The sequence below is a fragment of the Falco punctatus genome (assembly GCF_963210335.1).
Source record: "Falco punctatus genome assembly, chromosome: 20".
Taxonomy (NCBI): Eukaryota; Metazoa; Chordata; class Aves; order Falconiformes; family Falconidae; genus Falco; species Falco punctatus.
The window spans coordinates 5488685-5981416 of record NC_137600.1 but is presented as its reverse complement, the minus strand read 5'-3'; the positions used below and the strand labels follow the sequence as shown (position 1 = coordinate 5981416).

Below are 492732 nucleotides of genomic sequence, written 5' to 3'. Positions count from 1 at the left end.
AGGGTGCCCAGTAATAACATATGAGCCTGTAGTTTGCTCTTGACAGAGAGAATCTGTTGTAACATACTGGGAGGAAAAAATAGAGCTCAGCAGAGGAAGAAACTTCGGAGTTTCCTTTATTGTCTTTGTGAGATTTCAGGGGAAAAAATAAACAAAGCAAGTAACATGCTTTTTGTCCTCTTTCTGGAGCTGTAGCCACTGCAGTTGGCTCCCCACCCTCAAGGTGTCTGCTGTTTCCTGCTGAGCTTTGCCAGCAGATTACTGGGATAATGTTAGGCTTGTTTAATGATGAAAAGTGCCTGGGAAATATGCATAATATCATTTTTATGTTTATATTAAAAGGGGTACATGACATGCCAGTGATGTGATTGGGAGCTGCCAGGAGACAACAGAGATTCAAGGAATCTCTCTGGGTGCCCAGCCATGAAAAGAGGGACCTCGTTTTGGCTATGTTTTCAAAGACCAACATGAACAAACACGCATACAAACATGTTGTTTGGAGGATGTTGAAGAGCCACTAAGGGTTGCAAAGAGGCAGGAGAGCAGACTGCAATGCTGGAGGCTTCCAGCAGGCCCACGTTCCAGAACACGGTCAGCAGTTAAGGCAGCAAAGCAGCTGTAATGAAACCGGTGTGCTCTCATGTCTCTGCCACAGCTGGCATCCTGGCCAAAACACGTTTCTCAGCCTCGGCCTGCTGGCAGGTGAATATGGTTCCTCTTTTCTTTTGAAAAGAACTTGAGCAAGCCAAAAGATGAAATAATTAATAGGTTTTTCTTTAATTCCATTCACAGGCCAGCACAGCCAGGGTATTCACTCAGCTATATACTCAGCAGGTACTTAAGACTCCCCCTATACTCCAAGTTAAAAGGAGGAAATCTGAAGGTTTTAGGTTGAATTACCTTTATGAGCCTGGTATTCGACATCCTCTAGAGTTGCTGTCAAAGGTCCTGTGATGCTTTTCCACAGAGAGAGAGAGAGAGAGAGAGAACACATGCATGCCCACACATGCGTGGATTGACTCCTCTGTTCAGCCAAAATCTTTCTCAGGTGATAGCGTTCTGCTTCCTTCAAGTCCCTTGTTTCTCCAGTTCCTGGAATTCTCTCTACCATTTCTGTGTCTGCTGAAGGCTGCCTCCTCTTACTCTGGGCATGGAAACACTAGTTTTAGTGAGAGGGTGAATGAATGCAAGGGAAACTTTGCAACTGTGGTATAGGCTGAGTCTTGAAAGTGGTGGAAATGGCAGAGTGCAGGATATGAACGTGCTCTCTGTAGGAGATGACTACAGGTTTCTGTGTTTCATATTGTAAAGTAAATTCTGCCAGGACTCTAGCATAAAACCCCCTCAAATGTTTTAAATCTTCTGTGACCTCGCATTTCAGACCACCTTGGATTGTACTGAACCACCCTAACCTGGTAGATCAGTAGGGCACATGGTACGCAGGGGTCAGTATCTAATATTTTCTGGCACTGACAGCATTGGTTTTTTGCAAAGCCTCAGGGAATCCTAGTGCTAAATGCTACAAGAGTATTCATTTTTTGAGGGTAAGTAATTGTGCAGTCCTTCTGAGCTTGGAGGTTTCCTTGCAATGCAGGGGACCTTTGTGAGCTGCTGGAGACGGGATCAAGCAGCCTGCTCTTCCCGTGGTTTGTGCAGCCTGTTTGTCATCCAGAACCAACTTCCTCCCTCCCTGCCCATGATGCAGTGGAAGATGGGGACAGCGTTATGCTGCACGTTACTTGGGTCTGTTGGCTTTTCTGTGCCCTGTAACAGCCCTCCCTGATTCCTCACTCACTGCTCTGTGGCACTCTTCTGGTGCTCAGCTGCCGGTACTGGCTGCTGGCACTGATAACTGGGAGTAACAGCATCTCATTTTTGAACCGTTATGGGGAAGATTTTTTATTAATAACCCGAATAACCCCGTGAAACAGCAGCTTGTCTGATGTTAAATATTAAAGTCCACTAAGCGGGTGAGCTGGAGCACAGAAACAGCAGCATGCTGGCAATGATTTGCTATGGCAGGAGATGGCAGCGGTGCCTGCCAGTGTGCATTAATCCTTGCTCCTTGGAGAGTCTTCCATCTTCAGGGCAGTCAGGTGCTCCTCCATGCAGCTCTCCAGCTTCTGAATGGCATTTTGCATGCTTTAAACAGATCAGCACATCAAAGGCTGGCGGATCCTCTCTCTGGCGTTGCCATGGCAGCAGCAGCTGAGAGGATTTGGATGTTTCTGAGATGGGATTTTGTTGCTGGGTGTGTTGGGGCTCTTCACATACCTGTGCCTACTGTCATCACTGACTTGAGCGTGCCTGGTGCTGCCAGTGGCATGTGCATCTCTTGCTGTGTAATGGGATTGTCTGCCCCAGTTTAGGGGTGCTGTGATGCAGACCTCTGCATCGGACTGCTCATCTCAGCTCCCTCTAGTCTGGGAGAAAAGGAGGGAGTCCTTCCCATGCTGCACCACACGTGGAAGTAGGTCAGCTGAATTATACCCTTAGAAATGCTTGTTTCTCTCCACTGGCTCTCAAGGGAGCCCAGACAGCAAGCTCTGCTTCAGCAGTTGACTCTGTAGGTGCCTGACACTGTTACGGTGAGTCTGTCCTCAGTACGCCTGCCCCAGGTGCCTCTTCTGTCCCCTGCAGCTCTGCACATGCAGGATACAGTGGATTTCCAGGAGTGAACATAAAGCTGAGCTTTAAACGTTATGAAAATATGACTTGGGTCTGGCTGGGCAGCCCAATACAGCAGCATGATCAAGGGGTCTTCTGCTGGGTCTTGTCAAGCTGTGTTTCCTTGGTAAAACGCCCCATCCTTATTGTGCGCTGTGAAATCGCCCTTGAGAATTTAGTGCTGTTTTGTGAGCATTTCTCTTTTGGGTGATCCTGGCATCTCCAGCCAGTGTCTGCTGAGGGGACAGGCACATGTGTGATTTATTCTGACAAGCACATAGCAAATGTCCTTTTGGGGGTGTGGTGGTGGACGCTCAGGAACAGCTGGGTGGTTTGATGAAGGAAAGCAGGTAATTCAGAGCACCCTGCCTTCTCCTTGTGCTGCCACAGCACAGACAACCAACCGTCAGTCTTGTGGTCTCAGTGCTGTTGGCCACTGCAGACTAAAGGAGGTGATGAGGTGGTAGTAATAATGCTGTACCATGGTTTGCCATGAGTGTGACAAACTGTCAAGTTCCTGTGCAATCACCTGAATTACTTACAAACTCATCTGCAACAAAAGGTGCCTTCTGTTTTCATTGCCTCTGTGTACACAGTATTAACTTTACTTCCTCAAGGCTAGGCTAGACTCCCTAATGGGGCTGGGGTCTCAGTGCTTCTGCAGGCAGGGGCAGTCCAACAGATGTATCTGTTTTCTACATAATATCTCTGAAATTATGCTCTTGAAGTAGAAGGTATCTTTACCTGTGGTAGCGGGGCTTGGAACTAGATGACCTTCAAGGTCCCTTCCGACCCAAGCCATTTTATGATTCTATGGTAAATGCAAAAAAAAGTGCATTTTGATTGCTCATCTCTGAGAATCAGGTAAAGTTCCTGTCTCCAGAGGGCTGCCATAGCACTAGCTGTAGCCTATAAAACAGGCTTGTCTTAGGGCATAACTGGACTTTTTCAGTAGCAGTTTCCTGCAGAAGGTCTAACTGAGGATCTGGGGTATGTCTGGTGTGTGTGTGCAGGGGTCTTCTCTCAGGAGCAACTTATTGCAGCATGTCACAGTATTTTCCCAGACTGTATTAACATTGTCACAGCTCTGACCTGTGCCTGCAGGTGCAAGACAGAGGAGCTGGGGTTCACATCAGAGAAGTAGGAAGGCAGGCAAAAGGATGTTGTTGACAGCAGTGGAGCAAAGACCATGAAAGTCATTATAAGAAATTTAATTTTCTCTTCGTGCATTTACTCTGAGCTAATTTTGCTGCCAGGCTGCAGGAGACCTGTGGGAGATTTTTTCTGTAGCATGGATTTACAGGAGCACTTTGGGGTTCTCCACTGCTGCCTGGCTGGTGACTTGCCAATGTCTTGCCTAAACTCTGCCTGGTCCTGCTCTGCAATGCAGAATTGGGTGCTGGACTGAGAGCAAGAGCTGTCATCCACTGCTGACATGCACAAGTTTTCCAGAGTTCATATCAGGGTAAGCTGATCCAGGAACCACTGTCCTCTGGTCCCATTTTTGCTCCCTTTCACTTCCACCTGTGCTTTAGTGCCCTGCCTCTAAGATCACAGAATCATGGACTCACAGAATGGTTTGGGTTGGAAGGAATCTTTAAAGATCATCTGGTCCAGCCACCCCTGACATGGGTAAGGACATCTTTCACTACGTTGGGTTGCTCAAAGCCCTGTCCAACCTGACCTTTAATACTTCCAGTGATGGGCCATCCAGGGATTCCCTAGGCAAAATGAGGGTAGTTGAGTGAATATTTTCAGTCTGTATCACTCCACTGGCTCAGAAGCAGATTAAAACATGAAAGGGTGTGTGATGTCCTTCCTTGCCACCCTCTATTCAGGCTGCCTGCATTTACAGGTAGTACTGGGGTGGCTCCTAGCGAGGGTTACAAGCTGATGCTGGGTTTCAGTGCATTCTGGAAGGATGGGCAAAGCACAGGGACTAGCTTCTGCCAGCCCTGAGAGCAGACTGCTCCTTATTGCTGTGCTGATGGCATCTCACAACCGGGAGAGCAGTGAAGGGGAATGGACAGATGTCTTCAGGCTACTTCCTGTGCTGCTGCTGTGTCCTTGCCGTTACCCTGTGTCCTCCTGGGCAGGCAAGCTTAACGTGTTTGCTGGAGCAGTTGGAAGGGCCTCAATACAGCATTGTTGATGCTCTGGGAAGCTGGATTAGCCTCTGTAGGTGCTGAATTAGACTCCTGAATGTCTCAGTAGGAGGAAATTTCAACCAAGTGTGTGACTCTGAGAGCCAAGCCTGCTGTCCTGAACTCCCCACAGCCAGGGGACTCCAGGACATGTCCTGGTCTGTCTGATGCATGCTCTCGCTGCAGTAAACTGCAAAAGGTCTGAATCCTGCCTGGGGGTAGCAAGGGGGGATATTGACAGAGGCAGCACGCCCAGAAATCTGAAAGCTTGTTCCCATCTCTGTATGTAGGTCTATAGGCACATTAGGCTGCAGGGGCAAGTGTGAACCCCAAGCAGGCTGCCTTGGGAACGGCCGCAGAAGGGCCAGCTTTGCAGAGGCCTGTTTGACTCCTTGGTTAAGAAGGGGGTTGTGAGTTTGTGTGCGATGTGTAACTACACGTGTCATCAGGATTCCTCCATCTTTTCTCATCATCATGCCTTTCTCTGAACTTGACCACTGGCCTCTTTTGGAGCTCAGTTTCACAATCCGTGTACCACGAGGTCTTTGCTGTATCAGACTCACAGTATCCATCTCTTGAGACTGTTTAGAGAGCCCTTTCCTGACAATGGTGATCCCTGATCTTTTCCTCTGAAGTAAAACATGGAATTTCTGCTCTGATTGATCTTGCTGCCTGGGCAGAACCTGCAAATGGTCCCACTACCCTGCTGGTAGTTCAAAAGCATTTGCCTGATGTTGCAAGAAAAAGGCTGCTGTTCCAGGAGCTCAGAGCTTCTTTTCCAGCATTTGGATGACATTTGAAGAAGAGAACAGTAAATCATTTGCTAAGCAAGTTGCAGGAAAAATCTCCCCTATTTCCTTTGGTCTACCCACACTGTGGAGCTGCATTTTTACATTACATGTTGAGGAAGGAATGGTGGGGACTGGGTTAGGGAAACAGTGGTAAGAGAAACTGTTTGTGTGTGAGCTCTGTGACTTCTAAACAAGAGTTGCTGAAGTGAGGCTGGTAGGGTAGGTTTGTGGGAGAGATTTTGGAAGAGCCCTCTGTGGCACTGGTGGGGGCTAGCACTGGTGTGGGTACCTAAGTGCTGCAGCACAGAGGTTTAGCCTTCCCAGTGCAGTGTCTTACGTTATCTTAAGAAGTAGGTAAATGAGCCATTGTGAAGCTGTCGCAAATATATCAGGGCCAGTTCCTGGCTGCTGTGTTGTAGAGGGCACAGTTAATGTGTCCAGTGATAGAACAGCTTTGTCTGTACCTGTGCTATAGCGATGGTGACTGCTGGAAGCTTTGTCCTCCTGGGAGAAAGTTCACTTTCAACAGTAAACACCCACACATCTCCTGTATGGTAGCTGACAGAGCTTTGAGGGGCAGGTTCCAGAAAGGCTTTGTTCCCAAATTTTTACTGCTGAGGCCAGGGAAAAGTGCTGATTCTGCAGACATTCAGTGAAAAAGCTCCACTGGGAGAAGTGAAATAGTTGATCTCCTTCAATTTTAGAACAACAGTGAGATTCCTGTTAGCTCTGCTAGGTCAGTGGAGCTCTGTCCTCACTCTTATTCCTCAGAATCGTTCACTTTCCAAAGCAGCGTATGAGTGAGTATTTCTGGGACTCTGCTTCTCTCCTCCAGAGGCATCTTATGTAATTGAATTAGACCTTAGGAAAAGGTGAAGTCATCCTAAATGCTGATCAGTGAGAGCAAGGCTGTGGGCATACAACAGAAATGTGCACATCTCTTCTGAATCATTCATTAATTACCCTCAAATGGAACTCCATGGGTATGAAGATTTCAAGATTTTCTGCAGATCTGCCAAGCTATTCTTCAGAGCATTGCAGTAACTGGTGAAAGGTGCAGGCTGTTGCACTGTGAGCAGGATGCAGTGGTGCGGGCTGTTGTTCTTGCTGTAATGTTTACATCAGATTGTCCAAGCATTGAAAGTATGGGGTGAGGTCTGAGTTCTTGCTCTCCTGCTCGATGCTCAGCAGCAGAGCAGAAGATTTCTTTCCAAGAGGAGCAGAGTGCAGCCTGCCAGGTGGGGACCATGCATTCGTCTGCTTTCGCAGGAGGTCAGTCTGCATTGCCTCCAGGCATGTACTGCAGCCAAGTGCTGAATAGCTCTTCATTTTGAGATCCCCAAATAGGCATAACATTTAAGCATCTCAGTGGGTCTGTGATCTTGCAGGACCAATGGATCCAACAGGATCAATAGCTGGGGTGGATTAACTGCAGCCTGATAAGGGGCTTGTTAAGTCTTTCAGATTGGTACCTGCCTGAGTGAAAGCAGGAATCTGCACCATAAGCAGTAATTAAGAAGTGATTTGCCCTTGGCCCATATTGTGGGCATAATGCCAAAATATGAGTTCCCAGAACCAGGATTTTTCAGATTCATGCTGAGTTAGGTGATGCTTTTTTGCTCTCAGAACTGCCTGGTCTCCAACACAGGGAAAAACAGTGGTGGTTAATCCTGTGGGTGAGATGTCTTCTGTCCCACTGGATAGGAGAGCTGGAGGCAGAGGTTGCTGAACACTTTCTGTCCATGCAGAAACCTTCTTTGAAGCCAGGATAGCACAGAACTAAGCCATAGCATAAACGATGGGCCATGAATATTCCTTTCCTTTGGGAGCTCTGAAACCCTTTCATGTCTTCCTCCTGTGAATCTGACTTCCTGATTTTTTTGTGCCTGAATGAGTACAGATAAGATAAATTGGTGTGATGAAATTTTCAGTTGCCTTGCCTAGCTCATCCAAATAATGAGCAAAAAGAATACCTTATGACTCATGTCATAAGATGTCGGAGAGGCACATACCGTGAGGCTGTCTTTTCTGCTCAGTATGCGTGCAGGGAGGGGTAAAGGACTGCTAGACATCCCGATTTGGGGCTCAGACTACTTCCTCTCCAGGAACTAAACTGTGGTTATGATGGCACAAGGCAGCTGTCTCTTAGAGTAAGAGAGCAGGCTACTTCATCTCCAAAATCATGCCTTTGAAGGCAATAGTGCACATTTCAAGAAACACAATGTGAAGAACATCTATTCATTTTGTATTTCTGGATTCCCTTTGAGAATCTCACAGCTCAAATAGTTTTGAACTGATGGATGATGACCATGAAATGGTTTCTTAGACCAGGGGTGTGATGGGCCGTACTGAGCTTTGCAAACCCAGTCCACCAGATTTCTTGCCAAGTTTTCATTTGTCCCATGCTTCTGGGTGCTGGTTTTTAGAACAAATTGGGGAGAAGTTCTTGTAAATTGCTCCCCCCCCCCCCCCGCCCCCCCCCCCCCCCCAATAAAGGAGATGGAGAGGGAACTAGGGAGAGAGCAAGGGCTGGAAAATCTGTGCGTAGCAAATCTTTCTCCCTCTCCCACCACATAACAACACAGAGCTCCTCCTCTGACAGAAGCTGAAGAGCAGGTGTCGGTGTGCACCTTTCACATGCTTCCTCTGTTGCTCACAGCTGATGATTCCAGCACTTTGGAAGCTGAGGGATTAGCCACTTGAGAGGTGACGCACCAGCAGCTCCTGTGGACTTCCTGTGAAATTATGCATCACTGTGCCAGAAACCAGAAATGCCACAGGAAAGCAAGCTTCAGCCTTGCTGTGCTCAGAGGACTGCCTGCTCTGAGCTGCAGAGCACCCAGTTCAGCACTGCAGAGCATTGTTATCTGCTTATTTATGCCTGCATCATTGCTGTTCTCTCTTAACAGGAGGAATCAGCCTGACAGTGACACTGTTTTTCATCCCAGCTCTCTCCTTGAGTGAGTCTGAGTACCTTCTGTTATCCATGGTTGGGCAGCAGTGGCAAAATTGCTGAGGAGTTAAATTATTCAGCTTCTGTTGCTGACCCAGCTTTAAAATGGCATTTACATTTCCTAAGATAACAGCTTGTTGACCAGAAACAGGGAGCCTGGCTGCTCCTTGGAGCCTCAGCAGGTGACAGGAACACAGGGAGTGCTGTCCCCTTTCTGCTTACAGAGGAAATGCTGGAGCAAGGTGAATGCCCAGTGTACCCTTGTCCTTGTTCCAGGAGGGCACAGTGCATGCTCCAGAGAGGAGCAGCTCTCCTTTGGTGACTTCAGCCCTGGAACCATCCCAGCATCATTTCTCAAACTGCTGAATGCAGGAAGGGATGTACTTCATTCCCTGAGCAAAAGCACTTATTATTTCCTCAAAATACTGAAGCCCACTGTTAAAGAAAGTTATTTACTCTTCTCCAAGGAAATGTGTTTAAGGTTATCTGCTGCACACACTACATTCCCCATTCCCTTAAATGAAAGGAGAAGAACAGCTGAGGACGGACTGGCAGCAGCCAGCAAAGTGTCTGGTGCTGGGAGATCACTTCTCTAGTTACAGGGAAGATAACGACACAGAGGAAGGAGCCTTGCATTCCTTCACAGCTACATCATAGTGCAGTTGAAGAGTTTCTCCAAAGGTCAGAGGCAGAACTTTGTATCTTGAAAAAAACCAGAACTCTTTGTAGCCGAAGGGGTAGTTTTCCTTAAAGACCTCTTTTGCCTTCTAAATTTCTGACAGAGCTTCTCTCAACCTCACTGACTCTGTCTGCAGTTGCTGTTGGAATTCCATGTTTTTATCTCAGGTGTAAACCTGGATTGCAGCGGCACTGAGGCGCCAGGGCTGCTGAGTCTCACCCTAGGAGCCATCTCAGGACAGCAGAGGGACAAATTATTTTTCCTGTGGGTATGATAGATATTATAGCATCCAGGGAACAGCACTTAAGACAATACTGGAACCCTGGCTCGCAAAAAAACCCTGAAGCCCACAAGGGTGCACAGTGGCCTAAGTGGGAGCTGACAGCTATTATTCACTGTTGGCCACTTCTTCTCAACATGAGTTTGCTCTTTCTTAGAGAACATTCCTGTTGTGTCCATTGTAAATCATTTCCCTTTGCAGAGATCCAATTTAACCTTGTGTTAGCTTTTGTGGGTGCAACATCACACTGACCTGTACAATCTCGGAGGCCTTTAAGGGGACATCCATATGCTCAGATGTCACCACGGAGAGGACACAGTAAAAAATCTTAGGGAATGAGCAACCCAGCCACTCTCACTTCAGGATCTGGAAGCAGGTAAGTAGTGTTAAGGCACTGCCTGAGACCTTAGTCTTTTGAGATGTTTTAATTGAAATGGAAAGAGCTCTTGGGATTAAGAGCTATTGATTTATTAGAGCTGTATGTGTTATTTTTCAAGTTTTCCCAGGCTCTGAATTCTCAGACAGGATTATGGCCATACTGTTGGTTTCTCCAGAACCGCAGGCTATGTCAAAGATGTCACTGTTAGGTATAACAGGCAAGGTGACGGTGACAAACCGCTACTAAAGCAGGTTGCTCTGGGGTATTAGTTTTCACCATTGATACGTGCAACTCACCAGTCTGCAGTTAGATAGGGGGAACTTCAGAGATGCCTCAAGTGAGGTGATAATGAGTGAATGAGACCTAGTAGAGGGATCAGTAGGAAGTGTTCTGAAAAAAGTGATTAACAAAGGACAGCAATTAATGTAGCAAAGAGACCGATTCCCTTAGAGATGGAGCCTGCACCAGCTCCACAAACAGCCAAGGAAAGAAAGGATTATTAGTGTATTACATACTCAAGGCAAAATGCTCTGTTCTGCTCCTCCTTCAGCAAAGGGAGGAAGCAGGCGCGTCCCTACCACCTCACAGAACCCTGTTCACTCATGCTCCTACAATCGCCTTCACTTCTAGGGCCACAGCAATGTGACTGACTGTAGAGTTTACCAAGTGAGCTCCATACAGTTGCCTCAAGACGTGTAACTAGTGCCCTGTAATATGCCCATCTGCTTCAGCCGCTGATCCATGGGTCTACTACAGTCCAGTACTTCCAGCCCAAGTGGGTGTCACTGACAGCCTGGGGTACGTCAGTGACCTGAGCTCTTGCTGCCTCCAAGCACCTCCTCTGAGGCATGGAGAAATCGCTGGAGGGCTGTTTTCAGGCAAAACTCCGGGTCTCAGTGGGGGAGCAAAGGCTTGGTGGCTTGGCCAGGCTTGCTGGGACCGTGCCTGGTGGCACTGTTTCTCTGTCCCTTAAAGGAGCTCTGACCTGCAAAATCCCTGTCAGGGGCTCCTGAATTTAGGCACTTTTCTCATTTCTCATGGCTGCAGCGAGGCTCTGCCTCAGTGCAGTGGTGGGGACCTGGGACAATTCTTTCCTACCACCCACCACATGGCCTGCAGGCATGTGCCAAAGCACCCTGTGGTTACCACTACAGCATCCCACAGTAACCACTGCTGTCCACACTGTCCCAGGGTTTCCCTCCCTCATCCATGCTGTGGCTGTGGGCATATGATGTGCACCAGGGCATCCTAGGCTGGAGCCACAAGGTGAGGGCCATGTCACAGTGCAGAGCTCAGCTCTCCACTCTCATGGGGAGGATGTGGCATCACTGGGTAGCTACAAGTCTGTAGGACCGAGCCAGTCTGAGACTGGTCATCCCTTACAGCCAAAGGGTTTGCCACCCCAGAGGTTATCCCATGCCTGAATTTACCTGTAATGGCTTTGTGAAAGTCACCACTGCTGGTGCTCACTGGTGCCAGAGGTGGCACAAATCTAAGCAAAATCGTAGTCCCTGCTTAAGAGAGTTCTCGCAGTAGAAGTGGGGGGACACCCATTCAGCAAATTGGTGGAGCAGTCTCATGGGCACTTTTGAGCTGCTTTTCCCTGAGGAGTGGTAGAAGGTAATCCCAAATGGCTTGGAGGGCACAGGTCTTGTTTCTAGGGCTTTGTCAAGTGTGTATGTTGTCCTGGTGGCTGCAGGACCTGGAGAAAGTTTGCATTATGCTGAGGCAGCAGCTTTCAGTAGGCTCTCAAACTCTGGCTGGTAAGGTCCTGTCCTCAGGGTGCAGAGGACTCATATTTGCACTCATGACATGCAGTTCTGCAGGGTGCGGGGTGGAGGAGCAGGATCCGAGACATTGATGATGTCGCTCTGTAAGTTTAGAGCAGCTGCGCTTTTTAGAGCAAAGGTAGCGTGCCAGCCAGCAGTTGCAGTGCTCATCCTTTCAACAAATAACATTTGAGCTCTACCTGAACGGGAGGTGGAATCTATTATAGCTCAAATACCAGAGGGATCTCAGACTTCCAGGGAAATGCTAAATTGCACAGGACAAGGGGAAGGTGTTTTCCTTATGTGGAGGTAAGGACTCTGCTTTGCTCTAATGCTTCAATGTGGCCTTTTCTCAGTATAAAAATCTCAGTTGCTCTGTAATGCAAAGCATTTTTCCATCCTAACAGGTTCTCTTGATCAGCTTTTCCTGCCTTTCAGCTGATATAAGCTTTCCCAGTAGTGAGCTGGGCTGTTTCATAGGAATTCCCTAAGGAGATGCAGCTGGCAAAGCTGTTGCTTCTTTCTCTCTGAAGCTGCAAGTGCCACAAGCCATGTTTATCTGTGTGCTGCCCAGGCCTTTCCAGGCGTGATCACCTCATGGCCTTGCACTCACTGATTCGGCCCCAGTGCCTGGGAGGAAGCGCCTTGGCCTTCTTGAACGTGTAACTGGCAAAAAGGGCCAGGTGAACGGTAGCTAGAAGTAGAAACCAAGCTGTGTGGCATCCCTGCAGTCCTGCAGTACTTTGTCAAGGTGCCTCCAGTTTAGCACTGGATCCAGGATGGGGACAGCAAAGCACTGGCAGGAGGCTGCCCCCCCCAGCCAGGGGTGCTGGGTGAGCCTGGCGCTGCAGCGTGCCACCCTGAGCCTGAGCACGAGGAGAGGGTGGGACGGGAGCGGTCTCCAGGAGGTCTGTTCCTCTGAACAATTGGTGTGACTCCCTTGCGTGTCTTTCAGAGAGGGCATGCACCAACCACTGTGGACCCCTTGCCTTCTTGCTGCAAGCAAGGATCTCCTGAAGGGATGCTGGAGCAGGAGTCTGCTGTGCAGGTAGAAGGGGGGAAGGGGCGCGTTCATTGTGTCGCAGTAGGCTCCAGGCCCTTTGTAGGGCCTGCTGTCACTAGACCTCATTTGCCACTCCAGTTCCATCTCAGTGTCCTTCATCTGGGACTGTGCCCAGCCAAGGTCTGAAGAGACCAGTGACCTATCTGGGGTCTTCTGCTGACTGCCTTTGGCTCGGCCTGCTTTGTGCAGCGCAGACCAAGAGACAGTGCGGTTCTGGCCACAGAGCTGTTTCATTTTGCTTCGCATTTCTGAAGTTTCATCTTCCCTTGTATAGTCTGAAGAGCAGAGTTCACATATGTGGGCTCCTCCCTGTTTACAGCTCACAGACATATTTGTGAAGCGTGCCTCAGGCATGACACTCTATGAACAACACTGTGTCCAGCCTGGCAGCTCTCCCCAGGCCCCTGACGTGGGACAACCTGTAATCTCCAGACTCCAGGCGGGAGCCTCCCCGCTGTGCCAGCTCGAAGGCAGGCAAGTGTGGTGAGTGGTGATAGGGTGCAGCCCTGCTGCTGATAAACCTCTTCCAGACTGGTCGCTCACACTTGGTTCGGCTGCAGTGTTCAGTGTAAGTGGGCTGATCAGAGCTGCAGACCTTGGCTGTCCAGGGTGAGCTGACCTTCTCCTGCAGTGATGCCATGCCTGCATTGCTTGAGGGTGAGTACTTGGGCATGGTAAGGGGCTCACTGGGCAGCACTAGAGGGAGAGAACCCAGGTCAGTTCTCAGGGCGTTGGTTTGCATGTGGGAGTTTAGGTGTATCCTGGCCGTCAACATGGACTTAAGTCTGGTCCAGGGGAAACAGCCCTTGTCCCCAAAAGATTGCAGCTAAATGGACCACAGAATGGCAGGAAGGGTTTGCTGCCTTCTTAGGTAGCTGGGAACTTGCCTAAGATCATGCTGGGACTCAGTGGCAGAGCCCGGTGTTGAATGGCTAGGTCCCCCTGGTGCTGTACTCACCTCATCCTTCTCACCATTGCTTCGTTGGCAGAAGGGAGGGGCCCCCCAAGTGTAAGGGTTTTTGTGCTAGTGTAATGGAAAATGTTGATTTCTGTGTTATCATCTTTCTTATTTTACCCACCCAAAGCTCTGGGACAGGTGCAGGATGATGTTTCTTTCTAGGCACAGTGCTGTACTAGCTCTACTGAGGAGCAGGTGGCTGTGCTGCTGTGGCTTTGCTTGCATGTCCTCACCAGGGATCAGCTGGCAGAGATGTATTGCCAGGCCTGTGCTTCAGGTGCTTTCCTGTCAATGCTTTCTTCCCTGCATGGCTTCCGGAGGCTGCACCGCAAGCGCTGGCCAGACCAGCCTGGCTGAACACTGCTGGCAGTAAATCTATTGCAGCCATGTCACAGGGACTGTACCGAGATTGCTCACAGCGTGCAGATCCGAGTAGAAAGCTCCCTTCTCAGTGCTTTTGCTCATGCAGGCAGGCAAAGCAGGTGTGGACTACCCCTGCTGATGCAGAGGTAGAGGATGAGTCAGAATACACTGCAGAAATTAGGAGCAGTTCATAAGCATTGCTAGAAGAAAGGACATTCCTCCACAAGGTGCCAGAGCAGACCCTGATGTCTAGACTCCAGCACATCTCCCAAGCACAAGGTCACTGCCCAGAGCCCAGGGCAGGATGGAGGCTGGTCTGCAAGAGGTGCCTTAGACCCTGGCTTGCATCAGATGGGCTCAGAACATGTGTCTTCTTTCACCCTTGCACTGGCAACCTGCTAAAGCCCTTCCAACTCCCCGGTGTTCATCGCACACACCTGTCTGAGCCATGTCACGGTCCAAGGAAGGAAGTGCATTAGAAAAGTAGGAGGTAAAAAGCAGTTACTGTGCTGCTGCATCTCTCAGCAGCTGTAAACCCTGTTACGTTGTTAGAAGAGGTGTAGTGCCTGAGTGAAAAGCTCTCGTGTATTGTCTTCAGTCACAGTCTATATGTTTTTCTGTTGAGGTAAAAATAGCTTTTCTTTTTCAGGATATGCAGAGAGCAGAGGCTCCTGCTAACATCAAAGGAGACTGACAGCTTTCCCCTGGGTGTGCATGGCCTCAGCTGTCAGGAGCAGTAGCTGTGTTAATTCTTGCCTTGCTTTGGCTCTGTGTGAAAGGAACAAGGTCTTGGTCTCCAGACCTCTGGATCAGCCCCTACTCCTCTCCTCCACTCATTGCTGCTGGACCCAGCGCTGTGCTTCATTGGGGAAGTACTGGTCTGCAAATGACCAAACAAGATCTTGATGCTACTGCTTACAAAATCCATTAGTAGCAGGTGGGACTGACATAGGCAAGCTTTCACAGAGCCATAGGCTGTAGCACCAAGGGAGCCTTATCAGAAGAGTCAGTCCTGTTTTGTAGGGGCAGCTCCCAAGTCCTTGCTCAATGCTGATTAAGCTGTTTCTGGTATCCACCCTCCTCAAAGTCCTGAAGCTGTTCCAGCTTCAGCAGCTACCAAAGGGGACCTGTGAGGTGGGAGGAGGAAGGAGCCAAATGGCAATGCAGATGCTCTCTGTATCTGAACATGCTCAGCAGGGACAAAGTTAACCTTGGCCCTGAACTGTACCACCAGTGACAGTCCAGAACTACATCTCCTGTTGAGAGTGCATAAAAATGGGCTTCCTGGAAGCTAGTTACTCATGATTACGTAATGATGGAGGACTGCGCATGATGGAAGGGCCAGTCTGGTGCCTGCACCTAAAAGCTTGCCCCCTTTTCAGTACTTTCAGAACACTACTTGACAAGTTGCCTCCCTTCCCACAAACCTGACAGGGTCCCTCCTTTTGCTTTGGGATTCCTCCTCTGCCAGTTGTGCTGAGTTCTCTTCCAGCTCTAACAGCCCCTTGCCGCAGGAACATGAACAGATCTTTCATTTCCCGCATGCTCCAATTTACCTGCTGCAAGATGGTTGGGCTCCCCTCTGCATTCTGGTCTGGGCACATAAGCCATTGGCCTCTGTGGTACCTGCCTTGGGGAGGCCTGGGGCTGTTGTGGAATCTCCAGTCAGCAGAAATGAGCGTGGACAAAGGGTTTTCTCAGACTGGTGTGTGAAACAAGAACACACTTGCTTGGCAGATGCTTTCCAGAGATGACCTCTTGTGCCTTGAGTCTCATCAGTCCTATTAAGATCTGTTGGCCTGTCCTAAATCGTGTGGGCAGAGGTGAGGATGATTAGAGAACAGAACCTGGGCATATGGATTTATCTGTCTTAAACCATGGGGGCAGGGATGAGGATGATGAAGGAACAGAATATGGGCATATAGATTTATATTTTTATCTGATGAATTTTCCTGCTGCTTTTGCTTTTCTCTTTCATCTGGGTTTGCAGTATGTGCCTGGGTAGCCTGTTTTCCATGCTCCACTGGCTGCCTGCCTGAGGCTTTGCTACTGTGGCCTCTCTGGAGATGCTGTGCTGTGCTGAATGCTGTCTTCTACTTGGAAGGCAGAAAGCTGCCAGGAGGTTTTGTTTCCACTGCAGGGACCTCTGAGAGCGTCAAGTTTCTGTGAATACAGATAGGAGAGGAAGTTCCTGTAAGGTGGACAGTGTGATCTTCTGTTTCTGGGCATCTTGAGTTGAATCTCCGATTCAATTTTCGTGATTGTCCCTGATCATCTTGGAGAGAACCCTAGATGCCATCTTTGACTTATGCTTTTAATCTTACCAGCTGTTCTAGTGTGTTTCCAGGACTGACATATTCTTCTCATCTGATGAGAAAAGATCCAAGTTATCACCTGCAGACCTGGGCACTCGATATCTGTAAGGCAAGGAGGTCCAAATGAGCCCTGGCTCCGGAGAAATCCCTAGGTTGGCCAACTGCTTAAAAGTAACCACTGCGCTGGTGTAAGATTTTGCTGTCTCTGCTGGAAATAATCCCTCAAAGGTGAGGATCATGCCCACCACTGGGCACAAGCCCACATGAGCAAAGAAATGCCAAAGCAAATGCCAAGGGATGTAGCAAGGTTTATTGCCGTACCTCCCCAGCTGGCAGCGCTGACCTTAGATCCCAGCACCCTGGCACTAGTGACTGGAAGTGACTGGATGATGAACTCCTGGATGTGAGTTGGACCTTTCCACACTGTTTAGGTAGGATACCCATAGCAATACATGGCTTTGGTGCTAGGGTTCAGGTTTGCATCTCACTGCCAGTACGGGGGCTCTTTGCTTGTTGGGGCGACTGTGCGCTGCCGAGGCTGCCCAGTGTTTCCTTGCTGGACCTCCTCTGTCCTCTGCTCCATGAGCCATGTCAGCCTGGCTCTGTTTACCCCGCTGTTCACTGGCAGACTAGCCATGTCCAGGGGGAAGTGTGCCTGCTTGGCCGGGCCAAAAGCTACTGCTGCCTCCCCCAGGTAGGGCCAATGGTAAAGCTGTGCCTTCCCCCTAGCAGCAGCACATGACTCTTGGAAGGGGCCCTCCTGTTGCTGTTCCTCTGCTGTTCACACGATTTGCACATCCCAGTTCGCAAAATACCTCAGCTGACTTTGCTCCTAATGTACTCCAGGGAAAGGATGGCACATGTTGCTCCTGATAAGGGGTTTCTAGAGAGTGTTAGAACAATGGAGCTGCAAACAGATGCCTGCAGTGTGCAGAATAGGAGCTGCTAAGCTCCTTGCTGGAAGGAGCACAGGGCTTCCAAAGAATACAAAAAAAGGCAAGAGAGTTTGAAGTGCAGAGATATCATTAATGCCAAAGCTCATGAGACAGCAAGAAACCTGTGTAGTGGTGCTTGCTTTCAAGATCTTTGCTATGAAGCAGCCATAGGAAGCTTTTCACACAGCAAAGCCTGCTGCTCCTCACTGGCAAGGTTTTCCAGTAGCTATGCCTGGAAGAAACAAAACTGAACAAGTGCCAGGGCTGGCAGGAGGGTGCTTGCCCCAAGGATAGTGCAGACAGGCCTGGTCTGCATCCTTCTGCCTCTGGCATGCAGGGACTAAGGCAAAACCGCCACACAGCCAGCTTCCCTCTCTTCCCACGCAGGCATCAGCTGGGTGAGCAGACCCAAACTTCCTGGCCGCTGGGTCTGGCTGCTGTTTGGCAGAAAGCATTTTGCTCCTCAGGGTGTGGGAGGTAATTTGTTATTTGAAATTCTGTGCTGCAATTCCTCTTCTCTAGTGTAAGAGCAGCACTGTTCTTCAGTGAGGCCAGAGACTCTGAAAGCTACGTGGCAGAGACCAGGGAAGGGGACAAGCAGGGGCTGAGCGATGAGACTGAGTTGAGACTGAGAATTCCCTGTAGCACCGCATGTCTCAGTTGCAGGCCAGCTCTGGCTATGTGATGCCTCTGAGTACAGAGTGAAGAAATTACAGCCCATTTTAAAAAAAAACCTCACAGTGACTGCAAGCTGCCACACTCTCCCCTCTTTGTAACTAATCCTTGTGGCTTTTCCAATGGAGCAGGGAATCAGCTGGTTTTAAGCATCAAAGCACTTTGTGCGGGCAGTGAGAAGGTCTGGTGGATGCTAGCAACCTCTGACTGGGTGTGCTGCCCCTCACCTGCCCACGCTGTGGCCTGGTGGTTGTGTGGCGCTGGCAGGGCTGCTCTCCAGGGACTGCTGGAGTGAGACACTTGTTGGAAAGGGCACGCAGTCCCTTTCTTTGGGCATCTTTGGCCTTGTCAGTAGCAGGACATGTTCCCAGGGAGTCCCACAGACCCATGTGCACATCCTTGCGGTGGAGGGATCCCAACTCCTCCAGAGCTCCTCAGCAAGAAGCCAATTCCTCCCTTCCTCATGGTGGGTACTATATAAGCAGCAAAAGGAGTTGCAGTCGCTGCTCAGGCTGCCTTGTCACTCTAGCAGAAGACCTGCAGATAGAAGACACAAGTGGACAGTTAAGGTATAGAGGACAGTGTAGTGTAGCAGGATGCACATATGCGTTTTGCCAGTCTGGAATAGCGTGGCAACTTGCTTCTTGCCTGTTTTTGCCTGTCCCAGAAAACACTGTTAGATCAGCAGAAGTCCCTGAACTCATTTGCACTTGGGATATCCACTTGCATCATTTAGCAGCTTGTACAGAGTGGGCTATTGACATCTTTCACAGAAGGAGGCAATGCTGAGACCCTCCCTTCCTTTTATCAGTGATGTGCAGGAGTTGGTAAGGGCTCCTCCCTGGGTGGGAGTGCAAGTGAGGTAGTGCCAGGAGAGATTAAAGCAGGACTCCAACCGCAGCCTGAAGACAGAGCAGGGTTCCTGAACCTCTGTAACTGACTGCAGCCCTTGAAACCCAGCCTGAACCTCTGGTTTGGAGAACTTCCCCTTTGCTTATTGCCTTAGCCACAGCTACCATGCAATGGGCTTGGCCAAGTCCAGGCTTCTCATGTTGGGTTGAAGTGGCTAGGACATTCACCCAGCAGCAGTAGTGCTATGTGGGGCAAGGCTGTGAGAGCAGGAGGATACCTGTGAATGGGAACGGAGGACATCACTGATCAGGGCCAGGAGAGGAAAAGGGAAAAATATAGATTGTCAGCAGGCAAGGGGAGCTTTTTCCTGGAAGAAAAGGAAGGAGAATAGAAGCACAGTCCAATGTGCTGTGCTATGGTTGTTTGGTTTGGTTGTTTTTTTTTTTACTTTAGAAGGTGTTGGAGTATTTTGTGAAGTCCAGATCTGAGGCTTCTCCCTCAGGGAACTGCTGGCAGCAGCAGCCCACTGACACTTCACAGCCTGAACATCTAGAAGTCTGTGGAGAACACCACCTGTGTGTAGGATTTAGCAGCTGCACGAGAGTGCAAGAGGTACACAATGGCAAGTGAGGCAGTTTGTTTTCTCCTCTGCAATAGCTCCTTCCTGGAAAATTGCTAGGAAGGCAAAGGAGAATGGAAAGAAACACTACAAACTCCAAAGAAAGGAAGACCAGCAGAGGCAGTCTCTGCTTCTGGAAGGAGTTGCTGTGTATCCCGGGGCATGTGGGTAGCGAGTGGCTGTGTGCATGTGTGTGTACAGAGTGGGGGGTGCCTGCAGCATGCCAATACTACGCTTGGTGCTTATTAGTGGATGGTAGCTGTGCCGTGTGTGTGTTGGTATTCAGGTACGCTGGTGTGCTGGCTGGACTCCGTGTGTATCTTTTTGATATGCACACCTGCTTGTGCCCACAGGTCTCTGCGTTTCTTGCTGTCACTGCTCCCTTTTGCTGCAATTCAGGAGATGGCAGTGACCCAATCTGTACCTCAGTTCCCTAGTGAACGAACACCCCGAGTGATAGGTAGGCACTCCCAACGCGCACACTGGCACTGGAAGGGCAACATACGCACACCTCTTTCCTCTGCTTTTTTTTGAGCTGAGCTATCCCTTCTTCTCTGACCGCATGTGTTGTCTGACGTCTTGCATCTCTCTATGCACCTCTGAAAGGTGCGTGGGGAGCGGAGGGGCAGTACTTCTGAAGCAGTCATGCCTCAGTACTTTCTCCAAGGCCCTTCCCCCCCCCCCTCCCCCCCTGCATCCAGAGGGCTGGGAGGGAGCTGCGACCCCTCTCCTCTGTGGTGGGTGTTACCTGTGAAATGCCAGGCTCCCGGGCATGGCTGTGGGGTTGTTCTTTCTCTGCTGTTCCTGAGGTGATACCTGCAGCTCTGACCCGCTCCCTGCACTTGTCAGCAGTCATCTGCTTTCCGGAGGCAGCTTGGTACTAAATATCCTGTCTGACACAATAATGGAGAGAAAATGAACAAATTCCATTAGCGGCTGGCGATCCCTGCAGGGTCTGCGTTAGAGCGAGGAGGGAGCCTGTATTTTTAGATAGAATGCAATGTAACTTACTGGCTCTCTCAAAGCTGGGGAGTAGATAACCAAGGAGGGAGAGAGGGGACGCCAGGCTCAGGTTTCAGCTGAAGTGCCGGACTATGGCAGCACGAAAGGGCAGGTCCGGTCCAGACGTGGCTGTGAGTATACAATGCACTTCTCCTTTGTGCCCACAGAGACCTCCGCTTTGCTTTTCTGCTTGCTTTCTGCCTGTAGACTCTGCTGCTGAGCATGCTAGGGCTTCAGGATCCCTTTTGCTGCTGGAGCCTGTAGAGTTCTACCATTTTAATCTTCGAAGTTCCGTGCATATCCCGTGGGTGGGAGACCCTGGCTGAGCTGTACTTGGACTTTCCAAGGGGTTTGCTGTTGAAGGTCTGTGCTGTGGCTGGCATGCTGGCAGCGTAGCTGAGGTGCCACCCTGTCCTTGATCCTGACCTGAGATGCAGAGGCTTCTAGCAGGGTCTGGAGTTGGAAAAGCTCTTTGCGTTCAACCTGTTGCTTGAAGCCGTCGGTGTTTCCTTGCTAGACCCAACAGCACGGAGAGCTCAGAGAGCAGATGTGCACTCCTAAGCAGAGAGCTGGTGCTGCCTTCTGCCCCTTACAGTAGATCATCCTGTACGAGCAGAGCACTGAGGCACCACGTCATGTCTCCTCTGTGCTCACAGCCCTCCGCAAAGCCAGCAGCTCTGCTGTGAATCTGGGGGCTCTTTCCAGATGGACAGGGCTCTCCCCTGAGACAGTAGCAAGTGGAGCCAGCTGGCACAGGAGGTCAGGCGATCAGCATGTGTTCCCTCTGCATGTGGAGGCTGCGCAGTGGGACAGGGCATGGTAGTGCTGCCCTCCACTACCTGTCCCTCTGACCCTGCGGGCTGCCCCAGAAGGGGCCATAGCACCCAGCCACAGCTGCGGGAGCCCAGGCAGGATCCTGCAGGGTGCGCCTAGCACAGTGGGGGTCAGGACACCCTCTCTGTGGGTCTTCCTTCTGCAGGGGGTAGCAGAGTGATGGGCCCAGGACATGGCTACCTTTCTGTGGGGTAAGAGGGTCAGGCAAAAAGCATGGGCTGGGGGAGGCAGATGGAGGAGAGCAGAAGGCAGCTGAGTTATGCTGCTTCGAAGTCCAAATTCAAATGACTGATCCTGCAAAGAGAGGGGAAGAGAGACGCCCTGAACCCATGTGGTGCATCATCCTGCCTAGCTCTGCCTCCAGGGCTGTCCTCAGTGGCCATGCTGCTTCCAGGTCCTATCCAGGAGCTTCCTATTCCTGGGTGTTCCTCCACAGCCAGGCTGTGGGCACTAGAGGACAGCTTGGGATGGCAGGATATGGGCTTTTGTAGGACAGGAGGTCCCTTGTTCAGTCCCAGCCTCAGTGGTACAAGAGGGGTTCTGATTTTCTGTTGAGCTGAGGGCAGAGGAGTGTGTCACGCGCCCTTGCTGTGGAAGTCTCGTGGCTCTTTGCTGCAGAGAGCCCTTTGGGCTGGACCTAGCAGGCAGGCAGCAGCTCGCAGTTACCAGTCCAAGGTCCAAGCCTCACAGAGCCATGCCACTTCATTTCCACCCTGTTGTTCTACAGCTTCTGGTGAGCCATCCCATGGCCTTCATTTGCTGCCTTACACTGCTAAAGTGTTGCTTGCAGTATTGCTGTGCCTTGCCTGGGGTGGCTGTGTTTTAGTGGTGCAGGGAGGCACTGCCTTCTTTCTGTCAGAACAGAGAGTTATGACTTTCCTGGATGCGGGGCGCTCAGCCAGGGTCATTGTCCCTGGTGCCGGCACTCAAACTCGTCACCACAGCCAGCCGTTTCTGGAGGACAGCAGAGATGGGCTCACCACAGCTGTGGCCGAGGCTCCATCCATCACTGCAGTCTCTCAGCCAGGACACAGAGGTGTTTCTGGTTGCAGAGTCCCCTTAGAGGTTCCTCCCTACCACGCCTGCAGTGCTGGGACAAGCTGCAGACCTCGTGTAGCTCTCCTGCCCTGTCATCTGGATGGCCTTCGCTCTAAGTCCAGGTCCCAGCCCGGCCTCTTCCTACCTGATTTGGGGCACCTCAGTCTGTCCCTGCAGTTCCCACCTTGACCTGCCTGTCTCTGGAGTCATGTTCTCTGCAACTGAGGAGCTGGCCCTGTGCTGGTGATGGGGGAGGACAGAGGGACTCTGTCTCATGCTTTTTCTTTTTTTTCCCCAAGGCCGATACTGCAACCGGTTTCTTGAGAGCTGCAAGATCCGGGAATCTGGAGAAAGCCTTGGATTACCTCAGGAATGGGGTAGATATTAACACCTGTAACCAGGTATGTGAAACTCACAGGGCTTCTGGTGCCACCTCTGGTTCATGAAGCATGCTGTGTGGTGGCTCCCCTGGGCCCAGTGGCAGCCACTGCACCCCCTCCTTACAGCCTGCTCCCATAGGATGGAGGCAGGAAGGTTCCCCACGGCTGCTTTGCTTACTCTGCTCTGCGTAGCTGACTGGGAGGACCTGCCCTGATCCCGCAGTTCCACTTGTCATGGAGCAGAGAATACGAGTTGGTTGGTAATAAGTTGCTTGGCGGAGGAAGTTTAAAAAAATTGTGGGAGAGGCTGCCTGTCCTGAGCTCCCTACCCTCCTGCACCTGGTGTGCCTGGCTCCAGATGAAGCATCGGGGGGTCAGACAAAAGAGGTGCTGTGTCAGGTGGAGCACAGCAGCGACTTCGCTGCGTGAAGGTAATTTCCTGGGGTTGATCTGCCCTGCAAAGGCACCGTGCAGTCTCCAGGCACTTGTCTCCAGAGCTGTGGTGTGCCCAGCTGGGGGATGGGTGCACACCATTCTAGCAAAGCATGGAGCTGTGACTGCCAAGCCAGTGGGGGGATCCCTGGGGTGCGGACTTGAGTGTCCTGGCAGACCCCAACTCCTCTCACGTGCACCACCCCTGCCAGGCTCCAGGCAACCTGCAGCCCCTCATCCCTGCCTGTACCAAGCAGCTGGCACTGGAGCTCCTAACCAGAATTGAGTCCAGGGGAGGGACCACGAAGGGCAGACAGCAGCATGAGAGCAGCCCCTTGCTGGGGAGCCTTCCACAGCTGAACCGAGTAGAAACAGGTCCTATGCTGGAGAGGAGAACAGCTGACCAGAAGGCAGATCTGGAGCATCGTCTTTGGGGCAGGGGGAGCAGCACTAGCTGTACAAATCTGGGGAGCCTGGCAGTACTAGCTGGAGCATAGCAAAGGGCATTAACAGGTAAGCAGAGAGGGAGATCTGAGGCTCCTTTAGGGTGACAAGCAACTGACAGTTGGAAGGGGCTCAGCTGCTTATCAGAGGGCAGAGCAGGTACCTGTGAAGGGTGTAGCAAGGTGGCTGGGGTGTAGCAGGAGTCACTGCTGGGGATATTCTCCTTGCCTGCAGTGCTCAGGCTTTCAGATTCTCAGAAGCTGCAGCTTAACAGAAGCAGGGGTTGTCTGCAAAATGCCAGTCTTGGTGGTGTAGGAGGTGCTGGGCAGGTGTAGTCCCTCCTGGCCCAGGGCACAGGCAGGTCTGCCCCAGGCAAAAATAGCTGCAGGCAGAATTGTTTGCAAGTAATCGACAGAACGTTTTGTATCTGTGTAGCTGCCAAATGGAAGTGGCTCAGCCTGAGCTGGGGTAGGTACTGTAGGGAGAGACTCAGGGGGCTTGCGCTGAGCAGCAGGGGACAGGCAGACTGCACCGTTGGCTGCTTTCCAGAGCAGTGGTGATGCTGGGGAGACTGACTCAGCAGGTAGCACAAATGTATATGCACCTGGTTTAGTATCGAGTGCCCAAATCAAGCATAGTTCAGACCTACTTATTTGTGCACTGCAGTGGCCAGTGTAGTTACTGCGGACAGGTTCCCCCAGGAAATGTCACCTCTTTTTTTCTTTTCTGACTGATGCTATTGTGCAGGGATGCTGGGTTTCTGCAGACCCCTGGGGCAGACTGCAGCTTCCCTCCTCCTCTTTGGAACACTAGATGAGGTTTGGGGAAAGCTCAGGAGATGCTCATTTTTTTCATCCCTGTATTATCTGGATTATTTGTTCATAATCAGCATCCAGGTACTCTCAGACTTCTATGCTGGGGCTGTCTGGGGACATATGGGATTTAGATCAGAGGGTCTTGTAGGGAGAAGAGGTAGAAAGTGTTCAGTTTCAGAGTCCTTTGAAGATGAGTTTTTCCACGGTGTCCCCTTCATGGGTTAGAGGCTCTGACCCCAAAGGTACAGGGTTTGTAAAGAGAGGCCATGTGAGATGCTCTTAGCACTGGGCTGCAGGACTTGGCTTGTACTTGGCACTGAGCAGATTGTGTGCTTGCACCTGGGGATCTTCCAAGTTGCTGTGCTTTATTTCAGAATTGGGCCCAGTCATTAAACCACCAACTGCTCCTCCCTTAGTCTCTCTTGAAGGGGAGAAGAAGCCACACAGAATTGAGCCACAGCAGCAGGCCAGTCGCTGGAAGCAGTCACACCGCTCTTGCTTCCACTTAGCCATAAACAAGCAGAGGTAAACAGGTGTTTCATGCACCCACTGCTCCCTTACGGACCTCTGGGAAAGCAAGTCACAAGGAGCAGGGAGATCCTGCCGCTGACATATGTGCTGCAATCCTCTCCAGGAAGGAGTGGGGATGCTGCCACGCGTGGCACATTCGTGCATGCTCTGTGTGTGTAGAAGCTAGAGCAGAGCCTGGCAGGGGAAATCATCTTACTTTGCCTGTTCAGAAGTGGCTCAGAGAATTCCCACCTGTCAGTTCCTGTGGTTGTCTGGAGGAGAGGGGCAAGAGTAGATGGGGGCTGTGTTTGGCCACGCTGGCCCATGCCTTCTGAGACGGGAGACTCCACACGCAGATCACGCCACGGATGTTCACTCATGTCGAATGACAAGCCTGAAAGTGGAGGAGGGATTTCTGCATTGCACACTACTCCTGTACCACTCTAGTGCAGAGGAATATGTGGTTCTGGAAAGGAGTCTGCAAAGAATTAAAACAGGGAGACCCAGCCCCAAGCTAAAGACGATAGCTTTGATCTTCTTCGTCACCCAGAAAGACAGTCATCAGCTGTCTCCACTGGCCAGCTACAAGTCCTGTTTGCAGCCCGATTTCTGGTGCTGGTGAAGGGATTTAACACCTTGATGGGGAGCGCATGGCTACAACAGTACGAGGCACTTCTTTTGGTGACGTCTTTGCACTGGTTCCTGCCATCTCCCTGAGGTTAGATGGCACTTTAGGGTTTCCTTCTGAGGAATATCAGACCTGTGAGAAAGGTCCAACCTCACATGTCCTGTATAGAATAAAGAGGGATATATGTGGTCAGACCTATCCCACAGGCCCTGTATTCTTACTCAAGTGCAGAGACCTTGACATGCCATCTGATCTTCATCCCTCCAATTTAATCCCCTTCATTGCTGCCATCTGCATCAGTGCCTTCATCATTCACCTCCATTGTGTTTCAAATTCCTGCATGCTCCCATATCATCCATGAGGAGCTGGAAGCCTGAGGATGGGCGCGTCTTGCTGCCAGGACCCTCACCAGCAAGAACAGCACTGTGCCAGCATGCGGTCCTAGGGGATAGTCTCTGTTGGGGTGGGCAGAGTGGGCAGTCTCTGGCATGACCCTTTTTGGTGCAGGCAAAGTGCTAAGTCCTGCCTTCTGTGTTTGTCTGCAGGGCTGTGTCTGTCGCACTGACAGCCAGCGACTGGGATTTCTGGGAAGCGTTTGCAGCACTTAGTGAGGGGAATACAGCACCTTTGAAATTAAGTACATCTTGTGGCGGTTTTGGGTCAGATGATCTGTCAAGACAAAGCAGATATGCAAAGCAGCCTGTATTCTTCCTGGAGCAGAAATATCGATGGGCCTCTGGGAAACTATCTCCTGCAAACGTTGTGCTTATTGTTGTAAGGCCAGAGAATAATGATTCCTCACAGGTTTTCAGCATTCAGAAGGTTATTTATGAATCCCTTGTGTAAAAGGATGTATGCTGAGGAGAGCAATCAAGCATCTGTCTTGCACTCCAGGCATTTGTCGCGCAAGTGTAATGGAGAAAAAGCATGTGTGTCTGTGGCCACATATCTGACTTGTGAGCTCATGAAGGTGAGGGTGTCAGTGACCATCTGTGTGGGGTTGCATAGATGTTTCTTAGTCAAAGGAGCTGGGCTTGTCCGAGGTGATACATGCCGTATAGCCAGGCCTGGTTGGGGACTGTTTCCTTTTGGTAGCTCTGTTCTGTGGGCTTTGCAACATTCCCACTTCATTTTCCCTTGGAAGCAGGCCTTTTGTGCTTGAGGCTCTTGGGAATTTTGGAGTTGGTGTGCTGAGGAAGCCTGTGAATTTTTAGGGGTTTTCTCTTTGTGCTTTAATCAGAGTTGAGAAAAAGAATCTGTGAGTCTTCAACTGTGATCCTGGATAGCTGGTGCTTTGAGTGAGAGAGGGTGGGAAACCTTTTTCTGGTATGATAACACTCTTGAAGCTGTTCTAAGTTTAATTGGAGTGTTGAGTGCTGGAACTGGAGCTTCCCCAGGCATTTTCTGCTCCCCTACCTATATTCAGGTGGGGATGAAGCAATTCTGTGAAGTGACCTTCCAGTACTCTAGAGGAGCTGAAACAGATGGTTGGGAGGTGGAGTACTTGGGCAGGACTGCGTGCTCCCAGGGAGCTGGTGTCTCTTTGCCACATGACAGCATTGCGTAGGGGTGAGTAAACATAATGCATCCACCTGGGAGAAGCGAGGGACAAGGGACATTTGCCTTATGGGGAAAAAGTGACATCTGACAGTGCCTGCATATTGAACCTCTTTGCTAGCAAATATCCCAGACCTTTTATTCGCATCTGGGAAGCGGAAGAGGGTGTCAGAAATAACGGAGCAGAAGCTCTGTTTGCAGCCTGTAGCATGCTGGCTGGCCTGACCCCTTCTGGTCAGGTCATGATGCTAAAAGGGTGCTGGCCAGCCCTCTGCACCTAGTGCACCTCATCTTTTCCATGTGTAGGAAAAAGATGACCTAAACTGGGGGTTTTGACTTCCTGAGAAGTCACTTCATTTGTTTGGGAGCTTCCTGGAACTGGCAGAGCTGAGTAGTGGCACAGCAAACACTTTCTCTGCCCTCTTTGCTGCAGTTAAACTCTGAGGGAGCAAAGCTAACCCTGTGCTGAGCACGGGCTGCAGGATGGGGCTGTTGGTAGGCAGTCTGCAAAGCCAGGAAGAAGCCAGCTGGTGGACTGGAAGCTCCTGAACTGTTGTGAATTAAATTTGGCAGCTGCTTAATAAAATCATTGTCCCAGGCAGAGCTTCTCACTGCGCTTTTGTCTGTGTAACTGTTAAGTTTAAGGTTTGCCTGTGCACTTACACATCAGCTCTGGTGCGTCCTCACTCTGGGCCATACACAAAGCTCAGCTTTGTGCTTCAAGTCGGAGAAGCCTGACAATCGTGTGCAGGAGCACTCCGAGGAAAGTCACTTGGGCAAAGACACAGGAGCTGACATCAGAGATGTGTCATGAGCAGGGAGGACTGAAACAGTGCCTGTGGCACCGAGCACACACATGCTGAGCTGTGGTGCCACCCGTCCATAGGAAATTGTCTATGGGGGCTGTGTGTTTTGCTCATAGAGAAACCTTCAGCGTTAGTCAGCAGCTCGGCATTCAGCTGTGTGCAGTTGCCCTGGCAGCATGGAGCTAACCATGGCTGTCATGCTGGGTGCCAACGCAGGGCTCAAGGGCAAGGCAATGACTTCTGCTCCCACCAGCCTGGACTTTCTCCAGCATCAGCCAAATGCCCACAGTCGTGTCTGCACAGGAGCTCAGAGTAGGGGCTTCGCCAGAGAGCCCCAGCCCCAGCATGTGAGTAATGCCCCTCTCCCACCTTTGCTTCCTCCAGAACGGGCTGAACGCCTTGCACCTGGCCTCCAAGGAGGGCCATGTGAAAATGGTGGTGGAGCTGCTGCACAAGGAGATCGTCTTGGAGACAACAACCAAGGTGAGGCTAAGGGAGTCTGGTCACATTACTCACAGTTCCGCACCCTGCCGCTGCTGCCAGACGTGCCAGCAGTAGCTGAGAACGAGAGCAGTGAATCATGCTGTTTGCTCTCAGCCCCTGGAAAGGCTGTGCTGGTGGCAGTGCTGCTGGGCTGGGGCCTGGGACCCGGGCTCTGATTTCAGCACAGTTGAAGCTGTACTGGGTACCGCCGGGCGGGTGTGAGGTTCTTCTCCGCCCATGCCTCTCCCCTGTGGTGGCCATGGGGGCCACTGAAGGCTCAAGAGGGGTGTAACAGAAGCCACAACATGTCCTACTACTGTTTTTACTCACATCTCCTCCTGGCACTGGCTGCACGCTCAGGTCAGCCCTTGCTGCCCCAGGGCAGCCCCTTCATGCTGCAACGCTGAGATGGCCTTGGAACCGTTGTAGCAAACTTGGAAATCTGTGGTGCTCCTTAAATAGCATATCATTCCCTCCCTGGCATCACCACGGCAGGGAGTGGTTCTTGCTCAGTGACAAGCAAAACAACGCGCAGGCGAGCAGGGCTGACAAATGAGCAGCCTCCAGCACTGTCTGAAAGACTGCGAGAGCAGGAGGGGGCTGGCTTGCCACCTCCCCAGGGCTCTGGCAGGGCTCAGGGCGTGGAGCAGGGTCTGGCATTCTGCCACACCACCCAAAGGCACAAGTCGGAAGAGCCTGTGTCTGCGTTTTTCCAGCCTGCTTATCATCCCCTAGCTCTGCTGGATGCCTTGGCTACCTGGGCACACGCTGCAGTTTTGCCTGAAGACTGCCAGTTCAGCTCCCCCACCCTCCTTCCCCTCCTCATCTCTTGGTGCTGGAGGTACACAGAGCCTGACAATGCATACAGCATTTGCTGCCAGTAACTTCATGGGAAAGATGAAATCACTCTCTTCCCTGGCCAGCGAATGTGAAGGATACCTGCAGGGATGGCGCATGGGGTGAGGGCCCTGCAGGCTTCCCCTGGCCAGCTGCTCTGTTTGCACGTGTGTCAGCACGTGTCAGCCTCGTCTTCCCCTGGTATCCAGGGCTGCTCCAGCCCCTGAGCGCTGCCCTGTGCTGTCTTTCAGAAAGGAAACACAGCCCTGCACATTGCTGCCCTGGCTGGACAACGGGACGTGGTGCGGGAACTGGTGAACTATGGGGCCAACGTCAATGCGCAGTCACAGGTAGAGTGCCCTGGGGTGGGAAGAGCACCCAGCATGCGTGATAATGGTGCCCTCACGGTGGGAGCTGTGCCTGGCATGGGCACCTCTCTCTAGTCCTGTTCAGGGGCAAGGATGACTCTGCCAGACTCCCGGAAGAAGATGAGTATGCAAGTGGTGGGGAGGGATTCTTGAGGGGTGTGGGGAGACCAGCATGGTCTCTCTGCAGAGGGAGTCCACGGCAGCACACACAAGCACGCTGAAGTCGTCCAGGGAGGACTCATGGCCAGTGCCTCCCTGGCACAGCCATAAGGTCTCCAGCAAACCCTGCAGCTTTACATGCTGTGCCTCCTTCGCTCTCTCGTTCTTGGGCCTGGTGGGGTTGCAAGCTCTTCAGCTTTTGCCTGATGGGAGAAAGGTCCCTGGAGCAAGGGAGAGTAGTGTCAGTGAGTGGAAGGCAGTGTCTCCTCAGCTGACTCTTGTGAAGCATCTCCTGGTTCTTTCTGGATGTGGGGAGCCTCGGGCTCCAGGTCTCTGTGATTGCTCCACTGTAGCTAGTTTTTTTCCTTTTAAACACCCACACTGTGTATGCTTTTGCCCCAGTTCAGTGAGCTGGGGGTGTGGGTGTTGATGGGGTGTAGATCTGCAAGGAACCTAAGACACTCAAGGAAAAGTTGTGTTGATGTGCATGGCCCTGTGTTTGCAGAAAGGATTCACGCCCCTCTACATGGCAGCGCAGGAAAACCACCTGGAAGTTGTCAAGTTCTTGCTGGAAAATGGAGCTAACCAGAACGTAGCCACAGAGGTGAGACCCTTGGGGAGGACCCTGGGGCCCTGCTTGCTGGGGCTGCTGTTGGATGTGCCAGATGCTGCCATGGCTCCTTGGCTCTCCCTCTCTCACCTGCCTCTCCTTGGCAGGATGGCTTCACACCACTAGCTGTGGCTCTGCAGCAAGGGCATGAGAATGTGGTTGCTCACCTTATCAACTATGGAACAAAGGGAAAGGTCCGCCTGCCTGCCCTGCACATTGCAGCCCGCAACGATGACACTCGCACAGCTGCCGTGCTGCTGCAGAATGACCCCAATGCTGATGTCCTCTCAAAGGTGTGTGGCTTTCCCGCCCTGTCTCTGGGAGTTTTCCCACATCCCCAGGGAGAACAGCAGCTTGGTATGCTGTATTTATCCATCCTTTCAGCAGGGAGCATGTGTCTGGCTGGGCTGATCCCTCCTTCTTTCCCCTAGACTGGATTTACACCCTTGCACATTGCAGCCCACTACGAGAACCTCAGTGTGGCCCAATTACTGCTGAACCGTGGAGCCAGTGTCAACTTCACACCCCAGGTGAGTGCAGAGTGGGAAGGCTGCTGGGACGGGTACTGCTTCAGCACCAGAAGAGGATGTTGTGCCACCTTTCCATGTAGGTGCAGCAGCAGCTGCCAGGGTACACTGGAGAGGTGGGACCGTGCAGAAGGTAGCACGCTGATGCGTGTCTGAGGAGTTGCCATTAATAACCAGCGTGGGCCCTTTCTACTATGTCTCCCCTTTGTCGGATGCAGCCACGCATCCCTGGAAGCTCTTTGGGACACCTTGTGTCCAGGCTGAGGGACAGCTGTTGCTGTTGCTGCAGGGCAGAGCTGGTAGCCCCTGCAGTTGGTGTGCCTCTTCAGTCCCATGGCTGCAGCCAAATCCATGAGCTGACGCTTTCCTGCAAGCTCTGTGCAGCTTCTGTCCACAGCCTTTAGCTGCAGGCAGGAGCAGGTCCTCACCCTCTCTCTCTCAGCCCTGTGAAACAAGCTGTTCCCCTGCATCGTCCCTGGGCAGGGATGTAGATCTCCTCTGTCCTTTGTTCATACCGTGACTCCTTGCAGCCCCGCAGGGAAAAGAGAAGGGGTTTCTCCCTCTAACAGACTGCTGTTCCTTCTGTCAGAATGGGATCACTCCGCTGCACATAGCCTCGCGCCGGGGCAACATCATCATGGTACGGCTGTTGCTGGACCGCGGGGCTCAGATAGAGACAAGGACCAAGGTAAGACCACTTCTGAATCACCAGCAAGTACGCGGGCCATCTCCCTCCCTGAGCTCCCTGCATCCCCTGTGGACATCTTGCCGGGTGTGTGAGGGAAGGCTGCTGGTGTGCTAAGGGGATGGGCCAGGTTTTTCCCTGGTGTACGCAGAGGTGAGAGGAGGCTGTATGGCTACAGTGGGTGCGCCCTGGGGGCTGATGGCAGACTCCCTTTTGCCTTATTTTGCAAACAAGTCCGAAGCCCCTGTTACTGTGCTGCCTGAGGGGAGAGCTGTGCCCTCCCTTGCCTATGCTGAGCCCTTGAGCTTTTCTCTCTCCCCAGGATGAGCTGACCCCTCTCCACTGTGCAGCTCGCAATGGACATGTGCGAATTGCAGAGATCCTGCTGGACCATGGGGCTCCTATTCAAGCCAAAACCAAGGTATCCATGGGACTCTGGGGCTGTGCTTGGTGCCAGGTCCTGGGGCAGCTCAGGGGGTAACAAGCTGTGCACAGCTGCTGAATGCCACCCGTGGCTGGGGCTGACTTTCTGGCCTGCCAAGGTATAAGGAGCTTCCTGACCTTCTCCTTGGCCCTAGCTGGAGCCCTCGGCCTGAGGGCTGCATGCTTCAAAGGAACGAGCCCTGAGAAGGGGATGGCCTGGGGACAGCCTGCCCCATGTCAGCAGCTCGTCAGGCCCTGCCTCTGCTCAGCATCGCCTTGCAAGCCTCTGTGAGGGATTTTGGGGCTTCTCTCTGGTAGCACCCTGGGGAGCAAGCCATCATTTCTGGCCCAGGGCTGTGGCCAGGGGAGTGAGGCAAGGGCTAGGTGGGATGCCTGGTCCCCCTTCCTGGCCCAGCCCTGAGGCCCCGCTCTGTGGTCGTAGAATGGCTTGTCGCCGATCCACATGGCAGCGCAGGGTGACCACCTGGACTGTGTGCGCCTGCTCCTGCAGTACAGTGCTGAGATCGATGACATCACGCTGGACCACCTAACACCGCTGCATGTGGCCGCGCACTGCGGGCACCACCGAGTGGCCAAACTGCTGGTGGAGAAGGGGGCCAAGCCCAACTCCCGAGCCCTGGTGAGTGAAGAGGGGCAGGCAGGGCTGTGGCAGGGGGGAGGGAGAGCGCTCTCACTAATGGCTGTCCATTTGTCCATCTGCAGAATGGCTTCACACCCCTCCATATTGCCTGCAAGAAGAACCACATCCGGGTGATGGAGCTGCTGCTGAAGACAGGTGCCTCCATCGATGCCGTCACGGAGGTAGGTGGGTTGCAGCCCAGCCCCAGCTTTCCAGCTGCTGCCTGTCCCCGGCAGGCAGCACTGCAGGGGATGATGGCCCTGTTGCCTCTGCTGGTCCCCAGACACCTCCTTTATTGCGGCTCGGAGCTCTTTGCAGCTCAGAACCTGTTGAGCCTGGCAGCATCTCCCCACAGCCTGCTTCTCGCAGGGCAGGGGGACTGCAGAGGAGGCAGCCATTCCCCGTGTTCCCCTTGGCTCACTTGCCAGGCTGCTGGGGCCGGCCAAGCTGGGAACCCAGAGTTTGCCTCTGTGCTGAGGTGTGCCCCAGGGAGGGGGAGAAGTGGGCAGGAAGAGATGCTGGGAAGGCCATCAGTCCCCATTTGGCTCCTGGCCCCTTTTTTTCCACAGTCTGGCCTGACCCCCCTGCACGTGGCCGCCTTCATGGGGCACCTGCCCATTGTCAAGACCCTGCTGCAGCGTGGAGCCTCTCCTAACGTGTCCAATGTGGTGAGTCCCATCTGGCTGGGGCTGTGGGAACTCAGCATGGCGAGGTCGAGCAGGAGATGGGGATTGCCCAGGTCAGGCACCCATTGCTCTCCTGAGCAATCTCTGGTGCCCCCTGCTTTGTGTTGGCAGCGGGAACTGGTAGGGACCAGAAAAGGTTGTGGGTACTGCTCTCCAGTGCTCAGGCCAGAGGAACCACCGCAGGAAGGCATATCCCCTCCTATGGCCTCACCACTTTATCCTGTCCTTGGTGCAGAAAGTGGAGACACCCCTACATATGGCAGCCAGAGCTGGGCACACGGATGTGGCAAAGTACCTGTTGCAGAACAAAGCCAAAGCCAATGCCAAGGCAAAGGTAGGCACAGAGATCCTGTGTGATAGTCCAGCTCTGGGAATAGCTAATGCAGGTTTCTTTGCTCTCGCTTACCCAGAGCCTGGCTTGCCAGGGGGCTGTGCAATGGCAAGAGCAGGGCTGGGGCCCCTTTGGCACGGCAAGCAAGGGACTGGTCCCAATCTGCCAAAATAGCTCTTCTGCCTCCCTTGCAGGATGACCAGACTCCTCTGCACTGTGCTGCACGCATTGGCCACACTGGCATGGTCAAACTCCTGCTGGAGAGCAATGCTGAGCCCAACCTGGCCACAACAGCAGGGCACACGCCCTTGCACATCACTGCCAAAGAGGGGCATGTGGACACAGCCCTGGCCCTGCTGGAGAAGGGGGCGTCACAGACCTGCATGACCAAGGTAGGCTGCTGTGGCCACTGCTGCTGAAGGTGTGACCTGGCTGGGCCAAGGCTGGGCAGGCTGGCGGCACAGTGTCCCTGTCACAGGAGGGGCAGCCTCCTCCTGTGCCGCAGCATGCACCAGTGCTCTCCTCCTCATCCCTGACATCCTGTGATGGGCTGCCTTTCTCCTCAGAAAGGATTTACCCCGCTCCATGTGGCAGCCAAGTACGGGAAGGTGGATGTGGCAGAGCTGCTGCTGGCACATGATGCTCATCCCAATGCAGCAGGGAAGGTGAGTGCTGCTCCTGTGGCAGTGGAAGGAGTGGTGTGGTATGGGGAGAAGCTCTGTCTCACCTGTCTGTGCCCTCTCCCCCTCCCCAGAACGGCCTGACCCCACTGCACGTGGCTGTGCACCACAACAACCTGGAGATCGTCAAGCTGCTGCTTCCCAAGGGGAGCTCCCCGCACAGCTCAGCCTGGGTAAGGCTGGACTGAGTGTCCCTGGGGCTGTGGGGCTGTGTCATGTGTCCATTGCCTGCTAGCCTGGGGCTATTGCCGCCCCTCATCCCTGGCACTCAGGGAGTGTACAAGGGTCCAGCCACCACTAGCCACTCTCCACACCTGCTGCTCATGCCCGCCTGGTCCCTTGCACCAGTACATGGGGCAGGCAGGGGTGCTGGGCAGTTGACCCCTTCTGGCAGACAGGCTATCTCAGAGATAGTCCATGCCGGCAGCCTGGTGGCTGTTGCTTGGGGGTCGCGTCTCCATGGCAAGCCCTGAGGGGCAGTGCTGCAGTTTGGGAAACCACACACAAATGTTTGCATGCAGCTGTGAAGCAGTGAGCCAGAAAACCTGTGGGCTCGTGAGTGTCGCCCCGCTCTGCCTGAGCATGGGAAACATCTCCCTAAAGAGCAGGCCAGCAGTCTAGCTTTCCACTTTGTGTGCAGGAGCTGCCTCCTCAGAACAGACAAGTGGCTGCTAGTGCCGGCCCTCCCCATCTGGCACTCCTGTCTCCCCCTGCACAGGCTGCCGGCAGGCTTGCTGGGCAGGCACTGGGAGCAGCCAGTACCGGCGCCAGATCCCCCGTTGGTCTGCGTCACTGACAGTCTGTGCATCACCCTGGGCAGAGGGTGTCTGCCAGCTGCAGCATGGCAGCAAAGGCGGTGCTCAATGCTCCACAGTCTCTGCCTGAATACTAATCCTGCACATTGTGAGTTTTGCTCCAGAGCTCAGCCAGACGCGTTCCAGGAGGTGTCTGTCTGCCCCAGCCTCTCATGTCCAGGTGGCTGAATACTGCTGTAGAAATTCATGTGTGGAAAAATCCAGGACAGCCAATGCCAGCGGAACCTGAAGCAGGTGGTCTTTGAAACCCCTGTGCTGACTTGGCTGGAGGAGTGGGATTTGGCTCCAGTGCCAGGGCTAGGGGCTGCCAGGGAGATGGTTTGGGTGTAAGCCTGCATCCCTGAGCTCTGGAGGCAACGAGGAAGGGCAGGCCTGACCTGGAGAGACAAGGTGACACCTTCTGTCCCTGCTGGTCTGCTTGGCAGGGGCTGAGCACTGCAATGAGCCTCTCTCCCTGCAGAATGGGTACACCCCCCTGCACATTGCTGCCAAGCAGAACCAGATGGAGGTGGCCAGCAGCTTGCTGCAGTACGGGGCTTCTGCAAATGCGGAGTCTGTACAGGGAGTCACCCCCCTACACCTGGCTTCCCAGGAGGGGCATGCGGACATGGTGGCACTGCTTTTCTCCAAACAAGCCAACGGTGACCTAGGCAACAAGGTAAGTTGTCCTGGCATGTCCTGCCAGGCGGTAGCTGACAAGGCGGTAGCCCAGGCCCCAGTGCCTCCCTGCGTTTAGGCAGCAGTGCCCTGGCTAGCAGCACAGTGTTGGTCAATTTGCCAGGTTGGAGACCTGGCCTCAGAGTCTCTGCTGCTAGAGCTGCAGTGATGGCATTGCCACCACGCTGAGATGTCCTCTCTTTGCAGAGTGGCCTGACTCCTCTCCATCTTGTGGCGCAAGAGGGCCATGTGCTGGTTGCTGATGTTCTAGTGAAACACGGAGTCACAGTGGATACAACAACCAGGGTAAAGTGGTGCATTGACCATGGCTATGGTGAAAAATGTGGGGGAGCCACCTCTAGGCTTCCTTCAGGAGGAGCATTGCTTTTCTTTTTCTTTGTGCAAGTCTGCCCTCTTGCAGGCATCCTTACCATTTTGTCTCTGCCTTGGGGACTCTTCCACCTCTTCCCTCCACCTTCCTGGAGGGATGATTCTTGCCTGCTCCCACAGCTCCCCCCTGTACCAACAGGCACAACCATGGTGTGGTCTGCAGTGTGCCTTCTGCCCTGGTCCTGGGCTCTCAGGCAGTACCTGCACACGTGCCCCATCCTTCATCTGCGGGGCCTTACCCATGGGATGAGCATACTGAAGCCAGAAGGGACGGAAGTGCCACTGAGGGCAGGCTGAAACCTGATGTCATTTTTCAGATGGGCTATACTCCGCTGCATGTGGCCAGCCACTATGGGAACATCAAGCTGGTGAAGTTTTTGCTGCAGCACCAGGCTGATGTCAACGCCAAGACTAAGGTACAGAAATGTCCTGTACTCCAAGGACCTTTCTGCCCTTGGCAACAGCATGCAGGTTGATGGGGAAGGCTTAGCCTCCCTCCCTGCTTCCACTTCCCCTACCCCCACATTGCTCCAAGCCCTCCTGTCTCCATGTCTGGAAGCTTCTGTAGTCTAGCTACAGGCCTGGGGAAAGTGCTGGGTTCTGCAGAGCCATTTTGCTTGCTCTGGAAAGAAGGGAGCCACGCTCATGCTCCAGGCTTGAAGCACAGAGTGAGGCCCCGGGGCATTTCTGGGGCAGCACACACCTGGAACTGATGGCAGCACCCTCTGTCCTCCCCTGCAGCTGGGCTACACCCCTCTGCACCAAGCAGCGCAGCAGGGCCACACGGACGTCGTGACACTGCTGCTGAAGCATGGTGCCTCTCCCAATGAGATCAGCATGGTGAGTACGGCATGTGCCCGCACCTACTCGCCCCATGGCAAGCTGGGGTGCCTGCCTGGGCTTCCCTGTGGCTGCTGCTCACCTGGTATTTCTTCCCTGCACAGAACGGCACCACTCCCCTGGCCATTGCAAAGAGGCTTGGCTACATTTCTGTCACAGACGTGCTCAAGATCGTCACAGAGGAAACCGATGTCCTGGTAAGCCCCTGGGGACTGGGACCAGGACCCTGCGGAGGAGGGATGGGGCTGGGAGCAGCCCTGCAAAGGTCCACTGAGCATGGCTGGGCAGCGCCAGTGTTGACAGCTGGATGCCTAGCCCAGGGGTGAGACGGGGGCTGCAGGCAGCTGTGCAGCAAAGAGCTGGCCTCCTCTGACTCTGCTCTGCTCCCGCAGTCAATTGGTGACAAGCACCGCATGAGCTTCCCAGAGACTGTAGACGAAATTCTGGACGTGTCAGAGGATGAAGGTGAGGGGCCAGAACTGGGCCCACCATCCCAGAGACCCGCTGGCTGGCCCAGCATGGCAGGCAGCAGTCTCAAGAATAGGCACTGGCATTCCTGCCGGGGGCCGTGGGGGAACCGTGTGGCCCCACAGTTGGTCTTGTGGAGAGGACAAGGGGAGCCCACCGGACTCCTAGGGTGGCACCTCCTGGTTCAGGTGCTTCCCTGCGCTATGCAGGAGGGAGATGACTGGACCTCTCCGAGAGCCCGTGGGCATGCAGAGCTCACCACTGTGACCTGCTCCGCGGGGTGGTACCAGCTCCCAGCTCAGCTGCAGCTGGTCTGCTCCTGCTCCCTCCCACCAACACCTCACCTTTGCCTCTTCTTACTTTGCAGGCACTGCTCATGTCACAGTAATGGGTATGAAATGTGTCCCCCTGCCCCAGCTCAGTGACCCATTTCACCCCATGGCCACTAACCATCCGCATGCCGTATCCATCTGCTGTGCCCTGGTGCTGGGCTGGTGCTGTCCTGCCCTGCCCACCTGTGTCCGTGCTGCTTGCCGTGGTGTGACTGCATGAACAGGCCTTGCCCCAGCCTGGGGGGAGCCCTGGCTCCCGGTGGGCCCCCAGCACTGTCCCCAGGAGGCAGAAGAGCCTGGTTCTGTGGCAAAATCTGCTGCCCCTCCACAACTGCCCTGTGCTGTCCTGGCCAGGGCAGGGATGAACCCCAGTGCTCAGGGTCTTGGTGCTGCTACAGTCCCCCCTCCATAACCGGGGCTCCCTCCCTGCTCTGGAAGGTGCTGGCCCCACTCCCATGGGGCATTGGCAAGACCCAAACACTGGTGAACAGCTTAGCAGGTGTTAACTAGCAGCAGGCAGCGTTGGCTGGGCTTCTGCCTCCAAGGGGGGCGTGGGGCTGCACTCGGCCATGTTAGGGCATCCTTCCCATGTCCCCAGGCCTGCCTACGTTCCTGTCCCCAGCATCCGACAGTAGGCTGTACTCTGTGCTTGTGCTGTGGGAAAGGGGTCAGCTAGCAGCTGTGGCTCCTGACCGATACCACAGCTCTTGTCTCACCGACCTGCAGCACAGGCTTTGGCCCTGCCAGCAGACCCCATCTGGCAGAGGGCAAAGCTGCCCCATGGCCGGCTGAGCCCCAGGAGGCAAGTGTGTGTGGCCAACAGTGGGAGCAGAGGTGGGCCCTGGCTCCAGACCTGCGGAGGGATGGGGACAAGGGCTGCACATGGGTGCTCCATTGTCCTTCTGCCTCTCTGCATGCTGAGCTAGCTCTCGGTTTCAGAGGAGGAGCTGATCACACCAAAGCCCAGGACAGCTGATGCCAGGGACCAGGAGAGCAAGAAGGAGATGCTGGAGTTTGTGACCATGACGACACTGGAGCAAACGTAAGAGGCGCTGGGTGGTGAGGAGGGAGCAGGTACGGGGCACAGGGCCAGCCTGGTGCAGGGCTGGGTTGCCAGTGGATCAGGGACAGCTCTGGGCAAGGAGTGGATCACTGAGCCCCTATCAGCTAGCGTGGCAGGCAAAGCTCGTTGGTATTGTTCCTGCACCAGGACACGGGTCTGCTGGTGACTTTGCCTTCATCCAATGGCTCCGGGACTCTCTGGGGAGGGCTAGGGGCTGAGGGGCTCAGGCTGACCACTTCAGTGGCTGTCATCCCTCTCCTGCCAGGGTGGAGTCTCCAGCTGTCCTGCAGGTCCCCTGCATCCCACCTGAGACCGTGGTGACCAGAGCAGAGGAGACTGAGCAGGTAGGACCTGTGGAGACAGAAGCTGAGCAAGTCAGTCTGCTGCATGCACCCTCAGTGTCCCCGCAGGAGGTGAGCATGAGACACAGCCTGCCACAGCCCCCGCAGGCATTATCTGCCAGGGGGGAGCCCCCTGTCAGCCAAACATGGGGTGGGTGGTGGGGATGGACTTGGTGGTACAGGACTGCTTGGGGAGGGTTATGAGACTGTGGAGGAGTGGGCAGGCCCAGCACCCCCAATTGGTCCCTGTGCCCATGGGTCTCTTCCTTGCCTTATACAGCCCTCCAAGGAGTTTGATGAGGACTCCCTGATCCCCAGCAGCCCTGCCACTGAGACCTCAGATAACATCAGCCCAGTGGCCAGCCCCGTGCACACAGGGTGAGTGCCCAGCCCATGCGCACTCTGCATGAGCCAGCTGCAAGGTGCTCACCTGCCCATGCCTCTGCCCACTCCAGGTTCCTGGTGAGCTTCATGGTGGATGCCCGTGGTGGCTCCATGCGGGGCAGCCGGCACCATGGACTGCGTGTGGTCATCCCACCCCGTGCCTGTGCAGCACCAACCCGCATCACCTGCCGCCTTGTGAAGCCCCAAAAGCTGCCTGCACCCCCATCGCTGGCTGAGGAGGAGGGTCTGGCCAGCCGGATCATTGCCCTGGGGCCCACCGGTGCCCAGTTCCTCAGGTGAGCACAGCTAGGAACAGAACAGATGGGGCTGCCCACATCAGGGCCATCCCTCAGGACTGGGGATGGATCTGGGCTCCTCTGGAGTCTCTGCCAACTGGAACAAGATCTCTGTCCATCTCTGCTGCTGGGGCTCTGGTGCAGGAGAGATCCCACCTCTGGCCCGGTGCAGCCTGCTTCTGAGGTGGGTCGTTCCAGCCTAATGGAGCAGGGGCTGTGCTGTGGTAGGAAAAGCCTGACCAGCACGGTCCTGCCAGGCACAGAGCCCCACTTCCTTGAGCGAGGGGTGTGAGCAGCCTTGCCTTCCTCCTGCGGCAGCTGTGCAGCACGATGGGTGGGTGTTCCGCCCAGGGCTGCCTTGCTGCCTGCGTGTCCGAGCAGCGGCAGCGGGTGCAAGCGCTCTTCCTCTGCTGTCTGCAGCCCTGTCATTGTGGAGATCCCACACTTTGCCTCGTATGGGCGTGGAGACCGTGAGCTGGTGGTGTTGCGCAGTGAGAACGGCTCTGTTTGGAAGGAGCACCGCAACCGCTATGAGGAGAGCTACATGGACCAGCTGCTCAACGGCATGGATGAGGGTGAGTGTGCCAGGCAATGGGGGCTTGACACCATGCAGCTCCCCACAGGCAGGGCTGTGGCCGGCCTGGGTGGCGGGATGAGCTTGTGTGGTCAGTGCACCTTGGAGGGGGTGATGGGTGGCAGCCACAGGTTTGGTGTGTGGGCATTGATGGCTATGCTGCCCTTGCAGAGCTGGAGACCCTGGAGGAGCTGGAGAAGAAGAGGGTCTGCCGCATCATCACCACCGACTTTCCTCTCTACTTCGTGGTCATGTCCCGGATTTGCCAGGACTGCGATACGATCAGCCCCGAGGGAGGGTGTTTAAAAAGCACACTGGTGCCCATGGTACAGGCCACCTTCCCGGACACTGCTGTCACCAAGGGAGTGAGGTTGGCCCTGCAGGTGAGCCCTGGGGAGCCTGGCCCAGGGCCCGGCTGGGCTCCTGCAGGCAGGGGTAGGCAGCAGGTCCAGGCTGTGCCCCAGCCTGGGGGAGACAGGCCCTGATGCCTGTGCTGGTGCTGCCGGCAGGCACAGCCCGTGCCCGATGAGCTGGTGACTAAGCTGCTGGGGAACCAGGCAACCTTCAGCCCCATCGTCACAGTGGAGCCACGCCGAAGGAAGTTCCACCGCCCCATCGGTCTCCGCATCCCACTGCCACCATCCTGGAAGGACAATCCCCGAGACAGCGGTGAGGGTGACACCACCAGCCTGCGCCTGCTCTGCAGTGTCATTGGTAAGGCTGCCAACCCCTACTGTGCAGGCGGTCGAGCTCTCTGGAGGGGGATGGGATGGGCTGCCTTGGTGGGGTGCAGCTCCTGCAAGCTGAGGACAGGTCACAGCGATGGAGAGGGCAGATGCCTGGGGGATGCAGACCCCAAGCTTACAGAAAGGCAGCATGCTTACCCTTTCTTTCTGCCGCAGGAGGGACAGCCCAAGCCCAGTGGGAAGACATAACAGGCACCACAAAGCTGGTCTATGAAAATGAGTGTGCTAACTTTACCACCAATGTGTCTGCCAGGTGAGTCCTGGGTGATCGTGTGCTCATCTGGGGACATCTGCTGCTCCTTGGGCCCTCCCGGGTTGCAGCCTGTGCCAAGAGGAGCCTCCCCTCCCTGTGCTCATTGTGGCGCTGCCCCATTCCCATGTGCAGGGCAGTTGCCTCCAGCCTTGAGACCCCCATGCTGCCTCAGCACGCTTCAGGGAACACTCATGACAACTGTGTGTTGCAGAGGGAAGGGGCCGTTCTTTTTGCTTGGGTGGGTCCCCATCGTGGATGGGGCTGCTCCTGTACCCAGAGCTCTTGGGCACCCTCCGCAGTGCGGTTTGCTGTTGGGGTGGGGGGCAGCTCTCCTGGTGCCACTGGGGAACCTGCCCGGCAGTGCCCCAACCCAGCCCTCCCACAGGTTCTGGCTGGCTGACTGCCCACGCACAGCCGAGGCCGTGCACTTTGCCACAGTGCTGTACAAGGAGCTGACGGCTGTGCCCTACATGGCCAAATTCGTGGTGTTTGCCAAGATGAATGATGCACGGGAAGGCCGGCTACGCTGCTACTGCATGACTGACGACAAGGTTGACAAGACTTTAGAGCAGCACGAAAACTTCACTGAGGTGGCTCGCAGCAGGGACATTGAGGTTTGTCCCCACCAGCATGTTGAGGGGGGCAGCAGGGACAAGGCTGCTCAAGCGAGGGGAGTCTGATGCTGGTGGAGGGGCCTGACCCCGGCCCAGGGAGGAAAGTCGGGGTTACCTGCCCTGTCCAGTGGCAGGATAAGCGACTCTGCACAGGGTCTGAGCCTGTTTTCTGCTCCGTGCCAGGTGGTAGAGGGGATGCCTTTGCACGTTGAGCTCTCAGGGAACCTGGTGCCAGTCAAGAAGGCCACTCAGCCCCGCACCTTCCTCTTCCAGTCCTTCCGCGAGAATCGTCTCGCCATCCCCATCAAGGTACTGGCAGGGTGCCGAGCTGGGCTGCAGCTGGGGCCTCTGTGCCTGTACGTGTCAAGCCACCTAACCCGGCTCTCGGTGCTCAGGTTCGGGACAGCAGCCGGGAAGCCAGTGGATCCCTGTCTTTCTTGCGCAAGGCCATGAAATATGAGGACCTCCAGCATGTGCTCTGCCACCTGAACATCAGCATACCACCCTGCACCAAGGTCAGTGCCTGGTCTCTGGCACCTCTGGGAGGGGGCTGCAGGGGCCCATCCTGCCCTCAGGTGCAGGAGACAGCCCTCACAGTCTTTTCTTCCTCAGCTGCTCTGCATGGCCACATCACGCCACTCTGGGGCTGCAGGGGAAGCAGCGGTGCCAGGGCAGAGCTGCTGCCCTCTTTTCAAGCTGGTGACCCCTTGGTTTGTCCCCACTCTCACAGGGAAGTGGCAGCGAGGAGCGGAGGAGGACACTGACGCCGTTGTCTCTGCGGGAGCGATACAGCATCCTAAGTGAGACCAGTTTCGGTATGCAGCCTGCTAGGACTGGTCAAGCCTGGTGGAAAGGCTGGGCTGACCCTGCCGTACTCACACTCGTGGCAGCTTCCTTTTCCCTGCGGGTTTCCTTTTGGTCCTGCGTGAGACCCCCACAGCCAGCACCCCTTTCCCCTCCCCACCCTGGTGTGGGGCCCGGCGCAGCTGAAGCTGTGACTCCCTCTTCTCCAGGCTCTCTGAGCAGCACGGACAAGGCAGACCAGAAGATGGTTGACATAGCAGAACAGCTGGGCCTGAGCTGGGCTGGTGAGTCCACACCTGAGGGCTCTGAGGATACACAGCACTCCTTGGAAAGCTGACACTTAGGAAGGCTGGAAATGTGCTGCCGGGTGGTGTGATTATGCTTTGCGCTGTCCAGGGAGCTGGGCCCTGGTGCGGGTGGCATGCACGCAGTCTGCACTAGCTCCTCCGGCAGGCTGTCTTTGCCTCCCAGCACTTCTGCTAAACCGTGAGCATAGCGTGGCACTGAAATGAACCTTCTTGCAGCTGTGCGTGCATTCAGACACATGTGCAGATACCAGGCTAGGGTTTTGCTCTGAGTTGCACATATTGCTGCTGTTTGTGGAGGCCCTGTGCTACAGATGCAGCCACGTGCCCAGTGGCAGCACCCACGTTTCTCCTTAGCATAAGACACTGCTACACCTGTCACAGCCAGCCTGGGCAGAGGGGCTTCAACCTCTGCCTTGTCCCAGCTCCTGCTCCTGCATGCTCTGTTGTGTTCAGTTGTAATATGTGATGGGGGCTGTGTGTTGGGTCTGGCTGAGCCCTTCACAGTGTCCCTAGCCTTTTGGGCTCAGGGGGTGGCAGTGGGTGCCAGAGGGCGTGATGCTGAGATGTGGTGTCTCCCCCAGAGCTGGCACGTGAGCTGCAGTTTGGGGTGGAAGACATCAACAGGATACGTGCAGAAAATCCCAACTCCCTGCTGGAGCAGAGCGTAGCTTTACTCAACCTCTGGGTCAGCCGCGAGGGCAAGGGTGTCAAGAGTGAGTATCTGCAGTGCCCTGTTACAGGCACAGAGGTGGCAGGGCTGGCTGCGCCAGAGTGTGCTCAGGGGTCGCTGGCTGGCTTTACACCACTGGGTCATGCACACCTACGCCTGCCTGGGGGGTGTCTGGGGCATTGCTCTGCTCCCCCAGTGACCAGTTTGCTGATAATGGCTTCCCCCTGCAGTTGAGAATCTGTACACGGCGCTGAGGAACATCGACCGCAGCGAGATTGTCAACACGCTGGAGGGCTCCGGCCGGCAGAGCCGCAGCCTGAAGGGCGGCTGGCGCTACACGGACAGAGACTACTCCCTCTCACCGTCCCAGATGAATGGTGAGTCCCGGCTTCGGGCAGGGACGGTGGGAGGGTCCTGGGGGCAGGGTCCACGCAGACAGAGCGGGGCTGGTATCTTACCTGACTAGGGTCCACCAGCAGCCCACTGGGAGTTCAGTGGGCCTAAGGCATTGCTGGCAGACACGGCCCCTGCACCGGGGCTTACGCTGCAGGGAGCTTGGTCTTGCCATACTGACTTCTCCAGGTGGGGCGGACACAGTTTCCTTGTCCTGACGTGCCAGCGAGAGGTGCCTGGAGCTGTGCGAGCTGAGCGGTGGCCAGGGAGCTCAGAGTCCTGGCTGTCCAGCTGTAGTGGTGCACCCGGGCTGGGTCCCAGGCAGAGCATGCCTGGGGGTGGGGATGCAGCCAGGGTCGGGTGTGGGGATGCAGCCAGGGTCGGGTGTGGGGATGCAGCCAGGGTCAGCTGCAGGGTGTGCCGTCAGGGAGCAGGCTCACCTGGCAAGGGCAGGGCTTTGTGCTGCTGCAGCCCTGCACTGTGTCGCTGCCTGTGTAGCGCTGGCTCATCGCTCTCTCCCTCTCTGTCTCTCCCGTCGTTCTGCTCTCTCAACATGCCACCTAGCACTGTGAGGTGCAGGCACTCCTGTGGGTCACTTCTTTTCAGCTCTCTCCTCTGAGCTCATCCTGGCCTGTCCTTCTCTCATCTTCCTCCACTGCCTGTCTCCACTGTCTCCACCTCAGCTAAGCCCTCAGGGAGCTGCGTCCTGCTCCAGCGACTGCACACCACCAGGGACTGCCCCTCTCATGGCTGTCATGCTTGCAGGCGGCCACCCCAGGCCTTCTCTTGCACTGCCCTGCACTCCTTCCCTCGCTGGCCCTGCACTGCTTGCCCCGAGCCAGGCACCCACACAGGGAAGAGGTGCCCCTTTTGTGCTGGGTGTCCCAGCTGTCCCTCCTGCCTCAGCTGTGGCTAGCCATCCCTGGATGCCTGGGGAGCAGAATGGGTTCTCTGATGATCTCCGGGGATGGAAAAGGGGCTAGTGGCTCAGAGCTGAAAAAGGCTGAGCAAAGCCACCTGCCTGGTGGGAGTGCCTGGCTTGGCTGCGGTCTGTATCAGTGTGCCTGGGCTGTGCACATAGCCCTGGGTGATGAGGATGTGGCAACTGTTTGTACCCCCAAAGACTCCAACAGGGCTGTAGGGCCCTGGCTGCACCCTGCAGGGCCTCAGGGTTGTGTGATACATGCCATCCAGGGCCATCCTTCTCTGCTCGTGGTACTGCTTCCAGCCTGCTCCTCTGTTGCGGAGAGTGCCTGCCAGACTTGGCCACCTGACTGTCAGCCAGCTGATGCTGGATGGGGGCCTGTGGGCAGGGACCTGGAGGCTGATGGAGCAGGATAGCAAAGAGGACACTGTCTCCTGCAGTGTGGATGGGGCATCTTGTGGGCCCCAGGCCAGCCCTCCCCACAGGAGTGGGCAGCCCCAGGGCCTGTCCAAACCAGCCCCAGGACATGAAGGGAGGCATGGTGGCACTTGCAGGAGCCATGCAAAGGCAGCAGCTGCTGTGAGCGCGGCCCTGCTCAGCCCAGCCACTGGGGTCTGTGGCATGACCGTTGCTGTCCTTGGGGCAGGCATCCTCCTGGAGGCTATTTCCCTTCTCGCCCCACTGTGCTTGTGTATGCGTGAGACGGCTGCTGGAGATGTCGCCTCTATCTGCCCATATAGGTTACGCTTCGCTGCAGGACGAGCTGCTGTCCCCCGCCTCCCTGCATTACATGCTGCCATCCCCGCTGCGTGCTGACCAGTACTGGAATGAGGTGGCCATCATGGATGCTATCCCCATGGCTGCCACAGAACAGGATGCCCTGATGGAGATGTCCGACATGCAGGTGTGGTCCTCGGGGCTCACCCCCTCACTGGTGACTGCTGAGGACTCCTCTCTGGAGTGCAGCAAGGCCGAGGACTCCGATGCCACAAGCGAAGGCCGGTTCCCGGGGCAGCTTCTAGCAGACACACATGGCCCAGACCACATGGGCTCTATGGACCTGGTTGAGGATGACACAGTGGACTCAGATGCCATGAATGGCCTGATTGACCTTCTAGAGCAGGAGGAGGGGCAGAGGCCAGAGGGGAAGATGCCAGCCGGTGATCACCAGCCAGGGACCAGGGAGCAGGACCCAGAGAGTGAAGTCTCTTTTGTTTCAGTTCAACAGAAGGTGCAAGCCAGGATCACAGCATCACCTACCATTAGCCACGTCGTGGAGAAGAGCACCGACAGGTACTGCGGCCTGGGGTGCTGGGATGACTGTGGGAGGGGAGCAGAACTGCTTTGCCAGCTATTGCCCCATACTGGGCCAGCTGCAATAATCTTCCAGCTTTGCCTGCTTCTCTGCTGGCTCTCCAGCTCTGGAGCCCGGGCATCCCTAGCAGACAGAGCAGTGGCTTGGGCAGAGTGCCTTGCACCTCCCGGGGCGGGAAGAGCTTCTTGCAGAGCACCTGGGAGGGACCCCAGGCCCTGCATGTAAATTGTGCTTACCAGAGCCATCTCAGCTTGGGCTGCATCCCTGCACGTTCCCAGTGCCACTGGTCCTGTGAGGTCCCTGGCAGAGCCTGGCGATGCTCCACAGCATTGCTTTAGACCCTTGCAGCCAGGCTGCAAGGCTGTAGGGTGGGTAGGAAGCATGGCAGGGAGGAGGCCTGTGCTCTCTGTACATCTGCGTTTTGTGCTGCTTGTGCCAGGTGCGTGGCAGTGCTGTGAGCAGGGGAGCCCAGTGCCTGGTGGGGTGCAGGATGTGCCGGCATGCCTGCCAGAGGTAGGCTGGTGCTCAGGGTGCAGCACTCCATGCCAAAGCTGACTGCCTCTCTCTCTCTGTCTCTCTCTCCCTGTCCCTCTCTGGTGCCCAGGCTGAGGGACTGGAATGCAGAAGGCTCCTTTATCTCCTGCCTACAGGACCTGACAGAGGGCTCCTGGCAGGAGGGGGTCACCCGAAGGCTGCTCCTGACGCACACCACAGCCTCCGGGGCACAGGGCCAGGAGCAAGAGCAGGTCCTGGTGCCGGCCATGGAGCTGATGCAGGTCAGCTCCGCAGAGGACAGCGACTGGCAGCCCCAGAACCCCACGGGCGGCTGGCAAGATGAGGCAGACAGCCACTTCTTTGGGCAGGTGAGGGTAAGAGCAGGGGGACCCAGACCTACAGGTGGTGGAGACCCCACGCACAGCCCTTTCCTGAGCCTGCCACAAGGCCAGCTGGACACACTGGGTGCTAGTGGAGGCACAAGTCTCCTGCCACACTTCCTGCCCCTGGGGGTGCCTCTCAGCCCAGAATAGCCTGCTATGCTTGATACCTGAGCTCTTGCTCTCCATTTATAACCCAGCCAGCCTCCCTGCCTTCTTCCTTATTGATATCTGCCCTGGCCGCTAGCCCAGCAGCCTGCTGCAGCCAGAAATAGAGCTGGTCTGGGGGCCAGGGGTGGGGGTGGGCACCTTGCCACAGCCACGTGGAGCCGGCAAGCACAAGGAGAGGGCAAGTGCCTTTCCCCAGCCAGGGCACACAGCAGTCCCAGCAGCACAGCCATGCTGGGAGGTGGTTGCTCAGCTCTGCAGTATGCGTCTCCTGAGTCACGTGCAATTCCATTGACACCCCGAACCCCTGGCTCCTGCCCGGGGCTTTATTTGTCCTGTGGTGGAGGACTGCATGATGCCCTTCCACTACAGCCAGGAAGACACGTTGTTGGCGAGCTGATGGAGAAGGGAGACAGGGGTGTCCTGGTTAGTGCCTGGCTGGGCATGGGTGGTGCTGTCACAGTCTCAGCCCCATGACTTTGACAGAAGCTGTGAGTGCAAAGGGTGCCCCACCTGCCTGCTCCCTTCTCGCCGCCCCCCCAGCCAGCTGAGCTGGGCAGCTAGGGTTACAGCAGTCCTCCTGCAGAGCTGGCGAGCCGGGCAGGCTGCAGACCCGCAAAACTGCTCCTGCCCTGGAGGTTTTGCCTGTCCCAGCCGGATAGCATGGCCGGGCTCTGAGCTGCGGGCTCAGACCCACTGGGCACACGTGCAGCTGCACGTGCTGAGGCAGGATGTGGGCTCTCCTGGCCCAGCTGCTTATTGCCTTGGTGCTGCTGGCCTTCTTCCTGGTCAGCTGCCAGAACGTCATGCACATTGTCAGGGGCTCTGTCCGCTTCCTGCTCAAACATGCCCACCGTGAGCTGGACAAGGAGCTCGGGGAGAGCCAGAGGCTGGCGGACGATGAGGAGGCTCTCTCCACCAGGGTCGTCCGCCGGCGCATCTTTGTGAAGGTAATGAGCAGGGAGCTGAGGGGCTTCCCCCAGGGCAGATGCAGAGGAGAGCGGTGAAGGGATGGGGCAGGATGGGACAGAGGCTGTGGAGTGCCTGTGACCTGTACTGTCCTTGCCTGCAAAAGGGCTCCCCTCACTCCCCCTGAAATGCCCTGATGTCCCTCCTGTCACTGCAGGGGAACGAAGTCCTTCATCTCCCTGGAGAGCAGGTGACTGAGGAGCAGTTCACAGATGATCAAGGCAATATTATCACCAAGAAGGTGAGTGATCAAGGGCATGGTGGGGACAGCGGCACGCGGCAGCTTTTCTCCTCTCCCCTCTGCCCAGCTGCCCTGCTCCTCCCTGCAGCCCAGGGGCCCACGCAGGGCACTCACGTCCTGCTGTCTTTGGTTACAGTCACAGCACTTCTCCAGCCAGACCCTGTGCATGGGACAGAGGCTGCACGCCATGTGCAGTTTGTGGCCAGGCGGGGTGAGGAGGGAGGCATGGTGCCCTGGTGCCAGCTGTAATGCCCAACTGTGTGCTTCTCCACAGGTCATTCGGAAGGTGGTGCGTCAGCTGGGGCCTGGTGACACGGATGACAGGCAGGAACAGGAAGAGCTGATTCTGGAGGGCTCCCTGCAGGAGCCCCAAGACCTGGAGGCTGAGGATGATCACTTCATGAAATACTCCGTTCTGCACCGGGACAGTCTGGGGGCCAAGGTACAGTGTGGCTCATAGCGCCTGCCGGCGTCCAGCACTGCCTCTGCAGGATTTGCAGGCTCTGAGGCTCTGCCACCCTTTGTCCTTCGGCCCTGCTCTCCTCTCCTCTCCTGTTTCCCCTCTAAGGCCTCCAGGGGCAGCTCTTGCCTAGTGCACCAGTCTTCTTGCTCAGTGTCTTCTGCCAACTGACTCTGCCTTTCCCTCTCGTGTCTTCTTCTGTATGTCTGTCTGTCCACCTGGGTGGTCTCCTGCTTCCTGCCCCTTTGGCTTCCTCAGGAGGAGATGCGAGTGCGTGTCCCGAAAGTGGAGGTCTCTGGGGGCAGGATGGGGGCTCAGATAGTGAAACGAGCCAGCCTGAAAAGAGGGAAGCAGTGACCCCTCAAATGGCCTCTTTTGAGGTAACCCCACCTTTGCTCTTCCTTCTGTCCCAGCTCCCCATGCTGCTGTCTGCACTGAGCTGCTGGTCATGCATATCCTCCTGGGGAAAGTGTAACAGAGCTGTGCGGAGTCGGGTTGCTGTGCCGCAGCAAAATGCTGAGGGTGGGCAGTGGCATGCCCCTGCTGCTAACCTGCGCCTGGGGCCCGGGGTGTGGGTGCAATGGTTATGGGGTGCCCTGTTCTGCAGTGATGCTCCAGCCAGCTGCTGGTGCTGGGTCAACCTCTGTGCTCAGCACTTTGCTGCGGCTGCAGTGCTAGGGGGTGCTACTGCAGTCACTGCATCCTGAACACTCGGGGTAATGGTCCCCAGTGACAAGGGCACAGGGTTGTTACTCCTGGTTATGCTGAGCTACAGCAGAGGGGTGATCTTTGTCCAAAACCGCTCCAGGGAGTGGATAGCATCTGTGTGGGGTCTGAGCAGAGCTGTCTGCATCACGCACGAGCACCAACTGTGCGGTCTTGTGCAGATGAGACCAGCCCTGGGAGCCTGGTGCCCCTGCCTCCCCTCCCCACGGGGTGCAGCCAGGCGCAGGCAGAGCCCTGAGCCAGATGAGGGGTGTCACAGTTCTGCTGGACCATTCCCTGCTGTCTGCTCGCAGCACTTCTGCTGGGACATGCGAGCGGCTGCCGCTGCCAGCCACACACGGTGGCACGAGAGGGCGGCAGCGAGGCCTGCTGCGGCTCCTGCACCGGGACAGTGGGTGCAGGCACCCTGGCAGGGCGCTGCCGGTGGGCACCGGGACGGTAGGGAATGCAGGAGTGGCAGGGTGCAGGAGCACGATGCTTGTAGGGGTTGAGGTCAGGGGACTTGCCTTTGGCCCAGGCCATTTCTTCTCTTGATCCCCAGTGTGAGCACTGGATCATCCCCCAAGTCTTGCACATTCCCTGCTCCCCCTGCCCTTCCCTGTTGGGTGGGACTGGACCAGGGTCAAAGCAGGGTGGCTGGCACAACACACTTGGACCCAGTTGCATCACTGCTGTCTGCATGCTTGCTGCTGGGCTGGCAGTGCAGCACTTGGGGGAAGGTGCGGCATGCACGCTCCCCAGCTGCCGGGCACTGCCTCAGCCAGGGAGGAGGCCGCCAAGCAGGGGCTGTCAGCCCTCTGGTCTCTGCTGTACACGCACGGCTGTGCCCGTCTGCCCTCCCTCGCCCTCCTCTTTCCACTGTGTTAGCGGGTGCATGACAGTCAAGAGGCTTGTGGTTGTGCACATGTGTTCATGCAGACCGTGTCCCCACACCTACTGCCTGCCCCACACCCCAGACAGTCCCTGGGCCTGCCTGTCTCTGGGACAGTGCTCCTGCTGCTTTGGACTTGCTGTTTTCCTTGGTGTGTTGTAGTGGCCTGGGGTGTGCATTAGGAACGCATGGGGTCTTCACCACTGTGAGGGTGAGGTGCAGTCACCCTGGTTGAGGCTGGGGGCTCAGAGCTGGCCTCCTCTATTCCCAGAGCCTACAGCAGCCCTCCCAGCACCACATTGCCTCTGGTACAGCTCAGCACCCGCTCGTTGCTGCTCTCTGCACATGGGACAGCACAGCCAACACCATCTGTGGCATTGCCAGTGTTTGTAGGCACTTAATGGTGCTCCATTGCTGTCTCTCTGACACGTTCCCTATCCCCCAAAACTTGTCTTGTAGCTGGGCAGGATGGGGGTGTGTGGGACAAGCACAGGGTGTAGAAGGGGCTGGGGCTGCCACATACCTGGCTGCCCATCCCCTTTCTCCTGGCTGTGCCACCATGATTGCCTGGTAACCCCATCTCTGTCTCTCTGTCTATCCAGGATCTCACCTCAGCACCAAACCACTGAACTCCACGCACGTTCTGACACATAACCGGAGAAGAGAGGAGAGCAGAGAGTGAAGGGGAGCAGGGTTGGCTGTACATGTTTCTATAGGCTAATGGCATGATTTCTGTATGAGACATACTTACCATCCTATCCGCATGACTGACTGACTGCAAGACGCATGAGCTACAGTACTTAAAACTGATGGAGGGGCCTCTGTCCCTGCCCCACTGCTGCCAGGAGCCCAGAGACAGCAGCTCGCACCAGGGACATCCTCTCAGTTCCTCTGGAAGGCAAGAGCTGGACTGGCAGAAAACAAGAGGGAAAGAGACGCCACCCTCATGCGTTCACGTGTGTAAATGCATCCCCATGCCGTGCTCCAGCTGCAAGAGGGAAGCTGAGGCAGCACGGCGCTACCCGCCACGGAAGGAGAGGGGGCTTGGACCCCCATCACCCGTGCTGCCTCTGCTGGACTCGCTTCTCGTCCCTCTCAGTGAGTGTTGGGTTATGGGGAGGGCAGCCGTTGCCAGGGGGTGTGTGAGAGGAGGGTTGCAGGGAGCACAGCTGCCCTGGGCAGAGGGGCTGGTGCAGGGCTGCCCTTCCTCTCCCCAGCACGTGCAACGTCTCCTGCCAGGGCAGGGCTCTGGGCTGAGCACTGAGCTCGTTGCTTGTGTTGAAAGTGTAAACTGTACAGCAATCAGCCTTGTGTATATGAACCAATAAATACTATGCAAACCCCTAGGGACACTCTAGCAGTATGTACAAAGCAGTAACAGCTCTGCTCCCAAATACCTCTTCAGGCTGCAGGACGGGCAAAACCTCTGGAGTATGTGAGGGGCTCTGGTGAATGGAGCTGGGAGGCTGTAGGACTAAAAAGGGCATCAGGCTGCCCTGTGCCCCTCTGGCTGAGCCTGGTCCCTTCCTGGCCTGAAGCGAGGGGCCCACAGGTGCAGTCCCATGGGCCTGTCCGTGGTGCAAGCCCCAGTTTGTGTTGCCTCCAGCTGGGGTTAAGCTGTAGATCTGCAATGAGGTGCTTGGGGCCCAGGGAGGATGGGTAGTGAGACAGAGTAGGGGATGCTTGTGCCACACACGGGGTCGTGCCTAGCTCTACTCAGCACAATATCTGCTCAGGACATGAGCCAGGAGCTGGCAGGAGCCAGCAGCCCTGCACTACGCACCCCATGCAAGGGCTTCGCAGGGTCCCCTGGCCTCCCTGCAAGGGCACAAGAGTGAGGATAGTCCAGTGACACCATGGATGCTGACCATCCCAGGACTAATCCCTGAGATGTGAGGAGCTGCTCCCCTGGTGGCTGCACTTTGGCCAGGTGAAATTTGCTGCTGCAGCAGCCTGGACCAAGCAGCCTCCCTGGGAGCTAGGGCAGCCCCAGGGCCAGCTGCTCTAGCAGGAAAGCAGTGATGGGCAGAACTGTCCAGGCAACTCTGAGGTGTGCAGTCGGTTGAATCTGCTACAGTACTTGACCCCAGGAGAGCAGGATGCAGGTAGTGGCAGCAGGTCCCATGTCCCTGACTCTGTCCTTTACTTAATCAGTGTGGGGGCCTGGCCTTTGTAGCACAGTGGTGTGGGCATCCCCTGCTCTTTCCCCTGGAGGTGGCCATGGACATGTTTCACGGGGTGCAAGTTTGCTCTCAGTGGCCAGATGCAGAATGAACCCACCTTCAGCTTCAGGCCATGCAATGGTGACCCTGGTAGGGCAGCCCTGTCTTGCCACGGGCGCGCATCTGCTGGGAAAGCCCCTGGCTCCTCTGCAGTCAGGAGGAAGCCTAGCTGCAGCAAAGCAAATGACCCAGCTTAGCCCTGGAGAGCAAAGCACCCCCTTCCCCACCCCAAAGTTGAGCCATATAGACAGACTCTCCATCCATCACCCTTGCTGTGTACAATAACGTCCCTAGACCCACTGCGACAGCTGACTCCGTAGCACCACCGTAGAGTTGTGTGTGGGTCCTGTGCTTTGGCCTTGTATCCGCCTTAGGGAATGTGCTGTGCTGCAACCGTGCCAGGCACCTGCAGTGACATTGCTTTGCGCCCGGATTGCTTGTAGGGCTGGTAGGGGGAGGCTGCACCCGACCTTGAGTCTAGAGAATGCTGCAGTCTGCACACTAGAAGCTTTTTAGAAGTTTTAAAAATTACTTTTATTTCCTTTTTTTAATTGTTATGGAAACAAGCCTTTTGGATTTCCCTGTCTTAGCCCTGATGTATAGATCATTTCCCTGTACACCAGCTATCAGACTATGAATTAATAAAGAAACCAACACAAACTCTGCTTTTCCTCTCTGCTTTTCCAAGGGTGTGAGGGAGACCGAGGCTCCGGGGTGCACCGTGGCGTGGGGCTCCCCTCCACCCGTACCCCACTGCCAGGTGGGCAGGGGCAGCGGTGGGTGCTGGCACCTGTTTGTGCGCTGCCAGACGGCTGGCGAGCCGCCTGGGAGGGAGCACAGTGCTGCCCTTGGCCTCCCCCGGGAGCTTCTGGGGGCGTCAGCGGGGCGGGGGGGGTGGCCCAGCTGCGCCGGGGGCAGCGGCACCGCTGTGTGGGGCCCCGCCGAGGGCACCGGCCCGCCGCGTCCCGGTGGCGCCACGTCCCGGCCCTTTCCGGCCGCGCTGTCCGGCATCCCGGCCCCGTATCAGCGGCGGTGCCGACGCCCGGTGCAGGTGCCGGTGCCCGGTGCCGGTGCCCGGTGCCGCTCCCGCCCGGCGCTGTCCAGCGCCCGCGTCCCCCCGCCGCCGGCTTTCAAAGAGCGATTTGTCTGGGCCGGGCCAATCCCGGGCTCGCCCTGCGGCGCAGCCAATGGCGGCCGAGGCCGCCGAGACCCGGCCAATGGGAGCGGCTCCTGCGGCCGCCCGGCCAATGGGGGCCCCATATTCTAATGGGGCTCATCTTTATCAGAGAAATGTTGGCGCTTCCCAAACCCAAGTTGAGTGTCCGGTGCCGCGGCCACCCGGGGTCAGGAGGGCGCCCGCGCCGCCCCCTGCCCGGGCCCCGGCCCCCGCCACCGCCCTGGGCCACCCCCGCGGCCACCCAGGTGCCCGCCGGGCAGGGCGGACGCCGGGGCCCGGTAGCCCCCAGGCCGGTGGGGATGGGCTGGCTGTCGCGCCCCTGGGGAGCCGGACTCTGAGGGCTGCCTCAGCGCCGGAGCCATGGACGCCAACCTGCCAGGCACCTTCCTGCTCAACGGCCCCTCGCTGGGGCCCTTCCCCGAGGCCAAGGCTCCCGTCTGCCAGTACTCGGTGCAGAGCTCCTTCTACAAGCTGGGCCCCCCGGGGCTGGGTGCCCAGCTGGCCGCCGGCACGCCCCACGGCATCTCTGACATCCTCAGCCGGCCTGCGGCGACACCAAACAGCACCCTCCTCCCCGGCTACCCCCACGCGGGCGGATTTAACGGACTGAGCTCCCCGGGCGTCTATTACGGGCCCCAGGTGGGGGCCCTCCCCAAGGCCGGTGGCGATTACCTGTCGCGGGGCAGGAGCTGCTGGGCAGAGGCAGCCCCAGACTGGCGGGGCGGCCGGCAGTGCGGCGGCCGTAAGTACAGTGGGGCCAGGGCGGGTGGGTGCGGGCCGGCGGGTGGGCACTGTGAGCGACAGGCACCCCGCAGAGCCCCGAACCCTCAGCACCGGCGACGGGACGTGGGGCAGCTGCCCAGGCCGCATCTTCTCTGTCACCCCGTGCGAGGCATGGCTGGTCACCCCGCGGGCTGCCCCGGGACCACAGGGCGGCCCCAGCGCCAGAGCTGCCGGACCTCAACCTGCCAGAACAGGGGCAGCTCCAATGGCAAACGTTAACTCTTTGCTTAGTCCCCAGGCGAGCCACATCTGGCAAGGACAGGCAGAGCCCGCCGCCCTGGAGCTCCCCGGCCGCTCCGGCAGCCTCCCGAGGGCCAGCGCCTGGCCTGGCTCGGGGCAGGGGCAGGGGCAGGGGCAGGCAGCGTGGCCGACCCTGTGCTGGCGGTGCTGCCTGCCTGCTGGCGAGGGCGGGGGGATTGCAGGGCACGTTGCTGCTGTGCCAGAGGGTGGGTGGAATGGGTGCACCCGCTGTCCCGTGGGGAACCCCAGGGGGCTCAGGGCCGGGGGCTGGGTGCGGCGGCTCAGCACCTGCAGCCGTAGTCCCCTTCCCCTCTCTCCTTGCTCTTGGAGCAGGCAGGTCAGGCGGCTCAGCCGTCGGCTCCTAGCACAGCTCTGCCTGCCTTCCCATCACGCGTCCCGTGGGGTGTGGGGCACGGGGGTACAGCGATCCCAGTGCTGTGTGGCTCTGAGGCCGTGCACTGCTGCTAACGACCCTTCCCCTCTCGGCACAGCAAGCTGGTGCTGTCCCCGCGCAGGGGGTACGCAGCCTGGCACTGTGGGGCCCGCACGGGGGGCAGCTCAGCACTCCTGGGATGGGGCTGAAGCCCCGAGGCCAGAATATGGTTTTAATTTAGGGTGGAGCCAGCATGGAGGGACTCGGTGGGTGCCGAGGGCTGGCAGGTGTGCTGGTGCTGTGTTCAGGAAGGGAGAGCTGCCCAGAGCCATGCGCCGCAAAGCACCCAGGCACTCACCCACCTCCCTCATCCTTTTCCACAGCCCCTGCTCACCTGGCTGACAGCATCCACAAGAAGAAGCACACACGCCCAACCTTCACAGGGCACCAGATCTTTGCTCTGGAGAAGACTTTTGAGCAGACCAAGTACCTGGCAGGTCCAGAGAGAGCACGACTGGCTTATTCCCTTGGCATGACTGAGTCCCAGGTGAAGGTGAGTGTTGGTACCTGGGTGGCACAGGGCGTGTGGTGTGGTGGCTGCTAACTGAGCTGGGCCCGTGGGGCGGCAGGTCTGGTTCCAGAACCGACGGACCAAATGGAGGAAGAAGAGCGCCCTGGAGCCCTCCTCGTCCTCACAGCGGGTGGGGGGCTCTGGTGGAGAGCAGGCAGCCTCTGAGACTGAGGACGACGAGTACAACAAGCCCCTGGACCCTGACTCAGATGATGAGAAGATCCGGCTGCTGCTGAGGAAGCACCGTGCGGCCTTCTCTGTGCTGGGCTTGGGCACGCACAGCGGCTGAGTGCCGGCACAGTCCCCTCCTCTGGGCTGTGGGGCACCTGGCCCAGCCGCCTGCTTCCTGCCAGGGGTGACCCCCCAGCAGATGCCCGGCTGTGGGCATGGGGTGGCTGTTGCCCGCTTCCTGGCAGCTCCTGCCCAGGGATCACAGCTTGCAGGGCTGGGAGCAGCATGCGTGGGCAGCATCAGGCATGGCCATGCTGTCAGCATTGATACAATAAAGGTCCCAGCCAAGTCCCAGCGCTTGCTTTGTGGCCGTGTGGTCCAGGGTCCCCTCGTGAGGCTGGGCCAGAGAAGGGGCTGGGATAGCATGAATGGGGCAGGGTCTGCGTGCCAGGCAGGGGAAGGGGCTGGGGCTGTGGTTCTGTGTGTGTGGCAGGAAAGCCCACAGGAAGAAGGCAGCCCTGGGACTCTTTCCAGGGTTTTCCCCGTTTTGTGTGTGCATGGGCAGCAAGAGGTGCTGGTTCAAAAGTCACTTGTTGGGGCCTCATGTTGGAACCTCTTAGCAGCAAATAAATATCATTTATCTTAATGGTGTGAGTGGGAGCCCATTCACCTGTCGAGGCTACAGGATTGATGTGGTGTCAATAGCTCCGGTGTGTTTGCCTGCCAACCTGGTGGGCCCCCCTCCCCATGCTGCACCCCTGTACAGCAGGGGATGCACATATGCACACGGGTGTGCATGTGGGGCTGCACACCCCCTGCTGTGGCTCCTCATGGTCAGCCCTTGCACACCAATGGTGGGTGCCACGTAGGGCCATCTGTCCCCAGCTGCTCAGGATGCCAAAGGGAGGCCTTTGGCACAGGCACAGTGCTGGGGGCCCAGCGAGCTCAGCAGTTGTTCAGCCAAGAGCCAGTTAAGTGCCAGCCAGGTGTGAGCAAACAGACCGGCTGTGTCTTGGGCAGAAATCAATGGGAGATAAGGTGCTGCTGGCCCATCGTATACTGATCAGCAGTGTGGCATGGGCATGGAGGAAGTGCTGGGGGCTGCATCCCAAGCTGCTCTTCCCTGTGGCTGCAGGCAACATCTAGAGATGGACTGGTGGCCAAGTCCACCCCCGGGGACAATCAATGCCCCTGGAGCACTGGGGCTTTGCAGCGGCCCTGAGCACCAGCCTCGTGCCGTGAAGCCGTGGTGTGGGGCTGCAGACCATCACTGTGCAACCCGTCTGCCCAGGCCCCGGGGCCCACATTTGGCTTCAAGTCCTCCAACGTGTCACTTTCTGCCACGCGCTGGGGTGGAGGGACTTTGCAAGGAGCACTGACTGCTTGGCAGCACTTTCCCAGGGCTGAGGAAAACCAATCTCATCCCGTAGGTCCCTGTCAAGCCCTGCCGCAGCGAGTGTGGCGCTTGGAATGCTTCCCTCTCAGTTGCCTCGATGGGACAAATGCCAGTGGGTAGCAGAGCTGACAGACCCTTTGCAAGGGCACGGGAGGGCAGGTCCCACGGGTAGTGCAGTGCACGGGGCTGGGGCAGAGGCTCTGTGCTCCGTGCGACCCATCTGTGTGGCAGGGCTGGGAGAGCCACGTCACCATCCATGGGCAGCACCAGCGCTCAGCAGGAGCAGGCTCCACACGGCAGAAGTGAGGAGCTGCTGTCAGGATATTTTTTTGACATTTTCTAAGCTGTCCAGCGTGGCTGACAATTTTTAATGTACTAACTGCCTGGTCCAGTGAGCTGATTAATTGGTGCTGTGGAGATCAATACAAAACAGAAAATTAAAACAATTTTAAAGTGATTAAGTAGTTTAACACCTGTCTGATGCCACGTCAGGGCTGGGAGACAAATAAAGCAGGTGGCAAAGGGCCTGCTGTAGCTGGGGAGGGTGACAAATCGCAGCCGCAGCCTGGCTGCCCTGTGCATTCCTGCAGCTTGGCTGCCCTGTATGTCCCTGCAGCCGGCCGGGTCCCCAAGCAGTGCTGCTCTCTGCAGGCCCCCGGGGCAGTGGCCAGGACCACCCTGCTCTCCTGCTCACTCTGCCCGCTGCTGCTCTCTTCCTGCACAGCCAGCACTGGCCGCTTGCTGCTGCGGCTTGCTGAGCAGAGCGGTTCCCCTGCCGACACCAGGTACTCAGCAGGGCACGCGAAGCCCGGTCAGTGGCAAGCACCAGCTCTGCCCTCCCCAAACCCACCCTGCGCCCCTCAGCTGGGCCCTACCTGGGGCTGGGCAGCCCGGGGGCGTGTGGGCAGGGCTCCTGCCAGTGTGTGGCAGAGCCTGGGGCTGGTAGCCCCAGGGGCGTGTGGGTGCGAGCGCAGGCAGGGCAGCCTGGCAGGCAGATGGATAGCTGCTCCGCTTCAATTCTGCATCCCTTTTCTCCCAGACAAACCCCGTCGGATTTTCATAAATCAAAGCGCCACACTCTTTAATAAAAATTTATTGACTTACAAGTGATTATTTATCAAAAGGCCATTAATAGCGGCTCCGGGAATGATGTGCTACTGGGTGGTGCGTGGAGACTAATAGCAAATCAATGCCAGCATCCGGGCAGAATCCATATGAGGGCCCCTGGCCCCAGCAGGCTGCATGGCTGCTGCAGCCAGAGCCAGCAGCCCCTACCCTGCGGGCCGCCCAGCGCTTCCCCCATGGTTATTTATCGCTTACAAATGAAATGATCGATACTTTTAATCTAGAGCTAAATTTATTAACTTTCTCATCGGAGAGAGACATATTGACTGGGGGCATGGGGAGGGGGAGCCAAGGAAAGATGGATGTGTGCCTCCTAACCTGTCCAGCCAGCTCCCTGCCTGCTGCTGAGCATCCCAGCAGGAGCAGGGCTGCTGGAAATGTTCCCCAAGCACGGCGGGGCAGTTGGAGGGCCTGCAGAGCTGGGAGGGCGGGCAGGCTCCTGCGCATCTCCACAGCCTCTGTGACAAGGGCTGGGGGACCCAGCCGTGGGCAGAAGACTTGTGGGCACCCACAGCTGGGTCCAAGCACCCAGGGGTGCAGGGCACACTGCTGCAGGCACTGGAGTGTGTGTGAGGCCAGTGCAGAGCCCCTGCCCGTGCCTGCAGCGGCTGTGGTGTGGTGTTTGCATGACCTGAAGCCAATGCCCATACCCCCCCCCGCCCCAGAGAGGAGGGCTCTGGGTGCACAGTCCTGGAGGACGGGAGGGATGCGGGTGAGTGCTTGGCATGCTGCTGGCTGGGGAAAGGTGAAGGAGAGCCTAGAGATCCTGCCCAGGCAGCCCCAGCCCAGGGCTGTGTCCCCATCTGCAGCCGAGCACACGGGGAAAGGGCACCCATAGGACCCAGTGAGGGCGGCACTGCCTGGGCACCCCACGGCTCTCTGGGGCAGGGGCACCCTCCGGAGCCAGCCCAAACCACGGCACAGTGCAGCGGCCTAGGCCCAAACAGCCCCCTGAGCAAGGGAAAAGCTCTGCACGCCTTGGAGCCTGAGCAGCAAAGCTGTTAGGCAAAACTGGGGCTCTTCTCCCTGGGCCAGAGGCTGCCAGGGCTGCCACAGAGGTCAGCAGCAGCTTTTTGGGTAAAAGCACATGACTCAAGCAGGAAATGGAGCAAATACAGCTGGTAAAATGCTATGATTACATGGTATAGAGCAAGGGTCCTCAAACTTTTTTAAACAGGGGGCCAGCGCGGATGAAGTGGCAGGAAGCCATCTGCGGCTGCTTGCTTTACCCCCCCAACCCCCTGGGGGAGGGGGGGGGGGGCGGGAGCGTATCTAGCCCGCGGGCCGTAGTTTGAGGACCCCTGGTATAGGGTCACTACAGGGTAACGCACACCTGCTTGGTAACTGAAACTTAGCGATGCTACAGGCCAAGTCCCATCATGCATGTGCCATACCCAGCATTGCTTCGACAACTAAAAGATGGTCAAAAACTCTGTATGAAGAGAACAACTGCCAAGGACCTAAGGGTTGCACTTTGCTTTTTCCTTTTCTTTTCTTTTGTTTTTTGAAGGAGCAAAGTACAGCCCCATCAGTTAACAGACACCGATGGAGGACTGGTGAACTGGTGTTAGGAGCCGTACCTAACGAACTGGGTAAAACAAGTAAACTGAAATGCTAGTTAATAGGCCCTTGATGCTGTAATACACCCCTAATGAAGGAGGGGTCCTAGCCTGGGCAACCGAGGTGTCTGTCAGCAAGGAGTAGTTGTTCTGTCTTCTATTGGTAGCACAGGAGCATAAGCAATACACTTCGGTCCTGTAGATGTTAACTATCTCCTGCTTGGCTTCAGCTGCTTTTGTTCTGTTACCTTAGGTGGAAAGAAAACGCTATCAGGCTTTGTTGTTTTTTCTTCCCCACCCCCCCACTCCAGATCAGTTGCCATAGCTGAAGTTGGGTGGGAGAAGAATGTGAAATTGGGGTAACAGTGAAAAGCATGGGGCCAATAAGGCCATCTCCATCACCAAACACGAACAGCCTGGTTTCTCTTGGCAGGGCTGGATGTTAATGGTGATCATGTGTAACAGATCACTGATAATTGAATGCAATGTTTGTGCAGGTAATGCGTCTCTGTGTGTGTATTTATAAAGGATCCTATTTTGAGCACTATGAGAAGCAAAGGCAAATCAATTAGGTATAGAAATGTTTCCCCTAACTGTATGTTAGCAGATCATATGCTGCTAAGTGTAGCTTTACGTCACTGTAAGGAAGACTGTCCCCTCGCAGGTATCATACTGGGAGCAGTTCAGTTTATTCTTACATTAAATGATGGACCTGGCATAGGTGGATGTCCTGGTTTCAGCTGGGATAAGGTTCATTTTCTTCTTAGTAGCTGGTGCAGTGCTGTGTTTTGGATTTGGTGCCAGAACAATGTTGATTAGCACACCGATGTTAGTTGTTGCTGGGTGATGTTTATACCAAGTCAAGGACTTTTTGGTTTCCTGGGCCCTGCCAGCCAGAGGGCTGGAGGGACATGGGGAATCGGGAGGGGACGTGGCCAAGACAGCTGACCTGAACTAGCCAAAGGGATATTCCATACCATATGACGCCATGCTGAGTATATAAACTGGGGGAAGAAGGCAGGGCGGGACATCCAGCATTACGGTGTTTGTCTTCTGAGTAACCGTTACTGTGATGGAGCCCTGCTGCCCTGTGGACGGCCCAGCACCCGCCTGCACACGGGAAGTTTGCTTGTGTAGCTTTTGCTTTACCTATTAAACTGTTCTTATCTCAACCCTTGAGTTTTACACTCCTTTCCGATTCTCCTCCCTATCCCTCTGGGTGGGGGGTGCAAGTGAGCGGCTGCGTGGGGCTGGGTTGCCAGCTGGGGTTCAACCATGACAGTGGAGAACAGCACATCATGGAAAACAGGGTTCCTCTACTATGGAGACAAGTTGTGCATCCCCTGCTTGCACGTTGTGCACAGGTAAAGATGACCTAACCGACCCAAGAGAAGTGTTTTGAAGCCACTAGCCATGCGAAGGAGGGAGGCTGCACAGAATGGGAATATGTGGGGGTATGTGCATCCTGTCTCATGAGAAAGGTTAGGGGAGTTTCTGAACCCTTCCTCTCTCTTGCTTTCTTTTCTCCGTTTCTCTGTCTTGATATAGCGAATAAAAGGAAGCAGGCACTGAACTACCTTGAATCCATGTTAGTATCTAGTGCAGGGAAATTAAAATTTCGGGACATTCATGCAGAATAGCTGTCCTGACCTAGAGGATAGCAGATGCCCGCCCCCAACAAACACCACTTGAGGTACAAAGGAAGCACTTCAGTGCTGCCTTCTCTAGCCTTCTAGAAAATGCAAGCAGGCTGCTGTGGGTAGCAGTGGAACAGTATTTGCTTGTAAGAGCAGGCAGAAGACCCAGTGAAAGTGCTAGTTTGTAGGAACATAAGGAAAATTGGGAAGTACAGGTGATGAATGCTCAAATACAAGTTGTTTTACTGAAAAATATACTTGCAGAACTGAAAGGGCAAGGGGTACCACCTCCAGCACAAGATTTCTGTTTCCTTGCAATAAGCTGAGATTATATATGTACATGTTGGTGCATAACAAGATCAGATCCCACCATTTCCCTCAGCAGACACACCTGACAGGGGATCTCCTGCCCCAGATTCTCAGCCTCTCCTACCCACCCTGGGCTCCACCACGGCACGTATTGATTCAAGAGCCCCACCTGCTACACCAGTGACAACTGCCTGGCAACCCGCCGTTCCAGGGGACAGAGGAAGGCTTCCAAGGAGGATGATCCTCACTGCTTGAGGAACCCCAGCAAAGAGGCTGTTATGCAGATGCTGGAGAAGCAATGGTCTGGGTCAGGCTATAACAGGAGGGCAGCAAAAGGAAAAGGAAAGGTTTCTCTTTCCGGAAGTAAAGCTGGAAATGGCCTCAGAGACCACATACTGCTCCTAAGGGGTTTATGCCACACAAATGAGAAGCACAGGCTCACGAAGACTCCCTTGGTTGTCAAGGCAGCTAATTTCAGTGCAGCTCACTAGTTTCTGTGCCATGGGAGACTTGTAACTGACACACATGTACATCAACACACCAGTCCTCCCCCTGGGCTTGTAAACACCGTATGGAAGCAAATGACACCATAAGTGTTTCATTTAATATTGCCCCTGCAAGGGGCTTCACTGTAACAGTAACAAGAAGGCATCTTTGCCAAGACCTGCCCAGGGCCTGAAGACTCGAGGCAGTAATAGTGCCTCTGGGAAAGAACAGCCAGAGGATGAAGGAGCAAGTCCAAGCAGCTCTGGAACAGCCAAAGTCCAAAGATTCAGAGCTGCTTCAGACAAGCCCTGGCTCGTGCTGGAGGCAGAGGGCTCTGGCCAGGCCCAACACCAGTGCTGGAGGCAGAGGGCTCATGAGCGGCTCCGGTCTTCATGGTTGCCTACAATCATTTTGCTGTAGAGTTTCTGTTGCTCCTCCTTGAACGTGTCTTTCACCTTCTCCCTCTTTAGTCCTCCATCCCTGGGGAAAGAGTCATACCATCAGAGATGCTGCAGGTGTGCACCATCTGAAATTTCAGTTGGGGCTGCTCAGAGCAGGGCAGAGCTCCCGCCACCACCAGACAGCTACCCTTGTACCTTACAGTGCCGGGGCACGCTGCAGACCAACCATCCCCAAGGGGAGTTACTTTCACACCTTGCTCTGCCAGGAGCTGCACCCATGGCCCCACACTGTGCTCAACATGGCAGTTCCGTCAGAAGTGTGAGCTGCTCTGATACCACTACAGGAGACCACCTGCAGAGTCCCTCTGCCCCTCAGATCTCACTGCTTGAAAAAGGAAGTTCCCAAGCTCAACCCACTTTGCTGAGCATCAAGGTAGAACCAGAGTATCCCAGTGCAAGCTGAAATCACAGAATGAAGCCCTGGTGCCCAACACACACAGCAGAAGCAAAGACTTGGGTCACTGCTACAGAAGAGCAGTTTTGGAGGTCACAGGCAACATCCATCTCCATTTCTCCATAGCCCTACTGTGCCCCGTGCAAGACACAAACTTATCTCCGCAGCCCACAAGCACAGACAAGGACGCAGGAACAAGGAACCCTGGCACCAGGAAGAGAAAAGCCTGCCTGGACTCACCAGAGCAGATCCACAAGGCCCCCCTGCCTGGCAATGGCTGACTTCACTCGATTGGCAAACTGGACAGCATCCTCTTTGGGCTGTGACAAAACAACACTGTTCAGCAGGAGCAAAGGGCCAAACAGACAGCAGATCAGATAGACCAGGTCCACCTTACTCACCTGCCTGGTCATTGGGGGCAAGTACCAGACGCTGCAGACAATGGCCCAGCTAGTCATCATCCTAAGGAGGTAGGTTACCATGCCATATTTGCTGCTGTTCCAAAAGGCATCTCCAAACTGTGGGTCATACTACAGAGGCAGAAGAGCTCATCAAGGTCAGGGAGTGGCTGCACCCTCCCTGAGGCTCCAAGTTCCACCCCAAGCCCAGCAACAGGCCAGCCCTCCCAGAGCACTGCACGGAGTGACCTTGGCTTCCCCCTGCCCTCAGCCTGGGCTGCTGACCTAGCAGCACCAAGACCGGGCTGCCAAGACCGAGCTCTCACACAGAGGGCTGCTTGTGCTGTAAGAATGTTTGCTTTGCCATACCTTGATAGCTACAGGGTAAACTGTGGCTCCAATTTCAAAGCTCCCCTTTTTGAACATCATCACAGATGTGTTGTTGATGCACGTTCCTGCAAGAGGCAAGCACAATCTTCTCAACTCCCCTTTGCAAGTCGGTTCAGAAGTCTAAGCTATACAGCCAAGGGCTAGGCCACAGGCACCCAGCAACCGCCCCCTAACACTCACTCCAAACCCCGTTCTCTGTGGGCACAGGACGTGCCGCTGGGACATCATATATCTGACTTCCACATTCTGGGTTCAGTCAGCTCTAAAGATGCAATGTCCCCCTTGTCTCGGGGAAGGGTCTCAAGGCCCTTGGCTGTGTAAGAAGGGAAGGAAGAGAGATGCTGTGCTGTCCCAATGGGTCACCTCCACCAGGTGCTTGTCTGGCCTTGCTCCACAACTCACCTTCTGGAAAGATGAGAATAGGCAGTTTGCTCTTGTCCTGGACGTGCTCTGTTAGCCTAAGTGGAAGAGTGTCACCAGTTAGCACAGGGCACAAGCAGCTGTCACTAGCAACCCGCAGAGCATACGGTCCTTATCCTGGGGGCTACCTGGGTGCCAGCAAGTGGCACAGTTCCCAACACCCATGAGGCAAGGCAGTGTCTTCACCCAAGGGACGTGGGCAGCTCCCCCCACTTCCCCAGCCTCCCGACCTCCTCCTGCAGCTAGCAACTGGCACACCTTTTGGCGACAAGGTGACGATCTTTGACCTCAGAGCGTTCAAACCAGACGTGGGGGCAAGCTTTCACCATGGCCCTCTGTATCACACCCATGAGCCCTCCGTGGATCTGACCCACCTGAACAGGGCAAGAAGACACAAGTTACAAGACCAGGGGACACACGAAGGCCCAGGCAGCTCCTAGCTTCACGGCAAAGTTGTGGTTCGTCTTTCTACCCCTGCCCTGGAAAGGCTGAGAGGAAAAGTCCCAGGCTTTGACTGGAAGGACAGATGTAGCAAGGCCCAAGTGCTTTCCACATCACCAGAGGCCCAGCTGGGGAAGCACTTTGCTCTTCTGCGGACAGCAAAGCCCAGAGCTTTATTTGAAAAGCCATGCCCAGATTCCCCTGGTGCTCCGAGTCCCAAGCCAAGCTTGCTGGAAAGCCACATGCAACGGGACATCTGTGCACAAGGTCTGAGAGTGCCCTGCGACGTCATGCAGGGAAAAGCAGTTCTGCAGGCTCAAAAGCCTTTTGCTGCCTGCTCCTTGTCCCATGAAATATACTTGCTGCTCCCACCACCTGTGCAGCCAGGCCCTGGCAGGCAGAGCTGGGGCTGAGGTGCAGACCTTACCATCGCGTAGTAGCCATCACTGGCCAGGATGATCACGTCAATGGGAGATGTGTGATTGGCCACACAGATGCCTCCATTTCGGGGTCTGTTTTCTCTAAATGCAAAACAAAGGTACAGGTGAGGACGGAGGAACAAAACATAAGGCCTGCAAGAGGCACAGCACGGAGCAGTTAGTGGGAAGGGACCCCCTGCAGCAGACAGTGCCTCCTTACCGGTCATGGTAGGTGATGATGGCTGTGAGGGCGCGCACACAGATCCGGTAACACATCAGGTGGACATGCTTGCTCAGGAACTCCTTACACCTGCAGCCCAGGACAGAAGCTGTCACCCCCTGGTTCTACAGTATCGCCTGTAAGGATGTCACTCAGCCCAGCTGCCCCAGGACATGAGATCCAGGCAAGACTTCACATCTCTCCCACAGGAACACATCTCATCCTGGGTTTTGCTGTCATCTTATGACCACCGATTCTTAACTCATGAGAAGCAAACCTCAGCCTTTGCTCTCTTCTGTTATCTTTCCTTTCAGAGCCCAGGGCTGAGCTCTGCCATAGGCTTAGTGCTCACATCTAGGCCTTTTGTTTAAAATTACAGGGTGTCTCTTCCTGGGAGGCCACAAATGCCAAGACCACCCACCTTGTCTGCAGCAGGCAGAACAAACAGGCCTTGCAGGAAAACTTCGGGATTCTGAGGTCTCAAACTGCACAGGGGGCTCCCCATTCCCTCTTCCCTCAAAGACAAACTCACCTTCCATTTGGCAAATATCCCACCACCGTAGTACCAGTCACCAACAAGCTGATGCCAGTAAACGCCAAGGCTATCCTGCAGGAAGAGGGAAGCTACACGCTAGCATAACCAGGCCACAGGCCCTACTCATCAAGTAGCCCACCTCTCCTGATCATGTTGAACAGGCTCTGTGGAGCTTGGAGACCAGCTGCACTTGCTGCAGTGGGAACATGCCATCAGCACCACCTCGGCAGGAGCACTCACCTGAGGGGCAGGAGGAAGCAGTAGCGGATGAGCACCCCCAGTCCCCAGAGTACAGTGAGGCGCAGACTGATATACTGGAAGTTGTAGTTGGTCCTGCTGAGCAGGTTCCAGGACTCCAGCTCTTCAGCTGAAAACCTCTTGGTCACTTCATCATCCATGATGGTCTCAATGCCTTTGCGGCAGAAATAGAAGATATCTGAGAGCTCAAACTCAGGGGTGTCCAGGGCTTTGCCACTGCCGCTCCGGCGGATCTCCTTGATCTCCTCTTCCAGTGATGTTGGCTCCTTTGCAATGATACCTGCAACATGCCACAGGCAGCTCTGAGCAAAGTACGACTTGCCCATTCAAATGCAGCTGAGAGCCAGGGCCCTTGCTCACTTGCCCACCCTCCACAGGGCCCCCTTCCCTCCTCCAGTTTAGACAGGCATAGACCAGCCCTCCCAGCTCCGTAGAAATGAAGGACTGCCTGGGCGCTTCCCTCCCCTTCCTCACAAAACGGACCTCTCCATAGCTCCCTCCAGTCCATCTACATGGAGAAGGCTTCCCAGAAAACCTCAGCTGCTCTGAGACACATTTACCTCATCTCCCTAAAAGAATTTTGAGCTTCGTATGTACCCACGCAGGGCACAATCTTACCATTGACGTAGGGCTTGTATAATGGATGGTTCTTCTCCTTGGCACCACGCTCTATTCTCAATGTTGCCCACTGCAAGAGACAAATGATGAGCAAGATTCACAAGGCTTGTAGCTCCATTTCACACTACCCCTTGTTCTACAGTAGACTTCCAGGAAAGACCATGGTTAAGGGGAGAAGATGGGGCTAAAGCAGGAGGCTTCCATACAGAACTGGAAGAGTGAGTGGTGGACACAACTGAACCAAGGTGGAAGCAGAGTCTGGCCTGGGAGGAATGTTTTTACAGCAGAGACCTGCCCGCCCTGCAAGACAAGAGAACTGATGGGGAGGTGACTAGTACAGGCACAGGACAGCCACGATGTTTGTGCGCCACTCTGCACAGCAGAGCGCCAGGGGGAAGCGTGAGTGCCACAGGGAAGCCGAGAGGTCAGTGCTGATATGGCACAGCAAGATTTTCTGCAGTCTCTGTGTCCTGTAGGCTCTGTTGCACCTGGCATGTGGTTGCCACTGCACAGCTTCTGGGTGGACCGTGCATCCAGCTGGTGTGGCCCACACCACAGCGCGGGAAGCCCATCATGGAGCTGGTGCTATTTTTCAACCCTTACTTCTTCCAAGCTCAAAGCAGAGACTGTGTTTTCAGGCTGCTGCTGAAAACATCAGGCCGATGACAGGATGGGATCCTTCCCTCTCAGATTCAGCTAACAGCTGCTGCTGCTTCTCAGCTGACCAGTCAGTCCAAAACTGCAGCAGCAAGCACCCTTAGACAGCTCTGTGGCAGCTGGCTGCCAGAAACCATGCCCAGACTACCTGTTAGCCATAGAAACCTCTCTCAGCTAATTCTCAAGGACACCAGCAAAAACTGCTGGCTGGATTTCTGATCGGTCTTTCTGCCTGCCCTCCAAGTAACCCTCTCAGCTTCGCTCTCTTCTTCATTACACAGGCCTGGTAGAAGAAGCTGCTGAAGGAGGACTTGTGTACAGCATGCCAATTGCTCCAGGCTAGCTGCTCCATCAGGGATCTGCGAAGAAGGGGAAGCTGCTGGAAACTCCTGGCAACCCAGTCTCAGCCCGTGCCAGCATCAGGTCAGAAGGCAGTGATGTGGGAATGCTAACTACATATGCAGTTTCCAGCTCATCCAGCAGCTGCCTTTGCCAGCAGAAGGAACTGCAGGATTGCAGACGATTGCCCAGACACTGCCATCCCAGAGAAGTCAGGAGAGGAGCTCTGACCCAGCAGGTGCTGAGCAGCCTATGGAGAAGGCGTTCGTTCCTTGCAAGCCCAGCTTGGGCTCCATCCTGACTGCATTAGCAGAAAACCCAGACTCCCATCTGGGGAACAGCAGGCACGTCTCCCTCAGCCACCAACAGTGATGTGTAGCCACCACCCCAGTCCCTGCAGTTTGGGCTGTCCCCCCACAGGTTGCCAGACTGGACTGCTGTCCATCTGGGCTATGTTTGCAACACTGGCCTCTAGAGATGTGAAAATCTTTCAGGTAAATAACGCTCCTCAAAAATCCAATTCTGAATGACCAAACCTACCGAGTGAATTTTCCACCAAAACTGTAAGCAGTTGGGCCAGAGCGCTCCTCTCACCCACCACAAAGATTCTTTAATAAAAGCTGAAATAGACTTCAAAGTCTTTTCAGAAAAATAGTTTCAAAATTAAACAACAGAATAGATGCTGAGATTAAACATTCCTGAATTGAAGAAAGGAAAAAACCCCAAAACCCAAAAAAACCAAGGTGAAAAGTTCTATTGCAGATAAACCAAAATTCTTACTGATTTTTTCTCCCAGTTCAGTCACTACATTTGAAGTCAGGTCTTCAGACACCTGTGTTAACAAAGCACCTCACAAAGCCCAGGGTCTTCCCATCCACACCTCAGGCTTTTTGGGAGGACTCAAGAGTTTAAAGAGCTGAACAGTGCAAATTGCAGGGCTGCCTTCCCAAGCCAGCCAGTACAGAGATACTGCTGGGGAAGACCACCCCTGTTCAAACAGCACCAGCCGTATCATAAATCCTTTAGCAGCCTGAACTTCATATTTAAGAGCCTAAAACCTCCCTGTCAATCACAGGTCACCCCTTTGGCTTTTGCCTGGGCCGCGAGGGTAAGGTGGTGTAGGAGTTTGGCAAAAATTCTCGTTTCACCAGGGACTTGCTTCAAGGAGACACGCTGGCTGTGAGACAGCCCATAAAACCAGCCTGCAAAGGCAGGCAAGAGAACAGCACGACCCCAAGCTGGAAAATTCCACTTGGCAAGAGGGTCAGCAAGGGCTGCTGGTCGTCCTGAGAGGGTGCAGGTGCAGACATGGCTGCTGGGCCCAGCAGATAAGCGGGCAGCGCTGCCGAGGGTGTTGAGAGCTGAGGGTTCTGGCCACAGACCGCTCAGGGCTTGCAGTACGGGAAGCCTTACCTCCGGCTTTGGCTTCATCCAAACATGTCCCGGAGAGAGGCAGCCTGCTGACTGCAGCCTTGCCCCTCCCCATCACACCCTACACCCCTTTTGGCTTCCTTCCATATCAAATTATAACAGGCACACTGCCTGGCCTAGGACGTTAACCCACCCAAGCACACACCTCCTTTCAGCACACTGACAGATTCTCCCGCGCCACCGCATGCTTACAGGCCACGCTATATCCTACTACTTCACTTACAACATTAATTACTGGGAAAAAAATGCTCATCAACAGAGCTCTAGTAAAATACATTTGGCTGAGATGACCCAAACAGGTCATGTGGCACCAGCACACGTCACCAACAAACCAACCTCTCACCCCAGTTACCTGCAATGCTCTGCTGAGGGGCAAAAGCCTCTCTCCCTGGCACAACCACGCTTGACAAGACCCCCGTAAACAGACAGAAAATTATGAAAACAACTTACCTGGAAAATCTTCAATAAAGTTTTCATGTAAACCTTGCGGATGCCAAAGGAGACCCCAAAAATTGCTGGCACAATGATGAAAACCAGAAGCAGAGTGAAGAGGACAGTTATAGAAATCCCCAGGAGATTAACAACCAGGCTGTCAAAGGGGAGCAGGAGGAACATGGTGAAGGGCCCAGGCAAGGCTGGAGCCCTGCAGCCAGACAGAAGGGCTGCCCACAGCAATAAACCAGTCCTCCTGTTATTCAACAACAGTCTCACACATGCACTGAGTTCGCAGCCTGCTCACAGACCCCATTCCAAAATTCACATCCTTTTCAGGCTCTGCAAGAGAGGGAACACAACAGGATCAGGGCAAGCAGTTGGGAAAACAAGCGAACAGTCTGCTGGAAGCCCAGGTGAGTTCTGACAGTGTGGGCTGAGGTGCTCAAAGACGATGGAACACACACAGAGGTTCCTCCATAGGTGTGCAGTGAGCACTGCGCTGACACAACTGCGCAAATGGATATCCTCCCAAGGCGCCGCTGAGCAAGTCCTGCTGTGGGGCAGCTTGTGAAGAACCTGGCAGCAGAATCCCCTTCTGGCTGCTGAAAGCATGCAGAGTCTCTTCACAGGGAAAAGGTGGAGTCCATCCCTGAGCCTGCATTGGAGGAGATCGAGGGAGTTAGTACTTGCAGGAGCCTACTGTGTGCAGAGCTATTGTTGTTCTTTCTGTGAGGACACAGGCAGTAACAGAGATCCTTGCATGACGCCTGCAACAAGTTTAAATCCGGAGGCCCCTGTCATCCACTCATGCTGAAGGGTCATTATAGACATGAATGAAGCCTGTGTCCCTGGAAAGCTCTTCAAACAGCAAGTTGGCTTCTTGGCAAGATGAGGCACTCACATGTCACCAGCACTAGTGGAGGAAAGAGAAACCGAAGTCAGGCAAGTCACGCACCTCAGAGAGATGTCAACTCAGCGAGGGTGGCAGGAGGCCAGGGACAGTGGGCTCTGGAAGTAGCACTTGGGCTGGTCACACCACTCAGAGCAGCTCCTGAGACACAGCAGGCGCAGACTGGCACTCCAGCTACTGCCTGGCACTGTCACAGACTTGGGAATTACCCCTGCTGCCACTCGTCCCGTATTTTCATACCATCCACACCTCAGATTGAGCAGACCTGTCCAGAACCACGCCTATCACACAGGACACTGCAATCTGGTCCCAAGCACAGGAAAGGAGTCAATGGAGTGACACAAAACCCGTCCTCACGATAAAGATCTTATCACTGCTCTCATTTCAGAGGCATCTGAGAGCACTGAGCTAACCAGGTACCCAGATTCCTGGGAAGGCATCACTTCCTCTACTGCTGTACACACATTTCCCCCACCACCACCCCCCCCAGCACACCAGGCAGCTTCACAAACAGCTCAGGACAGGGAGTTAGCCCAAGGGGACAATTAATGACGATGATTAGTCAAAGTGGAACTTGCCAGGACACGAGACCGCCAAAGTCAAACACTCAGCACTACAGCCCTTCCGGGGCAGGACTCCCTCCATGCCATGGCTATGTGCAAGGCCAACCCAGGTAGTAAAAACAGATGAGTCTGTTCCGGGGGGACTCCCCTCCGGACACTGCCTTCACCTGGCTTCGAGCAAAGGCTTCGGAGCGCCAGCCTGAGGATGGGCTTTAGCCGGTGGGCAACAAGCACGCAGGAGCAGAGGAGAATCTGGAAGATCCTCTCGCTCCCCCCGTACAGTGTCTTCCAGCTGCTGGCATAGCACTGCCACACCAGTGGAGCCAAGAATGTTGTCGGCGCTCCAAGGAACACACACCCCGTGTCCTGGGAGAGGCACCTCTGCAGCCACGTGTGTAACTGCCCACTACACCACAGCTGTCACCCATCGGGGCAGACCGGGACTGGTGCTGGCAAACTGGTCAGAGGAGCCGCCCGAGCCGGCACAGGGCTCGGCTATCACGTTCCTGCCCAGTGTCACCCCGCCGGGGCAGGCCACGCACCGGGCAGCCCTCGGGCCACAGCCGCTGGGCCGCTGGGCCGGACGGCGCCGCCGGCGCCCCCAGGCTGGCAGGTCGCCGCTCGGGCCGCACCGCCCCGGGGTGGCAGCGGCACCCGCCGGCCCGCGGCGAGGCCTAGGGGCACGGCGGCCGCATCCCGTACCGACTGCTCCGGGCTGCAGCGCCGGGCTCCGCACTGGCGGCCGCAGGCCGATCGCTTCCACTCGGCCCACGGACACGCGTAACGGCTCCCTCGGGGCCGCGCCCCGCGGGCGCAGCGAACCGCGGCGGGGCCGAGGCTCGGCCCGGCGACCTTCGGCCTCGGCGTGTGCGCGTCGGGCGACGAGCGCCGCGTGGGGCGAGCTCTCGCCGGCAGCCCACGGCCCCGGCCAGCCCCGCTCCCCCGCGGCAGGTCGGGCGGCACTGGGCGCCGGGGGGGGCGCTGCGGCGCGGCCCGCACCATGGCGGTGAGGCCGCGCTCGCCGAGGCGGACACCGGTTAACGGTCCGCGGCCGCGCCCCGCCCGGGCGCGCAGACCCGCCGGGCGCGGCGGCCCCAGGCCCGCGCGGGGAAGCCGGGGCTGAGCCGCCGAACCGCGCCGCGCCGGTCACGCACTCACCTGCCGCCGCCGCCGCCGGGCCCCGGCTCCGCCCCCGCCACGTGCCGTGCGCGCCCCTGCCCCGCGCTGCGTGAGTTGACGTCAGCGCGCCGCCCGCGGGGCCGCGCCCGCAGGAGCGCGCCGTCCCGCCCGCCGCCGACAGAGGGCGCCCACCCCACCCTCCGCCCCTCAGGCAGAGGCAGCACTCGCGAAGCGCCGTCACTTTATTAACTCCCCGTTACAGCACCAGCGACCGGACGCGACCCCGCCGCCCCCCGCCCCGCCCAGTGACCGCACGGCTACCCCCGCGGCGAGCCCTCCTGGGGACCGTGGCTCGGGGAGTGCCCACGGCGGCAGGCTGGCAGGGCGGCTGCAAGCTGGGAGGTCTGCCGAGACCCCAGGCCCTGGGGGGTGCACACCCCACCCCAGCCACTCCACACAAGGCACTTGGGCAGCACCAGGACCCCCGTGGCTCACAGGGCTGGCTCTCGCCCAAAGCAGAGATGGGGTCCGCAGGCCTCAGCCATCCCTTTGTCGCCCCCCTACTCTCACAGCAGCATCGCCTTGAGAACTGAGGGGCAGGAGTTACACCCAGCAGCAGCTTCTAGCCTCAACGGCAGGAGCCAGCAGTGAAGAAGCTTCCACAGAGGCCAGCAGCTGCTTGTATGGCAACAAGCCAGACACATGGAGGAGCTAATAAAAACACCTGTGAGCAGCATCTTCTGCAGCTGACCCCTCCCCAAAGACCCTTGTACCATAATGAGAACACAGAAGGGACCTACACCTCTCCCCACGCTGATTTCCTACCAATAAGGAGCCTGGATCTCTGAGCGCCGCCAGGTCTGCAAGTGAGAAAGGACCAGGGCGGCAGCCCGAGAAGTGCCAAGATGCTCCCAGGCCCTGCTGGAACTCTTCACGGCATGGGAGGGAGAGCAAATCATGCCTGTGTGGCAGATCCTGTAATTCCTCCCATGGTTGTTGTCCCAGTGGGTGTTCTGCCCGCACTGGAAAGAGATGCAGAACTCTGTGGCCCTGCAGGAAACGGATGGCTTGGGCAGGGCAAGCTCAAAAGAGAAGATGTCTGTGTCAGCTGAGCCATATGTGCTATGCATGTACTGGCAGGAGATGTCCCGGAAGCTCTTCCAGCCATCAAAGCTGATGCGGACCATCACCTTCTTCTCATACTCGATGTTTCTGACCTTCACTGTCCCTGACAGGGCACGGTCCTGGATCAGGCAGTTCTCCAGGCAGACAAGGTTGCTGTGTAGGCGGCTGCGGAAAGTCGTGTAGTCCACAGAGGGCTGAGGGAAGTCCAGCACATACCTGCACACTTCTGGGCACAAGTCCTGCAGCCTAGGTCGGAAGCAGGCAAGGTCAGACAGGGCATGCTGTAAGTCACAGAGGTCCTCCTCGATCTTTGAGAAGAAGCGGACAGCCGTCAGTGAGAGCCCCTTCATGTCAGCAAACACGACTCTCTTCTTCTTCTGGCCCTTTGAGCTCTTGGTGCTGTCTCGCCGCTCGGGCTCTGCACTCAGTTTCTGGTTGAGACAGGACCGGAGGGGTTTGTGCCCGCGGTTGCCCCGTAGCTCCTCGTAGGAGTTCAGCAGCTTGCGGATGGGGGGCGAGTGGCTCCCGCAGAGCCGCATGGCCAGGTCCACGGGCATGGCTGGGGGCGCGACGGCCCGCGCGCTATACACCTGGAAAAGCCTAGAGGCGAAGAGGGGGTCAGGCGGCGTGTTCCCGGCTGCGGCTCCCCCCACCCCCGCCCGCCCCGCGCTCACTCGCCGCAGCTCATCGCCTCCCGCCCGGTCCGGTCCCGCTGCCGGCGGCTCCGCGCAGTCAATGGAGCCGTGGGAGCGCCGGCGGCCGGGACACCCCGCGGCCGCGGCGGCAGCCAATCAGCGCCGGGGACGCGCCCCCGAGCGGCCAATAGGCGCCCGGCGCTGCCCCGCCCCGCCGGGCTGAGCCCGCGCCCCCTCGCCGTGCCGCAGGGCCCCCCGGGCGGCGCAGCCCCCGAGGGCGGGGGCACGGAGAGCCAGCCGGGCCGGGTACCGAAGACCACCGGCCCTGTGCCGGGTAGCGCTCCTGGCTGCGGCCTTCTCACCCTCCGGGACGGGGCAGAGCCCTGCCTGCGCTGCCGAACGCAGCCACAGAGCGGCCTAACAGGAGGGGCAGCACTGAGAAAGCTCCTCATGCCACAAAAACTTGCTTTTCAAAGGCAAACGTGTTCTGGACTGCCAACACCCAGAGGAAGCTACAGGAAGAAGAGGAGCGTGTTCCTCTCACGCCGTCTTCAGTGGTGGGAGGTTTGAACCGTTGTTTTACATCCCCTTGCAGGCGCTTGTCTGAAGACAGCTACTTCCAGGGTGTCTGAGCATAAATAATGCCCCAGGCTCCAGGCTCACTCTCTACCAAAAGCAAATCTAACTCAAGTTTCTTACCCCAGATCCTTTGCCCTGAAAAAGAAATTCACTCATGCCTGAGCAGGCAAGAGCCACTGTGGTGTCCCTGACATCTATAATCAAAATCACCTTCTCTGTTTAGCTTGCATGTGACTCCTTGACAGAAAAGTCCGCCACATAAATCAGATCACCCCTGCCCTGTACTACTGGCTAATCTCTCCAGAGCTGTCTAGCCATTTATGTTAAGCAGCCCTGATTGCTCCTGCTGACAGCACAGATTTCCATCAGCTCATGACACAACCCACCTATCTGTATTTATATATGGCTCTCCATCACTACCACATCTGAATGTCTCCAGCACAACACAAGACACCTCTCACACCCACCAGAAGCAAGCTTGAACCCAGTGCCCGGCTGGAAAAAATCTGCAGTTCAGCCCTGGCTTCAGTCAGCAAAAACATCAGAAAAAGAAGTGAGAGACTCAAGATGGCACCATCCCCCTAGAAGGACGCATGGCACTTGTGTCACTGCTGGCCAGACGCTCCTGCCTGAGGAGCAGCAGGGCAGCCATCACCATCTTTGGGGGTGACCAGGAGCCAGATGTGCTTGTCTGGCTGGGCCCACAGCAGCTAGAGACATCTGCTCATGGCCAGGACTACCAAGTACCAGCCCCCAGCACCAAAGCAGATCCATCTGCCAGGCCAAGGCCAGGCCTCCTGCCACCAGCACACAGCTGACTGACTGTGCCACAAGCCTTGGGCTGAAGCCGTGGCTGGTAACGGCGCCAGAAGCAATGCTCCCCGTTTCCAAGGCCAGCACCACATCCCTCTGCAGAGGTCAGCTGGAGGATCAGCTGTAGCATACTCACCCCTACAAGGTTTAACTGCAGCTGCTCGGATTACAAACCCAAGCAAGATCCCACGAGGTCATGACAACAAACTGCCCCCCTTATCTCTGAACCAAGGGCTCATGGTCTTGCAAGTTGTCTGCTTTTGAACCTTTTGACTACTTGAAACTTTACTCCACGATTTCCAGTTGTTTCCCCATCGTGTAAGAAAGTTTGTGTGGTAGTTATTGTGACTAGGGAATAAACTACCCTCCCTGAATCATGATATATATTTGAGATCAATTTCCTGTAGATATCCGGGAAAAAAGAAATAGAACCACCTTTGGATTACTTTTCCTAGTCAGGACTTTCAGAGGACATCACTTTCACAAAAGCCTCACCTTCTTGACAAAGTTGCAGCCACTTCCCTTTCCCCCAGCACAGACAGAATAGAGGCTCAGTGTTAGCAGCAAGGCAGTATCCAGTCCCAGAAGTGTCCCAATATTTAGTCATGGCAGGACACAAAAAGCAGACAGCAGCGTTTTCAGGTATGCCAAAACTGAATTTCATTATGAGCCTGACTGGTTTTAGCCTACTAGCCATTGTCAAAAATCCTGCACTGCCTGTGATGACATTGCCACACACCAGCTGCCAAGACTCCAGAGAGGAGCTGTACTGAAGGCACTCTGGAAACAATCAGATTCAGTTAAGATCCAGCTGCTTGAAGAGGACAGGCACCCCTTATGCTCACATTGCCGCAGCCACGTGAGATACAGTGGTGAGGCAAGTACTAGCTGTCTGGGCAATTGTTCAGTCAAACTTAATAGGGCCAAGGAGAAAGTCTTCCAGACGTGTCACCTAGACGTTCTCCAAGCAGCTCTTCCGTAGCACACTTCTGCACCAGCAGATTAACAATGACTTTGGCTGGGAGCTTCAGTCACCTCTGTGAAGCTGCCCGGGCTGTAGATATGGGCAGGGCAGAATCCACAGCCCTTTCTGGGAGGCTGGGCAGAGGTATGTGCTAATGATTCCTACGGATTAAACCCAGCCTCCTCTTAATGTCTATACTTAAAAGAATCTTCTTTACCTAAATGGATTTATTAGGAGCACTATAAACCAGGCATGCAAAGCCACTCACCCCACAAGATGCACTGTCACCCCCCACGTAGCAGAGGAAGGGGAGTGTCAAGAGGAGCACCAGGCTGCTCCTCACACAGACAACCATGCAGGCAAGACTGTCTCAAAGGAACAGGAGCCACTGTCTGTCAACGCACATGACAGACACGAAGCTGAAGTAGCGTGGGACGCTGGCTTCTCCTCCAACTAGAAGAGGCACACAGGGGCCAACAAGGCTGGAGGAACTTTTCCTCTGTGTGACCAGCATAAAGGAATTGCTGTCCCCCTTGCCCCAGCAGCTGTTTCAGCAGAAGGGAGCTTGACAGTCTGTACCTCACAACCGCAATCAGAAGCTGTACCAGAACCTCTCACTCTGTGGAGGGAGGGCATTCAGATCACGCATGGTGCAAAGCTGTGTTTTCCTAAGCCCATGATTACAGCTGTTCCATTTTAGTGAAACTGGTTGCTAGTGGTCTTAAATAAGGCATCCCAACAGCTATACACTGAAGCTTTCCAGGAAACGCCCTCCAATTCGTCACTTTGCATTTGTTCTATTGATCAAGTCTCCCTGCACAGGGAGCTGAATGCTCTGCTGCAGAAATCTAATACAGAGCACTGGCCTGATAGGAAGCAACATAAATGACACAAAGCATAAAAGGTGATGTAAAACCAAGACTCCTGTTCTCATGCTGCAGCTATGGACTGTTCTGGGAAAGCTCTGCCAGCCTCATGCTCCAGTATCATTCTGAACAACATGAAGGCACCACAAGCCTACAAAACTCCTCAGAGTTCTTCCACAGTGCTCAGCTGCTGACCATGCAGACCACCCTGTATAAGGGCTCCGGTTACTCTGGAGCTCACTGACCAAGGCAGTCTTGAGCTTTAGGATTAGCTGCAACAGTGGTGCAATCTCCCTGAAGTCAGCCAGTCCAAAGAAGCAGGTTAGAAAAGGCTGGAAAAGCAGCAAGGCCTCTCACTCTCCTTGCTGGACTTGATCCACACGCAGAATTTCAAAAGGTGAAACAGCAGCACTCAAACCCTCTGCGCAGGACCTGCTCTGGTGTTGGCTTTATGCAAAGCCTGTGCACGTAGCAGAAGCACAGGTTGAAACACAGATTTTACATGGGCAGTATAAAGACCCCATGGCTCTGGCACAAACGCTCTGGGCATGAACCAGTTGCTCTGGTTAAGAGGTTTGTGACAAACCTGTGCATGCTGTCTGACATTTCCAAAGCTTTGATTGTGGTTACACCACTCACAAATCTGATCAGAGAAAACACAGCTCCCCATGGCTCCCGGAGGCATTCACTTCTTGGCCCAAGCCAAGAAATGCCACTGTCAGCATAAGGTCCAGGTAGCAATTCCAAATCCAGGCCTACTGTGCATGCAAGTCTCAGATACCTGTAATGGCAAGGGTGGGTATTTCACAAGGATAGTGCTGTTATTGCCAAAATGCCAGGAAAAAGCAGCATAACTCCTCTCTGGCCCTATTAGAAGGGGCTGTACTGACACAACTGTATCCACACTGGAACACAGGCTACGCACACAGAACAAAGCTTGTGCAGCCTGCCTTCCCCAAAGGCAGGGTCTTTCCAACTAAGGACAGACTTGCTGTTTGACCTGCGTAATGTTTCAAGGGAGAAACTGAGGGAAGTAGAAACCCTGAATTAGAACCCTACCTTCATGGCCATACCCTAGCTGATACTTCGTCAGAAAGACAAAGGGAACAAATCTGGTAAACATTTCACCCTCCCCTCTCACTGCAGGTAACAAGCTCGGGCCAAGTTCTCCACACAGGACCCCATGACTCTCCCTTTGCTCTGAGCTGCAGTTCCCATCCTTAACGTGTTCCAAATCCCTCCTGCTCCTTCTGCAAGAACCAAGATTTGCTCTGCCACCATATATCATCATGTGTAACTTTTTTTCTCGATGGAACATGTGACAAAGATGGTGCAGAAGTATCCCCCCACCCTTGTTGCGGTTCACCTCAGAGGAACTGGCCACTTGCACAACAGCCAGGTTGTGTAGATCCTGTGATGAGATCAAAGCTGATGGGGGAAGGCAGAGTTTACATAGCTGGTTGCCACACCATTTAGTCAGTTTCCACCCAATAGCCTAATTTAAAGAACAGTGATAAACTGGAACAGGAATGAACACAAAGCTGCAGGTTTAAAAAGAGAGCACCCTGCTATTTACAAAAGGTGTATTCACCTTTGAGTATAGATGTGCTCTGTCCACATCTGCTGTCAAACCAGCCTGGGATCTAGAGAGGCAGTAGCTACACTTGTCCCTCCCTCAGGACTCCAAGGGGACTATGCAAGGTTGCTGCAAAGCCTTGCTGGAGGGAGTGCTGTGACACAGACTGCCCTCGCTCAGCAGCACCAGAGAGGAGTCTGGCTGTATTCCAGGCATGTCATAAGCAATTAAAATCAATGAGCTGTGGGGGCAATGAGCCCCTCTGCATCAGCAAAGACGTCCCGCTGCTTTATTTGCATGTTTTCAAGGGTACTCCTTTCAACACCACTGCTGCCCTCCCCAGCCATGCTGCTTACCCAGGTGGCCCCACAGCCCCACCCCACGTCCCCGATGACAGTGGTGGCTGCCCCCACCGTCACTGCGGTCCTGGCCCCACACTTACCACTCACCCTTCAGATGAGCTGCACCGCTCCCGAAGCCACCAGTGGGGCTATGGTCCTGTATCGGATGAGATGCTGTGAGCCCTCCTCCAGGTCAATGGTGTACTCTCTGCCAAGGACAGAAGTGATGCTGAGCTGCCTCTGCTGTTCTGCTGTAACCCATGTCTCTTCTGTGGGACTAGCTCAGGTACGTACACCATACAGGGAAGTGCCCACCTACCTCTGCTCATCTGTCTCTGGCTCAACCAGGATGTTCTCCTGCCGCTCCAACACCCTCAGGAACACAAAGGAGTCCAGGTTGGGCTTCGGAACTACAGACAAAGGATGCAGAGCACAAGCTCAGTATTCACTTATGCTCTTCTGCAAGACACCGAGCTGACAGAAGGGTACGAGGGACAGCAAACTCAGGGCCAGTAAAGGAACTGCCAGATGCTTCTGATCAGATGTAGCGTGCACAGCCTTGACTTAAGACAAGGCTCAATGGCAGGGGCAGCATGATCTTCTGACAGCAGTATCAAGCCATGTACCACACGGCAGAGCAGTGTTACGACACTGTCATCACATCATCTTTGCTGCTACTAAGCACTAGCTGGAGGACTACCCTTTTTAACATTTCATGCTCCCCGAAGTCTTCCCCACACCCCTGCCACTGTAATCTTCAGATCACCCCAGCGTCTGGATGCACTCACCTGATTTTAGGAGAGACACTTTCTGCAGGTTGGGTGGCATGTGTTTTAGGGCCACGTTTTTCAGGTAAGTCTCTGTGTTTGCCATATACCTGAAACAAACCATTGGAGCATTTACTGGTTTAATCAAATACAAATTCTCAGGAAGAGTATTGCCTCAAAATGCCAGCAAGTGACATCTCCCACTCCCACAGGCATGGCCAGAGACAAGCCTAATGGCTTGCCCCGGTAATGGGCTCAGAGTTACTAGAGTTATTTTATTTCAGTCCACATGGAAATCTACCAGTAAAACCCATGATTCTTACAGCAAACCTAAGGCTAACAGTCTTAAGAACTATTCAGCATGATACATGGGCAAGTTCTACAACCTATAAAGAGGGAGGGAGATGCATCCAAAACCTACTCACTCTTTAGCAAAAGCAAACTCCTCTGGTGACAGAATGGAAGGCTCCCCTTCGGCTCGAGACTTCTCCTTCTCCAGGACATGGGGGAAAAACTTCTCTATCTGATATTGGAACAAAATCCCAAAGACTGAAACTAGTCAGTAGTTTAGTGCCTACAGTCTCTGCTCTTCTCTTACAAGCACCAGTCCACTGCTGTAAAGGTTTATACAGCAGCTGCAGGCCTGCCCAAATACCTGTTCCTGCCTTAACGAGTGATATAGTCAACTAGGGTCTGCAAGCTACACAACTGTATGTGTACGTGGCAGAACCCAGGCAGAACACGCAAGCACTTCATTGTGTCATCCTGGGCTTAGACAGGGTAAGAAAACACTCATTGCAACGCTGTGATCTCCCTTCATTCAACAGAAAAATGCGTCTAAGGAATTAATTCCTTCCGGTTGCACTTAAGAGGATACAGATAGAGTGTGCTTTATTTAAGTGCCTTGCTGAAGCAGAAGGCCTTGTACGGGTAAAAATCACTCCTGAAGTCACCCTTTTTCATCCCCTGGGCAGCACAGCAAGCATTACCTTCACAAGCCTACATCGCAAGTAGCTGCTGAGCACATAACGGATCCTTTCAATCTCCATGCGGTGAACGCTGACCTTCAAGTCTCCTCTCTTTGCCCGTTTCAAGTTTGCCTCCTGCAAAGAAAGGTAAACAGAAATTAAACGGTTGAAACGCCAAACAAGAAACAGAGTGGAAGACAAGTTTTGTAAATAGAGCCCACAAAAATAGACTGCAGCTGGTTTTGGTGACACAAAGCATACTGTTTCCTTGCATCTCCCAGTCCCCTCTCAAGACAAGCTCGAAGAAGGTACTCAGATGAGCCTTGTACCCCAGGGACAGAGGAGCAGATAACCCTCGTAATCCCAGAGAGACCCAAGCACGCATCTGCCAAGCCAGGCAACCAGGGCCTGCCTACACCACCACCTCAGCCCAGCAGAACCTACCATATGGTCCAGCTGCTCCACAACACACTCGATGACCTCAGGTTTGCTCTCCAGCAGCTCTGGAGCAAACTTCTCATTCAGCCAGGCCTGAAAGAATGCACGATGTCAGCAGAAGCAAGGAACGCACCTGCCACATGCCGGAGTCCCCAGAGAGGCCAGGAACTCGGCCACCCCTCCTCCGGCAAGGCCAGAGGCCCAGCCCCGGCCGCCCCACAAGGGCCCCAGAGCGCCCCGGGCCCCGCGTTCCGTCATCCCCGCCCTGCCCCTGCCCAGGGGCCCGGCCCCGGCCGCTCCCCCCAGCCCGCACTACCTGCTCCAGGCTACGGATGAGCTGCGCCGGGGTGAGCACCAGCTCCTCGCTACAGCCGTCCGAGTCCGCCCCCGCGGCCCCGCCGTCCGCCGCCGCCGCCGCCATTCCGCCGGTCTCCCGCCAACCGCGGCGCCCCGCCCCGCCTGGGCGCCCCGCCCCGCCTGCGCGCCCCGCCCCGCCCGCGCGCCCCGCCCCGCCCCACTGGCGGCAACGGCGGGGGCCCCTGGAACGCCCCGGAGGAGCGCTCACAGCCCGAACCCCGCCGCGGCAGGAGCAAAACTCTCCCCCCCCGGTACTACCAAACAGGACACGGACATCGTTTAAGAAAAAATTTACTAATCCGTTAGTACTCCTGCCAATATTGCAACAGATGTGAAAGGCAAACACTGTTACAGTTTAGAAAAAACAAGTTTTATACAATTAAAGTGTTAAACAAATCTCAAAACCCCAAAATAATCAGTGGCTGAGTAGTAAGCCTGGAATTTCAGATCCAGTATTAGCACCTACAGCACCACCAGAAGCCCAAACCGCTCTGCACAGGCTGTCTCCTCTCCTGAATGCTTGAATTCCTTCTGCAACTGCACACTGACGCTCTGAACCAAAACCAGGACATCCTTGCTTTGATACGGGAAAAGGATACAAGAGAAAAATGCTAAACCAGTCTGGTTGGTAGGAACTTTTACTTTTGCAGGGATTGCTGAGGAATGTCAATGTGTGGGGGATACGGAGTAACGCACAGCTCCACTGTTCAATAGTTGCCAGCAGAGAAAATTAAGAAACCACCTTACACAATATCTAAAAGTCTGTCAAACCAATGTTTTCCTATAAATTATATATAATAAATCCATAAAGAAAGTCTTACACTTCACATATTAATCAGAGTAGGGTAGGAATTGTTATGTTTATTGGTTCAGCTCCATTTTATTGTACTTACTGTTTTATGAATGAGTAGACCCCCCTCTTCTGGTGAGCATTGACAGATGCAGTAACAGCACAGACATAGTAGAAAAAACACCACTATTAAACTCCAGCTATTCCTCCCCCTTCTAGGAACAATGAAAACATTGAAACAAGTAACCCCTTGCCTTCTGGTTTTCCATGAGGATCAACACAGGAAATATAAAACCCTCATTGCCTTGAGTCACTTCTCGCCAGGCAGAGGCACTGTGTATCCCCTCACTCCAAGACTGAACTGGAGGGAAGGCCTCGTTTCTGGAAAATTCCCAACTCTGACTTGCAGTTTTCCAAAGCCCAACTGATGTACAGAAGGGTTTAAGAACTAGGGAAGAACAGCACTGTGCTTACGCAACTAGAAATAGACTTCTGTTGGGCTAAGTGCCCTCTTTCTTTCAGAAGAGTATGGTAGCTTTACCACTTCTGGGTTTTTTTGAAAAACAAAACAAACCAGAAAAAAAAAACCCCACCACACCCAAAACCGAACAACCCCCCCAAAAAACTAAGAAGTGATCTAATTGCTTAAAAGTTTGCCACAAAACGGATGCTGACCAGCCAGGTCACCCCACGTGGAGCAGTTTTAGGAAGTTAGTCCTTGTAGTAGATGGCACTGTGGATCTGGCAGCAAAGAAAGGAATGATGCTCTGTAGTAGGAGGTAGGGGAACTTTGATACAGCAAGTCCACTGTTGAGCTATCTGCTAGAAAAGAAGTTTCATATTATTAGAAACTATTACTAAATTAAACCAGCAAACCCCTACACCAACCCTTACACAGCCACATTTTGTTATCTTAGGAGGTACACAGCGGGACAGGTAGGGTTACCACGTGCTGTGGTGAACGTAACAGCAACAGAAGCCAACACTCTGGATTTCGTTTGTCTAACAGAAAATAAAGACCTTTACTTCCTTGCTTCTTTCTGCATAACCATCGTAAATATTTCCAGTCTCTTTTCTGCACACATTGCCAACAACCTAGACTTAAACTGCCATCCCCATGATCTGCCGAGTACTTAAGACAAGGGATCCCATTACAATTTGAGCTTTCCAAGAGCAAAGCCTAATGAAAGTTCAACAGGTATTTTGGAAACCTGGTGATAGTAATTTTGCAGTTCTATACTGCATGCAAGTAGCATGATTCTTTATTTTAGCCTCTCTCTTTCAAGTACTCCCAGCACACTTTTCACTTCATAACTGCCACACAGTATCATGAAAACTAAGTGCCTTTCAGCACCTTTTCCCAGTTAAACCTACAGGTTGCTGGCCACTCTTAATTGAAGGCATCATGAGTAAAGATACCAAGGTGAGAACTGGAACTGCATCCAGCTGAAAAACTGCAATTAAAAGTTTGTGCATGCTAGCATACACTCAGGGACAGAGTCATACAGAGGTGTTTTCACTTAAATCTATTGGGTAGGATAAGGTCTCAAATACAGTAGTAGATCTCAGAGTTCCTCTAAATTTACATGCTGCAGAGACCATTAAGGTCTTACAACACGCCATCTAGCCTGTCGTGTCCACTACCACTATACTGGATAGAAAAACACATTTTGTAGAGCCCATGTAGGCTGCATTCACGAACAGATCATTCAGTACAGCGTGCAGGCTCCAAATGAGTAGGAGGAAGTAAAACTCCAGCAGGCTTACTTGAGTACTCACACTGCTTTCAAAACAGGTTTACTGACAACAAGTATTTGCAATTCATCAAACTATCCAGAACTTCATCATACAAGTCCTTCTGCATTTCAGAAATTTCAGTTGTTTGAACACTGGCAGAAATAGCTTTTAAGTAATTGCTCAAAACCCACATCACCTAGAACAACATTCTGCAATAACTGCTATGAAATGAGTCATGACCAATGCCTTGTGCCAAATATATGCAGATGCAGTTGATAAAACACTAACTTGTTTCAACAACAGAATACAAGTGCCATGCAACACAACATCTTCCCAAGTGCTAATAACCACATAAAGAAGGATACTTTGAGACACAATTGGCATCTACAAATGATGCCAAGTTACAAGTCAGAGTTGTTTAGAAACAGGTATGCATCAAAGAATCTTCACCGTATTGCTTTACCAGAACTTATGTCATGGTTTGCTCCAGTATGTGGTAGATTAACCTGGTTTATATGCACTGTAAACATGGGTCAGTCATGAGCAGACTACCAAAAGGGAAATCCTAGAGATACATAGCAGTGGCAGATTACAAAAAGCACTGAAAGAATTTTGTAACAGTACCAAGTATAGTAAACTTGCATTTTCCCTTTGGGCTGTGTTAAGGCTTGACTCTTGGAATATATCATATTCTTCTAAGATTCAGGACAGCAGGTAAGATAGTCTGTATTTATACAGTATCTTACAAAATGTTTCTGAGCAGCAAAGGAGTTCACTGTTCAGTCCCTCCTGGAACAGAAAAGCTACTATTCAACAGAAGCGAATCTTCTATATACTAGCAGCAAGACGGTAAAATGTAATTACTCCCGTTGATTTGTTCAGGATTCAGGGGCTATTAATATTGACTTCTGGGCAAAATAGAAGGGGATCTTTAACATGCTGTGGTTATGACCTTGATTTCACAAGTGCTCAAAACATGGGAGGCTTTTAATATAGACCCTGGCCTGAGGTACCACAGAAAATAACTTGAAAGGAAAAGCTGTATCTTTCACAGCAGTATAGGAAGAGCAGGTGCTAGTATAGTACCATCAACGATTTTTCTTGACTCTTTTTCTCATACTACTAGTACAAAAAACTATCTGGAAATCCAAAATAAGCATTTAATTAGTCACCTATTTTGAAGCCTAGATTTAAGGGTTAGTCTGAAGTTTGTCTGCTCTGAACCTTATGACAGAAAGGCTTCACGAGAATAAAAGAAGATCCTTTTCTCAACAGAACAGAGAACAATTTTGGTAACACTTGATCTGTATTAACATTCAGTGGCATAATGCCAAGTATTGGTATTTCTACTTATTCAGAAAAGCTAGTCCACACAGGATTTATGTGAACAGCCTTTGATTACATATAGTGGTGGGATAAATATTCTGTCTCAGTATGACAGAATCTACCCCTCTGAGCATAGGAAACTGGTTGAGAATGAGCTAGTGTAAGGTTAACATGTACCTGAGACTCCACAGTTTTATCTTCCACTGGTCATACCTCTGTCTTCATAAATGGTAATTTCAATCTGCACAGAAAAGCTATTAGGGAAACATACTATAAAAAGATTATGAAAACATAACAAAAAAAAAGGCAGAAAAACATTAAGATTTTAGAACCTTTGATCTTTCTGCTTCATACCTGCTGTTTCAAGGCTAGTTTCAGAGCTACACAGCAAACAAATAGTACACCTAAGAGATGCCCTGTCAGGTCAGATCAGTGATCGATCCAGCCCAGGACTGTTCTGCCAACAAGAACACAAGATGCTGTGTATAGAGAGTTTGTGAGCCTTGCCACCTTCTGTTAAATTTCAGGAAAGGCTATGCATTAGACAAACATTAAAACTTCTACAGTTCAGCTACTAAGTCACTAATCAAACTGAAAATGAGTATTTTTTTTCCAGGAGGTGTGTGCACAGAAAAATGCAGAAAACATACTAACTGCATTCTTATCATATTGGTGACAGCTAGAAGCTATTTAGACAAATACACAAATAACCCAACTGCAAGAAATTAGCCTTAGCACACATTTAATTGGCATTCTGTGTTTCGAGCTGCTCCAGTTTCAATATTCTCAAAAAACAATGCGTGTTAGTCATTCTGTCGCTAGACTTGCTATTCAAGGTCTTTACAACCGCTAAAGTAATGAGTAATGACTAGATAAATGCCTGCAGTGTGGTTCAAGAATTGAAGAATAAAGGTTGAAATAAGCCATGCTAGAAGCAAAAGCAAGTGCTAGGCCGGCATCAACTCACAGTGATGTCATATGGCAAAATCTTCGCCAGAACCTGAGCTGAGGGTTGCAAATTAAATGGCGATCTGTTGCTTTCATGTCATTGATTTCTATCCTAACAAGTTCTTCACTTTTTTCAATCTGACAAACTGCATTTTTATAGGTCACTGAAATAAAGGAAGCATCTAAAGTGTTGGAAGCACTCTGTTTACACACATTGGATTTTCAGGAAGTCTGAAAGGATGGATTCCACTTTGATTGTCTTTCGATATGACAAATCTTAATGTACTAAGGGTCTGACCAGAGAGCACTACATAATGGAAACAAAACTAATCACATATTCTGCCATATCACAAACCAAGCACGCCACTGAGATAAAGAGACAGCACACATCACAGATGGACAAAGCAGGAAACAATCTAAGAAACCACAGAAGGATACAACCCTTAGTCCTCTTTCAATGGGGTCTGTCAGAAGGAGGCCCTGAGGAGCATAGATCTTTTCGTTCTGTTCTTGAATGAACTTGGCAATTTTCTTTAGAACCTGGTAACAGAAGAGCACAGAGGTCAGAGTTCCTTCATCAGCCTTCCGCACATTAGAGTCAGAGCCCCAGCAATATTACAGATACAGCAACATTAGGAGAACCTAGCACACAACTAGAGACAAAACTTGCACAATTCCTCTGAAGTACAAGTAATCATTATGTTACTTAAACTGACTAATATAGACAAGTCTGTCTGATGTATATGTGAAACAACTCTGCAGTAACATCCAGAGTCTATATGGAATTTGTACAATGGTGCAAGTCACAGGAAACTGACCAAGAAATAAGTCTTTGGTTGAATTCTGAGATATACTCCCTTGCAATTAAGAAGGTAAACAAAAGCAGCACACCTTTTCATAATGCGTTTCCATACACAAGAAGATGGTATAGGCAGTCAGACAGGCGAGACACCCTTCAAGGTAAGATTGGCCCCCAAGTTTTTCAGCTTCTGCATAGAGGTTATTCAGTGTTCGGACAGTCTCTTCAAACTGCTGCCTATCAATCTGCAAGAGAAGTCAAGTTTAGCTGTCACGTTCTGCACGTTTCAGAGCTCACCAATATCTTCTGCCTTCATTTATTGCCTATTTGCACTTCCATGCTTTGCAGCCACTGTTTAGAGACAAAGTCTGAAGGACACCAAGTTACAGACCTATAGCTCTTCGTTGAGTATCTGCCAAGTGATTAGGCCAACCTGAATTCCAACACAATGTGAACACCAAACAATTAAAGAGTAAAGTAACTAAGCCAATGTGCGATTCAATTCGGGGTGGGGGTGTGGATCTTAGTTCAGGCACAAGGAGATCTGCTGGATTAAAAAGAGCAGTTAGGGAGTAGACTAATAACACCTTGCTGCTACAGGGCTGATCAAACAAGTGAGAAGTGCCGCGAGAAAAAGAAAAAGCACTAGTAAGGAGTGTTTGTTTTGCTGTTAGTGGAAGATACTACATCTAACAGCATTAAACAAAATGAAAGTACCTGAGACAGTACTTGTGAGGCTACTGAACAGGCCCAGCAGAACTGGCTGGGCTCCACAAGGGAGGACAGTGTTAGTGCACAGCAGCACAACAGTGTACGCTTTATTCTCACAGACATAATCAACACACTCTACATTACTGTTACAAAAGACAGCTGCTTTCTGCAAGGTTAAAGAAAGTACAACATGCCAGCATTTCATAAACAATAAAGAGAAGCATTTTCAAACTATTTTGCATGCGGCTTTTCACCACAAATTAAAAGTACCTGCTTACCGCAACTGATCAAAAATGCTATGTGGACAATAAACAACGCTATTATGCCAAAAAATAAGCAATGTGCAAAGCAGAATGTGCCTTACACTTTGAAATCATGCCTCTCTGGCACTATGCATAGGGCTGTAATAAGAAGAGAGGATTAGAAAGCACTAGCCGCCTTAAACTTAAAGGCAATAGACGAGATCTTCACACAGCATCCCTGGGGTGCGCCGGAGGGAGAGCCGTCCCAGGGCAGGGACACGGGGGAGAAGCCCTCCCGGCTCCTGCCCCCAGAGGGACGGGACAAGGGAGCTGAGGGCTGTGCGGGAGACCCACGGCGTGCTTCACAACAGCGCCGAAGGGGACGCGAGTCTGTCGGGTCACTCGTGATCGCCGCCGGGCGCCAGCCGGCCCGCGCCTGCACGCCGCGACACCCACGGCGCACGGGCGTCCGCGGGGCCGGGCCCCGCCCCACCGCCGAGCGGGCCCGCAAGCCCCGCTCCCGCCGCGGCCAGCCTGAGCTGCGGGCCCCAGCGGCCCCGGGCTGCCCGGAGGGCTCGGGGCGGGCCCGCCCCACCTTACCCTGTTCTCCAGCTCGGCCGGGAATTTGCTCTGGAACTGGCACCGCGTACCACCGCTGTAGTCGCGCTGGATGAACACCTTGCCCGACACGGGCGCCTGCTGCGGCCTCATCGCGGCGCCGCCACTCGCGGCCGCCGCCCGCTCCGCTCCACCGGGCACCGCCACTCACTTACGGCTGTCGCAAAAGCGTCAGGAGGACGCCGGGCCGGGGAGAGGGCAGGAGTGCGCTCTGGCGCACGCGTGGTCCGACGCCGCCGTAGTGCGCAAAAGCAGCTCGCGAGAGAGCTGGGGGGGGGATCTACGCATGTGCGCACGCCGCCCGGTCCCGTGGGCTGCGTGGCGACTGTTCTAGTTGAATTTGAAATAACTGGAGTCCGAAATAAATTAACTAAGTGTTTATTAAGGCAGGAAAGAAAAAACAGCGCTGGGCGGCCGGGGAGTCGCAGCTCCATCCAGGCTCGCAAATTCCGACAAGTAACACAGCGCTTTTATCCTCAGCTTCAGGGCCGGTTTAAGCAGTTACGCTCTCAGTCCCGTAGCAAGAAGCTGTATATTACAAAACTAAACTATTTTTACACTAAAGTCTAGACGAAGACAAAGGTTGTCATAGTAACATGAGATTATGGTTTAACATTGGCCTTGAGAAGGTACATCTCGCAACCTCATGGGTAACAGTTAACTCTTTTCTCGCCAGACAAAACATTCTCAAATGTGTTGCAGCAAGATCATTTCTTTTGTTAAAAACCCATCTGATCAGCAAATTACCCTTAGTTACTTATTACAGCGACTGTCCCTCCCATCACAGGCACAGCTACCCCACCTGCACGCCGCATGGTATAGCCCGCGTGACGCCCCCCTTCGAACACATGGTATAGCCCTGAGGACGCACGCGCGTGCAGCCCTGCGCGCCCCGCCCCCCGCCCGCGCGCAGACATGGTAGCGCTCCGCCGGGCCCGGGCGCGGCGCTGGGCGGTTTCCGCCGGGGGACTCGGCAGCTTGTGACTGGCGCCGCTCTCCCCCGGCTGCGTTCCACGCTGGTTTTGCTGGTGTACGGACCCGCGATCGTTTCCGGGCCTGTTAACTTTCGGCCTCGGGCGGTCGGCGGCTGCGGGGCGCGGGTGGGGCCGCAGGCCGCTCGGGTTCAGGAAGGCCTGAAGGCCCAGCGCGCCCGAGCCAGGCGGGCAGCCTCAGGCCGGGGCTCTGAGCTCTGGGCCTCCCTGGCACTGCCCTGGTGCTGCCGTGGGACTTGGGGGCCCGCAGCCCCGCCCCACGCCGTGCAGCCCCACCGGGGCAGGGACAGGGTCCTGCTGGCTGCCCGGGGCAGGGGCTGCGCAGCTGTGTGGGAGCAGCCAGGTCCCCCTGGGCCTCCGAGCCGAGCTCTGCTTGGGAGGGCTGTCCCGTCCTGTCCTTTGGGGCTCACTGTGGAGTCACTGCCTCCTCCTCCTGCCTTGGTGTTACACTCTACAAAGCTGCCTTGTCCCACTGCCAGGGGACTACGTGGGACAGGGTTGGACCGGTGGGTCTGAGGTCTTTGCCCTTGGTGTGCACAGTGCTGCATCACTGAGCAGCTTCAGAGCTGGGGTGACGGGCTTGAAAAGGCACCATGTACCTTCCAGAGCCTGCGGGAGCCCGGCAGTCTGCATGTGTGCAACAGACATGGGAGATTTGCAAAGAGATAGTTTAGTTTAAAATTTCTTTAGGTGGTGGGAAAATTCACATACTGCAGATAAATGGCCTCTGGATCTCATGACATTATTAAAAAAGAATTTAAACTGACAACATAAGGTGAAGGTGAACCTCCTCGGGAGGTGAAATGCTTCTGTTTGGTATAACAAGTGCTGCAGACTCCACAAACCCCCTGAAAAATGACAGCACCCTTTCAGCTAATTCACAAACCAGGGGAACTGGAGAATGATACAGCTAATTGAAGATTTCTGAGGTCTCTATGGCAGGCTATACCCATGGGATCAAAAAACCAAGCAGACGCTGGTTATGAGCACAGTTACTGAATCTGGGCTGCAGCACAGTCCTCAGCGAGTATTCATTGAGGTCACACAGAGGTATTAGGAGCAAGCCCTTCTGCAAAAGCCATCAGTGAGTTGTATGTCTGGGTTAATTAATGCAGTACTTCGCAGAAGTACTGTGAGATCTTGAGGTCCAATGGTAGCAAGGTCTTCAGCCAGAATTAGGAAATGTGCCTTGGTTGAACCACCTTGTGTGATCCTTGTTCCTAGTTCTGTGATTTGTGCAAATGAAGCTAATGTCTTGCCTTCAGCGTTCCTGAGAGTCTTTTTTTCTTGTCTGGAAGTTTTGAAATCATGGATGATCAGAGGATACTGTTCCAAGGTTCAGAAGTTAGCTAGTCAGTGACATGTTTAACTAAACAATTATTGGAAGCCATCACTTGGGTGAACAAAGAGTAAAGGAAAGCAAAGCTTTTGGGACATTCAGTTTCATTATTTGCTTACAGCAGCTGCTCCTTCTCAGTCTGCTGATGCTTCCACTTAGAAGATGATATACAGAACAGTTCCCATGCATCCAGGGAGGAGTGAACTCAAGGGCAGACACAGTGGCTTGGGCCATGCTCCATCTCTACCAGGTCAGTGTCAGAGCAGACGGAAGGGCTGACCTGCTTCCCATGAACCGGGGCACTGAGTCTGCTGTGCCGACAGGGAGGCATCCCCAGACCTCAGCAAGGCTTACGGAGGGAGGCCACTGCCAGGCCGTGTGCCATGGCTGTGCGGGACCTGCCGGGACACTGTGGCGAGGACGTGGGGTCAGTGGGCTTGCTGGCTGCAGGACCAGGGGTGTGGGGGCAAGCCAGGCTGTGGAGTGTCCCCAGTGAGATGCTAGGATGCTGCTCTGTTGGCATTTGTCCACCTCTCCATGGATGCAAACTCCCTTACTGCCTTGGCAGGCATTACCTGAAAACTGTCTTGCTTCAAATCATAACGGGACTTGGCAGAGTGCTAGTGGGCATGAGTCCTGCCTTTCTGGATCTGAAGCTGCACAGGAAGAAAGGAATGCATGCAAGTGTCTTCCTTTGTCCAAGTGCCAAAAAGAAACCAATGCCCATGTTCTCCCTTGCTGAGCAGCACAGGCTTTCACCCGTCGCTCTGCGGTGAAGTCTGTGGGTCACAGGCTCACCGTCTGTGCCCTTCCGTGCCCTTACTGTGGTTTGTACAGATTAATTCGTCTCCCTAAACCTCTTTTGTCTTGCAAGAGGATGACAAGAGTTATCAGCCCTGGAACACTAACCTGAGTGAAGTGAGAAAGCTGTGAACCCTGGGGATCTTTCAGCTCGCAGGCTGTCTCAGTCCTCGTGCAGCTTTGCCCTGGTGCTCCTGGTGTCCGGCTGCCTTGGGGCTAGCATGTAAGGAAGAGGAGAGCTAAGGTCCTCTGATGCCCAGGGCTGTCATAAACCACAGCACTGCTCTGCCTGCTCCTTCTCACAGCAGTGCTACGGGCTGTTGAGCAAGACAGAGATGTGCCTGTGCTCAGTAAGGGACCATGCACACCTCCAGAGAGCAAAGCTTTTGTGTAAAACAGGGGACTAAGGCCTGGGAGAAAAGACATCATTTTACTGCTTAAATTGGTCTCATATTTTACCTCCAAAACTCCTGCTGTCTTGGTCAATGGGAGCTCTGTTAATTAACTAGCAGTGTGGGTCTGAAATTATTACAAATTGGGAAATAAATAAAAAATGTCTGATGTTTCAAAACTTGCTTGGGACCCCCTCTTCAGCACGTGTGCTGAGATGTATTCGGAGGCAACCCAGGCTGTATGGGTCCTGCAGCAGAGCAGGTGTGGAGCGTGTTCTGCCATTCTGATGTGAGCCAAGATTTTATTAGCAATTGTTGGTGCACTTGTTGGCACATCTGCAAATGTACATGGTGCTGAGTGCCGCAAGTGCAAAATGAGTTGACCCATCTCTCTTGAGGAAATGTTCTGCCTTGGTTAGTTCTTGGCATCATCCTGTTTAAAGCACTTCCTTTTCTTTCTGAATCTTTTTCATTCTTGCTGTGAAAAGGATTATGAAATTTTACAATGCAGTAATAAACTATTATTATTTATTAAATGAGAGAGCCCTGTAAAAAATAGAAGGAGAATTCAATCCAGATGCTATCTATTGCAAGGACATTTGAAATTCCAGATGCTGATAGTAAGACACGGTCTCTAATTCATGCTTTTGGAGACAGAAAATGCTCCTGGCTGGGTAACCCATCCCTGCTTAATGCACCACAAGCCAGCCTTGTGTTTAGAAGCAGCCATGGTATTTGTCTGTAGGGTTCAACTTTTTTCCTTTGCTGAACATACTGCTCTGCATTTTTATGGCTAAGAGCAAGATTGTAAGCACATCAGATCAATGTTGTCCTTGTGTTATGAGGGTAATAAACCAACAGCATGCAGAACTGGGCAGCCCTGTATGCCGTGAAGGGCTCAGGAGCCCTTGGGTACAGGCATTTGCACAGACATCAGTGGCCGGTGTTGGAAGAAGAGTAATGGCAGCATATTCAGGTTTTTCTGTCCCCCTCTATTCACCGCTTGTTTATTTTGTTGCCTCAAGCAGGCTGTTGTCTCGAGGTGCCATTTCATCTTTAGCACTACCGCTGGCATTCAGGTAGCCCCAGACGAGCTGAAACATCTCTCCCCCCACGGTGTGAGGTGGCCTTTCCTGGCTTGGGGCCACAGACCTCAACACCGTTGCAAGAGGAAAATCATTTGATCATTATTTACCTTCAGCAACAATGGCCTCTCAGATCTGCAATTGTTTGGAAAAGCTTGACCTAGTCCAGGGTTTTGTCTGTGGCTTTATCTCTGGCTGTAGGTAAAGCTGATGTAAATCATCCCAGGAGTAAGGGCTGAGCATCCCCGGAAAGCACCAGACTTGCTGAAGAGAGGGGAAGGCAGGTGACGTGGGGCGGGTGCTTGCAGTGCAGGGCTGTTGTAGGCAGCTGGCTGATGAGACAAGGTTGGTGCAGAGCACCAGCACTGCCAGATCAACAAGTCAGAGGCATTTTGAGAATGTGGGGAAATACCACCTAATAGGTTTCTCTGGATTTGGAGGCTACGAACATCCCAGACATCAGAGTTGGACTAACCAAGACCAACTATTTCCTGTCAACACAGATGGTTTTTGTCCTTACTGTGTGTCCCCTAGTGGCACACTTAAATAAAGACTGCGGCCGTTCCCTGATGTGCAGGGATCTGACAGCTTCCCTGGACATCTGGTTTTTCATACCTACCAAAACCCACTTTGTCTTCCCACAGGATTTGTGTAAGCTGGTTACAAATTTGGACACACGTAGTAATGGTGAGTCTCAGGTTCAGTGAGTTCAGTTCTTGCCTGCAGGACCGTGGCACTTCAGCTTGTGTTTGTTTAAAAATACAACACAGCAGTGGCAGAAAGTGTTGCAACACAGAGGAAGTGTGTGCTGGGCTTTCTTAAATTCATCAGGAGGTAGTGCTGTAAATGGCCTTGAGCTATCGTCCTCATCCCTTCTAGGAGGATAAACCTCTGGTCACCCCTAGCCAGGGGAGGGGGGAGCAGGAGACGGCTGTGCTGTGGCCACGTGCTGGGAGGTGGGTTTGCAATGCCAGGGTTTGGAGAGACGAGAAGACAGTTTGGACTTTCTGTGGACATCCCCTTGGGAGCTTCATTTCCTTTAAACTCCCAAAATTGCAGATGTTGTTTCTAAACTTTGTGCTGGAAGTATCAGAGAGGCTGGATGCCTGAGCACTTGTATATTGGGTGCATAATAGCTGTACTATTAGCAAGGTCCGGACCAGCCCTCCCAAGGCCCATGGGAGTTTTTCTGGGAGGTCCTGGGACCTGGAGACCCCCCACTGGGGCACTCCAAGCGAGACATACTGAGCCCAGACCCGCTGGTTCACGGATCCGTTGCAGTGTATCTCCGTTCCTGCTGGCAGCTCTCTGGGTACGGGACAAGCAGCAGTTTGATTTCAGGGCAGAGTCCCTACCGAGACGGACTTCACGCAGTGATTGGAAAATGCTAATGCCTAATGCCCACCTTCCAGGGAATCCCTCTTCAAAGCCCTCATGGAGTTGCAGTGCTGCCTTGCTGCTGCCTCCTCGGGGGAAGATGCAGCTCCGCAGGGGAATCACCCTCCTAAAGATCACACAGAGTGTCTTTTAAGTGGAAATTACTGTTTTTTCACAATTAGCTGGAGCAGAAATAATTAAGCAGGGCCACAGCCATTGTTAACTTGTACCTGATCGCTGGAGTTCAGTCTGGCAGGGATCACTTCATTGTGCTCTTCTGCTAGTTTTGCATTTTCTTTTGCTAAAAAGCTGGTAATGTTTACTCCTCCCATCCCAAGAGATACGGAAATCTGTTTTCAGATGCTCTTGCACCCCAAGTCAGTCTGTGGCATTTGTGGGCAAATAAATCCCAGGAGTGGCTGCTAGGCTAAACAGAATATACAGAAGGGTGGCAGACTGGGCTGTGGGTGTCTGTGTGTGAATGAAAAGGAAGCAGCACCACACCATTTAAAGATGCCTTTTTCTGTTTGCATTTAACCTTTGTCTTTTTGCTCTTGATGTGGAAACTGTGCTAATTCATCTGGGAGACTGGGAAGGCTACTAGGAGGGGATGCATCCCTCTTTGGTCATATGCTGAGCACAGCTTGAGAGGGCTGGGGGGCCCAGCCTGGGAGTTTATAAGACTTCCATGAACCTACGTTTTTAGCATTTGCAATTTCCCTTTGCATGCTGGCCAAGCTGGGCTGCTTCATTCACATCACACCGGAGTCTGGTGCAGTATTGTCCTTCCTCTGCAAGAGGACTTTTGATGGCCAAGATTAATTCAGTGCCAGTGGAGCAGCAAGAAATGTTAACCCTTAATCTGCGGCTAGGAGGGCCACTAAGCAGTAAGAGGACCCTGGTTGCTGTGGCAGGGCTCCCTGGTGCCGGGGAGGGGTCTACAGCTTCCCCCTTGGCTGTCCATGCATGGGGACTGGGACAGCCCAGGCTGCATGCTCTCAGGCTCAGGGACGGGTTTTCCAGACCTGCTGCCCCACTGGCATCCAGCACCAACTGCCTCAGAGAGATGCAAGGCACAGCTGGTGATGGACTACCCCCTACTGTATGCAAGGAAGAAGAACCCAGGCTTATCTTTCTAGCAAAGCACTTCTGGGTTTGTTGTTTGTTTCTTTGCAAACTCCACTGTTGCAAGCCGATTTCGGCCATCCCTGGGAAGGAGGGATGGATTCTGTTGCACCTCGGTAAGAGCTGACAGAAGGGCCTGCAGGTGTCAGGATAGCATGGCTGATTTGGACTTCTGAGGCTGCAAGTTAGCAGTCTCCCATGGTCTGTAAGTATTTACAGAGGGAGCAGGTTTCTGATAAAAACAGGCAAAATTGCATATATACGGAGGTCAGCTGGAAGCAGAAGCTTGATGAACTCAGGCTTCCATGGAAGGGCAATCATCTGTCAGAACAGCTTGCTGGTGGCTGGCAAGTATTCTCCATCACCCTTTGTCTCCCTGTTGCCAGGCCAAGAGGCTGCAAGTGGTGGGTCAGTGCAGGAGCTCTGCGTGGGCTGTCTGACCTGCCTTACATCCCATCCAGTGTGGAGACTGATGGATCATTTGTTGTCCCCTGCCAACCGCACCACAATTCAACAAGGAAGAAATAAACACAAAAGTGATGTATTTAGTTTAGTTTTTACAGACTATAGTAAGTAGTGTCCATGTCACGCTCTGGACAAAAGCAGCAATTTTGCAACAAAATACTACGACAAACAGTGCTGTCACTGTGCCCAAACACGCACTCCAGGGACATGTCTGCACCAGCTGGCTCCCTGGAAGGTCTCCCAGGCCTGTGCTCAGGCTGGTGGAAGCTGGGCTTCACTGCACACTGGGGAAGGGACACCTTCAAAGGATGCCCTGGTTGCTCAGATGTCACCTCCAGGAGAGGTACTTGCCATTCCCAAAGGTTGCCAGAAATCAGCTGGCCACAGCCATGGCCAGCTGGTCCCTTCCAGGCTCAAGCCCTTAGCCTGGATATGGACCCTTGCTGCCCTCAGTGCCTGCCTGCCTGGGACCACCCCAGCAGGAGATGGAGCCAGGCTGCCTCCCCATCACCTACCACCACCCCACCACCCGGGCTTTCCAGAGGAGCTGGGCACCCAAGCCTCCTCCTGCCCAGGCAATCTTTCTTGTGCTAATCGGTTTGCATATGTGATAATGACACTCCTAATTTGCTTAGGGAAGAGAGAAAGAGGGGGGAAAAAAGAAAGAAACCGGGATAAGTGGTGGGCTGCCCTAGGAACCCGGATACTGGGCTGCTGCTGCTCTTGCCTCACCCTCCTGCCTCCCACCTTCTCCCACAGGAACAGCCTGAACTAATTAACCCTCTAGCACTCCATAATGAAGGCTAATAAACACCTAATGAGTTTGCTTGAACAAACAGCCTCTGCACAAGCCATAGGAAACCCCCAGTCCCCGTGGCACGGTGTGGGGGAAGACCAGGGAGCGTGGGGCTGCCCCTGGCTTCTCCCCTCCTGCCCACCTGATCCCCCTGCTAGCAGCCTGGCCTCTGCACCAACGGGGGTCCCTGCTGCACAGCGTCAGTCACACAGCGTGCTGCCAGCCCCGCAGACCTCTGCTTGCTCCCCCGGCCAGCCTTGCATGCTGAGGTTTCCCCTGCCCACCTCCCTGGTGCCTGTGCCTTTCTCCAGACTTTGTCCTTCCCAGCCCCACTTGCCGCCAGCCGCAGGGCTCAGTCCCCTCGTGTCGGGGGGACCTTGGCTCCGTGGGGCACTGCCTGCCATCTGTGCAGCAGCCAGCTCTTCTCCAAAAGCTGCGCAGCTTGCACTGTCCTTCCAGCAGGACTCTTGCTCCTAGCATGCAGACCTTCCCCACCCTGCCCTGACCAGCAGCTGCTGGGGACAAGCTCCACGCAGGCTGCAGAGCTGCATATTCCAGCCAGCACAGCACCATGCAAGCTGCAGAAACCCTGTGATGCTGCCAGGTGTTGCCCGTTCGTTGGGGGCCCGGGTCATAAGCATGGTGAAAACAAACTGGGCTCATTCTTCCTGCCAACATCGTGATCAGCATCTTGGCCTGTGCGTCACAATGCATCTGCAGTCGTAGCTGCGTCTGTACAGTGGTATGAAGCCAAGCTCTAAGGGAAATGCACTCAGAAATATTCTGCTTAAAATACTGTGCCAGATGGACTGCATTTTCCTAACCTTTAGCTGGTTCCAATGTGCAAACAGTTAAGATCATAATGTTAACATTTTCTCAGATGTTTTATGTGCATATAAAATATTCTCAAAGAATGTGCTTTTGAATGCAAGGTTTTTTCCAATTACAATTTTACTATAGTTTATAGAAACATAAAAATATGTGTTCGGGGTGTCTGAGATGCTGCTGGCCTTCGTTGTAAACTCTGGAGCCCTTGCAATGGAATATAATTGCTACTACATGGGAGATGTCTTTGGAATTTTTATGATTAGGTAAGTGTGCTAATTCTTCAGTCCTGTACCTGGTCACCTCTGAAAACAGTTAACATAGGGAGTTAATAATAAATATGTTCCGTCTCTGCACCAAGACCTTCTTTTGCTTTCTGTTAGGGGCTAAAGGCTTGCCTTTGCTGACATGAATGCATTTAAATCAAATACTAAAAATACAACTTAAAGAGCTCGGGGAAACTCTTCAATTGACTAAGTTGTTTAGGTTATCTCCCAGCAAGTGTAAGAATAGATCTGTCTTATCCTGCATGGTGACTTCAGTCTTTTGTAGGCAGGCTTCTGGAGATGTTAGGTGAGAATATATTTCTTCCCTGGCTTAAGTGAAAACCTGAATCAAGAAAGGAGATGTATGGAATTTAATGGATGTCCATGTAAAGACATCTACTGTTGTGCGTTTGGAATAGAAAAGATGGTAAATGCTGTGATCTCTGGGAATCTTCCAGGTTTGCCATGTGAACATGAAGGCTAAGCATGAAAATGCTGATCATGTAATCTGTCCATTTCTGAAAGACCCATATATTCAGTTCCAGCATTTTATGATTCCATGCCTAAGTAGTTCATAATTTTAACAGGCTTATTCCTATTCAAAGATGGTGAATTAGAATAAGCCTATTAAAATTATATAGCAAGAGTACATGAAAACATAAAGAAAGGGAGTAAATTACTCTGTTAAAGAGAGAAAACCAGGCTCTGTCTACAAGCTGTGTCCGCCAGCTGGCCGAAGTGGCTCAGCCCCTTCCAACAAAACTGCGGTGCTTTGGAGGGCTGCGCCTTCGGGATCCCATCCTTGCCGGCACTGCCGCTGCAAACAGAGGGAAGGGAAACCCTTTCTTGGGCTTGTGCTGAACCCAGGCTCCTCAGCCTGGATGCCCCATGAAGGCCACACAGCAGTGTACTTGCAAGTTGGGGAACTAAACCAGTTGTGTTAGCTCACACACCTTTGAGGAAAACAGCAATGCATAAAGCCAAGGGGTCTGGAAAACCTGCCTGCTCATACCCCTTTCTTGGGGTGGTGTTTTTCAGGGACTGCCCACCCACAGCCCCCCAGTGCTGCCGTCATTGCTCCAAGGCCACTGAAACAGGGCAGCAGCTTGTTCTCTGTGCTGGGGAGAGGTCAGGGAGCTGGTGGAGGCAAAGCGCCTCGAGGCAGCACACAGCGGTCAATGAAGCAAACCCACGCAGCCCCCAGCCCCACTTGGGTCCCCAGAGCCACAGGGGCATCCCGAGTCCCACTAGCAGGAGCCCCTGGCCCTGCTCTGGGAGGTTTCCCACGGGATGTGTGGTGTGGGCAGCAAGGCTCCTGCCCCGGTGCTGCCTGCGGAAGGTATTTTGAACCTGCACCAGTGGGTATCTCCCCTGATGTTTACAAAGAAAAAACAAGTGCAAAGAACAGGATTCTTTTTGTTGTTTGTAAGTCAAACCAGCTGTGATCTGAGGGCTGCAGATCCTGCCTCTGAGAAACACCAAACGTCACTGCTGCCTGCAGATGTTTGCTCCTTGCCTCACTGCAGGCTGGGCTTCCCTCGCCCTGACCCCCAGGTCTGCAGTTGCTGGGTGTCTCTGGACCCTGGCAGAAGCGCTGCCGTGGGGAGCCCCACGTGCCATGGGAAGCCCTGCATGCCACAGGGAGCTCTGCATGCTGCAGTGCTGCTACAGGGAGCCCCACATGATGCAGTGCTGCCATGGGGAGCCGGCAGTACCTGCTCCAGGAGCAGCTTGGGACAGAGGGGCTGCCAGGTCCTGTTTGCAGATGAACTGGGATCCTGAAAGCCCAAGGCTCGGAAAAGCCCAGCTGACTCAGGCGCTGGCCCTGACCCTGCTCTGGCAGGGATCTCTCCGGTAAAAGCTGGTGACATGTGCTGGCTCCACGGCCAAGAGTGTCTGGGTGCTCCAGGCACCCTCTGCAGCTGGTCTGATGCGTGGGGTGCTCGTGGCGAAGGTCCTGTGTGTGGGGGGGCTGCACAATCCTGCTCCCCTCCTGCCAGACCAGCAGGCGAAGCCGAGATGCTGGAGGAGCACCAAGTCCTTGCTGTTAATGAGCACGGTTTTCCACCCTGACATGACCAAACACAGAAACGGGATTCGTGGAGGAGACAGAAGGACTTTGAAACAAAGAGTCTTTCAGGCCACCTAATGCAGTATAGATCCAAGAGGACAAATCGAATTTACAGGCATAGTTTAGATTGGGAGATATGCTTGCAAAGCCAATTTGTTTCATTTCATAGGCTTAAAAGATTCTAAGTCAGGCCTCCCTGCATGGTTCACATTAGCTTTGGATAGCGGTATTCTGGAAAGCTAAATCTGGAGAGGTTTTGACTCAGGGCATTTGTAATCAAGTAGGGACCATCTAGCATTTCTGCAAGTAAAATATTCCAAGCTTCTGCATGGTTAAGAAAATGATGAATACCTGAAAACGGAGGTATCTATCTGTATTAAATATTTAGGCATAAGATTCCACATGTGTGTCAACAGAGAAAGTGGGAATTTCAAAGGGTGCTGCTTTAAAAAGAAAAGAAAAAAGAAGGAAGCTCTTAAGTAGCACCAAAAAATTAGATATTTTTTTTTTCTCTACCAGTTTGTGCTGTTAAGAAGGTTATCAGCTCTATTGTCTGTGACTCTGCAAAACATAAAAGCTGTATGGAGCTCCTGTGTGGAACCTCAGTAGTGGGAAAAAGCTTTTTGGGGCAGACTGTGGGTTCAGCAGGGCAGATGCTCCCCAGGCTGTGTGAAGGATCCAGCCACTTTATTCTGGGACTATGTTTCGGCTGCTCCTGTTTCTGTGCAATGCAGCCACTGCCCAAGGACCAGACCCTCTACTAGGTTTTACAGCAAAAATACAGCATGGCAGTGCAACGCACCACAAGCTTTTCAGTTTTGGCCCACCTCCCTTTCGTTCCTGGCACATCAGGGTGACTCTCCCAACTCCACCGCCATCGTGGTTCTGGCACTGCAGCCTGTGGATCCACAGTGCGCTCCGTCCTGTGGGACCCACTGCATCTGATGCATCGGCACAAGCCACACGCAGACCTGGCGGCAGCTCACAGGTCCGTGTCCCAGCAGCGTCAGTCCTGGCTCAGGTGAACACACTGAGATGCTCCTGGGACTCTTCCCTGAGCCAGGACGGTCTGCCTGCTCCATCTCATGCTGCTTGGCTGTGTGACTCGAGCAGCCAGAATATTTCTCCTGGGCTGATAGGAATCCATTTCACCCTTTCTCCAGTGCGAGGAGCTGCCATGGCTCCCAAGCTTATAGGTTCTGGGACGCATTTTGTGCCCTGCAAGCCAAAAGCAGCAAGAAGACCATTTCAGCACAGGAATAAGCCCCTGGCTCCTGCTGCTGAGCTCAGCTGCCAGCAAAGTTCCCCGGGAAGTAGCACAGTCTTTGTTTGGTCATTAAAGCAGAAAAAGAGAGAGAGAATCTTAGGAAATGCTTGAAACGATTAGGTGATCTTAACTCTTAAGAAGCTAAGCAAATGCAAAGCAATGCCCTGCCCCCCCCCCCCCATCCCTCAAGCCCCTCGTGCTGCTGTAGAATGTAATCTCATTTCTAAACACACAATTACAGAAAATAAAAAGAAAAGAAAAGAATAATTAATTTCTGCTTCCTCATGCAAATCCTCTGACCAATCATTTAGGGATCAGGGGCAATTCAGCTTCTTGTGCAAATTCCAAACTGAAGGCCTGAAAAAAGCAAGTGAATGGATTTACTTTTCTAAGAACCAGTATTAACAAAGGTTCCATTTTCCATGGTTATGTGCCTGGCCAGACAGCCCTTGCTGACAAGCTCTCAAAAAACATGTGTTGGCCTGTTGAAAAGGCCCCAGTGTTGACTGACAGACAATTGAAGTGACAAATTGTTTCATTGTACTTGGCAGGGAGAGCGCTGTATTAGATAATTATGGCGAGGAGGGAAGCGACAGGTCACAGGTCAGAAGACACGTCTGACCCTGTTTTCTGAAAGCCCTGAAAGGAGCCCATGCCCGGGAAAGCAGCGTGACGCTGCCGGCGGTTTCTCTTTCCGTTATGATGATTAAGAGCTAACGAAGATGGAGCAGGGACAGGCTTGCTCTCTGCTTGCCCTAGCCCTGGCTCCTGTGAAGAGGGTGCCGTCTCCAGTGGTGGCTCCATGCCATGCGCTGGCACGCGGTGCAGTGAGGGTGAGCTCTCCTGCTGCCCCTTGCCAGCTCCAGCAGAGCCGGGTGCATCACCTGGCTGCCTCGCCAGGGTGGACGCCACTGCCCGGGTATGTGCAGCTGCGGTGCTGCAGTCCTGGCCATGGCTCCGTCCCACCACGGTGAAGGCGGGCAGTGGTCCCCACCACAGTGCTGGACATGCTGTGGGATTGGCACAGGTGGAAAGGTGAGGGTCCCACAGGAAAATAGAAAGCAAAGTGTAAACAGCCAAACAGGCTAAGGAGCATGGTCCTCGGCTGTTGCGGACTCACCGCTGCACCTGAACCCCTTCACTTTGGACTGGTGGTTTTAGCATTTTGAGGTGCAGCATCTCCCCGGGCAGGCATCACCACAATCAGCAAAGGCTGCAGCTGAAACACCATCAACATCCCTTTAAATGGGGACTAACAGCTGCCTCGGTCTGTGCAGGGCACATCTGCCTCCCGTGCCCCCAAGCTCTGCCTGGTGCCAGCCTGGCCGGCAGCACTGGCCGCTGCCTGTGCAAACACAGTGGCTGCACGAGCACCTCTTTAGGGAGCACCAGACCTGTTCACACCGGACAACCCATGAGCATTTTGGCAGGTCTGTGTTTTGAATTGGCAGCAAAACGCACTATGTCCAGTCCTGAATCCCATCCCAGGCAGTTCTGGCTCGGGCATGGACGCCTTCCTGCTCCAGCCTATACAGCTCAGCCTGCAAGCACCAGCAGGACTCACCCGTGCTTGCTGGGGCCCGTTTCTTTGCTGGCTGCAACAGAGTACAACTAATAATTATTGAAGCCTCTCTCCCACCATAGAAATAAAATATGGCATGGAATAACAGCACAGCTACTCCATTGAGAGCACTGCTCAACTGAGTAATACCAATAATTCGAAACAGATGAGCCAAAGGCTCAAACACTATAGACTTAGTATCCCGATGTGCCCTGACCTCTGGAACTCGCTGAAAGTTACCTTGAGACTCACCAGAGCTCTTTGTAACTTCTATTGAGGGTTATTTATTGCAAAGCCATAAATATTTGTTATGGATTTTCTCCATCAATCTACAAAATGAATTAGGTTAGAAAAAATTTATGTACTTGGATTTTGGGCATGTGTTTCTCAGGCAGGGGAGAAAAAGTAGGATCTCCATTGTGCTGCAGAGGACAGGCTGCTGCAGAGCTTTGGGCTCTGCTGCCTGTATTAATTAACTCCCTTCTGCAAATGGTTTAAAATGCACTGTACTGTTGAGAAGGGGGGAGGGGGGGGGGCAGGGAAGAGGTTCTTCTTTACATCTCTCTTAAAATCTTCCATAAAATTATTTATGGGGGAAGGAAAAGTCTATTTCCCTCTCCTCCCTCCCAGATGCCCCGCTAGCCCATTAAAAACCTGAAATTCAGGGGCTGTTGTGCCCCAGGAAATCAACCTCAAGCCTGCGTCTCCCAGTACCCCACAGAAGCTGGCACCAGCACCAGCTGGGTGCAATGGGGATGGAGGGTGAGGAGCTGGCCTCTTCCCTTCCCAGCCCAAGACGCAGCTGCCTCGGGGCACAGGCACCACATTTTCCCACCCCTTCCAGAGAGGACACAGGAACAGGGCTGTTCCTGCCCTGCGGGCACTTTTCTGGTGAATTAAGTTTTTATTTAGGAAAGCGCTTAAGCAAAAACTTAACTTCAAGGATGCTCCGAAGATCCCTGGTGCGGTAGGATTTAGGCACTGGTGGATGTTGCAGCTGGGCACTGCACAGGGCCCCGGTGGGAAGCTGGGGAGTCAGCAGGGTGGGAGGAGAGCGTGGTGCTGGGCAGGGGATTCAGCTTGTCCTTCATCCTCCCGCTCCAGAGGCTGCAGAGAGCGGCTGGACGTGGCAAGCCCTCCCGGGTGTCTCCTCTGCCTCCGGGCCCTGGAGCAGCCACTGCAGCAGCCCCCTTACTGGCTTCCAGCAGCGCAAAAGCTCTGTCCTGTGCTGCCACGCCTGACGCTTCTGCACGGCCATCCCTGCAGTCCTTGAGGTTCTGGGTTTGCAGCAAAATGGTAACCTACCATGTATTAGAGCTGCTTTTTCACATGCTAATGTGAGATGAAGTACGTTTTTTTCTCTTCGGGACTCAGGGGCTGCGTTTCTTCTTTGCATTCGTTTTACAGGAACCCCAGAAAATCCCGGAAGACCCCACAGGATCCCACGAATCATGCCAACACTTTTAAGCTGTTTGCACTTGGGCTAATGATCTGCTATTTTAAGAGGTTATTGCTAACAATTAAATCTGCCTGCATTTTTTTGTTGTTGGTTTAAAATTGTTTGTAGCAGTTGTGCTTGCCCCGTATGTAATTTCAACAAGCCCAGGAGAGAATCTGCCTCAGTTTTCTGTGCTGGCTTTTCCCAGTCCCCACATCACCCAGTGTCCATGAGCACGAATGCGGATGGGGAATAGGTACTTTGGAAGAGTGACCCAGGCAGGGTGGAAGCTGGCTAAATGCTTCTCCAGGCTGCGTTCCCCTGAGTCACTGCTCACAGTGGGACGACAGCGGGGAACTCTCCCCTGCTCACCTTCTGGGTCGCCTTTTCCAAGCTGCAATCATGGATCCTCCTGCCCTCCTGCCTTTGCTCTGTCTGCCCTTCCCTCACAGTTTCCCCTGCCTGTAGCTGCCTGAGCCCTGGCAGATGCCACGGACCTGAGCAGCGTCGGGGGGTGGGGTGGGGGTGTGGGGGGGGGGGCTGTCCTTGCAGCAGTCTGTGAGCTGCTTGCAGGTGTGCAGGGGCAGGACTGGATGCAGTGCTTTTTTCTGCAGAGAGCCAGGATTTCACTGTTCCCCCTGCTTTTCTGAGCTCTGTCTCTAGCTGGGAGCAGTCCCTGCACTCTCGTTTTACTTAAAAGCCGGCTGTGGGCACAGGATCCTGCATCTCCTTTTCGACTGCTGCAAAGTGACAGCACAGGACTTGGCAGCCTGTGTGTCCCTGCGGTGATTCACACCCGGATGGTAAGTCCTGTTCTCCCATGTCTGTCTGTCCAGCCACCCAAAAGCTCTTGAAAAGGTTTGCATGAATGAGCTGGTCGAGCTTTGTTTCTGCTCCCGTGGTTTGCCCTTTACCCTTTGGCCTTTGCCCAGCTCCATGGCCAGGGGAGTGAGGGCTTGGCCACAGATCACTGCACAGCTGGCCAGATGCTCTCACAGAAGCACAAAGAGCTGTGGTGGGGGCTCACAGCTCCTCTGGCTCCCTGGCCCCGGGCACTGGCATGCTTAGTAAAACACAAACAGCTTTTTTCTCCTGCCTCAAGGAAGACTTAAGTGTAGGTCCTGTGCACGGGCTCTGCACGATGCCGCCCCAGTGCCAGGGGAGATGGATGCTGCCCCCCTGCACTCTTGGCGCTGCACCCCATCTCCGTCTTGCTGTTCTCCCTCTGTGCCTGTGCTAATGCAGCAAACCTAAGGCCCTGCCAGCCCCTGGCTCTCACCGCTCGGTGTGAGCCCTGGGTGCTGTGGTGGATCTGGCAGCTCTCAGCCGGTGCGGGGTGAGCTGTGCCTGTGCCGCCGGTGCAGCCTGGCTCTGACAGGGTGCTGGGGTGTGTCGCTTGGCCGATGTGCTGCCACAGGCAGAGAAGAGCTGTCCTCTTAGGTCTGGCTTCATCTAGGACCTTTATCTTGCCTGCTGGTGAAGCTCCGAGGTCTTGGTCTGCCTGCAGTGTCTCCGGTTGCAGGTTTACTCTCTTGATGCTCTTCACGTCCCCCCTGCCCCACTGAGCCATGCCCGCCAGCCCAGCCTTAAGCTGGCTGGGACAATGGCCAGTGCGGGCACCAGTACACACTTGCTGCCGGCTTGCTGGAAGGCAGCAGACAGGCTGGTGAAGGCACTCCTATTTGCCTTCTCTTCTCTTATGCATACCCCTAGGAAGAAACAGCCTCCTCTCTCATTTCTCACCCATTGTGCAACTAGCCAGGACTCTGCCCTGTGTGGGTGATGCTGCTTTCTCTGCTCATAGGTAAGGTGCAGATCAACTGGGGTGTGCCGCAGACCTGCGTGGGGTTTTTTTGTGTAGGTGTGTGTCCAGCGGCATCTAGGTCGCAGTGACAACCCAGGCTACACGTGCAGATGTGGGTATGTGCAAGGCTACTTGCCTGGGCACGTGCGCGTGCCTGCCTGTGGGCGGGCAGACGCCGCAGAACACAAGGTCTGAAGCAGATGATTTTGTGCTGGGTAACATAGTAGTGGAAAAAGTTGACAGAGGGAGCATGGCAGCAGGAGCTATTTGTTCAATCAATGATTTACCAGATGTGTACACTGTACTAAAGGCTTGTAAACATACTTTAATGGCCAGCTGTAAATCCAGGCAGTAGCAGTGCCAGCTTCATCTCCATCAGAGGTGTTTTAGGAACAGCAGTGTAAGGGCTCTGAATCACTTTGTTATAGACCCTGTCAGCTCTGCAATTGTGCATGTAAATCAAAGAACCAATGTCCTTAGGTCAAAATTATTTTAATGTCAGGAAAGGTTTTATGACCAGCAGCTTTTCCTTTTCTGGGTTCCCTGCAGTTTCTTGTCTTCCACAAATGGCATCTCCAGGACATTGGGTTTCCGTCCCAGTGCCCCAAGTGCGTGGCTGTGTTTTCACTGACTATGTTGGAAGTCTCTTTTGTTAATCACTGAAGCAAAGCGTCATTAGTGAGAAGTGCAGAGTGTACACAAAGAGGAACTTGCCAAATTACTAATAAGCAGAAACTCCATCCATCTTAATGAGACAGGGTTAAGAAAATAGCAACCTAGAATACACACAATGGAGCCTTTCCATGCTGTTTATTTATTCATGTTAGAAAGCAGTTCAGAACTCCATCACTGGTGCTGCTTGGAGATTGTTGCATGTTTTCCACACCACAGGCTGCTTATGCTCTTGCAAATCGTTAAGCATGAGAAAGATAAGTAACTGGATGGATGGCTCAAAAAATTATTAGAGAGAAGATAAATATCTGGTCTCCAAACAAATGGAACAACACAACAAAACACTGCTTCCAGGCTCTTTTCACTGCGGAGCAAGTCAGGTTTGCACTGGGCAGCAGATGAAGAGAACACACCACTCGCTGCAGGGCTAGCAGTCATGCCTGCAGGTTGGGGAAGGGATGCTGCACGGCGCTGGTCACGCGGTGCCAGTCTGCCGGCACCTCTGGGGTGCTGCCATGCCACCAGCTCCAGGCTTGCACTGCAGACACCTGCACCAGAGCCATCTGCACTTCATTACACCACACAGAGGAGGGCTGGGAAGAAGCAGAGAGGGACTTTCATTAGTGGAAAGTCAGGTAAAAATTACAAACCCATTTATTTTCTGGTTTTTGTTTTAGAGTCTGGTTTTGGAGAGTCCAAAGAAGAAATCCCAGAAACCCCAGCCAACAGCTGACCTTCCTTTTGAGGCTGAGAGACCCGGTGAGCTCTCAAGACACCCAAGAAAATTCATGTACTTTTGCCTGGTGGCTGATGTGAGTGCCTGCTAAGGAGCCTGTGGTCCCCTTGGGGTTTGGTCTGTCAGGTCTGCAGGACCAAAGGAAGAGCAGTGGTGGGCTGTGATTCCTGCTGGTGTTGTCGGCTTCAGCTGCTGGAGAGGAGTCCTCCATGTGCAGCACTGCGGGGGGCTGCTGCCAGCTGCCACCTGCAGAGCAGACCTTGGTGATCCCTGGTGATTTCGGGGTGCGGTGGGTTGGTTCCTTGGAGAGAGGATTGCCACAGAACAAGAAGCATGAGGAGAGGTATCCTTGTGGTGCACAGGTCTCTGGCTTCCTTCCTTTGATGTCCTCACCAAAGCAGCCAAGGGTTCCTGCGCACTCAGTCACCACGGGGCTGCTCCTGGTCTGAGGCCCTCGTCACGTCGGCCCAGCGGCATCATTTATAGCTCCCCACTGACTTGCAGCTCTTCCCCAGGTTACTCCAGCAACACAGAAGGGGTTTGCACCCACACTGAGGTGACTGCACACCTGTGCTCCCCAGCCACATTTTTCTTTTGTTGGGTAAGAAATGACTTGCAGGGCATTTCATGCAAGCAGCTCAGCTGCTGGCTATTTTATGAACACCAGTGCTCACTGTATGTTATTCAGACAAACTTTATATATGCTACAGACTCTCTCAGCAGCCTGCACCTGGTCCAAGGCAAAGCTGAGCCTCATAGAGAAGAATGTGCTGTAATGCAGCAAGTTATTACAGGATAAATATTTATAAGCCCCTGTAAATATTTGCCATCAGTTCCCACCTGGGACTAGGGGCAGACCGTCAGAGTTTCAGCAGTGCTGAAGGCATTAGCTGTTGTAGTTCTTTATATGTTATTTCAGCTAGTAAACCCTTTGTTGATTGTGTTTAGTTATAGCATTTAATGGTGCTAATTTCACACTAACGGGAGACATCAGCTGAAATTGTTGTGTGCCTTGATCCTGGCCCCGCTGCAGGCTGGCTGTTGGTGCAAGCATCCTCTGCAGCCCAGGCGGTGTTGGGCACCATGCCAGTGCAGCGGAGCGGGTCGCCACAGGCCACAGGTGCAAAACCTCCCTCTGCAGATTTTTGTGTTGTGGGGCGAGGGAGCGTTCCTGGCTGCATCACTGTTATTTGAACCTCGGAGCTATCTGCTGAGAAAACCAGAAAGCAAACACAGCAAAACTAACATCCTCCTCAGCAGGCTGACCCTGGCAGGGGCTATCATCTGTCAGCTGGCCGAGGGGGTGTCTAATCTAAAGCAAATATTCCCTGGGGGGTGTCCAGGAGCCGTCCTGCTGCAGGGCTGGCATGGGGGCATCCTGTGTGGGAACGTGGTGGGAGGGCTGACCCTGCCACACCGGCACTTTCCGTCCTCTCCTAGGCAGGGCATGGGCACCGAGCGGCAGTGCCAGCCCTGGCGCAGGGCGGCTGCTGGCGGTTTTCGTGTTGCCCTGCTCATGGCAGGGACAGCAGATGCCTGTGGACGGCTGGTCTCACCTCCCCATCACTGCTGCCTCTGTTGGAGCTGAGATGGGGCTAGCGCAGCACTGGGAAACTGGGGAAGAAATGCCAGGGCAGGCAAGGCCATGACTCCTCCATGCCCTCAAACACAGCCATAAAACAATGGGCCATGTGCGATAGTGCTTGCCGGATTGTTGCACGGGACTGTTTGGGGGCTCCACTTTGCTGCTCATGCAAGAAAGCCAGTCATTTGGCAAAAATCAGCTCAGTTAGCAGGCATTGTTTGTAAAGAGCCCGGGGCTGAATGGGCTCAGGGCTAATATATTCTATTATCCCATGCCTGTTTCCCTGGGGCAGCATGGAGGGAAACACGCATTCCAGTGCTAGCCGCCAGGGCAGAGCATGCCCTGCCAGCCCCGCGTGCTGACTGCTGGGCAATGCAGCCAGGCAGGCCGGGAAGGGGCCGGGGGTGGGGGTGGGCACTGCGGGGGGCAGCCGAGGCAGGTGGTCGTGGCACAGGGGCACGTCAGCCTCCAGCCATCCCTTCGTCCTTTCGGCACCAGATGCCTGCTGCAGGTGGGTGTGGAGGAGAGCAGCCATGGTGAGTGGAGGAGGCTGCGGTGAGGGGCAGAGCACCTGGTCCCGCAGGCTGTGGGGGCGAACAATGGAGCCAGAAATAAGCACAGTTAATTGGGCTGGGCCTTTCAAAGGGTAGGAGAGGACTGGAGATAGCCGAAATTGTGCGTGTTGCAAAGCATCTCATTATTCAATGAGAATATGTTAGCCCCTGTGGGAGAGGAAGCAATAAATGGCTATAAAGCAAAGCTAAATGATGACATTAGAGACTATGCAGAGATTTAAGAAGCAGTGGGCTACGTAATTATGAATGGAACCGCTGCACAGGCTTCACTCAGAAAAGTTAATGCTCAGTTTCGAAGGGGTTTGTTGGAAGAGCAGCCCTTCTTGGGCAGCTGCTATTATAAGAGGCCTTATAATACTGTGTATTAAGCAATTTAGTGGTCTAGACCAGAACTATTGGTTTTTTTCCTTTTTATTTTCCTCCTCTCTTTTTTTTTTTTTTTTTATTTTTTAATAAAAACAGTTTGCTGGGCAATTGTATGTGCTGGGCAATTGTATTTCAGTTTACAGGTCACTCTTGGATTCCCATTCAGGCACTTGTGCTGTGACTGTGGGTATCAGATACAGAAGAGAAGAGAACCAGCAAAGACCTTCCCTGGGCCAAGTTCAAGAACTGCCCAGGCTTTGGATGTGGATGGATTTGGCAGCAAAGGCATGCTGTCTTGAGGCTTGCCTGCTTGGATCAAGAGCACTGAGCTGTGGCGGGCAACCCTTCGAGCTATGCGATGACTGTACAGTGTGTCCAGGCTTGCAGCCAGTCCAGTAATCAGTGTGGGATGCTGCAGGTGTGCGGTGGCACACATCTCTAAAATGACCACGACGGGACATTTACCTTGCTCCACATGGTGTTTGCTGAGCTGGCATAACCAGAATCCTGACTGTAGTTTTATCGCAGTGTTAACTGCTGTTGCCTTCAGAGAGCTCCCCAGCTTTCTAACAGGAGTTTCTCTCCTAAATCCTCATCTTGCCTGCTCACCTATGATGTTTCTATCACACATCACACTAGTCAGCCTGGAACAGAAGGATTACAGCACTGCCAAGTAAATCATGCCCATTGCCATGCTGGAAGTGGAGAGGCTCTGAGACTTATGATCTTGCAATTGAAAATGGAGTTACTCGCCCAATTTGGTTCTGAGGGCTCAAGATGAGCAGGGGTCACGTTCTGGACCAGAGACTCATACCCGAGGATGTAGCACTTGGGTGCAAATACAGATTCTTGAGAGAAATGTGGCCAAACGGCCCTCGAGCAGATGGGTGCCCTGTTCCGTGTACCATACTAGAGCATGCTACTAGGACACTACAGTATTTTCTACATTCTCAAAATAAGGTATTTCTGTGTTTCTAAACTTGATTTTGGTAAAAGCAAATGCTAGACTGTCAGAATTTCCCAGGCTGAGAAGTCCATTTTGCAGCTGTTTCTTGGTGCAAACAGTGATCAGTGCTTTGCTACCATTTCCTGAGCCCAAGCAGCAGCAGAGGTCCTGCTCCATCCAATTGCCTCTCACTGAGCTACTGGCACCTCAGGGCAAAGATTTCTCTTGTTTACTGCTGAATTCTCCACTTCATTAGCGGTGCTAACTGGCTTCTCTCTTCTGTTGGCCCTCAGGTGAAAGTGGCTCTTTCAAGCTTCCAGGCTGCAGAGCCTCTTCCATTTACCTCTCAATGAGGTGTAGTTCCTGTATTAAATAGCTCAAGCTGTTTAAGCAAAAGGCTGCAGCAGTAACGGGAGCTTTGTGTGAGCCCAGAGGAGGGAGCGCAGGAGAGCTCCTGCGGACGAGGGCATGTGGGCACTGGGGCTCAGAGCTGCCCAACGGCCACATCTTGTGGCACGAGGACTGAGACAGCTCCTTCTGCCTGGCTTGCGCGAGGGGTGCCCTGCTCTGCCCGTCGAGCACCCGTAGGACTGCACGCCCACGCTGGCGCCTGGGTAGGTTCACAGCCACCATCTCCAACACGTCCAGCTCCTGGCTTTGGAGGGCACCGAGTCTTTGCAGGCCCTCGGGAGCGCAGCACTCTGTGCCTGCCCATGGGCACACTCGAGTCATCTCCCCAGCAGGGCTGTGCTGTGCCAAGCATCTCCTGCTTGTCTCCGAGTGGGATGCACAGCTGTGCTGCAAGCTGCCAGGCTTACTGTGGTGTGGCTCCCGCTGCGAGAAGGTGCCAGTTGCTGCACGAAGCTCTGGACCCATGGCAGGCAGCACTGCTGCCCTGCTTTACACGTGCCCTTTACTTGCAGAGGGTGGTGAGGGACTGGCACTGCTGCTGAGGGAACAGTGGATGCTGCTGTTGCACAGCTTCTGCTTCCCTTAGGACTGGAGCCAGGTTTCCCAGGCGCGATACCTCTTTAAGAAACAGACCAACTCTTTCTTTCTCCGGGGTTTGTATTTTTTTTGGTTGGGTTTTTTTTGGTGGTGGGTTTTTTTTTTTTTTGGTGGGTTTTGTTGTTTGTTTTTTTTTTTTTTTTTTTGCAAATACCACAGTTTTTGTTGGAATTTGTCCACAGGGAAATGAGGTCTGCACGGCCCAGTTCAGGTTCTCAGAAACATCTGCAGCCTTGCAAAAGTTTCCCAGGAGCGCCTGGCTCTCGCCGAGCTGCTCCGCCTCGGGCGCGCTCCCTGCCGCGGCCCCGCGGCGCTCGGGCCGCCCACGAGGGAACCAGCCGCGCAGGGCGACCCTCACCCGCCCACGCCCGGGGTCTCCCGTTGCCCCCGAGCCCCGGCTAGTCGCCCACGGCACCGTTCCGGCGCCCCGGGGGGCCAGGGCTGCGCGGCGCCCCCCTCCCGCCTGCAGCCCGCGCTGCAGGTGGCGAGGAGAAGCGCCCGCTCGGGCGCCGGGGCCGTCGGAGCTGCGCCGCAGCCTGCGGGGCAGCCGCTGCCCTGCCGGTGCCCGCCGCGGTGCTCCCCGCCGGACGCGGAGGCGCGGCGCCGTCGGGGCCGGCCCGGGCTGAGCGGGGCGGGCCGGGCCAGGGCCGGGCGGGATTGGCTCCCGGGGCCGCTGATTGACACCGGAGGGTCTGCGCGCGGCGGGCGGCGCCGCCCTGATTGGCTGCCGGGGGCTCACAAACCCGCGGCGCGGCGCGCCGCGGCCAGACCGGGGCCGGGGCCGGGACCGGAGTGGCGGCGGGAGCGGGCGGCTCGGCTCGGCGGGGCAGCGGCGGCTGCGGGCGCCCCACGGGGGTGGGTGGGCTGCCGGCGGCGGGCATCGAACGGAGGGGCAGCGACTCGGCGCCCCGGGCAGAGGTGGGGGCCCCGAGCAGGGCGCATCGGCGGGGGGCGCGGGGGAGGTCCCCGGCGCGGCCGCCGGCAGCGGACGTCGGGCGGGGAGCGGCGGTCGGCGCCGTCGGGGCCACCGTCGGTGGTTGCGGCGATGGGTGGCAGGCGGGGGGCTGTGCTGCGGGCGCTGGTGTCGCTGGCCGCCGGGCTGCTGGCGTGCGGCGGGGCCAGCGAGTACGACTATGTCAGCTACCAGTCCGACCTGGGCCCCTACCCCGGCGGGCGCTTCTACGCCAAGCCCCACCAGTGTGTGGCCATCCCTGCCGACCTGCGGCTCTGCCACAGTGTGGGCTACGACAAGATGGTGCTGCCCAACCTGCTGGACCACGAGACCATGGCTGAGGTGAAGCACCAGGCGAGCAGCTGGGTGCCGCTGCTCAACAAGAACTGCCACATGGGCACCCAGGTCTTCCTCTGCTCCCTCTTCGCCCCTGTCTGCCTGGACCGGCCGGTCTACCCGTGCCGTTGGCTCTGTGAGGCCGTGCGTGACTCCTGTGAGCCTGTCATGCAGTTCTTCGGCTTCTTCTGGCCTGAGATGCTCAAGTGTGACCAGTTTCCCCAGGACGATGTCTGCATTGCCATGACGGCCCCCAACGCCACCGAGGTCTCCAGGCCCAAAGGTAAGGCATGACCAGCACCGCACCCTTGCTCCCAGCACTTTTCTCTGAGCTGGTGGGGCAGGTGTTAGCACAGGCGGGGCCGTGGGGGTCTTGCAGCAGGAGGAGGCTCACCTGAACTCTGCTTCTTGGCAGCAACCCTCCTCCAGCCTGCATGCACTCTGCCGGCGCTCCTGTCCCGCGGAAGGCAGGACACGCTGCCAGCTCCTCACCTCTGTCTCAGAGCTGAGCCTGGGGGCAGACAGTGCCAGGGCAGGGAGGGTGCGCAGCACTGTGACCCCCCACACGGCACCAGGGCTGCGCTCCAGCCCCTGATGGACCAGGGCTTCCACCCTCCGTCCTCCAGGCACTGCACCGCCCCGGCAGCCGTTTCTCTCCCCAGCACAACTCCTTCACTGCCGTTCTCGGCAGCAGTAGGACGTGTGGTCCCCCATGGCAGAAAGCACTGCCTGAATGGAGTAAGTAGTGACAGTAATCCTGGGGGGGGGGTGTACCCGGCTTCCCACGCAGTCCTGGGGTTGGAGTCTGGACAGCCGGGGGCTGTGTGTGTGGTGGAAATCCAGCCCTGCCCTCTCAGGTGGGCTGCCCACTGGTGATGGGGCAAGAAGCTTCTCAAGAAACAACTGGGGAAAGTGGACGGGGTTCTTGGTTGTTTCCGTTACGCCTGACAGATCTGTTTGGTGCCAGACTGGATTGTTTGTGTGAGTTACAATGAGTCTGGCTTGTTGCTGAAGACTTAAAATAAATACTACTTTGGCGTTCCGCATCAGAACGCTTTGGAAGGCGGGTGGGAGGGGTGTTTGTAGAGGGAGAAGGCAGGGGGCTATAAAACAGTGCAATGCTTTCCTGTGTCTGGAGCTTCGTTGGAAGGGATGGGCACTCCTGATTTCACGGGGGGATAGTGCAGGCGCTCAGGAGGAGCTGAGGGATGGGGGAGCCACACGTAGGGCTGAGCCGTTGCTGTGGCTTCTGCACCGTGTCCGGAGCTCTCCTGGAGGGAAGGTCGCTCTTCGCAGTGGCAGCTCGTGTGCAGTTACCTTTACAGACAAAGGCTTTATGCTGTGCTCAGCTGGGAGCCCTCGTCCAGCCTGCCGGGGACCATGCAGTGTTACCCGCTCGTCCGTGCTCAGGGAGCCCCTCAGCTACGCGGCAGGAAGGGAGTGCATGCTGCGGCAGACGGGTGACACCCTGGGGGCGTCCACGGGGCATGTGGAGGGAGCCCAAGAGCGACAGCTGGAGTGGCACTGGAGCAGGACTGGAGCGGGATGGGGCGGCCGCTGCGGGCAGGCAGGGAGGGACACCGGCTCGACACCTGCCATGGCTGTACAGGAAACCTCTGCTGTGTCTTGGCAGTGGCATCCAGAGGCAGGTGAGGTGTGAAGCCTGTGCCGGGCCGGGGGTGAGGTTTGGCTGCTCTCGCTCCCAGGGACCCGGCCTCTCCCTGCACGGCACTGATGGCAGCGCAGCCATGCTGGCTTCTTCGCCGTGGCTTGAGGTTACTGAAGTGATTGCTGGAGGAAACTCTTTGTTTTCCAGGAAGGCTCTAAAATCATCTGTCCTGTGTGAACCTAGACCCTTGGTCAAGACCGCAGCCGCGTCCTGTGATGTGGGTACAAAGGTTGCTTTTATTCCCCAGGGACCTGCAGCCAAGCGTGCTCCTGGGGCAGGTGGGTCTGAGCTGCTGGCTGTACAGCTGCCCCTTCCAAGGTCCAACATGGAGTTTGAGCTGTTTGCTGGTCATTCATTTTAGAGATGTTAACGACCCAAGACGTGGGAACAGTCTTCTAGATGAGCAGCATCTGCTGAGTTTTCCCTTGTGCAGTTTAACAATGAACTTTCTGATCACCTTTCAGATCTGTTTTGACAGCAGCACTGGGGTGGGACATTACTGCCTTCTAACGTGCCCATCAGCCCAGTATTTGGGTACCATGCTGTCCTTCACAGGCATCACTGAAATGACTTTATTACAAGGAATTACATAAGGTTTGAGTCCTTTGTGGGTCTGTTGCTGGTCCTGTTTGGGGTACAGAGAGGCCTCGTTCTGCACAGGCTTTAGGGTGTATGAACTTGTTCTTTGAATGTAAACCAGAGCTGGGTGAGTATTGCAGTCACACAGATAAACCAGTGTCTGCTAAATGGCTTCACAAAACCTATGTCCCAAGCACTTTTAAATGAGCAATTTGTTTGCAAGAATGTTTACAGAAAATCTGTCTTTAAAATTGTTGTGCAAATGTGCCTTCTCTTCAGCGTTCAGTGGAAAGTACAAGCAGCCGTGTTCATGTCCCCTGGCTGCTTGAAGGTGTTTCAAGAGTAAACTCTTGCACATGCTGCAGCTGAGCCCCAGCAGCTCCAGAGGTGGTGGGGCAAGCTCTCTGTGCCCACTGCACTGGTTGGGGCACTTCCCTGTGAGGGGACAGGCCACCTTGCTAGAAAACACCTTCTTCAAGCTGAGAAGGCTGGCCCCCCTGGCAGCCTTCTGGGCTGGACCTGCTGCTCTTAGGTGTGCCAGTTACATGACATTAATGCTGGTTTGTGGCATATTCTCCTATGAATAGCCTTCGGCTGGTGAAGCTCCGTGTGCCACATACGCTGTGCCCTGGGATGCTCATGCCTCAGAACAGCTTAGAGTGAGCAGAGCAAACAAAGTTAATGATGACCGCTGGCGTAATGTAAACCAACGCAGCCGGGTCTCCTGCACTGGTGCTCCTGCTTCCGTGCTTCACAGAAGATTTGTGAGCAATGCCAGGGACTGGAGCTGGTGAGGTGCCCGGGGTGCTTTGGCTGCAGACGAGGGGTGCCTCTAGGTGAGTGCGCTTCTGCTGCTGTGGTTCAGCCCTTGTCCTGGTGCATGCGGGTCCTTCCCTCCGCTGGGGTCTCTGCCACTTGAGACCCTGCCTGCAGTTTGCGCGCGTTTTCCCTCAGCGCCAGCTCCTGGAGCCCCTTTGGTCTTGGGCACTGGGGTGTGTTTCCTGTTGATTCAAAGAGGGTCAGAACCCAGCAGTGTCCCCCATTTTCTCTGGGCCCTAATAAGAATGAACCCTTTCAGTGTTTTTTCCCCATTAACACCTCGAAATTGGGATTTGTTTCTGCCTCTCAAAGAGCTGACCTGCTGAATTCCTTTCTGCTTAAGCACAAGGCGGTAAAGCCTGCAGGCCCACAGGATGCATCAGGGGAGTTGCAGATTAATATAGCATTACACATTCCTTCTCCTACCCCTAGAGTAAGCTGGCTCTGAGGCCAGGCATTAGCAAATGGTCAGCAGGGGAAAAGCGAGCTGGAAGCAGGCTAAGGTTGTGCTTGGAGCAGAGCTGTCATCTGCAGAAAATGGGCCTTAGCCGAACCGCAGCAAGCTAGGGAGCAGGGGGCTGTGCCACGGGGTGCTGTGCGCCTGCTGCCGTGGCTGCCGCGGGGCTGCTGCAGCGGGGCTGCCTGAGCCCGGGGACCCGCATCATGGCCGGGCTCCTTGTTGGCTCCTTCAGCCTGGGCTTGTGCGAGAAGGGGAAGGTGAGGTGCTGGATGGTGCTGTGGGCTGGAGGACGTTGGCCGTGATGCCTCAGCAGGGGTGGGAGAGCAGGCAGTTTCGGGATAGCTGTGGCTCCACAGAACAGCAGTCTTCCTGGGGTGTGGAGCTGTGCAGGAGCTGACTGGGCCCCTGGCATTCGTGTTCCTGACCTTGGTGTGATAAGGCGTCCCATGGGAGAGAAGCGTTTCCCTTCCCCTTGGCATGGGACGGTGTCCCTGGGCAGCGGTGCAGGCCGGGCCGTGCTGCAGCAGGGCTGCGGGAGGCAGGGCTGGAGGGTGCTCCCTGCTCGTGGAGCTGCCCAACATGCAGCTGGGCTGGGCACTGGGTGCCTGCTGCTGCTCACCAAGCCACAGGGGTCCTCCTGACATGGGGTGGCATGCCGGGGGCTTTACCCTGGCACAGGGCTGTGGCAGCCCGGCAGTGCAATGTGTGCGTGGGTGAGGCTGCAGCTGGAGCTGTGCTGGACCGCTGGCAGCGCTTGCCCTGCCTGGGCATCAGCAGGGCTGTGGGGCAGCATCCCCTCCGCAGCGAGAGGCGCGCCAGCTGCGGCTGGCAGGGGTGCGCCATGTGCTGGAGGGGAGCAGGGTGGGCGCGCTGCCCCTGGAGGGGCTGCCCAGGTTGGCTGCAGCAGCTCCAGCCTGCGCAGGATGCCGCTGGCTCCAGGCCCTTGGCGAGGCAGGGATCCCTGCCATCCCGGGTGTGCCGGAGCGTTCCCAGGGGCTGCTGTAACACAGCTAAAACAAAGCTTGTGTTTTCACAAGGGAACAACGAGGTTTTTTTTTCCTTTAGCTGCCTGGAAAGCTCCTAGGGTGGACTGCTTAAAGCAGCAGTGGCTTTTAGGGTGTTTGGCCCGTGTAGGCTTGGCCAGTCTCTCAGCATACACTTTGGCTGCTGAGGCACATTTAAGTGCTTTGCACACTGGGATGTGCAGAGATGAGCTAATGCGTGGCAGGTAGCCCCTCTCGCTCCTGAGGGTGGTCCCCAGCACAGTAACTAACTCCTGGCGTTGCAGCAGAGACAGACCACTGGGGCTGTCACCCTCCTGCAAGCATCCCCTCTCCCTCATCATGAGCTCATTAAATGTGCAGCCTGGATGGAAATATTCTGACTGATGATTTTAAAAATAAAGTGCTGGGGACATCATGTCCCCAAAGGCCGTCTTCTGCCTGTGTCACTCTATGTGAAGACTGTAAAAGTGGCGATTGCATGCTAGTTTTTTGGAAGGGGAGGTTGCCCCCGTGATGGTGGCTCTTGCAGGTATGGAGTGCTGGGAGCAGGACTAAGTCAGGTGTCAGGTGCTGGGAAGGTTGCCTTGTGACTTGCACATCAGGGTGATTGGAAGGCCAGTTGCTCTGCATGTGTAATTAATAAAGATGTGGTGCATGACCCCAGGGATTAGCATTTGGCACAGAACAGATTTGGGGAGGGTGGGTGAGAGGGGAAGAGCAAGCCACAGAAAGCAAATGTCGTGCCTGAAACCCTGTGTGGTGTCTGTGACTGAGGAGACTCAGCTCTGTGGTTGGCGCGGGTCGTGGCTGTGCCTCCCTCAACGGCTGTTCTGGCTCTGCACCCCTCTTTTTTGGAGACCCCTCTGTTTTTTTCTGTCCAGCCATGCTGTGGGGTTTGCTGGCCTGGCTGATGGCTGTGAAGGGGTGGGCACTCTGTCTGCATGTAGGAACCAGCAGATGTTTTGCTGCAGCACTGTCCCTGAGAGGAACTCCCTTGTGTGGGAAAGAGCCCTCTGTTCTGCTGGACCAGGAACAGAAGCAGCATCTCCCAGCTCAATAAATTTGTCCGCCAGTAGCACAAATCTGCGTCTGTGCTGCTGGGTGGTCTCCACTCTGGCTGGAGATAGAAACCTGGAAACAGATTTTTTTGTTCTCTGGGTGAAGCGAGCTTTCCTCCCATGATGGTTCCCGATGAAATCTCCTGAGGAGGATGTCATGCTGCCTCTCCCCCCGCCCCCCGCAGGCCTGTGGTGTAGCTGGGTTGAAAACAAAAAAAGAGAAGATGTCCGTTCTTGGGGCTGTGCTGGAGTGGAGAGATGTGTGGGTCCATCAACAACCCCTGCCACTCTGGGGCAGGGTGGGATGGAGGGAGGCGAGGCGTGCATTGCCATGCGATGCCTGGGCAGCCTGCAGGGTGGTCCCTGGCACCAAGGGGAAACCTGTGCTGAGCTGGGCCGTGCCAGTCCTGAGCCACCCTGAGCTCTGGGGTAGCTCCTGGCTGGGGCAGCCCCTTGGTGCCTGAGCCATCCCTGGGGAACCGTGTCCCTGCCATGCCGAGGCTCGGGCACCGCATGCCTGCCTTGGCACGCCGTGGGAAGGGCACGTCAGTGGGCTGTGGGCCGTGGGCCATGCCCTGCAGCGAGTAGCTCCCCTCAGCTGAGTGCCTGGCCCTGAAAACCGCTCTCCGTGCCAGCGCTGTCCTCTCACTCTTGGCAGCTGCCTGCCCCTGCCTGTGCCCGGCCTTGGGGCCGCTGGCAGTGCTGTAGCGGGGTTGGCAGGAGGCCGCCCACGGTCAGTGCTGCCCCGTGAGCTGGTGGATGGCTCCTGACCCCTGGCAGGTTGTCATCCCGTGGGGCTGGGACCTGGGACGCCCGTGGCGGGGTGCCTGGGCACGTGCCCCCCTCAAGGGCAGTGGTCTGACGGCACAGGCAGCCTGGCTCTGTGGTGCTGCTTGAGCTGGCTCCTCACCACCTCTTCTCTCCTCTTTCCAGGAACGACTGTGTGTCCCCCCTGTGACAATGAGATGAAGTCGGAGGCCATCGTGGAGCACCTGTGTGCCAGCGAGTTTGGTAAGGAGGAGCACGGGGGGCGTGGGGGTGCTTTCCTGGGGACCACAGGGCAGCGTGGCTCCTGTGTGGGCCGGATCCTGGACCGCTGCGTTTCCCTGCCCGCTCCAAGGGCAGTGTGGCCACAGTACCCGTGGGCAGCTGTGTCCGTCCCCGAGGCAAGGCCGCTGTGCCTCTAGATGTCAGTGTCGGTGCGCGGAGGCAGGCGACAGGGTGGGTCTGGCCGTGTCCGGGACGGGACTGGATGCGTCCGGGACGGGACTGGCTCCTGCAGCCGAGCGCACCCGGGAGCTGGGACAGCGGGACCGGGAAGGCAGGGTCCTGGCGGCGGTGCCTGTGTTCCTGCATCGCCCTGGCCACAGAGCTGAGCATCCCTCCTGCCTTGCCTGGTGAAGCTCCACTGGGGATGCGGCCGGAGCGCGGGCTCACCTGTGGAAGCAGCAATGCTGCGGGCTGCGAGGCCCCGCTGCTGCGAGCGGAGTGCCAGGTGGTGTTGGTCTGGAGTCTGGCGATGGAGCAGAGGTGGCAGTGCCTGTTCTTCGGTGAGCTCGGTGGGGTTCGTAACTTAACCCTGGTGTTCCTTTTGCCCATGTGTGCTTGCAGGAATGATGTATAGCATGGACCCTTATTCTGCTTGCAATCATGAAGGAGCAAAGCAGCCTCCTCCTTCCTGACTGCTTGTACTGCTGGGTTTCTTTTTAGCAAAAGTTACGCTGCTCTTGTCAAGTCTAGGTGTAAAACCCCAAAGCCAGTCTTGTTCTAGCTAGGGCCAAGCAGTGAGCTTAAAAAATGCAGAGCTACTTGAAAGCTGTCTCCTAAATATATTAGGACTGAGTAAGTAAGTCAGGCAATCATAGGTAAACAGAACTTCATTTCAAAAAAAAAAAAAGGTATTGCAGAGAAAAATATTAGCTTTCTCAGATCAAACTCAGAATTAACTGGTTTTGACATCCTTGCTGGTGTATGTAACTTTCCTGGAAGGTTATTAAAGGCATATTGAACAAGGTGTGCATTCCTTGGGGATTAGCACTTGAATGCGCCCTGTGCCAAAGTGTACTATGCAAACCCAAACCAGCTCTGCATGCTGGTGTATTACCCTTTCTGCTGGAAATGAATTCTCAACTCTCCTGCAGACTTGGTATGCCAAAAGTCCTAAGTTCAGCACAGACTTTTTCTAACAGGGAAAAGCATCAACAGGAACACCCATGTAATGGTTTCCCAGGAATGTGTGTACTTCTGCCTGCATCGGGTAGTGGACACGTGGATTCGATGTGGTTGGGGAGCCGGGGGTGCTGCTTGCCCGGTTGTTGGGCTGAGCACTCGGAGGCGGGTGAGCTGGTGTGTTCTGAGCTCAGTCCCGGGCAGGCGTGAGATGAGAGATGAACAGGAGCTGCCTCTGCCCCACCATGTCCATGGGGTGAGACTGGAGAGAACTTCCCAGTTGGCGGGGGGAGAGCGAGCAGCCTCTGGGACCAGTGCACCTGGTTTGGGCAGGGGCCGGTGCCTGGGTTTGCAGTGGCACAGAGGCATCGCCCCAGCCCAGAGGCTCTGGGCTTAGGGACCCCTGTCCTGCAGGAGGAATGGGGGGCACCAGCTGGGTGGCAGCAGCGGCTCCCTTGCTGACAGGTCACTGCGATACCTGTCGCCTCCCTGGAGGAGCGCGACGAGCAACCCAAGGCAGTGTCCTGCTGGTGGGCAAGTGCTGGGGAGGGAAATACAAGCTTAACCGCATGCTTGTCATCAGCCTAAGCTGCTAAATATTCTCCTCGTGCTCTGGGACAGTTACACAATGGAAAGAGGAGGCCAAACCAGAAGTATTCACAGCCTTGGTGGAGCGGCTTGTGACATTGGCTTGCCCACAGAATAAGTTGGTCATTGGGAAATTTTGTGGTGACAGCATGTAGAGGATGGAAGTATTTCTTGGCAGGTGGCATCCTGGGTAGGGCTGTGGCTAGCGGCCGGAGACAGTGTTACTGTGCGCCACGAGCAGCAGAGGTCATCAGACTCAGTTGTGGTGGGAACTCACTGGCATGGATTTTCAGTGGTGTAGGCTTCATGCAGCTGCATTTGGTGTTTTCTTCCTTCTGTCACTGTGCTTTCCCTCCGCCACCCAGGAGGGTTCTGCGTGCACGTAGTGCTGCCTCCAGACATGCCCGGTCTGTAGCCAGCTGGGGAGCTGCAGCAAGGGGAGAGATGTGACTTGTGTCTTGCCTGTGCCCTGGAAGTGAAGGCAGTGCAGGGGTGCTCCTCGGGATGTCCCAGTGGTGGAGAGCAGCCAGCAGAGGAGGCATTGACTTCTGGAAGTTTTCTCAAAGCACAGTGCGTGGCCCTTGGATCTTTGTTTAGTCTTGGGGGGTTACTGTCATGGGGTGATTTCTCAAGGAGAGCTGTTTATCTGGCACTAAAATAAACTCCCAACCCTTCAGACAGGTTTCTCATGCACATCCACCAAGGTAAACACTGGCAGCTGAGAGGTTACAGATCTTCATCAAAGCCAGACACATACAATAAATGTTTAAACTAATGTGTGCTGCACAGGGCAGCTGTTGGTGGGTCCTGTGCTGGTTCCCGCAGTAACGTTACTGTGGGTTTCACTTGCATCCCGGTGGCTCATTACAGGCAAGATGCAAGGAGCACTTTGCCCACCGCTGATATGCAGACGTGCCAGGGCAGGAGGTGGCTGTGTAACAGCCCTGGGAGCGATGCCAGTCTCGAGGACAGCAAAGGAAGAGAGCTGCATCCAGCTGTGAACACAGGAAGGCTGTGAGGAAAAGGGACCTTTCTTCCCTGGCCCAGGAGATGGCTTGGACAAGAAGTTGGGGCTCAGAGGGGTTCCAGGAGCCTGCCAGCCTCGTGGGCCAGCAAGACTCTGGGTTGACATTTGTTTGAGCAGTGGTGAATGTGGGTTCCCAGTGCCGGTTTGGGGCATCGCCGCTCCCAGCTGGGCTGCTGGCAGCTTGGCAGCTCCTCAGAGCCATGCAGCTCTGGGGTGGCAGCATGTCTTACTGGCCGCATGGCTCTGGCTGGGGCTGGCTGTGTGATAGCCGCACTGTGGGAGTGCTGTGTGCTCCTGTACCTGCAGCGAAGTGTTCAGCACTGTCTGCCTGCTACTGTGGCTGTCCTGCTTGTAGGTGGAGGGGACCTGGGTCAGCACTGCCGGAGGCACTTGGAGGTTAGCTTCTCCTTTCTTTATTTCAGCAGCATGCAGGAGCTGCCTCCTCTCTTCTCTGCCCTAACTCTCTCCTTGGAAGCACGAGCCAAGTGCCCCTAGGAAGGGGGGAACATTTTTGACCCAGCATCTCTGCATGCAGCTCCCAGCATTCTACCTTGTTTGCTGCTCGTTTCCTTGCTGTAGCAGCAGCCTCCTGTCCCTGTGGTATGCGGCGAGGTCCTGTTGCACGTCTGGCTGTGCGAGTGCTGCTCCACGCCTGCCTCCCTGGGTGCCAGGGCTGGGAGTGAGCAGCAGCAGTGTCGCCTGTGGCTTAGAGCGGGGCTGTGGGGGTGCAGAGCAGGGGGTGTCAGCGAGTGGTGCAGGGATCCTCAGCGGGGGCACGGACCAGCCTGGGGGGCTGGGCTGGGTGTGCAGCATAGGTTTTGGGGCAGCTCTGGTGTGCTGGGGCAGCGATGGGTTGCAAGATGAAGTGCGAGGTGGCCCTCCTGTGCCCCCACAGCCGCCTCCCCCCGCTGCCCTGGGCTGCAGCCAGGGTTTGTTTCTTGCTCCTCGTGCAGGCTGGCCTGGCCCTGGAGTTCATTCCTCTGTCTGTTTCTCTTGGTGATTTTATTTATTGTTTCTGCCCTTTCTCTGGGGTCTGAGGGGATCCTGCTGAACAGGCTTCTCTCACTGCACTGGAGACTGCAGTACAATCAATACATGCTGTTTATTTTATCCCGTGACTGACAGTTCCTTGCCTGCAGCCTTCTCCTGTTACAGCCCTAATGTGTCTTCTGGCAGGTTTCCTCCTGAGTGATTTCTAAAGGAAGGAGCAGTGAGGCCAAAGGAACAGCAGAGCTTTCCCTTCTCTCATATTCCCTTCCCTGCCCCTGAAGTGCCGGTGTGAGGCCCCTGCCCATGCAGGCAGGAGAACAGCAGGGATGGCGTCCCACTCCCAGGCTGCTGCATGCTGAAAAAGAGGGACTGGGGGTGCCGGTGGGGCACAGTCTTGGTGGGTGCATGGTGGTGGGCAGGGTGCAGGGGCTTGGGCATCACAGCGTGTGGCCAACCCAGGTACAGCAGCCCTTGGAGAGGCAGAGAGGGTCCCGGAGCCCTGGTGCTGGTGTCAGGGAAGGAGGTACATCTCGTACCTCCTCGGGTGGCACTTAGTTGGTGCTCCCAGTTTGCCTGCGAGACTGCGTTTCCTCTTTCCTCACGCTGGGACTGGAAGTTGGAGCTGTAGGGACGTCAGTAAGAATTGTTTGGAGTGATGAAATGCGAGTTGTGCTTTGTCAGGCTGGACCCCGACCAGCTCTGTGGGGCCTTCGCTGCTCTTGGAGCTGCTGCTGCCAAAAGTAATTTCACTCTGAGTGAGCAAACACTTTCATATACCCTGTTTTGTATTAGTAGAAATAAAAAAAGACATTTTTATATCTCCAGCACTCCTGGTCCTGCCGGACGGTGCCTTGGGAGAAGGAAGGGCTGGTTGATGCTGCGGTGTTGCATCAGGAGCAAGGATGCTGGGGGAAAGCTGGCCGTAGCTGCCGGCTGGTGCCTGCAGGCACTTTGAAGGAGTCTCTGTGCTGTTTGAGGGCAGTTCAGCTACATCTGATTCTCCTGCTGGCAGCTCGCTGTGGCAGTGGGCAGTGTCTGCTGAAAGGGTCTGTGCCGGTGCTGGCTCTCCCAGCCACGGCAGTGCTAGTGAGTGGCTTGTGCAGGGGCAGACAGCAGCTTCTCAACGCTAGGGCTGAGCAAGGGCAAGTGTGGCTTTAGCACTCTGGGAGAATTTTCTGCTGTTGGAAACGGCATAGCTGAGAGCTGTTGTGTCCGGAATTAAATCCTGAAATTTGCCTTTGTTGTGTTTTGTCTTTTCCCTCCCAGCCTGACTAATGCTTTCACTTCTGTGTTTGTTGGGAAGAGCCTTTGAAGTGGGTGGCTGGATGCCGGCATGCGCTGGAGGTCTCCTGCCACGACTTGCCTGCAAGCAGATGTACCAGCAGTGCTCTCAGGGAGGATGTTTTGGGACCACGCATTGTGTGAAAGTAAAACCTCTCCTGGTGCCGTGCAGCAGCCCACTGTGCCCAGAGCACCGCACACCCCAGGGCACATTTGCTGCAGGAGGGGGAGACTCGTGCTTGGCCAGTCCCTCATGGCAGGGAGGGTTGTCCCTGTCCCCAACCCTATGGGCACGGCTGTCCCAGCAGGGTGTGCAGCGTCCCTGGGGATGCTGCTTACCTCCCGCCGTGGCACCAAGGGGCTGCAGTTCTGGTGCTGTGCTGGATCTGGCACTGCGTCTCGGCATCTTGGCAGTGCTGGTGATGTCATGAGCAGAGCTGAGACAACGTGTCCTGGTGTAAATGCCACACAGCTGCTTCTCCCCCCACAGTGGACAGCAGAGTTGTTGGTGGTGAGGAAGTGGAATTTGTGGGTTGAAATACAGTTTAATAGGAAAGAAACAGAAGCAAAAATAATAATGATAAAAGAATTAGAATATACAAAACAAGTGATGCACAATGAGTTGCTGATGCCCAGTCGGTTCCTGAGCAGCAGCCCCCAGCCACCTCTCCTCCTAGTTTGTACACTGAGCATGATGTCGTATGATGTGGAATATCCCTTTGGCCAGTTTGGGTCAGTCGTGCTGGCCGTGTCCCCTCCCGACTCCTTGTGCCCCCAGCCTGCTCACTGGTGGGGTGGGGTGAGAAGCTGAAAGGGCCTTGACTCAGTGTAAATGCTGCTCAGCAACAACTGAACCAGCAGTGACCAACGTTAGCCCCATCCTAAATCCAAAACACAGCACTGTACCAGCTACTAGGAGGAAAATTAACTCCATCCCAGTTGAAACCAGGGCACAATGCCTGTCTGGAAAGACCTTTCTTGGTTTTATGGCTGGTCCTGGCTGCAGCCAGCCAGCAGCAGGGGACGGGGCTGCTCTGCCATCCCCTCTCTCATGGTATGGCTGGGAGTTGGCTCCTGGTCCCACTGGTGCTCCCGTGCACAGGAAGGTTCATGGTCTCTCTGCAGCCCCAGAGGCTGCTGTCTGTCTGAGGGAGCAATGGCTTTTCCCTGGGAGCGTGTCAGCCAGCATCTTCAGGAACACAGTGGATGCTTCAGTTGACAGGAGCTTGGGTGAAAGTGGAAGATGTTGAGTGTGTTGGGTGAGGAGATGTGACTGCAATGTAGTGAGGGAGTGTGAGTGGGATAAGAGGTTGTGCCGGAACATGTGTCACATGAGAGCAAAGGGGAGGACAGGCTTGCGGCTGGCATCTTCCTCTGCAGCAATGCAGAGCTGCTGCAGCGTGTGGGGTGGCATGGGTCGGTGCTGCAGCGGGTGCTATGGCTGATGCTGGGGCAGTCCTGCAGCTGCTGGGCTGGGTGAGCTGCATGCGCTTGCAAGCTATGAATAACCCTCCAGGTCTCTTCCTGGGGTCAGCTCCCCCCTGGCAGTGACAGCTGAAGGTTTAGTCTGTGCGAGCAAGCGTGTCCTGGGGTCTCAGGGACAGTTTTGGCTCTTCTTCCACTCAGCACTGAGATGGATTTGGCGTGACACGGAGGGAGAGGAAAGGCCAGGGCTCCCGGGGGGGAAGCTGTTTGCTTTGGCGGCTCGGCCAGATCATGGAGCCAAGACTCAATCCATCCTGCTCCAGCCTTTTCCCCGCTGCCTGCCTGCTGCTGGGGCGGCAGCGTTCCCAGGGCCGGCGGAGATGCCAGGCGAGCTGCAGCAGCAGCAAGTTGCACAGTGGTTCCCCCCTGCCAAATCCTTTATGTTTTAAAAAAGCCACAAGCCAAGGGGATGCCTCCTGCTGTGTGGTGGTGTGCTCTCAGAGCTGGGTGTGCAGCTGGGAACGAATGTGCCCTCAGGCAATGCTTTCCTGATGTGCATGGAAAATGTTAGAGCTGCATGTCCAGCCCTGCCACTGCGAAATGTGCCTTTTGTGCCCCAAAAGCGGCTCTGAGCTTAAGGAACACAGCCCAAGTAGGGGAGCAAGCTGGGACTGGGAAGCCAGATGTTTTTTTGGGTTTTTTTTTGTTTTTTGTTTTTTGTTTTTTAAATTTTGGTTTGGTTTGTTTGTGTGACTCCTTAGTCCACAGCAAGGCAGCTGAAACTCAGTAGTCCTTGAGCCAGGCTGCATTTTGCCTGGGTAGCGCTGCAAACTCCCTGCGTTGCTGATGACCAGAAGGGCATAGCTACTGGGAAGAGCAGAGCCCTACACAGACTGTTTGCCCCCCTTGTCAGCCTCCTTGTTGGTCTTCCTTGGTGTTACCTGATCTTGATTCTGTGTACTGCTTTGCACAGGTGAGGTTTGGATGAGTTTTTAGTTCACATCTGGATTTATTGTTCACCTGGGTGGCTCCCATGCTCCCTGAACCTGCATCGTTGGCTTGCGAACAGATAACTGCTGCTGTGCGCTCCCACGGCGCGGGGTTACCAGACCCTCTTTGTCTTCCGTAGACTGTGATACTTGGAGTAGAACAGCAACTCTGCTAGCTGCCAGGTTGTTTTCTCCCTCTAGCAACAAGGATCTAAGGCAATCACAGCAAAGCAATTTGCAAACAAGCCATTTTGAAAAAGCCTCTTATTACTGGTGTTATGCTGTTCCTCCTGCACTGGAAACCAGTGTGCTTAGTGCAAGAGTTCAAGGTCAGAATGGATGAAGAAATTGAGGTTCACATTGAGGGATGCTGCTGCCCAATTAATGTCATGGAGCTTAGAGCTGCCTGAAAACTACTTGCTTCGTTTTCCAGATTTGCAAACTGATCTGATTCAGTGTCTTTAGCTCCTTAAAGTGTTGTCTCTTCAGGTCCTCAAACATCCTGAATTTGGAAAACAGATGGGATGAAAATTTCGCTGAAGTTTCCAGTCCTGGATTACTTTCTTGTGCAGTAACAGTATAACATGACAGGGCTCTTGGCATACACAGCAGGTGTTTCTGGCACATGGGCAGATAAACACCGTTGCCTCTGTTGCCAGTGCAGTGGCTGGGAGCGTGAGGGCAATACAGACACTGCTGCCTTCTTGGGATTGTCGTCGTGCTGTCCTGCTGCCGTTTGTGTCTGGAACAGTGAGCAGAGTTGCCATCCAGAAAGCGATGTGTGTTCATTGCTACAAGTTCCAGCAGAGCAAGACTTCAAGGAACGGTGCTGTGGGGATCTGTCTCCCTGCCAGAGCCAGAGGCTTCTGCATGCTGTCTACTGCACATGCTCCGAGAGTCAAATGAGAAGGGACAGCAGGCAATTAATCACCTATTGGAGCACTGTTTATCTGCAGCTCTGAAGTAAACTCCCAAATGATGGAAATATGTTAGTAATTTTTGGCCATATGTGCTTTTCCCCAAAAATGAGGCAGAGCCAAATGGCACAGAACCGATACTTTAATGTACAACACATTTTCATCATTTTTCCCATGTATACTAAATTCCTTTTCATGGTTGTGGCAAAGGAACATTAATTTAATTTTTTATTCTGGTTGCGATTAGCTCAGGGAAAATGCTGAACCCAAAGAGGAAAATAACTTTCTGTGGAAGTTGTATCAAATTAACTCCCCTTATCGTGGGGAAGGTGCAGGCGTGCGGCTGCCTCGGGCACTGGCTCCCGTAGACGTGGCTGTTTGGGGTGAGGCGGCTTCGCTGCTGGAACATGGGGGTGTTTGGTGCTTGGGAACTTGTGTCCAAAGCACCTAAGGGCTGGGAGTGACTGCAAACAAACGCTTGAGAAGCCAAGTTGACCTTTTAAATAGCCCTTTCAAGAGTCTCTCCGTGCGCCTAGAGCAGGGAAATCACCTTGTTTACTCAGCTAACATTTTGCTAGCAAAGAGCATATCGCTGGCTGCACCAGCCTCCCCCTCAAACTGAAAGTGCCCATTGTGCTTTGCTGGGGCAGGGGAAACGGAGAGATCAGTGTTTTACCTTGATGCACAGCGATGGCTCTGCTTCAGGTGCGAGGGTCGGTGGGCCAGGTCATTGCCTGGGGAAGCTGCCGGGGGGGGGGGGGGGGGGGGGCGGGGAGTGGGTCACTGGGCATCTGCGGCTGGGCAGGGCATTGCTGCCATGCGGGGACACGGGTGGCCCTCAGCCTCGCTTAGCAAAGGCTGCTCAGCAGTTGTTTTGGTTTTCCCCCTCTCTCCGGCTTGTTTTTCAGCTCTTAAGATGACCATAAAGGAAGTGAAGAAGGAGAATGGGGACAAGATGATTGTCCCACGGAAGAGGAAGGCACTGAAGCTGGGGCCCATCCGGAAGAAGAACCTGAAGAAGCTGGTGCTGTTCCTGAAGAATGGGGCTGACTGTCCCTGCCATCAGCTGGACAACCTGGGCCACTACTTCCTCATCATGGGCCGCCAGGTGAAGACCCAGTACCTGCTGACGGCCATCTACAAGTGGGACAAGAAGAACAAAGAGTTCAAGAAGTTCATGAAGAAGATGAAGTCTCCCGACTGCCCAACGTTTCCGTCCGTCTTCAAGTGATGCGGTGGGCGGCGGGAGGGCCACCACCTGGACCTCACGCAGCCCAGCGTGGCGGCTCGGTCTCGCTTCTCTGCAGTGGGGATGCTGGAGCTGAGCCCTCCTCCTCCCTCGTGTCCTCGGAGCTTTCCTTGCCGACCCCAGCCCTCCCACCTCCCTGCTGCCAGCATCTGCCTGATTGCCCAGGCGTGCGGGCACGGCGCGCGTGCACCAGACAGTCGCTGAGGTCACACACAATGTACATCCGCAATATCCAAAGACCTGTTGCTGTATGGATATGTACATTCATTTAAATAGCAGCTATCAGGTAAAGAGGGCAAGCAGAGGGGTGTCGAAAGATTACACGCTTACAAAAAGGACCCCTGTGACCATGTTGCTCCTGTCTTTGTAGCTGCAGGATCACCCTAAATTAATTCCTGTTTGAACCTGAGCCGGCCAGTTAGAAGGATATCCCATCCTCACTATAAAAGTTAATAAATGAGTAGTGGAGAGCCCGTTACAACCTCCTAATAGCTAATTGCCCTCACTGTAAAAACATCCCGTTGTAGTCTGAACCTGCTTAGTTTAAGCCTTAACCCTGGGGGCCTTGTCATACCTTGGTCGGCTGCACTGGGGAGCCTTCCCGTACCAGCATCTCTTGTAACGTGTCACTGGGACGCCTGCCCCGGCCCCCGCCATACCAAGCCGAGCTGGCTGAGCCCCGTTCGATGGCCTCGCGCGGACCCCCAGCGCAGCTGAGTGCCCCCCACCCGCACACCTCCTGCATCAGCCTTTCGTGGCAGAGTTGCTGTGCACGTGTGGCTGGTGCTGCTTGTGCCCAGACGTGTAATTCCATTTTAGCCACATGAAAATGCATACTGTTTGCTGGCCAGCCCAGCAGCCCGGGACTCCCCATCGGGGGAGAGCTCGTGGCCAGCTCCACCAGCTTGTGTCACTCCCTAATTTTACCAGTGATATTTTTATAGTTTCTTCAGGCTGCTGGCAAAGTACCCGATTGCAGAAGGCCAAGGACTTGTCCCTATGGAGCACCGTGGGAAATGCATCATCTCTGCCTTTCCCTCTTTGCGGCTGCTGTGGGACCTATCGGTTTCTAGGTTTTTTTGTCCGTTTGATGTGTGACAGCTCGGCTTTGTATCGTTCTGTGGGTTGTTGGTTTTTTTCCCTAATCAAAATGTCATGTTCATATGAGGTAAAATAGTTTATGAAAGACAAAGAACATTGCATCCAAATGATTACATCTATCGACTAAGCTGAAATTAATTATTCTGTTAATTGGACAAGTTCTCTTTTCCATAGACCCATATTGCTCCACGTTAATTATACTATCCTGCTTCTATTCAATGTTCTCATCAATCGCTATTACTCTAAGAGAATTAATATCTTGCAATATGAGATAATCCTGTTGTATTGCAGTTAAGTGAAATAACAAATCCTCGTTTTTGAGGTTTAAACCAACCCCACTCAAAGCTGGTAAATTAATTATTTTTTACCTTGGGAGTGCTGTTTATTCCCCACATGGGGGCAGAGCCACAGACTTGGTTGTAGAAGAATTCCATGAGGAAGCCAAGCGCACTGAGGAGTGATGTTTCACAGCTAACAGAGAGATGCATTTAGGACATGAACTCCGTAGAAAGTCCCACTAGGTCGTCTTAGACCACCATTTGTAGTAGTGTCGTTTTTTTGTTGCAAAATTAATCATTGTAGATAATGTGCTTTATCAGTGAATTAAAGAAATAAATAAACCATGGGCTTTAACATCACGGATTGATGAGGTGAAGTGATGGGGAAGGCTGGCAGATCCAGCCTGGTCAGAAACAGGTCGTGACCTGGAGTCAGGACCTGTTGAGGTTATCTTAGAGCCCTGCAGTGGCGGTGCCCGGCGAAGCCCCGTGGGGATGGGGCAGGGGCCCTCTGCCCCCTCCCCTCCCGCTCGCCTCCTGCAGCGAGCAGCAGCGCAGGAGAGTTGGTTGTGCATGAGAGGGATGCTTAAACCCTTAACTGGGCTGAGGTTTTCATGCTGTCACCCGGGCTGCTGGTGGGCATCCTGTTGGCCACCTCTAGAAACCAACCATGTACCAGGCTGTGGATTTGCTGTTACAAAAACACACATTTCAACAGGGAGCATCTGATCAAAGAGCAAGCAAGTTCACATGTGCTTAGAGCCGTTTTCAGCCCTTGGCAGCCTTTGCTGCTCAGAAAGCCTGATTTCCACCTGTGAATCTTGAGCCTGAGAGCTTGAATCCAGAGGCAGGTAAAGTGAATAGGGCAGTGGCTTTTCCTTAATACAGAGTGTGAAACGATGTCCACGAGTTTGTCAATACCACTGGTGCTTTTTTTCTGCGCAAGTAGTTCAGAAAAAACGGTAGTAGGAGAGAGCCCACGAGTGATGTGTTTTGCTCTTTGCAATTGTGTCGTGCCCCATCCCATGGACTTGGCCAGGCCTGCTGGGGAGCCTCTGCCTGCGGTGCTCGTGCATCCCAGGACGCGAGGGACGGCAGCCCTGGGGTGGCAGATGTCACACCAGGACTGTGCGATCCTTCAGGCTGCGTCCTGGGGCTGAAGAAACCCCACACCTTGGAGCTACCCAGGGGAAGAACAATTTACCACTGTAATTACGTACTTAAAGCATAATATGATTGAATGTTACTAGTTGCTCTGTCAGTTGCTTCAGACACCCCTCTGACCTCGTGTGTTTGTGCTTGGAAGGCCAATCAGAGCTGCTGAGCAGACTGGCACGTAGTATTTCAGACATGATATTTTGGACATTTCCATATGCCTGGAAAGCGATTTTACCATTCTCTTGCCAAAATGCTTTGTGATCTGCCAGCTGCTCCTACATGGACCTATTGGGTAGGTTGACTGGCCATCACTCCGCTTCCCCTGTGCTCTCTTGGTATTTGGAGGCTTTTGATAAAAATAGCAGCACTAAAAGAAAAGTGTTTGATATAACATCATGCTGTAGGCAGTTATGTTTCAATGTAACTTTAGATAATTTAGAAAAGTGTGGCAGATGAGAGGGGACTGTTGTTCTGTTTGGAAGTTCTGAGAAAGAGAAAATGTAAAAGAACAGTGAAAATTGGCACTGTGGAGAACAGCCCTCTCTGGCAGCAAAGAAAAGCATGAGGTTTTCCATTACTGTCAGGCATGATTTTTTTATTTCTAGGAGCGTTCTTGCACCTTTTAAAGGCTGACAGATACATCCATAGGAAGGCAAACGTAGAGTCAGTAGGAGGCAGGTACCAGAACAACAGCACCAGGAGGAGACCCTGCACGCGTGGATGAGTTTGGAGGAAAGCAGGGTCTGGTGGCTGCAGTGTGCGTGCCCAGCGCCAGTGAATGCTCCCGCGGCAGAGGCATGGATGTGCGCTGCCTCGTTCGGTGGCTCCTGCACTGGCAAAGCAGAAGCAGCTCCATTTCCAAGAAGCTGTAAGAGAAAATGTCCAGTGAGTTTCACACTCCCCAGAATACATCTCTGTCTCCTCTAGGGAACATTAATTAGTTAATAGCTATTGACACGTTGAGGGCTACAGCTGACATGTGGATGTCTGCCCAGTGATGCCCGTTGGCATGCCCTGATGGACGGGCAGGAGCCAGCCTCAGCTCGGGGCTAGGCTGCCGCATGGGACCCCTCACCACAGCCACAGTGCACCTTAATCTGCATGCCTGGGGGCACTGGGGACCCCCCAGTGCCAGTGGGTTTAATTCAGGACTGCAGTAACAAGCTTGACTCTGCAAAATCAGCATCAGCTTACACTTCTCTGACACATACAAAAGCTCAGACACTGTGATGCTGTCAGTGGTCCCACGGGGGGTGTGTGCTGCCTGCTCGCAGCAGCGATGCTCTGGGCATGACACCGGCATCATTTGGCACACAGGTGCTAAGATTGAGACTGTTGGTCCTGTTCAGGGAAATCCTCACGTGAGCTTTTTGGTGTGTTCTGCTCTTGCATTCAGCATTCTTACACACAGAGACCTTTAGCCATTCAACCTCTCTTGTTACTGTCCTGTTCTCTTTGACTTCATGTCAGTGAAAAGTACTGGGGCATCATGCTGCCGGTGCTAAAGTTTTGGTTTATTGAGGGAAGACTGACATAGCTTTTCAATAAGATGTTGGGGCAAAATCTGGCAGTTGCTGAGTTCACGAGAATCCATAAGACCAGTGGTGATGGACAGTGCCAGTGGGTACCCCTCCGGTCCACAGACACCAGACGATGCTGCCAGAGCCTCCCGTGATCCTGAGCCTGAAAGGGCATCCTGCTGTAGGCCGGTATGTCCATACAGCTGTAACTTTCTGGACATGGGGAAGGGAAGATGCTTTTCACAGGCCAAGCCACAAACTCCCCAATGATCCATCCTTGCTGCGGGAGCCAAGGCCAGGAGACTTTGTCTTGTGGCGCAGCCTGCCACTCATCAGGTCTCCAAAGAGGTCTGGGGGATGCGAGAGCCACATGGGGCAGATAGTGCACAGCTGGGATCAAGGGGAGCAAAGCCCAGCAGTTAACAACTGCATTGCCATGTGGAGAGTTGGCACATGTCAGCTTTCAGCATGTTGCTGTCACTGCTTCGCAGCTGTGCAAGTACAAGATCGAGGTGCAGTGGGGTTGTAGTGGTTTTGCTTCTCTGGCTGCACCTGGCATGCTGGGTGGTTTCACTGGAGCACCCAAAAAGGGAGGAAGGCACTTGGGTGAGCCGGCGGGGAGGGACTGGGGCTGCTGAGCAGCGCAGCGGGATGCAGGCTGCTGCCAGCAGGTCGAGGGGTGGTGGGTTCCCACTCTTGCTGAGGGTCTGTGCCACACACAGCTTGGGTAAAAGGGCGTATTCTTGCCCAAAGGCTGTCTTCCAAAACCAACATGGGCAGCCTGGGTAGCGAGCAGAGGACAGCTGTGTTCCTAAATGCTTCGGGGCTTGCAATTTGGCTTTACTTTTTGGGAAAGTACTTGGCTCCTGGGCTTCTGGGGAGGCGCTGCCAAGCAGGACCAATGCACGGTAGAGATCAACAGTGGCAGGCAGGGCCGGGAGGGCAGTGAGGGAACAGTGGGCACGGGGAGCCACCCAGCTTCCCCTGACATGTCCAGTCTGTGCGAATGCACCAGTGGGTATCGGGAATAAAAGGGGAGGAGAGGCTGTTACGCACTCAGCAGAGCTCTGCTCTGATTTAAGGGCATTTACCTCAGAGATGTGAGAACATCTCAAGCTACATGCAAAGTCTTTCTTGAAGGGCAAATACTCAAAACAGAATTGTGCTGGAGTGCGTGGAAGCGCACTGGCCCTGGTGAGGAGCACTGGTGTCGTGTAAGTGCCCCAAAGCAGGCAAAAGCGCATGAGCAGAGCAAGACTTTGCTGCCTGTGGGAACCTCTTGCATGAGCACGCTTGTTAAAACAGAGCACTGCTTGCTTTTCTCACAGTGTATTTTGATGAATAAATCTGTACTTGATTGTTTTACTTTGTTTTAAACTTGTGGTCAATATAAACACATTATGGCTTCTGTTTTCTCTCTTCTGTGATTGGAACAAGAAACCCCTCAATAAAATGCCTTTTTTCTTTGAAAGTTGTTTTTATTATTGCCTTTTCCATATCAATTGCATTACTTGTTCCATGTGTTGCTGATATCCTGGGGCCCCAGTGTGTTGTCTCCTTCTGAGATGCAACATCTCACCACTGCTGCCTAGCAAGGGACGACACAGAAGTTTAAATCTTAGATCCACAACGCTGGAGACAGAAAATTCTACTGTCAAATCGCTACTGCTGGATTACAGTATTTTATTTATATGGTTGTTCTCCGCTAAGTATCCCTGTTGTACACTAACTAGCTGAACCTCCTTTTAGCTTACACCAGTGCAAAGAAAGGAGAGCGGTGAAGCCCTTGGAGCAAACAGGAATCACCTTCCTCTTCCCTCCTAGGGAAAGCCTGCTGTTGTTGTAGCTGGTTGTAAGGAAAGCAGGTATTCTTTCTGGAAAACTCTGGCCTGCTTTGGCCAGCTGGTCCTGGCTTCAGCTCTCAGGTGATTTTAATCAAAGTAATTACCACCCCCCACCACCCCACCCCACCCCACCCCAACCCAACCCAGTCAGGTAAGGAATGGCCAAGTGGTGTGAACACTTTGCAGCCTGGGGTTAGGTCTCAGGTGCCTGGGGAGGTTTGATACCTCAGGGGAACCAGCAAGCTCTATTTCTATTGTGCTTCTGGCCAGAGGAACTGGTTGCAGCAGTATTGTCGCCATGAGAGCAGGTAAGGTCAGGGGTCTGGGGTCTGCTGCTTGGGGTCTCCTTTTCTCAGGTCGGAGTTGGTGTCTGGGTTAGTTCAGAAGCTGGGGGGAAGGCTGGCTCTTTGCTTTGTGCTTTCCTGCTGCTGGCATTTTACTGCTGGGTCTTCTGTAGGTATTAACCAAGGTACGAGCACCAGGCAGGTTTGAAGAGGTGCAGGAAGCTGGTCCATGTGTTTACTGAGCGTTTACAAACTAGGTTCATTTACTAACTTACAGTAACATCTGTCTGGAAATGGGAACTGGCAATTCTTGAAGTATCTTTAGGCCACGTGAAGAGCGAGATGAGCAGTCAACCATTCCACGTGGGTGTGTTTGCTGTCTTTCTATTTGTTGTTTTACTCTCTGACAAGAAGAGTCTACTGAAACCTGAAATGTGGTAAGCATGAACTATGGGGAAAGCACCTAAGAGTCTGGAGGTATGCTTGTGCAGAGCTGTACGGAGGAGCAAACAGGCATATACTGAAACATGAGAGCATGAGAGGCTGCTTAAATCGGAAATTGCGTGTCTGCTGACAGTGTTCCCCAGTGGCAGAAGGACTGGTGGCTGTGCGTGTCATGCATTTTACAGTTTATGTGCAAATACCAGACATTTTACACTATAAATTATTCAAATACTGATTGTTCTAATGAGTTCTAGTTTAACTTACAAGCATTTGCATAAATGCTTAGTCTAAACTAAGACGTGCCTTGTTTTGCTGGGACACAACTTCTAATTTTGCCTCGCTAGGGCAGAGGGTGTTTGGAGAGACGGGAGTGTGCTGCCCATAGGATGCAATGCTCTGCGTGTATTGTCTCGGATGTACCTGCTTCTTTTTGAAGCTCTGCTGTATAATGAATGGGGGCTGAATTTAATGTGTATGTTATGTACGCCCTGTCTGCGTGAATACTTTCAGGGAGATTATGGCTGCGCAAAGCACGGTGTGTGCTTGGATCCTGCCGAACTGGGGGTGGAAAGAAATGCCTGAAGTTCGAGAAGAGCTTCAGCTCTTTGCTGATCAGCAACTGAAGCCTGAATGCACTTGGTTTTAGGCTCCCATGCTCAGTGGGAGCAAGGCTTGACTCTGAAACAAGTTTTAGTATTCAAGGAGGCTGAGAATGGGACTCGGTGATGCTTGGGTCTTGCTGGGCCACTTTGCAGAGCACTGAGACTCCCAGCAGTGCATGTGTCGTGTCTTGGGGTTGTCCCCCACAGAAAACTGCTGCTGACTCACGTGAGAGTTGCAGCGGCTAATCTGGGAGGACAAGGACACTCAGGCTTGGTATCAGCCTGGGCTTGTCTGAAGTATGAATCTTGCACAAAACAAAACATCATCTTTTTGTGACTCAGTTTATCCTCCCAATAATGTTTATCTTGTTTGCTCCAGCATTCCTTCTGTTGAGTACAGCCTGTTAATTGAGTTTCTGGCCTCCAGTTTGTAGTTAAGTTATAAACAAATGCAGTTTCCTTTCATGCTATACAAAAAGTCATCTTCCATCCCTCAATTTTTTACATTGCTGGCAGTCTGCATTCTGCTTTGACCCCTGCTGGGAAATGCAAGGCTGGAAAGAACAGTTGAGGGATTAGGGAGGATTTCTTCCCTTGGAGAAGAGCAGATACCAGCTTAGTGTGTCTGATGTGGGGCTCTATTACTACTGTGCAGGGCAAGGGGCTGAGGCACCCCAGTTGCTCCAGGCAGCCTGATGCGGTGTCTGGAAGGGAAAACAACTCCTGTGTTTTCCTGCTCCTCTGTGAGCATTAGCTTGGTCCCAATGCAGAGCTGCTTCCCTCTCAGCAGGGCTTAACAGTAACTCACATCAAAGTTCTCCTCCCTTTTGGAGGCCCTCAGCCCGTGCTAGGGCACACGCTGGTGTTGCAGTCTGGTCCTGCAAAATGCCAACTCTGCCTTTTCACACTTTTGACTGAGGATCTAATAACCTCCAGGAGTGGCGGAGAGCTCTGCAGATCATTTTCACAAACAGGGAAGTTGTTTATGCTGTAATGTGGAGATAAACCCCTGCAAACCAAGAGGGGTCTTTCTGCATGTGGCCATGCGAAGCATAGACCAGGCAAGATGTACAGAGCGCGAACAGGGGGCTTGTGTTCTCCTGAGATGATGAACGGAGCAGGACGGGGAGAGAAATGGTTCCTTTTCTTTCAGACGCTTTTGTGGAGAAAAGATCCATCATGAACAGATGGATGTCAAGGTCCCACCTCTGACTAAGCAAGCCCCCAAGCCGCGGGAGGGCATGGACGTGGGAAGCGCTGCTCTGTGCTCCCGCAGCTCCCTCCCCTGCTACGCGGCTGGGGGCGAGTGGTGGGTGAGGGGCCTCTGTCCCAACTTGAGCAGCCACCAGTACTGGTGTGTTGGCCATCACTTATACCTCCAAGGAGTCGGGAGGAACATGGTTCCTCAGGGGCAGCAGCCATGGAATGGCTACATTGTGCTTGAATTGCGGAGGATTTGTGGGTTGTGAGTGAGTCTGAAGCTGTGGGCAGCATCAGCTGAGCCGCAAGGGGCTGGTGGAGTCCTCTCGGTAAGTCTGGGACTAGAGCTGGCTTGTCACTAGCTCATAGGCAGCTGATCTGGGGTCGCCAGCCAGCCAGCCACCATTCTGTGCAAGTTCCCTATTTAATCAGCTTTTCTACAAACAGGTAACCTGGATCCTGCAGGAATAATAGCAGAAATAACAGAAAATAACAGAAATAACAAGCTCCTTCCTTTTGCTGGCAGGCTGCAATTACAGTGATCGCTGCTCTGTGCGGGGTGCAGTGCCCGGGGGTGGGGACCACGACGAGGACAGGGATGGGCTCCTGAGCCCCCTGCAGCTAAAGAGACGGGCCAGGCAGTGAGCGCTGCTGGGTGAACAGAGGAGGTCTCTTCTGACATGTTCTCCAAAGCCACGGTGAAACACTCCCCGTCCCAACACCAGTAGCATTGCAGAGAAAACGCTCTGCTGTGTTCCAGTGGCTGCCTCTGCTTTCTCACTGAATCATGTTGGATGACCCTTTAAAAAGACACACACACACACACACACATATAATTAAAGCCAATCTCTACCCCAAGGCCAGAGCTGTGTTTGGAAGTGGTTGTTCCCTGACGCAGAGGCTCTTTTTTTCCATTCCAGCCAGGCAATACCCAGCCCAACCCTGTGCACACCGCAGCGGTGCTGCCACTGAGGAAGGCCTTTGTTAGATCGAGTGGGGAAAAAAGCCTCCCAGCATCTTTAGCAAGTGCCTTTAAAATCACTGTTTTTCAAAGGAATCGGCATTTTTCTTATTACTATTTCTTCCCCAGCTAATTCCATCTGAGCCTTTGTGTGCTACCCATTGGCCGAGCCGCTATCTTTTGATAGTCTGTAGGTGTCCAAGTCATGCTCAAATGCCCTTCTTGGGAGGGCGAGCAGCAAGCTGCTGGCTCCTTTGCTGTGAGGCTGCTTGCCCGTGCTGCAGACAGACCCACGCGCAGGGACCAGGGGCTCTGCAGCACATGGCTTCCCTAAGCAAAGCCACATCCCGGAGAACTGGAGGGAGGGAGTGCAGGTCAACCTGTCAGGGTGGCCAGCTGCTCCGTGGAAGCCTCCCAGCCTCTGGAAAATGAGGGCTTTGTTTCAAGACCTTCCCAGCGGAGACTGGAATCTCCTCTGGACCAGCAGCCTGCCACAAGAATTCTGTCTGCGTGGCAGGAGCAGAGTCTGCTGCACCCCTGCTGTCTGGTGTGGGATGTGCCAGAGACCACGAGTGCTGGGGGAGGGCTGGCCCTGTCTCTTCTGGGGGCATCAGGGTGGTGGATCTGTCTCCGCTCACCAGCGCGGGGGCATCGGCATGCTGCTGCACAGCGGGCTTCGCCCGTAGCCTGCCAAGATCCCGAGAGCCACGAGCGATTGGCAAACAATCCCCCTTTTCTGCAGAATTGTGCACACATAGCCTGGAAATTCGCTGCTGTCTGTAACATTTTTCCTTTGGAGACAACCAGGAGATGCTTGCCAAGCCATTGCTCTAGAACAGAGGGGGAGGAAAGCCAGGACATGGCTGGAAGGAGCCGTACCTGACAGCAGCCAACGTGGGCTGGGGCTGCGTGCAGTCTTTGGGATCCAGCTCTCTGCTCCCATCCTGGCGGTGCAGGGAACAGCTCTGTCTGAGACCCTGTGTCACTGCCTTGCATGCGTTGGACCCAATTCACAGAAGAAAAGTCTGTTGAGGGCAATAGAAAGCAGCATTTGATGATATGGTGGGTGGTGTTTGTGGGTATGCTCTGCCTCAATCCAGCGTGTGCCTGGAAAAGATGTTCCAACTTGCCTGTCCCGACTGCACTTGTGGGTCCTCGTGCTTGTTTGAGGATGTTATTCCCTACAACGTGGGAAAAATGTGGAGTGGTCGTATTGTGACCTATCTCTTAAATGGTAACCTGTGCCCTGATATGGTGCTGCGGCAGGGAATGCGCTCTGATTGCAGGCAGGCATCACCTACGGGGTAACATCCCTCCCGCGGCTACTCTCAGTGCCGGGCCTGACCTGAGCTTTGGAGGACTGAACCGCTGACCTTTTCTCTGGGCTCTGATCCGTACAAATCCAAGTTTATGGATTTTTACGGCCAGGATGGATTGTTCTGAAACCACAGCCCATGTTCTGTGCAGGGGCATGTGCCACAGAGCAAATACTGAAGGGGTGCTCTGTGCCACAGCATGGGGTGTTTCATAAGCAGTAATAGGAAAAGATGATGATAAAATGAGAGATGATTGTCTGCACGCTTGTGTATGTATCTGGGCCCAGAGCTGCTGGCAGGCAGGTGCTCCCCTGCTGCTCCGAAATCTTCATGAGGAACCCTAAATGAGAAGGTACCTCAGTACAGTTACTAAAACCATCCTGCTTTTTCTTTTGCTTAGCTCAGCTTGGGGTACGTTATGCTATTAGCAACCTCTGCTCTCGCAGTTCATTACCTCACTCTGACTTCCTCCAAACTCTTGAGTTATTAATGTGGCTGAGAGATTAATTTACTAGGAGGTGTAGGGTTGTGTATGAATAAGTTATAGCCCCAGAAGGATGGTGGAGAGTGAGTATCTCTGCTGTTACTTGACAAGAAATTAAGAGATCAGGGCATTTGTTTTGGGTAGGCACGTGTGCAGTCTCTCAAGTGCAGTGCTCAGAACTACATCAAACCCCACAAATAATGAACTGCAACCTTTTTAGCAAATGCAAATGTGATTACTTTTAAATTGGTCCTCTTCAAGGGTGAGTGGTCACACTCAGGCCAGTCAGTCTCCCTAGTCGTTTTACAGCAAGGGTAAGTCACCAGTTTGGAGAAGTCTGAGCTTGTTGGGCTGCTGGTGACCCTGCTCTGCCGAGCCGGTAGGCTGCGGCTGCAGGCAGGCTGCGCTGGCATGTTCAAAGTTGTATGTTAAATGGCCTTAATAAAATGTTAATATCAGGCTAAATGTTTATAAAAATCTCTCCCCTTGAATTAATGCTTGCTGGAGAACTGAGGCATAATTATGGGCGATATTACTTTAAACGTTGTGCTGCCCAGCTGAACTAGTGTAGCCCCTAACCGCCTGCTCCGGAGTGTTTACAATTTCTTCACTATTTCATGTTCTTTCCTCTCACTCACCCTAAATGTTTATTTAATAATCCTGAAAGACCTTTTAAGCTTCCTGGGCTTAATGTTTGCTAAACACCCTGTCACTTCCACTTCTATGGATAATTCCTGGGCTGCTGCATGGTGAGCAGGCTCTGCTCTGCCCGAAAGCTGTGCCAGGGGACCGGTCAGCTTCTGGCCACGCATCTGTGTCCCCTGGGGACCAGGAGCCTGGCCGCCCCCCGGGAGCAGAACTAACGGGGAGGCTCGGAGCAGCCAGACCCAGTCGGGATGGGCTGTGGGGAGTTGGCTACCGGGGTCCGGCAGGCTGGGCTTGGCGGGGAGCTGCTGCAAAGGGTTCCGAGGGTGCGTGTCAGGGTTGTGCACCCCTTGCCTGCGCCGGGTGGCTTGGGGACCTGGTGAGCACCCTGGGGCTGGGAGAGCCGCTGCTGTGTGGGGTGAGCAGCTGCTCTGTCCTCAGGGATGCGTTGCTCTCCCTCTCCCCTCTGGTTTTACACAGGCTAATACAGACATCCAAAAGCCAATATTGCACAGACAGCATATGTGGAGGGCTAACGTGAGGACTCATCAGCTGGATAATCTTGCCTTCACAGGGCGTTACCTCAGTCTCCGGGCTCTCCTTGGGCTCTGGCAGTATTAGTTTCAGCAAATTCACTTTCCTTCACAAAAGCTTTTGGTTACTTTGGGATTAGGGACTGTTTAGAGTTCATTGTTTTTCTGAGCTGCCTTGTTTTGCTGTAATGCTTAGACGCCTGATCTGCAGGAACTTAATCTCCCTTTTCCTCCAGCAGTCCTGTTCTGTGCAAATCTGTTCTCTGCTTTAGTGCAAATTGTTGATGGGAGATAGCAACGGGTCTTTCTGCTTCTATTTAACGTGTCAGCAGAGAAAGACATCTGCTTGCAATTATGGGCACAGCCTTGCTAAAGGATTAGCATGGTAGATTTTATAAGATAACAGGAAATATTTATCAATTCATAGTTCCTGGTGTCATACAAAGGAATATATTTCATTTAAAATATTCATAATTTTTATTTTACAAAATTATAGGATAACCCATGAGATTGATATCAATGGAAAATGCCTTGTGCTCTGCAAAGAGCGAGACCTGGGTTTCCCCACACAAAAGCCTGTGAGCAGGCAAGGGCTGTTCTGGGGAGGAAGAGGGCTGCGAAGCTGTTCCCTTGCTGCTTTCCATGCCGTGCCCAGAGGGGCAAATCCTTTTGGCCATGACATCCTGCTGTTTTTACAGCATGCTCCAAAACATGAAAATTGTCCCCAACGCAGTGCTCAAAGCATTGAAATCTCTTTAAGATGGGGTGGGCAGCTGCAGATGAGCTGCTGTGCACCAGCACCTCTCCCAAGCTGGCGGGGCAGCCCCTGTGGCACCCCAGCACGTCCCGGTGGCTGCTGGAACAGCCGTGGGAGCAGAATGCTCTGTTCTTGCTTTCCCCAACTCCAGAGTAACTGGTGCTGGTGGAAGTGATGGATGCCTGCCTGGGGCAGCGATGAGCAGCAGTGCGAGAGGGGCTGCTGCATGGTGTGTGCCTGGGAAGGGATGCTCGGGGAACACTGGGACAGGCTTGTGGTCACAGCATGGGCTACGCCGCAGGCTGGAGGGGGGTCCCCCCAAGGCTGGCTCCTTCTACCCTTCCCGTGGTGCAGAGGGAGCTGGGTGGGTGGGAGCCTCCTGCCTGGGGCGCAGGGAAGGGGCTGCTCTCCTCCCCGATCCCTCCATCTGCTCCTGGCAGGCGTGCTGTCAGCGCAGCTATTCTTGGCCTTCCTCAGCCCATTTGTCAGCCCTCCGGGAGTCTGCTGTAATCTCCTCTGTGATTAAGGGTCTTGAAGTATGTTCAACGTCATTAAAGAAACAAAAAAATAATAATAGTAATGATCTGCGTTCAGGAATGCTGCATTCAATGCCTTTCGGCTAAGAAAGCTCTTCGTGCTTCAGCCTTAGGAGATGAACAGGGGTTGCGTCCCCTGGCTCTGAGAGCTTTCTGTGCTCTCTTCTCCTAGCAGCACCAATTCCTGTTCCCCACTGTACGCTCCTCTGCTTGGACATGGATCTTCGCCTTTGGGGAGAGATGGAGGTGTGCACCTGATGCAGAGATAGGCTGGGTCTTTTCTGTGAATGTAAGAGACGGATGCCTGTTGTCAAGAGAAGCCATGAGGTGCAGGTCCTGGCAGCTGGTCTGCTTGCTGATATGGAGATGCTCTCCCTGTTCACAGCAAGATAACTAACACAGGGCTGAGACCCTCCCCGGGACAACTTTCATGCCCAAAGGATGAGACTCTTCAGTGGGAAACTTTGAGGCAAGTGCCAAAGGTGAAAGTGCATGGCAAGTCTAGAGCACAGGGGATGCAGCTGTGCTATAGCGTGGCTGTAAAGCATGCTGTGCAGGGCTGCTGTTGCTCTCCATCTCATTGCTGGAAACCTCTCCTCTCCTAGCTCCTGGCTGGTACCAAAGCCTAGCTCTGCAATGTGTGGCCTGGTGTAACACAAAGGTGTGCTGCAGCGTGCAAGGATTACGCGAAGGGCTCTTAGCTAGAAGCAGCGTGTACTGTGTGCTGCTGTCAGCTCGTGTTTTTCTATATCCGAAACAAAAGGTCCAGTGGGAACCTGACTGCAGAAACCTTTGAGCGCCCTGTGCAGACAAACGTGTTGCAGCTCCGCAGCGCTGGCCGAAAGCACAGTATAGCTGGGTTTAAAAAATTGGAAAGGCTGCCTGCTCTTCGGCAGGCAACTGTTTCTCTAAGTGTGCTGCTGAGATCTGTTGTGCCTGTCTCCTGTAGCGTGCAAGGGTGTCCCTCCTGCCACCCAGTGCTTCTGATCCCCTGCTTTCCTGGCTGCAGTGCTGGCAAGGGGCTGCAGCTTGGCCTGTTGGCTGCGTTTGCAACATGTTCCCATTGATAGGAAGGACACCATATGCTGTGTCTGCAGGTGTGGGCTGGAGGGAGCTGATCATCAGGCTTGTGAGAGAGAAAGGATGAGGAGGAACCTCCTGATGGCAGGAGAGTCTGCTCAGCACCGTGGGTCTGCCTGCTGCAGTGTGGAGAGATGCTCTCAGGGATGAGGGCAGGTTGGGGTTTCAGGAAGCCGGGCCTGGTTGAGCTAGCAAGGGTTTGGGATTGTTCTGCCAGAGCATCTGGTCTGCTCTGGGGATGTGAAATCTATTGTGGTCTCTTTGGCTAATGGCAGTACCAGTGCACATGTGTGTGAAAGCACACACACGCTGTTGCTAGCTCCTGACTATTGCCCAGCCCAGGAAAAACCAGTGAAGAGCAGTGTGTGATTCAGACAGACCTGAGAACTAAACAAAGGAACGAGAAGGATGGAAAATCCTGGGCTAGTTTCTAAAATGCCATGAATTTCTGGGTGCTGCTGAAATAGCCTAGTCTTTGTTAAGGCAAGGAGAAAATGTGTGGCAGGGGATGCAGGCAGAGTCCAAGGCCTCATTCCATGACAGAGGACAGCAGCTGCTTAGCCCGAGGCTCCCGTCACTGGTGCACCCACTGCGCCCAGTTGTGTGTGACAGGGCTGCCAGGCTCCCTGGGTTAAGGATGCCTTTTCTCCTTGCAGAGGAGGAAGAGTTTGGTTTCGTTTTAAACTCCCAGATGTTGGTCATGTTACCAACATTTTTTTTTACTGAAGCAATTCCTAAACATCTATTTTTTTTCTTTAAGTTCTCAGACACGAGACATGGGGAAGTTCGTTTCTGTACAGCTCCCAACACTAAGCGCAGACTGGCTCTGGCCCGGCAGCGACGTGCCATGGCAGACCACCTCCCCCCAGCTTGTGCACAGGGTCTACAGGTCTGGGTGCCTCTGGCATGGGGTGGGCAGCCCAGGATGCACACAAACATCTCTGCTGGGACAGCAGGCTCTGGCAGTCTGGCTGGCTCTTGCCTCTGTAGCCTATCTGTGGAGGGCAGACAGACGAGCCCCCCGCAGTCCCCTCCAACTGCAGCTCTCCAAATCCCACACGGCTGAGAACCAGGTCCCAAGGGTGGCCCTGCAGCTCAGAGCTTGGCACATGAGTGGGGGCCTGGCTGTATCTGGGGGTGTTCCCATGCTGCAGGGTTTCCCCATTGTCCTCATCCTCCAGCCACTCTCTGAGCGGCACCAGAAGTGGGGTGAGATGCTCTGTGCAGCGGTACTGGTGTGCCATCGATGCGGTCTGCTGTCACCTGCTCCTGTGGGAATTCACCTTGGTCTTGGGGTCTTGGTCATAGAAGGAAAATCTGCCAAGAGCTCTGGGCTTTGCATCTTTTTGTGGTGGATGTTGCTGGTCGTACAGGTGCAGAAGAAGCTTTTGGAGCATGCGTGCAGCGGGGTCGAGCCCCTTGGTGTGCCTGGGCAGGTGGTCTGTGCTGGGGCTGGCAGCCACAGAGGACAAATGTCCTTCTTACTTGCTTTAAGTCTGGGGGTGTGAGAGGCAGCTTCTACATAGTAGTGTGAGGTGTGATTTTTTTTTTTTTTTTTTTTTTTTTTTTGCTTAACTAAGACTTCCTGACCTGTTTGGTCTTGACACCACCAACACAAGTCTGCTTTAGTTTCTTGATGCTAAGCTGAAAAGTCCCTGAAAAGCAGAGCAAATTTAATGTTCAAAGGGACCCTGAGCTCTCTCCTGCACCACTTACTGCCCAAGTGTGCAGCCAGCAGGGCTTCCTATCGGGGCACAGGGCAGCCAGGTTTGAGTGGCCTTTCACTTTTTATCACTTAAAAGGCAGGAAGACTGGAAGCAGAAGCAGGCTGTTCCTTGCAAACTGCAGCCCTTGTGGCTCAGCCCCTCGCCTGCTCCCATGGTGGCTGGCCGGGGCAGTGGTCGGTCAGCAGCTCCCATGGCACGGGGGCTGGGCTGCCAGCTTGGTCTGCTCACCCTGGGAAGGTGTGACAGAATGGGGCTGTGGGATCTGGGGTGCGTGGCCCTCCGAACCCCCCCTGTCAGAGCGGGACCATCTGTCTGGCAGCAGCTAGCACGGGGTCTGGGGGCAATGCTGCCAGGGAAGGCACAGGCCAGTGGCCTTCCTAGTGGTCTCCTGCTGATTTGGAGCATTAGATTATACAGGATTTAGTTTGATTTCTTCCCCCCTCCTTGGATTTTTAGTAGCTGACAGTTGTTACCAGTGTGAGGTACTAACTTTTTATTTTGAATGCATGAGTTCAGACTCGTTAATCACTTCCAAATGCCCTCGTCTAAAGGCTATATTGTTTCAGCACTCAGCCACTAATTTTTTGAAATCTCTGAAATAAGACTCTGCTCTTGAACATGTGCTGGAGAGTCGTTCCTTTCCGCTGTATTCTAAAAAATATACATGTGGTTTAATTTAACAAGAGGGCTGGAGGGGACATTTTTCCACCATTCCCCCCCCCCCTTTTTCTTTAGAGCTGTATCTGCCAAACCACCCGGCTCTGTGCCAGCAGCAGTCCCCTGGATGATCCTGAATACATCTGGGGGTTAAAAAAATGTTTTTTCCGGGAATCCCAGCATCACTACCTTGCAATACAGAAGTCGAGGTGTCCTGGGGGCTGCTCACGCTCCCCTGCGGGCTCTGGGGTGCAGGTACCAACGAGAAACAAGAGGGCTTTCCAGAGGGGTTAGGGTATCCAGCAGCAGGAGCCACCTTGCAGGCTGCCTGGCTGAGACAGGAGCAGCTGGAGCAGACCTGGAGCCCCGCTCCCCTGGCACCCCTCGGTGAGGAGGGCTGTCTGCTCGCTGTGCAGAGACAAGGGCAATGCAAGAAACGAGCATACTGAAGGGCTTCACGGTGTGGGTGCAAGCTACTGGTTTTAGCAGCTGCTGAAAAACTAGAGAAGTGGCAGTGCCTTTCTGTGAACACCTGGGGCTCCAGCAGATGCTGGAAATCCACTGGTATTTCAAAGCGATGGGATATTATGATTCAGAAATGTGAAATGCAAGGAGGAGTCCTGCCAGGCCTAAAACCCTCAAGGAACTTGGTTGTGTCTGGGCTCAGGGATCCCAAGGAAACATTTATTTCTGCAACTATACTTGCTTTTATGTGCCCTAGCTTTGGTAGGACTCTTGAAAAAGGACCCCTTGCTCCACAGGGTCTGGCAGATACAGAAGTCACTTTAAACCCAGCGGCTGGTCAAAGACCTCTGGCTCCAAGCAGAAAGAAACATTTTTTCATTGTTACCATTTGATTTGTAAAGATGAAAAGCAGGGGGGAGGGAGACAGGGAAAAGCTGTTGGTGCAGGACCCAGTGGAAAACTCACTGGGGAGGGAGGTGTGAAGGTGATGCTTGGGCGAGGACTGGGCTGGGGCTGCGTTCTGTCCGGGCAGGCGGAGGCGGCAGCGGCTTTGGCTGGGCAATGCCCTGGCGATGCAGCCCGGCTCCCTCCAGCAAGTGCGGCCACGGCCCACAGACACCTGAGCTGTGTCCCTGTGATGGGGCTGTGTCTCGTGAGACCCGCAGCGCAGCTGGGGCCACCGTGGCAGCTGACTGAGCCAGGTCTGGTGCCTCCATCCACTACCTGGACTACAAAAACCTATCACCTCTGCCGGGGAATCGCTGCTGCTGGAAACCTTCTTCTGCCTCAAGCTCTTGGAAGCTCTTGAGCGTGTCTGAGGCTGTTATGTCCTGTGGTTTTGTTGATGTTATAAATAGATGTTGCAAGTGAACATGAAAGAATTTGCGCTGACCCAAGAGTTGTTCTTATTAGCGGCAATGAATAAGGAGGGGCTAATTCCTGCCAGACCCCATCCCTTATGTCATGTTGTCCTCTGATGGCACTTAGGCCCTGTGGCATCTGATGCTCCCTGCAGATGCTGGGATGCTCCCTGCAGATGCTGGGATGCTCCCTGCAGATTGCCCACAGCCATCACGGTGGGACTCTCTCCCTGCCCACCTCGAGGCCCCTGAGCTTCCCCGTGCACCGCTGGCACCCTGTGCAGATTTGGGTCCCGTGGAGGAACCTGCTCCCTGCAGAGCAAGGCGCTGCAGAAGAGGAGGGTGGGGAGAGGGATGTCACCCCACCAGGCAACATGGACAGGTCGACCCTGGAGAGCGAGGTTTTGGGGCGTGTGCAGGCTCTGAGGTTCTCCTGGCTTCCTGAGCCCCAACAAGTGCTGCCCCACTGCCTTTGCTGGATCTTACCGGGTGGGCATGGTGATGGGATCTGTCAGCAGAGAGCATTTAGCTCAGATGAGCAGGAGCAGCTGTGTGGCAGGTCTTCCTCTCAGGAGGAGGGGACAGCTCAGCAGTACATACACGGCACTTCTGTGTTAAGACAAAGATGGTTTTCTAAGGAGGAGACTTGTGGTGGAGCTTTTCTAGAAAAGCTCCTGACGTGAAACGTTGCTGTGTGGTCTTCCTGTCCTTTTCCCTACCCACAGAAACACAGTATGTGGCCAAAAAAATGCCTTCCAGCCAGCGGGGCAGTGTGAGCCGACCTGCTCCTGGGTCCCTGTCTGGCCAAGCACCAGCGTGGCTGTGTGGAGCAGCTCCACTGCCGATAACCGCGAGCAGGGATCGGTGCTGCCAGGCCACACTGGCAAGGTCTCATGAGCCTGGGGAGGGCTCTGCAGGCAGCGTCCCGCTGGCACGAGGCTGGTCTGTGTACGGGAAGAGAGCTGATGCTGGCTCTGCCCTCCACCGCCTGACTTTGACCTTTTCAAATTGCACAGGTCACAGATGATGTGGTAATAAGCCAGCAAGGAGGCTTTCCAGCAGCAGCACAGACAACTCTTGACTGAGCTCCCAGAGGAGAATGTTACTTGTGTTGCCAGAGCCATAAATCCCCCAGGACTCAGATGAGATCAGAAGCATTAGGATTCTGGGCTGCCTTGTGTATAACAACTGCACTACATTGATTTGTGATTCACTGGCCGTAATTACTTCTGTTCAGCGTCACTGACCTGTTCACCAAAAAAAATATTCTAATGTGTTTTTTTAAAACAAGATACAAAGGGAGAAGATGGAGAGCATGCATGAGCTTCAGCCAGCCTGCTTCCCACAGTGCCCCAAAGCAATAAATCTAGCTGGTTCATATTGATCTTTTTGTTGGTAATTTCACTCAAAATTCTTTGCAATAATTAGCTGGTGATTGGTAGTTCTCCTCCTGTTGCTTGCTCTAAGCAATGCTTTCTTTCTCCATAGGGTGATCTTGCCCAAGTTTGGGCCCTAACATAAAGGATCACACGCATAAATTGCTTTTACTCCTAGTGGGTTACAGTTAGAAACTACTCTAGTGATGACATTTCCTACTACGCACAGAGCAAGCAATCCTTTAGTAATTTCTAAAATGCAATAACCCCGTGCTTCACACTTGATTTTATTTTTCCTTACAAAATATCATCTGCACTGCTTTCTGCTCATGTGTTGAGTGTTTCTGATGACAGCCAGTTTTTGGGGAGGGAGGATGGTGCTGCCGGTGGTTTGCCCCAGGTCCTTGCAGTAATATTGTGGTGTTTTGGACACACCTGGGGAGCAGTAGAAGAGTAAAGGAGCCGTACAGCCCCTGGCAGCATCTGGGCATTGATGGAGCAGGAGCTGCAGTCTGGAGAAGGAAATGGTGCAGGACTAGGGAGTTGGAAATGCAGCTGACAAGGGACAGATGGGCAAGGTCAGGCTGAGGAGTGTTGATGAGACAGTGACAAGTCAAATGCAGAGGTGACAGGGGCTGGAAGTTCTGACAAACCCAACTGAGTTGGTGCAGAGCCCAGCTGGGAGGACGGACAGGATCGGGGATGTGCTGAGTGCAGCTGGATCAGAGGCAGTGTGCGCCTGCCTTCTCTCAATAAGGCTATTCATGCCTATTAGAAATATTTCTCAGTTTTTAATTCCCTCGTTCCTCATCTGCTTGGAAACTGCCTGGCCTGGGGCATCCTGCTGAATGATGGCTCCCAGGGGGGCTCAGTGTTGGTGATGGGGCTGCTGCAGAGATGTGGGGCTGTGAGGGATGTGGTGGGGAGCTTGACAAGGCATCTAGGGCAAAGAAAGCTGTCCTACCAGCTGCAGAAATAAGTATATTGGAGCTGAAAGCTGTCCTGACTTGTTAAACGGGGACAGTGCTGTGTTGTGATAGAAAGTGCCTACTGTCAACAAACGTGTGCAGTAAACTTGCAGGGCACATGCAAGGGCACTTGCATACAGCACCAGGTCTCAGGCTTGCAGGGCTGGTCCTGTGCAACAGGAGATCTGTGCCCTGCATCACGTGTGACTGTGGACCAGGGCTCAGAGGATGGCACTGACTGATGGATGAGATACCAGCTTGCTCAGCCAGCACTTCTTTCTGCATGGCCTCTGGCTGCCTGTCACCTCTTGAAGTCACGTATTTAAGTGTTGGGTGCCCAGGTACACAAGGAAACATCTTATCCCTCCTGAACTACAAGGGTTTTCAGCTGTCTAGGGCAAAATCTGCTGAAGAGGATGGAGTGCTTCCTCTGCCTTCCTGCAGAAGGATGGAGGACATCAGGAGGAATGGGGAGGCATTAAATGGGCAGTTGGGTTCCTACATGCCGATGTGAATCCCAAGATTAGCTGAAGCCCTGGCTCTGAGCTGGGCATACAGTTCAGCATGGCCTTGTATAGTGCACTGATCTGAAGACCCGTTACGTGCTGCTGCTGAGAGAGCCTGACATGCTGTTTGCATAGATCATTAAACAGTCTAAGGGCTGGCACCTAGATAGCACGTTATCATCCTGTTGGAAATGCATGGTGTCTTACCAAAATGCCCAGTTTACAATTCCCCATAAATTGCCTTCCAGGCTTAAGCACCTCAGTCCCTGTGTACAGGCAAGTTTCATGCAGATTCCCACAAGCTCTCTGCCACTAGCACAGTCAGAAAAGCTTCCTGTCAGGTACCATGCATCAAGGGTGTCCTCACAAGCAGTCCCTGAGGAACACACACAGGTTTGTACAGGCTGAAAGGAAAATCAGGAGGGATTCAGCCCCAACTACAGCCCAGCCCTCCAATTTTATTTTTTTTATTTTTTTTTTTTGCTTTCCCAGCAGACTCTCTGGCTTTGCTTGGCTTGTAGCAGATACAAATGTCATTGTTTTTCTCGACAGGAGGTTAAGCACAAAAGAACTGGTTTAATGCATTTCACTGTTGCTGCCTGGGCTGGTGTGTTGCACAGACAAGGTGTCATTCCCAAGTCAGCACCATGGCCTGCAAAGCACACCTGGCTCTCCCAGCTGCTGTCCTGGCTTGCTTCAGTTGGCCAAAGGAAGAGACTTTTCAAGACCTAGGTTCTCCTTGGTAAATGTCTGAGCTGTGCTTGCTTTTCTAGTCTATGGGAAATGTTAAGCTGATGTGGTTGCTGCTGGTGCCAGGGCTGAGATGTCTGCATGCTCTCTGTTGACATGCCCTCCTGACGTCAGCCCTTTTGGGAGGATGCTCCGTTGCTGGTGGCTGTGCTCGGGGCAGAGATGTGCTGCAGGGGAAGGTGCAGAGGGAGATGCCATATGGCCAGACATACCCTTGACTGGGCAGCTGGTGGCACTCAGTAGCTTTTTCCTGTGCACATATGTGGCTGTTCTGCTGTCACCCTGTCCAGTTTGGTCAGGAAACTCCCAGTGCCTCAGCTGCCGCAGGCATCTGGTGCAGAAAGTTTTCATTTTCTCTGTTTCCTAGAGGAGGAAACTGCTCCAGCAGGAAGGCTAGGAAAGCTGAACAAAGTCACGCAAAGGCTAAAAGGGAAAAGATTAATTTAAAATATAGAGGATTCAGGATTTTGAATCAGTTTTTTGAGTCTATAGGTCCTGGTTTGTGTCCTCCAAGCACCTGGATTCATCATATATGACTAAGCAGGAGCAGAGATGCTCTCACTTTCCAAACAGTGTTTCTCGGCTGCCAGAAACACAAGTGGAATGGCTTGGGTGCCTGCTGCCAGCGGACTATGCGGCGGTTGAAAGCGTGTGCCGTGGTTTGGATTTTTTTTTTCTTTTTCCCCTTCTTCGAGTTACCAGAGACTCACACGAGCCCACCACAAGGTGACTCGCGCAGAGCAGAGGGGAGCTCTTGAGCAGACTTTTGTGCCGTTGCTCTCGTTCCGACCAGGCTCACACAAAACCCCGCCAGCTTTCCCCCGGGGCACCGGAGCCGAGAGGGTCGAGCGGTGCCGTGCGGGGGCGGCCGCCGCGCTCTGCCCTCCCTGGGCGCTGCGCCACCGCCGGCGGCTGCGGCGGTTCCAGCACCAACGGCGAACTGCGGAAAAGCAGCTTGTGCCTTGCCGGGGGAGCGAGGGGGTGACCGTCTGCTTCCCCCGCCGCAGCAGTCGCGGGAAGCGGCTGCCATCTCACGGTGGCGGAGGGAACGGGTCGGGGAGCTCCGCGGCGCCGGGGGCTGCGGGGAGGGATCGCCCCGGGTGGAGCATCGCAGCGGCCCGGGGCAGCGGCTCCGGCCTTGGTGCAGGCGGGACGGGGCCGCCCCGTCCGTGCCCGCCTGGGCTGCGGGGGCGCGTCCTCCAGCAGCGCCCGAAGGCTGCTCCAGGCACAAGCACTAAGCGCTGCCCTGAGTCGCAGGCCCTGCGCCAGCGGTCGTGCTGTCTCTCGAGGATGGAGATGTATCCTACAGTGCATCGGGGGGTGGTGGCAGGTGTGCTCCCCAGTGGCTCTTCCAGCGAGGAGAGGGCTTGGCTGGGCAGCATTTACCAGCTGAACTTCCAAATGGCTCAGCAACAACAAACAGGATTTTAACCGTGTAATTTCAAGTCAATCCAAGGGTTAATAACAAAAATCTCCTCCATATCCATTCCTTCAAAATGACCTCTGCAGGGCCCTCCCAGAGATGCAGCTATCTTGTCTCCGTGCTTTAGGAGACAGTACTTATCCTGAGCCTGACAGTTTGTTGCTGTCTCCAGACACTTCCTCGGCAGCTGGTTTTCATTATCGTCACTATGTGGTACCTTAGCTGCTCTTGCAGACTTGGCACTGTAAGCTACCCAGGGACTCAAGGAGTATCACATGGTGTCTCCACCAGGCTGGACAGCAGTTATTGCACTGGGTGTCAGCATGGGAGGCTCTTTCTAATACAGCTCCTCTGTGCATTGCTCCAGCTTATGCCAGGTCTAGATTTGGCCCAGAGAATGGGAAACACGTGCAGGAACCGGTCTTTTTTTTCCCCTCCTGCAGCACTATAAGTGAACATGGGTTCTGCAGTTCATTTCTGTGGATTTTAGAGCTGGCTTGTGCAGTTCAGCTGGCAAGACTCCACTTGGTCCAAAGCAAAGAGACAGGCTGATGGATGTGCACAGCTCTGTCCCTCTGCCTTGCTTTGCAGCACAGCTTTCGGGAGCTGGGGCTCAAAATAAGCTCCAGCCTGGAGGAGAGGGCCCTTAATAAAGCAGTGCCAGGTCCCCTGCTCATGGGCATTCTCCAGGACCTGTGGATCAGCCTTTTCCAGGGTGCCAAAAGCCCCTTTCCAGTGATGGCATGGTGCTGCAGCCACTGCTGAGGCTGGGCCAGGGCAGGTCAGACGGCAACGTTGCCCATGGCCTGTTTTGCAGGCCTGGAGGCCGCTTGTTTCCCAGGTGAGCCCATGTGAGAGGTGCAGTCCAGAGCCCTGATCCTTCCTCCCTGCCTGGATGCTGGAGCCATGACCTGCTGACTGGGGCGCACAATGAATTGTTGCTGTGGTCTCTGCTGTGGAGATGCACAAGTGCTGTATGTGCAGTGCAGAGAGGCACTGCTGTCTGCTAGTGCCTTTCAAAAGGTGTGTTTACACCAGCCTGTTGGTTAATAACAGCCTTGAAATAAAGAAAAAGCATCCCAAGGGGAGGAAGGGAAGGACCCAGTCAGTGAAGTTCACATTGGTTCCACTCCCTGGAGAAGAAACAAAGCCCCAGGCCACAACCAGTGTGCTTGTAGCCTCTTGGTGACAGAACCCACAGCGTGTTTGTTTGGGAGCAGAAAACACTGACAGATTAAAAAAAGTATTACAAGAAGGAAAGTACTCATTGCAGGCTCTTAGACTGCTGAAGGTTTCTTCCAACTAATGAGAGCATCTTTCTTTTCTAGAGCTCTGTGCTGGACCAAGAACCTTTTTCCTAGAGACCTTTTCTGGGCACTGTAGGGCCTGTGTGAGTGGAGTCTTTCCAAGCTGCATGGGATCTGCTCTGCTGCAAGGATCCAGCCCAAGCAGCCCCAGCTGCATTCTCTGAGCTCTGTCCCTGGGCTATTTCTCTGGTCTTCCTCGCTAGCGAGTCCTGCCAGTCTCACCTCTACCTGCAAAAGAAGGGTCATTGGTGTGTGTTTCCAGTCAAACTTGTTTTTTTAGCTGCAGAGAGCAGCAAGTGAAGTGGCTTTCCTGCCCCCATGCCCAAGGGCTGTAGCTGGAAAAGGCTCTGCTGTCCAAGTGAAAGCTGGATGCAAGATGAGGGAAAACAGATGGTTTCAGGATCAAGCCCATCATATGAATGAGAAGCCAAACTGCTGATGGATAGGGCAGTGTTTAGCTCAGGCATGGAGCCAAATGTAATGCTGTCCTTCACAAACAGTAGTGTCGCTGATGGCTGAGAACACAAACCCATGTTCAGGTCCAGAAGAGCCTGGCTATGAACAGAACATGACCTAGCTGGAGTGTGTACTGCGTCTTTGCGTTTCACCTCTGCTGCAGCAGCATTTCACAGCATCGGCTTAATGTGTATGTACATTGCAGTCAAGTATTAGCGCTGATGCTGGCTCATTTGAGGGTGGGTATAGCTGCCCAGTTATGGCAGCATGACTCGTCACAGGCTGCTACACTCTAGCCCCCCTGCCTCAAAGGCTGGCTTACTGGCTCATGGCGGGCTCTCGGTAGCAGCACTGGGCAGCCTGGGAGCAGCAGGGACAGGACCTTGCTTTGTCTTCCTTTAGCTTGAGTACCACTGCAGCCCCAGCCACCAGCAAAGCATCCTCCTTGGCAGCAGAGCCGGGAGGTGGATGAGGGCAGTACTGCAGTCTCCCTGACACTCAGGATGTGCCTCCAGCACTAGAGTTACTGACTTGGCTCCTGTGGTCAGAAGGACAATGTGTCTCTAGAAGGATCTCCTGGGATTGGCAACATTTCTGCTGTTTAGTTTTGGAGGGCTAGCAAAACTAAAGCTAGGAGCTGAGCTATGGCTTTCTGGAGGCTGCCACGATCTTGCTGTCCAGATGCAGCCTGCTGTATTTACAGGTGCCAGAGCTTAAAGCCTCTTGTGGACTTTGCAAGCTGAAGGGAGCAGAAGGGGTGGTGCGGTTTCAGCAGCCTGCTAATGGGCATTGCAGGCTTTTGAGGGCCAAGGAAGAAGCTGACTGCACTGTGTCTATTTAAAAAGGCTGAGAAAGGTGCTCAAGGATGTGAATGCGAATAGACACTGTGATCGGTGGGACCCTTTCAGCCCCAGGCTGCTGATCAGCAGATGTGTTGCTGCACCAAGGCCCTGGCTTATGCTCTGGTCTTTGGGAAAAGGGAAGCTGGCTCTGTTTCGATAAACATCAGACATTTTGTTTGGGATATACCATGCAGCAATTAATCCCTCCTGCATTGCTGCAGAAAGGCTACTATGAAGGCACGGAGACAGGAGAGTGATTCCAAGGAGAGAGGAGTAATGGTTTAATTCAATGCAGAGCCTGGCTGTTTTCCCCCTGCCCACATGCCAAAGCAATTAGTGGGCACAAGGCTGTTTTCAGCACGCAGAGCGTGAGACACACGCTATGTTGATTGGGAGGGAGGTGCCTGAAGGGCCAGTATTATCTCCTTTGCAAGAGCAAAGAGAGTTGCAGCAGGTTGTAATGGGTCTGGCAGTTATGGTGGTGGGAGCCCTGAGCTGGAATGAAGCTGCAGGGCAGCAGAGGTGGACCAAACCAAGACAAGCAGAGGACAGTCGCTGGTGCATCGCCCCGTCTCTGCCATGCTGCTGAGTGTTTGCTTGCAAGGAGCAGAGTGGCTGTGGCTCTGCATCAGCTAGCAGCAGGGACTGCACCCTGCCCTGTGCCAACAGCCTGTGGATGGGGGTGGCCGTCCCTGCTCTTTGCTAAAGAGCCTGACACCAGAAAGAGCCCTAAGCCCGTATGCCTGGGAAAATGCAACCTTCACAAGGCCCTGGGTTGGTGGTGGGGTTGGGATTTGAAATGGGGGCAGAAATGCCACTCCAGTGCCATGTGTGGCTGTCCTTTGTGGTGACAGATGCTTGGATTAGGTCGCGAGGCTGCAGCACAGAGCCAGGACTCATGCTTGCTCAGCAGTGCGCTTCACCCCCAGTCTCAGAAAATCTGTAAGAGGAAATTTGATTTAAAATTGTTCTGCCTGACTCCCGGGAGAAGGCCCAGGAGCGACGGAGGGCTGAGGGAGGGGTCACTCATCACCAGCTCATTAAATGCAGAAACCCAAAACCCCGGGGAGGGCCATGCTCTGAGACAGCCCTCTGCAACGGGTCATCTGTGCAAACGCCTCCGCAGCTGGGATTTGGCAGTTGTGACTGCGCATTGTGCTGTGCCCCGAAGCCATGTCCAAATTGGGATGTTTTTATTATTTTTAGAGTTACTTACAAAGTATCCCCTATTTTCATCCTGTAGGACCAAACCAGAGGTGGTGTTTGCTTTTGGAGATGTAAATGCTTTGTTTCTGTAAGGTCTCTTGATAGAGTTGTGTTGTATTTTCACTTGCATTTTTCATGTATAACTTGGTATGTGAGTCATATAGAGAAAATGAGCTTTGTGTTTTGCAAGTGTGCATGGCCTGGGCGGGGTGGGGAGTGTCCCTTACCCTGTTACTGTGGCCTGGATGGGATCAGAGCAGGACTGGCAGTTCGGCGGAGAACCGGCCTGGCAGAGGGGACTGATTAGATGGCTGGGCACACCTGTGATGCACCAGGGATGAGGCAGAGCATGCACCCGGGCAGTTTTCATTAAGCATCCTTTCCTAGTGGTGTCAGCATCCTGCACCTGCAGGCACACTGCCCCGGGGAGCTGTTCAGCTGAGGAGGTCCCTCTGGTAAAGGATCTCCCCTTTTCACCATCCTCCCCTTGCTCTGCCCCTGTGGTGCAGCTGCTTATTTTCAAAAAGGAAGAGGGAGGGGGAGCCATGTACACCCTCGGAGCCACCCTGCATCCCTTCTCCCCACTGTCCCGATTTGCACATCAATGTGCTTTCCCTTGTGGGGTGAATTCAGAGAAGCCACATTTGCACTTGAATATCCAAATAACATATGGGCAAGCAGTTGATGTCTCAATCCATTTCCAAGGCTTACTGCTATAAGCACTTAACTTTACCCTTGCCCAGATGTGCCTGCATTTTATGTACTGCGCGTAAAAAGGCAGAAATTGCACAAGGTGGAATGTGTTGGAATTGGCACTTTGGAAAATGCACACTTTGCTGGAATGTGCTAACATCCAGCTCGCACAGAAGGGCAATTAACTCTATTTATGTTCATGAGACTGAATCTAAAACTGGCTGCAGAAAGCAGCTCACTCACATTAAAGGGCTTTATAATCATTACGCTGAAGTATTTCTTTTGAAAACATTTTCAGTTTCTTAAACAGTTAGGATATTTATAAAATATGGCATCAATTACTACATATTTCTTTATTCACACTGATTATGCAACCTATAATTATACTTAAGCCTCTTATTTGTATATCATGGCAGCATAAAGAAAAGCTCTGTGATTTGTCTGCATGTTATTCTTCCCAAATAGCAGAGGGCTGCAGTCTCTTCCCTCCTTTAGAGAATTAACACGGTTGTGTTGCCCAAACAACAGCATGCCAGGTGCCTGCTCCCCCAGCCAGCTCCTCCCAGAACAGGCAGGCTGAGGCTGACAGTTTATTGTGACAGGTAACATTCGGCTTCATGTTGTTTGGGCTCCAAGCACTGTGTTTACAGCCAGCTTCTTGCAATCATTTACTCACAGGAAAACATTTTCCTGGATCCCTTTTGCTTGCTGTAAAGCAGCGCTGGAATAACTAAACTCTCTTTCACGGTCCATGGCTATGGAAGGTGGGGTGGCTCCCGCTGCTGTCGGCTGGTGCAGCGCTGGGGTCCCTGTGTGCTCCCCTGGGCTCTGCTCCATGCGCACCCACTGCAGGGGTGTGGGTGCACCTGTGGGGCAGGGGTGGCAAAAGCATCCTGGCTGCTGAAGTATTGCCGGTGACTGCTTTGAACCTCCTTGTTAAAGGTGGCTGAAAGGTAAAGGTCCTGCTTGAAGCGGGAAAACTGACCATGCCCTTTGGAAAAGCAGCGCTGGCCTGGCTTGAAATAGCTTGGCTCCGGTCACGGCTTCGCTAACTTCTGTTAGGGTTCCGCTCCATGCTGAAGTCTTGCTGCTTGTATGTAACTCCCTCCCTGAAAACCGCTTATTATACATGAGACTTGGCTTCTCCCGAGCTGGAACAGCTGATTGCACAACTTTGTCTCTGGCATTGCGTGACTTGCAGGGCCCTGGGGACGCGGTGGTTAAAACCCACGCTGAGTCTGGAGCTGGCTTGAGGGAACTCTCTGCAGTGGGAAACTTGTGAAAAACCTGCTTTCCTGCACTCTGCTCTCTGAACAGCTGTTGCTGTTTCCTGGCAAGAAGTTTACTGGGTCTCCTTGCAGACTGGGGTCCTGGCAGACTTTTCTTTCTGAGCAACCAAAGGTCTGCACCTTTTTGGGCAGTGCAAGTAGAGCATGGAGCTAGATTCTGGAAGATTAAAATCTCTGAATGAAAAACATAAGCAAGAGAGCCATAGTGACTGAACTCATGGTTTCTTTTTGACAAGGTATATGGGAGAAGAAAATGAACACTGTGAAAAGCAGAAGCAGTTGGGTTTGGAGCATCATTTGTGACAAGGCAGATGCTCTGGACAAATTTCAGATTGATTCTGTGCAAAGGCGGAAACAAATTGCTCTCTGAAGGATGGTCACCTTCCACGCACTAACATCAGCCGGTATGTTTCTGCAGGAGAAAGTACTTGCTAAGCCAATTTTCAGTTACTGAAATACACCTTCTTCAGAATGGCCTGGAAATACATTTTTGGGTTGTGGATCCGCAATGTTTGTCATACCTTTCCCCACAGGCAAATAAATGCTTTGGGCTGGGCTCCAAGTGTAGCAGAACCTCTCTGCAGACAAGTAGTCAAAGCTGCATCTTTTGGGCAAGGGGTCCTTGTGATGAGATCCGGCTTTGGTGGGAGTCTTACTGGCTGCAAGCAAGGTCTGGGAACCCAGCGTGCATTGGAGGGGAGGCAGCTCCCAGTTCTCATGGTGCAAGCAGGGGAAAAGTCAGCAGCAGTGAAATTATGCTTGGTAGCTGTCAGAAAACTGCACAAGAATCTCCTGCTGTTGGGAAACGGTGCAGCTACCGGCTTCCATATAAAACCTTGTACAAATGAAGTGATAGAGATACAAAGCAGGTAAGGAGGAAGGGTGGCCTTGGGTTATTCTACCTTAATCTCTGATTTGCTACAGGACCAGGGGAAAGAACTGCATGCTAAAGGAGAGGAATGCCAAGCCTCTTTCTGTACTGCAGTTTCCCCATACCACAGTGGAAAGAACCCCATTTGCCTGCACAGACTGAGACTACAAGCCCCACCAGGGACCTGTTTCTGAAGCAAACCAGGGGCAGACGGTCCCAGGGAGGCTGGTCTGTGAGAGCCTTGCTGCTGCCAGTGGCCACTGAAGCCTAAGGCTTTACAGCTTGCACCATGAGGTCCTTCACAGGTAGGAAAAAGTGTGGGGCAGTGGGGAAAATGCCCAGTCGAGGACTGACAGCATGTATATTAAAGGGACCTGCCTAGAAATAGTGACAAGTTTTTTCTGAGTGGTACAAAGAAGTCATCGTGTGAGAGGGAAGTCTGCTAAAATAATTGTATGAACTATGCCCATAAATTATACTAATAATTCTGCTGAAGTCCGTAGCTTGTTTATAAAACCATGGGAGCAAGCTGGTGTTTAACCAAATGTTGAACAAAGCTCTGGCTGGGATCACTAAAAGGTGTGGCAAGATGCAGCAGACGCTGTGTTCAGTGATTTTGGAGCATGGGATCAGACTGGAGGGCTGCACTCCCATGGACAGTGGTGGGGAGCTCTGTCCCCATAGATGCACTGCACACTGTCACGTTGTTCTGGTTAAGCTTGTATTGTGACATACGAGCACATTTAATGCTTTTTAAGGGATTTTACTTTTAAGTAAGGACTATGGAAAGGAGGCAAAGGAACGTCTACTTGCTCTACTTCGTTCTCACCAGTTTTTCCTATGCACATATACGATGGCACTGTAGGGGTTAAGAGAGCAGAGCACTGACATTTCAGCACATAAAGAAACTCCCTTGTAGTGGATGAGGCATGTACACAGCTTTCCTTGTTACGCTTGACAGATGTGCAACAATAGACAATGAGTCAAAGTGGGGAGCCAGAAAAGAGCTCAGGAAAAAGCTGCTGAGAATTACTGTCGTGTCTGGGAGACCAAAGCCCTCCTATAACAGAGCATTGTTCTCCTGGATATAAATCTCAACTGAAATCTGAACACCAGGCTTCCAAGGACTTCCCAAAGCTGGAATGTGCATCATCAATAACCAAACCCAACGTGCCCTGCCCAGAATCCTATTTATCACCTTTATGCTGAAGCGTGAAATCCCCACCCTGCAAGGCCGGGATGACAGGCTGACTGTGGTAAAATCAGTGTCAAGCAACAGGAGGGGCTGGAGGAAGGGGGTAGTGTGCTTTTCTTGGTAGAAGCAGTGGCTGGGGTGTGTGCCTGCAGCTTTCCTGCAGCTCACCAAGGCCCTGGCAAGCACATCCGACACAAAGCCAGTGCAGCAACGCTGCGAGTCAGGGCTCGGTTAGGTTCACCAGATACTGAGCATTTTGGGATGGGATTGTCTCGTGTCCAAAAGCACGATGCAGCATCACCTCTAAACCTGCAAGTGGTGGCTCTGCCCTTTATTTCGGATGTACTAAGCTCTTCCTTCCTGTCCAGCGTGGAGCCAGCGCCTGATCTTGCTGTGAATGCATCTTTCTCACGCCCTTTGATGTGTCAGTGTAGCACACAGGGGTGTTTCTGTGCTTAGCCATAACAACGAAACCATGCCTTGTTTCCTTGGACAGCAGCATCTGCTGAGATAAGAACGATAGAGATAAGTGTTTGAGGGGTTACCCCAATGCACAGCACACCCTCCTTGCATTAGCCGAGGAGGATTTTTCATTTTGTCGCAGCACAGTTCCTGGAACGTATGACTGGAGATGACTGAATAGCAAACCAAATGAAAACGGACATTATCTTTGCTCCTTCCCTCACGTGGTAAGAAGCTACACGTCGTGCTTGTTCTCCCAGATGGCTGGTGAAAGTTTTCAGCGGAGGAGCCTCGCTCTGTAGCTATTTACAGTTGGCAGCACAGTGACCTTTCCCAGGTGGCAGTCTGGAATTTGTACTGTGCTGGCAAGTTATGAGCTATTGTTTCTCTCCTTGACAGGATGGCTGTGCAAGTCCCAGCACAGCATGGGCTATGGATTTTCTTGTTCTGTTCATGACTGTAAGGTTTTGCATGGTTTCTGCTGGCCTGTGTGACAAAATACTTTTCCACTCTTGTGAAACTGGTGCTTGCCTTAGAAAATTTGCAAGATCAAGAAGGCTGTACAATGGGAGAACTGAAACCCAGTTTCATTTTTCCACCTTGTTTTTCTTCAGTGGTCCTTCTGTTCCGCTCAGTGATGAGATAGTCTGATAACTGATACATGGCAGGAGCAGACAGACTGGTCCAACTGAGAACTTGAGTTGCTTCCAAAATCCCTATAGTGTACTTCCCAAACCATATCTGATCCTTGAAACTCCTTGTTCTCTGTAATTACACCTCCTCCATCATCTGTAGTCACCCTGTCTTACCTGGGGCTTCTTTCCAGTGCCCTTGTACGGCTCTTTTGGCTGCTGCTGCCTATGTTTAGTGCAGGCAGAAATACTTCTGGAAAGGAGAATGGCATCCCCTGCTTACCCAGGCAGGCACACAAGTGCCCTTCCCTGCCTGAACAAGGTCCTTGCTCCTGCAGACGGAATAGCTTAGCTCTGGCTGGGAACCCAGAGGTCCTGCTCTTTGATAAGCATCTCATAATACCTGAACTGTTTCCTCAACGTAAAAGGGACTTAATGGCAGGATACTTGTATCGCTTTTGTGCAAATATCAGATTACAGTCTAGAAACCAAATTGTCTGCAATTATGTGACTGAATTAAAGGGAAGACAGACAGCAGCACCTAAAATATGAACGAGGGTCTTTGTTTGCCTGCAGATAGTAAAATTTCTTCAGTTTGGTCTCAGAAAAGCACTGTTGTGTCTTGCAGAGTGGTACAAAATTTGATCTGCTCCTGCTTTCAGCTTTGGGATGGAGCCCAAAATTAATTCCCTGTAGATCACCTTACTTTATAAGAGGAGCTCCTCCTGAAGTATGTGTGCTTAGAAAAAACAGGCGTGAATGCTGCTGGAGCTGCACTCCAGGACTGAGAGTGATCCTGGCACTCCGAGATGCTTCTCCCAGCGTGGCAAGGTGCTGGCTGGCTGGAAGCAGATGCTGGGTTGTGGGTGAGCTGCTAGGGGAATGGGTGGCATGCAGCTGGTAAACTGCACTAAAGCAGAGTAAACTTTCTGGTTTATGCTTGACCATCCAAAATACAATTTTCTGTGTTTAAGGCATGTAGGAGGAGGAATTCTTTAACAGCAGGAAAGCATATGAGCAGTCAAATGTGGTTTGCTCTTAATTACACTGCAGCGTTTGACTCTGGTCCCTTGTGTAGCTGGGGCTTTGATGCTTACAACTCTGGCCAACACCCCTGATTCTCACAAATCCTGCCGGAGAGATCTGCTTAAAGACTTAAGCAAAGAGACTAGAAATTTGGTTTGTAACTTCTGTTAGTTTACCGTATTGTCTTGCAAGGCTGCACTTCGGGCGTCACGATGCCACCTGAAGCCGATGCCAGGCTTGCTGCAGAAGCCATATCCTAGTTTTTAAGCTGCTTATGTGGGAGTGGGTGAAGGTCTGGAGGGTGAAGGCACTCAGCCCCCCCCACCCCGGGAAGCTGCACCTCCTGGTGCAGTGGAGATTTTCATAAAATAGTTTGTGTTGCAAGGGACCTTCCAGACCACCCAGTTCCACCCCCTGCCATGGACCGGGACCCCTCCCATCGGCCCAGGGTGCCCCCAGCCCCGTCCAGCCTGGCCATGGGCACTGCCAGGGATGGGGCACCCACAGCTGCTCTGGGCAGCCCGTGCCAGCGCCTCGCCGCCCTCACAGGGAAGAATTTCTTCCTGGTATCTCATCTAGATCTGCCCTCTGCCAGGGTAAAGCCATGCCCATCTGTCCTACCACTACTTGCCCTTGTGGAAAACCCCTCTCCAGCTTCCCTGTCCGGTTACAACGTCTGTAAGGCTGCGGGGGGGCCTCAGCCACCCTCGGGGAGCCCTGGAAGGGTGCAGGCAGACCGATGTCCCCCACCCCGGGGGCTCTGCCCCGTCCACCCCGGGGGCTCTGCCCCGTCCACCCCGGGGGCTCTGCCCCGTCCACCCCGGGGGCTCTGCCCCGTCCACCCCGGGGGCTCAGCTCCGGCTCCCCCCGCCCCCCCCCCCCCCCCCCCCGGGCTCTGCGCCGCCGGCTGCTGCGGAACGCGCTCCCCTGCCCAGCGCGGCCGGCTGCCGCGGGGTGGCGCGGTCGGCTCGGGAGTGGGGCCGCCCCCCCCCTCGCCGTGTGCCGCCCCCCCCCCCCCCCCCCCCCCGCCGTGTGCCGCCGCGCTCCTGGAGCAGCCCCGGCCCGGCGCCAGCCGCGGCCCCGCCGGGGGCGAGCGATGGTCCCGCGGGAGCTGGGAGGCACCGCAGTCCCGCTCCGGCGGAGCCCTCCTCCTCCGTATGGGGCCTTTGTAATTTTTAAAATTTGTATTATTTTCAGTTGCAGCTCTTGAGAGAACCTTTGCAGGAGTCATTTGCCCTAAATGCTGGATTTTTTACAAGAATAAGTCAAAATGCTAGAAGTAGCTCTTTGCATGTCCTCTGCTCGTTTAATAACGTGTGAAATGATTTATGCTGAGAGCATTGTGATGCTGGGGAGAAATTGCTTCTGAATTTTTGCACATCTCCTGTTTTGTAGCATCAGGTGCAGCAGTCAAAAGCTTCCATTCTGGTCCAATTAGGATGGTGCCTCTTTATGGCATAACCGATCTGGACATACAAGCTGCTGCTTGATTCATTTAGCTAATTGCTCGCAGCCGTTAAGGCTTTTCATACTTTAAAAAAAAAGCTGAAAAAGGTAAAAGTCAATCCCCAGAAAATTCAGAAATTGATGATAGTCTCTATGCTGGAAGGAACGGAGATGAGAAGACTTTTGATTTATAATCTGTAGTGTAATAAACTAATTAGGAAGAAACAAAAAATAACAGAAGCTTTGCTGGTTTTATTTAACATTAACAGAAAACATAAGTTAGTTAATTTTTCCTACGTGGCTTTAAATGCTAATCGCACACTGACTGCAGACCTCCCCATCCCATCGTAACCCAGAGGGGAGACTGGGGGGCTGGTGTGTTGGCAGGTGAGAGGGGCAGGAGTCTAGGGGCCCACCCCGAAGAGCAGGATGCTCAGCAGGGAAACCGGGTCCCTTGGGAAAAGGGGGATACTGCAGCCAGGGCATGTCTTGCCCACAGCCTGGCCAGGCCAGGGGCGGCTCAGGGTAGTGACTTGGGTGTTTGCTGGAACTGCATGAAGGAGTTGCAATCTATATACTCTTTTATGTTTTGGTCTCCCCTAAAAGTCTGAGCAATGCCTGGCTGCCTGTTCGAGTCTGTGGGTTTCTGCTCTGTGCCATTACGAAGATGAGCTGCGATGGGAGCCCTGAGCTGGGAACGGGGCTGGTGTCCAAGTGGGTTCTGTCTGCAAACAGCCAGCCCGTTGGGGCTCTGGCAGCAGCCTCTGGAGCACTTTGCCTGCACCCGGGGTCGAGCCGGGGAGTGGGCAGGCAGTGAACAACCCTGCTGAGCTTCTCTGCTGTGGGCTCCCCCAGAGCCCTCGCCTTTTCCTGCAACACAAGGAGAAGACACAGTCTGCAGCTAAAGCCATTGCACTGCTGTGGCTGCTGTTCCCCTGCAGCCAGCTTCTTTAGAGTGGTCCCCCAGTACCTTCTCAAAGCCAGTCAGGATCAGGCCACTTATCCCTGTGAAGCCTGACTTGTAGGTGGGGTACTGTGCCAGAGCATCAGTGCTCCTCTGACACCCCTTGGGGCAGCCACGTGTGCATATGGGAAGAAAAGCTTGTCCTGTGGGTATAGTGCATTGAACCAAGACCCCGTGAAAAAGGGAGGACAGCCCCTGTGATGTGCTGTGATTTTGATCCTTATTAGCTCCGTGTGCTGTTTCTCCTCACCCCGTCTCTGATGCACATGTGCTCTTCATCTCCTCGGTGGAAGGCGGGCTATCATACCCAAAGCCATTAAGTTATGGGGCCTGCAGCAGGGCTTAATAACAATTTAAATTAGGACCCTGAGCTGTGGCATGGTAACACTAGAGTGAATGCTATACTTTGGAAGGTAGGGATTTCCCTGTGACCTTTCATTTTGAAAGTGTTTTACATGGCCCAGTCTGGGCTGCAAAGCTCCCTCTCTCCGTGAGAAGTTTCCCTCTGATGTGGGTCATGCCTCTGCTGTTTGCAGGTGGCACAGCACAGAATCTGCATTTTGTTTTTTCAAAGTTAAAGTGTCTTTGAAATATGATTTTGCATCTAATGCAGGATGTAATAAAAAGACTTTAAAGAGCTGCTGACGCCTTGTGGAAAACTGAAAAACATTCTGTTGGGAAACAATTCTGCTGGGCTGTCTTATCTGCTGTTCCCTTTGCTCATTCTTGATAGCAAGGGGCACTATAAATACACAGTTACACGCAAAAATGAGAAACCTTGGCAACCAAATAGAAGGTTAGTTGATTTCTCACTACAGGCAGGTGGGTGAGGGGTGGTGAAGATCATCCGTTCTCACTTCATCTTTTACAGCTACTGGACTGATGCTGTGGCTGTGTGTTGAGTGTTGGACTGAAGGGGAGTCATGTACAAGTGGATTGTTTTTTCCTAGAGGTATTTGTTTATCCTCTAAAAATAGCAGCAGTGGTTTCTGGGGCACTCTGATGAGGTTGGCGGTGGAACAGAAATGAAGCAACGCTTTGGAGCCGGAGGACAGGAGCTGCCATACGGTGGTGGGGGCCGAGCTTCTCGGCAGCAGTGAGGCCAGTGGCCATGCATCGCAGCTTGCCGGGAAAGGCACGTGAAATGTGGTGGTGCAAGTCTGTGGGGTGGCTGGCCCTTGTGCTTGCTTTCCTCGAGGCCCGAGCAGCGCAGCTCTCTCTGGCTGTGTTGGCCCTTCCTGGCATCGTGCCGGGTGGCTCTGAGTTGGAGGTGTCACCTGGAGGGTGGTGGCAGGGCGATGCCCCTCGGGAGCCAGGTGCATGGACTGCAGGGACCGTTTCCCTGTGCCGACATCCGAAACCCACAGCAATTGCTTTAACCTGAGCTGCAGGACCGAGGTATTGCCTTGTGGAACTGATAGAATTGTTAATGCCTTAAATTAGACCCGACAAAGGGCAGGATTTCTGCTGCAAGGAGTGACTTGTATTGTTTCCAAATGACTGGGCAGAATAACTTGCCTGATCCTTTCCCTTCTGATAGCTCTTGCAAAGAAATGCTGTTTCAGAAGCCCAGCAGAACTCGCTGAGAAGTGCTTAGCCTCCAGCACGGTGGATGGAAAAATCTGGAGCCCAGGCAGCAGAGGGGAGCCAGGCTCACCTGCCCCTGCCACATTGTCCAGGTTGAAACTGGCAGTGCTGCAGCTGCTGAACTAAGCGCTCCTTGGCTGTGAACTTTCCCAATAAATTTCCCAGGCAAATTATGCACCTGCCACAGCCTCAGGAGAAAACATTTTTTCCATAGCCATCGACTGCTCAGAAAATGGAGAGTTATTTTGGCACCAAAATGTCATACTCCCTGCTGAAACTGCATCATATTCATGCTGTTGTAAAATAGGAAAACTTAAAGCGCAAAATGAGGACTGAAAGTACCATCAAGTGTTGCAGGGCATGCTTTTTCCTTTTATTAGCATTTTTTGAAGTAAGAGCCCTTCTACAGAAATTGTGTGCGCTATTAGCAAGTCATGTGGAAAAGGAACGTTTGGGAAAAGGACAACCAGTTTTATAGCTTGGGCCTGCAAGGGCTGCCACAAGCTGGTGAAACGTGAGCAGCTGTGTAGCGCTGCAGGGATCAGTCTTGCTGCAGCCGAGTATTGCAGGCATGTGAAAAATGCTCCTTTTCAGTAGGACAAAGCAAGCAGTTGCCTAGTAAATAAGGCAAGACAAATTAAAATCAAGGGTTAATTAGCAAGTTGATATGAAACAGATCTTCTGCATACTCAGAAGGAGTGGTACTTTGAGGTGGTACAAATCGCAGATAATGTTTATGTGGAAATGCAGCTCTGTGAGATGCCACCCAAAACCAATATGATTCCTCTTAGTAGCTTGGAGTAGATATGGTTTCCAGATGTGTCTTATTTAATGTTAAGAAATACCTTTTTCCTTGCTTTGCTGCACTCGTGACTTGATATTCCTTGGAATTATGAAGTAGCATATGGGCATGTCCTGCAGAGAGCAATCCAGCCATGCCTTGGGTGAGTGGGCTCAGACATCTGCACAGTATCATTCCCCTGTCACCAGCTGAAGGAGGTATAATTAGAAAAGTCATTAATCCTTGCTCAGCAGTGCTGTAAACTATTTATAGCAAGGCAGACAAACAGTACCCTGCATATTGGGCTAGGGTGGGCATGGTCATTACTCCTGGTGCTGGTATGTATAGTGGGGTGCAAATCAGAGAAAGTGATTTGCTTCTGGGAGGGAAATTCCCTTTCTGGCCATATGCAGCCAGATGCAAACCGTCTGCTCTGACCAAGGTATCACCCTCTGAACTTACCACAGGGGATCACTTTGGACATTCCCTGTAGGCTGTCACCATCCTAGGCTTTGGGATCCTGGTGAGGGTCCTGTCCTGCCTGTGCCCACGGGGCCCCTGCACCACTGGGACCCACCAGCAGCCAATGCAGAGCCCAAGGCTGAGCAGATCTCAATCAACAAACAGTAAGGAACCAGCTCAACTCTCCTTTTCCTCAGTGTCCCTGGGGAAAGGCATTGAAACCAATCAAAGTGGCCCTTCTGATAAATGAGCAGTGACACACAGCATATGACAGCCTGTTGTTAATACTTACACCTTGAGACTGGGCTGGCTCTTTGCTGACGTGTGTTCATCTCGTGTCCATGGAGCTGGAGAGCCCTGGTCACTGGTTTAAATAGTGTCAAACAGTGCAGAGCACCCTTAGCAACTGATACATGGAAGACAAAAGTTGGCGAACACTTGAGCCTGCCTGGGGAGGATAATGGAGCGAGTGTTCATGTAGCTGCATCTAGAGCAAGCCAAATGCACAGAGGTGCAGGTGAGCCTCGTTCAGTGTTGGGAAAACACCGATACTGACAGCCCGGTGCCCAAAGGGACCTCTGCAGCAGCGCAGCATGTGTGGACCTGATGTCAGGTTTTGCACAGAGGGATCTGTGGGCAGAGCTCTGTGTTGTAATGTGCTCCCTTCCTAAGCAGGTTGCTCCATTTTCCTGCTGAGCCAGCTCTGCCGGTCCATTGCAGGGTGATCCTCTACAGCACTGCACCTATCTACAGTAACCAGTTACAGGGTAACTGGAATCCATTAAAGCAGTTAGCACTGCTTCCTTCTCCTGTGCAGTCTTGAGCACCCAGGTGCAACCAGGATGACCCGCCACAGGTGCGCTCTCTGTCAGGCTTTCTTGGGAGGAAGGCTCAGGTGGGTGCCTGCCCAGCTGCTCTGCATCTCCCATCACTGTGAGCAATCCTGGCAGACCACTGGTAGCCACTGCTACCAATTTTCCCCAGCCGCCGCTGCTCCTTGTGCTGGCAGCGCTGCAGCAGTGGAGGGCAGGGGGGAGCAGAGCAGAGCAGGCAGTGTGAGCTGGGGGCGCACCTCTGTATCTGTGCTTGTGCTTGGAGCTGGTAGTTTGTCCACTTTCCACCCACCATCTCCTCACACCTGGCTCAGCCATCAGGGAGTTTTCAGGATGCTTTGGCAGGTAAGGGTTAGTTACTCGCCTCTCTTCCCACTCAGGGGCTCCTGCGAGAGCTGTATCTGCTCCAGTCTGTGTGTTATCGCTCTCTAACTCTAGATTAACGCTAGTGGTGTGGGCAGAGAGATCGGTCCCCGTGCCTCTAAGCCAGAGGAAAAACTAGGGTGCTAGCAATGCTTAGAGAGCTACAGGCCGAGCAAGGCTGTTATTTACAAGCCTCTGAGGTGCAGCTCAGCCTGGGCTAAGGTCCACGTTTTCCCTGTGCAAGAGCCAATCTTTCTGGCAGCCTTTCCACTTGAGGGGGCTTCATCTCCACGCTGTCCCCCAGCGCCTGGGCTTTGACCTCTGTGCTGGAGCTCCGCTGCCCACTCGGTGGCACAGGGGCAGCTTGTGTGCTCGTCTGCAGTAAGAGGGGCTGGGAGAAACTCCTGATTTTCTGAAGCAGCAAAAAGCAGGTGCAATGAGAGACTGCTGGATGTTAAATAGTGCGTGAGGAGCCTGCAGAACTGGCATAGAGGTAATGGTCAGTGGGAAGCAGAGTGTTGCAGGCAGCAGCAGGAGTAAGTGTTGGCAAGGTGCTGGGGAGCCTGTGATGTTGAGGGGTCAGTTGAGGTGGCAGTGTTCAGAGAAATGCTCCTGTTGTCAAGTTTAAACACTTCACTGGGTTTTGCCTAGTGAGGCATAAATTGCATGTTGGTGTGCTGGCAGTCAAGCATCAGGGTAACCACAGGAGAAATACGTTTCTGTCTGGGCTCACTGCATCTTCCAGGCTTTGCTGTGAGGATTTCACAGAAGAAAGTGTAGAATTATTTTAGCCTCTGAGATTAGTGGAGCAAGCCTTTCCGTCCTCAGGGACAGGACTGAAATCCCTGGCATAGAGTCCTGCTGGGTAGCTGGCTCCCCTCTGCCTCGCCTGGGGTTCAGCTGCTGGGCCGTGCAGCAGGGAGGTGGGAGAGGACCTCTTGAAAACGTGGTGACCACTGTTCTGTAATTGCAGGAAGTCCCCAGTGCTGGCCTTGGCTGACAAAAGCAGCGTTCAGGCTCTGCATGGTGCCTATGGTTTGCCTGGATGATAAAAGGTGACCTCGGAAATTGCATTTCCAAACATCTTTCCCTGTCTGTGAGTGATGGCATTATTCCCAGTGTTTCAGGCTGGGGCTGCCTGGGGCTCTTTGTTTAAGCTCCCTGGGTGCTGCAATTCTTATGCACTGAACTTAAGATGCTCTGCCAGAGCCTGAGATCCTGGAAGGCAGCTACAGTTCAGCCTTTTGTTATCCCAAGGATTAAAAACTGCAGTTGAGGATGAGCTAACAAAATCAAAGTAACCTATCTAGGGACATCCCACAGGCATGTTTAACAGTGTGATGGAGCCAGGGTCAGCCACTCGTTCAGGTTGTTTCAATCGGCATGAGCTGGCAGAAGGGCCCACAAACCTCAGTGAAGAAGCACGTAGCACTTTAACCATGCTTGGCAAACTTTGTTTTGCAAAAACCCTGCTGCTGCCTGCTCTGATTTCACTGCTGAATGTCAGGAAAGGAGAATTCTAAAGGGTGTCATGCCTCAGAAGGGAATCTGGGCTGTTACCATCCCAAGGGAATAGGGACTGCCGTGTCCAGAAGAGAGAGCTGTGGAGTGGCAGGGCAGAGCGGGAACAGCCTGGGAGGGGCTGGGGGCAGAAGTGTAAAACGTGTGGTCAAGGCACAGCCCTGTCTGTTGGGAACTGCAGGGGCTTGTCTGGGAGCCCGACCCTCTTAGGATGCCAAACAGCATTTTCTCCCAGGGCAGGTCCTCAGCTGCTGGAGGAGGTGGGCAACAGGGGCAGCACAATCAGGGTAACGTTTTGCCTTGATTTAGCTTTGCACACTGGCCTCGCTGCAAGAATGGCCTCATCCTGCATGTGTGTGGCTGCAGGGTTTGTGAACTGTGATCTGAAGCTTTGCTCAAGACAGTGTCTCTTTTCCCCAGGTATGCTGTGTAGCTGCTGCTCTCTGAGCCAGCGCTGCTTTGTGCTCTGCATCAGACTGTGATCTCTGCTCTAATCTGAGACGGGAATTGGATTTGGGAGAGGAGCTGCAGCAAAGCTGGAGGCTGCTCTGGTGAGTGCAGCAGCTTTCACGTGCCTGCAGCCTCCTGTGCGAGTGGCACACCTGGAAGCAGGGGGAGCGCCGTGCCAGCAGCTTTGTTTGTCCTGTGTCTCATTGGAAATGAGGTCCCAGTTCAGGCAGAGTTTGCTGCAAGGGTGTCTTATAATGTGGAGGTGACCATGCCTTTGCCCACAGTTTCCTTTCCTATTCATTCCCTGATGCCTGCCAGCTCAAAAAATGGAACGTGGATAGCACCATATAGCCCAAGGGAGGGAAGGGAAATAGCAGATGCTGAGAGGGACGCCAGCTGCATTGCACAGTAGAGCATCATTTGTCTTCTCTCCTGAATTCAATCTGAATCCACAGGCTGATGATGTCCAGTTAGTGGCGTTTCAAGGGAAGGCCTGAAACGATGCCCTCCGCTGTCCCCTGGATAGCATGGCATTGGCCACATGTCAAATGTTTTACCAGAACGAGGTAGAAAGTAGATTTTAAAGTGCAAAATGCAGCTACTTCCGGCAATCTCCCCTCTGTCTAACAAGGTGACCTAGACCTAGCTAGTCCTGGTTATGATATGCTTGGGCAGATTGCAGTGTCCTTCAACATGTTCTGATGTGCAGGTGCTGAGCTGTGAACGCACAAAGGAGCTGGGGCTGCCTGTGCCTTGTCAAAAACCTAAATCCTATTTTTACTTATTTCCTTTCCATGCGGTGCCTTTGCCATGACCTGTGCAGTGACTGCTCGTTAGGAAAATGGCTTTGAAGACAGCAGGTTTCTGGTTTTCTTCTTTTGGGGAAAGGGGAGTAAGACCTGAGCTTTTACACCAAGTGTAGATCGATAGCCCTGCAGGGCCTGGTTCTCATTTATCCTCTGGCCACATCATGCCACAAGTTACGCTTCCACACTTGCTGTAGTGCTAACGTGTAGTCTCAGCATAAGAGAGAACCAAAGCAATGGTGTATTCTCCTGGGCAGCAGAGCAACATGGAGCTGTGCTTACAGCTGTGCCAAGAAGCCAAGAATCTTATTTCTGGAGATTTTTATAATTATTCACTGAGCTATGTAGTGCCTCAGGAGCTGGATGTCACAGCAAAGCAGATTACTAGCAGTCAGACCCAGGGTTTCACTGGGGAAAGTCTGGTTTCCAGTTTGGGTAGGTCACAAGTCTAGCAGCAGCACTGGGAGCAGAGCATCCCAGGTGCCCGGCAGCCAGCTATGTGTGCTCATGCCGGTGCAGAAGGTGTCCTGCCTCGCAGCACTGGGCTTCGTGATCACCCTCGTGCCCTCCTGCACCGGCGCTGCCCCTTGTCCCTGTGTAAGTGAGGTCTGCCTGGAGGTGTTGGAAAGCAAGGGGTTTGCCTTCTCTGGTGAGAAGGAAGGTGATGGGTGTGGGGTTATTCAGGCACCTTGAGGCTGTGACTCTCAGTTCCCTGGGGTGTTTGTGTTGTCTGTCTCTTTAGCCTGTGTCAGTGCTGCAAAGGTTGCTGCAGGTAATTACACCAGTCTGGAAGCATGAAATGCCATGTAAATGCCCAGTGTTCATCAAGTGTGCTTTGGGCTGGACCAGCACGACCACGTTTGGTGCACCTAAGCAAGTGAGAACATTTGAGAGATGAGTGACTGGTTCTTGTAGCTTGAGTGTGCCGGTGTGGAGGGGAAGCCACCTGGGAAGAGGCGTTCCTCTTGCCAGCACAGAGGCAAGAGCAAGGATATGAGCTCAGAGCCTCTGGGTACCAGGGCAGGTGTATTTAATTGTCCCTGCTGCCGCTCCTGGTTTGGTGGGTGCATGAAGCCGGCAGCTGCCTGGGGGCTGTGGGCTCCTGTGCAGCTGGACCCGCGCAGTGCTGCACGCTGTGCGAGGGCTGTTCCTTAGCATCACTGTGGGGGACTTGGCTCTCTGCACACCCTGACATTTATGCCAATTAATTGCTGACCAGATAATGGTTCTGTATTTAATTCATGGTTGAAAAATATTTTGCTGAACAGCCCCATGGGGTGATGGTTACTGTACCACGTGGTTGCTTTGGACAGCACGGAGCTTGGCCTTTGGGAGGAAGCAGAGCTCGTGGAACAGGCAAATTAATCAATGTGACTGCCCACCAGAGTCAAATTAGAGATTTTTTTTTTTTTTTTTTTGGAAGGGAGAAATGTAGTCTTCCCATAAAATACAAGGAATCTGAAATATTTCATAGCCGTCATGTGTGAGAGGAAGGGGAAGCTTATTCTGGGTGAGGAGGTTTTCCTCATTTCCATTCAGTTACTCTGCTGCAGGGCTGTCGGTGTCTCTGCAAGCCAAGGAAGGTTTTGTGCCTCCCTCTTGAGGCAGAGAGGAACTGATGCCCTTTGTGGGTTGGGATTTTTAGCAGAGGCTGTGCATGCTCTCGTCCCGGGCAGCCCTCTGGCAGTGAGGATGTGGGATGATGAGGTATGAGAGTGAAGAGGACTCCCAGACAGTGCCCAGTGACCGAAACAGGCTGGACCTGCCCTGGCTGGGCTGTTCTGAGGGGGGAAAACCACCCCTTGCTGGCTCTTGCAGTGCTGTGTCCATCAGGCTCAGGGCGCGTAAAATGCTGAGGGGCGCAGCCTGTGCAGGATGAGGCTGTGTGTGCTGGCGAGCCGTCTGCCCGTGCGGGTGGCGCGTGAACACCTCGGTCAGGCTGTTTCCTTCCCAGCCAGCAGCAGCGTGGCAGGTTCGCTCATCTGTCTGGATCGCCTGCTTCCCAGAGGCACCATGCGAGGCAGCAAAGCCTGTCTAGAGCCTTTCCTGGAACAAAACAGCTCCAGCTTGTGCTCTGCTTTATTCTGTGGCTGTGGTAACCTCTCCCTCCTTTACAGAATAAGATGTTAAAGAGCTTTTGAAAATGATCAAACCCTTCAGCTTCACTACTGTGATTAATCAATCACAGCTGCTGCTTTACAGCTCCTTGTTTTGATGTGTTTCAGGTTGTTCCAAAGTTAGCCCAGCTCAAGGCCAGTAAACGCATTCCTGAGCCCTGGCAGGATGCTGGGAATGGAGCAAAAGCTGAATTTTCCAGCCCTGCACTTTGTTCAAATCCAAGGCTGCTGAAGCCTATATGGGAGAGCCATGGGGCAGCTCTTTTCTTTGGCACAAAGGAGGGCAGTAATGAGTTACTCATTCTTGCCATCCTTTTCTGCAAAAGGGAGTTCTGATCGGAGGCTTTTTGTCCAGGGAGCCTTGTGTGGGCCCCCTGGGTGCTGCAGGGATGCTGCCAGGCTCTCCCGGAGCGTTAGGGGCATTGCAGCCCCAGGGAGAGAGAGGAAAGGCTCCTGGTGCCTGCGTGGCAACAGCAGGCTGTGTGCAGCTGGCATGCTTTCTCCCAGCTGTTGGGGACCCAGCGGTGGGGAGCCGTGCAGCCTGCTCCTCCAGCGTTTGGTTACCTCTGTCCATCTCTCTGCTGAGAGTACAGAGCTTGGTCTCTGGACTGGTTTGGAGCTTCCCCACCTGCCGTGTTTGGGGCGACAGGGTGGCCTGGCCCCGCAGCTGTATCACCAAGGCAGCTGAGTGTCCCCAAAGCTGCTGCTTCATGCTGGCACAGGGCTTTTCCCAGCAATGGTGTGGTGCATGAACCCTCGTGTCCCTTTCCGGTGGCTGGGGAACAGGCAGCATCCTGAAATGCTTGCTGGGTCAAGGAGCCACAGGCAACCACAAAGAAAGGCAGTTAGTGCTCCGCGACAGACAGCGGCAAGCGCATTAGAAGGTGAGAGGGTGCACCTTGAAAAAATGTAAAAGATTTATTAATTTGTAAGTTATTTCCAACATTTCTTGTGCTGATGCTGCCATTACAAGGGAGCATGGGATGCTCCTGGGAATTATGTAATCCTAAAAAAAAAAAAAAAGTGAGGAAGAAATCTAAGAAATATCTCTTCCCTGGATGGCAGCTGCATCATTGCAAATACTGGCTCACCTGCCCTTCTTAGGACCGAAGTATCTGAGGCTCCAGGTGGCAGCTCTAAGGGGTTTGTGTCAATTTTGGAGGCTTAGATGCATGGCTTAAATGCTCTTTAGCAGTTACTTTTTTTACAGCTAAAGAGCCAAGCAGGATCCTGAAGCATCACAGCTCAGGTAGTTTGCAAAACTGCTGTCAAGCAGGTTAAGCTGGAAATGGAAAAATTGCTGGTGAAGTCTTTTCTCTTCTTTCTAATGTTTGTTTGATAGAAGGTGATTTAAAGTCTATTTCACCATCTAGTTGAGGCTCCAGATACCTGGTAGCAAAAGTGCAGCCGTGTGGCTCAGCCAGCCACTCTGCACATACAAAATCCATGAGACTCTCCATAACAGAAACAAATCAAACTAAACGGACTCACTTCTTACAGGTGCTCCAGTGACCACCTGCCAGCTGACCTGTAAGTGCCTGGAGACCTCTCACCCAGGGCACCGGTCAGATTTTGCTGTTACTCTTGTTACCTATACAACATACACTTTCTAATGAGGCATTTTGCTTAAGATGCAGCATTTTTATCAGGCTCTGGGAAAGGTGATACCTGGACAGCAGAGCTCTTTCATGAGAAAAGGGGGAGGCCCGTAATCACTTTGATTAGCCAGTTATTCAGAAGGGGAATAAAGCATGCTTCATTTTACCTGGCTTTGGAAGTGAAGGCCTAAAGGAGCATTTCCATATCTCTGCATGCAAGATGAGCATCCCCCAGCTCCTCCAGGGTGCAACCCCCTATTGCCTTGCACTGCACAGACCTTTGAGACATCTCTCCTTCCCTGCAGAGACCCAGCACCCTCTTCTCTGCTGAGAAATGTTATAGGAAGAAGGAGGCGGAGCGGAGCCAGATTAACTGCAATTTCACCTCCCAAGGCTTGGAGCACAACCTCTCTCTGCTCCATCATGTCCCTGTAAGGCTCACGTGCTGGCAAGCGAAGTGCCTGCCGATTCAGCAAAGCTGGGACACAAACCCTGCGCAGTACCAAGCCAGTCCTCGCCCTCCTTATTTTGTTATGAGCAGAAAGAAGGGTGGTGAGAAGACATTGCCTCTGAAGTTCTGTGTTGGCGGAAGGAAGATGTATGGGATTCTGCTCGTCTACACCCCGGTGTTCAGGACTTTCAGCCCGAACTCTGAAGTGGCTTTGCCTGGAGGATATTGTGCACAAAAAATAAGGAGAGTCCACCCTCTTTCTGAATTCAGCTGTTACTGGATTTCAGAGTGGGGAGATCGATTTGGTTTAAGCCTGGCTGTGCAATGCAGACTCCTGGGCATGTGTGCGTGGTGCTGTATTAGGGTTTGTCTCCTTGCGTATGGTTTGCAGGGGTCTGCATCCCCCACTATTTCTCCTTCCCCTGTTCACTGCCATGCCCTCTTCTGTTCTGCCCCTGGCCTTGGGCACTTGGTTGCTGGCTCCTGCGGCTCATCTGGTCCTGCCTGAGGGAGGCCACCACTACCTATAGCTGATCATGAACCTGTCCCATTCCCTCTGGTATCCGCTCTCCTCTGGCCACTTCTTTGAGAGCTGATCCTGCCCTCCATCCCATTCCCTCTGGCATCTGCTCTCCTCTGGCCGCTGCCTTGAGAGCTGATCCTGCCCTCCATCCTTGTGCGGGGGGCTTACCCCCGCCGTGCCGCACGCGGCGGGCGCCTGCAGCGCGAGGCGTGCTCACTCCATAAATCCAGGGTATTAAAATAAGTGCGTCATCCGCAAAAGTACGAATCTGAGAGTAAATACGTTACCCCCCCCCCCCCCCCCCCGAGCCTGCGATATCCTTCGCAGCCCGTGCCCTGCACACCGGATTTGCGCATCCTTCCGTTTCCACCGCAAGGAGCAGCACCACCACCCCCCACCCCCCTCCCCCCGGCGGCTCTGCCCTCCCCCCACCTGCGAGCCCGCCCGGGGCCGCGGGGGTCGCTCCCGCTGGCGCCGGTGGCGGGGGCTGCTGCGGCGGGGGGGCTGCGGGCGGCGCGGCCTTGCGGAGCGCGGCGGAGCCAATCGCCGCCGCCGGGGGCGGAGCTGGAGCCGCAGCGAGCGGTGCCCGGCGCCTTCCCGGCACAGCCGGCCTGGGCGGCGGGAGCAGCCGGGCGGGGGGCGCCGCGCTCGCAGCCCCGGCCCTGCGCCTTCCCCGGCGGCATCGCTGGAGCGGCCCCGCTGGCCGCCGCGCCGCAGCCCGGCCGGTGGCACCAAGGTACCGGCGCGTCCCCGCCCGCCCGCGCGTTGCTTGTTGCTGGGATCTGTTGGTGAGAGTTGGAGGAAAGTTTGCCGGGAAATCGGAGCTGTTTAATTACGGCGTTTGCGGGAGAGCGGTGGGAGGTGATCCGTTGCGCTTGCTGGCATCAGTTGCCAGGTGCAGCCAGGCTGCCGGAGCGGTTTGGGTAACGCAGGCGCTGCCGCGGAGGGGGAGCTGGGGTCGGGGGTCCCACCCGGCGCCTGTGCCCGCCTGGACCCGCGGCGGTGCTCCGGGGTCACCCGCGGCGGCTGTGCGAGGGCTCCGGCCCCGCGCCGGGCGGGCGGTGCGCTCCTGGCGGAGTTTCGCTGAGCGCTGCATCCACCTGTGAGCCGGGCAGGCCTGGCGGTGCGGGCAGCCCCTCGCAGCTCAGGGTGCTTTTACTGAAAGGCCTGGGCACAGGCGGCTCCACAGCAGCGTGGGAACGGGAGCTGCTGTGGGATGGGGCACGGCTGTCTGCAGATGCAGGAGGACGAGCCCATTCTCTCTGTTTAGGAAGTTTGGAGAACTTCCCAAGTCAGCACCGCTTGGAGACCAAAAGCAGGTTTCCAGGGAGGCAGCGAGCACTTGGGGCTGCCATCCCTGGGGACACCCCTGGCCCGACTGGCCGCAGCAGCTGGCCTGCACGGCTGCTTCCTGGCTGGCCAAGGGGGATCAGTTTGTGGTCTCCGTGGGGCTGGCAGACCCCCTGTGTTGTGACGGAGTTGCCCATGGGTCTGAGAGCCTAAGCAAAAGGGGTCTTCATGCAGCATGACCGAGGTGACTGCTGTTTTGGGCTGCATGAAAGATCTCTGGTAACTGATCCCTGAGCAGGCGATCTGTATGCGTTGATTAGTGATACCACACCTGGGCAGTGCTCCTTCAGTTCCTGATGCCAAACGTGCTCCCACTGCAGCCCTTTGGGCAGCCACAAGCTCCTTTTGCCCTCCTCTGACGTTGAAGTGACCTTCGCGTTCAGCTGGGCGAAGAACAAGGTTTGCAACACGTTGAGGAGGCAGTTCAAAATCACCAGTTTGCATTTTCTGAGTGAGATTGTGCTGTTGGTTCTCGCATGAGCACGTGCAATCTCTCTGCAAAACACAAACAACTGGCCCTGGAATGGAAGGGGTGAGCCTGGGGGAGCAGGGGGCTGCTGCTGGAGAGGGGCAGGGGGACACTGGGCAGAGGGGTTTCAGCTCTGGGGCCCTCATCATTCCCCAGGAAAGGGACAGTGACTTGGAGCATCTCCTGCTACTTCTCCTTGCGCTGTGCTGTGAGGCGGGGAATGGCAGGGACTCGACAAACAATTTTGTAAGAGGTATTTTTGATAAAGGTTCTAGACAGTGACTCATCTGCTGTAGGAAAGGACAGGAGGGAGGGGCAGCACAGGAGCTTTCTAGAGTAAAAATGGGTCTTTCCCCCTGATTTTATCAAGGGCAGGAGTGCAGGAATCCTTTACTACTCCCAGAGCAGTGTGGACCTGTCGATTATAAGCCTCCTAAATCCCAGTGCCCCTGCACCTGCTCTGGCACCTCCTGCATCCCTTTCCCTAGGGAGGATCCTGCCTTCTGGCCACATCCTGGGATGGGACTGTTCCAAAATTCAGATTGATTTCCACCCCTCCCAACTGATTTTATCTGATTATTCTTAGTCCCTTCCAAGTCACTACAAATAATGAATCCTTGCCCATACATTGCAGTCCACATCGCATTTCTGTGTGTACCTGGCTGGTTCGTGTGTGCAGGTTTCAGAAGTCACTTCTCTTGGCTTTGAATTGTGCTGTCTTAACTTTCCTCCCGCATCCAGCCTTCCTCCCTCAGGCTTTTCTGCCCTCTCCTGTGCTGAAAAGCCCAGAGGAGGTGGACTGCTGCTGCGTTTCCACTTTACCAGGTGTGCTATAGAGCACGTACTGCACCCCTGACAGGCCTCCCTAGCTATTCACAGCATTGCTGATGAGCCCTTCTTGAAAAGGCGTTGTCTGTGTATGGACATGTTTTGCTGATATTTGCCTGAATCTGGTTTATTTGCTGCTTCCAGTTTGCAAAAGAATTAGGGCAGCCAGTTGATCCTTGCTGACTTAGCACCTTGCTCCCAGTGAGCAGCCCAGCTTTCTCTCTCCTGGGGGATTTATGGCTCGCTGTGTGGCACTGCACCACCAAGCTCCCCCCTGTCATGCCCAGAGACCTGCCTGGGAATGCTGATGGCCAGTCTGGTCCAGCTATGGATTTATCATCCCTCCGTGCAGGGGTTTTGCTGTTGGGGGGAGGAAAAATCTCCAGTCCCACCAACAAACAGCCCTGATCCCCCACGTCAGTGATCAGATGCAGACACCAACAGTGGGGATATTTTGAGGATTATTCCTTTGCAAGAAGTGACTTTTCACCAAAAGTCAATATCTTTTTCAGACCCGCGAGTCTCTAATCAGACCCTTTTTCATTGCAAGGTGCTCTTCAGGGTTGGGAGGGCTCCCAGAAGTCCCTCCAAAATCACTGTAGGGTCTGAGACGATCCCGGCAAGGCTGGGGCTCCTGGGGCTGCTCCTGGCACCGGGCACTGTCAGATCTGGGTGTCTCGCTTTATCTGGGCTAAGCTCCCAAGGAAGGAGGTGCGACTGGAGATCCAGAACTGGTTTGAGAGATCAGAACTGGGCCAATTTCTAGGCCAAAACGGGGCTGCTGATGTTCCTCAGAGTGGATTTGAGTATGGAAACCGATGAAGGTCAAGGCTTCCACCTCCCTCTGTTGCACAGGTGCCTTCTCTGGCTGAAGGTGGAGGGGGTCGCCTCCCTGACAGCTGCCAGGCTGGTAGCAGGACATACGGAAGTTCTGTTATTCCTTACAAAGTGTGAAAAACACCCCTTGCTGAAAAGTACTGGAGCTGCGCAGTGCAGATGGGGCTGCCCTCAGGAACAGCAGCAGCTTCAGGGAATGAGGAGGAAGGCTTTCCTCCATGCCATGCCACCCTCTCTTCTGCAGAGAGCGTGTACTGTGTTTGCATCCCCTGAAGGAAGGTTTTACAGAGCCAGGCTTTGCTGTGTCGGTTCTGCAGCTGTGACCTTCGGGCAGCTTGTAGATGAGGCTGGGTGGGCGCTGGCTTAATGGGATGGTGCGTCTTTGTCCCTTTGTTTCAGTTCTGCAGTTTCTTGGTCACCACACTCAGTGTGCCCTGCCCTGCAGGGAAGGATGTGCCAAACGCCCCTTTCCAGACTTACTGGCGTGGTGGAGAGGCCAGCCCAGGCAATGCACAGGTCATGGGGCACCCGTGCCACCGTGGGCTGCCGAAGGCTCCTTGTACTCCAGACATAGCAGAGACCGATGCCCAAGTGGCATCCTGCTCCTTTCTGCAACATACTCGAGCAATTCGGTTAAGCCGGTGTTTCTCTATATGCATGTACGTGGGTAAGTTTAAAAAGTCGAGAGGAATTAAATACTTATTTTCTGGGCAGTAGCTTTTGTGGGAGCTGTGTATAGGAAACCAGAGGGGTTTCCAGGGTCTCTCATGCTCTGCTGTCTGCTCAGCCTGGCTCTTGGACAAGAGCATTTGGGTCTTTGTGTTTTTGGTCACCTTGCAAGAGACACAGGCAGTGATTTCTGTTCTCCCTGCCTTTGCACCTTGTTCTGCTGACAGCTGCATTTCTCCTCAGCTCAGAAGTGTGAATGCTTCTACCTGCCACCACCTTCTGCTCCTGCAGAGCAAGACGTGGCATTTTGCAGGGGACAGGGAGGGGGTAGCCATGCCACCCGCTTCTTCATTTATTGATTAGAAAGGAATAAAGTTGCAGAGAGATCAGATTTTGAGAAAGACCCAGAGTTCCAAAATGCTCCCTGAGGATAGATCCCTAATTGCTCTCTGATTGCATTAGAGTTTAATTTGTTGTTGTTTTTACTGTAATGTTCCCGTTTTTCTTGACAGTTTGCTTTGTTCCATTAACTAGAAATGGCTGGAGATGAATATTCTCAATATTAAAACTTGCCTGTTGTGTAATGCTTGACAGCTGTTAGGCCTTTAACGTGCTGGTGGGGGATGCTGGTGGCCCACCCTGCCCGGCTCCCTGTGCAGGGGGAATTCATGTGTGTGCTTGGCATTCACCCCATGATGATGTTTTGCCCCTATGTACAAGGTTTGGTTCTGGGAGTTTTTGCTGGAATGTGCAGATCTGGTGGCACCAAGTCGAGGGTCTTTTGGCCTGTGGGTGCAGTATGGTTGGTCCCCCCCACTGGGCAGCATTGCTGCAGGTGCTCATTCAGGTGGTCACCAGGCGTGCAGCACTGCAGGGCACCTGGGCAGATGGGGCAGCTCGCAGGGCATTGCCCTTGTGCCGAGTGGAGGGTGGGATGCGGCAAGAGGGGAGGGGGCTTGCACCAGTTGCGAGGGGCTTGCTCTGGAGCTGGATGTCGCTTTTGGAGGGAGGTGGTGGGTGGTGAGGACTGCTGTGGGGGGAGCACTGTGTCCCCGCTGGGGACCTGTGCCAGCTCCAGCCCCGGTGCCCCTTGGCATCTGTGGGATGAGAGGGAAAGGGGAAGGTGAGTGGTGGTTGCTGCCTTCCTTCCAGGGCACGACGAAAGCTGAGCTGAGCTCACACCAGTGGCTCGTGCAGCAGCACTTCAAAGGGCTCATTTAATGCATTTCTCCAGAGCACGGAGGGGGAGCAGGTCTGGAAATACAACCACAAAGCTTCAAAAAGGGCTTTCAGGAGCTTCATTTGGAAAGTGATAGGGGGGAAGAATGTTGCTCCTCTTAATTCCAAAGCAGAAATACGTTTATTTTGTCTTGTTAAAGGGGAAATGGTGTAGAAGATGTAGTTAAGCTTGGACCTGCTTCTTGCCAATAGATATTTGTTGGTGAAACAAATTCTGAAGGCAGGAGAGTATAAATCAATCTTTCCAGTATGTCAGCCTCTGCAGTAGAGGCCTTAGAGGTGTCACCTGTGTCCCCCATTGATTGACTTGCTTATATATTACATACATGTTACCTGTGTGTCACATAGAGTACCTGAAAAAGGCCCTGACTGCCCATGAGCTGGATGTGACGGAGCTGCATGTGCGCTCTCAGAACACAGTAGCAACACTAGGAGATGCAAGGAACTGCGCTGTGAACTTAAAACCGCTCCTAAATTTGATCCAGCTGCTTAAAAACGGTGGGTGGACTTGGTGGCAAAGTGAGACATTGGTATTTAAAGCTTTCTTAGAGGATACAGCCACAGACATGACACCCAGCAGCTAGCTCTGGCTATGAGGCACGCACTGCTTTCAAAATTACGTAAAGAAAATGGGAAAAGCTCTGAGCACTGGATCTACAGCACCCAGAGCAGCTTGTCAGAAGCCCCAGGAACAGGATGCAAGTGAACACCCACTGCTTTTTAAACCACAAATTAATCGGTTAAAGCCCCTGTTGCATGGGATGCTGTGCAAGCTCCTTTGTTATTGGATGTGTAATAAGCACGTGTGAGCTGATGGTATTAGTAAGAAGCAGAAACTTGCACGGCCAAGGCGTTCAGGCTGGCATAGACCCTGGGCTTCCATCCGGATTGCAGCATGGAGGTGCTGCCCGCCGTGCCCATACCTCGAAGTGCTCTGGGGTCTGTGGCTGCACCCACGTGCTCTTGGTGAAGAAGCGTGGAGAACGGATGGGTTAGCGGGGTTTTTCCTTCCCACCATGCAAAAAACCAAGCTGAAATGTTCGTGGGTGGGGCACGTTAGCCGGCCCCGTGGGCTCTGTGGCTGTGTCCTGCGGTGGCTGTGGGTCTGGCATGGCTCGCAGCCTGGGCTGCTCCGGTGGCCACACCAAGTGGTGGCAGGGGGCTGGGGCCGCACTGGGGTCACAGACTGCGCCTGGTGCTGGCTGGTGGTGCCTGTGTTCCTGTGGTCAGAGCTGGGCTGAACCCGGGAGAATTTCAGCTGCTGGCAGCCGTAACCATGTGTCACGGGAGGCTGGTGCTCCCCACATCCATGCTTACTGCCTCTGTGAGCTCTGCAGAGCCGGGGCTTCGGTGGCAGCACGTGGCAGAGAGCTGGAGTTTAGCTTGACTTAAAATGAAAACTAATTAATCATTTCTGTGTTTTCTGTCCTACAGTGTCACTGGTGAAAGCATCAGGATGATAACTGTGGATCCAACTGTTCATTTGAAAATATTAAGTGTTGCACAAGTTTATGACAATGTTATTTCCTGTTGCCAGAGATGCTTCATGATACTACTAATTGTAGCAATATTAATCTGTCTAATGTTCAAGCACGTGGCTGTGGTTTGCAGGAGTCTGGCAGGGACAGGAGCCACACGGAGTGTGGGAACCTGTTATTTTTCTCTCTTTAATTGTCAGATGTTTTTACTGCAATTTCAGTGTGCTGGGCTGCAGCTCCTGTGCATTGCAGTGCTGCCCATGCCCGGGCCCTGGCTGCTCCCGGCGCAGGCAGGGGGCTCACGGGGGATGCCTGGCACGTGGTGATGGGATGTGCTTGGATGGGGTGTGAGGACAGAGGCGTGCGAGGAGCTGATTCATAGTGCACTGCTCTGATGCTGGGCAAGAAATGACATTGCAAAGCAGGATGGAACTGAGTTCTGGGTGCCATCTACAGTTATCTTCACTAATTCATATTTATGAAAGTCTTCAGGAGTTTCACAGTCTCTTTCTGCAATGCAGGCTGGTTTGTATTCCAGGCTTTTTCCAATTACCAAGCTCTGTTACTGTTTCAGAGTGAGCTCTGTTGCTGTTTGTGCTGGGAGGTCATGGGACTGTTTTGTGTCATGGTTGCCAGTGATGCAGATCATGGTGAACCCCATTACATTCAGTTTTCTCAGGAGTAAGGCGTGTTTTAACGAGCCTTCTGTTCTCATCTGGCTCTGATTGTACCAGGTGATGCTTTGCTTTGGGAATTTGGTGTTACCTGATGGATGCTTTCCTGTTTCGCAGAAATCCTTTACTGCCAGGTCTTGACCTCTTTGCTTCTGGTAGGTGGTATAGCTGAGATGTCTCTTCAGTTTGCTTTTCTGGAGAAGTCTGCACCATTTTAGAAGTTTTGGGTCTGTGTGTGCGTACTTATAAAGGTATTTTCATGGCTCTACCAAAGCACAGGGATTTTTTCTTGTTTTGCAGAACATACAGAAAGCATTTTTCAGCCTTATTTCCTCTTTAGCCAGAAAAGGAAGGCTGATGGCCATGACTGAAGGCTAACTTAGAAACCCCAGTTTGAAAACCGATGTTGTATGAAACACATTACCTTGTTTTAATGCCTTTCTGTTCCTTCTTGCTACCACAGGGGATGCCTGATAAATACTGTAGGAACAGGAGTCCCCAGACTATGCAGAGAGAGGGAGACCTTTCCAAACCCTGGCAACAGAGCCAGTCTCCAAAAGGAGCAGCTGGGGCCCAGCCTGGAGTGTGCCGACTCCGGCCCTTCTGCAACAGCAGTTTAATTTCTCACTGATGAAATAGAATAATTTGCATTTCTGGAGACCCTTTCACATGTGGAGCAGGAGCACTACAGCGGGCATTGATAAACCATTTCTCATTGCTTGTCTGTTGGTAAGGGACAGAATAGTGCTGTGGATTTTTTTCTAGAGGGGAAAATGAAGCATGAATTATCCAAGTGGCTTGCTGCTGAAATGCTCCCAAATATAAGGCAGGTCTGAGATAAAAGTCCAGCATGCTGCTGCTCTGTGTGGATGAGCCTGGGAGATGCCTCTTAGAAGAGAACAAATGCAAACCAAAAAAGGGTTGTGTTTTTTCTTTTTTAAATCAAAGATAGGCAAAGAAAAAGAAAAGACTGTAGGAGACATGTAAATGTTTTATGTTTTACTTAAGATAAAGCTCCTTGTTGGTTGCTGTTGCACACAAAGCTAATTGACAGATGACATGATAGTATGAAGAAGTTTAGTGAAATCTGCTGATACCCTTTAAAGGATGTGGAATTTGGATGTGCAATTAAATTAGGCCAGGGGTTTAGCTGCTCCCTGCTAACTTAGGGGACTTAGATAGAAAGCATTTGCATTCCTGGTGTCTTGTTTCTAAATCATTTCATTGATTACAAAAAGCCCTGCTATGGCAGGGGAGCTGTAGCTGAAGGGAACAGAGTCCATCAATCATGACAAGTAGGGAGGGTTCCTGGCCAGCGCTGCTTGGCTGCCGCGGGAAGACCTGGGCTCCTATAAATCCTCACTGGGTGGCTCTTGGCGAGGCAGCTCTGGCTGGCAAATACTCTATGTGTGGAGGGAAAGGAGCTCAGCCTCGGATGACAGTGAGGATAACCAGCAACATCTCTGCTTCTGCTGTCGCTAACTTTGTTAACCTTTGCTGGGCAGGGAGCTTTTAATGCTGTCGGCTAGCAAGCAGTGACACATTAAACTGATTTGGGGTTAGTGTTGTTAGGGCTGAAGCTGGTTTTGGTAAGAGATGCTTTAGCTTAGCTAGTTAGGCCAGCATGCAGGCTTTTATCAAGGAATGCAGTATTAAAATAATCCTCCATTAGCAATGGGTAAATTTGTTCTCTGAAGGCTTCTTCTAAGCTTGTTGCCACCTTACTTGGCTTTGCCTCTTGGGTTTCTGAGCTGAAGCTGATGGGGAATGACAAGCCCTGATTATGCAAAGTACCAGAGGCTACGAGCTGCAGGCACGGGATTCAGCTTGCCTCGCTTCCTACTGTTTTGTACATTATTAGGGAGCCACAGGAAAAAGTAGGTCCTGCTTATCCAAAAATAAACGTGGCATCCTGATTGTAATTGCAGAGAAAGGCTGCGCAGGAGCTGCTCGTCGGCTTCTCCCCCTGCAGCGGCTTGTGCTGCAGCGCAGCCCTGGCACCGGCCCGCGGACAGGGACTGGGGCATGGCAGCAGCACCCCCCTGACTTGCAGGGTGCCCGCGGCGTGAACTGCACTCCGCGGAGGCTCCGAGACTATTTATGCATCTTTTTGTGAGAAGCCACTGTTCCCATGGCAACCACAAGCATCACATGGTAGCCCTGGCGCTGCAGCATGTTAGCCGCAAGGTGCCTTGCTGCACCCCATGCTCCCGGCCCTGCGACGCCCTGACGCCTCGCGGGGTCCCTGGGGGGTGTGGGTCCTCAGAGGGGCTGGGGGAGCATGGTGCTTGTGGCTGGGCACCATGAGAGCTGCCAGAATTGCATCCCTGGGTGGCAGGGGTGGGAAGAAGTGCGGAGCAGGGAGCGGTGGGAGGATTTAAAAGGGGAGGCGAGCAGGAGGGAAAGGAGCGGGTGCCAGGGCTTCATGCCAGGCTGTGTTGGAGGGGTGGGGGGTTGGCCAGGGCTTAGTTGAGGGGAATCTGTTGCTGCAGGGAGGCACCAGTGGCAGAGATGTCCCAGGCCAGGGTTCCTCGTTTCTTAGCTATCCCAGTTCTCCGCATCCCCATACAAGTGAGTCCCTCCCCTCTGTCATCTGACTACATCAACTTCTATGTCTCAGTATAGCCTCCGTGGAAGCCTTCATGGGTTTTAACTCCTTCTTTCAGGAGGTTTCTGGGCTGTCCCTGCTGCTAAGCAGCCAAGCTGTGCCACCCAGCCTTGCTGGAGCGAGTGCCAGAGCCCTATCCTTGAAGTGTACAGGATGCAGAATCGATGCCCTGAGGCACAAAATGTGATTGCTTTTTGTTCAATTCCTACAAACTTTATTAAAGCTGTCACAATATATCAACTTCCTCTTAAAAATGTATTTTTATTCAAGTCAGCACATGTTTGCAATTAAATCCTGCCACACGATGTAGTGTGAATAGTTAGAACAATTCATGTGTGTAACCCAGTACACTCATTTGTAGGGAAGGAATGGTGCCACTCTCAGAACTGTGGTGTAGCTCCCTTTAAACCTGGCAGCATCCTTTTTTCATCATCCCCCAAGGCAATTTGCAGCATGAGGGTTTGCTCTCTGCTGCTCGCACAGGTCTTTCCTTTGCTCTCTAAATCTACCCACCTGTAACTTCCTCGGCTTGCCCTTTGTTCCCACCTCAGACAGTCAGTCAGTCAAAAAGGCACCAGCTGCGTTTTAGTGCCATGCGTGAGCTTGCACGTCTGTCACTCCCGTGCCAAGTGGGTGCCATGCCGTGTGGCGTGGTGCTGGCTGGGGGATGCAGAACACCGGGTGCACCCGCAGCCTTGGCCTTGCTGCTTTTCTGCCTGGGAGGCATCATCTGCATTTTGTGGCTTTGCTCTGGCCGGAGGGCACTTTTTCCTGAATGCTCATCAGTTTTTTTTATGCTATTTGGTTCTGCTATTTCTAAATGGCACCTGGGTAGCACCTGTGATAAGGTGAGGAGGTGGGAACATCTGGTAGCTTTCCCCACCCTGCTCATGAGTCTCAGGGGAATTTGGTGAGACATTGCTGGTGGGATCCTGCGCTTGCAGCTGAATCCTGTGCGGAGGAGCGTGCAGCCGGTCTCTCTCTGTGTGCCTGCACTCTTCGTCCTGTGTGGTGTTCCTCGCTCTCTGCGGCGGCGACAGCCACCAGCACGGGTATTCTCCTCTCCACAACGTGGGTGCTGCCAGGCTACCTTCAAAAACATCGTCTCCTCCACTGAGAGGACACTGTTGCTGTCCGAGTGTCCCTTAGTCCTGGCAAACATCAAGAAGGATCCCAAGGAAGGAGCAGTTTGGCTGCTTACGCTGGGGGAGGCAGTGCGCAGTTGTGTGTTCGGGATGCTTAGCTTAAGACTGGTCGGCACTGATGCTCCGTCTCCTCCGTGTTGCTCTCTTCAGCCTCTCCTCTGTGTTTTGACACATGCAGTGGCCACGTGCAGGGTTCTCTCCTGCTCCCCAGCTCGTGCCACACACAATCTTGTTCTGATTTTCAAGGCTCCAATAAAGTGTGTCAAAATGCATCAGAGGCTGAATGCAGAAGGGAAGCAAACTGACTCGAGAGAGGATTTCAGGAGCGGAGGGAGCAGGGAGATGACAGATAACCCCCAAACCAAACAAAAAACACAGGGAAGACAATGTGTGGCAGAGGTGGCAGATGTGCAGCACAGCTGGATGGACACGGAGAATTTTTGGTTTGGCAGGAGAACAGGAGAAACTGAAAATAGCATGCACGGCTTGTAGTGAGGCCTTTGTGGGTAGGGATGCTGCCACCATCACCATTGGGATGCAGGATTGCCAGGCTCTGTCACATCACTTGCTGGTGCGGGCCCCATCCTGCTTCCGCCGGGGCTGTGAAAGGAGAGCAAGCAAATCCAGGTGCTGGTACAGGCAGGGGCTGCAGACCCCGCAGCTGCATATTTGCCCTCTTGCACTAGGCTCGGGGTGGGCTGCACAGGGTCCCACCATTGCTGCGTGACATCCCGCCGTGTCTGCTGCCTGATGCTCTTCCCTGGGGAAAGCTGGCAGTGCCGCGCTGCTCTGATGTGCTGCCCCGGCCCCTGCCTCTTTCTCTCGGTAGCCAGTGGTGCTCTCTGTGGTGGGATGCTGCTGTGGTCTCCGGCGCCCAGAGTGCTCCTTTCTCAAGGCAATAAATGCAGGAGGAGAATTGCACTTGTGGAACAGGCTCAACCATCCATCATGCTGATAGTGGTGGGAAATGAGGCACTTCAAAAGGCAGTATTTTGCATGTCTTCAGATGCCTTGTTGTAAGTGCAGTGACAGAGTTGCTGAAAGCACATTAATTATTAGTAAAGACTTTTTTTCCTTTTTATTGCAAGACTAAACAACAGAAGAAACCAGGAAGTGTTACACAAGGTGTTGATCCATGAGAGAGTGACAGCAGCAAAAGGCACAAATAATAGATAACATGAAAATCGGGACATTTGGGTTTTGGATCGTTTGCATTTGGCATTTATGCACATGCTCAGTTGCCGTTTCTCTAGTGCTCCAATACGGAGGTTTCAGAAGCTGTTAATTCTGGGAAAGGTGATTAAGGCCCTTGAGAGTAAATTGGATAAGGGGCCACAATTATTTTTTTTTCCACTTGACTGGGAGAAACAGAGTTGCTGAATTCCGTGCTTTATCATATAGTGCTCTTTGTCCTTGGTTGTACAGTAAGGGAAATGAACCGGTGCAGAAATTCCTGGTGCAGTGCAACAAGCACGTGGTTGAATGATCACCCACGCGGGGCAGCTCTGGCATAGGGTGAAGCATGCTGGCATGTGCCCAGCACCACGGGTGGGCCAGACCGAGGGGCTGATGCGTCCCAAGCTCTCAGATACCTGCTGGTTAAATGACGGTGCAAAGCCAGTCTTCTTTCATCAGCTGATGGTCTCGGTGTGGCCTCTCCGGGTGGATTTTCCCCGGTGTGGTTGCAGGCAGGGGTGTGGGTCCGAGCTGTGTCGGGGAGAGCAGCCCTGAGCAGAGGGTAGCTGGGGGGATGCTCCCCTAAACCCGGTGGCAGTGTTTGGGCGTGGGCTAGGGGGAAAATCTGGCACTGAGAAACAGTGATTTAAAAAAAAATAAAAATTTAAAAAGTTCAATTGGAAAGGCAGAAGTACAGCTGGAAGCAACCAGAGGGAGGCAGAGCCAGCAGAGAGGGTGGGAAGCGGTTGCCTTCCCGCTGGCACTGGGTGCTCTCGGCGGAGCGTGGTGAGGCAGTGCCCGCAGCAGGGCGGGGGTCGCCTCTCCTGCTCGGTCCGGATGGTGTCCACAGGTCACTGCTGCCTCCTGCTCAGAGTCCTCTGGGTCTGCAGGGTCTCAGCCGGGTGAGGGCAGGGTTGGGGTGTGGGTCTGTGGTTGCAGCAGCTGAGTCTGCAGCTTCTGGGATGTCTGCCTGTAACTTTTGTCCCTGTACCTGAGACGTGTTGTAAAGTTTAGACAACGGTTACCCAGGGACTTGGCTGTAATCTCAGATTTAGATCCTTCATTTGCTGCCTCCACTTAACATGTCCCCTCCTGAGCAGTTGCTGTAGGTGCCACGGGATCCGCCAGCAGCAGCGCAGGAAGAGAATTTGGAGAAGCTGCGAGGTACCTGCTTCCGACAGCGGGCTGGCCAGGCGAGCGGTGGTGCTGTGTTTGCTGGCCAGGCGAGCGGTGGTGCTGTGTTTGCTGGCCAGGCGAGCGGTGGTGCTGTGTTTGCTGGCCAGGCGAGCGGTGGTGCTGTGTTTGCTGGCCAGGCGAGCGGTGGTGCTGCGTTTTCAAACTCCCTACCCCGAAGCGGTATGAAGTCATCTGCAGCTTCTTGGGGTTTTCATGGGTTTCTGCTTATTGTTGAAATACAGAAATGATTGGCAGTGAACAACAGCAAGGGTGGTCTGTGAAGTGATATAAAAGGCAAAACTCAGAATTAGAAAACCTCTGTCTTGTTCCTCTTTGTTGTGTACTCTGGAACTTTTGCTACCAGTCGTGAATTTCCCATTACTGAAAGAACTTATTTTCCTATTCACTGAGCTCATCGCTCAAAAAAAGGGGGCGATGAACGTGATAACAGGGAGTATACAACAATAAAAATAGAAGCAGTTTGCTGGGGGAAGATTGCCAGAAAGGAGACTGCAACAGTATTTGTCAGAAGCATGGTGGGGAAGCATTTGCTAGCAGTGACTGCAGATTGTGCTTCTGCTCCTGCCTTGCGAATGAGGACCCCCAGGGCTGTTACAGCAGCAAAAGGCTGCTGCGACTGGGAGCCACCCAGCTGGCACTTTAGACCGAACTGAGGTCCTGTAGCACTTCTGGTGTCCTGGCTGGGTCTGGATTGCAAAAGCACTTACTGCAGGTGTGCTTCCACTGCTCTCCTTTGTAACAGGTATGCATTCAGCGCGTGTCCATGTCTGGTGGGGTTCAGCTGGTGCAAAGCGTATCCTTAAAAAGGAATTTGGCTTTGAATATGTCTCTGATGTCAATATGTGAATTGCTGTCCTCTGAAATTTAATGCAACTTAGTTAGCATCGTTCTAACAGTTGCCAAAAACTGGAGTCAGCCTCATCAAATTGATTTTCATTAAGCTGTTATAGTCACTGAAACTGCTGAGAAGAATCATAGCCATATGGCACAAGGTATTTAAAATGAAGTCTCTTACGACACAGTTTGCCATTCCTGGAGATGCTGAGCTGACATGTGCAGAGGTTACAGGTCTGAGGCAGGGAGGGGGGGCCTCGACACTTGAGTGCCAGCATGACAGGCAATAATAAACCCCTCTGAAAGGAGATAGTGATCCGTGTGCGTGGTGGAGGCCCCCTGCTCATGACCCCACCTGAGGAGCAGGAGATAAAGAGTTTTAGATGTTTAGACCTTGGTGTGCAGACCAAGTGCTTCTGCTCAGCTGAGCGGTTTGAGCTTGGCTGGAAGGCTGCAGTCGCGTGTTCATTCTCAGCCGTCGGCAAGAAAAGCCTCTGAGACCGTTCAGGGCACATGTCCCTCGGTGCTCAGCACCTGCGGGTCTCCCCCAGGTGTCCCGGAGGCACGCGGTGCTTCGCAGCCCTGTACGCGGCAATGGCTGGCGGTGGAGAAAACCCTTCGTCAGAGTAGAATTAAGTGATTAAAAAAAATAGAAATATTAATTGCTTATGAACTCCTTTTATGACATTTGCAGGTGGAAGAAATGAGTAAATCGCTGCTAAGGCTGACCCACAAAACAGTAATGCAGAGTGTAGCTGAGACAAGGCTAACAGGGAGGGCGGGGGAAAGGGAGCTTTTCTGGTGCAGGAGAAAGTGCTGCTTTTAGGTCAGGTACCCACACAAGGCTGTTCTGTTTTTCCCAGGGCTTCGTGCCTGGAGCCTGCCTCTCGCTGCAGAGGGGAGCCCTTGCAGTTCTGCACAGATGCCATCAGCTGGCCACCTGCGGCTGCCTCGCTGCTGACCGCTGTACCAACCCCTTCGTAGGCAGCAGGCAGGCCCCTCGTTTGGTTCTGGCATCATAAACGGGTCTCTGCGCAGATCCCAGGGGAGATACCAGCCCTGGACCTTTCCCATGGTCTACATGCAAGACCAGCCAGTTGCACCCTGGGGACAGTTGCAGAGAGAGAGAGAGAGAGAGACTGCTGTGAAACACATGGCGGGGAGAGATGCGTGTTCGTGTATTCATTTCGCTGAGTATTACCTTGAGGTCCGTTTGATGTACTGCTCTAGCATGTTACCTTAGAAAGGAAAACAGAAAAGTCCAGAAAAAAATGTATTTTAAGAAAAGCAAAGGAACCAGCCCCCAAACGTAAAAGGTTGCAGCAGCCAAATTCAGTCCTCTGGAAGGGACTCGGGAGGAAAGCTATCTGGGGGCTCTCCAGCAGCAGAGAGATAATTAGGAGGCTACTGAGAAGGGGAAGAGGCTTTTGCTCTTCTATTGCATTTATGTGGGACAAGCGAAAGTATGTTTTCTCAAGGCAATAGCTGGTACCTGGGTTTTAACTTGTTCTTAGGCTGTGTAGGTTTTAGTTGCAGCTTTGCAAGGGTGTTTTGTATAAATGGGTGCTGGTAGTGGATTGCTTGTGTGGAAATCTTCCTTGCTAAGGTGAATCTATTATTTTTGTCAAACCTTTCATAATAAATTTTGCCCGAAGCAGTTATTGTTACCAGAGCTTTCTAATCATTTTAAGTAGCCAAGCTTACATATGCTTGAATCCTCTCTACAGTTTAGCCTAATATATTCATGCAGAAGCATGAAGGAGGCTTTGCTTTCATTTGTTCTCCTGTTCTCCCTAATCCGCATCCCTCACTCCTCTGCCTTGCTGTGCTTTTCATCACTATTAAAAAGCAATGCATTCAAAAACAAGCAGTGAAACCCTCTGCCAGGATCCCAGGTATGAGGAGGACACATTTCTGCTCCCTGACAAGAGGCTCTGCTGCCCTGCAAGCTCTAGTGATCCTGGGCTCGCTGTGCTTCCCAGGGGCACGGAGGGCTTTTGGGGACCCACCATCTCCTGTGGCATCGCTGCTCGCTTGTGCATCCAGTGCTTGAAGTCAAGCAAAAAGACCTGGTCCCCGAGCAGCACTTTTCGCCGGCAGTTCAATTGGACTATGGCAACGAGACAACAGTGGGACCCAGGCAACTGCTCAAGGAGGTCAAAGCAGCGTGGTGCCCGGCTGTCCCGCTGCAGAGAGCCGGGTGAAAGCAGCCAAGAAAGAGCTGCTCCTTGCTGAGGTGCTCAAGCGACGGCTGGGCAGAGCAACGTGGTCCTGCCAGTGGGGATGATGCACCCAGTTCTGGGAGTGGGGCAGGAGAATGGGAGCAAAGCAGCTGTTGCCCCGAGCCACAGCTGTGAGTTTGCTGCATGGGTAAACAAAGGGCACGTGGTGAGAGACAGCCCTTCCTTCAGGAGATACGTGTGTTCGAGGAAGAACAGAGTTGGGATCTATTATCAGAACAAGAAGGGCTAAGCTAATACTGAGCAGCTTTTGATTTACTCTGATTTTTGCAATGAGAGTTTATATGGTGAGCGTTGCAAACCGCATGCAAATGAAGGCGATGCTACCTGCCTCTGCCTTGGTTGCTGGATTGAGGTTTAATGAGATTCTTTGGTTTGCCTTGTGTCAGTCTGTTGTGTTTAAGCCAGATTTCTTCCCCCCACTTTATTTTGCCTTTGATGCAATTTTGCAACACATCTTGTACTCTTAAAAGGGTCTTTGGGTGTCTTTGAAAGCTTCTCAATGCAGCGTTTCTGTAGGCAGGATAAATGAAGATTAAACCTAGGCAGACAGCAAAAGAAAACAAGCAGATGTCTTTGCAGAATCAGAGAGCAAGGGCACCGTCAGAGGAGCTCTGAGATCTGTGTCTTTTGTCCATAGACCATGAACACCCAAATAAACCTTTTCCTGGAGCCAGGGTCAGGTCGGTCTCACCAGGACCTCTGTTGTCCACTCAGCTGCTTGTTTTCATAAAACGTGCAGGGTTCTTAATAATTGTGAGGCAGCAATGCATCTAGGGGCAGGGGTCCTCAAACTTTTTAACCAGGGGGCCGGCGCGCGGATGAAGTGGCGAGCAGTCATCTGCGGCTGCTTGGTTTCCCCCCCCAACCCCTGGCGGGGGTGAGGGGGGGGCGGGGGGGGGGTGTCTGTAAATACCAGGGGCCGGATGGAGGACCCTGGGGGTCCGTATCTGGCCTGCGGGCCGTCGTTTGAGGACCTCTGATCTCGGGGTTCGGTGCAACCACCTCCAGCTCAGCAGCTCTTGCTGTGTGGGCTGGCAGACAGGTGTGCACAGAAAGCTTCGTTTGCTGAGCCCAGGGAACGTGCTGTCAGGCCGGAGCGGCATCCAAGAGAGGTCTGGGATGTACCCAGCCTGAGCTCCGCTGCACAGCCCACCAATGCCAGGTCTTTCTCCACCTGATTGTTTTTCTGCTAATCATATCTCATAACTTGTTCATTTCCATGTTGTTTTTATTCCCAGCCAGTGGGATAAACTCTATAAAAACTGTGTCATCAGTCTTCAATATGCCCAGGTTTGTTATGATTGTGAATTAATAGACTTTATTTTGGCATTAGTTAGAAGGCATTGGCTTCTGTTTTCCCTCTTGAATTGCATTTGTTTCTTTGTTGGTTTTTGGTGTTTTTTAAAAAATATCCTATGAAGCTACTTCTGCTGTTTTCTGGCTCTGCCTGGGTTCGGTCTATTATAAGCAACAACTTTCCTGATATGTGTCTTTGTTATCGGTTCAGAGCTGGGTACCTACAGTTGCTTGCTTAACACGAACGGGTGAACAGAGAACTAAAGTATTCCTGTGAGCCAGGTCACGCAGCAAGCTGGTTTTGTAAGTAGTGTCCTTGCTGGAAGTTGGGGGGAATGCACAAATATTTAAACAGCTGCTTGAGAACAGCACAGCCCAGTAAATCACACAAGCAATTTCCTTCCGTGTCTAAATTGAGAAATATAGCAGAGCACCCTTCCAGCTTAAAAACACCTTCCTCCAGGTTGTGGCAATGTTTGTGTTTTCTATAAAACTCTTTAGCAACTCTTTGGTGTTGTATAACAAATGGTTAAGTGTGCTTTGAGCTGTGAGTGATACATGCTATAGCTGGTTAGGTATGTGGGATTTCTAGATATGAAAGGTAACGGAGAAGAACAGCCACTTACAACTGTAGCTCACACAGTAAATATGATTGCAGAGCTGCAGAGGAATCTCGCCGTATCTGCGGGCGTACAGTGGGTTGGGGTCCTCGGGCACAGGTGTGTGTTCGGCCGCCCTGGCACATCACTGGTCTCCAGCTGTGCCCAGAGCTCTTGCAGGGTGAGGAATGAACGCTCGGCACAGGCTGGTTGTGCATGAACCCGGGGACTCTGAACCGTAGATGTTGGGGATGGTGGCAACCGTCCGTGTTTACCACTTGCACCTGTATAATGCTGGTTTTGTTCCCTTGTGGTGGCAAGAACCGCTCACCTGGGACGTTGTTTTGCTCATCTCTTCAGGGACCCTCACCAAATGTGTCCTGTTCTGCCTGCCTTTTGTAACTGATTCTGCTTGTTGTCTCTTCTCTCTGTTGTGAACAGATGAAATCCTCTGACATCGACCAGGAGTTATTCACTGAAAGCTACTGCAAAGTGTGCAGCGCTCAGCTAATATCAGAGTCCCAGCGCGTGGCCCATTACGAGGTAGGATGCTCTTTGGTAACTCTGCCAGTTTGTAACTCCTCCATCACTGCTGCTTCCAGCTGCCTGTTTTATGGGGTGGCATCAGCTACTGCCTCCCCAGCAAGTAGCTACGCCAGCAGTTAAAGTTCCTTTCTGAAAACTCAAGATTCAAAATACTATTTTTACTGGTGGCCTCTTACTCTGCAGATGATGTCACTGCAATGTTGTCTGCTGCATGACTGTATTTTTCTTCTGCCTTGATTTACAAAGTCAGGCTGCAATTTGGATGTGACTGAAAGCTAGTTTTCAAAGGAGCACGGTTAGAAAGGGCATCAATTAAGAGTTCAGCAAAATGAACTCAAGGTTTTGTGTTAAATGTGCCGCAGTATGCTTTGAGTAGGAATCACTGATTGTGCAGAGAATACATTAGTATTTGTGAATGTATTTAAGGTAGGTAAGCAATAAACAATTAGAAAGGATATATTATTAGAGACGTGTTAGAACTGCAATTAACAGCACTGCGTATCTTCAAAACAAAATTAAGTAACTTCTTGTTAAACAAGGGAGGAAATTACTGAGGGATATGCTGCTGCAAAATCCTTCGAGAAGGGAGACCTGCTGCCTGCCTGTGCCGCGGCACGGGCTCCCTTGGCCGTGGGAAACGGTCCTTGTCACGGTGAGTGGCTGCTGGATGTTAGCCCCACAGGAGAACAGACGTTTTCTCGTTCACGTTGGGGTGGAGAGGAGGGTGCAGGCTCACGCTGTGTGCTGGTTGTGCAGGGAGCAGAGGGCTCTCCCCACAGTGCTGCCTGGCTGTGTCAGCCCTGCCAGGTGGCGGAAGCGCTCATGCTATGGTCCAGTCTCTCCTGGAGCAGTGATGCATGTGGAGAATCTGGGGAGCTTAGCTACATTTTGCCCCTGCTTTTGGATACACGGATACTATCAGTGTCTGTAGTGTTTCAGCAAAACCAGAATCTGTGGTAAGAGGCCTGGAAGATTTAAGTTTCCTTAAACTTTTGCTCCAATTCGAGCGTTTAGCAATGGATATGCGAGGGAGACATTTGGCTCAGGATGGCCAGTGGAGACATATGGGAAGCGTAATCAATGTACGGTATCCAAGGATGCTGTGCCACATTAATAAACAGTGCAAACAATAATGCACGTTTACTTGTAAGGCACTTTTATATATATATATATATATATATATATAAAAATAAAAATATCGGTAAATTTCTTAAGACCTCTCCTGTAAATGCTCCTCTGGCTGCTCTCAGTGTGCAGCAGAGGTCCCTGGCAGCCGCTGTGAAGTCTAAGGCTGCAGTTTTAGGGACATCTTCCAGATCTTGATAACGGGTGATGTGGATGCCAAATTTTGTCTACAGGAGGCAGAAGCATTGCCGCAGAAATGGGAGTAGGGACTGGTGAGCAATGGGATGCTCAGCCAATCTCTTCTTTTCCGCGCCTGTCCTGTAATTGTAGGTATGAGCTGAATCATTAATTCATAGATGTTTTTGAAATGTGGAAAACAACACGGGTTTCTGTTGTGTATTTCTAGCGTGAGGTGTTGTGCTCATTTGTCATCCCTTGTGAAATCCCAGCAGCTGCTGTAGACTTTTGGCACAAGAATGTTGTTTCCTGACCTTGCCTGCTGGCTTGCCTAATGCAAAGCAGGGGGGTGGACAGGGTGAGCGGGGCAGGGGGATGGGCCCTGCCCTGGCTGGGGGTCTCCTCTGGTGGCCCCAGAGGCTGGGGATGCCCCTGCCCCACAGCTGTGCCATGCTTTGCCGTGGCCCCACAGCTGCCTCTGCTCTCGGCAGGGAGGCTTAGCGCCTTGGAGTGTCTGTTCTGGTCACTGCTCTGGGGCGTGACACACATCCTCCTCATACCTGGTCCCAAGAGACCCACCGATGCAGCGAGGGCTGGAAACCTGCCCCAAGGTATTACAGGGAAGGTGGTGCGGGGTGCCAGGCGTGCCCACGAGGAGCCCCGTCCGGGCGCAGCCGTGCCCCAGTGTTTTCCTCCACGCAGGCGATTGACAGAACCTTTGGGCTGCTGGCAGCTCGGTGCAGCATGGAGCCTTGTGGGGGAGGCTTCTGAGTCCGTGTGCTTGGACTGCAAATGTGAATGGGAAACGGCTCTGCAGTGCTCCCAGCTCCTTCCCAAGGCGAGCTGGACGGGGTTTCCAGAGACCTGAGCAAGTCATTTGCGGTGAGTCACTTGTTAGGTGAACTTGGCCTCTTTTTGTAGTCAGACATCGAACGAGCAGTGTGCGTGTGATTTCCCTGTGTACATTAATCATGGAAAATTATTGGAAGATAATTTCTGCAAATAATTCTTGCTCTGACGCTGTTTTGTAAGGAGTTTGGTCCGAGCATCTGCCCCACAAAGGAGACAAAACTGTGGCGCTGAATGTCCCCAAGCTCCATCCTGTCTGAGAACGCTGGCCCCTGCTGCAAGCCTGTTAGTTAATAGCAGGAATGTAAAATTCACTGTTTCTTCCTAATCAAAAAGCAGCTGGTCACAATTTTCACACCTTTCTTTTTTCTTTTTCTTCTTTTAAAAAGCAGTCTGTGGTCAAAAGTGATTATTTTCATAGGGTAGATATCAACTTCAGAAGGCTACATTTTCTGCAAATTAATTTTCATTTCATCTTCTAAAGCTACTTTGTTTCAGCTTTTTGATTGGGAAAAACGCTAACAACTGTCAGTAACAAAGCACACAATAAAACCACAATGTAAACGATCTTTTTGCACAGAGCAGAACTTTTCATTTTGAATTGACTTGAACTGTATGGAGAAAAAGCGAAATACTGCAAAACAGAAATTACATACTGGTGTGGTGTATGCGGTTTAATCAGAACAGTTGAGCGTCTGCAGCCAGCTCAGTGTGCTCACTGACACCGGGAGAGCTGCCTGGGGCAACTTCTTGCCCAGCCCGGACCCCTGTGCTCCTGAGCATTTGTTTCCTTTGGTCGGCTGAAGGAGGGACCAGCGGACGGGGAGCACCCGGGGCTGGTGCCAGCCTGGCCACCCGCGGGCACCGGTGGACCTCCGTGCTGGTGCAGCTCTGGGGTCTGCTGGGGCACCAGGGGTCTGTCTGCCTTCGCCAAGAGGCGTGTGGAGCAAGCCAAGCAGCGTGCCAAACGCGCCGAGCCCGGCGCTCAGAGCTGGTGAAGGTAACTGCAGAAGACTGTACTGGAAACCAGCGATCACAAGCTGCTGGACTGTGCTGGTAATGCATCTTCTCCCTCTGTGGCATGGTTTGTTTTGATCAGCAGCGCCCTTACCCTTGCTGAGCCAGAGCTTGGAGAGAAAGGGAAATTATCTGCTGCCTCTCTAGCGCAGCAAATAAGATCTGCAGCCTTTGTGCCAGGCACTGAAATCTTGGCTCCTTTGTGCATGCAAAATAAGACATTTCTCTGTAAGAAAATAGAGGGAAACAGTGTATGAAAGGGGGATGTTTTTATCTTGCCAAACAGGAATAGTCAGTTCCAATCGCTGTCTCGTTTCCCTCTCCAAATCATCAACCAATAACTCTTTCCTACTTCTGCACTACTTTGCCAGGAATAAAAAATAATTTGATGTCAGTCGCCCAATATTAAGTGGTATTATTTCCAAGGGCAAGTGTAGTGGAAAAATGACAAAAGAATCAGGGTGTTCACAGCATATTTTTAGTTCCAGCTTGACATACAGCAAAATACTGCCCTTATTTTGTGTGCTTTGTGCAACTGTGTCTCTGGCTTTGATATGTCTGCACCTTTGCTCTCCTTTCCATCCCTGTGAAACTGCCAGGTACCGCTCTCCTGTCCAGGATTCACCTTAGGGCAGAGCTGATCTGAGGTGCTGGCCTTGGGATACTGACTCGTAATGAAGTTGCAGGCACCCAAATGAGAAAAAGCCTTCACAAGCTCCCTGTGTGCTGTGGTGCTGGATATCCTGGGAGGTTGCTTTAAAGGTATCGGTTAGCTTCCGTACAGTGGTAAGAAAGAGACGAGAACGAATCTTACTGGTTGTTGTTGATGCCCGAAAGATCATGCGTTTGGATATTTTAACTCTTAAAGTAAGTGAACTATCTTAATTTGTCCCCTGAAGTATCAGAAAACTCCCTTCCCATTTCTGCTGCTGGAATAAAGCGTGCAAGTATGGATGCCTGATAAAATCCCTGTGTGGTGATAGCTCACTTTGCTGCAGTGATGTGCCAGGCTTTCCTCACGTGCGCTGGCTCTCCTTTCCCCCTTGGAGGAGCACAGAGGAAACGGGATGACTGATTAGATAAAGAATCACAAAGAAGGGCAGAGTGATGCAGAACGTTCTAAACTATAGCTGGCTGCATCAGGCAAGTGGTGGCCAAACGTGGGGTGCCATCTGGTGCAGGGAGGGCATTCCAAGGCTCCTGGCTTGCTCGCTGCCAGGCGTGGGGGCACAGCAGGCAGACCCCTTCCAGACAGGATGCTTGGTCTGCACGAGGTTGGGACCAGCATCCTCCTGACGCTCTTTAATGGCCATCAGCATCAGCTGGCTCCTGTGGCATATGTGGAGCGGGGGGGTGCCTGGGCTGTGCCATGGCAGCTCCTTCCTTGGCCACCTCCTCGTAGTGCCCTGGGTGGCAGGGAAGGGGGGGAGGGCATGTCTGCCAGCACCATCCTCTGGGGCACCTTCTGTGCTGGCCGCGGAGATGGGGAGCGTCTCGCAGCTATCAACCTTTTTGCTCTGCTTCAATGGCACAGACAGTGTGTGTCTTTCAAGCACAACTTTGAAATGAAGGGATTGATTTTTTTAAATTTTTTTGTGTGTGTTTTTAAATGACATCTGTGGGTGGGAGAACCAGAAGGCAGCTACCCAGCGTCTGCACCTTCGCGCAGAGCCCCGTTTGAGGAGACAGAGAGCCTGTCAAAGGCTGGGATTCTGAGCACATGGTTTCTGCTACATCTACATCAGGCTCCGGAGACTTTTATCAACAAAGCATCGCTATTCAAATGCTATTCATGCCTCAAAGGTATTGCAAAGAAATAACTGGGGCTCCTGCCCTGTGATCAGAAGCTCTAGGTTTTGTGCGGCCGCTTTACCAGCTGCTTAATATGCTCAACAGTGGCTGCTGCCCTGCATGGGGAAGAGTGTGGGAGGCATCGGGGAGGGTCAGAGGGCACCAGTGATTTGGGAAGTGGCCGGTGCCAGGGAGTTTGCTGAACAGGAGAAAAAAATTAAAATGTACTGTACTTGCTGCAATGCGATTGAAAGTCTGTGCCCCAGAGATGAGTTTTTCCTTTTCTGAATGTCTGCATCTCACCTTCCTCTGGAGTGGGAAGCCTCTTTGCTGCTGGATACTCTCTAGATCACCCGTAATTTAAAACTTCCTTCCAGCTCTGTCTTTGAGAGAGGCTGTATCAATCACTTCGGTGAGCTGCTCCATAAATTTAAAAAGCTAAGCTTTCTTAGTTGGCTCCGCATCCTCATCTCTATGTAGAAGTGTTCACAGCCATTAGGAAGATGTTACCATTTATTTTCAAGTTTCTCCTTGAAAATCCTGCAGGAAAATTACCAAATATGCAAAGTTGCTCTCAGATTCCACCCTGAGCTGCATATTCATCACCACATTTGCTCCTTAAGCTGCTATAATGTTTTTCTCCATTGTAATCTTTATTGCTTCAGGTGTTCAGATGGTACTTTGCTTTTTCATTTAAAATGAAGAAATACACTGGCTCTGTAGGAAGAGAAGCCCGGGAAGGTGTCCCGCGGTGCTGGCTTACCTTGTGAGATGAAGGCACCATGCCTGAACGCATGTGGTGGAGCCTGAGCGGCAGGGGTAGGGCAGAGGCAAAGTGTATTAAAATTCAAATGCAGAGGAAACTGGGGAGAACAAATAAAGTGCCGTGCCCTTTGGCTTGTCTCCAGAGCTGAGTGCTCTTTGGAATGTCTCGCCCTGTCTCTGGAGCGAAGCGGGTGAGTGGTATCGACAGCCTCATCAATACTCCTTGTCTGTGTGGGGCTGGGGTGGTACTCGGGTTAATCTGCTTCCAGCTGGGCTGTCCTTCTCTGGGAAACTGCATAAAATGATGGCTTGTCTGAAGGAATAATAAACATTGTTTACTATTGGCACATTAGCGCCTTAAGGATCAAGATGTGTGTGCTCAGAAAGGCAATTCTGTGCCTGAAATATTAATGCAGTGGAAGAGCACATACTCTATTTAACAAAATAAATGCTGCACTAGAACACAAGGAGCTGGAATATTCCGTGTCTGGTGCCAGCTCCCCGCACGAGGTGCTGCAGGCATTTCCAGGATGGGGGGGTGGAAAGGAAGTGCTTCAGCTGGAAATAAAGACTGCCCAGGGCTCTCGTGTGTCAGGCAGTCTGCTGATGTTAATTGGGTGTTATCGAAGGGAATGCAATGTTTGCTAGCAATGCTTGCTCTCATGTGTTCTGCCACTGCTGCTACTTAACCTGCCAAGTTTTGGCTTGCTTTGGAGGCAGTAACCTGTAAATACTTCAGAGGGTGAAGGAGGAGGGGATGTCCCACCTGTTGTTCCCACATCCTTCACCATAACTGCTGAGAATCTGCTCTGCCGTGGTGTGTGCACTCTATATGGTTTTTAGCGGCTGCTCAGGCGTTACTGTTCTGCAGATTGTGCTGGTGTTTGGTAGGAGAACCTTGGCTTGAGGAGGGAAAAAAAATATCAGGCTAAAGAAAGCTTTGTTGTGGTTCGGTTACAAAGATGATGAAGATGCTGTTCTGTTTTTCATATATGCACATACTGACCTTCTGGAGGTTGCCGCGGTGCCCTTTTACCCGTGCTAACAGCAGCAATGAAGGTATGTTGAGTTAAATGTGGCCACACATTGTATACGAAAGAGATAAGCGGATGTTGGTGTTTTATGGCAAGGTGCTCGTGCTGCCTCTTCCCTTTCCTGCATACAGTAAGTATGGACTCACCAGGGCAGCGTTAGCTGCTGGATTGCAGCGTGCTTCAGGAAAGCAATGTAGATTAAATGATACTTTACCAAGCTCCGTGTTACTACTCTGTCAACATTAATGGCTAAACGTTATTTTTAATGCACTCCCAGTGGCAAAATCTATCATGACGTAGCAGCAACAGCAGAGCAGATAAAGCCCTGTCATACAGCTCCCTTCCGAGGTACCTCTGTGCAGAGTCCCTTTTCTGGCTAAAAATAGTTGCAGTTCAAAGGTACTTTCAGAGCAGTAACAGAATGAACCTAGGATGAGACCCTGGGGCTGGCAGCAATGGAGGGGCACAGGGGATGTCACATTAAGCCGACATGGACTAAAAGCGATGACACGTTGCTGTTAGCCAAGACAGGTGTGCCGTGGCCGAGCCGTCCCTGGGAGAAGCCCCGCAGCTACCGCTTTCCCGCAGCAGCCCCTTCCTGCTCCAGGTGCATGGGAGGGCACCTCTTTGTTCCAGGTATTCACTCTTGGTTTTCTTTAATATTTTAAACTTGCAACCGGTGTTTGGATTTGGATGCCAGGTGTTCGAAGGCAGAGTCTTTAGTTATCCTCATGTGCTGTGACAGGAGCCATCCGCGTGCCGTGACGGGGCTGAGCGGGGTCTCGGAAGCGGCTGGCACTGGCTTTAACAGCGTTTGGTTTCAGACACGTAAAGGTAAAATGGGAGCAACGGCGGTGCTGCCAGCGTGTGCCATGCTGCAGAGCTGGTGCTGGCCAGCCCGTGTGCGGAGGAGACATCGTGTTTGTGCTAACTCTTCTGTTCCCTGTTGACACCAGGGTGATGGTTCTGTACCAGCAGTGAAGGTCATCTGCCCCTTGAGCACCGTTACCCAACTGCAGAGTGGCCTGAGCTGAGAAACCCGAGCTGCAGCTGCATGACATCAGTTGGCTGCAGGCGAACAAGGGTTTATCCTGCTGTGCGAAGCACATTTTGGAGGTTCATGCCCTGCTTGCTCCATCCCCCATGTCCCCATGCCCTTGGTATGTTTGCAGGGAGGTCTGTGGCCTTGAAAAAATCCCGAAACACCAGTGGAAAAGTAAATTTGTGGTTGCATTAGTCTAGGTGTAGGATCCGCACGCAGAAGAAGTGTGAGGATGTGAAGTGGGAAGGAACTTTGTGCATTTGGGGAGGAACAGAAGCCTGCGGGTGCTGGGAGGCAGGGCGTCTGCAGGGTGCCAGCAGCCTGCGAGCTGGGTGCTGAGCCCTGCTGCTCGTGCCCTGCTGCTCCAGCAACAGGCTGTAAAGAGAGTTATTTTCCTCTTCACAGGGTACACAATGGTGCGTAGGACAAGAGATAATTTGACTACAGTCAAAATCAATATAGGAAGTGGTAAAGTTAAAGATCATGTAGCTGAAATAGCGGTTCCTGCAACAGAAAATTCATGCCTTGCTGTTCTGGAGGTCTGCAGGTGTCTGTCACAGCAGGAGCTGCAGAGCCAAGGCTGGATCTGTCTGCATGGCCAGTTGTGAGAGGCAGGGCTGAGTCCCCGGGGGCAGTGGTACCCTGTGGATACCCGTGGTACCCATCCTGGTGGGCTACCAGTGCCATCCTCCTGCTTTGTCTGTGTGATGGGGACTGCACCAAGGGGAAAAACCAAAGGTGGTATTTTCTTTTCCCTTGAACAGGAGTGGTTTAGAAACCCTTTTCTCAAGGCCCCCCCGGGCTGTCAGTCTGAGCCCTCTCCAGCTCTTTGCAGCTTCGAGATGTCAAGCGCAGCACGAGGGAGGTGGATGGGAAAAGGGTATTTCTGAGCTCTCCTGGAGGAAATGTTTTTCTTGTGGCTACGGGAGCTCTGAGTTCACACTGCAAAGGAGGATCTAGCAGGTGAGATTTTTCTCTTATGAAGGTGACTAAAGCAACAGTGTTGATTGTAATTAAATTGCCGTGCTTGGACTGGATGCTTTGACCCCCTGCGACTGCAGAACTGTAGATGCAGCAGCCCCTTATCCTCCCTTTGGGTGCAGCAGGTTGCTGCTATGTGTTTTACTTGGAGCTTCTGAAGTCTTGTTTTTGCATTTTAAAAATTGCAGTGATCAAGATTTGGGAAAAGCTGCTGGGGCCTGTGAAATGCTTCTGGCCACGTGGGACATCTTTAAGGTTGTTGGTGACCCGAGTGAGGGGATCCGTGCTTGGCTGGCAAGCAGGGAGAAATGATCACAGATTTAGAGAAAACAAAGTGAGCTTAGTGGTTGCTTGGCTGAATAGATCATCAGTAATTGCCTTTATGTGTAAGCAAACCAACATCCAAATCAGTAATGTGTCTACTTGTTGCTTTGAAGAAGCCAGTTTCATGGGGGTGAAGATTCAGCTGTGTGCAGTTGGGAATTACGGACACGTATCTGTGTGCCCGGAAAGTCACAAGCATGAGCAGACACTTTTTAAAAAATTAATTCACAGAGGAAAAAGGGGAAGTGGATAGAAATGACCATAAATTATAAATGAGGCTTTGCAAAAATTACAAAAGGAGAAAAAGGACATTGGCACCCAGCAGCGTCTGGAATAACAGACGGGAGTTTGTCTCTGTGGCGAACAACGGGGATCTCGACAATAGTGTTTGCTGGTCGTGTGGGTAGAAGAGGCAAAAAAGGGAAGGCGTTTGCTGAAAATACTTCTGTCCTCTATTAAAAAAAGCAGAGGATGTTGTTATATCACAGAATGATGGGTAAATTGGTTCTGTTCCAGTAGAAATCTGGAAGTTTGTTAGGCAGCGATTATGAAATCTAGAATGTTGGTTTTTGAGTCAGCAGGTCCAGTAATTTGCGGGCAAGTGCCTGAAAAGAGCAGGCCACGTGCTCTGCATCGTCACTGCTGATCCTTCATGGGACTTGGGAAGTGGAGGAAGTTTCTAGGAGGAAGGCGAGCGCGGAGCTGGGCATGGCAGCACCGGGGACCAGTGCGGGAGTCAGAGCCCTCCCAGCTTGGCATGGCTCCTGAACAAAGCAGGCTCTGGGAAGGGACTGGAGTACGTAGCTTCAGGACAGTGCAATTGGTATTCTGCATCAGGTTTAGAGAACTGGGTCTAGCCAAAATAACTTTTATCTCTTTCGATGAGATTACAAGTAGGGCCAATACAGATAATAACGTTGGTGTAATCATATGACTGCATGTTTCATGGCAATTTAATTAAGAAAATGCCAGCATACAAAAAATCAACACAGTACAGACTAAAGGGATTAAAATCCAACCAACAGGCTTCTGAAAAAGAATTTATTGCAAACTAGGAGAAGCCACGGCCATTCGGGGTGCCATTACAGTTCCATTCTTCATCTCCCACCTGGCTGCCTCTGCCTGTGCTTGGCACGGCCACGTGTCCCCCAGTGTGGTAGGTCCCTGGGTTTTGGCTGGAGGACAGGGCACAGAGGAGGGAGAGCAGGAGAGGAGAGGCAGACTGACCGAAAACGTGATGCTGCCAGCGGAGGAGTGAACAAGCAGATGATAAAGGGAACTACGGGGAATACAGAAATTGGATCAGATGCAAGCACGGCATGAGGAGAGCAGCAGAAATGGTTGATTTGAACCTGGCGAGGTGGTTGGGGATGTGGGAGGAAGTCCCTTACAAGATGGTGAAATGTTTTAGACTGTCAGGTCAGCTTAAATCAGTGGTGCAAAGTGGGAGCGGATCCCGGGGCTGCAGCAGGCTGTGGAGCTGGTGCTGGTGGGGGCTTCTCCGGAGGGATCCGTGTGCGTCTCTGCAGCCCGGCAGACCCTGGGCTAGAGCCTCCCCTGGGGACTTCTGGCCTTGTGAAGGGAGATGTGTCTCGGTCCTCCCCAGGGATGTCGCTGCTGTTGGTAAATTGGTAGAGAATCTGTGAAGTTATGGTGGCAGTGAGCAACCCCTCCGTCAGCCAGCGCCAGCAGGGCTGCAGTGTCTGAACCAGCCTTGTCTGTGGCTACCAGGGTCCTGCCAGCTGCCGCTGCCGCCACAGAGCCGTGATTGTCTCCTCTTGCCGTGCTGCTGCTCGCTCTGGGCAGAAGTGTGCTGCAAAACTTGATTTATGCAAAATCAAATTGCATTTCATAGCACAATTTAGGTCTGCTTTGCCCTTTTTATGTTTTAGGGTTGAATTACCAGAACTCTGCTGCCTCTGCCACAATCTTCTGTATTAAAATAGATTTGACATAGATAGAAATGATCCATTTATTTACTTTTATTGATGAGCGTTCTTAATAATAGCACAGGAGCTTGCAGTGCAGAGGTCTGCAGTTGCTATGTGAAAACAGGCTCTTTCTCAGCTTCCCCCTGCTCCCTGCATAGAGAGTGTTGTTTTTACAGCACATAGTGTTAAGCTAGACTTCTTGCCTTCTGAAGGAGTCGTTTCCAGACAGTAGGGACAGAGAATTTAAGTGAAAATGCCTTTAGCATAATGTTTTATAAAGCTACAGAAGAAATATGCACGGGCACAGAAATACTCTGAGTGCACCCTAAGGTAAAGTTGGGGTGGCTGTTGATGAGCGGGCAGGTATCTCCGAAGGCAGCGTTCTTGTTCCAGACCACGGGTTTACAGATGTGTCCTCCAGAGCTCCTTCAGACAGGCGGGACCTCTGACCATCCCGTGGATGCTGGAGTGAGTGAGTGAGGGGGGCTGTGCTACCCCCTCCCGGGCACTTGCCCTTCTCGCCCCTTGGAGCTGTGGATTTCAAGTTGCTTTTGCAGAGGGGGAAAAGATAACCCGCAGGGCTGTTTGTGAGCAGCGTGCTAAGAATAATCACTTTGCTCTTGCCGTGGTGTTAGGATGATAAATACACATGTAAATGTAGAAAATACCAGAGATAAAATGGGTGACAAATGGGCTGTGCTACCTCCGCTCCCTGCGAGGGGATGAGATGCTCACTACATACTTGCAAAGGCCAGGGATGATTTTAAGCTCTGCTTTTATAACCATAGGATAATAAGGCTGCATAAGGAGCCGTGTAGTTTTAAATTATGCCAAACGTAAGTTATTTCTTTGCTTTAGCTTTCATAAATTCAAACAAATGCATAAATAAAGGTGAGAGGTGTTTTATAGAAGTCTGAAGCTTCGCTGCCTTTTAATGCTGACATTTGGACATCATTTATGGCACAGCTGAGTGCCGTGGAAAAGAACACTAAAAATGGTTACTGTTAAAATCTTGCCTTTTCATCTTACGAAAAACCAACAGAAAGCCCACAAACTTTGTAACCTCTGAATTGAGCAGGCTGCGGCTGGGTGCGGGTCGGCATGGTGAGGTGCTGGGTTAGCTCACCTGAGGGAAGACCCCCAGGACTGCGAGAAGGATGACTTGAGGCTGGCTGGCTGCTCCGCGAGGGGTGTAAATACTCCGTGGAGGAATTAAGCTGAAAAGCTCTGTCCGTGTCGCCTTTACGGTGCGTTTGACTCTCCTCCATCCCCAGCATGTGGTGCGTGGTGGCCTGTCCGTGGCAGGGGCTCCCTGGTGTGCAAACCTTCCTGAGGTGAAACTGGACCAGCCGAGCGTCGCTTCAGGCGGAAAGTAGGAGTGCTGCCAGTCTCTGAGACTGACCTCGCACATCTGTCCTTTGCATTTCAAACATTTATTTTGTCATTTTTTAATTACGCCATTGCTGTCTGGACTGTTGATCACTGATAGCTGAAGGTCTGGGGTTTCCTGCATTTAGCTCTGACTACAGCAGGTCATGCTTTCTAAATGTGTGCAGGAAGACAAGTTAGGGAAAGGTATTTGACATTATTTATCTTGACTGATTTGCTCTATTAAAAAAAAAATTATTGCATAGTCACATTTACACATACAAATAACAGTGCTCTTCAAATTTAGCTCCAAGTTCACGCCACAGGAAAAAGAATGTTCCAGAACATGCTAATGATAATTTAATATTTTAAAATTGCAAATCCGTGATCTGAAATTATAATATTACAGTGCTGTTGTTCTGTGAGGCAATCAGAAATGGAGATTCAGAGAAAACATTTGCATAATAATAGCTGCTGTGCATGTCTGGGTGCTGGATGCAGGTATTTAGTAGCTGCAGCCTTTCCCCCTCCCCTTTACAGCTACTGGAAGACCAGAGCTGGCTGTAAGTCAGTCTTTTGAAGGTTTATGTCTGTGCCTCAGCTGTAGAAGCTTTTAAATCTCCCTTTACATTTTGCAAGTTATGAGGATTGCTTTGTCTGTTGGTGCTGGTGTGAGCAGGACATCTCCCTGTCTTTCCTTGTCCTCACCTGCTGGTAAGCTCCAGGCATGCCCCAAGGCAGTGGGAAACCTGCCCTTGCTGTGTCCCTCACATGAAGAGTCTCCTCTGGGCATCCCTCAGCTCTTCCTCACCCCTCTAGAAAAAGACAGGTCCCCTGAAAACTTTCCCGTGGTATAAACAATGCTTGAGAAGTACCTGCCTGCTCAGTGCTCTTCTTGAAGGAGAAAAACACGAGAAGTCCCTGGCCCACCTTGCGGGGGGGTCCAGCCCCCTGGCTGGATGGGGGCTGCTGCCAGGAGTTGGGTGCGAAGGGGCAGAGTGTGCTTGGGACCAGCAACCGCTGTCGGTGCTGGAACACGTGGGCTGCATCCATCCTCCACCCGTGGTGCTGGGCAGCACTCGGGGAAGCAGAAGGACCTTGCAGCGGTGCCCGAGCTCCCGGGGCAGGATTCTGCAGCAGGGAGCATCAGGTCGAGCCTGGGCTTTCCCCGGCTCCTGCTGCTTAACCTGGAGCACAAACCCCGTTCTTGTGCTCCGGGAGGTTTTGCTCTTCTGCTCCCATAAAACCTCGAGGGAGGAGATGGGGCTTAGGCTGGGGACGCGTGTAGTCCTTATCCCTCTCTCTGCATGAGGAAGGCATTAGATTTCATAATGCACAATTACCTGGTAATTTACCTGTGGGAGAAATTTCTTTCAAACCTTTGGCAGGTGTCAGTTGGCTTATTTCCTGGAGAGTGAGTTTTTATACCCTTTATGTATTTTATTCTTCTGGAAGCTTAGGAGCCGTGGGTTTCGGTTTGTGTGTGCGTCTGATCCCTCATGATGCCGTCCTGTCTCTGCCTGAAGCTAAATACCCCTGATCTTGGCAATCTCTCCCGCTATGGAAATGGCCTCGATGACAAATGTTGCTCTGCTCTCGCCACCTTCCTTCCCGCTCTGTCTTCAGGGGGCTGCAGGCAGCAGGACTTAGCAGAGAGCAGCAAGAGTGGACCATTTCTCCTGCTAATAGCAGGTGTCATAATCATTCCACAGTTCATTTCAGCTCGGGGGAGAGCTCTGTGAAACCTCTGTGAAATGCAAATGTTCCTCACCTGGGTCTTTCCCCCTTTTCTCCTCCCATGTCAGATACATGTATCAAGGGGATGTGAAATCTTACGGCAGATAGGTGTTGTATGCACAGCAATAGAGCCTCTCACTTTTTTTAATGTCATTTCTTCCTTTTTCTTTTTTTTTTTTTCTTTCTTTCTTTTTTTTTTTTTTTTCCAGAGCCGGAAACATGCCAGCAAAGTTCGCCTTTATTATATGCTTCATCCCATAGATGGAGGCTGTCCAGCTAAAAAGCTCCGGTCAGAAAACGTGGGTATACTTTAAGTCCCTGTTTGCTCAGCTGCTTTGTGAATCATTGACTCTCTGCTACAACATTTTTTCTGTTACAGCCACAGATGATCAGGTACCCAGAGGTAACATTTAGATTAGCTGAAATGCTAAGTAACTGGAAATAATTTTCAATAAACTATACAAGAAATATTATGTGCATCAGCAACAGTAATTGCATTTTTAGTTATTTGAACGTTCTTTCATGGGAAAAAGAAATATGCTGCTAGCAAATACCCAGCATTTATTCAGTTTAAGTGCAGTGGCTAGTTTTGTGCTGGTGAGCTCTGGCATGCAGGCGAGGCAGGATGATGGCAGTGGGAGGCTGGTGCCTTTGGGCGGCTGGGTAACGGCGAAGGCTGCTCTGCAGCAGCTCTGGCACTGGCTGTGGAGAGGCTCTGCTTGGAGCAGCACTCCAGTCGCTTCCAGACACGTTCTCCCAACTCTCTATGTGATGCCGTTCCCGAGGGTGAGGGTCGCTGGGCAGGGCTTTGCTGCCCGGGCAGTGGTGCTGGTGCACATGCCCCCGGCACGGTGTTGCTGACCCCCCCGCCCCCGGGGAGGTCGTTGGGGAGCATCATCACCTCTGGAGGTGTCTTCAGACCCAATTTTTTCCTGAGAGTTGATGAAAACAAGAGTGCTGGATCCAAAAGGCTCCCCACAAAGGTTTGTGGTCAGTCTGCAGTTTTAAAAATTGGCAGCTGGGTTCCTTGGTTGCATTCAGATAAACAAACGAATGTGTGGAAATTGGACCAGCTCGCAGCCATTTGTCAGGCAATAAAAGGAGACTAAATTTATAAGGGACTGATTCACAGTGAATTATTCATTCAGCTCTTTCCCATATTCTGAGGCTGGTGTGAGAGCTGTTGATGAGGTTCCCGGCAGATAGCATCCAAACCATTTCAGATCTATGGGAGTGTGACTGTGGCTTAATGCTATCAATATTTAGTGAGATGTCTTCTAATTAAAGGGAGAAGCATGCAAGTTTTGCCAAAGGAATCTGAAAGCTCCTTGACACGGTAATTAAAATTTTAGTGGAACTTTTATGTTGCCCACAGGGTAATTGCAGATGCGATCTACCCCTTAACAACAGAACCTCACAGTATTTTTATCAAGTTATTAGTTACAGAGCACGAAAGGTACAGTGGACATGCACGTGTAGACTTGGAACATGGTCCTCTATAGAGCTTAGTTACATCTAACAAGAAACGGCATAGCTGTGCGTACACCGTGGTACAGGGATGTGGTGGACCGAGAATCAAAGAGACCTCAAAGAAGCTGAAGCTGAACTACTTGCTGTCTCTTTTGTGGAAGGCAATAACGAGAAGCAATGTGGTTTGCTCAGCAATTCTTGACTGCACAGGGCAGCCCTTGGAGGGGGACGGATTAACAAGTCCTTGTGGACTAGGTGAATGATAAGCTATACGAGATCTACCTTCTGAATTTATCTATTATGAAAATATAGCAGGGAAAACCTGCCAACATTTCCAGCTCAACGTAGGCCTGTTGCTAGATAGGTGGATATTATCCAAGCCTTTGCATTTAAAGAGAACAGAAATATTTAGGCCATCTCTAACGCTGCATGAGACCATCATTGCTGCGTGCAGAGTGCAGCTGCGTTGCCTGATCCAGGTATCCAGCAGCGTTAGTCAAGCTATGGCACACCGACTTTAATGAGTATTGGAAACAATCTGTGAAAACCAGTTAAATTTCTGTGCAGAAGCGTCTGCAACTAAAAAGGGAGTGTGAGCCTTTTTTTATCCGTCAAAACCTGCACTGTTACATGACTCTATGCCATCTGACTTGTAGCCTTTGGACCGCCAAACTAAACACCGTGTCTTTCTTGCAAATGGCAGTAGGAAGGAGAAGCAGCTGCAGACACTCACTGCAACAGGCTTAAAACCAGCGTTTGCTACCTGACCTTTCAGTGAGGCGAAGGGTAGTGTTTGCTGTTGTTTGTGGACTATAAAACCACTCTGCATTCCCAAAACACCCGTTATCCTTTCCTAGGAAGAAGTAGGAGGCTTATACAGTTAGTCTTGCCCTGGATAACGACTCAGTTGTTGGGCTGTTCATTATCGTTTTATTTTTTTGTGGAGGAGGGGAAAAAAAACCTCATGTCTTTGGTGTGCTGAGGGATTGTTGACCTTTCATTTTAAATTTCCGCTTAACATTTCAGCTGAAAGTAATTGGAGAAGGTTGCAGGCTGTGCCAGGGCCCCACAGAAACTGAGAGTCAGATCCTCAAGTACCAGGGTTGGTGAATCAGGTTTAACGAGCCCTGTCTCACTACCTTCAGAAAATAGGACCCCTATTTACTATCAGGACATATGTGATGAAAACTTCTTATGTGCTATGAAATGTGTTTTTTGGGATGGGAGAAAAGCCTTCAAATTCTTTCTAGCCCTACTTGTACTGTAAGATGGTAAACTGCTTTGACCAGCATCATCTTCCTTAAAAAAAGAAAGGGATCTTAATAGCAAGGATAAATTCTCTGAGGGAAAATAGCAGGATATTAGGTTTTGTTGCTGAGGGTAATGCATGTCCTGCAAGGTGGCTCTGGAGACGGTAAAGCCAAGAGCTGTGCCTCTCGGAGGCAGAAGCGTGCCGACGGCTGCCCTGGGAGGCTCGTCTTCACTTCCCAGTCAGCAAGGAAATCACAGGTTTTATAGCTTGTGGGACAGCATTTACTGTGTGCTGTAACCTAAATCTTCAGTGATTACGCTGAAACCAAGATGAAATGGCTGGGTTTAGGGCCAGCATTCTTACTGTGTGTTTTGCACCTGATCAGCGATTTTCAACCAAAAGGTCAGGTATTAGTGTCAGTGAAAGGAATTAGTGATGGAAGAGTTGAATTTCTTCTTGGACCAAAGGCTGGGACTGGCTCTGTGAGGGCTGCTGTTGCTGTGACAGGCTCTGTGCCCCTTGTCCTCCCTCTTCTCCAGGGCTTTGTCCTGTGTGGTTTTTAAACACCCACGGAGCCACAGCTGCGTGGTGGGAGCCGGGGTCTCTGGCGGAGGAGTTGCCCTCGTCCTTGCCCAGCTGCCTGTGGCTCTGTCCCTGCCGGAGCGGGACCTGGGATGTGTGCGTGCCATGTCACACCCCCCCCCTTACTGACCTTAGGGCTGGCTTTTCCTCAGAGAGCGTATCGGTCCTAAGATGCTCTGAGACTTTGGGCAGGCGTTTCAGATGTAGATGGCCATAAACTGGTGCTTGCTCTTGTGCCACAAGGAAAGCATACTCTGAAATGGAAGTAGTCTAAATTTCACACAGAGCGTTACAGAAAATAGCTCTTTAACAGCAACACCCTCTTCACATGCAGAAAATTAACTCAAATTTAAAAGACACTTCGCAGTGCCTTGAGTGCTGCGTTTTATATTGCTATATTTCAAGTGTCTGTATGATATTTTCTTCTTAGTAAAACCTAAGAAAGGAAGACAGCAGATTTGTATTTGTGGAATAAAAATCCTTACTGTTCCTGAGGATTGCTTAAGGAGCATGCAGCAAGGGACTGTAACTGCATGGTCCTGTGCGAAGATTATGCCTTTTAGCAGCTTGTTAACAGGCATCTGAATAACTGAACTTAATTCTGTTGGATGTACAAGACTTGCTTTGAAGTTTATAATACTACAAAAAGAAGGCCTATAAACTAGGCTGGCCCGGCATGTCTGTGGAGCTGGGGGAGGATGAGCCATGCCAGCGTTGGGAAGCGGATGCTTTATCTCCGAGCTCGTGGTGTGTTCCATGGTGCTTCAGTTTATGCGAGGCCATTCGCCCCTGTCAGTGCTGCATCCCTGCAAAGGTTAGCAAGAAGGGATCATCTGGAGAAGATTGCAAAAACAAATGGTAGAAGTATTCCTTGTGCGTTGGCTGGCTTTATGCAGCGTGGGGTTAGAGAGTTGCTTGTGTGGGTTTTATGGAAACTAAATTGAGATGTTAGTGCCTATTTACTGCTGCTGCTTTAGACTGAGCTGGGTGTGGGAGCCAGGGAAGCAGCAAGGAGTGATGGATGAGTGCGCGCGTGGGTGCAGAGCATCCCTGGAGAGCGGGCGTCTGCCCCAAGCAGGCTGCGGGTCGGCTGAGCCTTGTGCCCTGACTTGGGCTGGGCTCGCCTGGGCATCCTGATCGACACGTGATGTTATTTTACCAGCTGGCTGTGTACGATCCTGTCAACGCGGTGTCTTTCAACGGGTGACAAAAGACACCCAGCTTGGGTTCCCCCCAGCCCATCTGGTTACAGGTAAAACAGCCACCGACAAATGAGAAGGCATAATTACCCTTCAGGGCTGGATCTGGCCTCGGGTGCTGGGTAGCTCTGTGCGGGGCATCTGGGGGGGTGGAGGGGAGGGCAGCGATTCTGCTGATGAATGGATGCACCAGGCTTAGGCCAGCGCTTAATAACGCTTGAGTCTGAACACCTCCTGCATCCCGCTAACAAAGAGCATGAAAAACGGCTGGCTGTTGGAGAGCGAAGGTCTGTGGGGTTTGCACAGAGGCTGGGACGCTCAGGCCAACCAAGCAACTGGGGACATCCCGTCCTGCCCACGGGTGAGGCTCTGGTGGCCAAATCCCCTCCGAGATGCGGCCAGAGACCTGGGTGCGCTCGGATGAGCTGCGCAGCGAACTGTGGATCGGTGTAAATGGAGCCTTGGGCTCTAAGTGGAGTGTCTGAGGGTTGTTTGAGGGAGTTTAACATCTCACAATTTATTTTTTTTAACTGCAGTCTGTCTGTGAAAGTAGGTTGCAAAAGAGAAATGTCACTGAAGAGCAGACCAGGCAGAGGAGGGGACCCTGGTACATAAGCACTGAAGTGTATCAGCGTTTCAAACGAACTCTGTTGGAGGCTCTTTATATGTTGCCACCGCTGATGATCAATAGAGTCTGGGAATTTTTTACGCTGCTCTTAACTTTCAAGTGATTTCCCTTTGAAGATGTAAAATATCTTGAGAGAAACCTATTTAAAAGAAGTGCAAATTACACTCAGAACAGTACTAATCACCTCTGGAGATGTTTCTCTAAGGTTTAAGTTGATTTGTAGTTAAGAGCAGCATCAAAGGGGTGAAAATTGGTCCTTTTTCCAAGGGTGCTTATTTTGGGGGAGAAAATGACCTTTACACAGTGGGTTGGGTGTCAGCTGTGTGGTCAGTTCCTGCTCCCAAGCGTTGCAGAGCCCGTCTCCTGCCCTGCCATGGTGGGGATGTGTGGGGGCACGGCTGGGGCTTGCTGTGCTGCCCCGGCACCGCTGGCGGCTGGGTCGGGTGCGGTGGCCTGGGCTCAGGCTGTGCTTTGGTGGGGGACAGCGGGGTGGCCGCTGGTGCTGGCGCTGATTCACCCGTTTGTTTATGTGGAGAAGCTGAAGAGCTGTGCTCTGCATTCTGTGTCTGAAGATGAGCGTGACATTTGCAGAAGGGAGCTGGCTTTTGGATGCTCTCTGGTTTTCCCTTGGCCTGCGCTGTCCTTTCGCAGCGGTGCCATCGGTCCCAGCTGGGCAGACGTGCTTTGGGCACTCAGGGGCACGGTCCCGCAGGGACAGTGGCGAGGGGCTGGTGGTGTTGCTCCCACCAGTGCCTGAATCTTTGTGCGGAGATGAACTGCAGAATGCCGTTACGGCTTGTTGTGAAGTTCTTGTGAAATGAAGACTGCAGCTCCTAAAGCGGTCTGTTTGCTGGTTTGACTGTACACCAGCATTTGGAATATTCGCTTAAAAAAAAAAAAAAATAAAAGTGCACAGCTGTCTCTAGATGGCTTGTCACTGGGGGTGGGTCTGGGGCCAGGTCTGTCCATCTCATCCAGGGAGGGAGCTGGGATGCTAACGACCTGCACAAAGCAAGTCATTTTCCAGCTTTCGAAAGGTCTTGCTCTGCACGGAGGAGTATTTTCAAAAGACATCATTTATAAATTGTACTCAATGGCAAACACAACATACTGAGATCTTTGGAAAAGCAAGGCCACGTATATGCACCCCTCAACGTGATTCCCATTTCCTTTGTGGAATGGGTTGAATAATTAGTTGTGACTAATAGTGCAAGCGTGCTTTTCCCCCTGCTTGCTCGTTGTTGGTACCCTTGTGTCTATGGAACCTGTTTATTCTAAGCCCTCGCTGGCAGCTGCAGTCAGGTTTTGCTCACAGATGTTCAGCCCAGGGGCTGTTGGTGAGCTCTCTCTTCTCCCAAGCCCTCCCCGTGGCTCAGCTTCTCCCCGCCGGGCACCGGTGCCTCTGCGCTCAGCCTCCGCCGGGGGGTGACGGGATGCTCTGTACCCCCCGGGGTGACGGGTGCCTGGGTGAGAGGGAACAGTGCCGGGAGCTGCTGCAGGGTCCAGGACGTGTGGTGGCACGGGCAGCGGCACCACTCCTGCCGCGGGGGAAACCGGCAGCCTGGAGCCACAGCAACCCCTCCTCGTGGGCTTTGCTTAGAGCAGAAGGTCTAAGCTCAGCACCCAGCTGGGCAGAGGTCGCTGGCTTTTATTCTTAGAAGAATAATGAAGAGTAAGGAAGGTTGGAGACAATATTGTCATTAAATCGGGGTTTACTTGTAAAAATAAAGACGCAGTGATTAGTAACTGTGAAGGATGGCCCCTTGCTGGCACTGAAATACTGAATGGTGATGTTCTTAACTTCTTCACTTTTCCAGTCACCTCTTAGCTGACACTAGGATCTCGCAAACCCCCGCTTTGCACCAGGGAGTTTCATTGTACAGATCCTCCAACAGGACTATGGGCTGCAGCTCTGAGTTTGCTTTAGGCAGCATCAGTTTCTGGGATGTGTTTTTTTTCCTGGTGTGTGCAAAGTGTCTTGGACTGTTACGGTTGCCTGGTTTTTCATCTGGTAGTGTTCAAGAGCCCAAAAACAGTCTCTAGGAAAGGAACAGAACATACATGTGTTTTTTTAGGTGTTTTGCTGGTTTTTTTTCCTGGTGTGTGCAAACCTTGCAGCGAGCGTTTTTTCCTGTCTTCAGTATGTGCCACAAGGCTGCTCTTGCCTTCAGGTTTATCTTGTCAGCAGTTCATAGTAAATTGTTGCGGCGAGGTACGAGCCTGGCTGCCCGGTGAGGGGCAGCGGACAGGCAGCCCAGGGTGGCCAGGTGGCTCATGGAGCTGATGGGGGATCCCCGCTCCGCCGGCCGGTCTCCCCTTGGTCTCTGCATGATGGGAGGGGTAAAGGGGTCTCCACCAGGGCCTCATGAACAGCAGAGCAAAGGCGGAGGGGCAGGAGGTGGCCAGGGCTGGCTTGGGGGACCTGCGCGAGTCCTGCTGGTTTGTTCGCTTCTCCCACCTGCAGAGAGGGCAGCCCTCCACCCTGTCCCCCCAGCGCTCTGGGGTCTCTGACAGAAGTGTGGCTGGAGGAAAAACTGGTGTCTGCTGGCAGGGAAAGCACCAGCTTTGTAGGATTCCCTCAGCTGGAGTGTAGGAATAAGGACTAAAGGCAGGCAGGCTGGCTGGTGGATGCGAGGGGTGAGCTGCACGGCCGTGGGGAGCGCAAGGGTGAGCTTCCCGTGCACGAATGAGAGTGGAGGGGCTGGGGGCTCGGGAGTGCCCCGGGGGTCGGAGTCACCCCCAGGCTGAGCAGGTCTGGGACCAGGCAGGAGCGAGTCTGTGGGAGACGAGGAAGGGAATCCCCTTGGAAACTGCGACCTTGGCATAACAGCCTGGGTCCCTCTCTCTTCTTTCTCCGTGACTGTGCTTGGTGGGCTTATACACCTCTTTTTTTTTTTTTTTTTTTCTGTGTTTTTGTCTCCACCCAGGGCAGTGATGGTGACTCAGTGGATAAGAACAAATGCTGCACACTATGTAACATGTCCTTTACCTCAGCAGTGGTGGCCGAATCGCATTACCAAGGGAAAATCCATGCCAAAAGGTTAAAACTGTTGCTAGGTGAACAACCGGCATTAAAGGCCACAGGTAGGTCCAGAGGCAGCGAGCCGGAGCAGGAGGGTCCGGCGCGGGGCGGCGCGGGCTGGCTGCGCCGAGGAGGCACGGCCAAGGCGCCGGCTTGGTGCCTGCGCGGCAGAGAATGGATAGCTGAGTGGTGACGGCCGGCAGAAGCAGCTATTCATTTGTGTTGCTGTCATAACAACCTTTAAAAATTGCTGATGCTCATTATTGCCTGCTTTGTTCACATAGATTAATGGTTTATCAGCCAGGCTGGCCTTTGTACGAGAGTCCTATCTCTGGCTCCATGCTTCTGAAATGTTTTGCTCAGTGGAAGATAATATCTCCTCTGGGCACAAATAGCCAAGCCTTGCTTTAATTATCAGAAGTTATTCGACAGCTCAGCTAATATGTTTAATAAACCTTTCGTGCTACTGTACAGAGCAGCATATCATTTGCTTTTACCTTAGAGGGAAATCTGGTCTTTAAAAACTGTTGGATCGATCGTCTTTTGATTTTTGCCCAGATGGGTATTCATGCTTTCCTCCACGGTGATTCCAATAATGCAAGCCTATTAACTTTCACATTTAAAAAGTCAAATGTTGGAATCGGATAATTTAACCATCTTATTGTTTGCTTAACCATAAAGCACCTGCAAAGTGCTAATTTACTGTGAAACAAAACTTCCTCTGTGGTTATCAGGCCAGAGGATACTTGAACAAACTGTTTTTCTTGCTGACCAGGCAGGATGACCGGGCTGTGGTTCTGCCCACAGTTGTATTTTAGTGTTGCTACCAGTGGCACTTCCTTCAGAGCAGAATATAAATTCAGCTGTGCGTTGTGCATCCTGCCTGACACGGAGTGCATGAATCCTAGATGTGATTAAATAAGGGGGGCTGGCTGTGCGTGCATGTGTGTGTGTGTGTCGCTTTTTTAACTTTACAGGCTGTCGGTGCTTATGTGTATAGAATATAGTCTGTCCTTTACCAGGACTGGCTTGGTAAACATTATCCCCTTGGCCCGAGGGAGCACAGGGTATGGCTTTAGGTGGTGGCTTGCTTGTTTTAACTAACAGGGAAGGTGCAGCAGAGTTTGCCAGTTGCTGAGGTGCATCCGAAAAGTGCCCGGTGCTCCAGGTGCTTGGCACAGACCCTGCAGGAGGCGAGGGTGCAGCTGCGGGTGGCAGGGGGTGCTGGCAGCTCCTGACCGTCCTCGTGGAGAGCTGGGAGGACGGATCTGACATGAACTGATGTGGTAATTTGCAGCTGACTGAGGGCTCCTTAGGCTGTTCTCTGCAGCTGGCAAATAATTGCAAAGGCACAGAGAGAAGTAGTGTACTCGTTTATGGTATGTAATTGTCCAGTGCTTGCACTGGTGCTCAGAACCCCATCCCTTGTGTGCAGCCTTCCAGTGGTTTCTCCTCTGGCACAAAGGACCTGACACAAAACCTAGTATTTCTGCTTAAATCCAGGTGAGTCTCTGAGGGTCACAGGAGTGACCAGGGAATAGCGCATGGACCAATTCCCACATAAGTCAACGATTCGGATTCCCCCGCCAGCAGGGAAGGAGTCGCCGTTTTTACCTGCGGGGCCATTGTTGCAGGCAGGACCCTGGGGGTCTGGTGCTGTTGGGGCAGGTGGGGGAAGCAGCCAGGAGCCAGGGGTCTGCCTGCAGTGCTGGAGATGGACAGGCTGCGGGCAGGAGGGAACGGATCTGGGTGCAGCAGGTGCCAGCGGAGAGCTCAGATACTGGTGAACCAGTGTTTCCATTAACAAAATCGGAGAGGTGTAGGCTGGCATAGGTAGATGAGAACCAGCTGTACGCCCTCCGTTGTTAGAGACCCCTGCAGGGGTGCTGAGGCTGACTCGCTGTGGGCTCTGTGCAGGATGGTGCTGGGGCCAGCCCTGACGTGCTGCCTGTGGTCGCAGGGGCTGTAGGGCTCTGTCAGGGCAGGGCTTTCCAAGAGCTGCAGCTTTGTGCTGTAGTGTTGTCTAATTTTTTAATCACCTGGATCAGCCTCGCAGAGGCTCTAAGTGAGCCACACCGTGTGCTCCGAGAGTGATGGGCTCTTCAGCTGTTGTAATCACTAGGAAAGAGTAACTAACTCAAGGACTCATCAGCTCTTCCAGACACTTGATCTGGAAGATGAGGCTGAGCTGCAGGAATACATTAATAAGCACCTCCTCGCTCTCCAGTAGTTCTCAGAAACGTGCCCTTTGGACACATTTTCCTGGGCTTCCTACAGAGTCACCCAGCATTTTTCCACTGGGTTTTTTGTCTCAGTCCTTCATGGCCGGCACTGGGGAGCTTTTAGTTTCATAGACAGAGCTTCGGAAGGTCCAGGGCTCATGAGTCCTGGGAGCTGACCACACACAGCCCTGAGCATACTGAATGCTCCCGGGGAGGAGGGTCCTGTCCTGGGGGCTTCACATGTCTGTGACAGCAGAGCAGCCAGGCTGCGGGTGGCTCTGCAGGGTAGCGGTGGCTGCACTCTTTTCAATAGGAAGATGTATTTTCCAGCCATTTTTCTTCCCCAGCTCCATGGAAGGGCATTCCAGAGGCTCTTGTACGCCCTGTGCTGGGACCAGTGGTGGCTCGCTTTCCCTTTCATTTTCATAAAGGAGATCGATAACATTTAAAATTAATCTGCTCAGAAGTAAGCTGCTAACTTGCAGCAGTTAAGAGGTATTGATAATCACCTGTGTGTTGCTGCGGAGGGATCCAGCACCTTCTGACCTTCCAGGGACCTGGAAGCTGAGCCCAGTGACCAAGGAGCGGGCACTGGCAATTCAGGAGGCAGGAGCTCATGCCTGCAGCCTGACTGGTTAGCATCTTTAAAAGGGGTCAAGCTGCTGTTCTGATCGTCACACGGTAATCCTTCAGATGGTTAAATGGCTTGAATGTTTTGTTGGTGTTTCCCTATGCTCCTAAAAGTAAAGTGTTTTTTAACTTTCACATGTGATCAAAAAAAAAAAATGAGAAAGACTCTATACAAATACTTGAACTCTCATAATCTTTAAATTAAAAAAAAAAAAAAAGCATAAAATGTTTTCAAAGTTCCCCAAGTGCTCTGATTGTAGCTGAGATTAAACACAGTTAATCTGAAAAGGTATTTTTAGTGCCAATAGGCAAGTAAAAGTCAGTAATAACCTCCAGATTTCAACGTCTGATTTTCAGCTTTGCACAAGAATTTATCCTGCTACCCTAAATTGTTGTGAATTTCCATGTTGACCATTTGTTTAATTAGCGGTCTTTGTGTAAAGGGAGGGAAGAAATGGCGAAATTCTTTGCCCAGCTGTCTTTGCAGGAGTCATTTTGTTCACACAGGCATACAATTGCCTCTGTGGAGCATAGCATCTCTTTAAATTGCACAGTAACAAAATGTATTTAGGGGACAAAATTAAGACTAATGAATGCAGTTGAAACTGCAAGGGAAATTCGGGAAGAATTCTTGAGCTGTTGGAAGAGCAGTGTTATCCAGTAAAAGGAAAAGAGAAAAAAAAAAAAAAAAAGCATTGAAAAATACGTAATACTCTCAGCGAAGGTGAAAAATTTGAAAAATATCTGCAACCGGAATTCTGATCCTGGTGATGGTTCCTGGAGGCAGCAGCTCTGAAACACGCTCTGCTGCCAGGCTGTGGTGGGACCTGGAGCCACTGCTGGGAGCCAGAAATTCCCCGAGGCTTCACCTCTGCAGAGCAGCTCCTCTCCAAACGCCGAACTTCGCCCTGGCCTGGCATCTGTTTCCAGCCGGGAAGCGGCAGAGGGACAGAATTCTGCAGATGCCTCCCCTGCTGCTGACATCCCGCGTGGGTCTGAGCGCTGAGCGTTCTTCCCTGCCAGCGGTGTTGTGCAGGAGCGCTGCTTCATATTGTACCTGAGAGCAGCTCAGGTACTTCCCAAGGGGTTTTGTGTCACGAGGTGAAACGTTGATTTTGTCTGCTCTGCTGAATTGGGAAAGAACAGACTTCCCTCCCCTCATCGTGGAGGTTGCATCAGTCCTAAACTGGAGCAACCTGTGCTCTGTGCAGCGTTGGAAGATGCGAGCCTATGTCCTGCTCTGTGCCCCAACAGTTCTGTTCCCGCCTACCCCCCGCCCCCAATTCCTGCCGGATAATCCAGATGTGCTTTCTGATCACCTGAAGCTGTAGCATCCGTCACCTGCCTTTGGGAGGGCTTGGGTCTGTTTGGTGGATGCATGTGGACACGTTCTGCCTCCGAACGGACTGCTGCTTGATATTCTGAGTTTTCTGTCTTAGTGCTACACCTTCCCTTTCAATTTTATCATTTTAATGAAGTACACATCTCTCATTTCTCAGCTGGTGTTTTCAGGAAATGGAGAAGTGCCTTAACAGTTGTTTTTTTTTCAGTAGGAAAGTGATGTCTCCTCACGACAGTGAAATATTCGTGATCTTTTCCATTGCTTCTGCTGCACAAGGTTGTAGCCCTCTCAGAGGCTTTATCTCACCACTATTGCTGATGAATCTCTCTAGTCATTTCCAACATCTTCCGTCAGCTTGCATCCAGTCATCACTATGAGTTATAAAACAAAGAATCGTGGGGGGAAATAGCTGCTGCTTTCATTGATCGAAGTGCGGGTACCTGCAGGCATTGTTTCAGGAAGGTGGAAATTGGCCCCTCGGCACCGGTAGTGCCGCGGCGTGAGTCATGGCTCTGTGGGGGCAGGTGCCTGCACGGGGGTCCCCTGCGTTTGGGGTGAGGTACAAGGGCAGGATTTTGCCAGCAGGAAAAGTTACCTTGGCTTCTTTTACCTTCCTGTTCTCTAGTTCCTAGAGCGGGGTTTGCATTCAAGGGGACAGAGTAAATGGCTTTCAGGTTTGGGTGCAAGGGTGCCCCCAGCAGCAGCTGGACTCTGCAAAAGTCCCAGATTTGTCTGTTGAAGAAAACTGAGTTTCTCCATTGCCCCACTGTCGTGGCTCAGTTACTTTGCCATTCTCATGCACAGTTCCTGGAGAGTGGCAATGATAAAAAGTTGGGTGCCATTTAAATACAGCTATGAATAAAAAGCTTTGCATGCAAGAAATGTCAAACATTAGTTCATTGCAAGAGTGCTAAAGTGTTTCTAACTTTGTATTTTGCTTCTTGCAGCAAAGTAAGACTTTCTCACTTCCCTCCCACAGCAAAAGGGAACGTAAGGCAGACTGTCAAGAGCTATTTAGCATTTTGAAATACTTGAAATAGTCAAACTAGCAGCTTTTATGTTTGTGTTTTAGATGGAGAAACATTTTTAACATTTGCTGTTTTGTGAGTGTTTATTATTAATTTTTGTGTCGCTGCTCAGGGAACGATCATGTTTTCTGTTCTGTAGTAGTTATGCAGCGCATATCAAAATGATAAATCGACATGTGCAGAGAAGTCAACTTTCATCTGTTTCTCTTCAGGAGGATTTGGAAGACATGGGATGTTTTCATTAATTGCCAGGCTGGGTTCAACGTGCCTTAGGACTGGTGGTAGTTGTAAATGGAACCTGGGGATTGTGGCTTTGCAAGAAAATACTTGGTATTCTGAGTGCCAAGAGGAAATCCCTGCCATGCAGGAGCACCCATGTGATGCGGGCAGAGGGTCCCTGCCATGGGGGCTGCAGCCTGCAGGGAGGGGAGGCAGGCGTGGTGGGCTCGATGCAGGGCTGGGGTGGAGGGGGGGGCTCTGGCGCAATCTCCCAAAGCAGGAGCGCTGCCAGCTCCTTCCTGCACCATGTTTGGGTGAGCACAAGCCACCAAGCTCATCAAGAGGGACTTGGATGCACAGCCATGGGGCCACCAGTCCAGCTGATGGCTGAGCAGCAGGGGATGCTTCTGTCGTATTTCTTTAGTGAGTGAGAGATATAACTCCTGCGGACACCACCAGCTCTGCGAACTTCAGCCTCCCTGGTTCCCCTCTGGCAGCGGCTAACATATAAACAAGGAGAAAGCTGACTGAAAGATCTGGTAGATTTAACTTTATAGCCTAGGGCCTGCAGAGCAGCAAGTCAGATATATCATGGAGCTCCTGGACTGCTGTAATAACTGGTTGTTTGCAATGGTCCAGATGCCCAGGCATCGCTACAGCCCCGTCCCGGTGCCTCGCAGTGCTCTGGAGCCACTCAGCCCTGTCGCAGGGCACAGCAGTGGGTCCCTGCAGCGTCCCCGGGCTGTGCGCGGTCCCCGCAGCATCCCTGGGCTGTGCGTGGTCCCTGCAGCATCCCGCGGTCCCCGCAGCATCCCTGGGCTGTGCGTGGTCCCTGCAGCATCCCTGGGCTGTGCGTGGTCCCTGCAGCATCCCTGGGCTGTGCGCGGTCCCTGCAGCATCCCTGGGCTGTGCGCGGTCCCTGCAGCATCCCTGGGCTGTGCGCGGTCCCTGCAGCGTCCCCGGGCTGTGCGCGGTCCCTGCAGCGTCCCCGGGCTGTGCGCGGTCCCTGCAGCGTCCCCGGGCTGTGCGCGGTCCCTGCAGCGTCCCCGGGCTGTGCGCGGTCCCTGCAGCATCCCTGGGCTGTGCGTGGTCCCCGCACCCCTGGGCACTGACCCCCCCCCCCCCCCCAGCAAGGCTGCTCGGGGAGCACCTGCGGGTGGTCACAGGAACATTGAACAATAGGCAACCTGTGCTCACTTCTCATGAGTCAGGTGTATGCTAAGCCTGCATAGTCTTAGTTTGGATGGGTGATATTGCTATCTCCTAATTTTCTTCTTAATCAGCCTGCAGGCCCGCGGCTCCGCTCTTCAGTGTACTTGTGCTGTTGTTCGTGTTGCCTGCACCTCGGCAGGGCTGGGGATATGTCTTCTGCTGGCACCGTAGGTGTTGGAAAAGATGATGTTTTTAGGAGCAAAATGGAGCCGTGTCTGTCCTGAGTGCTGCCTGCTGCCCGTCAGCTGTGCTGGGAGCGCGTCTGGGGCAGCAGCGCGGCCACCACCAACCTGGGCTGCACCGGCAGAGCCGGCGCGTGTGCGAGTGATGCTCGGGGCCCGGCATGCTGCAGTGAGGCCCCAGGCAAAGGGAAGAAAGAGGTTTCCCCTGTTGGTGTTGTGCTCGGTGTCTAACTGGGCTGGTTAAATGGAGGGCGGGCAGAGATTAGGCAGTGGAATCCTCTGGTGGGGTGAAATGAATCCAAACGAGCAGGCGGGCGGTTCGCGAGACAGCAGAATGAGGAGAAGAAATATCTTCTGCAGAAGCCAGTTGTGTAATCACTTTATTAACTAATCCCCCAAAGAGCTGGTTTGCTGGTGCTGTGCAGAGCGCTGGTGGCAGCAGCAGCAGAGAGGATGCTCCTCTCCAGGCGTGTCTGCAGAAGCAGTCGGGCGAGGAGGGTGACAAAGCCCCAACCCACCGTCCGGGCTGTGAAACTCTGATACCTTGGCAGTTGTCATCAAAAACAATAGATGCTTGTAAACCCCTGGAAATCGATGAGGTTGTAAGTAATGCTATACGGAAGATAGAGTTTCCTGAGGAAAGTTAATAGACATCCATTCCAGAGCAGGTCAGCAGAAGATTCGTAACAATATTAACTTTCTTGAGCAGTGGAGCCAATCACGGCGGGCTTCAGTCGCAATTACATGTCTAATTATATCCCTGTTTTGCTCAGTGCTGCTGCTCCTGGTATCAGACGCTGAGGTGGGTTCGGCACTTGCCAACCTGTGCTCTCATCAGGACTCAGCCGGAGTAGCATTGAGCCCCTTGATCAAAGGAGAGTGACCGAGCTCCTCTTCACCACCTGAAAATTTGCCTATTCTTGTGTCAGAGAGAGAGTGGTTTGTTAATTATTTAGATAACAGATGTTTCATCTGGAAAAGAAAAGGAAAACCACATGAAAGGGAATTTTTGAATGAGGTGTGATAATTAAGTGCTAGTCACTGTATATTTTTGTATCCCAGTGTTACCTGAACTTTATTTTACTGTTTTTCCGTGGCTTTGTGACTTATTTTTTACAAAGTAGGAAAACTGTGGCAAACAAGGTGCAGCTCCATTATGTAAAGACTAATTACCCGGTTTTCTTTGAAGTCATTTGGGGATCATGTTTGTGTTCCCGAGTGGCCTCATGGTGAATCTGAAGGGAAATGAGATTAAATTCAGATTGTGGGTTGCTGGTACCTGTCAATTCACAATGTGAAGATATTTAAATGAGGGTGCTGACTATTAAATTATTTTTCTTCATCTGTGCCAATTTACAAATTACTGCAGCTTTCCCTCTTTCTGAGACCAAATACATTGAAAAAGAAGAATCCTGATGTGATGATAAATCTGTCTGTCTTGAGAAGTAGATGGCTTTGCATGTTTTGTTTATTCTCTGCTGGCAGTTTTTCCTGGAAGTAGCAATTTAAGCAGAGTAAGTTTAGCAAGTTTAGTCACAACAGTGGTAGGATGCGTAATGAGACCGTCTTCCTTTCCCAGCTAGTGAAGTGCAGCTAGCTGAGGAACAGCCCTATGCTAGCCTTTCATGCTGCTTTTTTTATGAGAAATGGTAGATTTCCAAGCAGTGCCATCCAGAATATCCAGTGGGACCCTGTAACTGCTGCTAATTACTCCCCGTGTCTAATGTGGGATCTGCCTCAGGCTCTGCTGTTACTCAGACAGCAACACCAGCCGGGAAAGGCTCATGTCTTAATGTTTTCATTTTACAGAAACTGCTCTGAGCTCCCTAAAGCCGCCGCACACGGATAGTGCCCCGGTGGTACCATCACCACATCAGCGGCGAGACTCGGACAGGTACTGCCAGCTCTGCGCAGCCTGGTTCAACAACCCCATGATGGCACAGCAGCACTATGACGGCAAAAAGCACAAGAAGAACGCGGCCAGGGCTGACCTGCTGGAGCAGCTGGGGAAGACCCTGGACCTGGGAGAGCTGAGAGGTGAGAGCACCAGTTCCAGAGAGCAAGGACCTGCTCCCGCGGGACCCAGTGGCCACAGTGATGCAGCCCTTGCCTGCTGTGGTTCCTCTGGTCAGGTGGTGCAGGGGAGACCGTGTTGCTCTCGCTGCTTTACGAGGTTCCTACTACGGTAACAAAACTCCTCTCCTCTGCGATGGCGCTCTGTGATTTTGGCAGTATCCTTTAAGAGTTATTTCCTGGGTGTTTCTTTTGCCTCTTCCTAAAATAGTGCCTTCGATTAGCACACACTTCTGTCCTTGAGCAAATGTGGACTGTCCCTGTGAGCTGAGAGAGGAGGAGACGTTAAAGTGCTCAGCCCCACAGGGACGTGGGGATGGGATGTTTTTTGCTGGAGGCAGAGCACTCCCTACATCTCCCTGATGGAGAGCGAGGCATTAGCTGTCTTCTGTGATTTAATTAGTGCTTGTAAAAGGCTGCAATGGCCCTGGGTCAGCAGCAGCAGAGAGGACCCGAGCACTTGCTATGGCTATGTTAAACACAAGTTTTCTGTGTTCCCACTGCAGGGAGAGCAGCCATCCGTCCATCCATCTGTCTGTCCATCCATCCTGGCCGTGCCCTGCCAGGAGGGGCTCTGACACCCAGGGGGCCCCAGGCTCACCCAGATTTGGGCTTTGCACCCCTCTGGGAGCCCCCCACGTGCAGAGTGGAGCCACAGCCAGTGGCCATGGCTGCTGGAGCCCCCGCACATCCCTGGTCCCCCCCAGCTGCAGCCCCTGCCTGGTGCAGATGAAGGGCCAGTTCCGCCACACTGCGCCTGTTGATGGAGATGTGCTAATTTATACCGGCTGAGGATGTGGCTCAGGCTGAATTCTGAAGAAAGTGCCTTTTTAATATAGAGGTGTAATTACAGGAGAAGAGGTGCGAGCCTCCTGTTGGAAGTTTTCTCTGTGGTCTTGATTACAATTCTGTATGCACACAATGTATTTGACTGAAGTAGGCAGAGGAAAAAGTGCAGGTTTGATTTTCAAAACCATGCGGGAGAGGAAGTCTGGTTTGCCAGCAAGACGTTGCATTAACATTTTAAAATACCTTTTCTTTTTTTCTTGCTAAATGAAATAATTTCCCTTTAAATACTAATGACTGTGCAGTATATTGTGCGTTTCTTGATCTCAAACAAACCTTGTAATAGTTATCCAGGTCCTTCGTGTGCTACCTAGTGTGACTCACAATGCCATAAATGATTCATGGGACTGAGTCACTGCCCACTGTTGAAAATATGTGGGGAAATAAAACCTGGGACAATAACATGGAAGTGCTTAGTACTTTGAACTGTGCCAAGCTCAAGAGTGGCTGAGGATATCATTAACTGTAAATAAATCAGTTGTGAAGTGTTTTATTCATTTAGCTTGTGCCTAGGAGAGCTGAAATTGGAGGGCTTTACATACTCGTCAGCCCGTGTTGGTTTTTAACTTTACAACAGTTCTGTGCATGGTTGGGATTTGCAGCTGAACCTAACGTGGTGCTGCCGGTGCCCGTTGATCGCTGGGGAGGGGGGCTGCGGCGCTGTGCTGCGGCTGGGCGCATCCCCCGGTGCGGGGGGGAGCCAGCTTTGCTCCTCCAGTCGCGCCCTTCCAGGCTCTTGCTTTGGAGCCTGCGGCTCACAGGTGTCCAGGGCTCCCCGGCGAGCTGCGCAGCCAGACTCGGTGAGCTGAGGAAGATGTCCTTGAGCCTGCTGATGGTGTCCGGCAGAGCTTGAGAAATCCTCTTTCTCACAGTTGTTCTTAACTAGGGGTGTGAGATGCTCTCCTGTGTGCATTTAGCTGTGAGGCTGGAGCAGATGCCTGCAGAGGCAGGAGGCAGATCCCTGCAATGGCCAACATGGGAGGAGATCCACCTTCTGTCTGAGAAAACCGCTGTGCCTTAGCAGGTGAAGGCATATCTGGCTTCAAGAGAAATGGCAATGGTGGCAGTTCAGAGGTAGCCAGTGGCGATCTATCCCAGCTCAGCAGCAGCACCTTGTGTGACCGTCGCTGCCGATGTCCGGTGGGTTTGGCAGTAGCTGGTGGGAATTCCAGCTGTGAGCTCTCCCTGCTCTGCGCTTGTTTTGCTACCTTGGTATTCACTAGAATGGAAAGTCACTTCCTTTCCATGCTGCCCCCGGTAGCTTCTCCCATCACAACTTAATATAAATATTAATTCTATTTTGACTGCTGTGGGAGATGAGCATTTGATGCATTGTGTGAGCCTGGAACAAGCAGTGTCAGTTGAAGTACAACATTTCAGCAGCCTTTGATGTTTTGATAATGGCTATGATAAAATATTTATTGATAAATATGAATGTGTATTTGGAGAAATAAGAATAGAAATATATTTTTGGACAACTGATATTTATAGGAAACAAAAGCATTGGTTCTTCTCGCCAAGTGCTCATCCTGCAATTTTGAAGTCCTGTTTTCTACTCAGACATGAGAAAGAGGAGAAAAAAAAAGAAGGAAAAAGAAACGTCATTAACAGCACCATTTCTCTTGTCTGTACAGAGTTAAAGCTGCAGTACGCATGGTGGCACGGCCAGCTGCCTTGGCCGAGCAGAGGGCGCGTTGCGGGTTTGCCAGCAGTGCCCACAGCCACTCTGCGGGGTCCGACCCAGCCTCGCTGAGCAGCTTCGTGGGGCTTTCCAGCCTGGACAGCAGAGCCGGTCCTGGACCCCCTGCTCCCAGGGATGGGCTGGACACCAGGGGAGCTGGAGGACAGCCCCTGAAAGAGGAAGAAGAGAGTTTTCCTGCTGCAGAGCTGCATCCTCTGGCTGCCGCGGTGCCCAGCCAACCCTGGAGCAGATCGTGCGAAGAAGACGGAACGCGGTGGGGATGGTGACAAGCCCTGAGTTCTGGGCTCTGCCCCCACAGCTTGCACCTGTTCAGCAACACGGAGCTGAAGCTGCTCCATCGGAGGCACCGGTGCGGCTCCGTCTGGCGGCTCTCGCCTCCCCGCAGCCTGCACCCGGCGGCGAGGGAATTGCGTTTTTGCTCCATCAGCTCACATTTCACCAGTGTGACTTCACGTTGGCGTTATCCATCACGGAGTTCTCTCGTTCCTGCTCTGACGCAGGTGGGCTCGGCAGGGGCAGGGGCCTTGCAGCAGAGACTGGCATATCTCAGTCGCGGGGAATTTAATTAATAACGAACTCTGCTTATTGCTGGTGCTGAGCCAAAACCCCGCAGCAAAATGGTCTCTCTGTGAAGGCTGGCGCAGTGTTTGAAAGTCTGGGCTTCGTCACATGGATTCAGTGTTGCCCTTTCCTGTATGTAGGCCTTTGAAGGAATAAAATGAGCACAAGGCTTAACGTACAGGCGGACCTCCCTTCATCTCGTCGGTGTTTATAACCTGCGCTTCAGCACCTTTTCGCGTGACAGCAAACAACTTGCCCAGGCACCCTGGGCTCTCTTTGGTGCCTGCTAGTAGAACCTGAATTTTACATAGTGATGGAGACAGATTCTGGGCCAGCCTGGAGCTGATTAGATGGGATCCTGTAAGATCCTCCCCATGCAGGAACATTGGTCGTCTTCCCAGGACACTCAGTCCCTGGTGAACAGGAAAAGCACCATGCCCTGGGGCTGAGGCTGGTGCCTCTCAAGGGCATTACACTGTGGATCCCTAAAATAAAATACAGCTGCCTCTCCATAAAGCAGGATCGGGAGGGCTGCACAGGGATGTTGGCACCTGCGACTGTGACAATTCACCTGAAAACACAAAGGCTTCAGGTGACATCTTGTGAAATCAGGCAAGAGCTGAGTTTTCTTTTCCTTCTCAGCCCATAATTTCTTTGTGTGCCTTATAAATATTTTTCATTCTGTGCTGTCACGTTTGGTTAGTAAAAAGCGATTTAACAAGTCCTTCCCTGGAATGTATTTTAGTGCATTTTGTGCAGAATAACATTAATGACTTTACTTGCTAATATTTTATTTAATGGATAAAAGAGCACATTCCATTTTACATGAATGCATGTCATGATGTGAGGGAGGGAATGCTGATGTGTCGTGAGGGTACAAAAGTCGGTGTGAATACAGACAGAGCCCAGCATTTCCTAGCACAGACTGCTCTGGTTGGGACCACCTTCCCATTGCAGAGTGCTTGCTGTGCTAATACTCAACTCCAACATGCTTTGGTTGGTAGCGTTTTATGGAACCACAGTTTCAGCCACGTTGGCAGCTTTGGTGAGCTCCAGTGAGATCACATACTGTTAATTTTGATGTTATGGAGGCGATTATTGCCTCTGGTTTCATCCTGCAGCTCATCTCAGGCTAGTTTCCTTTCTCCGTGTCTCGTTTCGGTGGAGTTCATGTCACACCCAAGACTCTCCCTGTACAAGCCCATCCAGGATGGGGGACTCAGCCAAGGGGTCCTGCAGTCCTCGTCCTGCCGCAGGTGCAGGCTGGTGCCGGTCCAGCCCCAGCGACATTGCCATCCATCTCAAACCTGTCTGTGCGCACTAGCAGGTGTGTGATTCCGCCGAGCGCAAACGAGTTCATAGCATCAGCCGGTAGGAAGAGCTGCTGTGGTGGAGCAGTGCTGCGTGCTGCCGGTGCTGGGCGTGGGGGACAGGGTTCCCCCCTTGTTCATCATCATGTGCAGCTGTGACACGCTGGTGGAAAAAAAAAACAATGTCCTGAGTTAAAAACTGTAATTGCTGATGGCGTTTCCACCTACACAAGTAATTAAGATTCAATAAGGCTGCTGTTAATGTATGCTGTTAAATTAGCTGCTGAGCATTAGAACCTTATTACCTTAATTTAAAGTATTACCAGGTTTTTCGTTCCCCAGTCCCGATCTCAGCCGTGCAGCAGTCACGGCATGGTCCGAGGGCTTGGTCTGCAGCAAGGTGCTAACGCAGCGCCTGTGTCAGCCATGCACTGCCTTTTCCATCCTCTCCCCTGTGCTGTGGCATGTGTGTAGGGGGTTTCTGATGCCTGTTGGCTTAATAAAGGAAACAGGAGCTGCCAGCTACGGACAGAGGGTTTGACTATAAAACCATTGCTACCGCACCAAGAATAAATTCAGTAAGGAGAGCATCCATAAGCATATTTGCAATTTGAGTTTTGTTCTGTGCCACATCATAACACACAAAAATAGAGGTGACTATTTAAATACTTACGCATAATCGCTTGCTTGCTATTCTCAAGTACTCATCTGAATTTTTTGGAAGTATTTTTTAGAGAAGATGTTTAACTTCATGTTGGGCCAGATTCCTAGGTGAGAGATGTATGAAGTGTTTGAGAAAAGTGGGGCGGGTAGTATAGCTTGTGTCTGAAGTTCAAAAAAAGACAAGTTATTTTTTTTGGAGTCTGTAGGTGCAGCTGGGAGATGGTAAGTTTGTATATAGCCTGTGCAGCTGATTATGGTATGCATAAACTGATCAAATTCGAGAATGCCGTGCATTATTTGTTCTAAATGAATTGTTTTAACAATTTCTGCAAAGAAATAATACTGCAGAAAGTCAAAAGAGACTATGATATGGTACATTAAAACTGTTTCTAAAGAGCACAGCAGCCCATGCTGAGAATCCCACAACTCTGGTATTTTTAAGTGGATCCCTTCAATTAAGCTTGAAATGATCTGTTCAGATCTTCATGGAAGTGAATCAGTGCAAAGCAGAAACCTCACCACAGAGACTCTAAAATCGCAATTCTCTTTTTCCTAGGAGTACAGGGCAGAAATTACTTTAGCATCAACGGTTTGCTGTGATGCTGATGGACATGTAATGTCAGTGATGCTAATGCAGTCTGTGATGCCAAGGGAATTATTAGGATGTTAAAATACAAGAGAGAGGAGGGCAGAAGAAACCACTCTCTGACACTCAGCATAGTAAGGGAGACAACAGAATCAGGGTCTGAAACACTTATGTCTGCATTTAAATGCTTAATTCATGTCAGGTTTTGGCCTGCATACCAGGAACAAGAGCCCTCAGACTGCTCTACCTCTCAGGGATGTCCAGAAGAGAAACAGGCGTTCAATGTACGTTCAGCTGCACTCCGTTCCCTTCTGCAGGACCTGGTTTTGTTGCTGCTCTGGTTCTTAGAAGAGGCTTCTCATTTCTTCCACAAGAAATAGATGGGACCACCCAGCTAGCGGTCCATCTCTTGGCCCAGGTCACCTATGGAAGGATAATGAAGAAAAGAAAAAAAAAGAAAGAAAGAAACTAATTGGATCTGCTTTTGCAGGTTTTGCAGGTGTGGAGGAACTTCCCCAGTAGCATTGTGGTGGTCTGTGATTACAGAAAGTTGTGAGGAATGTTTTGGGTGAAAGCTTGTTGAGAAAGTCAAAATAGAACATTAATGTGTAAATAATTACATGATCTATCCCGTGCTAAGCAGGCTAGTGTCCTCTCCAGAGGGAGGGAGGAGTGTGCCAGGGCACTCAGAATAAATGCCTCAGAACTGGACCAAACGTTTTTCCAGGAGACAAACTGACACGAATTATCAGCCGTTCCCAGCAGCTGCTGGGCAGCATGCTGCCTTGGAGAAAGGTCTTTTCTCCTTCACCTCCAATTCTGACTGCTGCCTGTCTGCTGGGTCCCTGTTTCCAGATTTTCAGTTTTCCAGAGGTGGTAGTTGAACCCAGTTTGAAGATGTTTCTAGGTTGCATACAGAGAAACGTGGCTCTTCTCTTATTATCGTGCCATGGTCGGCGGTGCCTGCAGATATAATTCTGCAAAGTCTCCTGTTCATGTTCTGTGCGTGCATGCTCTTAGGTGGATAAATGTCTTGTCTGCTGTGGATGTCTCAGAGATGTGAAGTCTGATCTTAGCTGGATAGACAAAACACAGGCTGATCTTGTTGGGTTTAGTTCTTCAGCTCGGATTTTTCCAGTGAACGTGCTGAGGGACTTTCTCTGACTTTGCTTATAAATTGCTTTGCAGTTTCTGTTTGAGATGTGCATGAATCTGCTTAATTGCCTGGGTTTTTTCTTCCCTGCAATCTGTGCCCAGAGGCAGAGCAGTGAATCAGGGGAGAAATGCTGTTTAAACCAAGTGCTTTTCCCATGCAGGGAGCCACGGGTGCTGCTCCTTGGGGTGGGGAGTGTCTTTCCCGTGGGTCCAGCAGCCTCTTCCGAGGTGCAGCCTTTGCCCTGTCCTGACCCAGGGAGCGGGACAGGCCATAGTCCACACTTCTGTTGCTCTGGAGGTGTTTGTGTGGTTTGGTTCAGTGCTGCTGACACCATTTGTCTCCTTTTTGCTAGCAGATAGACAGACCTTGCGTGCATACGACCGGTGCACATCTCCAGTGTTGCACGGTCGCCTGCCTGGTCTGGTCCTGCCTTAACCTGCTCGGCTGACAGCACTGCTGCACTTAGGTAGCGTTCTCTGCAGTTTGCATCACAATCCAATGAAATGCAGCGTAGTTACCGAGAAAATCACTTGTAACTGTGGCAATCCAATAAACAATGAAGTGGAAAGTAGCAGAGGCAGCTAAGAGATTTGTTAGAAAGTAAAAAATAAACAAACAAAACCCCGCAAACCTCCCCAAAACCAAAGCCAACTGAATTTCATAACGTTTCTACTGTGAACCCACCGAGATGTTCTTTCCAGTTCGGTGGTACTCAGTTGGCCAGCAGCAAGAGCAACAGCTATATAAATAGTTGGTTGTTATTGTGTCTGTGAAGGGCTAAAATTAGCAAAGCAAGGGCTGCTTTGCGGTCAGGGGCTGTAGACAGGTATCGTAGCCAGGAATAAATCTGTCAGGCAAATGAGCTCCTGGCATCCAGCTTTTGTATGGCCACTTGGTACCCACGCCAGGCTTCCAGCTTTGACCTTCAGACAAAGGCTGCCGAGTCACCAGCTCTCGGTGATCAGCAGCTCGCAGCAAACATGGTGTTTGCTTTGGTGGATAAATCAGGGTGGGTCCCTCTGGGGGAAGAAAAATAAGTTCCTAGGTGACCTAGCTCCTAAATACACTAACGAGGAACTGCCCTGAATTTGATCACTATCAAAACCCAGGGGAATGAGTAGGGCCTCGTGTGCTGGTTAGTCTGAGCGCAGTGGTGCCTTGTGAGAGTCACAGGAGAGGGATGTGGGCGCTGAGGAACTGTGGGGACTGTGGTGTCCAGGAAGTATTTGCCTGTGAAACCTGCTTCATTCTGCTCAAACTGTGCCTCTTAACAATATTCCTTTAGGCTTCACTAATGCTTGGATACCCTGGCCTGGAAAAGTAAATAGATGGGTAACTGTAAAGAGAAATGTCTGGGCAACTGGAAATGAAAACTGAGATCTGAGTATCTTCTAATTAATTAAAAGTTGGCTGGGAGCAAGGGTTACTGCTTTTTTGTTGTTGTTGTTTTTTTTTCTCCCCCCCCTCCCCTTTCTTAAGCCATTATCACTCAGTTGTACTTTCCAGCTGCCATGTTGATTCTGAGTAGTCTGTAGCCCCGACGCGAAGATGTTTTTCCTCCCAGTGCAGCCCTGAGCTTGCCCTCAGCCTGCACCGACACACACGGCTGGTGCTGAGGGCAGTGCACAGTTAATGACTCCAGGTTTTCTTTGCAGGCCTGAAGCGCAGCTACACGTGCAACATCTGCAATGTCACCCTGAACTCGATAGAGCAGTACCATGCGCACCTGAAGGGCTCCAAGCATCAGACCAAGTGGGTACCTGCGTGCTTTTCCTGGTGGCCTCCCGCCTGCCTGTGCCTGCCTACGTGAACGCACACGTACTGTGATGCTTACGCACCTGAGGAGCTCTGGGTGTTTTGCTAACACAGATAAGGGTGGCCCCTCCAGCTTGGGGCGTGCAGGGCTGACCCCAGCTGGGTGTCTCAGCGTCCCACCGAGGCACGGAGGGCGGTTCTGCTGTTTGCTGGCAATCTCCCACCAGCCACAGCATGCCCCAGGAAACCCACCATCGGGCCGTGATGTGTCCCACGTGATGTGTCCCATGCAGCCTCCGTGCCGGCTGCTGGGTGCTGCTCCTGCCTTCCCACGTTTCTGCCCGAGGCTCTGGGGTTGTCCTGCAGAGCCCTGAGCCCGCAAATGTCCCGTGGATGGGGCTCCTGCCTGGAGAGGTGAAGGGTGCTGAGGGGTTGTCCTGCTTTCCTGAGCATCTTCCTTCTCTCCTGCAGACCCCTCCTCTAGCCGCTCCTTCTCAGGACACCCCCTATCCCCCCCATTCCCCTGGCTGTTGTCCTGCACATCCTCAGGGATGCCCCTCGTCCTCAGCTTGTCCTTCATAGGTTATCAGCTTTGGGGCAGGAGCACTCCTTTAATCCTGCTCACAACGGTGCCCGGTGCCGCAGGCATTTGCAGCACAGATTACCTTGGAGCCCTGCGTGGCTCTTCCCCATGTCCTCAGCCCAGTGATGGGTTTTTTGTCCCTCCCTGCTGAACCATGCCAGAAGATGCATGCTGGGAAACCCAAATAGCTGCCCATCCTCTCCTCAAACTGCGCGGTGCCTGCTGGTTTGGGAAGGGTGAAGAAGGAATGGGCAACAGTGACCCAAGACGTTAACAACTTCTGGTCCTGATGTCACAGGCATTTGTGCTTAATGACACCGAGTTTGCAGCATCTTTCATGTGTTAAACCTTGGAAGAGATACTGGGAGCGTAATGGGATTAGGTGTTTCCAAACGAAAATGTTTATGCTGTGATTTAAAGCAATTATGTATTACCCAACCTTGAGAATTGGAGGGAGTCTGCTCTGTCAATTAGTACAAATCATTAAAATGAAGTGATAAAGATACATGTTACCAGAGAGGAGATTAATCAACTAATCTCTCTTAATACACTTATGTGTGAGCTTTGGGAACCGTTTCAGGCTGAAGCACACAGGACTGCCCAGATTAGAGGAAGGATATAAAAGGTGTCATTAGTTACTGAAATATTTCAGGTAGCTTTAAGGGCAGTCTGAAAGATGAGGCAGGATGTTCAGAACCAGCAATATGTACTAATGTCAATGTCTAATTTTACTTAAGCTACCAAAGGATAAACGCAGACCTTCCCCAGATGATGTTAGACCTTCAAAGATCCCCAGTGTTATTCGTGTTGCCTCTATCCTATTTATTCACAGAGCGCTTGAATGTCTTCCAGATGCTACCCTTTCTGGACCTAAGCATGTAGTCATATTCAGGATCCCAATTAGCAGAAGGAACTGATTTTCTAATGAGGTGGTGTTCTTCCTCCCACTCCTTGCGAAGGGTGGGTGAAGTGGAAGGAGAGACGATTGTCGAGCGGCTGCAGTGATGCGGCACACCTACCAGCCTCCATGTTTTGTGGAGGAGAGGGCTGGGGTCAGGCAAGCGAGACGTGGGCTTAGGCTGTGCCGCAGGCAGTCTGGGACCTCCAGTAAGCCCCTTCTGCCTCCACCCCCTTCCTCTTTTAGCACATCTAACTGGCTGCCCATCCCGGCTCCAGCAGGTTACGTGCGCAGCGTGCGGGACGGTGCAGACAGGGTCGGTGTCCGTAGCCGGTGCCACAGGTTCCCACTGCTGGAAAGTAGAGCTGACGGCTTTCCCCATCGGAAACCTGGAATGAGAGCAGCTGTGATGCGCTGCCCAGGCACAGAGCTGTAATTTATCCTTCCCCTGCCAGTCCTTCTGAGTTTGTGTTATTACTGCTGTTGTTGCTGCTGGTATTATTGCAAGGGATAAAGGAGTTCATTTCAAATCAGAGCAGCCTCGTGGACAGGGATGGAGATGTGCAGGAACGGTGTGCTGCTACTTCTCAGCATTGGGAGGGTGCCTCACCCTGGTTTATACCTACACCTTCTGCTTTCGGTGCTCCGTCAGTCACCTGCAGCTAGCTGAGTGTCATCTCCACACATAGACGGTTCTGCAGAAGGATCATTCCTTCTGCATCTGCTGCTTTCCCAAATATTTTCTTCCAGCTCCCTGCGACAAAAGCTGCAAAGACTCGGGGTCTTTCTACTTGGTCTCATTCTGTAGCTGGAGTAGGAGCCGAACGGGGGGTGTGTTACCACAGAGCTCAAGATCGAAAGGGATGTCTGGGTAAAGGATCAGCACGAGTCGAGACAATAATTCACAGTGGTTTATCGCTGCCCATCGGGCGGAGACCCCCAGCTCCCTGCCTGGCAGGCGTGGCGGGAGGCCAGGCTGCGGGATGGGGAGCTGGAGGAGTCCCCGTTCCGTGGCGGGAGGCGTTGCTGCTGTTTGGCTGATGAACCTCCCGCAGCCGTTCAGACCTGGGAGAGCAGGGCGCTGGGGTGCCGGGGGTGCCGGTGAGCAGGAGGGTACAGCCGGATCCTGTCCCGAACACATGGGGCGGCCGGGAAGGGAGCAGCACCCGGCGTGGTGAGGGCTGCGCTGGGTTTGGGGAGGCTCCCAGCATCCCAGCCCGTCTCGCTGGGATGCCGTTCAGCCGAATGTCACCACGCTATTTTAGTGCCAAGGCTTGGTGGAAGTTGCAGTCATTCCCAGAGCTTTCCGGAGCTCTGAAAGCATGTGAATTATTGATAGGAAGGCACATTTCTCTTTCATCTTGGTGAGGATCAAGCCAGCCTGTGCAGGGAACACCAGAGGCCTGCAGGACTCCTGCTTTTTTTTTTTTTTTTTAAGGACCTTCCTCTTCTGCAAATTAATATTCTTATCAGTCTTTCTATATTTAGTTTCTTATCATTTATTCGTAATGACTTAAATCTGGACCCAAGAGATTTTCATGGGCATTCGGTACAAGAGGAAACAAAGTAATAAATTCAACAGAAAGTATGTTACAAATGTAATAATGGAATGCCAATTAGAGACATTCGTCTGACCAATTTCTATGGGAAATTGCTCAGATTATTCTATTTCCTCCATTCGTTGTTCATTCTTATACAATTTTCTTTGAGGCTAAGTATCCCAGTGCGGCAGAGATCTCTCCAGCGCCTATAGGAAAGTGCAGAAGCATGGGAGACAATAGGTTGGCAGCTTGGGTTTGTGCACAACAAAAGCTTTTTCCACCCTGTAATTAGGATGTAACCAGATTTTACTCTCCTTGTTTAAAGCTGCCTTTGCAGCTTCATTGTCCTCTCTGTGGGACTGAGGGGATGAGTTACCCGAATCTGTTGTCCTGAATCAGTTCTGGCCCCGTAGCCTGAGGGGTCTGTAACATCCATATAGGCTGCTCAGTGGGGCCGGACCCAGCGGGCAGCCCCAGAATGAGTCTGGGGGAGGTCTTACGATAGTTCCTCTGTTTGCCCCGCACAGTGATGACCTTGCCCGTGGTGTTTGTACAGAGCTGGCTGCACAGGTTGGGTGCTTGTGATAGTAGCAGGTAGCAGAAGAATTCAAGAAGGTAAATACAGTTTATACAGCTAACGTTCCTGGGTACAGAAATTGTCTGTAGTGCAGACAAAGAGGAAGAAATCTTCATGTCTAGTGCTGTAAATTAACACATTATGGCAAGTTACTCTAAAATGTGTTTTGACTGTTGTACGAGTGACTGAAGGTGTGCTGGCCGTCAGCTCAGCCCTGTTTCCAGAACAAAGGGATGCGCAGGGCAGCAGAGACCCAGCAGATTTTGACAGGGCTGCATCTATGTTTTTGTAGCTTTCTACAAATGATTGCCTCTTCTATACAAAGAAAGTTAATTTTGAAACCCAGAGCTGGTGCTGCTGTCGAGTTTGCGCTGAGCAAGGCTGGGTCATGGCAGCACCTTGGCTGGAGAGCGCAGGGTGAGGCAGGTGCGAGTGTGCTTGGCGTTGGGGTGCCAGGGGAGGAAGCCGTCCCCCCTGCAGCCCTCCTGTGGACCTTGGCGAGTGTTTTGTCCGCTGCTTTTTGTTGTTCTCATTATTGTTGGTTAGTGTCAAGACTGCCCTCTTCCCTATAACTCAGTCTGAAGCCAGTGGATTGCAGTTGCCAAGGCAACAAAACATTTTATGTAGCTGCCATACTTCATATAATTAAATATATATATATATGTGTGTGTGTGTAAAAGGCGGGGAGCAGTTTGTAAAGAAAAGGGATTTTGCTCTGGGACAGATGAGCAAGGAAGGTGATTGCAGGTGGGAAGCTGCCCAAAAATACCGGGCGGTTGAGCCTTCTGAAAAGCTGCATTAGGAGAAAAGAACTTTTGTGAGGAACGAGTCAAGTTGTGGGTAATATATTATGGTCCTTGAGAGCGCTCCAGAGCGCAACACACAACTGAGCCGCTGCTAGAGTTGCTTTAAATAATCCACCATATACAGCCCTTGAACTACTGCTTAGAGGGCCATGTTGCTTGAACCTTCGTCCCCGCTCTGTGCGGGCACCAACAGTGCCGGAGCTCCGTTAGCGGCGCAGGAGCCTTCGGGGTGTCTGGTGGGGAGGGCTCAGCTCTTCACTTACAGGAATTTCAGGGGCTCACCTGAATGCCTCCAACTCAGTCTGTTTGACCAAAAGATGGGCAAAACAAGGGTCAGAGGGGGAGAGCTGCAAGTGTCTTGGCTGGTATTTTGGTGTTGAGTAAAAGAGGCAGGAGGAGGTGGGGAATGCGAGCTAGTCCTTATCCCTCTGATCAATGACTATGCAAGGCAAGATAATGTCTGCTAGCTCCCATTTTTTCCCTGGGGTGCAGCTACTTTAACCTGTATATTTGAAAATAAAGGAAAAATGCATCCTTTTTTTATCCTGCCGTAAAGTCAGGAATTGGAGCGAGAGTCAGATACAGGAGAATATTTCTTTTAAAGCCTCGCAAATCTGGCATCCAGTCTGTTCACATCAGGGGTCAGGCAGTGTTCATCACCGCTCCGATGGGAATGCGCGTTCGCACAGAGCAGCTGAGCAGGGGCTGCTTCTAAATGTGCGGGGGGAGCAGTGCTCCGGCTGGGGGCTCCAAGGAGTGACGCGGTGGCGGCACACACACGCGCCAGCACAGAAGCAGGTTTTGAAATGAGGCTGGACTCTGGAACATCTGCAGCGGGGAGGAGCACTAAACCTTTAATTAGGGATTTATGAACTGTGTAGAGATGATTGAGTCATTGTTTGACTTGCTTTCCAGAAATAGATGTGGGTTTTTTTAATCTCCCCTTCTCCCTCCCTCCTCCCCGCAGTGATCAGAAGAGCAGCAGAATGATGAGCAGGGTGCCAGGCAAGCAGCGGTGCTGATGCCCGCTTTGGCTGGATGTGGTCAGCACCAGCACCTCCCTTTCTATGGGGACTGGTGGCAGCCAAAACACTGGCTGGTGCGGGGCTGCAAGGAGGAGGGCATGTTGTCTCTGAAATACCGGGAGAGAATCACATGCCAGCCTTGCTCCTTGCTGCTTGCCATAGGCTGAAGGAAACAAATCTTCCCTCTTTTCTGGCTTCTGTAAACTGCAAGATGAAAGATCGCTGCTAAAAGTGATTTGCAACAAACAACAGAGAATTAAGTCCTGGGTAGTTGTGAAAGAAGCCAGAAGACATTCAAATTCTGGGCTCAAAGAAAGGCTCATGTGCAATATTGACTTCGGGCTTTGCAAAAGGCACTTCCCTCCTTTAATTAGCGCGGGCAGGCGGCGGGGCTGGGGCCAGGGTGCTGTGGTCATGGCTACGTCCTGGAGAAGATAGCTGTGTTTGGGGTGAGTTGCACCGGAGGACCCAGCTCCAGCTCTGGAAGTAGCTCCTCAGGGGCTTGTGGATGAAAGGATGAAAGATGCTGTTGGCAGAGTACCAGAGCCCAGACCCACGTTTGATGTAAGTGCCATCTCTGGGCTGGTTGCAAATATATTAAACGCTGTAATAATGTGCCGGATAGTGAGAGCTGAGAGCTATCCTCCACCGTTCTGGCTGTCAGCAATTGGAGGCTGAGATCCAGCCCTAGTAATTAAGAGTCTGACTATATGGGGATAATGATTCCCACTTCCATAAAGAAGAATTTTATCTTCTCGCCTTTATTTTGTCTCTTTGATCAGCCAGACCTCTCTGCCACATCTAGAGCTCACAAATATATGCTGGCATTTTATAACCACTCATTTACACATTCATAGATGCTAATACCCGTCTAGGTTTCTCTTTCAAAGTCATGCTTTCTGATGAATTTTAGGATTTTCGCAGAGAGGGGACCCAATCCTGCAGCTATCATTGGGGTAAAATCCATTCAACCTACCAAAGGAGAGAAGTATTCAGTTGAGATGAAATTTTTGTGGTTGAGAACGGTCCTTTCTGATTTGGAAGGTGTGCTCTGAAGACCTTTCTGCACAGCCCTTCACCTAGTCACTGGGTTGCACGCTGTGAAAGCCCAGATGATTAATGGCCTGCTGAGGAGCAAGTGACAGCAGGCGTGGTGCCTCTGCAGTTTTTTTTCTTTTCTTTTCTTTTCTTTTTTTTTTTTTTATTTTCCCTGATTGAGAACACAGATGTCTAATTGGAATAGGGTATTTATTAACATAAGTTGCTTGGCTATTCAGAAGTCGGAGCTAATCAAAATACTGTAAATATCGTGCCTGGAGAAATGTCACCCTTCACCATGATTGCATTTCCATATTTTTTTCAATCTATTTAAGAAAGTGTAAACAAGCATTTAGAGCCCGTTGTGGCTGAAACGTGCTCCTGGTTGCGGTGTTTGGGGTGGCAAAGGCGCAGGCAGTGGGCATGGCGCAGGCGGGTCCTGGGTGCTCTGCCCACCCTCCTTGGGTGGCATCTGCGGCTGTCCCTGCTCGGGGCCTTGGAAGTTAATTAATCTGCCCAGAGGCAAGATGCGCCTAGAGGAAGGCTTTGGTGATTCCTGGCCTGGCTTCAATTGTGTCAGGTTTTATGCAAAATGTTATTTCTGTTTCCCCTGGATTTTTCCAGCTCCATCCCAAGTGATGGGAGGCTGAGCTCCCGCCTACACATCCTCACCCAGAATGAATGCACTCTTTGATATAAGTTTTCTAATAAATTTCAGGAAATTATAGTAAATACGTGAGTTGTACCATATCCTTCACAACCAAGCCAAATTATTTTTTTTTCTTACCTTAATGACCGCAACTTTTATTGGTAGCGCTAACGCTTTCTATGTGCTTTCTGTACCGTATAGTGGCTGATGCCTAAAATATGAAAAAGCCTTTAGAGTGATAATAACTCCAGAAGATGAATAGTTATAAAAGGTAGATGGAATTGAAAGGCATTTTAATTTGTCATTATTTCAGTTCCAGAGAGCAGCTGAATAATTGCACTACCTATGAAGAGAGAGTGTGTAATACTTTCTCTTGTTAAAGAATTAAATATTCTCTCTTCCCTTTAAATGTAAGTGAAAATAAAGGTATCTCTGGTATCTTCTGTTTTGATCACAAGTTGAAAGCCCCAGAATGGCTCGTGCAACTTTGCTTTGAGGTGTCAGGTGTACAGATTATTACTTTAATGTGAAGCATCAGCATTGGACCCATTTCCCAAAGTGTAAGCCTGAGATCGCCAAACGAATGAGAAATTCCTCACGTATACGTTGGGTCACAAATAAGGCAAGTTTTGCAGGGTTTGGTAGGCTCTCAAACAAAATTAAACTGAAGACCTAAAGAAAGTACGCTTTTTGCAAATTGTTACAGCAGTTTTCTTTCATAAAATACAAAACTGTCCTTAAAATTGCAAGGGTGCTTTAGGTAGAAAGAGTTTATTTATATGGGATTTTTTAGAACTGACATCTCTTCATTGCTCACATTAAAAAGTTTCTTAGTCATTATGAGAAGGGTTGCAGGTTCGTCCAGTCCTGCTTGGCCCAGGGTCTGCCTGGGGCACTGGGTCTCTCTGGAGCTTTGGCTGCTGAAGGGCGGTGGCGGGGGTGGGCACCGTCTGCTGGGGAAGGGGAGCCAGATGGTCCTGGGGCTGCCTGGGCAAGGGTGGAGGCAGAGGCATGGGCAGACCTCAGGAGATGCTCAGAAACCAGCTCTGAACTGGGAACGCAGGGCAGAGAGTGACTTCTGCTTGTTCCTGTCTTGCAGCTTGAAGAACCAGTAGTAGCCCCACAGGCGAGGAGCACCACCGAGGCAGATCCTGCAGAGAGGAACTGGCCAGCGAGGAGAGAATTGTTTCTTGGAAAGTGATCCTGTGTGGATTCGATAATTAACATGTAACTAACCTTCGCTTTGGACAAATACATGGATTTTTTTTTTTAATTTTGTGGTGAGTTAAAATATTTCAATGGATTTTTTTACCCTTTCAAGATAATATTTATTCAGCACAGAGTCTAGAGTATGATAACTATCCTGTAAATACAGCACTTAATCATCACTCATCTTCAGAGACAGTGGAAACAAAATATTTTACTTTTTCATATTTATTCTTAGATTTCTCCCAAGAGTATAAAATTATTCTATTACATTACCCATGATAGTGATGTAATCAGCCTTCAATCAGAAATAAACATACTTTCTTCACCTTCTCCAGCATGGTTTGTGTCAACACATAAAGAGGAGCAAAAAATGAATCACGGGGATTGTATAACAGATGAATTTTTTCCTTTCCTCTTTGTCTTCAGAGAAACAAATGGTTCACTGAGCAAAGAAAACTAAAATGAAAGTGTAAAATCCTTTTCCTGCTGGTAGGATTCCTACAGGCTAGACGGAAGCTGTTCGCTCTACCGACTTTGCTGAGGCAAACCCACAGCCAGACGCTGCTCTGCCCGCCGTCCCGGGGTGCTGCAGCCCTCCTGGAGAGATGCGGGACGGTGGGACTGGAGCAGCGGCCGTGGCTGAGCTCGCTGGGCCACCCCGTCCATCCCACCCCGCACCGGGGGCACTGGCTGCGAGCGTGTTACCCGCGCACCTGCAGGGAGATGGTGGAGAGGCAGCGGGGACCGGTGATGGGGACAGTGGAGAGGCGGCTTGTGGAGGCTGGTTTCAGGACACCGAGGCCAACTGTCCCCGGAGCTGCCCTCGCTATGCAGCAGGTGCCAGGCTGGGACCCGTGGCTGTGGTGGAGTGAGCCCTCGCCGGCATCTGGGCATTACCAGCACGGCCGCACCGGTGAGTTTTGCGCCGGGGCAGAAATCTTTGTGCCCCAGGATGGGGGGCCCGGCGCTCCCAGAGCCGCACCAACGGCAGAGCTCTGCCCGGGCACTGCCTGGCACGGCACAACATGGCACAGCACAGCCCCCCATGCACTCGCTGCTGGGGCCTGGGTCTGCTGAGCCGCGCATCTCCCGCTGAGCTCTGGCCCTTCCCTCCCCATGGGCAGGGGGTTCAGGTGAAGGCTGTTCCCCTATCAGAAGACCCAGTGTGTTGCAGCCGTGTTGGCACTGCGAGCGGCGAAGCGTCCGGCAGGGTGGGGTCTGCAGGGAGCCTCGGGAGCTGGACATGGTGGAGACCCTGCGGGTGCTGGGTGTCGCTGGCAGCACCTCCAGCCGGGGTCCCACCGCCCACGGAGCACCCCGTCCGACAGCACCGCCGCCAGCAGCTCCGTGGCAGACTGTGGCTCGTGGGGGTCCGCGCTCACAGGGAGGAGAAAACTCAAAGGATTTGAAGGAAGAAAAAATTAACAGAAAACCAGCCTTAACTGTCCCAAAGGATCAGTGTTTGTGCAGACCCCAGCCGGGTCCCAGTCTGCAGCCGTTCGGTGCTTGGCCACAAGGAAGGTGTTTATTCCTCACTGGCTTTGGGGGGAGTGGAAACAAAAGTAACTCTGTCCACTGGAAGGAGGGAGCTCATGAAGATTTTAGTTTTCCTACTACAGTCAGCACAAAGAGACCGGGCTTCTTACCCAACCCGCTGCAATGCAAAAAGAGCTGCAATAAACATGGTCCAGTTTCACGTAGGTCCTACAAGCAATGCAAAACAAACAGCGCTGTGCCCTGTTAGACAAACTCGGTGAGTGCACTTTGCATGCAGAGAACCTGTCTTGTGCATGCTGCTAGAGATTAAGCACCACTTCTTTAAAGCGCAATCTGGTTAGTTTATGTGTGTGTAGTAACACAATTCTTCCGAGGCTGTGGCCATTTCCCTGGTTCTGCAACTCCGAAATAACAGGCTCTGACATTTCCCTTGTTGTGCACACTTGGCTAGAGGCTCTCTTGTGTCTTTGGAAGGGAGCAGTGATGTGTGCGGATCCATCAGTTCATTTACCGGGAATCCCAGCAACGTGCACGTCCACTTCGCCAGCGTCTCAAGGAAGAGCAGTGACCTGCTGCTGCTGGCTCTGCATCGCGGAAACTTTTAATTTAATCCACAGCTCACCACTGTGGCCTGCAGGTTTGTGAATTTTCTGCCGAGTGAACAAATTGTACGTAGATGATTAGTCTGCGTCCTCCGTCTGCTTCTCTGCACCTTAATAAGCCAAAGCAAAGCGAGGTGTGTTGCTCTGCATTTTGCTGTTAAGTAGTGCTCTGTGTCTCAGATGGGACACATTTGGGCACGTCACTTGGAAAACTGCAGTTGTGATGCAAATGTCACTTTATATGTTCATAGAATTATTACTATTATTGTATATTTGTCATATGGTAGCCCATAGGATAACCGGGTTCAGTAGCAGCGGATGCTGTAGGCACTGCTCAGTAACCTTGATCTGTCTCACTTTGAGGGAAGCAATACCTGAAGGGTTTGTACAGCAGAGCAGGCTTGAGTGGCAGATGTGCATGTGAAATCAAGGCAGCTTCATTGTCAGCCTGGGCTGAACCATATTTGGAGGAAAGGCAATATTTAAAGTCATTAAGTCACAAGGTAGCACATGCTAAGAAGTAATTGTCCTGAAGCCAGTGCTGGTACCTGTAGGACGCTGTCAGTACAAGCAATTCTACTTGCAAATGAGTCCGTGGGATGAAGTGGGAGCAGGCTTTTTGTGGAGGGGACCTTGTGATGCCAGAGGAAGAAAAATAGTCTTAGTCTGCTGCTCACAGGGTTCTGTTTTTCATATCTTTCCCTGCTTGTGGGAAGAAGTTCATCTCCAGTGGCTGGCTGGTGCGGAGCATGGGCTGCAGGCAGCTGCAGGGTGTTCCTGCTGCAGCTCTGGGATGCGTGCTGCAGGGAGCAGTGCCACAGAAAGCTGCTTTTGGCTTTCTTTTGCAATGATAACGTTGTGTAACTGGCTTCTTGATTGCCACCTCATCTGGGACTCTGAAATCCCTCACTACCTCGCTGCTAGGGTCACCCTTTTAATGAAAACAAACCTATTTTTATCGGTGGAAGTGACTCTGTTACCTTGCAAAGGCAATTAAAAGCCCAAACCGAATGGATTTATTTTTAAAAGACTCTTTCCAAACCTTCAGGAGAGAAGAGAAATAATTCTCCTAAATAAGGAGGAAGATCGATAATAAATGTTGCTCCACTGAACCCTGTGTTATGTTGCCTGCCAGCGGTGAAGATTAAATAGACCCCTTCTAGTCTAAGAAGAAATGAGACTCCAGTGACTTGGGTTCGGGTTTTTTTTTGCCGTAACATATGAAATTTGTTGGCAAATATACTTAATAGGCAATGTTCAGTGCTTTATCTTCATTTGGCATTTAATCAAAGGGACGCGCCACATCTGTATAATAGCTGGGCTAATTGACTTGACAGAACAGAGTGATGCTATTGCTCATCTTCATATTTGGTGAAATGAACATGAATCTCATCATGTGCAGTGACAGAGGTTACAGACAGTGTGGGACAAAGACCCTGACTCGTATGTTTGAGCTGTGATAGGCAGGAGACATAGATGCAAAACTCACGTTGAATTTTAAAGTTTGCCTGTCTTTGTCTGCTTTGAGAGTCTTTCCTGTTGCGTTTTTGTTTGTGCTTAGTTTGATTTAGCTGAAGTGGCACGTGGAAAGAGAGAGAAGCACCAGTCCTATTTGAAGTCAGCATTTAATGCTTTTACAGCTCTCCCCGCTCACCTGTGGGGCGAGCAGTGGCACTTCGTGGCCCTGGGGACGCTTAACGCCCTGGGTGCCACCTGAGAGCAGCAGGCACCGACTCAGGTGCCGGGGTTTGTTTCAAGTAGCCATACAGGATGCTGTTACGTGCTTGGAGAATATCTTCCGCTTACAAAAGGGACAAGTGAAGTAATTTGTGAATGCTTCTAGTGTACAGTCTGTGTGGAGGTGATTTTTCCTTTCACCCTGCTCCCTTACGTTGCTGGGGGGGAAGAGCAGGAATCCGTGGAGCTCATCGCAATGCCTCGTCCCTTCAGTGCTCTCGCCTCTTCACCAGCTCTTGCTAATTTCCTTCTACATGCTTAAAAACTGTTGTGTATCCAAGTGGGGTAGCTTGTGTGCCTCTCTTTGCGTATGCTCACACACGCCATACTTGTGTTGGTTTTGTGTATACGACATGGCAGTTGTGCTCAGAGGCTCCTGCGCCAGCAGCTCTCTCCTGTTTGAAAGCTCGTGGCAGAGGGAAGGTGCCTGCGAAATGGAGTCAGCCCCTGTGCTGTGCTTTGCAGCGCATCTCATTTCTTCGGCCTCGCTGAGGGGGTGTAAACAGAGAGAAGGAACCGAGTTGGAAGAGAGACCTTTGCTCTCAGCATCCCAGTGCCTGTTGGAGCTCTGCTCACTGGGAGCCCCAGCTGGGCTGCAGGATGTGCTTGTGCCTCCAGCCTCGCGAAGGGAAGGGTCAGATGCACTGCAGGACCTAATTGTTTACTCTCTGGGGACAATAACAGATCCTGAAGATGCTCTGTATGATTAATTTGTGCTCTTGCATCGATGCCTTTCATGTGTGGAGGAGAATGGCTTGTTCACAGATGAGTAAGCATCCCCTTAGGTTTCATAGCTGCGGGGCTGTTTTGTTTATTGTGGTTTGGGTAGTAACATAAGATGGCAGGGTTTCTGAAGCTAAACTGCCTCTTTACAGAGAGAATGATTTACAGAAACAGGGCGCATCATTCATGCATGTGCAGCCTGACTTTTCTGAGCCTCCTTTCCCTCAGATTCTTCCCTCCCGCCCATGCACCTTCCTCCAAGCTGCACCCAGGGTGCTGCAGAGGTGATTCTGTCAGGAGAGAAAAAAAACCCTTCTAAGTTGTGTGCTCAAGTAATCGCTACAAGCTAATTGCAGCAAATTAATTACAGCACAAACACAATTTCTTTCCCTAGGCAGGTGTGTAGACAGCTCTGATGGTGCTGCAGTGAGCGGGGTTGAACTCAGCCTCCAATACTCAGCCCGTACGAGTCTGTCTGCCCTTTTCCCCTGGCTGTCTGGCTCGGCCTGCAGCTGGTGGCTTACTTGGTCTACAAGAATGACCACAGACAGAGGGCCTGTCTCTCGTTTAGAAAAATCTAGATTTTGATGCCACTCTGGCAGCATTCGTGTGGATGGTTTCTCCCATGACACTGCAGGGGTGATGCAAAGATGTACACGTGCAAGAGCAGGAGGGTCAGTGCTACAGGTGAGGTTGCCGTGTCCCATGCCACCCGGCCCTGGTGAGCAAGAGGTGTGCGAGGCGAGAACGAGATGCCCCATCACATCCCCCTGCCCTGTTCTGTTTCAAACCAGAGAAACTAAAGCAGTACAATATTTGCATTTGTTGCCAATATTGTCCTGGTCCAGTCAATCAGGCTTTGGTCCATAAATCCTTCTAATCTCTTGCTTTTCCTAAGTTCATTAGGTCTTCAAAGAAAGACATAAAAAGACAAATCTTCTAGCGGTAAGTCAGTGATCCCTGCAGAAATGCCTCCAGATTGCATGGCTCTTCTCTGATGTTGAGAGTAGTACACCACCCCAGGCTCAAATGCTGTGTGCAGATATATTAAAGATCTTTGAAAATGGATGCAGTGCAGTAATTGCATCCCCCAAGGTTACTTTAAATTGAAAGGGTGAAAACATTTGCATATATTTTCTTCATTTAAAAAAAAAAAAACAAAACATAGTCTGCATGTTCTCATGCAGAACATCTATACGTTACGAAATTTAATTTTGTCTGTTCTGGCCAAACATTTTCCCAACTTAAAATTCGGCGCAAGGTACTCTGTAAAGAACGTAAATCTCCATATTTGTCAGTTTGTTGTGTCTTGCCACACACACACACTTCTAAAGGGCAGTGCTAACTGGAATGCCACTGGCACTGGAATACCGCTGGCACTGGGAGACAGGTCAAAATGCAATTATTAACACCAAAACCATATTCTTTTAGACATGTTTCATTGGAGTGTTGCAGCACATACTAATATAGTTCTTTAGGCTCTGGTGCAAATGCATTAGGTTATGTTTCGGGAGGCGAGACACTAATTTTCTGTGGTGTTTTATGCTCAGACAGAATACAGCACGAATAATACATGTTTTTTAACTGGCTCCTTGTGCGAAGGCCATAGAGCTCTATGGTAACAGTGTGTAAAGTGACTCTACCCTGAGACATGCTACTTAATACAAAGAAATTAATCACAGGAGAAGAATGCTCCTAGTAACGTAAGTGGTGCTTTCTTTGTTAACTTCCTATTGCATCAACTTAATTAGCAAGTCCTGACCTTTAAAATCACCTTCCATAATCTTCAAATTATGTATGTGAAAGTCTGCATATCTCCTCCTGGCTGTGCCAGCAGCTTTCTGCTCTTGTCTGGATTCATTTGAACTCCTCACGCGTGGGACCAGCTGAAAGTCCTCTCCCACCCATGAAAGGCTGTTGGGAACCTCCAGATCTGTTGCAGATCTGCAAGATGGGGAGGACCCAATTTGGTGGTTAAACATTTAGGATCTCAAGACAAAGCAAATACCCGTTAACATTGCAAAGTGTTCTTTGCTTCAATTACTGCACGGAGCTCAACTGCAAGACTTTAGGATAAATTTTCTAGTCTAATTTCTGTTTCCAGTGTCAGAATAGGGATGATGGAGCTGGTCCTGTCAACTCGGTGATGTTTATCTTCGCTAAGCGTGTTCTGCCGGCTTTGGGGAGCGGGGTCAGGAGACGGCTGCAGAACTCTTCAAGCCAGAGCAATGCATTGCACTCTTATACTGCTCTCTTACATATTACTCATACCCTAAGTCACAGGAGAGCTAAAGCAAACTCTGTAAAATTATTTCTCTATATCATATCCTCATTTTCCCAGCACCTTTGTGCATCTCATAATCCTGCCAGTAACACTAAAAATCATCTCTGAGTGCAGAAGGCTTGTATTCTTGCCAGAACCTTGTTTCATACCCTTCAATAGAGGGGTTGCAGATTAGGGTTTTGCTAAAGGCACAGGGCCCAACACGAGCAGCTGATGCTGAACAGTTGTTCGGGATATCTCTCCATGATGGTCTTGTCCTCTTTCACCCCCACTTTGATGTGGTGACCACAAGTGCCAAGCCTTAGACGTAAAACACATTAATTCCATCTTGTCTTTGATGGGGCTATTATCACACACTGTGCTTGATGTCATCAATACAACATGCCCCAAATGCACCAGGGTCCTTAATTGCCCCAGCCAGCCTCACCTGGACCCCCAGCCCCCACGCATCCCCAGCCTGTTGGCCCTGGAGCTGCATTTAAGGTCCATCTGCCCTCCCGGCCCTTCCTCGAGCCAACGGCTGGGAGCTGCTGGAGCCAGGCTGCTCCCCAGGAAGGAGCCAGAGGGGGCTGCAGGCACCCGGCTGCGCAGGAGGGGTGGCATCATCTCCCGCAGAGACAGTCCCCAGGCAGGGCTGGTGGTTGCGGCAGGTCCTGCCAGCAGGACCGGAGCTCAGAGGCAGAGCTAGGTGAGTTTTTGTCAGTCTCTGTAAGAAGCCCGGACAGGAAGACTCTATTTGCAGATACTTTCCTGGAGGCTTTGCTTATGCTGGTACAGCAGTGACGGGAACCACTCGCTTGCCTCAGTGGTGTGGGCTGGGTTTGCCATGCTAGTGCTTGAAAGGGAGCAGCCGAAGCAACGTCCCCTCCGTGGGCCACTGCTCACTAACCAAGCTTTGTAGTGTGCTCACGGGTCTTTGACAATAGCCTTTGTCTAATATTTTTTTAATCAGTGTGTGCATTTCAATTTGCATATTAATAGCAAGGAGATGTTATTATACACTGCTGTTGTTGAGATGGTTGTCAAGCCTATCTTTGCAGTCTGGGGAAAGAAACTGCATCTATTGTATAAAAAATGAAATTGCAGAAAACACATGTTTTAGGATCTACCATTCTCTGCCTCTGTCTTTCTTTATCTCTGCCTTTATTTTTCTCTTAATAGCACATATGGATGCATTCATTAATCTCTTTTTCTTTCCTTAGAACAAGGATCATTTAACAGCGGAGTAAGAGAGGATTTTGTGCCTGTTGTGACAGCTCCAAGCTAGCCTAAATATCGCATTTTTGCTGGGCATTTTTGACTTGTAAAATGGCAAAAGGTTGACCCAGTCTAGGAATCCATTTATTGCAGCTGACCCTGGCAGAACAATTAAAATGCCAGTAATGAATAATGGCACCGCTCACTCTCCAGGCTTCAGCACTTCACCGCTCCGTAGGCGCCGAAGCCGAGTGCCAGCAGCTGTGATGTGGCGCCGGAGCCGCCTGTGACGGTCCCACGGCCGTGGGGGCATTGCGGCCAGCGAGGCCTCCTGGAATGGCTCACAACAAGCCCTGACTACAAGGTCCTGGTGTTGGCAGCGTTTCCTACACCTTCACCTTGTACAAGCCGCAATGTTCTTCTCCCAGGTCCTCAGGCTGGGGAAAGGGACAATGTTCCGGAGCGCCACAGGCTTCCGACTCTCGTCCCCCACTGTCCATGCTTAATCCCAAATCCCCCCAGAGCTGTTCTGCAGATCACAGCATGAGGAGGTTGCTTCTCTTGTTTTCTTTCTGCCTTTTCTAGCCCCTTCCTTGACTCTTCCCTGCTGTTCCAGATGCTCAGACCTTCAGCACAGCCACTTCCCGGGGCTCTCCCTGCTTTCAGCTTTGGGAAGTGATTTTCTGTCCTCTGCTTTTACGCTCCACCTTCCCTCCCCCGTGTCTCGGCAGGAAAATGGCCCGGAGGCAAAAAGCCAAGACTGAAAGGGGAGAGATGAGAAGAGAAACTAAAGAAACGGGAAACTAGGGGAAAAAAAAAAAATCCAGAGGGAAAAGCACGTGGCCACCAGCCTGGCTCCACTAATTGCCTACCTAGCTCCCTGCCAGAGAAGGGGGCTGGAGGAAAAGCAACGCTTGCTGGCCAGCGAGGGTGGGTGGTCGGGGAGCATGCTGAGTGCTGCTGGGGGCGCAAGTTCAAGTTTAGCATCACTAAATTTTAAGTGTGCTTTCCTAATCCGGGATCAAAGGACACAGACAGTAAAGGGCATTTGGAAAGGAGAGCAGGGGAGATGTGTGTGTATCTCTTTTCTCTCCATTCTCCTCTGCCAGCAAAGCTGCCCTTGCTGATCCTGGTAAGTAGCAAGGGGGGACACCAGGCTCCTGCAGCAGGAAACAAGGAAGGAAACCTTGTTTCCTGCTTCTGCCTCCTATTGCTCTGGGAAGAGCAGAGTAGAAGATGGGGAAAGCCGCTGTCAGTCCTCTCTGGAGCATCCCTGTTTGCTGTGCAAAATGACAGCAGCAGGCATGTGACTGGAGACCAGAATAGGCACTGCTCGTGTAAACGCTATATAAATATTGAGTGACAATATTTTGAAAGAGGAACCTTTCAGCGATCTGTGAGCAGGGAGGCAGTGAGGAATTAGGGGTTTTGAATCACACCAGCTCCAGAAGAAAAGAAGCGTGGCTGCTGATCTGAAATCAGTCTGCAGCTTCTGCAGCCACCCACTGCAGACTGCGCGGGACAAAAGGAACAGTATGAGGCAGAAAAAAAGCCTGTGAGCATTTGCTGTAAGGAAAGTGGCTGGAGGAATGAGACCAAGGAAAGGTGTGGGATGGATGTTTCACTCCAGGGCTTCAATCCATTTATATAATCATAGTTGTTATCATAGTAAATGTAAATAACTGAATGAGTTCAGATTTAGTATTTGACAACACTGGCTCTTTGTGAATACACACTGAATTCTTGCGGAAAGCCTTTGTTTTATCAGACAATCCAATAATGTTTTAAACAACCATTCAGGCATTTAGTTAAGCACATATTTTGTGATTTTTCTCGCTCTTGGAAATGAGGGTTCTAGTCTCCAAAGCATAAAGCCTCCTACAAGTTCATGTTTTAAGAAATTACTTGAATCAAAAAATGTGACAGTTTGGCAGGTTGCCTCTTAGTGCATCGCTTATAGCCTGTAACAATAGCAATAACGTTATGGTGAAAATACAAAAAAAGCTGTTTTGTACCTTGTCAGCCCAAAGCAACAAATATCCAGGCTAACCTTAATTTATTTTTTATAGCATGTGGCAGCCCTCAGCGGCATCCAAGACTGGTGTCACAGCCACAACCCGCCTCACCTGGCTGAGGAAGCATCCTTTCTAATTAGCACCGTCTGCAGGGGAGCAGACCCCACAGTTGCTAGCGGAGGTTTGCCTTGGGTCCGGTCTGACGGGGACTTCAGAGTCCATCCAGATTCCCACTCTGCGCCTCCGTGGGTGCTGGAAGTGGGACCCTGGCCGTGCGAGGCGGGGGGCAGGTAAAGCAGCCCCACACACCAGCCAGGGTGTCTGCAGAGCCACTGCAGCAGCATCTCCTGGTGCAGAGTACAGCAGACCCCATGCTGTCTGTCTGTGCTCTGCTGGGGTGGGGGCTGCTCCCTTTGCTGGAGCACGATGCCCCCCCTGCCGCGGTCTCCAGGCCCTGTGCAGGTGGGCTGTGGCAGAAAAACATGGCTCTGTGAGGTGAGATGAATGCATTGGGCTTGGAAGGGGGGGGGGTGGGTAGGTTTAAAAGGCCTGGAGATAGCTGGTGTTCAGAAATAGATCAGAGCAAGCCTTTCCATCCAGAAAGGAAGAAATAGTGAAAAGCTGGTTCAGAATAGCATCCTCTGTAAAGTCCTGCTCACACATACACTTTAATGAGACTGGTGCTGGTCTTAACAGACAAATGACCTCAATTCACTCACAGCTCTATGCTATTGATTCAATAGCTTCCTTCTCTTAATGAGCAAATTATTATCTTTGTTAGGGAATGTGGAATCTAGCAGGTGCACAGTATTAAATAATGAAAAAGTAACTTTGCTAGTGCCAGGAATATGATGGTGCGGTGCCAGGGATGAGAGGGGCCCTCAGATGGACTCTGTGAGGATGCTTCCTTTATGGCTGGCCTGGCAGAGTGCGAAGACAAAGATGCTGGTGCCACTGGGCATTCTGGTTTAGGGTGCCAGGAGGGAGGCTCTGGTTTTAATAGGTGCCGCTGCGTATTATTGCTTGACCCTGCCCTTGATAGCGGTGTGAGGCACAGACTGCTCACATCTATGCCTTCCACCCTTGCTGCAGGTTTAAGCAGTGTGTACCTTTAGAGAGGTCTGGCCTGAGTCCATCTTAGATCATGCATCTTTAAATCACCAGGAGTGCTGTCTTGATTGCTCCCCACCCCATATGAGTCACTTCCTAATGCAGATTTTTAGTTCATTAGTGCAGTGATGCATTAAAATGAATCTCGGTTAAAAGGCGATTCTAATTTAAGAAAAAAAAGCAAATAATTTCCACACACAGACACACATTCTCAGGCTTGGTTTTGCCTTGGCTTGGGCAGAGGGAAGGGCCGATGTTCTGCAAAATTGTGTCCAGATCCCGGCTGGAGCTTGGTGCAGCCAAATGGCTTCTGAACGCTGAGCCAGGGGCTCCTGCCCAGACTGGTGGCAGGAGGGACTCCCCTGGCTGGAGGTTCACTGCATTAGGCTGCAATTGCTTGAGCTGTCAGCTGGTGCTCGCTGTGCCACCCTGTCCAGCCCTGAGGACTGTATGTCTGTTGGCGCTGTGCTGACTTCAAGATCCATGGTCTGGAACGAGACCGAAAGGTGACTGAATGGCCACCGTGTTTTGCTTTAGCACTGACGGAATTAGATGATTTGTGGTCTGTTACTCCACTGAATCAAATGGGAAAAGGCAACGTGAAAGTGAGGACATGTATGCCTTCTTGGCTGGCAAGAGCTAAAGCAAAGCAACTTGTAGAGGAAACCAAAATCACCACTGTGCTAAGACCTTACGGACTGAGCTAAAAGGCGAGATGACATGCTCTTTTCTAGCGATTTTACTCAGTGGGCAGTGAAGCACCGTTGGTAAGCAGGGCAGCATAAATCAGTAGAGTCTCTGATACAACTCAGCATGCAGTGAAGTGACCTGGAAAGCTCCTTAAGCCAAGCTATTAAATCATTTGTTTGAGAAAAGCAGACAAGCCCTGCTTTACCAGCATGAACCAGCACTTCGGTAAAACATTTTTATTTTGTATGTTTTCCTGAACATTACATCTATGGCCACTTACCAGTAAGTGCCTACAGGCTCTGAAAACAAGAAGGCAAAATCACAGACTTTCTGCTCTTGTGACCAAAGGCCTGTTTCTTTCCTTCTCCAAATACCCTGGCTTCAGCTTTTCCCCAACACTTCTTGGGTGGGACACTGCTGATGTTTTCTAGGAGTGAGCTCTGCGGAGGGCCAGGCAGCCCGTGCTCCCCTCCGTGCTCCCCTCCGTGCTCCCCTCCGTGCTCCCCTCCGTGCTCCCCTCCGTGCTCCCCTCCGTGCACCCCTCCGTGCACCCCTCCGTGCTCTCCGATGCAATGCTGCCCCAGCCCCACTGACAAAGCCACTGCAGTCCCCGGGCAGGGACAGGGGACTGGCCCAGCACCCTTCCCCAGCACATCCACATGTGCTGCCAGTGCCCTGCAGGACAGGAACAGTAAGTAATGCTTTGCATTTGTATAGTGCTTTTCTGTTGAAAGATGCTGGTGAACGAAGGCATCCCAGCCTTGGAGAGCAGCTGTGACTCCCACCACAAAACCCACGCTCAGCGATAACACAGGTTGCCCGGGGAGCCGGCAGAGCCTCCATCCCTGGAGATGTTCAGAAGCCCTCGGGGCAGCCGGCTCTAGGTGGCCCTGTCTGAGCAGGGGCTGGACAAGGTGAAGGTCCCTTCCAGCCTCAACCCTTCCGTGGCCTGGCAGAGCTGGGACTGGTTGAGGAAGCCCCCCTGGCTGCTGCGCTGGGCGGGGTCTTTCATTTTGTTTAAGAGGACAATACACTAACACTGCTTGATCCAAAGATGTTGCCCGCGGGATCTCTGTTATTTCACACTTGACTTTGGCTGCGGCATCTGCCCCAGCCATTTTTGGTACTGCTTCTGGAGAAGGGCAGCGACATAATCAAATGCAATGTGGTGAGCGCAGCACAAGTGAAACAACAGCAGCATCAGATGCTGAGTGTTTCTTTCTGGGACTCCAGTGTGAAGCCCTCTGAGCCTGGACTGTGCAGTCACGCGAGGGGTGGTGCCGGCAGGACACAGTCGGGTCCCGGCAGGCGGCCCTGCCGTGGGGTGGGGGCAGCCCCCATGGCTGGCACGGGGTGGGGTGGGGGGCTGCCTGCCGCTGCATCCCGGGGCTCAGCTGCGTGCAGGTTGGCGACGGCCAGTGGCAGGGAAGGCACCAGCTGGTGATTATTCATGCTTGTGGCACTGTGCTCAGCTTGGGAACGGGCTGCTATGCAGAAAGCCTGCTCCTCCTGCTAACTAAAACCACTGCGTGCACTTGTGCGGCCGGGATGCTTCCAAAGACCCAGCTGCCTCATACTAGCTCCGGGTCAGATCTGCTCATGCTCTCACACTAGCTCCACTGGTAACCTGCTAGAAATGACCTGTGAGGGATGCAGAGCCAAGGGCCTCCACAGCAGAGCACAGAAATAAAGCCAGCACCAGCCTCCCACGGCCAGCTGTCCCCTGGTCCCTGCCACGCAGCGAGGGGCTCGGTGCTGGCTGGCAGACACGCAGCTGCCTTTGGGACACAGGTTTCTACTCACTGATTTCTTTCTGGCTGTAATCTTAGCAATAGTGATGCCTGTTAGAGTTCCTGTTGACTTTCACCTTCGTAATCGGTTCTATGTGATTTAGTGTTGTAGTAGTGGTGATCTAAGGATATAGGCTAATTAAAGTTTGTAGTGAAATGTACTGCTTTTTTATTAGACTATCCAATATAGTCAGAAAACAGACAAGCTTTAGGGCACACAGATTCTTCTGGGTCTGAAATAGGAACAAGAAGCTTCAAGCTAGATGCAGACTGGAAAGAATTTCAGCTTTAGTTTAACGTAATTATGGCAAGAAATTAGACATTTTGGAGGAGAAAGGGAGTAAGCACCTGTAAAATTAAGTAGTATAAACCCTATGTAATATTTCAAATTTGAGAGCTTTAAATAGTGTTACAGCCATCACCTAATTTCACAGGATTTGAAATAAATTTATTCTTTTGCATTGGACAGAAAATTGGAACTGTCACTTGACAGATGTGAATCGCACTTGTTGTGGTTTGTGTTTAGGGGGTTTTGTACAATCCTCTCTGTTGCCATTCAGCGTTGTGTGTTTTGTACATGAGTGCCTAACCCAGTAATTTCTGTTCTGAGAACAGGACATTTGTGTATGTACCATTTCTAAAGTGAGCACAATCATAGACGTGTATTTCAAAAGGAATGTTAAAAATAAATTACTTGAAATCTGTGCTATATAGTTGGATGTTTTTGTATTTATTTTTTTTTTTTTTTAGGATTTATTTCAGTTGCCATTTTTTTTCACCAGCCAAACATTGTTCACCTAGGAGATGCTCTGGGGCACTGGGATGTCTGGTTGGTTCACACAGACGCCTTGTAGCCTCCAGCCTTGCCCTCTCCCACCCGCACCTCTCCCATGTTTCCTCTGTGATTAAAGTGGGAACTCCACTTGTGTCTCCTGCACCTGTCCCAGCTCTGGAGGGAATATGTGACAGGAGAATGGAGAAAGCCCTGCCCGTGGGACTCGTGTTGGGCAGAGGAGCAGTCCATCCCCTGCGCAGCCGGGTGCCTCATGCCCAAGGAGCCCCTTTGTGCTCTGGGTGACGTCACACAGCATCCCCGGCACGGGGCTGGGGTCTGGGAGCAGGGAGCAGTGCCTGGGGTGGGAGGTGCAGGGGGGTGACCAGTGTGAACTGGGGCTGGCACCTCCCTGATGGGCCCAGGCAGTTTCACCCACCAGCTCCGTGCGCGCCCACCAGCTGAGATGCCTTCCCTGGGCACCCTCCACACGCCGTGCCCTTTGGCATTCGCACCCACTCTGTGAAGGCTCCTCGCCTCCTGCCAGAACAGCAAAACAAACCTGCGCCATTCCCTCTGAACTTCACAGTGCTGGCACAGGTCAAAAGAAAAGCAATTTGGAAAAGCACGTTAATCTGCCAGCCCCAGTTCACCCACAAATGAGAGACACCCCACCCAGGCTCCAGCATCACCCCCTCTGCCGACAGCACCTTCCTTTGGACCTGCTCACCCTGCTGGGGTTTAACACAGGGCTTAGCACGGGTCCCATTCGCCATTCTGATGGACCCAGCAGTTGCTTGGAGGGCTGGAAGACGAAAACCGTGACCAGACTACCCCGGTGCTTCCCTCATGGGCTGCCTCACTGTGGCACTGCCGGGGGCACCGTCAGCACCAAGACCAGGACCCCAGCACCGCACTGCTGCTTTGTGCTGTGCGATGCTCTGGCCACCTCGTGAGCTGCTGCAGCACCAAGCCTAGCCCGTACCTTTTGCTCCCAACACGTATTTTAGGTTGGGGTGGGTTTTATCTCCAGAGAGAGCAGCGGCTCCGCGGGTACATAGGACGTGGCAGCAGCTGAGGTCTGTGGTGTCAGGGAGCTCATTTCAGCCAGGGCCGCAGCCACAGCCTCAGCGTCTGTGTGGGGAGTGGGAGCGATGGGCTCCTACCAGCCGCCAGACCTGGCGCAGGGCTCAGCAGTGCCATGGCACCAGCCAGCGCCCACCGAGGCACAGCCCGGTGCCAGGGGCCGGCAGCGCGCAGGCAGCTCAGTGAGTCACTGTCTGGCAAGGGCAGAGCCCACGGCAGGAGGAGAGAGGGGAAGGCAGTGCTGGGAATAGCAAGCGGAGCTCAGAAATAATCCACTGCCCTCCCAGCGCTGAGGGCACCGTGGCAAACACCCTGAGACAGCAACCCCTCTGCCCAGCCCCGCCACCCCTCGCTTTGCCAGTAGCCTCCGTATATTCACAGTGAGCAATAAAGTAATATTTTAAATTCAAAACTGATGGCTCTGACCCATTTCTCTTTGCATAGCAACACCAGGCTGTCGGTCCCGGGAGGGTCATTTGGAAAGACCTCAGAGAAATTTAGCAGTGTTTTCTCTCAGAAGTTGAACAGCTCTGGAGCCATTCCCCTGTTGGCCGCCTTCAGTATATGTGTTTTAAATAGTCAGCTCTGTGCAATTTTAGTATAAAGCACAAGTATTCTATTTAATTAAACACACAGTTAAAGAATATATACAACTTGCAGAGGGATGCTCCGTGGCTCCTCTGCACCGTAACAGGTCGCCAGGTTGTTGCTCCCTCCTACTCGCTGAGCAAAAAAGCAGGAACTGACTTGGGTTCTGCCTGGTCTCTGTGAGCTCACAGGCAGCACCAGCATCACCCTTGGGGGTGGCACTGGTCCCGGGAGGTGAGTCACCCTCCCTAGCGCAGTGTCTGTCTGTGGGGAGCCCCAGCATGGGCACCTGCACACGGTCCTGCCCGGTGGCAGATGCTCCAATGTTTCCAGGTGACCTGGGCACTGGGGTATGGTGCAGCTTCTGGGGCTGGCACCAGCAGGAATCAGGGAGCTGGTGATTTATGATAGAAATAAAGGGGACCTGTCTCCAGAACTTTGTTACCTGCTGTGCACCTCTTAAGCAACTCTGCTTTATTACCTAGTCAGTATCCAAGTTCCTATTATAATATTAATGTAAATATTAATGGTCTACAGAGAAACAGACTGTCAAGGGCATTTCAGCAGCAGAGTACTGGAACCCAGTGAGAGGAAGGAGGAGAGGTGGTGTCTGTCGGTAGGGGTATAAAGAGTGAGATGAGAGCCTGTGTAAGGTCAGGCGTGCAAAGGGAGGAAAAGCAAAGAGGAAAGAGTCCCTGTTAGGACAGTAAAGCTGAAAAGAGACACGGAGCAAAAGGGCAAGGCTTTAGAACAAAAAAAAGCCTGGGGGGTGGGAAGGGCTCTGCATGATCCCAGTGCAGCAGGCACAAATGCAGGAGCTGCTGAGTGCAGCACCAGGACAGCAGCAGCCAGAGGGAAAAGCGAGGGGGGCAAGGGGGATGAGGGGCATGTGGGGGGGTGGGGTGTGTGTGCCATCTAGCACCTACCCCGGGCAGAGCAGGGACTGAGCCCTGGATTTTGTTGAGAGGTAGCAGCAACCCTGCATCTGAGGCACACCCAGGTCAGCTAGGCTTTTTCACGTCAAAACCACCTGGCTGAAATTTTTGCAAGGGTTGAAGAGGGTGGCTACGCTTCTCAGCACGAGCCAAGGCTCCTCTGCAGCTGTCGGAGCTCTTGCGCTCCGGGGCCGTGAGTTGTTGCTGGCTGCCCCGTGAGCTGACTGCCCTGCAGCACGGTGCTGCCTCCCCATGCTCCCTGTGCGCTCCGAGGGGCTGCACCGGGGCAGGAACACCAGCCAGGGCCGGGCCCCGACCACTCCAGCGGCTGGTATGCTGCCGGTGGCCTTTCCACCCAGCCCGGCTGTCCCGGCACCACTGGGACCATCGGCTGCAAGAAACGGGTGGCTAGATGGGAAAAAAACCCACGCGGTTTCAGCATCTGGTTTTTTACAACGTCACCTTGAAATGTGAGGGGCTGGTGGGGCTGTGGGAAGCCATCAGGCAGCGCTGCTTGCGGGTGGAGAAGATGCCGACCTCCCCGAGGCAGCAGGGGTGGTGCTGAGCCTGCACGCTGCATGCCTTGCCATGCACGCTGCCACGCAGCTCGCCGTGCACGCTGCCACACGCCTCGCCATGCACCTCGCTGTGTGCCATCTCAGATGCACCAGCTCCCGTTGCTTTTATTTTCGATGCTGTTTGATCATTGGCAATATCCACAGCTGGGACAGTGCAGTGGAAATAGTTTTCCAAGGTGTATTGCCACATCTTCACAGCGTTTGTGCTGTTGCAAGGCAAGGTATGATGGATCTCAGCTCTCATGTGCTTGTTTTCAGAAACAGCTTTGACAGCAGCCAAAGAGCTGGTACAGAGAATGACCCGAGACTTAAGTCATTTGGCCTCTTTGGAAAGATTTATTCCTGTGACAGAGTGCACATGATGGACCTCGGTCTGTGTCATGGACAAAACCCCAAACCCTGGCATGACATCTCTGTGGGCTGGACGTGCTATTATTTCTGACGCGCTATTATTTCTGACGCTGTATCAGACAGTCAGTCTGGGCCATTAAATATCTCCTGGCTCTTCTTCCCTAAAACTTCACCTCATTTTTCTTGGCCAGGTAATTCCTCCTGCAGTATCTGTCTTTCCTTTCTCGTTTCCTCACAGAGCAGCAAATGGCCACACATCAGAATCTGCTGCAAACCCCGGCAGGCGGGGGAGGTGGCTTTGTAATGAAAGGCTCTGTGGAAATTCAGTGTATTGTTGCTAGTGCTTTCACATAGGAAACATGGATGCTGGAGGTCACAGTCCCTGAAACTTCAGGGCAGAATAGCACCACACAAGGTACCAATGAATGTGCCTGGCTAATGGGATGGCTTTTTGCTAGATCTGCTGCAGAACTGTTTAACTCATTGCTAGCCTGCAGTGTTGCAGTCATTGCTCTTGCTTCTCCTCAGCAATATGTACCCAGTGTGTCCTTGGCTATTGCATAACCATTTGTTAATCAGTAAAGCAAAATTAGTTCTTTTATGCTTCCTACATATTAGCTTGAGTGACTTCTCAAAAAAAAACAAAAAAACATTGGCCATAAAAAGAATCCACAGCGCAAAAAGTGCTGGTTTTTACTGTTTGTCTGTGCTAGTGTTTATCCATGCCTCAACCAAAAATAGCAGACTTTGTAGATGTTTAGTATTTTCTTCTTCAACAGCTGGTAACGTTAATGTTCCTGGCTGTCTAGCAGAGATTGATCTGCAGAACAGTTTCTACTCCCCTTGGCAGCTGTGCTTAGTTTTCATTTTGCACGATGATGACTGCATGTTGTTGCTCACAAGCCAAACCTGGCTTCTGCTTGTTAGGTGGTCCCTGAGGAGGGATTGCCCACACCTTTGAGCTCAGCTGGCCCCTGATGAGCCAGGCTCATTACCACCAGCGCTGAGCATCCCATAAAGCTGCTGGGCAGGCACCTACTACTCAGGGCTGGCTGGTGGGGGCTCTGGCTGCCGGCAGGGCTGTTTGCAGGAGGGGAGCCTGGTGGCAGTGCAGTAGGTAATGCAGAGTGGCTTGGGAGCGTGCAGGGACAGCGGTGATATGCTGTGGGCACAGTCCTGGCACCAGCAGAGCCAGCTGCCCCGGAGCATCAGGAGCTTTGCCTTGGGCTCCTCTGCTGGGAGGATGCATCCAGCCCTGGGGCTGCCAAGAGCAACTGCTGCCTTCCTGGGAGGAGAGCTGTGTGTAGCTGGGGTGGGTGAGCAAGACCCTGCAGAAAGGATGGTCAGGGCCTGTGATGCAAGGAGGTGTGACAGACTGTGCTTGGAGCCACCAGGCATGGAGAGTCCTAAAGCTGTGGCCTTGGCAGCTCCTTCCTGCCTGCAGCTCTGGGAAGAGTGGGTGACCAACAAGCTCTGCCTCCAGAGCTTGTTAAGCCTGAGTGGAGCGTGCCCCTGGGAGGAGGCAGTGGCTAAAGACCCCCTCCTACAGAGGTGGGACCCCTGCCTGGGGAGCTGGCAGAGGGACCATGTGGTCGAGCCCTGCGGCAGCCCCTGGCTTCTCACCCTTGTGAGCACCAGCCATGCTGCTGGGGGACCTGGCTCACCCCCAGGGAGACCCCAGGGCTCTGGGTGAGGATGCCAGCCAAGAACGCCCAGGTAGTGTTTGATCTGCTGGGACTGGGGAGACTGCTGGGTAGAAGAGGACCCAGACAGACTATTTTCTTAAAAGTATGTTTGCCCTCGCCGCTGTCAGTGTGGGCAGATGGTACCACGGGACCCCATGGGGCACTGGCCCAGGTCCAGTTCACACTGCTGCATCTTATGGGATGGATGCACTGTTTCTGTCAGCATGGACTGTTGAGCTGCCAGCAGTGGCCTTGGCGCTGAGCTAAACAAGCTGGCATTGCCATTTCAGGGGTTTATTAATAAGCCAGAGGTACGTAACTTTGTTGTGAGACCTGCAATCATTGCACACTCGGTACAAGTTGAGCTCTAAATAGCTCCGAGTGGTGACTCCTGGGTCTGTGTATGAAATTCCAGGTGCTGCAAGCCAAATGCTTTTAGGGCTGGAAGCATTGCTTAACCTGGACCTGAGCAACTGGGGCTGTGTGTTGCTATGGCTCGGCATGTACCTGACCGGAATGTGCTGGTGGAGCTGGAGATGGGACCAGTGCATCAGTGAGGTGGGTGGTGAGAGGCACTGGAGACCTGCTGGGGAGACCAGGGGGACAGAACCCTGGAGGTCCTGGGCAGATACAGACATGAGGTCTGTGACTGTACTTGAGCAGATGAGGCCTGGTGACTTATTGAAAAGTGGGTTTTTTTCCCCTGTTGCTGTTTTTGTTGTTCTTCAACAACAAGTTGAAGTTAATGTCCACAAACAACTTGTGCTTGAGCTGGCTTACTCAAAATTCAGGATTTCTCGGCAATGTTCACTATTAAGTTTATTCAGGGGCTTGCTGTGCAAAAGTTGCCGTTGTTGGCTCTGTGCTGTTAGGATTGTTAGCAGTGAGACAGCAGAATATTTTGTACCCTTCAGAACAAGGTATTTGCTGGAGGGGCAAGTGCTGGGCAGGGCATAAGGTAGCTCTGCAGGGCATCAGGTGAGAGCGGCTGCAAGTGCTGGCCAGTCCAGGGCTGCGGGAAGCACTGGCCATGTCAAGTAGCATCCTCCTTGTCTGGTAACTTCAGTGTAGTGATGCTGAAATAAAAACCATGTGTGAGGAAAGCTGGTGCTTGTTGCAGACAGGACATGGTGAGGGTGGTGGCCTTGGCTCTGTAGTGTGGATGGGACACTAGGTCATGTGAAGAAAAAAAGCAAACAAAAATGCCTGAAGGCCTGGGGAGGTGCTATGGGTGCTTGCCCAGGTGCCTGGGCAGCCTTTGGTTTGTGTGTTGGTGCCTGGGATAGATGTACAGGCAGAACAGAGGTCCTCTGTGTTCCTCAAGAGGGGCTTTTCCTGGTCCTTGTGTGTCCTGCTTTCAGCTGGGAAAGAGTTAATTTTCTTCTCGGTAGCTGGTGCGGTGCTGGGCTTTGGGTTTGGTGTGAGCGCAACGCTGAGAGCACACTGATGGGTTTGGTCCTTGCTGGGCGATGTCAATACTAAGTCAAGGGCTTTCTAGTTTCTTGGACCCTGTCAGTGAGAGGGCTGGAGGGACATGGGGAATCGGGAGGGGACACGGCTGGGACAGCTGACCTGAACTAGCCAAAGGGATATTCCATACCACAGACCCTCACGCTCAGCATATAAAGCGGGAGGAGAAGAAGGAAGAGGGGATGTTGGGCGTTACACTGTTTGTCTTCCCAAGTCACCGTTACGTGGGATAGAGCCCTGCTTTACCTGGGGATGGCCGAACACCTGCCTGCCGATGGGAAGTAGTGAATGAATTCCTTGTTTTGCTTTGCTTGTGTGCGTGGCTTTTGCTTTACCTATTAAACTGTCTTTATTTCAGCCCATGAGTTTTCTAGCTTTTACTCTTCTGATTCTCTGTCCCATCCCACCACGAGGGAATGAGTGAGCGGCTGTGGGGCTTAGTCACCAGCCAGAGTTAAACCACAGCAGTGTGCTAGCTTGCTGTACCATTTCTGTGACCACTGTAGATTGCCCAAGATTCAGCCAGTGTCATTGCAAAGAATGAACCAGGCAGGCACATGCTTTCCAAGCTGCAAGCCACCTCAGAAGCTTTTGCTTTAAAACTGTAAAAAATTGTTTTGCATGTTTAACACTGCTATAATAGTTGCAATGGTGTTTACAATCCCAATCAGCCAAAATCTTTGCCAGAAATGTTGTAAGTAGCAGCTTTATAAAGTCAGTTTCTGATTTCATTACAGAAGAGAGAAATACAGGGTTCACAAGGGATTGCTGCAATGGTCATAGCTGTGAGAAGAAATGCTCATTAACTTGCTTATCTCCTGTGAGTGTGCAGAACAGATTGTCTGCCAGGCGCTTGTAGGCACTAGTTGGCACAGGCAATTCTGCTGGGCTTTGGCTGGAAAGACACAGAATAAGCCCTTTGGAAACTCCTGTATGGAGCATTTATTAATTTGTCTGTCTTCACCATCAGTAAATGTGCTGCAGAACCTCAGACAGGCACAACGACTCAGTCAGGAGAGTGCAGTTGATGGCACCATGAGTTAATTAAGGAAGAATTAACAGAATGGCTAGGGAAATCCTATTGCAAGAAGTGGCAGAATACCTTATTACTCCTCCCCTCTCCCAGCTTCAGTCTCTTCAGTGGGTGGCTCCTGCTCTTTACTGGGAGCAATGCTCACCTCATCGCTACACCGCAGTAATGCACTCGAGCCTCCTGATGCCTGCAATTGCCTCTCAAGAGGGAGCGTGTGAAGGTGGAGTGAGCTTGCACTGAAGGTTGGAAAAACTGGACTCTCTTCTCTGCATCTGACCAGCTTAGTGTGTAGGTGATGTGAGAAGTAGAAAGGAGTTTCACGTGTGCGGTTGGTGTGAGAGGAGATGGTGCAGATGGCTGAGCTGAAATTGCAAAGTCCTTGGAGTGGAAACAGGGTGTTTGGCCTCAGGCAGGCAGCAGGACAAGCAGAGATCCCATCTCAGCAAGCATAGGTAGAGAAATGCCTGGGAGCAACAGGAAAATTACACCAGAGCGGCTTAGCCTGATTATCCTGCCCTAGGGTGCAGCTTATCCCTCCCCGTAACAACTGGGAATAATGTCTATGTGGTAGAACTGATGTCTTGGAAATACTCCAGGTTTCTGTCCCACAGTCTGAAGCAGCAACCTTGCAACAGCTTTAGCCTTGGCCAAATAAAATCAAATACCTCTTTTGATTGAGAGATACAGGACTGCTTAGCTGGAGCTATCTGTGCTGCCTGGCAGCCAGGTTCCCCGGTGTTAATGACTTCCTGCAATAATTTAAACCGGTGGTATTTGTGTAACAAGTCAGGTGAGAGCAATGCAGCAAGTTGATAAAGGCTGCAGTGGCAGCCCTGGGAGGTTCAGGCAGGCACAGGGATGCAGCGGGGCTGTGCGGAGCTCTGGGCATGGCTGTCCTGCAGTGGGGACGTGGGGCAGAGCTGTGGGGCAGCACCATGCTGGGCAGGCATGATCTGAAAGGCTGGGGCTTGCAGGGCTGCAGGGTCATCAAGTAAGCATCCCTTAATGCATGTTATCTGAAATACCCTTAAATTTATAGTAACAGAAAGTACTCAACCTTTCCAAGGAGCCTGTTACATGGCTGCTTTGTTCTTTCCCTTAAAATACCGTTCTCCCTGTGTCTAACCTGTGCTGTCTTTGCTGCAAACGGAATCTGTACTCTCTCAAAGGTGCATGCGGAGGGTGGGTGGTTTTTTTGCTTCAGCCCTTTTACGTATTTGAGTATTTAGCATGTCTCTCTCCTGTGTCTTCCCTTCTCCAGACTGAAGTTGCCATGCAGTACAAGACAACCTGTGTAATCAGATGGGTGCAGGTCCACGGGGTGGGACTCTGTCAGTCTGAACGTATTACTCTGCTCCCTGGGGTGACAGGCAGGTGACATGATGAGCTGAAAAGGTCCAATGCTGCATCCCTCTGATGTGTCTGCACATGCAGTTTGCAGGGAAAATAAGTGTCTGAAATGGCAAGCGTGCAGGTTTCAGATACCCTCCCTGCAGTTAGTTTTCCATGCCTGTGTTGTCTTCTGGCCTCTCCTCTGTAATCACGTGTGCTTTGCTGACATCTTTAATGTTTGCTAAATTATCTTGTTTGTTTTCCTTCTGAAATGGATGTGTTTGCTAACACACGCTGCGCTCTTGGTTTTCATACATTTTTTCCAGTGATGCTTGGGGTTTTTATACAAATGGATTTCTCGCAGTATTTCCTGCATATGTATAGTGCCTCCGATGCTGTATGTACTCAGAATGTGTATTGAATTAGATGCATGAACTGAAAGTTGCTGGTTGCTTTTTCGTTTGGGCTGAGCTGGGGTGTGAGAAAACTATGTTAATACTTGCTGCTTTCTAGGCATCAAAGTTTGCAAATCTACTGTCTAAAACTTGTCCATGCAGCAAAATGAGTTTCCGCAGCCCAGTTTGGTCAGTGCCCCTGCAATCCATTAAAACTAATGCTCCCGGCCTGCCCCCACCCCTGAACTTCCAAATGTGTTTGTCCTGCTGTGCAGAAAGCTGCTGCCTTTTGTTTTACTCTTTCCAAGCCTGGTGCCTCCTTTACAGACAAGTGGTCTGAAACTAAGCCCATCTGGGTGCTGGCAGCGAAGCTGCCCCCCTGGGCAGGGAGGCTGGGGTGGAGGAAAAGTGTGTGTTTAACAAATGCTTCACATCACAACCAGTAATAGAATGAGTTTGTCTTAAGAAGCTCCTTGTGGCTTAAGCACGTATTAATGGTAGCAAAAACAAAAAAACCCTCAACCAACCCTGAGATCTCGGTTACAGGAGCGCAAGTCCCAGTGATGCTTCCCAGGGTGCCTGTGCTGCAGTGCCTGCTGTGCCCCCACCTTCCCAGCCCCCTAGGAGCTCCTGGGCTGCTGAGCCCCCCAGCCTGGTCCACCACCAGAGCCCCAGCCTGGGGGCCGTGCCAGCATCGCACACTGTCCCCAGCAGGGAAACAGCTGCCGAATGCAGACAGCTGCCTTTGGAGAAGGAGCAAAGGACAAACGCAGAGTTTGAGGAAAAGAGAGGGATGTTACTGTATTAGGGAATTGTAAGAATATGGGGAAGCAGCAAGAGAAGGGGAGAGGCAGCATGGAAAGCTAATGGCGATAAACTGAATAATGGGCCATATATGATTTATTTAAAGAAAGGTGTGCTCATGTTTATCTGAGGAGACCCTTATTGTTGACTTGAGGATGTACTAAATCCTTAAATGGGTGACATAGGGAGTGTGCTAATTGTCCAGGCACAAGACATATTAAAGTTGTTAACTTGAAGGTATACTAGGCCCTTGAATGGGAATGTGCTAGTTGTCCAGGTGTGAGATATGTTAATGAGAAAGTTAATGAATAGACATTATTAGACTGATTCTTTAAATCAAACCACTTCAAAGTGTTATTATTACATTTCACCAGCAGTTATCTGGTGTCTTTCACCTCAGGCTCTCAGAGCTCCTTAGAAATATTGGCTAATTAAACCTCCTTTGTTAATGATTTAAAGAATCAGTCACCAATATTTGAGTGAGCAGAGGTTATCTTTATTCGGCAGCTCTGGGTGCGTGGGGGATCGCTCCACCAAAGTCATGCACCCCGAGGGGATTTTTCAGTCCCCTCTTTATACAAGTCACTCATACCTATTCATTAACTTTCTAGGAAATCGTTTACATATTCATTACAATTCCAGGAACTCGCTTACATATCTCCCTAAGCTAGTGACCATGATTTAAGTCCTTGTCTTTGCCACGCTGTATAAACAACAGGAACTTGGGACCAGACAGCCTTTTTAAAGATGACAAATCCAAGGACTCAGCAATTAGTACATCCGTCATGTTAGCAATAAGGGCCCTTGGATGTTTCCCAACTTTTAGATAAACATAAGTACATCATCCTATAGATAAGTGGGTACATCATTCATCATTCATTAATTAACCACACTTTGCTAGCTGAGAACCCAGTTTGGAGAGCAGCTGTCTGTTCTCCAGTCATTGCTGACGTCCTCATTGTGCTTTCTTGCTGCGAGGAAGACCCGGATGGGAGGATGTGGCCATATCCTGGTGCAGTGATGCCTCCTGTTCCCACCTCGCAAGCACCAGGGCAGTGGTGCTGGGGCTTGGTTGCCTGGTCAGCCTCTTTCTGTCTGGATGGAGCAGATCCCGAACTGCCTATCTGCATTTCCTGGGTTCCTCCTGTCTGGCCCCTCTGCAGCTCTGTTAATGCAGGGAAAACATGGAAAATAGGCAAAGGACATGTTCAGCATGAGCTTGTTGACAGCAGCATAAATTGAAAGTGGAGCAGATCCCTGAAGGCTGGGGTGGAGCTGGGATAGTGTCTGGCTCCGGGCGGTGGAGATGAGCTGCAGAGCCGGTGGTGTGGCACTGCGGGGGAAAACCTCAAGGACAAATCAAGGGTGACAGAAGGAAGCAGCTGTTTAAGGAATGCCGGTGCTGCCTCCAGAGGGGTCCCTGCCCCTTATGTCCCCATCCCACAATCCTTATTCTGGGAGGTTTGGGACCTCTGAGCCTTTCCTTTGCTGTTGACACCTTATCCTGGAGAAGCCAGGGGTATCCCTTTTGGCTCAGCCCAGGGGGAGCCTGAGAAGAGCTGGTCAGATGGGAGCATCCCTCCAGGGGATTGCTTCATGGGGGTGGAGAAGTCCCAGGTTTGTGTTCTTGAAGATACTTAATGAGAACACAACTGGATACAGAGCAAGGGACTGGAGAGGGTGATCAGAAGGTCATTTGTATGAAAGTATTCTGAATCTGTGTGCTGTGACTTAATTCTCTCTGCAAGGTCTAGGTTTGAGATGATATATATTATTCATATAGTGAGAATGGGTGTCTTTCCTCCTGGTTTTCTTATGAAAATATCTTCTATTCATAGCTCTGCAGAAAGCCTGATATAATTTATCTGAAGGTACAATCAGAATGTTTTAAATATTCTAGAGCTGTAGCAAGTGTGGACTGTGGTGGTTAATATTCAGGGCCACAAGCCTCCCAGATTTTGGGTCACAATCATCTCTTCAAGTGTGAGGCAAGAGCTGTAGCCCTGACAAGGGTACCTGGACACGCAGGCAGAGCTCACTGCCATCACTCAGGGCAGCCAGCCCGGCTGGAAGGTGTCCTTCTGCCCTGGCTTCCTGATGGAGAGGTGATGGGATTTCACCAGATGCCTCTTCGTACTCTGCCAGGAACTGCTGCCTTGCAAAGTGTGTGGGAAAAGGGCTGTTTATTTATGCGGGGTGTGCCCAGGACAGCAGCAGGAAGACATGGGAAAAGCAAATGCTGCTCATCAGAAATCAATCTCTCGCCAAGCAAGGCAGTAGGAATTAACGGGAGACAACCTGGAGTAAGAAGTATTTGGTGTTTTACACTAGAGCTCTCTCTAGGTTTATTTTTCTACTGTAGAAATCTGAGGCAAGAATGAGAGGCAAAGATCCCTTGAGAAATATCAGGTTATTTATTCAAAGTTGGTATTTGTTAATTATCTGTCATGAAAGGTGTTCACTTCTGTAGCCTGGAAATCTACTCCTTTCTCTTGGCCACTAATGAACTCCAGTAGGTACCTGTGGCTTCCTACCCAACCGGGATGTGTGGTGCTGCTACGCATGTTCTTGCAACAGCCAGTGAAGGCTGCTTGCTGTGCTGCTAGAGCTGCAGAACCCCTTGGCAGGCACAAGCTTGCTCATCGCTGCTGCTCTCTGCAGAGCCTTCCTCACACCTCCTCTGCCTGGAGACTGGGGAGGCGCAGGGGTGAACATCTCCTTGCTGCCCCTCAGACCCCCATGCGTGGAGCCCCGCGATGCTCAGCTCGCTCCAAGGGCCCAGGGCTGAGCAGCAGCCAGGAGAAGCTGCTCCGGGGGGGCTTCCCTTCTCCAGTGTCACTGCAGTCGTGGAGCAGGATTCCAGGGCCAGTACCCTAAAATCATTAATGTGAATTCTTCCCAGCTCATGGTTTTCACCACTGCATCTCAATTTCAGGTAACAAAGCGATCCATGCGCTCTGCAATGATCTACAGTTTTCATTTTGCCTCCAGTGGTGGCACGACCTCATTTTGGAAGGTCTGAATAACGTTTGGCCCTTGGATATGACACAGAATGATACTCCTTTCCTCTTTATTACATCTTTGGCAATAATTATTCTTCCTCTCCAAACAGCATTTTCTTTATGAGAATTTCTTCTCATTCCATTCTGAAAGTGCTGTTTTCTATTTTATTTTTAATTGAAAGGCTGGAGGGCAAATGCAATTAAACTGTGGTGCATGAACTGTAACTTGTAATGTGTTTTTTAAAAAACAAAATCACCTTGCCATTCACAAATGACTTGCTTTCTAATCTGGACTTGATCGTAAATCCAAGTTTCAGTTCTCGTGATCGGGCCAAATGAGACTCAATCAGAGGATGGGAAGGTGGGGTGGAGGGGACGGGTGGACTGGATGTATTTGCATTATTGAAGGGAAATGAAGCTCTGTGGTGCAGAGATACAGCTCAGATCTGCAGGTTGTGGCAGTGGTATGATGCTCCTGGGATAGGTGCCTGCAGGAGCATCCAGGTGGGTCCCTGCCCAGCCTGGGCTCTGCAGGGCTGAAATGTGCTGCGACTGCAACTGGGGCCAGGTCCTGCATGTGGCAGAGCTGCTTGGGGCATGGGGAGGGAGCTCTAGGCTCCAGTTTAACCAGTAAGGCAGCATTCCTCTTCACAGTGTGTTTTGAGAGGGGAGCCCAGCTGTGCGTGAGCATGGGACTGCTCCTCTTGCACGTGGCACCAGGGGTTATAAAGATGAATGTGCTGTCGCCACCTCTGCTAAGGGCTTGTGCTCTGTGCTCTTGCCTAAGTGCATTGATTAAGTGTTCTAGAAGTTACTCGGAGTAACTTATATTGGTTTTGAAATGGTAAAAGGATTTCAATGAAAGTTGAGAGACCTTGGAGGTTCCCCCACTGGGCCAGCTCTGGCAGCTTTCACATTAATTATCAAATCATTATAATTATAGATTTGGAAGATATTTAACCCTTGAGCCCCAGCTGCAGGGACCAAGACCCTTTGGCTGATGCTGTCCCCTGTCCTGGTTGGTCTGGGGAGAAATCGCTCCTGACCAGCAGTGAGAAACCTGTTGGAGTAATGCTCTGCGTACAAAAAGTGATGGCAGTGGTCTGCTTGGAGTCAGCCTGTGCAGCCACTCTTTGTGCCTTCTTGCAACAGGGGAAGGCCCATTGCTTCTCAGAGGGAGTCACAAGCCACCTTAAATGTCCACACTGGCCACAGGTGAGGCCCTTGGAATGAACCTCTCCGAGGCCGCCTGTCCTCTGCTGCGCAGACCGTGCACGCTCGTGCAGTGGGAGAGGGAGGCAGCTGGGGAGGATGGAGTGACCTGCTGTTATTGCTAATAGATAGGATCAATAATATGAAACGCATCATCCTTCTTCATTTTCTCATCATGTTGAAATCAATACCCTGCCTTGTGCAGAGGCCGCTGCTGAAGGCTGAGCTCGTTTGTTATTGCACACCTCCTAGATTTACACCAAATGTTACATTTTTCTCATGTGAAAAATGGGCTGCATGTCAGTGTTGCTGATAGCATCTTGGGCTTGGTAACCTCGGAGCAACGGCACCAATATTATTCTATAAGAGCATCTGCATGCATTAGTGATTTATCCAAGAAATTGCATGCTCTCCTGTGATGACTCAGTCTGGTTGTCACTGCAGAAAGTGAGAAAAGTAGGGCTGCTTCACTGAAATCGTGCATTTCCATGAAAAAACTGTGAAAGGGGGAGACGCATTTAAATGATGGTTACTGAGGAATAAAAGTTCAGTAAGGGCTGGGATAAGTGTATCCATTTAAGTTATTGCACCAAAGTCTTGCTCAGCAGAATATGAGATCTAGCGGGGAAGCCTCTCATGGGAATTGGGGCTGTGTGTATCTGCGTCTGTCAGGGGCTAAAATGAGAGATCCCACTTGCTTAGCATCTTATCTGGCGTTACAGAGGCTCATCAGTAAGGTGCAAGACTTGAAAACTGGCAAAGTCTGGGCACATACAGAATGGAAAATATAAATCAGCTGTGCCCTTTCCATAGTACCTTCTAGCTTTGTGGGAATACTCTCCTGGTGTCCTTGCGGCTGCCTGAGCCCTCATCACCTTCTGTTTAACTGAATTTAGCCTCTTCATAGGTTACTAATGGGAAAAGTGTATTTGTTAAAGTCGATATACTTTAAAGCAGGAAAGCAAATTTGTCCTTTTAAATGAAGAGAATGAAAACTGCTTGTCACTTGGCTGGATCATTATGGGACATGTGTCACTGGAAGCTTTAGCTCTTTTATTAGCAGCAACTTTTCCCACTGCTTTAATTACTCTCCAGATGCAATGCTTCTGCAGGAGCAGACTCCTGCATTCCTGTCTGTCTTCCCATCGCTCTCTCATCTGCTTGCAAATGAGTTTATTCCCTGGGGCTATGGATGAGGCACAAAACAGGGAGACAAAGAAATGTCTTGTCCATCACTTGTCTGTCCTGCTCGTGCTTTGCGTGAGAGGAGGCAGAGACGTGCATTTCCAATGAGCACATCCCAGGGCTGATCTGAGGAGGGTTCATTCTGAATGGTTCCCAGAGTCTCCTGTGTGTAAAGGTGCAGTGCTGGCTGGTCAAGTTGTGACACATTTAGACAAAGTTAATTACCAGTTCTATAAAACTGTCCACATCAAAGGTTTAAGCATTGTACTTATTTGATAAGGAGTCACTTGTAATACCTTGTTACTTTCTAATTTCTAATTATGCTTATCGGTCCATGCTGATAATTAGCATTGTGTGCAAGGCGAGCACTGGTGTGGTGCCCAGTGAGCAGATGGAAATCTCTCACTATTAAGGCTGGAGAGACATGCCAGAGACAGCATGGTGACAGCCAGGTGATAGCACAGGCACATGCTGGAGATGCTTTCCAGCCTGTCCCCATCACGGTCTTGCAGGACAATTGCTGGGGTAGGTCACACTTCTACCCAGAGCCCCGAGGCAGTGCGGAGGTGCAGCCTCGCCAGCACGCTGCATCTGCTCCGTGTCCGAGGTCCTTGGCAGGCAGGCATGGAGCGAGCTGCCCGTTGGCCTGTTAATTGTGCAGAAGGAGCAGTCGTCCAAGGGCTCGTTACTGCTCAAAGCTAAATGTCAGTCTCTCGCATTAACACAGCCTTTTTCTAATTCCATTAAGTTACGAAAAGGTTTAAGGCAAGCTCTCAAGAGCTGTTATAGCAATAAGATCTTGAAGACCATCCAAGCCATCATCCAGTGTAACTGCTTCTAAGGGTGTCCCCCTTTCTCCTGGGGGGATGCTCAAGAGAACATCTGTACGCGCAGGTATAGGAGATCTTACACTACGGCAGATGTGCCGCTTTGCTGCAGTCTGCAGAAGGGCGGTGCAGGTGAAAGGCAAAATTGCAGGAAGCTCATAAACTGCACCATTTACCAACCTATTAAACATATTTTTAAAGCATGACTTGGCTACCCAAGCAGCAGAAAACAAGGTACAAGGAAATACAGCCTGGAATAACTGCCCTATGGCCATTCTAGGTATATCTATTAAAAAGCTGAGGTGCTATTAATTGCCAGTCTATGGTTTTTTCTTCCTGGGAATATGCTTTTTGCAAGTTTTTCTAATTTTTATTAGATGTCCTTTTTTTACTCAGTTCACAGCGCTTAAAAAGTTTTTAAGTAGATTAAAAATAACACCAAATGCCACCTGTCTCCAGGCTGTGGGAAAGACTTCAGTTAAGAGGAAAACTTCCCTGTTCATCTTGCTGATGCCAGACTTTCCTCCTGCTGTAGTTCATTGCCATTTTGGGTTTTTTTTATTAATGGCTTATTGAAATTGAAATACTGTGTTTGCATGCGCTATTGCTATCAGTTAAGTGGCTCACCTTTCAGAATTGTAGTTCTCCACGGGGCAAACAGAAGTAAATTTCAAATAATAGGTGTATGAAAAGGACAGTCTTGCAACTATATACCGAAGTCCTTCCAAGAAAACTGCTTTAGAGGTAAAAGCTTTTAAGAAGTCATCTAGGAAAACCAGGGTAGCTCCCCAGCGCGGTTTACATTTGTGTGGTAAATTATAATCTCAAAAGAGATGTTTTTAAAATTGGAAGCACACATTCTTCCCTGTGGTAGTTTCTTTAGTATTTGAAAGAAAACCTTGAAAGTCTACATGGAGACCTACAGTTAGCCTGCAAAGTAGTGATAGAAAAGATATATATTCATTTAACAGGCAGTGTAGTTCCTCCTGTCATTTCTAATAAATGACTTCTCATTTTGGGCTACCAGTCTGTTGTTTGGCATTAGGAAAATATGTATATATTCTATATTCATAGCGTTTATTGTGCTGTCCTCCTAAACACACAAAAGGGGTTGTTAAAAATAAATGCTTCCACTTTGTGCTCTACAGCATCCTTACATTACTGACAAAGCACGTGGTGTTACCAGCAGGGTTTATATCTGTTTTAAGTAGGAAAGTTATTACAAAAAACCTTAAACAGAAAAGCCAGTCAGAGGCAAAGAACTCTTTGGAGTATTATCCTATTATGTCTAATACCAGAAAAGATCAACATTTCCCAGCAAGGAGGAGTACAGTGATCTGCTGTAACTCATGTTTTCTCTTGCAAGTGCAGTCTCAGCTCTGGCTCTCCCCACTTGGCTGTGCTCCAGAGGGTCACTTTTTGGGTGGGAGTGGGATGCTGGGTGCCACGGGCTGCGGGAGGGGGCTTGCAGGGGCTGGGGGCATGCAAGGCTTGGGAAGCAAAGAGCCTTTTCTGCAGAAGCGAACCCCAGCTGCTAAAACGCTGCTGGGGCTAGAGATGTGCCTGGCAGCACTGGATCCGCATCCAGCTCCCCACAAAGGCAGCTCCTTCCGTGTCCATGCTCCCGTGCACCAGAAGCAGCACACTCGGAGCAGCTTCTGTGCCAAAACCCCAGCATCAGTCAAAGAACATCCTCCTTCCCAGCCCTGCCTGGCTTGGGCTGCTGCGGAGCCTCCCTCTGTGCCCAGGGTTGGTGCTGGATGCTGGCGCTGGGCTTGGCAGAGCCCAGGCCTTGTGGTGTCAGCACAAGTTTTAGCAGAAAATAAATAGGAAGCATTGTGTTGAGATGGTCTGCACGTGGCAGATGTGTCCTGGTGTAGGAACTGGGGATTAGTCATTCCTAATTGTGAATTGGTATCCCTACTACTTCATTATTTATATGCAATTGATGGGGTTTCATGCTGCAAAATTACTCCAAGTATACCAGCACCTGTGCTTTGTTAGCTGTGAAATACTGCTTTATATTTCTGGATGGCATCTACTTATTCAAGTTTGTATTCAATAAATGCCTGACACATACGTGAAGGGAAACAAAACATTAATAACGCTCTGGTTTGTCCTTACAGAAATGAATTATGTGAATACTTATTGTTAACAAACTACAGGAAAATGATAGGTGTGTGAGCCAGAGAGAGGCAAATTGTACAAGCAGAACTGTGTTCGCTTGCATTCGATAGATGTCTCCAGCATTGTTGTCACAGGGCCTGACCAGAATATAAATTGACGAATGAGCCGCTGCTCTAAATTCAGTTTTAAGCTGCATGGCGTACCGTACCTCTGAGGCTGTTTTTGGATGGGTGGGTTCTTGCCGCTGGGAGCCCCCGGCACAGCATGTCCGCGGCTGCCTCGGCGCTCCTGCCCTTGTATGCATACTCAGTTGTTCATAGCACAAACCTAAAAATAAGAATCAGCCAGTGGCTGAAAGGATGGAGAATTTCTCTTGGGTCTCCAGAGCATGGCTGGAGCAATCCCCTACCTGGCCCGGCTCATGCCGTGGCCACCGAGCCCAGCAGCTCCTGAGCGCCTGGGTTGTGCTCTCTGAACACCTCCGTACCGCAGGTTTTATATGATTCACAACAAACAACAGGGGTCCTTAGGATGGACCATCCACCCTGCTGCCCCTGGCTCCTGAGAATATGCTAATTTGTCACTATATATCTGTGAATGCTAATGCACCCTAACCAGCCAGGCTCCTGCTTCTGTCGTAGCAGTCAAGTTCAGCACAGAGGCAAAAATAAAGTGATCTACCAGCTGCGTCTCAAGAGAACTGCTGTAGTAAATTCAGTTACACTTTCTTGTCCAGATTAAATGCAAATAACCTTCCTAGTGCTGCAGATCTCGATTATAAACTTCTCTTGCAACGCCTTTTGGTTGAACTGTGTTTTACTGCCCCCAAATCTGGAATGTAGCACTTTTTTTCCAAACCTCTTGCTGCTGTGTTTACATCAGTAACATCACCCTTAACAGAGCTAAGTGCTAGATGCTGAAGGTAACAGATTTTGATTATCGCCACCAAAGATTTTAACAGCCTCAGCTTGTTATATATGCAGCTCTGCAGCTAGACATAAACTGGGAAGAACCTGTTGAGACCCAAATGATTTTTAAATGCGTTACTGGGTTAAGTGCCTGTTTGTTTCTGCCAGGACGTGACACCTTGTTGCAGAACTGAGTAGCACGAGAGTGCAAACGTCAGGTCTTTGGCTTCCTGGGTGACAGAGCACACGCTTGGGGTGCAGTTGCTGTGTCCTGCATTCTGGAGACCCCCGCTAGCAATGTGCCAAGGAAGGGGTTAATTAGCAAAGTGATGGGCACAGAATGACAAGTGGGATGGGGAAAGGAGATCCTTTTCCAGGCTCAGCATCTCTGCAGAGTCTTGTTGGGCAAAGCCAGCTGATCTCTGGTTGATCCTGCCCTGGGTTTGGTCTGGCTTTGCAGGCAGTGTGTGTGCGCTTTGCTGGTGTGTGGTGGTGTCACTGGTGTTGCTGCTACGGCTGTAGAGGCTGCTGTGCTTGGTGCGTTGCGGTGCCTCTGCTGTGCCCTGTGTGGTGCCCTGTGAGTGGCCCTGGTTGCTGTTGCCAAACTGGTGCGGCAAGTAGCACGTGGATGATCGGTTGTCTTTTTCACTGCTAAACTTTTGCCTCTGATATCCTGACCATTTTGGAAACTGCTTGTTGATGACTACACAGCAAAGGCTAGCTGCCACAGGAAAGCATTGCATCCCAGCTTATTGCACAGTTTTCAAGTGCGTGGCTTTCCAGAGGTATTGAAGCTTTTTACTGTGTTGCTGGCACTAGGACATTATACCCCTTCCAGTTAACCTGCAAGCATTGCGGTTTCAAAAAAGCAGCTTTCAAAAACCTCAGCTGAAAAAAAAAATTCCCACTGCAATGGTGGCAACTAAGCATAAAAGGAGAAGCAGAGACAATGGAATCCAGACTGTAAAGACTCCGTGATGCTTTATCGCAGGGCTGCTGAGTGGAGTAGGAAATGGGCTGAAATAAATATGTGGAAGATGGAAGAGTTATAAAATGCAAGTAAGAGAGGAGCTGTGCACCACCTGGGCTCCTGCCAGAGCACAGGAAGCAAGTACGAGCTGCATGAGCTCAGTACCCACAAACGCAGCCAAGCTCCTGAGTTCGCCAGGCTCCTACTCGCAGTCAGTGACTCGGCGGAGCAGAGATCAGCTGGGCCGAGGGCTCCGGCAAAGGCGGGCACTCGCTCTCCCTTGGGCACCTTGTGTGGTGCCTGTCAGCAGCCCTGCTCTGCTCCTCGTCGCCATCCTGCCCCTTGAGGCCGGGCAGCGCTGGTAGCGATGGGGATGCCAGCGCAGGTGCCTGGGTACCGCAGCATGGGCCAGCCCCAGGATCCCTCCCCACCCGTGCATGCACTGGAGCCATGTCGGTGCTGCTCGCTTGATGCTGCCCCTGGCTGGGGACCAGCAGAGTCCCTGGGGACAGGAGCTGTGTGCTGTCCCATGCCCTGAGCGAGCAGCTGGGAACTAAACTCATTTATTCCTGAATCAAAGCCATTTCTGGCAGAGCCAAACGTCTGTGGAGGGGAGTACTGCTGACCTAGTGCATGGTGCTAATTTTTGAGCCAATTCAGTCTCGTTAATATATTTCTTCCCTTGTTATTATTAGCCTTTCCTGTTGTGACTCAGGGCAGATGCACTATCAACAAACAGCGAATCCCCTGTAGTGCCTGTGGGCTGAATTCGGTGTTTTCCCGCTGGCAATGCAGCTCTGCTGCAGCAGGGTCTGCGGGGTGGGGGGGTCTCCTCGGGGTCGGGAGCTGCCTGAGCTCAGCTGCAGCTGTCGGGGAGCAGGGCTTGGAGGGAAGGATGTACTGGAAAGCAACTCACACTGTCAGGTTTGGAGTCAAACACAATAAAACTGATAGCTTTTAAAAATTCATGGTTGAGTTAACACACTCAGTCAAGTGTAATTAAACGTAGAGAGACTCAACAGTTTCATATAAATACTTTGTAGGAGCCTGTCAATCTTCCAGGGAAACGAACGCACACACAACCACGCCCCCCAACAAACGAACAGATCTTTAAAATCTTCAGCTTTGCCTCTTTCAAGAGCAGAGATGGAGGCTGTGGAGAAGCACCTGGGGGTCTCTTTGCACCTGCCACAGAGGTATTTCCAGACAAGATGTGCGTTAGCTATTGCTGCAGATGGCTGAGGGAAAACTTTACATCTTCTGTCATACGTACCTTTGTGCTACAGCACAGACTGGCAGATTAGGGGCTGTAAAAAGCAGAATTAATGATCTGAGCATGTCCTGGGCTTCAAACGCCGGCAGATGCTGTACCTGGAAGTCGGCTTCACCCACCAAGAGTTTCTCCTGCACCTGCTTTGTCCTTCAGGTGCTGCTGGAGGTACAGGACCAGGAGAGCTGCTGGCTTGTGCTTCACTGTGCCTGGACCTCTCTGCTCCAGGGTCCTTTGTCTATCTAAATAGAGGCTGCCTAAGTGAAAACAGTTGTCCCAGTTTTAAAATCTGGAGAAAAAAACCAAAACCAAAAAAGCTGCATGCACGACTAAATGACGGATGGCTGTGTCTTGAAAAATGAGTATCTTTGCCACTGACGTTTTCTCCTACAAATTGCACTGAATTACTAGTAAGTAGTGGAAACCAGGTGTGAGCAAAGGGTACTGAGATCCAGAGGAACCCCTCCTGAGGCCCTGGCCAGCTGCCCACGCTGTGGTGTGGGTCAGGCAGTGTTCGGTTTCTGGCAGCTCATGGGGGCAGGACGCTGCCCTGTCCGCCCTGTGCATGCCAAGGGTTCAGTCCATCCTCGTGTTCCTGCAGATTGGCTCGGATGTCTTGAGGTGTTCACTCAACAGATGTGTTTCTGTGGAAAATCAGTCCAGGACCAGAAGGATGCCACCCTGAGCGCCTTCATGTGGCTCTGTCCCCAGCAGCGTGCTTCTGAAGGGATTTCTCCTAAGTTTCTTCCTAGGAGCTCTTTGGTGGTCAGCAGCAGAATTGGGAAAACCATCTAAAGCAGAGCCAGAAAGGGAGAATCAGACAGTACTGGTATCTGATAGAGCTCATTTTTTTTCCCCATTTGTGGTCTTCTCTTTCATTTGCTCAATTGAATTCTAACCTTCTCAGAACAGGTGTTGAATATCACTGTAAACTTAATTCACTCCTTTTGTGAAGTTGAAGTAAATATGACTGAAAGGAAAATTCACGCTGTACTTGATGTAAAACTAATGACATGTCCCCCAATTAGCTTCAGTAGTGATATAGCTATAATCAAATTTAGAGAGCAGCTGTGTTGCTCAGTGCCGTTGACAAGGATGCAGTGAATTAGAATTTATGCCTGCCTTTTACATTAATTTAGCAACAGTCCGCTGGCCCCAGCAGTGCTGTGCTCACACTGCCTCAGCACAAGGCTCATTAACACTTCTGAAGCAGCATCAGGCATTGCCAGAACCTGCTCTGCCCCTCACCTTGGAAATGTCCAGTTGTTAATCCTTTGCCCCTGGTGCTGCTGCTCCCAGTTGGTCCTGTAAATTCCTAAAAGTGGTGGCAAGTGGGACCTTCCCTTGCTGAGCCGTCATGTTCCACCTGGGGGAGATGTCTGTGCCTGACAGCTCCTGGGAAGCAGAGAAGTTCTTATGTCAGTCTTCAAAGCCGGTAAAGCACCTGAGGTTGTTTTTATTATTTTGGTCTTTTTTAACTTCAGCACAGATGGGTGTTTGTGCAGGGGACTTACTTCAGGTGTCAGTTTTCCCAAAAAAATTCTCACCACCTTCCCGTCGTCCTGGCTTCAGCAGGACTCAGACCGATGTGCCACGCTGCAGCAGGGAGATGTTATTCAGGAACAGTGAGGGAACCTGGTATTTCGATATGGCTGGTACCTTATGTGATGCTATTGGGTTTTCACAGTCAATCTAATAGCAGCATTCAAAATAATTGCTATAGAGGAAAAATGTGCCTTATCACAAAGAGCAACACTTCGACAACGAAAGTGTTTTAGAGCATATTTTTAGGACTGAAAAAAAATTGATCTGAATCTTACACTTTTTTCATCATATGCCTTGAGCAGTGAAAGAGGGGAAAAGGGATCAGCGTTTTTGTGGTACTTCTCCATCACCAACCAGTCTTTAGCAGGGAAACAAACTCAGCGGACAGCCAGATTTGGTGGGCTCCCCCTAAAACAAAAGGCAGGTCCTGCACTGAAAAATAGCTGCAGGCGTCTGCAGCCCGTTCGGGCTGGCCATCGGGTGAGGTTTGCGCAGCAGTCACCATGCTGGGAAAAACAGGAGACATGGATGTGCAGCCTCGTGTTTCAGGCACAGTTCTACTCGTTACTAGCAAAAAGTTGGTCAGCCTGTACTTAACGACCTGCCTACCTCTTCTGCCTCCCCTTAGCTCAAAAGAGGGATTGTTAATGCTTTAAAAAGTTGATCAGATGGCAGTGAGGTCCATGTGCTCCCTGAGTGCTGCTGTGATGCGGCACAGCAGAGTTTTGCCTCTCCTTGGTGCCTGTTTGGGAAAGTCAGACATGTATCACCTAAAAGAAAAGACATTCTGCTAGTGTGAGCTATTTGGTAATAAAACGCAGAAAGGCACTGCAGCCAATAAAAGTAAATTAATAACTAGAGACAACAAAACTCTGCTTCACTGACTGGCATAAAGCAATCCTTTGCTGAAGGAGGGAAAATGTGACAGTTTGAGGAGACAGGTCAAGTCTGAGAGGAACAGGCCACAGCATTCTGTGGGATATTTGTGACCACGATCTCTTTTCCCTGTGTGGTTTATTCCCTCTGTGCCGCAGGCAGAGCTGTAGAGCAGCATCCCACTGCGACAGGGCACACCAGGACTAGGAAAAGGGACTTTGGAGGCTGTCGATCCAAGCTTTGGGAGACAGCCCTTAGGATTTGCAGCCCGGTGTGCCCCTGCTTCTCCCCTGAGCACTGATGTCTCTCAGAGCGTGAGAAACCACCCCAAGATGCTGATCTGGAGCTGCTCGGGCGATGCTGACGGTGCCCGCGGTCCTGCTGCCCATGGCGCGGTGCCTGTGCTGGGTGCAGGGGTCCATGCCAGGGGCTGCCCTTGTCTCTGGCCAAACCCTTGGTGCACGCCGAGCAGCAGCACCGCAGAGCGGAGGGAGAGCTGCCCTGAGCGGTGCCAAAGCCCGTGGCAGGAGGGAGCACGCTCGGTGTGGTCCGGTGCCTCCTGCCCGCGGAGCTGGCTCACACCTGCCCCTTCAGTTGTGTTGCTCGTGCAGCACAGATTAGGAGGCTTAATTATTTCAATAGAGGTTAATTACATCAGTAACTGCAGCAAATCTCCAGGTCACGCCATGCTTTCTACTTCATTTAATTCATTACTCCCTATGAAATTCAGTAGATTTCTGCATAGAATTGCTCATTTATGTCACATATGTCCCTTCCAACAGCAGTCCTCCACACCTGCACCTTCGCTTTCTTTTCTGTTTGTTTCTGTTCCTCTAAGTGTTCATGGCCGGCAGTGACAAAGCAGTTTGGTGGGAGCAGGTCAGAGCAGCCTGGGACACCCTCTGCTCCCCATTAAGGCGGGGGGTAACACAGGGCTGAACCCCACTTGCCCACAGACTCCTGACCGCCGGCACCATAGGGACCAGGGCTTGCAGGCAGGTGCCCTCTCCCTGCTTGCGAGGCGAGGGGGGCCGTGCCCGCAGGTCCTCCTCCACGAGCCTGCTCTCTCCTGACTCCGTCATCTACAAGAAGGCAGTCCATCATGGGAAAAATTAGTCAGTTGTGCACCCCTTGTAATGATTCCTAAAGAGCTGCTCCTCACAGTTTAATGTATTTCTGTAATATTAATAAATGGTAGTGCTAAAGCTCTTGGATGATATTTAATTAGTATTACTGTGCCTTGTGCCTTCCGTACTTGCCAGAGATATATCTTAATAGCTGAAGGATTAATACAAAAGCACGCTTTAAATGGAAATTCAAACTCAAAATAATACAGGACAACAAAGATCTGAAAATAAACATATTTAAAAAATAGCCCAGATGAAATTGCAGTGCAACAGGCATGCAGTGCTCCTGTTAAAAGTAAGCTGATGAATTGCTCCCGTTGGCCAGAAGCCTCATTTCTGACCTGGCTAGTGCTGGATTGCACCTCTAACCTTCTGGAGACACACTGACTTTGGGAAGGGTATTTGCCAAGCTGCACCAAAGGCTCAAAATGTCTGTGCAATGCTTATCCCTGAATTATTGTTAAATTGGTGCACACTATCATTTATTCAAGCATATTTATCATACCCTGTGCTGAGCACAGATTGTAATATTTTACCAGTGTCAGAGTGCTCATAACAAACCTATTTTGGATGTATGAAAAAAAGGAAAGTGAAAAGGGCACTGGAAAAGGCATGTTTGCCTTTGGAAGGGTTGCCAAAATCCAGGGAACAGAAGCTCTCTGTGTTACAGCCTGGCTCTTTTTCTCCTATTTCTTTTTTGTTTTTAACCTTAGTTCATTCCTTTATCATTGCACCTGGGCGAGGTTCATCATTCCTGTGTCTCCAGATCCTCCAGCATCCCTGCACGCAGCATGTCAATGGCAGTCCTGCCAAACACGGCCACGCACAGGTTTCCTTGCAAGAACGGCTGCGTCAGGCAGGGCTCCTGGTAATGCTGCAGGCACCAGACAACTGAACCCCTTCGTACAGCGATCAGTCCTGCCAAGGGGTGGGAATAATTGGGCAGGAGCAGCTACTTTCTGCTGGGTTGCCTTTGTGTGTCCACGCAGCCAGTGCTCCAGTGGGGGGCTATAAGAGCTCATGAATAAATGCTCTTTCTAACTCCCCATCTTGTATAGGAGAGGGAAATCAGCTCAGAGCTGGGATGAGACCCCCATTATCATCCTCGAATTTCAAGTCCAGAAAAAGGACATGGTGACTTCCACTCCCCTGGAGGGAGGTTGGGAATCTGGGAAACAGGTGCCTGCCCTGGGAATGCCCACTGCGGGAAGGGCAGCAGCAGCCCCCATAGTCTGTCAGCTGAAGCTGCATTTTACCTCCCTCCTCTAACAGGACTGTTAACAGACTGGAACACTGAAACCCAACGCGGTTCATTACTGCTGCGTTCTATCCTTCAGCATTGATCTACCTTATTTGTTTGTCTCTTCAGTTGTTAGCACGGATGGTTGTTTGCATAACTATGCAAAACGATGTCTGTTCTTTCAAGAAGCCACAAGAGTGAAATGCCATTGCCTGCACTAGCAGCAGCATCAGACCCACGTAGTCTAGGACTGCCTCTGCTTCCCGGCCGGTGGAAGCTGTCAGCCTGGATGCTAGAGCGGTGGCTGGGTGAGATTCTTCAGCAATTCCAGCTCTGAAGGACCGGAGGGAAGAGGTGCAGGGTCTGTCCTGCAGTGTTTTGCATCTTGCTTGCTTGTGCACAGCCCTGCTTCAGCAGCGCAGCTGCGAGCACCTCCTGGCCTGAGCGGCGGTGACGGTGACGTCCCCGGTGGGCAGGGAAGCTGCCTGCGTTGGGCTGTGCATCTGCTGCTCCTCAGGTACACGGGGGAGTTACGGTCCGGTGTGGGAATGAAACACCAGGCTCCTGAGGAGCTCCTGGGGACAGTAATTATTCCTTCTGAGCCCCAGTGGCCTCCCTCTGTTTCAATCTGATGCCACCCAATAGTTGGACATGATGGTAAATGAATGTTGTTGTTGCTAATTATTGACAGGGGGAGGTTTATGCAGTCATGTAACCCAAGTGTCCAAATCAAGTCTGCTGACATGCGCAAGGGGGAGGTGAGACATTTTCCACCTGTTCATCTATTTTGCAGCCTGGTGGGATATTCCCTATTTTTAACTGCAGCTGCAGTTAAAGGAACAAACTTGTAAAGTCAAACATAAGGTAACAACCAAAGGAAGTACTTTTTAGACGCCGATCTGTCTGACTTTGATTTAGTACGTGGTGAAGATTTTCTTTAGCATAATGATACTTCTTAGGGTGCATGATAAAAACCTGTACTAATGGACAGACGCTTCTCAGTTATCAGTCTCATCATTAGCATTTTGCTAACATTAACCTTCACAGGATAAATTGCCTGCTTATAAAAAAGAGATTTCTTTGCTGGGCATTAGCAGGTCTAGTTCTGGATAGGGATGTGGAAATCGATCCACAGAGTCTTGCAGACATGAACATGAACTATGTGTGGTTCTGAGACTGGCAGTCAGGCCAGTGTAAACTGGGGAAATTGTTCCAGATTTTGATCTGAATTGGGGTTAGGGATTTAAAGACACACATGGGTGTTCACTTTGGCTGGGAAACAATCAACCTCATCATCTACAGGTGGAGGGACTACTCCATGAGCCTGACCCACAGCCACTGCAATCGGAGGCTCCTATCAGCTGCTGTGAGGGTGGGAAGAAACTCCTGCTGTTTGCAGGTAAGGGTCTGATCTCTCTCCTCTCTTTTCTTGCATTTTAACACTTTTCCTCTGGCCAGGGCTTTAGAGATGCTGCTTGTGCACGTTTTGTCCGTGCCTGCATCCGCTGCTGCTACAGATGTCTTGCTTGACTGGTGCAGGAGCTCAGTGGGGGTGCTTGCCGGGATCCCAGCCTTGGCTGGGAGCACTGGAGGGGCACACAAAACACTTCAGCTGCCAGAAAATGAGATATGCATTTATTTGGGAATCTGTAGTACACAAAGCACTTTAATAAGCATGTTCATCTAAAGGCTGCATCAGTAGAAATAGTACTGCCTGTTCCCTGTTGAATGCCAGTTAGTGGGGAATGCTGTTATTAACATTTAGCAGGAGCTCCAGGTCACCTTGATATAATCGAGCTAACACACATTTTAATGGCTGTTTAATTAGATTTACCATAGGGAAGACGCCATGTAAGAGGGCTGCATTTCTGCTTTCAACACTTGAGATGGTGGCTGGATTAAATAAAAATGCAGATAAAAGACTGCAAGTAATAGACAAAGGTGAGCTTGTTTTTCCTCTGTTCAGTGTAATTTTTCAGTCTGGTTTGAGTGGATGTGTCTGCTGCTGCCCTGCACGAGTGCGGCCCCTCCTCGCTGGGCTGGAAAGCTGCTCACACTCCCACGGGACGATGCTGTTTTCTGACTGCAACAAAATCTAGGGTACTCCTCAAGGGGCGATTTGCTTTTAGGCGACCTGATCTTTTAGCACCTTGCTGTGAGGCTCTTATTAAATCACTCATCGGGAGCCTGCCCCTGTGCTATAAACGGGATTGAAGCAGAAGGGAAGGAATCCATCTCGTTTCCAGCGGCAATTTCCAAACGTTATGGCAAACTGGTCCCTGCATTAGAGAACAAATAGCTCATGTCCATCTCCCATCAATTTTGATACCTTTGTAAGGCCATGGGAGACTCCGAGGAGCATTTTGTAAAACTGCCAGTTGCTCCTTCATAGAAAATAAAACACTGAAACATATTGCTGTGAAAGATATGATACTTCTCTCAATGGATTTATTAAGAAAACCCCTAGAGTAGAGGGTTATAAAATGTGATCAAGTCAGCAGTTCCAGCTGTGTAATTGATATCCATTATTTCCTATTGACTGCTGTGCAGGACTTCATTTTCTGTAGCATCAACAAATTCCTCTTCTGCCTACTACAGAACTACCAGGGGGTTCAGCAGAAAACAAAGCTGATCAGCAAATGCAAAGCACAAATCCCAGGAGAGCACCAAGGCGGTTTTCCTCAATTGCTTCCCATAAATACACACCTTTATCCTAATCTGCACTGTTTCACAAATTATTCCATTTGCATGGGGCAGTTTTACAGGTATGTTGTGGCTTTGCTGAAGAGCAGAGACTGGGCGACGGTTCCGTTTCCCGGATGACGCAATTACTTCTCATCTGCTTCATTTTATGGCAATTTTATATGTTTTACCAAAGTAGGATTATTATAGCAGCAATTTTACTGAAAGAAAACGGGCAGAAAAAGGCTGTCCCCGCAAAATGCCACTCGTCGGTTTGGTTTTGTACCAATTCTCATGCCAGCAGCACTGGGTTTATCGTACGTCGGGTTTATCATACATCGGGGCAGCCCCGGGTCGTTACGGGGCTGCGGCACATCCCTGTGCCTGTCTGTCTGCAGCGCTTCTCTGTCACCTGGCAGGGCAAGGAGGGCAGATCACCTCGCAACGCTTTCACAGGTGATTTAGGTATTTGATTTATTTTTGGTGGATGTTAGAGCAATGGAAAATAACTGAGAGACTGATAGTAACTGTCCTAACATTGTCAAATATTTGTAATAAGTAGCTGCATATTCCAGGTCTAAAAGCATATTTGTCTTCCCTCCTCAGCCGAGCAGGATTTGTTGCTGGTAATTGCTCATCTCGTGGGAGAGAGCAAGATAAAATAGTATGGGAAGAAGAGAAACAGCATTCTCTGTGTGGTCTGGAGTCATTAAGACACAGAGACTGGGGTGTAGCTACCACTGCAGGGCGCGCTGCTGGCAGCCCAAGCTTTCTGGGGGGCTGGGGTCCTGGGGGTGTTGGCTGTCCTGAGGGGCTGATGCCCGCTGCTGGCTTCTTCCCTGCTGGCATGACTCCTGGGGGGGGGTGTGTGAATGCAGGGAGGGTCTTGCAGACTGTTCCGGCACGGGGGTCTTTGGGCCATTTGTTGCTCAATCAGTTCGCGTGAAGTGGCAGCATGACGGGGCTCTGAGTCGCAGGGTGCCAGCTTGTCCTGCCTTTCCAAGTCCTGTTCCTCGGTAGGAAGGAGATTTGTGGCACGGGACAGAAATGCCACCAGTGGGGAGCAGGGGTGTGCGCTGCCCCGCGTGGCTCGGGGACCCCGACGGTGGCTCTCCTCCGCATGCCCCCGCCGCCCCTCCTGCCTTCTCCCCTTTGCAGGGCAGTGTTAGACAAATCAGTCATTTGTCTCTCTCATTATTTAAAGCTTTTCTACGCCATTGACCTCCTGCCCCTTCCTCCCGCAAATCATTTGCTTTTCCAGATGCTTCAGTATTAACTTGTACTGTTTTGTTACTTTTTTTTTTTTTCTCCTCCTTATCTCACCTCAAGAAGGAGAGGGATTACCTCATTCCCACCGCCTCAGAAATAAATCCTCATTACGGATTTGTACCTGGAGAGGAAGAAACTGATTTCCACTCCCAGCCAGTTCTGAACAGATATTTGAAGGTAATTGTTCAGTCCAGGGACATTTCACTTGTCTAATAGCCATAAAGAGCGCTTTTATTAGCGCTGTGTTTGAGGTTGGGACTATTTAGAAGATATTTATGGGGAAGATATTATTGCAGAAAACTCGAACATGGACATCAGATTAATGTTTTTACATCGAGGTGGAGCAAAGGGGAAGAACCTAACATCCATTACCTGTTTGAGTGCTGGTATGGGGCTCATCCCCGGTTTGGGCAAGCGCGACGGTGGGCACTGCTGCTGGCTCGCAGGGCTCACTGATGCTCCTGTGCCCTCGGCGAGGTGTGCTGGGGCTCAGCAGCGTGGCTCCTGCCATGGAGCTGGAGGGGGCCCAGGGGGGGATTCTGCTATTTGGGAGCAGGAGACAGCACAGGACAGGGGGTCCCTGTTCATGTTCACATGGAGGATCTAATAACAGGCAGTAAAAAGCCTGGAAGTGGGAAATTCCAGTTTTGTTAGCTGTCTTCTGGGATGCAGGCTCAAATCAGGATCAGAAGCAGTTGCTTGTTCTGCAGTGGGCTTAGCGCAGTAGATGCTCATGTACTGTCAGGATGGCTTGATCCCTTGTACAAAACCCTTCTGCATATCCTCCCCCTCCCAGCGCATGCACGTTTTTGGGATTGCCTCGGATTTGTCAAAAGTCATCTCCTGAGATGACTAAAACCCAGCAGGGATGAGTAGCTGATATCTCATGCTGTAGTTGTGAAAACTGATGTGTGCTAGCAGACATTAATAGCGTTTTTATTTGGGATCCAGAAAGCACCTACCTCTAGGTTCTGTCTCCCTAAACGTGCTGGAATAGATAAGGCTGAAATGATGGTGTGATGAAGCCCTTTTTTTTTTTTTTTTCTTGGCTAATTGCTGCAGGATGAAATAAGGGCCAGAATAAATTGTGGTCATCTGCTAAATGGCTGCTGTGCCTGACTGTAGGGCTCTTTACTGCAGCTGACAATATTTTGACTGTCATGGCTTTTGAATCTCCAGCTTGGGTGAAAATCGTGCAGTGACTTCTCTGGGCTTTTACAGACCTGGATCAAAGCTTGTCTCGCATAGCTGGCAGTGGTTGACTAACACGGAAATAAATAAAGAACAACCAATGTGAACTTTCTAGAAGAGCAAGTGGTCCAGTTTTGCAAATGTACCCTGAGATACATCCAGGTGTTTTCACTTCTGCAGATGAGCAGAGATGCTCGACAGAAGTCAGCAAGTACTGAGGCTCTGGGACATGGGGACTCCTGAGCCTGTGCCTTTTTCTTTCTGTTTGTGCCATGTTCTGCTTTTCTGCCAGCTTTGGGAGGTAGCAAGGTGCCCTCGCCCACCTGTTTAGTATCCAGCTCCTGGTAAGCTTTTTAGGAAAAGTCCTTAATTTTTCATGAAAAATGGCATCTCTGTTATACAACTCATCTCATGGATGGACTACAATCGTTTAGTACTTGATACTCCAGGGTAATAATGTTTCTTCTCATGCTCTGAGCCTTCTTCCCAGCACTCTGATCTCACCCGTAGAAGAAGATGGGGGGATTTGTTTGTGCAGATTGCCATACAGACAAGTCCAGAGGCATCCAGCTGAGCGGATGCTCCTGGCTCAAACCTGACTAACCCAGAGGTACCCTAGACTCCCTCGGGAGATGGCATTCGGGGTGGATGTGGGGAGCTCTGGCACCCCAGCTCACTTTCCAAAGGGCTGGTGGTCAGCAGCCATCTCCTGCGCTGGTCTGTCCTACCCAGCCAGGATTTAATGCTCCTCCCTGCCCACCCTCTGTGCTCGCAGCCATCCCACTCACAGGAGGATGCAGCAGCTCTCTAACGCAGCCTGGCTGCATTTAGGATCCTCGCTGTTAATCCTGGGGGTGGAGATGTAGCAGCCAGTTTACGTTACATGGGTCTCCCGTGATCCTAGTGAAACTGGGAAAATGTGAATCAGACTAAAGTGCCAAAAACGAACACGGCAGAGGAGCGTGGGCAGTGCTGGAAGCCCACAGCAGCCTGTTGACTCAGGTGCTCGAGCCACTGAAAAACTCTTTCCGTGTCTGCAACCCCTGGGGACTTGGGAGCCGGGATTGAGAAGTGCACCGTATGCTTGTGTGGTAATTAGCTGCTCCGTCTCACATGGATTGATTTCAGGAGCTCGCATCTTGTGCAACCAGTCTTGTTGAACATTTTCTGTTGCTGCCTGATACGCTCCTCGAACGGGCCCTGGGCAGGGAGGGTGATTAAATGAATGTTGCAGCTGTCGGTGAGATATGCATTTCTGCTGCTCTCACAGGTGGATCTCCGGACACCACACGTGTCCTGGGGCTGACCATTAAGGGTGAACATCGGTCCACTGCTGAACTGGGGCAAAGGAGCTGGAGCCACGGGAAGAGCATTCCCCATTTAATGTCTTCACTCTAAAGCTCCTTGACTGCATCCACACCATGCATGTCTGCAACACTTGGCCAATGCTGGGCTCGGCTGTCCTTCATCAGTGTTCGCCCTGAGAAAGCTCAGGACCCTCGTTGGTGCACTTGAGCCGTTTCTGGAAGTGGCAGGCAGGGCTGCCCTGTCCCGTGCTGTGCCAGCCTCGGGATGGGGCTGCCAGGGTCTTCCAGCGGGACCAGCACAGGGATGTGACAGTCACATCCCTCAGTGCCCCAGTGCTGAATCTAAGGCAAGGAGGCACTCTGCTCACCCTATGATTTCGGCAGGCTTTACAAAACGCCAGTGCAGCAAACGCATTCTCCCATCAGCTCCTGCCACTGGCAGGCAGGATGATGAAAGCAGTCTCTGCTCACAGCTTCCAGTGCAGCACGTATGGTCCACAGAGACGCATCTGCAGGAGAGCAGCAGCTCAGACATCAGCTGCGCTTCAGCCCTGAGCCACAGCCTCCGGTAAGTCCACGGGCTGCCTGAGACAGAGCAGGAAAGGTAATAAAGAGAAGCAGTTACCGTCAGTATGTTTAATTCCCTGGACCTATTTTAGAAGGTCCAGAAATGGAAAAAAAGTGTAGAGAAGCACTGCCCCACAGGTCCAGTACAGTCCATGTGCTGCAGCGATGGCACTGTGGATTGGGCTCTTAAAAGCCTGTGCAGTCGTCTCTGGACCTAAACAGTTGTGACTTTGTGTTGTCCGAAGTCTGTATAACTTTGTCATTTTCTACTAGCCTGTGCATAAGAAAAGCAAGCACTAGAAATCTGTAAAGCTGGATGTTTTAAAGGTAAACTGAGTCCCTATCACGGTTTCCTTCCCATGGAGCAGTTTTGGATATAAGAAGATGATAGATTAAATTATGTTTGACTGACAGATTTAAATTGGGACTTCTTTCTGCAGCCTCTACATCCATGATCTAAATAGGAGGCTTGGGATTAGGCCATTAAATTAGTTTATTGGAAAAATAAAATATCAGGAACAGACGAAGATGAAAAGAGAGGGAAATGCAAACTGAAAGAGTGTTAAAAAATGATTAAGGTAAGGTAGCAAATGAAACAGAATAGTACTAAAACTAGATGACACATAAGAAATTCTCTCAAAGTGGCAGTGCCGAGGAGTCACTTAGCCTGTTAAAATACAGAGCTGTGAAGTTAAAGACAGATGAGCTTGATATTGCCAACAGCCTGAAATAGTTTTCCAGCCACCAGCGGTGCTGAAGGTCATGCCCTGGGGCAGGGTGCAATTTAAAAAAGGGAGAAACAAACTGCTTTGGAGCATTAGAAGTGTCACAAGTTACAAAGCTTTTACAAATGCAGAGCACAAAGAGACACCGTGCAAGGCAGCTGCAGAAGCAGCCCGCGTTGCTGGGTGGCTGTCCATCAGGAGAGCCTGCTGCAGCATCGTCCGCGTAGCCCGGCTGCCTCCGGTCACTACGGGCAGACTTGTTTCACTGCTGATGAACGTGCCTTCAAGAAGGAACTAAAAAGTGTTTTGAAAATTATCTTAATGCCAGGGTAATTATACCGGAAGGATGCTGCAGGACTAGGTCCACTCCACTTCACTTCCTGACGACCCCTTGGTGGTCTTGTCTGTGGGATGCTCTGGGCATCAGCGCTCTTCTGAGGAGGGTCTCTGTGCCAGGGCTGCAGCTTGCTGGAGCGTTGCACGCTGCTTCACGCACACGCGCTCCCCGCGCCAGACCAGCCCTCTGCCAGTGGGAGGGTTGCAGGAAATTAAATGCGGGCTGTGGATGGAGTTGAACCTCTGGCCGTCGTCATTGCAGTTTGAAGGCAGTAATTGCTCCTTCTTTCTAGATCCGTGCACCAATCCAGGGAATGTGCCCCCAGCAACTGGAGTTTGCAAGGTTGTTGTTACTGGCCCTGGTCCTGCCTCCTTGCTTAGCAGTTCCTTCATGCCTCCCCCAAATCCAAGCAGAGGTAGGTTTCTGTCTGCTGCCTTTGAATAACTTCTTTTAACCTGTCTGAGTCTTTGCATCTGTATTGCCTCCCACACTCTCCAGTAATTACATACAAGGCCATGGAAAGAGATCAAATTCTGCCGTCTCCTTTGAATCCTGGAAACTGCCTCTTATGGTACCCTCGAGTGTCTTTAAAGGAAACAAATTAAAGTGCTGCAGCCCAGATGATTGCAGGTAAAGCTGTACACCGGAGGACCTTGCGTTTTCCAGATAGCCCTCTGTATGGCTAGTGAAACATTTCCAAGAGATTGATGTCATATCGGGTCTGGGGAAATTCCACAGCTCCACAGATAATCTATCACTGCCTGCCCACAGAGGAGTGATAAATTCTTCATCTTCTTCTCCAGCATCCGTCGTGATTGCAGGAGCAGCAGCAGTGCAAACTGTTTTCCCTGCAATTGAAAAAAAACCTAGACTTGGGTCAAAGGAGCAGCTTTCAGGCTCTCCTTTCCTCCTGTCATTGTTCATTTGAGTCAGGCGGCTGCCCCATCAGCTACTTTCCCATTGCACGCTTACAGCTGCGATGTTGGCAGAAATTATTGCTTGCTTTCTTTTCAGCCTTTGCTTTAGATTCATTATTATGATGGGTTGTTAATTCTATAGAATAGCAGCATGTGTCCACTTGAATGATACTTTATGTCCTTGCTGACACATGCAGCTTGACTTGATGAACATCACTGTCCTCATAAGCAAAATGTCTTTGGGTAACCCAAAGGCTTGTGCATCCTCCCAGGGTGATGCTTCCCAGGGTAGATGCCCTCCTCCTCCTCCTCCTCTCAGCAGAGCAGGCATCCAGGAGGGGCAGGGACTCTGCAAGGTGCAAGGTGGCACTTTTAGGGAGCAGGTAAGTGCCACGAGATGACAGCATTGGTCTGCAGGTGTGTGGCAGAGAGACAGCTCCTCTGCCTGAGGAGGTCCAGCCTTTGGACTTGGTTTAAAGTCGTTTGATGAAATCTCAGCGCAAAGGGGAGAGTTTGGATAAATGGTGTAAGAGAACATATTCTCTTATGTTACATCACCACCCTGGGTCCTGTTGCCATTGGCAGCCTGAGGGTATTTTGCATAGATGCTAAAACACATTGTAAATTAGGAAAACAAAACAGAAACCAAACCAAAACACCATATTGCGCTAAAATCATTTCTCTTGATACCAGAAAAGCTTCCCAGAGTGAACCACCTCATTCGTGTTTACCCTTGTTGTTGGTGGGGTTTTTTTTACTCTGAAGAAATGACCTAATTTCTGCTTTTCTATAAATATAGTTATTGTCATTAATATAATCTTTGCAGTCTTTCCTTGCTGCCTGCAGAGGTCAGTCGTCCCAGGCAGAGCCCTGGCAGGATGTAGGCAGCCCTGCCTCCGCGAGAAGATGCTGGTCCCAGGCGAGGAAGAGCAGAAAGCACCGAGCTGGGGTGGGTGAGCCATGCTGAGGCTGTGGGGAGTGGGCAGCGCACTGGCCCACGCAGGTTTGACTTGCTCAGACCTCCCTGCCGGTGAAACCATGGGCGGGGAAGGTGCATCTTCTGTGTGCCCAGACATCACCAGAGATGCGCAAGGGCCTCCTGATGGGACACTGGGATGCATCCCGCACCCGGGCTCCTCACCCGGGCTCTCCTGCCAGGGCCGAGCAGGCTGCAGCAGTGGAGCATGGCTTGGAGGAGCCTCCTGAGCTGCCACACACAGCTCCCGCTTGTGTTACAGTTCAGCACCAGCACCAGCGTCACGGCTAAGCACCGTGTTCGGTGCCAGAGCAGAAGCAGGCAGGGAGGGCATGAGCAGGTCTGGTGGGTGGCGTAGAAGAACCCAGCAGTGAGCAGCCACGGCAGCATCCCACCAAGAAGAGCTGTCTAATACTGAAGGTTATTGATCCTTTTGCCAGGTTTCAGAGCAGCTTTTCAGTCTCAGTTAGTGCAGGTGTTCCAGTAATTGTGGCAAACTGGCAAAGAAAAGAAACACCATTTCTTGATCCTTACACCTGTTAAATTCCTAACTTGAAAAGGCTCGCACAGAAACCTCAGCAACCCCAGGTAAGTTTTTTCCTGCCAGCTTTATTATTTCTCTACAGAGAAAGCAAGCTTCAGGAGGGATGAATCCAGTCCATAACTACTTAATTCCAGTCCATAATTACTTAAGTAAACTGCAACAGTTACCTAGAGAGAGCATTCTGGCTTGCACTAGAAGGAGAAAATTGCAGTGTTTTGCCCTTTTTGATCTGTTATGTGAGTACAGAGGGGCCTGAAAAAGAGCAGGCGAGGGCTCGCTGCAGCGGCTGCCTGGGCTGGAGAGCGGCAGCAACCAGAGGTTTGGTGTCATGGTGCTGTCACCAAGGAGTGCAGGAGCTGGGTCCCACACAGGACAGATTTGTTCAGCAGCTAGTGCTAAAATGGCTCTAACTTCAGGGACTACTGCTGCTGGGAAAGGAAGCCCTCCCTGACTGTTCAGCACCTTCACAGTTCCAATATTTTTTTGCTGTTTTTAATGCAACTGGTCTAAAGTTTCCAAAAGACCTGTAGGAAAGCCAGGGGAGATCAGATGTGCCATTCTGGACTTCTTATATGAAAAGCAAGGGGTGGAGGGAATAGACTGAAATAAAGGATGACAGAGACTTCTGCTTATACTGCACACATTTAAAGGAGAATAAACAGGCACAAAATCACATGCAGGTCAGTTTTATACAAAACATCAGGGAGGAGCGCCTGCTCACAGAGATTGCTGGCACACGGGAGCAGCAGCCTGGGAGTGATTTCCAAGTGCAGCCACCCAGGGAGCCCAACAAAAATACTGGGGGTCTTTGGATGAGGAGTGTCCGCTTGCTCACGCACGAGTAAGAAACCCATGCAGTGTCAGGGGAGCAGCTCTGATCTCTGGGAGCCGTTGTTGTAGCAGTGGGAACCCACCAGGCAGCCCCCAGGCTCTGCCTGGCCGCAGCGTGGGCAGCACAAGCCATTGTGAGCCCCGTATGTGACAAATACTGAGCTCCTGTAGCTAGCAACTATAAGCCTTTGTAATGGCCTGGTCACAAGCCTGATGGACGTGTGCCACAAGAGGCAACTGTTTTGTAAAATAATACAAAAGTAAAATAACAAACCTTTCGTACTGCTAAATCTCTGAAATTTTCCTAATTTCAGGCTGGGTTTTAGGGTGAACCACAGAAAAATCCAACCATGAGGCAAACCAGGGACTTGAGTCTGGCTTCGCACATGGTAAGTGAATTGTTTTGTACTGTTATGCTGAAGTGTGGTTCATGACCACACTCATTTTTTTGAATGAAGAACAATAAAGGGTCTGATTTTCCCTGTCACAGAGAACAAAACCAACTCCTGAAGTGCTCAAACTTGCCTAATTTTCCTACTAGCCCTATTCCATAAGTATGTGAAGGTTTTACTTTTCTTTTTCTTATACAATTTTTATTCTTATGTGTATTTTTCCTGATTTTTTGGGGAGGAAGATGGTTAAAATTTAACTGGGAGGAGAGACGTTAATGCAATGAATGTTTCCTTCACGGTTTCTTTCTTTCAGAAGTTCTCACTAGGGTGTAATACCAGTCCAGCCTTGAAGTCCCTATGTAGTCAGCTCCATCTGGGGGCAGATTGGCAAAAGGCTCAGGTGTCCTCCAGCTGCACGCGTGGCCGGAGCTCGGAGAGGGATGCTGCGGGCAGCCCGGGGTTGGGGCTGGGGTGTGCAGGGGGCTGAGCAGGCTTGCTGTCCGTAACGATGCGCTCAGAGTTTTATTCTTTGTGAAAAAAACAGGCTGGCTGCAGAGGAGGCTTCTCGTACGCTGAGATTGCTGCCGAGGCTGAGCGGGAGGACCTGCCGGAGGCACCCCAGCGTGATCTCGCTTTGTTCTGCTGGGAGACATCTCCAGCTGCTTCGCTGACGGTAGTCTCCTGCCCTGGGGGTGGGTGGCAGCCCACCAGCACGGGACCCGGCTGCAGCGGTGGGTGCCGCAGGAAGGGAAGGACCAACCCAAACACACACAGGCATCACAGCCCACCTGTGGGTCCCCGGCCACCGCTCTCCGTGGCAGCGCCAGCAGCTCTGCAGTTAAAGGCCACCTCCTGCTGAGAGCTTCTTAATGGTGGATGGTTGAGGTAAATTATAAAATTAAAAGAACTAGGGTGAGCATACAGTTAAAAGCAGTGTCTCTGAACTGGAACCACTTTGCCATGAATTGAACATGCCTAAACCTAGTCATGGTTGAATGGAGCTATTCCACTCAGCATTGGATTAACTCATCAGCAGAGAGCCCAGAATCTGATTTAATTTGAAAGACTACAAAATTATATTTCTCTGCTGATTTTCCAGGTGGCAGGATTAGATGTGGAGCTTTTAGTTTTCTGCTATTTCCTTTTAACTTAATTTGACAGAAATGGCTTTCAGTACAAGACAATGTTTGATGGGTACTACATAGGGGATAATGAAAACGTCAGACAAATGGCAAAGTGTAATTGGGGGAGCTTGTTTTCCTCTATCTGGAAATGTGCTGGATTTGATAAACCACAAAGAATGAGTTTCTTGGAAGAGCATAAACCAGGGAAATTCGCAGCTTTCATGGGGCAGTTAGTGCTCCACTGGAGCAGCACCTCTTTCTGGGGAAAAAAGGGAGGCCAAGAGCTGCAGCAGCACCTGGTAGGTTTGGTGTGTGCCGGCCCTCGTCGGGGCATGGGGAAGGTTTTTTGCATGGTTGGCACAGGTATGGTCACAGGCACCGCGGCTGCAGGGGAAGGAAGGGTGGTGGCCCGGGAGAGGGGTGGCCGCAGGGACACCCTGCCGCGGCATGTGGGAACGGGAGCTGCCCTTCCTCCCCGCTTTGCTGATGAAGGAGCTCCTTTTTTTGGCAGTTTGAGGTGGAATTAAAATATTGCTGGGAGGGAGACCCGGGGGCAGGCAAACAGCTTGTTCCCAGCTGGCTCAGCACTTTCCTGTTTGCAATTCCACCTACCAGAGCTCAAAACAGGCTCTCCCGAAGGCGGGCGGCTGTGGGGCTGGCAGCCTCCGACGGCCCCGACACCCCCTCCGCCGGAGCGGTGAGGGTGGGCAGCGGGGTGGAGGCAGGAGAAGGCTGCGCCCGGGCTGATTTGGAAGCAGTTGTCTGAGCACTGAAGCAAATGGGCTTTTTTAGCAACTTGCTTTCCCTTCTCTGTTTTGTTCTCTGTGGTATTTTAAGCACCTGCGTGTGCAGAGGGGAATGCTAATGCAATACACGCTCTGTGCAGGTATTCACAGTAAACCTGGTCAGGGGATGGAAACGAGCCACCAGCCCTGTTTTCGTACCTCCAGACAGCTCTTACCTTGCCTCCAGAACGCAACGTGCAGGCAGAGTAAAAGGCAATGCTTGTGGCATCTACTCTCTTTTAGGAAGCCGTTCCTCCTGTCCCTTCCAAGCCTTTCCCAAAGGCATAGGTCTCACAGGGATGCACAGCCCCAGCAAAGGCATCTGCAAATGCTCACATGCTGCGGCATGAGCATTGCTGCGCGGACTCCAAGCTGTGCCCATCAGGGGACTGATGCTGACGCCAGCAGGTGGAGGCAGTGATGGAGGGCCAGGATCCACCTGGGGCTCCAGAACCCAGCAAGGCCAGTCATGCTTTGACTCTCTCTACGAGCCCATTGAGAGCTCCAGGATTCGGATGAAGCCCTACAGGGACTTTCAGGCAACCTGTTTGAATAGGACTCTGCCCTGGTCACTGTAGAGCTGATTTCCCAAAGCCCTTTGGAAGGGGGGTTGTCCCTGCATAGGGACAAGGTGCCTGCAGGAGCCAGGGGCTGCCCAGCACTTGCCGCGCAGATGGTTTGTGATACAGCTTGCAGACAGTGGGGACGCAAGGTACCAGAGCCCCCCCAGCACAGCCTGAACCAACCCAGCCTTTTCCAGAGCTGCCAGTCCCTCCGGGAGGGGACAGGGGTGTGGATTAAGGGTGTCACTGCAGGGCTCTCTACCTGCTGGGGTGGAAGAAAGGCTGGGAGGGGGTTGTTGGAGACCAACTCCTTGCAAGACACCAGCTTCCCGCAAGGAGCAGGAGGCCCTTGCCCTTTGTAAGGGGGAAGTTGGAGCAGTAAAAGGTTTGGCAGAGTCTTGGAAGAAGCGAGGAGGTGAGGGAGCTCCGGAGCTCTCTTCTGTCCCTAAAACATCTGGGGTTGCTTTGGTCCCTTTGGGCAGAGGCTGCCTGGCTCAGAGCCCATGTTGTTCTGGCTGGGTGCTTATGGGGTCCTGGAGGCTTCCAGGGCTTCTTCCCTTCTCTGGGGAAGAAAGGGGATTTTCAACCTGACCTCCAAGCTACAGGAGCCTGGGGGAAGTGTCTGCCGCGGAGGAGGACCAGGGCCATGCTAGATGGTTTAAAGGCCAAGTTATTTGACTGCTCTTGTGAGCCTTCTTCCCAAGTCATGCACCCCTCTGACTGCTGGAATGATGAAGCTCCTCTTTGCTCTGGAAGAAGAAGGGACAGACCCAGGTGAATTGACCCCTGTGCACAGCTCCCGTTGCTCTCCTCTTGGTCTTTGCTGCCAGGCCCAAGCGAAACGGTTTGGCTGGGAAATGGTCTGTAAATTTGCAAGCAATGTGCTTATGAGAGGCAGGTTTCTAATGACTCCGAACACCAAGATTTTCTCCCTGTAAATGCAACTAGGTCTCAGTGTCCCTGATTAGCTTCTTGTGATAAATTCCATCTGCCTGCCTGGGATCAACAAAAACCTAAAAAAACTGAGCACCAGACATGCAGCCTACTGTTTTCATGCTGAGCTTTGTTCATTATAGGAAATCAGTTACAAAACAGGAAGCTCTTCCTTGTTCCACTCAATTTCTTGGGCTTACTTGCCATGAAATGTCACCTTCTCAGATAAAAGGATGGGATTTATCACCATTAAAGGAGGCTTTGACGTGTCCCTTTAAGTGAATCAAGGGTGCTTTTAATTCTGAATCTGTGCAGGATTTTGTTGATGCGACATGAGTCCCTTGCAATTTATAATACTCATAAAACATGCACATTCTTGGGAAGTGGTTGCATAATTTTTGTTGCTTCCAGCAGTGCTCGCTGCAGAGAGTCAGCTAGCCTTTAGCCTGTGGAAGCTAATGAAGCATGTTTACGATGAGTGACATGCTGATGGAGCGCTGCACGGGGTTGGTTGCTGGGTATCAGTGTGGCATAATTGCTGGAAAGGCTCCGCAATAAACCGGGGCAATCACAGACAAACAAGTGCCTGACGGGGTAAGTGCTGAATGAGTTAACCTCTGCTGCAGAGAATAAAGTGTGTTGCAATGTGCAAGGTAGCTGGGTGGTCCCTGTTCCTCTGTGGTGCTCCCAGAGAAACCCCAGTGCAGGTTAGCTTGCTGCTCCCTGTGCAGCACCCACCCCTGACACCCCCGAGACACCCCCCAATGCATGAGCCCTGCCAGCGGCGTGCTACTGTGAAACCCGTCCCCAAAAATGTTCCAGGCTGGGGAGTGCGACCGAGCAAAGAGCCCACTGAGGACCTCAGGGAGACATTCTCTACTGAGGGGGGCTTTAGCTGAATGCTACCACCGGTTTTACTGCTGCTTGCTGTCATTTGATGGGGTCACTACTGTGTGCACCCGAGGGAGAAGATGGAGGTGGGAGAAACTGGTGTTGGTTGAGCAGGGAAAGCTGAGGAAGAGGTTAATAAAAGCGCTGGCGTCACTTTTAAAAAATAACTAGGGTTACAGCTGGCTGGGGGGCTATATGGCCAGCATTGCAGGCAGCAGTGGGGGTGCTGGTGGGCTCCACCTGCCCAGGGCAGGGCTGGGCTCCCGGGGTAGTGCTGGCACTGCTGGCCGTTGGGTCACCATCGCTCTCCTTGGCTCATGCCAAGTGCTGTGGTAGCTCACGTGCTTATGACTTGCTTCCCAGTCTTTGTGCTAGCTGTTCTGGTAGATGTTGTTTCTCAAAGTGTAACTCCCTTGAACCGCTGGGGAGAGCACCGTTGGGAGCCAGCACTGTGAAGCACCCAGGGCTTGGCTCCGCGTCCCCTCTCGCACTCCGCATCAGGGAACAAACTTCGGTTGTGCTGCACCTTGGCGAGGATGTGGTGGGTGAAGCTGTCGAAAGGGCATAGGGATGCAGTCCTGGGCTGTCGGCTGCCTTTAGATATGTGTTGTTGGTTTATAGTTGCATTGATATAGTATGCATTTTGGAAAAAAATCAAAAGGGTTATTAGGAAAGAAAAGGTGTGTGTCTCCTTCCTTAGGAATGCAATGAGAGAACTCCTGGGCTGGGTTGTTGATTGACTGAGCATTTTCCTGTATATTTTGGTGTTTTACATTCACAATGTACAAACCGCCGCATCTGTATCACCGACCTCATCAGTCACCTGCTTTGCCAGGGAGCTTTCGTGGGCTGTTAGTGAGAGGCAGAGGAGGTGAATCTGTGAAACACAGGTTCTGCTCCCAGGACACTGATGTCGGCAATTGCAGCGCTTAGGGCAGGCAGTGGAGCAGGGCTCCCATGTTCCATGTCCGCGCAGCCCTCTCCCTGCCCGTGACCGGTGTGGCTTGCTCACCAGCTCTGCCCCTCGCCTCTGGCAGGTCTCCTGTGGCCGAGAGCTGCCTCACCGGTGCCACAGCCCTGGATCAATGTCCAAGGTGTGGCAGCACCATTTGTACCGGCATCTTGCCAGCTTCTTTGGAAAATGTTTGCTATGGCTATACGTTATTCCACAGCCCTGTCTGGAGCTGTGTGGGTGGCTGCCTCTCGCTGGGGCGCTGGCTGTGGTGCTTTTTCTAAGGCGTGCCTGGACTCTGGCAACTTGAGTTGCTTCAGCAAAAGCTTAGTGTATGAAACACCCTACAAAAATGTGTTGCATTTGCTGTTGCCATAGCACAAGTAGGAAACCCAGAAGGTGTTGTGGAAGCTGGTGAGTCACTGGGGTGAAACATTTGTCCCAGATCCCCCTCTCCTGGAAACCTTTTGGCATGTATGAACTTTACAGAGCCAGTAGCTCTTGGTGGGAGTTTGTGGGACCAGTAAGCATGTGCAGGGTAGTCATGCCCACCTCACTGCGGTGTCATCTAGCCTGAAGTAATTTGGAAATCATCAGCGCTACTAGCAGATACGTTTTTTGACAAAGTCAGTGTAAGAGCCTGCGATTAATGGTGGACCAGATGCTGGCTTGCTGCTGAGCCTGGCCGGGTCCGCCACCTCGCCAGGTGAAGGGCTCCGCAGCAGCAGGTTTTAATGAACTGACAGTAACTGCTTCTACTCAGCTCTGGAGGCAAACTGTTACTCCAGCACTGAGTACAGATATCTCAGAGCTTTCCTCCTGAGGACATGGCTGTGTTCTTCAAATGTTGGCTGCAGCCAGTGCCTTTGAAGGCGGACGCGCTGCAGCAGGGAGCAGAGGAGTTTCGCTCACCCCTCTATCTGCCCACGCCTCTGGTGCAAGCTCCGATGGTCGGAGGAGGGTTTCCCTGTGGGGAGATGCTCCTCCAGGCTGTGAATATATGTGGAGAGCTGAGGGAGTGGGGAGGGTGCTCAGCCCTGCCTGGTACATAGTGCACAATAAGGAGACCAGCATCTGCTGCATCCAGCCCTGCAAACCCCTGCTGTGTCCCCAGAAGGGACCTGGAGGCAGTCATTGGGGTGCGGAGTGAGGAGCACAGGGCAGTGCTGGGAGCACAGCTGTGCAGCTTGTCTCCAGGTTTTCCTTTACATAAGTTATATGATTTATATTTTCTTCCATCCTGGCCAGCAAATGAGCTGCGTCTGTGCTTGGGTTGCTAGTGTTCCTTGCAAGTCTTCAGGCACCTCCCCGGTGGGTGAGCCGCCCCGCCTGGCAGCACAGCGCCGGGCTCGGCCACGAGGTTTTGCTGGGACCCCTCTGCTGGGACCCCCATTCGGTGGGACACGGCGGGCAGCGCCTGTGCGAGGCTGAGACCTTGCACTTGGCAGCGCAACGGCCGCAGTCTGAATCGAACGCCACCTGGCAAAACGCTGTTCGCAGGACTTTGTAAATTAAGGTTTGTTTCTACTCGAGCATAAATTCTACTGTGGTAGTAAATACAGAAGCACAGCAGCGAGCAGAACCCCCGGGATGGGGAGTGTCGGCAGCAGAGCAGCGCATCCCAGCAGCGTACCCTTTCCAGCCTCTGCAGCAGCATCACGATGCTGAGCTAAAAGATAACGATAACTGAGGATAAAACCCCATCGGCTTGTAAGCTGCTTTCTCACATTACTGCTGAGTTGCTCTGGCTTCAGATGCCAAGCTGAAGTATTTAGCATTGCCAGACCAAAGGGAAGGCCGTTAACTGTAGGGTTTAGTTGCTTGGTTATGTTACATCAGATTTTTAAGCTGTTTTTATTCCAACTCGAGCAATTTTCAAGCCACAGGAGGGCGGCACCGCCGCAAGCTGTAAAAATGCTATTTCCAGCTTGGTTTTGATAGAAAATCCAACTGCTTAACGGAAGGAAAGGAGGAGTCCTCAAACACCATCCACAGTCCTCAGGACATACATGTGGGGTGCTGTACACAGGTCCCACTCGTGCAAACCATTGCCCAGCCCAGCTTGTCCCTTTTGGCCCCACTCCCCAGCTTTTTGCTGCCGCATTTGGGGTGAGTCCGGAGAGTTTCACAGCACTGGCATGAGCCACTGAGCCCAGTGCCATTGCCAGGCAGGCAGCGGAGAGGACGGAATTAACTGGTTCTTAAATGAACCGAACATGCTCAGCTGCCTTTGGGCTAAGGAAAGTGGCCAGATGCAGCTCCTGCAGAGGGGCACGCCAGAGCCGGGGTGTTGGGGTGCCGGCAGCACGCAGGAGGTTGTGCAAGGGCTGCAGTGCAGGGCACACTGCTGTGCTGGGACCGGTCCCCCCGACCCCCCACGCTGCAGGGCACCCTGCTGCAGCCCTCCAGAGCTGCTGCAGGGGCTGTGGGTGTCACAGCAACCCAGAGGCTGGCCCCGCTGGGCCAGATGCCACACAGGTGTTTGGAGGCGAATGCCTTCACGCTCCCTCCTGTCCTGCCCATGGGAGTCTGCCGCACGCAGAGCATTAGCTACCTCCCTTGGCCTTGCTTCCAGGGACGCAGGGCTCCCTCCAGTCTTATGAAGGAATGTGGGACTAGTCATGCTCAAGGATTAAAATCTGAAATTGCTATTATTAGGAATTTTTTACGGAAGGACCAGCACAACCTCATGGTCCTGGATTTAGGTTTGGTCCCATGCCCAAAACTCAAGCTACAAACTCAAGCGGGAGGGTGCAAGGCAGGTAGAGCTGTAGATGTTCCCCCAAAGTGCAGCGGAGGGGACCTCTGAAAAATCCAAGCATCCACTTCGGGCAGCCCCAAAAGCACGTGCCCCGTGGGACAGTGATGGCATTCACGGACTGATAATAAGTGTGTGAACAGCAAGCTGCCTGTATTAGCCCCTATGGCTTGTAACGGCAGAGCATCCACAGCTCAGGAGGTTGCTCTCCTGTTACAATATTAAAATTTCCCTGCAGGGCCTCTGGGAAGCAGTGATAAGCCCGATGCAGAGGTTTACTGGAGCATCCCAAGGTGACTTAAGTTTACTGGGGGAGCAGTCCCCATCAGCAAGCCAGGAGATGCTTGCAGCCTTTCCCCTCTTCAGCAGGCTGCCCTGGGCTGTGTTAGAAGTATGAATGCAGGGGAAAATGTTAATTACTTTTCAAACCAAGATTTATCCCACTAAATCGGTTTTTGAGTACCAAAGGAAGGTCAAAACCCCATGAGGTGATCTAGCAGAAGAAAGAGCTGTTTCCTCTGAAGGCTGAAGGGGCTGGAAAGCCAATGGGATTTAGGGGCAGCTATTTCTGGGACCTTTCCATGATCAAAGTTTGCTGCAGGGAACGTGGGACACAGACTTAATGCACTATTCATATGCAAAAAGTATTTTCAGTTTTAAATATCTCTTGTGGAGGGGGAAAGATTTAAATTGCTGGCTGTTTTGGTTGTGTGTTTATAGCAGCTTGAAAAATAATTGGAAGAGAAAACTAGCGCAGTGTGGGTGTGGAGATCCTGGGGGTCTGAGAAGCTCAGACTTGCTCCCTGACAGTGGATTGCTGCGTGGTGCAGCTGTCGTGGTGGTGGCAGGGGCTCAAGGATGCCCCAGCAGCAGCAGAGGAGCCCGCAGGGATGGGCTTAAAGGCATTCATGCGCTTGCTTTATGTAAATAGTGTAAACGATATGAAAATGTGGAATTGCTGGGCAGGTGCTGTCGTGCTCTGTAGCTCAGTACTCGGCTGATGTTTAACCTGAATTCCTGCTCGGGTTAATGGGACTTTGCCTGTGCAAGGGGTGTGTAGGGGTAGGTCCAGGCCAGTACAGATTCAGTGATGTTTTTCTCAGCTAAAGATAATTTTGGTTTGCTTAGTCAAAGCTCAGTCAGCAACAGAGCAAAGGCATTATCTTCCAGGAAAGCTTGTTTGGTTAATTTAAATGAGATATTTTTTTTCTGAGAAAGATCCCTGCAACAGCTCAGTCACAAGGGCTGCAGCGGGGAGGTGGGTGCCCGTGCCCGTGGAAGCGTGGCTGGTGCGGGAGGAAAGCAGCAGAGCTCCAGCTGCCAGCCCTGCCTCTCCTGGGGTCTGGGGCTCACCTGGGGACAGCCAGGAGAGGGAGGGGCGTCTGCGGGGCACAGGGGCTCCAGCCCATCCCCCTTCACCCTCCAGAGCAACGGTTCAAGCTTTAACTAAGAATTGGCATAAAGCGACACGGGGCAGCATCTGGAACTCAATAAACCAAACTAGCTGAACCCTGAAAAAACAAGTACAAAATGGGAATTAACTCATTAGCTTTCCCCTGACATCGATACCCGGGGACTTTTATCTGGAGCTGCGTGGGAAGAGAGCACGCTGCAAATGTAATTCCCATAGGATGGGGCTTTGAGCAGCCAGTTTGGAGGGCTGTGTTTGAACTGTTTCTGAAGCAGGACCCAAACATGCCGATTACACAATGGATTGCAGAGAACAGCGTTGCGACAGAGATTAACATAGTTAGAGAACGGACAGGGGCACTTGAGCTAATATAGTACACAAAAGGATGAAATTTTTAATTTTGTAGGCACAAAACCAGCTATCCACAGCTGAAAGCAGAAGGGAGGTTAAACCTAGCCTGTCAGCCAGCCTTCACAGGTATGCAACGTGGTTCAGCACCGGCAAGCTACTAAAATACGTCGGGACGCTGTTTCGAGTTCAAGTGCTTGACCCAGCTTTAATATCTTACAAAAACCAGTTCGCATTATTCAAAACGAAAGGGTCTCAAAAGTAGTGGCAAAGCTAATTTCAGTCTGTAACAGCTGACCTCAGACTGTCCCTGGGTTTTGTGCCAAAACAGCCCAGGGTTTCTGCGAGGGGACTCCGGACTCTGCCCTGTGGCGGGGTGGGTGCATGTGGCTCTGTGCATTAATTACAGGCAAAGAGCAATAATTCCCTCCTTAAATTCCCCCCGGGAAGAGTGACTCTCTCGTCCCCCACACAAGGGGACTGGGATCTGGAGGTGGTGGATTTTCCAAGCGGGTTCTGCTGCATGCTGCCTGCCACAGCCAGCACCCGGAGCTGCTCCGCGGTGTCGGGAATTAATGGGGCTCTTCATTTAGCTCAATTACTGGGCATCCACCTGAGAAGCTGTAAAGAATAGAACAGTAAATCTTACAATCAAATATTAAATTATACCTAATTTATTTACTTATGGCAAACTGTAAGCCCTGCAATCAAGCATGTAAAGGTTTATAACACAAGCACTCCTGGGAGAGAGGGGACGTGCCTGGCAGCACGCTGGGAGGGGGGTTACTGTGGCTTGGTCCGGGGGGGGGCACAGGCAGAGATACAGACAGGGATTAACCGCTGTGAATCTGGGGTCTCCCAGCTGCAGAGACCGAAAGGGCGCAGCTACCCCTCCGTGCAGCCTGGCAGATGAGCAGCGGGCAGCTCCTGTGTGCTGCAGAGTCCTGCTACCTTAGGCTTGCCTGCTCCTGCCTGTGGTGGGGGGGAGGGGGGAGGGAGGGAGGGGGGGGAAGGTGCTGGTCAAGCCTGCCCTCAGCCCTCCGGAGCCGTCCCCATGCTCGTGCCTGGCTGCTAGTGGCCTGCTGAAAAGTCGGAGGCAGCGGCTGTCTCCGATGGGTGACTGGTGGCCAGTGACACCGGTGGTGAACACCAGGAGCCGAGCGCAGGGCTGCGTGGTGCGTGGTGCGTGCCCACGCAGCGCCCGGCTGCAGGCATGGCCTCTCTCAAGCCCAACAAACTGCATCCCACCGCGCGGGCTGTCACGGCCGCGCTGCAGTTGCCGAGCACCCGAAGGGCAGCGTGGTCTGGAGTTTTGCTTCGTTGGTGCTTGCTCTTCTTCATTGCCTACGTGGCTTTGCAGGGCATGTCATCTGGCTGAGTACATGGCTGGTAGGAATTGCTGTGAGAAAAATATAGTGGGGGGAAATGTAAAAGGCTTAGCTTTAATGGACAGGAAATACCCATTTATCAGTTCATGCAGGAGACAGAAACCAGCTGTTATAATGTCCCGATCTCAGTGTTCATTGCTTAGATAGACGTTGCTTCGCGAGGACGCTCTTTCCAGCAGGGATCAAGCTAGCAGTGACTCTTGCTGTGAGCAAACATGCTTGGGAAGGGCTCTGGATGGGTGGTACGCTGCAAAAAATAGGAACAGGGAGGGGGCCTGCAACGCTGCAACGAGCAGAAATGGACGTTGTGGTTTTGCCTGCAAGGATGATGCGGGAGTTAGTTCAAGGTAACACCAGTCCTTCCTTTCTACCTCACCTTCCCTGCAGATAATTAATTTCAGACGAATTTAAAAAACTTTCCTAAAAAAAAAAAAAAATAAATTATTTCTTGGCCAGTTGAGCAGGGAAAACCTGGTCCTTGACTTTGATAAATGTCTCTCCACCATCATAATGCATTTTTGCATACTTTTTATTGCAGCTAAACCAATCCATATGTAGGAAGAGGCTTATTGTTTGAATTGGGGCAAAACCAGCACGTTTGGCAGCACTTTCTGCAGAATATATTCAAGGTTTTTGCTTCTGCCCAAAATCCTTCAAGTTGCCTGGATTTTTTCCATGGACTTCACTCGGGTCAAGATTTCAATATGTCTTTGAATTGCAGTTTTGTCCTTGAACTCTCTGGCAGCCCTGTGCAGTCATTCTGCAAATGGGCTCAGAAAATGACACTCAGGCGAGGGTGGCTGGATGTACATCAGAGCCTCCCAAAAAGTTTGGCAGAGGCAAAGGGTCTGATGGCTCACGAGCATATTTGCAAAATGATTAATTGTGTCTTGTACTTTACAGTTCAGAGAGAGGGAGAGAAAAAACTGTGCCTGGATTAAAACTTTTTTTGCCATTCAGGATGGCAGGTGAATTTTAAATAGAAACCCAGTTGGAGAATACGTCCAATCTGGGAAGCATAATTTGACAATTTTCTCATTCCTTTTAATTATGCAATGTCAAAGCAGAAACAGTAGCAGGTGGAGAAAGTACCTTGAGTTGTGTCAAGGTTCTGTGAGATGTTTGTATGCTGGTTTTTGCCTGCTTCCTTGAGGCGTGAAAGCACCTTCACTTTGCAAAGACAGTGGAAACGCACTTTCTTTTGCATGGGCATTTAAAAAAGGGAATCATTCTCTGGTGTTGTTGGAGAGCAGGAGGAACGGAGCAGGATGGTGTAGCCACCTGGTTGGGTCATTTCCCAGGAGGGTGCCATGCACCATGGGAGGCTGGAGCCTTGCCCAGCCCGTGGTGCCGTGAATGCCGGCCCGTGAGCCGCAGTGCCGGGACCTGCTCCTGCTTAGGGCTGGTGCTGCAAAAGGGACATCGAGAGGCGGGTGCACCTCTGTTGCCCCAGGCATGTGGGACATCTGGCTGCTGGGATCAGGGCCAATGGGTCAGTGTGGGCTGGGGCAGCCGAGAGACCCCAAGCACTGCTGAACCCCCACCCTCGGGCAGCTCCTGAGGAGGGCTCTGCCTTGGGGTTGGCACCTAGGGCGCCTTTCAGGCCTCACATTCCCTCTGAAAAGCTTCACTGCTGCATCCTCTCAGCCCGTTCTGAGCGTTCACACAGCTTCTTGATATTGTGGGGAACATCTTCCCCCGTGGAGCGCCGGGGTCGTGGGAGGGCAGCAGGGCTCAGCTGGACCAGCACAGCTGCCTGTTGTGCAGGCAGCTCCAAGGAACCGCTCCCCGTTGTTTCCACACGGGGTGTTTTGGGAGCCAGTCGCTTTGGCATGAGTCAGCAAGCCCCCCTGCCCCCCCCCCCAGCCCTGGGCCTGTGCTCGGTCATTCAGAGGGAGCGGGTTTTCCACGGGGGAGGATGCGGTGCTGAGTCCCAACTGTTGCTCGGTTACTGGAGCCTCCACTTACAGGGATGATGTGCCCTGTGCGTGGGCGCCCGGAGGGGCTGGACTCCGGGAGGTGAAGGCTGGATGGCTCAGCTCTGATTCACTGCTCAGACCTCCCCGGGGAGGCAGGCATGACAGAAACCTCCTGGCATGTGAGGGAGCCCACGGGCTACCACTGTGCCAGCCCTCCTGGCTTTGAGCCCCTCTGTGCCCTCCTGGAGAGGCCTCATGAGCCCTCTGTGCAGAGCAGAGGTGCAGATAAACAGCGTGAAGTGGCTGATCCTGTAAGAGATGGCATTTAGGTGCTGATGTGTTAGAAACATCTCAGTACCTTGACATCCCTTGTAAGCGGTGGCTTCTGAGGTGCTGCCTGTTGGATGGGGATGACTTCACTGCTTAGCACAGCAGAGAGCATCCTCGTGCCATGCCACGTGCACCAACTTGGTGTACAGCTCCATGGAAATGTGGGGTTTTTTTTAAGGGCCATGTATTAAGATGCTGATCATAGCCTGAGTTTTATTTTTTAGCAAAGATATATGACAACTGTGCCATCTCCTGTTGGCTGTGGTATTTTGGAGGCTTTTCCTCTCATAAATAGCCTTGTCTATCACTTCAAAGCGACACTGTGGCATCATCTTGCTGCACGTGAGGCATTTGCACTTTGAAACTCCAGACCAGCTCTTTTCTGTGATAACCATACTAACCCAATTGTAAATCTCACCACTTTGTAGGTCTTCACTCACATTTAACACGCTTTATAGCAGATATTTTCCTTTTACAGTCACAGATGAAATATGCTTCATCTGTGCCTCTGTTTTACAGGCACGTGGCACTGCCCCACGCTGGTGCTGAGCTGGATGTGCCTGCCTGGGCACCGCTGAGCTCCCACTGCATGCCTGGGGGAGGCTGGAGGGGGCCACCTTCATCCCAGCTGCTGTCTATCCCTGTGCCTTTCCAGGCTCCCGTGGGAGCGAGGGGTTTCCCCGAGCCCTCCCTGGGCAGGCAGTGTGCTGTTGTACTGTGCCAAAGCTGGCTGGGTCTGGCCCCGGCTACGCGTTGCTCCTGATGAAGTTAATCCGTGCCAGGTGAAAAGTCTTTTTGTCCTCCTGGTCCCCGCCAGTTTCTCCAGAGCGGAGCTGCTGCCAGCCGATGGTTTCTCCCCTTGTGCTGCCCAGGGTGGGGAAGGGGTGGCTTTGCCTTGCCCTGGGGTGCCTGCCCGTGAGTGCCAGCTGTCCGCAGGGTGCTGAACCTCCCGTTCGCAAAGGAGAGCGTCTGCATGCGGGCAAAACAGATGTGCGGTTCAGCTGAACAGTCAATTTTTAACTTCCCCATTGCTCAATGGCATGGAAGGGAAACTTGTCTGGGAGGTGTTGCTGTTGTCAAACACTGCCATGTGAGGACTGGCCCAGCTCTGATTTGGACTCTGATCGTGTTGTGTGTATTTGATTTCACCAGAAATTAAAAGGTCACGGTACTGGATGTTCAGATGCTGGGGAACATCCCCATATCACTCTGAACACAGTGGACCGGCTGAGTTGGGCTGTTGACTTGTTCCAGCCCCATCTTCCCGTCATCAGGATGGTTGCAAGAGCAGTTTTTTGGAGAGATGGGGATGGGTGTTTCATGGGGGGACAGACTGTGGGGTCTCTGTGCTGCCTGCTGTAACTGACCCCCTCCCTTTGCTCTGGCCTGTTTCTTTCTGACACACTCCAGGCTGGCTCCCCGCCTTCCCCAGCCTGCAAAACAAGCCAGAGCTTGCTTCTTCCAGCTGCCTGTGGTGGGGAGCCCACCGGCACGCTCCTGGGCACAGCCACTGGAGCTGGGGAGGCACAGCCACCCCCTCCGCTGTGCGCCTCTCTATGACAGAGCATTAGAAAAGCTAGATAAAATTAGCTATTCAGACGCATGTTCCTCAGGATGCCGGGACAGAGGGACACCCAGTACAGCCAGTTTGACTCAGGGAGAAGAATAAATGGAAACGCCCGGCTCCTGGAGGCAGGAAATGCCTTGCACAGCCTTTTCCTCTGTTTGTTGCGTGGGGAGGCTGACAATGGGCTGCGCGTCTGGCCGGAGCACTGCAGGGCTGCCCCGTGAATGCAGCGTGTGCGCGCCGACAGACACCGCGTCTGCAGCACCGGGCGCGCAGGAAGGGCCTGGCACAGCCGGGTGACCTGCCCCCTGCACCTTGTATGCACGGATCATGTCTGGACGTGAAACAAAGCACAGTGTGGGCACCACTACCCCTGCGAGCGCACAGGCTGCCCGGTGCCGGATCACGGGGGTCGGGTCTGGGTGCTCTGAGCCGTCACCTGCAGCCCTGGGGAGTGGCAGCAGAGAGGGCAGTGCCGTGAGTGTGAGGGGACTGCAACAGCTGGATGTTTGCACCTCAAATTCTCATTGACAAATGTTTCATAACAACTAATTGCAATTTTTCCTGAGCTCACTGTGAGATGTGAACTGCTGTTCAGGAAGCACAAACCTGCCAAAATGGCATGCAGGCTGTGACCAAGGAGAATTGCCTTTTTCTACTGTAAAAATCCAATAAATGCATAACTTCTTTTATAAGCAGCCTTTGTTTATCAGGAATGCTACTTGGGCCAATAACTTGAATGTAATGAGACAAGAGGGACCATAAAGTCCCAAAGTCACAGGATCTTATCGATCATGTTATACAAAAGTTTGTGAGCAGGAATGTCTGGGCAACAGCAGGATGTGCCAGCAGCAGCTGCTGCAATCCGTGTTGCCTTCAGTTTGCTGCAATTGTGACTTCCTTCAGATTTGCTTTCTACAGGGAAAGAAAGTTGGCAGGTGATGCATTGGGCTCCCCTGAGTGTTGGTAGCATTGGGCTGGATGTAGCTGTTGGCAGTCGGGGGGTCTGCAGCACGAGTCCGGGTGCTGCTGGCCAGGCACAGGGGCATCTCCATCCAGGGGAAACAGGCAGCTGCAGCCCTGAGCAAGACCATCATCCCCGGTAGAGCTGTGCCTCAGGTGGGCAGGTTCTGGATGCGTGCTTTAATTGTGCTTGTGTGTGATGGGTCCATTCGGAGCTGTGGTTTGGTATTGGGGGCCAAGATGTGGCGAAGCTGTGACAAACCCACAGCTGGCCCTGGCACAGGAGGTGTGTTGTGAAAAGCCTGTCGATGGTCTGAGGCAAGGCAGGGGGTGAGCAGAGCCCCAGCAGCAGAGCCTGGGAAGTGGAAGGCAGTAGGACAGCACAAAGCTCATTTGGTACCCAGGGGCAGCAGGGAGGTCCCTGAGAGCATCCTCTTTCCACAGGGTTTTCGCTGGGGTCCCATTGTATAGCACACCACAGAGGCAGATGGATTGGATGGCTGCATCGCCCCGCTGGTTTCTGGTTTAAACGTTTGTCACACAAGAAATGGATCTGATGGGAAAACCTACTGGAGCGGGAGGAAAGACGCTGTGTCCCAACTGCCTGGAGTGGCTGGCGCAGGCAGCGGGAGGGGCGGCACGGTGTGTCCGGGGCTGTGGATGGCCTCTGCATGGCTCCGTTTGGCCTTTTTTGGGAACAGCCTGTTTGAGGCAGTTTGTGTCACTGGGGATGGCGTGTGGGGATGTGTCAGGAGTGGGTGAGACAGCTGTGTCTGAGTGTGGGACGCTGCACTGGAACAGGTTGAATGCTGGAAAACTGGCAACTGCTTCTGGAGCAAACCCCGCTCTGAGGCAGGTTTTTCTGGGCAAGGGCAGCTCTGGAAAGCCTTTGGAGGCTCTTTCAAAAAGGTCCATCCCAAACCAGGTGTGACCCCAGCTCTCTCTAGTCTTCCCAGGCAGAGGGACCACCATGTGTCACCCCTCCCCTGCCCCAGTGAGGATGCGGAGCGCAGGGCAGCAATGCTTGGCTGTGTGCTCCTGCTGCCTCACTGCCTTTCGCCCTCCAGGCTGCAGTGAAGGCTGCGGCGCTTCTTCTGCCTCCTGCTTTCGGGAGGCTGGTGCTGTGCCGCGTGGCCCTGGGGATGCTCAGGGGAGCCAGTGCTGCTCTGCACACTGCACGCTGCGCTCCCCAACCCGGTGCTCTCAGGGAATGCTTGGACATGCTTCACCATGCTATAAATAATTACAATTATCCATTCTACTAAGGCATTTAAAGGTTTATATCTAGTCTCCCTGACTTAAAGGCAATTTGGAGTTTTTACTGTAGGCAAAAAACCTAGTTGGTCTTTCATTCTTCTGAATTGTTTTATCTTCGTTGCTCTAAGCAGAGTCATGGGAATGTTTTTTTCCTAAACCAGCAGGTTATTAGAGGACATACTTATAAATAACTAGTCTTGTCTATTTTTAAGTATTTTCAGCAAAGTCTATCATGATAGCATGGCATAACCTGCAAAAAGCTGAGTCCGATTCCACTGCCAAAGTGTTTATAACTCACTTCTGTTTCTTCGGATGCTGGGGAGCCAAGTGTGGGTTCTCAGTCTGCTTTGAGGAATGCCAAGAGCCTGAAGAACCGCCCTGCTCACTGTGGCTCAGAACCGGTCATTTTCTAAACCAATTTTTTTGTTATGCTATTGCAAATGATGTAACTCTCCCTTATTACATAGGGGAAACTAGCAGCTGAGTTTGATTTACAGCTAAATTTGGTGAGGTCTTTCTGAAAATGCTGGAGTCACCACAGCAACCATGGGTCGAACTGGTGCTGCTGGAGTGTGTGGTAGGACTGCAGGGAAGCCAAGGGCTGCTGCAGGCTCTGAGAACAGGCTGCCAAATCAACATTTGGGGAATTAAGGAGAGTTGCAGGTAGTCTGCACTTAGAACAGAATCTATATGAAATGACCAAAAAAGTATAACCCCACTTCTCCAGGAGAACTGAGCATTTCAGACAAGAGAATTTATATTTACTTCATAATTTATTAATTTTCAGATTGTCATATGCAATAAATTATAGTTGATATTATAATATTGTCATAAAATATTGCCATGAAGTACTCATCTAATAGCTATTGTAATCTATACAAATAAGAAATATAGTTATGATATTTAGTTTTTTAGTGTTAATGGGAAGTGAACAAAATATTAGGGGTTTTCACAGTAAATTCAGGGAAATACATCATTATTATTGCTTCTGTGCAAACAATTTATACTGCACACATACAGCTCGAGAAAGAAAAGGCGCAGTGTGTCTCTAGAGCAAATGCATTCCCTGCAGGATGAACTTACTGCACCCATACGGTGCGCTTACATGCATTTTAACAAATGCAAAGTGATCCATGATCAGTAGCTGATCAGTCTCTAGAACCTCCCTCCTGGCCCTAGACAGCGAGGCTCAGCAGGGGCACAGACTTTAAGGAAAATGTCTGGAAAGGCAACACACACAGGTGAAGTCAGTAAACCCCTAGTCCATCAGAAGGTCTCAGGTCGCTCCCAGGCGTGCGGCTTCCCCCACGGCTCAGTCCCACGGCTGCCCAGAGGAGCCTGGCTGCCTCCTGCGGGGGTCTGCCCTCCCTCTGGGAGCCTCTGGCCGCTGCGCTGCTGGCCATGCCGATGCTGCCGTGTGCACCGATGCTGCCAGCTGCGCCGATGCTGCCATCCATGCCAATGCTGCTGTTTGCACCGACACTGCTGGCCACGCGGATGCTGCCATCGGCGCTGCAGTTTGCTGCGTGCGTGGTGGGGCTGAAGCCCTGCGGGAGGTCCAACAAGACCCTCGCCAGGCCCTGGAGCGCGCCGTGTGTGGCAGGAGGTCACAAACAGTCCCATCCTGAAATGTTCTCCTCCATTTCTGCTCCTTCCATCAGTTCAGTGAACTTTAATGGAGTATTTCCGAAATGTCAGGAACTGAAGCAGCTTGTCTTTTCTCCTCTGCTTTAGTGCCATTAGCGCTCTCGTTTTCTCCTCCAAGTCCTGATCGGTGGCGAGGATTATCTTGGCTCTTTCCTCTGCCTTCTTGTCTCCGGAGTTTTTGAAGAGTTTCTGTAGGGACTCTTCGTTGATGCTTTCGAAGATGTTGGCCACGGCTTTCTTGCGCAGGGCTGTGTCGAAGCGGTAGCCGTGGACCGAGGGGCTCACTCGCAGGGATGTGGACATGGCTGGAATTTTGTAGCTTCTCTTTGCTTTCATCTACTTGGGGTGCTGCCGGGTGCGCCCTGGGTGCAAGTAGAGGGCTGGGTGCTGCGCTGGCTCCCAGGGCTGGTATTTAAAGGCAGCCTGGAGAAAAAGCCGGAGGGCTCCGGTTACAGCGATGAGATCACGCTGATGTCAACACTGAATAGTCATAAGCGAGTTTAACAGTTAAGTTGCCAACTTTCCTCTGTTGTGCAGCAGAGGAGAAAAGATTTCTGTGTTTCTGCGGTGGGGCTGGGTTTTCTTTCACCCGCTGCAGGACAGGTTTCACACGACTTCAAACATCACTGCGGGACTTGGAGCTAGTACGGCTCAAACTTTGTTCAGGATATATAATGCATATAATAAGCAGTTAAAACTCCAGGTGAGAAGTATTGTATTACTAGTAGGAGGTGTTAGGTGCGAGCCTGTGCATGCGAGTGAGCCCTTGTCTGTGTCTTGGTGAGACAGAAGTACAGCAACCCAGCACAACCCGCTCAGGTCTGGGCATGGGAGGCTTCCTGCTGCTCCCCGGATGAGCAGCTCACGTTTAGCGCTCCTGAAGCTGTATGTTCTACTTGGCAAGTGTTTTACCAAAGGCAGATGATCCGTAGTGTCCTCTGGGGTAACTTCCCCAGGACGTCACACCCCATGGCTGCACGTGGCAGTGCTCCCACCGGGGCAGCAGGTAAAATCTCTCTGCCCCACCATGCACGCTGCACTGCAGCAAAGCACCGAGTGGTTTGCTGCCCTGCTTCTGCCTCAAGCATTCTTTTTCTTAAATTTTCAGCTCACCAGTGCAGTTCCTCTGCTCCAAAAGTCTGTGCTGTCCCCACCACCCTTGGCCAGTGCCAAGCCCTTGGGCTGGGAGGACTTGCTCTTAGTCATAGGAATTGGTTTTAGGTAGTCCTATGAGGAGCAGGGAGTTGGAATTGATGATCCTTATGGGTCCCTTCCAGCTCAAGATATTCTGTGGTTCTGAGACTCCCTCTCACTGAGGACGTGGACTGGGCACGGCTGCCTGCAAGGGGCTGGCTCTGACCACTGGAGCTCCTGCTGGGCTTAGAAATGTGGCATTACTGAGCACAACTAAATCTGGCCCAGAATGGCAGTGGGCTTAAAGTCACTTGAGGCCAGGAAGCCAGAGATAAGTGTATTTTGGTTAATGGCTTAAAAGCGGCCGGATGCTGCGGAGGCACTGTTTGGAAAATTAGCTGCTTGTTTACTGGTTTTGTTGATGACCCCTGTTACTCATACTTACTGAAAAACTCCAGAAACAGCCTCTGTCCCCATGATGGTTTGACCAACGGCCCCAGGGGTTTCCCTTATTTACTGGAGAGATGTGGAGGTGGATCTCTGACCACCGTGATGAGCAGATCCAAAGTCACATGGCCCACTCACTCGCTGGTCGTTCCACATTCCCTTTAAAATTTCTGTTCCTTTGGAACAGAGAGAGGGGATGTGCCTGAGCACAATCCTGGCAACCCCCCTGTCCCGTGGCCAGCGGCAGCCACGGGGGAGGTAAAGAGCCCCTGAAGCCCACGTGGCAGGCGCTTGCACTGGCACAGGGCAGAGAACGGGGTGAATGGCGAGCGGGGCAGGCTGCTACCTGGCCCCCAGAATGGCTGCAGTCCCACCTCCATCCAGGCTCCCAGGAGCATCCAGCCAGCCAGGGTTTGCCAGGTTTTGGTCTTTAGGAGAGGGAGTGGGCTGCGTTTCAGTGTTTGACCACTTTCCCACCTGGGACTTAGGGACTGATCCATAGGTGCTGGGTACGTCCTGGCAGACAGCCCTGTGCCCTGCATTCACCCGCGTTTTGCCAGAGGATGGGCTTTCCCTGCAGCTGCCAGGACTTTGCTCCATGCCGTCGTTACTGGCACAAGCTCCCCCTGCACATGCCTGCCATTTTTTCCGCCGGTTCTGCATCGCTGTCATTGTGCGGGTTACTTTTTACAAGTTTGTCTGAATTTCTTTGGTATGTGCTAGCTGTTATGTGCTTTAGCGTATAAACAACTACTTTGCAAAACCCTGTGATTCTCCTTCTGCCAGAAAGACTTAAAAGCCTCTCGCCTTGCTGTAGTCTTGCTGAATTTGTGAGAATTACACATCAGCCACTGTTTGCTCAACATTTGCAGGGCTGGTAAATCAAACCTGAAAATAGGACCTTTTTGATGTGGTTGGCCTCTGGGTCTCTGCCTGTGAAAAAGCCTCATGTTTTATAGGCTCCTGTTAACATGGCATGCGAGGGGGGAGCAGCAGAAAGCAGGGCGACGCTCATTGCAGGTCCCCTCCTGCTTGGATGCAAGGTGGTGCCCGGGGGTCCCCTCCTGCTTGGATGCAAGGTGCTGCCCGGGGGTCCACTCCTGCTTGGATGCAAGGTGCTGCCCGGGGCACTGTGTGAGGAGAAAACTCACCTGTAAAAAGTGTCTGGCTGAAATGCTAAATGAGCGTTGCTTCACTGGATGAATAGTACAGTTTCAGAGTACTCAGGGCAAAAAGTAGTGCCAGAAGATCGGCCATGATCTTGTAGGCTGTAGAAAATGAGCCTTTCTTTTGTTTCCTCTGGTCAAAAACAGGAGCTGAGGCATGTTAACATATGCCTGGTTTTCACCACTCTTACTGCACGTGGAATCATTCTGCAGGTATTTCCAGAGACATGGCTGAGAGAATAAATTAGCGATATTTGTGGAAGATACAAGCTCAGAAAAGTATCTGCCATGGAAACCGAGAATAAAGCTGATGCCTGAGGAGTAAGACATCACAAAGCTGCCATGATGAAGCATGCGTTTTTGTGTGAGCTCATCTTGCACTGAGCAGTAACAAATGTCTTTGCCCCTTCAAGCTTCTCTGCCCACTTTGTATAAATTTAGTTGTGTTCAACTCTGACTGAGAGATGAAGCATGCCTCATCTGTTTTTTCCAGTAATTTTTGTTTATATCAGTCTTTTAATACTGCTTTCCCAGTAATGCCTAGGAAGAATTACTCATGTGTTGGATTGGAGCTAAACTTCAGACAAGATGTGATTTCTACCGTGGCTCTCCTGCTATTATTGTATAATTGCTTTGTGAAACGCAAATGCTCCATTTCACACGTTAATGGGAGGATTCATTCCTGTCCCCACCATCTCTGCGGAGCAGCTCAGCCACATCCCTAATCGCACTCTGCTTCTCATGGCATGATGGGCTCAGAGCGCTCCAGCTCCGCGGGGGCTTCTCTGTTGGGGGGTCGGGCAGGTCTGTGCTGAGCCTGGGGGCGTGGGGACCCTTCAGGGGCATCTGGCAGCGCCACTTGCCGAGCACCCACAGGCATCTCATCCCAGGTCGTGTCCGGGAAGGTTTTGAAGCTGAATTGCTAATTATTTATTGTAGGCTAAAGCGAGCCTCTGGGTCTCGCAGTCAGAGCGAGCAGCTGCCGGAGGGAAAGGTTCAGGAAGGATGGTGAGTCAGCAGCCAGCTCTGTGCTCCGCTGGCCATGCAAAGCCTGTTCAAACAGACCCAGAGGCATCTCCAGCTCAGAGCCAGAGGATCCTGCCTGCCCCGGCTGCACTGTTGTAGGAGAGGCAGGTAAAGCAGGGTGCCCAGCGGGTCAAAAGCCACTGTAGGGGCTTCTGGAAAGCCCCCAGTCCCTGCAAGGAGCCGGCAGCCCTGCGAGCAGCAGGTGGAGGGAAGGCCGGGGCTGCCCTGGGCAGCAGGAGCAGCCAGTGCCTTTCCTGCAAACTCGTGCAGAAAACTTAGTCTGCATTTATGTAGCCATCCAAAATCACTCCAAAGAAGGTCATCTGGGAGGCCTTTGCATTTTGCTAGGGCATGTTTTGCATAGCTTTCCTTCACTAGCCTGCCTAAGCCTGCACGGCTCGTAATACCACATTGGCACTGAAAGATGCAGCAGTCCCCTCGGAGAGCATCCGCGCTGCAGAGACTCAGAAACTGAGCCTCAGGCAGGCATCTAGAAGGCTTTGGAACAGGAGAGGAAAGTCAAATGATTGTCTTAAAATACAGATATGTGCTTTGTCTTTAGCTCATTCAGTGGAAAACCTAAGAATCTGGAGTGCCCAGGAGCCTCAAGCCATCTCTTCTCTTCCCACCCTTCCCTCGCACAAGAGCTCGCTCGGGCTCGCTCACAGCCTTCGCTCCCGCCGCTGCCCGTGCAGGCTGGAGAACCCCTGCCCTTCTCAGAGGCCAGAAATGCTGCTCCTGGTGTTTGCTCGCTGCTGGGAAGCAAATCTGAGATGGAGTGCTCTGCAGCAGTCACAGCTGCGGGATGGCTGTCAGGTCACAGAGGAACTGGTTCATCGTGTTCCTCAAGGAATCCACATTCCTGGGAATTTGTCAGACATCCAGGTCATGCAAATGGCAGGGCCTTCCCTGGCTCTCCAGCCTGCCTACAGCTACTCACCGTGGCTCCTGTGCCTCTTTCTGTACAGCACAGAGTCCACTTTTGGGTTTGTTTGGGTTGGGTTTTCCTGTGGTTGCTGGTTTTTTTAATAGAGCATCTGGGAACGCTTGTCCCACGTCTCACACAGGACACCATGCCCTTTGCTTGCAAAGCCTGAGAACTTTAACTTCACCATGTGTGTTCCCTGTGACTTTTCCTGTGATCCCCAATCCAGATGTGCGGTGCAGTGAGGTGTATTTTAAGGGCATCTCTGCTGCAGCTCAGTTGCTGGAAAGTAAAAGCATTTCTTAGACAATCCTGCTCATGCAGCTACCTGCCTAAAAAACAGAAAAAAAGCTGTTGGTTTTCAGGCAACAGAAGAGACCATTAAACTGGTTAAATTGCATCGGAAAAACTTTCAATAGGGAAAAAAATTTGCACTGCATCTATTTAATACTTTTCTTTATCCTAGCTATGAAAAATAAATTAGATGCTGGCTTCTGGGCTGCTAAGACAGGTGGTGGCGTTGTGTCAGGTGTAGCCTGCACGGCATTAATTCTGTGCTCCAGCCTCCTGCAACCAAGGTGAGCAAGATTTAGTATTAGTAGAATTTATTTTTTATTAGTGGTGGCTCTTGGCATCTCCCCACAGGGCTCCCTCGGCCCCGTGGCTCGTCTCCTTCACCAGCAACCCCTGCGCCATCCTGCTGCCACATGGCAGAGCCAGCAGCGGCCAGTCGGACCCGAAGCTGGTGTGATGCGGGTGTCTGCTGCGCTGTCCCTGTTTTAAGGGCAGCACAGGCTGCTGAGAAGTTGGAGAAAATAACAGATTTTCATGGCATTGATGCAGTAAGAGGAGTTGTCGGGAGTGCAGAGTGAGAACATAGTCCTGCCCCTCACTGGTCCTTCTGCGGCTTTCTGGCAACGGTGTCCCTGCAGGCAGGTCCGTCCCGGGATGGTGGCACCGAGGCTGCAGGTCAGACTGGCTTGAGCGAGGGGGACCGTGGTCCTGGAGCTTTGCAGCACATCCCCGTCCTGCCCAGGCGCAAGGAACGCGCTGACGCTGCCAGGCTGTGCGAACGCGGCTGCAGGAGCCGAGCAGTGCGCTGTGCGGGGAGACCATATAAGAGTAAAGTTTGTGGTATTACTGGTAATGAATGTCTCCTCATTTCTCATAAATTCTCTGCTAAATGTGCGATCACCGAGTTAATAATGCAGTGCAGGACATAATGAATAGCCAGTTACAGTAAGTAAATCATGCCTGTTAAGAAACAGAACAGAAACAGAAACTTCTGGCACTTTTAAAAAGCAAAACCCTTTTGAAAAACAAGCCCTGCGTTCAGCAAAGCTGAGCTGAGGACACATCGACTTCTGGCATGAAATGCTGACTGGCACCGGGGGGCTGGAGAGGCTGGGGATGGGGGGGAGGTTGGCTGCTTAAAGAAGCCATGGGTGGCTTCTGTTGCTTGAGGCTTCCCAAAGTCATCTTGCAGAGGGAAACTCTAGCTGTGGGTGCTCCCCACTTGTAGTGACAGATAATTACTAGAGAGGCTGGTGGCAGATTGCCAGCCAGAGCATGTGGTACGGCTGAAAGCCTTGTTAAGAAAAGCCGTGTCTAGAGGGGATGCAGGCAGTAGCAGGCGAACGATGCACTCGGAGCACGCGGGCAGGGTAGAAGTTAGTGGGTTTGCCGAGGAGCCCCGCATCTGGGCAGCTTCTGTGGTGGGCAGCTGGGCTGCTCTGTCAGGTGGGTGCCATATGCTGCTGGACCAGCACCCTGCAGTGGCACCTACCCACCGTGTTTGCAGACCGGCTCAGCGTGTCCTGCTATTTCCACTGCAGCCAGGGAAAGTATTTTAATGTCCTGACTTCAGCACCTTCCTCTTGGGTCAGCAAGAAATGGTACGGCAATGAAAGTTTAGACTTTCAAGCACGAACAACCTTTTTCTTTCTCTGCTGAGTTTCCTGTTTGATCTTCCTGAAGGTCCCCGAGTACCCCTCGCTAGAGAAGGGTGAAGGCAGAGCTGTCTCCAGTTGTCAGACGGCTCATTGTCTGGTGCCGCGGGGATGGGCTCACGGGAAATCCTGCCTTGGGGCTGGGACGCGCGGCTGGCTCGGGTTATTGTCACAGCCCAGCCCACGGGCGACATGTACACGTACCGGCGCTCAAGTGTCCCCCTCATCAGGGCTCTAATCTCTGCCGAGCCGCTTCCTCTGCTGGAAAATGGGTGACAGACAGGATGCGTGCCTTTGTGCTGCTCTGGCTCGTGGGGGCCCCCGGTGCCCCACATCGCTCCCGGAGCCTTGGTGGCTGCAGCCCAGGGCTGTGTACAGGGGTCGGCGCTGGATCGGGAACCAGATGTGCAAAATGGCACGGCACAGCTTCCCGCGGGGCTGGTGGGGCGGGATGCTGAAGCGGTCGGGGTGAAGGCAGAACAGCGGCAATGCGCAGCAATGAGGCAATGTAGGGGACTAGGGGGGCAGTAAGCTGCTGGTCTGCGGTACCTGGTAAGGGCAGTGATGGTGCAGAGGAGATTCTGGCCTTGGCAGTGGATCACCAAAGGCTCAGGGCTGGTGGGTCTGCCTGGGACCACGACACAGGGGAAAAACTGGGTGACGCCTGTGCAATGCTGTGACTCTGCGAGTGGTACAGTGTGGTGGGGAAACAAACAGCAGCACCATGCCAGGGTGCAAGAGAGTTAGTTAAAATGGCAAGCTCAGCCTGGAATCTGGTTTTGATCTGCGTCTGCTGCTTATTTGCCTACTTTGAGTGAGTTGCTGGGCAGCAATAAGGCTATTGCCCAGCTCTGGGGCTTTTGAGGCAATTTTCAGTTCTGATTTGCAAAATGCCCTGCTGGTTTGTGATCCATCCAGAAGCAAACTAAAGAGCATGTCCCCTGGTGAGGAAAGATGCACCTGCTTTGTGCAGAGGGAGCTGAGCCTCTGGTCCAAAGGGACAGGCTTTGCTAGCAAAAAACCTGCAGATTTAGTTTTCAGTTCCTTAATCTTGTGGCAAAGCAAACAGGCACGTGGCAGGGGTAGCTCCTGTCCTGGCAGTGCTCTGGGGAAGAGCAGCGTGCCTTCGGCAGCAGCGTGCAGTTGAGGCTTGGGGACGTGTAGCTGGGTAACTCTGGGAGGAGAAAACTGATAATCAGAGCTGAGGGAAACACCTAGCCTGCGCCTACAGAGATCTATCAGGAAATCAACCGATATCTAAATTGTGTGGGATGAGCTTGAAATTGTGGTGTTATCAGCCTTGTACTTCATTTCTCCAGTAACAAAAGAGTTCCTTGGAGACAACAGATGGTGTTTGCCTCCCATCACCCTCTCTCATGGCCCAACAGCTTTTGCTTTGTAGCTGCTAGAAAAGCAATTTCTGTGATCCTCCTCCTGTCACCACTGCCGTCACCGGGGCGGCACTGCAGCCCGAACCCCCCGCAGGGCCCTGCCTTCAATCTGCCTACAGCAGCAGCAGTGGCAGCCGAGTCGCAGGGGCTGGTGGTTGCATATGTTTTTTGGGGGTGTTTTTTGCATGCTGAAGCCCTGCCGCAGATCCCCTCAGCGTGCAGCTGGCCGTGCCCTGGCCGCTTTTGGGGGGTGGGAGCTGTGCTGCACAGGTGTCGCATTGTATGTATGGCTGTTGTATGGGTTTGTATGGCTGTTGTATGGGTTTGTATGGCTGTTGCATGGGTTTGCATGGCTGAGCACTGGGCAGCTGCCAGGGCCAGGCTCGGGCTGTTCCCCAGCTGTTCGTGGGGTTACAGCAGGTTCCTGAACCTCTCCAGTGGTTGTTTTCCCCAGAAAACTGCAATAGGCAGCGCGCGTCAGCTCCGGCTCCGAAGAGCAATAGCAGGGCTGTAAAGCCTGTCTCCAGGACAGGGGTGAGGCAGTTGCGGGTGCCGTGCCAGCATCACCTGCCCCAGCTGGGGTCTGTGCCGGGCAGAGCCAGGGCCAGGGAGCCTCCCGCCATCCCTGAACCATCGAGTGCAACGGGGCACAGACCTGCTCCACGCAGCCAGGGTGGGAAACCCCCCGAGGCTTTACTGCCCGCCGCCAGCCCCTGCTCTCGGGCTTGTTTAGCTCTTGCAGTGATGCTTTCTAGATGTTTCCCAACAATCATGTTGCCTAATTGTTATAATCTAAGTGACTGATGCCTTGTTTACAAGTGAGCCTTGTCTTTGTTCTTGAGATCTGCCCTTGAATCCCTGTCAAGTGTCAGCGCTGGTTTATGGGTATTTCAGTCTGTCTGCGTTGGGTTATTTATGCAAGCATTTCAAACAAAAAGGAAGATTTCTAGAACTGCAAGTTTATTTCAGCTCTGTGTAGGAGGGGAGGAAAGGGGAGAGAGATGATGCTCTGTGGATGCGTACAGGTAAAAAGTGCTTTGCAGCTCCTCTGACAGCGACCCGGCTGATCAGCTAACTGCTAATTGAGAGTGTGAGCTGTGGCTGCTCCCGCTGCAGCTCTGATCTGTCAGAGGTTCGGTGGCAAACTAGAAACCAGCCCAGTTTGCAGTTTGTGCTCTGAAGTTGTCGGCATCTGCCTGGGAGAAATAAATCAGATTTGTCTTAATGCCTGCCTTCGGGAGAGAAATGTGTCCATCACGAGGGTCTGTCCGAGACTCGTGGAGCGAAGCGGGAGCTGGCGTGAGAAGACGTCTGGGGAGAGAAAGGTCTCCAGGCTGTGTATTGGATCTTACAAGCCTGACCGCTTAGCTACAAATCTTCGTGTAGGTTGTGCTCTATATTTAATAGATGACGTTGTACGTACACTGCAGAGTCCTTACTGCAGGTCATGGGGCTGCCCAAATCACGCAGACAAGCGCGGCGACAGGTTCCTTGCTGGGGCCGCTTGCGCGACGGTGGGGGGCTCAGCCGGGGGCTGTTAACTGCTCTTGTGTTCAGTCGCTGCTTTGTCCTCGGCGTGGGCCGGATCAGCACGCTGAGCAGGCTGCTCAGCGCACAAGGTGTTCTGGAGGCAGGTGGGAGAGCCCTGATGCTGCTTCCAGCCGTGTCTTTTCTTTTTTACATAAAAAACCCTGGAAGTCATCAGAACAGGGCCGGAGCAGTCATTGTCAATCTTGCTGATATCTTGCCTGGTGTGACGTCAGAGCTGTGTGTGACATGACCTTCCATGGCCCCTGCCACAGCAGCCGATGGCTGCAGCCGTGTAATTCATGTGCTGAAACGCCAGCCCGGAGCCGCGTGCTTTTTCCATAATACATGAAAGAGCCATTTAGATGGAGAACACTGGGTAGAACAGCTCTCATGTGGGTTTTCTGCTGCTGATCTGAATGCACTTGAGTTGCCTGGATTGCTCCGAGCAGCTCGCTTTTGCTCTGCGAAAGCATCAAGGAGCAAAAGCTGAGCAATGCCCTGTGTTCTCAGGAGCAGCCCAGGTGAAGGCTGGAAGGACAGTGCAGGTTCTGTCCCTGCAGTGGGCAGGGAAAAAGGGAAAGGGAAATGCAAAGTTTCGAGGTCTGGGTATAGTCATGTGTGGGGGTGGTCGCCGGTGCTCCCTAAATGACAAGTTGCTGTTGGAATGGTGCCTGCTGCCCCACAAGCAGCCGTGCTTTAGGCAGGATTGTGCAGTAGAGATGTGCTGGGGGAGCCGGGGATGCTGTGGGGCTGGCGGGGATGCATCGGGAGCACAAATGAAAATAAGATATGTTACCGACGAGTAAACAGTGTTGAGCATGATGTCAAGTTAACGAGGCCGGTGAGCTCGCCTTCAGAACCCTCTCCGAGCAGAAAGCTGAGTCAGTTCCGGCCACGATGAGGTTCATGGAAAGTGTTTCCCAACACTGTTTAGGGAAATCTTATGGAGAAAGTAAACAAAATCCAACAGATATCTGACCCCAAAACCCTGCCCCTCCACAGCCCTCTCTCATGTTGGCAGAGGATGCTGGCGTGGCAGAGGGGATGGCGCTTGCCCCCATCGCAGGCAGGGCTGCACCCACAAACCTCGGGGCAGCCACTCGCGGGGGACGGGGTGGGACAGGTGGGATCCAAGGAAGGATGCTCGGGGGGAGGCCTGTGCCCTTGCCTTCATGCACATCACTGCCCCTCACCCATGGGCCACTGTCCACCCTCCCGGAGCTCCTGGCTTGCGTCCCCTTGAGCAAATGCACCCAGCCCCGGCATTGCCGCTGCCTGCACACAGCAGCAATGGCCTCGAGATGCTCTCAGTGCAAACGCTGCAGGTTTGCACTGCCAGCACACAGGTAAACACCAAGTCTCTTGTTCAGCAAATTAATTGGGAAGAAAAAGGATTAATAGCCTTGCTAACCGCTCCTGGCCTTGCAGCGATCGTGTCCTGACTCGCCCAGTCTGTTTGCAGGGCATCCCACTGTGAGCGAGCTGTGCCCTGCGTCTCCTCAGTGAAATAGTTTCCTCTGGGAATTCTTCTCCCCCCAGGGCCATGGGGCCTCCTTTCTGTTGAGGAAATGTCTTTGATCAGTAGAAATTAAACCAGGAAAATATTTTCCATTTCTGTCAGGATAAAAATGGCTCAAGCCAGGCATGATTGATTGCTGAAAAAAATCAGAGCAACCCCGGTGCCATTTCAGAAGGCTTCCTACTGTTCTTGCATACAGTAAACACAGAATATATTTAGCAGCGGAGCCCAGCATGAGACAGCCTCTTACTGCAATAATAGCAGTGCCTTGTCTTTTTTTCCATTTTTTTATTTTCTCTAAGAAATCGGTTTGACAAGCTCTCGGGAAGCTGGGTAGGGATTGCCTCATGGGCTCACCGTGCCTGCCTGGAACGCCAGTGACTTTGTTTGCCCTTGTTTACCGGGTCTAGCAACCACGGGCTGCAGTGACTAACTCTGCAAATAGGCGTTGAGGCAGACACGGCGCTTCCTCCGCGTGGCACCGGCGACATGCCACCACGCAGGCACTGGTTAAAGCCTGGCTCCTGGTGTGAACCGCCACTCCAAGCATTAGAGAAATTGTTCCCAGCCGTTCACCCGCTTTCCTCTTGTTAGAGCGAGCACGCATCCTGCGGCTGGGGCTCAGGTCAGACCCTTGGGGGTGGCACCTCTGCACCCTGGGTCCGTGTGGCAAATGTGGCACAGCTTTGCAGGCAAGGAAGGGCTTGCAGAAATGGGGTCTGCCCCAACAGCATCAACCCCCCGAGTCCTAAAATGCAAACCCAGTGGAGCTGGAGTAAGAGGTGAGCTAAAGGGGGATGTTGAGTTATTGCAAATCTTGTCAGACACTCCAGCCAGCACCAGCTGTCCCAGATACACTCTCTTGGTATTATACATGCAAATAATGGCCATGACTTATTTATTGGAAAACCCCATATTTCATAATAATGCACTTTCTTCATGGTATTTATTATTCAAATTACTCCAATGCAGCATCATAAACCAGGAACCTGCTGTGCTCGTCTCTGAGTAAATACAGAAAAAGGCAGCCCCAGCCTCAGATAGCTTACACTCAAAACCTTGGGGTTTTATCACCTCCCCTCTTGGCTGTACCCAGCCTGGAGCTGCTCCAGCAGCGGGTGTGTGCCGCCAGGATGGGGGAGCCGGGGAGCCCCTTGCTGCCCCAGGGTGCGTGGGGAAACCCTCCCCTGCTTCGCTGCAGGTGAAAGGATGCCCCGAAGGGGAATTAAAGGAAATTCTGGTTTCTTGTCCCCAAACACACAAGACATTTCCAGGCCATAGTCATGATGTATTTTTAATGCTCCCCCAGTCTGTGGAGGAGGGGAAGGTGCGTGGCATACCCCTCTCATCCAGGGGCCTAAAGATGAGCCTGCTCACCCAGGCCCTCACCCTGCCGCGCACTCGATTTCTGCTATACGTTTTATGAACAGGGAGGTGATGTTTGCTGTGTCCCAGAAAACCATAAACCCCCGGCTGCTGGCTGAGGCACCCCAGCTGCTAGCAGAGAGCTCGGTGCGGGGCTGCGGGCGAGGGGGGTGCAGCAGCATGCATTTACTGTGATGCTCGTCATCCTGAAAGGAGGTCAAGGACCTTGGCCAGGGCCTGTCTTTGGCTTGTTTCCAAGCTGTGTTTGCCCCACGCGAAGTTATTTTTGTTCTAATCGTAACATTTTGGTCTCTGGTTCCTTTTCTTTCCAAATGGCATTAACAGTGCAATGGTTTATAAGTACTGGTCATACACTGAGGACTTTAGGGCTTGAAGCAAAACCCTTTCCCAAAGGGCCCTCTGGGTACCCTTCCACCTAGTGACTTGCTTTACACCAATGCCATTTTCCAGCACTGACCATCTATGGGAAAACATGGCCAGCGTTTGTCTGACACTGGCCGTGCCGTCCCTTTAGCTTCCCAGCGGGGACAAGCTTAAGGTGCTGGGAGCTGCAGCCGAGCAAGCGTGCGGCTGTGTACGCATCCCTTGTCACTTCATCCCAGCGCCACTGCCGTGCTGACACTGCGTCTGTACAGATCACAGCCTGCAGTGACGAGCGAGCAAAAAAGAGGAAAGCATTAGGCTTCAGCAAGTGGAGGCAGCTACGGGAGGTGATGGAGAGTGTGAATGCCGCCGCACGGGCAGAGAGTATCAGGAGAGGGATCCTCACGCCGTTAGCAGAAGGAGTAGAGACTCTTGCCCGCCTAGGGAGGCTGGGAAGCTAAATCCCAGCAGAAACCCAGAGATTTACTGGAGGTCACAGGGGGAGCAAAACCAAACCCGTTCCTTTCCCTCCCTGGCAGAGGGTTTCTCCCAGGCTTGTTCACTGGCTGCTGTTGGGCTTGGGGTGGCAGGTCGCAGGGACGCTTGGGCAAAGAGCGTGCCAGGTAGAACAGGATGATGCAAACTGCAGAACAAAAACAAGAGGTTGGCAAGAGGTCTGTGGCTGCCTTGGGGCACCGTGTCTGGCATGCCCCCAGCACGGCAGTGTCATTCATCACCTCTGTAATGATGGCTTTTCAATCTGTTCCTAACTCCCCTTCCATATTAGGTATAATTTAGCAGCTCTTCTCTCCTCCTCCTTCTGTGCCATAATTAGTACTTTTTGGCTTGAGTCATGTCCTTTAATCATATCTAGACTGCATTCACTCCTGCCAAGGTGAGTAATCCCCCAGGCAGAGATAAAGCCCTCTGCGTTTCTTGTGCTTTTGCCAGGTTGAGAGGCATCAGAGGGATACAGTGCTCGGGGCATGCACCCGATGCAACATCAGGTCTCAGGCAAGCAGCAGCGTCAGAAAGAAGGTGAAGGCAATTATTTTCTGCGCCGTCCCAGCCCTCCCAAGGGGGAATTGCAAAGCAAACTTGGTTGTTACTAATAAATTGCTTTGAGACCTGTGGCTGAGCTGTGCAGGAGAGGAGAGCCCGACTAGGAGACGAGTACTTGTCTATAGAGATGTTGTCACCCATGGGTATGCATCCATCCCAGGCGTGCTACCAGGGCACGTGCACTGCTTGCCCTACCCAGCGTGCCGTAATGTCCATGCCCAGAGCAACGTGCTGAGCTGGGACAGTCAGTGGCTGCTGCCACAGAGACCTGCTGGTGGGCTGTGGGTGGTTTGAGCTTGGGCATGAGGGGCAGCATCACTGGCCACCCCAGCCAGTCTTCCCAGAAGAGCCCCAGGACAGCCCCTGACTGTGGTGCAGGGACAGCCAGCACTGCAGGTGTGACAGCTTTGGGGGCTGGCTGTTTTTCCAGGGGACGGTGGGCGGTCGTGTGGCAGGGCAAAATTCAGGATGTGACTGACTGGAGCCTGACAGCCTGCAGGTTCTCCCAGGAATGCACCAGCCCTGTGACCTGAGCGGGAGCTGGGGAGGGCGGGTCGCTCTGAGATAAGCTTGCCAGCGGATAAAGACAGGGATAAAAATGAGCAATCTTGGCACAGAGTTGGAATGTGTAGAGAGGAACGCAGACACGCTTGGGGCTGGAGCAGGCTGTGCTTTCAATAGGACCTTCAGGGTTGTAACAGCAGCCAGGGGATCCTGAGACAGGGATGCAGACCTCCCGGGCACTTAAGGAAGGTTGATGATGAAATGTTTTATAGCTTATGAGGCCCTCATAAGGCAGCCAGGACCCAAATAATGGGGGATTTTAATTACTTGGATATTGATGGACATAATAAGTGTGCAGCAAACCACAAAGGGAAACCTGCGGCTAGAGGAGAGAGCAAGACTGATCTATGCACAGCATGTTAAATAACTTAAATTGTTCAGAGTCTCCTCTGGCCCCCGTTCCAGGAGCAGAGCCAAGTAATAAAGAAGGTCGGGGTTGGGAAGTGTCTAGAATCCAAATGTTTGTATTCTTATTCGATTTCAAATATTCACAGGGACAAAAGTGGTAGCAGGAGTCACGGCAAAGCACTTGGTTGTATGTGCTGGGAGGCTGTGAGATGCCCTGGGCAGAGGGGCAGGCAGCCTGGCCCTTGGGAAAGTGGCTGTCAATGCCCAGAGGAACTTTTGCACAGATCTGCCGCAGTGGAAGGTGACCTGGGTGAGACCTGGGCAAGGCGAGGAGGCCGAAGTCTGAGCAAGCAGGTGGGTGGGATGGCGGCTGCTAGGCTGGGCATAGCACAGTGGGTGGGGGGGGGGGCAGGGCTGCTGTGCTGTGGGCAGGTCCCGTGGTTTGGTGGCATCAAAGGTGCACCCAGGTGAGGTGTCCTCCTGACACCTTGGGTGTGCACCCGGCTTCCTTCTCCGTCACACGGGTCCGACCGTCAGACTTCGTGGGGGAAACTCTGCTTTATGGAAGGGGGTAGGAAGGCACCAGCAGCAGGAGGACCCCCCACCCCCCCCACCCCCCCCCCCCCCGGAGCAGGGCTGGGAGTGCTGTGCTGCGGATTCGCAATGGAAATGTGCGCCTCAAGCTGCAGGGGCAGGGCCCCTGTTTGCAGTGACAAGATGGTTTTCTGTGTGGGTGGTGCTAATTTGAGTCTGTAGCTGCTGTTCTGGTTGTGGCCAAGGGCGATTCTATGATTCTTCGATCCCTGTTGGTTTTGCATCAGCTCCCTGGCAGCGCCTGTCCTGGCTGACCCGGCAGATGCTGCTGGGTTCGGGGCAGTGGTGCAAAATCCCGTTATGGTTCGTGTGGAGCCTGGGCAGGTCGTGCTGTCCCAGCCTGAGTGCAGAGAAGTTCCTCTGGGAGCTGCGGTCAGGGGGACAGCACCTCTGAAAGGGAGGTCTGCCCTTCTGCTGCCTTCCCGTGGTGACAAAAACATGCACTTTACTTAAGAGCTGCAGAAATAGGCTTTCTGTGGCAGAAGGGCAGTGGTACCCATGAGGTACCCCATGAGGTGCTGGCTGGGGAAAGGCTGTGGGCTTGAAACAAGGTGCAGCAAGCCAGAGCAGCAGAGACTGAACATTGCTGCTACACCTGTGGCTCTGTAAAGGTGATGGAGACCCACGCTCTGACACAAACCCTTCAGGGCAGAGCAGGACCTCCAGGCCACAGCCGTGTCTTGCTGTATGGATGTGGACAGTGTGGTTCCTGGTGGCAAAATGAGTGCCAAGCACCATGTTATTCTCAAAAGTATTGTGGCATTTTTAGGTGCAGATGTAAATTATTGAAATGGAGCGTGCTTACAGTCATAATGCACCTGAGACCTTAGATGCCTGCATCTTGTGATCAATATTAGACAGCAGTGGTTTGGAAACAGAGAGAGATCAAAGCTCTCGTGAAGCAGCTGTCCCAGCCTGCTGGGAGAGAAGATGGGAAGGGTCTGTGCATCACTGTGCATCACTGTCTGGGTGCTGTGAGTGTGGCAGGATCCTCCCTGACTCTGACTTTAAAGGAGGTGAATCTGCTTAATGTGTGTGCTGTTGTTGGATGCATCTCTGACAAAGCATTTGGAAAAGTGAACTCAAATGTGGTGAGCTCTTGCTGTGTCGTTTGCTGACCTGGAAACACCGTGGTCTGACTCTCTTTCTGTGCAGCTTTTAGGTACCTTCCTCATCCCTCAAAAGCGATGTGTTGAAGGTGTCCACTGGTGCGGGGTACCCCCTTGGCTCTCCAGAGCCCTCTGGCATCTCCCCTCTGCTTTCCCAGCTCCCCTTTTCTCTTCCAAGGTGGCATGAAGCCACCTGCCTTCCCCCTGTGTTGCAGGATCGCCGTGATTCTGCTGGTCCAGGGCAGGGGTGGCGTGTGCGGGGAAGGGCCCTGGGGCTTCGTGAGGGTTTGCAACAGGAACAAAAAAAAACAAGGGCCCTTTGCCCCTTCCTGGCACTGGCACCGCTGCTGCCCAGCGTGGGTTTGGGCACTTCACTGCATGCATGGAGCCCACGTCTCCCCTGCAGTGCCAGCCTGCACCAGCTGCCTGTGGCTCCTTATTGTATTTTTCATTTAGCTGGAGTGATTGTTTTTTTCCTCTGTAAGTTTGCTGTTTTCCTGAAATGGTCTGAAATGTAATAGACCAAGACAATCATCAGAATGAAATATTTCCTACATAAAATATGCAGCGGCTATTCAGAAATGAAGATTGAGTGGAATGAGGGCTGCCAGGCAAAGATTTAAAGGTGCTGACGTGTTCCCATAGGTTGTTTACCGAAGTTATCGCCTCCTAAGCCCCAGTTTTAAGACTGCGTTTCAAAAGAGGGCACAAAATAAAATTTAGCAAGGAGCTTTAATAATTCAAGCTGCCATGTGCTGAGCTTTTTGTTGCCCTTATGGGAACGAAGCCTCATTTCAAAGGACCTTGACTCTCTTCTGATAGTGCAGGAGAAGTGGCACTGCCAGAGCTATTTTTGCACCAAGACACTGATTGGGTGTGAAACCTGTCTCTGGTGGCCATGCCAGCAAAACCTGGGCGGGCAAAACACAGAGGCATATGGCCTGATTTCCCTAAAGATGCCAATTCCGAGGAATTTAGGGGTGCTCTCTTGCTGCAAAAGGGCAACCTCGGCACCTGGCGTTATGAAAAAGCTTTAGCACTGCTCTGAGTGCAGAGATCTGCTCACCCGCCCCGGCACGGTGGGGTGCGGTGAGCCCAGTCCCACAGGCTCACGCCAGGGAGCGATGCACAGGGGAGCAGGTAGGAGCCTGGCGGCTGTGCTGAGCTGCAGGGTTGTTTGCTGGTCTTGCTTCTGCTGTGGTGTCTGTATCACAGGAACCGGCGTGGCGTGTCCTGGGATGAACCCAGCATCAGACCATCGGTCTACTGCAGATACCTGGTGAGGACCGTGGGTTTGTCTGAAGCGTTTTTCTCTTGCCGGCCCCTCGAGGAAACCGCATGTCCCTGCATCCCCTGCCGCAGCACAGTATTGATCATTGAGAGTTAAGAAAGTGAAGGCTGTGTGTGCCCAAATGTTGCGGCTTTGCTCCTGTGATGTCCTAAGCCCTTAATAAATCAGGAGCTGCAATGAAGTTGGCAATGGAGAGTAAAACCTTATGCCTTAACGCAGCATCTCTGTGAACACCAGCTTCCTTGACACCCCGCATGCTCTGCTCACTTCTCTTGTCCACTTTCCCCTCTTGCCTGGGTTTGAGTGACTTCAGCATCGTTCTCGTGCCTGGGGAGTTGGTTTCTCAGCAGACTTCCCCTGGAGTAACTGTGGCCCTGCTGCAGACGCACGGGCTATGTGAGATCTCTGCCTGTTACTCAGACTAGCAGCAGGCATTTCAGCAAACAAAACCGTCTTTTACAGAAACAAGTAATTGTGAAAGGCTGGGCAAACAAGAGTCCGAGTTTCCAACCAGACTGCTTGGCATTACCAGCCCAAGCATCTGAATTAGGTGGCGAGGTGTGATGAGAATTGCTGACTCGAGCCTGCCGTGGTGGTTTGGGACCCGCAGGGGCCTGGCAGCCCTGGGCACGGCAGGATGGCACCATGTCAGTGTTAGCACAGCTAGCGCGACAGGGCTGGCCAGTGTCGGGGACAGGAGCCGTGTCAGGGAGCCAAAGGCTGTGGGTCGCAGTGGGAAGCCCTGGCTTGGCACCTGCTGCACCCCGCAGCCCCCAGCCCCCACCCCAGCCCTCCCAAATCCTCACCCCCGTGCTTTGCTCTACCTGCCCGCTCCATTCCTCGGCTGCGGGGAGCCCGGCTGCGGCGGAGCCAAAAGCAGGTTTGTGCCGCCACCTCGCGATGGAGAAGCGCTGGATGTCGCGATGGGCTGGCCGGGGACGCAGCTTCGCGACGGACACAGGGCCCGGCAGCACGACTGGGTTTGGGAATCGCTGCTTTATTAGCCCGTGTCGCCCCCAGCGGAGTGGCAGCCCCCACCCGCGGGAAATGAGCGTGGCGGGGCACAGCAGGCAGGGCTGGGACGGATACCGCTCTTCCCAGTGCCGTGGAAGGTTGCTGTGCACATCCCAGTGCCGTGGAAGGATGCTGCACCCATCCTACTGCTGTGGAAGGTTGTTGTTGCCATTCCAGTGCCGTGGAAGGATGCTGCACCCATCCTACTGCTGTGGAAGGTTGTTGTTGCCATTCCAGTGCCGTGGAAGGATGCTGTGCCCATCCCAGTGCGATGGCAGGATGCTGCACTCACTGCATGCCTTTTGGGGGTTACCAGCAACAGTGCTCTCCTCCTTTGACAACCCAGAGCACGTTCCACATCCCAGACATGCACGAGCAGGAAGGGTGCTGCGGAGAGGAGAATTTTGGTGCAGGTCGCTGCAGTTGGACTTTTGCTCATGTGCTGCAGCATGCACCGGAGCCGTTTGGCCTCCTGCACCCGCCTTGAGCAGTGCCTTGCAAACCCTTGGGGCAAGTCAGGCACTTATCATCCCTTCCCTGGTGGTGTCCCTGACACTTTTCAGGAAGCTGAAGATGTGGGACCCTCCGGTCCCTTTGGCCTCCAGTGCAGATGGGAGCTTCCCCGCAGAGGGGCCAACGTTGTCACACAGCTCTGCCTGTCTGGCCTTGGCTTTGGCTGCTGCAACAGTGATGTACTTGGTGACAATGGTGATGTGGTAGGACCTGAAGTCTGCTAGCTCAGAGATGCACTGGTTGAAAGCTGCACGGAGCTGTGTGTCTCCGGAGGAGAGCACATGTTGCTTCAGGGATGGGGCACGGCAGATCTCCTCCACGAAGGCTCTGTGGGGTGGGGGCATGTAGTCCCTCATCCTGTGGAGGAAGGTGGCTGGAAGACACAAGCAAAGGAAGAAATAAATTGTGGGTGAGTGGGTTAAAGCACCCCGATGCTCTCAGAGGGCAGCCAGACTGGAGCACTGGTGCTGTGGTCTGCAGGGACCACTGTGCCGGGTGGTACCTGACAGCCTGCACAGCCTCCTGGCCCCCTCCTTTCTGCCTTGATTAACTGAGGAAGAAAACCCATCTTAGGTCAATGCTCCATTAGGGTTGTTCTTAACCCTAAAAGGCAGGTTTTAGCCCTTGCTCTCAGCCTTTTCTGCTACTAGAGTGGTTTTGCTAAGTTCTGATAAATATATTCTGTTGGGGGCTGGACTAACGTGGAGCTATGTGAATGGGTGAGCTAAATTACTGGCAGGATGCTGGCACACTCTGTTCCCTCATCTCTGTACCCATATATAATCTCAGTAAAAAGCTAAAATGCAAAAAGCAAAGTCTATCCATCTGGGAATTTATAGCAGCAAGGAAGTGCCTGCCAGAGCCTCGTTTATAGACTGCCTCCCTAATGAACTGGGCAGAACCTCGTCCCAGCCGGGCTCTGCGAGGGTTTTGCAAAGGTGAGATGGGTGGGTGTCCTGTCAGCTGGCAGAGCTGGGCACAGCCCTGGGAATCACTCTGGCTCGGTTCTTCCCTCACCCCCTCGTTTGCTTAGAAAGAAGGAAAAGTGTGTCTTACTGCTCTCCTGGCTGTGGCGAATCCCCAGGAGCTCATCAAAAGCGTGAAGGACGGCGCTCTGCGCTGCGCTCCCTCCCGAGTACGCCATGGGCTCGTCAGCTACACCTTCGTATATCAGCCCCTCCGGCATGGCAGGGTTATCCTTCCAGCTGAGCGGGAAGACAGGGCAGTCAGGCAGGGAGTGGAGCAGCTGATAGTGATGGGGGCTGTGAGAAGGGACCCCAGGCTGGCACAATTGACCAAAACCTTCCTGGCCTGGCCCGCGGATCTCCCCCTCCTCGCTCAGCCTTGTCAGCTGTCCTCAAATGGGAGATAAACTTGGACACCAAACACCGTGTCAAGGTGCGCAACAAGGTCATGGGTGTGGAGAGAAATCCTTCATTATCCCTCGCCGAGGAGCGAGGGATGGTTCTACAGGATCGTTGCACACTGGTGAGCACCCCATGGCATGGTCCCAGGACGAGCTGCCCTCCGCCTGGCTGCACCTCCAGCTCATGTCCTGGTCCAGAGCTGCTTTGGGTGTGCAAGAAGGGAGAGGGAACTTGTCTGGGCAAGTGACTTAATTAACATTAATCCCTTGAAATCCCAGCAGCCGTTTGAAGCTGGGTTGCCTCTGCAGCAGGTAGTTGCCCAAACGCTGTTCCAAGCCCTTGAAGTTTGTGCTTTGGATTTTTCTCTGTTCTTGTTACTCTTGAGATGATGTCTTTAAGGACAACGCAGGACAGCCTGCCTTTATTTATTTCAGCAGAGAACAAGCCTGTAATGTGATTTCCTCCCCCTCATAAAGCTGCTCGTCCTCAGCAAGCCCAGGAACCGGGCAGCATCGGTGCCTCCCCCCATACACCATTAACTCACAGTCCCTGTCATGCAGCTTTATGCGCCTGTTGTGCAAAAATGGATATATTCTCGCTCACAAATGGAAAGAGGAGTTGTTACAATTTCAGAGAGATAATGTGCCTGGCACAAAAATATCTCTTGACCTTCTGAAGAATGCACCATTTCAGGAAGCTTTTGGTGCTGTCTGCTAAGGCTGCTCGACTGCTGGAGCAGATTTTGCACAAACTGCAGAGAAAATAGATTCATTATCAAATACCATAATATTTTTAGCTCTCCCAAGAATGTATTTATAGTAACCTTTACTAGTGGGAAGTTCTTATAAGCAGAAGGGAATTTAAAAGGCATGTTTTTCCAGGCTGATGACCATCAAGACAAGGTCGGCTTGGATAAAAAATGAGAGAAACCTAATCAGGATGCATGGAGCCTTTTGACTTAGGAATGCTGAGATATGCTAAAGAGAAATAAAAATAGAACCCCCCTGAGAAGCCCAGGAGTGGAGCAGCTGGGGATGCTCACAGCCCCGCAGGGAAGATGAGGGATAGCAAACCCCCAGCACTGGGCTCTCATGGGCGTGTTTCTGCCTTGCCCAAGTGACTTTCTCTTCCCCAGTATTTGGCGGGGATTTTTTTTTTGTTAATTAACAGATTTGTAATGGAGCAACAGCAATAGGCTTGTTATTGATATTTCTTTAACACACAGGAGGAAGGGACCCCACTCAGTTTTGTAGCTTTGTGTGTACAGCGTGCAACGGAAAGAGAAATTAGTCTTTTCCTGTCAAAACTGTTTGGGCCAAGAGCAGGAATGATTTGTTTCTGCACAGTTATGGCTGTTGCAGTGCAGAGACAATGCCGGGGCTAAGCTGAAGTGCAGGATGGAGAGAAGTGGGGAGGGAGGCAGACCCCAGCCCTCTGCTGCGGTCCTTGCCCGGCTCTGGCTCCGCACAGGCAGCTCAAGTGCCTGGGAACTCCCTCCCTTGAGAGGGACGGGACTGCATTGCCCTTGGGGCCACCACTGCTGGACACAATGCTGGTTCCTACCCTGCCTTGGGGACCCCATGCCCTGTCTGGGCTGCCCCTTCCCAGGCTCATCCCCTGCTCCCCCCAGCCCTGACAGCTATCAACACGGTGGCTTTGGTGGGAAATGTGCTGCACTTACCCAGAGAGAAAGATCCGGATCACAGTGTAAAATACTGTTGGATCCACATAGTCTAGGAGGAAATCAGATCATAGCTGTCACCATGGGCAAAAGGCAATTAGTTTCCTCTGCATTGGCATTTCCCGTGTGGCAGTGCTCCCCCCCGCCCAATGCCACTGAGGTGACCCAAATCTGTACCCTGAGAAGGACCTGGCAGGAGGGGCCAGTGCATTGCCCCCTCCCCACCGTGGGCTTCCCCTGTCTGCTGTGTGCAGTGCAGCATCACTGGCTCAGAGCTGCTCAGCCCAAAAACACCCTACGCTTTTACCCCTCACGGTGCTCAAACACCTTGCGTCACCCTGGGAGCGCTGAGCTGCCCCTGCGTTGCTCCTGCCTCCTCCCACTCCATCCCTCCAGAGATGCTGCAGGGGCCAAGTGTGAGCGCATTTTACACTAATGCATCTGATGAGCTAAAGCGTGCACAGCGATGTGAGGGCGTGAGCCGCCCTCCAGCTGAAGGCTGCTGTTACCGTGCATCTGTTTCAAAGCCTTGCTCATGTCCCTGATGGCTTCTGCCAGTGCCTGCAGGGCTTTGCACAGAGTCTCCTCATCCAGCTGCAGGATGGCACGAATGGCCTGAACGACTGCCTGCGAGAGGAGAGGAGGGAGAGCACGAAATGATGAGGGGGCTGGGATGTCTGTGTACAGTGGCTCCAGCTACCCGCTGCCACCCACGCCAGCCTCGCCCCTTCCCCCAGGCCACAAGCAAGCATGCAGGGGACGGGTGCACCTCGTGGGTGCGTGCTTGCAGGTGCTTTCTGGGTGAGCAAAGAGCTATGGGGCACGGCGGTACCCTACCTTAATCCCAGGCACAGCAGCCTTCTCAACCAGGAGGGTGACAAGGATGAAGCCTCGCAGGCTCTCACCCCCAGGCAGCGAGATGATGGTGTCCAGGTTCCTGCAAAGGTGACCAGTGGAGCGCCGGGTGTGTGTGGGTTAGAAGGGTGCTTGCTCAGGCTTTCCCCGCACACCCCAGGACCCACTGAGCCCTTGGAGCAAAACCCTCCTGGCTGCAGAGCCTCTCATTTGCACCCTGGGCAGAGAGGAGCTGACACAGAGCAAACGGGGAGAGGGGCCTCTCTGGTTTTGAGGGATCCATGACCCACCCCGTGCACCCCAGAAGTCTGGCCCATGACAGCCAGGCTCTGTGTGGACTAGACAGCCTACGGTTCAGCTGTGGTCATGGCACTTTGCTCTTGTTGCAGTGGCATTTCTCTGCCAAAGGCTGAGCTGTTTTTGTTGTGCTCATATATCAGGAGATAGGTTCAACCTAAGCAGAGCCCTGCAGTGTTGGAGTGCTAAGCCAATTCAAACAAAACTAATACCGTTAGAAAATAAATCAGCATCTTAAATACTTACTCAATTTCCAGAGGCCTGTGGGCATTTCAGTTATTGCCAACAAATGCACAAGAAAAGGAGAGAGAGAGAGATGTTATAAATTGCTTCAGCAACAGACTGTGCTCTGTAGGAGACAAATGAGCTCGCTGGCCCAGTCCCGGGGGGATGCTCCCAGAGGCACCCAGTTCCCCACTGGGCACCCGTATCTGCCCCCATGAGACAGACCCCCAATGACAGTGGGTTTTCAATGTTTTTTGGCAGAACAGGAGCAGTTTGGGAACTGTTTGTCCCCGTTGTGCTAGACAGGACCTGCTCAGGCTCATCACTGTTGCCCCGATGGCGGGACAAGCCATGCTCGCTCCGCTAGTGTTTGCCTGGTTACCTGTTGGGGTTCTTTCTCCTCCAGTTGGCCAACACAAAGTCCGCATGGCTGAGGATGGGTGGGAGGCCGAGGGCCTGCGAGACCTCCCAGAAGGGGACAGCGAGATTTCGGGGCAGGACCTGAATGGCACAAAGCACAGGAAGGATCAGGGACACTGTCAGGCTGGTGAAAGGTGCCTGTCCATGGGCACCCAGCCAGGCAGGAGGGTGCTGCAGCCTCAGGAAAGGGGCTTTGCTCCCATGGGATAAGTCCCAGGGCAGCAGCATCAGCCCCCAGATCCCAAGGAGAGGTGGACTTGCTCCGTGTTGCTTTTACCTTCACGGTGCCCTCCTCGCCCTCCTGCCAGAGGTAGCCCATCGTGATGAAGCTGAGAACCAGGTGCGCCAAGTGCAGCTCCTCATGCCCTCGGAGGTGCTGGGCGCTCAGCTGCGGCATCTGCCAGGGAAACCCTTGGGAGCAAGGGGCACCACAGGTGATGCCAAGGGCCCCCGGCAGCGGGGGGCTGCCCCACCAGCAGGGGAGAGACCCTCCTAGTGCCTCTCCCCGCCTCTGCTGTCTCCCTGCAAGCTTCCATTCCCTCCCACGCTGCAGGATTTGCTACTGATGCGCTGTTGCTGGTTTGTAAGCACGGACAGTAAACCAGAGGGTTTTACTCCAAGAGGCGTTCCTCTCCCTTGTGCTGGGGTGTGCACGAGAGCGTCTGATCCCTCTGTGTGCCAGAGGGGTCCAGCCGGGCCAGGGGTTCACGGAGCACCTGGGGGCTCGGGGGCAGGGAGCACGGCCGGGATGAGCCGCAGCTGTCATGCCATCCACTCCAGCCTCGCCACCTCGGGGGGCCGGTGCGCCCTGGGGTCTGCCATAGGAGTTACTTCTGTGTTGACGTTGGCTTTGCCCTTGCACGGTATTAGTCCTGTCTGCGTGAGCCCTTGCTGAGGACACGGCTTTGCTGTTGGTTTGGTTTTCCATGTGTTTTGCAGACACTGCTGTGTCAGACCAAGGTTTGAGAGAGCACCAGAGACAGGAAAGATAACACAGGTACCTGGTGAACTCGTGAGCGGAGCTGATGGCTTGTGATCAGCTGAGGCAGGTCATGGGCAATCTCCATCCAGGGACCGTAGGGTGCCGGCAGCTCTGTCTTGAAAGAGACAAGAGGAGGGCGGTTAATGCAGAGTCCGACTGTTGCAAGGCTGCATCTCTTCTCTCCCCGTAGTTTCTGAGCAGTTCAGGACTGAGACAGGAGATGTGTCCAAGGGGTTAAATCTGGCATCAGCAGAGCTGGCTGTGGGGCTGTGCATGAAGCAGGGAGGGGCTCAGGGGAGAGTGCAGCCCCCTTCCCTAAAGAGGAGTCTTCAGGGCTGTGCCGGGCTTGGGGACACGCTGCCACCATCATCCTTCATGAAACACCAAGAGGATGGAGCATCCTGGAGCATCCCGCTGTGGGCAGGTGGCAGCTGAGGAGGGACAGGTCACGGCACTGCCAGCACCAAGCTTGGGAAGAAGTCACAGGGCTTAGTGGTGATGGGTCGGTTGAGGGAGACGGGCTGGCTGCCCTGGCCCCTGGGCTCTGGGGGGGCTTTTGGGGGAGCACATCCCCTGCACACCCATGAGTTGAGGGTCTCATGCCAACCATGGGACAGTCAAAACAGTCCTGCCCCAGTGCAGCTCTAGGCACTGGCATGCCCCTCGGGGAGTCACTGCAAAGCGGAAGGAGCCTGTCTGTCCCAGTGTGGGGAGAGCAGGGTGCTGGGACGGGAGCAGGAGGGGACAGAAGGCTTGGAGATAAGGCCAGCCCTAGGCAAACTCTTTGGAGCTGAGGCTAGCTGAGAGACAACACCCAAACGCTCCTGCTGCGGTCCCTGCTCTGGCTGCAATGCAGAAGAGCCATAGGGTTTGGGGAGAAAAGGGGATGGGGGCTGCGATGGTGGCCAGGGGATGCATGGGGCAGCCAGAGCAGGGCTGTGACACACCAGCCCTGGGGATGGCTGCTCCGGACACTGCCCAGCTGGGGGTGTGTGAGGACCCTTCACCATCCCGCTCCGTTCCATTTGCAGAGGTTTTCCTGGGACTGGCAGGGCTGTGTTCGCGCCTGCAGGGAAGGGAGGGCAGCCTGGGCACATCGCAGCTAATGGCTTGTGTCTGGTTCCCCCTCTTGTAATACCAGCCTGCGTGGCTGCGAATTAATGGATGATAAATAAGCATCTGCCTGTCCCTGAGCACTCCCACTGCGAAGTAAGCCCAGTGATAAATGGCACCACTTTCAGCATGGGAGATCTGCGGTCTGACTGCTCTCCTCATGCTCCCTGAAATCCTGTAAAGCCAAGGCTGATGCATGATTTGCAAAGCTCCTTCTCCTCTCCCCTGTGGCGCTTGCTGCAGCCACTTTAATCATTTTTAAAGTGAAGGGTTTGTCCTACGAAACTGCCTGAGCAAAAATATCATGTGCCTTCCTCACTGCTGTTTTAACCTCTTATGGAGTAGCATTCAATCGAAACCCAACCAGAAAGCTGCTCGCCAACCCCTCTATCGTTCTGTTCTCTGTCTCCTGTAGCACACAACTGCAGTGGCACAGCCATCTCCTACCAGGGGATCAGGAAGAAGGAAGCCGTACTCCTCGGAGAGCTGAAACCTTGCCAGCGCCAGAGGCAGCAGGGTCTCCTCTGCGCTGTCGTCGGCCTCCATCACCAGGTGCTGGCTGCAGGATCAAGATGTGCTCTGGCTCGACGGAGACGTGCAGGCTGCCCTGCTCCCGGTATGTGCTGAGCCAGCGCCGCGTGCCCCAGCCCCGGGAGGGGAACGTACCTTGTCCTGGGGGGGCTAGGGCCCGGCCACCCAATGGCTGGAGGGTCTGAGCAAACACGGTTAAAGGTTGCCGATAAGGCACTGTCACGGAGCAAACATTAATCTCCATCCCGTGGGCATCCACCTATGGGTAAGGCTGCAGGCAGCTCCCTTGCTGCGGGTAGGGGCTGTGGGCTGCCTCCCCCCAGCACCTCCCCTTGGAGCTGCAGGGATGCTCCAGGCTCCCATGGGAGGCTGCACAGAAGCAGCCTGGGGTGCTTTACGCTGGCCATGGACCATTTCCCCACGGTGCTGCCTTTGTCACCCTGGCAGATTGGTCCCCTCCCTGCAGCGGGTGCTGCTGCCATTGCAGCAGGGGAAAGCGCAGGGCTGCGGCAACACTGTTTGCTCGCTGTGCCTTGGGGACCAAGGGGCCCTGAGGTGGGGGCACACCTGTGGCAGCTCTTTCTCGTGGAAAGGCTGGAGGGATTTTGTGTGCCAGAGTGTGCTGGCGCTGGGCAGGGCACCCCCCCAGCCCACCCAGGCATGAAGGTGAGTGCCACGGTTTGCCTATCCAGGGGATGTGGGCTGCAGCCAGAGCAGGGAAGGGGCCACCCAGCACAGGGGGATTTCCTGGCACGACGCCTGCTCTGACGAGTCAGGCTTCCTCTGCCACCACCGCCACAGCCCACCCTCCGGCCAGCCCCACGCCAGCGGGAAGGAGCCTGCAGCCACGGCGGGGACCACACGTCCGCCCCGCGCCCTTCCTGTGCCTTGGCCGCAATGGCCTGAGCGCCCCGGTGCTGCCAAGAGCCGCCCCAGCCTGGCGCCTGGCGGGGCAGGGTCCCACGGCTGAGGGACACTGGGGCAGCCCGGTGGGTCCCTCGATCCAGGGGCACTTGGCAGGAGGCTCTGAGCAGGGCCTGCTGAAATAGTGGTTTCCTGGGGGAAAATCAACACTATGAGCCCTGCCTGCACAGAAAGCGTCCTGTGCCGGGGGCCGGGGGTGCCGTGGGTGCGTGGGAAGGGCTGAGGGGGGGCATGGACAGCGGGACAGGCGTCACTATGGGTCCTCTGAAGTGCAGGACTGCATTACCTGTCTGTACGACTAATATTCTCCCTGTAGCCTCAGCCTAGAAAGTGCTTCGCTCCTCAAGTGGAGGTATGTTCTGTCCCAGGCAATTTTGGCACGGCTGCATCACCCCACAGGGGCAAATCCGTTGCCAGTCCTTGTACCTCTGAATGCACCAACCAAAGCCGTGGTCCCAGAGCAGATGCGCTGGGTGGAAAATGTCGCCCAGCCAGTGCCGTTGCCCCCACACCTCAACTGTAGCTGCTGCTCCAGCAGGGACCCGAGGAAGCAGCCTGCGCCACTGTCGCCACCACAGCAAGGGGCATAAGGGTGTGGGTTTGCAGCGTGGGGGCTCCTTGGGCAGAGAAGGTGGCACAGGGCTCGAGGTGTGCCAGTTCAGATTTCACAAGCCCCCCTCTGCCACCGGTATAGATCTGCAAATCCTCTGGCAAAAACGCTCTGTGGAGACATGACACCCCTGCAGCCGGCATGTGGCCACATGCTGGCCACTGCACCAGGCAGTGGCCCACCCTGGTCCCCAGCCATGACCCTGCACAGCCCCGGGGGCTGCAGAGGGGCCGGGGGCCGCGCCACTCACCCGCTGTGCCCCACTCACTGCTGCCACCGCCACACGGTGCGGGGGGTCCCCTCGATGGGGACGATGTAGGCCCAGGCGTGCTGCCCATGGGGAGAGCAGCACTGGGGGCTGCGGGGTCCAGGGGCTGCACCTACCTGCGGGGGGCTGCTCGCCACCACCAGCCATACCACCGACACTGGCCAGCCGACAGCCCAGTGCAGCCAGCAGCCCCACCACCCCCTGCATCGCCCCGCTGGTACCAGCCCTGCAGCCCCCGCACAGAGACACGGACACGCGGAGACCCAGAGCGGTGCCTCAGCCCCCCCAGGCTCCCCCCAGTCGGGGCGAGCCACCACTCCCCGCTCTTACTGGGACCTGCAGCCTTCTCCTGCATCCTACCTCTCCCCTTTTACAGCTAGCTTTCCCCAGGAATTAGCAAATGGAAAACCTGTTTCCTCCAGCTCTTGCACACAGGCAGCGTGCTCGGTGCCAGGAAAGCCGCCCTTCATTTTGCTTCTACGCTTGTACATTTTAGACACCTGTTTGCTAGTTTCTTCCCTTGATGGCCAACAAACAATTCCCAATTTATCAACAAATAGTTGCTGTTTTCCAAACAACTTTCACTGCTCTGCCCAAGCTGTAAATCCCACTTGCCAGTTTTTCCGGTCACTACAAATGCTCGCTGCCCATCTCCCACACCCAGAATGGAGGGTTTGAATTAAGTAACACCAACTTACCTGTCTGTTCGCGATCCCCTCCTTGCACAGGATCTTTTCAGCTGGCTCCATTTTGTAATCACGACAGCGTCACAGACCAGAGCGAGGAGGACGGTGCCAAAGCTGAGCAGCTGCCAGTTCTTGAGCGCGGCCAGGGCAGAGGGTTCTGCAATACGATCTAGGGAGAGAAGCAAAGGTATGGAAGGTACGGCTCTGGCTAAGGGCCAGGCGATGCCACGGCCGGCTGTTCAGCTGCAAGCCTGACAAGGCCGTTTGTGGGGCCACGGGAGATGCCGTTGCACCCAGTAAAACCCAGGGCACCCCGAGCACGGCTGCAGCACCCACCGGGACCCAGCATGCTGTCAACGCTGCCGCCGACGGAGGATCCTCGAGCCTTGCACTGTGGGGGTTCCAGCCTGCCCACCTTGGGCAGATCTCACTTTATATTTGCAATACCTCACTGCATCCTCACTTCATTTTTATTAGAGGCACCATGCTCATAGCAAAGTATGTTATTCAAAAGTGCATGCATTCAGCGGGTTGTTGCTGTCTGCTCTTAAATAATGATGATGATTTATTCTTACAGGAGCAGAAATGGCACTTCGTGGGGCTGCAAAACAGGGCTGATCTGCTTCCACTCCAACAGCTGTGCCAGCACCTCTTCACCGTGCCCCATTGTCTTAAATGTACTGTTATCCATCCAGACCCCCATGGAGGACGGCATAACTGTTAGATTAAGGGACCTGAACATCTGAAAGTTTAACAAGAGAAGTGGCTGCTCCTATATTTTTAATTTAAGTGCTGTTTAAATGTTCGTACTTATTAGCAGCCATGCTGCTTCAGGAAAACAGATGGGAGCAGCTGGCAAATGATGGGCTGCTTTGTATGTATGTCATGAAAAAGGTGTAGAAAATATAAAACGGAAAGACACGGAAGTGTGTCCAAAAGAGCAAAAAAAATCAGTTCAGTAAGCAGGATCTGATAAACCCGAAGGCAACCTAAACTTGAATATATTAAATAATTAAACATACAGAATACACAAACTTGTCCTTGTCTGCATCTTTTAGGTTTCCAGGAGGAGACGCTATATTCCCTGTGATTTCAAGTCAAATGCTCATCCAACTGTGCATGCTGTGTACTACACAGGCAGGAAAAAAATAAAATCACTTCCCTAAGACAGCCAGATGGAAACAAGCAGCGGTGGCTGCTGGCACCTGGGATGCCTTGGTGGAGCACATGCTGTGGGACAGCATGTTATCTCAGGGGGGTTAGGAATCCTGGACTCCAGAGCAGCACTGATTTAAAGCATGTGTTTGTGTTGGATGGATGGGATAAAATCCCCTCCACAGCTCCTGCCCCAGTCTGGACAACTGCTAGGCAAACTTGGAGGCTCTGACAGACTAAACCAAAAAGTCAAAAGCTAAAAAGCAGAGATTCCATATTTCCAGAAAGCACATTTAATTATCTTCTCCAAAATGAGACAAATCCTACCAATACCTATCCATTAGTAGGCTGAAATAAACCGTCAACATTTCCATCTCAGGGCGCATAAATCAGCAAAAACTTACACTGCTGAGCGAGCTGGAGACCTGAACTATCTTCTGTGTCACAACATACTCATCTGCACCCAGGTACTCATACTGAAAAATAACACCAGAATATAACTAGGTTATTTGCCGCGCTGAAGCACATGTAGTTATCATGATCTTTCCCAGAGAGGCTTCAGCCTGATGACACGCGGCCACAAGGTATAGACCATACGGAGCCAGGCAGGACCATGGAGATGACCACGGTGAAGCTTTACTGGAGCTCGAGCGAGGGCAAAGAAAACACACAGAACAGGAACCGACACAGACTTACCAAAGCCCTTCCCAAAACCACGTGGAGTGCCATCTCTCTCTTGTATTTGGGCACCGACCGGAAAAAACAAATTCTTTGCTGTTAATAATTCATGTCACCAACGTAGAGATAAGGCACGAGAAATGCTGACTTGTCTGAGACACTAAACCCTCCACAAAGCATTGCCATCTGCTCCTTCTGTTTTCAGAGCAGAAAGCAAAAGCTGTGTGTTAACACCTAGGACAACACTGAAGTCTTCTGCTAATAACGTTGGCTCCCAGCTAAGATGAACACCGGGGCCCTGGGACACTCATCGCATGAACCCTGAGGCTAGAGCAGCTGGCACATCGCCACCAATCATCTGCAGACTGGAGGGAGAGATACCCCCGTTTTTACAATCTATCAGTAAATCTTGCAGCCCCTGGTATTGCCTCTCATTAGACACTAGATGAGTAACAACCCATGAGACACCCCGCTCAGCCCACCGTGAGCACTGGCACTCCCGAACAGCCAGGCACAGCCCCATCCTGCCCGGCCGGTACCCAAACGGCCCTGCCGCCCCCACACAGAGACACAGACACGGGGCTGTGCCCAACGGCTTTATTAGCGCCCGCGGTGCAGCCCTGGGTCCGGATCTGGGTCTGGCTCCGTGTCCGGGTATGGCTGCATGTCCGGGTATGGCTCCGTGTCCGTGTCCGGGTATGGCTCCGTGTCCGTGTCCGTGTATGGCTCCGTGTCCGTGTCCGGGTATGGCTCCGTGTCCGTGTCCGGGTATGGCTCCGTGTCCGTGTCCGGGTATGGCTCCCTGTCCAGGTCCGGGTCTGGCTCCCTGTCCAGGTCTGGCTCCCTGTCCAGGTCCGGGTCTGGCTCCCTGTCCGGGTCCGGGTCTGGCTCCCTGTCCGGCTCCGGGTCCGGCTCCCTGTCCGGCTCCGGGTCCGGCTCCCTGTCCGGGTCCGGGTCCGGCTCCCTGTCCGTGCCCGGGTCTTGGCTGTTGTTGCCCTCCTCGACTGCAGGGCTGCACGGAGACCCAGAGTGGCGCCTCAGCCCCCCAGGTAATCACCTCATGTCCCCCCTCCAAGGGAACCGCCTCAGCCCTGGGGAATCGTCCCCCACCTTGAGGGAATCAGCTCAGCCCTCAGGAATTTGCTCCCCACCCCTGGAAGATCACCTCGGCCCTGGGGATCAGGTGATCTGCCCAAGGGAATCTCCCTGCCCTCCCCAGGGAATCACGGCAGCCCAGGGGATCCCCTCAACCTGGAGAATCTTCCAACCCTGCAGAAGTCGCCCCAGCCCCTGCCTCCCTGGCGATCATCTCCACCCTCCTGGGGAGCACCGTGGCCCCATCCCACCGCCCGTCCCCCCCAGGGATCCTGCTCACCCCTCTGTGCCAGGGGGCTGCTGGCCCTGCCAGTGGAAGCCCAGGCAGATGGCCATGGCGAGGACAAGCAGGAGGAGGCAGATGCCCAGCACCAGCGGGTTCTCCAGCAGCCACTGAGGGGAGAGGCCTGGCAGGAGACAGCCCAGTGGGCAGTGGGCAGGGGGCACGGGCCCCCCGCCCTCCCCACCCTGCCAGGGACCCCCGCCCTGTCCCCCCTTGGCTGGGGGTACTAACCACGGTCCACCACCTGGAGCCTGCTGTGAGCGCTTCCCCCAAAGCGGGACCCCTTCTCTAGGCAGTCGGGGGGCTTCCAGCCGGCGTGGCAGTGGCAATACCCCCTGTTGTTGCACACCTGAAAAGCCCGGGGGGGGTGTTAAAAGACAGGCCATGGGCTCATGCAAGGGACCCTCCACCCAGACCGGTGTCGTGCCGCTGCCACTGGCCGGGCGGGCACCGCGGGGGCTGCACGCCCTTCGCCGCTCCGGCAATTCGGGGACCGTGTCAGGCAAGAAACACACCGTGAGCACAGGCTGTGGTAGCCTTGAGACACCAAACGAGTCAAACGTCACCCTCCCGCAAAACCCACGCACGTCTCCGCCTGACCAGCGGAGAAGAGGGCGGCTCGCCCCGGCTATCAGCACCCAGGGCCAGGCGGGGGTCCGGGGAGCCAGGGACCCCTCCAAGCATCACACTGCAGTGCTCCCACTCCCTGCAGCCACACAACACTTTCTAGCTCCACTGGCTCCAACTGCCCCCAATTCCATGTTCCTTCAATTTTGCTTTCTATTTCCCCCCCCCCCTCCATAAACCAAACGACCAAATTCTCCATTTTAGTGAACAAAATTTGCCGTATTTCGGTATTGCTTTAGGACCCAGAGTTTTAAATGGTTTTACTCCCTGTGCTAGCCAACAGGGTCATGATTTTGTAGTCAGCCTGAAATGGGTCTTTGACCAATTCCCGTACAAGCCACAGCAAATCCTCATGCCGAAGCCACTCACCCTCGGCAGCAGCCCCCGTGCCCCCCAGTGACTTACGCCGTGGCCGTGGCACTGCACTGCGCTGTCACAGTCATATCCCAGGACTGAAAGCGGGTGACAAGTGTTGTTTATACACACCTAGGAAAAACCACAACAATTCCAGCTCCGCATTGCCTTACCATCGCAGCGCTCAGCCTTTCGGTCTTATGTTCCAAAAGAGAGTGAAAATACACTGCTTCTAAAAAAACAACAGTGCTTTTAAAAAGCTACAGTTACTATCTTGGGGTTGGGTTATGTCTACATATGCTTACACCATGCCAAACCTTTCACGTAATGTTTGCATATTTTACAGGGTTTGTAAATATCAAGTACACTTACACTGCAAAGGAACAAGTATTTCTAAAACCTCGTTAATATTTACAGTTTATATCTGGCATTTTAGATAATTATAAAATGTTTTCTCACCTTTCCAGAACCACACTTTGTACCTGGCGGAACCAGAAGAGGATCCAGCCTTGTTGATACCTTCAGATAATCCAGAGACACACATAAGTGCTCACGCACTTGGACGTAAAGAACAGCAGCATCATCTGATGAAAATGGCATGCTGTACGGGTACGTGCAGATTAACTTTCCACATCTGAGATCCCTGTAAAATCAATTTGCATAGGATGTATATCTCACACACGCATATATATGTGTGCTACCTGATGAACTAGCAACATTAAACAGCACAACACAAATCTGGGGCGCTGCATGGTAAGAAAAAATAAGCAGGACTGGGAAGTTCAAGAGATGATCTGCACAAAAGGAGACATCACACTACCAACAAGGAGAATACACACTTAACTCTAAATATTGCTCCACAAATCTTACTGTCAACTGGAGTCTGGACACTTCCCTTGACTGTAAAGTTCCAATTAAAATATACATTTTTAGCAGAGCAAGTGCCTTTTCCTAGAGCATACCTCCAAGCGCAGGGCTTATAGCCTTGTCTGGGCTGGAACCCACAGTGTCCGAATCTGTCCCGCTGACTATTGAGTTCCTCGTAACAAGCTATAGGAGCATTTTTTGAACCTACAAGTTTAGCAATAATATTTATTATAATTTAAAGGAACACAGACGGAGATATCACAGTATCTATTAACTTCTGAATTTTTCATCCTGTTCACAGCAAAACATAGATGCTGTCCGCTAATTAGAGAAAAGATACCTGTCTCTGAACTGCTAAACCCCCAGCAGCCCTGAACCCCAGAATTTAGCAGGGGATTAGCAAATAGTAGGTTAGTTCACTGATTAAGTTTGCTCACAGATCACAATTTACTTTTTTTTGTTGTTTTCATCGTTATCTCTGAAGAACTGGGAGCACAACACGCTACTGAAGTGCATATTAACTAGAGTCAAAACTGAGCTTGAAATGCTTTCCTACAGCTGTGTCCTTCCCTCCTTGGGTGCTCCGCTTCACAGCCCTGCCCCCCTTGGGGTACTGCACCCACCCTTCTCAGGCACCGCGGTCACTGCTGTCCCTCCTGCCTCCTGCACAAGGAGAAGCCAGGACACAAGGCACAAATCTTGCACAGAGCGCTATGCCCCATCGCTCATGTCAGATATGTGCAAGTGCAGTCCCAACCCCCCCTCCTGCTTCAACAGGTGCTTGGAATTGGGTTTGGGCTCACAGGGGGAGTACCAGAAACAAGTTACCAACGAACCACAAACCCTCATTCCCACCAAAACCAAGCTAAAAAGGCACGAAGAGACTGACCTGAGATCGGGGCATTAAAGAGCAAAGACACAAACTGAGCATCATTACTACTGTGGCCACCTCCTGCACCCGGGCAGTCCCCGCAGCACCAGTGCAACCACAGCAGCCTCTGTTACCTCTCCCGTAGAGCTGCTGGCACTGCAGGTCCGGAGACTGGCAGCGTCCCTTGTAGCAGTAGCCGGTGCCATGCTCACAGTCATGCCCATCCTGCACGTACAGGTTGGGGGGGCAGGACGCAGAGGACCCATTGCAGAACTCGGCCAGGTCACACTGCACGTCGGCGGCAGGGCGGCATTGTGAGTTCTTCTGCTTGAACTGGCAGAGGAGGCAGAAAAGACTCTTCTCTCCATCCTTATGTGCCCACCGGTGGGGTCCCCCCTCAGGCCCCTCCCGACGCTGTCCTGACATGCATCCCCAGTCCCTTGGGACCACCTCTGAGGCAGTCAGGTCCCCACACGCATGTTCCACTCTCCAAAATAGTCTTCCCCCAGTAATATTCCTCCCAGAAGTTGCAGGGAGCTGAGCTGAAAGCCTTACCTTGGGAACCTCTCTGCACAGCAGGAGTTTGTCTCCATCTGACAGCAGGGGAACATACTATTTCTCCAAAACCAAACAATAATCTTGTGATAATTGTGAAAATGTTCTTTACCTGACATTCATGACAACATAATCCAGAGGTACATTGCACTCCCGGCTTAAACCGACATGTTTTAGTACAGCATTTATCCTTCAAGCATGCCTGGGGACACAACACAAAACCACATTATTCTACTTTTTTGTTCCCCCAGAAGATTTTACTGTAAGAGGTTCTGCTCTCCCTTCATTTCCCCAAAAAGCTACACTTGGGCAATATCTGTCAGAAGGAAGCAGGCAAAGCTGCTGTCCGATGAATGCCATCATAGAAAAATGATCTAAAAACACATCATCCTTCTTGGGCTGGTCTCTACCTCAGCTGTGCCCCTCGTCTCAAGGGTTCATTATTCTAAACGTACAAACAGTACAAATGTGCACACTTGGCCACAATTCCCTCGGCATGCACCTTCTCTGCCCCGCAGTCGCACTGCTCGCCAGGCTCCACAACGCCGTTGCCGCAGACGGCTCCTCTCCGGTACGACAGTCCAGTCAAGTGAGGTCCACTGAAAAGGCACGCACCTCCATCGTGCTTCAGGAAGGTTTCAAAGTCTCTGATGCTGCAGTTGCTAAAGGCTTTTGCCCCACTGAAGTGTCTAAAATAAATCAATTATCCACACTGGGGTTTGTTAACGCATCTACTGCCATGCAGCCTCTCAAAATCTCTGCAATTCAAGAACTTGCTCAGTTGCTGGCACAAGGTGCAACGATCCCCTGTGTGCCTTTAGTTCACTTGTCAAACCCAACTTTACAATGCATTATTAATAGAAACTGAGAAGCCTTCAGAAATATCTTGCTTTTGGAGAGAAAATGTCTCTTTTTTTCAAATTAAGCACTGCATCACTAATGACTGGTTTTTTCCTTCTTAAAAGAATAAAAGCAGGTATTTCTGACTTGTATTTTCTGCAACAGAATGACATTTGTCAAGGACACCCCGCGACCACCCCCACCATGCAACTGTGGCACAGCGCATACTCGGCCAGGGTGCAGGAGACATACGGCTGCATGTGCCGCATGGCGCTGGCTGTGGCACTGACCTGGCAGCTGCCAGGGACCCCGCTCTCCCCCAGCACGTCCTGCCCACCCGCCTCTGCTGCCCCCGGGCGGGACGTGGACGCCACCAACTCACAGCGCCTCTGGGCTCATGAGGCAGACGTGCCCAGGGCAGTGGCACTCTCGGGGGTCGTCGTAGCCGATGCCCAGGCTGTGTCCCAGCAGCTGTGCCAGGAGGACGGAGAAGGACTCCAGTGTCACAGCCGCTTGGTACTAGAGGGATGAGAGAGCGGGGCTGCGGCGGCTCTGCTTTGCCTGCCGAGACCCTGGCAGGTCCCAGCTCCGGTTTTGTCCCACCCGTCTGTCCCTGCCGCCCATGGGCGAGCTCCAGCTTCACGGACACGGCACCGTACCACGGCCACTGCACCAGCAGCATCTCTCTGACACGCCTTTCCCAGAGCCGTCATGCCCACAAATGCTGCTCGGTCCCTGTACCTGGAACACACACAAAGTCACCAGCCATCCAGCCCAGGATGCCCCATTGCTGCAGGTAAGCGGGCGATCCCGGGTCTGTACAGCCTGAGTCCCCCTGGGTGCCCCCGGGTGCTCCGCTGCCCCCGTGCCCCCTGCCAGCCCCAGGGTCTGCAGCTGCCAGGTGGGGACGGGGCTGAGCCGAGCCCTGGCCAGGGCAGCAGCAGAGCCCCTCCTCAGCCACGGGCTGCTGGGACCAGCAGCACACTCGTGCGTGCTGCATCGCCACTGAAATGCCAGCTGGAAGGTATGTCTTGAAAGAAATAATTTCCTAATTCCTTAATATTAGGAAATACATAAGAGATATGTTTCTTTTAAAAAACTGTTTTTCATGGGAACTTTATAGTTCAAACTACATTGGCTTAACTGATTTCTACCCTGTAACCTTTAATGAATAAGGAAACCTTTGTCTTACACTAGTAGATAAGCTACATCATACAACTGCAGAGTGAGATACAACTGTTGCCGCCGTGAAAATCGTTGTAGAAGGTCATCTGCTTCCCCTGCTGTCGATATTTTATTCTCCTCTGTCCACAGCTCCAGGGAGGACAGCACAACAGTAACATTAAGAGGATTAAACATCTGAAAGCATAACAAAGGAAACGCCTGCTCACATAGCTTCCTTTCTGAGCAGAATGGCAGCTCTAGACACCTCCTGCCAGGCCATGCCCAGCCATCACAGCTGCAGCATCATGAGCCAAGAACTGGAATTTTTTGCACAACCTCCTCCTAAAACCAAGAGCAGCTAGGATACAGGTGCCCATTACTAACATCTACCCCACCATCATTCTTACTACAATACAAACAAGACTTTTAAACTTACATTGTTGACTAAATTGAAGACCTGGATTATCTTCTGTGTTGCGGTATTCGTGTCTGAACCCATGTAGTTGTACTGAAAAACAACCCAAGAGGACACAAGCGGACAAGGAATTTGCCAGGATCAAGCAGAACAATGCTGAAATGCTGAAATGATTGCCAGCATCCAATCGTGTAAATTCAACTATCAATTTTCATTCTTTCTTTCTTACAATGTCTGTAGTACATATAACTTTTCAAAAGGGAAAACAAATACAGATAAAAGCTGGGAAATGGCACCATTTCTACGCTCATAGAAGTCAGGCAAACACAAGGAGAAGATGAATGGTGTGGACTTACCAAAGCCTTGTCCAAAACTACGTACACTTTGAAGTATTTGGGAAGGAGTGCTGCAGCTGACAGTGGCTGAAAAGGAAAACGGTCTCCAAGGCTACTTATTTCTACATTCTATAGTCACCTTACTCCTGAGGTTTGCTAGACTTTGCTAGACTACTCAAGGTTCCATTCAAAAGTAATGTTACAATGCTGTCTTTAAATGAGCATAAGATAAGGAACGCATGCCAACTTTGCCATTTCTGACTTTTTTCAAAGCCATTCTACCATGGTAACGCCTCTCATTAGGCACTAGATGAGTAACAGCCCATGCAACACCCCACCACAAGCACTGCCACTCCTGAACACCCTCCCCCATCAGTCTGTCCAGACAAAACCAGCTAAAGCTTCTTGTGGGATTGGAGCCCTCCCCTCCTTGCATGACGGGGACATCAGCCCCACCGCGAGAACAGACGTCCACTCACTTCATTGTCTCCACGTGCTTCGTTCAACATCTCCTCTGCGGTCAGCCCACCTGGCCCTGTCTTGGGGTGGCTGCTGGAAAGGAGGGACCCTGCCATCTTCTCGCCACTCACGCGATACACAAAGTGCTCGAAGGCAGGAGAATAACCCAGGGGCTCGATCCCGTAGCTGATGTTCTCAAACTGCAGCAAGCCCCTGCCAAGGTGACGGCACCAGCTGTTTGCAGCCACACCAGGGAGGCTGCCCCAGTCCCGGTGCCTTTGAGCGAGGCTGATGGGGCACCCCTGGGCTCCCCTGCAGCAAAGGCCCAGCAGCACCCATGGGCACCGATGGGCAGGGCAGCGTGGGGAGGTGGCGGTTCGTTACCTGAGCCCCGAGCAGGTGCTGAGGGTCACTGCTGAGGTGGGGAAGCCATCAATGTACCCCTGGTAGTGGCAGCCTCCCTATGGCACAACAGAGGACAAGGCGCCCCTTCCGTGGCTGCGAGGGCAATTCCCTCACCCGCCACCAAAACAGCTGAATGCACATACTGGGCAGAAGCTCTACGCTGCACCACTTATGGAACAAAAACCCCAAAGCAATCCAAGGTTACCTTGACATGGGTCGAATCAGAGCGCAAAGATCCCTTCTCATTGTATGTGTAAATCCTGAAATCACCAGGTAAAAAGACACTACAAAAGAAAGGTGTAAAGTGAAGGACTTAAATCTCTCTTACACAGTTTCTCAAGCCTATTCCAGGTCCCGCAGCCTGTGCCGTTGCACTGGCAGATCCAGAACCCGCTGGCATCAGGGCTCACAGGCACAAACATCCCTCAAACCCCCCTCCAGCCTTCCGCCACCCCTCGGCACACACGCACGCATCTCTCCTGTGGGCTTTGGGATATGCCTGCAGCAGGGCATGGTGCTGGAAAGAGCCAGAGGGAGCAGCAGCAGCACAAACGCCTGCAGGCAGGGATCACCGCACAGCCTGGCACTGTCCTGTGGGGGGGCAGAGCCCCCAGCCCAGCAGCTGCCAGGGAACAGGATGGCAGGCGTCAAACAAGGCAACACTGGGGCCAACTTACTGCTGCTGCAGGTGAATGGTGTACGGTCTCCCCTCTATCCTGAGGACGTAGGACACCGTGTCCTTGAGCATATGGAAAAGCGGAGAAAGGGAGAATTAGGAACACCGACTCCGGAAAAGCGTGCTCCGAGGGCAACTACAAACACTGAGGCCAGCACACGAGCTCAGTGCCTCAAGGAGCCGGCACAGCCTTTGCTGCGCTGGCAGCAGTGGTATGGTGCCTCCGTTACAGCTGCTAACACATCTGCCCCCTCCGCGCAGCTGAAGCCCGTGCCCCCCCCCCCCCAAGACCCCTGCCTCAACGTGCCTGCTGAGGCCCCGCAGCGCCCGTCTCCTTCCACAGCAGCCGCCGCAGGACTGTGACCTGGGCCAGCGCCTGCCAGCCCGGGGAGAGACCCCCGCGGGGTGCCGAGCCGGACCCCAGCCCAGCCGGGCGGCGGGGGGCGCCCAGCCCAGCCGCCCGCAGCAACAGCAGCAACAGCACCACCCAGCGCGTCGCCATCTGCCATGGCAACGGCCCCGCCCACCGCGCAACGGCCCCGCCCACCGCGCAACGGCCCCGCCCACCGCGCAACGGCCCCGCCCGTCCCGGAAAGCAGAGGCAGAGGAGAGCGCCTTGTACAAAACCGGCATCTTTATTGCTCGTTTGTTTCTTACAAAGGGGGTCGGTAACAGCCCTTTGGTCAGGCCCCGAGAGCACGGCAGCGACCGACGAGCAGAGGTTTCACCGCGTGTGGGGACGGACATCGCCCCCCGCTTTCTCCAGAGCGACTCGGGGGACAGGGATACGCGTACACTTTAAAAAAGAAAGTCAGTAGTCATCTGCAATATTCAACACATGTAAAATCTGAGCTATTTCCTTTCCATAGGATCGCTTCTAAAAACCGCACGTTCACTGCCCTACACCACCACCCTGCAAATACTGCTAACGTGCATGCCGGACGTATAAAAACTTTATCTATTAAAAGGCACCATTTTCAGCATAGTTTTAGTTCACACATACAGCTTCAAATACAATTCCGTACGTCTCTCAGAGGTGATTCCTGTTGCCTGGATTCCCTCGTCCCCATGGTCCGGAGCAGACCCACCGGAGAGGCTCCCGCACCACCTGCCTCATTGTGCTGCAAAGCTCATTGCTACAGCCAGCCCAAACAGTAAACACAACAAACGTCAGGAAGCGATTATCTTGGAACAAACAGAAGACCCCCACAAATACATCTGGTGATACTCTAGGAGACATTTTACGTATTTTAATAGTGTTATAAATCTTAGTCTAAGTTTATGGGAAACCACAGGAGTTCAAGTATTTTATTACTGCAAATGCAAACACTATATATATATATATATATATATTTATATATGTATATACAGAGGGAAAAAAATTTTTTTGGCAATATTACGGGGGATTTTACAGATAAGAGTTTGTGCTCTGTGGCTAGCACAAAGTGAAAAAGCCAAGCACTCTTTTCAGTACTTATTTCACTTTTAGCAAGTTGGTGCAACAGATTTCTATTTGTGACCACCAGCATCCAGTTTCTACCCACAGCCAGACAGCATCACACTAACAGACCTCCCCTCCTCGGCCAGCACACCACACGCTGCCGTTCAGAAGCAGGTTTCAGATATTGTTGTCAGTGGTGTAGAAACAGGTGGCAGTCCCACCTAATGCAAGTTAGCCTGTTTAAGCATCCTGACTGACACTAAAAAGGTTTGAGGATTGGGTGAAAGGGCTGCATTAGTCAACAAATTCCTGTTTAAAGTGCTCAAAGAAGCTCAGGTGACTTAGGCAGACACGTTTTTCACATCTCAGTTTTCTGCAGTGACTGCTACTGAGTCTTTAGACCCAAATTAAAACATAAGAGCACCCTGTTTTTTAAAACCAAAGTATGGCTGTGTCTTTTCGTACCTTTGTTTTCATTGCCTATTCCTGGTATTAGTGGAAATTAGTGCAGGATTCACATTTAGCAACTCACAATTACTAATTTAAAATCATTAAACTTGGTGCTTGTACAGCACAGCTTAGTGTCAGTCAGCATGAAAGTAAGAATTTAAGTGCATTATTACACATCAATAAACATATATACATGCATAAACATGTTTACAATATATTTATCTTCCTCTGAAGTAGTACACTGATACCTTATTTCACTTGTGCCATTAATGTGTAAATGGGTAACGTTCTCCAGTCCATGCGAAATTATTTCAAATTAATTGGCTGGATTTCCTTGTTTTGAAAACAGTATGGGTTGCTTCCATTCTTCACTGTACGTTTAAGGAAGACGACAACAAATCAGACAATTTTGTTATTAGGGCTCATCGCAGAAATGGGGAAACTAAAAGCAACTCCCAAGTGCTGTACTTTAAAGATTATTTAGCTGCAGGCTGCTCCACTTCCAGCTGGACAGCCTGCTGCAGTTTACAAAGCCACAATACTCAGACAGATCTAAGAACGGGTTAGATGTTTTCAGTTCCTGTAGCTTTGGTAGAGGTATTTAGTTTAAAGTTTTACATTCCTTGTTTCAATATCTCATTTGCCTTATCACAGGCTGCAGAAGGAAGGCTTTCCGGGATTACCTTGGGCCACTCAATGCAAGAAAGGTAACTGCAATTTCAGCTCTGTCTCAGTGAACGGGTCAGGTCACGCGAAGGCCCCGAAGAAGCCAAAAGCTACTTGGGAGGCAAAGGTGCCGGTCGAGAAGGAAAATACTGTCCCTGAGGTAATTTCTGCTGTGGTGGAGGAGGTCCCTGAGGTACACATTTCTGTTGCGGAGGTGGCGGCCTACAAGAGGACATCGAAGCCGTTGTCAGCCCAGGTGATTACATCCAGAACGTACATCCCTCTCCCCCTTGCCTGGCACCAGCACCCCGCTGACTCCCCCCGGCCAGCTATGCCACTTCGTGCCATCTCAGCTTCCACACTGAAGACTCATTTCAAACATGCCATGGTCAGATTCTGTTTTAACACACCACTTTTCCCCAGATAAAGACCCCCACAAGTTTCCCACCAATGCAAGCTATTGCAAAGCTCTCCCTCTCGGTACCTTGCACTTTCCGGATGCGCAGTTTACGGCATAGGCATCATATCTTAGAAATACAATTTAAAAGCAAAACAAAAAAAGGAAAACTTTCTGTTCAAAGTTGATGAGAAATGATCCTGTACTTGAAAATAATGTTCATGAATCAGCCAAATGACAGATTTTTGAGTAATTTCTTTTTAAACTGCTTATTTGGAGAGGCATGTTATTCACCTCTATGCAGGGCTAATATGGCTCTGCAAAAGCATTCCAAAACTTCTTAATCAAAACGTAGTCATGACAGTGTATAAAATGAATGCTACGGGCAATAACACTTCAGTTCCACAGTGTGAAGGAGAAACTTTTTTCAACAAAAGGTCAGTCCTGCTTGCACATAATACGTGATGAAATACCCTAATGCCTACAGAGATGAAGGCAATGACCATAAATATACCTCAGTGCAACTGCCAATAGTTATTTGCAATAACTCAACTGACCTTGTTGGCAGCTTCTGCGTCTGTGGTGGCCGGTATTGCGGAGATGGGTAGTAAGACTGGTGGTAAGCCTGCTGAGAATGCTGGTTACCTGGGTAAGATGGAACAGGAAAGGTATTCGGTTCCATATCCTGCGAAGAAAACGTTAACAAGAACGTTCACAAATTTGCATATAGGGAACGGAAATATTTGTTTCGTTAGTTAACTGACATTTAAGACCACTTGCAAACAAACTGGAAATGTCTGAGTTGCTCTTTCCTTCTGAGAAACTCAGCAGAAAGAAACAGCAGCAATCTGGAAAGTACTATTATTTTGGAAAAAACAGAAAGGCTGATCACAAGTGTTTGATTTGTTCGGCAAGCGTGCTTTGGCTAGTTAGGGCACTCAGACAGGTAACTGGTCTGAAAAGGAGTGGGGCTAGGGAGCTGGCAAGGATTGCTTCCCTCCTCAGGTGGGGCAGGGGGTTCCAGTGTATGATAAAGGGGGTAGCAGAGCAGGTAAACTGCTTGTCAAGCCAAGCACAACTCATAAAAAGCTTAAACAGCAGGAAACCGAGGAGTTCGCACACACCCACCTCGGGAAATAGTTATTCTCTTTGCCTTAGCAAAGAGAAAACTCAGTTGGCAGAAATAGAAGAATAAAGTCACCCTGAAGCTTTTATTAGGGCAAAAGACTGCCTTTATCTGTTACTTTAGAGTAACAGATGACAAATAAAGTGATGAAAAGCAGATCATTCCTACCATGGGTGCACCTCTTGGAGCATAAGGCATGCCATGTGAAAAGCCTCTGTGGTGGTAGTCTCTTGGTTCAGTTTCTGTCCTAGGAGGTGGTGACTGAAGGGACCTGAAATGCAGTTGATAAGGACCGTGTGAGCACATAACCTTGACAGAATGGCTATGCAGGCTACAGATCCAAGCACTTTGAACCTGCTAGATGCCTTTGTACTAGCTTAGCCCATCTTAAATGTCAGGAATATAATATTTGCCACAAATCTAATAAACAACATAACCATTTCTCTGTTTCGGACTCTGACAGCTTCATTTTGCCACTTTATAACCAAAAATGGGTCCTAAAAATATAAAACCAATCACCAATGCACGATGACAAACACAGTAAGAAGAAAGTTCTCTGCTCCCTCAATTTAAGGTGAATTTACCTCTTCTGTCATTGCCTAGGAAAAGCTACATGTGTCATTTGATGCAGGGGCCTTCGCCTGACATCTTAGGACTGGAGCATGCCTCCCTACTTCGGCACTGGCTTGCATAAATAAATGCCTATGGACTACTTCCAAAGGGCAGAGGAGAAGGTACTAACGAAAATGTACTTACGAATGGCAGCGTGACATTAATCTTCGACAGCACCGCTTCAGCCTGTCTCTTTTTGCAAATGCCACAGCAGCAGCTATAAGGAGTGGGAGGACCAGGAAAAAAAATACCAGCAGCCCATTTCTCAATGAGGTGTCTTTGATGGGAACAAAACAATGGAGAAGGAAAAAAAAAAAGTATTATATGGCATTACCACCACCTGACTCACTGTAGTGGTGCATATTTTGTAGGATTGGTTCTACAACTATTTTCCATTTTCCATAGAAGAAAAAACTGAAGAATCTAGTAAGACTGAAAGATATATACCCAAAGATACTCTTTTCTGATTATGTTTTCACAGGATTGTCTGGTCAAAGAACTGTAGGTGCTGTGACACCCGGGGCTATAAGGCTATAACAGCATATTGAATATCTAGATGTAATTTTTTTTCCACTACTTTACTGTGAAAATCTTATGAGCTCAACTGAATGAGAGGAAAACAGAGCTTCTGTACTTCCCCATTTCTTTGTCACATACCTTTCTTCTATACCCTTAGTTCTTTGGGGCAGGGACTACCTTTGTATTTACTACCAAATGAAGCATGCTGCCTGCACTCAAATAATAAATATTAATAAAACAGTGACTGGTCAACACGCCTTGCTCTAGCTCGCCTGGGCCAAGTGTTAGTCCTGACTGTGCCGAGAGGGAAATGCATCTACCCGCAGATACCAGAACAGGGCAGCTACTCATCCCTGCCACCACTGCTAGAAGCAGCATGGAGATAAAAATTCACATCTCTGGATTTGAACCCACATCCTCAGCCAAATTCCGTGGCTTATTTCGATCTAAGAATGGAAGTTGTCAAGGCGGCGCAGCAACTTGTGCCCAGTTGCCTTACAACTACTTGCCATTGTAGGGATGTCCGCCGTCCAGACTTCCTCCATAGCCTTTGGTGTCACAGAAAGGAGGGGCCCAGCCTGCTTCACAGTGACAGTTCCTGTTGTTATTGCACACCTGTATTTAAACAACACAAACACCACCATAAGGTTTACGCAGTAACTTAAGTTCCCGTATATTTAAAAGCAGCATGTGGTAGCCATGACCATCTATTCCGCCCCTTCTGCGTCACTCAGCCTGAAGAACTTTAACCAGTAACTCTCACATCAATTCTAAATAGTCCTTGGCCGGGCATCTCAAGATTTCACATGACTGAGCAAGCAGCACAGCATCGTTCAGGATGAGCTTCCAAAGATTAGCTATCCCATCCGCTTAAAGACTGTGGCTTTTTTATTATTATTATTATTTTTTGAGCAGCGGAGTTTCAGATTACATTAGTAATACTGGAACTGGGAATTCTTCTTGCCTGGCAAAAAAATATCATCTTAAGAGCTTTCATCAAAGATTATTTTTGATAATGTTATAGGCTCTCTTGTCCAGAGACATTTTTATAGAGTTTTACAGTTAAATAAAGAAAAATTAAGTTACTATCCACCACTTTAAAACTTGCTCAACTTACATAACCTTGGTCCAATTTTTGCTGAATGTCAGAGGCACTTTTCTCATTAACAGGACCAAAAAGCAGCTGTTTATAGCAAAACCCATTCTCAAGAACCCCTCAGAATTTTTTCAATCACTGCACCTAGCATCATGATTACTTTATTCCACATTAGTTACAGCCTTAAACAGAGAAGGGCAGAAGACTTCCTAAGTACAAAAAAAGACCAGTATATAGACACTGTTGATTAAGCACAATTACAGCGTACCTAGCTCAATCTGGGACCTTCCAAAAAAACGAGTCTGTTTATATATTTGCATGGCCACTGGCTCTAAGAATCTAGCGCTCTCGTAACAAAGATGTCTGCAGACCTCACTTAGAAATACAGCCCGTTATAGCAGAACGTATAGACGCAGCCTTCGTTTTAAGTGGACTATCAGCAGGAGTGGAGGCTCTTACTCTGCTTACCCCATGTCTGTGACACTGCCTCTCCACATCACAGTCATAGTTCAGAACAGAAGCGCTCACACACTGGAAGTGCCTGCAGACCTAGAGGAACAGAGATGTGCACAAAGGAAGCAAGATGGCATTCCTCTGACCCACCCCTCCTTCCCCACCCCGCGTTCCCCCAGCTGCCAGCTCCGTGGCACATGGCTCCGCAGCCACTCTGTGCTCACTGACCGCAAAGCGAGTCTCATACTCTTATGCCATAAACCCCAACACTACAGAAACACGTCTGTTCTACAAAAGGCTTCTCAGTACGGGGTCTGAACTGTCACTGGAAGTCTTTTGTCTCTAGTCTGCATGTAAAGGAATAGCAATTAAATTGTGCACAATAAGGATAAGTGGAATGCACATTCCTCTGCCGGGGCTAAGCTTCTAGGCTTTCTTGTTTAGTTGGATTTTAATTGAAAGTTGTCTTAAAGGCATTTGTGTGTGCCTGGCTCTTCCTGCTCATTGAGAGAGCAAAGATTCTGGCTCTCAGCAAACTTAATTTCTTGTGCTTCATCTGTAAATGAAAGGCTTGTTACATTTTTTTTATGCACACGCAGTGCAGTACTAGGCCGTGTGGGGAACCAATGGACTCGCTCAGTTTGGCATTAACTACAGACATCAAAAAATTAATGGCCATAAATATTCATGAAACAGTGTGGCTGAAAATTTGATTCACATGAAACCCCCAAATTATTACTTTAAGAAATCACTTCCTAATTGTTAATTACCTTTCCGGTACCACATTTGGTACCTTCCTTCACCATCCCTGGGTCCGTGACATCAGAGCCTAGCTGGAAATCTACACCCCAGCATGTGGTGCTTCCAATGGGAGTTTGGATAATAGCAGGCTTAATTCCAAAAACAGGCATCGTTTTCACATTTTCACATTGCAGCTTCCCACACATGGCATTCCTACAACATCAGCATATGAATACTGTAGTGACACTTGAATTTACTCTGAGAAAAGAGAGTGCCATGCATTTGATACGATCTTTTCTTTCTACTGGAAGACACTACTTGAAAATAAAACTGAGGCAGTTTGCCAAACAACACTGAGCTGAGCCTCATTTCAGGGCTGCAAGAGTACAGATTTACCCCTTCTTTCTGTAAGCTGTTGGGACCTTTACATGAAAGAACACATGAAAGTTTGCTACTCATTTTCCTGTACACAAACACCTTAGGATAAGATCAATCAATGATGGGAGACGTGGAACACCCTCTCCTCGCCATAGCCTCATGTCTGAACGCGTGACACAGATCCCCCGAGCCCACAGAACACTGCATGCACAGGAAACTGTGGCATGAGTCTGAAAGCTTCAAACCCAGCTACGGAAGAACCGTCTGAAGATTCAAACTCATTTCAACTATTATGTGCAAGACTTCAAGCCAGACAATCTAACCCAAAAGTCAACAGAACTTGGAAACTTAGCATAAGCGCTAAGAACAGCCTCGGAAATTAGGATAAAACAGATCTTTTCTAATCTGTCTCACTGGGGTTTCAGAATGATGCATACATGTCAGTAAGGTTAGATTACGGGATGACATGTTTCTCCCCAGTGCACCTGCTAGAACACCCCAAACTAATACTAGAGCACCTGAGTAAAGTTTCTCGACGATACATTTAGGAACCTTGTGATGCACGGGCTCAACTCACCAGCTGGAACATTTCTTGTAGTCATGGCCATGGAAACCACAGTTGCCAAATCTGTCACCCTTGGAATTCACTTCAGTAAAACAAATGCTGGGGGCTGCTTTGGCTTCTGCAAACAACAGCCCACCCCCCAGACAAAGGAACCAAGTTAAATAGGGACAGAAACACCTCGTATCTTCCATGCAGCACAGACAGCTTAAGAATGCAATCAAAACAATAAAGAGCTGAAAATGTCAGCACTACAAGGTTCCAAGTTTAAAAAGAAAGAGAGAAAAGCAGTCCCTTAACACTGAGGCAATTGTACTGTTTGATATTTCTTCATGGCTTCTTTACCCTATAAACTGGAAGCCCCACTGTAACAGGAATGATCAGTACAACAAAATTACTGCTTGAATCGCCAGCAGAGCATTAACCGTAACAAAGGAAGAACATGTGAAGGCTAAGCCATTAATACCACAATTCCAATTCCTTTGCCAAAGCCAGCTGGTCTTTGTTATAGGAAAAGAAGTAAATATATTATAAATAAACTTGGCGTATTCTTTTAGCTACATCTCCTAGAAAAATTGTAACGCTGTGCTCTTCCTTACTTGGGCCAAAGATATCCTGACACTGTGCATCATAGTACTGGCAAACGCCGTTGTAACAGTAGGCTTCGTCATTGTGGCACGGGTGACCGTTCTGAACGGTGAAGTCCGGCTGGCAGAACTGGGACGTGCCGTTGCAGTACTCTGGAAGGTCACACTCATTGTTACTTGCCCGACACTCAGTTCCTAGAGGAAGGAGCTAAAGGGAGAGAAGAGGGGGGAAATTGCATCAGAAAACAGAAGCCTTAGAGCAGAGATGAACGCTGCACCCGACCCACAATATGCCCCAAAAAAGGGCAGTGACCTGAAGCACTCAGTGCGTGCTGTGTACACGCACAACTCCCTCTCACAGACGCACTGGCCAGGCCAACGCTCTCCTTTTTTCAGCCACTGAAGAACACTTCTAAATAATACATTTGAGTCCCTTACCTGGCAGTTTTTACAGCAGTCACCATAAGCACATTCGGCACCATATCGGAGTTTGCAAGTACCTGGTTCACAGCAAGGATCACTTTCACACTCCTGAAAACAGAAGTGCCGTGAATGTCAAGAAATTGCACCCTCCACCGTGCACAGTCCTCTCTCCACCAAGGGGCATGCAAGGCTACCCTGGCAGCATTTGTAAAATATACAAGCTACTAACCTTTGGTGAGCCACAGTCACAATCCTCCCCAGCATCTACCAGCTTGTTCCCGCAGTATGGGACGCTATAGGTTTCATCAGGCTTGGGAACGTTGAGCAGGCAGCTTCCGCCTTTGTTGAGAGTCAACTTCTCAAAGTCTTCAGCACTGCAGCTGCTGAAGTTCCTCGATCCTCTGCAACAGAGAACTTGAGCTTATCTTTACACTAAGCCAACCCACAAGCATTCCCTCAGTTTGCAGAACAATGGTAACGCTTGTTTTCCCCAGGAGCTGCAAGTGTGACATGACTCTCTGCAAGAGCACTTTGAAGATGAAAGCAGTCATCCACAAAAACAAAGCGCATGGGTAGGGTCCTTTGACCCTCAAGACAATGCCTTCCCTTCTGTCAGTTACTCACGATGCTCCAGAGCTCATAATGCAACTGCTTGCTCCACAGTGACAGACACGTTCATCGTCATGGTTCATGCCCAGGTTATGGCCCAGTTCATGAGCCATAATTGAAGCAAACATCTGTATACTGATTCTTCCAAACTGCACAAGAGCAAACCAGAAGAAAATTAGCAGACAGCTTATATTGAGAAAGTCGGCGTTTACTGTGTGCCAATAAGACATTTCTGTCATTCTGTCTCTACATTAAAAGGATTCTCAGACCAACTGTGCCTGCTTTCTAACCAGTGTGTGTCATCTGCTTAGTAATAACAGCCCTTGGATAAACATATTTGGGACACTACTGAACCACCTCTACTTTCCAGTGCAGCTGCAACATTAACACAAAAGACTGAGCTCTCCACACCAGCCCAAATCTCCTAAAACATGCAAACGCTGATTCCAGTACTTCTGCCCAAGAAAACAAGATTGCTAGGATTGCCAGTTATCTGAGATCAGCAATTCAGTTCATTAACACTCCGCAATTTCACATAAAAAGGGCAGTCAACTGGCACCGCTCGAGGAGTTCACGATTCTGCAGGTCAAGCAGACACCAGAGGACAAATCTGAGAACTACATACTTCTAAGGCAGAGGTGCTTCAAATGTCAGCAGAAAAATCCTGTCCCTTTTTCATGAGTGCTGCACACATGAAGGGAAGCTGAGCAGAGGACGCAGAAGACCACAGAAAAATTGTGATCCGGATATCATGGAAGTGCCAGAAACAGTTGGAGACCACATAAAAGCTCCCACTAAGCCACTTCAGCTTTGTTATTACAGATTCCACACTTCCAGGAAGACTTCTGGAGTGCAAAACTCTTATCTTGATCACATTCACGCTTATCACTAAAGATATCTCACCACATTAATGCCTCCTGCGTGGCTCTTGGAGCACACTGTTCCAACATAGGCCATTCCAGCTGTGCCACCAAACCCCTTCTTCCTACGGGGAATTCATGGGGAGAAAAAGGAAAGACAATCAACCTGACTGTAGACACACAACACTGCCAACAGTACAGCCCATCCGTACAGCTACTCAATACACCACTTCTGCTTCTGGGGCATAAAATACTGCTTTTCCAGCTTTCCAATCCTAACAAAGCAGCACTGCTAGGAATGCTACTACTGACTGTGGGTATGAATGTACCAGTTCAGCTTTATCTTTCTGTTCATGGTTCTTTATTCTTAAAGACAAGAGTTTGCAGAGAAAGTCAGCCTCTTCCACATCTTCCCTCTAAATATAAATAATTTAAATGGCTGTTAGCTGCCTTTCTACTGTTGTCAAACTCCATAGATTTCTTTCCTTGTCAACTTCCTTCTCGTTACTCTCTTATTTTGTTTCTACACAGTTCTTAAAGCTTAAGTGCAACAGCACGACGCACCACTTTTTCTTTAGATACAAGAATTTTTAAAAAGAACATTTTTTCAGCCATTTCATCCTCATCACCTGAGCGGTGCTGTTCTGCCTTGGAGAAGAGGCTCCCACAGCTCCTGTGGGAAGGGGGAGCTGCTACTTTGCCCAAGGGCAGGCTGGGCTGCTGCCCCAGGCAGAGCACACTCTCGCTGCTGCCCTTTCGCTGCTTTGGGCAGTGACTTCCCAAGGGCTGCGCTATCTGCGGGGGCGGGCAGTGCACAGGGGCACGCGTCCTGGAAGTGGGACAGAGATGACAACTCAGGAAGCTCTGAGCTAGCTTAAGGCCGTAGGGATGGACAGATTAATGTCACATGTCAAAGCTCAAACCACGTAGCTAGCTTCTGGATACCAACTGCAGAAACAACTTTTTCTCCGTTAAAATGCAATACTCTGCACCGGGTTTATGCTCATTTTCAAGTGGAAAAATCCCTAGATTACAAGTCTAACCAGTGTGCAACCTGACAAAGGATTATCTGAACAGAAGCTTTATACAATAGAACATGGAACAGTACAGGACATGTGGGACAAGAAAAAAAAAATTATTTAGCAATATACCTGTCAGAGAGGACACTGAATTCAATGACCACAGAAACCTTAAAAATGCTTAAATTGACTTGGACTGTTTTCACAAGTACATAAACGACACCAGATTGCACTGGATTCTCTGCTGAAATACGCTGGATACTTTTGATACCACAGTACGGCTGAGCAGAGAGTAACAGAATGAGCTTCTTAAAAGTCAAAAGGAAGAGACTGCAACTCACAGAACAAACTGGGCACTGTCGTGTCTCCGGCGTAAAACAAGATTCTTCTCTCGCCACTGTACAAAATTTGCCAGCACATCACCAGCACCTCCGTCTGTGCTAATTATGTTTTCATACTTCCAAATCTCCAGACCAACCAGCACAATGCGGATGTTCAACATGATGTACATCTGGGAAAGAAAAGAAAAAAGAAAAAAAAAAAAGAAATATTTCTGAAGACCTTCAGATAAGATCAAGTGGCCTAGTATTATATATCTTATTGCAAGAATCTACTTTTTCTGTTTGGGTTTGTTAGTTTTTTAAAAGTTAGCACACAATTCAAATCACCCAAACGCATTTTCCCTGTGATTTAAATCTTCATTAGCTGAAGGATCAATGCTTAAATGCCACACAAGCAATATTATAAGAAAACTGAGAACAGATATAAAAAGAGAGTCTCAAATCTAACAAATAGTGTCATCTGAAATAGTCAAGTTGAAAAACATGCCTTTTCTCTAACCTTTACATAAACACAAGAATTGCAGTAACTGCAACAACCTGTCTTGTCACTCACTGTACGTAGCACAGGTTGGAAGAGTTCCCTAAATTAATTCTCAAGTATTATGATTGCAGATGAATGTAGAGGTGGAAAAGCCTTCACAGCAATGCATTCACCAAAGCCCTCTGTCAATAAATACTGCCGTCGCTTTGCAGCCCCCACTACTCTGGCACTCCTTCAGCACAACGCTCAGGTACGACTCTTCAACATCACAACGGAACAGGTTTAGCTCCTGGCTTGATAAAAAAAAACCCTTTATTTCATTCTCACTAAAGCAGTAACAGAAGAGACGCCAAGGTAGAGGTTTACAAAAGTAAACAGCTGCAGGGCTGCTGCACACGATGTCATTCCACTTACACACTCAGCATAGCTTTAACTTACACTGTCAAGGAAGTTTGCCAGTTGCACCATGTGTTCTCTTACTTCTGTTTCACTCTTCCCAAAATCTTCAAACTGCAAGACAAAGAAACTAGTCATTGAAGGGAAGACAAAGACAAGAGCTAGAAAAAGGAACACAACATTTTAAGACTAGCAACGTGAAAAACATTTTTGCCTGGCTCCAAAGCTCCTGTCAAGGCAATGCTAATCAACACAGCAGCACCTTCACTGCCACTGTACAACATCTCAATATGCAAAAAGAGTACAGCAAAGACAGTTTTTGCCAAGTGTTTTCTTTACATTTGTCTGCCAGTTTACTCTTTTCCTGAGGAGTACTGCATACAACACATTTGTTCTGGTTTAGGTTAGCATATTTGCGTAACCTTGGCTGAATTGTCAGTGTCTTTCAACAACCCATTTGGGAGTAAGGAAAACCGAGGGCTTTCCAAGCCACCTCCTGGGGAGAAGGAAGGGAAAGCAACACACAGTCCCTACCTTTTCTTTATCCACAACTATGAACAGCTCCACATATCTTGTTTGATGTAGGACTGCTCTCTTTCTCTGTGAAAAAAAGTTTTAGATTACACTTGAATTAATAAAATTGAAGTAAACAAAACAAAATCATGTCAATGTCATATTTCACTTGCGGTTTGAGAAACACACCCAAAGCACACTGTGCCAAGACAGCAACAAGCCAAAACCAAGAAGTGTGATCCAATGCAATGACAATTCTATACGTGTTCTACACCAAAATTTAGCTGCACAAAGATTTCCTGTGTTTCAAAAGCAAAAGACCTCTTTACTTTTCACAAAGGTTTCTTTGGGAAGACAGAATACACTCCTATAAAGGAGCAGAAAGACGCTAACTAACAAACAAATATCAACAACCTTGAAATGAAATGCCATGTTTCTCATACCACTGCTTTTACTGCAATCTTGTTCCTGTATAGCCAGTCTTCAAACAACAAGGGGGGACACCTTCACACCAAACTGTTATTCTGACGTTTAGGAGCATGGAACAAACAACACAATATTCTCCTGGCTTCTGATGCAATACTTTGCTAATGAGCCCCTCCAATAAGGGTTGTGTTCCTACCCCTACCAGCCCCAAAATCTCTGCCCATGAATAATCTAATTAGCCACTTGGCTCTCACAGAAAAAATTGGGTTGAAGGGACCTTAAAAAATCATCTAGCTACGGGCTGTAGCTAGACGTTGCCACACTCAGGGACACTCTCCACTGCCAAGGATGGGGCATCCACAGCTGCTCTGGGCAACTTGCTCCAGTGTCTCACCACCCTTGCAGTGAAGGGAGAGCTCCTCTTCTGCTACGAGCAGAAGCAAACTGCAACTGCTTTGTTGAAGCAACTGAGTTTTTCAGCAGCACACAAAGCCCTCTGAATCAGAAACCTTTAGGTATGTGCTAAGCTCCAGGAAATCTGATAAGCAGCTTCGATATTCTTAGCTGAACACTTACAAGACCCATTATAGGTGACTGTGGAGAAAACAGGGGAGTACTTACCCGCAGCAGCTGAGTCATACTGGGATGGTGATTTTCCTCTGTATGTTCTCTTTCATGGTCTTCAGTGGTTACTCCGCACATTGTGGGCTCCTTTTTCACATTATCCAATCGATATAGAATGTGTTTAGAGCCAGAAGAGGAATCCATGGGCTCAATCCCATAGGTGATGTTCCCTATTGTCACCAAACCTCTAAAATATGGTAGTGTGTGAGAAATTCTTGCATTAAGCACAGAGGATAGTTACCCAGTTTTTTTACAGTAAAACAAACAGTTATTCTTTGATAATTAAAGGCATGTCTCTAGCTCAGTCCTTGCAAAACAGCAAAACATTTCAAGCATGAAAGCAGCCTTTCACTGGACAGGGCTTTCAGAAATACAGTAAATTAAACATTTTTGGAAGAGTTTGCAATGCCCCAGAAATTAAATCACAAGTCTTAAGCAGAAATGCTTTAATTCAAATACACTATTGCCACTCTAGTGTCAGACGTGGCCCTAAAAAAGACACCACAGAAAGACTGCACAAAGGCATACACTATTGCAGCTTGGCCCCGGACAATGAATCCCCACCTGGCTGAACAGTAGTTAAAAGGCAGAGCAAGAGTTTTGTTTCAGGTTCACTGAGCCATGAGACTCACGTGACAGCTAGGACACAAAAGACGAGTTGTGCTACCTGAGCCCCAAGCAAGTGCTGACAGCAACCACAGAATCCAGGGTCCCCTCCACATATCCCTGATAATGGCAGTGATCCTGTGCAGGAAAACAAGAGTGCATTACACACATACTCCATGCACGTCTGCACACCCAGCCTGATCTCTCATCACGTAATTGCTATGCCTGCCACTGACCGGCAGTAGTTACAACTTGAGAAACATTAATATGCTTTAGGTTAAATTTACCACATGCCTTTTAACTACAGTCTGTAGGTTCTAACACACTTGTAGCTCTACCACAATATAACAGCATTTCTTTTGCTAACATGCACTTAAAAATTTCCTCACCTGCACCTAAAAATTTCCTCACCTGCCTTAATACCACAAGGACTTAGATATAGAAAGCTAATCAAGATGCCAGGGGTACAGGACTCCAGCTGCATCCCTACTTCCCTATCCTGTAAAGCAAATGTTCTTCACAACTCCACGGCACCAGCAGTTCATTAGAGATTTCAGTTTCAAATCCCAATCGCCCACTCAGCCGTTCTACCTGAAGCCGAATTGAGAGCTGGCGCTGCCAACAAGCTATAAATACCAGGCAAGCAGGGCTCAGAAGCATATCTAGCAACTGGATTTCTTAACTTGACCATAAGCCATCCTACTCTAAGTTCTGTCCTCCACCCTGCCTCAAATATTTCAAGGCCAGCCCCTCCCTACAGATTTGGGCCAAATCACCAGTCTTCTAGCAAACAGCCCTGCAGAATGTTTGACTTGTACGTAACCTCTCTCCAGCAAGAAGAGGGCCAGCACCTGCTATTCTTGCCAACAGGCGCTTGCTGAACTTTTTGGTTGCACAGTACGTCCCCTCATCAGCCCTGACGAGACTGAATACTTCCATTTTGTCCTCTGTAAATACCTATTTTGGAAACTAGACAAGGGGATAGTATGGGGCAAATACGCTCCGTTTCCTCTGGTAAGTGCATTTTTGAACATTATTATAGGGGTCAGGTAGAAACAACAGCCTGTTGTTTCAGCAATGAATGCAGAAAGCACTGAAGGCATGTGTTAATCCTTCAGGGCCACTGTGACTTTCATGACATCATACATAAAAAGCATTTTTCCTCTTAGTCAATCACTTTTACCTAGGAAGTAAATACTCCATTGACTAAGGTGCTCTATTTCAAAAAGCAAGATCCTATGAATCATGTATGACCAACACTTCCTTTTCAAAAGAACAATACTGATACATTAGAAGAGCGATGCCCTTAGAAACACTCTCATGGTTTTTGTAATGCACAAGCTGCTTTTTATTCTTAGGTCACTGAAGCAATTACATTTTCAAAGGCAACCTATCGGGCAGCCTGCTTGTGCATAAAAAGAGGGCTGCAAATGTGTTCTTAGTGGAGTAACTCCATTGCTACACAGATAACATCCCTCTCAAAGGTCCTCCAGACTTTATCTCATTCATCCCTTCTAGTAGTCCAGAAATTTGGGAACTAACCGATAGCCTGCCAACCCTCAAAGAGTTCTTAAAAGTCACTAACAGACAGCTTCACACAACTGAAAAGATGGGTCAGCAGCTGACCATTCATTTGACTTCAATCTGGAAGACCGTTGTGTGTAAATGTAAAAGCTGCACACTCAGTCACTAGACCACCCCAGCCCTGCTCCGTGCGCTCTGGTCCCCCTCAGGAGCAAGGTCTGTGTCTGGAGGCGACACCAACACTGCACCGTGCTGTAGGACAAGGACAGCACCACTCTCAGATAACGATATACCTGACAGCTAAGAAAAGCATTTCCTTTTTAGAGAAGAGTAGCTTTCAGTTAGACAGCAATCACCTCCGTTTTAGAAAACGGGCATCTATTACCAGCTGCAGGCTAGATCCTCATCCAAAAATCAAGGATTCTCTCCACAAAGAGCACAGCACGTGAACAGGGTTAGAAGGTGGCCCAGCAAAAAATACAACTATCATTTTGTAATACGTGACTCCCTCACTCTGTAGATGCTTAGCATTCGTGTCACCTTCAGGAAGGGTATAAAAAGAAAAAAATCCTACCTGGACATCTGGATATTCAGATTGCAACTTTCCCTCCTTATTATAGGTGTAAACGGTGAAATCTTTGGGCAGCAGTTCTCTGTAAGGAAAGGGGAGAAGGAATACAGAGAAATTTCATGAAATGACTATGATACTGTAGCAGGGCAGTAGGATGATCCTAATCAAAAGTGTCACAAATACATAAATTGCAATTAAATAAGGAAATATTCAGAAGGAAAATCCTTCAAAATTAAAAAAGGAAATTGTGCATTTCCACAGCAAAAGCAAAGATACCAAAATGGCAGAACATTAATGAATGAAATCAGATCAACCACCTCACCCCAGATAAGTAAAACAAGCATCAAAACCCATTACATTGTGCTAAAAGCTTGCTTCCGTGCAAAAAAAATTAAAAAAAATAATTAAAATCATAGCACTTAGTCTGCTGCATATGACTTCTCTTTGCCAGTTTTGGAAGGAAGTGCATCGCAGAAGTCTCCCACGATTAAGACTGCTGACCCATACTGGTAAATCCATTGATGCAGTGTAGCTGAATTCCCATGTTTCTGAGGGTCAGGGGCTTGGCAAGTGGCAGCTAGAGATCCCCAGATCCTCAGAGGCTTGTACATTTAAATAATTATCTCTTTTGCCTATTATGAGGGCAGCTGTAAGAACCAATAGCCTTATAAACCTGCTGCTGCTACAAGTAGCCCTTTAGAAACCGAACTCAAGACAGCCAACATCCATACTGTCTGCGAATTACGGGTGTTAAGGCACTGGATATAAATAAAGTCAGTTTCCTGGTTTATTAGTATTCTTGTGCTATGAGATGGGGAAAAAAACCCACCCTGAAACAATAAACAAAACCCAGAAGAAAGCAAAAATATTTACTTGAAATACAGTCCAGTTTGTTTATTTTTAGATGTGAATGGACAGAGTCATTTCAAACCATTCCCCAAATCCCATTTGAGCAAACTACTGCTTCCTTTACTGAAAGGGGGATCACCAGGGTTGCAGGAGTTCAACAAAATTTCTGGCTGATAGCCAGGACTGTGTGACTCAATCCACTCTCACTGCCTTTCTCTGCCGGTTTCACGGCGCTAGCACGGAACTGTACTTCTCATAGAGAACCTCAAGAGTAGAGTCCACACGCTACCTGCCAGCTTGGTGTTCAGACAAATCAGATGGAATTTAATAATCTGAAGAAATTCATCACTCACTTGTTCTTCTCTAGATGAATCGTGTATTCTTTTCCTTCTATTTCAATAGCATATGACACCTTGTCCTGAATAGAAAAAAAAAAGTTGCATTTTACTCATATTAATGAATAAAACATTCTCCGAAATCAACAAAAGTTTGGCAGAAAAGAGCCTCTACAAACTCCATTACTGCTACAACTCTAGCGTTCAAAGCACTACTGTCACCTTCCATAGCTCAGGACTAGTCTGTACTGTTAGCATTTTTAGATATAACAGTAGTCACTGGAGATGCAAATGATACCAATGAAATTTTAACCACCCACCAGGGGGATGCAGAACTCTGTCAATCTGAGCTGCCTCTCCTGTCACACTTCTTGCTGGCACCCCAAGGCTGGCCAGGGGAGCGGGTGTTCCTTGTGCTCCCAAGCCAACTCTGCTGAGCGCACAAGACCTGGCAATGACAAGCTGACCACAGCCATCAGGATTTGCTCTGGTTCCCTGACATCCAGCAGACAAAATGACTGCCATGTCCACACATTGGAACTGCCAGGCACTAAGTTAAACTTTCCTTCTTAAATCTTCCTAGTTGTACCAGACCAGGAATAACCACATGTGAGTGAACCTGAACTTATTTTATAATTATCCCTACCTCTGGAACCTGGCATCCCTTTCTGTGTAACTAGGGAAAAGTTACATCAAGAAAGCTATTTCAAAATAGCTTTGTGGTTTTCTTATTCCTTGTTTCTAAGACTTCCACTGAAAACCTCTTAGTTACAGCTGGAAAAGGACAACACAGTTTTATTACTGAACATGCACAGTGAGCCAGTACCTCCACAGCCTTGCATTAGCCAAGTGCTACACACAGCAACTAGGGTCCTTAAATATTAAGTGGATAAGCTGAATCGCCTGGCCACTACATTAAATATCACAGCAGGAGTATTAATCAACGTCTGCGATAAACTGCAAGGCATTTTTGTTAATATTAAATTCTGCCAATGCTTGTAAAATTTGTGACTAAACACAGTTGGTTAATCCAAATACTTTGAAGTGTGCGGTCTTTAGTTACGTGGCTACAGCAGAATAATACGGTCTGGAAAGTACTGCTGGAGGTTCTGTAATCCAACCCCATGCTCAAAGCAGGGCCAGCTACAGAGCTGGCCCAAGCTGCTCATGGCGTCCCTCCAGACAAATTTTGAGCATCTCCCAGGATAACAATCCCACTACCTCTCTAAAACTCTTTCCACTGCTGAACAACGCTCATTATGCAATCTTTACACCCAGATCAAAAATCCATTATGGCAACTTGTAACCTCTGAAGCAGGGAGGTATTTACTGTAACTCAGTTAAGGCAATGCTAGATGTAATACCTTTCGTAAGGACGGCTACTTGCTTGCTGCTGGATGGGCCTGGTAGAGTTTTCTGAGAATTTCAAGTCCGTTTTGGGTGTACCTCATAAGGAAGTAGATACTAAACTGAAGGCATTTTTAGAATTGCCCAGTACCTGTACTGAGGAGACATTGGAAGCCTCTCGCCGTTCTCTTCCTAACCTCTGCGGGATTACAACCTCATAGGAAGACAGGAGAGAAACCGGCTGGAAACCTAGAAAGCAGAACAGAAACACTGGCTAAAGAAACAAAGCAATCAGAAGGATAAGGCACAAGGAAGAAAACTCTATTTCAGATAAAGCCCCTTCAGCAGGAAGGAGGCAGCCTGTGACGCCAATTTAGGTCTCCAGTTTATCACAGACCCCTGAAACTGGGCTGCTCAGTAGGGGTCTGCAGCACTTCATGGGGCAGATCCCTCTCCTACTAGACTGGCATCGTGTCTTATCGCATTCTGTCAATCTCTACTTTTAAGAAAGGGCACAGCACCACTCGCCGAGGCACCACTTGAATTTAGAGAGCTGTAATCCAAAGAGAAAAAGCCAAAGGCCCTGATGCACGCAGGAGAGCACAGAGCAAATCTCTAGAGCAAAGCACACTTGGATTGCCTTGTAAAAGGCCAGAAAAAGCAACATACAAATGGCTGAGAAGACACCCAATTTTCAAGGTTTCAAATGGAAAGTGTTGCACCCCCAATTACTGTCTTACAAGTATCTATCTCATACACCATCACTTTTCGTCAGCAGGAATCAGAGCATTTAACAAAGCAGGTCAGCACAGAGAACTTGCTCAAGGACACAGACAGTGCCAAAGCCAGGCGTCCTGTGCTGCAAAGCTGCAGAACCGCACCAGCTCAACCATGCAGCCTCTAGATTAGCTCCCAGGGGCTCCAGCAATTCCTGCGCTTCCCAACGGCAGGGCCACACAAAGCTGGCCCAGCAGAGCTCAGCGTTACACCCTCCCCCTGCATGTCACAGCCAACCTTCTGACACAAGGCCAGGGCTACTCATGATGTTCTTGGAGAGCTCTTAAGGACCTTATAAAAACAAGCAAGCTGAAACAAATGCATGCAACAAAGTAGCCTTTTGCAAATCACTTTATAAATGATTTGCATATGCAACATCAGACAGATCCTCCGAGCCAAACAAAAGCCTACGGTCCAAGTTTCTTTTATAAGGCATCAGTTTTTACAAGCAACCGTTCTATATCAACTGTGTAAACGATAATAAATTGCACGTGTAAATCACTTTTCCCATCCATGGTCACTGTCTGCCTGTGCCTGGCTCAGGAGCTGCTCCCCGGGGAAGCAGTAGGTTGGTCACGGAGGGATTGCAGGCAGCATTAAGAGCAACAGTTTTACTAGCTCACGGCAATGGAATCAGTGAGCTCATCAGAGGAGCCTGAGCTTCCCCAACCCAAAGGTAGGGGGAAGGGAACAGTTATCCTCCTTGTCACCATTTGCCTCCAGGAATAATCACCACACATCTGGGGGGGGCAACGAGGGGCTGTTTAGTTTCTAAGATCCTCCAAAAACTCTCAGAGTGGGACTGAGACACTGCATTCATTTAAAAACCAGCCACCCTGAGCATGCCAAAGCTCACCCTGCAGCTCCGAAGATGGCTGTGGCTTCTCAAGTCATATGAAGGTGCTGAGTGCTCAAAGCCTCCGTCAGAGGCCTGCTCCATCATTTCAGAAATGAGCAGGAGCCCTCCCAGAGGCTCTAAAGGCCAGGGGCTGCCCAGAAGCCTCCCCCGAGCTGGCAGTGCCGAGCTGCAGTGGTGCTGAGGCTCCTGCAGCCTCTCTAGCAGGCTGCCACACAATCCCAATGCTACAACCACCACCTCAGGTTAGCGTTTCATGTGGGCATCCCGGTAAGCGACTGCCCAAGTGAAAGGCACGTCCGCTTCTGCACTCTTTCCGCCGATATCCCCAAGGAGCAAACAAAACCAGTTAGACTGCTTTCAACTTCTCTCCCATTACAGCGCGGATGTGCATCCATTTGGAGCATGGAGTCGCACTGCAGTGCACCTAGTCATGACACAGCGTTTCTGTCACACAAGCATAGGCAGAGCTATGTTGTTTCTCAGGAAATAACAGTACACATACTAAAGCAGAAATTACATTAATTACAGTGATTGTTGGAAAAAAATGTATTAAAAAAGCAGAGACAGACTTCCTGAAAAGAAGCCCTTATGTTCACAGGCTATAGACAATAGTGTCAATACCTCCTTGGCCTGAAAACAGGGGAGGGAAGGGCTGCTTCCTTCCCTGGGATGAACCACCAAAAGTACATACTCCGGCAAATCACTTCTCTACATTTGTCATTTCCAATTTCCAAAACAGCAGATTTTGCTCATATCCAACCCCGAGCTCCTGCACGTCGCTGCTGTGTACCTGGTACCTCCCCCCTGCCGTCCAGAAGTACCTTTATTGCAGGGGATGTGATGCTGACATTCGGACAGGACTCTGGAGACTCTCTTAGGACACACGCTACAGAAACAGCAGGGCTCAGTAGTCTTTGCAGTGCTCAGAAAGGAGCATGCCTCCCCAAAAGCAGCTTGTACACACAAGACAAAGGAGTGAATCATCCTACGAAGCTAGCAAAACTGGGAGGGATTTCTGGGAAGAGTGCAACTCCGAGAGGCCTCCTCTTAGAGGAACGGCACTAAGAGTACAATTCTCAACTCTGAATACTCTGACAGTTCTCCAGCCTTCTGCGCTCTTTCCCTCCCTTCACTACCCCCAATTCGGGAAGCGATTGCAGGTACCACGCCTTATTTTTCCTCCCTTTATTGTGGGCACAGTTCATCAGTGGAGAAGGGCACATCTGTCTTAATTAACGGAGTGCTTCCTATTAAAACAAGCTAAAATGTAAGGCTAGGAAGGCACTACCTTGCTTTCTAGTAGAACTAAAAGAGAGAAAAGCAGCTTTCACATTAAAAGTTAAAGCCTAATGCAAACAGCTTTCCCTTTAACTTTCAGTTCTCTTTTCTCTTCTGGCAAAAGCATCCTTTCTCTTCCCGTGTTTCAGTACCGATCAAATTGACAACAAGCCTGCTGATGTACCAAAGAGAAGAGTTTGTTTCATGGGATTCTCCCTGGGACAAAACCACTCTGCAGCAGCTGAAAGCGCAGCACATCCCTTCACTGGACAAAAGCATCCGTTCCAGCAGGTATCTCCATGGCACTGACCCTTGCTTTATAAAAAGTCCATTTCCATGCCAGCTGCCCCATGCAACATTTCACACATCACTAGCGACTCTCAAAGAGGGTACTAGGCTAGTTAATCAAAAATCCAATGAAACGGACAAGTGCAACAAAGCAGAAATTAGCACATGCAAGAGACAACCCTGCTCCTAAATCTTCCTCCTAAAAAAGCTAGCTACTAGTACTTATTCTTCCTCCCTTTATTGTGGGCACAGTTCATCAGTGGAGAAGGGCACATTTGTCTTAATTAACGGAGTGCTTCCTATTAAAACAAGCTAAAATGTAAGGCTAAAAGTTTTCTCACTAAGAAGCACAAATTTTGAGAGATACGTCCTTAATCCAACAATACATTGGCCACTTCAAGTCCCACCTAGCACTCAATGCTCCTCCTACCGACTGACACATTCAGACCTTATCTCACCCAGGGAAGAAAAACATACTCAGTCCAACCTAATTAGCATAAGGCAAATTTCTAGGACAAGGCAGTTTGCAGCTATCGCAGCAGTGTCGATAAACGCTAGGTTCCGGTATGCTGCGAAGGCATTATCAGATGCATTCCTGCAACCACATCAGTATTAAGATGCTACCCTCCAGTCAAGACTGTTACTACCCATGAAAATTCACCCCCACGTTTCAGTATAAAGTAAAGGTGGTTTAATTCATAGCAATTAAGAAAAGACAAAAGTGACAGCAAAAAACCCAGCCCAGACATTCAGCTGGTTTCCACATAAGGTGTTTGAAGATACTTACATTCTGTTTTTCTAAGACAGGCTATTTTTTGTAGCTTCTTCTCTGCCCCTTTTTGACAAACTTCAATGCAATATAGTAAGTACGGTTCTCAAGCACAGTAGTTTGCAGTAAATTTTTTGGTAATTTACAGGACTTCTTGTACTCAGGTGCTTCCTGCCACTGGCCAAGGCTGCTGTCTGAATTGTCCTACACGTCACCGCTGAGAATATGCTAGTTATCATTCATTCTTGGGTGTAACACTAGTTGAGATTGCATTTCCAAGGACAAAAGCACAATTGCTTCCACTATATTTATCTTGTCTCATTAAAGACTGCCTTTAATTACCAAGCATTGAAAGCAACTAGGAAGATGTGAATCATTTTCTCATCCCCACCCCAAATCCACGGCAGGAATTTTGTGCACGTTCTGTGGCATGCAGGAGCTTGAAAACCAGCAAAACATGTCATAGCCATTACGGCTCTCCAGACACTGAGGTAAGCTCTTGGGGTATTCACTCCCTGACAGTTAAGATGTATATTAACAGAAGTCAAGCTGCATCTCCTGTCTTCATAGACCTTGGCATGCCTGCAGATCGCTGCCTCAGTTACAGAAATACAGCACACAGCTACATCCACCTACACCGAACAGTTCAGCTCAGTTACCACCCGCCCTTTACCGTAACTCTTTCCCAAGCCTACTAAAGTGAGGTCAAAGATACGCTCTTCAACAGAAGCCAAAAAAACCACCCAAACCCAAGAAAACCAAACAAACGAAGACAGTTTAGACTGTAGCTTATTACACCCCAAAAGAAACTAATTTCATATAAACAAGCTCATCGGCACACGACCAGCACAGCAGCTCAGGCTGCAGACAGGCTAACGGGAAGGTGCCATAGGCACAGCAAGGTGCAGGGCTGGCCGGCAGGGACAAGGCGCAGACCCCCCAGCCACGGCTTTGCGGGGCCCAGCATTGCTGGGGGTGCCAGCAATGGCTCTGGGGCTCATCTGCTCTGACCACCCCTTTCGGAACCCTCACTGCTTTCAGCATCACAAGCGATACTGAAGACCATCCTTCTGTACAGTGAACAAGACACCAGCATTCCTCTGATACTGCCTCTATTTGTTCACAGCTGCCCATCAGTGAAACTCAGAGAGAAGACACCCAGTATGACCATTTACTTGTATTTGCCTACTTCAACTTACTCAGCCCCTAAGTGAGAGTGGAAATGGAGCCAGGGAAAGCCTCAGGACCACACAGGAGTAAGGCACTGCTAATGCCCTCTCTGGATTTATCCTGTGTCTACATCCACCCTGGCAACTTTTAGCCATTTTACTCTAAATGTAAAGGCTTGACCAAAACAGTGTTAAACCTAGAGCATCAGCTGGCAGCAACGAGTGTCAGTCTATTAGCTGTGCACATGTAGAGTCAAAAGATGCACACTGTTAAAGCATTAAATACACAAACTCATTAAATTAACTATTGTTATAATTGTTTACAATTAACAGATGAGGTCAGCTGCACTGGTCATTCGAGACTTCAGCAGCAGACTGCTCACTAGAAGAGGTGCCAAGAGCTTTATGCAACCATCTCCAAAACACCCTCAGGTCCCGGGGTAGGCTCAGTCCCACACAAAGCATCTCCAACAAGCACCCCTGATGTCCAATGGATTTCCCTCGTGGTGTTTTAACTTGTATCTCTAATACCCAAAGGAGGCTCACCGTTTACACCCCTTCTGTCTGGCTGCAGATTTTTAGAAGTATGCTGTCACACCTCCACTTTCCTTCAACTAACTAAGAGCTAACATTCAGTGTTTCCTCGTAGAACCTGTTTCTTAGATCTCTGATGATTCGTATTAGGCTCTACTGGCTCTACTCTCCAGTTAGACCGTACCTGTCCTGAAAAAGGACCCAAACCAGGACACAACAGTCCAGTGAGGCCTTGCCAGTATCAAGGTTCACAAGCTTTATGTGTTTAGTATCTCCACAGGTTAATCTCTCTTCCATAACAGACGGCATGGCTGATACACTTGTCACAACCTACTCCAACACTCATTTCCTTTCCCATCAACATGCTCCTGCACCCCATTTTTCATCCTCTCATACCTGTGCAATTATTTCCACCTCAGCAGAACACTTTGCGTTCATCCTTTCAAAGTCGCATCTTTCTGCCAGAGATTTCTCTTGTGGGTCCACATTACTGGGGTTGGTAACTCTCTCATTAAGGGGCCTGAATCCTATCTAACTGGAAGGGTATCGACTGCAAACTCAACATGCATTCTCCGTGTCCCATACTCAAAATCACAGAGGACTTCACCAAGCAGTATCTCTTTGGGGAGAAACTTCTGTGAACTGCCTTACAGATGTCCTTCCAGAATAACATGTAACCACTGATTACATCGTCAGTGTATTTCATCAATTGATTAAACACCACGGAAAGCATTTTTAGGTGCAGCTGACCTTTCCTCGAAGATGACAGCTGTAGCACGATTTATGCTTTGGATTACTGAAAGCAAAAACCTCCTTCACTTTCACTACGTAAATATTACCCAAGTCCACTTAAAAATATTTAGAGATTTATACAAAACATCAAGCTAACAAATCTTCTGCTACAGTTAGGAACATTTCCTGTGAAGCCAGCAGTTTCAGTTCCTCCCATACCTCAAAGGCTAAAGAGTGTGCCTTGGTGATGCTGCATCTCCAAAGCACCCAGGCACATTTAGCCAGCTGTTCCTCTACAGAGCACTCCTCCTTGTGACTTTTCTTTCTGTCTCCTCCCTCCCTTGCTCTAAATCTTCAGACCAAGTGGGTCTCCTTGTGTCATGGTGCCTTTTTAAAAGGAAAAGATGACCAGTTATCACGGCAAGAGAAGCAAATTCATCTACTTGATTCATTGCTCACCTGGAATATTTGTTTCACATTAAAGCTGGCAAGAACAGCTAATAATAACATCTCTTAGTATTTTACTGGGTGCGCTGGATGTTAATGAGGATACTGAGCTCTTCTACAGCAGTATTTCCTAAAAAATTCTTACCTCCCTCTTGCCGAAATCCTGACCTATGCTGTAAGTGTTTCCTGTCTAGACTCTTACCATTCCTTCTGCCCTTTCTAAAGCCACGCTAATTTGTCTGCAGGAGAACAGCTACTCTTTTTCCACAAAAAGGACTGTCACTCTTGTTCTCTAGTACTGTCAAAACACCCTCTCCACCTTGGAACCTTCTTACAAGGAAAAAGGGAGCAAAGCCACACTATACTCCGGTGCAAGATGATTAACCTCACCAGGACAGCCTTCCTCCTGGGTCAATGTCCCTGGAGTCTTTGCCCTTCCATCCGTGACAGTCTTGCCCATGGAGAGAAGCTCCTCGCACACAGAGCCCACTCACTTCCTCCACATCTCATCAGCTGCGTAGTGTCAGCTCGACTCACACAGTGGAGGTTCGTGGGAACGTTTCTCTTTGGAGATGTCACTATCTTTAAATTTGGCCACCAAAGGAAACCACGTAATACAAATTCAATCACAGAACTCGGTACAGTTGAGCAAATAAACTTTTTTTTTTTTTAATTTTAGCTTGAGAAATGAGAATGATTGAGACATGCAAAAACTACAGTCATGTTTCAAACTTCCTTTTTCTGAAAACAAAGCACTACAGAAGTCAACATTAGTTACACTGAAATTTCTTTCCTCTTTTTATTCTTCACATGGAGGAAATAACCACAAAAACCCTCTTTACTCTGCTGAATGATTGTCCCAGATTTGATGAAATATGGGTGAGGCAGTGCTGTGTTTTTCATGATCTGAACAAAGGAATTATCTTAACCAAACACGGCATCTCCCCAGAAGTTCAAACCAAAGCATTTAGACACTTTAAGAATCCCTTTAAAGACTGGTAAAGTATGGCCAGAACATCCTGGTGTGTGTATGACACCAAGCAGCGAGGAAGAGACCAAGTAGCAAAAAAACCAGTCCCTGCCGACAGCAATGCCAGACGGTTTCTCTATGAATTTACATAGCCAAAAGCTAAAGCCGCCTACGGACACAAATAGGAGGGGAAAATCTACACAAATCCCTTAAGGCTACACATCACTATATGATTATGCTCATTCAGGAATTTTCAATTAGTAGTTTCCGGTAACACCCCATTTCTGCCTCATATCCCTATTTACTGGGGAGCGTCCAAAGCACTTACATTCCAACCCAAAAGCTGGAAGTTCCTGGATAAAATGAAACAGGCGACTCGTTTCTCCCCTCTCCTTCGTGCTCAGACATGAGACAAAGGAGGCACGTTATCTTTCCTTGCAGATTTAGCACTACTGGCTGGGACAGAGACTTCGGAAAGCAGAGAGAAACACTGCCATCCACCATCAGGAACTACGGTGACCCATGTTTCCTCCCACCCACAGGTGGGAACTACAATACTACTCCTCAAAACACCAACCAGTCCACTGGAAGCACCAGCATCCAAAACCCTGGAAAGGCATCCTTTAACACTTCACTCCTTGGCGCACTGGCAAGGCAGTCGCCAACACACTGTGCTACCTCAACCACAAGCCAACAGCCACCTTTCAAAAGCTTGGCTTTCGTCTAGCACACAGCTCACAACCGCCAGTAACACCACGCCAAGTGAGAGGCAAGAGATTTGCAGCACAGAAACCCTCGGAGAGTTACCCACCACAAGAGCACTGTTTCTCAGCATGCAGCATCACTATTAGTCTTAGAGAAGACTCCTCAATTAGGAAGCCCTGACTATAAAACTATGCATTAATGACAAACACAGAAGTTTAACACAGCGAATATATCCCTTCAGGAGGAGGAAAATGGTGACAGAGGAGGCATTTCTGACTATCATGCATCATAACATCAGAATCAGCATCATAAAAGCCTGTAAACAGAACAGTTTCAATCCATAAACAATCCATGACGACAGCACAGCGTCGACTCATTAAAAGCCCATACAGAGAGCATGGTGTCCGTTCATTGCCATCAGCGATGGCACTGTGCTGTGCCTGGGTTCTAGCCACCGTCCTCCTCGGGGGAGAGCAGCCTGCCGGGGGTCCTGCCTCATGCCTGGCTCTGCCGGAGCAGGTGATGCCCTGGCTCCATGCTGGTGAAGGCCACCCAGACAGAGAGGGGGAGGACACAGGTCCCTGCACGTGTCCCCTGAAACACAGTGGAACTGATACGGGTGTTCTGTCACCTCCACAGTGAAGCCCAGCATCCACTGGGCAGGGTAAAGGACACTGATCTACCCAGGACCTGCTCACACCAACATTTCTGGGAGACCTGTGCCCAGGCTGCCCACCCCACCCCCTGCTCTCCAGGCTTTCTTGCGGCTGGATCGCCACCTGCGCTGTGGGAGTGTGGAAGAGCTTGTGGAGAGCAGAATGCCCAGCCTGGCACGGAGCGGGAGAGCACAGCGGCGTGCTGCCCGGCCGCGGGCGAACCCAACCAGGTGTATGGGGCCACCACCAGCTCACCGGCCGGTGTCAGGGTCGAGACGAAGGCCCGGCTGTCCCCCTGCTGTCCCCTCGGCAGCGTCGCCGGCCAGGCCCAGCATCTGCCCGGAGCGTCCCGGCAGCGACGGACCCGGACCGGGCCCAGGCTGCGTGGCCACCCGGCGCCCTGCTGCCGGCCGGGCCTTCAGACACCTGTGACCCCTGCGCCACCATCGGGGCCTCCGGCGCTGCCCGCCCAGGGCGACATCCCCCGGGGCACCGGGCGGCAGCCCCCCCGCCCGGCAGATGGGGATCCCCACCCCGCCCGCCAGCCCCCGGGGCCAGGCCGGGCCCCGGCAGCCCCGAGGAAGGGGAGGGGCGGCCGGACGCCCCCAAAGCCGGGCCGGGCCCCGGCAGCGCAGGGAGCAGCGAGGAGGGGGCCCGACCCCGCGGAGGGAGCGGGGAAGAGGCCCGGCCGCGCCGCCCGGGGAGGGAAGGGGGGGCCGGCGGCGGGCCGGGAGCGGGGAGGGCCGGCGGCAGGCCCCGGCCCCGGCGCACTCACCCGCGCGGCCCGGCTGCCCGGGCGCGGCCAGCAGCAGGAGGCAGAGGCAGCTGCGCGCCGCCCGGGCCCGGGCCCAGGCCATGGCGCTCCCCGTCCGCATCGCCCCTCCCGGCTGGGGCGCTGGGTCCGGCCGGCGGCCCGCGGCCTTATGGAGCCGGGCCGGGGCCTGCGCCGCGCCGCCCTCCGCCGCCCCGGGGCGGGGCCGCTCCGCCCGCAGCACCGCGGACAAGGGGCGGCCCCGGCCCGGGTGGCGACGAGGCTCAGGTCCTCCTGCCGCCCACCCGGGCCGGGGGCTGAGCCCCGCTGTGCCCAGGGAGGCACCCCGCCGGCCGCCCCCCCCCGGACGAAGCCAGCGTTCACCTTCCCGGCGCTTCTGTAGAGAAAAAAACAGCAGGGTCTGAGGGCGAGCAGTTGCCGAGGGCCAGCGGGCTGAGGGGAGCTGGGGCCAGCACAAAGCGCAGGCACCGCGGCCCTGCTGGCCGCCCCTTCCCCAGCGCCGCCACGCACGGAGCACACGGCACACGGAGCACACGGCAGCGGGGCCGCCACGCACGGAGCACACGGCATCGCCACGCACGCCGGACACACGGCAGCAGAGCCACAGGCCAGCGCAGGAGCCCCCGCCAGCACCACATGCCCTCACAGGCCTCACGTGTGGCCTCTGACCTGCCTCTGCAAAACAACCCGTGCAACACCCTCCCCAGGCACTCCATGTAGCGCGGCATCCTTCTTCCAGAGGAGCAGGAATAAACAACATGTGACACATCAGTCACGTTACTGGCTGTGATGGAGAAGCACCCTTGTACTACAGTGATAAGCAGCACAAGAGCCTATACAAGTAAAACCCAGTTTTACTGATGACTTCTCACATACCGATAACCTTTCTTGGTTTTCTGAGTGTGGCACTTCACAGGTTTTTTTGAGCATCCAAGTTCTTTTCCCTAGCAGGTCGCTGCTCTTGAACAAAACAGACTCAGCAAAATACCTCGCCGTTGATTCAGAGCCAGATCTACACCAAAGGCCACACACATCCCATCAGCACAAAGAACAGACAACTAGACATGAGCGTCCTTTGAGTGCTATCAGCCAGAAACATCCATCAAGTTTTCACTCCCAGGGGTCTGACCAATATCTATGATGTTTTAGAAATTGCTTTTGAATGCACATGATGCAAAAGTTGCCATCAATAAATACATAACAGGCTGAGCAATTGGCACAAGTCTTCCCTGTTTTCTTAAGTATAAGATTTTCTACAAACTCATAAGAGGTTTATGCTGCTGTCACTACAGTGAACAATTAAAGAGAAAAGAGTAATTTGGCCTTTTGCATCCCAAAAGCCTGCATCCATTTTTGCAGGAGTTACAGGAAGACAACCTGTGACTCACAGGTTTCCCCCTCGCAGCCTCCAGCAACCAGAAAACTTCCTGTTCCTGCTGGAATAAGGCAACAACCCGACTCTACGAAGCCAATTTTATGAATCCTAACAGACCAAACCACAAAGCTATGCAGGAAGCCGGGTGTTAAATTGTATAATACCACAAGGTGAGACAGAGGATTTTATTCCCACCTGATGTTAGAAACACCACAGAGGTTATGTATCTCCAACCCTTATGGAAGCTGCACGTAGCTTATGAGTCAGGTAATACATTGTGCTTCCTGTAAGCTGGGCATTCCCCAAGACACAGGAGGCTTCCCATGGGTTATGGTAATAACACAGATCAAATACAGATACCACTGTGCACTGTACAAATAATGCACAAACACGAATGATCCCACAGTTCCTGCCTGAGGGGCATGAGATTCCCAGGTCCACATTTAGCAAGAGCCATATCAATCTCCCTTGACTTCTCATGTCACTCACCACCACTATCACAACCTCGCAATACAAGGAACTGAAGACAACACACCTCAAAACTCCAGAAACAAGGCCAGAAAGCTAGGACAGCTTCTGAACACACATTTTGGGTCAAATGTAAACCTGCCAACTTCGGCAACAAAAAAAAATCTGGAGAACTGCTCATCTGATCAACCAGTTCAAGCACATCTGAAATGCCTGCATCAGAGGAGCTATTGCTCACGACATGGTGGAAGATGCTCTTGGAGAAGAACCAGGTGAAGCAAAACCAATAAATCCTGGAGCTCTGCAATCTCTTAAGTCACAACTGAAACATCAAAAGTAAGCACTGGGATCCAGGTCATAAGCTGTCTTCAGCACAGACTTCATTACTAGAATAAGGCAATGCGAGAAAATCCACTGTAGACAAAAGCCTTAGAGATTACTTGATATTAAAATTAGGATGCTTCATTCTTTCAAAGGCTTAAATAGGAGCAGTACTCTCTTAAATAGGCATAAAAGGCAGAAACGGGAAATACCTCAAAGAAGTTACTAAGAAAAAACTTACACAAGTGGAAACCAAATATGCGAGCTAGACATCTCATTTCCACAGAACATTGGCAGTACAAGAGTAAGCCATGCAATACAGCAGCCAGTCCAGCTGAAATCACTCGCACTGATGTGGCTGCTGAGCCAAAAAGATGCAAACCCAACTATTTACACCAAAGGCAAAGTATCCAGTGCAGTAAGAAAGCTCACGTGGTAGGTGCTGAAAAGAATCTCACTCGATGCCTGGGGAGGGCAAGGGAATTTGGTGTTTTTCAAGCAAAAGCAATCCAACATCCTCTGACAGAGCAGGGACAGAGTTTCTTGCCTGTTGTTGACAGTGGGACCACAAGACAGCAGCCCCTAAGGAATGCAGCGAAGGGGATGGCACAAGGCCAGAAGTGTAACAACCAGCAAATAACCAGGACCTTTGCCTGCCCTCTGCAGCGGTAAGGAAAGCCCAAGGAAAGAGGCATTTCCTCTGTGATTTGCCTCTGCCAATCCCCTTCGGAGGCTTTAGAAGATTTTTAGGCTGGTTTCTAAAGGAAGAAAGGCTAATGTACAACATGAGCAGCAGTACTATCCAGTGTATCGGGGTGGAAATCTTGCACACGCGAGTACCGGTGGAGCTTACAGACACTTTGTGATCTGGATTACAGACATTGCCAGGCTGTGGTTTAGTAAGCCATATTGTGCTCAAGCAGATAGCAAGGGCAGGGGAGAGGACATGGAATGAATTCCCTAAATGACACCTGCCATTTGTCAGTTACGTTCACAGTTCTTTGTAACAAAGTTGTACAATCAGCAAGAAGTCTCCCAGAAATCCTCATGCTGGTGCTGGCCATTACACTCATGTACCTTTGCCAGACTGAAGGGTATAAGGACTCCAACTCAACTGGCTAAGCATGTAACAGTAGTTTTAAATAGCAAAGTCAGATGTGTCATGTTCTCCCTCCAACCTCAATCCTGCTGGCTCCCACATCCTCTCCACATACCATGTACATGGCATTTGCTTATAAGCACTGTAAATAAAACAGATTAAGGATTTTGGATGCAGTCAGGACTTCACTGACAACACCAGCAACAGTCCAAATGGCTTAGGAAGCACACTCGTTAACACCGCACCAGAGATCGCTGGCTGAAGGGCACCCCTGAATCCTGGTAACGGCTCTTTCCCAAATGCATTCTTGTCAAATTACGTGTTTTGCCTGGCTTCCAGATGGAGTTAATGAATGCCACGTACCTGTCTCAAACTGTGCTTGGCATTTCCAATCCAATGACCTCAAGACATTGTGGGAGGGATTAAATGAGGTAGAAGAAATCGAGGCAAAGAAAATTGGTGGAAATAGGCAGCAGCTTGTCCAGATGTAGTCAATAGCAGGATCTCAGTCTCTAACCCTCTACTTTTAAATACCTAAGTGCACCATTCTCTTCAATTAATCACCGAGACTCACGCAGAAAGCACTCAGGTAGTCTCTACAGCTCTCCAAGCGTAACAAAGGGCCAGGACTAGGCAAGGGTGTCTCCCAATCGCTTTGTACAAGGGGTAGGGCAGTTAGGGCAAAAAAACATTCTGCTGCTTGACCATCTGAGCTGGACTAGCTCCTCCTCTGGGCAGGAAGATGGTCTAGACAACTCCTGAAATCCCTGTTTTCCCTTTGACAGGAAGTTTGCTCAAGGGGTTGAGTCCCACTTATTTTCAAAAAACTTCCAGATCATACTTTGGTAAGTTCAAGGGAATAGAGACATGGCTTCACCCCTCCTGGATCTAAGGCTTCTCCAAGCAGCAGTTGGCTATACAGCTCCTTCTGGACCGCAACCTGCCACTGCCCTAGCTGGTATTTCCTTGCTGCCTCGCCTCCGATTGCATTCCCAGCCCCTTTGGACATGACCTTTCCCCCAGTAATTAACACGGTAAGGTCTGAAAACATCAGGCCCTACAGTGTGAGTTTCATTTACACCCACTTCAAAGATGCTTTATATTGACAGAACGGTGTAAGACCTGAGTAAAACACACACTCAACACGATCTTTCCCCTGCCTTCCTTAGTGCTGCCAATGAAATCCACGGCTGCCCAGCCCACATGCTATGCAATCCTTAAGGTATTTCTAAAGCCACTTGGAAGCCTCTTAATCATTAAGGAAGGGCTTAATGAGACAGCTGGCCATCACATCCAACAGAAAAACCAGTTACTGCGCAGGTCGGAGGAAAGCCTGCTCCAGAAGCACCGCACGCAGCTCCCCAGGCCCACAGCCACCGTTAACCACCAGCGACCAGGCCGAGGCCGCAGTGCCTGCGGGAAGGCGGCACTGCCTGGCACCGGGGGGCTTCGTGTGCCTGCGGCCCCCCTCCCAGCGAGAGCACGGGGATGAGCAGCTCTCCGTGCCTGCCCGAGCCACACCGGGCTCCGGGCCGCTGCCTCGGTGCTGAGCCCGGGCTCGGGGGAAGCTGCGAGCCACAGCACAGCCCGGGGAGCCCCGTTCCCGCCGCTGCCTCAGCAGAGGCGGGTGGGCCCTGCCTGTCACCGTGACACACTGACGTGGGGAGCGGGGCCCGAGGCGAGGCCTTCCCCCGTGCCGAGAGAAGGCGGCGGCGGCGGCACCCCCGGGGCGGCTCTCCCGGGGCGGGGGACGGCGGCTGCGCCCGCCTGCAGGGCAGTGTCTCCGAGCGCCGGGCCGGGCATCGCGGCGCCTCCGCCGGGCGCAGGGGGAGCGCCTGGGCGGCCAGGGGCGGCCGGGGGCGGCGAGGCCCGACGGCGGACCGCCCCCTCCCGCGCCAGACGGCTCCCTCCCGCGTCCCAGCAACTCACACCGAGCGGGGCAGCGCGTCTGGAGCCCCGTTCCTGCCGCAGCCCCGTCACGGCCAGAGGCCTGCGCGGCAGGCGCCCCGGGGCCGACACTCATGACCGCCCCGGAGCGCGAGCGCCCGCGCCCGCCCCTGTGCCCCGCCCCCACCCTCCGCCCATAGGCCGGCGGGCCCCCGGGTAAGCCAATCGCCTCCTCGGCTGCCGCGCACTCCCGCGCAGCCTCCCGCCGCGTCTTCTTCCGCCCTCACCCTGACTGGCTGTAAGCAGCTATTCCCCGCCCCCCCACCGTCGACGGCGGGCTTCTATTGGCTGGCGGCGGCGCGGCGGCCGGGGCGGGCGCGGCGTCTCCTAGCAGCGGCCGCCGCCATGGCGCCGCGGCGCGGCGGGCCGGTGGGCTACGTGCTGCTATGCGGGCAGGCCGCGCTGCTGCTCGGCAACCTGCTGCTGCTGCAGGGCGCCTCCCGCGGCCTCCCCCACAACGGCACCGAAGCTGAGGCGCCGGGGCCGCCCGCCGCCAGCTGGGCCTACACCGACCCGCGGGCGCCGCTCGTCCTCTGCACCTACCTGTAAGGGGAGGGCCGCGCCGGGCAGGGGGCGGGGGGGGTGGGGGGGTGGGGGGTGGCCGCCTCGTCCTCCCTCACCGCTCCCCTCCTTCCCCGCAGCCCCGAGGAGTTCGTGGAGTGCGAGGAGCCGGTGGACCACGGCGGGAATGCCACGGCGCAGCAGGAGCTGGGCCACGGCTGCGTGAAGGTGAGGGCCGGGTGAGCGGGGCGGGGGGCTCGGCCGGGGCTCGCTGCCGGCCGCCCCCGGGCCCTGCCCGCGGCTGAGGTCGCCCGCGCTGCCCGCAGTTCGGCGGACAGGCCTACGGCGAGGTGGACCACACGCGGGTGCAGTGCCGAGCGCTGGACGGCATCGAGTGCGCCGAGCCGCGGAGCTTCCTGCGGGGCAGCAAGCCCTGCGTCAAGTAGGACGCGTTCCCGGGGGCGGGAGGGCCCCGCACTGGGAGGGCCCCTCGCCCGGGCCCTGCACCTCGCCTGGCCCCCGCGGGAGGGAGCCCCGCCGCCAGGCACGGGCCCAGCCGGCGGGAAGGCCCCCGGGGGGGCGGGGGCCGCTGCCCCACCGCCGCTGACCTCTGACCGCTCCCCTTGCAGGTACACTGGACATTACTTTATAACCACTCTGCTCTACTCGTTTTTCCTGGGTTGCTTTGGAGTGGATCGCTTCTGCCTGGGCCATACCGGGACCGCCGTGGGGAAGCTGCTGACGCTCGGAGGACTGGGGATATGGTGGTTCGTGGATCTGATCCTGCTCATCACTGGTGGGCTGATGCCCAGTGACGGCAGCAACTGGTGCACCGTGTACTGAGGGGAGCAGAGCTGACCCCGGGAGAGGCTAACGGCGTCTCTGCAGGACTGGAGACAGACTCCTCCGCTTGTTCCGCAGCTTCAGAACGGGCTTACGCCTTGCACAAACATGGATTTACAAAGCTGTAACTTAACGTGCAAATCAACTGTTCTTGTTGGCGCCTCTGTGCAAACCTTGGATACAAAATTGTTTAGTATATATTTTGCTTGTTTAAAATAATCTGGATTCCTACCACCACCACCCCAAGCGATGACAGTTTGAGAAATCAGGCCTTGCAAACACAGGTGGTCAAACAAGTCTTAATAAATTATGGAAGGAGCTGATTCCACATACTTTCGGTATTAGAGTACATAGACATGCAGGCCGCTAGCGTGTGGTTTTGTGTTACTAGACTTTGCAAACCTTTAAGGTTTAGTAACCCATCACAAGGTTATAGACACTGTGGCAAAGCGATGAAGTCTTAATTCTACGCTATTTGTTTAAAACCTTGTTCACTGGCTGCAGGGGAAGCTGAGTTAGATTTAGTAGAAACTGCACCCTTTGGAGAAAATTACTTCCCACTCTCTTGCAGGCGGGGAAAGCCACAGTGCCGCAAATAAAGTTGCCATTCAGGCCTCTCAAAATCAGCACTTGTGTCTATCGATGTAATTCTCCCTGCCATGCTCATATTGACAGAAACATCATCTGTAGGACACTGCAGCCACTCTAAAGGAGTACATGTGTTATTTTAGAACTGCCTGTTTCTCCTCCTGTCCCCTGCCCTTCATAAGTAAGTATGCTTTTCAAAATGTGTTCCGTCATGCTGCCCATGGCAGCAGGTTACATTCCCTTTCCCTGCTGCTACAGTTGTGTTCCTTAAAACCCGTGACTGTTGAGTGGCCACCGTTTGTGTTTTACAAAACTGCTAACTGCCAGCTTTGCCTCGTTAGTGACAGAGGGCTCATTTGCACCCAGAGCTGCAGGGAACAGCTGGGAGCCATCACAGAGCTGGGAAGGGGCTGGAGCTGCCAAGGGGTAGCTCCCATCTGCATGCCGGTCACCGCTCTGGCTCCAGCCCACAGCACAGGGCACATGCAGTACCGAAATGAGCGGGAGCTTCAAGCAACCTCACACTCAAAAGAGGAAGCCCCACCAGATGCAGTCTGAAAACTTACCGAGCTGAATAAGAACGGGAAAAGGAAGCTGCAGTTAAGTCACAGCCAGAACCAGACACAAAAATCCGTATATGCAAAAGTCCAGTCACATTTGACGTAAAATATAGCAAACATCCTTTCTCCATTCTCACATAGTTCTGCAAACTGAGGACCCTCCAGCCATTTGCATTTGGCTAATTTCTGCCTGTGCTACTTCTGCCTCCAAGGGAGCTGCAACGGGGTTCAGTTTGGCCGGGAATTCTGCCTATTCTAGTTTTGGTTTGTGGTTTATTGCAACAACTCCTCCTCTCTGGGGAATGGGATTTATATCCCATTTAGGTCACAAGTCATCTGAATTTGGCAGCTTTGAATAGGTCTCAGGGCACTGGGGTGGGGAGAGGCTTCATCATGAAACTACCACATTCTTCGGACCAGTGAAACAACAGGGCTGAAAAGCCCACGGTGGGGAAAAAATTATGCAGCAAGCCAGAAAGAAAAAAAAAATTTCCATGTGCAAAAGCCCACGGTCATTAACATCTCCGCATGTCCTTAGCCCAGGAGCTGCCAGCTAACAGCAGGACCTCAAATTCCTTCCGTGTACAAGGCTGTCATGGACTATGCTGAGGAATACCAGGGGTATTGGTCTGACAGCTTTCCTCCTGCCTGCGTATTCAGAAAGGCAAAGATAAACCAAGAGTTTTATTGGGCCACACTTACCCCTGGAAGGGCTCAAGATGAGCAATAGATGGAGCTGTCTTAGCATCACCAGCCATAAAATTAAACCTGCACCTCAGGCCGGGAAGATGTGCACCGCTTGGAGACAGGATGGTTTCTGCTCCAGCCTCATGTCCTTTACCAAACACATGCTCTGGCAACAAGGGATGCTTCTCGCGTGGTTAGTCATTGTCCCCTTATTTTCTAGCAGTGACAAACTAGATCAAAAACTTTTTCAAAGCAGAGGCCATGGTGGTCCTTTGCCCTCCCTTCCCTGCGGTCCCCCCCCCCAGCTGCTGCATCCTGTCCCCTCACCCTGGCAGGGATGGCATTCGATGCCCCCAGCAATAATTACCCAAAATACACAATGCAAACAGACAGCCTGGGAAAGCGACTGGGATTTCCTTTTTTTTATTTAAAAACACAGAAAAAAGGGCATTCCATCTCCTGCAGACAGCATTTACAGGCAAGGGGCGGGAGGTGAGTAACAGACACCATGGGAGTCACGGAGCATCACCCACATGAGGCACCCCAGCCCTAAGAGCACTTGAAATCCACAGCCAGTACTTGCACAAACGGCTGAAACTGCTTGGGAGTTTCCACAGAAAAGAGCAAACCCATCTCTCTCACCACTCTTTCCGCACAAGACACCTCGAACCTGCATGTACCTCTAGGAAAGCGGGGAAAACTCACAGCACACGCTTCATCTTCAAAAAGGAGCAGCTACTGGGGGATGCGTTCATCCCCACACAGGACAGCTAGGAGGCAAATGCAGAGATGAGGGGATAACAAGTTTGCTTTAAAAATCACTGCAAAGCTCCACTGAGGTCTGGCTGCATCTGCCTGGTCCTTTGGGATGGGAGAGAAATTCCTCCCCACCACACCACCTGCATGATGGACGGGTATGGAGCCCGGCTCAACTCTCAACATGCTTGTTTCAGTCTCACATTCAGCCTTCAAGCTGTCCTGGGGATGCGGGAGGGTGGGAATGAGAAACAGGAATGTTGCAATAGCTGGAGCCACTGGTAGTTTCTCCTCCTGGATAATTAACCCTGATTGTGCAACAAGCTTCTGCTTTACCATCCCAGGCCCGAAGAAACTTTCCAATTAGCAAGCAACAAAAATACTTGGTACTCCATGGTTTTGAAGCCTTGCACAAAGTAACCATCATCTCTCTGCATTTGACGTTCTCCAGAAATGAGGTCAGTGTGCTATCACCAAATGCTGTGACTCTGTGATTGATAGGCTTACCGAATTACCAAGACATTTCTGAAACACCATGTTACGAGCCAAACACCAAGTCAGCCTAAAAAAAAAATAATGATTTCAAACACTAGTGCAAATAAAGCAAAAAGGAGAAGAAAAAGGAACAGCATGATCTAGGTTTCTACAATTAAATAACAAATACGAACACTCACCCTGTACCATTATAGCATCGATTCTCACCCATTTTCATAGTTTCAGTGTTCTCCAGCACCTCCACACAACCCCCTTTGAGCCACCCTTACCCCAAATCTGGGAGGCTCTGTCGCTGGAGGCACAGCCCCTCCAACACAGAAGGGGATCAACGAAGGAAGATGCAGTTTTAACCTTGTTAAGATCAGTCGGGCTAATCAGCGCTTGGAGCTCAACCGATAAAGCTCCGCTCAATCCCAGGCTGAGCCCAAGCTAGGCTGAAGCACAGCTGTCAAACAGCTGGAGACTGGGAAAGGGCAGGGACAAAACAGATTTCTTTGCTCCTGGGGAGCACACTGGCTGATTTTGCAGAGCAGAGAACGTGTAATGACAAGAAAAAAAAGCAAAGACGGAAAACAAAAATAAAAGAACAGATAACTAGCCCACAGAGAGGGGAAGCCTTGTTAACTCCAGACCACTCCAGGCGCTGCCAAGCTGGCCACGCCACTGCCACACTGGCCACCCAGATTCCTCAGCAGGAGTAGATCTAAGATGGCAAAAAACGTGCCTGTGCCTGACGTGGGACGTGGCAGTGCGGCTGGGCCAAGGCCAGCACATTTAAAACCCCTGTGCCCATCAGCAGGGCCCCGCGCAACCCCTGGCACCCCCTGCAGTCCCCCACCCCCCCGCCCCGAGCTCCGGTGCCAGTCCCCCTGCGGCTGGGATGCCCACAGAGTGCAGCAGCCCCATGCAGGGATGCCTTCACTTGCTCTGCTTAACACAACTCCGGGCTAAAGCTTTCCCACCCAGACGTGTGCTGCTCTCCACAGGGCACAGACAGAGCCCCAACCATCCTCCTCACTCCGCCACCCCAGGTCCAGGCAAAAGCCCTCAAACAAGGTGCTGCAGCACCTACGCCTGCATGGGCTTGCTGCAGCTCTCGGTCACAGCAACGCAACCTGCTGCTGGCAGCAAGGACAAGGACGCGCATCCTCGCTCGGTGCCAAAGGACTACACACACCTTTTGGGGTGAAGGTATCAGACGATCTCGCTGCCCAGGGAATACCTGAAATTTCTACACGCTATCTATCACACCTTCTACGGCAGCTTATTTAGTTATGGAAATGATGAGTTTGTGTTGCTCTCAAAACTTCCACTCATTTCCATTTCAAGGCAGGCAGCAGGCGAGTTGGCTGGACAAGCCCTCCCAGTTTCATTAAACACTTGGCTTCTGTTGCTTTTTTTGCTAAAAGCACTTCACCACCTGGGCAAGACTTTCTGGTGCCCAGATGCATGCAGTGCAAAACCACCACCGTACCTGAGGAACCTCCCGTTGCCGGCAGCCGCTGTTGCACCAGCTGCCTGCCCAAGAAGCACCAACGAGCCTTCCAGAGGGGCTGGGCGGGCAGCCTGCAGCACTGGGTTTCAACGCGGCCATCGGTGTAAAGAGGTATAACTAAAAGCCAACAGACCTGTTGATACACCACTAGTCAGGCAGTGCACAGAGCAGGTCTCCTAGGGAAAAAGTCGCCAAAACGGGCAGTTGCAGTGTGTCCCTTGTGCAGGCAGCTGCGGGCTGGTGTCTCCACAGCTCTGCCCAGCTGCCTGGGGAAGGCTGAGCAGCATGAAAAGGGTGAAAAATGTTTTTCTGAACACAAGAAAGGCCACTCTCCCCTTCATAACTCCAAGACCCCCTGTTGCTTCCTCCAGGCTTGAATACTGGGGTAAATTATGAGATTGCGGAAGATGATGCCCCCCTCCTCCGCGCCATGCTGGGGACCAGCGCTTCTCGCCCCGCAAAGCCAGAACACGGAGCCACCCGGGGCAAAGCGCAGGCAGGAACCCCATCCCCGGCAGGGCAGGGCACCAGGACATGGGTGCGGTGGAGCCTGTACCAGAGGGAAGAGCAGCAGTGGAGGGAAGGGGCCACTTCACCCCTGCTGAGAAGATGGGGTGAGCTTGGTCCAAGACACTGAGCGGACGCGTGGAGCCCAGCCGGCCTGGGCACGGCGTGGCTGCACACCCCAAGCTACCCCACGGGGACCCCCGGCAGCCAGGGAGGCGGTGCACAGAGCCGGGGGGTGGCTCAGCGCCTGGTCAGACATCGGATGTCCGGATGCTTTCATCGTCCAGGTCAAAGGCGAACGGCTTCTCCTTGAGATGCTGCGGCTCTGACTTGTGCCGCAAGCGCTTGCCTGGCGCAGCTCCAGCATCGCGCTCTGTGAAGGCTGGCATGAACACCGAGTCTCTCAGCAGCGTGGGCATCTCCTCCGGCACCGGCTGCTTCCCCTCTGCCTGTGGCACCGGGGTCCAGGGCTGCCAGGACGAGGTGGAGGGGGCTTTGCACAGTGCTCTCCTCTCCTCTGTCGCCTGCCTCTGCTGGGAGGGGGCCATGGAGCCCCCAGGCTTGACCATGGAGGTGGATCTCATGAAGGACATTTCCTGCAAGGACAGATGCAGAGTGAGTGCTGGGCTGGGGCTGGGGTTTGTGCATGCAATGCTGCGAGCAATTTGCAAAGCTCTGGGGACCAGAACCAGGCTCTTTACAAGCTCTGTAGAAAGGAAAAAAAAACAACCCTAAGCAAACTGGAAGTCTGAATTAAATGGCCCTTTGCCATCTATCAGGCTCTCGCTTGTGCCTTGGAGCAGAGCGGGGTTCACGCAGGTCCAGTTCGAGGGTTGAATCTCCCTTTTCCATGTTTTTCAGGGAAACTTCTCCAGTGACTGGCAAACCACCTCAGAGAGGTGAGGGATCTCACGTCCTGGAAATGGGCTAACCCAGCACTTACACAAGCCACTAAATAATTATCTTACACATTGGCATAATCTTCATTTAACACTAAACTTTAAGCACAAAGGACATGACCTACCCTCGGGCGGTTTTTCAGGGCCTGGACCGCCCCTGTGATTACTCGGATCCAGCTGTGCATGTCCTCAGGGCTGTCTGCCTGCAACACACACCAGCAAGGATGAGACTCTGCCTTCTGCAAGCCCCCAGCGCAGCCAGAGCTGATCCCCGCCGCGCCGAAGCATGGGCACGCAGGCGGACAGGCTACCAGGGTTCCCGGTATATTTGCTAATAATTCATCCTTGCTTAAAAACCACCGCATCACCCTATTTTCCCCTGCAGTAGGGGAACCACTCTTCACATTGCAGCATTTTTGTATCAGGAATAGATAAAGCATTTAAGGAAAAAAAGCCCCAAACCATTGTCGGGGTGTTAGCAGTCCCTGCAGCAGCAGAGGCTCAGGGTCTGCACCCTGCCAGGAGCCCCCCCAGACTGTGCTCTCTGGGCAGCACGGTTTGGGGCTTTGCCTGTGCGTGTGGGGATGTGCATCCACAGCACGGAACGTCACGCCACGCCAGTGCTCTTCAGGGACTCACCAGTGCCGAGAGCCCTGTGTACAGCATCCCCTGCCTGCTGCCGCCTCCCGCCCAGCTCAGCCCAGCAAGAGGGAGACCAACAAGTGCCCCTGCGGAGGGCAGAGGGGGCTGCCCAAATCTGCAGCACAGGCGAGGGGCAGACGCAGCCCGCGCACCCGGGATGCTCATCAGATCGCCCCGTGCTTCTGTCTCTGCTTTTTCCTGCTCACACAAATAGCCGCTATTATAAATAAGCCCAAGGGGAGAAGTGAAACCTCCCGGCAGTTCTCCCCTGCTGCCCATGCCCCGGCGCCAGGCGAAGCTGTTACACACTCATCTGCTTGTGCTTGCTGGCCAGAGGCTGCAGGGGAACAGCCCGTTTGCAGGGACGGGGCTTGCACAAGCTGTTGAGAGCTGAAGTGCTGCCGAAAACACAAACCAGACTCAGCTGCCTCACCTGGATGTAGAAGGTCCTGGAGCTCGTTATGATTTCAAAGAGGTTGTCCCGCATCAGGAGGTCACTAGAAGCAGCAAGAAAGAGATGGTCACTACCCAGAAGTCACCATGGTTGGGGAACAAAATAAAAATAAAAATCTGTGTTTATCCTCATCTCTAGAGTGTGCTGTGGGAAAACATGCTGAAGGCAAACCTTGGATCCCATCAGGACTTGGAGAAGACTCCAGCTCCCCAGAGACCTTCAGCTACACACACACACACACCAGCTTCTGCTGTCTGCATGCAAACCCCTGCCCCTCCCCAGAACTGTAACTCATCTCATTTACAGTTTGTTTTAAATGTGAGCCTTCTCTGACTTATTAAGAAGAAACAATTCAAGGATACATTAATAAATTACATCTTACTGTAGCTACAGAGGGTTTTTTCTCAGTTAATTTTTCATTGCAAGTCTTGAAGTTACTTTAATTTTCTCAGTATTCACTGCAATAAATTGTTCCCAAGACATTGTGTAGCCACCTGTGCTAGTTTAAGGAAAACACCTATATATGGCTTTCGGCTGCTTTACAAACACCTCTGTTCCTCCACCACACGATGCCATTTACTGCACAGGGCCCCCACTCCTTAATCTATGGAGATAAGGGAGCTGCAGGAGAACCCCTGCCCAACAGAGGCGGCTACTGGCAGGAGGAGGGAGGACAGACAATATCCTGCATCCCACCACATTTCCCCGATCCACTCGGGGGAGCTGAAGGGGAAGAAATTTCTTAAAAGCAAAATGAAGAGGCAATGTTTAGGTTACGGTGAAACAAGTGAGCGGCCGCACAGCTCAGCCCGGCACCGTCTCGCAGCAGCAGCTGCTGTTGGGGGCCCTCTGGGCTCCCCGAAGGAGGGAGAAGAGTTCCCTCCCTGCCTTCCTCCGGCTCAGCCCCTCAGGGAGCTGCTGCCCCAGCACCTGGAGCACTCGGGGCTCCCCTGGGCTGCTCCAGCCTGGAACAACCTGGGGCTACCGCGGGCAAACACAGGCAGGAGCGTTACCCGGACTTGACCAGGCACTCGTGGGTCTTGCAAATGTCCTTCAGGAGAATCGAACGCAAGGGCTCCTTGTCCTGCGGAGGTGAGAGGAGACAGTGATGGGCTTGGCTGGCCCCCGGGGCAGGCAGCGCCAGGCTGCGCCTCCCACAGAGCCCCCTGCACCAGCAGGGCAGCGGCCCCAGACTTCGGCTCGGGAGCAGCTGGTGCCACGCCGGGGCTGCTCACCTGCTCGCACTTGTAGTAACTGATGGAAAATTCATCCAGAACAAAGTACCGGCGCTTCCAGCTCTTCCTCTGGAAAAGAGGAGGAAACCACTTGGTGCTGGCTCTGGTGCTCTCCCCAGAGCATCCCCAACCCGGGGGAAGCAGGCAGCCCAGGACCACCCCCCAGCTCGGTACCAGGGACCCCCAGCACTCACCACGTTCCCCTGCTTCACGCAGTAGCCGCTCTTGAGGACGGGCGGCCCAGCGGGTGGCTTGGCGGCCGAGGTGGGGATGTAGCTCTGTGAGCGCCGCAGCAGCGGGTGGGCAGCCACGTCGCTGCCCTCCCCTCCATCGCCGCCGTTCTGCAACCAGAGAGCAGAGTCACCGGGGAGCCAGGAGAAAGCCAGGAGGGCAACGAGGCAGAACGCCTCAGCTGGAGGGAAAAGAGGCCAAAGCAAGCCCCGAGCACAGCGCTGCAAGCCAAGGGCTAATCGCAGTGCCTGCACACGAGCAGGGGAGCAAACCAGTCGAAAGCTGATTTTATCTCATTACATGCAGCTTTTCAGACTGCCGCCCGAGTACTATTCACTGTTGTGGTGCCCACATATCAAAAACAACATTAAGAAATTGGAAAGGCTACAGAAAAGTAATTTGAGGGCTGAAGAAAATCCCTTGCAGCAGGGAAGTTAAAGGACCTCATCTGCCTCGCTTATCAAACACTGAGAGGGGACTCGACTGCACCGCAGACCCCCTCGGGGGGAAACGCAAGGAGCTCTTTCATCTGGCAGAGGGAGGCAGAGCAAAACCCACCAACTGGAAGCTGGAGCCAGACAAACCCAAGTTAGAAAGTAGGGATGCTTTCCAGCTGGAGGAGACAATCTATCATGGGAATAAACTGCTCAGGAAAGCCGTGAATTCTCCGCTCCACATTTGCACAGCCAAATTCTCCCAAAAGGAACTGTGATGTTCTCAGATCAGGTGGAAACAACTAACCCTGCTTCCTCTGCCCCAAGCTGTCTCTTGCCAAGCGCAATGCTCGCTGCGATGAGCACAGGCGGGCTGCGCACATAGCTGTGTGCCCAGCACCCATCCCCTGGATCACGTCAAGCACTTCCCAGTGCATCCCAGGGGCCAGATTCCTGCCCTGCTGCCAGAATCACCCTCTTGCGCCGCCCCATCCCCCAGCAGTGCCCTCCCTTCCCCCTCGGCAGCACAGAGGATGGTTGAGATGAAACATCTGTGCTCATGTCCTTCCCCCATCCCTCCAACCCCTTCCTCCAGCTCTGTGCTGAGGTTTGAGAATTGCCATAGCAGCCGGGGCGGCTCTCGCTGCCGCCAGCCTTATATGGCCCCCGCGCCGGTGCGGTTAACCAGCGACCTGCCCGCGCTGCTCCTTCCAGCACCTTCGAGAGGCTGCCTTGGTTTCTCCGGGACAGACACAAGCAGCCATTTGGCTGGCCCCAAACTGCTGCCCAGCACCTCCGGAGAGCAGCGGAGCAGAGCTCCAGCCGGGACGGGACGGGGAAGCCACCCGCTCCCCTCGCCTGGGGTGGCACCAGCTCTGCTGAGCATTGCAGATGTACGTGTCCAAACCCACGGATGGGGATGCTGCTGCGACAGGGAGCATCATGCCTGGGAGCCAGCTGATGCTGCCAGCCAGTCTGCAGGCGCAGCCGGAGCAGAGGGCTCCCAGCTGCAGCCCCCGAGCTGTGGCAGGGCAGTGGCGGCCGGGGCAGAGCCAGGAAACCACAGACGCACCCAGGAAGCTGCAGCAGGGGAATAGCCATTTCACGTGGGGCAAGCAGCAAGAGCACGGAAAATATTCTGGCAGCTGATGCACCACCTCTAAAAAAACCCTCAGTGAAAGGAAGAAATCGTGCGAGGGCTGAGGATAGAGCTCGTGGCTCTCAGGAGGCGGTGGCATGGGGGGAGAGGGAGGCAGAGTCAAGGGTCAGAAGGAAAAAGGAGCTTTAACTCACTGAAACAAAAGAAGAAAAGTTGCAAGTTTGGCTGCTGCCACTTGTTTGCAAACTTGCACAGCTCCCAGGGACACGGAGGGAGGCACAGCCTTCTCTGCCCTTCCCCACCTCACACACAGGGCTGAGGGTCCAGCAGCATCCCACTGGGCAGTGGCACCAGGAAGGGATGGCTGCTAGCCCAACGCTGGGAGCAGCACCAACCCCACACACCTCTGCACCCTGCTCCTGACAAACCCTGCAGCCAGGAGAGTGTTAAAAGCACCTGCCAGCAAAAAAACACTGCAATGAACTAATTCTCTGCTCTATTTTGAGTGCCGCCACTGCTAAGAGGTGAAGTGAGACCCAGAGCCAGACAAGTGCCCAAAGGTGGGAGATGGGGAGAGCCACATGCGCACCCGGCCAGGTGCCGAGGGAAGGGGGTGCAGAGCCACGGCAAGAGGTACCAGCCACCATCTGCAGGATGGGTCAGTCCCTCTGGCTGCTTTGGTGGGGGCAGTGACATGGGGCCCCTCTGCCCCAGGCACCTCAATAGGGGATTTGGACCCACGACGTGCAGGTTGATGGTGTGGGACAGCCAGGAAGCCAAACAGATTCATAGCCTCCTCTCCTCCTCCTCCTCCTCCTCACACTCCCTATTCTCATCACATTTCAGAGCAAGACAAAGGAGAGGTGCTACAGGGTGCTAAGTGCAGCTATTTATACACCCCTGAGTGGGAAGGGTTTGCAGGCACCGAACTGGTTTCCAGAAATGAAAGTGCAAACCAGCCTCCCCAACAGCCCAAACCAGCAACTGCCGCCAGCCCCAAGGCTGGACCCTCCCAGACCCCAGCCCAGCGCCAGGCTGCAGGACCCATGCCCACAAGCTCTACTGCTCTGACACGTGGTTAGAGAATGGCAGCGCCCATCACTGCTGCACAGGAACAGTATTTCTTCATCTGCTGCGCTGTTTAATACTGGTGGGGCACAGCAGGATGCTAAAGCGGTAACAACGCCCCGACAGGCGCTTTCCCTGTGCTCCCCCTCCCCAAAGCAGCAGTCCGAGCAGCATCTGCAACAAGTGATTTGCAGACCCAGCCACCCTCGCCCTGCTCGCCTCGGAAGGCAGCACACCTGTGCTAGCAGGACAGTGACAACAGGAGCCTGACACAACACCCCGCAGGCAGGGACCCTTCCAAGCCCGGCTCAAATGCCAAGGGCCCCGGCAGCGAAGTGCAGGAACATCAAAGCGGGGTGTGGTGGGAATGCCCTGGAGAAAGGTGCCACCTCTTCTGCTTATCCCCATTAGGAGCGGCTCTTAAACCGCCGGGAACAGAGAGACCAAAGCGGAGTGCTGATGTCACAGGGATTTTACCCCCAGGACCTGGGATGGTGCACGGATCCTGCCAGCTCACCTGGTTGATGGAGATGGGTGTGTGGACCACCACCCCCCCGATGATCTCGGTTTTGTAGGCCACCTGGGGCTTCCTCTCCTGGGCCTGGGGCACCACTGGAGGCTTCGCAATCTCCGTGGCCAGTGGGACGCTGCCACCCTTTGGCACCTACAGGAAAGAAAGTGGTGAAGGGCACAGGCGTGACCAAGCTGGGCAGCCCCACACCTGCGCCAGCCACCATCCTCTCTGTCCTCCCAACCTAAATGCAGCAATGTCCCTTTAAAAAATAATAAATGAACAAGCCACCCCAATTAAGGAGGGTGTGGGCCACACCTGGGCGGTTTGCAGGAGGCACTGAGATGGGAGATGAGAGGTGGTGAATAATTAAGCATCACCTCACAGGAGTCTGTGATTCACCTCTGCAGCTGGATGTGTTTGTGGGACACCAGCTCCTTTAATTGTCCCCACTCTACGGACAGCTAGGTTTAATGATGAGCTTTCGTCTGCCTAACGAGGCTGAGCAGCAGCACGTCCGCAGGGGTGCAGCAGCCAGCCGGGCACTATTTTACACACCAAACCACCCATGCGTCCTGCCAACGCACAGCCGGGCAGGTTGTGTCTCAGCTGCGAGCAGCCCCGCACCCCTGGGCAGCGGGGAGCCGGCTCCCAGTGCTGGCACCCTCACTCACCCTTCCCAGCTCCCCCCTCCAGCACCTGGCCCTGGATACAAAGGTGGGTTTCCAAGATGTCCTTCCTGACTCTGCCTGCACTTCCACTTCTCTAATGCCATTAATCGGCGTCTCTGGCTCTGACCCACCCTCCTGCCTTCCACCCTGAAGCGCACAGGGACAGACACTCGGCCCTCCCCGTGCGAGCCACACCGTGCATCGGCCGCCGGCCGAGCAGAGCTGGCCCTGAGTCCCCCCAGGCGGACGGCTGGACTCGCATTTAGACCGAGACCTGGGTTAAGTCTTGGGGGGCAGAGGGCTGAGACCTCACAAACCCACAGGCAGGAGAGGAGGAAGGACCAAGGACAAGATCCCCATCACCCCCTGGACACGCTGCCCACGCAGGGCCCCAGGTGCTCTCCAACAGCCAGGCAGCGGCGGGCAGAGGGCAGGCAGCAGCGGCACCGTCGCGTGCCATCGCTAGTGCTTCGCAAACGCCGCTGCCATCAGAGCAAGGGGCCAGACGACAGTGGGCTCCCACACGCCTGCACTGCACAGCCCCGTGCAGACCACCAGCACGCACCGGCCACTTGCCCCAGCAACGTGGGCAAGCAGGAGGCTGGAGCCGGCACAGGCTGCCCAGCCGGAGGAAACTGTTTCATAACGCAGATGCAGAGACATTGTGGGCAGAGGCAGAGGGAAGGAGCTGCATCTCTGCAGGCAGCGGCACCAGGGGGAAGGTGCTGCTCGGCACCCAGCGTGGGGCAGCGCTGCCACCAGCTTGAGCCTCCTCGTGCAGAACTGAGCAGAGCCCCTTGTCACGGTCACACCAGCCCGCTGCATGCCTCACACCTTCAGCCGCCAGCGCTGTGGCTACAAAGGCAGCACATGGTGAGGAAACACAGGAACCGATTTGCCAAGAGCAGAGGAGAAGTCTCCGTGAGAAGCGGAAGCTGAACCTGGATGTCTGCACCAGGAGCAATGCCCGAATTGCTGCCCCATCCTTCCCGTCCCACCGCGGCAAGCGGCTCAGACAGCAGCAGCGTGCAGCGTGCACCCAACGTACAGCGCACGAGTGTGCTCGGTGTGATGCACACCCCCCCAGCAGAGCCCGGGGAAGGGGGAGACCACTTAAAGCCCAGAGGCTGGTAAGGGTTAGAACACTGCTGAAAGCCAGAACATCTCCCATGCCTTTCTGTCCCCCTCCACCCACGCCAAGGTGATGAAGCCACTGCAACTGGGAGCAGCCCAAGAAAACCCAGGCGCAAACGGAGACCGATGGGAAGCTGCAGAGCAGGGAGAGGAATTTCCCACGCAGGGCAGAGTGGCAGCGTCACCCGCATCCCGGTAGCCCTGTGTTTCCTAGCCAGCCTGCGAGAACTCCTCCCTGCAGGGCTGGACAAGCCGGTCGGCCAGCTGGGACACAGCCAGATGAGAAGAGGTGGCCAACAGCAGGGTCTGAAAGCCACAGCGCTTTTTTTGCAGAAAGAGAAGATGCCTCTCTTGCTACCATCACACCAGCTCCCACCTCAGCAACACGGGCTGCCTGCAAGCAATTACCCTGGAGGAAAGTACTCCAGTAGCACACCTAGACAAACATCTCTGGTTACAACTCCTACCCAGTTTTGGAGGAGGGCTTTTATCACCTGAATAAAAGAGAAGGTACAAGCCAGAGCCCGTGTAGTCGTCACATTTAATGTATTTGCAGATAAAAAAAGAAAATACAAGCCAGGTCTGGCATTGTAGATGAGTTTCCCACAGGGACTACAACACAGCACTCCAGTGATTTAAAAAAAAACTCAGAAGCTATTTGATAGGCCCCAATCCTAAACTGTTTGCCATGATTCTTCCTTATATTTAATTTGCAAGCCACAAACAACAGGCATCAGTGCATGATCTAGTAAAACTGTGCTAGCGTTAAACATTGGCAACGCTTCTAATTGTGGTTATGCTGAAGCCTGCTATGCCCTTGACCCTTTTGCAGGATCCCACACACCCCAGGCTGGGAAGGATCCATCCTGCAAACACCCAGCCCAGGAGCCCCAGCACAGACTGTGCTCCTGCTCTCGCTGCGTGGGAGAGGGAGCGCAGCAGCATCCCTCATCGCCAGCAGCACCGGGCAGCTGAGGAGCACAGACTCTGTGAGTTACTGGGTCAGTGACCATTAGTTTACGGTTATATGGACACAAGAGCGAACGAGAGGAGATGGCAGAAAAAATCCTTCAGATCCAGGCACAATCCGCCCTGCAGTGCCCTACAGTGCAGGGCATTTGCTACATTTCATCACAAGACCTTGTGTTCCAGGAAGAATAAAAACTGAGTAAATAAATTACTGAGGCACAAGAAAGATGCCCTTTGACAGCCACAGCAAGGAGTCGTTACGCACAACCCCAGCCAGCAAGAGCAACAGGAGGGAAACGGCCCCAGAGCAGCGAGGATGGGAACGGCTCCAGCACGACCTTCCCTGGGTGCAGCTGCCGCACCCCCCCGCAGCTGGACAGGGAGGGCAGGGATGGGCAAGCAAATGACAGCAAAGTAGATCCCAAGCAGGAGGATCCCTGGGGATGCTGAACTTCCCCAGTCTGGAGCCAGACCCCTGAGAGGGGTCATCGTGTAGCTCTGGTCTTGCAAAGGGCGACAGCAAAGCCGTCCATCCCTGCGTGCTGAAAGGCTGCGTCCCCAGCACATCCCTCCTCCGCTCGCAGCATCCCTCCCGCAGATCCAAACCAGCACACAGCCTGTGTCAGAGCTCTCTGCTCTCGCAGGGCTGGCTGGGGGACCAGGGCACGCTCCCCTGGGAACGAGGGGGTTTTGGGAGCTACAAGCCCCTGTTACAGCAAAGCAAGGGGTGCACCAGAAGCAGAGCCAGCTCCAGAGGAGGACAAGATGCTGCAGCCATTAGCTGAGAGCTGTGCTCCCCTCCCTCCCCAGCGTGCCTCGGCTCTAGCCCAGAAGAGAACCTGGGAAGTCTGACGCAGACCTGCTCCTGGGCCAGGGGCAGCCTGGCCGCCGCCACAGCTGCTCCCCGCGTGGGACCGGGAGGCGATGCAGGAGGAGAGCACTGCAAGAAGGAAGAGCGCAGCTCTTCCAGGCGCTTATCGAGTGGGCCATCAGGGCAGGACACAGCAACACCAGAGACGAGCATAACGCAACCTACCGTGATCTTACTGGCCCGGTTCAGCGCCTCCACCCAGTCCTGCAGGTCCTTCTGATCGCTGGCTTGTAAGAAATAGCGCTGAGATAAAGCATTGATAACTATCAAAGAAGGGAACAAGAAGAAGAGTTAGGGAACCCCATTCAGTGCTTAGCATTAATCAAACAAACAATAAATCAACAATACAGCACCTCTCAACGCCCAGACCAAGTGATTTGCAGATACTGGTCTCGTAACCTCTTGCATGGAACAGCGGCTGAGGGGCCAGCGCTGGGGCATGGAGCAGGGATGCAGCAGCTGGACGCGCCCTTGCACCAGAGCTTGGGGAGGGCAGGGCTGAAGCCAAGGCTGTGGCATAGCCAAACTAGGGCTTAATTTGGTGCTGAAGTTTGCCCCTTGCACAGGGCGTTTGAGGGCCCCCTGGGACTCGCTTCACTCAGCTCTCAGGTTTTAACTCCCATCCAAACCGTTGGTGGGAACACCCGCAGGGGGATGTGCCATGCACTCTGGTCTTTGTCTTGGGCTACATCCCTTGTCATAAAGTATTGCAAAGGCAACCTCGTTCCCTTGGGACAAGTATGTGCTTGTGCCATCATTTTTGTTGCTTTAAACACGAGTTCATAGCTCATACACGAGGCACTGAGGCAGCGTGGGTAGGGCTGAGGCTGTTGGGGGGGTGGGGGGGCAGTTGGATACCAAACATCCCTTCCTTGCACCACAGCAGCAGAAGCTTCTGCAGGTATTAAAATGGGAAAAAAACCAACCTGTATTGCACAAGGTAGTGCAGCACAATGGGGCACACGGAAAGGATTCAGAAGCACAGCAAAACTGAGGGACCGTCATGGAGGGAACCCACAGGGTCTTGCCTCCCTCGCCAAGCTCTGTCTGTGCATCTCACGTGGGCAGTCCCAGTGACAGGGCCACCACATGGGCCCGTGGCTCGCACTAGCCCTGCACTGGCCCTCTGGCACAACGTGCCAGGCACTGCCAGCAACCCCTTCCCTCCCTGACTGCCAGGACACTGCAGGCAGGTCCAGGGGGTCTGGACAGCAGCAGCCTGGAGGGCTCACGGGGAAGACACCCAAGCTGCAGCCTCCTGTGGGGTTCCTCCCTGGCACAGCCTCGCGGGGGTCCCCCTCACTCACCAAAGCAGAATGGAGTTTTCGGCTTCTGTTTCGGGGTGGCGATGCTAACCTGCAACAGAGGAAATTAAAGAAAAAGTTAAAAGATAATAGCACAGGCTAATGGCACACGTGAGAGCTGAAAGTTCCCACACACACGGCCGCGATGGAGGAGAACTGGTGCTGCCCAAGCTCCCAACTCAGTCCATGCTCCCGGTTCCTCCAAGCCCCTAGCCCAGCACCAATGCTGCAGTGTCAGTGCAGGGGTGAGCGCCCAGCTGCCGGCACACCACCAGTGGCAGCCTCACCATGCCCTGGCCAGCAGCTGCTCCAGCACGGGGGGAGGCACCGCCTGCCCTCCCCAGCCCCCCGATCACCCCCGTCTGCAGACGGGGAAGAGAGCCAGCCCGCTGCATCAGGGGACAATTAATGCGGCCGGTGAGCAGGACCCAGTTAGCACACCTTCCCTGCGCACCTCCCGGTCGGAGCCCGGCTGCGTGCAACTGTGGGAGCCCACAGACCACCGCTCCCACCCCAGGCTCCGCCACCCCGGGAATGCCAGGCAGGACCCCCGGCAGCGCAGATGCCAGGCTGATGCTCAGCACCACCCTCGGGGGTGCCGGCATGTCCCGTGCCCATGAGGACAACATGCATGGCATGAGCCCAGGAGCTGCAGCACAGCTGCGCGAGCTCTCAGGAACTGGCCCGTATCAGACATAACGCAGACCACATGTGGCAACGAACGCGCGGTCCCAGGGGAAGGTCAGCGCAGAGACGGGGCTTTCATCTCCCGCTGTCCCCCCCCCGGCACTGGCTGCGCTGTAAAGCAAAGGACAGAAAGCTTTCAAAGGCCTTGAAAATGTGAGTTTCTGCTGGACTAACACAGTCGCTCTTGTCAGCAATTAAGAAAATTGAGGGAAAATAGCAGTGGTTTCTCCCTAAAGAGTAGGAATCATTTATATAAGAATAATATTCCCCGGGGCTCCAAGCACAGTATTCATGGAGTATTTATTCTGACAGGCTTCCTCCTTCAGAGCCAGTCTATAATGCTTTAAATATGTTTTCTCAAGCAAACCTCCATTTTTCTGGCATATTTACCGTTGGTAGTTAGAGCTGCTGGCATAACCCAGTCCTGCAGTTTGTGACCAAATGCTGTCCTACAGCAATTTTCATTTAGGCTAAAACATATATAATTTATAAGTGAGGCTCCTTCTGAAATGGGGAAGGCTCAACCTCCCGGCGTTGCTTCATCTGCGCTTAATTTATAAATCATGATTCAGCAGGAACAGAGACCCGTCCAATTCTTTATCCGGCTCCAGCACGGAGCTGAGCCTGGCACAGTGGCCACAAGCCCCCCACTTCCCCCGGCAGCAGCCGAGGGGCAGCTCGCGGGAGGAGGATGGTGGCAGCTCTGCTTTCCACGGCCGCGGCTCAACGCGGTCCAGTCACCAGCCCTGCAACCGTTGTCACTGACTGCACTACTTTTGCCTTCCCGTGGAAGCCAGATAATGCCACTAAGACACACACAAGACTAAGTTTCCAGAGGTTTCATCCTTCAGGGTGCCGCTCTCGATGCACTGGTGCTCCCAAACCCACTGCAAGGGGGATCCTGGCACCATCTCTACCTCCCTGTCTTCACTGGGCTGGAGGAGCCACCTGCTGCGGACCTGGGGCTCCAGCAGGACCAGCGGCGGGCAGCCCCGCACCGGCGTTACCGGGACCGAGTGCCGAGGGGCTCCGCAGTACGCGCACAAACCCTGGCCCGGGCCGGTGCCAGAGCAGCAGCGCCAAGCCATCACCAGCTCCGCGTCCAGCCTGTACCGACACCGCACGCCCGGCCCCACTCAGCCTCGTTCCTCGCAGCAGAGCAGTTCCTCTTTGCCCGGCACCCCGACCTCGCAGCCATCCCACGCCGCTCGGCAGCTGAGGCCGAGCACCAGTCCCAGCGCTAGGATCAGCCGTGCCACAGCAATGCTCCCCGCTCCCCGCCCAGGCTCCTGTCCCAGGGAGGAGGGCACAGGCTTGGGCAGGATGAGACCTTGCCTCAGGCGCTGCCAGGGTGAGCCATCACCTCTCCTGGGAAAGCTGCACAGACACAGGGACAACAGGGAGCATTCATTTTCCCTCGCCCCACCCCGACATTACCTTGGAAATATAGGTCAGCTGCAGAGATCCGACAGCACCCGCACCGATGGCCAGGTTCTGCAAAACATTTAATGAGCAATGGGAGTTAAATGACAGGCAGAATGCAGAAGAGGCGAGCCAGGCTGTCATTCAGCATCACTGGGGTCAGGCAGCAAGAGCAACAGCCACGCTGCCGGCCTCGGCTGCTTCCCTTCTGCGTGCTCCTGGTTCATCTCGCACCCTACGAGCAGCTGGCGCCAAGCACCATGCCCTCCCCGGTCCTGCTCACAGCCCCGGGCAGCCCCACCTCAGGCACAAGCTGGGCTCCAACTCCCCGGTGCGGCACAGGGAGCCGGAGCCTGGGCCACCACCGGCCCAGAGGCTGCAGCTGCGCAGCAGAGTGCTTCCCCTTGCAACAAGGCAATGAAGAATCTGCCACAAGATGCTCTTCAGGAAGGCAGGTGCCTCCCCAAGCAGCGCTTGAGCACCGTGGGGTTTCCAGGAGGGTCTTCCTAGAGCTCAGCTCTGGCTCTTGCTCTTTTGAACTTGACCGCAAGCACTGGGGCAGCTCCCAGAGACACTGGGCACAACAGGCACAGACTCCATCTCCCCCAGCTACCCAGCTCCTGGTCTAAGAGCTTTTGCTGCATGACACCACTTCCAAGCTGACAACTATTCCTAAGATAACCTCTCCTCTTTCTTGTCATCACTGTCTCTACACTAAGACACAAGGAGATGTAACACCTCACATTGGCACAGCATCTCTATAGGCTCCTCCAAGGTGTCAGTGGCAGGGCAGCCCTGGAACCCACAACAGTCACCGGGGGGCTGCTCTGCTGGAGTTTGGTCGGGGCCACATCAGCTACAGGAGACCCTGACAGACAGCATCCTCCTTCGGGGAGCCGGAGGAGATGCCTCCACCACGGCAGCCCAGCAGGGAGGCTGGGATGTGTCTACACACTCTTCAACGATTTCCACAGACGTGCCCATGGCCAAGCAGCATGGGACCCTACCTGAGGGTTGTCCATGTACCACAGGAGGCAGTTGGCCTGGGTGTCCAGGATGAAATACCTCCGCAGAAACTTGCCACAGGTCTCATTTTCTTCAATGTCCAGGAACCCGCAGATACGGTTCTGTCGATCCAAGTACGGCATGCCGGGCTCCTTCTCGCATCACCCTGCGGAAGAGGGACAGGCAGGGAGAGGTGGGTGCTCTGCTCCCACAGCCCCAGCTCCCCAAGAGGCTGCTCCTGCACCCACGGCCACCTCAACCTGTTGGTGCCAGACGTGCTGCGATGCCAGTGCAGTTGCCCAGCCTGCATCTGAGCTCACGAGAGGGAAGGGGCAACCTGCCAGGGCTGGTCCAAATGAGCACGTTAGCTGCCTCCCCTCACTGAAAAATGAGGCTTTTTCATAAATGCGCCCCTCCCCACAGAGGTGCACATGGCCCCCTGGCCCCGAGAGCTGCCAACCCCACTGCGGCCAGCGAGCTCGAAAGGCGTGAAAGCCTGCACGAGGCTCAAAGGTGGGGCTGGGGCTTCGCTCCTCACCCAGCCCCCTCCTCTGCATTGAGTCCCACGGCCGCTGACCAAGCTACCTGCAGGTCCAACTTCCCAACCTGCCCAAACCTCCTGCTGCAGCTGCCAGGCCTCCACAGCCCTTAACACACACAAAGTCAAACGGCTACCGCCAGGCGCTCACACTGCGGGGAAGCTGCCAAACATGAACGTCACCCCACACGCCCTGGTGACAAGAAGGGGTGCCAGCGTGCCGGCCCCGGGTGCAGGCAGGAGCAGGGTAGATCACACCAGCAAGGTGGACCAAAATAGCTCAGCAAGGAGCTGCAGGACCCTGGAAACACGGGAGCTGCAGATGGAGTCAGTCGCTGCACGGTGCTGAACAAACGCTCTGCCCAGCTCGAGGCTGCTCGTGGCACAGGGCGGCACCGTGGCCACCAGCACGTCCTGGGGCAGTGACAGACTGATTCCAAGTGACAGTCCCGGGCCCCCAGCCACTCCATCACAGCGATGGTCGCATCCCACCGGGCTGCCCCCCGGAGAGCTCAGCAACATAGGGTGGCAGCCCACTTACAGAGGACAAAGTAGCCACAAAGGATCTGGTGGGAGATACCGGGTCCCTGGGAACTGCAACAAAAAATAATCCCAAAGCAGACTGTGCGCTAGAGAGAGCCTGAGCACACTCCCAGGAAATGGAAAACAATCTGCAACTCCAGCAGAAAATCTGTGCAGCCAGGATGCAGAGTCAGCAGGGAAAACAATGACCCATCGCCGCGGGGCCAAGCCGTGTCACCAGGTCTGCCAGGGGCACGGACCCTCCCCAGTGCAGCCCCCAGCCAAGGCGAGCCCGGCGGTCACCTCAGAGCCCAGCCCGGCCGCTGTGGAGGAGCGGAGCTGGGCTGCAGGGACAACCTCGCGGGCAGCCGCCGCACAAACCTCCTCTGCCAAAGCAGGGAAAACGCCACGCCGAGCCTGCCGCGGGACGGGACGGGGCACGACGGCCCCGAGCAGCCAGGCCAGGGAGCGCGGCAGCCGTGTGCCCACGAACAGGCTTTGCTCGCGTCCCCTGTGGGCGCCAGACGCGGGGAGCCCAGCGTCGCCCTCAGCCACCCCGCAGCAGCCACCGAGTCAGCAGCAGCGGGTGCACATTGCCACCGCTTGAATTTGGCCGCGGCTCCCGCCCACCGCGCACGGCAGAGCTAGAGCCACGGTGAGGGGAGCCCCCCAGCACCCCTGCAGTGGGGCTGCCCCAGCCACTGCGCCATCCATCGCTCCCAGCCATGCGCCGGCAGCGAAGGCAGCGCCGAGAGCCACGGGCACATCCCTCCGCCCGGGCAGAGCCCCCTCACCGCTGGGCAGGCGGCGATGGAGGTGGCCGTTACCGAAAGGATGCGAGCTGAACCCCGTGTGGTTTGTCCGGTAGAAGAGGGGTGATTTGCACAGGTGCCACGAGCCGAGGCTGAACAAATAAAAGATCTCATGCAGAAAAGGAGGAAATACTATTTTTGAACCGAATGGCTGCAGTGGAGTGGGGCCCTGAGAGGCAAGCATTGTGCAAGAGTTGTGGTGCAGCTGCAAAGGTGGAGGTGGCAGAAAACAAGTCAACCTGTTGTGAGGATCTCAGAGTTTATCATCAGCGTTTCAGAGATGGGTATCACTGCTTTGCTGAGAGGGAAATCATACTGCTTCAGTAGAAGAGATTGTTTTAAAACAACACGTTTGCCCTGATGCAAAGGTTATGTGGGCACTTTGCATTTTTTTTGTGGGCAGGGGGAAGCACACAGAAAGCAGATTCCCAAGTGCCCTCAACCGTACCAACACGTTCAGACCAGGCCTCATAAATTGTCTCTTCCTCCTGCTGCTAATAAAAGTCCAGAGACTTCTGCTTATGAGAGGAATGAGAAAGAGCCGAGGTGTGCCACAGGCAGCAGAGGGATGAGCCCCCAGCCCCTCAGGGCTGTGGTGCCAGACCCACGGGATGCCTCCTGGGACCCCCTATGTTCCCCCTGCCATCCTTAATTAACACGGGCTGGGCTGAAAGCCCACAAACCAGCTCAACTTTTCTGCTCCAGCTGACCTCAGACTGCACTTGGATATGCAAAAATCTTTGGGCAGAGGAGATTGCAATTGCTCCAGACTCTGCCCTCCAGACCACGCTCCCCTGAGCCAGCCAGGCTCCCTGTCCCCTCACATCCCACTGCCTGCAGGACATGAACCGTCTGTCTCCTTGCAGCCACTGAGAACTGCACTTTTCCATAGGAAAAGGATAAAAGTAGCATCTCCAGCTCCACCAGCATGTGGGTATTTGTTCCCTCTCCTCAGGAACCCCGGGAGGGCTGGAAAATCCTCAGTTTGCAATAACCTTTGCTATTTATACAGCACTTTGTAAACTCCCAGTCACAAATATTTCTATGCGAGACTCAAACTTGTGCTTTCTGTAGGAAGGACACAAGACTAAACCTGAGGGGGAGAATAAGGGGGACTTCACAGAAAATCAGCATCATTTAAAGGTGCGGATGAGTCCCTGACGGCCTCGCTGTGAGGAGGTGCTCCAGGGGGCAGCCTTTACGGAAAGACAACGGACACCACACTGGCACTGGGCACGGGAAGGTTTACCGATGATGCACACGCCCGACTCATGGAGGCTAATCCACCATTCAGTGACTTGAACTTCCTGAGCATGCCACCGAATCAGGCCCTCAGGGTCTCACGACCAGATCCCATTTATGAATTTACACCATTTTGTAATAAGCACATTGGAGACTTCCAGGGCTCTTCCCCACCTCTGAAGCAAATGACTTCCCAGCTTTTTGAGAGTCATAATATCCCACCAAAAAGGACAACCCTTTTCTGGCTCAGTTAACAAGATGACTAGAGCAATTAGGCTACAGAAGGTTTACAGCAAAAAATACCCTCTCGCCTGCCTCCCGAGATCCAGGTAAGCGCTTCCCACGAAGAGCAGAAGGTGCAGGGCACCGTCCAAACAGCTCCCGAGCCCCGCTCTGCAGTCACTGCTGGCTCCAAGGCCTCGTGTGCAGCCACACAGCCAGACTTTCCAGGAAGCACCCCCAAGACGCCAGCGCTTCACTGCACCGTCACGGCTGTCCATGCCCTCTCTGCCCAGCTCCTGGCACTCACAGCACAGCTACAGCCACAGGAGCGTGACCCAGGGACACCCCGCAGCAGAAAAAGCCAAGGCAATGAGACCTGGCATTCCAAGCATCGCAGCAGCACTGGCCAGAGGCATCTCCCCGCCACCTCGCCCCAAAGCACAGCCCATTGCACCTGCAGGCAGCCCCAGCAAGCAGCCTCAGCATCATCATCCTCCTCCCCTCTCACCCACCCATCTGAGCTGCCCTGGTGCTGGGCTGGGGCACAGGACGGGTACCCCCGTTTCACAGGGGCTGCAAGCTGCGATGCCCACTGCCCCCATGCAGCTCCGCGAGATCGGGGTGATGGCTGCGAGCCGCAGCGGTTGCAGCACTACTTCCTTTTACCTGGTCTTGCAAAGGAGTTTCCAGCGTTCACCCCGCCGCCGTCGATCCGCAGGCTGACACACGAGGCAGACGGTGTAGGCAGAGCCCAGCAACTAACTCATGCTAATTCCAGACGTTTGCCTTAATTAAATAATTAACCTGTTGAAAGGCAGGCTGGGAGCAGCAAGGATGCGTTTCTCCAACTCCCCACAGACAAACAGCCAGGAGAACGCTCGGAATCGCTGCAGATCCCAAGGCTCCCCGTGCGTTTGCTGCCGACCCCACAGACCCCAGCAGAGAGCAGCGCGTGCAGCACCCCCGGACCTCCCGCAGGGACCCCGTCCCCCAAACCAGGGGCTAACAGCAGGAGCAGGCCCCGCTGCCCCCAGCCCCCCCACGCCCACGCTGCCAGCACTAACGTGCAGGAGCGACTGGCACCGCCGCCAACGCCGCGCGGCCTCTCCCCTCCAGATGCTTCCAGCTGCTGAGCCTGGAGTTTCTGCCGCATCCCGGGACCGGCGGAGCAGCCCCGCTTCCCAGCTCCACCCCGGGGCCGGGCCCCCCCGGACCCCCGGCACGGCAGCCACGCAGCGCCGGGCGGGGCGGGGGGGTGCTCCAGCGCCTGCAGCCGCCCCGAGCCCGCGGAAGCCCCTTCGCCGGGGGAGGGCTGAGAGGCAGCGCCGGAGGGAGGAGGGGGCAGCGAGGGCCCCCCTGCCCACCCCGCGGGGTCCTCCAAGAAGCGCCCGAGAGGGGAGCGCTGCGCACGGGCGGGACGGCGGCTCCGCGGCCACGCGCAGCGCCCCGCACTCACCCCGCGGTGTCCGTGGGCTGCGCCCCCCGCGCATGGCCGGCGGGGCGGGCCGGGGGCTGCGGCGCGCACGCCGAGCGGCGGGGGGGCGGGCGGAGGGGGTGTGCCCCTGGCTCCGCCGCCGCTTTTTTCCGGGTTAATTACGTCTGCCATTAGCAAACCCGGCCCCGGATGTGAGTGCGGGGCGCGGGGGGCGGCCCGTGGGGCGGGGGGAGCTGCGCGCCCCTGCACCCCACGCACCTGCAGCGGCCCCGGCGCCGGGCTGGGTACGCCCCCACGGGCAGCCGCCGCGGGGATCCCGATTGGGGCCAGCCCGGTCCCGCTGCCCGCCCGGAGCGCTGCACCTTCGCCGCGGGTGGGCGAGCCCCTCCGAGAGCCCCTGCCCAGCCCCAGGGCCGTCCAGGCAGACGCCCCCCCCCCCCCCCCCCCCCCAAACTCGGCAGAAAGCTGCTCGGTACATCTGTGCCCTCCGAGAGCTCCTGCTCCGACACCGGGACGCTCGGGCAAAGAGCTTCCCAGGCCCCCCACGAGCTGCCCCGTGGGGAACGGCTGCATCCCCACCACGTGAAACTGCCCCCCACCACCACCACCACCCGGGACCCACCACCCCAACCGAGACCCCACCTGGGCAAGGGCCAGCCCGCAGCGGGGCGAGCAGCGCCTGCGCCGCCAGCAAGATGCTCAAAATAGCAAGTGGCTTCGCATGCAAGGGAAGTTAAGGGTGGGCACGCTCCGGTGGTCCTGCCATACAGTTAGGCCTCACACTGACACAGAGTCCCAGGGCTTCCAAACCACGTAGGGCTTCACTGCTGCTTTACAGAACCTTGCTCTACTCCCATGGCCTTATTATGGGGTGCAATGTCAGATACAGCAGCAGCAGGGCAGATAACAGGCACGTGACCAAGAGCGGCATGCGTCTCGGGTGAACTGCCCCAGCCTCAGCATCAAACCAGAGCAATCCCTGCTGTTTTTGTTAGTGGTTCAGATCCAGGTTCCACCAAGCCGACTACCCCATGCGTTCCCCCCTCCCTAAGCAGCAGTTAGAGCACTCACACGCTTTCACACCAGCCCAAGGATGCACACGCATCTGTGGGCACATGCACGTGGAGTGGCAGAGCTCAGAGCTGGCACTGCAGGAAGGGGGGGAGGCTGGAGAGGATGAGCCCCCATCCGGACCCTGCAAAAACACCACAGCACTGCAGGACAGAGCAAACGCCCGATGGGGTTGGCACACCAGCCTTGCAGGGGGAGAGGGGCAAACCCTGCCAGGTAACACAGAGGTTATGCTGGGTGTCCAAACTGAATTGCACCACTCACCAAAACACCGCAGACACCCTTGCAAGCAGGCGAGGTCTCTGGGGAGCCAGCAGTGAACCCTGCAAACAGTTATTCGTGTGCTCGTGGAGCCCTGGGGTTCCTCCTCACCTGAGGAAGCTGCAAAAACGAAGCCTGGAGTTAATAACTGATGTTTTCCAAGAGCAGCCACTGCTCCCCTTTGTGATGTGGTCTCAGGGTCCTTGCCATCTTCATGAACCTCCTCGTTTGAAGCCCAGGGCAATCAGGCATGTGCTGGGCTTGCAGGCACTGCCTGGTCACCCAGAAAACTTCACAGTTGCATCAACCAGTCATTTGTTTGTCAATCATCTGAGCCCATTACCCACACCCCAGAGGTGCCTACCTGGCTCAGCCGATGTAGCCCAGACAGTCAGTGGTGCTCACACCCAGCCCGGGGGATCAACTCTGCAGAGCTCTGCACCAGCTCTACTCGCCTCCAAGCAATGCCAGTGACCCCAGCCTCCAGCTCCATGCCCCTCACTGATGCTGTATCGTCAGGGTCTTTCCTTTATTTAATTTTAAGTGCTGAGGATCCAGTGCTACGCATTTGCAGATTTTCTTCCCAGAGCAATTGCACCCTGTTCAGTGCTTGCTGTACATAGTGTTGTTAAGTAAACACATTGCCTCAGCCCCCAGCATTTCCTATGGCCTGGGTCATTTTTAGAACAAAGAGGTTCTCCTCCCCCCCCCCCCCTTTCCATGTTGCAGAAGATTGCCCAAATGCTGTTACTGAAACCATGTGTGTTCATTTCTGTGTGACTCTGCTCCAGGCCCATGTCACCGCCCCAGGAGCAGATGAAACCACAGTCTGTCACAGCAGAGCAGCCTCCAGCCCGCTGCAGAAACAACGCGCTGGAGCGGGGCAGGCGAGGGCCCGGGGGGGTTGTGCTCACCCGGCTCTTGGGCTGTGCCGGAGCGTGGCACTGACCGGACATGAGCCGCCGTTCCTGCAGGAGCATCACTTAGGAAAGCCACTGCTTCAGTGCAGGGTGGATTTGGGGAGAAGGAAACACTCACCTCCCCCCACCCCATGCCACCCAGAACAGCGTGGGGTCCCTGCAGCTGCACCCTCAAAAAGTCCCTGCTTTCTCCCCGGAGCTGCATCTGGCCCTGAAGCACTTTCTCCCCGTGTGGGTGAACCTGATCCTGGTGCTGCTGGCACTGCAGAGGGTGCGCGGGAAGCCTTGCTGTCACAGACAGGCACCATGCAAGTGGTGCTTTCCTAGCACTTTGCACAAGAGGTTATTTTTCTCTAGAAATTTCCTGTTGGACCCCAACAGGCTGTTGGCCCCATCTACCCTCACTCAAAGCTCAGCGTTCAGCACCATCAAATAAATGCACCGTCCAGCTCCGCAGTCGCAGCTGCTCTCCTCGCCGTTGCCAGCCGACCATGGCCACCTGTCGGAGAAGCATCTCCCCTCCCCACTCTTCATCCCTCCCATTTCCCCGCTGGGGGACGACGGTCCAGCCCCACACCCTGCCAGAAGCTGCAGCCCAAACTGCATCATTTATTAATTACATCAGGAGAAAAGCAGCAATGACCTCCCTCCCCATCCCTCCTGCCAGCGCTCCCAAGAGCCCCGAGGGAGCATGTACAGCTGCAAGCCGATACACCCAGGGTGACCCTAGCCTGGGTGCCCATTTTGCTGTGCATGACAGAGGAGGATTTTGGCACTGCTCCTCATGTACTTTTTCAGGGAAGAATCATCCCTCAATGCAGCTGGTGAGTAATTCTTCACACTGCCTGGCTCCCCCATGCACACAAACCCTACAGCCTGCCCTTGCCCAGCTGCAAGACAGTCTGATGGAGCCAGAGTCTGAACGTGCCGAGCACTCATTATAAGGCTTTTGAAGGTGCTATAAGGGAACCAAAACCTGAAGCATGAAAAACGCACCAGTTATGGAAATGCAGGCCACAGCAACTGGGTTATACCGAGAATTAAAAAATAATAATAATAAAAAAAGACAAACAAAAAGAAAATGAAGAAGTTGGAAAAGCAACTTTCCTGCCTCAAAGCAGGGCTGGCCACTCCATCGGGTGAGGACAGGGCTGTGTCCAGGCAAGCTCTGGAAGCTCAGCGGTGGATGTCCACCAGCCTTCTGCAGCACAGGCCCCCCTTAAACCAGTGTCTGCACCTGCATGGAACAGGTCACCACACACAGGGAGCAGCACACACACACTGACATGTGGGCGAGAGGCAGAGCTTCAGTGCCAGGATTTCAGCACAGCCTCACCCACAGCCCTTGTCCATCCCACACATGTCCTCTCCTTCCCACTGCTCGCTGCACTGCCTGCCTACCAGCCCTTCTTGCTGGAGTTCTCCACCCTCACTCTGCCAACCACTGTCTTTTCCCCCCCTCCTCATCCCTCTCTGCTTTGCAAAGACTAAACTGTTCCATGGAGTATTTTTATACTGGGGCATCTCCTGCAGACCTTGTGACTTGCACCAGAGCCTGGATCTGAAGCAGCTCTGTTTTCTATGGGCACAGTCACATGGCAGCTAGTCACACTGCTGCTCTTCCTTTATTCCGAGAGCCTTTCAGTTCTCCTCCTACATGTTTCAATATATTTTGCTGCTGTAGCCTGCCTGGGGGTGTGAGCAACCCCTTGAACTTGCAGAGACACCCTATTAGCAGACACAGGGTCACAAGGGGATCCCCAGGGCAGGGCACCCTCTGTCCCAGGGCCTTTGGATGTCCTACAGCAACCAGGGTCCCCTGCAGGAAAACATCCTCATGTACTCCAGGGAAGGAGCAGAGCCCACAGCAGACACAGAATAATCTGTTTTCTAGAGGTCTTCCCTCCAGTGGCAGCAGCCAAGCATCCTTCTTGGCTGGTTTTAACCCTCAGAAGACTCAATATCCATCTTCTCCAGAACTTTTGACCCTCTCATCCTCCAGCACTCACCGAGGCCTCTTTCAGCAGCATCTCGTAGCAGGGAGCTCCACAGCTGGATCCAAGCATGCTGCATTATTTATTTTCTTCTGTTTGAACTTGCCCTTTTCGATTTCAGTACCTGTTCCCTTTTTTCTTGCGTTATGACTGAGGGAAACTCCCAGCAGATTGCTTTGCTAGAGGAGCAGCAGCTGGGCTTCCAGTCAGCAGTCTGCTGGCTTGCCCCACATTGTTTCCTGCAGTCAGTTTCCCACTCTCCTCCCCATGCTCCCAGTCATCCTTCTCTTTCCTCCCCTCATCATCCTCCTGTCTTCCCTGCTCGTTCCTGTTCACTCGCTTTTACCATTCTCCCTTACAAAACAAAGCAGCACCGAGCGCTCCTGGGGGGGTCTTTCGAGCAAAGCTTTGAGCTGTGCGAGCGCCAGCCATCCCAGACCACCAAGCAAGCCCCACATCAGCACTCCCCCCTGCAAACCACGCACTGGCAGGAGTCACCCAGGAGCTCAGCGAGGGCTGAGCTGTGCAGGGGTGGGAGCAGCCTCCCCATGCCTGGCCGATCGCTCCTTGGATGACTTTCCCCCAGCTGCTCTCAGCCACCGCAGCAAGCGGAGCACTGGCGTTTGCTTGGCTCAGTGGGGACGCTTTCACATCCATAAGCATCATGCATTGAAAAAAACAGGAAAGTGGTTTGCTTGCCTGCTGCCCGGCTCTGCGTCCCGCAGTGCCATTGCTCCTTGCGAGCCTCAGGAGCCTTGCTCTTATCCCAGCGTGCAGCTGACTTTCCCACAGGGCAGCTCAGCAGCTCTGCTGAAGCCCTCCATGTCTTGCATCCTCCCCAGCCACCCCACACATCTCATCTCCTCCTTACCTCAGCCCAGTACTGTTTTTCTCCTCCTTAGACTGCAAAATCCCCAGGGCCAGGTGCCCCATGCCTGCATCGGACCAGCCCTAGGAGGTTTCTGGGCTTCAGGAGGACTTTACATAAAATCACTCATTAGTAGGTAGAAACAATGGGCACCTGTAGGACACTCCCTGTCATGAGGGGTTCAAAGGGAAAGCCTGGTGGAAAGGGGAAAAGCAAGATCTCCCAGAGGTGGCAGTGACCACCAGGGGATGAAAGTCACCCCAAAGTTTCATCTCCTTGCAACTGCAGACATGCAGCACCACTTGTCTGGGGATACCCACCCCCACCCCATGCAGGGTGGCCGGGGCTCACTGCAGAGGCGACGGGGTCCCAGTGGATGGTTTCCTCCCACAGAGCAGCACCAAGAGCTGCACCAAACAGGCTCGGCCAATATTTCATGCCAAATGTATTTATAGTCTGTCCAGACTTGCATATTTGCAGCCACAGGAGGGAAAAAACATCTCCCCGCAGCCATGATTCTCAAGTTAGCAGAAAGCAGCCCAAAAGCATCTCTGTCAGGGCAGCATGCTGGGAGCGGGGCTCTGCCCTGGGTCCCCCCAGGCTCTGCCTGACGAAACCTCCCAGGGTGGCTGCACTCAGGTGAGCTCCCATCCCCACAGGGAGCCAAATCAGTTCGGTTTGAGCCGTTTTCTCCGAGGTTATGGTTTTCCTGTCAATGAGGAGCAGCGGCTGCGAACACGGTTTTCAGCTGCAGCGTTTATTTGAGTGGTGGCGGCTCAGCCTCCCCCATGCTTTAAGCAGCAAGCAAACCCACCGGTGTGCGTAGCGCGTACCCCTAGGCTATTGCAGCAAGCAGCTACGCCGGGCCAGCCGCCCCTTGCCTGGGACCCTCATGGCCAGCTCAGCAGCAGCTTCCCCACCAATGCAGCAGCCAGCAGGCTGGGGAGGGGCAGCGGCGTGGCCCCCCCACTGTTCCTGGAGCCCCGGGGTGGTCCGTTGCAGTTGTCGCTGAAGCAGCATTTCAGTGTGGCCCCACCAGAGCTCCCACGCTGGTCACAGAAGGACTTGTAGGAGCAAGACTTAATGACGCTGTCTGCAAGGAAAGGCACATACAACACGAGGTGTCAGGCACCCCCGGGTGTCGAGGGCTTCACTCCTGCCCTGCTAAGCAGGGGGAGGAAAGGGAGCAAGCAGAGCCATGTCCCAGCATATTGCGTTACAGATGTGGAATAAAACGGTCTCTGTCCTGCCCACAGAGCTGCCAGGAGAGCCGAGCAGCGGGCCGGTGGCCAAGGGATGCCCCATGGTCACACCACCCCAAGTCAACGTGGAGCACATCACACAGCTCTGCTGTGGAATAGTGACCACATATTTATAACCGCACGTGAAAGTACATATAGCCCAGGCTACGAGGGAACCTGGGGCAGGAGCGGGGCTGGTTTTGGGAACCATCTCTCCCCATCTCACTGGCCATGCTGCTGCCTCGCACTGAGGGTGGTGAAGCATTGCTGGAGGGTGGGAGCAGCATGCCACTAAAAAGGACTTTCCTTACGCCAGCAAAGGGCTGTGAGCTACCCCAGACCAAAAGCATGTTTTTGAGGTCTAAAAACTCAGAAAAAAACCAAGTGGCTCACCCCTGCTTCATGTGGACAAGAGGAAGCCAGTTGCTGGTCTTGCCTGGTTGGCCCTTTGCTTGTTCTCGCCCTCTGGTCCCCAGGAACCCCCAGTGTGTGTCCCCTAGCCCCTCCAGTAGCCTTCAGCCCCTCCAGTGCCCCCCAGAACCCCCGGTCCCCCCAGCCAAGGGACTTACTGGGTGCAGTGATGGTGAGGCAGGCGTCGGCGTACTGGGGGCAGCTGTGGGAACCTTGCTTGTTGCAGTCGTTCTCGTTGGACGCAACGCATTTGTGGCATTTCAGTGCTTTACCTGAGCGAAGATGGGGAGGAGGAGGAGTGAGAGTGGCAGTGACGTGCCATCTGGTGACCCCCAGCACTGGGACGGGGAGTCACAGGCAAGGGTTAGCACTGGTCAGAGCCGAGCAGCTCTGCTGGCTGGGAATCGGCAAGGCCACGGCACGCAGCAGGCTTTGGGATGAGGGGTCTCTCCTGTCTGTGACGTTCATGAAAAACTCTTCCAAGTGTGAATCAAAATGATGAGTACTAAACTGGGCAGGCTAGCTCCCCTGAGTCCTTGCTCTGCAAAAACTTCCTGAAACGGAGTGACCTGTAATTGATTCGCTTTACAATAAAAATAGGTAGATGTAATATTTAAAAAAACACCCTAGATCTTTGTTTTCTTGTGCCCGATTTCATTTTAATGAGCATTTTGGGGAGACAAGGGAAGACTCATCTAACCTGTGGAAGCAGGTTTTGCGCATTTGTGTGCCTGGACTGCAGCAGCTCCCCCATGCAACGCTCAGAGTGCACAGCCCGGGGGCACTGCCCAGGGGGACAGGCGCAGTGACAGGCAGCGAAGTGCTGGGCAGGCGTGTGTGTCAGCAAGGACGAGTCATCTCCAAATGGTTCTCAAAGGTGGCCACGGGCATGTTAGATCACAACCAGCCCATCACCTCCGCCGGCACTCTGTGCGTCAGAGCCGATAATAGGTGCAAGAGCTGACTGACCCTTTAGGAGAGGAAAATGCTCAGCTGCCAGAGGTCCCTGCTTGGTTTAGGAACCAGCTGAGCAAATGTGAAAGCATTCTTATCATTTTATAACAGGAAAAGACTTTAAATAACAGTGCTGTTTTAAATATCTGCAGATGAAGCACCCTCCCCCCGAAAAAAAGAAAAAAGAACAAATCTGAGGTTCTTGCTCTTGCCTGAAATTATGAATACTTGATTTTGATGGTGATGGTTAAATTACCACCGGTGTCGGGAGTAAAATTTGTCTCTGCTTTGCTGGCGGAGCAGAGCCCTCTCGTGGCCCAGCTCCGGGTCCGCAGGGTGGCTCCTGCACGAGGTGGCCGGAGCTCCCAGTTTCATCTCATGGGAAAGGAGGAAACCCATGTCTCAGGAAAACTGGGATTTCATGGGGTCAAACGCCAGTAAACGCCTGCCATTAACCTGTGGATAACTGGCTAGCTGAAAAAGTTCATAGACATAGTCCAGCTGGCTGGACAAAAATGCACATCGCTCCCAGCTTATCTGAAGTAAAGCAAAATACACTGTCTTTGGCTGTCCTTGTTACACAATAACAGGAAGATTTCGGTGGGAAAAGAATGTTGCAGGTGGGAACAGATAACTACAGAAGAGAAACTAGGGGCAGGCTTGGTATTTAGGCAACTAACCAATAATGAGCTTAACTTTTGTAATATGTATGAGCTAATTATAACAAGGCATAAAAGGTGACTGTAAGGGACAATAAACGAAGTCTGCTGATCACTCATATTGAGTGACTGTGTCTTCCCTCCGTCGCGACATCTACCCACACTGACCCTGACTTCCACAGTGGGATTGCTTGTCTCCTGCTTCTCCTTTGCGGTTCTTTGCAGCATGGCACAGCCTTCATTTACCCGTAGCTAAAAACGCAGTCATGGTTCGTCTCGTCTCGGTCCAAAGGTCCTGAAACCATCCTGAGGTGACCACAGCAGCATTGCTCAGAGCAGTGCAACCACTCTCCCGCCTTTTAAGATGGCTTTTTGTGGTTCTGCCTTCGAGGAACCAAGTTTTAGCTGGGAAACACGGCTCCGGCGATGAGAAGCTGCCGTTGGCCGGCTCAGGTGCCTCCTCAGCTCCATCAGCCAGAGACCGGAGGCTCTGCAGTCCCGGCTGGGCACCTCACGCCTGTGCTTTGTGCAAGTGGCAGAGAGCAGGCGAGGGGCTGGGTGCTTCTCTGGGTGCCTCTAAGAGGAGAAAGCCACCATCCCGCCAAAACACCATTTTTCTGCAGGGAAGGGAGCAGCAGCAGGCAGGGGCGCAGTGGGCGCACACAAGCCTGCAGGCAGGCAGCAGGGCCGGGGCAGCAGCAAGCAGGAAAGCAGCTACAGCGATTTACCCCACCTTGCCCTGCCCTGAGCTATAGGACACTTACTTTCTCCGGCCAGGGATGTGATGACAGCCAGGGCCAGGAGGGTCTTCAGGGCGAACATTTTCAGCAGTGTGCAGCACAGGGCACGTATCCTCTGTTTTGTCTTAAGGTCTTACAGCTAATCTGCTTGGGTGATTGGATCACTGGGCTGGGGATAACACACTTACTGCAGCCCCTGCTAATGCCATCTTAGCTGGGGAGGACAGGATGCAGGTCCCCAAGGGCATGGGCCAGTCTGGGGCATGGGATCAGGGCAGAGCAGTGGTCGGGTGCCTGTGGAGTCCGGGCCAGACCTGCCCACACTTGCTGGGCTGGGCTCTGCACTGCATCTCACTGGCGCCTGCTATGGGAACCCTCTCCATCTCCAGAGTACCTTGTGGTGGCTTTCAAAGATCCTGATCAAGCCCATCTGCTCCATCCAAAGAATAATCCCTTCCTTGCAGCAGCCAAGTTGGGGAAAGACCCTCCAAAGTTTCCAATCCACCCAAAGAGAAGTGCAAGAGAACAACTGAAAACCCATAAAGGGCCGGGAGTCCAGTGGAGCCGCCCCTGTGCTCACCCAGCCCTTGGCGGGGCAGGGCAGTCTCTGTCCTTACAGAGGGGTTTACCCAAGGCCACGGAAGGTTATCGGGGTCAGCCCAGGGATGAAGCAGAGTCCCACTGCCCAGCGTCCTGCCGCAGCCCTCAGCTCTTCCTCCTGGCCAAGCTCACTGGCGCACAGTTCAGCAAAACCTGCCGGGAGCATCATTGCGGCATGGTAGGAGTCAAGGGGGCATCAAAGTCATCTCAGGTCTGAATTTCAGAGCTGATGAACACACCCTTCAGGAACAGATGATAACAATGATTATTTGAAACCAACTGCATTGTAAACCACATTAAAAAGAGGCAGAATAGGGCCCATCCTGGAAGATAAAGCCAGCTTCTCCAAAAGCCCTTCACTGACCTTACAAACACCAAGGAGGCTTTCAAGAGTGATAAACACAATTTTTATTCAGGCAATGAAACATGGAAAAAATATATTAGTAATCATTATAATAATCTCATTTGTGTGAGTATAACTCTTACAAATATTTACCTGACATATAAAAGGGAAATTATTGTACATATAAAATTGATGGCGATGGCAGTTACATACATGGTCTGGAGCGATGGGGATAGTAGTCAATGCAGAGAAAGTTCCTGCCTGGGGTGGGGGCACACCGGAGGGATGGGTGGGAGGGATTTGCAGTCGGGGTGGTTACTTGTTGGCACTTCACTGCAGACAGAGATCTGCTGGCAGATGCACACTTGCAAACAGCAACACTAGCGGCTTACAGGCAGGCACCCACCACTGTCAGAAAGGGGTATTTAAATTCTACTGCAAGGAAAAAGACAACACACACAACCAGGCTGCGGTCCCGACGCGCAGGTACCTGCAGATTTCCCCGCGCTGGTCACACATCTTGGCTGGAGCAGCCGGGCAGTGTTTGAACGCCGTGCACTGCTCCTGCTGCCAGCTCCCAGCTCGGCCCAGTGCCGCCGGTGAGCCGGTGCCGGCATCACGCCTCTGCGGCATTGCCAAGCGGGAGCTCCAGGGCCAAGCCAGCCCCAGTGCCACCAGCTCCGCATGCGGAGAGTGGCACACAGGGGGCAACGGCCCTGCCCGTTGACAGTTACGAACACACGCCTTCTATTATATATAACTATAACCATTATATATATATATTTATATATGTAACTATAACCATATTATAGTTAATAAATCATTCCTTAGGAATCTTCTTTGCCCAGACTGGAAGTGCATGCTGACAGGCACAGGAACGCAACAGCACTGGGGTGAGAGAGGCAGCGAAAGTGGGAGCAGGAGACACCAGGAGCAGAGACGGGGCGCATGCTGCCCGCGGGGAGTACAGACGTGGAAGCTGCTCCCCGCAGGCAGCCTGACCTTCCCGGCGGCTTTGCTTTGCCAGAGGGGCACGACTGCAGCACGGATTGCACTGTACGCAGGTTGGGGTTCTGGGGAAGTGCCGAGTGGTGAAAACCAAACTTCTGCAATCATCTGCCACCTCCGAGGGCCAGAACACCCCTGCCTAGAGACTGACCACCAGACACGCTCGGGTCAGGCTCCCAGCGAGCCCAATGCCCCGAGCCGGTTGCTGTGCTCGGTGCTGACCCTCCGGCTGAGCAAACCTGGCCCTGGCTGGCCACGGCGCACACAGAACCTGAATTATCCCTTGCGCTAGGGCAGCAAGTACACGCTCCCGCAGAGGGGCTGGGGCGTTACACCGTGCATAAAGCCAGCACGTGGTGCAGCATGCCCCCACGCAGAACCCAGGGCTGAGGGGCTGCCACCGTCCCTGCCCGGGGGCTGCCACCTGCTCTGGCTCCATCAGCCTCATGCTGGGACCTCAAGCGCAGCTACGGGCACGATGGCAAACCCATGTGCCAAACCAGAAGCCCTGAGAGCCTGCACAGCGCCCTGCTCTGCAGTGACCTGGTCCCTTCGGTTTCTGAAGGGCTGCAAAGAGAAAAACCCAACTCCCAAACAAATCCCTGGGTCTCAAGGGCTTTAATTTACCTGCACAGACCCTCAGAAGGTCCAGAGGGGCAGCACCTTCCTGGGGTCACTCCCTGCTGTCACCACCACCCTGCTGAAGCCTGGCAGCCAGGAAAGGGACACTTGCATCCAGGCGGGAATGCTGCCTTGGAGCTGGACACAGGAGAAGTGAGCAGTCCTATGGTCTGCAGACCCCCAAACACTGATGAAATTGGAGGGGAGCCACACTCCAGTGGGCTGGGGCTGGCATCTTTGACTCCCCAGAGTCTTCGCAGATCATCTGACAGATGCTTTTGTACCAGCTTATTAGAGGGAAGTGTGGGGAGGACAAAGGGGGGGCGCAAAAAAAAAAAAAGGAAAAAAAACAGGGAAAAAAGGTTTTTCCTTTCAGCCAGCATAAAGCCACAGGGGCACAGCTCTGAGCGGGGTCAGCCATCAGCTTTCCCACCACCCAGCTACTAGCCTGTTCACTGGGATAACTGGGAACACGGTGAACAGTCCTGGTCTGCGTACTAGGACAGGCTACCAGCTTCTTTGTCTGCTTAAGTGTATAATAAATTCTCTCTATATATAATATAACTAATAAAATATATACCAATTGTATGGCTCTGATTTAAACAGATGTTTGCACTGCATGCTCAACACAGGGAATTAGAAAACAGGAGGAAAACAGCTGGATTCTTTTACAAAAAGGTAGCAGCAAAAAAGTTTGTGAAAGTCTTAGAAAGGCTGGGTAGGAAACAGTCCAAACAGCAAATACTTCCCTTATTTGATGCTTTATGACTATCAAGGCGACAGCAGAGAATCCTCCACCACTGCAGCTATTGCCTGGTCCCATTGATCTGCCCTTCTGCAGGACAGGACGGTCCTGCACTGACCCCAAGGGGCATCACCCCCAGCCCCCGGCACCCCCAATACATTGGCCACAGGTGCCTGCTGGCAGGCACCACGGCCAGGAGGATGTGGCACTGCACAGCGTGCACAGCAGCAAAACTCACCAGGCAAGGCTGGCTCGTGCAATGGTGCTGCTGGGAAGGCGCGCACAGGACCCACGCAGGGATTTAAACACGATGCATCACTCCAGAGCCCCTTGGTCCTCAGCACAGTGCAAAGGCAACCTCAGCAATTCTGCTGGAGCTTGGTGTGTCCAGAAAAGTAAACACCTCCGAAACAGAGCAGGCAGCCTGCTGGCGGGGAAACTCAGACTTTGGGCTGCATCCAGACAGATTTCAAAGTGTCTTTTACTGCTGTCTGGATCTGCCTTTGCCTGTAAAGATGGCTTTTGTTTAGTTCTCTTAATATTCAGTGCTGTAAGGGCATTTTTGACAGCAGTGCAAGACCGCGGGCAGTACTGCACTCCTCCTTGCCTTTCTGTACCAACTGGCGAAAGGACCCTGAAGTCAGCAGAATCATGAAGCAGTTCAGGGTTTGCTTCCTTCCTCCTGCACCATCCAAAGTGGGGAACTAACCTCACTAGGTGTGGGGAGCCAACAGCAAGGGGCTGGGCTCTGCACATTTCAAAGCAGACTAGAAACTCTACCCTAACAAGCCTCAGGAGGTGCCAGGGCTGCGGGCAGGGTGGGGAAGGTGGACGGACAAGTCCCAGCTCTCCAGAACCAGCATTTTCCCCTGTTTCTCCAATACCTCCTGGGGCAGAAGCCTCCTGTCCTCCCCTTGGCTAGGTTCTCCTTTGAGAGGATTTGAGTTACTACTGGTTAAGTGGCCGTATCCATGCTCCCGAGGAAATGAGACACGTAGCAGGACCCTGCCCGACGGGAAGAAGTGAGAAGAGAGCCCAAATGCTCATAAATGCTAATAAAGTGCACGAATGCAGAGACATTGGCTTCCTTCCTCCAAGGCTGGCACAGCCAGGGATGAGGATGTGCTGTGCTGTTTCACCCATGTACCAGAGACCAGGACCAGCTCCGGCAACACCACCGCCTCTCCCAACACCACTCCATCTACCAGGAGGCTGCTTCAGCCCAGGGATCCAGGCTGGTGGCCCCAGACCACCTGTAGCGGGTGCCTGGGGTCCCCAAGCCCCTTCACTGCCTCCCCAGCCGTGCACACATGGGCCAGCTCCTCTTCCCAGTGCAAGGGCCAGTGGCTCCAAGCCTGGCATCACCCGCATCCCGGGGCAGGACCTGCTAGGCAGGGCTGGACTCGTGCAGTTGAGCACGTGAGGACAGTAAGTGACAGCATGTGTAGGGGCACCACTAGACCCAGCCCAGCTGAGGGGGACAGAGCCCAGGGTGTCACCTCCCAGCTGAGAGCTGGCATCCGTGCAGGTGGACGGCAGGGCAGCCACTTGCTACGGACACCAGGAGGGACACGCATGCCCAGCCTGACCGCAGGGAACACAGCCCCAGAGCCCTTGGGAGACAGAGACAGGGACAGCGCAGGGACTGGCTCTGCACGGGGGCCGCAGGGTCCGGCAGCCGAGCGGAGCAGGCAGCTGGACGTGTGTGCTTCTCTGCTGGGGGGGAGGGGGGGGGTCCTGGGCAATAAGGCAAGGTGCTTGACGTTACAAGAAAAGCAGCCAAGTGCAGAGTGCTGGACGAGGGGCGGTGAGACTCAGTCTGTCTTTCCCAGCTTCGCTATCAGCTCGTCACAGATCTTGGTCAGCTCCTCAATCTCCTGGTTCTGGAAGAAAAGCAGATCTTGAGGACCCCTGCAGCATCACAGATGGAGGATAACACTCGGGACCATCTGCCACCGAGCCAGCACGGGAAGGGGCAGCTGGCTCCTACACCTGCCCCTGCAACAGCTCCCTGGTGCATCATCCAGATGCTATGGGGAGCCCTGGGCTCAGCCCTCCTCACCCTCAACACACCCCAGAGCTGCACAGACACCCGTCGCTGCCCAGCTGCAGCCCACCCTGCTCGGCTCAGCCCATATGTCTGGTAGTGGGCACCTGTGAGCAAGCTCTGCCCGTGCCCCAGGACAGCCAAACACATGCCAGCCCTGAACCAGCAGCCACATCACTGCACACAGCCATGCCTACGCCTGGGCAGAGCCTGCACCTCCTTCCTTGCGAGAGGACGCAGTTGTACATTTTATAAAAAGAAAAAAATAAATCAACCCACAAAACACGAACAAAACAAGCAAAGAAATACCCCCAAACCCAAAACCCACAAACACTTTCTGGGCCAAAATCCTGGAGGACCCCTCCAGCACCCACAGGATGCTCAGGGCAGCAAAATGGAAATGCAGAGCACAGCCAGCACGGCTGGCAGAGAGGAGGCAGGGCAGGCGCGTTACCTTCTGCTGGAGGGCTCGCTCCAGGGACTCCACCTTCATCTGCTCCTTGCGAAGCCCAGCGTGCAGCGCCGCGCTCTCTGCCTTGGCCTTGGTGCGCACCTGGGCGATCTCCTCGTTGGCTCTGCGGTGGCGTTTGGAGAGAAGGGGACAGGGATCACACCCAGGTGCAGGCAGGAGCGGCACCGCGGCACGTCAGAGCACGTGGTGTCAGCAGAGCCCAGCTCCTGCTTGCCTGGATGCATCAGAGGTGGTTTTCCCATAGGGAAAACCTGCATGAAACTGGATTAATTCGCCCCCCCCCCCCCCAAACTCCTGTATGGAAACTCTGCTTTCTCAGAGTGAAGCTAAACCAGTTCCTCACCGACTTCCCTGGGGGCTACCATGTGTTGGCGAGCTACTGTCAGCTGAGCCTTGGTAGCTGCACATCCCCTACACCACAAACGTGAGCCCTCAAACGTCGACCTTGCTAAGTGACTGTAAATAGACCATGAACCTCACTTTCTCCATTAGAAAAAAAAAAAAAGTAAGCAGAGATCAGAGAATCCATTCAGGGATTTGTGCTGGCTTACTTACAGCCATTTAAAGTCACTTGAGCCTGAGGTTGTAAAAGGCAGCTTTTCACATCAATAAGCTCCTGCCTTCCAGCCTCAGGAAAGCCAAATGAAAACACTGCCCTACAAGGTCTTTAAGCACCCAGCAACCTCATGAACCTCATGCATGCCCTTACTTGTCTAATTTTTCTTCTGCATGGACTTTCAGGGCCTGATACCGCTGCTCTTCTTGCTTGACCCGGGTTAAATAATCTTGAGCACACTTCTTCAGAGCTTCTTCATTCTGGGAGAAAAAAAAAAAAAAAAAAGTACATCCATCTGCATGGGGACTGAGCACAGAGATGCTGCCCTGATGAGACGATACAGCCTGAGTATCAAAGGAAAAGGCTTTAAATAGAATCAGCTTCTCCCTTATGCTGGAGCCCCTTATCCACCTTGGCAGCATGGAAAAACAGTGTGTAGATGGAGGCAGAGTTTCTTGGGGCACTTTGCCCTGGCACCTGCCTTCCCTTGGCCGCAGCTCTGCCCAGGGCAGGATGCTCCAGGGCCAGCAGCTCAGCAGGAGAGTGCCAGGGAGGAGCGCAGGAACAGCCAGCTCCCCGTGAGCCCAGCTCCCCACACTGTCTCCCTGTGGCATTTGAAAGGCTCTTTGCTCATTTTATCAGAAAGTGCACAGATGAAAGCAAGCAAGAAGCCCTCCAAGCAAGGGCTGGGGCATCTGAAGCAGCACTGCATGGGGCGGGAGGGCCACGGTGCTGCAGTGTGGGGCAAAGTGGGGCAATGCTGCACGGGAACCCTGTGTCTCAGGACCAAGACTACAGGGAGAAAGAGGAAACCAAGGTAAGGACCTTCTTAAAGCCTTCTAGGACGCTCTTCAGGTTCTCATATCTCCTGAAGAGATCTGACAAGGACCTCTCCACCGAGTTTAGGTCTGCCAGAGCCTGCTCCTTTTCCATCGTGAGCTGCTGCATGTTCTTCTGAGATGTCATGTTTGTCCTCTGCTCATCCTCTGTGACAGAGAATAAACAGTGGGGACATGGTGACTGAGGGGGGACAGCTGTGGCAGCCAGCTCCTGGCCCCGCACGCCCGGCCAGGCGACGGCACCTTACCTATCATCTGGGCAATGGTCTTCTCATACTCAGCCACGATTTTCCTAGAAGAAAAGGAGAAAAAAACCCAACCACAGGTAAGAGGCAGCAGTTTTTTGCAGACATGCACCTACAGCTCTGTTGCCAGCAAGCCGCCCCCCTCCCCCCCCCAGCCACACAGGCAGCCCAAGCAGCAGCCTGTCTGCACAGCCCCAGCTGCAGTGCCCATCATCGCTGCTCCATGCTAAGCTCCATCTCGAACCAGCACAGCTAATGGGATTTTATTCCTGCAACAAAGAAACCCGCAGGCTTGACACGGCACAAGCACAAAGAGTACACGTCTCCTAACACATCCCACCCTGACGATGCCAAGCCGTGTCATCCCATTACGGCCCCGCTAACCCACCTCCGGATGGGGAACAGAGCACAGCGCTGCACCGCACAGGGCGCTGGCAGGCGACTGTGCGAGGAGAAAACTTTTACCTCATCTCTAAGACTTCCTGGCGGCTCTCTTCATATTTCTTCTTCCACTCGCTCGCTTCAATCTCCTTTGTGATTATCTAGGTCGCAGCAGACACAGGACCCTTGGGATGTGCTCTGGGTGGTCTCTCTCCTGCCCCACGCCTGCGATGCGCAGGGGACCTCCCCGAGGCAGAGCAGAGCTGCCCCTGCTCCCCCCAGCAGAGGGGCAGCCCTGGGGGGCTGCCACATTGGGGTGCACCCGGGGAGGACAGGGTTCCCAGCAATTACCTCCTCTCTGATAAGCGTGAGCACGGCTGTCTTCTCAGACTCACTGAGGCAGATGCCGTCCAGGGGACTCTCACTCCTGTTCATGCTGGTGATGGCTGCAGGGGACTTGTCCAAGGAGCACAGCCCGGCATGGCCCTGAGGGGGAATTACCCAGCTGGGATGCTGTGTGCATTTTCTTTTCACGCCACCTGCCCTGTTTGGTGTGTTCTCCCCCATTTTATCAGCCTCTGTTCAGGCACCAAACCTCTCTACCTGCACACACCGACAGCTCAGTTTTAGTTTTAGTGCACTTTAGTGCCCAGTCGCTTGTTGGGAGCTGGAGTCAGGCTGTGGGACGCCCACAGGCTACCCCCAGAAAGCAGCATCCTGAAGGGAAGACCCAGTAAGAGCCCATTTCGGAAGGAGGAGACCCAGCTCTGAGCAGAGATGTGCTCACATCTGACACCCCTTCACCTTCCCCGTGGTTGGTTTAAAAATATCTCCAGCCTGGAGGATCTTTGCTGGCTGTGAGCCACACACAGGGGGGCTGCACGGGGTCGCCAGTCTCCATCACCTCCAAGTCAGGTGGAGACATCACTGCAGCTGACGCATCCACAGTGCTGCCAGCAGCTGCAAGGACATTTGCTGGGCCTTGCTGATTGCCCCGAACGCACAGGGGAGCTGGCAGGGGGAGCAGGCTTCACCTCCCTGCAAAGCAAGTGTCGGGCTGACCCAGCTGTGAGGCTGTTCCCACTCCTTCCTGAGGGACAGCCCCACTCATCCCATGCTCTGGAAGAGCTGCAAAATTGGAGATGGTCACGCAGGGCTCCCGGCATCCTCGTTTCCATTATGGGTACTCCTACAAGGGTAGAGGTGGTTGCACCCCCATCACTCATGGCTTTCTCCCCCAGAGCCCAGCTCCTTTGCACCAGCGCTGCAGCTGCAGGAACCAAGCTGTGGGAAGAGCTGCCTGGATGCTGGCCGCATCCCTTCCCTCGGGGGGGTCCTGCAGCCTGAAAGGCCTCCAGAAAAGCATTCCTTCAAACCGAGGCTTACACCACCGCCTGTTCCTCCTTTTATCATCCAAGCCGAAGTGACAGCCCCATGCAGCCATCTCCTTGGGAACCAGCTGCCAGGCCATAAATAGAGAAGTGCTTTGCAGGAGGCAGTCTGCTTTTGGAAACGAGAGCACTAAAGCATTTCTTGCCCTCCCCTCCTCCCCTGTGCTTTGCTGCTCAGGTTCAAGCACAACCAAGCCCTTCACGGCTCTCCCAGCGCTGCTGCCTGCAGTGGGCGAGTGATGGCCAGTGGCAAGGGCCACCCCCAGCGTCACCCCCAGCTGCAGGTTTGGGTCCGGGCAGCTCAGCACTGGGGAGGTTCAGCCCTGTGTGGTTTTGGCCACAGCCTCCCACCACATCTCCCAAAAGCAGGTGTGCACCTGGAGACCTGCAAGTACCTCTGCCCACTGCCTGTCCCACCGCAAAACCTCCCATGCCGGGAGTTTTTGGGATGACCTCAGCTCATCTGCAGGAGCAGAGCCTGCCCGCGCTCTCCCCAGCACCAAACAAAAGGTTCACTTTGCCTAATGTCCTTGTGGGGCTTAGCACGGTTAAATCTGTCTCAGAGAAGCTAATTTTGCTGATGTTGCTAATCTCACTGTCATCTGCTTGTCACTTCCAGCAGCTTTGGCCAGGGGCGGCTAAGCTGGTACGGGGTCCCCCCTACAGTGGAGGAGTCTTGGGGCTACACCAACAGCTCCCATGTGCCACTGCCAGGGTGCCAGGGTCACCGGTGGCGGCAGAACCAGGTTTTTTTTTTATTCATCCCCCCCATCTCTGCTGTCAGCTGCCCTCCTGAAAGGCAGAGTTTGAGGATGCCTTGCAGAATGCACAGGCACCAGCTGGCCGTCAGAGCCAGCCCTGGATTCCTCCACGTGAGGCACAGCCCCTGTCCTGCAGCTGAGCTGTCTTTTCACTGTCATTCATCCACTTCCAAACGCCACATTTGCTCTCGTTGCCCTCCCACGGCTACAACCCTGGCTCCTCACCAGCCTGGCTCCCTGCCCAGCATCTCTCTCACAAGCAGCAGTGCCCACCCGGGAGGGAGCCATCCTCTGCCAGGCTCGTCCTGGCCTGCTGGGAAATCACCACTATTTTTACCAAGTCCCTGCATGGACTTTTCAATAATTTTAGTTCTCACAGAAACTCATTTCAAAGAGGTTTTGGTAGCACTTCTAGGCTGAGCAGCAACGTGTGCCGCAGCTTCCCACCACCGCCAGGCACGGCGGGGCAGGCAGCAGCTGGGGAGCAGGGGGATCAGCCCTCCCGCAGCCCCACCGCCCTGCCCAGCATCCCTGCAGGAGCGGGAGAGGGAAGCAAGAGGCACTTACAGGGAAGATGCCAGGCCCATCCTTTTCCACCTGCTTGGAGATCTCCTTTTCAAAGCCTAGAGACAAGGAAATACAACCTTTCAGCTACCTGGAAACAAGATCCTGGCGGCACACACAGATTTGCTGGGGTGCAGGCGGATACCCCTGAGCCCCTACATCCCCTGAGCTTCCCCTCCCAAAAGGTTTCTTTGCCCCCAGCTCTTGCCCTTGCTGGGAGGATGCATCCTGCACCCCTGCCAGCCTCTCCTCCTGCACTCCCTGGAGTGGGAGCCAACACTCCCCTCTGGTGGCAGTTCAGCCGGTCCCTGTGTCCCCACAGCTGCCACCCATGCCAGCCATCCCGGAGCCTGCGGGGGAACGAGGAGGATGGAGGAAGATGCACGGGACATTCTGCACTTTGCTGGCCAGCGTGGGCAGGGTGCATCCCTGGAGTGAAGCCCAGCTGCTCGGGCCACTCTGGATAGCACAAGCCTCAGCCCACGCCAGCTGGGCCCGGCACCCAAAGGAGCTGCCACATGGCCCCTGCTATTCTCAACAGCAGCAGAGAGAAGAAAAAAATCTGTCTCCTCCCGTCTGCAACGCGCGGGACACCATGCCGTCTCACATAGCACGGGAGGTAATTTATGGACCTCACTCAAACAACTGCAGACACGACTGGCTATGCACGTGTTAACTGGGCACAGAAAAGTGTGTCGCAAGGGCCCAGCTAGGAAAGGAAGAGGCAAAGTAATGCTGGTGTCTGCACACCTCCTGCTATCTCCCCCCATTCACCCCTGTGCCTGGTCAGGGGCTGCACGCCACAGCTCACAGCACCAGCCCTGCAGCCGGCCCACCCCTGCCTGGCCCTCTGAGGCCAGCAGCAATAAATAAAACCTCCCAGCCTCTCTGCTGACTGTCAGATTTTTCCTCCCTGGAGAGATAAAGGACTGTTTCCCTCTCCTGAGAGCCTACAGCTCTGCACAGCATTCAGGAGAAATGATTAATAGGTCCTCGCGCAGGGGAGAGCTGCAAACCTTCCACGCGGCCATTTCTCCTGCTTGCACCTATAACTTTGCTATTGATTAAATGTCATGTTGCTTGGCTTTTAATTATTTTTTAATGGATTGGTCAGAGAGGCTAATTACATAGGAGACGGACAGAAAAATACTGCCAGGAGCATTAGTGGAGATTTTCTGCAGCCACACTGAGAGATCTCCATCCAGCATAGCCCTTGTGCTGGGACGCAGAGTCCCGGCAGCTCTGCTCCTGGCACAGGCTTTGTGCAGGGCACGAAGCTGGAGCACCCCAGCCAAGTGGCGTGATTGCTCAGCCCAGCCCTCATCCTGGCTCACTGGTCAGCACTGGTTTCAGGAGGGCACCCACAGCACGGCTGCATGGCAGCCTGCACCACGGGGAGGGAGCCTTGCCGGCCGAGCCGCGTCCTACCGTGGGAAGGGTGCTCTGCACAAACACAGCCTGCACCGTGATTTTTCCATAATGCAAATGCTGCAGATAATAAACCACTGGCAGTTTCATTATAATTTATGGTAGCCTTTAGCTCTGTCAGTGTAAATAGTGACGAAGCTGCGTCGCCTCAACAGCACCAATTCACTGCCAGAGGCTGCAGAGGTGGCCTGGGTGCATGCATGGTGCATCCCCAGAGCCAGAGGCAGTGGGAATGCTCCTCACCTGCCTCCGTGCCGTGCTTCGCTACCAGCACAGGAACATTCGAGCACTCGAAGTACTCCAGGTCATCTTCTGGCTCGCCCTTCTTCTCCAGCCCGGCCGGTTTCTGCGCAGAGGTGGTGGAGGCCAGCTTCTCCTCATCAGTGGCGTGTCCATCCCGATTTGCAATATCTGGGATTTCTGAGATCAATACTCCTTCATCCTGCAGATCAAGGCATGCAGTTAAGTAGGACGGACCTAATCTGTGGGGATCAGGCACCCAGGTTGCTGGACAGTCTGTAGAAGGCATGGGAGGTTTAGCATCAACCAACAAGCTGCTCCCCACCAGCTCCTCAGCGGTTTTTGGCAGAAGGAAACACATGGTGCCAGGGACAGAAGCAATCAACACACAAAATCTATTAACCTGACCACAGAGCTCACAGTGTTTTGCTCACACTGGGGACAGCTCACACAAGGTCCCTAATGAACCATATGGAACAGAGAGCATTTACTGGGCATGAACAGGAACCCCACTGGGACGGGCTCATCCTGATTCAAGCACAGCCTCCCTCCCTCCCCACCAGGAACCACCCACGGGGAAGATGCTCTCCCCCGGCTGGGAGCTGCTCCTTCCAGGGAACTGGCCCTTTGGCCGGGCACGGCTGCAGGCACACAGCAGCCCAAAGCTCAGCCAGCCCAGCTCTCCCCGTGCACGCCGCTGCCCAGGCCGTCGGAGCATCCCCACGCCCAGCCAGCAGCTCCTGCGGCCAGACCCCACATACCTGAGCGCAAACATCCAGGACCAGGGGCTGTGTTTCGTATTGCTTCACCTTGCAGCCGCTCCTGCAGGGGAGACAGAAGCAGCCAGCTGAGGTGCGGGCTCACGGGGGCTGTGTGGGAGGGAAGCAGGGGCACGTGTAAGACAGCCCAAGCAAGGGGAAGCAGCCCCAGCGCTAGCATTGCACCCCGCCGCGTGCCAGCAACCCCGCTCACCAGTGAAATATCGAGGCAGAGCAAGTTCTGGAATGAACGGGAGGAACAAGCAAGTAAAACACACAACTACAGAGCAAATTGGGTTTGTCTTTGAGGTGTTTATTCCTGTTGAAGGTGAAGATCTGACAAAGGACCCCGAGGTGCTGACGGCGAGAGACGCAATTGCCAAGAAGCTGGCAAAGACAGCTTTCCCTTGCTGCACCCTCACCCTGTGCATCCAGCATGACGGCATCCTGAGGCCTCAGTGCACACTGATTTTCTACAGGAAGGAACCACTTCCAGGCTGCCTCATGCCCTGTCTCTGCAGCTGGTGGTTTGTCTGGGACATGTCTTCCGTGTGAGTCGGACCTGCACGGCTGGGGCAGATGGCTGCTGGGCAGAGAGCTCTGCTTTGCTTGCGGGACAGCCCCAGGGCAATCCACTCTGCCTCCAACGCTCCATCCGCCAGGTGCAAACGCTGTCCCAGGGAGAAGGGCCTGCAGGTGGGAGAAGGTTCTTGCAGGGGGGAGAAGGTTTAGCTCAGGTTGATCTTGCCAGTGGTCCCGTGGCTGGATGCTCTCCAGTGAGGAAGCTCTCCCTGGAACTTTGTTCCTCATTCCTCAAAACGTGCCATCCCGGAGTCCATCTGCGCAGGGTTGCAGGCACAGCCGCATCCTGACACACCAGGCATCAGCATCCTGGATCAGCTCTGGCAGTGGAGGGACAGTCCCGGTGGGAATGGCCATGTGTGGCACAGGGTCTGTGCCATTGAAGCCCATGGGGGCTGAGGGAGTCAGCGATGAGACGACACGCACCCCGGCATGCAAAGGAGAGCACGAGTTCTCCTCCCGCATCTCTGCACCCTCTCCCTCCACGTTTAGCAATCTCCCACGGCCCGCTGCCATGCCCGAACCCCCCAGGAGACAATATTTGCTGAGCTGGAGGCAGCTCGTGCGACACTGCAGATACTCCTGGGGAGGGGTCTCTGCCCAGGGACACGGGCAGAAGCTTGAGCAGGATTGCAGTGAGCTCCTCCTAGGTTTGAAGAATCCCCCCACTCACTTCACTCTCCAGTCTCCCCATCCCATTGCACACGTGTACCAGCACAGCATGATGACCAGCATGGCACAGCACATGGAAATTTTGTTTGTACACTGACACACACACCTGGGTCGCACTGAAAAATCACTCTTGAGTTTTTTCTCCATCATGCCCTAACGTGAGCAGCTGAACCGCTGCTCACCGCGTCCTTCTCCACCTCTGCTCTGCCCCATCTCCTGGGGCCGGTGTTACCACACCAACCGGTAGCTGGTTTGCTCTCCCCCCACAACACCAAGACAACAGCTCTGTAGCTCAAGGGGACGGGGAAATGGGAAGAAGACAGCCAAGGCTGACAGCCCCAGCTCCGCGCCGCAGCCCCCGAGGACGCACAGAGCCACCCATGCAGGGGCCACCAGTGTTTCCAGCTGGACAAACCCGAAGGCAGGCAGCACTGCCTGGTGCACGCACGGACCCGCCGGGCTGCAGGTCCCGTGTTAAGAGACAGCATCCACTGTTGAACATCGCGCTGTACAAAGGCGGATCCATTCTCGGCCGAGACACAGATGTCAGTGCTTGAGCCCAGCTCTAATCCTGCTCGTGCACATGGCAGGCGGCACTAAGCGGACAAGGAGAGCATTGGGATGGACAGTGTAAGATCAGGAACTAAGCCCAGCACGCTTCTTCCTCCAACTCTCCTTGCACAAGAGCAGAGCCCAGATGAGGCCAGAGGGTCTGACAATCTGCAAGGGACACCGAGCATCACCGGGAGACTAAATGGGGGTAACCCCAGCCCCTCCTGCGTGCCCTCCCCACGGGATGGAAGTGCAGGCCAGCAGCAAGCCCGGGATGGCACAGCACGGGGCACTCGATATTTCACTGGTGTCCCACCGCAGGGCTGCTCATGCTGGGGGTACAGCATGGCCCTGCTGCAGCAGTGCAGGTCGCGGGGCAGCGAGCAAAGGCTGCTTTACTCAAGCCGTGCTTTCTAACCCGTCCATGATCTTACAGATCAGCTCTGCCACCCCAGCTCTGGGCACAGGAGGGATGCTTCAGAGGAGAGCCTTAATTAAGCAAATCAGCTCTGGCGGCCATCAAAGATCTAACAGAGAGCCCTGCTCGGAGCCGGCTGTGAGGGCAGAGCTCCAAGTACCTGGCACATCCCAGAGCTGGAGGAGATAGCCCCCCTGACTCTCTTGCCTCCCAGCTGATGCTTTCCACCCTACCCCTCTAGAGCAGCTGCCTCCCTAGTGGTTTTGCGTGGGAGGGGGTAAAAGACACTCTCATCTCCAGGACTAAAATCTACCCATCTTCACAGGGACCTGGACTGTACAGAAACCTGCTCCCCCTCCTTCAGCTGACACGCTGGTTTCGAGGACTTGTGCATCATCAAAAGGTGTTGCGAGCCGGCATGCTGCGGGAGCAAGCACAGGCGCACGCCTCCGGTGCAGCTCTCCTCTCCTCCCTCGCTCCCAGGACCTCCCCAGGCTCAGCTGCCCCGGGGGCCTGGCCTGGGAGGTGCTGGGCACAAATCGGACAGCGGAGAGCACGAGTCAAAGGGCAAGAAGGAGCCTGCATGCCATGGAGACGAGTGGGGCCAGCACACACCCAGAGAAAGGACAAAAACCAGCAAAGGAAAAGAAGAAAGAAATACAGAAGAGAGTACTTACAACAGAAAACAGAGAAATTTCACTTGTTCAGTAGTCCTGATGCACCAAAGCACGGACAGGGAGAGAGACAGACAGATGGAGAGAAGAAGAGTGTGTGAAAAGACCTGGATATTAACTCTCATCTGGAGAAGCACAGCGAGTTGCCCAGCTCTGTCTTTTTGGAAGGAACACGCAGATAAAGGATGCTCTGATTCTGCATTTGCTATTGGCAGCAGTGGGGTGAGATTCAACTCTGCCAGGGAGGTGACCACCCGGAGCAGCCCAGGTGACAGAGAAGGAGTCTGAAAATTCCCCACTGCTCCCCCTCACCGCCAGCTCCTGCTCGGCTGCGGTCACACACGGGAATGCCGGCTCTTAACAAACCCATCAACCCTCTGCAAAGTATTTCTAGGAGAAAAACACCCAACATGCCCCTACTTTTGCCTGCCAGGCTTTATCTGCTCTCTCTGTAAAAACCCACTCTAGTCTTCCCACCAGAGAACCCATTAGCAGAGCGATGGCTCGTTTCGGTTTTACTGCCGAATCAGCCACAAGCTCTGTGCTCCTAAAATTTCCCTTTTTAACCTTACTTCTTGCTTTTGCTTTCAACTGGCTCCAATTACCCATGTTAAGCGTAATCACAAATTATCGTGGAAAGACCCAAAATTGACTGGGCAATTATTCCCTCGTGCTACTGCTTTTATCCCCTCTGCTTTGCTTCCCTTGCCTGCGGAGGGGGGCAGGTGGAGCCAAGCCCAGCCGCTATCTCAAAGTCAGGCTGAGACCTCAGCACCGCCCAGGCGCAGGTTGGAGGGTGTTTGTGATACAACAGGTGAAATACCAAGAAAACAGCAAGGTTTAGCCGTCGAACCTGCTACCAGAGGAGGGGAGTAACGCCGTGTACGTTCCCAGGAGGCACTGTGAAATGTCACCATCTGCACAGGGGTTTTAAATAGCACAGTTCAGGAAGTAAAAAAGTACCTAAATAGTTCAGCAAGGCACAACCGGCTCCCTACCCCCTGTGCCGGTATGACAAAAGTAGTGACAACCTGCCTGCTCGGCCTCTCTTCTCTTCCCTGGTTACAAAAAGAGAAATTCAGTGGCAGCTCACAGAATGTCCCAGCAGCATCTGATTAACCCGACCTGCACCCAGAAGACCTACAGACCCCCAGGGGCACTCAGCAAACCCCACAGGCTCAAGCCCCCCTTACAGGTTTGCTCTGGCTCCATGACCCCACAGCAACTGCACCTCAACCCCACGAGCTGGAGCCCCGAGGGCTCCCCAGAGAGGTGATCCTGCGAAGCCAGTCCCGGGATCCAGCCCACCCCACTCTGTCTGGGACCCGGGACACCAGTGCTGCTCTGGGACCCCCACCCCTCCCATCCGCTCCTGAGTGACCGGGGTGCCGGCAGAGAGGGGAGCAGCCCCTCCGCCCGGGACGAGGGGCAGATAAAACCGCGGTGGCAGCAGAACCTGAGGTGCACGCCGGTATTTCAGGCTCGCTCAGAAGGCACAGGGACAGCAGCACCATCGCCACCACCATCGCCACCGCTGCTCTGCCCGCACGGGGGAACAGAGGGGGCTGCCAGCCCCAGCTGCCCGCCCGCTCCGCGCCCACCGGCACTCACGTTATCAGGCGCGACTTGGGCTTCTTCGGGGAGTCTCTGCCTTTCACGAGATCATCCTGCACCTCCAGCGTCTGAGACTCGAGGATTTCGTTGAGGCTGTTATCGGCAGTGGGGCAGGAGTCGGCGGCGGTGCTGGTGAGGGTCTTGGTGGGCTTAAATGGATCCACGGAGTCAAAGTTATCAGGGTCAAACTGGTAAGAGCCCTTGGGGAGAGTCGGCAGGTTTGAGCTGCCACCAAAGGAGCTGAGCCCTGGGCTGTCCCAGAGCGCGGGGCTCAGCCGGGGGGAGCCCCGGGGGGGCAGTGGCTCTGTGGGACCCCTCTCCGCATCCTCGCCTGGTTTTTTGGGGGGCTCCCGGTGTCTCTTCGGCGTCAGCTTGCTGGCCGGGATCTTGCTGCCCTTCCTGGGCGTCGCTCTCCTGGCCTCCGTGCTCTCTCCCCCCTCTGTAAAATCGACCTCGGGTTTCAGGACCTGCCCTTGGGGCTCCGGGGCCAGGTCCCCCCCCAGCTCGCTGCCAGGGTGGGGGAAGCGGTGCAGGGCCGCCGGGGGGGAGCTCTGCAGCCGGCAGCCCCCTGCCACAAAGGGGTTTACGCTCTCATCGTACTGCTCAGGGTCAAACCGGTAGGATGCTGGGGGCACCGGGGTCTCCTCTGTGGATTCTTCTGTTTTCCTCCCCAGTGATTTTCCTTTCCCGAGCTGGCCCCGGCTGGGTGAGGACTCCTGGGTTACGGCATCTGCCTTCGGCTCCACCAGCCCCGTGCTGGCATCCGCCACTTCCTCTCCTGACATGACCCGTTCCCGGGTGGCTCTGCCCGCATGGGGCACCGGGGCCAGCTCTGCAGCAGGCACAGCGGCACAGCCAGCGTCAGCCCTGCTTCCCAGCACAGCTGGAGCCTGGCTTTCAGCTGGCAGCTGTGTCAGGGAAGAGTCTTCGGAGTCGGTTTCCCCTTTAATATCCAAGCTGGCTTTAGGGGCTCCGATCTCTGGTTGAGCCTCATCTTTGGGGTGCTTCCCAGGCAAGCTGTCCCGGATGGCTTCCCCTACCAGCAGGTCACCATGGCCACTTGGCTCTGAAAAGATAAAAGGAGCTGGTTAAACCCCCACCTGCCATGCACGCCCTTCCAGAGGGGCTTCTCTCCCCTCCTCACAGCTGCTCCAGGGTCAGATTTTACAAGAGACTCACTGACCCAAAGTTCAGCTTCCCCACCTGCCAGGATGACTGCGTAACTCCAGCTTCAAGCACCTTCTGTAAAATTTGAAGCCCATGAATGCAGGGGAGGGAACGTACATAAGTCGCATGCCAAGGGCATTTTCTGCACCACACCAGCAGACCAACCAACATCTCCATTTATGCCTTTCCTCTCCCTGCCGCTTGCTCCTACGCGGGATGGCAGCAGTGCTGGGGGGCTTTGCAAAGCCCAGCGAGGCTCCTGAGGGCCAGATGCCGGCCAGGACCATCCCTGGGGTGGCTGCTCCCAGGGCAGAAACACGCACATCCGAGCGGGAGCGGCAGTGACAGGGAGTCACTGCTCACCTGGGTGGAGAGTTAAAAATCACTGAGAGGAATTCAGGGAAGCACAACATGAGGAAAAACACTGCAAGATGTGAATAAGCAGGCCCTGGGGTGAAAGGGAACGGGATGCTGTGCTGAATTAATAAGCATGTCATGGGCTGCAGAGGGGATGTGGGGATCAGCCGCGGTGCCGTGGTGCCAGGGCTGCGGAGCTGGATGTACACCAGGCAGAGGGAAGCTGCCCAACGCAAACCGCTCCCCAGGGCTCAGCTGCCGCACCGCCAGGTGCAGGAACGGGTTTGACAGCACTGCTGCTCTCCCCTGCCACCCCAGCCCTCACCCTGGGAGGGAAGGGGGGCACAGCAGAGCCGTGAGACCCCCAAAGAGCAACGAGCCCAGAGGAAAGGGCCTGCCAGCAGCAGGGTGCAGGTGCTCGGAGCTGTGCGGCTCAGCACCGCAGCTACCCGTGATTCACATCCTGCCCACCAGAACTCAGCCCCATGCTGCCTGCATCTCTGCCTGCAGAAATCCTGCCCGCACATTTACTGCTCACCACACTGCTGTCAGAGTTCCTTAATCACAAATCCTGATCCATGACTTAATCACTACTACTCCAATCCCTTCCCCTAAATCCTTTTACTGTTTAATCTTTTCTTTGCTGTCAGAGGATGGGGAAGCTCCTTAACTACCGAGGCATCCTGAAAGCTACACCCACCAAGCACCTACAGCCAGGACCTCAGCACAGGTGTGCAAAAGGCACAAGAGGAAAACACCTGGTGTCACCTCCGCCGAGCTCATCTGCAGCTCTTCTTCCACATCTCAACCAGGGATGCTTGCACAGACTCCCAGCATAAGGCAGAACGAGATGCTGGGGTGCTCAGCACCCATCAGGGAGTGCACAGGATCCCAGCTCTTGCTGGTACCTTGCTGGGGAGACGCAGCCCAGCCAGTTCCTCCAAGGGCAGAATGAAACCAGTGCTCACCTGAGGATCAAACTGGTTTGAAAACCTGGCTGGGAACAGCAGCACGGGTGATGCAGAGCTTGTGCAGGGGAAACCGGCCTGTCCCCCTCCACTGCTGCAACGCTGCCCTGGCACATGGGTGACAGCCCTGGAGGGGGACCATGTCAAGCGTGCCCGTGTTTTGCAGGAAGGAGGTCTGGCCAGTGGATGCCAACAACAAGCTCCCACAGCCCCACATGCACCCACAGCTCTGAGCGCATCTCCCTGGAAAGGCTGTTCCTGTCGCGGGGCATCTGCAACCAGCTCACGTTTGCTTGTGATCAAGCCAGTCACAGGCTGGCAAAAGAAGAAAAGTGAATCAGGCAAATATCTGGTCCCAGGGCTAATCCAGGACACTGAGCCAACCACCCTGACTCAGCTGATGGCTCGTGGTTTGCATAATTGATCTCCAGGATGCTAAAAGCCACAGAAATGAATCATGAGGGGCTGTGTGCTCCCTGAGATGGCAAAAAAGCTCCCTCCAAATAGATGTGGTCTTGCTGCCCCAGAAAATGCATCAGTAAACACAAATCCAGTGGATACGTACTTGGAGTGCAGCCAGAAAACAGTCCAAGGCAGCGCCTGCCAGGTCTTTCCATCATTAGGAACCAGGAAAACCTCCTTAACAGACTCAAAAAAATTGTTTATTACACTTGCTGTGCTGCTCAGATGTTTTAAACCTCACTGAGACAGCCCTGAATAGAACAGACTTCAAAGTCAGGGCAAAAGGCACCTTTTAAATGCATTTTACATTCCCACCAGAAGGTTTTGCAGCTGCCGTTCTCACAGACATAAGCCCATCCTGGTTTCTAACCCAGGCAAAGAGTAATTACTTCTTGAATAACAAGCAGCCCGCACGCAAACCACCTCTCCTTGCTGTGGATGCCTGCAGGGCCGGCAGAGAAGACGGGCCGGCGCATGTGATCATCACTCAGAACAATCATTGCTTCACAAAAATTAGAAGAACCACCCGCCCAGGTCTTCCAATTTTGTGATTCACTCATTTTCTGCACCCGAGTCAGCTCTGCTGCTCCACTCCCTCTGCCTGCAGCACAGCCCGCTCAGCCAGTCTGAGACCTGAGGAACTGGAATATACTGGGAGACAGAAGGTGCGGGGGAAGGACAGCTGAGGAGCGCGCCTGCAATTGTGGCAGTCTTCTGAAGTAGGACTGTCCCTCCCCCAGGCTTGGTGGGGTTTTTCCCCTTGTCTGGAGAGGTCCCAGGTATGAGACAGGTATTAATCCCTTGTGCGAGTTAACAGCCACGCTCAGTGTGACAGCCCGAGGGAACCAAGAGGAAGGAATGGGGGTGGCGAGGAGACTGCCACCTCTGCCAGAAGAACCCTATTCCTGCTCTCCCCGCACACTCATGTAATGCCCCTGAGTCCCATTTTCAGCCCTGCTTGGGCTGAGGTATTCACCTCCCTGGGGGACCACAGCCTCAGGGGCTGAGGCCACCCCGGGATGGGCTTGCACTGGGACGGAGATGGCTCCATACAGAGCAGAAAGGCTGGCAAAGCTTCAAGGTCAATGGGTTCTCTGCAGAGCACTGCCAGGATGAAGACTGTGCCGGTTTGCAGGGCAGAGCCCTTGCTGTTGGACCTGCCCAGACCACGGGTGCTCCTGGGGCACCACCCAGCACTTCAGCTGCCTCTCGCAGGAAGGGAGAGCCTTGTCTTGCTGATGAGAACGGGACAAAACCCCCTCCTGGAATGGTGATGGCATCCCAGGCAAACCCACCCTACATGGGTCCTTCAGCCCAAAAAGGGCTGGGGGGACAGCCTGGCCCCAAGCCCCCCAGCCCCAGCCACGGCTCCTCCTCCTGTGTGTTTCCTCTGCCTCCAACACAGCCTCCCATCACCTGCCAAAACAACCCAAGCATGTGTTCCTGCAGGAACAATTACACAGGATGCAGAAACTAGCGACCCGAAGGGCCTCAGGGTGCTTGAGAAGAGCCAAGGTCTGCCCTCCAGACCCGCAGCTGCCCAACTCTGCTGGGCACGAGCACGGTGATAACCTCGGTGCAGCACTGCCTATTCCCAGGGAGTCCTTCCCAACCGCCGTGAGCTGAGCTGCGTGCGGCTCTCCCTGTTCCTCCACAGCCTCTGCATGCATTTACATCCCAGAGTGAGCACAGCTCCCCACCACCCCCGTGCAGTCATGCTGGAGAGCCGTCGCGCCAGCTCAGCACACGCTCCCTCTGCTCACGTCTCCTGCCAGGGAACCCAGCCTGCAGAAAGAGCCAACGCCTGCCCATCCCGGGCCGCCTCGCTGCCCTAACCCTCCTCCGGGACCAAACCGTGCTGCACGCCCCTGGGTACCCTGGGAGAAGGCAGCCAGGCTGCCATGCATGCCGACCCACCGCACGCAGCTATCCCCTCAGACCAGCCCTTCTCGCAGGCATCCCAGCGAGTGCCTTTCCGACGCATCCCGAGCTCTCCAAGGTGACCCTGAGCTCTCCCGTTTCACCTTGGGCACTGTGCCCTGCAGGTGGGGACATTCTACTCCCGACATGAAAACGGGCACTGCCAGCAGCACGGCACGCTCGGTGACTCCAGGATCCATCCCAAACAGATCTGCGAAACAGCACTCTGGATCCCTGAAAACAGCGGTTGTACCGGCAGTGCGCGGAGTGCAAACCTGCTTCTGGTCCAGCCAGCGTATGTGGAGGGATAGTACAAAGTGAAAATGGAGATTTTATACTCCCTAAAGAAAAACATACAGACAAGACAGTCTGGCACTGCAGTAATAGGCGTGTTGTGCGTGTACATTATAGTTGTTATTATGCTTGTCTTCCTTGGGCTGAAATTAAACACAAACCCCGACTAACTAAACAGCTTTCCTAGATGCCACCCCTTGCTCCCTTAAATGAATCAGAAAAGCCTGGCAGCAGCAGTGCTGCGATGCAAAGGCTCCGCGCCCTTTTCATCCCACATACAGCAACCAAGTGAAGCAGCAATGATCCCCTGCACAGCCCTGAATGCCAAACGCCGGCGAGAACAACCCCTCCACTATCTGCAGCCTTTGATTCGGCTCATGCTTTGTGCACAGCCTGAGTCACGCATTTCTCCCTTTCCTGGCTCGCTCGCACACGCAGGCTGAGCACAGGATATCTGGCTGGTGCATTCAGCTTCGGCTTACGTAGCTAACGACTTTTTTCCTCTTTTGGCTTTCCGCTTTTGTTTAACAGACGTTGGTCTATTTTTAAATCTATTCTGTTAAGAATTAGCATACCGGCAAACGATGCTGCCACTAACGCACCGGAAAACACGTGCCCTGCATCAGAGTAACAGAAGTAAAAGCTGATGAGCCTGCTCTGTCACTGATGGTTCCATATTTGTTGCTGCTGGTTTCCTTGCACAGAATATCTTCTTCTCACAGGCGACTGAAGATAACTTTAGCCTGAATGGGACAGAATTACAGCTTCCACCATCCGAGGTGGCAAGAGGAAAACTGTTTGAGTGATCCTGAGTGGGCATAAAGCCTCACTCCAGCCCCCTCTCCAGGGCGATGGGACTGGCTGAATTTTTGTCCCCGAGAACAGGGCTTAATGCATCCAGGACACCTCTCAGTTGCACGCTGAGCGGCCAGCCCCTGGAGTCACAGCTTCTGTCATACAAATTTCCTAACCCTATTTACTCCCAAGTAAGGGCGAGACTGCAGCTATAAACCAGATGTGTGCTTGTTCCTCCCGGTTGCTCTGAGCCCGGGAGATGCTGTGCCTGCCCACAGGTCAGGGCTCCTGCAGCTGCCCTGCTGTGCTGCCCCAGCTGCACATAAGCACTGGCAGCAGCGATTCCCCAGGGACCGCGGGGCAGCAGCTCCCACCTTACGCGACAGCTCGGCTGTCTCAGTGCTGACAAGCAGCCATTACACTGGATCGCCTCCGATCACAGCGTTTGTTACCGCTGCAGCTTCCGAGCCGCAGCCAGACAAAAGGGCACATGCTGCTGCAGAACAGCGTTGCAAAGATGAGGCCTTAACACAGTGATTACCTAAGGTACAGTGATTTCACATGCCAGCACACCGCAGACTCACAGCTGCACCCGGGTAATCCCTTCCCTCCACCATTTCAGAGGCGCTGAAGAGATGCTGCCGGAGCCCCGGGCAGGGATGGGATGAAGCTGGGCACAGTGGCACTGTGGGTTTGGCTCTGCTGTCTCCCACATCCCGCTCTCCACCAGCCAGCATGGAAAAAACAGCTTTTGCCAGAGATCATCCCCTCGGCCCCACAACACTGCGACCTTTGTGTGCCGGGAGCAGCCGGCTCCCTCGCTGCTGTGTCAGGCTGGCCTCGAGGAACTGCTCGACCCAGGATGCAGGGGCACAGGCAAGCTTTGGGGATGGTGACACCCTGATGTCTGAGGCAACATGCTCTCCTGAGCAGGAGCTTTGGCAGAAAGGAGCCTCATACCTACTAGGAAAGCCTTTATCTCCCCTCTCCCCAGGCATTATCTGCCAAAGTAATGTCTCTATCATCCCTTCTTAAAAGGAAGGATTACTCCAAGAGCTGGGAATGTCAGAAGTGTGAATTGAGCGCTCTCTCGATTAAGGCAAACAAACCTGTGTCTTCCACAGGGATGGATGGGCGGGCACCCAGATCTATCTCAACAGCGAAACAACACTGCAGACGGGGAGCCACAGCACCCCGATAGTACCAAGGTCACGCAGTGCTTGGGCTCCTGCATGGGGAGGCCCCAGGCTCTGGTTCAAGCTAGCACCTGAAACCAGCTAAGCCGTAAGCTACCAGCCTGCTGCTGTGAGCATTCAAGAAAAGCCCAATATTGCAAATCGCGTACCAGGGGCCCTGCAGCAGCGGGAGGCAGTCAGGCAAGAGAGGGCAGAAGATGCTCAGGATGGCGCAGCTGGGACCTCCCGGCCCCCCACGTGCTGCCCCATGCCCTGATGCCCTCCTGCAGACACCCCGAGGGTTCACAGATGTCCTGACATTGCACAGCCACCCTGCTCTGCTGAGAGAGCAGAGGAAAGCGGAGCTGTCCCCCCTGCGCTGCCCTGATAACCTCCAGCACTTAATGCAGAGGTGCCAGAGCTTCAAAGCCGCCTCCCAGCAGCATGAAAACAGACATAAACACCAAGACACAGACCACAACCCCAATTCCCCCTGGAGAGAAGGGTACAACGGCAGGAGCTGGTCCCCAAAAGGCCAAGGGTTAACGGGGAGCCGTGTTCAGAGAAGCAGCGGCTGGCGAGAAACACAAGGACAAACCAGCAACAGCACGGGACCTGCCAGCCAAGGAAACTCCCTGAGTTTTCAGCAGGTCCCTCGCAGTTTCTCAAGAAACGGGGTTTAGCAGCATCAAGCTTTTGCATCTTTAACAGCAGCTACATAGCAAAGACACCTGGCCACTAACTCCAGGGAAAAGAGACACGCAACGAAACCTCCACCACCGACCTGCCCGGGGGAGGACAAACCCTGCACCGCGTCAGCTCCTGCGCAAGAGCCAAGGGCGAGTGGCATGCAAGGCACGAGTGGGGCAGTGCCCACCAGCCAGCAGCCCACTCCCCGCAGCTGGGGAAGTGGCAGAGGGCAATTTAACTGACAAAAATGATTTGACAACATCCCTGGTTCCTCTCAATCAATCCATCGCAGCGGTCCCGGCTCCAGTCTCTGCATCCCTGGACACAGCCTCAGCCCTGCTCGGCAGCTCACAGAGCCCGATGTGCAGAGCTCTGCCTCCCGCAGTCCTTTGCTTCCCTGGCTCCAGCGCAGCAGGAGGGTGCAACTGGTGGTGCAGGAGAGCACAATGATAATTTTGCACTGCATAGGCATGAGCCAAGGGGGGCAAACTGACTTTTCTGAGCCTGCAGTGCAGTCCCCTCCCTCCAAAGTGATTCAATAAAATCAACGTTTCATGCAAGTGAGAGAATAGCCCTTCACAGAGCACACAGCCCCGAGTACTGGCATTTGAACTATCCAGGCCTTTAACCACAAAAAATGTGGCAGGCATTATTCAAAACAAGCGACTTCTCCTCCTTGACCCCACCCTGCCTTTCCGCATCCGGAGCGGAGTGCCGAAGAGCAGAAGGTACACGCTGGCTCTTTACCTTGGGTCCTGGCCTCGGGCTCCGGCAATCCGGGCAGTGGCTCGCAGAACTCCTTTAGGGACGAGCGGGTCGGTGTTTCTGCTTCAGGGGTCTCAAAATTACCTTTGGAGTCCGAGCTGCCGAAGGGGGGGGAAAAGAGTGAGGAATTACCACTTTCAAGGCTAGCTCTGACATCCTCCACACTGCCTACGTATTCAGCCAGGCCGGCTCCCAGGCCGGCTGGCCGCAGGCATCCTGCAGCAGCCGCTCTCCTGTCCAGCGGCACACGCTAGCAAACGGAAAAGGGAGAGCAGGTGAAACAACATCATGAGCATCCCCCCGCACGCCCCCAACCCTCCTCTCGGCCCAGCCACCGGGCTTGCTTCTGCCAGGTCCTTCCCGAGCTGAGCATCCACCACGGACCGCCGAGGGCACGGCAGCCCTGCCGGCATCTCGCCAAAGGGGAGGTTTCGGGGGGCGCTGCCGCCCTGTGCCCACCAGCACCTCCCCGGGCGAGCAGCGCCCAGTTCCAGCCAGCCCCCCCCCCCGTGCCCCGCACCCGCGGCGCAGGCGGCGGCCCCCCGGGGCAGCCAGGCGGGTGGCAGGGACCCCCCGGGCAGCCAAGCGGGTTGCAGGGCCCCCACCCCCCCGAGCAGCCAGGCGGGTGGCAGGCAGCGAGCAGGCAGCACGAGGGCCGGGGGCGGGGGGGGGTGGGGGAGCACACAGGGGCGCAGCCCCGCACGCCGCGCGTGTCCGTCCCCGTCCGTGGGACCCGGGCAGGGAGCGCGGGTCACTTGCCTGAAGCCGGGGGCCGTGCCCTCCGCCGGCGCGTCCTCCGCCGCACCGCCGTCCTCCCCCTCGGGGCCGCCCCCTCCCCGCACCGCCGACCAGGTCCAGCGCGCCCACTGCACCGGCGAGAGCAGCTGCCAGGCGCTGAACGCCATCGGCCCGCTCCGCTCCCGCCGCTCCGCTCCCGCCGCTCCCGCCGGGCTCACTGCGGCCGCGCCGCCCCCGCCGCCGCGCCGCCGCCAAGGGCCTCCCCCGGACCGTACTACTCGCCGGCAGGGAGAGCGCCCGCCCCCGCCGCCCCCCGGCACCGCCCGGCCGGGAGGGACCGGCCCGCGGGACCCCCCCGGCCCCGCCGCCGCCCGCGCGCTGGCGCAGGGGGTGCGGGCAGGGATGCGGGGGGCGCCCCCGAGCCCCCCCCCGGGCGATGCTGCCGGGCCGCTGCGCCGCCCCCCCCCGTTCCCCTCCCTTCCCAGCAAACTCCCAAATCCACCGATTTCTGCTCAAACGCGGGGCTTAGGCGCATCGCCCCCAGTGCCCCGCCCGGCGCCAGCCCCCAGCCCCTCCCGGGGTGCTGCGATCTGCCCTGCCCCCTCCCCCCCCCGCCAAGGAAGCCCCAACGCGAGAGGGCGGTGGGCTGCAACACCAGTAACACCCCCCGCGACACCAGTAGCACCCCCGCCCCGGTCTGTCCCACGTTCGTTCCTCGGGGCTGCACCTGTGCTGTAACGCAGCCGGTAGGACCGCGGGGTCCTTCCACTCGGGACGTGACAGCAAACGCCCCGTGCTGGCCGGGGAATGCCCACCCGGGCGAGGGGCCCCCCAGGGCTGCCCCCCCGCCCAGAGCCAGGCAGAGTGGATCGCTCCGGAGGGGTTGGCAGCGACGGGAGAGGGGCAGAGGGCAGGGAAACACCTGCCCCTTCCATTTTCCAAGGAAATACCGACTTCAACAGCCCCGGCTGATGCTATATCCTTCCGTGGCAGCAAGTTTATTTATTTATTAAACTATTGTTATTTAAAAATAACAGCCGGCAGTCCCTGCAGAAATAAACACTGCCATGCTGGCCTCTCTCAGGAATCTTCCCCTTGATGAAGGCTCCCACTCCCAAATCCATTACCTCCCACACGCTTGCTGGAGAGAGGAGCATAACGTTACTGATGCTGCACAGCATCCGAAGCGCTGCAAGGAATGGCTGGGGCTTTGGCCGCAGTGGCATTACCGGCTCTGGACAGTTGCTGCCGCAGAGCTGGCGGCTCCCCGAGCCCCAGGCTGGCTCACCCCACTGCCAGCGGCACATCCCAGGGATGACCTGGGAAAGGGCAGACAACTGTCCTGCTGCAAAACCAGGCCGGCCCATTGCAAAGAAGAGCTATTGGCCCTCAATAACCACCCAAAGTGCTTACGTGGCAGGCTGAGACCACAGCCCGATGCTTTCCTGTGAATCATCAGCCAGCTCGAGCGCAAGGAATGCCTTCTCATGGGCAGAGAGGCCTCTGGGTCAGACCAGACCCGTCCATCTGGTCTGGCTGCCTCCAACACCGGCCTCTGTCAGAGGCTTCAAAGGGCTCATTCCTCACTGCGGAGCATCTCAAATAACCTCCCTGCAGGGATCCTTTCTTCCAAGCCTCCATCTGTTGATGTCCTTATTAAATATATGTGTCATTGCTGCGTGCTTTTACCGTCCAGCCTCAGTCAAAGACAACCTCTTACCCCCTTACACAATGCTTCCAAATGTCCCCAGAGATACCTCTGATTCAGCTAAAGCAAAGGTGCTGCCGCCAGTTCCCACCGCAAGTCAGTGGCAGAAGCAGCTCACATGTCCTGACCCCAGGGAACGCCTTGGCCGCAGCACAGCGCTGCCCTCCACCTCCCCAGGGTCCAGGGGACAAGGAGCCCTGCAAACCTCCATGCTGCTGCATGGAGGACACTGAGCAAGTGGGGACTAAGTGACGCTTATCAAAGCTGAGCCAAAAAACCAACAGCAAAAGCAGAAACTCAGCATCCTGTTGCCTATGTCTGCTGTGAACGGAAACGAGCAGCCTACCTCCCACCATCTGAAGTGGCAGAGCTGATTTCTGCAGATGAATTTTATATAAGGAAAGCTCCAGCGTGAGCCGCTCTGCAGCACCGCTCGCTGCAGCCTGAATGCCTCCTGCCTCTCCTGCTTCCCACCCGCTGCCGCTCAGATCCCCGCTGACCCAGAAGCCAGGGTGATGGCATCACCGCGTTTCAGAATGGCTGGTGGCTCCCAGGGACCACACAGGGAAAGCAGAAAGGTGAACGATGTGGGAGCAGCAGCTGGCGTGAGTGCCAGTGGCAGGAGCAAGCTGCCGCTGCTGCTGAGGGGAAGGAGCTGCGCTGGGTGAAGGACAACGCACGGGCTGACTTCTGTAGCCCCCCCCCCCCCCTCCCCCCCCTTGTTGGACAAGGGGAACTGGGGCATGTGAGCAGAGGAAATCAGCATCTTTCCATTGTGAAGGCTGCACACACACAAAGTGCGCACAGCAAGGACCCCCCTGCTCTCACCCACCGCCCAGGGGAAGGAGACCGGCGGGCAGGAACAGCATCAACGGAACTGAACCACATCAGCACCAGCACCAGCTGCAACGCTCCTGACCTGCAGGGCCCTGGGGTAGGAAGATACCAGAGCAGTACAAGAGCAGAGCCTGCTTCCATTTGCTGTTTATGATGAGCAATTAAGAAAATGCCTCGAGTGGCACTTTCCAGCTTGGCACCCAACCCGGCCTGGCAACAACACTGGCTGCAAATCAAACACTGAGGAGATAACCTGACTTTGTCAGTCACACCGGTGCCTCTGGCTGCCAAGTGCTGCTTGGCATAGTCAGCAGACACATTTTCTGCAGAGAAGAGAGGACGCTGACCTGGTCAAAAAAAGACCTGCCAGCAGTTTGCATCCGCATGGTGGGCTGCAGCCTGCACACGCAGCAGCTGGGTGAGCTGTCCTTTGCACTGCACTCACCTCCCACCCTGGCCCAGGACTTCACTGTGCTAAGCACCACACAAACACAGTGGCTGAGGGCTAGACAGCAATGTACAGCCTACCGAGGTACAGCCAATGTACCCATGTACCACCTGTGTACCAATGTACAGCTGATGTGCTGACGTACAGCCTACGTACCGATCAATGTACAGCCACCCTGCCCAGGCACCCAGCCTCTCCCAGTTAGGGTCCATAAAAGGGCCGACCTGTGGGTGAAGGAGGAGGGGTTGATGTGGCAGCACAGTGGTCCCCAGCCCCAGGAGGCTCTAAACATGGGCACTTGAACTTGCATAGGAACTATTTTTCCTGGCTTTGCCTCTTTTTTAAACAAACACTGTGGGTTGCATAAGTTACCCTCCACCTGCTCTGCAAGCACACGAGCAGCAGATACCACGAGAAGGGATTGTTTGGCTCCTGCAGCCCTTTCCCTGCAGATCACCAGTCTGGGTGGCCAAGGGCTGTCCTAGTTGCTCCATGAAGGAGAGCTGGGAGCAAGGCAGCACAGCACAGCGCCTCTGGCAGTGGCAGCACTGAATGACCTAGAAACCACCCACAGCTCACAGCCTGATTTGGCTTTCCAGGGAACAGGGGAGCAGCAGCACTCCGCTGCAGAGCAAACAGGTGGAGCCCCAAGGATTTTGGAGCTAGAAGAGCCCTGGCGTCACAGGGGCTGCAAAAAGATGCAAAACCTTGCTCACACTTCTTATGCTGACCCTTGCAGGAAGCCAGCTGCATGCAGGGATAACAGCTCTGCATCCAGATGCACCTCCTCCTGGCTGGCTGGCAGTGCCTCTGCCCAGCCTCATGTCCCAAAACACACCATGCCCCATTCTTCTGGCAGTTACCACACCTCAGGCCCCAGGAAGGGTGAGGGAAATACACTGTATTTCGGTATCACACAGCCACCCGTGCCGTGTTCGAAGCTGCAGTGCTCCAGCTCAGAGGAAGACACGCACCTGGAGTTTCCATTCTTGGCCCTTTCATTAGTCAGGAGAACATCTATTTCTGGCTGTGGAGCTTTTCTGGGCATGGCGCAGCAAGCCAGCACTTCCATTTCTAGCTCAGAAACAGATATTTTGTGGGTTTTCATTTTTCTTCTCGATTCCTGCCACTTTGCTCCTCCACAGCGGGACCTTTCACTCCCCCCACGGGGACAAGCGTCCCCGCAGCCAGCCCTGGGATGGGGCACGAGGATGGCACCAGCTGTACCCCGGTGAGAGGAGCCTCTCAGCAGGGGATCATGGAGACAGCCTGGAGATCAGCCCATGGGTAAAACATGAATACATATTTCACTGCTATATAAGTCTCCTTAAGAGCTTGTAATAAGCACTTTATCCACAGATCATTTACCTCCTCCAGAAACGAAAGTGCAAGGTGTTCCATGAGAATATTTTTCTGTTGTTGTCTTTTACACCACCCTATTATATTTATCATGTTTTCTTTAGTTCAAAGCAGGCCTATGCATCAGTAAAAAGGTAAATTGCTCTCTCATTGCATTGTGAAAAATGCAAACTTTGGGAGTTAAGGGAACTATTCACACCACAGCTTATGTGCACCAGTGATGATATGCAGTGAATTCTGGGGAGAGAGATGATTTCATAATGTTTGCTGACCTTTGCAGTGACACTGAAAAGATTAATGCTGGTGACTCCAGTCTGCGACTCACCTGCTCAGGCCACAGAGCACATCTGAGGAGAGGCTTAACCTCTTTCCCAGTAGCCCAGGTTGGAAAGGGAACTGGGCCCTAGGAAAGGGCAAGCAGAAAACCAAGGCCACAGGAGGAGTGGCAGCACCCGACAAGGGCCTTGGGGTCCGACCCTGTCATGGGCAGCAGCAGCAGCAAACCCCGGGCACGGCAGCATCCTGGAGCATCCCCCGGGTGTGGCAGTATCCCAGAGCAACCCCCGGGCATGGGAGCATCCCAGAGCATGCCCCAGGTGTGGCAGCATCCAGGAGCAACCTCCGGGCACAGCAGCATCCCGGAGTATCCCCCGGGCACAACAGCATCCCAGAGCATCCCCCGGGCACGGCAGCAACCCGGAGCATACCCCGGGTGTGGCAGCATCCCAGAGCATCCCCCGAGCACGGCAGCATCCCAGAGCGCCTCCCGGCAGCTCGGCGGGGCGGGGCGGGCGCTGCTCGCGCTAGAGGGCACTCCAGGATGGGATTTGCAAGGGCTGCGGAGCCTCTCCGGCCCCTCGGCAGGCGGAGGGTCGGGGCCCCGCGGCTTCCCCGGGCCCGCCGCGCCCCTCGGCCCGCCTTGCGCCCCGTCCCCGGCCGTGGATGCGGGAGCCGGGTGGGCGACCTGCGGGAGCGACCCCCGTGGATGCAGCGCGGGACGCCGCCGGGCAGAGCCCGAGCCCCTGCCCGTGCTGTGCTGCCCTGCAGCTCCCCAGCCCAAACCTCCTCGGCAGCATCCCGCAGCACCCCTGCGTGCCAGCGGGCCCAGCGCAGCCTCATACACGGAGTTTTGCAGCTGCCACAGCCACCTAACGCTTTGCAGTTGCTGCAGCTGTGTGGTGGAAAGCAGCAGCTGGCCAGACCCAACCCTGCCGGCATTTTGGGGCATGTCCCCACCATGGCGAGAAGACTCCTGCCAAGCGACAAGACAGGGTGGCAGGAGAGCAAATCCACAACAGCAAAGTCCCCGCATTGCTTTTGCTTCTCCTGACCTTGGTGGAGCCGCAGCCTCCGTACAGGTCACAAGACTGAGCAGCACAATACTGAATGCTGTGGAATTCAAGACAGACAAAATGTGATTTGCTCCCACCTCGGGCTCTGCCACTGCCATCTGCTTGCCAGGGCACAGCGGGAACCTGGGCATCACAGGCTGCAGCAGAACCTGGGGGCAGCAGAGCAATGCCCAGCATGGGACAGTGCTGCTGAGCAGTTCAGCTCCCCCAGGACCCTTCACAGCCCTTCGATGTGACAGTTCCCATCGCTATACATTCCATCAAAATAGCTGTACAAAAATAGAACACAACTGTCACACATGAGCCCAGAGACCACCAACCAGCCCCTGGGCTCCAGCTGTCTTTTCCCTACTATACTGCCATGAAATTAATAAATACAAATATTTGCGGCTGCATGAAAAAGGACTGATGCAAAAATGAATGCCCTGCTATTCCTGCATTTTAACAATGACAACCACAGCTTAATCTCACTGACGCTACCCATGTGAATGCGAGCTTGTGCAAAGCAATTCAATAGAAACAGGCTCAAGATACACAAGTTCTAGCCTGATTTTCACACTGATGCTTTATGAACACAAGCATCTGCTTTCATCTTGCTGCTTCTTTACTCCCCTATCAACTCCTTTGTTCTGTTTGCTAAAAATATCAGTGCTGCATGGCAGGAATGTTCTTATCAGGTGTTTGCCAGGCCTTGGCTCCCTGATTTTAGTCAGGACTCAGTGATATTGGGAAATGCAGGAAGCATCGCAGCCACATAACGTGGGGTGCTGGCAGGGACAGTGGACGGGCAGTGGGGAGCGAGGAAGGTAGCTGGTGCTTGGAGCAGGGCCAGGGAAATGATATAGGGTTGGAGGGGAACAAAACAAAATTTGCTGAAGGTGATGCAAACAGGTGGGAAGGAGAAGCAGCCAAGTCCAATGGGGCAGAAAGGAGTGGCTCCAATCCACACAGTAAACAATAGAATGTTTTTTCTGCCTGGGAACACCTCTAATTTGTATTTAGGAGACCTTTGCAGGGAAATAAAGGCAGGACTGAGCAGTTACAAGGGGGATAATGCAGTTGTTTCCCTTGTTTGAACCCAGCATTTGCCAACAGAGGGATGTTTATGAGCATTTAGAAAAGCAGCAGCCTGGCTGCAGGTCACCCACCCAGTAAAGCCTGGCAAAGACTCCAGGACAAACGCAGCACCCAGTCGGGCACCAGGTCCCAACGCAGGGCCGGTGTCCCTGCAGCATGGCACAGCGTTGGTTAGAAAAAGCAGCAGCAAAACTCCTGAGTGCGGCTATCTCTGCATCACAAGGTGGCTCACTTGAAATATTTCTACGTTCCAGAAAGTGTTTTGGTTGATTTACAGATAAGATGCCTCCAGTTTCCCCTTTGATCACAGCTAGCACGCTTTCCCTTTTGTTTATGGTGTCCAAGCCGGCCTGGGAGCAGCAGCTCCCCCAGCCCCAACTCTGGCTTTCACCAGCCATGAAACCTCAGCCAGCTCCCACCTCAGCACCTGGTTTTCTAACGGCACCGCAGAGAATCACACTGCTGGGTCCCCGCTTCTTGCACCCAGGTTTATGCTGTCAAACGAAGGGGTGCCTGCGCTGCCCCGACTTCCCACCACAGCCGGGTGTGAGCTGCAGCCTGGGAAATCCCATCTGCTGGGAACGGGGATGGTGTGCTTGGCTGTAAAGCTGAGTGTGGCTGAAGGAGGGGAGGGGAGGGAGAGGGGTAGGAGGAGAGGAGAGGTGGAGAAGCAGAAAGAGAGGAGGAGAGGGAGAGGAGAAGAGGAGAGGAGAACAAGAGGAGGAGTGGGAGAAGAGGGGGAGCGAAGAACAAGAGGAGACGGAGAGGAGAAGAAGGGGGGAGAGAAGGAGAGGGAGAGGAGCAGAGGAGAGGAGAGGGAGAAGAAGGAGAAGAGGGGAAGAAGAAAAGGAGAGGCAAGGGAGAGGAGAAGGAGAGGCAAGGGAGAAAGAGAGGAAAGAAACTTTTCCCCCCAGTTTAACCAGTTAAGGCTCCGTTTTTCTCCTCCACCACCGCGGCGAGCCCCGGGCCAGCCCCGCGCGCCGCGACCCCCGCCCGCACTCACCGGCGCTGCGGGGCTGGTCCCCCCCGCGGCTCCGAGCCCCCCCGCGGCTCCCGGCTCCGGGCCGCCCCCATGGCCGGGCCGCGCTGCCGCCGCCGCCGCCGCCGCCCCGGCCGCGTCCCCGCCTCTGCAGGAGGGCGGGGGGGCCCGGACAGCGGCTCCCCCCGCCCCGCGCCCACGCACCGCCCCGCGGGACGCCGGCCGCACGGCGGGGACCCCCCGGGCAGGGCGCAGGCAGCTGCCTGCCGGGCAGCTCGGCAATGCCACCGGGGAACCGACGGGCATCCCCCCGGTTCGGCCGCGGCAGCGCCCCGTTAGAGCCGCCGCCGAGGCTTGGCAGAGCCCCGTTAGAGCCGCGGCAGCGCCCCGTTGCAGCCGTCGCGCCACCCCGCAGCCCGGCTCTGCGTTTCGGCCCGACGCCGCTGCGCTGCTGTCCCGGCTGCAGCCGCTCGCTGCCTTCATCACCTGCCCCCGGCTCTCAGCGGCTTCTCCCACACTGGGCCCGGCTCCAGCTGGGCACAAATCAGTGTGACCCCCGGGGCTGAAATCTCCAGCTCTCAGCAGGGCTCCCCTGGGCTGCTCCAGGTGCCCGTCACCGAGGCATCTGACCACCTATTCACCAGGACTCCCAGTCACGCTCCCCACTCCGGAGTGCAATGCCAAGGCTGTGGTTTCAGCAGCAAGGACGCCAGAGCCCTGTCCCACCGCAGGGACGGAGCTGCCGGGATGTAGCTCTGCAGGTTATTTAATAACAGGTCAGCGCATGGCCTGGTGTCACGGCACCAGCACCCCACACATGTTCACATCAGCTCTGTTGGACTTTGTCTCCTTCCCTCCCTTCGTTCACCCAGTGATTTTGAGACTGCACAGATTTTAATGATGCAAATTCGCTCTAGTCCTGAGACCAGAGTGCTTCATACTGCACCCCAAAACTGCTTGCGGGGGCTGAATTTCCTCACCTCACGGGGGTCTCACCAGACCCCAGCCACCAACACAGCCTCTCATGCTGCACATTCAATGAGAGAATGGGGTCCGAGCCCTTTATCTGGGGCACTCAACCTCGGTCAAGCAGCCCTGATAAAGCACCGATGATGCTGTCTCTCCCCTTAAAACAGCCTCTCCCCAAATCATCCCTTGAAGGGGAAGCCAGACAAACAGCGAGCCCCGATGTCAGGCAGCAGCCAGACCCCTTCACAAGGAAAAGATTTAACACAGCATTTTGGAAGCACAGAGGTGACCCTGCTAAGGAAACGTCCTTGTTGGATTCATTTTAATTAAAGTGCCTGAGAGAACATAGCCATTTCTGACACCATTTGAGCTTTTTACTTCTGAAAAACTGAAAACTCAAGTATTAATCTTTTCTTTGTCAGTCAGGCTGTTCTGGCTTGGGTTGCATTATTTTTTGGCAAGAAAAGTGTTGACACCCTTGAAAGCTTTCACCTTCCTGAAAAAAACCACCATACATGCACAAAAACCAACCCAAACCAACCAAACCTTCCTTGGATGAAAACATATCCTGACAGGCTCAACTGCCCCCTTGCCTGTGCAAGTGCTCAGTGTGCCCGCAGCCATGCACACCGAGGGGGACCCCCCTGCTTGCATGGGGGGTCCCCCAATGGCCTCAGTCATCCGATGGTCCCCACTGCCCCGAGCTACCCAGAGCCCACCAGATGCCTCTGATAGAAGGGAGCGTTACCTCTGCTGCCGGTGTGCCGGGACAGGAGCTGGAGGCTGCGGTCGGTCACCGTGTCCGAGTCAGGTGACAGCCGTGTGGGACATGGCGTGGGGCCCTGCCTGCTGCGTGTGGCTGCATAATCCCTGGCAGCGGTGCAGGCAGCACTCCTGAGCCCTCTGGGAGGTGCTGGCAGCTGCCAGATACCTCCCCTGGCGTGTCTGCAGCCTGCCAGCACCGCACCACGGCCCCACGGGCGAAGGAAAACCCAGCAGCAAATGGCTCTGGGCATGGCCCGGGAGGAGGTCAGCTCCAAATCCTTCCCTCACAGCCTGGCAGCCCGCTCCAGCCCCTCTGCTTTCCCCTGCCAACTGCTGCAGGGGGAACCTGGCCACGCCGGGAGCGCATGGGGGCTCTCAGTCTGGAGCACAGAAGCCCAGAGCTTGTGGCAGGTAGGTGAGGGAGGTGATGAGATGATCTTTTGCATTCCCAGGCTCAAGATGCAGAATTCAGAGGGGCCTTTTGGCTGTTCTGATGTTCTGCAAGTGTTTGAAAGACCAAACGCCACAGATGTGATGTTCTGTGTCTTGTGTCGCTGCCCATCTTCCCCCCCCCCTCGCAGCAGAGGGCAAGCCCTGCCTCTGCCAGCCCTGGCATCAGCAGTGACCTCCGTGCAAGGCTGTGCGGTCCCGAGCGCTGCAGTCCCCTGCGCAGCATCCATGTGTGGAGGCAGCATACCCAAGGACCGGACTTCGGCATGGCAGCCTTCCCGAGGGCTTGGCCCTTTCCTTTCTGTGCTTTTGGTTTCAAAATAATTTCCTGCAGCCATTTTCAAGTAGTGCATTTAGAAATGCTGCCCTTCCTAGCCTTGTGTGCAAAAATCCCAGTGTGCCTGCAGATGCTGAAACGCTGCGGTTTATAGACACATTTCGACTCAGGCCTCCCAAAACAGATGAGGGGCCTGCCTGGCACCTGCACGTACGGCAAAGCTGGGATGCTGTACCCAGGCTTCAGCAGTTTAATCTCAGAAACAGGCTTTTGTGAGGCCTCACTGAGCTGATGACCTCTGCCAAGCGGCAGGAATTCGGTATTTCCTAAGAAGTCCAGCCTATCGGCTCCTCACCAGGCTGCCCCAGCACAAGGCAAGGGAGCCATGGCTCCAGCAACATACACACATGTTGGTAGACAAGTGCTAAAAACACCAGGCAGGGCTGATGGATGCTGCATTGGATGCTGAGCAAGCTGGGGGACGCGCAGCAGGTAACATGCCAGCGCTGCTGCTGCTCCATGCTCAGCTCTCACTGCAGCTCGGCTATTTCAGCTGCATTTGCAGCCCCAGCACTCCTTGGCAAGGGGCCCCCTCCCTGCGAGCAATAAATACATGTAGACCTCTGGGAAACTGCAGGCTTTCTGGTCAGAGGCGGCAAGAGAAAATCAGGAGGGGGAAGGCTCCGAAATTAAACGACAATTACGTAGCGCCCTAGGAGAGAGAAAACTGGTTTCCAAACACCAAGAATCTCAGGGACACAGAGTGCCATCCCACACCTAGAGCTCCCTCAGCCTGACAGACTCTGGCAAAATGCTAATTAAGCTTTCACAACTGCTCAGGACAACTTCGAGGGTCAGTGTCACCATCTGCAAGCCACAACCTCAGCCCCAGAGTAGTGACAGGGCTTATTCGAGACCCCCAGGAGCCCCAGTCCTGCCCCCAGCCACAGCACACCCCACTCTGAGGGTCTGGAGGTGAGCACTGCTGCATGAGGCAGCTTTGCTTCCCAGCTGTGCAAAGTGTCACAAGATTTTAAATAGTCACACACAGCCATGCCACGGAACTCTGCCGGGAAAGCCATTCCCCTGAGGGCAGGGACTGGCAGTGCCCAGGGAGGCTGTGGGACAGAGGCACAGCAGGCACACTGCAGAGAGAGGCAGGCAGGCATCAGGCAGGGCTGCAGAACAGCCAGATGTGCCCCAGATGTGGGTTCCTACTCCAAGGGCAGCAGCCAGGACTCCAAGGTTGTCCTGCTGTTTCTCTGGCAGAGCTCGGCTCAGGTGGGGCTCCCACACCCCCTGCCCATACGGCACCCCGAGGAGCACTGGAGCTGACTGGCGGGGTGACTGCTGTCTGCAAGGAGGCAGATGGTAATAATTACCCTTACGCTAATTCCATGGAAATTTCCATGTGTCTGGGAAAGAGGCACGCCAAGCTCTTGCTGCTGCCCGGGGCAGAGGTTCGCTGTTGTTTCCGGGGACTGTGACTAAGAGCTGGGTCTGTCACATGGATGGTGTTTAAATGCCTTCTTGGAGCCTCCCATCTAAATTCCACCAGCTCCAAACCTGCCCGGAGCCAGCACCGCTGGGCTGCAAGGTGGCTGGAGGGGAGTGCCCGGAGCACCTTGCCTCTGTGGTGGGCTCCCCAGCACCCCAACCCGCACCCACCCACACCAGCAGAACGGCAGCAAACCACCTTGGATGGAGGATGCTGTGCTTGAGCCCTTCGCCACCTGTGGCTTGCTCAGAGCACCGATGGCATCTCCCCTTCCAGCTTCCCAAGAGGGTCCCGAGGGAGGGCAGCCCCTGGCCCAGCTGGGCAGGCAGAGCGGAGCTGCATGCCAGCACACAGCATCACATCACGCCCTGGCAGCTCCTCCTTGGCAACACAAACAGAGCCACAACATGGACCTGGGTGGCAGATAGCATCGCAGCCCGGCGTGAAGGCTCTGGCAGGGAGCCCAGTGTGCCCACGCAGCCCTGGCCGGCTGGCAGGTGCCGGTGCCCTGCTCTGCCTTGGGAAAGCACCGCTAGACTGAGCTCTCTGACAGGGCAAAGTGGGGAGAAGGTTGTGCTATTCAAAGGTGTCTTCCAAGGTCTGCCGTCGCAGGGGGGCTGATGGGAGCTGGATGCCAGCTCCGCACCCCAGGGTGGCTGAGGAGCTCTCAATCCCTGCTCTCCTCCTCCCTCCAGCCTGATGCATGCAAGTGCCCCAGCCCTCGGCTCCCTTCTCCTTCCTACCTTTGCAGCCGCAGACCTGTTCCGGGCTCAGTCACTCTGCTACCTGTCCCAGGGCTCCTTCAAAAGCTGCCTGCGCGAGCAGCTGCCTGGAAAAGTAGCAGGGAGGAAGGAAGGGGATGGACAGCGTGGGGAGGGCCAGGCAGCAGCGGGGTGTCTCAGAGCACCCTGCAGCCCGGGGGAAAGGAAGGAGGATGTTTTGTAATATTTGGCGAGCGCTTCCACGGGCAGAGAGAGGAAACTGGTGGGGCAGACGGTGCTGGGTGAGCCATCCACGCATGCCACTGCTGCGCCAGTACCGGAGCGTCTTGGGTGAACGCCTGGATCTCGTGCTGTCTCCTGTCGGGGCCCCACTGGTGTCATGCTGTAAAAATGTGCTCTTGGCTGGAATTTGGCAGCCTGGCCTCTGATGGGGAGGGAACCTCTCTGCTTACAGAGGGAGCGCGGTGCGGGGAGCTGCGGCCTCGGGGCTGCAGAGAGAGGAGATGGGGAGCTGCTCCTGAGCTCCAGCAAGGCTGGGGAAGGAGGGCTGGGAGTGGTGGACGTGCCTGTGGATTGATACCCAGGGAGGTTGCTTTCCCCTGGCTGCCCCGCGAGGGCAAGACGTGTGGACAGGGACAAATGGAGCCACTGCACTTCCCAGAGAGGATGAACAGGAGGCAGCATCGCCCAGCACACAAGGTACACGTCTGGGGCGGTGCTGGGACAGCCAGGAGCTTTAGCTGGATAGCAAGGGACAAGTTTTGAGCAGAGGAGAAGTTTTCCTTTGCAGTTTCAAAAGCTTTGTTTTGGGTTCCGCCCCAGCAATGGGTTTTCACAGCTGAAGGCACAGAGGTCACTGCTCTGGTAAGCATCCCTGCATCCCACGGCCCCTCCTCTCCAGCCAGCTCCTGCTGTCCCCTCTGAAGCAGCCCCCCGCCCCACCCCATTTCCTGGAGCCCTGAGGGCATCACCCCCCTCCCAGTTTGCCCAAACTGCAGTCTGGTCCCCAAACGTCACACCGGACAGGACCAAGCCCACCACAGACACACAGAAATTAGCTCAAGCATTTCAACAAAACAAAGCCCTGGCCTCACCCCAAAGGGTTTGTGTGAGAAGTGACAACCTGGCTTTGCTGTGGACCCATGGGCTGGATGCGGCCCCAGCCCCCGGCCCACGGTCAGTTCCTGCAGAGGGAGCGCAAGGAGCAGGAATGAGCGACGGGCCGTGCCGCAGCCATTTCGTCCTCGGGAAAGCGTCAGGCAGGGGTGTTGCTGCCCAAAGGGAGGAGAAAACTGCTCAGACAGGGAACTTCCCCTTGCAAACAAATTCTGCAGTCTGCATTCCCACCTCCTGCAAAAACCAAAAAGCAAGAGGAGGACGGTGACTGGGAAGGATGCTGCTGTGCCTTGCACGGAGGTTCGCGCCTGGGCGAGCAGGGTGGGGGGTGATGGCCCAGGAGCCCCCATCACCATCGCCTTCTCTAGGAGCTTCCTGTCTGTGCACTCTCAGACGCCTGAGCACCCTTCCCTGTCACCCATCACTCCCTCCAGCCAGACGAGCAGAGTGCAGATACCTCGGGAAGGACTAGAGGTTCCGCTCCACCTTGCTTGGATGGTCCTGTCTGCTCCGGAGCCTGTGCTGAGCCAGACTGGGCTCTGTGAGCGGGCAGCCCCCACACACAGCCCCTGCCAGCCCCCAGGCTGTGGCAGCCGCATGGACCCTGCCGTCTGCCCGGGCTTTGGGGCAGGAGGGGGCTCCGAGCTCCCCGGAGCTTGCTTCGGCACAGGCCAGTGGCGCTCGCCCAGTTGTCTCATCGCTGGCCCGAGTCCAGCCTCAAACTCCCATCTCCCAACTTGCTCTTTCTCTTCAGCTGAAACTTCCTGTTAGTTATCATTTCAATTCTTTACCTCTTCAGTAGTGCAGAAAATTGGCACTTAATTTGCCCTCTGAGGCTGCATGGTGGCAGCTTAATTGACCCTCATTGCATCACCCTGGCCACGTCTCGGTCAGTGAGCTCAGCCTTGTGCCACGTTAATTTCCCATCCACGCTTTGTTTATCCGCCCTTTTCAAGGACACTGCCCGCATTCAGCTCCGGGCAAAAGTCCTGAAGAAAAACCCGCTGCCATGGGGCAAGGGTGGCCCATGCCGCCCAGCAAGCCGCAGGGATCCCTCCTGGGTCTGCAGTCAGAGAAATCTGGTTCTTTGCACCTCTCCACCTTCCTTCCCGTCCCCAGGCCCACGCCTTCCTCAGCTGTTCAGCTGGTTGCTCCAAACCCAGCACATTTCAGAATCCCACCTTTTATATCGCGTGTCGCTGAACGATGTGGCAAATCTGGGAGCTTCCCCAAGCACTGAAAATCAGTCAGAAACCTGAGCCTCCGGTTGCAGCCCTGACTTTGCCAGTTGTTTTCCAAGGGCTGGTCCCAAGCATCTGGCTTTGCATGAGCTGGAAGGATCATAGAGTGCATCAGTCAAAGCCAGAGCAGCGAGGACTGAGTGGCACACTGACCAGAAAGCTTACAATAAAAAGAGATTTATAGCCATCACCCAAACATAGTCTCAGCTTAGCTCCAGTTCCCTTATTGCATCATTTAGGGCAGAGATTGCTGCATGAGTACCTGAAATAATTGGTATTCAGAGCATAATAAAACTCCACGTGTGGTTCGCAATCCAGGCAGGACTGCATTATGGCAGATGTCTAGCAGGGGAATAAGATTTTCCAGGTGAATGAAGGAAGTGCACATAACTCTTGTTTCGGGGTATTTCTGAGCACTGCTGAAGAGGAGTGGGCTGCTCATCCGCTCCTCCGTGGTGCAGCAGCAGCGAGAGCAGGAGACCGCCGCTGCCAAGGCTGCGCCCAGCTGTCTGCTCTGGCGTGGAGCCAGCCGAGCGCCCACGGGGCTCAGCAGGATCCTACTCACCCCACCACCGGGCTCATCAGGATCACACCAGCAGGTCCCAGTGGATCTCCCTGGTGTGCAGAGGAATGCGTTTGGATGTGGGTTCCCAGGGCAGGGCTAGAAGCAGCACCTTCAGCACTGTGCATCCTGGATGCTCTATCAAGGAGGAGGGCTTTCTTCCTATTTAATATATTACCACTCAATTTGTGTTGGACCATGGAGTCCTTCCAACACTCAGAATACAATGAGTTAGTATCTGCTGTGCTGGAGTTTGTATCCAGGCTGAAAACCCAGCCAGCTGGGAGCACCTTGGGACCAGGCTCAAGTACAAAGAACAATGGGAAGGCATGGTGAGGAGCGGGTGGAAAGGGAGCATCCAGCCCTCGGTGGCAGTGCTGCATCTGGGGCTGCTCAAAGCTCTCTGATTCTCCACCTAGAGAGGATCACAGCTTCCAGACCCTCCTTTTAACTCTGCATCTTGTCCCCTCACGCCCCTTCATTGCGTTTTCAGGCAGTGGGTTCTGCGTGCCAAATGGGATGCTGGAGAAGGCGCTGCTGCCTGGATGGGCTCCAGATGCAATGCAGCTAATCCATTTTTATAGCCGGGAGCAGGTGCCTCATGCATCACAAGCAGCTAGTCTAAAGGCTGCTCTTCATTTGGCCACAAACGCTGGAGAAGTCCAAGGGCACTGGCCATGACTCGATGTCCACCAGCTCCAGAAACACCCTTCAGGTTCCCTGTGGGGCCATGGTCCAACACGTGCCCCTGCACAGCTGCATCGCCCGATTCTCACCCATGCAGCAGGGAGCAGAGCAGGGGGGGCTCTGGGTGCCACTGCAGCATCAGCCATCGCACCCCGGCCGGGGACACAGGGCTGTAGGTGTGCTTGCACCTTGCTTATGTCCTTCCAAGCTGCTACCTTTGGTACTGCAGCAACCGATCCTGGGGTGTGCAGCCTCCCACAGGCTTTAAAGCCTGACCTGCACGTGCATAAAACAAAGCATATAGGCGTGGGGCTGCGCAGAAGCCCCTTTGTGCCCATACTTTCCCCCAAGTCCCATTCCCATGCTCACCTTCACAGCACAAACAGGGATGTGCAGGAGCAGAGAGCACCCATGTGTCCAGGGGCCACGAGCTCTGCAACATGCTGTGGAGAGTTGGTACCTGTGGGGAGGAAAAGACAAATATCTGCTGTTGGAGCCGGAGATAGGAAAGGCCAAAGGGTTTGTTTTCCATCCCCAGACCGCAGCAATGCGGTGAGTGGAACCCAGTCAGGAAACCCTGTCCAAACCCACAGCTCCTGAGGCTGCTCTGGGCAAACAACAAATGCCTCAGAAGGGACCTCTGTCCCTGCCTGCCTCATTTCCCACTCTGGGAGGGAGAAGGGACCCACTGCCAGGGCTTCAGCACTGCCTCCCCCTGCCCGGGGAGCCCTGGCTGTGCCAGGACCGACATGCAGCCCCAGCACTTGCCACGTTGACAACCCCGTCCCCAAAGTGGCCAGAAGCGCCTGGCTCCCCGAAGAAGCTGCAGCTACAAGTCCTCTATTCTCTGCTGAAGGCAGCAAGTCCACGGGGGCTTGGGGAGACCCCAGGAAAGGGGTGTGTAGGGCCCCGGCAGCAGGGAGCTTCACCACAGCCAGCTACCGGCACGCCTGGATGCGATAGCCCTGCTGAGACAAAGAGCCATTGCTGGATTCAGCTGCCCTGGGTATTTTTTTCCCTCTTCGATGAATCACCTGCTAAAAATATTATAAATTGAGTCGCTGGCCAGACCTTTCACTTCTCTGGAAGCAAAAATATTTATTTTACTCAAGCAGTGCCTGTGTTTTAACAGAACTTTATGATCAATTTCTGAGGAATGTGCCATGCTGTATATTCAAATTACAACTTTTTTTGGCTCGCAGTGTAAATTTAAAATGTCTTGTTTAAGATGTAACTGTTGTGCTGCCAGAAAAATGCGGTTTCAGCTGTTTTCTGTGGTTTTTTTTTTTTCCCAAAGCACCAGTTTTGCCTGGTTGATGGTTATTGTCACTCCAGGTGTGCGCCTGTACCAGGGGTTGGTGGCACCAGCAGCTATCAAGGGGTGCAGGCTTGGCTTGCTTAGACTAGGAACTTTCACTTCCATGGGAAAAGCACCACTTAATTAACAGTGTCGCCACAAAGATGGGGTGCGGGGAGCTCCAGAGCTGCCAGCTGGTGGGGACAACTGCTGTCCCCATCGCACAGGGCTGTATTTTTGGGAGCCGGAGCAGGACATCTCCCTGCCCAGGCTCCAGGCTGGTGCAAGCATCATGCAAGTTATTAGACAGGTGCCAGTGCAACAAGATCCTCGAGCTGTCTGTGCAGGTAGGGTATAATCACAGAAATGCCTGGGGCCAAAGGAGCCTCAGGAGGAGGTTGCAGACAAGTCACACCACGGTGTCGGGGTGCTGGAGCCAGTGTCCGTGCTGCCAGCCCACCTGAGACCCCCGGCAAGCTCCTGCATCACTGGCTCCCATGCTGGCTGCTGTTGCCCTTGCTCCTGTGCCAGGTGCACCTTCCCTATAAATCTCTCCCTCTCTCATTTGAATTTAGGAAGGAAACAAGAAATTTCTTTTTCTTGCTTCAGGGCAGAGAGAATAATGGGATCTTTATTCCCCAATAATTAAATTCATTTTTTCATAGGCCTAATTTACGCTCCCTTCCAGCCCGCCCTGCAAAGCGACGTCTCTTGCAGGAGTGTGGCTTTTGGACGTGTGGGCAGGGAAGCAGAGCACAGCTGGGCACCGGGCACCTGCCAGGGGGATGCAGGACCCTGGCAGGGCTGTCCCACACGCATCAGCTGCGATGCTGTGCAAGGGCTGTGCACCAGCTTCAGCAGGCAAAGCCCAGCCACTGCTTCTGCAGCGGCAGAAAGGAATGTCAGGTTCACTGCAATTGGGAAAATAAAAGGCAGGAGCTCACAGCCGGCCCTAGCAAGCACCAGGGCTGCAAGGCAAGGTCAGTCCCAGCTGCAGCTTCAGCCTCTCCGTGCCAGCGCGGAGCAGCTCTCCTGGCAGGTCACAGGTTGCAGGGCTGGCATCTGCCCAGTGCCGAATGCACTGCCTGGCCTTGCTCCATCCTTCCCGAGAGGCGCCAGGGAGACAAACATGCTGCTGCAGTTGCACATGTTATTGGTGGTTTCTGCAGGGAGGCCAGATTATTTCCCTAAAGCCTGTGTTTAGGAAGGGGCAAAGACATGGTGCAGCTGCAGGACCGCAGTTACCCACAGGAGCCCTCTGCGGAGGGCTGGACATGGAGCTGGAGATTGCCTTGGCCTGCACCAATCCTCTTCCCAAGGGAAAGGTGGTGGGCATGCATGGGGGAAGCTCCAAGGAGCCGCCTGGTGAGGAAGGTGGGTTTGGCCCTGGGGGTCAGGACAGCATTGTCACGATGGCAGAGCCAGGCTGTTGTTTTTCCCATCGCAGCCAAACAACTGGAGATGCTTCACTACAGAGTAAACTATGGGGACCACATACCAGGGAAGAAGGGCTGCCGAGCTCGCTGTCCTCTCTACCCGGGAGCCAGGCTGGGGGCCCTTCGTCAGCAGCTGGGATCCTCCTCATGCCAGTATCCCGATCCTGCAGATGGGAGCTCTCCTCATGGCAGCTCCAAGGTCTGCCACCCCGTGCCAGGCACCTGCCCCATGCTGCTGCCTTCGGTGCTGCTGCTGTGGTCTCAGCCCTGCCGCCAGGGCTGGGGAACACATCCCAGCTCTTCCCCACAACCGGCTGGGTGCTTTCCCTGGCAGAAGGTCTTCCAAAGTCACACAGCCCCCAGCACAAGAGCTCTGGGATGAGATTCGGCTTGTCCCCTTGGCTGCCACGTGAAGAGCAGCCCACAGCCAGCTCCCCCAGGAGCAGGACAGGGAGATGAAGTGAAGCCCCAGGAAGAGCATCTGGCCTCGCGGTCCTTTTGCCTGCGCTGGACATCACGGCCACGTTGCAGAGCAAACACGGCACATGTGGGATGGGGCTCCAGCCTACCTGGCAAGTCCTCACTGAGTTACCTGGGCTGAATTGAAGCGGCACCGGTGACACCAGGGCTCAAGGGATCGGCCACGCATGCAACATGGCAGCTCCTACCTCCAAGGCAGGGAAGAGGATGGGGGTACAGGAGCATCCCGCAGCCCTGACACCAGCAGAGCCAGGACATCCGCGCTGTCAGCCTGCCTGCCAAAGCAAAGAGCACGTACAGATCTACACACCCACACAAAATTCCCAGCAAGCAGGGAAAGAGGGAAAACAGTGTTTTGCTCATAGATTTTAACAACAGAAATACATGCAGCTAGAAGCTGACGCTGCTGGGAAGGATGGCCCTTAGCTCATATGGGAGACACGAGGGGTCCCGTTGCTGAGGGCACAATCTCCCCAGCCCCTCTCTCGCTGCAGGGCAGATGGCAGAGGAAAGCGATGCACACACAAATGAGAAACTGCTGTGTTTGCACAGCACTCTGGTGGGCCACAGAGGGGGAGCGACACCCGCTGCACCCAGAAACACAGCCCTGTCATCAGGGATGCAAAACCCGCGACAGCAGCCACTGAGCTCCCCAGGCAGGGCCGCTCCACGTCCCTGCACTCAAGTGTTCATCGGATGCGGCATGAAGAGCCCTGTCCCTGCAGAACAGGCTCAGGAAGTTTCTGTCCTCGGCTGAAACCTCTTTGGTGTGGGAGAGCCTGGAACTTATTACAAATCACTTAAGTAACTTTGGCTCACTTGAGCTAATTAAATTGGTTACCCTGGCTATTCTGGAGGCTTGAAACCACCAGTCAGCTCCCAGGCTCGCTGTGCGAAATTAATTAGAGCAAATGATAACTTGGCAAGGACAAAAAAAGAAAGTCTCCATAGTAGGGAACAAACCCAGCGTGAGGGGTGTCTGCTGAAGCACGTGTCTGTGTGCGCTGTAAGGTGTTTCAGATACACCATCGCACCGGGATGGACTTCAGCTCATGTGTAACACTATGTTCAGGCTTAAATGCTTTGCCAAATCTGGGCATAAAAATAAACTTGGAAGTTCAGTACAGAAAGACAGAGTAAAGGCAGGGACCTCTCATTTCCATAGGAAGCAGAATTAATAGCTTGGCAGAAGGGGCGCGTTTCCATTTTTATACAAGAATTTCCTCCTTCTCCTGCAGAAAAAAGGGCTTTTGAGAAATACGAATTGGGACAGTTCTCCAGAATCTGGCAGCAGACTCCGAAGCATCCCACGAGGCGTGCCCAGGCCAGCGGGACTTCCAGGTTTCCGACAAAAAAATAAAATATTAATAAATAAAAAAAAAAATTGAGTGGACCAGCACACTGCACCTCCGTTCCTCGAAAGCACTGGTGAGGGAAGCCGGCAGCAGCCCTTCCGTACCGCATCCCGGGTGGATGCGCAGGCCCTTTCCTCCTGGACCAGAGCTGCGAGCCGCAGAAGGGGAGGCTGACTTCAGGACGCCTTCACCCCCGCCAGGCCCTGCTCCGCAGGGCTGTGTGGCCGGGGGAGCTCCCCTAAGCCCCCCTGCAAGGGGGCAAGAGGGCTCGGTGGTGCATGTGCCTCGCGTTAAGCAGCGGCCCCGGCAGCGGAGTGGTGCCCGTAGGACAGAGACCGAGGCCGACCTTCTCCCCCCGCTTTCCCCAGCGCGATCCAAAGCCATAACCTTGACTGGCTGCAGTTTTCATCCATCTGCAAAAGCACATTAAGGAGGGAGAGAAACGTTGGCAGCTGACCACAAACTTACTCCCCGGAGAGGTCCTTACCTGACTCTAACCAGATGCTGTTTATCAGCCTGAGCACATACTACATGCCCGATGTGACGGAGACAGAAAAAATACAAGAAATGCTTGTTATGCTCGGGGCTTCGGGGGGTTTTCATCCTCAGGCCGGATATACAAGTTCCAGGAGAGGAATATGCGTCCCTGGAGTCCCAGGCTGAATCTGGAATTCATATACCCTGTAAATGTACTTTATTTAATACAGGAATCAAGAAAGGTTTTGGAATTATTGCACTGGAGAGTTTGATTGCATAGTTACAGCTTGGAATTAAGGAATAACTGCAGATCTGTAACACAACGCGTCAGCCCCACTGAAAGGGCAGGACGTTGCATTTTGGCTGCACAGTTTTGTCTCTGCTCTCCAATCGCTGCCCTGAAGTGCGCTGAAGCCCGAGGGAAGGTTCCAGCAGACCCTGGCCCAGCCCTGCCTGCATCCCACAGCAGATATCCCTTCGGATGAAGCCAACAAAACCCAGCAAACTGGGAAATAGGCAGCACAGGGGCCCAGAGCTCAGGCCCAGCCGTTGATGTGGCAGAACCAAGGAGATGCCGCCTGCAACCCAAGGTGGCACAGCCAACACAGTGGGGAGGAGGAGGAACCCCTGACGCCCCCATTAAGCTCACCGCTGGAGCCACGAATTTAGGAGCCAAGTTTTGGCCCATGACACTATGTGAAGATGGAGGAGGAGCTGCCTGGGCAGGGATGCAGCTTGCCCCCAGCACATCGTGGCACTTGGAAGCCGTGCTCGGGGCGCAGAGGTGGATTGCCAGGTCCGAGTGCTCACAGAGCCCAAGGAAGCTGCTCAGAGCAGCATGAGAGCCAGGGCCAGGCTGGGAGGTGGGAGAGGACGTGCTGCAAAAATCAGAGCAGGAGTAATGTGGAACATGGTAGTGATCCAGCACAAGCAAAGACAGATGTCTTTGCTGCAAAAACGACGCTAGGACTCCGTAACAGATACGTATATATATACATGCAAGCACATATCTGTATGTTTATATAGATGTACATGTGTCTTATGTATTCCTGCTTGTTTTTTAAAGATCTAGCTAACATGTTTTTGCTATGCCAACATGCTTTAGGCAAAACCTGCAAGGTCTTGGAGGAGCATCTTTCCCCCACGTAGCCCAGGTCTCCCCTGAAAGTGGCCTCGTCCCCTTCTGTGTTGCACCGCTGGCTCCGTAGAGAGCAGTGCTGGCAGCTGCCGGTCGGTGGGCAGCCGTGGCTGCAACACCTCTGACGAAGCTGCCGGCTGGGGAAGAGCTGCAGCACCAGACCCGGGGTGCCAGGCACCTTTTGGCTTTCCAAGCCAATGTTCCCTGCTGTTGCACTGTGCAACCCAGGCTTGCTCTTCACGTGGTGGCTGGCCCCTGACCACCCCGCCAGGGCCCCGGCATGCCCAAGCAGAGGGTCACCCTGCAGCAGCCCCCACTCCCAGGAACCTGCCCACTCCAGGGACAAAAGCACAGCCTGTGTGGAGTGCTGCCCTGCCCTGGGAAAGGCTTTTCCACCCCAGCTCCCCCAGCTCTTTCTGGGCTCATTGTCCACTCCCACTTGCTCCCTCTGTCACCCACGTCTGGCCAGAGACACCACAGCAAGGAAAGCAAAGGCAATACCAAAGAGAGCAGCTGGACCACACTGCTGGTAGCCACAGGGGCTCACTGGTGCCCAGATGGCACTCAAGATGCCCCACAGCTCACGTCTGCTCCTCTTACCTGGGCAGAGCCAACATCAGAGGCAGCACGTAGGATACTCAGAGCTGCTCCTTTCGGGGTACATTTGGGGCTGTGAGGTATTTCATTCATATCTCCTCCAGCCACATCCTCAGGCTGGTCCTGCTGTGCTCCCCTGGAGCTGGGCAGGGCTGGAGAGCATGCAACAGGCATCACAGGGCCTCTGGGCATGGTGTGGTGCTCCGCCTGCAGAAAGCTTGGCTGCTTTGGAAAGCATCCCAGTTCCTTTGGCTGAAAGTATTTAGGCAGAGGCCACTGGAAAAAGTGATGAGCTCTCCATGCATACGTGCCACCAGCAGTCGTGGTCCAGCAGTGTTAATCACCACATCAGGGCACCAACAATTACACGAAACCAAGGCAACATCTTGCTGTAGCTCCCCAACTTGTAAGGGGAGTGCCCTGCCCTGTCAGCCCAGCTCCCAGGGGTTCCCGATATCCAGCACCACATACAGCATGAGCCCATTCACTTTTCTTTGCTACTTACTAGGAGCTCATCTCAAACAACCTGCAGATTGTCCTTTGCCGGCACAAGACACAGAGAAAGCCACGTGCTGCTGCTGTCAGTACCTGGGAAAGTACACATGCATACACACAGGTTTGCATGTAAGAAATGGCCGTACATAACACACTTCCACAGGCACACGTGCCTCAGAAGCAGGCATTTCAGAGCACCAGCAGCACTAACTCACAGCCCCCCCAGTTCCCCCATTTCACTGCAGTCACATCTCACTCCAGGACATGCAGCTTCTTCTGCTCCTGAGCATCTTACGTGAAAGGCTGAGCTGGGAGCAGACAACCTTTCCTCCACAGCTACTAGAGCCATCACAGATCACTCACATCTCTGTTTCTCCTCCTGGGGCTGCTTCCTTCTAACTCCACCACTGGGAGCTGGCTGTGCTCTCCAGGAAACAATATTCTGTCTTGCCTGTAGCCAGCATCCCTAAATACACTATGGCAACATTTCTCTCTGCCACTCACTTGTCTGATTGCAGCTGGGATCACATTAAGTCCTTGTAGTCCCTCCACACCTTCCCACTTCCCAACTGAGCAGAGGAAAAGACAAAAAGGAGAAGAAGAAGAAGAAAAAAAAAATGCACAGAGCACCACTCTCAAAGCCTTCTAGCTGGGTTTCTATGTTCACTGAGGGCTTTTATAGCCTAGAGGTAACTGATTGCTAGTTAACTCTGAGTAATTAGCACCACTGCAAAAGGTAATCTGTCACTCCCTAAACATGTGTTCCTAACTATGAGGTTGATTTTTTTCCTGTGCTGAGGTCTAGAGAAGAACTGTCCATGTTTGCGTGCTTGGACTGACATCTGGAGCACCTCTGGAGCAGCCCCAGCCACCCAGAGCCAGGACATTTGTTCGCGGGACTCTTCTCCCCATCTTGCCTCACAAAACCTGGGTTAGAATTCTGCTGGGTGCTTGTGCAGAGCTGTAGTACTGAGGGAAGGGAGGGCATCCTGGGTGCCCCTTGTCCCGCCACCTCTGCTTCCCCCCTCCATCACTTCTTCCAGCAGATCCACAGGGAAGGACCACCTGCCCACTCAGCCTCAGACCCTGCTAAAGGCGCTTGAGCATCTTGGGGATGATGAGTAAAAGGCATTTCTTGGAAGGGCTGTGAAATCACCTGTGCCATGGAATTTGGTACATGGATAGTTTCATGTTCCAGAAAATGCCCTGGCCAGCTGATCCCAGTCGACAGGCAGGGCTAACTCATGGGGAAGGTGCTGAGGAAGCAGGTGCAAAATGCTTCGCTGCATGTCGGTGCATCCCCGCTCTGCCAGCCGCTGGGTAAATTACATTGGCTTTAGAGCCTGCTGGCAAAACGTAAAGCAGTCTCCATGCTCCAGTCACTACAAGGGTATTAATCAGGATGAAAATATAAAAACAACATGAAAACCACCATCTATGGGGTGCACAGCATCGGACACTTGGTCTGGGAGCTGGGCCAAGTGCTCGTATCTTGACTCTCTCATAAATACACTGCTAGGAAAATGCATTATCTCTGGAGTGCTGTAAGACCATTTAGATTTCAGAGCAAAACAGTCCAAGACACCTGCTGCATTTTAATGATTTTTCTCCATCACCTACACAGACACTGAGACTGAAATAACTGCCCTGCAACCACCCTGACCCTCCCACCACAGCTCTGGGAAAGCCGGTATCAGCAGTGCCAGCACCATACGGGCGCACCTGGTGTGTTTGCACAAATCCTCCTGTTTTGGAGCATCAGAAGATGAGCAGGGTGGCAAGGGGTCACGTACCTCGCTCTGCGTGGTGTCCTGCATCCCTGCATTCAGGAAAACACTGCCTCCCCCGGCACAGCCACAGCTGCCCAGGCAGGAGCTGTCGGATGTGGCAGCCGTGTCCCCCAAGTATTTCCCCTTCTGTGGGCTGGGTTGTTTGCACAGAGCTTCCCAAGCACCTGGGGACAGCGGGTCTTTTAATTGGGGACCATCATTACTGAGAAAGCACCCGGAGTTGTGCGGAGGGTGAATTCCCTGCTGCCCAGGCACTTCTGCTCCATCCTGCCCAAGCAGCACCAGTCACTGGGCCCCTGCCGAGGAGGAGAGGGGAGCATGGGCTGACCCGGGGTGAACGGATGCACCCTGGTAAAAGGTACAAAGACTTAGTCATGCTGGAGCCCGAAGAGCAGACTTGATGAAGAAAACATGCCCTTCGCTTTGCTATTCCCTCCCCATAAAGCTATAAACTCCTTTCAAATACTTCATCTTCCTAACTTTTGGATGTCATTAAACTCTTTATTAATTTACTCCAAATGTCTTCGCTCGTATTCCAACACAGCTAACCCCATCAAAAGGATAAAAGCACAGTGCTTAGACAGCACTTCTTCTCTTCAAAGCCTGTTACTGAGATTAATTGTTTCTCTCAAGTCCTCTGTGAAGGAGGTACATGGGGATAATTGTTATTAGTGCTGGGTGCGAGGTAAGCATTAGGGTCCAAGGTAAAAGCTGGGACCCAAGCTGTCGCAGCACCGGCAGGAGTGGGTGGGCTTGTGGGGGCTGCAGGCACAGGAAGGCGAGGGAGCTGCAAGGGAATTCCTGGGACCACGTCTGGGTTCGTCGCTGATGGATACTCCCGCAGCTCCTCAGGCAGTATGGTGCCAGGGCAGAGCCGCAGCCCCGGGGTGCCTGGCACCCCCCACCTCTGAGCATCTTCTCTCAGACGAGTGCTGAGCGTGTCCTCGGGCTCCCCGCTGCTCTTCCCTAACCGCTGCTGCCTGCCAAGAGCCTTGTGTGCAGGCAGAGTCCCTCCTCCTTCCCGATTTATCCCATGATGTCAGCAATCCCAGTCCTTCCTGACATCAGCAGTGATGTCAAGAGTCCTTCCCCACATCCCTGGTGCGGCAGCGGGGCTGGGCAGGGGAGGACACGGCGGTACTGGCCAGCCATGCTCTGCCCCACCAAGCAGCTCCAGGTCCTGCTGGGAGGGCATTAAGGAGTGGTCAGCAGAGCCAGGGTGCTGGCCCGCAGGCTGCACAGCCCCCCGAAATGCTGCCCATCAGCCCTGCCGGTACCCAGGGGATGGAGGGTCCCGCGGGAAGAGCCGCGGTGCCGGCTGTGCTGTGCTGCAGGAATACCAGCCGCTAGCTCCGGCGGTGCCCGCGCGTTGGGGCCAGATGTGTGCGTTACTGAGGCTGACACGGTACATCTGGTCCGGGTTTTGGTTTCCATCGCAGGGTTTACCACATCCCCCCCAGCCGGCTGGAGGCGAGGAGGCGCACATCTGGAAGCAATTGCAGCTGTCACGCTTCAAGGAGATACTGCACCGCAGAGAGGAGAACCCGATACCTCGCCCCAGCAGCCTCCTCCCGCCCTCCAGCTCCAGCAGATGAGAGCAGCACAAGCATCCCCCGCCGCGAGCCGGATCCTGCCAGGTGCTGAGCCCTTCCCAGCGAGGGCAGCGTGCAGTGCCGGCACCTCATCGGGAAGAGGGATGGGGCTGAGCCCTGCAGTGGGGAGTTAGCTCAGGCCAGAGGCACCCCCAGCTCTGTGCCTGAGCAGGAGGGATGCTGGAAGGGGCAGTCCTGCGGGGACCTGGCCCTCTCCCCACTGTGGCTGGGCACCTCCGGGAGCCCGGCGCAGCCACACACCCTCACGGTGTTTGTTTTTAAACACTCTGGCAACCCAGCAAAGCCCTGAGCTGTGCTGTGGTAGGCTCGTCTACACCATTCCCCCCAATGCGCGGGAACGGGATGCCTTTCCATTTAATTAACTGTCCCATGCTTTCTATAGCTCACCAGGTCTCGGGAGCACAGTCACCATGGAGCGTTTCTGGCAGGGAAGGAGCACTTGTTTCTATACGATACAGAATAGTTTCAGCATTAGTTACTTCTAAATCATTCTGGTTTATGAGCAACCTGACAATTTGGCAAAGGCAGCAGGCCTGGGTCTGTACCAGGCACTAATAAAATCTTGAGAAGAGCTGTAAACCCGTGCTGGCAGCAGGGTGCTGGGGGAAGGGGGATTACCAGTGGGTACCTCTGCTCCTGCCTCCTCCGGAGCAGCGGGCAGCATCAGCAGGCACCATCAGTGGGCAGCCACGTGCCTCTGCGGGAGGGGATAAGCATCCCAGCCCATGCTCTTGGCAGCAGCGAGCTCCTTCTCCTCATCCATCTCCCAAAGCATCTCTGGGTACCACCCTGGTCAGCCCCAGGTCAGGGGGAGGCTGGCTTATCACCTGAGCCAGCTTGGAGACTGCAGAGAAGGTGAGACAAGAGCTGCTTGTTCTCTGCCCAGCATTTTCAGCTATTAAAGGTTATGGGGGGTGGGGAGGTGGGGGGCGGGGGCGGGGAATACAATACTGAAATGGGAAAGAAAAACCCACCAGATCTGATCGGAAATAAAAACTGCCATTGCTGGGTAGCTGGCAAGGTGGTCTCAGCAGCAGGGCAAGCCAGCCACCATGGTCCCAGGCTGTGCCAGTTTGTGCTTGAGGGCAGAGGGGCTTTGTGCATCTCTGCACATGCATGTGCTTGCATGCACCTTTGCTTTAAGGGACGGGGACCAGTATTTGGGGAAGGGGGCCTGACATCAAGCTGTGTTTGTCCAGGAGTCAGCTGCTCTTCACCAGATGATTTGTCTTGCACCACTACTTTGACCTGAGAGCTGCAACCCCCCTGCTCAGCCAAGAGAACGTGCACTCTGGAGCCTACAGATGATGCTCCAGACTCAGCTGCTTGTGTAGGAGGAGGAAAAGGAGGCAGGAGCCTCCCCAAATGCAGCACAGTAGCCTCTAAAGAGCACCCAGCCATGCTGCATGGGCAGGCTCTGGGCTGCTGCGGGTCCAGTCTGTAGTCCCAGCCCAGCCCTCAGGAGCTCTTGCAGCAGCATCAGACCTTCCTGCCACTGCGGGCTGTTCGTTCAGCAGTGGGAGGGTTTGGAAGGGGAAGATAAATGGACCTGGTACCATAGAAATAACAAGTGCTTTGTGGAAACCATGAAGAAATAATGAACAGAGGATTTATTTCAGGAACTCCTGGCACAGGATCTGACCCAGAAAGCCACCTGTAAACCTGGCCAGTGCCGCTCTTCCCTGTGCTTAGACCCGGCCAGCTCTGCTCCAAGGATTGAGGGATCCCTGCCCCACTGCAAGCAAGGTGCTTGGCGGGGCTGGGAAACACCACTCAGCACTGCCCCTGTCCCAGGCAGCAGCCGTGGGGGCTTCCTTGCTGCAAGCCCCCCCCAGGGGGCTCCTGGGGAGAGTGGGGGCAGCTTGGAAAGCCTTGAGGGATATGAGGGCTGCAGGAACAGACCCTCCACTATTTGCATGCTGGATCCAGTTACAGGCCAGGTCAATAAAAGAACTGATTTAAAACTGTTATGGCTGAAATAACTGCCACTTGCACGCCAAGGGCTTGTTAGCAGGGGGCAGCAGGTGATGCTGCAGGTTGCACAGCCCCCCTCAGGCTGGGCATCACTTACTGCTGGTTCACTCCTCCCAGTATTCCTGCTGCCACAGAGAGAGGATGACCGGGAGTCAATGGCACAAGCACCCGGTGACCCGTGATCACCAGTCCCTTGCCTGTGCAGCAACCAGCCTTCCTCCTGCTTCTTCTCCCAGCTTTGCTCCTGAAACCTCTTCTTTGTCATGGAAAGTTCTGCAGCTGGAAGACTCCAGGGCTGGGGCCAGGCACAGGGGCAGCTGGGTCCCCTTGGCATGGGCCCTTTGTGCCCACGTTTGCTTTGTTCCGGGGTGCTGGCAGCTCAGTGTGGCAGGGAGCAGAGTGTGCCCTGCTCTTGCAGGCAGCTGCCTGCTTTTGCTTAGCGGTTAGCAATACCATGGCTGCCTGTGCCAGACCCACCTCCTACCCCAGTCACTGTGCATGTTTTCAGCCAGTCACATATGGAACGGGTTATGTTTTTATAATCATCTTTATACAGTCTTTTTTTTGTTCAGTCCCAATATCATTCCATATAATTCCTCCCCTCTCCCCTGCAAAGGTCTTTCAAGCCTGTGTCTACAGGAGTTTGGGCAAAACCTTTCAAATGCTGCTCTTCCCCATCCCTTTCTAGGGGAGAGGCCCCTATCAGATCCTTCCACCTCTTGCAAGGTCCCTCCTTTCTCTTGCTGACTGCTGCAAATCGCTTCCACAAAGTCTATTTCCAGCAGGAAATCAGAAGCAGAAGGAAGGGGCAGGCAGGTGGGAGCAGCCCTGCTTCTCCTACAGACAGCTCCCCAATTCCTGGCGCTCCTCCTCCTCCTCTCTGCTGTGCCTCCTGGCACAGGGACTCACCCTGAGGTCTTCTGACAGGGACCTGGAGCATGTCCAAAGCCTCCTGCTCCTTGCCATCAACCCAGACATGCTATACTTGTGCTGGGCATCACTGTTTCCCTTCCCACGCTCGCTCTTCACCTCCTTACGCAGGGATTCCTTGGGCAGGGAGAGCCGCCCGTAGCACCTCATGCATAGGCAGCATGGCTGCAGGGAGCTGCAACTCGACTGCAGCAAATACAGCAGTGAACGAGGAGGAGTGGTTCTGGGCTCAGCCAGCTGGACTTGTGTTCCTCTTTCCTAAGGAGAAAGGGGGGGGGGGGGAAGACAAACCTTTTCCCATGCAATCTCTGCTCTGATATCTGAACATCTGAACCCACTCATGGCCCCACTATTAAATTTGTGATGAAAGAACAACTTACTACAGGATTTTACTATTTTTTTATTCTACAGAGAAACTACCTACAGAGCCAGCTGTGGGTCCTGGACCTTTTTGGATGTGTCTTCAGGATGTTTTGCTGGCAAATGCAGCCCTCTGCCTCCTTCCCTGTGAGGGTCCAGCTCAGTGCTACACTACTTTTTGCCAGGCAGAGCAAGCATGTACCTGCCCTCAACACCACATTGATATCTGCAGCAGCAGGGACACGCACAGGACCCCAGCCTGGTGGGAGCTGCATCAGCATGTACGGCTCTCCAGGGAGGCATCAGTGGGGTCCAGGGAGCGTGCTGATCCTGGAGATGAGAAGGGCAGGGGCAAGCAAACTTTATTAGGCTCTGGGCAAATATTTCCTTCTTCAGAGAGTGCCTAATGCTTGGAAGTGAGCTAGGAAGGGATCACGGAGACATCTGTCCTTGCAAAGGGTGGTAAGAGAGCAGTCCATGTACCAGCAGCCTGTAATCCTGCCTGTGGCTTCTCTAGCTACGACAACCCAGCCTTTTGCTGCACAGGGCAGTGAACTCATGGAGAGAAAGGGGAGCCCCAAGCTGCTGCCCCTATACAACAAACTGGGTAGGAGAGCAACCGGTTGCAGCGACGCCTGGGTCAAGCTGAAGCACCAGCCACCCCACCCCCCCAAGCCGTGGCAGCCCCACATCTCCCCTCCTACCGGGAGCTGGAGCCGTGCCGGGCACTCACATCGCACTGGCCATAAAAGCAGACGGGGCTTGTGATGCAGGCAGGGCAAAGGCAGAGTGCGTGTTCTCACTGTAAATAAAGTGAGATGATTAATTAAACTGCAAGCCTGCTGCCAAAAGGAAGAATGGGGCTCAGGTGGCTAATTAAACTCAGGCTGCAAACCCAGCCAGAGAGTTTCTGCCTTATGGTCTTGCACAGAACATCTGCTTCTTTAAGATTTCAAGAGATAAAGGCAGAAGAGGTACAAGAATGTAGGAATTCCAGGAAAGCCCACAGCAGACCCTCTGCCACCCAGCACCTGTCAGCCAGAGGGTGTAGAAGGCACAGCCTGAACTCCACAGGGACATGGACATCCCTGGAAACCCCTCCTCAAACCCGGCGAAGCACCCCGCTAGCTGCCACCTCGCCCAGAAGCGCCTGCAGTGCTTCTGGGGGAGGGGGGGCTCCGCTTTAATATGGTTTAATATCATATCATAATAAGCCAAGTGCTGAGCTGATGGGACAGTGCGTGTGGCCAGCAGCACACCTGCACCTCTCCTGCCCGGGTCTCGGTGGGTCCGGTGCTGGCCCCCAGCACTTGGCGAAGCCAACACTGCTGGGACTGCGAGCGGCAGAGTGGCACCAGCAAGGTCACCTCAGGGCTGGATCCCCCCCTTCTCCTCTCCCTCCCCAAACATCTGTGCAGATGTTAACAGGCATGGCAGGGCTCGGTTTTCGATACGAAAGGCAAAGGGTTAGAGTTGAGCTTTTGGGTAAGCGACACCAAGAAATTCAAAGTTTAATGGGCATTCCTGCCCGGGATGAAAGCCCGTGGCTGCCAGTGCCGGCAAAGGCTAAGAGGGGCCATTGGTCACGGGCCATAAAGGCCACACACAGGCGGTACTGGGGCAGGTCTGTGCTGGAGGGGGCTTCATCATCGGGGCTTGGCTGCAGTGCTCCCTCCTCAGCCTCTCCCCTCCCCACATCCCTCGTGTGGAGGCAGTGGTGCCAGGAGCATCCCTGCCTGTGCGTGTCCCCCGGCAGCCTTTGGTCCCCACCTGCCAAAGGGTTTGGAGGAGGCTGTTGTCCAAAAGCCTCTTTGAGCAGCGCAGGACTCATCACACCTGTCTCGCCTCAGGGGCTTTCTGATATAAATCTTCCCCACCAAACAGCATTCAAAACCTGTCAAGTTTGCAATAAAGACCCCTCGCAAGACGGGTCAGCTAAGGACCTAGCAGCAAACACCGCGCAGGACAGCAAACGCCACGCAGGACAGGAAACCCGGGTGCTGCCAAAGCCCAGGAGACAGCAATGGAATGGCTCAGACCCCTGGGCAGCACTGCCCCGATCCCCATCCTCGCCTCCCCTGTGGGGCTGGATCCTGTGTCTGCTGGACACCCTGCAGCCCCTTGCTGGGGCTCTCCCAGGTTGCAGAGAAGCCGGGGGCTGCATTGCCTCTGAATGTCCATGAGCAAAACAAACAGCCGCAGGCACCTGCGCTGCCGGAGGGCTCTGCCATGCGGAGGAGGTCGTGCACGTGAATTACAGCAAGGGGCATATTTACAGACTTCCCAAACTGCCTGAAAACAGTTATTACATTAAATGCAAGGTCTGGCACATGCAAGTCAGTAATTTCACTTCTGATGTAACTCATTCACAGTACCCGATGTCACGGGGAGGGAACTCAGTTGATGTTTCCCATTAGCATGGGAGCCCCTGGCTTCGCTGCAAGCCCTTCCCACTTTAAATGCTTCACTGGGAAAATGGAGCCACTAAATTCAGCTACGGCCTCAATCCCTTTTAACTCCTGCATTGTAGGGGAGCTTCAGGCCCCAGGGGAACTGCTGTGACTTGTTTTGGGCTCCCCAGAGAAATCAAAGCAAACAGCAAAGCATCTTATTAAATCAATAGAGACTTGCAGCCTGCTGCGGGGGAAAGCACTGGGATCAGACCCAGCACAGCTTTTCCTGGCTTGCCCCACTGATCCAAGGCTGCTGCAGGAACAGCAGGTCATGGCATGGCTTTGCCTCACTGGGGGACCTGCAGCAAAGGCGAGAGGAGCTGGGCTGGGGCTGCTCCCCTGGACAGGGGAGGAGACAGGGCATCACAGGGGTACAGCTGATCATCCCACAGCAAGACTGGCCAGTGGGAGCTCCCCCACCCTGCTGCGGGGCTGTATCCATACCAAAATAAAACTGGGCAGAAGGATGCACAGCCCCAACTCACTGCCACCCCCAAACCCCTTCAGAGTCAGCAACAGCGTGCAAATCCCTACACAGCACCCACCTGCACTGTGCACCGTGCTCAAGCACTGCCAGGCACCAGGGCTGGGGAAGCAGCCTCCTCCCACCAGGCCCACACTGTTTTCAGTTTGTTAAGAAACAGCAGAGCATTTAGTCCTCGTTACAGAGCCCTCAACTGCCAAATTCTTTCATTCAACTATAAATCTGTTTCAGAGCTGCAAGAGACACAAATACCTACAGGCTGCTACTTTCCCCCCCTCACAGCCCACCACAGCAGGCAGGGAAGGAGCAGAGAGCAAGCCCAGCAGGGATGGAGGTGGTCAGGCAGAGCCAGCCAAGGGGAGTAAACCCAGCCCTGCCCTAGGGTGGCTTTGCACTGGTGTACACAAGCCGGGGAGGGCTGGTGGCCAGGGACTGGGGGTCCTCTGTCCCACCTCAGTGACACCCAGAGACAAACCAGCTACACACAGCCAAGCACGAAGGGCTGAGCCCTGCTGCAGGCAAGCACAGCCCTGCAGCACGCTCACCTCAGCAACGCAAGCACAGCCTTGAAACCAAGATGACCCCCCCCACGCTTGCCAGAGGTCCCTAAGAAAGCCCAGTGACTGGAGTCAATTGTGGTCAGGTGGTTGTTATTATCAGTAGTTTTCATCGTAATTCAGAACGGCTGCCACTTGCCAAGCGCTTTCTGCAGCAGCCCGTTATTAATGGCACATTGAAACACAGCTGAGCTTTGCTTTTGCTGTCAGACATGTACGTTTGCTGTCAGCTGCTCCTCACAGCCTGACAAAACTTTGGGGTTCTCCTGTAGATGGTCAGTGCTCCCAGAGCCCCCAGGGCCGAGCTGCTGTCATGTGCGGGACCAGCTGGGGTGGTTGCCCCATGGCCAGCAGTGCAAAACCCCCCGGGGCCGCCCCACCAGCAGCCCCCAGCACTGAGGCTGGTGATGGCCTTTTGGAGTGGCCATAAGGAGCAAGATGGGACTCATCTGAGCCCACATCCCACCTGCCCCTACGACCAGGCCAGATGCCTTGGGGAAAAGTCAAGTGATCCTGGAATTACAGAATAATCTGCCATAATAATTCATCCTGATCCCTGTTAGCCACGGTGTACACCATGCAGTGGGATGCTCCTCCCTAGCTACTTTCCATAGTTCGTCATGCAGCCCCTTGAGAATCCTGTTGGGAAGGGGATGCTGGATGGGGAAGGATGGGCTGTCCAGGGGGATGGGTTCTGGTCCCACAGGCAGCCCATGATGCCCTGCAAGGAGGAGATGTGGTCCACACCAGTGGATGCATTACACAATGTGAGGACACTGGCTTTATCTCTGGCATGATTATGTTAAAAACCAATAAAATCTCCTATAAAATACAAGCTTTTGGTGCAAATATAGTGGATCCCCCTGTTCTCTCTCTTTCCCACCTGCTCTGCCTCACGTGTTCCCACAGGATCACTAAAATCTCCGCTGTGGTTACAGCTCCATCGCTGGCACTGCCGGGATGCAGCACCCTGCCCACTCCATCTCCCTTCCTGCCCCTCTCCTTCCCAGCCTCCATCCCTGCCTGGGACCATGGCAACAGCCATGATGTCTCCTGCACCTCAAGGGTGATTTGATTATGTGGGCTGCGCATGAGAAAGTTCCAGTTGAAGCAGAAATGGATCTAATTATTGACGCTAACGGCGGCACAGGCTCAGCAGAGGAGTGAGGTGCCGGGGAGGTGCAAGTGTGCTGGGCAGGACTGTGCTCAGCAGCATCCAGCAGCTCTGCTCTGAGCACAAGGTCAAGGACAGAGCTGAGGCTGCTTGACCTGTGTGAGAGAGAGGACCAGACACCAAATCTCCTCTCCTGCCTGCCCCCCGCCTGGCAGCTGATGCTCTCTGGGAGGATCCAGAGCAGTGGTCCAGAGCTCCTGGTCCTCCCTTGCCCCGTCCTGTGCCTGGGCAGCATTGCGCATTGCAAGGGAGGGCAGAGCTGCCGGGATGAAAATCCAAATAGGTCCCAGCTTTCAAGCAAGCAGCTGACATCCGTGCTCTGCAATCGTTTTCACAGGAGGCAGATCACATTAGGAAGTGTTCCCCGAAGTTCCTGGCACTGGCTCATGGCAGCGGCACAGTGGGGCTGAGCTGCACTGGGGCACAAGGCTGGGCACCAAGCTTCCATGCTGCACTGAATGTGCCACAGCCGGTGAGAAGGACCCTGCTGGCCCTTCCTACCTCTCTACTAAGTGTTCATTTCAGAACTCGCAGTTGGACGGGAGTGCACCCCAGCAGCGCTCTCCCTCCTCCAGCTCAGCTTTTCCATGGCTGGGCTGAGCCGGAGATGCTGGAGCAGCACAAGTGCTCATCCTGCAAGAGCCCCGGTGCTGCCTCACTCCCCCCTGGGGAGACAAGCTTGCATGGGTGCTGGGGGTGCACAGACCCAAACCCTTCCGCTGCGACCCTGCCGGGGCAGGAGTATGTTTGGAGATGAAGGGAAGCACTGAAGCTCTGCCTCCCTGGCCGTGATCCAGGAGCAGGCATGAAAGGGGAAAAATCAGCGTGCTCAGGGCCTGGGCTGCATCTCCTCATTCCCATGCTCCGCGGTAAGGTGAGGGCACCCGTGCCCCCGCTCCGGAGTGGCGCGTTGGAGCTGGTGCAGGGGGTGGGCATCCGCTGGGGAGGATGAGCTACCCATGCTGCAGCTCCTCTTTCAAAGAGCCTTGGATGAGGATTTTCAGTCCCTTCTTCCTTCAATTTCAATGAAACTGCAATTTTTATGCAGAAAAAAAAGCCTTGAAAAAACAATCTTTTGGCATGTTTTTGAAGCAAAAATCCCCTTTTTCTTGGAAAACAGGCCAAAACCTAGCCCATATTCACTTGGAAATGGGCCTTGTTCTATTTGAAAAACAGCCCAATTTTTCGATGGAAAATTGGAAAATAGACCCAAGTTGGCTCTGGGAGAACATGTACGTTGCAGCAAAACTTTCCATGAAAACGTCCTGGAGACTGCAATAGAGCAAAAACCCTCGAAAGTGGAATTTCATCCGAAAGTGGAATTTCATCCGCTCAGCCCAGTGCCAGTGGGACCATGCCGGCAGGGATGCTGTGCCACCAGCAGCTGGAGAGGCTTCTCCATCCTGCCCCAAGCTCATCGAGGTTCCCACTGCCGAGGACTGGAGGAAAGGCAGGTCCTCTCCACCCCCAGCAGGCTTTTTTCCAGCCTCGTATGAGAAATGAACTGCCCCACAAAATTTGCCCCGCTAATGTGATTCTGGCATGGCATGTTGTCCAATAGGACTTCTATTAAAATGTGATTTCCTCCTGCTTATAATTTCATTATCTGAGGCATTTGTGTAGAACATCGACCACACAGGTAATATATGGGTAGGGGAGCTAGATTAGAGAGCATGTGCATTTTTTAATGGAGGGTTGCAAGCAGGCGTGAAATAATCAAGGCTGGATACAACTGCCATCATTTACTGGTGCCTGACATGGTGAAATACTTTATCGAGGGGTTATTGCCATTTAACACATCTTTCACTTCTTCCATCTTTCCTGAGTAAAGTGCCCAGACATCCCATCCGTCTTCAGGCGGGATCTGTCAGCGCTGCTCCCTGCTCTCCTGCCAGCAGCAGCGTGATGCTGATGTATGCCGCAATCACCCGCACCCAGCAGGAAGCCTATTTCTCTTCTATTTATCAGCGCTCGAGGTGTTCCATGTAAATTCAAAGACAGGAATGTACCCGCGAGGAGAAAATGGGCTTGTTCATCTCGTGCCCCATCCATCTCCCCCCAGACCTCTCCAGACTGTAAATTCATTTTACCTCCCACCTCCCTGTCTGCAGACACCTTGCGTGGGACTGCAGCGAGGGATGGCTTTGCTGTAACTCAACCCCTGCCCAGCCGCCTTCAACTGAGACACGCTACCAAACTCAAAGGGTACGCTGCATCGCCACTTTCCTGGGCAAAGCATCTGCAAGTAAGGAAAAAGGCATTTTTGCCCCCTTTCCAGCAGCCCGCAGGCTCCGTGGGGCTGGGGGTGCCGGGGGGCAGCGGGTGGCAGCTCCTGGCTCTGGTGGTGGGTAGACGATGCTCAGCCTGGCGCTGCCACTTAGCATTCCCCCTGCGTCTGAGGAATAAACACCGCTTTGTTTTAAGCCCCTTTGCTGCACAGGCAAGAAGCACTTAGGGGCTTTCATAAGCTCATCTGCATAGTAATGCTGAGGAATTCTTATCTGGAGTGATCGCAGTGTCAAAACCCACAATCCAGCCATAAATTATGGGGAGGAAGTGCCGCAGAGAAAATGACACTGGTGCAGTGCAGGGAGCAGGGCTACTCCAGAGCTGCTCTCGTGCCACCCGTTTTTAAGCAAACGGCTGAGCAAGAGGAGGGCAAGGAGGAGAGCAAGGAGGAAAAATTGGGTGCCCCGGGTGGTGGGAGAGACCGGGCTGTGCTGCCGGGTGGGATGCCTGCGGCTGCCAGTGCCTCGTCCCCCAGATCATGAGCAAATTTTGGCCGCGGGGGGACTCACAGGGTGCCCACGGGGGACTCACAGGGTGCCCACGGCTGCCTCGGTGGGAAGCACCGGTGGCACCAGAGAGCCCCAAAGCCCCACACTGAGAAGGGGCTGTGGTGCTGCTCAGGCACCAACAGTCACTGTGGCTGGGGAGCTCAGGACCTCCCCACCCTGCTGCTGGCCTGGGGGAATCGGGGCCACATACCAGATGGGCGATTGCTAGGGAAATTCTGATTTATGAGCAGCAAAACCTGCTAACACCAGCACTCTCCAGTTAGGGAGACGTGTTTTCTCTGGCGTGCCGTAGGAACGGGGGCTGCTTTGAGCTGGAAGCCTTCCTGAGCTCCCAGCCCTCTGGGTGTGAGTCTGGGAGGTGATAACTTATGCAAACACACATGCTATTACCCAGCCAGCTGAATTCAGCATAAATCAAGAACTCTGCAAGAAAAACAAAGATGGTGAAACGAGGCAGGGCAAACGGAACAAAAGCCCTTTCCTAACTTAGATGATAACACAGATAGGGAGCCAGGCGGCGTTACACAGGCTGCAGCAAGTGCAGAAACCCTCTGGGAGATGGGGCTTGCCAGGAGCAGAGGCACCCAGCAGCACTCTCCCTGCAGCTCCTGCAGCCCTTCCCCGCAGCCCTTCTGCCCTGCAGACTCATGGCAGGCGGCTGGGAGGAAGAAGATGGCTTTGCTCAGCTTCCTCCTCCACCTCCTGCAACACTGGGCAGCCTCTCGTGAGGAGTTTAGGAAGAAGTGTGCTACCAGCGCCCATGGGGTGCCTTGGTGGACGCTTCCTGAGCCTGGGGAGGGGACGTGCAGGCCAGACACCTGTAAAACTCTCCCCAGAGCCACAGGGGACTGAAAGGGAGCTGATGTAAAAGAGAAATTAATCTCAGCACAATGCATAATTCATTTGTGAGCTCAGCAGGTACTGAGAGCAGTGCCCGCAGCGTGGGGTGTGATGGATGCAGATGGTGACGAGGCAGCTGCCACGAGCACCGAGCTCTTTTCAGCCTCAGCACATTGCGTTGCAGGGGAGACACGGAGCAGGGAGAGTGATGGTTTCACGGTGGAGAGCAGGGGGGAAAGAACTGCTGCCGGAGCCTGGAAAGAGGAGGAAATCACACCTGGCTTCTGCTGCTTTCTGCTCCTTGGAGTCAAGGCAGGAACAAACCCAGAGCTCACCCCCAGCCAGACCTCGCGGCAGTCTGCTGTAAAACCGGGGTGCCCTGGCCCAGGCTGGTCACCTGCTTTTTCCTGACTCTGGCCACAAATGCAGCCAGCATCGATGTCAACCGTTCACATCTCCCCCTCGGGCTGGGGACCTCGGGGGGCTTGGCTATGCACACGGGCTGTTGCTGTGCTGGCGAGCTGCTGTGAGCCCAGAGCTGGACGGCAAAGAGCAGCAGCAGGTCTCAGGGGAGCGATGCTGGGCGCAGTGATGCCAGCCTGCGGGCAGCATCCAGATGGGACCGCTGGCAGGGAAGGTGCATCCTCCAGCACAGCTCCTGACGGGCATCACACCCTGGCATGGGGGAAGCCAGAGTCTGAGATCATTCATCAGCCGAAGAGCCACCGAGAGGAGCTGGGGGTTCAGCTGGCACATCTTTAAATCATCACTCATCCCATCTAAAAG

At 53.0% G+C, this 492732-nt stretch overlaps 15 protein-coding genes across 34 annotated transcripts; 5 read left to right on the top strand and 10 right to left on the bottom strand.

The window, feature by feature from the left end:
* The first annotated feature begins 13221 nt into the window (after window positions 1-13221).
* ANK1 (ankyrin 1) lies at window positions 13222-53697 on the top strand. Of its 7 annotated transcripts, XM_080370513.1 has the most exons (45): window positions 13245-13382; window positions 19277-19435; window positions 22616-22717; window positions 28273-28371; window positions 29460-29558; window positions 30241-30339; window positions 30453-30638; window positions 30777-30875; window positions 31462-31560; window positions 31880-31978; window positions 32423-32620; window positions 32704-32802; window positions 33190-33288; window positions 33542-33640; window positions 33832-34029; window positions 34204-34302; window positions 34392-34490; window positions 35593-35790; window positions 35997-36095; window positions 36497-36595; window positions 36921-37019; window positions 37124-37216; window positions 37412-37484; window positions 37855-37878; window positions 38759-38861; window positions 39148-39295; window positions 39504-39601; window positions 39679-39903; window positions 40324-40478; window positions 40649-40860; window positions 40987-41191; window positions 41380-41476; window positions 41862-42090; window positions 42274-42399; window positions 42486-42605; window positions 42821-42905; window positions 43104-43178; window positions 43784-43915; window positions 44103-44249; window positions 45931-46483; window positions 47110-47368; window positions 48675-48758; window positions 49033-49200; window positions 49477-49598; window positions 51418-52162. In XM_080370513.1, exons 1-44 carry the CDS (start codon window positions 13359-13361, stop codon window positions 49573-49575), a joined length of 5961 nt encoding a protein of 1986 aa, XP_080226639.1. In that variant the 5' UTR covers window positions 13245-13358; the 3' UTR covers window positions 49576-49598; window positions 51418-52162. The 7 variants fall into 7 exon arrangements, with proteins under 7 accessions (XP_080226636.1, XP_080226637.1, XP_080226639.1 ...); XM_080370507.1 differs by lacking the exon at window positions 49477-49598 and having other exon boundaries at window positions 13247-13382; XM_080370510.1 differs by lacking the exons at window positions 19277-19435; window positions 49477-49598 and having other exon boundaries at window positions 13222-13382.
* Window positions 53698-53789: 92 nt separating this feature from the next.
* Window positions 53790-171712, top strand: NKX6-3 (NK6 homeobox 3). Of its 2 annotated transcripts, XR_013924640.1 has the most exons (4): window positions 53790-54956; window positions 55994-56163; window positions 56240-61501; window positions 171703-171712. XR_013924640.1 is itself a non-coding variant. In XM_080370574.1 (3 exons), the coding sequence occupies exons 1-3, from the start codon at window positions 54575-54577 to the stop codon at window positions 56468-56470; spliced, it is 783 nt and encodes a 260-aa protein (XP_080226700.1). In that variant the 5' UTR covers window positions 53790-54574; the 3' UTR covers window positions 56471-62271. The 2 variants fall into 2 exon arrangements, 1 of the variants encoding a protein (XP_080226700.1); XM_080370574.1 differs by lacking the exon at window positions 171703-171712 and having other exon boundaries at window positions 56240-62271.
* Window positions 62961-70558, bottom strand: GPAT4 (glycerol-3-phosphate acyltransferase 4). Its single transcript, XM_080370554.1, has 12 exons — window positions 70296-70558; window positions 67419-67488; window positions 66783-67080; window positions 66540-66614; window positions 66008-66097; window positions 65796-65889; window positions 65186-65301; window positions 64910-64965; window positions 64487-64572; window positions 64121-64249; window positions 63960-64039; window positions 62961-63344 (listed from the first exon to the last, which is right to left on the bottom strand). The coding sequence occupies exons 1-12, from the start codon at window positions 70458-70460 to the stop codon at window positions 63236-63238; spliced, it is 1368 nt and encodes a 455-aa protein (XP_080226680.1). The 5' UTR covers window positions 70461-70558; the 3' UTR covers window positions 62961-63235.
* Window positions 70700-79277, bottom strand: LOC308055923 (protein phosphatase 1 regulatory subunit 3C-B-like). The gene is made up of 3 exons (XM_080370556.1): window positions 74672-79277; window positions 72912-74597; window positions 70700-71193 (listed from the first exon to the last, which is right to left on the bottom strand). Exons 1-2 carry the CDS (start codon window positions 75082-75084, stop codon window positions 73694-73696), a joined length of 1317 nt encoding a protein of 438 aa, XP_080226682.1. The 5' UTR covers window positions 75085-79277; the 3' UTR covers window positions 70700-71193; window positions 72912-73693.
* GINS4 (GINS complex subunit 4) lies at window positions 70700-82478 on the bottom strand. Of its 2 annotated transcripts, none has more exons than XM_080370580.1 (8): window positions 82261-82478; window positions 81951-82037; window positions 81528-81641; window positions 80964-81061; window positions 80560-80648; window positions 80091-80181; window positions 79880-79979; window positions 70700-71193 (listed from the first exon to the last, which is right to left on the bottom strand). In XM_080370580.1, the coding sequence occupies exons 1-7, from the start codon at window positions 82363-82365 to the stop codon at window positions 79883-79885; spliced, it is 681 nt and encodes a 226-aa protein (XP_080226706.1). In that variant the 5' UTR covers window positions 82366-82478; the 3' UTR covers window positions 70700-71193; window positions 79880-79882. The 2 variants fall into 2 exon arrangements, with proteins under 2 accessions (XP_080226706.1, XP_080226705.1); XM_080370579.1 differs by lacking the exon at window positions 70700-71193 and adding an exon at window positions 74564-74597.
* Window positions 82577-89653, bottom strand: GOLGA7 (golgin A7). 2 transcript variants are annotated; one of them, XM_080370584.1, is made up of 5 exons: window positions 89455-89653; window positions 87994-88146; window positions 87541-87642; window positions 86332-86395; window positions 82577-83913 (listed from the first exon to the last, which is right to left on the bottom strand). In XM_080370584.1, the coding sequence occupies exons 1-4, from the start codon at window positions 89563-89565 to the stop codon at window positions 86348-86350; spliced, it is 414 nt and encodes a 137-aa protein (XP_080226710.1). In that variant the 5' UTR covers window positions 89566-89653; the 3' UTR covers window positions 82577-83913; window positions 86332-86347. The 2 variants fall into 2 exon arrangements, with proteins under 2 accessions (XP_080226710.1, XP_080226709.1); XM_080370583.1 differs by having other exon boundaries at window positions 82577-83910; window positions 89455-89652.
* On the top strand, window positions 110545-132215 carry SFRP1 (secreted frizzled related protein 1). Its single transcript, XM_080370567.1, has 3 exons — window positions 110545-114535; window positions 120775-120852; window positions 130136-132215. The coding sequence occupies exons 1-3, from the start codon at window positions 114010-114012 to the stop codon at window positions 130456-130458; spliced, it is 927 nt and encodes a 308-aa protein (XP_080226693.1). The 5' UTR covers window positions 110545-114009; the 3' UTR covers window positions 130459-132215.
* A 6412-nt stretch (window positions 171713-178124) lies between the features above and the next one.
* Window positions 178125-343395, top strand: ZMAT4 (zinc finger matrin-type 4). 6 transcript variants are annotated; one of them, XR_013924641.1, is made up of 8 exons: window positions 178441-178568; window positions 196916-197017; window positions 211371-211460; window positions 219220-219376; window positions 227959-228186; window positions 236702-236798; window positions 245018-246880; window positions 343351-343395. XR_013924641.1 is itself a non-coding variant. In XM_080370578.1 (7 exons), the coding sequence occupies exons 2-7, from the start codon at window positions 196916-196918 to the stop codon at window positions 245031-245033; spliced, it is 690 nt and encodes a 229-aa protein (XP_080226704.1). In that variant the 5' UTR covers window positions 178125-178568; the 3' UTR covers window positions 245034-257479. The 6 variants fall into 6 exon arrangements, 4 of the variants coding, with proteins under 4 accessions (XP_080226704.1, XP_080226702.1, XP_080226701.1 ...); XR_013924642.1 differs by lacking the exon at window positions 343351-343395 and adding an exon at window positions 253173-257479 and having other exon boundaries at window positions 245018-247261; XM_080370578.1 differs by lacking the exon at window positions 343351-343395 and having other exon boundaries at window positions 178125-178568; window positions 245018-257479.
* Window positions 314819-319242, bottom strand: TCIM (transcriptional and immune response regulator). The gene has a single exon (XM_080370586.1). The coding sequence runs from the start codon at window positions 316998-317000 to the stop codon at window positions 316680-316682; it is 321 nt and encodes a 106-aa protein (XP_080226712.1). The 5' UTR covers window positions 317001-319242; the 3' UTR covers window positions 314819-316679.
* Window positions 335450-343311, bottom strand: LOC308055922 (indoleamine 2,3-dioxygenase 2-like). The gene is made up of 11 exons (XM_080370555.1): window positions 342770-343311; window positions 341842-341937; window positions 341118-341237; window positions 340803-340921; window positions 340442-340456; window positions 339881-339980; window positions 339553-339670; window positions 339044-339095; window positions 337052-337200; window positions 336498-336545; window positions 335450-336368 (listed from the first exon to the last, which is right to left on the bottom strand). Exons 1-11 carry the CDS (start codon window positions 342917-342919, stop codon window positions 335998-336000), a joined length of 1338 nt encoding a protein of 445 aa, XP_080226681.1. The 5' UTR covers window positions 342920-343311; the 3' UTR covers window positions 335450-335997.
* Window positions 343396-348379: 4984 nt separating the features above from the next.
* LOC308055910 (disintegrin and metalloproteinase domain-containing protein 2-like) lies at window positions 348380-357272 on the bottom strand. Its single transcript, XM_080370532.1, has 18 exons — window positions 356735-357272; window positions 356263-356341; window positions 356037-356113; window positions 355673-355865; window positions 355215-355280; window positions 354880-354951; window positions 354472-354638; window positions 353939-354020; window positions 353662-353798; window positions 352942-353128; window positions 352552-352641; window positions 352019-352217; window positions 351109-351217; window positions 350606-350789; window positions 350198-350278; window positions 349397-349514; window positions 349163-349289; window positions 348380-348799 (listed from the first exon to the last, which is right to left on the bottom strand). Exons 1-18 carry the CDS (start codon window positions 356803-356805, stop codon window positions 348388-348390), a joined length of 2451 nt encoding a protein of 816 aa, XP_080226658.1. The 5' UTR covers window positions 356806-357272; the 3' UTR covers window positions 348380-348387.
* A 77-nt stretch (window positions 357273-357349) lies between these two features.
* Window positions 357350-392061, bottom strand: LOC308055919 (disintegrin and metalloproteinase domain-containing protein 9-like). 2 transcript variants are annotated; one of them, XM_080370549.1, is made up of 22 exons: window positions 386645-386832; window positions 376837-376934; window positions 375357-375421; window positions 374158-374236; window positions 372121-372197; window positions 371451-371640; window positions 370425-370490; window positions 369933-370004; window positions 369014-369183; window positions 367697-367778; window positions 366809-366942; window positions 366414-366585; window positions 366200-366292; window positions 365774-365969; window positions 365190-365295; window positions 364264-364447; window positions 363509-363589; window positions 362450-362559; window positions 361570-361704; window positions 360982-361084; window positions 360245-360372; window positions 357350-359512 (listed from the first exon to the last, which is right to left on the bottom strand). In XM_080370549.1, the coding sequence occupies exons 1-22, from the start codon at window positions 386742-386744 to the stop codon at window positions 359401-359403; spliced, it is 2553 nt and encodes an 850-aa protein (XP_080226675.1). In that variant the 5' UTR covers window positions 386745-386832; the 3' UTR covers window positions 357350-359400. The 2 variants fall into 2 exon arrangements, with proteins under 2 accessions (XP_080226675.1, XP_080226674.1); XM_080370548.1 differs by lacking the exons at window positions 357350-359512; window positions 360245-360372; window positions 360982-361084; window positions 386645-386832 and adding an exon at window positions 391834-392061 and having other exon boundaries at window positions 361581-362559.
* A 73-nt stretch (window positions 392062-392134) lies between these two features.
* Window positions 392135-393525, top strand: TM2D2 (TM2 domain containing 2). Its single transcript, XM_080370581.1, has 4 exons — window positions 392135-392396; window positions 392493-392580; window positions 392679-392794; window positions 392982-393525. Exons 1-4 carry the CDS (start codon window positions 392197-392199, stop codon window positions 393193-393195), a joined length of 618 nt encoding a protein of 205 aa, XP_080226707.1. The 5' UTR covers window positions 392135-392196; the 3' UTR covers window positions 393196-393525.
* A 1912-nt stretch (window positions 393526-395437) lies between these two features.
* PLEKHA2 (pleckstrin homology domain containing A2) lies at window positions 395438-418496 on the bottom strand. Of its 4 annotated transcripts, none has more exons than XM_080370561.1 (13): window positions 417712-417858; window positions 416922-417041; window positions 412922-413085; window positions 411930-411986; window positions 409809-409857; window positions 408667-408764; window positions 404863-405009; window positions 401708-401854; window positions 401514-401582; window positions 401292-401362; window positions 400258-400321; window positions 399308-399385; window positions 395438-398879 (listed from the first exon to the last, which is right to left on the bottom strand). In XM_080370561.1, exons 3-13 carry the CDS (start codon window positions 413060-413062, stop codon window positions 398535-398537), a joined length of 1266 nt encoding a protein of 421 aa, XP_080226687.1. In that variant the 5' UTR covers window positions 413063-413085; window positions 416922-417041; window positions 417712-417858; the 3' UTR covers window positions 395438-398534. The 4 variants fall into 4 exon arrangements, with proteins under 4 accessions (XP_080226687.1, XP_080226688.1, XP_080226686.1 ...); XM_080370562.1 differs by lacking the exon at window positions 417712-417858 and adding an exon at window positions 417320-417578; XM_080370560.1 differs by lacking the exons at window positions 416922-417041; window positions 417712-417858 and adding an exon at window positions 418333-418496.
* Window positions 418497-423545: 5049 nt separating this feature from the next.
* TACC1 (transforming acidic coiled-coil containing protein 1) lies at window positions 423546-454036 on the bottom strand. 2 transcript variants are annotated; one of them, XM_080370534.1, is made up of 16 exons: window positions 453673-454036; window positions 452896-453011; window positions 444318-445386; window positions 442710-442745; window positions 439812-439872; window positions 439054-439252; window positions 437386-437441; window positions 435018-435152; window positions 434751-434827; window positions 434289-434332; window positions 434027-434187; window positions 433355-433461; window positions 432628-432748; window positions 426834-432009; window positions 424615-424728; window positions 423546-423897 (listed from the first exon to the last, which is right to left on the bottom strand). In XM_080370534.1, exons 1-14 carry the CDS (start codon window positions 453816-453818, stop codon window positions 431941-431943), a joined length of 2397 nt encoding a protein of 798 aa, XP_080226660.1. In that variant the 5' UTR covers window positions 453819-454036; the 3' UTR covers window positions 423546-423897; window positions 424615-424728; window positions 426834-431940. The 2 variants fall into 2 exon arrangements, with proteins under 2 accessions (XP_080226660.1, XP_080226659.1); XM_080370533.1 differs by lacking the exon at window positions 442710-442745 and having other exon boundaries at window positions 453673-453976.
* Between the last annotated feature and the right edge of the window lie 38696 nt (window positions 454037-492732).

Excerpts from the sequence above, each read along its gene's own strand:
- ANK1 (XM_080370513.1), top strand. The coding sequence starts at position 13,359 with ATGCCATGCCTGCATTGCTTGAGG. Across the intron at positions 22,718-28,272 it reads ATATTAACACCTGTAACCAG|AACGGGCTGAACGCCTTGCA; the intron begins GTATGTGAAACT and ends TGCTTCCTCCAG. Across the intron at positions 31,979-32,422 it reads CTATTCAAGCCAAAACCAAG|AATGGCTTGTCGCCGATCCA; the intron begins GTATCCATGGGA and ends CTGTGGTCGTAG.
- NKX6-3 (XM_080370574.1), top strand. The coding sequence starts at position 54,575 with ATGGACGCCAACCTGCCAGGCACCTTCCTGCTCAACGGCCCCTCGCTG. Across the intron at positions 54,957-55,993 it reads CGGCCGGCAGTGCGGCGGCC|CCCCTGCTCACCTGGCTGAC; the intron begins GTAAGTACAGTG and ends CCTTTTCCACAG. Across the intron at positions 56,164-56,239 it reads TGACTGAGTCCCAGGTGAAG|GTCTGGTTCCAGAACCGACG; the intron begins GTGAGTGTTGGT and ends GTGGGGCGGCAG.
- GPAT4 (XM_080370554.1), bottom strand. The coding sequence starts at position 70,460 with ATGTTCCTCCTGCTCCCCTTTGACAGCCTGGTTGTTAATCTCCTGGGG. Across the intron at positions 65,302-65,795 it reads GTGATGGCTACTACGCGATG|GTGGGTCAGATCCACGGAGG; the intron begins GTAAGGTCTGCA and ends TGCCCTGTTCAG. Across the intron at positions 63,345-63,959 it reads GGCCTTGTGGATCTGCTCTG|GGATGGAGGACTAAAGAGGG; the intron begins GTGAGTCCAGGC and ends CTCTTTCCCCAG.
- LOC308055923 (XM_080370556.1), bottom strand. The coding sequence starts at position 75,084 with ATGAGGAGCTTTCTCAGTGCTGCCCCTCCTGTTAGGCCGCTCTGTGGC. Across the intron at positions 74,598-74,671 it reads GAGGCGATGAGCTGCGGCGA|GCTTTTCCAGGTGTATAGCG; the intron begins GTGAGCGCGGGG and ends CTTCGCCTCTAG.
- GINS4 (XM_080370580.1), bottom strand. The coding sequence starts at position 82,365 with ATGGCGGCGGCGGCGGCGGACGGCGGGGCCGCGGGGGCGGACTCGGAC. Across the intron at positions 82,038-82,260 it reads TCATCCGTAGCCTGGAGCAG|GCCTGGCTGAATGAGAAGTT; the intron begins GTAGTGCGGGCT and ends GCATTCTTTCAG. Across the intron at positions 79,980-80,090 it reads CCAGAGACAGATGAGCAGAG|AGAGTACACCATTGACCTGG; the intron begins GTAGGTGGGCAC and ends TGTCCTTGGCAG.
- GOLGA7 (XM_080370584.1), bottom strand. The coding sequence starts at position 89,565 with ATGAGGCCGCAGCAGGCGCCCGTGTCGGGCAAGGTGTTCATCCAGCGC. Across the intron at positions 88,147-89,454 it reads CGGCCGAGCTGGAGAACAGG|ATTGATAGGCAGCAGTTTGA; the intron begins GTAAGGTGGGGC and ends CTTCTCTTGCAG. Across the intron at positions 86,396-87,540 it reads TTGAAAGAGGACTAAGGGTT|ATTGAAATTACCATTTATGA; the intron begins GTATCCTTCTGT and ends TTTTCTGTGCAG.
- SFRP1 (XM_080370567.1), top strand. The coding sequence starts at position 114,010 with ATGGGTGGCAGGCGGGGGGCTGTGCTGCGGGCGCTGGTGTCGCTGGCC. Across the intron at positions 114,536-120,774 it reads CGAGGTCTCCAGGCCCAAAG|GAACGACTGTGTGTCCCCCC; the intron begins GTAAGGCATGAC and ends TCCTCTTTCCAG. Across the intron at positions 120,853-130,135 it reads CCTGTGTGCCAGCGAGTTTG|CTCTTAAGATGACCATAAAG; the intron begins GTAAGGAGGAGC and ends CTTGTTTTTCAG.
- ZMAT4 (XM_080370578.1), top strand. The coding sequence starts at position 196,916 with ATGAAATCCTCTGACATCGACCAGGAGTTATTCACTGAAAGCTACTGC. Across the intron at positions 197,018-211,370 it reads AGCGCGTGGCCCATTACGAG|AGCCGGAAACATGCCAGCAA; the intron begins GTAGGATGCTCT and ends TTTTTTTTCCAG. Across the intron at positions 211,461-219,219 it reads AAAAGCTCCGGTCAGAAAAC|GGCAGTGATGGTGACTCAGT; the intron begins GTGGGTATACTT and ends GTCTCCACCCAG.
- TCIM (XM_080370586.1), bottom strand. The coding sequence starts at position 317,000 with ATGAAAGCAAAGAGAAGCTACAAAATTCCAGCCATGTCCACATCCCTG.
- LOC308055922 (XM_080370555.1), bottom strand. The coding sequence starts at position 342,919 with ATGTGCCCAGGCTGCCCTCCCTTCCCTGCAGGCGCGAACACAGCCCTG. Across the intron at positions 341,238-341,841 it reads TCCGCTCACGAGTTCACCAG|ATGCCGCAGCTGAGCGCCCA; the intron begins GTACCTGTGTTA and ends TTTCCCTGGCAG. Across the intron at positions 339,671-339,880 it reads CTGCTGTGCCTGGGATTAAG|GCAGTCGTTCAGGCCATTCG; the intron begins GTAGGGTACCGC and ends CTCCTCTCGCAG.
- LOC308055910 (XM_080370532.1), bottom strand. The coding sequence starts at position 356,805 with ATGCTCAAGGACACGGTGTCCTACGTCCTCAGGATAGAGGGGAGACCG. Across the intron at positions 354,021-354,471 it reads GATGTAGCTTATCTACTAGT|GTACAGGGACCGAGCAGCAT; the intron begins GTAAGACAAAGG and ends TGTGTGTTCCAG. Across the intron at positions 349,290-349,396 it reads GCTCCAGGTGGTGGACCGTG|GCCTCTCCCCTCAGTGGCTG; the intron begins GTTAGTACCCCC and ends GTCTCCTGCCAG.
- LOC308055919 (XM_080370549.1), bottom strand. The coding sequence starts at position 386,744 with ATGCGGACGGGGAGCGCCATGGCCTGGGCCCGGGCCCGGGCGGCGCGC. Across the intron at positions 374,237-375,356 it reads ATTCATCTAGAGAAGAACAA|AGAACTGCTGCCCAAAGATT; the intron begins GTGAGTGATGAA and ends CTTTCCTTACAG. Across the intron at positions 366,293-366,413 it reads GTGACTGTGGCTCACCAAAG|GAGTGTGAAAGTGATCCTTG; the intron begins GTTAGTAGCTTG and ends TTCTGTTTTCAG.
- TM2D2 (XM_080370581.1), top strand. The coding sequence starts at position 392,197 with ATGGCGCCGCGGCGCGGCGGGCCGGTGGGCTACGTGCTGCTATGCGGG. Across the intron at positions 392,581-392,678 it reads TGGGCCACGGCTGCGTGAAG|TTCGGCGGACAGGCCTACGG; the intron begins GTGAGGGCCGGG and ends CGCTGCCCGCAG. Across the intron at positions 392,795-392,981 it reads GGCAGCAAGCCCTGCGTCAA|GTACACTGGACATTACTTTA; the intron begins GTAGGACGCGTT and ends CTCCCCTTGCAG.
- PLEKHA2 (XM_080370560.1), bottom strand. The coding sequence starts at position 413,062 with ATGCCGTACTTGGATCGACAGAACCGTATCTGCGGGTTCCTGGACATT. Across the intron at positions 401,583-401,707 it reads GCGTGAAGCAGGGGAACGTG|AGGAAGAGCTGGAAGCGCCG; the intron begins GTGAGTGCTGGG and ends CCTCTTTTCCAG. Across the intron at positions 401,363-401,513 it reads GTTACTACAAGTGCGAGCAG|GACAAGGAGCCCTTGCGTTC; the intron begins GTGAGCAGCCCC and ends TCACCTCCGCAG.
- TACC1 (XM_080370534.1), bottom strand. The coding sequence starts at position 453,818 with ATGGCGTTCAGCGCCTGGCAGCTGCTCTCGCCGGTGCAGTGGGCGCGC. Across the intron at positions 453,012-453,672 it reads GGCACGGCCCCCGGCTTCAG|CTCGGACTCCAAAGGTAATT; the intron begins GCAAGTGACCCG and ends CCCCTTCGGCAG. Across the intron at positions 432,749-433,354 it reads GCAGAAGAAAAATTAGACAA|AGCCAACGAGGAGATCGCCC; the intron begins GTAAGGGCATGC and ends ACGCCACCGCAG.